The 532,482-nt window shown below is 41.4% G+C and overlaps 3 protein-coding genes, 1 long non-coding RNA gene and 1 pseudogene across 13 annotated transcripts; 1 reads left to right on the top strand and 4 right to left on the bottom strand.

Moving 5' to 3' along the window:
- Window positions 1-7,801: 7,801 nt before the first annotated feature.
- On the bottom strand, window positions 7,802-202,814 carry NEB (nebulin). Its single transcript, XM_081095547.1, has 164 exons — window positions 202,706-202,814; window positions 202,025-202,109; window positions 201,464-201,528; window positions 197,647-197,688; window positions 193,724-193,927; window positions 191,842-191,949; window positions 191,265-191,369; window positions 190,525-190,629; window positions 189,729-189,833; window positions 184,522-184,626; window positions 180,848-180,952; window positions 180,114-180,221; window positions 177,480-177,596; window positions 175,712-175,816; window positions 175,523-175,630; window positions 175,335-175,439; window positions 174,825-174,923; window positions 173,672-173,776; window positions 172,592-172,699; window positions 172,397-172,510; window positions 170,742-170,843; window positions 170,539-170,646; window positions 170,348-170,452; window positions 169,288-169,386; window positions 167,480-167,584; window positions 166,804-166,911; window positions 166,609-166,722; window positions 163,991-164,188; window positions 161,824-161,931; window positions 159,856-159,954; window positions 158,967-159,071; window positions 158,773-158,880; window positions 156,552-156,863; window positions 156,243-156,449; window positions 154,121-154,225; window positions 152,982-153,089; window positions 150,437-150,748; window positions 149,236-149,442; window positions 147,314-147,418; window positions 145,330-145,437; window positions 143,647-143,958; window positions 142,894-143,100; window positions 142,322-142,426; window positions 142,061-142,168; window positions 141,126-141,437; window positions 139,702-139,908; window positions 136,991-137,095; window positions 135,724-135,831; window positions 134,423-134,734; window positions 134,097-134,303; window positions 133,550-133,654; window positions 132,484-132,591; window positions 129,997-130,308; window positions 129,592-129,795; window positions 126,244-126,348; window positions 124,529-124,636; window positions 123,878-124,189; window positions 123,234-123,437; window positions 122,816-122,920; window positions 122,616-122,723; window positions 121,338-121,649; window positions 120,840-121,043; window positions 120,289-120,393; window positions 118,377-118,484; window positions 116,430-116,741; window positions 113,704-113,907; window positions 113,285-113,389; window positions 111,135-111,242; window positions 109,388-109,699; window positions 107,345-107,548; window positions 106,512-106,616; window positions 105,323-105,430; window positions 103,919-104,230; window positions 102,540-102,743; window positions 101,992-102,096; window positions 100,985-101,092; window positions 99,345-99,656; window positions 97,285-97,488; window positions 96,147-96,251; window positions 95,896-96,003; window positions 95,180-95,491; window positions 94,314-94,517; window positions 93,395-93,499; window positions 92,060-92,167; window positions 90,341-90,652; window positions 89,331-89,534; window positions 88,584-88,688; window positions 87,948-88,055; window positions 86,869-87,180; window positions 84,643-84,846; window positions 84,051-84,155; window positions 79,594-79,698; window positions 79,182-79,493; window positions 78,375-78,479; window positions 77,236-77,334; window positions 76,935-77,036; window positions 76,712-76,819; window positions 75,716-76,027; window positions 74,572-74,676; window positions 74,359-74,463; window positions 73,902-74,009; window positions 73,004-73,111; window positions 72,788-72,901; window positions 72,191-72,388; window positions 71,692-71,796; window positions 70,875-70,979; window positions 70,674-70,778; window positions 68,075-68,182; window positions 65,543-65,656; window positions 64,713-64,910; window positions 64,254-64,358; window positions 63,522-63,626; window positions 62,460-62,567; window positions 61,258-61,365; window positions 59,774-59,881; window positions 59,568-59,672; window positions 59,362-59,466; window positions 58,623-58,721; window positions 58,191-58,301; window positions 56,636-56,740; window positions 55,687-55,791; window positions 55,325-55,429; window positions 54,471-54,575; window positions 53,940-54,044; window positions 53,196-53,300; window positions 51,821-51,925; window positions 50,393-50,497; window positions 47,996-48,100; window positions 47,520-47,627; window positions 45,317-45,421; window positions 43,992-44,096; window positions 43,466-43,570; window positions 42,752-42,856; window positions 42,555-42,665; window positions 41,743-41,853; window positions 41,419-41,520; window positions 41,230-41,334; window positions 36,808-36,918; window positions 36,149-36,253; window positions 35,518-35,622; window positions 34,125-34,229; window positions 32,423-32,533; window positions 31,911-32,021; window positions 31,274-31,387; window positions 30,401-30,505; window positions 27,558-27,662; window positions 26,935-27,039; window positions 25,589-25,681; window positions 24,570-24,662; window positions 22,617-22,709; window positions 22,037-22,129; window positions 20,981-21,073; window positions 18,560-18,652; window positions 17,497-17,589; window positions 16,817-16,909; window positions 15,234-15,326; window positions 14,850-14,942; window positions 14,436-14,528; window positions 13,499-13,606; window positions 13,222-13,405; window positions 12,826-12,918; window positions 11,799-11,951; window positions 11,142-11,248; window positions 7,802-8,908 (listed from the first exon to the last, which is right to left on the bottom strand). Exons 3-164 carry the CDS (start codon window positions 201,497-201,499, stop codon window positions 8,735-8,737), a joined length of 22,476 nt encoding a protein of 7,491 aa, XP_080951673.1. The 5' UTR covers window positions 201,500-201,528; window positions 202,025-202,109; window positions 202,706-202,814; the 3' UTR covers window positions 7,802-8,734.
- A 53,624-nt stretch (window positions 202,815-256,438) lies between these two features.
- On the bottom strand, window positions 256,439-281,819 carry ARL5A (ARF like GTPase 5A). Of its 2 annotated transcripts, XM_081095545.1 has the most exons (6): window positions 281,497-281,819; window positions 269,525-269,585; window positions 268,140-268,287; window positions 266,233-266,316; window positions 260,990-261,141; window positions 256,439-258,301 (listed from the first exon to the last, which is right to left on the bottom strand). In XM_081095545.1, exons 1-6 carry the CDS (start codon window positions 281,540-281,542, stop codon window positions 258,253-258,255), a joined length of 540 nt encoding a protein of 179 aa, XP_080951671.1. In that variant the 5' UTR covers window positions 281,543-281,819; the 3' UTR covers window positions 256,439-258,252. The 2 variants fall into 2 exon arrangements, with proteins under 2 accessions (XP_080951671.1, XP_080951672.1); XM_081095546.1 differs by lacking the exon at window positions 266,233-266,316 and having other exon boundaries at window positions 281,497-281,813.
- An 8,611-nt stretch (window positions 281,820-290,430) lies between these two features.
- Window positions 290,431-291,321, top strand: LOC308522020 (small ribosomal subunit protein uS5-like; annotated as a pseudogene). Its single transcript has one exon. The product of its transcript is annotated as a small ribosomal subunit protein uS5-like (transcript).
- Window positions 291,322-298,661: 7,340 nt separating this feature from the next.
- On the bottom strand, window positions 298,662-530,500 carry CACNB4 (calcium voltage-gated channel auxiliary subunit beta 4). Of its 8 annotated transcripts, none has more exons than XM_081095537.1 (14): window positions 528,987-530,500; window positions 528,388-528,471; window positions 347,857-347,976; window positions 346,183-346,305; window positions 338,773-338,903; window positions 336,578-336,654; window positions 335,186-335,205; window positions 334,881-334,961; window positions 333,501-333,559; window positions 325,717-325,826; window positions 319,940-320,091; window positions 318,196-318,291; window positions 302,197-302,382; window positions 298,662-300,084 (listed from the first exon to the last, which is right to left on the bottom strand). In XM_081095537.1, exons 1-14 carry the CDS (start codon window positions 529,044-529,046, stop codon window positions 299,824-299,826), a joined length of 1,560 nt encoding a protein of 519 aa, XP_080951663.1. In that variant the 5' UTR covers window positions 529,047-530,500; the 3' UTR covers window positions 298,662-299,823. The 8 variants fall into 8 exon arrangements, with proteins under 8 accessions (XP_080951663.1, XP_080951664.1, XP_080951669.1 ...); XM_081095538.1 differs by lacking the exon at window positions 528,987-530,500 and adding an exon at window positions 528,698-528,928; XM_081095543.1 differs by lacking the exon at window positions 528,987-530,500 and adding an exon at window positions 528,698-528,778 and having other exon boundaries at window positions 338,773-338,922.
- LOC308522263 lies at window positions 443,948-446,793 on the bottom strand. Its single transcript, XR_013996224.1, has 3 exons — window positions 445,559-446,793; window positions 445,080-445,407; window positions 443,948-445,038 (listed from the first exon to the last, which is right to left on the bottom strand). It is a non-coding gene; the product is annotated as an uncharacterized lncRNA (long non-coding RNA).
- Window positions 530,501-532,482: the final 1,982 nt, after the last annotated feature.

The following is a 532,482-nucleotide window of genomic DNA, read 5'->3' as shown; positions in this document are numbered from 1 at the left end:
GAGAATGTCTCATTTGTTCTCTGAATAGAATGAGTGAGCGATCTCAGTTTCACGCTTTACTCAGAACTAACCCCTACTTGAAAAGGCACACATTCTTCAAAATGTAGAGAGTTTAATGTTTGTGTCTAATTCGCTTCTATATTCAGAAGGGGGCCACCAGTCAGCCACAAAAAAACATTAGTGTCTTTTATAATTGTAAATCCATGGTCATTACAAATATTTTGGGGTCTAAGTTTGAAATTTTTATACCAAGGATGGTTTTTAAAGAAATTCTGGGGCCATTGAATTAAGGATTGTAGCTTGAAGCAATAACTAATGAAATATAAGAATATTTTTGTATTGTCTATCATTTCCCAAATAATATTTGACAGTAAAGAGGCATATACGTTTTTAGTGGACAGGTGTGTATGTGTGCTTCAAATGAGTCAAAATTGCATTTCCTGACTACATATTTTAATGTTTGTGTGAACTAAACTTGGTGATGGAATGAAATTTTTGGGGAAGTGAACAGTATAGCAGAAAATGGGGCCAAAATGATTACCATTCACTTAAGTCACTGAATTTGATACTAGCATAGGTATTAATTTATAACATTTATGATTCAACAAGGATATGTTTTAAAATATTTGAGGACAAAAATCAGTTTGCTAAGTCATCGTTGTTGATACAGTTATAAGTTTATCTCTGAGGAACCTTACTTAAAATATTCTTGCCTTGAAATTTTCTGAAAATTTTCCCGAGTAGCAAAATGCATTAATGTTCCTTAATTAACTACATTGTGTTGTTTCATATTAAAGTTAACTTAGCTTTTTCAAATATTTTCTAATGGTTAATAAAACATGACAGTAATACTCAAATGTAATTTATTTTGCATTTACTAAAAGGACCCAGTTGCATTCAGAAACATAGTAAGATTTTTTATGTTCCAAAATGGATTTCATAGTGAATTTAAATTTTCAATATTTGAGTGAGCCCATTGAAGGTGCTCTGCTGCTTGAACAAGTTTGGAAGCCATTGTTGAATGGTGTGCGGCTTTTGCTTTAAATCCATATAGTAAAAGGATGAGTCAATTTTAGTGATAATGCTGTTTGATAATATGGTAAAAAAATAAGACTTAAATCTGAACAATAAGAGCATGGTAGTTCTTTTTATGTATAGCTTGAAAGTAGTCAGGGATTCTGATATATTTAAGAATCATGACTGCAAAGCATGTGAGATTGTATATTGCCTAAAGTAAAAGTGGCAGGGCAAGAAACAAAGTTGGAGGGGAAATGGGATGTGTGTGTGTGTAAAGTATACAAGTAGAATTTTTAAAATAAGGAATTTTTAAAATAAGGGTAATAAGGAATGAGAAAAATTAAAAAATAAGAACTGTTTAAAATGCTAGCTTAGTTGAACTTGAACAGGAGTTAGGGCCAGGTCATGTTTTCCCTTAATGCCACTTGGTAATTCAGTAAGAATTATTCTTTATTATCACTTTATAGGGAGATCAGTTGTTAACATTATTAGATTAAGACTTGAGTGAGTAGGAGAGAAACTGTTAACTCATTATCATTAGTACAACCCATGTCCAATTCTCAAGTTTTTAGAAAGGTCTTGTACTTTGTATACAAACAGTGGAAGTTTTGACTTTTAAGTGTTTCTCAAATTTGCATGTATGTGTGAAAATGCAGATTCTGATTCAGTATGTCTGTGGTGGGGCACAATCCTTCATTTCTCAAAAACTTCCGCATGACATACTAAATAGTGATGTCTGTGGACTGCACTGTCCTAGAGAGGCTGAAGAGGCTTCAAGGGGTGAGTTAGGTTTGGATAGCCCAAGCTGATTTAAGTCCTTGTAGTTACTGTCACAAAAAATAAAAGCTGGTCTTTTTTTAAAAGTAACTTTCCAATTTATGAATTGGAGATGAGATAGAATGCTTCAAATTAAAGTTCAAATTGCAAAGAAAGTTTAAGGTTGAATTTGGAGCCTTGTTAATATGGAAGGTTTATATTTTTAAGTAGGCAGATAGTTAAGTGACATTATAAAAATCTTATTAAGCAGTTTGGACAAATGAGTCTTGGATTATGTTCTGATTTCTTTAAATATTAAAGTAAATTTTAAAATATTGGCGATGGCATTTAGTTTCTAAATGAATCTTGCCTTCTAAGTTACAGGACTTCATTATTTTATTTATAAACATTGAAAAAAGAACACCCCAAAGATTAAAATGGCACTGAAGTTAGCAATGCCAAAGTAAGTTATGTGTGATAGATCTGCCTTGACATTGTACTGAAGACCTCCTGTGTCTTTGTTGTTAAGTTACACGGTTGAAAATTGCAAAATAGAGTTTGAAAGACAGAGTTGATTCTCTAAACATGAGTGTTTCTTGGCATTCTGTTAAGACACTGTATTTCCCTCCCATATTTCAGTATTCTTTTTATAAGATCTACCCTCATCCAAAGCATTTAAGAAAAGGTAGCCAGAAGTTAAGTGATGTACTTACTAAATGGTTTTATCAAGATTTATTGACCACTTGATCTGTGAACAAATCTGGGCTGTGTGGCTTGTAATGGCCCAACTAATATATCATATGTCAGGCTTTGTATATTGCTTTTGAAAGTTTACATTAAAATATGAGTCATTTGGATTTGGAGATGTATAGATATTTAATGGAACAGTAGTCTTAACAGAATTGAGTGTTTATGCAGTTCTCTGGAATATAATGCTAAATTTTACAGTGTGGTCTTACAATTTTTTTTTTACATGACAAACCCTTCACCAAAGAACAGTTAAAACCGAACATGAATTGCCAAGCTGTATAAATGCTTACTCCCCTGCAATATACTATTAGAATGGAAGATAATGTATTTTTTTTTACCTGAGAGTATAAGTTTGAAGGCAGTATTTAAATGAATGTCACAGAGAAGAAAAATAACCTACCTAGCTTTTGTTCTCATAGCTGAGGAAGCATTACCTTTAGGCCACAGTGTACTGATTTGTAATTGTGGGTAAAATTGTGCTTATTAGACGACAGGTTTATATGCTGATAGCGATTGATGCACTGATAAGTGATAAAATTTCCAACAAGAGGCAGCATTATATCTTAAATAGATAAAATGCATGTAACTAGAAAGCTGACCTTCATAATATTGTCATGGAACTGAAAATGAGTATAGTGTAGCAGTTATTTTCATACTTAATTGAATAACAATACTTATAAAGAATTTATTTTTATAGAATGGGAACTTTGTAATAGAAAAATGGAATTGAGAACACAGAATCAGTTTTGAATATAAGAACAAAGATGGCAGTCTTGACTAGTATGTTTTTATAGATCAGGGGATGATAAACTACAGCTGGACACCTGTTTTTGTATAAATCCTATGAGTGAATGGTTTTTACATTTTCTAAATGGTTAAAAAAATATTTTGACAAGAAAATTTATGAAGTTAATATTCCGTGTCTATAAGATTTTATTGGGACACAGCTATGTTTTTACATACTATCTTTGGTGGCCTTTCTGCTACAGCAGCAGAATTGAATGGTCTGACAGATTGCCCTGAATTACCTAGCATTTACTGTCTGGCCCTTACGTAGAGTTTACCGATTCCTGTTACAAAGGATAGTTTTTTTGTTCACACATGCCATGTAGTCCGTTTGGTTATCCGCTTCTAGCTGGTGGGAAGAGGATCTAGCTTCCTTAATTTCTTAATCCTGTTGCTGTTATTTAGGTTGTATTTTATAAAATGGGTTCCCCTATTCCATTTATGTTTTCTTATTGTGCAAGTACATATATTCTAGAAGATACTAGTACTTTTAGGAAACATTTTTTCCTTAATCTTAAAATATAGTAAATGTGTTTGCCATGGATATTAAGGAACCATGATGTGTCAGAGGAAGGCATCTGGCACTAATGGGTTAAGTCACAGTTTGTTTTCTGTGTTGAGTAATTCCATTGCTTTCAAACTACCTCCTGTGGATAGACTTGACTAATATGCACTTAGAGAAAGACAAGAAAAGTCAAATCAGACATTTATTAGCCCTGTAATATTTTTGTTCTGATGACTTGGTAAACTTTCTAAGAGAGCTTAGTTTTGCATCCAGAAAGTATTTATATTTGGTAAGTTAAATGACTTAAGTTGAAACCTCATAGAAGTACCTGTTCATTCCTCAGTTAACTGCATTAGTAGATCGGAAATAAAGGTGTAGTCAGTTTTATCTGTGTAATGCTTTATACAATGTTTGCAGCAGCTGGACCTATACTGATAGTATATTTTCAGGTTCAAGACTGGATTGAGGGAGGGAAAAACCTTATGATTTCACAGTAAAAATTTTCATGACCTACTGAGTTGTTACCACTTGCCAATTGAAACTGGACATTGAAACATTTTAAAGAAATGCACTTTAATCTGAAATAAAAGTATAAAAACTAAACCATAATGGTATTTGTTTGTTTGGTTTTGGGTTTTTATTCATTTATTATTTTAATGAGACATGAATTGAAGAACAGCATAATGCAAATACCAACTTAAAGTAAACATTGTATTCCTCTACAAACACATGAACCATTCATTTTTGCCTCCTTTTATGGCCTGTTTTTAACTATAGGTTTTCTGTTTTATGGGTTCCACACACCTTTTAATCCATATTTTTAAATTAAAAAAAAGAAAGAAATAGACTTGGTGATGTTGAAGGGTAACATCAGTTTATTATGGTTGCTATAACAGCCACAGACAGTGGCTTAAACGGCAAATTTGCTGTCCCAGTTCTAGACTCTGAGATAAAGTGTCCTTTAAAGCTGTGTGGAAAACTGTTCCATGCCTCTGTCTCCTAGCTTCTGGTGGTTTGTTGGCACTTCTTGGCTTTCCTGGCGTGTAGAAGTATTGCCCCAAGCTCTGCTCTCATCACATGTTCTCCCTATGTGTTTGTCTACTTGTCCAAATTTCCCTCTTAGAAAGGCACCAGCTCCATTGAATCGGGGCCTAACCTTAGGACCTCACCCTAACTAATTTCTGCAATTACCTATTGATAACGTCACATTTTAAGGTGGGGGGGGAGGGCGGTGCGGAGAAAGCAAAAATCCATAACACATTTCACAAGGGAGTGGCATTGAGTAGTACCAGGGAGCCCTGGTCATTGAGAGAGCTGAGTTGAGTTCTGGCTTGAGTGTAATCTCTAGACATTTATTTCCGTTATAACCTTTTGAATATGACATGAATTTCTAGTCACACAAAGGACTTCTCCAGTGTTAATACACTGACAAAAATGGGGGCCCTAACAGATGGCTACAAAGTGGAATGAAGAGGAATGTTGAACTTAGATAGTGTTTTGGTGTGTCAATTACAATTTAATTTTTAGGAAATGTGATTACTAGGAATCCCACAAGGTAGTGGGAGGAAAGCATTGGTGGGGGAAAGAGAACAAGGTTAACCCTGAGTTGATAACTTGAGGCTAGGAGATGGGTAGAGTAGAATTCTCAACCTTTGTATATGTTGACATTTTTTAATTGAAGCTTTTAAAAAACTAAAATTAGATAAAGGTTATATCTGTTGTTTTTTTTGAATAGCAACTATAAAGTTCCTGGGCAGCTTTTCGAAGTGAATAGGAAATTTAAAAACTAAAACATTTATTGTAACTGAGCATATGCTTTGAATGTTCCCCAAATTTAGGGGAAAAAACTAGTGTACAATGGGATTGTTGCCCAGCTTAACCTCTTTTAACCCAGTTTAAGTGAAGGTTGAAGACTTGGGAGGGGGAGAGTGGCTCTCTCCACCATTAGGCTGCTTAGGAATGGTCTGCCTTTTTCTAGGATCTGTAAGTTTAATAATAATAAGGACACCAATTGTCTCTTGTTCATCACTCAAGCCGCAGCATCTCACACAGTGCCTAGCAAACAGGTGTAGTCGCAGATCATTCGCAAGTGTGGGCACTCTGCCAGTGTACTCCCTGAGTCTCAGACACATTAAGAAGTCTGTGGACACTACACCACTATGATGCCCACAGGCTGGCCCACCATCTAAATGTAGTGGGTGGAGGCTCTGCATGCTGAGCCATGGCCCTGGACAAACCCCAGATGCTGCAGGAGGCTGCTGTGACAGACACGGTGGACTGCCCAGAGTCCTAGCAGAGTCTGTGCCACAGCGCCCTCCCACCCCAGCAATGTCGCCTCTCGGTTCTTGAGTTCTTCAAAGAAAGAATTCAGAGCCGAGAATTCTAGTGCTAGAAGAAGTTTACTTAGCATGCAAAGTGAGAGTGCACTCTAAGGAGATTTGAGCAGGCCGGTCAGAGAACTGCTTTGGCCTTTTAGAAAGTCGGAGGCAGAAGAAGTGAGCCAGCTGGACTGTGTAGACTCAGGAAGTAAGTTACAACGACAAAAGAAGGGTTCTTGGAAACAGGTTCAGAGGATTAGCCTGGGATGAGCTGCTGTTGCCCACTACTCCTCTGGTTGCAAGTCTTGTGTGACCCTTAGAGCTTAGGAAAAAGAAAGCAAAGATATATGCCTGAAGAAAGAAAGCACAGGCGAGCTTGAGAGAGGGAGAGAGAGAGAGAGAGGTATAGCCCTGGCCAGAGGCTTGGTTGGAGTATCGTCCCTTATATCAAAAGGTTGGGGTTTGATTCCCAGTCAGGACACAGTACCTAGATGGTAGGTTCAATCCCTAGTTGGGCACATACGGGAAGGCAACCAATTGATGTCTCACATTGATGTTTCTTTCTCTCCCTGTATGGGGGGGGCGGGGGGCGGGGGGTGCACGAGAGAAAGTGAAAGTATAAGGTTAGGATCATGGTCTCTACTGATTGGTCATTGCTAAGGTAGGGGGTCATTAGTCATTGCATCTGGTCCTGCTGTCAGTCATGGTGTTGCTTCATCTGGTTTTGCTGCTTTTCTGGGCCTGAAACTGAAACAATTGATGCCTAGATGTTGCCCCTAATTTGACCAAAACTCTGTCTCTGATCAACAGACTGGAGGCTTTGTTCCTAAGATTATTTGATACTGATCAGAACCTCATAGGCCTGAGGGCTTAATGTCAAGAAAGTGGTCATGCAAGGGAGAAGGAAGCAGGGGGTCAGGGTACTGGGTGTGGCCAGTGTGAATCAGCTGTCTCAGTGTCCCCATCCCATTTGCCAAGGAATTTTCCTGGCGTCTTACTACAGGCAGTCCTCGGGTTACATTGGACTCGATGTACGTCGTTTCATGGTTACATTGCCATCTCCCATTCATTTATTTTTTTTAAAAAAGTTCCGTCATTTCGACATAAGTACATATGTGCTTTATGTTTTTTATTATTTACCACAAGTAAAGGTCAGGAATTATTATCTTTTAAATTTTTTTTACTGTTTCACTTCATTACTGCTGTGTATGTGCTCCATGTGAGTGACATAGGTGCTTACGTAGGTGGGTTCCCACTTACGGCGAAAATCGCGTTATGTGGCACCGTAGGAACCGCTCTCCAATGCAACCCGAGGACCTACTGTCTCCTGCCTCATGAGGGCAGCAATATTACTACAGCTCTAAAGTAATATGGACAGGTCTTTTCTTTTTAAGAAAGGATACTCTGCTAACTTGAGCATTAAGCCATCATTGGCTGGCACTCCACCTTTTGCCCACTTAATGCCTTTGTCGGCTAAAGCCAGCCCACGGGATTCAGAAGAGAAAGATCCCCAAGGTTAGGATTGGATCCAACACTGTTTCTAAAACTTTATAAGCTGAGCCATAAAGGAAGCTTGTGGAACACAAGTATGTATAGAGTTTTGATAAAAATCTATGCTTGTGCATTTTTAACAGTACTCTTTTTTAAGTTTAATTTTTTTAGTGAAATGTTTCTTTTATTGAAATGTTTATTTGTAGATCATCATAAAACTATTAAAGATAAATAATGCTGCCCTAGCCGGTTTTGCTCAGTGAATAGAGCGTTGGCCTGTGGACTGAAGGGCCCTGGGTTCGATTCCAGTCAAGTGCACGTATCTCAGTTGCAGGCTCCCGGCCCTTGTCGGGGGCTTGTGGGAGGCAACCAATTGATGTGTCTCTCTCACATCAGTGTTTCTCTCCGTTTCTCCCTCTCCCTTCCACTCGCTCTAAAAATAAATAGAGAAAATATCATTGGGTGAGGATTGAAAAATAATAAATAAATCTCATTCCATCAGTGGCATTTATTGCAGAATTATATATTTTATTAGTTGCTAGCTTATACCAGTTTATATTGACTAACAGCTTATAACTTCAGAACTGGATTAGAAATAAAAGCATCAGCATTCAGTAAGCACAGAAAAGGTGGACATCTCTGCTATTTTCCCTTTAACGTTTATATATTCACGTTTTAGAAAATAATGTTAAACATTTTCATAATGGAGAAATGGGTTGATACAGCAATACTAAAACATTGCAGAAACTTTTAAAATGTCTATTCTGAAATTAAACTTGATTTTAAAACCCAAAAGAAAGTTTGGTAGTGGCAATTTAAAAAATGATGAACCTATGGATTTCGTGTTGTCCTTTGTCTTATGTGCAAGTCCAGAAGATAATGAGGAAGTAAGCCAGTTTAATAACTGGACAGATTAGTCATGCTAACTTTTTTACTGGAGAATTGTTTAGGTTCATATATGAACAAATTGAAAGATGGTACAACCATAAATCATATGGACACAGAAAAATCATTGGGTGGCTTGAGAATTTGGCAATAGTGGAGAGTCTAAACTGAAATCCTGACTGCAGGATTTGTAGGTCCTGTAGGCAGGCATGATGCTTTGAAATGCCTAAATAGCTTCAACATAGTTGGCTGGGAGCATGCCGGTCCTGCCGGTCCTCTGCACAGTGCCATACATCCAACCTTCATCTATAGCTTGAACATTTACTATAGCATCTCCATCCTTGAAGGACACCTCATCAGCATCAGCAGCCATGTAGTCGTACATGGCACGGAAGATTTTCTATTTGTGAGGATGGAAAGAAAAGAGGTGAGATATGTTAGATTTGCAACAGTTAACCCAAACTCTCAATTTTTAAGGTCTCCTATGACTTACTCCATAAACTTAAGTTGCCCAAAAGAGAATGTACAACCACCAACAATGAAGTAAAAAAGACAACTCACAAAATAGGAGAAAATATTTGCAAACCATATATCTGATAAGGGATTACTATTCAAAATATCTAAAGAACTATAGTTCAATACCCCCCTCCCCCCCCCCCCCCCACACACACAAAAGGTGAGGGCAAAGGATCTGAATTCTCCTAAAGAAGTATACATAGAACCAATAAGCTCATGAAAAGATGCACAACATCACGAGTCACCAGGGAATTGCAAATCAAAATAAGAATGAAATACAACCTCTCACACACCAAAATGGTGATGAGCAAAAAGAAAGTAACAGGTGTTGGGGAAGATGTGGAGAAATTGGAACCTTCCTAAACTGCTGATGGGAATGTAAAATGTGCAGCCATTTTGGAAAACAGTTATGGGTGTTCTTCCCATGTTAAACAGAGTTCCCATATAATCCAGCAATTCTGCTCCTAGGGGTAGACCCAAGAGCAATAAAAACGTATGTCCATCCAATAACTTGTATACACTTATTCATTCACAGCAGCATTATTCATAACAACCAAAAAAAATGAAAACAACTCATGCATGCCCACCAAGATGAATGCATTTTTTAAAAAGTGGTATTTCCATACAAATGGAATATTATTTGGCAATAAAAAGGAATGAAGTACTGATACAACATGGATGAACTTCAAAACTAAGTAAAAGAAGCCAGTCACAAAGACCACTATTGTGTGATTTCATTTATATGAAATGTCAATATGTACATAGAGGCAAGTATATATGACAGAAAGTACATTAGTGGATGCCTCACATTGGATAGAAGATGGAGGGAAAGACCCAGGATGGGGAGTGACTGCTGATGGATACAGGGTATTTTTTAGGGTGATGAAAATGTTCTAAAATTGCATTGTGGTCATGTTGAACAACTCTGTAAATGAACTAAAATTCAATGGAATTGTACATTTCAAATGATGAACTTCATAGTATGTTAATAATGTACTATGGATATTTGTCCATGTGAAATATGTGGACTTGTTCATATGTGGACTTTTTTTCCCCCTTTGGAGGAGGTCAAACTTGTGTTTGGAGAAGAATTTGAAAAACCATAACAATATTGCAGGTATCTCTCACTTTGGGAATTTGGGAGCATACCAGTAGTATGCTGACTTATAATTACTTTATTTTAGGGTCCATTTTTGGGCTTTATCTTTTTAAAAAATTTTTCCCCGTCACCATTTATTCCCCCTATACTGTCTTCCACCTCCACCTTCCACCCTCCACCCTCCCTGGACTTTATCTTTTTCAAAAATCTATCCCCATGCTAAATCCATATTTAATTATGATAGCTTTGTTTTCCTTTAACATGGTTAAGTCCTTTCCTATTGTCATTTTCAAAATTCACTTGGTTATTCTTGCATCTTTACTCTTTCAAATAAATTTTAGGCTTAACATACAACATTTTAAAAATGCTTTTGGGATTTTGATTGCCTTGAATTTATGGATTTATTTTAGGAGATATGACATCCTTACAAGATTCCCTTCTGAAATATAATGGGTCTCAATACTTTTTAGATCTTCATTTACATCTTTTAGTAGATAGTTTTCTTCATACAAATATTCATTTTAATCCTAAATAATTATGTGTTTGTGCTATTATGAATAAGATCCAGGGTCTTAAATTGAGAGTTTTGAAGTAGTCTGGTGAATTGTGAACATGATTTGACTTAACTTTTCAATATATATATTAACAGGAGAGGTCTAAGATATGACATGTTCATATGTGTGATGTGCATACAGATATATATTGAATAATGATACCAAATAGCAAATATCTTAGTTTAAGGTAGTGGGTGGGACCAAAGAGCCCAAACTAATCATTTGCTTTGTTTTTTTGTTTTGTTTTGTTTTAAATCATTGAATACTACTTTATAATTAGTTTTAGTTTTGTAATGAAGGTTTTCTGATATTGCTATTAACCTAAGATGTGTTGTAAAAAAAAAAAAAAAGCATCATATAAAGTAGGAAGTGTAGTGCAAAAAGATATCAGAATGCCTATCATTATTTTTGTACATATCAAAAAAGTAAGAATGATTTGAGTAAGTTCTTTATTATTTACTTACACCAGCAGTAGATGGGTGAGATGGGATAGAGGATACCGTTGTCTGTTGGGTGGCAACTGAAGATGATCGTTGTTGTGGGAGCTCTGTGGTTTTTGCATGTTTGTAAGCTGAAAGGAAGGAAGAAATAGTTTATAAGAAGAAGATATAGCCAGATATCATTAAATCTATGTTTAGCTGCTGAACAGTGCTGGCTTTCCCCATAATTTAAAAATAATAATTTCCAAGAAAGGAGAAATGAAACATCTAACTCATGTGCCCCCTCCACAATTCTAGTCTTTTCTCATTAGAAGAAAGAATCCAGCCCTAGCCTGTTTGGCTCGGTGGATAGAGCATCAGACTGCAGACTGAAAGGTCCCGGGTTTATTCTGGTCAAGGTCTCATGCCCAGGTTGCAGGCTCGCAGCCAATCAATGATTCTCTCTCATCACTGATGTTTCTATCTCTCCCTCTCTGTTCCTTTGTCAATTAAAATATTTTTTTAGAAGAAGAAGAAGAAGAAGAAGAAGAAGAAGAAGAAGAAGAAGAAAGAATCCAGATTTATTTACTCATTTATTTATTTATTTATTTATTACTCAAAGCTTCTGTTATAGTAACTGCCAGTGAGCTGGCCCACCTGCTGAGTCAGCGCCCCCTCCACCCCCACCCCCTCCCCTTGTACCTGTTGAGGTTGCAGAGAAGAAGATGCCGCCATTGCTGTAGGTGGACAGGTGGTGGTCTGCCCCTTCTGAGTGCTCAGACTTCTCCTCGCCGCCACTGACGCTCAGAGCACTGGCTGATCGCGACTGTTCCCGGCTCCGGCGCTGAGCTTGGGCTGGGGAGGTGAGATTTTGAGGAGGATCAGAGGTGAAACCTTGTTGGCAGGAATCCCCGGCAGTATTTGAATCTCCGTTGCTTTTTGTTTGTTTGTTACCAAGCACGGTCTGAAGTAGCTTTCCATGGATGAAACCACCAAAGCACTGATGACATATTGTGTCATCCTCATTTTCCAGAGAACAGTTTAATGACCAAAAGGCAGGTGATAGGGAAGTGGCACAGCCAGGCTGGCCATCCCAGAGTGGCCCTGAGACTGCTCCTTCCCGCCATGCAGCCCATCTTCCTGCCTCACCAAGATGAACACATGGTCATATTCACACTCACACTCCAACTTCGCCTTCTCCAGAAAGTCCTCCCTAACTTCCAAGTCAGTGTAGATGCCTTTTCTCTGTGCTCCCATGACCTGTGTGCAGACCTTTCAAACTACTGTCAGGGAGTAACCACTGGTTTACTCGTCTCTCTTCATCAGGAAACTAGAGTGTAGATCCTTTGAGGACGGGCACTACCTGTTATTTGACTTTTTAACATGAACAGAAGGCATAAAGGCATGCGTGTGACCTCTTTAATGGAATGACTAATCTTTGACATAAGACAGTTCAGAAAGTTGCTAAAGATCAAATCCATTCTCTCTTCCCTTTGCCTATGTATTGTTTTCATTATTTCTCTCAGAAAGACTTACCCTGAGGGAGACTTACACTGAGGCAGTGAAACTTGACTAGATATGAGTTTGGCCCACTTGTCAAGGTGTTTTTATGCTGAACGGGCAAGTCGGGTAACTGAAAACCCTTGAGGAAAGGAACTTCAGAAAGTCATTGACTCTAGCCCACTAAATGGTGACATTTTTGCTGTGATCCTTTTGTGGCATAACGTACCGTTAATCATGTGTAAGCTTCGGGATTGAATGTTGTCTTCTGCTGGGTCATAGTCAAAAACTGAGCCAGGATTAGTACGCCAGACACGTAAACCTGAAAGCGAGATGAAGGGTCAGAGCAGATGTTCTTGGACTCTCTCAAAGACTTAGAGAGCTAGCTACGAACTTAATCATAGGAGGACTGATTTAGCTTAGGCTCTCGTCGTGTCTCCTCCTCAGAGGAGATCAAAGCATAAAGAAGAGAGGTCAGGCTTGCAAGTCATGAAATAATAGAGGTTTTCTTTCACACCCAATGAAACACAAATTGAGGTCCTTTATCCTTTGCCCCCTATGGATGCTCACTTCTGTTCCTCTACCCCCTTAGCTTCAAGTCGATTTCCCACTGTGGCTCAGTCACCTGTAATAGTCTCCTGATCCTGGTCATTCCGTTTTTGTTCCATTTGCACCACTTTTCTCTGAATCCCTCTGTAGTTAATGTCACTGAAGTCCTGTGTGTTCTTCTTCACTCGTTCTGTGATAGGGTCTGTCACCACCGGTGTGAAGCAACCCTTGTGCTTCTCAAAGTCTTCATGATATTTCACCTGAAATGTCATGAATTCGTTTTGTGAAAACATGAGGGTGGATCATTTCCTTTGCCCCGTGTGCCCACCAACCCTAGAGAGTTCCCGACTCACTGTTGAGATGTGGCGTTGGGTCTCTCTCACTCGTCTCATCTCCGGGGTGTCCAAGACATAGGCAGCTTTGCCTTGTATTTGTTTCCGGAAGCTATCGGAATAAAGAACCTGCCGGAGGAGAAAAAACGAATGAGCACAGGTCCATGGTACTGTCCTCACTCTGAAGCCTCAAACCCTCTCCAACGGGGGTGGGGGTGGGGTGGGGGGTGGTGGTGGTGGAAGGAGCTGGGAGGGAAGCTTGAGTCCGAAAGGACCCAGCAAGACCCATGGATAACATGGAGCAGGTTAGCGTGAGGATGGGTGGGCAGGGCTCGCATCCGGGAGGATCTGTTTTGACTTTGAAAATGTAACTTTCATTTTCAAAGGAGAAGAGGCACAGTATAATTTTGAAGGGAAAAGGAAGGAAGTGTTCTCTTGAATTTGCTGGGAACTGTAGGACCAGCGTATCAGATAGTATTTGGTGCTAAATGTGCTACTGACATTTGAAAGAACTATCCTTCAAAACAAGTACTCAGGGTTTTTTTGTAGGTTTATGTCAAGATTTTATAAACCCATATGCAAATACAGAAATCAAAGTCCTCCAGACACAAAAAACCCAAAACATCAAAACCAGAGAAGGCATCCATTTCAGAGTATTACCTGTTTCCTAGGATACCTTAAAAGGAAAGGAAAGCTGAAGACTGGAGGTGTTAGGAAGTCAATTTGTTACAGGTGGTTACGCAAAACTACCTCAGAGGAAAGGAAAAGGGGCAGAAAACGTTGGCAATTAACTTGTTATGTCTTAGCATGATCATTTGGAATTTAAAAGCACAGTTGTGTTAATTTAGTGTAAATTTTCAGTGGAATAAGAAAGTGCACATTTTTATGAAGTTAAAATGTTATTGTCCAAGTTGTTGCATTCCTTTTTTTTTTTTTTTTTTGTAATCCTAGAAAATACCGAGCTAATGTTTTCTTGGTTGCGCTTAGCTCTCTCCATCTCTGGAGTAACAGGTGTCGGAGTTGCTTTTCTCATGTTTTCTTTGTACAACACCTAGAGGAGCCAAGAGAGTATCCAGACATCAGCAAGCAGAAAACCATTTCTGAAAACCATCAGCTAGCTGGTGTTATGGCTCAATTATATCACACTCGATGAGAAACACCTCAGGAAGATAAAGCCATTAAAATGTTATTGTATAAAGCACAAGGTGACGTTTGGGCTGGAGGGGTTGGTTTGTTGTTTTTAAGCAGGTAAAGAAGAATTTTAATGGATAAACAAAAGTTTGGGGAGAACAGTGAGATAAATTAGTGGTATAACCATCTTTGCCAGGCTTGTTAAAAAGTGTAGCAATTTCTTTTCTCCTCTCTGAAATACCGAGCTAAAGTTTTCTTGGTTGCGTTTGACTCTTTCCATCTCAGGAGTGAAGGGTGTCGGGGTTGCTTTGCCCAGGTTGTCTTTGTATAACACCTGTGAGATACAAAGTTGGACCCGAAAGTCACTAGGCGGCAATCTTCAGGCTAGTAACTATAATGCAATTTGGGTGAGAAAACCCCATGTTTAATCTATTATTATTAGCGAGGATAGCTCTCAAGAGGAAAGCTTAAAGCCAGTTAATGGCCATTCTAAGTGTAGTATGACATTTAGAGAAGGTTCTAGAAAACTGGCATGTGGTTTGCTTTTAACCTGGGATGGAGTTAGGAGCAGGCCAAATGGCAGGGGTTACTTTGCAAAAATAAAAGCACTTTCTCAAGACAATACCGAGCTAATGTTCTCTTGATTGCGTTTGACTCTCTGCATCTCTGGAGTGACAGGGGTTGGGGTGGCCTTCCCCATATTTTCTTTGTACAAGACCTACATGTGTCCAATGGATCCAAAAAGGCAAAAAGAAGAAGAAAAGAATCACAGTCACCAAATGTTTAAGCAGAACAGGTAACTCGTTAGGAGGCCCAGGGTGCCAAACCATGTGGGCAGTGAGGTTAGACGGAAAGGAATACGCTTCCAGGGTAGGGCCCTACGCTGACATCCGTGCAGCCTGCAAGACAGACTCAGCATGCGCGCCCTTCACCCTGCCCTGGTCTGTGAATTCCAGCACCTGATAGGCCATCTAAACAGCACTTAGGGGCCTGGGCTGGAAGGCCACTGGGAAGGGGGAGGCTGCTCCGCAGTGGGGAACCCCACCTTTTTGCAGCACTTAAACTCATATAGACACCTCAGTACAACCGTGGGTCCTTAAACAAGCAAAGGCCCGCTCCTCTCTTTTCTCCTTGCTGACATTGTGTTGTGCCTCTTGCTTCAGTTTACTACAACATCCAACTTCTCAGCAATGATGTCACTATATGGTAAGTCAATTAAAGACATGGTAACACATCATGGCAAATCCTCAACCTTGATGTCTCCCCTCAGTGTCATTCTTGGGGACACGGGTGGTTTTGGAAATGCTGCTCTAGAGGAAGACTTCTGTTAAGGTGGTGGTTCTCAAAGTGGGGTCCCTGGGCAGCAAGTTTAGCAGCATTTGAGAACTTGCTAGAAAGGCACGTTTTCTGGCCCCACACCAGAGACAAGAAACAGTGGGGGCAGGACCCAGCAGTCTGGTTTAACAAACCCTCCAGGTGATTCTGGCGCACAGCTATTGGAGAAACCTGTAGACTGTGCTCACGTGGAGGCCACAGCGTCCTTCATTACGTAAGCTAGAGTCACCCCGACACAAACCCCAGCCCCGGTCATTTATCAACATACGGAATATTGCAGAGCACAGGATTACAGGAAATGGCTTACTAAGTTAGCAGTTAAAGGTCATGAAAAAGACAAATAGAACTAAAATTGGTAAAACAAAAAACAGTTCTAGTGACACTTGCCTTTTTAAGTTAATTAATAACCATTTGCCAAAACCACTACTGAATATTCATTTGTCATTATTTCTGAAGGAGAGGATGGGGATTATATTTCCCAAGGTCTCTTTGTCTAAATCCGACAAGGTAGATGAGAACCTAAAGTCATAGGCACATACAAAAAACCCACAACTCGACTATGCCGCCTCCCCAATTTCACAAAGACAGAAAACAAAGAGACCTTGGGGGTAGTGAATAGAGAGTAAGTTTGGGGAGAGATGAGCAAAACAATATTTTATTGGAAAATCCATTACTTCCTGATATTAGAATTTTAAATTGTGGATTAAAGCAATCTTGTTATTATGGGGTTAAGGCTAAGGTAGCCCTATAGGGCAAAAGGATAAATGTGACCAAGAAATTCACAAAATGTAAGTTGTCTTTAAAAAGGAGGATTAATGTGCATTATTTTAAATCACTTTTAAGTAGTAGTTTTTTCTCTTCTTGCCAAAGTACCGTGCTAATATTTTCTTGATTGTGTTTGACTCTCTCCATCTCTGGAGTGACAGGTAAAGGGGTTCCCTTGCCCATGCTTTCTTTGTATAACACCTGTGTGATGAGAAAGCATCCAGAAAACAACCATAAGGAACATTTCGTTTGTTGTGACATTTTAAGGGTGAGTTCAACTTCCTTGTTACCAAGTTACACAATAGTCTAAGAAGCCAGGAGTTACACACAGACAAGGCGCCACACGCTACTTTAATGGCAGCCATTCTTGGGATCGGAAAACACTTGCTAGGACGCCAAGGACCTCAGCCGCAGTGGGTAAGGCTGTCGGAGTTATCCATGTTATGTTTTTATTTCTATGAGCACAGTACCTCCTAAACAATCACATAGGGATTTAAAATGGTTAAAACTCAGTTTTGTTGTTATCCAAGCAAATGAAAAGGTAAGGTGGTTTTATAAACATGTATATTTTAAAATACCAAGTGGCAGAGAAATCAGGATTAACTGCAATTTAAGAAATCGAGTTGACAGTAGTATAGAAATGCAAGCGTTGTACGTATGTCCTTTTGCTAAGTGAGGTATATTAGAAGCAAAGGAAAGGAAGTGGGTTTCAAAAAATAATAAATGCTTAGTATCAATTTAATTATGAGGTTAAATGGCATCTTCTTTTCCCTTTCTGTCCAAAATACCGAGCTAATGTTTTCTTGATTGTGTTTGACTCTCTGCATCTCAGGGGTGATGGAGATTGGAATTCCTGTCCCCACGTTTTCTTTGTATAGCACCTGTATGGTAAGAAAGCATCCAGAACAAGAAGAGCAATCAACCACTTGGCCCCTCTGTGGAGCAGCTGGGAGCAAAAGGAAGAAAGTGAGTTAGAGGAAGGGAAATCCCTCAAGCTTCTAGATCCAACCTGTGTGAGCCGAGACATCTTTAAAGCGAGGGAATGCAGGAAAGAGCAGTGAACGCTAGGACATAGGAAAGGAACGTTTTATAATTGCTGTTGTTTGAACTAAGCTCTGCAGCGATGAGCGACGGAGAGCAAAGGGAATGATTAGCCCTTCTCAGCTTGTTAAGAGGAGGGAGAAAATTAAAAGGGCAAGAGACTGAGAACCAAGGAAGTTATTCTTGATTTGGAAATGTTATTAACAAAACACATAAGGATATTTGGGTTTTATAAACATTGCAAATATGAAGATTTGTACACACACATCTTCTTTTGTTGACTTTCAAAAGAAGTCCAAGTATTTAATTTTTAGCTTGGGTGTACATATTGGGAAAAATTAATCCTTTTAAAGGCAAATGAAGAGTAATGACAAAATGCAAAAACAAACAAACAAAAAACAACAAACACACAAAAAAACACCTTGAAAAAATCTGTACAAATACCAGTAGGGACAGAGGTTAGAATAGGAAATGAGGCCAACAGTCTGATTGGTGCAGAATAGATGTTTGTAAGCTTCTGTTCAGATCAAATCGGCAAAGCGGGATAAATGTGGGTGCTTAGACATTGAGAATGTTATGCTTTTAAAAGCTGGACTGTAATACCGAACACTTTTTTAAAAAGTCAAATGAGTACATTAATGTTTAACCAAAATGGGGAAACGAATTCATAGGAAGTGGTAGCATTAAGTTGCGAATAAGACGTGTCAAAGTTTTTATTGGGATAAGTTGATTAGATTTTAAAATATAGCCATTAATATTTTAAAAATGTTTTAAACATAGTTAAGGGATTTTTTTTTTCCTTTTAAATACCGAACTAAAGTTTTCTTGATTGTGTTTGACTCTCTCCATCTCTGGAGTAATGGGAATCGGGATCCCCTTCCCGAGGTTCTCTTTATACAACACCTGCACGACACAAGAAAGCACCAGGAAAACAAGAGCAGTCAGCACAGCCCTTCCCTCTCTGCCTTGCAGGGAACCTAGCACAAGACTGTGACATCAAACGGGAAAGACAACTTCCCCAAGTCAGCCTGTCTTTTCGTGCACGGATCTGGAGGACAACATGCACCATGGATCCATAGCTAAAGTGCCAGTGTGTTCGATATTCAGCGTTTAGCCTAACTCATATATTCAATGTTTGTTTTCTGTATCAAGAAATAAAGAAAAAGATACAAATGCTAATTTCATAAGAGCACTAAAATGCTTAGTGTACAATAGGAAGATTATCTTTCAATTAGATTGGCAAATATTTATTTTCCCTATACAGAATATCTTATAGAAGAACAGATATTTAAAACCCTAGGCCAGCCGAAACCGGTTTGGCTCAGTAGATAGAGTGTCAGCCTGCGGACTGAAGGGTCCCAGGTTCGATTCCGGTCAGGGGCATGTGCCTGGGTTGCGGGCACATCCCCAGTGGGAGATGTGCTGGAGGCGGCTGATCGATGTTTCTCTCTCATCGATGTTTCTAACTCTCTATCTCTCTCCCTTCCTCTCTGTGAAAAATCAATAAAAAAAAAAAAAAAAAAAAGTAAAACCCTAGGCCAAACCTATGCAATACAGTGAAATTGGTCTTTGCTAAGTAACTTCCAATTGTGGAGGTGGTCCAGTCTACAAGTCAAGGTTTTAATAAATACACAGCACTGCTTATTTTCCATGGTGTCATAAAGGTTCTATGCACCACTGGGCACTCTGCCTAAATGCAACTCGTGTAATAATTAACACAAAGAGTTACTTAGAAAAGCACCTGTATGATAAGATCCTGTCCAGGATCATCGGAATCATCAAGATCTTAAACAGATATAAATAATAATATACTTACTCTAATATAGAAGAAAATAATCTTGAAAAATTAATGCAAACCTTTGCAAAAGAAGGAATAATAATAATATGCCCACAAGGAAAACAGTGATGATAACATTCCAAAAGTAGTATTAGTTGACATTGAAAATTTAAACGAAATCAAAAGATTGTTAGTGAATAGTAATTAAAAACAAAGAAAAACAAAACAAAAATACACTGGGACTAATAAGAGTGATCACTTTATAAGTTATATAAATGTCTAATCACTATATTGTATACCTGAAACTAATACAGGTATACTGTATGTCAACTATAATGTAAAAGTTAAAAAATATTATTTAAGAAAGACAATGGGACCAAAGAAAGTTACTGATCTAATTATGTGAAAGAATCAAACATTGAGAAAATAGTTAAACAATTAAAAACCATTTTGGAGCCCCGTCCATATGGCTCAGTAGTTGAGCGTCAACCTATGAACCAGGAGGTCACAGTTCAATTCCCTGTCAGGGTATATGCCAGGGTTGTGGGCTCGGCCTCCAATTATTGATCAGGAGGCAGCTGATCAATAATTCTTTCTCATAATAGATGTTTCTATCTTTCTCTCCATCTCCCTTCCTCTCTGAAATCAATAAAAACATTAAAAAACCACAAAAAAAAAAACACGCATTTTGGATCAAACCTTCTCCCATTCCCCCCCCCCACCCCCCGCCAAATTCAGCTACATTTTCCTAATAACATTTGATTAGATCTGATTCAGATTTTAGATTTGAATCTAAGATCCTTTTATAGAAGTCTCACAGACCATTTGAGGACTGTAGAGGTTTTCAGCAATAATAATAGTACAAGAGAAAATAACATTAAATATAAGCTTATGGTCTGATTTGTGTGTTAAAAACAAATCAGAAGGTTTGGATTTCTATTCATGGAATGGCTTGTTTAGAACAAGTATCAAGATGAGATTACTTTGGGTCCTGATACTGAGCCATTTCCTTTCTCGGTACTGCTGCTGCTCCAGACAGGACGTATGTCAAGGTAACCCCTGTTCCAAGCAAGAGCCATTATTTTTACACAGGGCCTCATCCTGTGTCTTTTCTTGTGATGCTAATCCAGAAATATTGAATAAAAAGAGTTCCAAGTAAATAATAACGACAGTGTTTGGGGTTTTTTTGGACATCAATTACCTTCAAAAGTCCCAGTAATAACATAACAGGGGAAAAGATAAGGAAAGGAACCAATTAAAAGTTTTAAGGGACTAGTATGAAAAGCATAAAATGTTAGAATCAAATGCTGGTTAAAGAAGGATTCAGTTGATGAGATTTAGAAAGAGAATTTGTTAAATTGAGAATTTCAAAGGGACTCATAATAAGTTTGGATTTATAGAAAGTTAATTATTATTTTTTAAATATGGAGTTAAAGGAGCTTTCTGCCAAATACCGAGCTAAAGTTTTCTTGATTGCGTTTGACTCTCTCCATCTCAGGAGTGACAGGTATGGGGGTCCCCTTGTTCAAATTCTCTTTGTACAAAATCTGTGTGCACAAAAGCAACAACCAAATCAGCCTGGAGCCATCATTTAGGTAGACATAACCTTTGAAATAGTCTCTAAAAAGTACTTTTGTTTGTTTTCATAATTATGTAAAATAGGCCTAAATAACTTTAAGAAATAGAACTATAGGCCACCTTTGGACATTTGGTCAAACAGCACAATGTCTGTCTCTAAGCAGCATTAATACAGACGCAGCTGCCAGGAGGCAGGCAGGAGTCCTTACACAGGCCTTCTCTCCAAGACAGAGGACTGGACCGATCAAATAGCATTCAAGTTAATGGAAATTAATATCTATAATGAGCTGTTGGTAACTCTAAATTAGGGAACGAGAGATGATAGATTTGGAGAATAAAATAAATATTAAAAGCTAAATAAATAGTAGCTTTCAATGATTCTGAAGCTATGCCAAAGGAAAGCTCAGTTATATCTTGCGTGGTATACAAAAACAGCTAACTCAAGGAAACTTGTATTTCTGAGTTACTAAAAATTGCTGCATTGTCTTTTGAATGAAAATGTTTAAGAATCACATTTTTAAAAGAAAAACTGCAACCACAAAATATACATCAAACAGAGCCAGAATAAATACCACTAAAATTCTAATTAACATTGACCTTTTAAAGGGATGTTAGATTTTACTTTTGACATGTGCCACACCAGTTAGAAACACCTATTGTTATTCAAGGAGGATCTGAGGAAGGAAATACTGAGTATTACAGAAGTTTAAGGAAAGTGATCAATACTATGTTTTAGGGAAAAGAGTTAAAATTTCACACCAGAACTAAAGTAAATGCTAAATTAGATTTAGATGAAAAACTGAATATTTGGTATCATTATTTTTATATAAATTTAGTAATTTTATAGGCAGAAAAATCAGATGTTTGTAATGTGTTAAAATATTATTTTAAATAAGAGTTAAGGGATTTTATTTTTGTCCCCTAAGAAATACCGAGCTAACGTTCTCTTGATTGCGTTTGACTCTCTCCATCTCTGGAGTGATAGGTGTTGGGGTTCCTGTCCCCAAATTTTCTTTGTACAAAACCTGTGAGATACAAAAAAGTACCCAGAAGACATTCAAAACAAGCATAAGGATTAAGGAAGGGAGAAATTTAAAACAGGAGTATGGGAGGGGGGAGTATTTTAGTGAATAGTATTTAGTAGGATAGTGCGTTTACTTCACCATTTTAATGATTGCTACAATGCTAATTCTCAGAATAAAGAAGTACAATGGAAAGCACCGAGTTTAAGATATGAGTAGAATGAGGAACTGTGTGTTAATTTTACTTACAGAATTTCACATCTAAGTACTCACACTTGTCAGTGGTTAAAGTACCATCAGAAAAGGGGGTCACTTCGCGTGAGTCCCGATGGTTTGGGTCAGGTAATGATACGCACACGCACACACACAGACACAAATACACACAGAACCGCTGTTAAGATGTTACTCTTTTAGAAAAGGATGATGGGTTATTCTGGTAATTTTTTAAAAATGGGAAATAGAGTTTCTTATTTGATGTATTTATAAATACCGAGCTAAAGTTCTCTTGATTGCGTTTGACTCTCTCAATCTCTGGAGTGACAGAGGTTGGAATGCCTGTTCCCAAGTTTTCTTTGTACATAACCTGTAGGAGATAATTAGAATACCCAGAAAGGTAAAATGACCGTGAATCCTTTGTATTACAGCTACACGTGTGCTATTTGGTGGAAACTCATAAAAACAGTCTTGCTTTCAAATATGACACCCAAGGAATAAGGAGAAGAAATTCCACAAGTATTTACATTTTATCTTGAAAGTAGTAATTTTACTACTTTAAAAACTGTGCACTAAATTGCACATTTTGTATAGTCAACACTTAATAGATTCCTAAAATGCACTAAATAGTAGCCATACTTTCAGCAATGAGAAAAATCTCTCCATTTTGTAACATCTTGTATTAGTACCTTTCATTTAGCAGGTCCACAAAAAATCTATTTTACTTAATAAATAGGTTGCTTGGTTTAAAAATTTCTAATTGCCTGATACTGTAATCCTTCAGGGTCATTGAGAATTTTCTGTTTGTTTTGCATTTTCTACTGCACACTCCTAGCTGGCCCCTAGTCTGTAGGTACCTTTAATGTGAGGAGCCTGAAGGCATTTATTTTTTCAGGAAGAGCATCTTCCTGAAAAAGGTGATTGTCGAATCACTTAAACTGGTGTTTTGCTAGCAGGTAAGTCCCTATTTGTTAGGGTTTATGTCAGAGGACTGGACACTGTCATGAAGAGTGAGGAGCTTCCTGAACCTCTAGCCACCTTTCCTCTGAATGCTAAGAATTTTCAGCCTAAAGGAATGAATGAACTCTTCTCAAGTGGATGGAGGCTACAATGTACTAGCACCTGGTGTGAGAGCAACATGAAAAATCTAGGGGTTTGTGTCATGGTTGAGTACCTAAAATCACTGACCAACTGGTGTTGATATCTTTGTTTTGCTAGGAAACTTTCAGGGATCTTAAAAGTCCACCATGTTGGTACAGCATTTTGTTTCTTTACCCAGCAAGGCAGTATAACTGACCATGGACAGCAGAACAAAATAACCAGAGAAAGGCAGGAATTTGCGTGAAAAGTGACAAAGAAACTATGGGCTAGTGTTCTTGGATGAGTGGACACAAAACTCTAAGTGAAGGTGGAACCATCAGGAAGCCAGAGTGTAGGCAGGGAGTGAAAGGGAATGACATCTAAATAATATGAATGCCATGCAAGAGAAAGATCAAGTGTCTTCTAGTGGCAACTAAATGAGACGTCAGCCTTCCAGGCCCCAGAAGAATCTCTACACCTTTTATTGGCCATAAACTATTTCCCAAACTTCACACAGTCTCTTGCTAGTAGCCAGCAATTGTTTGGAATCTGCTTATGGATGAGAAAGTGAATGAATGTGTGTGCACCTGAAATTCCTGGTAGAGAACAGGCTTAACATATAATATACCCTGTGGGAAGATGACAGCTAGCCCCTTAAACACACTCTGCATTTACAAGGAGAGAGCAGAGGACACAGGACAAGAAATCTTGAAAGGAGGGGAGAAAGCTGCAGAGACTTCAAAGTCTATCTTGGGTCCTCTGGACAGTGGCGAATGTCCTGATATAGACACACATGCACACACACATATATATGTAACTTCTATGTTTATATGTATACGCTTTTGGTTAACTAACTTGAGATCGTCCAATAACCGTAGTGCTACTGTTGGCACATTCACTTTAGAAATTGCAGGTGTGATGATTCATCAAGAAGCCACGTCCCTCCTGCTCGCTGGCCATGTGAAGACAGAGGTTTCTTATCTACTCTTACAAATTGCAGTGCTCCTCTCACGGCTGAGGGAGAGTTCACACCATCCCCAAGGCATGGGGAGCCCTTGGGAGAAGGGAGGAGGGGTGAGATGGAGCTGGGGAGTGATCGGGACGGGGCTGGTTGCACAAACCCATGCGGAGTAAGCATATGGGCCACTACCGAGCTAATGTGCTTCTGCGTCTCCTTGACACGTTTCACTTCCGGCAGGTCAGAGATCGGGGTTCCTTGTCCAATTGCTTCCTTGTACTTCACCTGCAGATATGATAGGGGGGGGGGGGGCATGGGAGGTGTGGTTAGCAGTCCCGCAATTTTTAAAATCGCAAGTAAATAGCAGGAGTTCTCCACTTAGCTCGAATGGGGCCACATTCTGAACTGGGTCAGAGGAGAGCAAAGCCAAGGGCAAGGACACTTGGCCGCTCTCCTGTCTCATTAGGGGGTGGGGAAGGGGTGGGGCTCCGAGTTAAATCTTTGACTCTGACTTATTTTGTTTTCTGACAAGTGACAGAGTCTCTCCTTAACCAAACTTTGGTCAGACTCCTCTCAGTCTTCTTCCTAACTAGACCTTGACTGCTGGACTTCAGCCTCCATCTTTGCATCGTCCAATTTTAGCAAAAATCCTGCTAAAATCAGCATCTCCCACCCTGGCTATCTGATCCCCCTGGATATCTGACCAAATTCCTCGCCCCACCATCCCACAGGGGCAGCCTGATCACCCCGCCCGCCTCCAGCAAGGGCGTGGGGAGTGGGTTTAGTTAGCCACAAGCCTCCTGACCCCAGAATCTGGGGCCCAGGTGTTTTCTCTGAGTAATTTTCCACCCACTGATCCTCTCCCTGCCCACCCCAGCGTCCAGCTATAAATTCTCACTTTTCCTTGTTGTATTTGAAATAGAGTCCAGTTCTATACCGAGATCTCTTTCCCCTACAGTGCAGTGGTCCTGAATAAAATCTGTTTTTTACCACGTTACTGTCCAGCCCTGGTTTGCTCTGACGGGCCTCTCGTTTTCCGTATCTAACCTCCGCTCACAAAAACCGCCCGGTGCTGCGCTGACTCTGAGGCGACCCTAACTGATTTGAGCAACTTAAGCTCCTGGTGACAGGGTTTTGAGTGCAGCTCAAACATCCGTGTAAACGATCAAAAGGAGGCAGAAAATATCAAGGTGAGTCCACGGCGTCCTTACCGAGCTAATGTGGTCCTGTGTTTGCTTCACTCTCATCATCTCAGGGGTCTTTCCAATCGCTGTTCCTGGTGAGGGATCCTCTTTATATAAAACCTGGGCATTCAGAATCGGGACAGTGTTACGCAGAGGAAAGGGAAACCCGGCAGTTACCGGAGAGAGTCTAGGAAACTTGGTTTCCGTGAAAGCAAAAGACACTAGAGAAAGTCCTTAGGCAAGTGCCTGACGTCTTCCATGTCGGCATCAGTAACTCCCACATGCAACAATGGGTCACTCTCCAGATTTTGAGGTTTCTTTTAAGATAATCATACCGTATTAATACGGAATGAGGAAAACCAGAAAATATTGATAAAAAAAAAAAACAACCTCGAACTTATATAAAATACAAAGTCCATGAAAGAAATGTGAAGTTGGTTGGTTATTTGGGGGAGAGATAAGAAATCACCAATGGAATACTGAGCTGCTGTAAAAAGGAAGGAACTCCTACCATTCTCAAGAGCATGGATGGACCTGGAGAGCATTCTGCTAAGCAAAATAAGTCAGCCATACAAAGATAAATATCACATGATCTCACTTATTTGTGGAAAATAATGAACAACATAAACTGTTGAACAAAACCAGATCCAGAGACAGAGAAGCATTGATCAGACCGTCAAACCTCAGAGGGAAGGTAGGGGAGGGTGAGGGTAAGGGGTGGAGATCACCCAAAGGACGTGTATGCAAGCATATAGGCCTAACCAATGGACACAGACACCAGGGGGCTGAGGGCATGAGCTGGGGGATGGGAGGGTTATAGGGGACAAGGACACATACATAATACCTTAATCAATAAAGAATAAAAAAAAAAAAAAGAAATCACAATGTCCAAAAGAACTCCATCCTCCTGGAGCAAGACAACAGAGGTTACTGCTGTGGAATTTAAAAAATTTAAAGAGCCCTAGCTGGTTTGGCTCAGTGGATAGAGCGTTAGCCTGAAGCCTGAAGGGTCCCAGGTTTGATTCCGAGTTGTGGCTCAATTCCCCAGTGTGGGGTGTGTAGAAGGCAGCCAATCAATGATTCTCTCTCATAATTCATGTTTCTATCTTTCTCCCTCTCTCCTTTCCTCTCTGAAATAAATAAAAATATATTTTAAAAAATTTACAGAAAGAAAGGTTACTTTGTTAGCAGATTTAAATTGTTATGCAAATGGTCTGTGGAATGATGGTTTTACAGCACAGTATGGAGAATGTTAACAAGTAACTGCTGGTATTAACTGGGGGAGGTTAGATGCTAATTGTCAGGCTAGTATATTTTTAAAGAGTATGGAATTATTAGATTAGCATTGAATAGAAAATAAAGAGTAAATATACCGAGCTGAAATTCTTTTGATTTTCTTTCACGCGCAGTATTTCTGGGGTGTCTTGAACAACTGTAATTTTTCCTTTGCTGTTTTTAAGGTCACACTGGTATTGGAGCTATGAAGAAAGAGTAAACATTTTGTTAAGATTTCAGCATTGTTTTATATATCTTTAATTGTCCTATATTGTGTGAAGGAAGTTAAAATCCTGTGTTTAAAAAAATGTCTATGCCACAATAATCACCGTTTGATAGCCAAATGGAAATTCTTTAATAAAAATTTATGGAGAGACTAATTTTTAAAAACCTTAAAACTTTTAACATGTCAAATTAGGGTTTTGTTTTTTTAAAATGTATATCTTACCTGGAATTAACTGTGAAAAAACACAGATTTTGCCACTAAAAAAAAGGATCATAGTTCACATTCAGTGACAGGAAATCACCAACAAAGTGACAGATGGGTCTGTCATGCTTTGATTGGGCTTGAAGCATGAGGTGAGTGGAGAGGAGAGGGTGGGAGTTGTGGGACTGCTCCATGCCCGACTGCAGGGGTGATGCCCACCTGTGTGTGCCCAGGGGCAGCCTCCTTGTCCTGCCTCAACCCATGGGCTGTGCTGTAGATCCAGTAAAAACTTACAAGGCTGAAGTTCTTTTGGTTCTCCCGCACTCTCTGCATCTCCGGGGTGTCTAACACTGTTTCATAGGAGGACATGCTCTTCTCTGCATCTTCCTTGTACTTTTTCTGGGAATAGATTTAAAAAATCAGGACGGTGAACACCACAGGGAGATGGTCCAGTGAGACCTAAAATAGCTCAGCAGATGGGAAGTCCTTCCCTGGCTGTTCAAGGAGGTTAGGAGTCACAGAGCAGGGCTCGCTCCGTGAGTAGCTCCGGCCTTTTCTTCCCTGGGGGACCGAGCCCAGGTATTAAGTAGGACCCACTGACAGGCAGAGCTGGCAGAGAAAGGCGCTTGTTGGCTGGCCCATAGGAGGGAGGTGATCGTGTGCATGGCTCCTGGCAGGGAGACAGGGATGCCTACAGTGAACTGGATGGAGCCGGGCTGTTCAACAGCAGGTGGAGAAAAGCAGGGGATTAAGAGGCTCCTGAAAGCCGGCCTTAGTTGGCAAGAAGGACATTTTCACTGGCCAAGGACTGCGCTGAGCCAGCCTTCACTTTCCTTGGGCTCTCCCACCCCACCCCGCCCCTCCCCGCTGGTGGGAGAGACTGCCCACAGGGGTTGGTCTGCCCCAGACCTCCAGGCAGCCATCCCCCACTCAGCTCATCACCTCCAACTCAAAAACACGGAACATTTACTCTGCCTTAGAGTCTGGTTTTCCTTTATCGCTTGCCACCAAGTCCTTCCACTTTCCTCTCTGGCTTATTTATCTCTACGTTCTGACACTTTTTTGAGAAGTATGGGTGTGCAGGGCTGAGGAAAGAAACTGGCTACTTTTGTAAGGGGGTAAAACTAATCTTTCTATATATCTTTATTTAAATTGTATTATACAGGGCGAGGCAAATGTAGCTTTACTGTTGTGAGTACATGAAACAATTTATTCTTGTATTATTATTTATTAATTATTGTATTATTTTCCATATAAACAACTGTAAACCTACTTTTGGCCCACCCTGTATACAAATTACATTTGTAAGTGTTGAAAAATTTAATATAAGAGATTTTTGTTGTTTAAGTGGTGGAATTTTTTTTGTTAATTTTTGTTAATTCTCACCCGAGGATATTTTTCCATTGATTTTTAGCTACAGTGGAAGGGGTGGGGGAGAGATACAGAGAGAGAAACATCAATGCAAGAGAGACACATCAATTGGTTGCCTCCTGCATGCGCCCTGACCAGGGCCCGGGCTGGGGAGGAGCCTGCAACCTAGAATCGAACCTGGGACCCCTCCGTCCACAGGCCAATGCTCCATCCACTGAGCTAAACCAGCTAGGGTTAAGATAAGAGATTTTGACTTGGAGTTTGTTCATCTAACAGGAAGCCAGTTAGAGCCGACATTTCTGAAAGGAAAGGGCAGGTCACCAGGACCAGATGTTTTCCCTCAGGAGAAAATCACTGGAATGACCCTTCCTAGTTATGCAAATGTAAGACAAAGGGTCTCACTGTCCTGGGAAAGGGAAGAACCAGACTGCCTTTTCTTCAGCAAAAGCTGTCTTACCTGGTTTGCAGAGTTCCTGCTAGTCCCTAAGAGGAGTGGTCAGTTTGCACTGGGAATTCAGGGGCATTCTGAGAGGAGGGAGTCCCAGACCTCCTGGCGTGAAGGAGTATTCAGAATATTATTCTGAATTTGTGGGTCAGCTTACAACGCTTGCATGAACACTCCTCCCCACTACCCCCAATGTGAAGTTTGTAAGTTATGAACTATGTCCTCCCCAGTGGAAACCAGAGCAGTTTTGAGGAAAGCACTAGTTCTCCTGGGGAACTAGCCCAGGAGAGGCCTAGGAAAGCACACAAGAGCAGAGTAAGTGAATAAACCCCTCCCTGGAAAATGTGCACATGCTGAGGTCGTATTAGAGGGTTAACAAAGTCAAAAGGCAGAGGTTATTGGCTGGTAAGCCTCTCACAGCCCTAAGAATGTTGACCTCCCTGGCTCCTGCAACGAACACAACATGGTAGTTTGAGACCCACATAATTTTGCTAATCAAATTCTTCTCCACTCCCACCTCTAAAATAAAAGGTTCAGTTCTCCCGTTTGAATAGACCTGCTTCCTAATTAACCCACTCTCTGGAAATAACTATATTTTTCATATCTAACTTAATGATATAAAATTATATGTTGCTAAAAAATGTTTAAATTCACGATTCTTCCAACTTGATTGTCATTAAGTTGATCATCTATGAAGATTAAAAACAAACAAATAAATATACAAAACAGATTTCCAGGGTCTACATCAGACTTACTAGCTTCAAAATTCCAGTTGGAACCGAGAAAATCTACCTTCCCAGGTGTTTATAAAGCATAGCCAGGTCAGGTAATTATTGCTTTAGAACTCACTGATCAGAAGACAGCAAACATTGTAATCCAGGCTACTCAATTAAATGGCAAATTCCCAATATAATTGGTAGACTCCCAATATCATGGAAGATTAAAACAAATGAGGGTATGTCTGGTGTATGAAGGACATCCCACATTTCTTCATCTATTTGTAGGACGATGGAGAGTTATCCACCATGGGAGGAATCAGGGCTAGCATTGATGACATAATCTTAATCTCATTAAAGAAATTGATAATCCAAATGTGGACTGTTAACTTTGTTTCTTCAGTTCTTCTAAGAGTCCTTCAGTAACTTAAGATTCTCTCATTTAATTATATGCAAAAATCTAAACTTTGATCCAAACTTGCATCATAGATAACTCCCATCTCTTTGATTGGGCAAGATTGTGATCTGAAAGGACCTCCTTGGGCACAAAGATTTTGTGCTTCATGATTGGGGTCAATGAGTGATATCCTGATGAATGTCCTTACCTGGCTTGAAAGGTTTTTGACTTGTTGGGCATGAATGATCTCAGGTGTATCAACCACAGAAGTGAAATTGGCTTTTTCCATTTCTGCTGAATGCTTGTACTTAATCTGCAAAAGAATACCCAACAATTGAGTAAATGTTTACAATGTGCACAACACTTGTTGGTTTAAGTTGATTAAGAGGTGATCAATATTTCTTTCCCCCCCCAAATTCATTTATTTGACAATCAACAGACATTTTCCTTATTATGTTTATAGCTTTATACTAAAGAGTGGAATTCAGAAAGAATGAGTTCTAGCTGTTGAGAGACTATCCAGTTGGGCATGGGGAACAGAAGTAGGGGAGGGAAAGGGGGAGGAGAGGAGTAATGGGAAATGAGGGAGGTAATCAGCAGAGAGTAGGCATGGATTGTTTATATACACAAGAAAGCAAAAGACCCAAACCAATTACTGAGACAATGTGGGATGCCTAAAAACTATGTTTTAAATTTAGGCCTTGAAAGGAGGGAAAGAAAGGACTCCCAAAATAGTCTAAGCAAGGAATTCTTGGTGCCAAAAGAGGAGTGTAATGACTAAGAAACAAGGCCAGATGTCAGAGAGTCTACACCATTTCCAAGCAGCTATTTGGTTCCCCAATTTCCACCCTTTGCTCTGAATGTCTCCTGTGGCTGCAGACTCAGAAAGGCAGATGGAAGCAGGCCTACCAAAGGGTCCCTGATTCTTTTATTAGATGGATTCACTAGGCAGATGTTTAAGAATGATACTATATGCATTCGACGGTCATTGACCAACAAGTTAGATAATAGAAGGACAATCTGTGTCCTTATAATCGCAGTCACTTTTTTTGGAAGATTGACGTGAAACAGGGACACTGACCTGACTGGCAATATCAGTGGCGTTCTTGGCCCTCATGAAGTCAGGCGTTTCATTGGCCATGGCGTTCAGGCCTTTTCCTTTGACTCCCAGCTCCAGGTCTCTCTTATATTCTTTCTATAGTAACATTTTTTAAAAAGTTTCCTTACTTCCATGATTAAATAAAAAATGTACAGAGTGACTATAAATCCATATAACATGCGGCCTTAGCTGCTATGTTCATCTTTCCCTATGGTAGGATGCAGTGGTGACCACCAAAATCCATTTTAAGGCCTCTTTTTGAACACTTCAGCATCTTTTGTTTAGAAAATTAATTATAAAGCAAATTTTAAATCTGGTAACAACTAGGATTAAACTTAGAGCACACCACTCCCATTTGGTGTTTTTATTTAAATGAGCACACCAAATGGATCAAGAGTAATAATATTAGATAAATAATAGGTTAGGATAGTGATAGCCACTATAAACACAGATTGCTATGATATCAACTCATTAGAAATTAAGATATATTTTATTTAATGGTAGTAATCATGTTGGATATGGAATTTGAAATTCAAAAACTCTTTTCATCTCTTTGGATTTGTGTGTGTGTGTGTATCTTGGCTGTGAATTATGTGCATGCAGTTGGCTGGGGACCCACCTCATTGAGGATTTGAGTGGCGTTCTTTGCTCTTATCATGTCGGGAGTATCTTCCATTTCATGGAGACCCTTCCCACGGATGCTTTCCTCTAGGTCTCTCCTGTACTCTTTCTGTATCACAAAATAAAAGCAGCAACGATGACCAGAAAGCCTGGATTGCTTTTCTCAGGTAAAGGGTCAAAATCCCCAAAGATAAAAAGCCCTTTCAATTTTAAACAGTTGCAATTTAGTAAATAAAGATATCAATAAAAGCAGGGTATAAGCTTCATCAGTTAATATGAAATATTCAATAAAAACTAGAAATTAATAGGATGGTAAGGTAAGCACATTTTATTCGGTACTCAATTAAAATATCAGAAGAATGAACATGGGTAATAGGTTAGGTGACCAAATATGAACCCAACTCGAAACCCACAAAGTTAGGTGGTGGTTAAAATGGCGGGAGGTGGTGAAAGTGGCATTAGTGCAGTTATTTGGATCCAGAGGGAAAGAAAAGACCAACTGGGCACTACCTCGCTGATTATTTTGGTTGCATATTTGGCATGTAATGAAGCTGGCGTGACCTCCAGGCCAGTCAGGTTTCTGCCTTTGATGGACTCATCATATTCTTTCCTGTATTCTTTCTAATGTGAGTAGGAAGAAAGAACAAGTTAAGAAAAAGACACGTTATTATTATTTACTAGAGGCCTGGTGCATGAAAATTCGTGTACGCAGAGGGGGGAGTCCCTCAGCCTGGCCTACACCCTCTTGCAGTCTGGGAGCCCTCAGGGGATGTCCAACTGATGGCTTAGGCCCACTACCCATGGGGAGCAGGTCTAAGCTGCAGTCTGGCCTCCCTCTGTGGGAGGTAACCAGGTGGGCCAATCAGGGGATGGCGCCAGCCAGTGAGTGGCCAGCCCCGCCACCCCCACCCCCCATTGCCCTTCCGTGGCCACTGGTCACAGCTGCCCTCCCCCTGCCCCCATCGCTGTCCCCTCCCTCTGCCCGCTGGCATGCGCCTTGGCTGGCCTGGCGCTGCTTGCTCACTAGCCCTGCCCCCCCAACCCATCATTCCGCTGTTTTGTCTATTTGCATATTACACTTTCATTATATAGGATTACTATAGAGGATGTCTCAATCTTAAGAAGATATTACATTTTCTTTCTATGTTGGCTTCTTAACTTGGTCATAGTTCTGCTGATGGTCACATACTTAAAACATGTTTGATTTTTCTGGAAATACTTTGTCTAGAGCAAATGGCCTCAAGGAAATGTGACTGGGGCTGGCCCTCCATGAGAGCAGAGGGAAGGACCCAGGAATCCACTGTCATCTCTCCTGATGACATTTTTCTTAAGGCAGCAAAAGATTTTACTTCTGAATTAGAAGTAAGCAACTCAAGGGAAAAAAATAAAACAACCCAGAGGAAGGAGAGCCTGAGGTCACCAGATACAAACTTGACCTTTTTCATAATCATGATCTATTTTTTTTAATCACTAAATAGATCATGTGGACAAAATTATTTTTAGATGCCTCTGCTAACATTTCTAAAATAGGAATTATGGCACCTTGACTTTTGATGTTTTGATAAACACCTTGATCACTAATCTTCTTTCGTTTGGCTTGGGGCTACGTATCTAGAGAAGAGCAGTCCAACCCTAGCTAGTTGCTCAATGGGTAGAGTGTTGGCCTGTGGACTGAAGGGTCCTGGGTGTGATTCTGCTCAAGGGTACATGCCAAGTTGCAGGTTTGATCCCCAGTAGGGGGCATGCAGGAGGCAGCCAATCAATGATTCTCTCTCATTGATGTTTCTATCTCTCTCACTCTCTCCCTTCCTCTTTAAAATAAGTAAAAACATATAAAAAATAAATTAATTAAGAAAAAAGGAAAGAGAGCGAGAGAGAGAAGAGCAATCCAAAGTTGATGGTAAGTCTATGCAGAGGGAATGTTTCACTCATGAAAAAAAATTATATTATATTCAATATAATTTCAGTATTAGCAATAGTTTACTGTGTTCTATTTCTATGAAAATGATAGTTAAAATAAGACATACGTGGTAAATTTTACTGTTCAGAACATTTTTGAAAACTAAACCATAGGATTTTAGAGATCATATGGTAAAGCATCCCATCATCTACTACTGTGGGATAATTGAAAGCTGGATACGTTTGTGAGCAGAGCATGTTTTCATCAGGCTGAGGGTGTGTTTGCTGTGTGGTGTGTTTGCGTAGCACTTACCCCGCTCTGCATCTGCTGAGATTCTTTGGCGGTGAGGTACGTTGGTGTTTCAAAGTCCAACATGGGCTTTCCTCGTTCCTTTTCATACTTTTCTTTGTATTTCACCTAGTGATGAAAAGCCTTATTAGCTATCCCTCCTCGGGTCAATTTGTAGACAGATTCCAGTTTAAGGATAGTATTTTTCAATTGACACATTATGTCCAAATGGGTGGCATCTCTGCCACTCAAGACAGATCCAGAACTTTTTTGTTGCCAATAGGGAAAAACACCATTTCTGTCTTCAAGGCATAATCAGGATGTGTGTTCAACTCATGGAGACAAAAGAATCACTGCAGAAGGATCAGCAGAGTGAAACACTGAGGCAAGAAAACGCATGGGGAAGATCCCCCATAGATAAGGTTGGCCAAGATCTGATATGTGTAGATGTGAACATTTTAACCCTGACATTAGTCAATACTTCTGATTTTCAAAAATCTCCAGTTTTTCTTTCATAAGAATTGCTGTCAGACAACTGGGGTCTTGATTTGACGGATAATGCTACAACTTCACAGGTTAATAACTCTTCCTAGGTCATAATCGGTCACATATGTAATGCAACCAACGTAAGTTGGTATAAAAATAAAAACTAGTTTACATGTTGACTGACTTACTAATAAACCTGACATTCTCAAAAAACCCCCAACACTATTTTACAAATACAATCCCTTTACCCTCATGGGATGAAAGTCAGAGGCCCTTGTTCATGCAGTGTCTTAGTGGCAATGCTCAATGTCAGCTCTTTTTATTATAACAACACATCACTGAGGCCTGGGGGCAAGTGCTATTTTATGGATGATGTGGGGGTATTTCTAGTAATTTAGCCCTTGTGGTTAATGCCCAACTGGGACCTTAATAATACTGAATTTGTAATATGGGAGGACATGTGACAGCAAGCTTCTTCTCTCAATTCTTTCCTTCATTATTTGCAAATTTTGCAATTCCTAATATACCCAGAGACTACTTCATTGGTCATATCACTTACCTGCTTAAAATCTTCCCAAGCCTCTCTATCATCCATTGTTTCTTAACTTGCAGGGCAGGCTCATGGGGGCACATTGGGGTCATTGTAAGGGCTTTGTTCCTCTTTGTAACATAATCTTATGCTTCCAGTCCCAGTCAGTAACCTGACTCACACACATTGTACAGTTTCTCCAATACATGTTGATGCTCTTATCACTGATGACATAAACAGTTGTTTCAAAATGTTACTAAGTTCAAAGCCCCTGTATCTATGGACATTTTCTCAAGCTGTAGTTACCGGAACTGCCACTACTATCCTGGGGGGAATCCACGCAAGCTTCTGACACTGTAGAACGATGAACGTCAGGGAAAAGGTCAGTCTTGATCAACTTACGATGCTCTGCAATTCCGTGGCCTCCTTTAGGTGCAGCTGCTCCAGGTTGTCAGGGATGGTGTGGTAGTGGCCTTTGCTCTTCTCATACTTCTTCTTGTACTGGTACTGAAGGGAAGGTGGCAAAAAGGGCACGTGGATGTTAAAGCTGCGTGGCCTTCTGATGTTTCCTCTTTGGGTTAGACATGTACACAGCAGCAGGAGCAAGGCCACATTACAATGAGCACATGCTAACTAGGGGGGTAAGAAACAGCTTTAAAGGCTGGAGTCCACCGTCAGCTTTGTCAGGTAATACAGGTTGCACACACTTAGGGCATACGGCGTATTCGAAGTGGGCTTAAGAGTGAAAAGTGAAAGAGGTCCTTTAAAGGAGGAAAGAGATTGGTTAATTGAACAAAAGTTTAAATATTCTATAAAATAAAAGCATTTTCTTATATTCTGGGAGGTGTTATGGTCAGTGGAGAGGTGGTAGGTTACGGTTGTAATTTAGAAGAAGGCACTCAAACAAGAGAGGAGGTTTTCAATCAACCTAGTGTGTCAGTAGCAGAGAAGTTAGAGGCGTGTGAGCTCAGAGGAGGAATTTAGCTGCGATTGGCTGAAACAAGCTGATTCTGGAGCAAATGACTGAGCTTACAGAACTGGCGAGTTGGCTTGTATTCAGGACATGATTCATTATCAGAGATTCCTTCATGTCAGTCACAGGTTTGTGAAGTTTCTTGAGGTCAGCCTTATATTTAACCTGTGTGTTAAGAGGGAAAAGGATATTATATAAATAGGGGATAGTAAACAGTATGAGTGGAAACCATAGTAAGACTCATCCAGAAACAAATGCTGGAGATGGTGATGAAAAACCGTGTCTTGGTCATGTAGCCAAAAAGTGGAAACACATAATTCATCAATAGGTGAATGAATAAACAGAATGTTTATACACATAATGGAATATTATTTAGCCATAAAAAGGAATGAAATTCTGGGTACACATTACAACATGGATGAACCTTGAAAACATTATGTGGGTGAAATCAGCCAGACAAAAGAGACAAATATTGTATGATTCCATTTATATGAAATCTCTAATAGGCAAATTCATTGGAATGCAAAGTAGCTTAAGGATTACCAGGGAGGGGAATGGAGAGTTTTTTGCTTAATATAGAGTTTCTATTTGGAGGTGATAAAAAAGTTTTGGAAATCATGGTGGTAGCTGGACAAAACTGTGAGTGTAACTAATGTCTGGAAAAATAGTTGAATGACAAATTTCATGTTATATATTTTACCACAATTTAAAAAACATACCTCACTTGCGAGATTGTTAGCATCTTTCATGACTTTGTAGAGCTGGCTGTCTTTTGGATTGTATTTTGGTGTCTTTCCCTTCTCTTTGTCGAAATTTTCTCGGTATTTAATCTAACAGCAAATGCAAAAATCCAAATTATTCCTGAACATAAATTAAATTGAGGACTGTGAATTGGAAAAAATATAAATGAAAAAAAATATGTTATACATAAAGTGATCAAATAATTTATTATCCAAACTAGGACTCTTTTAATAGTGAAAGGGGCATTATGGTAATTAGGTTGGGACAATAGTCAATCAAGAATAAGATCCAGTGAAACTGTATTTGCCATCTTTCATCACTCTGGGTAATCATTTTCAGATTAGCCAGAGTGATGAAAGATGATCACCTCTTTTTAATGCAAAACAAAAATAAAAGGAAAATGCATTAGGCTAAATTCAGAGAAGCGAGCTGATGTATTTGATTTGGAGCAACTTGGCCCTCCTAACTAGATAAACGGAAAGCATTTTAGATCTGTTTCAAGGAGTTCCAAGAGGGATTGTCAATGATCAGAAGTATGAGATGTCAGGCACCTGTTAAGTTAGGAGAATTTATTGTTATTTTAAAATAGTACTTGGGCTACCTCATCTTAATTTTTTAAACTTGGCAACAAAATGGCATAGCTTTTGAGTAAAGAGGACAAAGTTTAGGAATTAATGGCTTCTACATCATTTCAGACTAGAAGAAAAAAGTGAGCTACTTTAGAATAATGAGAAAATAGGATTAAATATACTTTTAGGTTCATAACACTAAGACAATGCAAAAAACTAAAGTACTTCCATTTTAAAAAATAAGCATAATGCCTGGCACTAATAGTTGCTCAATAAATGTATTTGATGGAATGAAAGGAAGAAACAGTCATCATGCCTAGGTAAAATAGCTAAAGAAGATGTTTCATTTATAAGAAAATTCAACAGGATAAATTGAAACAAGAACATGTCCTTACTGAAAGACAGACTAATGTCTTTGTCAAGAGTATTGTAGGATTAAGTGCCCTAGTTGTTCACTCTAAGAAGAATGAAAAATGAGCTCTCTGGATGCTAGTCAGCAATATTTGACTCTCTGGGAAATCTAGAATTTCTGTTATTGGTAAGGTGAAAGACTCGCTCATTCATTTAGCACCCTAGGACCCACTCACCCCGACGTTTTACTCTGTAGGCATTTAAAAGCAGCACGCTTCATGCTTCATCATGTTACTTCACTTCCCCACCACTTTACATATTCAGCAGGACAAACACAAATGAGACCACTCAAATGCTAAGAACAAGGACATCTGCCACCTCAGAGGAAATGCATCCACAAAGCTGACACTCACTTCTTTTGAATAAACCTACGGTGGAAATGCATAGGGAAACATAAGCATGCAGAACAGTACCACGTGATGCAGGCACATGGAGACAGATACATAAAGGAAGAGGAGAAACACAACATAAAAGGAAAAGGAAATGTAAATAACTGGCTCCTCTCTGAAAAAAAATCATTCTCAAAATAAAGAAATGAGAGGCCTGCTAAAGAAAGTCAGAGGTCATGAGCTGGTGCCTGGACCAAAAGGAAGCTTCTTGTAAGGGATATAGAAACCCGTAAGGCAGGGCTGATCCCAAGAGCTGGGAGACACAGAAAGGCAAAGTAAACCAGATGTCCAGAGTCAGACCGAGAAAGAAGAATTGCAAAGGCCCAGATTCTCAGATAAAAACAAAATCTGCTTCTTTTAGAAGTATGTTAGATTCCTCTTTCTGTCTTTTAGGAAATAACTTGTTTCTGAAGAAATATTTCCTTAACGAGCAGCAAATCCATTGGTCTTGCTTCAGTATCTTTTTCTTCTGTTAATTTCAAGTAAACTTAAATTTTCAACTGATTAATGAAAAAAATCTATGCCCCCCTTTCCCACAGAAAGACCCCCCAAGCAAATGTAACCTAGAAAACAACTATTATGAATCTGAGTTCAGCACAAAACGAACTTCCTTTTTAACTGGATCTTCTTAAGAATTACTTACTACATTTTAAAAGATACGGACACACATCAGATTCAGGACTCCAGGAATTCTGGGACTAGGCAGTAAATATAGTAAATTCCTGGCATTGGACTAGGCAGTGAGTACAGTAAAACTAAATACATGTGCATTACGGAATGGTAAAGGCTTCTTTTTCTTGTTAATCATAGAACCTGAGAGGCAACCATGCAATGGTATTGTCAAGTGCAACACCAGCATGTATAATCCCATCAGGCTCAGATATTGGCTTATATGGATGTAGTATAGGAAATGTTGTCAAATCAATTATTCTTTCAAAATTTAATTTAATGAAAGGTCTGAGATCCAACTGTTCAGCTCTTTATCAAGGAATTGGTCTTGTAAAGACTGAGGAACAGGCCCAAGAATTAGAAAACTTCTTGCTATTAAGACTGTAAAACAGAGGGTTAAAGAACTATGAGTTCATAGTATGTCCGAACAGAGAGACTGTATTAAGTGCCAATCTCAAATGTATTAAACATCAACAATGGCCATCAGCAGAGGTTTTCTTTGTGTGGTGGAAGATGAGATTCTTCATTTGTTTTCATTTCATCTTTTCATTTGATCTTTGTCAGCAACGCAAAATATACTGGGAGGCCATGTCTGAGTCTAGTCTATCTTCCTACTCCAAGTGGCATGTTCCAAAGGGCAAGCTTCATGCATGAAAAGATAGATGTGTGCAAAAGTATACTCTTTGACAAATTTCCATAGCATTCTACACATGCCGACACAAAATCAACAGGAAAGAGTGCAACTTGGTCAGTCAGTCCCCTGACCAAGGCTAGGAAAGTCGACAAGAAAAAGAGGAAGACAGAGATCTCGGCTTGCCGGTGCCAGTCTTACATCACTCATGAGTGCATTAACTTTCTTAAGATGCCTCATCATAGGGGTGTCATAAGATGCGGCGCCGTGCCCGTGTCCTCTCCTTTGGCCTTTGAGGTAGTCTGCCTAGAGTGCCAGCAAGACAGCAAAGTCAGAATTGGGAGGGCCCACCTATAGGGGAAATCCTATTGGGCCAGGGGTTCACACCAGGAAGCTGTAAATGCAGAGGCAAGCCTTTCACAGAAAGTAAACGCAGGAAGGTGAACTCATAAAAGGATCTGGTTAGGTCTCATTCTCGATATCATAGCATTCACTTAGAATTAGGAATATGAGCCTCTTGATGTTTAAATATAGCAAAGTCTTCAAAATGTCAACATGCAAAGTCATTTCTTTGTTTTTAACTTGATAATGGTATTACCTTGGGAATTTAAAAACATATTAAAAATTTTTGCATTAGAAAGTTCTTGTTACATTTCATTACTCTTAGAGATTATACTGTTTTGTGTTGGCGATTTCATATTTTGGTCTCAAATGCTTACACAATTCCATTAATTTATAATAAACATTGCATAGGAGTATTACATTAAAAAACTTAAAAAGTCATATTTGCTTGTCATTAGGCATCTGAACCTTGTCTCTTCATCATCATGATGGCTTGTTTTGTCCCTTGATATTACTACTTTATACCTTCCAAAAGATTGGAATCCCATGTGTGCTATTGCCGAAAGTCACACATAAAACAACCAAATGTATCCCAAACCTGTTTCTTTAAACAAATACTTGAGAGACAGACAATGAAGAAGGTAGGACCTCTAGATTGGAGGAGAAATAAGATATTGTTGAGCTCAAGTCCTCCAGGACTAAGACTTGCTCTCTGAAAGAGCTGATGGTGGGTCATGGAGTCTCTGAGCTAACGTCTGAACACCTGTCCTAACTCAGGAGTATCATAGATAATTGGTCTAACAAGGGAAGTTAGGTAATGTGGCAATTAGGTTTGAGCAACACATTTCTGAGCCCATCAATGGGCTCAGACAACACATTTCTGAGCTCAATAACATCAAATCTGCTAAAATGAAGCATTCCCACTCAGCACCCTGCGCATACCCTGATCAACCATTTGTCACCCCTATGGTACTTACTTATCCACGGATCTATAGTCTGAGGACATCTTCCCTAGGTCCTAGCGCAGGCACTTCATATATGTACGTTGAATGAAAGAATAAAGGTTACTGCATCTGGTTGGATCCTAGACACTTGCATGTTAACAAGGCCTCACAGGTGAGTTAAGTATGAATTAAGCCCTTGGGATGTAACCTCCCATGTCTAGAGACAAGTTCCAAGAGGAACTCTGGAGCTGATGTTCTTATCACATGAAAATAGCTAAGCACCCAAACACCCCTAGACACATACCCATAAATGGAAAAGTGGAGAAAAAGAAAAGCCTGGAGATGTTAGCCATAAACAAGAAAGATGCTCCTTAACACACGTGTTCTGGTACGTTTCAAAGCTAATCTTTTCATGTTAGAGCCGCCTCTTGCCCATCTGCGTTACCTGGCTGCTCAGCTTGGCTGCCTTCTTGGCCATTTCAATGTCTGGGCGACCAAGCATGCTTAACCCATGGCTGCCCTCCTTCCGGTGCTTGGCTCTGTACTCCACCTGCATCGAAGGAAACCAAAATGGGCAATACATCCTCGGTGGTGTGGCCCTTGGGGATCAGGTACATGTTAACCACATCTCTACCTCGCTGGCCTGCTTGGCTGCCTGCGTGGCCTTCTTGATGTCGGGCCGATCAGCCACTGTGGTGTAATGCAGGTTTTCTTTGGCATCTTTTCTGTAAGCAACCTTTATATTTGGGGAAAAAAAGTTCACTCCTTTGAGAGACATGCTATCCTTCCAAAGTCCTCATTAAGTACAAGGGACCTTTTTATTAAAACCAAACTAATCCCACCACCATGTTTATTAAACTAGAAGACACAGAAGTTAGGGTGACAGGAACCAGCATGCACCAATTTGAAATCCATGGGCTCAGTGGGCCCCCAAAGAGTGTTGAGAGGAGAAACTTACGTCACTCTGCTTCTTGGCCACTTCCATGGCATGTTTCACGTCTGGGGGCTCCATCATGATGGAGTAGTTGGATTTCCCTTTCTCCTTGACAAACTTCTTTTTGTAATTTGTCTGAAAAGAGCCGGAATTACATATGTGAATGGGGGAAGCTGGGAACAGGATTGATTTACTTGAAGAACTTTGAGACGATCTCCAGGGAAACCCCCGGCTCCCCGTTTTGGACCTGTCTGGAACCCGGGTCTCTTGGTCCATATTCTAGCTCTTCCCTGTCATCTCTGTCCCATAGCCCAACACTGGAACCACACACCAATCTTTGGAGAAATGACCACAGGGAACTTAAGCTCTGTCATGCATCATTTCTACCTCTTTAAAACAGATGGAACTATGTAGGGCTCATAAACTAGGATATCATGATTATTAATGTATTATTGATTAGGCCATAGTAGGCAGAGATTACCAAGGTACAGAGGTGGTTTGCTTCTCTAAAACTGTTTAGCAGTTTAATGGTAGGAGAGGCCAATCTCCATTAGCCATCTTTTCTCCCCTTATCAGCACTAGGTTAACAACAGCTTATATTGCTAGATAACATGACCCTTGGCAAAACCCACACCTGCCATAGTTGCCATAACTGGATCAATAATAAGTTGTCCTTTTAACCAGAGTTCAAAATTGTGATCACAGAGAGGTGTTGATGGTAAGAACAAAATGACATAAAGGAAGGCGTTTGTAAGTAAAACGGCAGCTTTCGGTCTGGCTGGATCCTAAGGTCAAGGGGCCCAGCTGCTGCCCAGTGCCCTGGGGCTGTCACTCACATCGCTGACATGCTTGGTCACTTCCTTGACGCGAATAGTGTTCGGGGTCTCCGGCAGCGTCGTGTACGAGCCCTGGGCCAAGTGCTTCCTCACGTAGTCCTTATACTTGTTCTGAGGGAACCCACAGCAAGTGTTAGAGCGACTGGCTGGGCGTGAGCCCGAGAGGAAAGCAGAGCCCACGGCAGCGGGAGGGGTACCTCGGACACCAGGTGGCTGACAGCCTTTGCCAGGAGGATCTGAGGAGTGTCGGGCACAGCGTGGCAGCTTCCTCTCTCCTTGACATGTTTCTCTTTGTATTTCAGCTGCGGGGGTGAAGAAAGAGTGTTGTTAGCTCCTCTGGGTCTCCTGCATATTTTTATTAAGCTCCCAGGTCACCAGATAGAGCTGGGGGAACAGCATGGTTGACATGGGGGGAACATGAAACTCAACACGAGACGTGATGTTTGGAAATCTTGGGAAATATGCGGTCATGATTTTCTTTATGTCTTTCTTGCAAGTGAGGTTAGATTTTAATAATAATCAAAATGGGGCTTGAGATGAATCTTTATACATATAGCCTAGTTCAAAGCACTTTCAAATATGTCATTTTCCCCTCTCCCTCCCCCCCCACCCCCCGCCCCCCAAAAGTCCGGGCGGCGCTGAATGGGCGCCCACAAACGTGAATTAGTTTCCCTATGGAACCCAGCCGGGCCTCAGATTCCTGATTCTTGCTGTGTGAGTTCTCTCCTGGTGCGAGAGCGGTCAAGACAGTCAGCGGGCTTTAATACCTTCCCGCTGTAGCCGCCCTGCTCTGCCATGCCAGGTCCTAATCCGGGACCCACACCCACAGCAGCAGCCCTGGTCCTTTCCTGGTGTCCCTGGGGAGACGGCTGTGAGTGGGGTTAGGTGTCATGGAAGGGACGGGTACTCACGTCACTTTCTATTAAGGAATTCCTCAGGGCCAGCACCATGTCTTTGTCATCGGTGACGGACAGCTTGCAACCCTTGAGGAACTCTCGGTCCAGCTTGTATTCAAACTGTCACAGAAGAAAGGCGGAGGAAGATGGGAAAGGGGGTCAGGCACAGGAGAAAGCCAACCTTTGATCAAACCCGTAAGGAGGCCGCCTCTTGAAGAGGTTTGCTACAGAATGGGGGCAGAGGCCTCCTGGCCCCTCACTTCCTGCTGAGCTCCTCCTTCCCAGCCCCGAGGCCAAGCCCAAGCCTCCCCAAGCCTGCTTGCCTCCAGCCCCACCCCAGCCTCGCTCAGGACTCCAAACCATCCGTGTGTGGGCCTAGCTGTGGGAGCCAGGCTCTGAGGCGAGGTCTGCTTCCTGAGTCGGCCTTCTACTCCCACAACCCCTGTCCTTGGATCTCGAATGGGCTAGGTTAGCACCCTCGATGGTGGTTATCATGACTAATTATTGATTTTCTGTCTCAGGCGTGTCTCTTCTCTCTCACATCGCTTTGCTGCAGGGAGGACTTGGCGGCCTGGAGGAAGTCCGGTCGGTCAGGGATCCACCTCCAGTGGGCTTTGTTGGCTTCATACAGCTTCTTGTAGTCCAGCTGTTTTTAACAAGAGGAAAACAAGTCACATCAGTCAGGGGGCTGAATTCCTAACCACACGCATGGCACAGAGGGACTCGGCTTGCATTTTCACATACAACAAATGGTGGTTCTTCATGCCAGAGAGAGCCCCAGTGAAAATTTCTCTACAATTTATGCAGCTGGTCAGCCATTCAAGAGGTCTTCTTGTGGGACCCTTTGGTCCCAATAGGGGCTAAAATGTTTAAAGGCCTCTGGGGGAAAAGATTCTACAATCTTTCCAGCCCTGCCAGTGTAGCTTAGTCATCTTTAGAGCACTTGACCACTTTTAACTTCTAACTAAATTCAGGCTTAATTAAAATAATATTAAACATTTTTGTAAATTCTTTTGCACCAGGCACTTTTCTAAGTGCTTTATAATTATTAGCTTATTTAATCTTTGTAAGAACTGCATGCAGTCGGCAGCTGCGGAACTGCCTAGAAGGGTTAGTAACCAGCCCAAGGTGAGACAGCTAGTGAAAGGTGCCTTTCCCCACATCCATCCTGCTTCCCATCCCTCAGTCCATCCTCAGGACATCTGTCAGTCACCTGCCAGCCCCTACAGGCATTTCAGTTTGCTGGCCCTAACAAACGTATGTTCTCTCTGGCACTAGTGGGCGCTAGTTGGGTTATAATGGTATATATATATATATATATATATATATTTTAAAGCTGATACTCATCTAAATGCACAAAAATGTTTCTGTGGTTGAGGCTGTAAGATGCCCCTCTACAAAGAAATGAGTCAGCGCAGGGAGATCTGAGCAGAAGGAAAGCTTAGGCCATCTCCTGACAGCACCAAGTGGTTAAATTTGTTTTTGTCCATAAAGAACAGGCTCTAGGGTTTGGGGCAGGAGGAGAATACAGAGGGTGGAGGGAATGAAAGATACTGAGATAATTTCTAAAATGCAATTCTCATTTCAGAATTAAGTCTCATATTTCTCAGCCACCTAGCACCAAGGCTGAGTGGGTGTAATGACTGTGGCACAGGATGGCCACCCTTGCTCTTCCCCATTGACCTCTGCGAGAACCAAAGGCAGAATGTAGATTTCAGCATCCTTATGCACACTCCTGGCACCTAACTCTTGATCTGGACTCAATCGCGGGAAGAGATGTAAGAGACCCCACATCCTGCAGAAGTTGATGAATCCCCAGAAGCTGATGAATCCCCCGTTAGGCTAGGGTAAGTTTACGGAACTTACGTTGGTGTTGACTTTGTAGGCGTCCTTGGCTGCTTTGATATGAACAGCATCTGGCTTAATGGTGCAGTTGGACTTGTTTCTTTGGTAAACTTCTTTGTATTTCAGCTGTGGGAGGCAACACAATGACCAGGTTAACTTTTGATAGTAGTCTACTAAGATACTTAAAAAAATAAGAAGTTAAAACCATGATTATAGTACACACTGCTCCTTAGGGCAGAATGAATCTGTGGGTAGAAAGGTTGTGGCCATGCAGACATGCACGTTCCTGTCTCAGATCTTAAAACCAGCTCCCAGGACACACTGAGCGTGCTCACTAGTGTCACTTATGTCCCCTGAGGTTGTGCTGGAAGGGCCAGCTGCACAGCTTTCCCTGTATGTTCTCCCTTTTCCAAATCAGAAAATTCCAAGTTCAGAACATCTTGAAAACTGCTGATGGAAGCGTAGTGCCTCCCACCCAGATGGAATGAGTCTTGCCCTCCTTCTGCACCCCCCACAGTTCCAGCTGTTATCACCTCATGTCATAATTATTTGCTTAACTGTCCATTCTTTCCATTAAGCTGAACTCCTCCAAGGGCAAAGACTGTGTGTCATTCATCATCTGTTTCTAGTGTCAGGCACATTTGTTCCTGGTGTCAGGCACAAAGAAACCCAATAAATATTTGATGGATGAGTGAACGGATGGATGGATGGATGGAGTCATCACTATCATCACCGCTGGAGCCACATCTGGCCAGTTTGGGCATAGGAGGGTTTGGATGGGAGGGAGAATGTCAGGGAAGGCTTAGTCTCAGGGCCCAACAGGTAGTTTCCCCATCCTGGGCCCAGGTTTTCTAGCTTCACCCAATCCTGCTCCTCATAAATTTCAGGGCCCTGGAGTCTCACTTGGGTTTTCTCACTAATTGTTGCTGAGGGATCCCAGGTGTTAAAGTGGTTAAATCTGAAGTGAAACTGTTCTAAGGAAGTCTGGTAGCATTACTAAATTTGCTTGATCACAATTTTCTGCACTCCACCACACACATAAATCAATATCTCTAGGGGAAAGGCCTGGAAATCCATATTTTTCATCCATATCTCAGGTGATTGTTAGAATCAGAAAATGTGGGAGAATGGACACCGAAATGCTTCATTTTTCTACAGTGAAAGGGGAGGGCTGCTCTGAATGAAGAATTGACCTGACAGGTGCTTATGAATACCCGGTGTCCATGTTTGAAGTGCCAAAACTTAGTTTAACATGAAAAATATGAAAAAAATTTTAATACATTTCTGCCTTCATAAACGGTGCACAAATGTATTTCACATTTTTCCATGGCAGCTCAGGGCCAGCATTGTGAACACATTTATTCATCTATCAGGGAATTCCTGACCACCAGCTGAGGTCAAGGCTATGGGTAAGGATGCATGTACTCCACAGCTGCCTTTAATATTCTCTCCGGTGCAATGTAGCCATGAAGTTCCTTAATTTTTTTTTTTAAATAAACAATCATGATAGTTTTCAACCACAGAATCTATCTATATATCTGGAAATTTATGAATACAGTTTCTCCTTAAATTCAGGATATTTGAATTTAATGGCTACCTTGTTCTTCTTAGTCAAGATAAAGTGTATAGAGTATTCATAGCATTTATGGCACATTGCATTTTTCAAAATGGTCTCTACAATACCCCCGCCCCCCTTTCTACAATGTAACCCTGCCATTTATTCATCCAGAGGTGGCATCTATCTCTTCACCCATTGAATCTGGGTATCCACTGTGCCCAATAAAATACAGCAAAAGTGTCTCTTGTCAGTTCTAGGAATAGCCCTTAACTGGTCTGGAAGCTTCTATTCCAGCCTCTTGGAACCCACCCACTGTGCTGTGAGATGTCTAAACCACACGGGGGTGGGGGGTGGGGGAGCTGTCTATGCAACAGCAGAGCTCCAGCCCAGAATCATCATCAACGACCAGCCATGTGAGTGAGCCTTCTTAAGGTGCTGGCCCACCTGAGCCTCAGCTGTCTGCCAACAGCATGTGGGATAGAAGATCCACTCGGCTGTGCCCACTCAGCTCACAGAATCACAAGGGGGGAGGGGAAATGATTGTTGTTTTAAGTCGCTAAGTGTTAGGGAGATTGTTACACAGAAATAGATAACAGAACCAGGGTTTTTTAGATCACATGAGAGAGGCCAAGCTGAGAGGGACCGCGGAGCCATTCTGATACTTACATCACTGACTTCATCTTTGACCTTCCGGACATGCAGCAACATGGGCGTGTCGTGGATTGTGGTGTAGCCTCTGGGCTTGGCCTTGTTGTATTCCAATTTGTAAAGTATCTAAAGGAGATGAAAAAGCAGAAAGAGACAATGTAATATGTCTCCATTTACAGTGCAATGTAATGTGACATTATAAGTGCAAAGGGCTTTTGTGAGTGTCTATAAAGGTGAGTGAATTCTATAAATTCAACAGGTGCTTTTGTGCTTTCTGCCAAGGCCCTGGTGCTTCTGAAATGGGGTGTCTCCCAATTTGGTTGGAACAGTTCTTTATTGTAAAAGTTCTGAGCATAGCAGGACATTTGGCACCCTTGCCTCACTCCCACTGAATGGCAGAAGAGTCTTCTGGACATTGTGACAGTCTAGAATACCCTCTACATTTGCAAATGCCCCCTGAGTTTGAGAATCTGTTCAATGTTTCTTGTACTTACATCACTGATTTGTTTGTTGACTTTTGTAGTACGCAGGTGTTCCGGAGTGTCCACAATTGAGGTAAATTTGTCTTTAGATTTTTCATACTTTTTCCTGTACTTGATCTAAATTGTGGAATAGAAGACCAAGTTAACTCTAAGCAGTGGAAGAGAGGGCTTTAAGGAATCTAATGTTCCCCTTGAGAGAGTCCCACAGCAAATAGTAGGATTATTATACAAGCCACAGATGTAGGGGAATGGGGTCATGCTTTCTCTTTAAATCCTAACTGAAAATGTTTAATATAAACCTGTACTTGATAGCAAGCTTGCAATGGAGTGAGAAAATAACAGCAATAAGTGATAATCCCATACATTTTGTACATGCAGAAACTGAGGCCCAGATGGGGCAAGAGACTAAACCAAGGGTACATGTAGAGTGAATCTCAGAGCCAGGACTAGACCCTTCATCTCTGGACTCTGACAAGTAATGATTCACTCACAATACAGGGTGGGGCAAAAGTAGGTTTATAGTTGTTCATTTGGAAAATAATACCATAATTAGATTTACAGTTGTGAGTATGGAAGATAATACAATAATGAATAAATACTAATATAAGAATAAACTGTGTTTCCCATACAACTGTAACCCTACTTTTGCCTGATCCAGTACACTGCATCGAATATGTATGACCTCTTAAGATATGCAATAGATGTAAAATAAAAAAACAAGTATATAGAGTTTAAAGTATTTATCATTTTAGAAAAGACATTCATTTTTGTAATTTTCAAGTCATGATTTTTTTCATGCACATAAGCTGTTTCAAGCAGCACAAATACAGAGAGCACAGCAATATCTCATGCACAACTATTTGATGATCATATCAGGACAAAAAAAAGTGGCAGGCCAATAGGATATTCCTAGGGAGACCTCATTGCCCTCATTTCATATGCTGATGATGTCACACTAAAGTGATAAAATAAGTTCCTAATACAAAAGATTGATTAAAACTTTTTTGGTATGGGGACAATGGCATTTTATTAACATTGTATTTGGTAGTTAAGCAATCATCACCATTTTTTGCTGCTTCAAATTTACCTTTCAGCATATGATGGAAAGGCGGTGGTGGTGTGCTTCTACTGACCTTGTGGGAAGGTAATGCTATCAGTAACGCTGTTAACAAGTATGCGAGAGGACAGAAGTGCCGGAAATAACCTAGCAGATTCAGTATCAAACTCAAGAGGGGCCATGACTATGTACAATTGTAAAAGAGCTGTACTGTAATCCTCATCTGTCCTAAATGGTACACTTGTAGTGATCATTGAACAATGGCCAAAATTAGATAAAAAAACTAAATATTCAGACCTTTTAAATGCTGTTGAATCTATTTAATATACCCAGTCTCTCAGGAATCTATTTGGGGAGGGGGCAAATATTGAAAAATATAAATTAATGTATACCAATTTGGAAATAAAGTTTGGAAAAGTCTCAGCTAATCTTACTAGGAGTTCCCTAGGTGTCAGATGATATACAGATGGCGTCATCACAGTGGCGGCCACATCCAGTGTTCATTTACCAGGAATGAACATTTATGCAGCTTTATCATGTGAAACCATGGGCAGGGGGCAGGGAAAGGAAGTCAAGGAAAGCATAAAGATGAATGCCCCCAAGACTTCTTCCCATCACATCCGAAATTACCTGGCTCCACATGTATGTGTTGTAGAGGGCAGTCAACATATCTGGACGCAGAATTTCATTACATCCTCGTTTCAGAAGCATCTTGGCACTAGATTTATATTTTCTCTGTTCATGCAAAGAGCAGTGAAGCACAAAAGAGACTTAAGAACATGGCTCTATATCCCCATCACCTCTGAGTGAAGAGATGTAGGCAGACACACTTTATGTGCTCACAGATACGTGTGGGTGAAGACACCGAATATATTACAATGCCAAGCAGAGTGACTGCAACACCTGCAGCTGACCATCCATCATCCTTGTGAATGGGGAATGAATGGCATAGGAAATGCCTTACAGGAAAAAGGACATCATTGGCGTAGGAAAATATGGCAGGGAGTTTTGTTTTCTTTCCTTCCATGAATTTGCTTTTTTGTTTTTGGTTTTGCAACTCAATTTGCAATTTACAACGGCAGGCTAAAAACAGGGCTTCCAGAGGAATAAAGGGTGGAAAGACCCAGCTTTCCTTTTCCTCTTCACTGCAGCACATGTGAGCACATAGAGCATGGACTGGCACACTCAAAGAGCTCATGGGCTCTTTGGGTGGCTAGACAGATACTGTGAAACAGAACATCCCAATATCATAGGCAGAACCTATGACATCCTTGCAGCAGACAGGACAACATCTCATGAGAAACCTGGAGCGCAGTCCTGCCTGGGCTGGCCAACCAGCCCCATCACAGTACCTGACTGAGCTGGTCGCCTGCGATCTTAGCCAGCAGATGTCTAGGCTCATCCACTACCAGGTGGTATTTATCTTTCCGCTGGTGATAATCAGCTCTGTATTTTTTCTGCTCGGACATCAGATCAAATTATAGCAAGAGTACAACCTCAAGGCTACACAGATACATCCCCAGATAAACACTCCAGAGGACCAGAAATATCTCATTTTGGGAGGTGGGCGCCCAAAGCATCCGGGATAAACACAGGGAGGCAAAGAGAGTTAAGTGAGGGAAGACTGCCTAGAGAGGGCTGGGGCTTGGGATAGAGCGAATTTATGACACTAAATTGGAGTACCTTGTGCCTAAACAGTTTCCATCTCTACATAGGATTCCATTAGTAATGTTAGGATTTATGGCACCTTACATTGTATTTAAAATAAGGCATGAAAATCTACAGGTCTACAATCTAAGACTATGAGAATCAAAAGGAATATTCATGAAAAATTCTAATAGTCTTCTAATGCTAGTTAGTTTATTTAATTATAAAAGAGACCTGGAAATCCTTTGTGAGTGTGAAAAATAGAAATAAAATATATCAAGACTGTATTCTAGGAATCTACTAACAGTAATTCTTCAGAGTTGTTCCACCTGGAAATCTACTGAAAATGAACAAAATCAAATTAAAAAGGGGAAAAAAGTCATATATTGAAAAAATATACCATTGGTTACATTTCCATTTTTAGATACATTTTACTAATTTTCTAACATTGTTCATGAATTCATGTAAATTTGTGGAATGTCCAAAGATAGGAAATTAAATATAAAACCATCCAAACATTTAAGTTAATCAATAGTTTGGTTATTTCAGTCATTTTAAGCTAAATTTAACTTAAATTATTACAAAGATAGTTCCAGGAAAGACTAGGTAGAAAATAAAAGAATATTTTGGGGACAAATGGCTACTTCTCTGCACCAATATATGAGTAAACAATGGCAATACAATTGAATGCCAAATCACAACAGTCCCTTTAAGGGTGGCTTTTCCAACCACTGCCATTTCTGTGCCATGGTAGAGATGTTAAATTAACCTTGAATTTCTGTGTCTCCCAATTCTACACAGTATCCTGTTTTAGGGAGTTCAGCTGATAGTCAACAACATCCTTTACCTCCTTGCTGTCATCACCCAAAAGGCTGTGCTGCCCTGTGCTAGCGGGAACAGAGTGGTGATGGCTGTGGGGCCCTCCCACCACTCGGCATATCCCTTCACTTGGTCTTGTCCATGCTTTTGGCAGAGCCCATCAGAGGGTGACTTTATAAGAGTCTTTCCAGATCTTTATCTTGAATCAACACTTAGAAAGGCTTTCCTGTCATTTTACTTATTGGGATGTAATCAAATAAGTCTATAGACTTCGGAAGGAACTGCATAGGGTAATTGAGTCAGGTCATACATACCTCATTCATCAACTGAGTTGCATACTTGAAATGCCTATTGATTGGACAATCGGCTTCATACTTGAAATTTGACTTTGTCCTTTCAAATATCTCCTTATACTTATACTAGAGAAAACAGAATGTGGTTAATTGATAGCAGGCTGTGATTATCTTAAGAATGAGACATGCCTTTTATTTTATCATACAATTGTGATAATTTCCTCATAGAGTTAACAAGTAATTTCTAAATGCTTATTCTGTCTCCTAAGGCAATAAAGGGTATATCCACCTGGATTTCTTGAAAACTCACTCCAAAATATATATTTTTTTACTGAATGGATGACAAACAGATCTATTTTCCAAATTAGGCAAAAATCTAAATCAGTTCCTTCTTTGTTCCTATGTATTATAATGATTATTATTTTATTTTGAATGTATTACCATATGCAGTTGAAGGCAGTTTTTAGTCCATTAGTTTGAAATAGTTTTTTGGTAATTAATCAGATAATCATAATATTTTAGGGCAGGGATGGGCTAACATTTAGGTCATCACCTATTTTTAAATGACCCCATGAACTAAGAGGTTTTTTTAAAAAAATAATTTAAAATAATTGTAAACAAAGAATGCATGACAGAATGAATGTGACCCACAAAGTCTAAAATATTAACTATCTGGCTGGTTTAAGACAAGTTTGCTGACTCCTATTTTAGAATTCAAAGGAAGCTAATCCAACAGCTTTATTTTGGAAATAGGGAAATGAGGCCATAAAAAACAGTTATTTGCCTCGAGTCACACAAATTTGTGGATTCGAATAATGTCACTTTAATCCCGACGTGGTTCAGTGGTTGAGTATCTATGAACCAGGAGGTCTGGGTTCGATTCCTGATCAGGGCACATGCTCTGGTTGTGGGCTCAATCCCCAGTGTGGGGCATGCAGGAGGCAGCCAATCAATGATTCTCTCTCATTATTGATGTTTCTATCTCTTCCCTCTCCCTTCCTCTCTGAAATCAATAAAAATATATTTTTAAAAAATAACCCCACTTTATATCCCACCATGCCAACTCTAATAGGGTGAATTACCCAGAGACATATTAATAGGGAGGGAATTCTGGCAGAGATATGAGTTGGTCTGAAATGACTACTTATCAAATTCAAATAAATGATATCACTAAATGATGACTATAGTCAATGAGGTCAGTACTAAAAAAATTTGAGATATGCCATTGTAGCGGAGCCCATCAGACGGTGGACAGTTCAGTATGTACTCCAACTACAGGGACTAGAAGAGAAGATCATGGAGGAAATATGAAAAAGCTATATACTCAGTGTTAATTCTCTCTGTGAGTACTGAAATATGTTAAACGGATGTAGACACTATCCTTGAGGAGATATACCTTGCTGTAGAGAGTCTTGTTCTGTTCAGCCAGAGTGAAGTCAGGGGTATCATAGGCATAGCAACCAATTCCTTTAAGCCAGGTCAAATCTTCTTTGTATTTTACCTGGAAGAAGAACGTCATCAAAGAGTTTTAAGAACCTATCTCCAAATAGCAGTAGGTTAGGATTGATACAAGTGGAACAAATAAAAGCTCTGACCACTGAGACATATAGGACAATAATGTATCAAAACAATTATTTAAGAGAAGTTTCCAATAATACTTTTTTCTGCTTACTTTATGGTCAATTACATGTGGAATTTTTTATTTTTAGTACTAATTAAAACAATTCAAATGTGACAGGTGTACTTTCCTAGAGATTATATTGTAAACTTGGCAGATGTATTTTCCTATAGAAAGCTGACATTTCTTTCTAAGTGAGCATCGTTACCTGTCTTGATGGCTTCATGAAGTTGTCTCTTCAATTGACCAAAAGTAGGTTATTGTTTAGAAGAAGTATGTCACTTCTGGCCATGTAGTTGATATAATACATTTGGAAGAAAAATTAGGTTTATAAATTGGAATGTATTTTTCCTCTCCCAAGTTGAAGTTCACTCATTTGTCAATGAGTTTCATGATTTAAACATTCATGCATGAGAACCAACATTGAGTCACGCGTTTAATCGGTTTTAGTGCAGTTTTTGATTCCCTAAGTCACATGGACCTATGAATTTATACGTGAAAATGGAAGACTTGAAGACTCACATCACTGACTGCATCCCTGACTGCCTGGTGGTGGAAATGCTCTGGGCTATCAGGAATGGACCTCCAGATTCCCAGCTGGCTCATGTAGTTCTCCTTGTATTTCACCTGTGGGAAAAACACAAAATCAGGTATAACATCTGATCCAAAATTAATGCAAAAAAAGTCTACTTATTTCCAGAGAGTATTAGGGAAGGGAGGATACTTTTTTGTTTGTTTGTTTTTTAATCCTCACCCAAGGATATTTTTCCATTGATTTTTAGAGAGAGTGGAAGAGAGAGAGAAAGAGAAATATTGATGTGAGAGAAGTACATTGATTGGTTGCCTCCTGCATGAGCCCCAACGAAGGCCTAGGCTGGGGAGGAGCCTGCAACCGAGGTATGTGCCCTTGACCAGAATTGAACCCAGGACCCTTCAGTCTACAGGCTGATGCTTTATCCACTGAGGCAAACCGGCTAGGGCAAGGGAAGACTCTTTTTAAAACTGATGGTGGCTCATCGAGCCTCATGCAAGTAGATATATGGAGGGACGTACTTTACTGATGTCATCTGTGACTCGGCGATGGTACACAATGTCCAGAGCATCCTTCACGGTGTGGTATTTCCCTTTGGTCTTTTCAAATGTTTCTTTGTAGCGTAGCTGGAAGGAGAAAACACACATGGATTATGAAAAACTACTGAGTTAAATAATTGAAGGCTTTTAAGCTTGAGGTTTCTCTCAGGTTTTCCCATGAATAAATTTAGGAGAGATTTAAAAACTGATCTCATATCCTGGAAGAGAAAAAGGACATGAGGAGGAACCTAATAAAATCTGAATAAAGCATAGAGTTTAGTGAATAATGTATCAATATTGACTCATTGGTGGTGACAAATGTATGACGGTAATGTAAGGTGTTAACAAGAGGGAAAACTAGGTGTAGTCTAATTTAATTATCACAATTCTTATCCTCATTCCCACATCAGAAAACAGTCTCAGAAAAAAAACAGGTAAGGTATACAGAGGCAATCAGCAGGCAAATGACAGTATCAGGATTTGAAAGCATGTTTGGCTGACTCCAAGAACATGCCTTTATAGGCAAGTAATTAGTTGTCAAGTATTCCCTAGGAAATGCTACCAAAGACTCACAAGAAAGGGCCATCTTCTTCCTAGAAGAGCAATGAGAAGAGTCATAGGCTTTTGGCATTACTCCTAGCTACTACTTTGCCTAGCTGGTATTGTTTGTGCTTACTTTTTTTTTTTTTTTAAGTTTTTGGATGTGGTTTTCTTTTTTTCCTGCTCCATGTATGGGGCAGAACCTTGAACTATGGATATGACTAATCTTTTCTGTTTCTTAGGTACCTCAACCCCCCGCTGTCCCTACCACAGCAGAAGAAGGAAGGGATGCATACATCACTGGCGTTCCAGTAAGCCTTCTTGGCTCTGATGAGGACTGGTGTGTCTGGGATTGGGGTGTACTTGTCCTTCATCTTTTCATACTGAATCTTGTACTTGTTCTAAGAAATAGAGATAGACGAGAGAGACAAAGTTAAGTTCAAGTGTTTTCATCCCTCACAACCCGCAACCATGTCACAGATCCACCCCAGGGACACAGTGTATCATGCTCATTAGGAGAATGGCTCCGCCTCCTGTTCTTGATGCTCCTGAGCACCATTTATAGACATGAGCTCTCCTATCAGGGGCAGCAGGTGAAGGATTTAGCGAGCATTTTTTTTCTCTAGCCCAGTGCCTCAGTGCCAAATTCCCAGCTCACCTCGCTGACCAGGTCCTTCACGTCTTTGGCATGCTTCAAGGCTGTGGTCTGGTTTCCAGCGTGATGATGGGGTCTCTCTTTGGTGGCAAGTTCAACGTATAGATACTAAATAATCAGAATAGGGATCAGATGTTATAGAGATAAAACATTTTTTTATTTAGCATTTAGTCTTCTCTATTCAACAGGCATGTACCTGTTGTCCTGTTTTTTTTTTGTTATATGTGTTCTGTTCATTTGTTTCTATGTCTCACATCTGGAAACACATATTTGCACTCCCATTCTCTAATAATCTTATTGCTGAGTACAGTTTAATCTAAATCCATATAATACAGAAGGCAGATAGAAGAATAAGAGGATTCTGACAGAGTCTTCAACATATTTTTTTAAAATATATTTTTATTGATTTTAGAGAGGAACATCAATGATGAGAGAGAATCATTGATTGGCTGCCTCCCGCAAAGCCCCCTACTGGGGATTGAGCCTGCAACCCAGGCATGTGCCCTTGGCAGGAATCGAGCCCGGGACCCTTCAGCCCGAAGGCCAGCGCTCTATCCACTGAGCCAAACCAGCTAGGGCCTTCAACATATTTTTTATCCATTTTTGCCTGAATGCATGAATTGTAATTTCATTTGTCTGTGGAAAATAAATAGGTTCTATAGAATAAGTCAAGCAATGTATTTTCACTCCCTGGAGTCCACAGACTCCTCATCCAATAACAAAAGTTGAATAGAACTTGGAAAAGAAGACATGGCATTTACCTGCTCATGTAAAACAAACCATGGTTAGGATGGCCCAGTCAAGCACTGCCTCTTGAAATTAATAGGCATGCAATTGCATCAAGGACAACCAAGTGTGAGAGGCTGCTGCTGACAGGAGTGGTCAGACACCCACAACCGCCCCCTGTGATGCCAGCGTGGCAGGGTTATGAATCTTCCTTTACTAACTTTACCTGACTCTGAAGCTTCTGCCCTCGCTTGGCTCTTAGAAGATCAGGTGTATCAGGAATTGAAGTGAAGATGGACTTCTGCTTCTTGCCTTTAGCTCTGTACACCAGCTGGACACAAAACAGTCATCAGCATCATTTCTGCTCCGTGGACATGTTCTCTGCAGATGCCTTTATTACTTACTTCATGGAAAAAGCAGGGGCCGTCCCACTGCAACAAGCTCAGTTTCTTCCCGATAAACCAATATTTTTACCTCCCTGGGCTTCCTTTACTTTTTCTCTCTTTTATCAAAATACACTCTGTAGCTTGTCCAAGATTCACGCCTCCTGCTGTGATCCTGGTTTCTTCTTACTTGTCCCTTCTAGGACCCAGTTCCAACATTATCCCTTCCGGTCCATGACCTTCAACCCTCCAGTTTCCCCAGCCCTCTCCCTTCATCTGCAAACAGACTCAAGTCCCTCCCTTCATTTTCCAGCCTCTACCACTGACCTTGCTCCTCTTTTTTACAGCCAAGCAGACTATGCGTTTTTTCCCCCTTCTCAAACAGCTTAATAGCAAATAAACAAAGGAAGGTACCACACTTGGCAGATACAAAATGACTTTTTGTCCGTGTATCTGTGCAATTAAAATGAATTTAGGTTCCCCATTGGGACAAAAGGAAAAACACACACAAAAAGGAGATTCCTTTTAAACGCATACTCCCTTGCTCCAAACTTGTAACATTTTTTTCTTCTTTTTGAATCCATTACACAAATTCTGTGATCAGGTCAGAAAAGCGACAAGGGCTCTTCCTGCCTGTTTTTTAAAACCCATTAAAGTCAAGTCCATAATGTTCTACATAGCACAATGTTCATTTCTTTCTTTTGATTAATTTCCCAAGGCGACAGTTCGGCTTCCCCCCATCACTCCAATGAAGTCACTCTCAATAAGATGATAAAAAACTTTACAATGGCCAAATCCAAGAATGCTTCTCTGTAGCAACTGAAACCCTGAGCAGTTTCATTCCCGAGCACTCTCTCCTCTCTCCTCTGCCTTCCATTCCACCATTCTCCCTTGGGGAGCAGCTTCCTTCTGTGGTTCTGCCCTCCCCCAGGCTGCTATTTACTGAAGTCAAGGGTTGACCCTCAGTGCCAGGAGGACAGATGAAAATGAGGGGCACTCAAATACACGGAAGTAGTTTGGAATTTATTGAGCGGGACCAGAGCAGGGCGCCAGTGAAGACTTTTCAAATGACACTACCACAATTAGGGTTCCTGGTAGCAGGAATTAAAGAGAGACGTTTGAAATCATTTGGAAACTACAGCAATAGTGTAAGACAGAGGGACTTTCCAATCTATAAAATCATGAAAAGTCTCAGCAGTCCTGGTCCTACGTAGAGCAAATATCAATATCCTCATCTTATTAAAAGGGGACAAAGGTAAACTGAGGCAAAGTGAGATCAATTGACTTGCTTAGACGTGGTGGCACTCTGTAATTAAGGCCGAAGGGAGATCTTTGCCTCGTGTAGTTGCCTGAAAAATGCTCACTAGAGGCACACAGCCCTGGTGGTGACCTCCTTACCTCACTCAGGTGTGTCTTCAGTTCTTGCACTGTTCTGTACTCCGGAGTGTCAAGCACCACTTTGTATTTGTCTCGCATCTTCCTCGCATTATCAGTGTACAGGTAATTAGACTGAAAATCAAAAACAGAAGGAAAATAAAAGTTGAGTCATCATTCAAGGCACTGCTTGTCATGGTCACACATTGTCTTTCAAATGCCTGATATGTGCAAGTCAAGCTGAGCCTCCCTGTGCCCTGGAGGCCTTCGCAGGCAGGGACAAAACAATTGTCATCTACCTAAGCTCATTACCTTTCTGAGGAGTCATGGCCATGACTTGCTCAAGTGGGTTAATGTCAAATTTCCCCTTAAAAGTGGCTGTAGGCAGATGTTCTGCCCAGCTCCTGGAAGCTGCGTAGGGGTAGCCACGTGTTGTGAAGATGGGCGGGCACTCACCCAGAGCTTCCGCAGGTGCCGGGAACGGACCATGTCGGGAGTGTCCATCAAGAAGCAGCCCAATCCCTTCAGGATCTGCAAGTCCTCTTTGTATTTAATCTGCGTGGCAAAAATAGAAATACAGGTGGTCGGGAGCAAATATAAACCAAGAATAAATAAGACAGAGTAGTGAAGCTTTTTTTACTGATATAGCTTTCATTTTAATTCAACACATCCACCTTGTACTCTTAGTCTGTTTGCACGCAAGTAAGTCACAGATTTTGAAATTTAAATCTCTAGCCCTGATCTGAGGAGAGGACACAGCTATTATTTTATGACTGCATTGACGGGAGAAGGGCTTCGATGGAATAAAGTGGTCTTTTAGGAGAAGGAAACGTCCAGGGAAGAAAAAGGAACAAATGGCAGCAGGAAGTTGCTTAAGGGGGTGGGAGCAGGAATGAGCAGGAGAAAGATACTAAACATGAGCTGAAACAGAGGCCACTTAGAGAGTGAAGAGTTGGTAATAATTCAGGGTTGCATGAAGAATGGCGGCCAGTGATTCTTGCATTTCCCAAGTGGTCCCCTTACAACTCTTCCCAAAGCTGGTAAAATGTGGGGTCCTGTATCCACACTATTTCACCTCCAAGCTGTACATTCAGTTTAGAGGTACTTAGTGGAAAAGACCACTGATCAGCTTAAATGCTGAAAGAAGCCATCCTCTTCCTAACAGTCTTCCAGAAAGACCCTAAGAGATGCTTACGTCACTGGTGATGTCTCCCACGTAACGGCAATGGAGCACTTGGGGTGTGTATGGCAGCGAGATCATGTGGCCCTGCATCTTGAAGAAGTCTGATTTGTAGATCAGCTAAAGGAGAAAGTGTCCAGAAAAACACATGTTAGTGACTGAATGGCTAAAAGTCACCCCTGAGTTCCCTGGCCTGTCTTCTCTCCTAAAATAATACCCACCTCACTGACAGCTTCTTGTGTCTTCTTGACTTGGCGGAGTTCAGGTGTGTCAGGGGTTGTGTGGATCTTGTCTTTGAGTTTGTGGTACAGTTGCCGATACAGCCTCTACATTGGAAGAAACACCATTTCAGGTGGTCAATGTGGAATACTGACTGATCAATAAGCAAATATCAATATTTTCTCCACAGAATTCACATTGACAGTACCTCACTGGTAACATTGTTGATCCTCCGGACATTGACAAACGGAACATCATTGGGGCCAAGTGTATACCCATTTGCCTTGAGGTGTTCATAAACTTCCTTGTACTTGAACTGCAAAAGCAAAGTCAGAGTGAGATTACTGATGGGCAAACAAAGAGCAGGGTTACATTTCTCAAACCAAAAAGAGCTGTCACTTTCATTTGAAAATTAGTCTCTAAGCATTAAGTATAAGGAAAAGTCATTGACAAAATTTTAATAATAATCAGAGTCTTGAAAATTATTTTGTTGGCTAGTAAAGCCAGATCCAGAAAGGAATAAAATTCAAGGCTGCCTAGATGAAATCTGTTTGTATACAGTTATGCAAAGTGAAAAAAAACCCTATGTTTTTAGCTGCAATATGACTGGCAAATTAGGAAATGCAAAGAAAAAATAAGAGACTAAAGACTGATGGATGGCTTTACAGATTGATATTGGACTCTCACTGGCCAGCAGATTTGATACACAGAACTCTGAAGGGCAACATGGAAGGGAGAGTTTATTCTCCAGCTGACGGCTTATTTATGGGTCTGGTTTGAAGCCACAGTCACTGGGATAGACTAAACTTCCCTGGGCTTTGTCCTTTGGGTAAATGGTATGAAGTCCCAACCAGGTACTTTTGAAAAGTGGAGAAGGTGGGTGCCCGAGCTAACTCCAGGGCAAGCTACAGGTAGTGAGAAGCTATCCTCTGAGCTGTCTATGAAATGGCACAGAGGGTAAATAGTGAGGCAAGTACCAGGGCCAGCAGCCCGGCAAAAAGTTCTTTCTATTCAAAGAAATATACAGGGATGTTATATCTTTTTCTTTTTTCTTAAATATATTTTTATTGTTTTCAGAGAGGAAGGGAGAGGGAGAAAGAGATAGAAACATCAATGATGAGAGAGAATTATTGATCGGCTGCCTCTTGCACGCCCCCTACTTGGGATTGAGCCCACAACTGGAGCATATGCCCTTGACTGGAATTGAACCCAGGACCCTTCAGTTCACAGGCTGACGCCCTATCTACTGAGCCAAACTGGCTAGGCTGTTATATCTTTTTCAATGACACACTGCAGGAGGAAGACAATACTACTGCCACACATCAGTAGTGAAGGTATGATTTAAATTTCCAGTACGTGGCTTGGGATTGTCCAGGATGCTCTGTGCTAAGGCTAGCAGGAGTAGAAGCATCGGGGCAGCCATGATCCCTGAGCCAAGGTCACTGAATCACGCAGATGTAATCCCATGGGAGTCCTATGCTAACGCACTGGGCTATGCAGACACTGCTGACCTAGAGGAGCCAGCCAGTTCACAGCACCCTTGGGAAAGGTGCTGTCTCCCCTGCTCTGCTCCTATCATCATAACATGTTGAACATTCAGGGTGGGACTAGGGGGATGAGAACAGGCTATTAATGAATATTAGTGCCCCCTCTCACTCCAGACCCCATCTCAATGAGGAGGCGAGCACTCACATAACTGCTCATGTACTGGGTGTCCTTGGAGTGTTTGAAGTGCGGCGTGTCGACCGGAAGCCTGTATCCAGTAGGCAGGGAGCGCTTGCCCGCGTCTCGGTACAGATTCTGCCGAATGAGAAGGACGGGTTAAAGGACATCTACATGTAATAACTGATCTAAGTTAAACAAGTCACATCCTGCTCATGTTAGGTTTTCAATTAGATACTTAAAGTGCTATGCTTACTGAATTACTTTCAGAAAGAAACTGAATAAGCTCTAAGAGGCAATTAATCAAATTACTCTTACTGTTTTTTTAAAAAGAGAGCAACGAATGTAGAGACTTACAGAAATTAATTCTTCTATGCTTCTGAGCATATGCCCAGTTGACTGCATGGTGACTAGCAAGAATTTGGGTTAAGTAGAGAAAACAGTCTACCAAGTGCCACCTCTGTTCTTCACCACACTTTCAGGTAATACTCAAGTTGTCACAAATCTTGAAGACAGTCATAATTATAAAGCACATCTTTGGAATCTTATCTCTCCCCCCACCCCGCCCCCAAACACAGCATTGATGTCAGACTATGAAGGGAGCAGGATGCTCATATTCCTGGCAGAAGGCGGAAGGGGTTTCTGTGCCCTTAAATAGTCTGTCTCTCAGAGGAGCTATAGGAGTAAGAACAGTATTTAAAATATTAAAAACCAATTTACTGCTAACAGTCAACATAGAGAGTAGCAATGAAGGCTGAGACCAAAGGTGCACCATCAGGTAACACAGAATAGAGATCTTACACGTGGAGTGGAGTCCACATTCCTTCTTGTCTGAGTTTCACAACAGCAATTTCTAGCTTTATCTCTTATTGTTAATAATCTTTTATGATCATATGCCTTGTCTTTGTCATCTTGGTTTTAAGCTTTTTGAGAGCAGAAATAGTAGAATGGCCCTCTTCTTTGTAACTTGTAAACATGGCTCCAAAAATGCCCATTGCATGCTTAGAAAGATCTGGCCAGCCAAGAAGGAAGGCAGGCTATGCACTGTTTTTTGTTTTTTCGTAACTCATGTGAATGGACAGCATGTACAGTATGGAACAGCATTTACACTGTACAAGGTCAGGCTGAGAAGATGCCCACGCTGAGGTGCTTCAACAGAGGCCAATGACCCGGCCTTTGTAAGCTGCATCCGGGACACCTGCCAGGCACTTTGTAGCGTTTTCACAGCTCACCTCACTCTGGAGCTTATATGCGTGAAGAGCCCGGTCCAGATCCACGGTTTTTGTAGTTGGAGCCACTTTGCCTCTGACACTGTGCACGTAGTCGTAGTGGTAGACAGCCTGGTGCAGAGAGAAGCAGAGTGCACTGATTCAGACTCTGGCAGCATTGTTAGAAAGAAGCAACGTAAAAGGAAACCCAAGTCTGTCTGTTCTCTCTCTCTCTCTCCCTCTCTCTCTCTCTCTCTTTCTCTCTTTAAAGGAAGGGTAGCCTGCATCCCTTTGAATTCTGTCTGATATGTTATTGTGCCTTGTCCAATAAGATCAGAGCCAGGGTGTGGCCCCAGACTGAGAAATAAGTGGAAGAGTTGGCCCAGGCATCAGAAGAGAAGAGTGGCCATTTTGGCACTCCAAGTTCAAAAACAATAGGTCTCAGTGTTCTAAGTCACTGGCGGGATAGTTTTATTTATTAACCTGTGGGGTTAATACAGAAAGAGCAGCATCGAGCTTGTTCTTCCTGCTCTATGGCAGGCACTGTAGTGGGTGCTTTTCATTCACTTTCTCATTGTACCGGCCAGGATGCTGGGACTGGGAGGACGAAGTGCTTTTCCTAAACCTCATGGATTGTAGAGGCTGGACTCCTTCCACACCTCTAATTTCAGAGCCTGCTTCCTTCTCATTAGCCTGCTCTAACTTATTAGAAGATCTAGTCAGTGACACATAAACTTGCTCTTGATACAAGGATACAAAAAGCAATTTTGGAAGCTTTAAAACAACAAGCATCGTATAGACTTAGGTCACTTACAACTCCCCCCCCCCCCCCGCCCCCCCCAGGGAGTTACCTGAACACATGAGGTCTTAGGAAACAAGAGCAGAATCTTTTTATTTTTCAACTACAGTTCACATTCAATATTATTTTATACTAGTTTCTGGGGAAGAGCAGAATCTTAAGTACTTTCTTTCCCAGTGAGAAGAAGCCAGGCCCTGCCCACCCAGTCTTTGTGTTTGCCACTTCTGCTTGAATGGTGGCCCCTGTCTTTATCGCTGGCCACAGTAACATCCCCGATGGGCACTTACGTCACTTATTTGTTTCCTGCTTTGGACAGCCTGGACGTAGACTGGAGTATCCATGACCAAATTGTAGTCATTCCTTGTTTTCTTCACATGAGCTTGGTACTTGATCTGCCGAGAGGAAGGAAATAAACCTGTGTTAGACCATTCATTATATTGGAGATTGCTGGTTTTCACAGCAGTTTTGGTTGTTTTTTAACTCCTGGCATTTACATTCACCAGCATTTATTCAATAGACCAGGGTGTGTTTGAAGTTTGACAATCAGTGCAATCAATGCTAGGAGGTCTGACAATTGCTCTTCTAGGAATATTTGTTTTCTTACTGACATCTTGAATGCAGTATTGATTTTCCTAGGAAATCCTCTCTTTGCCAATAGATCCTGTCTATAGCATCACAAACCCCTAATAAATTATATTTTCCTGCAATGACAATTATGTGCTCATTAATATATTCAAAATAGCCCAAAAGGTAGAGAGAAGAGCCACATGCCCCTTCTCCTCCAGAGAACGATGGGATAGCTCAACTGCATTGTTGAATAGGAATGCCATATGTACTCCTGAGAAATGGTTGCTTTCTATGGCTTAGCATCTTTCTCTAGCTCAGCCATCCTCACCATCACTTAAGACACAGCTGGTCTGTGACAATGTTCATAGTTTACATACTCTCGCCTTGACTCTAGACTATGAACAGAAGAAAACACATAAAAAACAACAACAACAAAATCAAGGCAAACTCACATCATTGCGCAGATCATAAGCGTGCTTGGCATGGAGAATTTCAGGAGTGTCCCAGACATAGCAACCAATGCCTTTCAACCAGTTGAGGTCATCCTTGTACACAATCTACAGAATTGAAAGAGATGAAGGGGATTGGCAAAATAAAATTTGATCATAATTTTAACCCCAAAGACACGGGCACCCTCTGGACTGAGATTGATTTTGTGGACTGAGAAGCAAAATGCATTATGCAGTGAGGTCAAGCGGGCCATGGAAACATTGGTACACAGACCCATGCTTCCAGGGATACCTTTGAGTTCCAATGGGACCCATGGGTATATAGGAAAGCAGTATTAAGAGAAGGCTGGGTGTATAGGAGAGCAATACTGGGAGGAGGCTGAGGTAAAGAAGTGGGTATGTTTCTCTTTAGGTTGGGCAGGAGGGACCAGGAGGGTGGGCCTTCATGAGCAATGGGCTTACGTCGCTGATCTGATCTGTGACTTTCCTGACATGACTGTTGACTTGCAAGTCGGGGTGGCAAATCCATTCATGGAGGTGTAGGCGGTAATCAATTTCACTGACTTTCTTCTGAGAATCCTTAGCAGTAACCATCTCTACCATGTCGGGCACAATGTTGATTTTCATCTTGTTCTTTTCATAAACGGACTTGTACAGGCGCTGTGAAGTTAAAACACACATAAACCTGCTCTTGATACAAGGATACAAAAAGCAATTTTGGAAGCTTTAAAACAACAAGCATCGTATAGACTTAGATCACTTACAACTTCACCCCAGGGAGTTACCTGAACACATCAGGTCTTAGGAAACAAGAGCAGAATCTTTTTTTAAAAAATTTTTCAACTACAGTTCACATTCAATATTATTTTATATTAGTTTCAGGTGAAGAACAGAATCTTAAGTACTTTCTTTCCCAGTGAGAAAAAGCCAGGCACTGCCCAGTCTCTGTGTTTGCCACTTCTGCTTGACATGCCACTTACACAGAAAATGGTGCACAGAATCATGGCAATATGTGACTTTCTTATATGCCTTCTTATACACTTCTTACATACTGAGAAGCCACGGTGACCAGCTCACAGCAATCAGTGGGGGAAGGGCAGGGACTGGAATTTCCTGACACTTTCTACAGATTCGTGTGGGCTGGAGATGCAGCTGGGGCTGAAATAGCCCCTACCTCCTCCATATATACACAGTCAGAGCCATATGCACTGTTTAATAGAAACGGTTCTGATTTACAATAGACAACTCTATTACTTGGCTTCAGTTTGAAGTAGGCCTTTGAGCTTACTTACATCAATGTTATATTTGCCAACTCTGAGGCATCGCGCTGTATTTGGGTCATCGTCAACACTTCTTGGTAAAGTATAAAGAGCTTTGAACTTTTCATATTCTTCCCGGTATTTGATCTATAGAGATAAACCACAAAGAAAGAAAGAGTTTGGGAGAGTAATGGATCCACTTTGTCATAAGAGCATGAGACTGAATAGGAAGATCTCATCCTTGAGATCCAGCCAACATGGGGTCGCCACTTCTGCGAGTCCCTTTCCTCATCTGTGCATGGTCATACCTGCCCAGGTTTCCTGAGGCTTAATTCAGACTATATCTGAAAGTACTTTCTAAACTGTAGAGAGCTCTACAATTGTAGTTACCGTTTGTAATGCTTCCATGCCAACGCTAGTACTGTTGCTACAACTAACTTATTTAAAAGTTAGTTGTAATTTTATGTAAAAGATTATGTAATTTTAAAATAATCTCTTGTCCTGGCCGGTGTGGCTCAGCTGGTTGAGCGTCATCCCATGCACCAAAAGGCCGCCAGTTTGATTCCCAGTCAGGGCACATGCCCGGGTTGTGGGCTCAATCCCCAGTAGGGGGCATGCAGGAGGCAGGTGATGGATGTTTCTTCTCTCTCATTGATGTTTTTCTCTCTCCCTTCCTCTATCTTTCTTAAATCAATAAAAACATATAAAATAAGCTCTTTTGTAATAAGTGAGAGGAAAGATGTGTTCAGGAATTTCTTTGTTTTTAATAACTGACAAACTGATGCTTAAGACACACAATCTTTGAGTTTTACTTTGTACAAGGGTTTCCAAAGATACAGTGCAATCACCTTCTACAGAAAAACCAACTTTTTGTCTGTTTGTATTGCCTATTAACTAAAGCTGCATGATTTCCTGAACTAGGAGGTAAGGCCCTACAGAGATTAAGATATATAATCTCCTAGCACACGATAAAATAGCAATTCTCTCACAGCTCAGAACCCCACATCCCAGTGCAAAAATAGGAGACAGGAGTATTTGTATTAGAATTCTTGCGAATCTCTTCCTTGACTAGAAACCAATCAAAATTCCCATCAGAATTTTTTAGAACATTAGTTCACATGTTCCTTACATCTAACCCAGTCCTCAATTATAAAGAAGGTAGTATTCAAAGGCACCTTTAAGAAAAAACAAAAAAACTGCTGTTGGAATCCTTCTTTAAAAGGGTTAATTTCTCAGTGTCCCACCTTATTCCAAGAACAAGTTGCCAAGACTCCTGCCTCTGTGACTTTTTCCATGACAAAAATAGATAAATGAATGAATAAGCTTCTGCTAAGTTTTCTAAACTACTATCTACAAGCTTCTCTTCCGAAATGAAAAGTTTGCTCCTTTGGGCTAGTCTGTTTGCAGTCTTCCAAATAACTGGGACTTGGAAAAGTCATTTGTATTAGTTTTTCTCTAGGTAAGAATGAAATGAATTTCATTATTATATAACAAAGGCTTTTAAAAAAATTATGCATCTCTAGGTCCATTAGAGGGTAGTGAATCAACTTAATAAGTCACTAGCATTTTAAATGAATAGAATAGAATTGAAATGATCAGAGTGCATTGTCTTTAGTGTAGCAGTAAACATTTATGTCCAAAGGAACTCACATAAACTTTAGATGTGTGTGTGTGAGAGAGAGAGAGAGAGCGGGGGGTGGGGGGGAGAGGGAGAGAGAGAGAGAGGGAGAGAGAATGTGTGTTGACTTGCAATATAAAATGAATTCCTTACTATGGGTCTTGAAAAAAGTTTTGAGAAATACTGGTCTAAAATGTTACATAAAATGTTCACAATTAAGGGGTAAACGTTTCTAAAGAGGTAAAGTTCCTGAAAGAGAACTGGGTTTATTGGAACTGCAATGAAGGTTACAGGAAATTTTATAATAAAAGGTTTTACTTAAGAACATTTTAGGCATAAAGGGTTAAAGGTCACAAGACTTTATACTATATTTAAACAGCCTACGTGATTTAGAATTTTTTTACAATCATGTCTATACCTAAGAAAAGTTATGCTTTAAAAAAGTAGAATTTCAAAAGATTTAAACTTTTTTTATATTTCATGGTTATGAAGATAATTATTTACTTTTTAAATCATTTACTCTAGGATGGTGTAATGACTAGTTAGTTATAACATTCACTGGTTTATTTTTGTACTACAATCTACATAATTCTATTGGACAAAAGCCTATTCTGTATAGTATATTATATCTTCTGTCTATCCCCACTTTTGGCTGAAACAGTATATCTGCCATGTCATTTGCGGGCAACCAGCCTAAAAGGCCACAGCTGTTCCTTAATACAGGTGTTTGTGATTCTCTCTAGACTTCAGGGCCCTTGAAAGAAGAAATAAGTGCCCAGCGTCTGTGATGGCTGAGCGCCTGGAATTAGTTGCTGGTGGCAAACTCCTATGGAAGTGCTGGGAATACTCCTGGGCAACATGTGTTTCAGCCAAAAAGATCCTAGGAGTGGTGAGCCGGGGAGGGCAGGGAGTGGGTGGCAAGGCTGTCACATTTGCACTGGACTTACATTGCTGGCCAGATCCTTCTGGTTCTTGGCGTGTGTCAGGGACATGGTGCTGGAAGGCAGGATATAGCTGGTGGCTTTCACCTTTTCCCAGGCCTCCTTGTACAGGTTCTGTGGGGGTTAAAAACCTTCTTGTGAATGTGGAAAAATACATTCTGGTTAGCTTCTGAGTAGCAGATTTCCCTGTTTCTGTCCTCAGACACGCCCTAACAACCTCCAGATCTTCTCACTCTGGAGGATCCAAGTGCCCCTAAGTGAATAACTGGTTTAATGCTACGACCGTAACTTCGTAGCCCATTATTTTGTTTCTACCACAGTACTTATCACAGTTTGAGAGTTACCAGAGTTTTTGATGCCATATTCATTCCCCATAGGTCTAAGAATTTCTGGAAGGTGAAAACCACTAACATTAAAACACACTCACACACACACACACACACACACACACACACACATTTACCCTCCCCTACTTTTATGTAGCTAGTGGGAGCTCAAAATACATTTGTTTCCACTCCTACATATTTATTTATCCAGGGGAAATGTAAACTTATGTACACACAAAAACCTATATGCACATGTATTATAGCAGCTTTATTCATAACTAGGGGCCCGGTGCACGAAATTCGTGCACTGGGTGTGGGGGTGGGGGGGTGAGGAGTGTCCCTCAGCCCAGCCTGCCCCCTCTTACATACTGGGAGCCCTCAGGCATTGACCCCCATCACCTTCCAATCGCAGGATCAGCCCCTTGCCCAGGCCTGACGCCTCTGACCCAGGCTTCAGGCCTGGGCAAGGGGACCATCATATCCCCCCAATCCCCAGCTCCGCCCCCCACCCAGGCCTGATGCCTCTGGCCCAGGCATCAGGCCTGAGCAGGGGACCCCCAGCTCCCCGCGGTTGCAGGCTCCGCCCCTGCCCAGGCCTAACACCTCTGGCCTAGGCGTCTGGCCTGGGCAGCGGGGACCCGCAGCTGCAGCGGCCCCGCAATCGTGGGCTCTGCTTTAGGCCCAGGCAAGGGACCCCTAGCTCCTGGGACTGCCAGCTTCAACCGTGCCCAGCTCCCATCACTGGCTACACCCCTACTTCCTGCTATCACTGGCCAGGGCGGAAAAGGCACCTGATTCTCCGATCATAGCTGGGGGGCAGGGCAAAGGCGGCCTGGGTTTCCGATCACTGTCAGTGGCAGGGGGCTTCTTCCTGCTTTCCCTTTCGCCTCCCTGCATTGTGCCTACATATGCAAATTAACCGCCATCTTGTTGGCAGTTAACTGCCAATCTTAGTTGGCAGTTAACTGCCAATCTTAGTTGGCGGTTAATTTGCATATAGCCCTGATTAGCCAATGAAAAGGGTAGCGCCATATGCCAATTACCATTTTTCTCTTTTATTAGTGTAGATTTGCAAAATCTGGAAACAATTCTAATTCCTTTAACTGTGAATGGATAAACAAACTGTGGGACATTCATGCAATGGAATACCATTCTGCAATAAAAAATAAACTATTGATTTATGCAGCAATGTGCATAACACATAAAGTCATTTTGCCAAGAGAAGAAAGCCAGGCCAAATGGGTACATACTATATAATTCCATTCACAAGACATTCTGGAAAAGTTAAACTTTAGGGATTGCAAACATCTCTGTGGATGCCAGGTGAGAAAAGAGGGGCAACAAAAGAGAAATTTGGAAGGGGTACAGAATTTTTATGTGTCTGGACTGTGGTGGTGAACACATGACTTTGTGTTTATCAAAAGCCACAGTACTATATACCTCAAATAATAAAATTTACAAACAAAGAATGAGGAAGGGGGACTAAAATGGACTACAAACTGTAACAAATAAATCTAACTGTATTATATAATGGGTAACAAGACAATGGTGGCGGAAGTGGGGAAGAAAACAACTAATTTAGGTTATTTTGGAAAATGATATTTTGACAAGGAAAAGATTGAGAAATGATCAGATTAGAGGAGACTAAGGAGGCATAAGAACTAAATACAAAGTGAGGTCCTGGATTGTATCTTAAAAAGAAAAGTTACATTAATGGAAAAACTGGTGAAATCTAGATAAAGTCTGTAACATGCTAACAATGATAATTTCTTAGTTTTGGTCATTGTACTACAGAGAAAAAAACTATGTAAAAAAACGATGTGGGAATTCTATGTACTATTTTTGAAACTTTTTTGTAAATCTCAAATTATTTCCAAATGAAGTTTAAAAAAAAAAAGCGTGTTGAGTTAATCAATTCAGAAGAGTTTAAAAGAGTTTTTTGGTTGGTTTGTAAGCCACTGGCCACTAGAGAATCCAGAGAAAGACAGGTTCAGGGTCAACAAAGAATAGCTCCAACAGTACCTCCAACATGGAGGAAGTTGCCAAATTTGTGTTAACTGTGTGCATTCGTGCAATATTCAAATTGGGGCTCATCTAATTGCAACTAGGAGGATTTATGAACTAAAGTAGGAACTTAAAGGTCCAGGAAAAAAACTGGACAAACCTTTGGGAATCAAGTGCCTATCCCTTTTATTTTCTTCTTGTCTCCAAAGCGGGGGGGCAGGCCGGGGGGTGGGAGGAGGTAACTCAAATGAGAGAGGAAAGAAAACTCAACTCACACTGCTATAAAGATTCTTCAGATTCTTGGTTCTGTCATAATCCACTGTTTCCAGTACTGTCGTATACTTGTCCTTAATCTGATGATAATTTTCCTTATATCTCACCTACAGATAAAGAAAGATGGGTTATTCTTTTCTGCTGTTGAAAGATGGAAAGACAAATGAAGGCTCATTCTGGAAGAGAAGGCAAGCAAGACGCACCTCGCTGGCATTGATGCCGCTTTGAAGAGCAGTCACGTAAACTGGTGTGTCTGTGACCAGGCTATAATTCTGCAGATTGTCTTTACTTGCTGCGGTGTATTGTATCTGTGAAGGAAAACCAAAGTCTCTATAAGGGTAAAGTACGGGTCTACAGTCAGATTCAGTAATTTGTGCCAACTTAGATGAGCCCTTATTCGTAGGCTGGGTTTCTGCATCACTCCTAACAAAGAGGCCACCCTTGTGTCATCTTGCAGATTTTGTATGGCTGTCAAAACTAATCGCTTCTCCTGACCAAGAGTGAGGTCTGGATCTTTTCCGGGCCCCCTTCCTCATTTTGTTGTCTTTCCCACACCTATACTCCACCCTGGCGGCAGCCCCTCAATTTCGACATTCCATTAGTCTGCTCCATCCAAGCTGAACCATATGCTGGGAGATTCCCCAAATATCTATGTTTTCACTACAGAGCTTACCTACCTACGGTCAAAGCCTGCATCTGCATTCTACTATCTACACGTTAACCTGATCAACTAAGGTACTGATGCTAGAGGTAGTTTACTAGGAAACACCTCCCAGACAGCGTTCAGTTAGAAATGTCTATGCCTTAAACTACTGAGAGTCGCACACTGAGAGAGCCCAGCGCCAGGGCAGGCCACCAGGGCAGGTGTGATGGGCAGTGGACCTTGGCTCCCTTTCCTCACGCACTGTCAGAACAGCGCTCTCCGCCTGGGCGCCCGGACAACCTGGGTAAACCCCACCGACAGCACCACGGGTTCCATTGGTCCGCAGCCAATTAGTCCTTCTAGGAAGACTGGCTTACCTGACTCTGAAGGTCATACGACTTCTTGGCTTGGAGGATCTGGGGTGTATCCCAGACGTAGCATCCAATGCCTTTCAGCCAATTCAAGTCATCTTTATACACATTCTGCAAGAAAGAAGAAGTGGTGAAAGACATAAGTACTCAGTGAATTTGCAATGGGATGCTTTGATAATTTCCGAGCAGCTCTTGGCTGTACGTGGTGCTTAGTGGTCATAGGGTAGACTTCTCAAGAGCTGGGAGGTCTTTAATGCCCTGGCCTAACAAAGCTTAGGAGGAGAACATTAGGTAAGTTTTAGTCTAGTGTGAAACAGAACATGGGTATCCATGGCTCAGAAGGAATTCTTACATCAAAAAGTGGCTATTCATGCCACTTTGTGTTGAAAGCAGCAGGGTTTATGAATAGAGGGATAAGTGGATAAGACTGGGGGTGGGAGTGAGGGGGGAAGCAAGGCAGGCTGGGTGAATCCTGTAGTTAAGCTAAGCTGCAGGAATGACATACATCACTCAGGATCTCCTGTGCGTTCCGGGCGACTAGAATACTGGGTTCTTCTGGGAGAGACGTCCACTGGTGGAAGTAGTGTCGGTACTCGAGGTCGCTGAGGATGTACTGGCACTTTTTGGCCAGCACATGGTTCATCATATCATTGGGGATGTGAATATTTGCTTTGGTGTCCTCATAATGTTTTCTGTAGTTCAACTGAAGAAGAATATTTTGTAAAGACAAACATAAGAAAGGAAAATGTAAATTATCCAGATCAATCTCTTAAGAGTTTTATTTCCAATATAGATCAGTACCTTTAGAATAGAGTAAGGTTAAACAAACATACTATAATATATTCTTTTGTAAAAATTTCCCATGATTTTATAACACAGGATAAATGGTGACCTTGTTGTCAAATACAGAGCCCTCACTGGGTGTTTGGTAATGAAGGAGGGAGGGAATGAAGGGTGGAAGACTCAAAATCGGCAAAGACACACACGCTAAATGGCAGGGGTGGGGAAGTCTCAGGATCGACTCATGCCTCCCCACCCCATCCCCAGCTAATCTCGCACCAAAGGGCAGATCAGAAGTCAAGTCACAGTGAACTTTGCTTACCGCACTCCTCATCTTTTGGAAATCCAGGCAGTGAACCACACCAGGGAACTCACTGATTTCTTTCCCAGCCAGGTAGTGACCCTTCTGCTTCTCAAATGTCTCTTTGTATTTAAGCTGTGAAACAGGTACAACATTGAGAACCGCTGGGATTTTCTAACCGGCCCTCATTTCCCAACGAAGACCCTCCAGTCTCTGAGAGGCGAAAGTCCTACTGACCTCGCTGTTCACATAGTCAGCATGCTTGGCTCCAACAATGGGGATGTAGCGCTCATCCAAGGTATAGCCGTAGGCCTTGGTTCCCTCCCACGCCCCTTTATACAGTATCTAGAACAAAGAAAAATGTGTGTTGACAACAGTTTACTTTCAGATACCACCAAAAAGAAAGGCGTAAAATCAAGGTAAAAGATTTATGTTTAAAGGCAAGGCTTAGATCTCTGTTTACAGCCATTAATGTACCTACCTAAGAACAAGGTAGAGTCTTTTGGCTTGTTGCAAAGGAAATCTACAAACTCTGAGGCATTTTATAACAGAGGTTAACTATATTTACAGTCCTAAAAAGAGCGAAAACCAATTTGCTCCTAGTGAGAAGATCACTGAAAATTGCTTTCCGCTGAGATTAAACACACAGACATACTATGTGCACACATACATTGTCCTTTAAATTAGCCCAATTAAAATTGGAGGGCAAGTCCTGCATTCCTTGGCTGGAGATGTTTGTACATGACTGCTGAAAAGGGACCAGCTTGTTTTGTCTTTTCTCTGATGGTGGCTGCTCAGTCCTGTGTGCCCCCGGAACTGATACAGCACTTGTTACATTACTTGTGGGTCTGTTCCTCTCACTTGTATGAGCTCTTGAAAGGCTTGTCTCATTTGAGCTTTAGCTCCTCAGTGCCTCCTACAGCGCCTGGCACATCATAGCAGCTCAAAATATACCAGGTGAATAAATGCTACATGCTCTGAACAATATGCTACTTTTAATAAACAAAATTAGTACAATAGATGTAGTAGATTTCCTTTAAAAGTCCATTTGTTCACAAAATCATCCAAGAATGAGAATACTGACAAGAGCATAAAGTTAGGAACCAAGATGTACATCACATAAAATAGAACTTACGGTACTGTAGAGTTTTCCCATGTCTTTGGAGTGGGTGATATATGGCGTCTCCGGAGAAAATATATACTTGCCCTTTATTAATTTATTAAATGTTTCTTTATATTTTATCTAAGGAGAGCAAACAAAACAAAACAAAACCTCTGGTTACTATAAATGTATAAAGTTTCATAAGATCTACCTAGTAAGATAATCAGGCTACATTTGGAGATTAAAATGGACTGGAGATTAAAATTTCAGTCCGTTTCAGCTAATACAATAGAAGAACTTGGACAAAAAAATGTGGATATTATCTAAAAGTGGGTACAATTATGCCACCTACTAGTGGCTTTTAAGACATCCTCTCCCAAAGATTATCTTACAAACCCTCCTCCCTCGGTTTTCTTACAAGGCAATCTGTTCAATGATAGACAACTAGCTTCCCAGTCTATGCACCTCCTTATACACAAAGCAAACTCACATCACTTTGATTGACTGAGTTAATCTTGGCCAAAACAACCTCTGGAGTGTCTTCCACACTTGTAAAATTAGGATAGTTGTCGAGAGCAGCTTTCTTATATTTCACCTGCAAAGACAGAGATGATGAAGACAGGCCTGCCCCTACAGAGTACCCATTCCCACAGGGCAGGTAAGGAGGGCAGGCAATTAGGTAAGAATAACAGGCTTTGTGTACCTGATTCACCATTTCTTGGTTTTTAGTAACCCTCACATGGTCCACAGAATCCAGGGGGATCCAGCCAATGCCTCGGAGCCACTCCAGGTCAGATTTGTAGACATTCTAAGAGCAGGAAGAAAGATATAATGCAGGAGAAATGACCGGACACAGGGTTACAGACAGCAGGTTAAAAACAAAGTTTTTTCAGCTTTTAAAGGATTTCAATCTTTTGTAGCTGTTGTCTTTTCCATTCAATCATGATTTCATCTGTACATCTGAGCAATAAGTCTTGAACCTCTTACTGTGAATGAGGACCCTCCTTCTAGTCAAGCCTGCCTCTACACTTCCCCACCTAGTTCCTGGATTCTCCCAGTGCACCCACACGGAATAAAGAGGAGTTACTAATATGATTCAGGTTCCACAATGGTCTTTCTGCTGAGGTTCAAGTTCAGCACCTGTGCCACAGGCAGTCTTTTACTTCCTGTTTCTGTATTGGGAGTGATGGGACCTAGGCAGGGGTAGCTCCTTTGTGTGCCTGAGCGTCACGTCAGTGCATCCTGTTTGTTCCTACAGACAGCTGGTGTCGGGTAGAGATCTTGATTCAGGCCTCAGTGCAAGGTGGCCTAAGCCATATTATCTACCCTAGCTTTACCACCGTCTGAATGAGAAATTCTGGGCCCTCATGTGGCTCATCAGTATTTTGCAACCATTTTGCTTTGATTCCTTGCAAGCAACTACTTCATTAATGCCTTGAAGAATGAGATGCTTGGCAAAGCAAGAATGGGGCATTCCCAGGGCCTGGACTATTCTATCATGCAATGTTGTCAGAATCCCAACTCAATTCCCACCCAAGCCAATTATTATTTTAAATCAGTTGATAATTTTTTATATAAATATGAGTGAGGAATTGCTAATGCAATGGTACAAAAGCAGCAGATTAAACACCAAAATGAGGTTGAAATTTACTCAGAATGCAGCCAGTAGGTAGTGCTGTCACTCACTCACTGCTCCTGATCTTGCTCTACTTCATATCAGTTCCTCCTGGGCACAAACTAAATATTTATGGCTCCACGTTTCAAAGAGTGGTGGTTCTGGAATGCTACTTATAATTCTCAGGGTATACTGTATGTTTCTAAGTAATTAAGAAACAAAAGTCACTTACATCACTCTGTAGTTCATAGGCCTTCTTGGCCTGAATAACATCATTTTGGTCAGGATGACATGTCCATTGGTGCAGGTAATTACGGTAATCGATATCACTGATAAGGGACTGCCCTTGCTTGGCAGCCAACACCGACACGGTGTCAGCAGGTATGTTGATCTTGGCCTTTGTTTTATGATAGTCCTCTTTGTACAGTCGGTCATTCTGAATCTGGCCGGCGTGCTCAAACCACACTAGGTTGGGATCATCCCTCATGGTCGGCACACCAACATAATGACCTTTTTGCTTTACGTGCTCAGCTTTGTATTTCAGCTGGTGGGGAGAAGCATGGAGATGCATTCCATCAGCTTTGATAAGCACACAGGGCAAAAGGGACGTTGGGCGTCAACATATTCAGCACCCCCCCCCCCAGCTTTTTGTGTTACAACTCCCACCCTGAGAATAAATAACAAAAACATTGAAGTAGATAAATATTAAAAATATCAACTTAAATATGGGGGTGTGTGGGGGGGGAGAAAGTCATTTGTTTTCTAATCCTGGCAGTATTTTATTTGAAGGCCTAGCAATCCTAGGAAAACCAGGGAAAGAAGAAAAAGTGAAGATGGTGATGGATGTTAGCCAGACTTGTGGTGATCATTCCACAATATTCTACAAATACATATTGAATCATTATGTTGCACACCTAAAACTAACATAATGCCATATATATATATATATATATATATATATATATATATATATGCATATATATATGTCAATTTTACCACAATAAAAAAATAAATAAGAAAAAGTAAAGAACTCAAACGATAGCCTTTAAAGAAGCCAAGGATGGGGGTGCGGTGGGGGACTCCCAAAGCCCATGGGAAAAAGGATCAGCAGGGAGCAGGTACCCCCCCACCCCCTAGCCTGGCCACGGTGCTACGCCTTAGCATAACCGGGTTGCCCCACATGCAAGGCCCAGCCTTTGCAAAGTGCACTTGTAACAGGATGAGTTACCTCGCTCTGAACATCGCTAGAATGATGGGCATGGACAAACGGCACAGCATCCGGAGGCAAGATGTAGCCTGTGGCCTTCTGCTTCTCCCAGCCTTCCTTGTAGAGGTACTGGAAGACAGGGCCCAGCAAAGGGTTATGAGGAGTCAGATGGAGGGAGAAGTCGTGTGCAGACATCTCCGATGGTCCCCACCCGAAGTCCCAGGCATCTGGGTAACGCCCATACCTGGTCCAGGATCCGGGCTGCCTCCTGGGCAGTGTGCAGCAGGGGGGTTTCTGTGAGGGTGTACTTTGATTTGGTGTCATTCCAATCTTTCCGGTATTTAATCTGGAAACCAGAGGCAAGAGGTAAGTTAATTGATGTTAAGGAAGCATCGTGTAAGCAGTCTAGCATCAGTGATCTATCTCAATGATTAAAATCTGTATCTCAGACAATGACTGCATGCCGAGTGTGTGTGAGTAGGTGGAAGAGCTTTGGAAACGACATCTTCATGATTGCAATTTTAGGACGGCAGCCATGTACTTACATCATTTAGGATTTCACCACTTTGTTTCGCTGTCACATAATCAACTCTGTCATCCACAGGAGTAAAGTTCAGACTTTCGATTTTTGTGCGATACTTATTCTATGGGAAAGAAAATAGCGTTTAGACAGTCATAGTCACTGGTCCTGTGTGAGCTGAGAAAGATAGGTTAAATTTAAGGATCCTTTTCTACAAGACGCATGCAGCACCATATTTGAATGGCATCTTCTTGGCAATTTGGCTTTCTTCTTAAGATTTTATTATTTATTTATTAATTAAAAATATTTTTATTGATTTCAGAGAGGAAGGGAGAGGGAGAAAGAGATAGAAACATCAAAGATGAGAAAGAATCACTGATCGGCTGCCTCCTGCACACCCCCTACTGAGGATCAAGCCCACAACCCGGGCATGTGCCCTTGACTGGAATGGAATCAGGAACCCTTCTGTCTGCAGGCCAATGTTCTATCCATTGACCAAAACCAGCTAGGACCTTAGCATTTTATTTTTGAACAAATGGCTGGCTTCTTATGCCTCCCACGGATTTTGAAGTAGCAGGTTTGCTTAGCTCCCAAAGTCATGCAATGTATCATCATATATATTACATATATCATAATACTCAATACATTTTTTTAACTGGACAAAGTTCTCTCAAAGTTTTCCTGTTGCTGACAATATAAGTTTTTCATATATACAATTCCAAACATAATGAGTGTGCTGGATATTATATTATGGATGTGATCCCATAGTGTCGTAGCAACAGCACAGGATTATTTTTTTGGGGAAAAAAAAGTATGTCTGGCTCAAATGACATCAATTGAAGTTGTTTAAATTGCTGATAGGTAATGACTAAACTTTGGCTTGTGTATTTTTTTTTTAATGCTTAACTGAAGATATGTTTAGATAGAAGAAGAGAGAGAGAGAGAGAGAGAGAGAGAGAGAGAGAGAGAGAGAGAGACATTGATGTGAGAGTGAAACATTGATTGGTTGCTTCCCATATGCGTCCTGACTGGGGATCAAACCTGCAATCTTTTGGTGCACAGGATGATGCTCCAATCAACCGAGCCACCCAGCCAGAGCTTGTATATTTTTTTGTTCATTCTTTTAAGAAGTATAACGAATGGCAGGATAAAATGTTAGAATACCTCACTGAAGATATCCCCAGCGTATTTCGCGTGATTGACGGAAACGGAATCATTGGGCATCCACCCGATCCCACGCAACCATTCCAAGTCGGACTTGTAAATAGCCTGTGAAAAAAAGGTGGAGGTAAAGTCAGCAATCCTACCCACAAGTCCTGTTTATTCTGTCCATTGGTCTGATGGAGAAACACAATTCAAGAATGATCTACTCAAACAGCCAGGCAGGTAACATGTAAATTAATTAGGAAGCCAGGTGGCAAAACTGAGTAACAAGCTGAGGGATATATTTTCTATTTAAGAGGAAGTAGCTTCCGTTCAGCTAGAGGTTATTGTCTGGGCTCAGGCACATCCAGAGCTTCCTCCTCTGACTTTTTAAGAGAAATAGGAAGTCCTAGATTTGTATACAAAAATTTCTGATCTAAAAATCCTGGCAACTTAATTCAAAAAGTTTAAACATTGTGCCAACTAAAAAAGCATATCTGTGCCTACACCCTGTCCATGGACTGCCACTATTTTATTTATGATATAAACCTGTTGCTACTTAAATTCTATAGAAATCATATTTTCACCTTAATTGTCCTTACCCTGTAACAATTAAGGACTGTATTCACACTACCATTTGTTTCTTGACACAAAGTCTAGATCCTTTATGACTTTGGTGATTTTGATACCATACTACCAGGTGTAACTAAAACCAAATTCTTGGCTGTATAAAGACACGGAGATCTGATCCAAGGACTTAATGACATAAACTTTCTGGGAGTCCTGGCAAAATACGGAAGAGCTCATCCTAAAATGCAGCCCACTCACATCGCTTTGCAGTTCGTAGGCCTTTTTGGCCTGAATCACATCGTTCTGGTCGGGCAGGCATGTCCATTGGTGTAAGCGCTGGCGGTAATCAATGTCGCTGACCAGAATCTGGCAATTTTTAGAATGCAAGATGGAAAGCATATCCACAGGGCTTTGGAACTTAGTCTTGTATTTGGCCCAGTTCAGCCGATACTCTCGCTCATTCTGAAGCTTGCCCGCTATGAGGGCCCACCGGATCCTATTGTCGTCCCTGGCGGTGAGGGTGCCCACGTAGTGGCCCTTCTGCTTCTCATGGTCCAGCTTGTATTTATACTGGAGACACAAGAACAAAGCAGTGGGTCACAGCTTGTACTCGCAGTGCACCGAGGGCATTTGCTTACAAAACTGAGAGGTTAACCCCGGCCATACTCACATCGCTGGCGATCTCCCGGGAAGCCTTGGCAGACTGGAAAGGGATGGCATCCAGCCGCACGTCGCAGCTCATCTTCATTTCATCCCAACCCTCGCGGTAAATTTTCTGAAGAGAACAAAGGGTATCATTCCAGGTTCAAATTCACCAATAACTCCAAGGGCTCATGTAGAATTATTATCAGAGGGATGCTGTTTTGAAGACCCAGAGCCAGTTAAAGAAAAGGGGATAGGTGCAAGAATCATTCTGCACCATGGTAATGAAATATAAAATCATATCTGGAGTCCAACTATCTGAGATTGACAAGAGTTCTTTCTTTTTAATCTCAATCATAGCCTCCACATAGCTGTAAATGGTTTATGTAAAAGAGTGGAGTTGCTTCTTGGATTGGTAGCTTTGGAATAAATTTCAGTTCAGACACGAATGGGCTAGTATTGAATTTCTTTATTTAATCATTTAATTTATTTAATTTAAAATTTCAATTCAATTTTGTAATCTTCAAAAGTATAAACTTTTTAAATTTGTGAGGCTTTCCCCCCAATGTGGTTCTTTTAGATTTAATGTGATTGATGATACATATTGTTTGGGAATGTTAGATGTTCCTGCTGAAGTGCAATTGGATATTAACAGCCATTTTTTTAAGAAAAATGTACTGTCTTTTTGTTTGTAAAGAGAAGTTAATTAAGAGATGGACTGGTTTACAGATGACTTTATAAAGACTATACTTTCAGGGATCATTTCTATAGTTCGTTACAGAGAAATTTAAAAACATATGTTCATATGTTCATATTTAAATAGGCACAGTCTGTATTGACAATGTCACAAAGACTCAGAAATAACAGTAATTTCGATGTATAATTTAGAAAACATACCAATCAGTATGGGATCTTGAATAGTAAAGGAAGGAGAGGTGAATTTCAATTATTGATAATTTCATGGCCTTTGCATATCTAAAATATGAGTGCTCAGATAAATTTTGTCTTTGTAAGTATGGATATATTTTATAGGAATTTTCATTCAAGTTTTTGTATGAATCTGGGTGGTCCTATTTTAATAATAAACTTGTTTTCTGTGCAAAAGAAAAAGTACTGGGGGCAAGGGAGATAAAGACACATATGTAATACCCTAATCAATAAAGAAAAAAAAAGAAGAGAAAAAGTATTCTCCACATTTAAATGTATTATACTAGAGAATATTCAATGCAAACTTGTCATTATATTATTTTAAACTAGGGGCCCGGTGCACGAAATTCGTGCACTGGGTGTGTGTGTGGGGGGGGGGGGGGAGTGTCCTTCAGCCCAGCCTGCCCCCTCTCACATACTGGGAGCCCTCAGGCGTTGACCCCCATCACCCTCCGATCGCCTGATCGGCCCCTTGCCCAGGCCTGACGCCTCCGCCAGAGGTGTCAGGCTTGGACAGGGGACCCCCATCTCCCCCCGATCACTGGCTCTGGCCCCGGCCCAGGCCTGAGGCCTCTGGCCCAGGAATCATGCCTGGGCAGGGGACCCCCATCTCCCTCTGATCGCTTGCTCCACCCCCTGCCCAAGCCTGACGCCTCTGACCCAGGCTTCAGGCCTGGGCAAGGGGACCATCATATCCCCCCAATCCCCGGCTCTGCCCCCCACCCAGGCCTGATACCTCAGCCAGAGAAGTTGACCCTCATCACCCTCCGATCACCAATCACCGGATCGGCCCCTTGACCAGGCCTGAGGCCTCCGGCAGAGGTGTCAGGCCTGGGCAGGGGACCCCCAGCTCCCCGCGGTTGCAGGCTCCGCCCCTGCCCAGGCCTAACGCCTCTGGCCTAGGCGTCCGGCCCAGGCAGCGGGGACCTGCAGTGGCAGCGGGGGACACTGGGATCGTGGGCTTCGCTTTAGGCCCAGGCAAGGGACCCCTAGCTCCTGGGACTGCCAGCTTCGACCGTGCCCAGCTCCCATCGTTGGCTCCACCCCTACTTCCTGCTATCACTGGCCAGGGCGGCAAAGGCGCTTGATTCTCCGATCATGGCTGATTCTCCCCAGGGCCGCCTTTGCCCTGCCTCCCAGCTCTTAGCTCCCCCCTGGGTTTCCGATCACTGTCAGTGGCAGGGGGCTTCTTCCTGCTTTCCCTTTCGCCTCCCTGCATTGTGCTTACATATGCAAATTAGCCGCCATCTTGTTGGCAGTTAACTGCCAATCTTAGTTGGCAGTTAATTTGCATATAGCCCTGATTAGCCAATGAAAACGGTATCGCCGTACGCCAATTACCATTTTTCTCTTTTATTAGTGTAGATTATTTTTGTTTTTTATTTATTTCATCTTGTTACATCATGTCTTTATTTCTTTATTTTTGTTTGCTTATAGGGTCAAATGTATTTTTTTATTTGTCTTAAAAATAAATCTGGCTTGAGACCAAACTTCTTCATCTACTAACTCTGAAAACATTAGAAAATTCCTTAATCATTTTAAGTTTCAACTTTCCTATTTGATAAAACAAAATAACCACATTTTACTCCTGTGGTTAATTTGAAGATTAAATGAGTCAATTTAACATGAATTTGCTTGGTTACCTATAAAATTGTATACAAATATTCTAAAAACATTGTGCTTTCTAAATGATGGAAAGAGTTTTAAATAGTGAATTTTATAAAGTTATAATAATGGTGACACCATGTGTAAAGAAAATGCGCATTTTGGTTGACATGCAAATGGGATGTTTGATTTCTTCCCAAATACAAGCCATTCTCATTAATATGTAAATATCTAAAGTTAATAACTTTACTTTTGGCATATTTTCAAATATTAGTCTTGCTTATATCATCATATCCAGCTGGGAAATTCATCATGCAAACAAGACCACACGAAACTTTCGAGAAAATTCCTGCCAAAGGTGCCTCTGGATCAAACCAGAGAGCTGAGGAGGCCGTGCTCAAATGCAGAGCTGCCTGCCTCTGCACCCAGTCACTTGACAAGGGAACGCTGCACAAAATCCTGATTCTGGTCCTCCCTCCCCCCAAAAGTATCAGGGCCCTAAAATTTTAATTTTTTCCCAAGCCTTAGAAAAAATTAGCTCTCAAGTGGCTCATTATAATAGAGTTGCGGGCACACAGTTGGGGATGTGGTGAGGAATCTTTGCCTGGCAGGTTCCTTCTCTCATAAAGATGTATTACTTTTTGAAAGATGCAAAGTTTCAATCTATGGTGAGTTGCACTAAGGAAGTATCCTTCTTCTAAGGTTATGCTTGTTCTACACATGAGAAACCTCTGGGATCCATGAAGGTGGTACCTTCTTGAACGTTGCTGCATTATGTTAGCCAGATCACTAAATTCTCTCATTTTACCTAATAGATTTTTAAGTTGATGTCCTTGCTTCTCCCAGGCATATAATGATTTATTCTGCAAATAATAATAATTTTGAAATTTTTTCTTTCCAAAATTTATCTCTTATTCATACTCTTATTCAATTATTTTGGCTTGAATGAGAGGCTTACTCAGCTAGAACTTTCAGCACCGTGGCAATGTTAGTGGGCATTCTTGTTTTACTCCTGACTTGAATGAGAAGTTTAGTTACTGGCCTTGGATTTGAGATTTATTCTTGCAGTCACATCAAGAAAATACGCATTTATTCTTATTTTTCTATGACTTGATTTTAGAAAATGAGAACAGATACTGAATTTTGTTGCATGCATTTGCAAATCTTATTAAAGGAGCATATGATTATTCCCTTTTGTTCTATCACATTATTAGGTTTCTGAAAATAGAATCCTCTTGGAATTCCTGTATGAACCTTAGTTGTTTGTGTCATGTATTTATATCCAATTTGATTTATTAATATTTTACTTAAGATCTTTCTCATTATCATTGGTCTAGTTTCCATTTGTGAAACTATTTGGACAAGTTTTGGTAACTGTAATGGCGTTTTTTCTTTCATTGGGCTCTATGGTAGTCTTTTTCTTTTCCTTAATGTTTTGAAAGAATTCTTCTGTAAAATCATCTGAGTGACCATGGCATTTGAGAGGAGAATGTAACGTCCTTAATAACCCTCTCAATTTCTTGCTATATGTTTTTATTCTTTTTCTGGGGTCAATTTTGGTAATTTGTAATTTCCTAGAAAATGCCCATAGTCCCAATTTTAAAATTAATTTGTAGAGTTTTGCAAAGAATTCTCATATTTCAAGTTCACCTGACTCTGTCATTAATTCCCCTTTCCTGTGTGTGGGTCCCTTTATTCCTCTTTCATCTTTCTTGTCCTTATTCTCTTCTCCCTTTTATCATGTTGACACTGGCGCACCAATAACTGACCCTGCCCAGTGACTCTGAGCCGGGGATCTGCTCCTTTCCTCACTCCTGGTCCCGGACTGCTGGTGAGGAGTCTTCCTTGCCTCCACCAATCTTCTCTCCCTTGACTATGAAGAGTTCCACTGGTGATATTGTAGCACCAACTCGATGACTTTCTAAACAAAATGGATTCTGTTGCAATACTTACATTGCTCACATTGAGAGCATTGGCTCTGGCGAGATTAATTTCTGGAGTATCTGGCATTATGTGGATCGACGTTTTATCCTTGTCCCAAACTTCTCTGTACTTTGGCTATGGAAAGAACCAGTAATAAAAAAGTTACTTCATAATTTGTAACTTGGCTAGTTCCAATGCACAACTTTTAATTTTTCTGATGCAAAACATTTTTATATCTAGAGGAGTGTTTTCACATAGATTACTCAAATTTGATATAAAATCTGTATTACTGTATTAATACCTTTTATTAATACGTTGAGTTTCTGTTTAAAGTTAGAAAGTAAATAATAAAGCAACTCTGTCAACATTACTTATTAAAATATTGGCTGTCATCAGTATTATGTTTATTAGATTACTAGGTTAATGATTTCTTTGTTTGTTTGTTTGTTTTTGTTAATTCTCAACCGAGGATATTTTTCCATTGATTTTTAGGGAGAGTGGAAGAGAGAGGGAAAGACAGAGAGAAACATTGATGTGAGGGAGGAGCCTCATAGGGCCTGGGCAATGATTTCATTTATTTATAACACTAACCTAATTTTATTATAGAGAAAATGGTACTTACAATACTAATATTTTCAGCATTTGACTTAGCAAGGACAACTTCCGGTGTGTCGACGATGCTTGTGTACTTGAGATTCACCACAGGTGTCCGGTAGACACTGTCTCGTAGGATCTCCTGGGCGTTTTTGACTCTCAGTACTTCCGGAGACCCATCCGGCATCCAGCCAATGCCACGCAACCACTCCAAGTCAGCCTTGTAGATAGCCTGGGAAAGAAAACAAAGTCTGCTAGAAACGGGCTTTTTAAAAAAATTAGTAAAATAAGCAAGCACTTTTGTATGTTACATTTTATCTTCCACAAACAGTAATAAAAAATGAGTACTCTCCTGACAAACATAACTTCTCACATACACAGTAGTGCTTTGTTCTGCCTTTCCCCTGTGGCAGGGGGTCCAAGTTTGGGTGCATGTACACATTTTAAAAAGCAGAAAGATGTAGAAAGAGCTCTCTGTTTGGGGGATGCATGCGAAATTTTTGAATAACATTAGATAATCATCCTACTAGTCAATGTGGAATTTAAAGCAATAAAATAATGGGCTCTTTAGTAAGTCCTCTACAAAGCAACCAGAATGATCTTTTCAAAGTTCAAAATTCCAATCTGCTGTCACCACATCCCCTCATCCTGTGACTTCCCATTGGTCCTAGGATAAAAAATCAAAATCCCTAACATGGACTAGAAGGCAAGGGCTGACGTGGCACCAGCCCCGACTGTTCTCCCAGCCTCATCTTACGGGTGCTTCCCTTCGACCTGTGCACTCTGACCGCACCGGCCTTCTTTCAGTTGTGGTTTGCATACGGCCCCCTTTGCTTATGTTGCTCATTCTGCAGGAACATCCTCTGTGTCCTCCTCAGAGCCACCTCCTACTCTCCCTTCAGAGCCACTAAATCAGCGCTTCCTTAGATAAGCTTTCCCACCTCTCATAGAGCCAGAGACCACCCCTGGGCCATCTCACTATTTGCTGATATTCTCCAATTAGCACCTATTTCTTTGTTATCGGTGTGAATTCCTAAAGCCAGGAACTTGGTCTCATTTCTTCTTTATTTACAATTGTATCTTTAGTGCCTAGCCCAACACTTGGCACATAATGTGTCTAATATTTTAAAAAGACAATTAAGAATGCAATCCCTACCCTAGCTTTACAATTCTGATCTCAATTGTGTTTTTTTCCAAGATAGCAAGCACCTCCCTTTGAATTGGGATTTTTATTTTCTTGATTATCTAAATCTGTTTCCCCAGACATAGGTAAGTGGCAAACCATATCAAATTGCTTTATGTTAAACACCGGTTATTAACTTTATAAAAAATCATGGTGTTCTTCAGAAATGATATTTTAATAACTAGGTAATAAGATACAAATACCAGGCTAAAAAGGTAGTAAGAGGAGTGAAAAAGGTAGGAAATTTTCTTCCTACATGAAGAATGACATATCCAGAATTCAGAAAAAAGGATTCTCAAAGAAGATTACATAGACATTTTAAAATTTCCCTCTCTCATTCTCTAAGAACTTGATTGCTGTGCACACCTCAGTTCACTAATGTGGGTCAGGTTAGTGAACAGACTGCCTTTCTTGAGAAAACGGCTTACATTCACCAGGTGGCAATTCATTTCAAGTGATGGGTGTACATCCCACAGGAAACTCATTCATTATGAGAAAGCATCTTTTGAAGTTTAGGGGAAACAAGTTCACATAGTTAAAAAAAAAACGTATTCCTTCTATAGAAAAAATAAATAGCCTGAGGGAATCCATCATTTCCCAAACATTGAATGGGCATAAAATATGACTAAATCTAAAAGCACTTCAGGTAAATTAATGTAACACCAGGTTGTGAAGAACACCAAGTTAAGGAAAACCAGTGAGTCTGAAGCATGCTGCTAATCTTTGAAATTAATTTTAAGGAAAATAGCCTGTCCTTCTTCAATGCATAGTTGAAGGACCAGGACAGTCCTTAATAAACTACAAACACTGCACATGTTCACAAGTCTATAGAAAAATTATGAAAATAAAAACTTAACAACAAAAACAAAAACTTTCTGAATAAACCCAGTAGTAGGGTAGACACTTAATAAGCTTGGTAAAATACTCAAGGGAAGTGCTTATGTAGGGGGAGTTGTATTTTCCCACGCACTGGAAGGAGTGGTCAGGCAGAGCTGTGGAAGGCTTCCTTCCCGGGGACAGCTCACCCCTCAGGCACCTGCCTTGGTGCTCCCTTCCCAGGTACACACTTACATCACTCTGCAGGTCATACGCTCTCCTGGCGTGGATCACATCATTCTGGTCAGGAAAGCAAGACCACTGGTGCAGGTACTGGCGATAGTCGACGTTGCTTGCTAATGCCTGGCCTTCTTTGGCAGTGCTGATGGACACCATGTCCCCCGGGATGGAGATCTTCGCCTTGTGGTCATTGTAGGCCTTTTTGTACAGCCTGTCATTCTGCATCTTGAGTACATTTGCTGCCCAAGCCAGTTTAGGGTCTTCCTTGGCATTGCGACATCCAATATAGTGGCCTTTCTGTTTCTCATAAGCAGTCTTATACAGATACTGTTGGGTGTGAGCAGAAGAAAGAAGAGTTGTTTCTCCAAGTTCAATATGTCTAGACACTCAGTTCAAAATAGCTCCATTCCCTTAGATTCCTCTTTTGGGGGCACTACAAGCACCTCTAGGCAAGAACATTGTGAGCACCTCTAAGGCAAGAAGTGTGCTTCTAGGTTATCCTCCAATACAGGCTTGTCCAGTGTTTCCCAGACTCCAGTCAAGGTTTGGCACCCTCACATGTTTTGTCACAAACATGTACCAAATGTACTTCATACTTTAAGTCAATTTGATCCTTTGTTTAAATAAATTTATTTTTTAAGTGTAAACTTACTTAAATTGTTATTTTAAAATTTATAATTCTATCTAAATGGGATAAAATCAGTATTATTTCTAACACACATTGAAACACATATATAACCATTTTTAAAAATGCTTGTTTATGTGTTACATAATATATCACTTTGAGAAACAACAGAATTCTTTTCACCTAATAAATCTCCAAGTGCTAGTAAATTAGCTATATTGAGAAGATATTGAAAATAAAATAAAAATCTGTGCTTAAACATAAGAAGAGCAGAACTCAGCAGAGAAGCATGAAGATCATCAAATTGTTGTAAAGTTGTTCTTAAATTTGGGATTTTAAAACAAGACACAAATAACAATGACCTCCACTTAAGTATAATTCCTGGGGAAATATGTTAAAGATTAGTATGGCATTAACCCCCTGTGTGCCCACTAGTGTTTGTCAAAGCTGGGCAAGGAGGAGCTCTTACATCACTGGCAATATCCCTGGAAGCCTTGGCATGCTGGATCCCAATGGCATCTGCTCGCAGGTCATAGCCGGTTGACTTGACATCTTCCCAAGCTTGCTGGTAGTGTTTCTGCAATTGGAGATTGCAATGCTACAGTCAGTCTGAAGAGGGAGCTACTGAGCAACATGCTAACAGTTATACTGAAAACTAATCTCCCCTAGAGCTTCATAGGCTGGTTTCATATTGAACTTATGTTCCAATCGTTTTTTCATGGAATTTAGTAAAGTTATCTCTTCTACCTTTTTTTTTAAAGAAGAAAATTTAGGAGACAGGAAATCATGTTAAAATGAGAAAAAAATATTATTTGGTTTTTAAAAGGAAAATCAATGATGGGTCACTAAAAAGAAAGCTAAGTATTATTATACATGCATAGGTACTTTTATGTTGTGTTTTGGCAAAACCACTGCATTTTTCCTTCCAACAAAGATAAAGACACTTATCTCTAAACACACACACACACACACACATTAGCTTAAAGACTAGAAATAAAAGGAATGGTAGGGAACTGTCTTTTATAAATACTTTCCGGAGCATACTGCCAAAAGGTTCAGTTAGGCAGAAAGCATTGTATAAAGCAATGGGTGTGTAGTGCCTTACGTTGCTGATCTGCAGGGCGTTGATCTTGGACTGCAGCATCCCTGGAGTGTCAGCTGGCACATTCACATTAGCCTTCTCTTTGTCCCAGGCATCGCGATACAATGGCTGGTAAAAATGAAAAACAAAGGCTGATTGACGAGTAAATAAATCAATTACCACATGAATAACATTACAGTTAAAAATTCTCTTTGAAGGTTTTCCTATGTAAATATAGATCACATTTTGTTTTTGTTTAGAAAGTGCCAATAGTGACTTCAACAAGAGGAATACATTCATGCATAATATAATATAAATGTAAAATGAGTCAGAAACATGGCAGTAAAATAATCCTTTTGCATTTATTCACATGTAATTATCAGGCAGTAAACCTGCATTGCAGGTAACTATGATATTCCACATTGCTAGTAAAGTCCTGGCTCTCTTAACTAAAATAACTTTAATAATGTCTAACATTGCTACCCCTGGACTTTTCAACTTATTTTATGATTGAATACAAAAAAAGATGTCAATTTCTGATCATGGTATTAACTGGTTGACCAGTATTATAGGCAGGTCTTAAAATGCGTTCAAAGTATACATCAGCATCTGTGAAACATGAAGATACCCACTACACTTATAGTGAGCAAAGAGTTATCGAAGCAAATGAAATGTGGATACTGTTCATCGACCGACTATATAAAATTCTACCTGGATACATGTATCTTTAGGATTCTGATGGGTATTAGCAGTTTAAAGTTCACAGCTTACCTCGCTGATCTGTAGAGCATTCGTCTTTGCCAGAATGACTTCAGGCGTATCAGCAATGCAGGTGAATTTGAGGGTCTCAGGCTTTGTACGATACAGCTTTTCATTGAGGAGATCTTGGGCATTCTTCACTCTCACCACTTCCACAGAACCCTCTGGCAACCATCCGATACCCTTCAACCATTCCAGGTCTGATTTGTACACGTTCTACATGAAGGAGAGTACCACAGAGTGCAGAAGGGTCAAATTTGTAGTAGAGCACAATGCCAACAAACCACACAGACGATCTCTGTTTAAACCAGCTGGGTGGCCAAGCCCACAAAATTCAAGGATCAGCATTAAATGGTATCATTGGGTGTACTGTCTCTGGCACAGGTCTCTGGGAGAAGCTCACAGGATCTATCCTCCAGGACTGAAGCAGGGCTGACAAGTGGCATTTGGGGAATGACAGACTGCAATGGCATAAAATGCAAAGTTGAGCTTTTGTGCTCACCACTTGGAATCTGCCTTTTAATTACTACTGGGAATTCCTACAGATGTATCATCTGCAGGAATTTAGGGGGAAAATGTCCTTAGATGCGTGTATAATGAGAAAAAAATACACATCTATAAACATTTTTCTCTATATACAAAAATATAATATAAATATATATTTTCTATATGCACCAGATAAACTTGAAATGCAAAATTTTCTTATGCTTAACCTGTTTCTGAAACTTACGTATCTGATAATGTATCACAAATGTACTGGATCAGAACCACTGGGATTGAAATTTTCTACCTAATTACATAGAATGGCAGAGTGATATTCATCTTGATGGATAAGGCCTTGTTGCATAAGAAGGAATCCCTATAAGATTAAAAAACATTCAGAAAAACTCTATCATGAAATGTACAGACTATGCTAGGTTCTTTCTATGAAGATTACCAGTTAAATTACATCCCCAGGGAATACACTGTGATTATACACACAGGCACACATCTCCCCAAGGGTCTGGTGATAATATACGTACATCGCTCTGCAGTTCGTAGGCTTTCTTGGCCTGGATCACATCATTCTGATCTGGCAGACACGTCCACTGGTGCAGATAATTGCGATAATCCACGTCGCTAACCAGGACCTGGCATTTCTTGGCTTGAACAATTGACATCATGTCCAAGGGTGTATTGTAAATTCCTTTAGACTTCTCATAAGCTTTCCTATATTCCCTGTCACTCTGGATCTTGGCAGCATGTATAGACCATACCAATTTGGGGTCATCTTGTAGGCTGCGGAAACCCACGTGGTGGCCCAGTTGCTTACGGTAACCTTCTTTGTATTTGTACTAAAGTGGTGAAAAAACAGATAAAAAGACATATGAAAATAATGTATTAGAGAACTTTTCATGACATGTTTCAAAATATTTTCTTAATGTAAAGTGGCTTGACATTGGCAGTCATTATGTACATCACCTAACTTTAAGGAAATTAGAAAGGGCTATTTAGATAGCTTTATAGAGGACATGAGTAAATCAGGAAGGACTGTATAGTAAACAAGAGTAATAAAAAAATAATAATAGCTAACATTTACTGAGCAATCACTCTATGGCAGACTCTATTATGAATACTTCAAATGTATTAGGTTGATCCATCTGATATTGCTGATTTTTTTAGTTAAAAATAGTTGACAGTGGCAATTATAAATTCATTTAATCCTCACAACATCTCTATGTGGTAGTACTATTATTATCACATATTTCAGATGCTGGGGGGAGGGGGCACAGTAAGGGTAACCATTGTCCCCAAAATTGCCTGGCAGGTGGAAACATTAGGTCAGATGGTCCCCCAAGAGTACTGAAGGTACTTCAAGTAGGAAAAAATCATGTGTGATTTAGGAGACAGACAAGATGTATGTTTCAGGAATGGAAAGCAAGGTTGCTGGTTTGAATCAGAAGATGACAGTAAAAGACCTATGGATAAGAGTTTGTGGTCCACGCTTGTCCTCAATGTCTTAGGACTAGAGTTAGATAGCTTCTCTTTCCCATATTTAGATCTGATCTGCAAATTTGGACAAAAGGGAGATAGAAAGGATGGGAATAAAGCAGACACTGTACTCAGGTGTAGTTTTTATAGATAAAAAGGAGGAAGAAGATAGAAAGAAACTGCTGGATACATGAAATAAAAAATAGAGAAGAATGGGGAGAAAGGGAACAAAGATGGCTTAAAGATTTGAAACTGGGGGTTGGGGGTTGGGGGGAGCAAACTAGGATAATTGTTTTGACCCTTAGTAAGTTTTAAAAGTACTGTTAAATGAACTTCAAGAGGTTATTAAGAACATTATACATAAGCCTCCAGAATAAAATCTTGTTTATAAAACTTGATTTCATTCTTAAGTCTTCTTGTTTGACACTTTCACCTGTGATTTATATTTATGGAGAATGTCAGAAATATTTTGGGGGTAAAATCACATTGTATTGGTTCCTGAATTTTCCCCAAGAATTTCACACAGACCCTTCACGATATTTTTCTCCTACTTAGAAACAACTTAGAAGTTATTTACACATGTACCTCATTTATGCTTACCTTAATGTTCTTTTGTCCCATTTTAATGTTTTTTTTTTTAAATAAAGTCTTTAGTGTAAGACAAAACATAATCATTTGTCTAGATCTTTAAAAAACACCCAAATTCTTGAAAAATACTCAGCCTATCTGTTGCATGGAGGAGGAGAACTACAAGGAAACAGGAGCCGTACCTCGCTGGCGATTTCCCTGGAGGCTTTGGCATGCTTGATTTCAATGGCATCTGCTCTTATGTCATAGCCTTTCTGCTTGGCCTCGTTCCAGTCTTTCTGGTAGAGTTTCTATTGAGGGGAAAAAAAGGTTTGATTAGAAGAATTGAAAATAAGTAAATATACTCAAAGTAGTCATATGAGTCATAAGGCATAATGTCAATGATGGCAACATAAGAACAAAACCTGTCACTTCTGAGTTCTTCTCTTGGTTATTGGTTATTTACTTTGTGGAGTGCCGGATACTTCTGATAATATTTTCAAAGGTAAATATCTAAGTCCAGCAGCTAAGCACCTAAATCTAAACATCTGAAGCCAAACTAATATTTGAATATCTGTATTCATCACAATATGGCCCACATCTGAAGAAATCTCATTACACAGTAGATGAAAACTAAGAATCAATGGGGAACCTTCTTCACAAGGCAACATCTGAAACCTGATTAGATTGTCTTCCTAATGTTGTCCTTTGACTTTTTAGAGGTCTCTGCTAATGACGTGAGATATATATCATACATATCCTGCACTTTGCATATATTTAAAAGTTGTCTTTTGGCTTTTCTTATAGCCTTCAAATGTCCAACAAGAAAGTTTTGGATCAATCAAAAACTGCTAAAGACAATAGAAAAAAAGATAATAGAGACTATTACCTTTTAAGAGGCATTTAACTAGGGATTTCATTATTCTCAAATAAGATACAATGAACCTTAGCTGTGAACATTAGATACTAGAGGCCCGGTGCATGAAATTTGTGCACGGGTGGGACCCCTAGGCCTGGCTGGCGACCTGGGGCCTATCAAGGCTGGGCTGGCCGGGTTCTGCCGGTTGCTGGATGGGGCCTGCTGGGTAGGGCCTGCCGGATGTGGGGGGAGGTTGGCTGGCCGTGGGAGGTTGGCTGTGGGAGTGAACTGAACACCAGGGGGTACTCCTGCATTGAGCGTCTGCCCCCTGGTGGTCAGTGCACGCCATAGCGACTGGTCAACCAGTTGTTCCGGTCATTTGGTTGCTTAGGCTTTTATATATATAAATAGGACAGTGATTTCAAGGTTGAAAGAAGTACATCACTAAGATGCAGATATCCTACACGTTGCAGTCCAGGGACTCAACCATGTATCTAAACTAACATTTAAAAGAGAATTTCCATTCGTATTGTATTGGGAGTGGTAGCTAGAGAGAAAGTGTCGAGCATCAAAAGCTGTAGACATTTCTAAGATAGGTAATTTTTCAATTACAACACACTCCATAGCGGACAGATATTGACTCATAAAGGCATTGACACTTCATATCCATGCCACCTACATTGCTGATTTGCAAGGCATTGATTTGGGCCTGCAGCATGACTGGCGTGTCGGAAGGAATGTTGATGTTGGTTTTGTCTTTATTCCAGGCTTCTTGATACAGTTTCTGTGGAGAGAAGGGAAATTTTATTTCAATATTTCATAGAGAATGGAGATCTGAAACATAAAGTCTAAGTGACCATTTAATCTGGAAAAATGTTTTTATATATGGTTGTGATGGTTAATTTTATGTGTCAACTTGCTTAAGCCACAGTACCCAGACATTCGGTCAAACATTATTCCAGACATTCTGTGAAGTTATTTTTAAGATGACATTAACATCTCAGCAGACTTTGGGTAAAGCAGACTACCCTCCGTGTTGTAGGTAGGCTTTGTCTAGTCAAAGGCCTTTTTAGAAAAAGTCTGACTTCCTCTGAACAAGAAGTCACTCTGCCTGTCGATGCCTTTGGGCTTGAATTGCAGCTGCTTCCTGCCTCCAGTCTGCCGCCCACCCTGCAGATGTTGGACTTGCCAGCTCCACAACAGAGCCAATTCCTTGCAACCAATCTCTCTCTCCTACACACCCTACTGGTTCTGCTTTTCAGGAGAACCCTGACTAATACAATCTTATACCATTTAATATGCAGCATTGTGCCACAGGTTTTAGTATTTTATAGAACTTAAATATTTGTTTTCCTGACGCACAATGGAGTAACACTTTTCTAGTTTTAATGCTTCCAAATGTATGGCAGGGGATGGGCACCTTGGCATGCGTCAGAGTTCTGCTTCGCATGCGTCCTCACTGAACCAGTCAAGAGACTCTTAGAGGTGCTCCCATCACTACAGCCTTTGAAGAGGAACAGTCCGCCTGTCCCCTGCGGCTGGCCCCATTTGATAACAAAGCCCCACAAAAGGAACGCCTGAGATAAGATGGTTCTTACCTCACTAATTTGCAGAGAATTGGCTTTTGCCAGGACAACTTCTGGAGTGTCAGTAATGCAAGTGAATGTCAAGGCTTCTGGTCGCGTCCGATAGAGCCTTTCATTCAGCAGGTCTTGAGCACCTTTCACTCTGGTCATTTCTACTGAGCCTTCTGGCATCCAGCCGATGCCACGCAACCACTCCAGGTCTGCCTTATATACACTCTACAAGGGGTTAGAACAAAATTTTGTTCCCATGTTAGACACATTATCCCGTAATTGAAAAATAAAGTTCATGGGGAGATGGTGGCTCCAAAAAAGTAGGACCTGAGATTTTACATAACTTGGGGGTTGTAATATCAATGACAGAGTAATTTGTAAAAGCCTAATTCTTTATACTAACCATGAATAGGAATACACAAGTAATGATGTTAAATTTTATGATAATTATTTTATATTTTAAAAAATTATAAAATAAACATTTTAAAAAGGAAATTTTGTTGACTCTCATTCCATTTTCATCCTGTAAAAAGAAACCCATGGAAAATCTGTTCAGTGTGTTGGATATAATGTAGAGGCAATTAGAAAAACCCCATTCATATAATTTAAGTTTGTCTGAAATATATTTTCATTGCCAAAAAATAAAAATGACATGAAGAAAATAGTCTGGAATATAGGCCAGGGAATAAAGGACATGACCAAGTAGCATTCTTTATCTGTAATCTTTGCTCCCAGCTTTACTCCTAAGTATGTTTTTTATTAAACAAAATGAATGGTGCCTCCTGGGGTTGTGCACAACCCATGGATCTGTCCACAGAGGAAATGACTGGAAAATTAGTAAATCTACTTCCTCCCATTCCACCTTTCCCAGCGTTCATGTTACGTACATCACTCTGCAGCTCATAGGCCCTCTTTGCTTGGATAATGTCGTTTTGATCAGGTAAGCATGTCCAGTGGTGCAGGATATTCCGGTAGTCAATGTCACTGACCAGTGTCTGACATTTCTTGGCCAGCAAGATGCCTAACATATCCACTGGGGTACTATACTTGGTCTTCGATTTTTCAAAGTCCTTCTTGTACTCTCTTTCACTTTGAATCTTCCCTGCATTTATGGCACACATGATTTTGGGGTCATCTTCAATGCTCTGGGCTCCAATGTGGTGGCCTTTCTGTTTTTCATATGCTTCTTTGTATTTGTACTAAAATGTCAGAAATATAGGTTTAGAAATCCAGTTCTATTACCATATACACACTGAGAATTACAACATGAACATCCATTAGCAAACAGATAAGAATTTTAATTTGCAGATATTTTGGCATCTCTGAATAATTTTAAACTAATATTTTATGCTATCATTACACTAATAACTGTAGTGTAATCATATATCTTCATTAGTGGAACCCTTTCCTCCATCAACTCTAACTGTGATTCCAAAAATATATTTTTCTTCTCTATGAAACCAAAGGGAAAGGTCTTAGACTTAGAACCTAGCAAGCAGGCCTGGAGGAATACATGTGGAAGCGGTTACAAAGTGGGGCCCTCCAGCTGCACTAAAGTTGTTCAGCAATGTGAGACCAAGGGGGTCAGATCGAGGGCACTTACATCACTGGCAATGTCCCTCGAGGCCTTGGCGCTTTTGATGGAAATAGCATCAGCTCTCAGGTCATAGTCCTTCATCTTTGATTCATCCCATCCCTTGGTGTAAAGTTTCTATGTGGAGGATAACACACAACAGAAAAATAAAAGGGTGATAGACAGTTACTAGGCCTATTCCGGAAAGGAAGGTGGTAAGATAGAAACAGTATTTTAATTATTCCTAGAGCAGCTTAAACAACAATCAGGAAATCTCTTACTTGGCTGATATTGACAGAATTGCTCTTGGCCAGCATGATTTCTGGGGTGTCCGGCATCACATGGATGGAAGTTTTGTCAGCATCCCAAGCTTCTGTATATAAGTGCTATGAGGGAAATAAGGTAAGACACATATTTTTTAAAGGCGGTACATTACAGTTATTATCACATTTAACTCACTTAAGTAAAATAGCCTATTTAAGGTTATTTGGAGGTGAGGGAAGCAAAAGGGTAGTGAGGAGAGTTAAACATGGCAATGTTTAAACAGCCATATGATCGTTTCACAGCTAATACAAAACAACATAATGACCTCAATTATTAATTCTTTTCATCCAGTAAAACTCAAGCTTACTCAGTACCTCCAAGGATGGAGCGTGGCTATAGAACTGTGATGTAGTAGAAATCCCTAGACTTCAGAGTCAATCCCAAGTTCAAACCCAACTCCACTATGTCCAAGCTATGTGATCTTGAAAAAGGTGCATAACGCCTCATATTCCTCATTTCTTGGAGGGAGATAACCATATCTTTTTTATTGAGTATTTTTTGAAAATTAACAATAACATATAAAATGCATCAGTCATAGTAGGCACTCAACGAATTGTGTATTTTCTATTGCTGTTATCACTGGGGTTACTGCTGATGAGTATGGTATAGAATAGAATTTCTGGAGTGTTAATAACCCTAATTCTGAGGTTTGCTGAGAGCCAATTTCACATTCTTCAATGAGCAAGCACTCAATATCACCACCTGAATGTTTGGAAGATGTCCAGGCAGGTGTGGGAGAATTTAGATAAATTAGAATTCAATCTAAAATGGGCATATTAAGGTTCTATCCACTGGAAAAAGAATTCGCTCAGTCTCAATAAACAGGTTGCTAGAACTCCAGAAAAAAGAACTGATCATCTATCTTATGTAATAAAACTGAAAGCAACAATAGCCGCTCACTTTTCAAAAACAATTTCCACAACCTAAGGAGAAAGAATAAACCAAGCAACTAATTTGAGTTGTGCATTGGTACTTCTAAAAACACCGTGTTTCCCAGACTTTAAAACAAAAGGCTAAATGTTATATATTTGTCACTTTATGAGCTACATTCACGAGAGGGATGACTCAGGCAACTGGAAACAGCTGAAGACTAACCTTGCTCATTGTCAGGGCATTACTCTTTGCCAGGACAATTTCTGGGGTATCTGTAATGCATGTGAATTTGAGCTTATCTGCAGGCAGACGGTACTTCCTGTCACTCAGGATTTCTCCAGCTCTCTTCACCTTTTCGACCTCTACGGAGCCAATGGGCACCCATCCAATGCCTCGCAGCCACTCAAGATCAGCCTTGTAAATAGCCTGAAAACGAAATAATGTCAAATATTTATTAAAAATTACCTAGACAACTTGGTGTCTGACCCTGATTTAGCATCTACAGAGGATGTATACTTCTGAATCTTGTGTAAATTTCTGGGAAGACCCACTGTGGTACAGAGGGGCTAAACGCTTTGTTCCTGAAGGTAGCCTTGTTTTTGAGACTCCGAAATCGCTATAATAATACGGATTTCATTGATACAAAACCATTTTAAGGAAATTACTGTCTGCCTCCTGATACAAAGAGCTTATTTTCTGATTTGATTGCCCATGTTGTGTGGGACTAATAGAACACTGTTTCTTCTTATCTCATTGGACAATGGCCTTCCCAGCCAGTCCTATAATATAAAGAAAGGATGACCACATGTTGAATTAATGTACTTTCTGGGAACAACAAAAAGGGTGTCTTTTTTCATATAATTCTATATACATGCTTCTAAGACAAAGAGTGCATATATTTTTACTCTTATTTATCTTATTTTCAGCCCTCTTTTCTGTCATAATTCAAGAAAAATAAGATATTTCGTCTTTCTTTCAGTTTTATTCTTTGAACTTAAATAATTGCTTGAAGGATAATTTTTCTCCTTATTAAGGGTAACAATCCTTCTTATTTTTATGGATTTTTGCGAAACTCTCTTTTTACAGTGCCACGACTTTTATCATTCTTTTGAAAGTGACTACTTATGAGAGCCTGATTTAAAAACCAAAAAGGAGCTACTAAACCAATAAGGTAGCATTTAAGTGCTCAGGACAATTTACTAGCTGACAACAAAAGTGCCTGACATATTCCTAGGAAAGTATTGTTTTCAGCTTCTTGGATAAATTATCTCAATGTATAATTCATTCCTAAACTTTCTTTTACCAGTTATAATAGATATTCCTGTAAATTAAGTAGTCAGAAAAAGGTAATGCAATCAATTCATTTGGAAAGTTAGGTTGAGTTAACCCCTAGAGTGCCGGGGAGCGCGATTGCGCTCCTCCTGTCTTTCGCCAAAAGTGCTGGGAGCGCTATCAAAGCTTCAAAATGGCGTCCAGTTCTAAATCTGCTTTTATTAGTGATGATGATATTGCTAAATATGTCAATGTAGTAAAGATTTCCTTAAGATTTTGAATATGTAACTTCATTTATTTGCGATTCATAATTTTTTTCCTAAACTGCTGTAAAAACAGCAAAAATGCCTTGACAATTTTAGCATAGTTCCTAGGATATTGGTTGGCACTCAAAGGGTTAAACTAGAACATCAATGAACTTAGATAGAAAAAAATAAATATTTATTTTCTTTAACCTCTAATGGAAATATAGCATTTCTTTCAATTATGAGGTTAGTCATGAGATCATAGTAGAATTGACACTGCATGGGATTTGGTTGGCAATAGAAATTGCAAATATTTTCATATCCAATTACAGTTGTGCAGACATCTTGAAATATTTATGCTCATCACTGCTTTGAAATTAAGCTAGTTACTACACTCACTGCTAGATATTTTCATTTAATGTGTTAATAAAAATCCATACATATATTCATACATATATATAAACACATATATGTATATGTATCTATATTATAAAAGGTCTGTGGCCCTAACGCCGTAATGACCAAAGACCAGCATGGGTGGGCAGGGCTGCAAGCGTGGCAGGGGGTGAGCGGGTGGGCGGGGCCACATGATTTCGTGCACTGGCCTTCTAGCGTATATATATATTAGATTTATATTTTTTATGACATTATCCTGAGTTGTCCATAGGTCTCAACAGATTGCCAAAAAATTCCATGGCACACAAGAAGTTAGACCTCATTTTTAAGCTTTAAAAACACATTTTGAATAATAGTAGACCTACTCACATCACTCTGAAGGTCATAGGCCTTCCGAGCCTGAATGACGTCATTCTGGTCGGGCAGACAGGTCCACTCATGCAGGGGATGCTTGTAGTCTATGTCGCTTACAAGGATCTGGCACTTCTTGGCCAGCACCACGCCCAGCATGTCCACGGGGCTGCTGTACTTGGTCTTTGACTTCTCAAAGTCCTTCTTGTACTCCCTGTCACTCTGGATCTTGGCCACGTGCATGGACCACATCATCTTGGGGTCGTCTTTGATGTTCCGGGCTCCAATGTGGTGGCCGAGCTGTTTACGATAGCCTTCCTTGTACTTGTACTGAAAAAAAGAAAAGGTATATGAGTCTAATGATAAGGACATCTCATATCACATTTCATAATTTCATATACAAGTTTCTGTATTTATTTTGATCTTTGCTACCATTAGTGTGAGAAAGGTAAATATGGTCAAGCCCGTTTTATAAAATAGAAACCTAAAACTTAAAGGGATTAATTTATTCAAGGTCACATCATAAGTGGGAGGCAGAGTTCAGACTAGAATGAAGTAGCTTCTGGTTCCGAATATTTTTCTCTTTCTCTTAAACAATACTACCTAGTTTGCATTGGATTGCATAACAAGTAAAGGTAAATCATCTTGTATAATCTAAAAAAGCATCTACTTAATTTAAAGATGTGGCTATTTTTTTCTTAAAAAAAATGCGTTGATGCTTAGAATATCTTCCTTGTAATTAGAATTTATGGTGAATTCCTTGGTTGAGTATATGGGCCACATTTAGATAGTTTCACCAGAAAATGCCTCCCTTATTAGCCTGTTAATGTCACTGAACTTTCACTGTGAGAAAGTCATGCCTTGGGTCAACAGTCTCCTTACTTTTAAAATTCGAGAATAATATCTTATGGTCCATTTTGCCATGAGATGATCATAGTATGGACTTCTTCAGTTTAGTAGCCAGAAAAAGTTTAAATAATTGAAGGAATGAAGCATAAATCTAAAGCATGTGATCCTTCTAGAAGAAGAAAAATCTGGATTTGGGTTCTAAGCAGCCCTGGAACATAATGAGGGCACGGACACCCCCTGGAGATGTTTCTCATGAGAAACGAAGGAACAGAGAGAAGAGATAAGTGGGTACTGAGAAAAAGCTTTGCTTACTTCTCAATTTGTTCTTGTAACCATTTAGGGGCCTCTGGGTAGGAAAACTTCACTGAAAGTTAAAAAGTATGAACTAAAACTCTAAACACGTCCATCATCAAGTCTTTTTTTAATGCCAAAATAAATGGATAGAAGTAGTAGAAAAGTGTTCACATTTATATTGGTTGATTTGCATGTGCTATCAATGTATTTTTTTAAACAAATATCTGGATCAACTGCTGCTCAATTTCTGACACTCAAAAATATGAACTCATTTTTAGTGTGCATAAAATATTTACTTTTTAAGAAAATTTCTTTCTTTAATTGATTAATAAGTATAATGGGCATAGTATCTTGTGCTTTTCTTCATCTTTCTTTGCAACTTTGTACATTGGGAAATTGCTAAATGAAATTGAGACGTGTAGGGACAACAACAATTCTGTCAAGAAAAACTACAAAAGCTTCCATTTGTGAACATCTTTGAATAAAAAATGCCTCTTCTAAAAACATTAACTTACCTCACTGGCAATATCTCTTGAAGCCTTGGCTGCTTGGATTGGAATGGCATCCACACGCAAGTCATACCCTTCCTTCCTGGACTCTTCCAAAGCAAGTTTATAGAGTTTCTGCAGAAAAGAGAGTCATTAAATCACTCCTCCTTTCATAAAAAATAAAACTGCTAATTATTAAACGTTTTCCATCCTCATTTAAACTACAGAAACAAATCCACAAAGTGAAGTATTAAGGTGGGTTTGTAAAAAAATTGGTTTCATAAGCACTTAAAGATTTTAAGGGACATGTTCTAAACTTTGGAATTTTATTGATTGGCAAATTTCAAAAATTTGTGGTTGCCAAAATTTTGTCTTGCCAAACAAACACATGCTAAAAAACCTATTTACTATCACTATCATAAAATAAAGGGCCATTTTAGTATTAAAAAAGGAGAAAGAATAAGGAAAGTATTTTAAAACGAAATATATTTGGACTCATAAAAAACTCAATGCCTTGTCCTTTTTCTTCCTCATTTTGTTGTGGATTATCATTACAGACTGTGATCTACTTGTAGAGTAGAGTTTCAGAATCACTGGCCTGATGAAAATGTTGTTCCTAAATGAAACACCTAGAAAAATGCTTGCAAACAACATGAAATAGTAACCAGAACATTAATAAAGCAGCAAAAACAATCATTAGTGAGTTCCAAGCCAGTGCCTGCCTGATAAATAGTTGTTGAACCAAATAATGACTTGATACCCACATTGTCATATAGAGGAAGGCTTGAGGAGTATAATTCCTATTGGAATATTCCTCCATAAGCATTCCATTCCCTGATATTCTGTTACTAAAGGGCTGGCCTACTTTGTAGATCTAACATATAGTCCAAAATTGAATCAAGGGAGAACTATCTCTTACTGGCAATGTTAGTTTGGAGTATGTATAATAAATTAGTCAAAACAGTTCATTAAGAAGACAGTTACAACAGTTCATTTTTGTCTTCTGTTCATTATAAAAGCAATCGTTTACTCACATCACTATAGTTTATTCTGTTAAGCTTGGCTAGCATGATTTCTGGAGTGTCAGGCATGACATGGATTGTTTTCTTATCATTGTCCCAGGCTTCAGTATATAAGCGCTATGAAAAAAAAAGATGAGAAAAATTATTTTGGAGTTCACAGATACTTCTTTGATTATGTGCCATTCATCTCTCCTCTAAACAAAGTAGAAATAAAATTATTAAAGTTGCATATAGTCCTATCTTTTATGTAGATAAATTAGTATTTCCAAGAGTATTTATCTCACTATTTTGTTCACTCAGAGTTTTGCTTCTTATTAAAAAAAACAGTTCTGAAAGTATAATTGGATTGAAGCATTTATAATCTGTAGTTATAAAATAATTATAGCACATTGCATTTTTAACATAAGTTTAATATAAGTACCTATGATATTATAATGGAAAAGTAATTTTTAAAGGTATCATAAACCCTATGGGAATTTTTAAAACGTAGTAATATGTCAGCATTTTTAACTTGCTCTAATGTGAATTTTGGTATCTAATAGGGAGGAGTGAAGGCTCACCTTATTCATGTTTATAGCATTGCTCTTTGCCAGCACCTGCTCCGGGGTGTCAGTTATGCTGGTAAATTTCAGTGCATCTGGACGCTGACGGTAGATATTATCACTCAGTATCTCTGTGGCCCTCTTGGCTTTAACAACTTCCAAGGAGCCAATTGGAACCCAGCCAATGCCTTTCATCCATTCAAGGTCTGACTTATACAAATTCTGAAAATCAACAGATAAAAACCCCACATTCATTAATTAGTGTTTCAGATTCATAGTCACAAAATGGCTCATACTAGAGAAAATAAAAAGCATTGATGAACAGATAAGGCTCCCAGCACAGTTGATCACTCATTTGTAAACATTATTGAATCCAGAGTATATTTTTTTCTAAGCATATTTTTTTTTTTTGTACAGAGGATTATACCAAGAACTAGGGAAGATTTTTTTATATAGTAAAAGACACAGTCATGTCCTTGAGTGTATTACAAAATTTTTACACAAGATAGTATATTAGATATTTCCCAAATTATTCCTTTTATTTTACTCTCAATAGGACATGCTAGTTGTTAATAAAATTAGATTATTGTTTTTTTAAGAACCAACTTTATTTTATTTTTTATTGAATTTATTGGAGTGGCATTGGTTCACAAAACCATACAGGTTCCAGGTGTACAACTCAACATCATGAAAAAGATAAGAATGCCTTAGAATTTTCCTGTCAGTAGGTATAAGATATGAATGTTTGTTAAAATAATTTAGTGTAATATACTTTTGTTTCCTAACTCTCCGCATACTACCCTCCATTGACATATACATACATTTCTACCACTTCTGAAAAAAAAAAAAAGTGTAGCTACATATTTTTTGAGGATTGAATTTCATCTAACTCAGACAAAGGAAGCCCAAATTACCAGGAAGAAATATACCTGTATAAAATTGATAATATATACTTTTTTTCCTCTTTTACATATAAATTTTGGGGGAGAAAGATTGTGAAATAATTTGTAGTGCTACCAATGGGAAACTGTTTTGGAACATTCAATTATATACTATTTAGAAATATGCAAACAAATTCTACCAGTGATGGCAAACCTATGACACGCGTGTCAGAGGTGACACACGAACTCATTTTTTTGGTTGATTTTTCTTTGTTAAGTGGCATTTAAATATATAAAATAAATATCAAAAATATAAGTCTTTGTTTTATTATGGTTGCAAATATCAAAAAATTTCTATATATGACACGGCACCAGAGTTAAGTCAGGGTTTTTCAAAATGCTGACACGCCGAGCTCAAAAGGTTCGCCATCACTGTGTCCATTGGCACTAGTCAGAACCCACGGACATGCTGCAGATCTGCTTTTAACATGCAGAACCAGCATCAGGAATACTCACGTCGCTCTGGAGGTCATAAGCTTTCCGAGCGTGGATGACGTCATTCTGGTCGGGCAGGCATGTCCACTCATGAAGGAGATGTTTATAGTCCACATCACTGACCAAGGTCTGACATTTCTTGGCCAAAACGATGCCAAGCATGTCCACTGGGCTGCTGTATCTGGTCTTGTATTTCTCAAATTCTTTCTTGTACTCGAGGTTACTCAGCACTTTGGCAATGTGAAGGGACCACATCATCTTGGGGTCATCATGGATTGCTCGGGCACCAATGTGGTGACCCAGTTGCTTACGATAAGCTTCTTTGTATTTGTACTGAAAGAGAGAACCAGTAAAAGAGGAGGAAGCTTGACCAGCTCTTCCCTGTTGTTCTTGCTGCGGTGCTGCTTTCCTGTGAAACCCTTAAGACACGCGGGGCGTTTCATCACGGGCTGCTGTGATGCGACACACTGGGGTCTGCTGACTCCCAAAGAAGAGGATGGTGTGCTCACTCTCATGCTCCCACAGTATAACTCCCCAGTGAGTCCTTTATATTGTGATAAAAGTTATTTGTTGGCAAAAAGTGATTAAAAGTGAACATTGAAAGGCTGAGCTCAATTAGAGTGACAGTGTCTCAGAAGTCGGTCATGTGGGTGGGTGGAGATGTGTTTACATGGTTCGTTAATTTTATTTTCCTAAGGCATTCTGAGAAATTTCCTCTGCACAAACAATCTGGGGGGGGGGGGCACGGGTATTTTAAAGCCAGGCAATTTTTGTTGTTTGATAGGTATAGAGTTCCAGTTTTGCAAGATGAAGAAGTGAGAACATATGTAACACTACTGAACCGTACACTTGATAATGGTGTTATGAGTTGTTTTATCATGCTAAAAAAAGAAAAACCTACAAAACGGACAATATTGTTACTCTTGGATTAAAGTCTAGGTTGTCAAGGAATCTGATGCTTTTATTTTTAGGGTAAAGGAATATTGATTTTGTGGACCCCTCAGCTGGAAAATTTATAGCTTTCTTGCTATTCTGTGTCCTTCTTCAAGTCATGGGGAGAACTCAGTTAAACTTACTTCTTTCCTGGAGTTTCTGCCTTGGGTGTATCCTGAGGAGAGCTCATGGGGCTTTAGCAGTAGCCCAATACATGTCCATCTAACTAATCAAGGCACTCAGTTTTATTAAGCAAAAACCCAAGTGACAAGAATCAAAGAAACCACATTCCAAGCCAGGCTTTGTCCTGTGATGCTTGTGACTTTGGGCAGGTTACCTACTGTCTCAAAGCCTCCATGTATTTGCCTACACAATAAAGGTGGCTAAGATGGATGATGACGGTAGAGACTTCCAGCTGTGTTCCTATACTGTGATGCCCCATGCAGGGACTGGCCTGTTGGTAACAAAGGCGGGGACTTCATCAGCGCTTACATCACTGGCGATGTCCCTGGAGGCCTTGGCAGCCACAATAGAAATGGCGTCACTTCTCAAGTCATAGCCTTCTTTCTTGGCTTCTTCCATGGCCTGGCGATAGAGGCTCTGAGAACAGAAGTAATACCTTTTAGTTAAGGCACTTGCTTTCACTCTAAAAATGTATTTTTGCCAAAGGAAGACTACCTTTGGATGCAGAATTGCACTAGTATATTCTGCTTTAAATATATCTTTAAAAGATATAAGCATACCTCTTCTTTATAGATACATTGTATTCGGCAAAAAGTAATCAATATGGGTAATCAAAACAATGAATATGGCCAAGTCTTGAAAATGAGTACTTAAATTTTCCAATGCTCTCAAACTGAAGAAAAGTCTGCCTTCCCCCCTCTCTTGTTAAAAACACATGCGCGTACACACACACACACACACACACACACACACACACACACACGAAATCAAGATTTTTCCTGAATAAGCCAGGTAATTGTTCTTTGTCAAGAATAATTGGGCAAGAAGCTGTTTCTTCAACAGTATTTCTGGACTGCAAAAATATATGATGACAAATTTAGCTGGAGATAATGCATAAAAGAATGTATTTTACTGTCTTCAGACAATTCCAAAATGGATAAATCTAAGAATTCTCTTTCAGTTCTTATAAATAAACAAATAAACCTCAAGTTATTTTGAGCATGTTAAAAATTTAATTTTCATGGTGACTTGAGTGTGAAGGGAAAAAATCAAAGTTACTAAGCAACTATTTGGTACCAGGCTCCACACTAGGCATATTGTATATATGATCTTACTTAGTCATCACAGAAATTCCATGATGGGCATTTTATCTTGTTTTACAGATGAGTAACTGAGGAAAAATTCACAGAACAAATCTGTAGCAAGTACTAATCTGATAAGAGTAATAATTATTTTTAATTAAAGTTATAATTTGTTTCAATCATTAATAGGTGACTGAAAGCTTTTCCCCCTTCTGGAGAAATTTTTATATTTATCAATTTCTCTATCTATCTATCTACTTTTTGAATTCAGTAATGCATATATTCAGGGTAGAGTAATGGGCATAAAAATAAAAATATTTGGTCCTCATGAGAATTAAATCCATAATTCTGACCTTCTTACTACACCAGCAAAGATCAATGTGGTCAGATCAAGGAAATAAAGTAAATAGTCTTACCTCACTATAATTTATTTTATTTTGTCTTGCCAACATAATTTCAGGTGTATCAGGCATGATATGGATTTGGGTCTTGTCTTTGTCCCAGGCTTCTGTGTATAAGCGCTATGAAAGATAAAAAGGTTAATGAATTAGAAACACAATGTTTGCTGTAAACAGGAGTTTGCAATTTAGAGATCATGACAAAGTTGAAAGCCAGCATCCTCAATATCTGTGCTGTGTGCTTTATACCATATTCTTCAGTCGCCTTAATATTACAAGATAATTATTATCACTAAATATAAATGTAGACTAAAATATGACCAGTAAACATGTGTTTCATTTCAAGATCACCTCCATTCCAATTAAATGAAAAGCAAATATTTCCAAGCATATATGCACATCCATATGCACTGTGGCTATATAAACAAATCCTCCCCATAGTTTTGTTGTTTGTTTGTTTATTAACTGCAAATGTACTGGATTAACCATCTCCAGATTTCTTATTTTATAAATGTTATGGAGATGAGAATTTGACTTGTTTGTCCCATATTTACCTAGATGAATACCCAACAAGAAAGGAACCTTGATATCAAACCATGTGTAACTCTCATAGACTTCAAACAATTTGCACACTAAACAGCTGTCCTATTCTTAATTCTGGCTATTTCCCAAGAGGCCTCAAAGCAGAATTTCCCACATATATTTTTGAAATCCTAATGTAATTGAATAGAGAACTCAACCAAATCACTATACATAGATGGCAATGGAATAAAACAAAAAAGATGAATTAATTATCAATATCCTCAAGAGCATATAGCCCTGTTTTACTTTCCCCCAAATTGGGGGCTCACCTTGTTCATGGTGATGGCGTTGTTCTTTGCCAGCACCTGTTCCAGGGAGTCAGTCACGCTGGTGAATTTCAGCTTGTCTGGAGCCTGGCGGTAGATGTTGTCACTCAGTATCTCTGCAGCTCTCTTGCACTTGACCACATCCAGAGACCCGATGGGGACCCAGCCAATGCCTCTCATCCACTGGAGATCTGATTTATACATGTTCTGGTGAGATAAAAACAAATGCAAGTATTACTCAAGCTGTTATGACACTTGATTTCAAAAATTAAAGAAATAGACTGGAAACTTTGGATAGCTAAACTCCATGTCTATTAAAATATAAAGGCCAATTGGATAAAGATTCATGTATTATGTTCTCTTTAAAGGAAAAGGCACAATGAATGAGGGGTGAAGAAGAAAAGCATTATTCTTTCTGAGAGCTTTATCTAATCCTAGATCATTATCTATGTATTACTACAGTTATTTTCAACATTTTTAATCTCATGGCACACATAAACTAATTATTAAAATTCTATGGCACATCAAAAAATATATTTCTTGCCCTAACCGGTTTGGCTCAGTGGATAGAGCGTCGGCCTGCGGTCTAAAAGGTCCCGGGTTCGATTCCGGCCAAGGGCATGCACCTTGGTTGCGGGCACATCCCCAGTAGGAGGTGTGAAGGAGGCAGCTGATCAATGTTTCTCGCTCATCAATGTTTCTAACTCTCTATCCCTCTCCCTTCCTTTCTGTAAAAAATCAATAAAATATATTATATATATATATACACACTAGGGGCCCGGTGCACGAAATTAGTGCACTGGGTGGGTGGGTGGGGGGGAGAGTGTCCCTCAGCCCAGCCTGCCCCCTCTCACATACTGGGAGCCCTCAGGCGTTGACCCCCATCACCCTCCGATCGCCTGATCGGCCCCTTGCCCAGGCCTGACGCCTCCGCCAGAGGTGTCAGGCTTGGACAGGGGACCCCCATCTCCCCCCGATCACTGGCTCTGGCCCCGGCCCAGGCCTGAGGCCTCTGGCCCAGGAATCATGCCTGGGCAGGGGACCCCCATCTCCCTCTGATCGCTTGCCCCACCCCCCGCACAAGCCTGACGCCTCTGACCCAGGCTTCAGGCCTGGGCAAGGGGACCCTCATATCCCCCCAATCCCCGGCTCCGCCCCCCACCCAGGCCTGATGCCTCAGCCAGAGGAGTTGACCCTCATCACCCTCCGATCACCAATCACTGGATCGGCCCCTTGACCAGGCCTGAGGCCTCCGGCAGAGGTGTCAGGCCTGGGCAGGGGACCTCCAGCTCCCCGTGGTTGCAGGCTCTGCACCTGCCCAGGCCTAACGCCTCTGGCCGAGGCGTCCGGCCCGGGCAGCGGGGACCTGCAGTGGCAGAGGGGGGCGCCGAGATAGTGGGCTTCGCTTTAGGCCCAGGCAAGGGACCCCTAGCTCCTGGGACTGCCAGCTTCGACTGTGCCCAGCTCCCATCACTGGCTCCACCCCTACTTTCTGCTATCACTGGCCAGGGCGGCAAAGGTGCCTGATTCTCCGATCATGGCTGGGGGGCAGGGCAAAGGCGGCCCCAGGGCCGCCTTTGCCCTGCTCCCCAGCTCTTAGCTCCCCCCTGGGTTTCGGATCACTGTCAGTGGCAGGGGGCTTCTTCCTGCTTTCCCTTTCGCCTCCCTGCATTGTGCCTACATATGCAAATTAGCCGCCATCTTGTTGGCAGTTAATTTGCATATAGCCCTGATTAGCCAATGAAAACGGTATCGCCGTACGCCAATTACCATTTTTCTCTTTTATTAGTGTAGATTAGTGTAGATATATATATTTCTTGCTGATCTGAAAAAGAGGTATAATTTTGACTCATTCACATCAGACGGCTATCATTGTGTTGGCTGTTGTCATATTTTAGTTTGACAATCTAAGGGAAAAACAGTCAGTGCCCCTGACTAGTTAGATATTGCATGTTTTAAAAATTCTTACAGCACGATGGTTGGATATCACTGTATTACTATCTTGAGGTTGGTGACCATTGGTATGTAATGGGTCTCAGTACTCACGTCGCTCTGGATTTCATAGGCCTGTCGAGCATGGATGACATCATTCTGGTCGGGCAGGCACGTCCACTGGTGCAGGTAGTTCTTGTAGTCCACGTCACTGACCAAGGTCTGGCACTTCTTGGCCAGCACCACGCCCAGCATGTCCACGGGGCTGCTGTACCTGGTCTTCGACTTCTCAAAGTCCTTCTTGTACTCCCTGTCACTCTGGATCTTGGCCACATGCATGGACCACATCATCTTGGGGTCATCCTTAATGTTCCGGGCTCCAATGTGGTGGCCAAGCTGCTTGCGGTAACCATCTTTGTATTTGTACTGAAATAAAAGCAGTGATTTTAAAAATAAAATAAATAGAAAGGTCTAAAAGTTTTATTAATTTAAAAGTTTATTATTTCAAAATTGGTAATTCTTTCAGAGAAATGGAATCATCTGAATATCAACTTATCTCCTCATCCTAAACTCTGGTTAGACTTCACAATACTCTAATACAGCGGTTCTCAACCTGTGGGTCGCGACCCCTTTGGCGGTCGAAGGACCCTTTCACAGGGGTCGCCTAAGACCATGCTGCATATCAGATATATTTACATTACGATTCATAACAGTAGCAACATTACAGTTATGAAGTAGCAACAAAAATAATTTTATGGTTGGGTCACAACATGAGGAACTGTATTTAAAGGGCCAGGAGGTTGAGAACCACTGCTAATGGGAAGCTATGCCAAACTATGTAGTTTTACGGTTTGCAGACATAAAGTCCCTAAAACAAAAGCAGCAACACTTTTAAGAAAAATCAGTTGGAATTATATGCTATCTTTTCTTCATCTTGGGCCAGTGAAACCAGAAATTTTACATATGATTTTGAGAATGCTACTCCTGAGTGCACAGATATGATTTCACCCTCCAAAGCACCTGTTACCCGTCCCAAACACGGCTCTGCTGACTCTTATTTGACCCCCTGAAATGGACTGGCTTGGGTTTTCCATCTAGTGTGTCCGGCTCTGTCAGACATCAAATTTGGCTGAGACTTGTTGGTTGGGATTCCTCAAGTAAGAAATCAGATTCTATAACTACAAGAAAGCTTATCGTTGGAGGTGGTGGGAAATGCTGACTCTGGATATTTTCTCTCCACTTCAGGTAACAACATGACACAAATCCTAATGTATATTTATGGAAGTCTGAGTTCTCCACCAAAGGACCCACTTCCTTCAGAGACAGCCAAAAGAGAAATCAGGCTCACCCTTTTGTTGGTTTTTGGTTGTTTGCCTTTGCTTTTCTGTGCCTCAAAGGAGGCACTTAAGATAATTTTTCAGAGGAAGAGTTGACAAAAACACAGAGCAGGTTGGGGGAAAGGTGTATTTCCCTAGACCTAGCTGTAACCAGGCCTTTTTCTGATGTTGGACCAATACATGTAACCACTTTACTTTTTAAAACTTTTCTGGCATTTTCTTATTTCTCTGTGGGTTCTGTGTTCAAAATACGGAGATAAATGCCTCATAATTGTAAATATGAGCAATTGCATATTCAAATTTAATTTTATACTGAAGTTTAGGATACCTTTCTCTATGGGGCCTGGATATTAAAGTCTTTTGGAGTTAAAAATATAAAAGAGCTTTTTCTAATGAAAAACATTTCTTTCATTTAAATCACAATAAATGTACTTAATTGGCACCCAGATGCAGGTCCCTGTTGGAATGATGACCATGATGACCCCCTGTCCCATCCAGCCATGTAACGGAGTGTTGTTACTCACATCGCTGACGATGTCTCTGGAGGCCTTGGCCGCCACAATTGGGATGGCATCGCTTCGCAAGTCGTAGCCTTTCTTCTTTGCTTCTTCATTGGCAAGTTTATACAGAGTCTACAGAAGGAAAGTCAAGGTTAAAGCAAGAGGCTTGAGAGCAACCATTTGGAGATTTTCAAGTGACATACCATTTCATTTTAAAAAGGATAGGTTTTGGAAACAATTTAAAATTCTAGTAATATTGAAAGTAAACAAATCATATCTTACCAAAAAAACTAAATCTACTATGATACCTAATAGATTAATATATAATACTAGAGGCCCAGCACATGAAATTCATGCATGGGTAGGGTCCCTAGGCCTGGCTGGCCATCAGGGCCGATCTGTGGGGCAACCAGCAGGGTGATGGGGGGGGGGGCTGCTGGCACCTGCCTTGGCTGGCCTGGTGCCACCTGCTTGCCAGCCCCGCCCCCCGCTGCTGCCACAGGTTGCCTCCCTCTTTGCGGTGACCAGCGGGGCAATTGCGGGGGGTGGGGGGAGGCTCTGCTTGCCCCCGCCTTGGCTGGCCTAGGGCCTGTGGGCTGAGGGCAGCTCCTGCATTGAGCATCTTCCGCCCGGTGGTCCGGGCATGTCATAGCGACCAGTCATTCCACAGGTCATTCTGCCGTTCAGTTGACTTGCATATTATGCTTTTATTATATAGGATATAGATTTATATGATATGTTATGCATATCAACACATTAATATAATCTAGAAATATAGATTGATGGGTAAACATCAATCTATACATATTTCAAAATGAAAAATAAATTACAGAATATATTTAATTTATTTATTTATTATATATACTTATATACTTTTACTCATTTCTTTATTATTTAAAATTTTTTGACAATCGTAATATTTTATCATTTTTAGAAAAACTGAGAAAAAAATTGAAATACAATTTAAAAAGTAGATAACTTGACCACCATCACAACTTTGATTCTAAATCTTAGCTGTATCATGTTAGTAGCACATGAATTTATGACATTGCATTTTACTTAAAAAAACACACACAGTAATCAGTGTTGTTAGTGGAGAACACTGCTTTTCATGCCTGAGGCTTTCTTTCTATAAAAGGAGCTCAATTATTTTATCTCTGGCCTTACTCCTTTTCCGGGTGCCTTTACTCTCTGCCCCTGGAGAGGTGTAGTGATTTACTGATTTATCTGACTAGGGCTGGGATAACTGGGTACGCCCAGCTCAGCCCTAAACTGTTCCTTCTAGGCTAGCCGTGGGCAAACTACGGCCCTCGGGCCGGATCCGGCTGGTTTGAAATGAATAAAACTAAAAAAAAAAAAAAAAAAAGACCGTACCCTTTTATGTAATGATGTTTACTTTGAATTTATATTAGTTCACACAAACACTCCATCCATGCTTTTGTTCCGGCCCTCCGGTCCAGTTTAAGAACCCATTGTGGCCCTTGAGTCAAAAAGTTTGCCCACCCCTGTTCTAGGCCCAAGCTCAGTGCCCTCCTTCATGCCCCTGAGCTCTAAGTGGGACCACACCCTGAATGGGGTGGAGCTGATTGTCCTGCTACAGGGTGGCTTGCGCCTGAATGAGGAACCCAATTCCTTGGTTCAGTGAGCAGACTGCCTCTCTTACAAATGTGTTCTTGAGCCTAACTTTAGTAGTAACAAAGGTGAGATTTTAGTTTCATTTCTACTCTTTAGTTTTCCTTCTCAATTTTACTGAGGATCCAGGTGGGGAAGAGGTGCATATTAGCAGAGCCCCCTTAACACATTGCCAGATTTAGCAAATAAAAAGATAGCATGACCAGTTGAACTTGAATTTCAGATAAGCAACAAATAATATTTTAGAATAAATATTGAGCCAGTGTTTTATCTGGCTATCCTACCTCTAGCAATGCCAAACATACTACTCAGTCCCACTAACTCACACTAGCAGTGGCCAGACGCTGAAAAGGTAATGTGACTTCAGTTTGCCTGTGGAGTCTTATAGCAACCCAGATCTGAAAGGTCGGATGGGCTGAGTGTTCATATCATAGAGCCACATGAACCATAATAGCTGAGCACCTCCATAAAAGTAAGTGCAGAAAAACCAACGAGAGCAGCAGCAACAAAATAAGTCTAGCACCACAGAACTTTGCTCCTACCTCACTGTAGTTGAGTTGGTTCTGCTTTGCCAACATGATCTCCGGGGTGTCAGGCATGACATGAATTTGAGTCTTGTCTTTGTCCCAGGCCTCTGTATATAAACGCTATCAAAGAAGATATTGATGGAAAACCATTTGAAACAAGAATTACAAATTGTCAACTTACAACAGGATTATTACTGATCTAATTGAGGAAAATAAACTGGACTCAAATATAAGATATTCAATTGGAGGTTTGAGTCTTAATGCTGGTTATCAAGGTTTAAAATAGGAATAATAGAAATCATTTAGAGGCTTTTAAGTATGCAATTTAGGAGGTAAATGTGACCCCACACTTTCATGGGTAATATGACTCCACTAGTCATTAAAGTATAATAACATCTTTTGCATCCTGAAGAAGCTTGGCAGCTGGGGCTCACCTTGTTCATGGTGATGGCGTTGTTCTTTGCCAGCACCTGTTCCAGGGAGTCAGTCACGCTGGTGAATTTCTGCTTGTCTGGAGGCTGGCGGTAGATGTTGTCACTCAGTATCTCTGTAGCTCTCTTGCACTTGACCACATCCAGAGACCCGATGGGGACCCAGCCAATGCCTCTCATCCACTGGAGATCAGACTTGTATACATTCTGGGAAGAGGAAAAAAGGCAGAAATTCTTCACTAAGACCAAAGGACTTATGGTAAAGATGCAAATGGATTCAGTAATAAAGTACCATTCTGGTTGTTACTGTTTTTCACAAAAAACAAGCTCACTGTATTAGGCAGACGAAAAGAGGAACTATGTTCAAAAATGACCCCCCCAAAATGTCTCCTATCCATAAGAAAAGTGGTCAACTATTTCAGGTTTTTAGGAGAGAAGTGATCCAAAATAATAACTTCTGTAAGTCAATTCCATGAATGCTATTGTAATGTCTATGTGCACAGGAAAAGAATGCCAACCAGAATAAATAAATATTAGTCCTTGTCAAATCAAATAGTCTGCACCTACTAAAAGCCATATTTGAAGAATATTGATGACTTGTTGAAATGTCAGTAATACAATATTAAGTGAAATAATTATGTAAATATATTGTCTGGATAAATTCAAAAGCAGGAGTGGGCTTTTTCAATGGTTGGATTATGCTGGATTATTATTGCCTTCTGTGTATTTTTTCTTATATTTCAAAATATCTATAATGCTCTTTTAAAAAAAGAGAGAGAAGTTAAAATATAATAATAATTTAGAATCCCTGAAGCAGAAGTTGGACAGTTGTCACACTATCCAAGACTCAGGGCAATAAGGGACAATTTCATTGGTCCAGGGCCCAGTCTATTCCCTACCAAGTTCTCAGGAAGGGAAGCATTAATTTCTTTTCAGAATCATCTTTTAATATTTTTATTTCTCTCTTTACTTTAAATCATTTTTCCCTGCTAAAGATTTTTGTAAAGAGAAACGGACTCATAGATACGGAGAATAGACTAGTGGTTGCCACAGAGGAGGGAAGGTTGGGGACTGTGTGAAGAAGGTGAAGAGATTGAGAAGTACAGATTGGTAGCTACAAAATAGTCACAGGGATGTAAACTACAACATAGGGAATATATGCAATAATATTATAATAACTATGTACGGTGCCAGGTGGGTACTGGAAATATCGGGGAAAGATTATAAAGTATATGATTGCTTAACCACTAGGTTGTACACCAGAAAGCAATACAAAATAATATTAATGTAAACTGTAATTGAAAAAAATACTTATTTAAAAAATTGTGTGTACCCATTACATATTCATAACTATATAACAACAAAAGGATTGGACCTTTGCCCAACTCATTAGAAAGATTTTACCTGTAACAACAATAAAGTAGAAAAATAGACTGATCCTTTGCAGTCTAGACAAGAAGCCTTTTGGAATTGTCCTGTGCTAACTAGTTATTGTCCCCTAAATAACAACAGGAGGAATGAAAACAATAATATTTATACCTCTGGAGGGCCTTTTAATGTTCAAATGCTTTCACATTATTAAGACTGTGTCACAGTGTGAGGGAGGCAATCTTGAAAAGGAAAAGGGGCTCAACAAATGGAAGAATGCAAGCTGTCTGTCACTGCTGTCACTCCATGGAGAGCATGAGCCATTTTAACTGCCTTTCATGTGCAGGAAAAACCTTTCTTTTTGGAAAGAATTTCAAAACACAAGGTTCTATATGTCGGAAACTACACAACAGATGTGAGAGTTTTCACAGGTAGACTATACCATTTCTAGGAACAGCCCATTAATGTATAATTATTATTAACTTGTTTTATTCTACGAAGTCCTCTAATGTTTAATGATTCCTTCAAACGTTTATAAAATAGGTGCTGCAGGAAATGTGCTTCTCACACCCGGTTTGAGATGCTGCACCTGCTTCTCATAGGTCCAGCTTCTGTCACTACCATGTGACCCCTCCACAAAGCTGGCCCAGGAGGAGAAAGTGTCACTTAAATGATGCGATAGCTTCCAGGCTCAGTGACTCTTTTTTTAAATTTCATTTCATAAGAATAACGTTTAGTGGCATAGAAGGCATTAGTATTCCATCAATTATAACACCATTTGTTTTGTAGGAGAGCTAAAAAACAATTTCAGAGTAATTAAAAAAAAAAAAAGTGTTCTTGCCTCCTTAAAAGAATAAAAGAAAACATCTCCCTCTGGTGGACCCTGAATTCTAACATTGCTTAACTCTGGTTTTACTTTTTTTTTTTTTTTTTTAAATATATTTTATTGATTTTTTACAGAGAGGAAGGGAGAGAGATAGAGAGTTAGAAACATCGATGAGAGAGAAACATCGATCAGCTGCCTCCTGCACATCCCCCACTGGGGAAGTGCCCGCAACCCAGGCACATGCCCTTGACCGGAATCGAACCTGGGACCCTTCAGTCCGCAGGCCGACGCTCTATCCACTGAGCCAAACCGGTTTCGGCTGGTTTTACTTTTATAAGATCAAATCCAGCTTATAAACTTCACTTCCTTATAAATCCTATTAACATACTCACAATAAAGCCATAAAACTACACTGATTCAGATATCAAATATCACTCAATAAATCCTAGTTTGAATAAGCCATCGATTGTATACAAAGAATAATTTTTGTATTGTTTATTTCTGCACACAGCTCAGTTATAGATGATGTACTCACGTCGCTCTGAATTTCATAGGCCTGCCGAGCGTGGATGACGTCATTCTGGTCGGGCAGGCACGTCCACTGGTGCAGGTAGTTCTTGTAGTCCACGTCACTGACCAAGATCTGGCACTTTTTGGCCAGGACCACCCCCAGCATGTCCACGGGGCTGCTGTACCTGGTCTTCGACTTCTCAAAGTCCTTCTTGTACTCCCTGTCACTCTGGATCTTGGCCACATGCATGGACCACAACATTTTGGGGTCATCCTTGATGTCCCGGGCTCCAATGTGGTGGCCAAGCTGCTTGCGGTAACCATCTTTGTATTTGTACTGAGATGAAAATGGACAAATCAGGTTTTTATTGTAAACCCTTAGAGACCCCAAGACTGTACAAAATCATCTTGCTTACATTTCACTTGTAAGTTGACTTTTCCTAATAAACACTAACTCAAGCCAGCATCCTGACCTTTACCCCAGAAGTTCAATAGAGGCAGTTCAAAAGATATAATCAGTATAAATTGCAGTGTGTGCCCTAAATCACTTACAGCCTGGTAATAAGAAATAGTTCTGAAGGCAAGACGTGCACACAGTAGGGAGAGGTTACCTGTGGAAGTGGGGGAGAGGCATTTGAACCTTGGAGAAATGGATTTTGTGTGCTAGCAGCATGTCAGGAAAGAGATGCACTTGGTGACATGGTGTGTTCAATGAGTAATGACATGACTGTCTGGTTCCTGCAAGGGTAGTACTCTAGGTCAAGGGCTATCTGCAGTAGCAACTAGGAGAATTTGTTATTTCATAATGGATCCATGCATTCTTTGGTGGTGGCAAATGTATGGCATCACTTGGAAAACTGATTATTCTAGTAAAGTTGTAGCAGGCCAACTGGGTAGAGTGTGCTCCTAACATGGGCCAAAAATGTTTTTATTATTCTATGTTCAATGGTTTTACCCTGAAATCTGAGCCAATTATCTAAAATATATGCTTCTAATCTTAAATAAAGCTGAGAAAGTATAGATGAGTCAGCAGGAGGCAATATGGTACAGTGGAAAGGAATGAGGTTGTCTGGAGTTTCAACTCCGTCATCCACTAAGAGTTTAACTTTAGACAAGTTGCTTAAGCAATCCACAAAATGGGGATAATGACAACAGGGTTTATCATCCTAGGGTAATTATGAATAGTAAGTAAAATAATAAATGAAAAGCTCTTGGCAGAGTTATCAATACTTTGGGTTGTTATTATGATTTCATTGATTATTATTATTGGCATAAATCCATTTTTAGGGCAAGTTCAAGATATACCAATTAAAGTGAGTCACTCACATGGTTTTCCAACAGAAAGGACCATGTGTTACCATATTCCTGAATATTGGGCCTGTATTTTTAGAGCAGTGTCCTGTTCCTCAAGAATTCCCTGAGGCACCAGGAAAGGATGCTGGTTTTATTCTGAGGGGTTTGAGCTACAGAACCAGGAGCTATTGGTAAGGGTACGATCTTGAGCTAGTAACCACCGTTGGTTCTGATCAACTGCCTTCTACTCATAATCCTGTAAGAGTGAGTGGTAAGGCAAGCATCACATGCACTTTAAAAATATTGTATGTTAAAATGGTACATAAAGCCAAACCCAGTTCTCACTGAGAGAACTTATGTTTTTGACTTACGCTTCCTATAAGCACTGTGATAATTTTACATAAGCATTTCCTAGCCTGTAGCTACACTCTGACCATTTCCACACGGATGCATCTGACCTCTTCTTGGTGGACCGGTTTTAACTATGTCCTAACGGCTACAAACTCCTTTTATGAACATCACATTTTTCATTTCCCTCAAAATTAGGTTTTTGAAAACCCCCACATAACCACATCAGGGTGTATTTTCAAAGGGCTAGGAAAGTTCTTTGTAAAGATTTAGTTCAGTGCAAATGTCACTTCTGATGGGTCAGATACTTGTAATAAAATGGACAACTCACATCGCTGGCAATGTCCCTGGAGGCCTTGGCTGCCACGATCGGGATGGCATCGCTTCGCAAGTCATAGCCTTTCTTCTTTGCCTCTTCGTTGGCGAGTTTATACAGACTCTAAATTTGGGCCAAAAAAAAAAAATCAGTTGGATGTTGACACTCATATCAAAAAACTGATGGAGGAATTGAAATAATTCACTATGTTCTACACAGGTAGGTGCCTATAACAACCTTACTTTTGAGAGATCTAAGCCTTCTGCATTTTTAGCTTTTGGTGACAATGAAGAGGCTAGTTATATAAGCACTAAAATTATAGGTTGCACACCCCCATAATAAAATGACTTAAGATGGTGGCTAACCTATCTAAATTCTTTAAATTATATTTTGCAGAAGAGTAATATACTGTTGATTTACACTGTCAAAGAAACACCATTTTCTTTGCTGGCAGTACAAAGCTCGGAGAAATAACTAATATATTCTCAGACAGAATCTTAGAGCCACAAACATCTCCACAGGCTTAAACAAAGAGGTTCAATATAAGAAGAGATTGCAGAGAGATAAATGTCAATCTTGGAACTGAGATTTAAATTGCCAACCATGTACATGCAGGATAGAGGAAACCCAGCCTAAGCCCATGTAAGATGTCTTAGGATTCTAGTTGATCCCAAATTCCCTACGCAGGGCAGGGACACAGCTGCCAGCGTGTCCTGAGACACACGGTGCAGGGATGGAGGTCAAATGTCTAAAAGAGGAAATAGGACATCAACTGTAGTCTACACTGATCATTCCTCACTTGCAGGATTTTGTTTGTTCTGAGAGTCATGTTCTAGGAGAGATGTCATGTGAGCAAGGCCCAGGCACTTGGGATGTTTGGATTAGACGAGAACCTGGGGTGAGGTGGCAGGGGAGGCACCATAGTTGCTATCGGCCTCTCCATGGAGTTGGCACAGATTGGTTCTGCATAGCCTCAGAGGACTATGTGTGTCTGCAGAGAGAAATGTTTGAGTCAATGCATCAGAAGCACCTTCTAATGGAATTTTCCAGGACAAATGGGTTGACTTATGAGATAAACTTCTTGTCAGTGAGAACACTTAAGCAAAAGCAGGATGACAACCCGTCAGGTGGGGACTCCTGTACTAGGAGAGGCTAACCTCTCAGCCTAAACTATAGGTGCTTCTGCGATGGTACACGGCCCTATGCTCACAGAAGGTGGAAAGAAAATGGGCTTGCTAATATGTACCCTGCCAGGTCCTCTCTGCCTCTGTCTCTCTCTTTCTCTGTGTTATTTGGTACTACTACTGTGATTTTTGTCCTTGACTCAAACATCTTAAATTTTGATCCTAAACTATAATTTACGAAAAATATGCAGTGGTGCTTAACCGTGTGTCCCTTTAAATACAGTTCCTCATGTTGTGACCCAACCATAAAATTATTTTCGCTGCTACTTCATAACTGTAATGTTGCTACTGTTATGGATCGTAATGTAAATATCTGATATGCAGGATGGTCTTAGGCGACCCCTGTGAAAGGGTCCTTCGACCACCAAAGGGGTCGCGACCCACTGGTTGAGAACCGCTGAATATGATTAGCACAGCTATATAGCACAAGAATGAAATAAGTGTATGTTTAGTCTATTGTTAATTTCATCAATTAAAAAAATTAATAAGAGGAAAAGGTCTAATTAATCTTATGGTTATTGCTTAAATCATTAATTCTTATAATTTATACTTCCTAAAATGTAATTTGTGTTACTTGAACTTTAATGTTTAGGATGGTGACTGAGAAATGCAAGAGTTGCTATTCACATGGAGCAAGAAGAGATTCTTTATAAAGTTGTTCTTTAGTGTTACATCCCTGAGGAATAGATGAATTGAAGTAAGAAACAGCATGCAAATGTTACAGAATTAGCATCTGCTCCCACCTCACTGTAATTGATTTTGTTCATTCTTGCCAATGTAATTTCTGGAGTGTCCGGCATGATGTGGATCTGGGTCTTGTCTTTGTCCCAGGCTTCTGTGTATAAACGCTATCAAAGAAAATACGTACTGTCATCAGGGGGAAAATTCAGTGTATAATTATTAGGGATTTCAGGGCCACAAGAACTTTATAAACAAACATAACAAAAGGCTATGCATTTTTTACATTATGTATTTTATATACATTTCTCAAGTGAAGTAATCAGTTCATAGTAAAATAGACATTTCTAATAATAAGAAATATAATTTAACAAAAGGAAATTGAGAATATCTTTTAAGCAAAGATGATTTCCATAATGATATGCCATTTTATAAATAAGGCCATAAAACAATTACTAAAGGAAATATTAGAAATAACATATCAGATTGATATTATAGATAAATTGATGTCTTTTGTTGCTCAATGCTCTCTTTCTTTCTTTACTTGACTATGCTTCTTTTTCTTTAATTCAGCTTTAGGAGTCCTACCTTGATTCCCTGAATTTTGAAGCCTCACCTTGTTCATGGTGATGGCATTATTCTTGGCCAACACTTGTTCCAGAGAATCAGTCACACTGGTAAATTTAAATTGGTCTGGATGCTGGCGATAGATTTTATCACTCAAAATTTCAGTTGCCTTTTTGCATTTTTCCACGTCCAAAGAGCCAATGGGAACCCAGCCGATGCCTCTCATCCACTGAAGATCTGACTTGTACATATTCTGTTGACACAAATAGTCAGTAAATGTTTATCTTCATTGGGAAAAGTTTTCATCTAAAGGATATGAAATAAAGTAAGAGCATTCTTGAAAATATAGTTTGGTGGACAGGCGGGTATCAGACAATATTTCTTTTTGGTTTGGAGGGTAAATAATTAACACAAGGGAAAAAGAGATGCTAATTCCCCCTTTTGCAGGGGCTGGTGAATTTGGTGCCACCTATTGCTACCTTCTCCAAGGAGTGTGAGTTCACAGATTTCCCACCTTTGCATGTCATTATGATCCTCAGGTACTCACGTCACTCTGGATTTCATAGGCCTGTCGAGCGTGGATGACGTCGTTCTGGTCAGGCAGGCACGTCCACTGGTGCAGGTAGTTCTTGTAGTCCACGTCACTGACCAAGGTCTGGCACTTCTTGGCCAGCACCACGCCCAGCATGTCCACGGGGCTGCTGTACCTGGTCTTCGACTTCTCAAAGTCCTTCTTGTACTCCCTGTCACTCTGGATCTTGGCCACATGCAAGGACCACATCATTTTGGGGTCATCCTTGATGTCCCGGGCTCCAATGTGGTGGCCGAGCTGCTTACGATAGCCTTCTTTGTACTTGAACTAGAAGAAGAAAAATCCTGATAGTCACCTATTTTAACTTTAGTAAAAAGCAATTACTAAGGCCACATTTTTCTATTCTTTAAAAAGATAATGATTTGACCTAACTACATAAATATGCATCTTGCAAACCATTTGGAAAATATAGCATATATATATGTATACAAAACTAAAATAAAAACGAAGACATTATTCTGCTATTCAGTGTTAGCCACTGGAAAAAACTGCTTTTTGTGGTGTGTGTGCGAGAGAGAATAAGATTAAAATAGGAGTCATACTGTATATGGGTTTGTGCTTGCTTTTTCAATTATCATATAAGGATTTCTCTGCATCATTAAATATTCTCTATAAATATGAATTTTAATGGTAACAGATATTATACTGATATATATTAATATATTTAACCCCATTGTGATTATTGAACACTTATATTTGAGTTCTGATAGTACTTCCCATATTTTGGAAATAAAAAATATTTTTTAGCAAATTTATGTTTTAAAGAAAATAAATATCCATAGCCAACCACTGCAGAGCCAAACATATGGTCCATATGAATGGCTGGACTTTGAATAAAATAATGTGTCCCATTTGTTCAGCCCTTATGTGTTCATTGATTCATAGGGCATGGGTTAGGTGTTGAAGGAATCCTACAATGAGTGTGGTTATATATAAGAATACATCATGTGGAAAAGCCAAAAGGATCTCTGAATTATAGTCAAATACCCAATGCTTTTATTCAGCAGGAAATAGATCATATTTTGAAATGCATGTTGCTATGAACTCAGACATAACAAGGAATTAACCTTTGTGTCAAGAATTTCATTACCATTATTTTAAACTATTTACTGAGAAAAAAAAATGTTAGCAAGAAATTTAACCGCATAGATTAATTGCTCTACCATGTATTCAGGAAAAAGAAAGAAATCTTTAAGCCAAAGCTAAGGCGAAGAACTTTTCAGGTGAACTTACTTCACTTGCAATGTCTCTGGAGGCCTTGGCCGCCTTGATGGGAATAGCATCTAACCGCATATCATAGCCTTTCCTCTTGGCTTCTTCTAGGCCAAGTTTATATAGTTTCTAAAATAGAAATAAACAATCGTAAGTTTGATTTATAAAGTGAAGTGTGAGGAGAATATATCATGCACCGTAATTACTAGTATATTGCTTACCTCGCTGTAATTTATTTTGTTTTGCTTAGCTAGTAAGACTTCAGGGGTGTCTGGCATAATGTGGATACTGGTTTTATCTTTATCCCAAGCTTCAGTATAGAGGCGCTAAAACAAACAAAAAGAAGACACGACTAGTGCAAACCAGTAATGAATAGATCCATACAACTAATCTGCTTCATCAGAGTACAGAGTCTGCTCTGTGAGTTGGTATTTGTGACACCTTCAGGTCCAGATGTCTCATGTCCGTAAAAGCATAACACTCACTTAAAAACCATTTTAATTCAAAGCAAAATAATTGAAAATGATTTTCCTTTTATAGAAACAGATTTCAGTGTTTACATTCACACACATGCACACACACACACACACACACATACACACACAATTAATACTCCTCCCAAGTAAAGAGAGAACTTACATGGTTCATGGTAATAGCATTGTTTTTTGCCAAAACCATCGGTATGGAGTCCATAAGGCTGGTAAACTTGAATTTATCTGGGTGTTGGCGGTAAACATGTTCACTCAAAATCTGCATAGCTCTCTTGTTCTTCTCATCCTCAAGAGATCCACTAGGTAACCAGCCAATGCCTTTTAGCCACTGAAGGTCGGCCTTGTACAAATTCTGAAATTGTAATTGACAAATCACTAAACATAAGCACAATAATATACCCCTAAAATTATAGCATAGTATAGTATAGTATAGTATAGTATAATATACATTTCAATGCTTGACTTCATGGTAAATTAAAAAAAGCTGGTACGTCTTATGAATCAATAAAATATTCATATTTGAAACAATATTTTGAAAAACGTTTTAAACAGCAGCATGTAGAGAAATACCCAACGCTTCGGGGTCAGCAATGTAGAGGCTTCTACCAAAACAATTGGGGCTTTGCTGGCTCTTTCTTTGTGGAATATTTGGGTGCCTGGATAGAGTGTGGGCATTAGTCCAGGGAAGTAGAATTCAGTTGTATAAACTCAATTCCCCTCACTTTGGGGGAACTTTGATACTTAGGAAAGCATATGTGGTGTTTCGTTAGCGAAGGAAAATCTTAGACTCACATCACTCTGGAGGTCATAGGCCTGCCGAGCGTGGATGACATCATTCTGGTCGGGCAGGCACGTCCACTGGTGCAGGTAGTTCTTGTAGTCCACGTCACTGACCAAGGTCTGGCACTTCTTGGCCAGCACCACGCCCAGCATGTCCACGGGGCTGCTGTACCTGGTCTTCGACTTCTCAAAGTCCTTCTTGTACTCCCTGTCACTCTGGATCTTGGCCACATGCATGGACCACATCATCTTGGGGTCGTCTTTAATGTTTCGGGCTCCAATGTGGTGGCCAAGCTGCTTGCGAAAGCCTTCCTTGTACTTGTACTAAAGGGAAAAAAATGTCTCATCTTTTTAGAGATTAACTTATATTGCCACTTTTGGGGCAAATTACAAAGCACATTAACTCCAAATATTTCACTAAGCCTAAAGAGCCACAGATATACGCTCTTTTGATAGGAAAGATTAAAGGCTAAATCCAGCTCAAATTTCATGCATAATAAATGAATCCTTGAGCTTTTCCTCATCCCACACTGCATCTCGAATCATTTCACTCTGTTTTAATTGATTACTCGTTGAAAGATTTTGTTCAATTTAAATTGAAGTTGAGACTGCTCGGAAGTGGTACATTGCAATCAAATCAATATAAATGGGATAAAGTCTTACTTCACTGGCAATTTCTCGGGATGCTTTCGCTGCTTTGACTGATATGGCATCAAGGGGCAGATCGTAGCCTTTTTTCTTCAGCTCCTCATAACCCATTCGATAGAGTTTCTGTCAAAAGATGAAGATCACTTTGGTAAATAAGCAATGGAAGCCTAATGAATCCAATGTGCTAAGTCTTTTAAGAGTCCAAGGGAATAGTATCTGTGCTCTAAAATACCCAAATGCAATGGGAAATTATGCCCATTGATTGCTATGATGCTGTTTTAAACTTCAAAGCTCTTCAATTACCTAGATCAACAAAATCAAATGTCAGCTCCTTTCAAATGCTTATGAAGCAGAAGTAAATTGATAGAGAAATGAAATTAAATATCATTTAGGTGCTGTTTTCCAATTAACTTAAAGTGTTTTATTAGAAGTTTTTGTTAGAAAAGAGCAATAATTGAGAATGTCACTTAATGCCTTTTCATCTAACACCTCTAGTGGGGGAATAATTATGCCTAGTGAGTTGTCTCGTCTGTGTAGATAAAGCATTGGGATATAGCATCTATTTCACAGTATCAGGTCATCCAGCACCAGCGTAGGATTACATCTGTAGGTATAAAACTAAGTCCTTTATAATTTTTAAAATGTAAGATTTTTTGAGGGAATTTTAAATATTGATTCTGAAAAGCTTAAGTGAAATGATGCATTTCTTCAGATCTGTTACATAATTGAAAATGTCATTTAATTCACTTTATCCAGAAACCAAATTGTTTAAAATGCCTATTGATCTTGGATTTGTGTTTATGTGTATACTAGAGGCCTCATGCACTGATTCGTACACTGGTGGGGTCCCTCAGCCTGGCCTGCGGGGATCAGGCTGAAACCAGCTCTCCAACATCCCCCGAGGGGTCCTGGATTGTGAGAGGGCACAGGCCAGGCCGAGGGACCCAGTGGTGCACGAATCCATGAACCGGGCCTCTAGTATGCATATATGATCTTTGGTTAATCTCTTCCTGTCCTCCCCCTCCCTCCTTTCCTCTGAGATTCATCAGTCTGTTCCATGTTTCCATGCCTGTGGTTTCTGCTCCTGCGTTGAGCATCTGCCCCCTGGTGGCCAGTGCGCATCATAGCTACTGGCCGGTCAGCAGGTCACTTAGCCTTTTATATATATAGATAGCTTTCTCTTTGTGGCATTTCTTTAATACTGTACATTGCTTCATATTAAAGTCTTTCTATTAGAGTTTAGAATTTGTCTTTAACATATTTAATTTTTATGTCTAACAACTTCAGGAGGTTATGCTATGTTGACAATAAAAATAAAAATGAAATTGTCCTGCATGAGTTTTTTTTATGCTCACTCATTTGAAATTCCATTGAATTTTGTGTGTGTCAGGCACTATACTAGTGAAGCACTGCAGATCCAATAGTAATTGTCTCTGTCCCCAAGGAGCTCCTATCTATGTGGGGGAGAGTGATATAAACCATTACATTATGACCATATATGTAATGATGGACTACAAGGAACAGACAGCACACATCCCCACTCTGCCTGAGATAGGGAGTGCCAATTATGTTGATGTTCAAGCTAAAAGCCACTAAATGAGGAATCTAAGTCACATGTAGTTCCTTAATGAAAATAATACAGGTATTCAAAATAACTTTCAAATAAATGTACTGCCTTAGAACCAATTAAAATGAACTTTCTTAAAACACATGCTGAATTGGAAACTCACATCACTTGTGTTGATTAAGTTTGCTTTAGCCAGAATAATGTCAGGTGTATCCGGCATGATGTGGACTTGAGTCTTGTCCTTGTCCCAGGCTTCTCTATAAAGTCTCTAAAATGAGAAATAAGAGTTGTTAGATTAGTGAATGACATAGTTAACTTCAAACAGGATTACTGAATTCATCTGAATTAAGCCTTATGACTGATAGCATAAGCAGATAGCATACGCAAAAAACAGCTCCAGTATTTCTTGATTTATCTGGGACATAATTGCCTTTCAAAAGAGAGATTATGGATTACCTTTTCCAAGTTACAGATAACCCTGCCTATAAGAAGTCAACCCAAGTAATGGGAGCCTTTGCCAAGATCATCAAATGGAGCAGCAATTCCCCATCTGTTAGACTGTAAAAGTCTCCCTCATTGGGAGACTGCCTTTGCTTTCTGAAAGGATGACATACTGGTAGTCCCAGTATGTCTAGAAATTAGGGAGTCTCATTTCCTCTGTGGTTTATTATTTACAGTCATACCACATAATTATTTGAGGGGGGGGGTGTTAGGATTCCCAAAAAGACTTCATATGAAAACTTATCAAAAATCCTTGTACATCCCAGAGCCATTCTCTTTGTCTTTCTTCACAGAAGATAAAGGGATCCAAACAAAAATCTCACTGATTTACTAAAACTAGGAAGTTAACCTTGTCAGAGAGTCTTTCTTCATTCTCATAAATGACAAAGTATAAAATAGTAATGACAGTGGAGAAACTTGGAGACACTATTTTAAACAAGTGATCAAAGTTAAAATGTCAGTAAAGGGACAAATTGATGCCATGTATCTCCTGGTATAATGTATGGAGGAGGATACAATATGTGTTATCCTGTAAAAATACAAAACTTGAATCTAATCATATCATGAAGAAACACCATACACACACAAATTAAGGGTGATTCTATAAAATAACTGGCCTCTGCTCTTCTCAGATGTCAAGGACTTGCAAAACAAAGAAATAGTGAGAAACGAGTCCAGATTCAAGAAGACTAAAGACATGACAAGTGAATTCAATGTGTGATCTTTGATTGGATACTGGATCAGAAATTTTTTAAAATTTTGTCTAAAGAACATTAGTGGTAAAATTGAATAAATTCTGTAGACAATTATTGGTTCAACATTAATTTCCTGATTTTGATCTTCGCACTGTGGTTATGTTCTTCCGAATGTTCTTGTTTTCAGGAAACTCACAATGAAGTATTTAGGGATAGAGTGGCATTGTGAAGATGAAAGAAAGAGGAGAAAGAGAGAAAAAAAAAGCATTTGTAAAATTATTTGTACTATTTTTGCAACTTTTCTGTATGCCAGAAATTATTTCAATATAAAAAATTTTGAAAGTATCATTGGTTTCTTGGACTTATGAATTTCCCTTTGAGGCACGCAGTATGGAGTGTGTGGGGTTGGCACTTTTCTCCTTCCTGAGCATGCTTACTCCAGTCCATATAACCCAGAGAAGGTAATTAAGACCTTCAGGGCAAAAACCAAGCAAGCCTGTGAATTTCCATATACATTTTTCCTGGTTCTGCGCTAACCTTTCTGACTAAGATCCTAGTTTCTCAACCTGCACTATTAGCTGTATCCTGGATGATTCTTTGTAGGGGTGCGTCTGGGAAGGGGCTATCCCATACATTCTGAGATGATGGCAGCATATCTGTCTTCTATCCACTAGATGCCAGTAGCATGTCACACTCAAATTGTCACAACCCAAAAGGTCTCTAGGTGTTGCCAAATGCCCCTGTGTGACAAAATTGCTCCTGGTTGAGAACCATTAAGTCGGGCCAGAATCAGGGGTCCTCAAACTTTTTAAACAGGGGGCCAGTTCACTGTCCCTCAGACCGTTGGAGGGCCGGACTATAGTTTAAAAAATAACTATGAACAAATTCCCATGCACACTGCACATATCTTATTTTGAAGTAAAATCTTTTTTGAAGTAAAAAAACAAAAAGGGGAACAAATACAATATTTGTATTTGCATGTGGCCCGCGGGCCTTAGTTTGAGGACCCCTGGGCCAGATGTTTAATGGCATATGTCACTTTCACTCCATGGAAAACAGAGAAAATGCTAATATTTGTTTATTCTGAGGGAGATGTATTGGTCTATTCAAAAGGAGAGACAGCAGGCTCAAGGACCTCAGGGCCCCTCTCCTGGGACCTGAGGGGAGTAATCTCTCAGCATTTCTGTAACCAGGGTGCACTGTTGACAAGTCTGTCCTGAGGCATTGATGTTGATAAATTTCATGACCCAGGGTTTTTCTCTTGGCCACCTTAGTAGCTCAGAGCTTTGTACACAGGCCTGCTTCATGGAGAAAAAAGAAACTTGGTCTCAAAGGGGCAAATATTTTCTATAACTTTGTTGCTTTATGAGCCTGCTAGTTGGATTCAAATTTCTATCATAAAAAAAAGCTTGAACATTCATGATAAAGCTGACATGTCAGCATTTACTGTAAATTTTGGATACCAAAATTGCAAGAAATCTGTGAGAGGTAGAATGGGAAGAGGGGGGCTACAGCTTATCAAGTGTTTACTATCAGCTGATTATGAGCTTATGTATATTATGTGAAAACTAATATGTCTGACATGTGTAAAATATATAGCATATTATATATATTTAGATTCTTCTAAGACCCAAATGGTTATTATTATGTATTAATTTAAACTTTCTTACCAGTTCCAGAATCTCAGTGCACATTATTCAACTTATCATAATTTTCAGGGTTATACTTTAGAATTACTCTATACTGCTGTCTTTCCTTTATTTTATTCACTAAATATTTATTGAGCACCTAGTATGTGCCAGCTACTGGTGTCAGTGCTGGAGAAGGAAGTTAAAGATTATATATATATATATATATATATATATATATATATATATATATATAAATGTTTATGTATGCTTTAGCTAAACAAAATGCATTATAATTATTGGTAAGAAAATAAACTCTATAACATTTCCATTGTATCTGTGGTGCAAGGTACTGAGGGTATCTCTCTCTTACAGACTATACCCTAATAACAGCATACAACAACAAAATTTGGGGTTTAAATGTACTCAACTTTCAAAAAAAAAGTATGTTTTATAGTTTTCTCATTACACTTTGAACAAATGAACAAACAAGCTTTGGGGCACAAAAATTGATACCCATTTTTACACGATCCAGTGTGGGGTAGTTGATAATTCAAATGAAGCAACTAAATATAAAACATTGTGCTGTGTTGTGCTATCTGTGTGATGTGCTGCTGTTATGTTGAACACCTACCAAGTATCAGGCACTATAAGTTATTTCATTTATTCCCAAAGAATTATACTCACATCACTCCTATTTTTGGCATTGGTCTTTGCCAGAACTATGTCCATGGCATCAGTAATGCTGGTGAACTTGTTTTTGTCTGCAGGCTGGCGATACTTCTTCTCACTGATGATTTCTGAGGCCCGCTTGTTCTTTTCTGCCTCCAAAGAACCCAGGGGACTCCATCCTATACCTCTCAGCCACTCGAGGTCAGACTTATACAGATTCTGTGAAAAAAACAAAGCAAGCCTCAAAATCCCATCCTCCTTGGGGCTCTTGACTCAAGAGAGTCTATGCATTCACAAGCAGATCTGTTTTGGATATTCAGTAATAATTCCTCTTTCTAGTTTCTGTCTCTCTGCAACTAAATGGCCTCTCCTATGAGACAGGAAGTCATATATAAACGATTAGATTTAATAGAAGCTGACCTCACTCTGTATTTCATAAACTTTTTTAGCTTGGATAACATCGTTCTGGTCTGGCAGGCATGTCCACTGGTGCAGGTAGTTCTTATAGTCCACATCGCTGACCAAGGCCTGGCACTTCTTGGCCAGTACCACCCCCAGCATGTCCACTGGGCTGGTGTACTTGGTCTTCCACTTCTCAAAGTCCTTCTTGTACTCCCTGTCACTCTGCATTTTGGCTACGTTCATGGACAGCACAAGCTTTGGATCATCTTGCAGACTCCGGAATCCAATATGGTGGCCGAGTTGCTTGCGGTAGCCTTGTTTATATTTAAACTGAAATCAGAGGAAATAGTTATTTTAGTTACATAAACAGAGGTTAAGTTCAGTTTGCTTTGGTTGTATGTTTGTTTTTGAAAACTGAAATGAGAGAAGGTGTGTCTATGTTAATGTAGTAAGAAATGTAAAAACTTAAGCAGAGACTTTCAAAGAAATGTAATGTAATTGAATATCCAGAGAGGTTGCAGTGAGAAATTAATTCCAATACATTGTGTATGCTGACTTTATTTTTATTTTTTAAATTTTTTAAAATTGTTTTATTGCTTAAAGTATTACAAAGAGTATTACATATGTCTCCTTTTTTCTCCCTGCTCTTGACAATCCCTTGGCCTCCCTTACCCCCCAGTGTCTTATGTTCATTGGTTATGCTTATATGCATGCAGTGTATGCTGACTTTAAGGCAGTGTTTGATAAAGCACTTATGACATCCTTATGGAATAATGGGAAAGAATGGGCTGAATTGCAAAATTTCAGAAGATTCATGACTTGATGAATGGCCTAATAGTGTAGATTAATTAAGCACCAGGATTTTTAGTGACTCGCCATATGGTTGTCATATAAATTAGTCCTGTTCAGGCTCGATTTCTTAATGCACATATGGCTAAAAACAGCTAAATATGTTATATTTGAAAAAAATTCTACAAATTCTACATGATCTCAACATATTGCCAACATGGATCAAAACGAACTACACGAATTTCAGAAAGTAAAAGTGAAATCCAGTATTTACATTCAATTGGGAAAATCGCATTAATACCAGATGACGATAACAACAATGATAATAGAGATAGTAATAGCAGCATTTACATAATATTAGATGCTGAGCGCATATTACACCTCATGGAAGTAGATTCTACTCTCTTTTGACACCCAGCTTCATGGTTATGTATGTTAAAAATACTCGGGAGTTCAAGTTGACTATAAGCTCTATGTGGGCAATCTGACAAAACTGCTTATGAAAAAAGTAGCATCACAGATTCTGTAGAGACACAAAGGCAAGTCAGGAGCTCATTTACTCTTGCCTGACCTCCTGTAACAGGAAGACAACACCAAGGTTTAGGCACTCTATTTTGAGAGGGGTTTTGAAAAACAAAACAAAAAAACAGAGTAAATCACAAGTAGAATGATCAAGAGATTGAAGAAATTATAAAATCAAAGGAGAATAAGTGAGAAACTTCAAATGTTTGAAGAGATATCAGGTAAAAGAGGAAATAAGATACTTTGTGGTGTTTCTAAACACAGAACTAGAGCTGATGGGTAACATAGTTAAGTTCCATGTAAGATAATGTATAATAACAATTCCAGATGATCCAACAAGGAAATGGACACAAAAATCCTTATATTTTGTAAGTATTCACAGACTGGATGGCCACGTGTTAGAGATGGAGAGAAGGTAAATCATTGAGTAGGTAGATTGGACTAAATAACCTTTAAGTTATCTTCTAACTCTAAATGCTATGATTTTAATTTATTAAGTATTTATAAAAATAGCTTTAATTTTCTTAAATTTTAAATATACAAAAACCTTTTGAAACCAAAAAGAGATATAATCTCTACAATGGTGGGAAAGTTCACTTATAGTTAATTTAATTTTGGGGTAAGATTTCAAAAGTTTCTAACCATAGGTTCACATGAAAAGAAAACAGATACTACCAAATGTTGCATTGTTAGAAAATTATTGATGCATTTCTTCAGTTCCTAAGCTATCTTTACCTTATGGGGAACACATAACATTAAGTGAAAATGAGTTTATGTTCCGGGGGACATACAATCATCATTATTGCCATTATTGCTCTAGTTTCATCACCACATTGATTCATTTTACTGAGGTATTGACCTTCAAGCCAGAAATTAGGTAATAATACATTATCTAATTAGGTTTCCAACACTCCTGGAGTGCCACAGATTAATTGGATTAGGGAGAATCTTCTCTTATATTCTTAGAATTTATTGTTAGAGTCTGTCTTTAGAAAGTCTTTCTCTCCAAACCTATTTCTTGTTTTGTCTGATTTTAAAGGTTTTGATTAAAAGGTTGTGCTTCCCTATGAAATTCTGGTAATTTATTCTCTACAGCCAAGGTCCTCTGATTTTTGTGTGATTAATTCTTGGGATTAACAAAATGAGGCATTGACGATAAAAATACATCCTTACAGAAGTAGGAGTAGGACTTACATCACTAGCAATGTCTCTCGAAGCTTTGGCCAGCTGTACTGAAATTGCATCAACTGGGAGGTCATAGCCTTTCTTCAGAGCTTCTTCCCATCCAAGTTTATAGAGTTTCTGAAAATTAAAGAAATTATTTAATATTCAGTGTATATTAAAACCCCAACAGATTCCTGAAATTTACCTAGAGAATAAACAGAGATCTGGGTAAACCTGACATCATCTACTTCCTCTCTAAAGATAGGGATAAAAACAAAACGAGCTGTTTAATAGGGCACTGACCAAGCATCAGATGGTCTGGCTTCAGTTTTTTGGCTGAGATGCCCCTCTTCCCCAGGTATAAGTGAGTATGGCCTTTTCTGTTCACTCATTTATGGGCATAGATCAGACATATCCGGTAACTTTCTCATGCTATGTACTCATATTTTGAACACAAATGTTAAAATAATTGATAACAAAAAGTCAGGTGACAAAATATTGATTCTCTAATAAACCTAATAGATAATGAAATGTCTTTTGTAAAGTGCAATAAATGAGTTAACCTTTCTGAGTCAAATTCATTGAATGGAAGCATGTGTGTGAAAACTGCAAAATAATAAAAACAGCTGAAAGCCATCCAGTACTATGTACCAGGCACTGTGCTGACAGCCTTACATGAAATTTCTCACTGGGCCCTCACAGCAATTCAACCTCATAGGCACTTTTATGGTCCCAATTTTAGGGATGAGGAAACTAAGGTGTAGATTCAATATTATACAAATTATAAGTGGCAAAACCAAAACTCATACCAGTCCTGTTTGATATAATATTTTCTTTCAATACTTATTTACTGATTTCCTACTCTCTGCCAAACACAATAAGTTCTGAGAAAAACAAAACAGGTACAGCATTTGCCTCCATGGAACATACAATCGTAACTGAAGCTTTTGCTTTTATCCACATTTTGCAACATCCCTAGGCTAGCCAGTTTGTGTCATTCATTTCCAATGCTTTAGCATTTATTTACATCAGTTATTTACCATTACATCACTTAATAAGTTTAATTAATTTTGAGCCCAATTTGTATAAACTTTACCTGACTGTATATTGTTTGATTCTGCTTGGCTTGTAAAATATCCGGTGTATCAGGCATCACATGAATCTTGGTTTTATCTTTGTTCCAATCAACAGTGTATAATTGCTGGGAAGTTAAAAAAAAAAAGGCATTTGAAATTTGAATAACTTTTAGAACAAACCAGAAAGAAAAAAAATGCAGCAGAATATTAGAATGCACACAATTTGAATTAAATTAAATTAATTTATAACTAAAGTAGCATATAATTCAGAGAAGACACCAAAACCAAACTCAGATTTTAAAACAGAGCCTTTTAAATGTTTTCTTCTATGATAAATAAAAAATACTTAGGATATAATAATTTAAAAAATAATTTCTAACTTAATTAGAAGGGCAGGAGAAATAAAAATACGGGTAGGCAGCAGAAGAAAATGGTATAGGGGTGTGCTCTGGAACTGTCTGCACGACCCAGTAGTGGTGAACCAGAATCAAACATTCCAAACAAGAACCAGAGGCTGCTAGCTCCGCCTCACTCGGGACTGTACGGGAGGATGGCTGTTTCGTCTACCTTGTTCATGGTAAGCGCATTCTGCTTGGCAAGAACCATGTCCATGGAATCAGTCAGCTTCTTAAACTGGAAAGTGCTAGGGTGCTGGCGGTATTTCTGATCACTGGCATATTCAGTTGCTTTCTTGGCCTTCTCCACTTCTAGGGAACCGGCTGGACTCCAGCCAAGCCCTTTGTACCATTCGTTGTAGTCCTGCTTATATTCATTCTATAAAGACAAGAGGCAAATCTACTTTACCTTACCAATTTAGACACAAAGTGTGGCAGAGAAGACTGTGATCCCTCCCCACGCGAGCAATCCATCGCCCAGAAAGGAGAGAGCCTTACGTCACTCTGTATGTGATTCATATTCTTGCTCAGCTGGATGTTCATGGCATCTGGAAGGAGGATGTACTTGTGAATCAGGTGCTTATAGTTGGTGTTGGAGATGTTGGTTTGGGCATCCTTGGCGGCCGTGACACTGAGCATGTTGGGAGGGGTGTGGTAGCTGGTCTTCGTCTTCTCATAGTTTTTCTTGTACTCCCGATCAGATTGCATCTTAGCCACTTGCATGGAATGGACCAACTTGGGATCGTCTTCAAGACTGCGGAAACCAACCATTTTCCCCCTCTCCTTTTCGTAGTTATGTTTATATTTATACTGTGAAGAAAATTGGAAAATTTATTCAGAGCAATTCAAATCATTCTAGTGTCAGCATTCTGTACTTCATAACAAGTAATACTTGTATAGAATTCTACAGTTCACAAAACACATTTTCCACATTTATTTGTATAACTCGATACAATCCTACCTTACCAGATAGATAGCAAAGTTATTGCCCCCATTTTAAGATAAGTAAGCTGAGAGCCAGAGGTGAGGGACTTATCAGGTTACTAAGGATTAGAAGCCAGATTTTATGATGATACACCATACTGACTTCCACACATATTCTGCTGTTAGTGTCAAAAGAGGCCGACAGTTGGTAAGAGAGTTTAGCAAATGAGAGGCGAAGACCAGCGATAGAGGAAGGAGAAAGTATAACTGGGGGGTGGCAAAGGAAAGACTGCTCTGAAATGTTCTTCTCTCACTACTCCCAAATCATTCAGCACTCACTATGAGTGGATTTCTTGGACAAACACGCAAATGAAAGAACTGAGTTTCACAAAGCTTATATTATGGCAATGGTGTGCTGGTACACCAGCTCCCTGGGGGGAAAAACCCTAAATTGTCATCTTTGCCAATTTCTGTGACGTAAATACTCCCACTGTGGCTGATGTCAAGCTACCAACAGTTTAATAACCGGTTTGCACAATTCCCGATTATTTAACAATCAGTTGTCATCAGCACCCCCAGCACACCACTTCATGAGACATCCTGTTAGGAAGACAGATCCTAAGAGGCAAGAACAGTACAAGTCTTTGGATTTCTACAGGCCATAGCCTTGGTGACTAGGGATTCTTGCCCCCCAGAAATACCAGAGAAAACAAAAGCGCAGAGCTAAGAGGCATTCACAGGGTAGAATGAGGCTCTTGTTAGCAGGCACATCCCCATCCCCCATACTCTAGCACTAAGTTTCTCCAGAACTGAGCTGTTACTATTCTGGTAGATTAGGGCCCCCCAGCCAGGGGACTGCTCTCCTTCAGACTTACATCACTTGCAATATCTCTTGAGGCCTTGGCAGCTTTGATAGAAATGGCATCAGTCCTGAGATCGTAGCCTTTCTTTTTAGACTCTTCCATGGAAAGTTTGTAGAGTTTCTGTAAAGAGAGGCCAGGGAATAGTTTTCTTATAAATAGGTAAGCCTAGATTTATTTTTAAAAAGTAAACTAGCATTGTTTTTATTTTTGAACAGAATGTTTCCCTGGTGGATCAATGGCTACATGTTCTCACAAATAACATAATTGTGTTTGGAAAAAAATCAATTACAAGCTCATACATGTCTTCAAGAACCTACCAGAAAAAAGAAAAAGAAAAAAGAAATTACCAGAAAAAGTAAAAGTTCTCCATCTCTATGAAGTTATAAATATGCTTTTTAAAAATGTGAGTGGGGGCATGGGGGGGATAAGGACACATATGTAATACCGTAATCAATAAAGAAAAAAATAATAAAAATAATAAATAAATAAAATAGGAATAAAAAGTTTAGATAGAAAAAAAAAATGTGAAAGCCCAGTAGATTCTTACTGATGCATTTTATCAAATAAGAGTCCAGGGATGACTAAAAAACAGCCACATTCTTACATTAAAAAAATTTCATTGTTTTGCAGTTGATATTTTTATTTATATAATTGTGTTGACTCTACAACCCAAAATGAAGACAGCAATTTCAAATCCCTATGTAATTCAAACAAAGGAAAGAAAAAAAAATAAAACCTGGCAGAATTAGAGGATTTCCTAGCAACTATGGTTAGGATGACAAAGGAAGTGAAATAAATCACCTCTGCTTTTTCTGACATTAAGTGTTGTACATTGCTTTTTATGAGGCTTGCCCAAATTCTTCAAAACGTGCATCTTCCTTTTCCATTTAGCTTTCCCCAGACCCCTTCTTTAGAACCATCTCAAAAGTTTGGTGGATGGATTCTAAGAATGAAGCCCTAGGATTCTCACTTCCTTTTTCTCTTCTCCTGGCCCACAAGTGCTTTTCTTCTTGCCAAGTATCTTAGTTTGAGAAGGAGAACCTGCCCCTAAAACAAAATGGACCTGCCCTTCAAATTTCAATTGCTGGGCCCGAGTTCCATCCACGGTTCAACTCCAACAGTTTGCAAAGCAAGACAGAGAAAGATTCTCATTTTTGGATTCCCACTCTTACTTTCAAAACATTTACTCTTATAATGAAGGCATATTGATTAGCTAATTCATTTTTACTGCTTCAAATAGGCAGGAAAGAAAGATGACAACAGGGGTAATGATACTTACATCGCTCATGTTAATGGCATTTGCCTTTGCCAATATAATCTGGGGGATATCGGGCATGATGTGGACTTTGGTCTTGTCAGCCTCCCATGCTTGTTTGTAGAGGTGCTAGAGAGTAAAAACAAACAAACAAACAAACCCAGTGGAAGTCAATATCTTACAAGGAGCCTTGCTTAGTACATATATGTCATTGTACATAAATATCAATATTTTATTAGTTAGGTCTTATTTTTATAAAATTTAAATAAAAAGGTGCTCATTTAAACAAGACAATGGAGAGGATGTCTTAGGATAGAAAAGAAAATGTCCTATCCTCTTATTGGACAGCCTGGAGATCGCATCTCCATTCTAAAATTTTCTAGGATATTAAAGCCTACATATAGTCCTTTTTAAATATAAATAAAGACATATAAACATAATAATCTACATCTTGCCTTTTTTACTTAATAATGCAGGTTAGAGATCTTTTAAGCCTCTTAAAATAATTTACTTTATATAAAAAGCTTACTATCCCCATGAGGAGGTGTAACCCAATTGACTTAGCAGGTTCTTTGCTGACAGCGTTTGATTTGTTGTTTGCAGTCTTCTACAAGTCATGGCGCCATGGTCTTAGTGGTGGACCTAGAACATGTTGCCCCAAACATTGGCAGACAGCCTCCAGTTGTCACCTGCTGCACAGTTTGCTGCCTCACTCAAGAGTACACCCTTCCCTGGTAGCCACATCCAGTGACTCATCAAAGTGTGAATGGCTCTAGGCCAACGCAGGACCCATCTGCCAGGTCACATACACTCAAGGGCCTCACAGTCAGACTCTTCTTTCTGCCTGGTTCTCCCTCCCACAGGTACTGAATCCTAAAAAGTGTCTCATACTCTAAATTGCATCTCAGTATCTCTATTTAGAGACTCTAATCTGCAAAAAAAAATGTGTGTGTGTGTGTGTGTGTGTGTGTGTGTGTATCTTTGCACATATATAGGGATTTCTGTAGGGTATTGGGCATGTGAATATTTTTTAACAAATATTAAAAATATGTTGATCAGAAGTTCACATTAACATGAACTCCCTTGCAAATACTCTATATAACAACTTTTTAATCTTTGCAATCTGATAGTTAAAAACTGCTATTTCTGTTTTAGACAAGTTTAATAAGAAAACAAAAACAAAACTTCTAGAGCCTTCTTCTAGACCAGGGATCAGTAAACTTTTCCTGTAAAGGGGCAGGCAGTAAATATCTCAGGTTTCATGGGTCAGAAGATCTCTGTCATTAACTACTCAACTCTGCTGTTGTAGTTCAAAAGCAGCCCGAGAAAACATATGACATTTTAATTAATTTAAATTTAAATTGCCACATGTAGTGGCTGTAGTATTAGCACAATCCTAGTGGAAAGAGCAATAGCTAGTCATCAGAGCCTGGTTCTAATCCAGACTCAGTAGTTAACCTGCTGTGTATCTTTAGGGGAGGCGCCTTGCCTCGCTCGGCCATGGTTTTCTCAACACTACAACGAAAGGATTCAACTTGATGATCACCAAGTATCGCTCAGTATTAGCATTTTCTATTTCTATGATTCTCATCTTGGTATCAGTATTCTGAAATGGAAATCATTAACAATGAAGAAAAAAAATGAAAGTTTTAATATTTTAAAAATAAATGTACGCTTGTGATAGTTTAAATTCTAAATGTTAAAAAAGGGCATTGCAAGTCATGCCTTGTCTTAGGCAAGTTCCTTTCAAGGAGGTTGGTCTTCTTGACAAATCTGTTTTCCCAGAAGACTCCAGGGGATTTACTCAGAGACAGCATAATACAGCTCTATCTTTAGGACCATCATTTTCTGCAACTGTTTAATGTTACAGTCCAAATAATTTCCCCCCTTTTTTAAATTTTTTAAAATATATTTTTATTGCTTTCAGAAAGGAAGGGAAAGGGAGAGAGAGAGATAGAAACATCAGTGATGAGAGAGAATCACTGATTGGCTGTCTCCTGCATACTCCCTGCTAGTGTTTAAGCCTGCAACCCAGGCATGTGCCCTGACCAGGAATCAAACAGTGACCTCCTGGTTCCTAGGTCGATGCTCAACCACTAAGCCACAGAGGTCGGGCTCTCCCTTTTTCTAATCAACAGCATTGCAAACTGTGATCCACATAATATAGCCAATGCTCTGCAACTATATTATTACTTGTAACTTAAAAACAGATGTCCAAGGTTGATGACTTATTCGTCCTGATATCAACTTACAACTAAGAAATACACTAAGGCTTTTCTAAAGGCTGGAATTATTAGTAATCCAAGGAACTACTGGTGGAGAAAAATTGCTCTCATGATTGCCCAGAGAAGGCCCTGGCTCCGAATGCTGCTATAGCCACGTGATCTAGGAGCCTGCTCTGATCCCACCAACCAGCTAGGAAGCAGGGTAGGGTGCAAAAAACCCAACTGTTATCAGGCAGTCTTCTGATTCAAACTCATGAACTTCTACTCAAACTCACCTTAGAGGGAACCCTTTTAAAGATTTGCATTATGGGGTAGAGAGGCTCATTGAACATTTGGGTGGGGGCACTTATTAAGACTAATTTTTTTTTAAAATTACAAGGTTCTCTTTCAAGGTAGAGTAAACATTAATTATGATGCCCTAAAACTGTCAGGAAAATCTGAAGATTAAATATAAGATATGCCTAGCTTCTTCCTGATACAGATGAAACACTACATTATTGAAAGATTTACCTCATTCATAATTTTGGCATTATTCTGAGCCAAAACCATGTTCATTGAGTCCATCAATGTGGAATACTTCAAAGTGTCTGGGTGTTGGCGGTACTTCTTTTCACTGATAATCTCCATGGCTTTCTTGTTTTTCTCAGCCTCCAGGGAGCCCAGAGGGAGCCATCCAACGCCTTTCATGAAGTCATCAAAGTCGGCTTTGTATTGATTCTGCAAAAGAGGAAAAGTTCCAGAAGGAGAAGAAACCAAAACTTCCAGGAAACACGTGTGGGTATTTGATATTCCATAAGTATATGGAACTTCGACTATTTTTATCCCTAAACTTCATCTTTTATGCATTTTCTTGCATGAGGAATTAAAAACAAGCAGTAATATTTTTGTGACTTGTGTTTCTAAATGCCTTCCTGAAGAAAAAGTGCTAAAAAATACCAAGTATATTAATGTACCACATTACTATTATCTCAAGAACCGTGACTATGCTGGCCCAACTTTCTTACAAAAATTCTTAAGTTCCCTTAAGATGACTTATGGACCCCATTTCTCTCTTTTGCTATAAGTCTTTGATCAGTCACCACGGTTACAATTCCCTCAGGTATATTGGGAACCACACTGGTACTTTGCACAAATTTCATTTTTCTCCCTTCAACTCTGACATTTTCTTCTACACTTGTGTACTTGGCTGCTTTCATTTGGGCACTTATGTACCTCCTCATATATGTAATATATTTATATGTAATGTATTTATGTAATAATATATATATTACATATATATTCATTACATCTATTGGTTATATTACATATGCATATATAAAATTATACATATGAGATAATAGCTCAGTTTTTACATTTCCAAAGGGAAATACAGGTTTGGGGCCTGCCTTTGGTTTATAATTTAAATTCACTTTCTCCAGCCAACAGATGTCCTCTATAGCTGAATTCTTGGCTCTCTGCTGTCTGTGCCTTCCTCACACTCATTCTAATAAGCTGCCTCAGCCATCGCCTCCTCAAAAGCTGGACCTAGTGAAATGAATGCTGGTTGGGAGCGAGAGGCAAGACTATCACATCATCTGAGGTCCTGCTTTCCCTCATGCTCCTATCAGGAGCCTTTCATGCCTCTGACTCGCTTTGTTAGACATGCTTCTTTCAGCACATTCTTTCTGAAACCAAATTTCATTTGCTATTGCCAAATCCAGCACCCAACAAGGCTCACAGCAAAATGGTAGACAATAAGACGTTCGTTTCTAGAAATGATCCCTTTTCGTTAAAAATAAATAAATAAATTTAACCTAAGGTAAAAAATGAAACGACTTATTGGGAAATTATGCATGAATTTCTTTCAGGATTTTCAAAATGTCACTACTATGGTCATTACTGATTTGCTTATTTTCCAGAGTAAACGCTCTGCAAATGGCATGTCTGTCACATACATCACTTTGAATCTGCATCATGTTCTTGGCCAATTCGAAGTTCATGGCATCAGGAAGCATGTTGTAGGTGTGGATCACATTCCTGTAGTTGGTGTTGCTGGCCACTTCCTGAGACTTCTTGGCCGCCACCACACTGAACATGTCCACTGGCGTGTGGAAGGATGTCTTGGATTTCTCATAGCCCTTCCTGTACTCCCGGTCTGACTGCATCTTAGCCACCTGCATGAAGTGCACCAACTTGGGGTCGTCCTCCAGGCTCCGGAAGCCAATGTGCTTCCCTTTGCCTTGTTCATAGGCTTGCTTGTATTTGAACTGTAGACAGAAAAAACAAACATGGTGATGAAGATAGTGGAGGAACGAGAATATAATAAACTAGATGCCTTCAGCTTTGTCATAGGTTTAGAGTCTTAGAGCTACCCTAAAACTAGAAAGAAAAGAGCTCATAGGGGGCAAGGAGCAAAATCTTTTTATTTCAAATTCTGTGCCAGATGTAGGTCCATGGAAAGAAAGTGATCTCAGAATTAACGAAAGCAATGTGGACATCAGCTGTCCAGGATGCTGTAGAAAGCAGCTCTTCCCACTCAGCTGTCTGACCAGCAGAAAAGGCTGCAGACACAGTGTTTCATGCTGCATCTTTAAATTCAGGAAAAGCCTGGTCAGGGGTGTCCGAGGTAAAATCTATAGCTTCATCTCTACTTTTGTTTAGAATTGCCTATAAATGATTAGAATACTTTAAAAGCAACTTATTTTAACAAGACCCAATTTTTACATTAAATAATGGGCAAATGATTAGAGAATTCTTGGACTGAATGAAGGGATGTGGCTTGTGTGTTACACGGGACGATGGTCCCACCAACCCTGGGTAGAGCTGACTGCAGCTCCTGAAAACACACAAACTCCGCTCAGCCTAAGGAAAGCCCAGCGGAAGCACTTACATCACTGGCAATGTCTCTAGAGGCCCTTGCAGCCTTTATTGAGATGGCATCCGGCCTCAAGTCATATCCTTTCTTCTTTTCTTCTTCCCAACCAGCTTTGTACAGTTTCTAAGTGACCAAATAGAAAAAAAGAAAAGGAAAACGTCAGCATCTTTTCATTTGGGTTAGGACGAGGATCCTGATTTCTGGCACGTAAAAGACAGACATTCCATAAGCATTAGCTCACTTCACCTTTCCTACTTTTGTTGTTCATCTACTTACATCACTCATGGTGATTTGGTTCATTTTGGAGAGTAGAATGTCTGGCGTATCGGGCATGATGTGAATGGTGGTCTTGTCTTTGTTCCATTTCTCAATGTAGCGCCTCTACAACAAGAAGGGCAGGCACGTGACTGCACAGCAGGACCAGTGTGTGGGTGTGCTAGCAAGGGGAAGAGACTCACAGCTCCCCGGGGAAGAGCTTAACTCTGATGTTGGGAAATGGGTGAAACAGCAGGAGCGGGTGATGAGACTAGGCACATGCTGAGGACGAAAATGATCACACAAGGGAATCCTTTTCCACTGAAACAACAAATGCCATCTTGCCTCAACCCCACATGACGTAGGTTTTGTAGTTTTTGTCCCACCCTCAGCATGGTGTCGACAGCCCAAGGGTCAATATAACTGAGAATCTCTAGACATGACAAAAGATACAGAATGCCCCTCCTACCGCCACCACCACCAGGGCCATCAGAAAGATTAAAATGCCGACAGAGGTCATAGTAGCAGCACCAGGCTCACGGGCATGAGCACTCCGTGGGCTCCGGGGCTGAGGCCAGCAGGTGAGTTCTTACCTTGTCCATAGTCAGTTTGTTACTCTTGTTAAGCTCTTGTTCCATTGTGTCCATGGCGTACGTGAACTTCAGCTTCTCAGGGTGCTGGCGGTACTTCCTCTCGCTAAGAATCTCTCCTGCTTTCTTTGCCTTCTCCACTTCTAGGGAATCTATGGGGACCCAGCCAATCCCTTTCATCCAGTTGGTGAAGTCGGATTTGTACAGATTCTTTACAATATAAAAGGAAAATTTGAATTCAAAAAGTGTCAGGGCATGGGTTTCTTTAGTTAGAGGATTCAATCATTATCAAAAAGAAAGAAAAAAGGAGCTGGAGGAGAATAACTGGCTTTTTATTCCCTATTATCTTTTGGAAAACAATTAATTATAAAAGCTATTACATTCATGGTGGTTTCTAACAAGAAATCCTGACCCAATAATTCCTTTAAAAATTTAACTTTCTTGGGGGTGAAAGTGAACAGAATTTTGCACTAGAAAACATATTATAAAGGACTCATTTAAATCTATTTTTAAAGGATACATCATATATTGGGTCCAACATCCAAAGTTCTAAAATATGTATATAGTAACCCCCAAAGCTACATATAGTTTAAATGAGTAAAAGCCTAAAACTCCAAATTCTGGAGCGGACCCCTAATTATAGTGAGCCTAGCCAGGTTTAGGGTGGAGTGAGTGGAATTGCCTATTTCTTGTTCTTCCCTCCTGCCAACTAGAAAGGAATAATTCTATGCCAACAATCTGTTGATTGTTACATACATCGCTTTGAATCTGCATCGCGTTCTTGGAATGCTCCACGTTCATGGCATCGGGCAGCAGAGTGTAGTTGTGGAAGGGTTGTCTGTAGTTGGTGTTGGTAGCAACCTCCTGAGATTTCTTGGCCGCCGTCACACTGAACATATCCAAGGGTGTGTGGTACCTAGTCTTGCTGGCTTCGTAGCCCTTTTTGTACTCACGTTCTGACTGCATTTTGGCTACATTCATGTAGTGAACCAGTTTAGGATCATCCTGAAGACTACGAAATCCAATTTGCTTGCCTTTGGCTTTCTCGTGGGCCTCTTTATATTTGAACTATATGAAAAAGAAGGGCAGACAGAAGTTTGATAGGGTATAGTAGGAAATACTAAAGTATTAAACTGAATTTACCTAACAAATTAAGCAATAGATAAGTCCATTCTGAATCTAGCGTTTTAACATTGTTAAATGAACAACTAGCAAAGAATTTTTAATGGATGGTCTTTAAACATGCTCTGAAAATACTCAAGAATGGAATAATTTATAGTTTATATCCAGATTATTCATAAATAGATTCTTTGAATATGTTCAAAGGTTCCTGAAATTTTTACTTAATAAGGATTTGGTAGAGAGAGGAAGGAAGAGGGGGAGAGAGAAACATTGATGAGAGAGACACGATCTCCTGCTTCCTCCATGCCCTACTGGAGATTGAGCCTGAAACCCAGGCATGTGTCCTGACTGGGAATTGCACTGGTGACCTCTTGGTGTATGGGTTGACACTCAACCACTGAGCCACACTGGGTGGTGTATTTTTTTTATTATATGTTTCCAGTGTTACTTTGCATTATCTTATAAAGTCTTTGCATAATCCTGAGTAAATTTTTGCAATGCCCTTATACGAATTAGTTTATGGGACTACAAATGATAGAGTTTTTGACTTTATCAACATATTATATTAATTCATATAAAAATTATAAATTAATTTGCTAAATTGAATCCAGTATATAACTAAAATCATCTCATTTGAACCTATAATTCTGCCTGGATTTTCATATTTCATCAATTTTTGTGTGGAAATTATAGTATTTAAAAATTGTATTCTTGCCCTGGCCTGTTTTCTCAGTGGTTAGAGTACCAGCCCTCACACCAATGGTTGCAGGTTCAATTCCCAGTCAAGGCCACACACCTCAGTTGCAGGTTTGATCCCCATCCTTGGTCATTCAGGGTAGGTGCGGCAGGCAACCAATTAATTCTCTCTCTCTACCTCTATCTATCTCTATCTCTATCTCTATCTCTCTCCCTTCCACTCTCTCTAAAAATCAATAGAAAAAAAATCCTCAAATAAAGATTTAAAAAATAAAATAAAAATTGTATTCTTTTAAAACAGTTGGATACATTTCCAATTTAGTGACATTTTAGTATACAAAATCTTTTTTTTCTTGACAAAATAAAAATCAGTTTTCAAGTTCATAACAATGAGAGTTCCAAATACTTTACAGTTTTAAAAAATAATTTTCTTATTTGTAACAACTGTATTGAGTTTTTAAATATTTTAAAGTGAAGCAGTGTAAAAACTCATTGTTACTTAGGATACTAGAAAAGCATTTTAATATCATAACTTCTTAATTTTGTTTCTAATATAGTTCATATAGCCTCCATGTGAAGATTTTGAAAATATAAAGTTTACTGCTTTCAAATTAGACTTACATCACTAGCAATATTTCTTGAACTTTTTGCAGCAACAATTGGAATAGCATCTGTTCTCAAATCATAACCCTTAGCGAGAGTTTTCTTCCAGTCTGCTTTATAATAAGCCTTGAAAAAAAAAGAAATATTATTTTATTATTTAACAAAATTAAAAGAATGAAACAAGATGCCAAAATCTTTCTTATTAAACATGTCATACTTTACACCTTTCTATTGAGAGAATTTGCAGAGTTAGGGCTATTGGTTCATCTTTTATGTATCCATCAGAGCCTTTTAAAAAACATCAGTAACTACACAGTATGATCTCAACTGCTTTAAAAATGTGTATGCTGGCATAACAAAGCAACTGAAATGTAATGCTTTCGATGTGGAATACCAGATTTTAATTTTTTCATAATTTTTTATATTTCCAACTTTTCTATAATAAGCATGTAATAGTTTTATTTTCTTGTACTTTTAATAATAAAGCATTTTAATTTACAGAAAAGCATTTAATATTAAAATTAAAATTTCAGGTGTAGTACCATCCAGTTTTAATTGACCTTCATGTATATATATTACTTATAACAGCAGAGAAAACTTCTAAGAAAACCAAAAGCATAGAAATGAGCACCAAAAAAAATGTTTATTTGGAGATCCAGAGAGCCTAAAAAATTAGGAAGAGTGACTAAGGTATCTTTTAAGAAATGAACACTTTTCTTAAGGTTTGATTATTTTTTTAAATTAGAATTTACCAACTTAAAAAAAACAACCCAAGCAGAAGGAAACAATTCATAAGAGTAAATTTAAACATCACTACCAATTAGGTATCTAGACTACCTGAGAGAGATGTTCATTACATACAAAAAAGAGTTTCTAAAGAAAATGACAGTAAACTTTTTTTTAGAAGTTTTAACAAATAACTGAAACAAAAGTTAAATAAAGCAAAATTAACCTTACCACAGACTATGCACTACTGTATTTTCCTATCTTGGCTATCCCATTTTGTTCTTTTTTTTTTTTTTTTTAATGGAACACAACCTACTAGATTGATTTTATAACTCACTAATGAGTCATAGCCCATAGTTTGGAAAAGCCTGCATTAAGTGAAATATTATGGTAGCCTCATATTCTATGACTAGAGGCCTGGTGCATGAAATTCATACACTTGTGGGGGGGTCCCTCAGCCCAGCCTGCACCTTCTCGCAGTCCAGGAACCCTCAAGTGATGTCCGATTGACATCAGTTGGACATCCTTAGCACTGCCATGAAGGTGGGAGAGGCACCCCTCACTGCCACTGCGCTCGCCAGCTGTGAGCCTGGCTCAGGACTTCTGGCTAAGCGGCGCTCCCCCTGTGGGAGTGCACTCACCAGCAGGGGTAAGCTCCTGCATTGAGCATCTGCCCCCTGGTGGTCAGGGCACATCATAGCAACTGGTCGTTCTGCCATTCAGTCAATTTGCATGTTAGCCTTTTATTATATAGAATAAGAGTCTGATCTGAGGACTGTTGATTGGCCTCTGTACACAGAGGGCAAGGCGGGACTGAAGAAAGAGGCAGGTCACTCTAGACTGGTAGGTACATAGCAAGGGAGCCTAGGTATGAGGTCTGTCTTCGGTGGCCTCATAGGAGATCTCCGCACCCACCTGCCAGCATCTTAAGAGTTTATATAGAGACCCTAACGGGGCTTAGGCACTCTTACCATCCAGGTGGTCTCAACAACACATTGCTCTCGTAAGGCCATGCCCTTGAAAATGGCTCCCATTGTGGAAACAGGCAGAACGTACATTCCTAGGACAGGGAAGTGGGTGAATAGCCTGCAATTGCCCGGGGTCCAGCTAAGGGCCAACTGGAAGTCACAGCTTCTCTATGACCTCCTCTAAGAGAAATTCAGTGGGGCCCAACTCAGTTTATTTCCCTTAAAATTCTAAGTTCAACCGTTACCCAGAACTGGAAAAGAAAGGCCCCCATTAGCAATGTTAGACTATCACCAGGGAAAGTACTCACATCGCTCATGTTGAGGGCGTTGACCTTGGCTTGAATAAACTGAGGCAATTCAGGGTCTATCGTGTACTTGTGCTTCAGTTTCTCCCCCTCCACCTTGTAGTTCAACTAGAAACAAAGGAGGCAGCATGCAAACATCATTAGCCGACAAAATGTAGGTTTCCTTAAGCACATACTCCCTTAAAAAGCAAGACTGTCATTTGTGTTTTTCCATAAGTAGACCTACCCCACTGATATTGTGGGTTAAGTTCCAGACCACTGCAATCAAGTGAGTATCACAGTAAAGTGAGTCACATGAATTTTCTGGTTTCCCAGTGCACATAACAGTTATATTTACCCTATACTATAATTTATTAGGTGTGCAATAGCACTATGTCTAAAAAACAATGTTTATACCTTAATTTAAAAAGGCTTTATTGCTTAAAAAAATGCTAATCATCATCTGAGTCTTCAGTGAGTCCTAATCTTTTTGCTGGTGGAGGGTATTACCTTCCATTTGTAGAAAACGCAGTATCTTCGAAGCATAAAAAAGCATAATAAAATGAGGTGTGCCTATATACCTAAACTATCATACAGAGGGGTTATTAGTAGTGCAGTCATTGGCTCATTTCACCAATAATTATTAGACAGCGCTGTGGGCCAAGTAAGGTGGTAGGTTCTGTGTTTAAAGGGTTGAAAAGGGCAGACCTGTACTTTTGGAGCTTACAGACCAGTAGAAGAGACAGAGAATAAACACATGAATTACAAGGTAGAGTTAGAATTTATGATGTGTTGTAAATAAAATAACTTTAGGAAAGAAAGAAGGGTGGTCAGCAAAGGCTCTCTAAGGAGGTAATTGAAGATAAGGGAGGGGTCCAAGCAGAAGAAGAGCATTCAGGGCCCTGAGTCTGGAAAGGGTATGGCCTGAGAGGCACCGAAGGCAGCCCTGGGTTACAGGGACTGGAGTGGCTGAGGAGGGCCAGAGCTCAGACAGGATGGGGAGTAGGGCCTCCCAGACGAGTTAATATGTTTAGATTTTATTTTCAGTTCAAGAAGTTACTAAGGGGTTTTAACTATAAGAGGGATGTGATTTGAGCTAAGATGGTCTCTCTGGTTGTAGTGTGTGCCTTGGGCATGGACTCCAGATACCAGATGACTATAGTTGTCCACAGGAGAGTTATGGAGCCAGAACTAGGTTGGTGGTGGCTGAAAGACAGAGAGTATTGGACAGGATGGCTGAGGGATCTAGGAGACTGACTCAGCAGAGGTGCTGGGTGTAGGGTTCACACAGAGAGGCATCAGTGGTGAAGCCAGGGGCTAAAAACACAGTCTTCCCTTCTTTGCTTTTTACTTACCTCCCTCTTTCGGGTGGAGGTCTTTTAAGAGAACTCTGACATTACCAAATGAGGTGAAGCACTGAGTATTGCAATTAGCCTCTGACTAAGAGTAAGGGTCCAGCGAGACCTGGGCTCAGAGAGGTGACTCCGATGATTCTGGAAGTAAACTGCTTATCTCCTTCCCAGAGGCCTCTCTCTAGATTGCCTCTCACAACATCCAGCTATTGTGCCCGGGGATGAGGACGTTATTATGCCCTTTCCCTGGGAAGCTAAGTAGAACTATTGTAACTCAGAGCAATAAAATAGCTTGGTCTGCAATTCAGACCAAGTGATAGATAATAATACTAATTCCATTCCATATGTCTCAGGAATAGCACAGACTCTCCACTTTGGGAAAATAAAGCAGATTTGGAAGTCTCCTTCTCCCCTCCCGGTCCTACCGATGTTCAAGTTCCAAGGTGCTTCAAAAGTACAACCTATTGATCATACCCGCTGAAAGCAGCTGATTTGCTAACATAGATGCTGTCTCACGTAGCGAATTAAGAAGGATGTGAAGTGGCTTATCACGGGGCTATTCATCAACACACCCTTCCGAAGGGAACCACTTACTTCACTCAGCTGCTTTGTGTTCTGCTGAGCCAGAACCATGCCCATGGAGTCAGGCACGCTTGTGAATTTGATGGTATCTGGGTGCTGTCGATACTTCCTCTCATTTAATGCATCGCCTGCTTTCTTGGCCTTCTCCACCTCCAGAGAACCAATAGGGATCCAGCCAATGCCCTTGAAGAAGGTGTTATAGTCGTCCTTATACACATTCTGTAAAAGAGCAAGCTCATATGAGGAGATGTCCTAGAGAACAGCCAAGCACTGGTTCTGCAATCTGCAATCCTCTGCAGGGGAAATGAATGGCAACCTTTTCAACTCGCTCCCGTCCGTAGTGGAAGCTATGGTTATGTCTGTCACGGAGCTTCTCACCCAGAATTTGGTAATGAGAAACAGCAGTGCTGTTGTTCGGGGGCATTATACAACACAGAGAGGATCTGGGCCACATATTTCCACGGCTACTGCTGAAAAAATATTGTCTCTTTTGACAATAAATTGGGCTTTCCTTTTGATTTCACTGAAAACTCCCCAACTTTGAATTTCACCCACACTGTCCACCTAGGCTCTTCCTGATCTCAGCTGGGGAGAGACATTTGCATTGAGCCACAATAAAGGAACACCGTTTCTTCCCTTCACAGAGGACGATTCTTATAGACATCTGGATCCTGTGGAAGGAAAAGCCCTGAATATTAAACACCTCCCTCTGCAGCTCCCCGTGAATCATGCTGCAGTCACAAAGCCTTCCTGGCTCATTTTAGATGACTCATCACACAGATTTACATGCAGGAGAGTGTGACCTTGAGGTTTTTTTTTTAAAAAAAGTCAGAAAATAACTTTGCTGAATTCAGAAAGAATAAAGAATGCTCCTATTTTGCCTTATACGTATCATCATTGAAGAAAGCACCCCAGGAGGAACCATTTCCTCTTGCTGAGGATTAAGGTGGCTTATCGACTTAGTGGAATATGGCTTTCTCTGTGACCCAGAAGTTAATAAAGGCAATGTCAATGGTGACAGTAGGAGTGCAGAAAGCCAGCAAAACACAGCTTGTCCACCATGCCTTTGCTAATCTTTCAATAATGACTGTTTATTTTAAAGTACATTTCCCCCCCAAATATCTTACTGTATTGTGAAGTCTACTAAAGTAGGAAGAAAAGATTATCCCTTAAGTACCAGCTTCTCTGGGTCTGCTCGGTCCTACATACTTACATCACTCTGAATTTGATTCGCGTTCCTGGTGTGCTGGACACTCATGGCATCAGGTAGGTATGTGTAATGATGTATCGGTTGTTTATAATTGACGTTGGTAACAACATCCTGGGCCATCTTTGCGGCTGTGATGCTAACCATGTCCCCAGGAGTATGGTAGCTGGTTTTGGTGTTCTCATAGTTCTTCCTGTATTCACGATCGGATTGCAGCTTGGCTACGTTCATATAATGGACCAGCTTGGGATCATCCTGGAGGCTTCTAAAACCCACATGCTTGCCCTTGGCCTTCTCATAAGCTTCCTTGTATTTATACTGCAGAGGCGGAACTTGGTTAGCAAAGTCCTAGGCAATGATACTAGTAGGTGTAGCAACTCTCTTCACACACAAAAGCTCTCAGAACATTGTGACTTTCTGGAAGATTGTACAAAAATGCAAACCATATCCCCCCCCCCCCCCACACACACACACACAAACACACACACACACACACACACACACACTCCCCAGAAAGTTCAGAGTGACAATATTTATTTCCATCACTTCTGTGTTATAGTGGGTGTCACGATACACTCAGGACCAGTTTCTCTTCTTTGTTATCAATCCTATAGATGACTTGCATTTAGAACTTTACTTAAAGCCAACTGAATTTTCACACTTACTATAAACAGACACGTTCCAAATATAAGACCCATATCTCCTGGTTTTCCAGCAATGTGAATTCACCTAATCCATTATATTATTGCACATCACATATTATTAGAAATTATTGAGAAAACCTCCCATTTTCTGTTCTGATTGGCCTAGTAATAGGTAAACAACAGGTGCAGAAGAAACTCTAAAAAAACTCTACATGTGAGATGTTTGCACTCAGATCGTCTTGGGGTGGGGGAGGAAATCATTACTGTGATTTTGGTCTCAGGTTGACCTAATAGGGAGCATCAATTTAGATGCTGCACTGGTAGGTAGCTGAGTCTTCACCCACCCCAGTCCTCAGCAGCTCCTCTCCTGAAGCAGCTAAGATGAGTAAAGGAACTACAGTCCAGGGGTCCTCAAACTTTTTAAACAGGGGGCCAGTTCACTGTCCCTCAGACCGTTGGAGGGCCAGACTATAGTTAAAAAAAAAACTATGAACAAATTCCTATGCACACTGCACATATCTTATTTTGAAGTAAAAAAACAAAACGGGAACAAATACAATATTTGTATTTGCATGTGGCCCGCGGGCCGTAGTTTGAGGACCCCTGAACTACACTCAGGGCAGGGACCACTGTGAGCTTTCCCCACCAGTAGATATCTAAAAGCTGTGCTGTCCAAAATCTCTCACTGCTAGGATCGGCACTGTGGTGCAGATTGAGCTACACTGTATGTAACAGGTCAAAACTTCAATTTCCACATAAAAGAATTCAAATCCACCCAAACTCTGCAGATACACAGCTTCTGCTGTTTAAGCACCAATTTATCAACAGGAGTTCGGCAGGCAAAAGGATTATCAAGTAATCTCTAGGTATGTTAGGAAAAGCTCTGTGCAAGTGCTTACAAAAAAAGAGAAGATAATGTCATGCTTTAGACTTTCACTTCCTCCTAAAACTAGAAATGTATTTCACAGTGATGTGTGCATCTCTGAGGAACTGTTTTCAGTAGCAGCCCTACAAGAAAAAGCTCTAGAATTCTTACACCCATCTCCCCTGTGGCCTGCATACATGTGTGGTTTCTTTCTTCTCTCCTCAAACCAAAATCGTAGTCTCTGGAATGGTAACAGTGAAGTGTGCAGCGGGGAGGGCGGGGGGCGGATGTGAAGGGGGGGAAGGAGTATGCTTTGTGAAAATGTTGTTTTTCAATTATGGGAAGAAGAATAAGTGTATGCTGCTTCTGTTATAGATAAAATGGGCATCAATTACATAAATCAAAATTACATTCTAAAAAAGTGGTTCTTTGCCCATTGGATTTATAAAATGGTGATTGCCAGCAGGGAGGGGCTGGGGGGAGGCAGAAGAAGGTAAAGGGGGGGATAAATGGTGATGGAAGGCACTTGACCTGGAGTGATGAACACTCAGTACAGTGTACAGATGATGTGTTGTGGAACTGTGCACCTGAAACCTGTATAATTTTGTTAACCAGTGTCACCCTAATAAATTCAATACAAAAAAATAAAAATAAAATCTGTACATTTTATAGAACATCTTTTCAATCGTCTTAATGCAATTATAATGCAGGCAGGCACCTGAATTTAATGTGTTAGTGTCAGTCAGGATGTTCTCACCGAAAATAAATGCGGCTGTCAGGGAAGGTGTCAGGGGAGGTAATTTGGGATATGAATCAGGGAGAAAGCAGCTGTCAGGATTTTGACAGCTCTACCAAGTGGGGTCAAGTGAAAAGAATCACAAAACATGGAAAAGTGACAGTTTCTCAAAACACTATTTTGTGCAGAGTTTGAATGTCATGAATTCAACATCTTGTTTTCAATGTGATAGCATTTAAACAAGCACGCATCTATTTACTTTTTACAAAGGCAATCACCCAGATTTCACCTAGAACGTGTACTCACATCACTGGCAATGTTTCTTGACGCTTTGGCTGCGGTGATGGGAATAGCATCTCCCAGCACATTGTTGCCCTTGGCTATTAAATCATGCCAGTCCCGTTTATAACAGACCTGGGACAGAAGAAGAAATGAGGTGTCAGCATGCTGTGTATTCATCCGCTGAAGTGATTCCTCAACAGCTGGAATTGTTTTATCCCTCTGCAGATGGAAGCTAAAAGAACCTCCTAGAGCAAAATGTCACATTTTACATAGCATGGACTTACTGGGCTCTGCACTAATTATTCACCCAGATCTGGTTTGGGCACATATTGAAGAGGGACATGAGAAACTGGAGTGGATCCAGTTTGTGGATCTAATAAAGGTTCTGGAGACCAGGGTATGTGAGGACCAGCTGGAGAAAATGAAGTTGTTCAGTCTTATGGAAAGGTCAAGGGAAGGTCTGGTGGTAAGATCTAGCAATTTTAGGATTGTTGCTTTTTTTAAAAAAAAAAAGGATTTTCTTTATTCTTATTTCTCTGGAGGATAATAACCTTCTCCACATGCAAAAATTAGGAAAACTGATTGGAGGTTTAGAGAACTAGATGTTAAGCTCTACATAAAGAGCTTATGACAATCCTTTATGGTGATTGTCAGGGGAAAGGGGGGGGGGGTTGGGGCAGTAGAAGAGGATACAGGGGGATAAATGGTGATGGAAGGAGACTTGACTTGGAATGGTGAACACACAATACCAAATACAGAAACCTATAACTTCATTAACCAATGTCACCTCAGTAAATTCAATACAGAAGAAGGAGAAGAAGGAGGAGGAGGAGGAGGAGGAGGAGGAGGAGGAGGAGGAGGAGGAGGAGAAGAAGAAGAAGAAGAAGAAGAAGAAGAAGAAGAAGAAGAAGAAGAAGAAGAAGGAGAAGGAGAAGGAGAAGGAGAAGGAGAAGGAGAAGGAGAAGAAGAAGAAGAATCCTTTAAAGTTGTCCTACACTTTGAAAGACCAACTCAGAGGTACAGAACCATCATCACGGGCCAGGCTGCAACCGAGACTGTGTGGAAAACTGACCTAAGTAATTGTCAAGGTCCCATCATACCTTAAAATTCTATTATTTTATCACCAGTTCTGTATTTCACACCCCATCGAAGATCCTACTTACATCACTTATATTGTAAGCATTGCACTTGGCCTGTAGAAACTGAGGAAGATCAGAACTCATCGTGTATTTATGTTTCACATCTTCTCCTTTAGCTTTGTATAAGATCTGCAACACACAGCCACAACAACAAAAGGCATTACAAATAGTACAAACAGGAAAATGCATTAGTGGCATGCTTAAAGGAGTTATTCCTAGCACAATCCCCACCATTTCTATTGTGCTAAAGTATCAAAGGTATTTTCCTGTTTTTCAGAAACTCAAGCATCTTCTTGTCTTTAGGAAGAGCCAACAACTCTGTGTATTATAATACAGAGAAAGAATCCTTAAGAGAATAGAAATAATTTACTGCCAAAGATAAATGAAAAATAGGTTCTAACGTGAACTACACCAAAGCCAGAAAAGTTCATTCTTTGCTAGAGGAGCTAATAGTTCTTAAAGTCTTGTGTTGTTTTGGTTTGGGTTTGTTATTTTTAGAGAGAAAATGATGGTTAGAATGTCTTTCACTTCTGCTTAAAACTTTCCAATTATAATTGTACAAGTAAAAGCATATAATAATTTTCTCGTTAAATGAAGGTGCTTATACATAAATCCAGTGTACTCAAAAGATTTACCATTTTGGATTTACCCTAGCTTGTCATTTTAAAGACATCATATTATATCCTCCTCTTGGTAATAAAAATGAAAGAAATTGCTCAATTTTCTAAAACTGAGCTAGAACAGGAATCACAAGGAGATTTTCAGTCTGTATTTATCATACATACCTCCATTTCCCAGGCACTTCTACATGGAACATCATGTGTAAACTGGTGTGTATGTATCACAAGTAAAGTCTGAGGTGGCTAATATCTAAGTGAATCCTCAAATACTAATAAATTCTTCTAAGAATCCCAGAGCTATCCTTACTTCCTCACTGACTTTAGAAACCACTTCTAAGCATTCACAGAATCTCATCAATTCTACTTTCTAAACACCTCCTTTCCCATCACTACTGCCTTAAAGTCCAAGTAAGCCTTCTGATGGGTGTCTGTAACAGCTTTCTAATTCATCTTCTTTTTCCAATCTCTCCCTCTCCAATATAGCTTCTGTATTTTTTGTCAGATTTAAAACACAGACATGATAATGCAACTCCATGAATTAAAAATATGCAATACATCTTGCTACTTACCCCATAATGTCTAGACTATAAATTGGCATACAAAACCCTCAATGATCAGGTTACAATCCTGAACACTTCACTGCTCTTCCATTCATTACTTCTTCACTGTCATGCTTTTCCTTCCCGAATTTGCTAGGGAAACTCTAGTAGGCAGTTACCTCTTCCCTTGAGTTACTGAGCACGTGTGTCTCCTGCAGCATTCATCTCTCTGTGTGGCAATGCTGTTCTACTCACGACTTTCTTACATTCTTGTCCTATATTCTTGTTATAGCCTGTACCCCACTAATCCTTGTCTACTTAATCTTTGTACAATCATCACATAATACAGTGCCTGGCACATGGAAGGTGTTCAAAAACATTCATTCAATGAATTAATGAATGTGTGCTTTTGATGTCCCTTTGACTCTTCTATACACCAGTCTTTCCGTGAGGTTTGACTTTAGCCAGATTATATATATGACTTATGGACAGGCAGGCAAACAATGTACTAATCTCCACCAAGACATAAGTAAAAAAAAAAGTCTCTATAATAATTATCTATGGTGAAATGAGGTGCAAAATAATATACTCATGTGTATTACTTCCCTGTATTACATATAAACACTAAATATAAGGAACTTAATATAGAATTGGATATGATAAATTTGCCACAATAAAGTGTCTAGGATTTAAGCTTAAAGTTAGTGTGTGTGTGTAGTAGTAGTAGTAGCAGAGTAGAATTTTTTGCACCATGTCAATTTACCCAATAACACAGTATTTCAAGGTAAAGAGGAAGAGGTTTCAAAAAGGAAGGTAAAAGCCAAGATAAAAAGGAAAAGAAAACATTAGTGATCAAGCTAAAAAGTATTGTAATTATTAATTTTAAATTAAGGAAAATATATTAGCTCAGAAGAATCTTTTTTAAGTGGGCCGATATTTCTTGAATCCTCCCTCCATCCTTTGCACCCTCTGTTTTGTTGTACTCACATCACTGACTTGCTGTGTGTTCTGCTTTGCCTGGACCATAACTGGGGAGTCCACGATGCTGGTGAATTTGAGGGTGTCTGGATGCTGCCTGTACTTCTTTTCACTCAGGGCATCACCCGCCTTTTTAACCTTTTCTACATCCAGACTCCCAATAGGTATCCAGCCGATGCCTTTCATCCAGGTGTTGTAGTCTTCCTTGTAGGCATTCTACGGCAAAGGGGAAAAAGAGTGAGCGCCCCAGGCAAAAGCTTCTCTCATGCAGGCTCTGACCTTGAAGGGAGATTGTCTTGTGAAGTAAATGTCACTTACATCGCTCTGTATGTGCATCATGTTTTTAGACAACTCCAGGTCCATGGCATCAGGCAGGTAGGTGTAATGATGGAGTGGATGCTTATAGTTGGTATTGCTGACAATATCCTGAGCTTTCTTAGCTGCCACAACATTGAACATATCGTGGGGTATGTTGAATTTCGTCTTTGTCTTCTCATAGTCATTTTTATATACCCGGTCTGATTGTATCTTGGCTACATTCATATAATGAACCAGTTTAGGATCATCTTGGAGACTTTGGAAGCCAACCATTTTCCCTTTGGCCTTTTCATAATCTTTTTTGTACTGAACCTATTAGAGACAAAAGTGGGCATATTTTTAAATGTATCAATGAAGATTTTACTGAGCAATGAGACCGTGGTTTGAAGCAATTGAGCTTTCCAGATATTACTTCAATAACCAAACAAGTAGATACTCACTTGTAAGTAGCCAGGTAAAATTAAAATGCTATTTTGAGCCCATTTGATTGTCTATAGGTGCTTCTGCTACCCCAGCAAGATTGGGGTAGGGGTATCCCTATTCATATCAATGACAAAGTAAAATAACTTCCTTCCCACTTAGATACTTGAGAGAGACAAATGAAAAGATAAATATTTCACAATCTCTACCAATGACGTTGGGCTGCTAAAGAAGATCCCAAAGAGCTGACAGTTTGATTAGTAGAATTGTAGTGGTGGTAGCAGAATTTTAATGAGTCTGCATATTCAAAGGGAGACTCAGAGCCAGTAGTGTAAACACTAATTGGCTCTGAATAATAGTCAGGGGAACTGAGCTTCCTTGGGGAGACCTGGGAAACTGAGAAGCAGAGATGTGAGGGAAGGTTTGTGTGTATGGGTGGGAGAAGGGAGGCGGGGGTTAGGGGGGGAAGGTGGGGTGGGGGGGGACGGGAAGAAGGAGGACCCGGGGAGGGGAGACTGGAGGAAGCCACCCACAGAGGAAGAGGATCAGTGAGAAATTCTGGAAGGCAGGGCCTTTAGGACACAGGCATTTATTACTCAACTGTCACGTATTTACCCTGGTGCAATGTCAATTTCATTTCAAAGTCAGTGACATTGTGCTTGGGACTTGGGGGAAATCAAAAGCAAGGGGCTGTGTTCTGTCCCTGGGTCATGCAGAGCAGAAAGAAGTAAATCTGGGGAAGGAGAACCCAGGAAGCCAGAGCAATACCATCATAAACAAACCAGGAGTCAGGGAATCACAAAACAGAAGCCTCAGGACAACTGCAGGTACAGGAAGGGTATCCCACTTCCTTCAGGACAACAGGTGGGGGCCTGAGTCCACTGTATTGAAATTTAAGAGCAAAGCGACTTCAGTTTGCAGCTGGGTAAAAGCAAGACAGCAAAAGAAACAAAGTTCCTAACTGTAATGGAATCTAATGACTGACGATTGGAGGCTATAAAAATTAAAGCCGAGTCATCATCTGTAGAAGCAATTGGGATCTCATATAAATTAAGCAGGTTTCGAGACAAAATTTTACCATTAGGAGGCTGTTATACTTAAATAGTATTGAGAAGGCTAAAAGGGGCTAATTCCAATGTAACCCTGATATTTGGGGGGTTAGCAATTGGAATCCATGCCAGCAAGCTCAGTGTACATTCCTGATAACCTATAATTAAATCATTACCTCCTTCCCAGAAACTGGTCTTGCAGAACCTGTTACAGAGGCCATAAAACTGTGAACAGTGCACGGCCCCAGAGGGAGGGTTATTAACACTGGCGCCAGGACAAACCACCAGATATGGGCCGGAGACCCCCAACACCCGGGGGCCTTCTTGCAAGGCCCGTGAAAAGGACCAGAAGCATAATCCATATTTGCGGGACAAAGACCACAGGGAGATATAAAAAGAAGCCCCCTGCATGTTTCTGTACTCAGATTTGGAAAGCTATTCCCTAAGTCCACTGGTGTAATTAAACAGTGTCCCTCCTTTTCTTTAAAGCATCGCTTGGTTTTTCTTTGGTCTTCTGCAACAGTATGTACCTTATTTATTTTCACAAGGAGAATAAAGTGCATTGTATAGAAATATTGATGAGAATGTTTTAACTAGGGTGGTTGATGAGAGCTGATCAGATCTGTTTAAGGAACTTTCTTTTCTAAACAGACTTGCTTCCAGGTGGGGACAGCAGACCTGGGACTTTGGGATAACAAGTCCACCCCGCCCACATTTCTGGTTACAGACAGGTGACCACCAGCTGGACTTACGTCACTGGCCGCCTGCCTGGCAGCCTTGGCAGCCTTGATGGGAATCGCATCCGTTCTCAGGTCGTACCCCTTCTTGCTCATATCTTTCAAGTCTGCTTTGTATATATTCTGAAAGAAAAACGTCATTTAAGTATAACTCAGACCACACTTACAAAAGACTTATCGGCAGCCCCCAGCTGAGCCCATGCACACACCTCACTGATATTGTAGGCATTGACTTTAGCCTGGATGAACTGGGGCAGGTCCGCTGGCAGGCTGTATTTGTGGAGAGTTTTCTCTCCTTTGGCTTTGTAGGCAATCTGAAAGAGAAAAAAACAACAATGCATAAACAAACTAATAAAGTAGGAAAAAGATTTAATGGCAGAGGAAAATAATTTTAGGGAGGGCCGCACTGCGCAGGGGTGCTTCTTATGAAAGAGTCTGTGTGGTCCCCATATTCAGCTGCAAACATCTGAAGGCATTCAAGGTCTTACATGCAATTACACAGGGTTTTATCTTCATGCTGGTTCAGCCTGGACAAGGCCTCCTTGGTATGTATGCACCGGACCTAGGTCGGGGCAGCTGGTGGAAGTTAGCCCAGGAAGGTGTCCTGATGAAAATGTGAATGTGTAGACACTTTCCTGAGCATAAGAAAGGCTAACGCAGTCGGATACACCAACCATCTCTATTATACTCTGTGGGCTCCTAAAGGGGGTGCTGGGTAGTAGGTTTGACTATTATATGATTTTTGTCTTAGTTCTGACTTAAAACATAACTCCTCCATATGATATAGTGCCTCTATTCATCTTCCTGGTCTTTCCTAGAATTAGGCGTGTAGTGTTTCTTTTTATCAAGAGAAGCCCCTCTTACCTTCTCCTTGGAAATCAAGGTCGAAATACTGGAAGGACAGCACACAGTACATAATACTCTTAAGATATGAATTAGGTGTGCTTTGTTAATGAGAAGCTAAGGGAATTATACAGTTGCTCATGTCATTGAGTCTCTTCAGATTCCATAATATCTACAGGTGATCAGTACATTTGGAATACTAATGTATTTGTATTAGTTAGCATTCATGGAGACACAGATAAGATTCACACTTACATCACTCCTCTGGGCCTGGTTAATCTTAGATTGCACTGTAATTGGAGCATCTTCAATTGAAGTAAACTTGAAAGTATCTGGATGTTGGCGATATTTTTTCTGTTTGGTGAATTAAAAAAAAAGAAAAACAATTATATTACTTGCACAGAAGGCTAATATATGAAAACCTTTAAAATTTATTTTGGAGAGACGTGACTTTTCCTGATTTTAAAATGTGAAAACACTAGATTTTTGGTTGGTTTGGGGGGGACGGTGGGGTGAATACAATGCAAAAGCCATTATTTAAAAATTGACTTAATCTTGGATTTGTCAATACAACTTTCAGGAACCAGACTTTACTCTCTTAATTTCTTGCTTATGACACAAAAGAGGGCACTCTCAGATAAGCAGAATACAGAAACATTCCAAATTTTTCTAAAGAATTAAGAGAAAACCATTCAGAAAGACAAGTTAGGGTTCTTTGCACTAACAAGTTCTCAGAGATGTCATTTCCGCCATCACACCATCAGCAGTTACAGAAGATCTCTAGTTGAGCAAGGAGAAATTGGGGAATTGGGACAGTAGCTAGGGATTATTGAAAAGAGAGGAAGTGCCCTAGCTGGTTTGGCTCAGTGGATAGAGTGTCGGCCTGAGGACTGAAGGGTCCTGGGTTTGATTCTGGGCAAGGGCACATGCCTGAGTTGCAGGCTTGATCCCCAGTGGGAGGCATGCAGGAGGCAGCTGATTAATGATTCTCTCTCATCATTGATGTTTCTCTCCCTCTCCCGTCCTCTCTGAAATCAATAAAAATGTATTTTTTTTAAAAGCGAGGGAGTACTTTTGCTCTGCAAGCCTCAATATGGTTAGTACATAGATTGTCACTAAAGAGCTGAGAAGTCACAGGAGAGGGAACACTGGAAGGTGTTCGAATTGGGAGCTGACAACTTCTAGCTACCCTTATCCCTATATTCTTCTCCACCTATTCTCCCAGAGTTGCATCACTCTTTCAACTTCAGACTTCTGACAACAATCAAATCAGACGAACTTTTTCTGAAAAATTCCCGAGTAGGTACAATGGTCTTCACCAAAAACAAACAAAAGCACAAAACAACATGAACAACAAAATCTTGAGTATGGAAGACAACTCTCACTGAGCACCTCTGCCCCTTTTTTATGTAGTCTAACCTCCTTGATGATGGGTTTGCTTGGCAGTATCGGGATGTTTCACTGTAGGCAGAGAAGGGACAGATCTCGCCTGGCTGCTTTGAGACTGCAAGATCATCGTTATTTTTTCTTAGACTAAATAATAATCTATACACTACTTCACAGTCATCAAGAATATGACATAGGATATATAATACATAATCTGTAATATTCTTTATATACATTATTCATAATCACCAAAAAATGGAAAAACTGCACATGTGCACCAACTAGACAACCAAAATGCAACATAGCCATACAAATGAATGCTACGCAACAGTAAAAACAAAGGAATTGCAGACGCATGTAGGTATATGGATGAACCTCAACAACATTATTCTAAATGAAAGAAGGCTGATATAAAGGAATTTTCTAGAAAAGCAGAACACTAGATTCAGAAAGCAAATGAGGGGTTGCCTGGAACTGAAGATGGGAGCAGGAATTTTACAAGGAATCATTTTGGAGAACTAGCAGAATTTTAAAATTCAACTGTAATGGTGATTGTACAACTATAGGAACCTATTAAAACTCATTCAGGGGTACACCTAACATAGTATTTTATGGTATGCAAAGTAAACCTTTATAAAGTTGTTAAAATATTTGTATCATGAATGGTCCCCGTACGTGATTTATCTACCAGAATAATTCATGCATGTGGTTAGTTTTTCCCCTCAGCAACAATTACTAGATAATGAAGTGGTAAAGGAGACACTTCCCATGGTTTGGGGAATTTCCTCATGGCACATGCACAAATCTCTCTGTGACAAATGAATGCACTGGCTTTACCTCATTAAGGATGTCTGAAGCTCTCTTTGCCTTTTCCATTTCTAAGGACCCATAAGGCACCCAGCCACAGCCTTTCATCCAGCTGTTGTAGTCAGCTTTGTATTCGACCTAGAACACCACGAGAAAGGTTAAATTTCTTTTGCTCAGCGTCATGCTTATTTGTAAAATCATTAACATGTTAAGATTTCTGACCAGCTTTCTTACTCCAGACATTAAGGTTATTGTAAACATATTCTTGGTGAGAGATTTTAACAGCCCTTAGGTTCTCACTGCTTTCCCAGTGGGCATATATTTCATTTTATTTTTATTTTCAACTGAGTGGAATTTCAATCAGGAAAATGCTAATTTCAAAGCTGCATTTCAAGGAATAAATGAAGTTGTTACATTTAGATAATCAAATGTGAGAGGTTTGCTCATTAGAGCTCTAAGTATTATGTGTAAATGGTCAAATTAGGACTGAAAACCACATTAAAGTTGGATAATTTTGCTCATTTTATGATTAGATAAGAGTTGATAGTAGTTCTTTGCTCTCAATGCCCTTCATGTGTAATAGTCAGCTTAGGAGTGTTTCTACATTGGCTGACAGTGCAGTTTAACACAGTTATGCTCATCAATTTGCTTATCATTTGGAATTGGTCCTATTTTGAGGACACTTACTTAATATTATTAAAATAATTAGTTACCCTTATTATCTAGCTATAGATAGTACCTAAACTTAAACTCTAGATACGAACTTCAAATTTTTATTCTTTAGTGTGGGCCTTCTAATTAGAATGAAAAAAAATCAAGAAACCATATGGTTCCTACCTGTAAGAGGCTTACAATTTATTTGGGAGGAAGAAACAGCAAAAATTAAACAAATAAATAAGATGACTATGTATAAAATAGAATTCTTAGTGATGGAAATATTGGTATCCCATGTTCAAATCGGCATTATTCACACAGCCATAAGATGGAATCGCCGAAACCGGTTTGGCTCAGTGGATAGAGGGTTGGCTTGCGGACTGAGGGGTCCCAGGTTCGATTCCGGTCAAGGGCGTGTGCTTGGGTTGCGGGCACATCCCCAGTGGGAGATGTGTAGGAGGCAGCTGATCGATGTTTCTCTCTCATCGATGTTTCTAACTCTCTGTCTCTCTCCCTTCCTCTCTGTAAAAAATCAATAAAATATATTAAAAAAAAAAGATGGAATCAACCCAAATGTCCACTGACTGGTAAATGGCCAGACAAAATGTGGTGTAGCATAAAACAGAACTATATTCAACTCAAAAAGGTAGGAAAACCTGACAAATGCTACAAGACTCATGAACCTTGTGGACATTACACTAAGTGGTTAAGGTTAGGGGAAGCCATTCACAAAAGACAAATATGTGATTATTGCATTTACATGAGGTCTCTAGAGTAGTCTAACTCATAGAAACAGAAAGTAGAGGGTGGTTGCCAGGGGTTGAGGGAGGGAGGAAATGATGAGCTGTTGTTTGTGTGTAGTTTCAGTTTTGTGAGATGACAAAGTTCTGGAGATTGGTTGCACAACAAGGTGAATATAATTAACTGCTACAGAAGTGTAGACTTAAAATGGTAACGATGGCAAATTTTATGTTAAGTATATTTTGCCACATGTTTAGAAAATAGAATTGTTAGGATAAAGTGTTCAATTGTGTAGCTCAGGCAAATTAATTTGCCTAAAGAAGTTTTGATCTGCAGAAAAAAGTCCAGCTACTATAAAAAAATTGATGCTGTAATTATATATTTTATTTTTAGACTAGATAGAAATCTATGTAAAAAATTATTTATAGTGATGATGATAATCATAGTGAATGTTTTTTGAGAACTCACCAAGACCTGGTACCCTGCTAAATATTTTTGCAAACATTTAAATCCCCCAAACGGTTGTTTTGTTTTATTCCAATTTTACAAGACGGACTGTAAACTCAGCAAAATAACTTTCCCCAAGGGAAACAGTGATGGGGTATATACTAGACCCAGGTCTCTCTAACTCTGAAGGGTGTTCTCTCATAGAACCACAGGGGTAACTTTCCCATTACAGAGCTCTTACATACAGAAGAACATGCCGACATCTGTGAGAAATGCCAAAAAACTCACCCCACTTAGAAATCTTTCTCAGTTTCTACCTTATTTTAGGAGGGAATAGAGGAAATCGGACACTCACGTCGCTCTGCAGTGCATACGCCTTCTTGGCCAGGTCCAGGTTGATGCTGTCAGGCGGGTAGCTGTAACTGTGTAGGACGTGCTTGTAGTCCATGTCACTGGCAATTGCCTGAGCTTTCTTAGCCTGAGTGACTTGGAGCATATCGAGAGGTGCCGTGTAGATAGTTTTTGACTTTTCATAGTCTTTATGATATTCACGCTGTGAATAGGAAATTACCATTTATTACCTTAATGGATCTCCAGAAAAAGCACAGAGATCTCTCATAAACAACAAATACGAGTTCAGAAAAACAGATCCAAACATCTGAGTAGCTATTTTTTCCTAAAATCTGTTCGTATGTTACACATTGTTGAAATGCTCCCCCAAATCATACATGGACAGATCTTCTCAAATCTCTTTTTAGATCAAAGTACAACTGTCAGACATCAGGAACGGGCATGGCTTCTGCTTCAGCCAAGTATTACTTTATTTTAAAACAGGCGTTTTCAAAGACTGCTAACAAACTATACGACCTCTGGAGGTAATCTAACCTTTGAAGAGTTTTCCAATAAGGGAGTGTGTTTTTGGTTGACCAAAATCATAAGACAATCATTTCTACTTCTGGTTTTATAAGATGACAGCTTGATAAACAGAAGTGTACACTTGACCCTTGGGGTTTCTAAAGTCATCTTTAAAGGGATAGTTTCTGATTTTTCAACCTGATTATTCCACATTTGACAGGGCATAAGCCCCACTGAGAATCTCAAAGGTTTTTTCATACTATGTTTAATTTTTGGTAACAATTTAAAAGAAACTTCAGATAGCAGTAGCTATAACATCTCAAAGGAGAAACATCTGTGAAGTTGAGCCATTAAAGTAACCTTGGCCCTTGTGTTCTCATAAAATGAATGTCCTCACTGAGCCTCAGAAGGCACTTCCATTGGCTGTTTTTTTGGAATGGTTAGCCAGGCTACTAATGAGGTCAAAGTCCCAGCTTCATCAACTGCCTTAATGAGAGACAGTTGCCGTTAGGAAAATTCTAAACCCATTATATGTCCCCATAGTCATAGAATCATTAAAGACAGTGACCCAAGCTAGCAAATACAGATATGCATTATAAATCTGTAGAAATTCCTTTCGCAAATGATCCAATCTGTTAGGGAATGTGATCTTCCTTCCAATATTTTGTGGGTTGTAACTTTCACTGAATAAATTTATCCCTTAGTTGTAAAATCTAGCTCTTAGTTTATAAAAATAAAATGTGAAAACTTTCTGATGGTATGAAAAAACATTAAAAAATGTAAACATAGTTTGTCTTTATTACAAATAAACTGATAAAGCAATGTTGCAGCAGCAGTTGGTGTGTGGGAGTGTTTTTGACTCCTTTGTTTATGTTCATACTCGTTCACACATACCTGCACATATAAAATGTTGTCAAAGGTCCAAAGGGCTTTAAAAGATTCTTTTAAAAAGCTATGCATGTTCTGTACCTGCAGCTTAGCATTGAGCCTGGATATTATGTGATAATGGCTCATTAGTGACTTTTCTTTTGGATGCCAACATCAATCAATTAAGAAGTGTTTACTGAGCACTATTATGTGCCTAGTGTTCTAATGGGTTCTGTGATAGGATGAAAAAACAAAGATAAATATACATGTGCTCTCAACAGAGAGCTATAACCTTTTTGAGTTAAGAACAGATAAGGGAGTAGAGAACAAGACGTTTATGTATGTAAGCACGGTATACTGACATAGTTCTGTGTGAAGTTATTAGATAAAGTAACTGAATGGGATGTCTTAAAGTTCTTCATGAGTAAATGCAAAATGAATGAGAGAAGGTACATACCGATCACATGAGCTCATGGGTAAAAGGAAAGCAAATAATACATACATCCATCTATTTAATAATGAAACACTGATATTTGCAAGCTGTGTTGAACATTCTTAACACTCTTATGTGGTTCTCTAAACATTTTTTAAATACATCATATACTGCAATTTGCAATAGTAGATGTTTGCTTCTCTAGAGTAAGAATTTTAGCCAAAAGATAATAGATGGTCCATAGACAAGCCTTAGGAAAGCCATAAATTCTCTGAAATGCAGGCAAAAGGCATAGAAAAAAGTTTGTTTTTTGAGATGGATAATCCAAATACTTTATCAGATTCTCAAAGGGCCTATGATTAATGAGCATTTTTCTAGGCCAATACTAATTTCCAAATTATCAATAAAGAGCAATGATAGCTACACTAAGATTTTTATCTGTTGACTCAAGATTTTCTTCCAAAATAAAGACAGTTTTAAAACCATGATTTCAAAGGTTATTTTTCAATTAGAAGAAAATATGAGAATACCTAGTGATGTTTTCCAAAAGGGTTTAAGAATTACAACCAATATTCTATTAAATATTAACACATTTTTCAAAGTGAATGGACATCAAGCACAAAGCAATAATTTTCCTACTCAATCACAAGAGGTGGAAGAATCTGGGAGATTGTTCCACTTCTAAAGTTCTCCCCAGCAGTTTGTTGTTTTGAACCTGAGAGGTCCATGGATAGAGAATCCTTTTACTTGCTACTGCCCTTGGGCATGTTAACAGGGATGCCATCTTGAAAGCGAGACAGACTGACAAGAGCACTCACATCACTCTGCATTTTGGCCGTCTTCAGGGAGTGCAGCATCTTGGGGTCGTCATTAATGCTGAGGGCTCCGATCATTTTGCCCCTGTTTTTCTCATAGTCTTTCTTGTACATCACCTGCAAAGACAGCACACATGCAGCTCCCGCTCATCAGGGAACAAACCGAGTTCCCCAGCCCAGGTCCCAGGCCATGCTCACCTCGCTAGCATTCTTGCTGTTGGCTTTGGCTGCCAGCAGGGGAATGGCATCCACTTTAATGTCGAATTTCTTAGCTTTGGTCTTCTCCCAGTCGTGCTTGTAGACATTCTGGACAGGAAAATTTCAGCAAAAGGAATTGTAAAAAAACATCTAACACAGATTCACCCAGTAAAAATAAAAATAAAAACATTGTAAATGTGCATCTGTGGATTTATTTCCCTATATATAATATATTTACCAAATAGTAGTATACTACTGATTTACCTATCATCCAGCTTTATCCCACAACTACCAAATAAGTATCACATCCTTGTTCTAATGTTCTGTGAACTTTCTAAAGACTCTGCTGTCCTGGTGTATAAAGGATAACATAAAATAGAAACCACTAGGAGGTGAAATATGACATTCACATGGGAGAGATCTTGTAAAACTCTAGGGATTAGCAGAGGGGTAACAGAATGTTTCTGACAGTAACAGAGACTGTGGAAAATGAAATCTGATAGCTAAGTAAGGTCTTTAAGGGTACTTAGGTCTTAAAAAAAACTCTGCTTACACTCTGATACCAATCTCATAGTTGTTTATTTGCATAGCTCTTAACCCGGCCTTTTTGAACACCGATGGCATTGCCTCTTTTTGTGTGCATATAAACATAGGCCTCTGTGGCTTTGGTACTCACATCACTCAGGTTATAGGCGTTGACTCTGTGCTGGATGAACTGTGGAGCATCTGCTGGCACGTTGCACTTGAACTTCTCGCCTTCATGTTTTGCTTTGTAATTCAGCTGAAACACAGTAAGGAGTGGTCAAACAGTTCAGGATAGGCACTTTCTTGAATTTATGTGGAAGAATATGTATCGCTAAGTCATCTCTACCGTTTTGTTTTTGTTTTTGGTTTTGAATGCCTCAAAGAAAGAGTCAATCCCATTGAAGTGCAGCCCAGAGCCCAGGTGCTCAGTCCCTCTTTCCGGGCTTGTGGTATAACCAAACTTTGGGTTGTCATTTTGTAAATCCAATATGTACGTGGCAAACTTATTGTCTGATCTAAACTTCTAGGCTGTACCTTGAAGGCAGAAACACCCTGAATCTATGAAATTGTGTAAGAACACTAACAACAATAATGATTCTAAATAACATGCTAGCAGAGTTAAAAAGATAGGTAAATTCTTATTAAAAATACAAAATACTGTATAGAACTTTATTTAAAATTTTAAACGTTACATTAGGTGGAAGGAAGGGAACATAAAGAGCAAACAGGGCTGATGACTTGTGCAGGTGAAGGCAAATGGACAAGATTGAGAAGGACTGTGCAATAAGCATCTTCAAAGTAGAGCCTTTGGCCTAACCGGGCCAAGGAGAAGAGGGGGTGGGGACTGGGCACTGTGCACAGCACCGTATTCCATCTTGTCAAGTTCAGTGGGGTCAGTGGTGTTAATGATTAGCTGTTCTTTCTGGGGCACAAAATATTAATATGCTAGGAAGCATTGCATATGAACCAATATGACTTCTCGGTTATAATGATGCCATTCCCTTCTTTACCCATGGCACATGAGCGAATTCATGTCATTAAAACATGTTTCATAGAAAGGCAACCTGTATGTTTTAATTTATTGTCTTGAGAAGGATGTGCTGCTCGTCAGCATTTAGCTGTGTTAGCACCTGGCTGCTCGGTTGGGTCTATCAATCAGCAGGATCGTCATCACCTAGAGCTTATCAGAGAGTCAGACCTACTGACTCAGAATCTGCATTTGAACAGGGGCACTGGGCAACCCACATGACTATGAATGCTTTGAGAAAAACGGCAGCTTCCCCCCCCCCCCGCCATCTTAGTAGGGAAGACCACTGTGCCATAGATTTTCCCTGACCACCCAATTTAAAGTGTCCAACCAGTCACTCTACCTTCTGTCATCCTATTTTAATCCTGCAACTCCATCCTATATTCTTTTTTTAAAAAAATTATTGTCTGATATATTTCTCATTTCTGTGCTCTTTTTCTCATTGTAAAGTCTTTGTTGGGCAACTTAAGAATGGGAAATGCTTGCCTTGTTAGCTACTCAAGTGAATGCTTCTGTTGTTTATTTAAGTTACCATGGAATTTTAGTATGCATTATTTTTAGTATGCATTGTTTTTGGTATAATCGTGATGAGCAAATTCCCACTAAAAATTAATGAGTTACTGAATAAAATTGCTAGCTATTTTAATTATTGTCTAACATCATTTTTTCCTGAGGCTGCAATTCAATCTAGCAGTTACTTATTTCTACAGAAATCACTCCCTCCTTTATCTCCTACCATTTCACCTCTACTACTTATTGTCCCCCTCCCCAGTATGCTTCGGCCACTTCATTCCAAGATTTTAAAGAAATCTTGAAAAATGACATCGTTGGGATGATGACTACATGCATGAAGATTAAGCATGTAAATGCTTACAGTTCAAACAATCAAGGCATTCTGGGCCACCCACATGCGTATCAATCAAGGCACTTACATCGCTAAGCTGCTTCGTGTTGAGCTGGGCTTGCAGCAGTACAGGAGTATCAGTGACGGCTGTGAACTTGGTCTTATCTGGATGAAGTTTGTAGGCATGCTAGAAAATATGTTCTTTAATGAAATTTCATGATGTATTTTTATATTCTTGTTTGTATACATACACATATAAAACATATATAAACATAGAAAAAGTTTCCAGCCAAAAATAGTTTACTTCCTGAAAATTTGGTTGATATGTTCTTCCTCTCTCTCTCTCTCTCTCTCTCTCTCTCTCTCTCTCTCTCTCTCTCTCAAGTTGCTTCTAAACTGGTCTCCCTGCAGTTTAGCAACCAGATTCATCTTCCCCATGCTGAAGCCCTACATGACTCTCCACTGGACTTGATATTCACTCTAAACTGTCTCTTGGCTTATAAGCCCTACCCTTCCTTCATCTCCTACCATTTCATCTCTTACTACTCAGTATACTTCAACCACCTCATCCCTTCAATCACTTAATGCCAAGCTTGTTCTCTCCTTGGGCTGTTCTCATTGCTGCTCTTACCTTGATCTTGGCATGGCTGCCTTATACCTTCCTTGACTATCCAATCTACAAGTCCATGCAATCCCTCTCTCCCACAGCATCCTATTTTCATTCTGTAGCATTCACTCTACGTTAGCTGTCTTAATGCCTGATATCTTTATCTTCCTTTTTCTGTGCTCTTTGTTCATCGTCTGTATCTCCAACACAAATGCACACTCCATGAGAGACAGCCAACCTTGTCAGCACCGAGGACAGCATTTGGCACAAATTTGTTGGATGGATGAACACCCATTGCTCACAAATCTCCGTGTCCTCTGTTTCCCTTGAGGTCATATATACCCTAATGGAAACAAAGACTTCTGAAACCTGAAATTATTTTGTAACAAATAGGCTTCTTCACAGTAATTTTTGTGTTCCCCAATTCCATACAAAAGCCAAAATTTAATACCTCCAAATAGCATTTAAACTCTTGCTCAATTTACCACTAGATGGCACAAGCATTCCAAACCCAATTTCAGAAATTCATAGCAGCACTTACGTCTTTACACTGGTCTAGCTTCTTGATTGCTTCATATTCTTGTGTGATTGTCTGAGGGAAATAACATTTCCCTTTATCTTCTTCATATTCTGCTTTGTAATTTTTCTGTAACGAGAAAGAACAAAAATGGATGGTGACTGCTACTGCTCCCAGTGTCACTGTGAGGCACGGCCAATTGTTTTCAAACTTACCTCACTGTTTTGTGCTGAAACTTTCATGCAGTGTGATTGATATGGGTCTTCAAAACTGCCTATGTAATGTCCCAGAATATTCTGTACATACTTATCTTTATATTTAGCCTGAAAAGGAAATATATGTAACTCAAATGGATAGTTATTTGTCAGACAGGAGGAAAGCCTCCCCCAACCCCAGAGGTGGGCACGGCCTTTCGAACCTCGCTGAAGGTCTTCAGCAGAGTATCAAGTTGGTACTTAGGGGTCTCGCAGTAATTCATGCTCTTTGCCTTTGTCTTCTCATAGTTTTCCTTGTACAATCTCTGTCAAAGGAAGAAGAAAATCAAACAAAGGGGAAAACTCTGATGGTGTAAAAGCCATTCATTCACATCATTGCCGTGCTTTAACCGAAAGAGAAAATTTTGTACTTTTTCAGCATCAATTTTTCACAAAGCAAAAAAGCAGGATGAGCATGGGAGAGGCTCGTGTCTTGTGTAATCTAGTCTGCTGATAAGGATAAATATGTTTGCTTTACTTCTCCTAACATTTCTCAGCTGGAATAAATCAGAGCACACAAGTACTGCTGTCTAAGCAACTTTTGGTCTTGAAACAATTCTTTCCTCTTGAGTGTGTGAAGGACAATTACTTTTTTAAGAGTTGGAAAAATGAGGTAAAAGGTGTAAGGTGAGCCTTACATACTTAGGCAGTCTTTTTTTAATATATATTTTTATTGATTTAAGAGAGAGAAGGGGAAAGGGAGAGAGAACCATCAATGATGAGAGACAATCATTGGTCGGCTGCCCTTGACCAGAATCGAACCTGCAGGCCAATGCTCTATCCACTGAGCCAAACTGGCTAGGAGTAGGCACAGTCTTAAGAAAGTATTTAGTTCAGCACTTGATGAAAACCTCTGTAAGTTACCTTTTATCATTAAGGCCTGATATTTTACTTTATAGCAATAATACATGAAAAGACGGGGTTTCTATTTTATTGTATGTATCATATATTTCTTCATATTCTCTTGTAATTCTCCCATATAGAAATGAAAAAAAAAACATACTTACTAAAGACAGAACTATGTGTAAATGATACAGAATAGGAAGTATTTATTTTTTGTATGACTTAGAAAAGCAATTTTGTAAATAGTTTTATTTTATATATAATAAGTATTCTAACGGCTTTAAAATACGATCAGGAAAAAAATAAAATAAGATCAGTATTTTGTAAAATTCTTAAAATAATTTGCTTTTGAAGTTATGCTTCATCTAGTTATTCCTACTTTGTCTTTAGCCTGATTTCTCACTTTTTGCCTTTTATTTATTTACTTGTCCTTATCCTGAGGATATGTTTATTGATATTTAGAGAGAGGAAGGGAGAGGGAGAAAAACATCCACTTGAGGGAAACATCAATCAGTTGTCTCTCTATGTGCCCCAACCAGAGATCGAACCCACAACCTCTGGTGTATGGGACGATGCTCCAACTGAGTCACCCGGCCAAGGCTGCCTTTTATTTTTCTCCATGTGTTTTTGTAAAGTGCCTTTCGTCAGGTCATGGCATGGAATGAATACACGTTCATACATCCTGAGATACTAAGCCCATTTCTAGGAAAAGCAATACAGAAAATGATACTGCTGGGAAAAATTTCCCCCTACTAAAACAGAAGGCAGTAAGGAGACGATGGGGGAACCTTACAATATTCCAAGTACAGAGACATCGTAAAAATGAGGAAGTTAATCATCCTCTACCACGGGCTTTCATGTTTGACTTGTCATCCTGAATCTGAGATTTTACTTAGGCTAACGTCACAGCCAAGGTTACATTAAACAGCAAGTGCAGCCACAGCTGAAAATCAGGGGGATTGACACAAGCACTCACATCACTCTGCATTTTGGCCGTCTTCAGAGAGTGCAGCATCTTGGGGTCGTCATTAATGCTGAGGGCTCCGATCATTTTGCCCCTGTTTTTCTCATAGTCTTTCTTGTACATCACCTGCAAAGACAGCACACATGCAGCTCCCGCTCATCAGGGAACAAACCGAGTCCCCCAGCCCAGGTCCCAGGCCATGCTCACCTCGCTAGCATTCTTGCTGTTGGCTTTGGCTGCCAGCAGGGGAATGGCATCCACTTTAATGTCAAATTTCTTAGCTTTGGTCTTCTCCCAGTCATGCTTGTAGACATTCTGGACAGGAAAATTTCAGCAAAGGAATTGACAAAAGGGATCTGCATGTTATCACGCTTTGGAGACTAAAAGGTACCCTAATACTTTGTCTTACTATAAAATAAAGAGGCTGTTTTCATTGTCCACAAAATCATGCATGCTTTAGATACTTCTCCTCAAGCTGAAGCTTCTAACTACAAGTTTAACCTTTTCTACTCTCCATTAGAACATTTTATCAAATTAACTTAATTCTAGTAATCATACTAATATATGATTCCTAACACTGGATATTTTATAGGATGGCACAAATATTTTACAGTTAACTTTTTGTGGTATTAAAGCATCATTTTAATTTTATCTCAAAGTCCTCTGCAAAGGTTATTTTACAAATTATTATAGTACTCTTTGATGCTGGGTAATACTAGTACTTATTTATAGGATTGTTGAAGAAATGGAAACCCCGAAGGGTAATTTGACTTTTCTATAGAATTAAGTCTGGAAATAAAAGATAGCACTGGATACCTGGCCTTATGCCTTTTGAATACCTTATATCTTCCTTAGTGCCAGTACTCTTACATGTAGAAATGAGATTATTCACGTGAAACTAGAAACATTATGGGCTTGGGGAATAAATGAAATAATGCTCAATCTTTTAAAAAATCAAACCCTGGAAGAAAATTAAACATAGTATAATACAAATGAATATGTGACTAACCGATCTAACATTAAGTTTGCAATTAGACACACATGAGTGGTGGCATTTTGAAGGCTGGTTAAAATCTATTAGGACAGTCTAGGTGTATGAAGCTACTGACATGATTGCTACACACATTTTATAAGGTTAAGTCAAAGTTACATTGGCAGAGGCAGAGGAACACGTTACAAACATTAACTGTTCATCCCATCTTTAGCATTATATTTATTTAGTGAAACGGTTAAAAAATAAAAGCACAAGTTGTCAGTATATCGATGGCATAGCAGCAAGGAACTCACATCACTCAGGTTATAAGCGTTGACTCTGTGCTGGATAAAGGCGGGAGTATCTGGAGGTATATGGCACTTGAACTTTTCACTTTCATGTTTTGCTTTGTAATTTAGCTGAGGGAGAGAGAGAGAGAGAGAGAGAGAGAGAGAGAGAGAGAGAGAGAGAGAGGATTAGTTCGGAAGAAGAATTTTCCTAAATACAAAAACTAATTTTCATCAAAGAAAATGTAAAATACATTTTGTTAAATAACACCTGACAAAGTTGTTAAGATTAAAAAAGAAATTCGGAGCGAGGGTAGGCCACCTCGCATTATTGACAACCGTGTGCTGGACGCATGACTGCTGTTGTCACATCTGTTACCCCGGAAGGACCCAAGTGGAAGGAGGTCCCCTTCCCATAGATCACAATTGGCCCTGTGGATTCTGAGAGTGACAGCCCTTTCAAATCTTTTCTTACGAAGACAGGGAGGGGCAAAATAGGTTTGTTTATGTGGAAAATAATACAATACTTAATAAGTAATATTTTGCATACTCACAACTGTAAGCCGCCTTTTGCCCTACCCTGTATGGTTATGTCCCTGTGCAAACATTATGGTTTGTTGATACTCTAATTAAAGCCTTTCATTTCTGGTGTGAGGTTACTTTTATTTTTTAGTTCAACATAAGTTTGGAAATTCATGCTCAAAACTTAGATGATAAAACTTATTACAAATACTCCATTTTCCAAAAACTTATTTGAGGGAGAAAAATCCCAGGTGTTAAATACCTTCTCTGGGCCAGGATGTGGGCTATGCACATATCTCCTTTCACTTAATTTTCAAAACAACCACAAGTTTTAAAAAGGAAATATGAGGCCTGAGAAGTTAAATGATTTGCCTAGACAGCTGGAATTTGAGTCCAGTTTTGACTTCAGAACTCATGTTCTCTTTCAGGGCGTTGAGCTACATCAGTCTCCGTTATAGAATGATTTTACTAGAATTATCCACCCAAGAAGATGCGGAAGATAAAAGACAACTAAATGGAAAAATATTTTAGGTGATTACACAAATACACAACTTACATAGCGTTTTGTGTAACTGTGACAAGTTACTGGGTTTTCTGTATAGAGTTATGCTACATTGTCCCTCATAACTCCATTGCCTGAGTGGGTAGAGGAACTTACATCACTCAGCTGTTTGGCATTGATCTGGGCTTGCAGCTGAACAGGCGAGTCGGTGACTTGAGTGAATTTTGTCTTATCTGGATGGACTTTGTAGGTGTGCTGTGGGCGAGGAAAGGAATAGGGTTTAGCAATATCACCTGTCAAAACCACATTGGCCGATAGGACGGGTGAGCAGAACCCCACTGCCCAAAAGATACCTTTTGTTAATAAAACACTTATTTTTTTTTTTCTAATTAGACTGCGGTGTCTGTGAGAGACACTTTTACACTGCACAAGAAACTCCCCCATATCTTCAGATGCCCAATAACTCTTCTTTGGGAAAATCAGCTAAAATTAGCTCTTGAAATGTATGGACGATAGAAAAAAATAGTATATCTACTATAAAATGTAAATTTTCTTTCAATTTTTGGGGGTTGCATTTATTTGTAAAAGTGTCAGAATTTTGAACATATCTTGACCACAAGATGCCATGGAGGGCAGTCACGTCCACAGTTCACACCACAGACTTACATCCTTACACTGATCCAGTTTCTTCATAGTTTCATATTCCTGAGTTATGGTCTGGGGGAAGAAGCCTTTGCCTCTGTCCTCTTCATATTCTGCTCTGTAGTTTTTCTATGAGGAAAAGAAATCGACATAAGGATGCAACTATTGTGTTCATGTTATTTGGAAAGTGAAGCAATTGTCTTAGAACTTACATCACTGTTTTGAGCCGTGACTTTCATGCAGTGTGCATAATATGGGTCTTCATAGCTGCCTACATAATGTCCCAAAATATTCTTTAAGTAGGAATCTTTATATTTAGTCTGAAAAACAAGGCATTTCATTTACTTATTTGTGAAATGATGGGTCTTTTCTTTAACAGGAGTAGTTGTAGGATTGCTTACATCACTGCTGAATTTCTGCAGAACTGCATCCAGCTGAAATTTGGGGGTCTCGCAGTAATTTATGCTCTTTGCCTTTGTCTTTTCATAGTTTTCCTTATACCGTTTCTGTAAAGAAGAAAAATTAGTTAGATTCCTGTCACTCCCGTGCTGATGATAGCACTCGTATTTTCCAACACTAAACCAAAGAAGAAGAAAAAAAAATAGCGCCTATTAACTGCCTTAAAAACTGACAATTAGATGCTGGGGGTGTCATGAGTGATAAGCCTTTTCTATTAGCAATTATTGTGAGGCCTATGTTTTTAACGTCCTTCAAAAAATTAGGAAACCAAGAAGCTGCCTCAGAGCAAGCCCTCAGTTACAGAGATTCTTGCGTATTTCTGAATTGCTGTTCTCTGTCTCCCAACTCACATACCTTTTCCTCACCACAGGGGCCACAGCAAACAGGAGTATCTGGGCAACAGCGAATTTTTCATTTTTTTAAGCAAACCTTCATGAGAGACTTTAGTAAATGTTGAGAAATACACACTCTCTCTTCCTCCTCCTACCAAGGAAAAATTGCGTACTGTACCATAAAAATAAAGTATATATAAGAACTCATATCACGAATCAACTAAATCCTCTTCCCCACTGGGATTTCTCTTTTGCTGTGACAATGACCATAAGCAATGATCGGAGTGCAGATGCACAACTGAGACATAGGTGGCTGTCCGTTTTTCCTGTCGGGTTTTGCAATTGTGAATGATGCCATTCTTTTTTAATATTTTGATACTCCTGCCTGTATCAGCGGAGTGGGTTTAAACCTTGGCTTTTATATGTTTGATAAAGATGGCCTTTATGTAGGAAGCAGGAGATGTGCATTCATTTCCCCACAGAGCTACGTGGACAGATCCATCTACACTCTCTCCCCTGTCACTCACTCACCCCACTTCTCAATCACATGTGTTCATTTCCACAGTGCTGACAACTCAAGGGACAAAGAAAAGATAATGAACCCACCCAGAGAGCCACATATAATCCTCAAACATTGGGAAAACCCAAGCATAAGGGAATATAACCCAACCATAAGGGGAAAACTCAACTGATCATGTGTTCAGTCTCTTGAAATATATAGTCAAAGTCGACTGGGGCTGCTAATGCCAGGCCCAGTTCTTACTTATCTAATCCATTTTAATCTGAGTGGATTAGTAAAGCTTTTAACAATCCCAAGTAGTCATTCCTGTGAAGATTTAGGGAGCGGTCTCCTAAGTCCTGCTGTCTGCAGGTGACGGTTTCTGTGGCCAAGATCTGAGGAGACAATGGCAGAGCTGGGGGAGCAGCTGTACAACTGGGGGCATTTTCCTTCTTCTCCCAGCAGCCGGCCTGAGGAACCCACAGGCAGGGCACAGAGCTGCGTCACCTCTCTCTCCCTCTCTCCTCCCCTTTCAAAATCTCCTCTGCCTCTGTCAAAAAGCACACAGCACGTCTCCTACAATGGACTCTAGTGAGGGAGGCTCAGGCACCTGCAGCCTAGAAGCAAGTGAGGATTTCCCTGCCCATGAGCTTGATCCACAGTCCCCACCCCCACAAATTGACACGTCATGCTCAGAGGCAGCAAGGCCTTCCTGTGGTTAGATGGGTCCAGGGGAACTGCTGCACCAGGGCCTTAAAGCATTTTCAAGGTTATATTTGCATTTAGTCACAATAGAAAAAGAGAGAGTTTGTCTCTCTTTCAGCTAAGGTTAAACACACACACACACACACACACACTTTTTGATAAGAATATACTTACATCACTTAGCGTGTTTCCTGCCGCCATCATCTGCCTCAGCAGTGGGTTCTCTGACACAGGAAGTACATTATAATCTGCTTTCCCTTTATCCTTCTCATAGTTTTCTTTGTATTTTACCTGTGGGAGCGAAACAAAGTGATAAACTCCACAGGCTATGTTTGCTCTCCTCTCTATTATGAATATTATGACATAGTTCCACAAATCAATTTTCTCTCTAGAAAAAATGGCAGCTTGACATTTTATAAGCAAAATACTCATAGAAACTCATAAAAGGAGCAGAGAAACTGCATACATTTCCAAGATATCTTTTCTTCCCACTCATTGATTCATTCAAAAATCTCCATTATGATATTTTTCAGTATCAATTTACATGCCAGGCTCTGGGACACATTCAAGAAAGAATAACACATGGTCCCTGCCCTAAAAGATAGAGGTAGAGAGATACATAAATCATGGGGGAGAGAACGATACACAAATAATGACAGCACATATCCCAGGTGCCTGCTGCTACAAAACCCTCATTCAGCTCTTAACGTCCAGCTGCCTATCCACCAACACATTTTTAAAGAAAGAAAGCACCGTGAACCTGCTCTTTTAGGTCTCATCTGTGGCTATGCGTTGAGCGAGCGTGTACTTAATGTACACACAAGAGAGGAGGAAGGGGATGGGGTTGGGACGAATGGTGGCAACTTCAACTTTTCTCTCTGTCCTTCCTTCTTTGCACCTTTCACTCCGGCTTTAGCAGAGGCTTTACATGAGGGCTCACAAGCCCCTGTCAGGAACATGTCCCGAAGAGGAGAAGGAGAAAATGGTCCCAGTTCTGACCATAATCCCTAGGGCCAGTCATCTGTTCAGCCAGGATAACCGTGAAATGAATATAGACGAGCTCAAAGAATCCCAGATAACCTATCAACATTTAAGAATCCCAGTAAACAAATGCAATCAGCTTGGTATCCAAAGGCAGGAGATACACAACTGAAAACCAGATGCACTGCCCCCTACAGACCACACAGGGGGCTCACCAGGGATGGAAGAAAACCTCTCTCTGTCTCATAGAGTTATGTATTTCTTGGGGGGAAAAAGTCCCCACTTCATACATTCATTCATTTTCTTCTTTTCTTTTCAGCAAAATACTTTGAAAGAGTTGAGTATATTCCTATTTTTCTATTTCTCTCTTCTCATTCACTCAACTCAATTGCTCTCATGAAATTCACCAGGGACTAATCCCTGATAAATCCATCTCAGAAACATGTGATACAGTTGATCCCTGCCTTCTCCCTCCATTTGCTTCCCAAGAAATCACTCTCTGGACTTTGCTCCTACCTCATCTCGCTGGTGTTTTCACATGGAACACTCCAGAGTTCAGTCTCAGACATTTCCCACTCATTCCCTTGATGGCCTCCACGTTATGACATTAAATACTATCCATATGCTGATAACTCCCAACTTTATACAACCTTGCCAGACAGCTGCCCTGAAACTTCGGACTCATGTAATCAACTGCCCACTTGACCTTTCCACTTGGATGTCTAAAATGCATCCCTTACATGTTTGAAATTGAGCTCACGTCTCTCTTGAAAAGAAAATTATATATATTCACTGCTTTCACAGTTTTTCTTATCTGGATACAAAGAAACCCCATCCATCTAGTTGTTTAGGCCAAACTTTTCTCTCATACTGCACATCCAACCCAATATCAAATTGAGTCAGCTCAACTTGCAAAATACTTCTCATCACTTGTCCTACTTACCCACCTGGTTGAAAACATCACTGTGATGTTGTTTGTTTGTTTTTTAAATATGTTCTAATTGATTTTAGAAGGAGAGGAAGGGTGAGGGGGATATAGAAACATTGATTAGAGAGAAACATCAGTATCGATTGACTGCCTCCTGCAGACTCCTTACCTGGGATCGAGCCTGCAATCAGGCATGTGCCCTGACTGGGAATCGAACCAGTGACCTCTTGGTGCATGGGTTAATGCTCAACCACTAAGCCACACCAACTGGGTGAAAACCTCACTGTTTTGCACCTGGATACTGAAACAGCCTCTTACATTATGTGACCTTTCTTCTCTCACTCCTCCAGCAGAGCCAAAGCCAGGGTTAGAATCAAGTTTGTTTGGCTTTGCAGTTTATGCTCTTTCTAGTGTCCAATCTGCTCTAGAATTCCAAGGCGTCTGATGATTTACCAAAGTCACTCCATAGCATGCCTGAGCCTATCCATGGATTCATGTATATTGTCTATGACTAGATTTCCACCAGTTCATTGGAATGTAAGAAAAATAATGGTAGTGGTGAGTGTGGAAGGGTCTATATATTCATGTGAGACTGCCAACTGCCTTTTCCTGAGGGGGTCTTAAGACCCCTCTTCTGTGTTATGTCTGAGATTATAGCGTTTCTACTTCTTGGTATCAAAAGTCCTCTACTAGATGAGATTTGAGGACGGTAACTGTTTATTGTTAATGCTCATACACAGCAAAAAAAAATTTTTTTTAAATTTGGTAGCCCTATTACAATTCCAAAGTACTTTTTGTCCCTTAAGAACCCTTTTTTTTGTATGACATATAAAAACAAGAGTTATAAGAAGTTCACCCACACTGAGATGATCAAGATACATGAGAGAATTTCCTCGTACCTTGCTAGCTGCCACCCCGGCTTGTTTATTCACTTTGTACTCCGGTGTTTCCGTCTGCATGAAGTAGATCTGGTCTTTCATGTTCTCAAAGCTTTCATGATATTTCCTCTGTAAGACATGAAACATACTGAAGAACTCTGTGGGGAAAAACTGTTTAAGGCTTTTACATGGGGAGACAGAGGCCATTTAGAGAAGATACCCAACGCCATGCCCCTCTTGGTTTACACATGTTCCATTACAATTACAGAAGTGGTGCCATCACCAAAACAATTAGCAACTTAACAGAGGTTTGGAGCCGTTACAATAGGTGAAAGACAGACTCCAAGAAGAGGCTCTCAAAGGCTGGGGACAAAGACCTTAAGAGGACTTCTGTTTCCCAGTGAGGACAATCTGGGAAGAAACCAATCAGTTTCATAAATGTACTGTTTAGGTTCCGAGCAAAGAATAAATTTAAAAGGGCCCCTTTTACCGGGACTCACTTTGAGACCATATTGTTCCTATGAGAATTGAAGCAAGAATAATGGTATCTGATCAAAAGAATATTTCTCAAAAAAAGAAAAGGAAAGATTGCTGTATTTCTTTTCTTAAGAGGAACTCTACACAAGCCTTGTCCCCAAGAAGAGGTGCCGGGACATAGGTCTTCCAGTACCACTCCGGGTGCAGCAGGTGGCTAGAAATCATAAAGGGAGGGTCCCCTCTCCGACTAGGGCTATCCAGCCATCCTTTCTACTTACTGTGCTGAAGTTATCAGCATTTGTCCTGGCGGCTGCAATTTCAAAGCAAGGTGTCTCACTCCATTTGCCTTTGACTTTATTTTCATAGTCTTGCTTGTATTTTAGCTAGCAGAAAAGAAGACAAGCAAAATCCAGGATTTAACAAATAAGAGTGCAAATCAAGTGGTAATGGTTAGCTTTCAAAAATATCTTGCCCTGGCTGGTTTGGCTCAGTGGATAGAGCATCGGCCTGTGGACTGGGGGGTCCTGGGTTCGATTCCGGTCAGGGGCATGTGCCTTGGTTGCGGGCATATCCCCAGTGGGGGGAGGTGCGGAGGGCAGCTGATCGATGTTTCTCTCTCATCAATATTTCTGGCTCTCTTTTCCTCTCCCTTCCTCTCTGTAAAAAAACCAATAAAATATATTTAAATATATATACATATATCTTGATTAGACCTTTTGTGGGTCCTTAAATAGATGTCTTCAAATCCTCCAATGCAGTGTCAATTTTCCCAACAAGAAAGCTGAATGAGGGAGATAGAGGTACTAATTCCTCCTCCTCTCACTGAGTTTGGGGACTTAGTTCATTTCAGAACTCACAGATGTTCCCTGATGTTTGAGGGAGGAGAGAGACAGAAGTATCATCCATTTGTAATTAATTGTTATAATAAAACCACTCAACCCCAGCTTTCCATGCCAAATGAACTTAGCCATTGCTTTGTGAGCTTTAACAGAACCTCTAGTTATACAGAAAGCAATACCAAAACAAAATGTGGCTTTTAGGCCAATGAATAAGACTTCCTCATTTAGACTTGAAGAAATTTTAGTGAGAACTGGAAAGTAATTAAAAAATTAAACTGGGATCGCTTCATAGGTCCCAAACACCATAGCACCAGCGCCCTAGGCTGTGAAAGCCGTGGAGAGAGGAGTTATGTCTTCTTCATTTTGCATCCTCAGAGTCTAATACAAATGCAGCATGCAGACGTTACCTTATAAATGTCTGTTCAACTGCACTAAATTGAACTGAGTCCATGGTATGTGGTTTTGAACGACCTTGGCTTGAGTGTTATTTGAATTAGCCTAGCCAACCCCAAACCTGGGCACATGAGCCGGAGTCAGAGCTGGGTTAGAGAAGTTTCCCCTCCTTGGCTCACAGAATGTGTTAACAGACATAACCAATGTGTTTCAACGTGTTTGTATGCCTAACCTCCCCCTCCCCCATCACACCCTTCAAGGAAAAAGAAAGTGGTTTTCCCGTATACATTTAGCAGAACAAGTACTAAGGGTAACTGATGTGTAAAGACAGTGAATTTGAGTTAAAGGAATTCCACCCCTCTCTCAAATGCCCCATGTCCTTCCTTCTCAAAAGGTTAATATGTGAAGTAATAATCAAGTGGTTTTAATCGCTATACATTTAAGAGCCCTGGACCTGAATTCAGAAGCTCTGGGCCCACGACTTGACTCCATCATTTCCAAAGGTGTAACTTAGTCTCTCTAAGCTTTAGTTTTCCTAACCATATATGCTGACAATAATATGTATATAGAGGATTGTTGGGGATTTTAAATAATATCACACATACACTAAAAATGGTTTATAAACTCTATAGTGATAAACAAATGTAAGGTGTATAATAATTGTAACATAACAGAGAGTAAGAAACTCTGAAGAAAAGTGTGTGTGTGTGTGTGTGTGTGTGTGTGTATTCTTCAACGGAAAGTTTTGCTGAGATAGAATCTGCTTTATACTGCTGATTAGTTTGCTTCCCCTCCCCTTTTGAAGCTTTAAAGAACTGAAGTCAATAAAAACTGATTTTTCAATTTGTTAAGACAGCCTACAGAAACATTTCTAAGCTTTTTGGAGAATAGACCTTATCAGGAATTTGAGAAAACTATAAAATGCCCATAAATACTTACAACTTCAGAGATACTTTGATGTGCACACTCCAGAGGTTAAGATCTCCTATTGCAGAGATACTGCCATTCCTCTGCCTGCTGTCCAAGGCAGAAAACTCTAGGGTTGGGGGTGGGGAGCAGTTGGGCCCGATGCATCCCCAAACTGAGATATAGAGAACTTTGTACTAAAATGTGAGGTTGAGAAGGCAGCAAAGATTCTTAATGAGGTCCAAAAGTGGGCTATTATTTAGAACTAAGAATCACATATGTAGTTTGTTAAGCAAAATTGAGTAGGAGATTAATTCTCACAGTAAGAGATACATGTCTGATGTTTTTAAACATATTAAAACAAGATGCAGAGCTAGAGTGGAAGACTACCTTATCCAGAGTTCTTCCCCCTTCTCGCCCTTTGTGAATCAAAGCTTGTCATTCTCTCCCACCCAGAGCCCAAGTGGGTCCGGGTGGATTCGGCTCTCTCACAATCCATTCCTGAGTACTCCCAGGTCTGGGAAGATTTTCACTACAAGAGAGGAGGCTGGAGCTTGTGAACCGCTGAGGAAGGTATGGCCTTCCCTTTTGCAGCCTAATTTAGTAAAGAGACTCATCATAGGGGAGTTTGAAAGTGATTATAAAAATCACTTGCAAATACCACAGTGCATACTCAATAAGGTAAAAGAATGTTGTCTTAGTAAGATATCTTTTAAAATATGCTTTAAATAAAAATTTAAAATAGATTTATTTTTCTTTCTAAAGACTATTTGAAAACAGCTTGTTCTTTTTCTTTGAAAAAGATTAATGGTCTTTGCTCCCCTGATTTTATTTACAATGTTAACCCTTTCAGTAGGCCATTCTCTTTATGAACAGTTCTGAAGTTAATTTCTGCTTAGCCCTAAGCGAAATCTCAGATTCATGGTATTCCTATTAGTGAAATTTTACTGTACATAAAAATTTAAGACCAAACTGAGACCCAACTCCACAGAGGGCAAAGAAAAGTATTTATTTAAAAGCAGCAGTATCCCAGGAGAAAGTGGCCTGATTTGGACTAATTTTTAAAAAGGAATTTAACAGGGATCTATTCATCAGCTGAACATCTGTCTCTCTACATTCCTCAGAGCTAGTTTACCAGCCTAAAAATAGGCTGACCAGGCCGTTTGCCAAGGCCTTGCAAGTTATGAGGTGCCCTCCCCACAGCTGTCAATCTAAGCTATGTCTGAGAGACCACTCAGACTTTCTTATTTTCTCCAAGTCTGACTGAGAGCATAAAACTATATAGGGTCTTCACACTGGGTTAAAACAGATTCTGTGTGGTTACTAGGTTAACTGTTCATATCACTTCCATAAGTCAAATGTCAAAGGATATTAGGACATTGCTTCTGTTTTCAAAATACAGCTTTCATATTTACCAGTCACTAAGTCATCAAGCTGGCTGACCATATATTAACACAGTTTTATGATGTTCATGAATGTATTGCTTTTGCTGTAGCATTTTTATGGTCATATGCAAAAAAATACTCGGTGTTTATTTTCTATCTTTTCACTTTAGTTATTTTTTTTTGAGGATTGAGGTTGTTTTTTTTTTAATTTCAATATATTGGTTTTAGAGAGAGCGGAAGGGAAAGAAAGAGAGAGAGAGATTTGTTGTTTACCTATCCACACATTTACTAGTTGCTTCTTGTATGTGAACCCATAACCTTAGCCTATCGGGACAACGCTCCAACCAACTGAGCTACCCAGCCAGGGCGAGGTTGAAATTATTAAGCAGAGTTTTCAAGAGAACCAGTGTTCTAGTCTTGTTTACTTACCTTGCTCGCTTGATCATTCACTTTCTTGGCAAATATTATATCTGGAGGATCTGCCAGAGATGTGAAATGCGTTTGCTGTTCCGTGTGACCTTTTTTGTAGGCAATCTGACCAAAAAGAAAGGGATGTAAATGAGACATCAATAATTATTCTATTTCTCATGTTCCATTTGTTGGCATTTTAAAAAGACTATGCTTTTATCTTTACGTGAATTTTAAACTTTAGTGTACCAATAACCACATTTTATCCTTGTAGATGTTAAATGGCCTTCCCTCAGCGTTACTGGTGATTTCTCTCCAAATTTTCTCTCCTCTCCAAGATGAATGGCCCTAGATCTGTTTCCTTCTATTTGACTCCATGTCATAATCTGCAACTGAATTATTCTCTTAAGCAGCATCCTCAACTCCCAACCTCTTGTCTCTCCATCACACTCGTTAGCTTACTGCCAGCTCTGGATCAACTTATCCACACACTTCTTACATCCAGGATGTTGAGTGCTACTGAAGAAAATCTCAAAACTCTATGGATTGTGTAGTGATAACATGATAAGCAAGCTTAAAAGGGTCACAGGAAGAAGCTACAGAGGAGGAAGAGGGAGCCTCTTGAACCCAAGCCCTTAGCTTGAAATTTACATACCTATCCAACTACATATTCTGTGAATAACAGCTTGCTTGGGGCTCTGTGCCCAGGACTCTGAATTTATCTAGTGTCCTCTTTGCCTTTATTGAAGCTTGAACATCCCACGTGTGCCTCTGGTCAGCCTCTACTCCCAAGAGCTAGTCAAAAACCGCAACACTGTCCTTAAGCCCCAATCAACTCCTTACCCTCAGCTTCCTCTTACATGGAGTGAAGACAGTGTACACACTTACCTTTCCTGGCCTCTCCCACCCCCCTCATGGCTCAGAGGGGAAGCATCCTTTGCAGGGCATAAGCCCAGCACTCAGGGTACTGTTCCCTCCAGCAGCTCTTTTTACCCAACTCTATCAGTCACCTCTCCTCTCTTGTCTAGCTTCAACCTCTCCCGCTTCATTAGCTCCTTTCTTTCAGCCTATAAAATACCTCTCTCACCTTAAAAACAGTATTATGTCCATTAATCATGCATCCATTTCAGTCTTGCTCTCTCCTTTTCTTCATTACTGACTCCTCTGGCTTTTTCTTCCACCAATCTTGACCCCTGCTTCCAATAATGCAGGACATTCATAGATTCCCAGACACATGAAGCCCTCTATGTCTCTGGGTCCCATATATACTGCTTCCTTTCCCTGGAATGCCCCAACTCCACCTTCTCTCCATCTGCCTGCAAACTGCTACTTGTTCTCCAGGTCTCAGGACAAGCACAGTTTCCTCTCCTGTGCCCTCCCTGACTCCATGACCTTCTCTGGTGTTTTCACTCAACTCAGCCCTTACCTCCTTTATAGGAATCATCAGAAGACACTGTAACTGGTTGTTTACATGTCTGTCCCTCCTTAGATTGTGAGCTCTGGGACGGCAAAAAACATAACCTATCACCTGGAAACCTTTTTGGCCTGCACAGTACCTTGGAAGAGTGAAGGGTTCAATGACTGATTTCTGAATGTGTGGTTTATGCACTGAGGCCATCAGGACAAGTCTGTAGAGGAGAAATATCCTCCCAACTCATTCACTATTCAACTGTGAGACTTCTACCTACTATTTTTCCTTTCACGTGGCAATATTCTTATTTATAAAGTAAAGAGGCTGTATATAGTTCCAAGGTCCCAATCATTTTCTTCATGCTTTAACCAATTCTAACTCTCTCTCATTCTAATAATATCTACCTAGTACCTATAACAAAAACTTTCATGAACATTAAATCAAGTAAGATACAAGAGATGGGTTTTTAAATGTATTCATTCTATTCCAGTGCATAATTTCTTTTAAATGAGTGAAGAGCTACGTTAGGCATAGGACAACCCTTATTTTCAATGGCTGGCTAAGTCCTTAAGGAGAAAGCAACATTCTTCCAGGAGAAATGTTTATTAAGTATGACATCCTGTCAAGAGCTTTCTGAGAAGTCAGTTCTAGAAGTCCTAATTTCTCAGGAACCTTGCTCATAATTCTGTCTATTTAAAATCTTGTGCTCTGGATCAGCTAAAGGACTCTCTTAGTGTTTACTTAGTCTTTACTTAGATAATAAAGACTTTACTTAGATAATAAAGAAATCATGATAATTAAGGTTATGAGAAACACAGGAGGAAGATACAGGAGAAGAAGAGGGATCCTCTGAATCCAAACCCTTAGCTTGAAATCTACATGCCTACCCAGTGGTATATTCTGTGAACAACAGCGTGCTTGATGCCCAATAATTGTAAAAAATTCATGGTGCTGACAGCAGTATTAATAGGTATGTCAGTAATCTGATACTTACTGCATACTTAGTCTATAACAAAATAAAAGCATACCTTTACTGCCAAGTCTTTCTGAGCAAGGACGGAAAGATTTTACGTCATTATTATAATTCTCTTTCATTATGTCTTCTATTGAGATATCTCAAAAGATGTGGTCAACATTAATTGTTCAAAGTCCATAGCACTAGAGTGGCATGGAGGCAACCCTTCATCTCTCCACTTTAAGGACAAAGGAAGACATTAGGAGATTAAGTGTCTTCTTGGAAACCTCCCCTTAGGCTTACATGACATACATTTCCTGGTTCCCCTTCAACTTCTCCGACCATCTGTCCCCTCTTTCTTTGCTGGCTCCTTTCCAGATGTCCACAGTGTGGGTGTCCTTCACAACTCGGCCCTTGGTCATACACTACTTTACCTCCCTCATACATTTTTATGTCTTCAGTTGTCACTTATATTTTGATGAATCTCAAATATTAATCTCTTGCCAGCTCACATTTATGCAATAGTACTTTCTAATTTATCCATAGGGTGCCTTTATCTGAATGTTCCCTCCATTATTTCAACTCTATTTCTATTTAACTAATGAATCTTTACCAGTTATGCCCCTATCCACCCTGACCACCAGTCTTGGTCATAAATTCATCTGTGGCTCTTTTCTCTCTTTTGTTTCCAATATCCAATATCATTAACACTTTTTAAATACTTATTACCTTCATATTTTTTTCCTACTCTTTGTCCCCATCATCCCTCTGATTCATCTATATTACTAAAATAGTCTTATACAGTCTCCTATGATTTTACCTAGTCACAAGCTATCATATTGTCCATCAATATTTCTCCAGAGTCTACTTTTATCATATAATGAGATTTTCCCAAAATCTTAATGTGCCTCTTACTGCCTACCATATCATATCAAAGCTATTTTGCCTGATTTTCAAGGTCCTGGTGCCACTTTCTTACAAGTGAGCTTGTAACTTGGCACCCACAGCATTCACTTTCTCTTTTTTTAATATATTTTATTGATTTTTTACAGAGAGGAAGGGAGAGGGATAGAGAGTTAGAAACATTGATGAGAGAGAAACATCAATCAGCTGCCTCCTGCACACCTCCTACTGGGGATGTGCCTGCAACCAAGGTACACACCCTTGACCGGAATTGAACCTGGGACCTTTCAATTCGCAGGCTGACGGTCTATCCACTGAGCCAAACCGGTTAGGGCAACATTCACTTTCTTAGTCCCCTAAAGCCCCAAACTCATTTCACCCCTATCCCTTTGTTCGAGAGCTCTCTACTTGAAATGCCATTCCTGTACATCACTGCCCATTCTCTTGAAATCACCACTTCCACATGGACTTCTCTGATTACTCACATGTGTCTTGTCTTTCTCTTAGCAAGTATAAGACTGGAGAGCTTGTATTTTTAAACTTTTTTTCTTTTAGTTTAATATATAACAATTTCATCTGACCAGCTTGGCTACAGGTTTTCAAGGCAAATGATGAAAACGGCTTGTTGTATGCTTCTGTCCTGCCAGGTATGCATGCATATTGGACTTTCAATAACTAATTATTGATCACTTGGTAAAGGCCCCATTATATTACATATTCATGAGATATAGAACCAAAAAGCTAATCTTAAAAGAAAAGCAGGAGGTCCCCACACATTAAAATTGGCACACTAGCTGCCCTTACAACTTTTACACCTTCTTTAGTTCTTAGCTTACTGTATGCAAGAATAAGAATATATCTGCTATATTTTAACCAATTACATGCAACCTGAGATAGAAAATACGTCCACTAAATTTGTAGGTGGTAACAAGTGAGAGGCAATAAAAATTAGAACTCCAAAGTTGGATACACCATCAAATGAGTATATATAATTTTAGTGCAGGGCAAGATAGAATCTTAAGATCCATCAGAAATAAATGCCAGTAAGTTTTAAGATGCCAACTGACTTGTTAAGTTCATGTTGAATATAAGAAGTTCCAGGGATCTAGCTGACAGCTAATTGAAAAACAACTTGGCATTTTATAATAGAGTGCTCTCCTAAAGACTTTGAATTTTCAGCATGGCCTCTAGCAAATCCAGGGGCAAAGAAATAAAGCCACTTCACACGAGGGGAAGTGCTGGGCTCATGCAAGGCTCTCTGCTGCTGCTGCCTCTGACCCTAAGGACTCTATCAGAGCTTTAAAGTTCCTCTAATAAACAGCTCACACGGTCTAAAATTCTAGCCAATGGGACTGCTAAAATTTTTGCTAACTTTGTAAGATCTTCTTTGTACACTGAGGGCAAGAGGTCTTCGTGGGATAACTACACACATGTTTGGTCAAGTATGTCAGTCAAGTCCCCATGCAGGAAAATGGGAGACATGCCACAATTCTGACTTTATGATTAGGATAGCAAATCAAAATCTTTCAATACTATCACTTACTTAATAAGCTTGGGAAGGTGGCAGTGATTCCAAAAGGTTTTATAAATGCTACTCTATTATACAGGAAAACTTCAGCTCCAGCCAAGGGGACAGGAGGGAGCATGCTCTTGTGGGAAGGACATTGACCTTGGGATCCACAAGACCAGGCTTCCCGTCTGGGCTCTACCACTAAAGTACCTAGTGACCTTCGACTTAGGTTCCTCACCTGTAAGAAAAGGGGATTGGACTAAATTCTATCTAAAATAAACGATAAAATCTAATTTGAATTAGACATAAAAAGTATGATTCTAGATATATTCCTCCTCTGCAATAATGGCATTTAGTCTGTTCAAAAGAACTGCAACGAACTGGCCAGACGATGTAATCTGAGGCGCCCGATTGCACACTGCAAATGGTGCTGATTGCAGTTCACTTACATCGCTGAGAGCTTTCTGGGCTTGGGCAACCCTCCTCAGCTCCGGGCTGTCATGATAGGGGTAAAACAAACTTTTGTCTGCATCCCACTCTTCGGTGTATAGTTTCTATATCAGAAAAGAGTGAAAAGTTGTGAGAACATGAAATCACACAAGAAATACATAATTCTCAATTCATCCATCAATGGCATAAAGAACCAAGGGCAAGGTGAGAGCAAAGGTAAATGGAACTGACAGATCACCTCTCCTTTCCATCCAATCCAAGTCACAGTTACTAATAGATTCTCCTGCTTCTCCTGACAAATCTTACTGACAGAAGGGCAGCTGAGTTTAATCCTGTTTCATCTCCTCTCTGTGACTTTACCTACCTCCTGCAACAAGTACTAATGCAGGTATAAAGAGCCAGGGAGCTACTTAATACAGATTCTGTCACAAAATAGACCCTTAATAAGAGTGACAGCCAGGAATATCCAAAGTGTAGCACAGGGTCTACAGAAAAACTAAAATATTGCTTCGTGGGTCTGCAGAGCTGGATCTCGGGAGCATCTTTGTCCCCCCATCCCTACTCCTCCCCCAAGTGGCTCAGGTTCCTGATAGGACCCTCTCCTCTACTCTGCCCAGGGCTTTCTTCTCAGTTCCTCCTTGCCAAGCCCTGTCCCAGCAGCCCCACAGGTCTCAAGGTTACTCACAAAAAAGACTGGAGAACCATGTTTCAGATTACCAAGAGTTCAGGGGTATTCCTCTAGATGACATGGTAGGAAAACAGGCGATAGAGGGGTGACAAAGAAGAGGTCTTTACCTTACTGAACAAGGCTGTGTTCTTAATGGCATGGACAAGTTCAGGGGCATCAGGGGGAAGCAGGTACTTATCCTTGTTGTCTTCCCAGTTCTGCTTGTATAAAACCTAGACAAGAAGAGCAGAGGGCTTGATGTCTCCCCGTGGGCATGGGGATTGAGAACGAAGGAGAGCGCTGTGAAGAGCTTTTCATACTCAAGGTTTTCTAGCATCAATTAGGAAAACATCTACCATATCAACATCCCATAATAATTTCCTCGCATTTAGTAAGTTTTTTCTTGAAAAAAAAATCTAATTTTTAAAACTTAATCATGATTCTGATTCGCTATAGATTCCTTTTAAATGTTGCAACCTATCCATCATTTGGCTGAATTTGGATGGCACACGTGTTTTTTGACTTACATGGTGTTTTCAAAAAGTGTTTTTAATTAGTTCCCTACATTTAAAATATTCAGATTTATCATAAAAATTCAGCTCCCAACTTCCTTATAAAATAAGAGACTCTGACAACATGGGGACTGCGTTCCATGCAGCCACTGTAGTGGAGTCACATGGGCTCTCCATTCCCACCTAGCTCCCGCGGCCACTCCGGGCATCTGGGCAACCTCCCTGACACGTGTGCACTTAGAGCTCACAGTGCCTGTGATGCAGTGGGACTGGCCAGCAGGGTCAGGCCTGTCCGGTGCCCTCCTCTAAGGCAATATACGCTCTTTTCTATCCAGCCATCCATCCCATGGCCTTACCTTACTGACTTGCTGCGACACTTTCTTTGCATGTTCAATGTCCTTTGCTTTTTCATCTACATGACAGATAGTTTTAGCAATATCGCCATCCATTCGATACTTAACCTGCAGAAATAATGCACAGTTAGAATTCAGGACAGGCATGACCATGTGAGTATATTAAAGAATATCTTATTACCAAAGAGCATCCACCCAACCACTCTGTCTGCATCACAAAGCAAAGTTTATTTCTGGTAGAAAACTATGATGTTTGAAGATCTGCAGAGCCCCTGTATTTACTGTGTGTCTGCTTTCCTGGCTGAATTTCAGCCTCCCTGTGCTCCAGGAGGGAGGACCACAGTGAACTGGAACTTCCAAAGCACATCACTTTTTAAGTTAACTCTCTAACCAAGCTTTTAGAAGCCTCTTTGGGTTCACATTTAGAGCAGCAGCATCTATGGCCAGTGTTTCCTCTGGATTCCTGAACTGGCTCATAGTAATTCAACCCCTTATTCTCTCCATACCTGCTTAGAGCCAATTCCCAGTGGTAGGCATATTTTTATATGTGTCTGTGTTTTATTTTAGCAATGCCGCCCACCTCACTGAGTTGGTCTTGTACTTTCTTGATTCTGCGAAGTTCTGGGGTATCGGTTGTGCTGGTGGATGGCTGTCCTTTTCCTTTTTCATAGTTTTCCTTGTATTTATTCTGAAAAGAATATCAGATATTAGCCTAAAATCTTATAATGCAGCAGCAGAAATTTCAGGCAATGCATTCATCCCCATCTGATAAAAAAAATCTGCAAGTTATAACAATTATCAGTTTTAACAGCATTTTTTTTGTCTCCCACTCTGATTCTCAGCAAACACTAAAATAGATTTGTTAATTGCTCTTCCTAAACATGGTTGTTAATAGAGACAGTAGAAATGGTATTACAGACTATTGTCTTGAAAATGCCCTAAAATGACTCTCTTAATGTTTTTTGTTGTCTGAGTGCACACATAAAAAGCTTGAAGTGCAATAATTTTAGAAAATAAATACAGAAATAAAACCAAATGTGAAAAGATTTAATTGCTAATACAATGCAAAAATATTCAATTCAGAAGTTGTAGCTAAATCTCAGTGATTAGGATAGCTGACATGCCACCTGAATTAATGGAAAATCTCCATTACGGAGTATTTTGAAAAGAAATGCAATTTTATTGTTTCTGCTAAATATACAATGACTTTTTGCCTTATATATAATATGCATAATTTATCATTATTAATGTTTCAAGAGTATTTATGAGTGGAGTAGTCAACAATCTAAATTATATTATTGATTTAGTTACTAACCACTTTTAAAATATTAAAAACCTTTGCCAGCATTCTGCTCAGTCTACCAGAAATTCTAGGATATCAGTGTCTGACTTAATGAGATTTTTATGGCAATTAGTTGACAAAAATAATTTCTATTTTTGCTTAATACTGCAGTGATAAAAAAAAAAAAGGCAAGGTTATCTTACTTTTAGAAATCTAAGTTTTAGATCATTCAAGAATCTGAACTAGAAATTTACTCAATAGTCCCCCAAAGTTAACACTCAACCAAAAGTAAATATTTATTGCCCAACCACAATAGGATGCTTTTGACATACTACTAAACGTTAGTCTTATATAAACCAATGTTCCCTGAGATACTTTACATTCTTCCCCCGAGCCTCAAGAGGACATGCAATCAGGCAACCTAGTGAGACCTCGGCCCACCATAGACAATCAACAAATTAGATCCATTCCAATGGGTCTGATTCTGCTACCCATCAGTGTAACTTACAGAACTTTAAAGACTAGGGACCATCAAGAGCAGTGATTCCTAACATGGACCACACCTTAGAATCACCTGAAAAATCCTTCTACACTGGTCCCAAACCCAGACTGATAAAACCAGAATGGCCCGTGGAATTAGTAGTTTTAAAGCACCCAGGGGTTTATAAGCGTGCAGCCAGAGTTCAAAACCACTGTTCTAGGGTACAGAGGAACATTCTGATCCTTAGTTTCTTAGTCTGATCCTGGTTTTCTAAGCGACATGTTCTTCACCATCCATCTCTTAGAGGCGTACTTAAGAGGCATCTTGCTCATTATTTAAATAGATGCTATTTACTAGTAGCTTCTGTGAACTGATGTCAACTAAATCTGTATTTATGATTTCATTTTTCTAGATTGGCTAACTAATTGTGATTAAATACCAATAAGTGCTTTATAAATGGCCTAATGCTTATTTTGGAGGAATAATTTCAACAAGGATGCTTTTCCTGATGCTGCAATGGTACAAATAAATTACAGGAACGGAAAACTCAAGACTCGAAAGAGTTTATATTTCTTCAAAATAATTGTGTTCCATACAAGGTTAAGGAGCAGAATCCAGCCAGCATCCAAAACAGAGTTGGTTGAGATCACTAATTTCTCTATAATAAAGCCAGGTTAGCAGAAGTCACATTAAACTTACTATGCTAAAGAGGTCCTGCATTTTCCGACTGTGTGCAATGTAGGGAGTCATGAACTTCGAAGAGTCCACTTTCTTCCTGATAACCTTCTTCCTCTCCCCCGGCTTTGCTGCTTCTGGCTGGGCCAGCCCTGGTTTCGAAGGTTGTGATTGCTCATAGTCAGATATTGTCTTTGTGGTCGTAGTTTCATAGATTTCTGTTATTGTCTGAAAATTTGACATACAGTTCAACATTGTTATAAAAGTAAAACTGCGGTAAGCATGATCTTGGCATTCTGTCTTATTTCCCTGGTGTTACTTCTCCATAACTAAAATAGGCCAAAGCAGAAAATCACACACTATATCCATTTGAAAGCACATTATGTCACATACATACTGCTGATTGTTCAAGATTGCATGGAGTAGAACTGTTGCTTCTTATTCATTTACAACATTGCCTTACAATTCCACTTGCAGAAAGGAACTCAAACACTTTAAGGTGGCATTTAAAAAAGAAGTAAAGTGTTCTTAAATATTTAAAAATATTTTTAAATTGACTGAGTAAAGTAAAAGCAATCTTGGGATCAGAGAACAAAAGATTAAGACAATAAAATAAAGCTCAGATTCTTGACTTTAATATTAACTTTTAAATACTAGTAAGTCTAAGGATAAGTTGGTTGCTTATTCTGCAGATTTTTAAGCATGCTCCCCTGTAGTATGAGATAAAGGGTAATGAACTTTATAAAAAAATGAATCACATAAATATTACAAGTGATTACCATGCTCTTGGCTTAGTAAGTTAGTTAATGTGAACTGGAATGCCATTTATACTAATAAAGGACAGGAATAATGATGATGAGCTAATGGGGTAATTATCCTCACAACAGCCCTATGTAGGTGGTAGGTGGGAAATTACTGCTTCTTTGAAAAAGCTGTAGTGCAAGAAACTGAGGTCCAAAGTTCAGGTCTAGTCCAAGGTTAAAAATACTGTATGTAAGGAAAGACAATAAGCAGTCAGGTCTTCAATCAATCTCATAAAATAATTTTCTTTACAGCTAAAACCACCTGATCAAAGGCAAAGTTCTAGCATCGATTTTGAGAAGAGAAACCTAAGTAATAAGGAAATTGTGTGTCTAAGACAACTTTCCCTAGTGTTGTCAGACCATTGTTAATAGGCTGCTTTCTGCTCATTATTTATGACTAGAGGCTCAGTGCATGGATTCGTGCACTGCTGGGGTCCCTCAGCCTGGCCTGCCCCCTCTTGCAATCCGGGACCCCTCGGGGGATGTCAGACTGTCAGTTTGGGCCAGATCCCCACTGTGGAGATCTGGTCAAAACTGGCAGTCTGACATCCCCCAAGGGGTGTAGCAGTGTGTGAAGCGGCAGGTGGCCAGAGAGGAGCTGGGGCCGGGCGCTTTGCTGCTCCAGCTCATCCTGGTCCCAATGCGCCTGCTGCAGCTGCCACTCGGGTAGCGCTGCAGCAGAGGCGGGAGAGGTTTGTGCTGCTGCAGCTGCGCTCGCCAGCCCTGAGCCCGGCTTCTGGCTGAGCGGCACTCCCACTGTGGGAGCCCACTAACCACTAAGGGCTGCTTCTGTGTTGAGCGTCTGCCCCCTGGTGGTCATCGCACGTCATAGCGACCAGTTGACCTGTCGTTCGGTCTTTGGGTTGCTTAGGCTTTTATAGATATAGACTAGAGGCCCAGTGCACAAAAATTTGTGCACTCGGGGGGGAGGGGTCCCTCAGCCCGGCCTGTGCCCTCTCGCAGTCTGGGACCCCTTGGGAGATAATGACCTGCTGGCTTAGGCCTGCTCCCGGGTGGCAGAGGGCAGGCCCAATCCCTAGGTGCAGCCCCTGGTCGGGCTCAGAGCAGGGCCAATTGGGGAGTTGGGGCGCCGCCCACTGTCATGCACAGAGCAGGGCGGATTGGGAGGTTGCGATGCCACCCTCAGTCACGCTCAGGGTAGGGCCGATTGGGGGGTTGGGGCACCGCCCCGTGTCACACTCAAGGCAGAGTCGATGGGGAGGTTGTGGCGCCACCCCCTGTCACACACAGAGCAGGTCCAATCAGGAGGTTGGGAAGCTCCCCCTTGTCACGCACAGAGCAGGGCCCATCAGGGGGTTGGGGAGCTCCCCCCTGTCACACACAGAGCAGGGCCCATCAGGGGGTTGAGGAGCTCCCCCCTGTCACTCACAGAGTAGGGCCTATAGGGGAGTTGGCACATCGCCCCCTGTCACACACAGAGCAGGGCCCATCAGGGGGTTGGGGCTCCTTCCCCTTTCACAAACAGAGCAGGGCGGATAGGGAGGTTGTGGCCCCACCCCCTGTCACACACAGAGCTGCAGGGCGATCAGGGGGTTTGGGCGCTGCCCCCTGTCACGCTGATCCCGGTGCTGGGAGGCATATTACCCTTTTACTATATAGAATAGAGGCCTGGTGCATGGGTGGGGGCTGGCTGGTTTGCCCTGAAGGGTGTCCTGGATCAGGGTGGGGGTCCCCACTGGGGTGCCTGGTCAGCCTGGATGAGGGGATGATGGCTGTTTGCAGCTGGTCACACACCCTTCAGGGTGGGGGTCCTCACTGGGGTGCCTGGCCAGTCTGGCTGAGGGGCTGAGGGCTGTTTTCAGGCTGGGACTGAAGCTCCCAACTGCTCCTTTTTTCCTTTTTTTTTTTTTTTTTAATTCTGGGCCAGCTTTAGCTCTGAGGCTCCAGCTCTTAGGCCTCCGCTCCTGAAAGCAGGTATCTGGTTTGTTTCGGTTCTCGAAACTCTGTATCAACTCCAGCTCTGAGATCCCAGCCGGCTGAAAGCTGGTTTCTGGAGTTTTGTTTAGCATCTGTATTTGTTACAATGTTTGAAACTGTAGGCTCAGAGGCCAGCAAGGCAGGTGGGGAACGTTGGTTTCCTCCCTCACTGAAGCAAGCAAGCCTCATGTTAGTTTCAAGCTGCCTGGCTGCTGGCCACCATCTTGGCTGACAGTTAATTTGCATATCTCCCTGATTAGCCAATGGGAAGGGTAGCGGTCGTATGCCAATTACCATGTTTCTCTTTTATTAGTGTAGATGTGTGGTTGACCATGAGAAACTAACCAATTTACAGCATCTACAGATGTTAGTTTCCATGAAGTCACAGGTTCTCTGAGTAGGCTTTAGGGTTAGTCATCCATATCATTGTTTGTCATACTCAAGAGAAACTTCTCCATGCAGAAAATGAGGCATGAGTGAGATATTTCATGTTGGGAGAAAATGCTTCAATTTGGGATATGGGAATGGCTTTCTCAGAATTCCTTATGTGCTGAAGTCTAAGTAGCATTTTATGATACTGCCAAGGACAAAGGATTAGAGGCACCATCCCTATTGGCAGAGATGGTGCCCAACAAGTTACAACTCTACACAGCACACCTGCTGGTCCCAAAGCGAATTACAAGCTCAAGGCCATCCCTTTGCTGCAGTCAGAGTGGTGAAAGCCACTGACATTACTCTAATTAGCATCACCTGCATCAAAAATACCGAATTTGCCCTAACCGGTTTCACTCAGTGGATAGAGCATCAGCCTGCGGACTCAAGGGTCCCAGGTTCGATTCCGGTCAAGGGCATGTACCTTGGTTGCAGGCACATCCGCAGTGGGGAGTGTGCAGGAGGCAGCTGATCGATGTTTCTCTCTCATCGATGTTTCTGACTCTCTGTCCCTCTCCCTTCCTCTCTGTAAAAATCAATAAAATATTTTTTAAAAAAAAATACCACATGAGCTATGGGGGGGAACATCCCCCAGCATCTTATATAGGTTGAATGGCAAAAACGGAGATAAAACCTCCGTAGCATTCCTTCCTGTACCCCAGCTGCCGAGCACACGTGGGTAAGTGGTCCTCCCTCAGACCCTCCCTTGCCTGCTCGGTGGTTCTTTCTGCTTTAAGGAGCATGCAGTTCATGCAGGTGTGGGCTGGGTCTCACCTCGCCCGGCGCCTCTTCGTAGACTGTCTCCTCGGTGTAGTACTATAGATAGAGCACAAAGGTGTGGTCATGAGAGCCAAAGCAGAAATCACCTCTCCTCTGCCTCCGCTACGCCACCTGGGTTATTTCACTAGCCCACTTTGATTCGCTACATGGGGAGAAGGAAGCAGAAGAGGGAGCCTGTTCATATTCTGGACCCCACTTTAAGTCGGCAAAACTTTGGGGAAGCTGAAGTGGGTGCCATCAGACTGGACAAGGAGATGCCGAGTGATGAGAAAGATGTCTGGGGCCAGTTACTAGCCATGGGACCTTATTTTACTTGGTACAAGTAACATTTTTTCTTCTCGTACCCAAGTAGAATTTGCTGGGAAAAGAATATAATAACAACACCTGGAGTGTGTGAGTTAGGCAGAGAAAAATTCTGATGAAACTCACTGTTGGCTAACTCATAATAAAACAAAACAGAAACCTTAGTGTGAACAAAATTTTTAAATGGATTGTATCATGGAAATAATAGATCCAAAGGCACAGACACATCTCAATTATCCCTGTATCACCCTGATTGCTAAGTACTGAGCTTCTTCCAGAGTGACAAGCGAATCCCTTCCAATGGTGTGATGATCCTAGAGGGGTATTAAAAGGAACATTTACAAATGCCCAAGAGTGAAGAAAAAAAGGAGAGATTCCTCGTCACAAAATGTGGGAGTTGGGCAGCAATGTGCCACTGATGGCTCAGAGGTGCCTGCAGCCGGGCCCTGAAATCAAACCTACTTTTGTTCTACTTCTGACATCACCAGCAATAAATAGACGCGGATAGGAACTGGCTGACATTTTGTTTCAGATGCATAAGGAGAGTGGAATCCTGCCCCAGCCTCAGCCTGCCACGCTGGGCGAGCAGGAGGAAGAGTTAGGCCAAGGCACACAGGAAGGGGATGAAAATGAAACACTTGGCTCATTTTCTGTCAAAAAAAATGTACAGGTTTTATACTTCATTTTTCTTTTCTTTGTCACCAAAACATATACTCGGGGAAATGAAAAACCATTGAACAAAAACTTTTCCTCGGTGGCCTTTGCTCTTCTGCCCTTGGCTCAGTGAACTCTCAACAAGTTTATTTACCCATTGTCAATAGGCCACATGCTCCATTTCACTTGCAGTAAAATTAGTATAAACCTTGCCTCATGTCCCTCACTCTTGCACTTTCTTTGCTCCTTTACTATTTTTTAAAATTTAAATCTAACTCCATCTCTGTGTCCTTACACAAGGCAACAGAAATCACAGCGCTTATAAGACCGAGAATGTCTTCCGCATGCTGGTGCCTCATCCCTGGGAAATGTCATTCGGACACTGTGGGGAATACTATTTGATGCAGATCCAATGGAACCATTCCTCTGGCCACAAAAAACATCAGTGACTTGAGGAGAAATATTAAACTTAAATGAATGATTCATAACTGTTTTGGATTTTTGCTAGCATCCAAGTGAAAGCAGGTCTTTGGTAGCCATCCAATTTTTACCTTTGCTGGACTCGCATGATTGGTAAATGTATCCTAGAAATAAGCTTCAAAAAAGACAACATTACCCAAATGGTTGGCATTAACTTGTATGCCAAATCTCAGTTTTAAAAGAGCTTTGCCACTAATTAGATAGTACATGGGTTGCTTCTTTTTCTTTCTTTCCAAGTTCATTTAAATTTGAGTAGAGAGTGACAGTACAATTTTATTTAGATGTCTGAGATCGTTAGGAAATGTATTTTAAAAACAAATTCCTGCCTTTTTTGTGAACTCTCCCATGACGGCTTTCTCAAATCTGCCACCATCCCATTCTCGTGTCATCTTTTTTTGAGGTCAGAGAGACCTTGGTTCAACACTCTCTGGCAGGAAGTCTATTAGTTTAGCACCTGCTGGTCAGACCCAGAGCAGTAATGGGAACAAAATGGCAAGGACGAGAGGCCTAAAAATAATCCCCTCCATTTTTATGACATCTCGTTAAATCAATCGAGTCCATTGCTAAGGACAGTTTTCAGTGACCGATGAACACAATTATATTAAGAAGGTCAAGGGATGTTTAACTTGGAAGTTAAAAAGTATTCCTGATTTTAGCATCATAGGAAAGGCAATTTACTTTATAATTGTGTTAGTGTTTGATACCCTTTAGAGACATATGTGAAATGCACACTAGTGATAATTTTGAACCTTGACAAATGTGGCCTTTGGCATTGAAGTCAGAGAGTTTAAATGCTATATTGGATGAGATTCATTCTGGGTTGTGTGTGTGTGTTTGTGTGTGTGTTTCAGCAATAAAAGCAACTTTATTTGTAGAATAAAATAAAAATTTCTTCATCTAAATATAGACTGGTCCTGCCCTGGCCAGTGTTTCTAAGTGGTTAGAGCATTGGCCCACACACCATAGGTTCATGGGTTCGATTCCCAGTCAAGGGCATGTACCCGGGTTGCAGGTTTGATTTCTGGCCCCAGCCAGGGCATGTGCAGAAGGCAACCAATCAATGTATCTCTCTCAAATCGATTTTTCTCTCTCTCTTGCCCCCTCACTCCCTCCCTTCCACAAAATCAATGGGAAAAAATCCTCAGGTAAGAATGAACAAAAACAAACAAACAAACAAAGAAATATAGACTGGTCCATAAAATAATCTTCCAAAGATAAATTTTGGCACTTCCATTTGAAATTTGATTCTAGGTAGCTCTTAAAGTTATTTTCATTTTTTTTTAAAGCACAGATTTTCAAAACTGCCTCCAAATTCATATATGTATTTATATCACCATTAATTAATAATTATTAACCACTTTTATATTCAATGGCAGTATATTTATATGGATGTGAAACTAAAGGCAAGAGCTGGTGAAGAAAAACCATAACATGATAAAAACAAAATTATATAAATTATATAAATAAACGGCAACTTTGTAAAATATGTTAGACACCCACCAATAATCTGGAGGGAATTTTTCAAGATGCCACTGTGGTCTTTGTTCCTTTTCAAAATTCAAATGCAAAGCTCGTTTTGTTCCCTTGGGTAAATGCAATGGAGTTGGTGGGAAACTGTGGCTCCAACTCTTACTTGGGAGCATCCTGAATTAACTTATTTATTTGCTTACTGATTTCTTTTTTTTTGAGAGAGAGAGAGAGAAACATCGATTGGTTGCCTCCCATACACACCATGACCGGGGATTGAACCCGTAACCTGGGTATGTACCTTGACTGGGAATTGATCTCGTGACCTTTTGTTGAATTGAACCCATGACCTTTTGTTTTACAGTGGCTGTTCCAACCAACTGAGACACTTGGCCAGGGGTGAGTTTATTTTTATATGTGTGTGCATGCACATGCACATGTATATAAAATCTCACAAATACATTTAATTCATATCTCCCTATAGATAATCAGCTGCTTGACGTAAAGAGTCTTTCTTCTATTTCTTTGCAGGCACTAAGAAATAGAATTCAGTTTCCAGGAGTTTTTCTCCATCTTCTCTGTCCCTTCAAGGTTGGAAAGTGGGGGAGAAGGTAGTTTTAGTTAGAAGACAAATTTAAATCTGCCTTTACCCTACACTTTGTGTTTTGTTTGGTTTTTGAGAGTTTAAAGAAAAGCAAAAGTGGGGAACAGTGATACTTCTTTTCAATTTTAAATCCCACATAATGATAGTGAAACTGAACGTAAAATATTCCTTTCTCATGCTTTAATGATGACTCTTGTGAAGTTACAATAGGCATTGTATTTTTCAAATGATTAATTCACCTACATGGCTTTGACTGTTGCTAGGTAAAATGCTTTGCTGTGGGAGTCAGTTTTTGTATCTTACCTCCACCACCTCCTCATATTCTTCGTCATCTGCCATCTTCTCAGAGTAGTAGTGGCACCTACACACTGCTCGTGTTCCAGACAAATGAAGATACATTAGAATCTATCCCCAGGACTGAAATCAGTTTACAACATTATAAAAGCAGGATTTAAAATCTTATCTGTTCTACACATACGTATATGTTTGCAGGCTAAGTGAGAAAAGATATTTAAGTGCAGGTTTGAAAAACTGAAGCTGCTTGTGGCTACACGATCAACTTAGTCCAAGGTGTAAAACAAAGTGGGGGGGGGGGGGAGGAATGGGTAAGGGAGTGAGAGGATTTAAATCAAAGGAACAGAGTCCTTCAACTTCCAAATACTTGGAGAGAAACATTTTCAAACAAAAGGAAGGTCGGCTCAGCTTTTGGAAGAAATTGTCATTTTCCCCTGTAACACCAAGATTCTAAGAGGGCTGCCTTAGGTCGCCATATGCTCTGATACACGGCACACAGTATATCTTATGCTTCAAATGAGAACATAGCAAAATAAACCTGCCAACAGATTTTAAAAGAAAAATAGAAACCTCAAGGCAATGGGTTTATTTTCCTCCCGAACACCATTGGCTTGTGTGGACTTTTCTCTGTCGTTTCTGTAGCTCTCGTTCAAACCTGGAAAAGAGCACATTGTTGACGCACTGACTGAAGGACGCATAAGACGGAGGGTCTTCGGCCTAAACTTCTAATTCGGGCACCAACGAAAGGGTCTCCCAAGGCCTTTGTAGTCAGACGCCAGGGAGTGGAACTCTCTTGATAAAAGTGGATGATGACTTGGAGCAGCTGTCCCTGGGCCCAGACATATTTGCCATGTAAACCTATACCCTGCTGTGGCTGGTTTTGTTAAGCTAGCAAAACTGCCACTCCTAAGGCAAATGAAGCCCAGTAGAAAAGGATAAATATAGGATCCTTTTTTCGTACTAATATAGTTAGAAAAAAAATCAAAGGCAGAAATGAAAAGATCTTGTTACACCAGCGAGCCAGCTCAGTTAAGCAATAAATTGGTTAGTATCAGACTTGATTCTAACCACACACTACGTGTCAGATATTAGTAGGGCCTGGGTACGGCGACGGCGTTACAGACTTTCCTCGTCACCGTTTCTATCGCCAATTTCCCCAGTTATGAGCCACAACTTCCGAAAATACTTCAAGGGGAGTTACGGCACGTCTCCTGCAAGAACATTACAGAAAAAGCCATTAACGGGCCTTACCTTCAATCTATCACATAAATTTCCTCAGCAGCAATGCCTCTCCCAACTCTCCCCTCCTGAGAACCCCAAGCAAGAGCCAGCGTGGTGCCTGGGCTCCCAGTTATCATGTGGCGAGAGCAACCAATCAGATCTTGAGTTGCTCAAATTTCAGAAGCTAAATATACTGAGTGATCTTCTGAAAACCACCTGTTCATCAATTTCACTAAAGGATAAAGGGTAACAAATTGCTTGCTTGGAACTATTCAAATGTAGCGAAATTTTGCCTAACCTCCAGCATGTGGGGTTCAAATTTATGTGAAATCTCTCATTTACTGCAGCCCTGTTTAAGGCCATATTCGTGCAAAAGAATCTGGAAGGAAATAAGCATGATTTTGAGGGGCTCTGACCCTTCTGTCACTGCTTTCTTCACATCATTTGTCCAATCTTCACAGAGGTAAACATGCTCACTCCCTTACAGCTCACCAGGCGAGCCGCAGATACTGATGTGAAAGAAATAGAGGAGTAAGACCCAGAAAGTACCAAGTTGGCAAAAATAATTTTTTTAAATGTAACAAAATGAGGTGATAAGTGAAATTATTTGATGGTGACATTAGAGAAGCTATCCATAGGGTGTAATTAAAGAGATCAGGCCCCATCATATTTCTATTACTAAACCAGGAGGGTATGCCAAGATCACATTCATTATCTTCTCTCTCCCTTGGTAAGGCTGGCTGCTAGAAATATAGAGCCTCTCTCATATGTGACGGTTACTGATTTTATATTTACTCAGATGGCTCCTAGAAGCAAAGTGTGAATGCAGACACAAAAGGTGCAATTTCTGAACAGCAAGAGCAGATAAAATAAAATCAGTAAATTACTGGGAGAAGATAATGCTCTATTAGGCAAGTCGGAATGTAGGCCATTGACTTTGAAAAAATTATCTGAAAATTTTCAACTTAAAGATAATTTTCACTGATTTAATCCCTCTCCACTCTTCTGTACTAAGGCAAAACTCCTGTGGGTTACCCATATCTTGATATAGATAGAGATTAAACATATGGTAACAGTTACTTTTGAGTTAAATGTTAGGAAGTAAACTCATATTTTAAACATATGTGCTTCTCCCCCTTCTATGATTCATATGGTCATAAATAAAATTGAACATCATTTTCATGTTTACTAATTATACCTGTTCATTTGGTATATTCTCATAGGTCTTATGACTGAAGGATATGTGTCAATATGAGATCTTTCACTTGGTAGTTGCATACTAGAAGAATTGTGACTTACTATTCATTATGTGTTTTAAAAGATGGTGTTAAATTAAAAAATAATACAGGCCCCATTTTTTTATTTTATTTTTTATTTTTTTAAAATATATTTTATTGATTTTTTTACAGAGAGGAAGGGAGAGGGATAGAGAGTTAGGAACATCGATGAGAGAGAAACATCGATCAGCTGCTTCCTGCACACTCCCCACGGGAGATGTGCCTGCAACCAAGGTACATGCCCTTGACCGGAATCGAACCTGGGACCTTTCAGTCCGCAGGCCGACGCTCTATCCACTGAGCCAAACCAGTTAGGGCAGGCCCCGTTTTTTAAATAACATATGGTACAATAATATATAAAGTAAAGATAAACATACACATTCGAATGCTAATCTGGAATTGTGCCCTCTAGGGAGGAAAGAGCAGCTCTATCCATTTTTCCAGCCTACCTATATTCTCTTCTGTGGAAGAGTAAATGGATGCCCTGATTTAACAGGAGGTTCTGATCACATGCCTTTGCAAGTGCTCAGTAAATGGTGGCTGTTATAATTGATGTTATTACCATAATTCACACTTTAATAGAGTCTTTGCACTTTAATCTGTATTAGACTGAAATACCAAAATATCACAAGGTTTCTGAAATCAGACATTCGTTAGTCTAAGAATTTATGAATCAATAGGAGTTTGACTAGAAACCTGTGTAACTGACGACAAAGCAAAGCAAAGTGCCAATAGCAAAGCTTCAGGGTATGCTTTCCTAGAGATCAGAGTGCAGAAGTGTGGTGTCAGGAGACCAGAAACGATTCCATGGGGGAAATAGCATTGCAACAGGGTCTTTGTCATTGCAGTTTATTTGATTTTATTAATTATCTTAATAAAATTATATCTGCAGATCATTTAAGAACTAAATCGTTTGGCAAGGCTTATTATCTTTTGTTATTTATTTGTACACACTTAACAACAAGTCTATATTGCTCTATGCTGATTTTTTCAATCATAAGCATTATCTGTTAAGTTTCCACCTTGGAAGATGAAGTTTTGCTTTTCTTTCATATAACTCCCCCATTCTCATGAGACACAAACCTCATCTCCCATCCCTTTATCCTGGTAATACTTATGTAATTCAGAATGTTTACATTATTATGCTTAGCAAAATGCTATTAACAGCTGAAACCCATATATTGTGATTATCTTTTGTTTCCTGCACAAGGGTTTGTTTTTCTGGGAGCTGGGATTTTTCTCTTTCTCTCTCTTTTTTTTTCCCCTCCCTTGGCTTAATTTTTTTAGACAAGCAGGATCCAGTAGAGCCTTCTACATGATGGAAATGCTCTATATAAGCACCATGCAATGTGGTAGCCACTGGCCACATGCGGCTATTGAGCATTCAAAATGTGACTAGGGTGACCACAGGGCTGAGGTTTTATATTTTTTGCTTAACCTAAACATAAATAGCCACATGTGGTTGGTGGCCATAGTGCTGAGCAGCACAATTCTAGACATTTATGACTAACTATGTCAAGCTTTCTGTCTGAATCTGCTCTAGGTATTTTCAAAGACATTAAGTAGAATCTTCAGTTGTATCCATTTCATCTTAAATCTCTCAGGCGGCCTTTTGTTCCCTCTGGACTAGTTTCCTCTGGAGCTGGGGCTCAGCTCTCGATTCCCCTTCACTGTCATCCTGGGGGTTATGCAGATTTAACATGAAAGTCCCAATTCCTTTATCTAACTAATATTTGAGTGAGTATGACATACCAGGCACCCTTCTAGCTGCTTCCTTCACACAGTAGACACCTCCAGTTGTCTAAGCGATATGTTTGCTCCACTTCTTGCTGATTAACAGAACCACAATTTAGTTTGGAACAGAAATATGCTCATTTAAAAAATGCACTCCTAAAAAAGAAACCCAATAAATGTTCTCTTAATAAATAAATAAGTAAAACATTCCACCCCAATTCCCTAAGGGTGACGCAGTTTGTCAATAAGATTTAAGTATAACTCTAGGGAACAAGGCTTCTGGGGAAAGTATAGTATTACTGATGAGCAGGTCAGATTCACTGGCATTTACTGTTTCCCTCTGGCCATTCTTCCCTTTGCCATTGTTGGAACACAGATGTGATGTCTGGGGCAGAGCAGTCATCTTGAGACTCTGAGGGTGTATGTCACACACTAAGAATGGTAAAGCTAGAAGAAGCCTTACCTGTAATGGTTTCTTTAATTTTTATGTTTAGTGATTATTTCACCATCTACTAAGTTTAATATACAATTGCACAAGTAATGATTCTGGGATTATTTTCAATGTCCCTCATATTATATATTAATTGTTTCTATGTTGTGCTTTACGAGTGACTAATAAAGTTGATTATTTTTTTATATGTATCAACTATTTGCATCTTTTATTCTATGTGTTGACTTCCCATATTTCCTTCCTACATTGATTTATAGGCATTCTTAATGTGTTATGGATATTAGCCATTTGTGTCTTGTATGTGTTGTGAATATTTTCTCCAAGTTGTTGCGGTGTCCGTGGCCATAGGAATGTTTTAATATTCATTTGCAGCCAAATCTGCAATCCCTTCCTTCCAGCTTCAGCACAATTTATTAAACAAACTGATTTTGAAATGTCACTTTTGGCATATATTGAATTAATATGCATGTCTGTTCCTCTGTTATCAATCTTACCCAGATGTGTGTGCGTTCTTTCTGGGCTTCCAATCCTATCCACCTGTTTGTCTATTTCTGCACCAGAACCACTGTTGGTGCTATAGCCATTCCTTATGATTTTCTGGTTTTCTTTATAATTCCTTATGATCTGTCTTGATGTCTGGAAAATCAAGTACTCCCACTGTATGCTTTAGGAGAATTCTGACTCTTCTTGTCTTAGATATTCTATATAAATTTTAGAAGCCGTTCACCAATTTCCCTAAGATATATTGTCTCTTTTGTTCAATTAATCTATTTGATGTTCTAGTCAGTATCACACTGTTTTAGTGACTGTAGATCTTGAGTGTATTTTTATATCTATAGAGCAAGCTAACCCCATTCTTCTAAACTTTAAAAGCCAGTCAGCTATTCTTATACTTTTCTTCTTTTATTTTATTTATTTTTTAATTTTTTTTAATTCTTTGTTGTTTAAAGCATTACATAAGTCTCCTTTTTCACCCATTGACCTCTCCCAGGTCTTCTTTTAAAAGTACTGATAATTAACTTATCAATTTCCATGAAAATTATTCTTGGATTTTTATAATTTATTTTAATTTGTAAATTTATTTAGCCAGAATTGACACTTTTGTAATATAAGCTTCCTATCTACATCCTTTTTTACATCCACCAGTAAAGTTTTGTTGTTTTCTTTACATAGTTCCTGCACATTAAGTAGTATAAGTGTATTTCTGAGTATACTAACGCATTTATTTTCCTTGTAGATAAGAATGTGTGGAGACTTTCTAATATACATTGTTTATCAATGTCTTTTTATTGCTACTATTGATTTCTCATTTACTTACAATTAACTTTTTCATAAAATTCATTAAGAGTTGGAGAAAGGTGACCATAAATGTGTGCTCAGTCAGTCATCTTGAATCCAAAGCATGGGCATAGCATCTTGAGTGAATTTTGGATAGGACTTTAAGAGCTGGAAATGACAGGGGGAAGAGTATTCGAATTAGTAGATGGTATCAGCAATTCCTTAAAGATGGGAGAGCGTATGGCATGTGTGGGGCATGAAGATTAATCTGGTTTAGATCAAGTTAGGACTATGGAGGGAAGTGGTGGAAAAACAAAAGGTAGAAGCTATGCTATGAAGGACCCTGAGTGCCCAGCTAAGCAGTAGGAAATGGTAGGTTCTCACATTGTCATATTGCTATTCTCTTTTACAGAATGAAGAGCTTTGAGTCAATCAGACATTAGCAAAGTCAGAATACATCAGCAGCACTCATTATATGGTATACAATTAAACATATTCAATTGTGAACCGTGCAGATTCAATAACACAGTGGGGCATATAGGCATGAATTTCTCAAATTATCAACCTTCCAGGCGTTATTTGCTTTCCAAAATCCATGTTGAACACAGTAAGTTTCACTACTGTTGCCCACTCATCCTATATCCTTCTCTATGCTCCCTAGAATCAGACCCCATGAAAAATACATAAACATAGAAGAGGGAGATTTTTAAATGTTAAATTACCCTCCAACCCACATGTAGCTTCTTTGTCTCTGCCCCCGTTTCTTTGTAGGACTTGGGCACGGGCTATCTTCCACATGAGCTCTTCGTTAAGTTGCATGGTTTGGAGAGTCCTGACGTTGAAGCAGTGTGTCTCCTGATGTCTTCATGGAAATGAGAACAGCCAAGGTTTTCTGTGTTTTGCTTCTATTCTCCCCCCTCTCCACAGCCTACCCCCAAATTGTTCTTTCAACCCACTATCCACAGGTATTCAATTGCCATTGAGTAAGTTATCAGAATTTACAATTTATTGCCCATCTTTAAACAGTCTTCGTAAATGAATGGGTCTCAAATAATGCAAACCTTAAATTGCTGACTTCTAATGCATTTTCAATATGAGATAATATAAAATAGCAAGGCCTATTTTCTTGTGTGGCTTGTGAATCAACTTCATAGGCAGTACCTCTAACTCTCACTCTCACACACAAATTACATGTGTGTATGCACACTTATGTGCGTACATGTATATGTGTGTGTGTTTTTCCCAGAAAAAAAAAATGTCTTCCCAAACACTAGTTTGAATAAAAAGTCCTTACACTGCTGTTAAAAATAAGGTCCAGTGTTTGAAAATTATTTATTGCATGTATTCATTTATGCATACTAGTATGTAAATATGAACATAGAGGCAGCCAAAGAATTGACAACATAAAAGGTGCCTCTGGCTCAGACAGCAATTTTTTAAAATTGCATATACACTTTTGTTATTTTATATTAGCTTTTATATAAACTGGTCTTAGGGGAAGAAGCTGTCATGTCACTTTCTAATTAGCAAGAGAAGGCTCTGTGGCGGAGGTAGCATTTTATGAGGTCCTGTAATGCCAAACTAACCCCCCAAGCCATCCTTGGACAATGATTTATTGAATAGTTCTTTTTAAAAAATTGATTAAGTAATTCCTAATGCTCTGCATAAGGCAATGAGAGCTCGACAGTGCCTAACTCACTTGACAGTTTGAGTCATTGTCACTGGGACCAGAACAGGTTGTTTTCCAAGAAAGAAAGTGAAGAGGAAGGAGTTTGTCAGCAATAAGTTTTCATAATCAGCCACACAGCAGTGGAAGTTGGAATGTGTGACAATATAGCAAATACGGGGCGGTAAACAGTGGATGACAATGGCCCGTTGAACCCGAAGTATAGTTTAGTTCCAGGAAGATCCCTGGAGGTCCAGTCTGATCCTGAAATCCAGCTCATCATGGATGGACAGTCACACTGGTCCAGTCAACATAAGTGGTATGACGGTCTATCATCTCCAGTGACCTAGATACATATACTTTAGTGGGGGGGAGAGAGGGGGGCGGGGGAGGCAAGATGGCACTAGATCCAAACAGGTACACTCAGATCCAAACCAAAGCCTAACTTGGTGCACTCCTGGAATTATCATTTCAGTAGACAGCTGGCTAGAGTGGGCATGATCTGGTATTTGGTTAAACTTGAGAATATTTCCCCCCAAAACGGAAGCCTTGTCCCATAAGACCTCCCAGTGGCTTCCTTTCCTCATAAGTAAACAAAGGAATTGGGGCTGGCCTTTCTCAATATGAGTCGTGAGAATCACTAGCCTCACAATTTGGCCCAGGAGAAGAGGGTCCTGTTGTCAACAGTGTGGAAAATGCTGAGCATTATGTGAGATGTGCTGGCTCTTTCTATTGCAATGGCCCAAAGAAATAGCCTCAAAGTAAAAGAAATGTACCAGCTTCTTTTGTTTCACCTTACATGTCTGAAAATTATACAACCACAGAGCAATATCTTTAAGTACCATCAGTTAATGTTGTCCCATTGAAACTCTACATTAACACTTGTCCAGAGTAACAACTCCAGGACTACCACGGTCTAAAGCCAAGTTGTTGGGATTGACACAGAAAAACTGGCACCCATGGCCTGAGAGAGTGTCAGTTTACCATCCTCCCCTTCTCTGACTTGTATGCAATTTAATTTTTAACTAAATGTGTTACTCTCAGAAACGCTCCCCTGCTTTGGGACTCATTTTCCTCATCTGTAAAATGAGTGAGCTGTGTGACCCTTTCAGCTCTGTCATGATGTGAAATATCTTCCCATGTGTGAGGTTCACTTTAGAACTTGACCTCCCCATTTCCCCTTGGGCTTCTGAGTGACAGACACCAGAGCGAATCCTCCATAAATAGATGTTTCATATCTTGGGTCTCAGGATGAATTTATAGCTAAAGATTGACATGTAGTCACTTTCAAAAAGACCAATTTGAGCTACAAGGAAAAAATATTTTACACTATTTTAAACCATTACATTATAAAGCAATGGGATATTTTTATTTAACAAATATGAATGATAGTCCCAAATTTTATTTACAAAAATAAGTTACAAGCTAACCAATACTTACTGAGTAATTTCTCTGGACAGGACAACATCCAATAGACATGCCAATGCACCAGGAGCCATAGGTTAATAATGATTTTTTACGTAGAAAATTCCTACTTATTTCTTTTGCTTTTTATGAAAAGCAATAAAAGACCTTTTCAATGTGATTGGTACAATTCTGGATTGGTTATAGGTGTGCCTCATTCAACCACCACAGAGCTTAATAAGTAACTGAAACATTTGGTTTCTCTGTCATTTTTATTAACTCTGAGTGGTGACAAAAAGAATATCATTCCAACTGATCTAAAAATGAATCTGAGGCTGCAGAGACTGGGAGAGACCCAAGATAAAAATGCAAATCTAATTTAAATGCCTGGGAAAATATAACCGTCAGATAAGAATATTTAAAGAAATACCCAAGTCATGGTATTTTCATCGAGAAAAGATAATAGTGAGAAACCAGGAGATAAACTATTACTATATTTACCTCAAGTGATAATCCAAAACAAAATCCTAGCCACCTTAGAAGTTTGGAACTTACTTCTGCTTCTTGGAATAAGCAAATAATAATTCTACAGATAAGGAATAGATAAAGAACAGTCCTACATGTTAGGAATGGGTAGGGGATATTAACTCTAAAATGCATTACTCCCAGAGACTAAGTCCCTGGCATCTTCCCCTTATCCCAACTCAATTCACCTTAATGACTTCTCTTTCTCCAAGGTGCACAGAGTAAAAAGAAACCAAGATCACAGGCTGATTGTTGTTTTGCTGCCTAAAGGCCCAGACCAGGACCCTATCAGGGACCATTCCTGGCATTAACTCGAGGCTGCCTGAGATGGTACTTTATCACTGTAATCTCTCCTTTGGCCCTTAGAATAGACTGCACCACTGTGCTATGAAGTTCTTTTCCTCAGGACTAAGGGATGCTGCAGAACAGACTGCCAAGGAATTAACATGCCCGCCCCCCGTCCCCCCTTGGTCACCAGATACCACACTCAGTGACAGGAGTTTTTGTATAAATACCCCAGCTCCCTCCCACTTTGGTTGGGATCATTTTGAGGCATGTAGTTTGCACTGGGGCTTAACAGCTCTGCTTTCCCTTCCTGTGTATAACACGCCTCTCTCTACCGGAGTTGCCTGCGCTTCTCAGATAAAGTGCTTTTACTAAATCCTTCTCCAGTGTCTGCGTCTGGGAAAACCCACACTAAGACGTGCTCTGTTCGTTGGCCATTTCACAACATGAGGAAGAGACGTTCTCAAAAAGAAGGTAATACTGCAAAGAGCCTGATGATAACAGAAAGCCTCATCTCCACACACTCAAGCTCTCAAGAGGCCATTCCTTTTAAAAAAAAAAAGAAAAAAGTTTTTATTAAAAAAAAAAAAAGAACCCAGAAAAAAAAAAATCCGCATTATTAACTGGTACACCTAGTAATGGTTGGACTTTAGTGAGTACTCCCTAGTTATAAATTATAATTTAAACTGTGCTTTGTTTATTTCACATGCTACCACATGAAATAAACAAAGGGGCATGTGAGAGTGTGGGCACGACTTGAAATACCTCATGCCTCCTTACACATTACATATTAATTTCAACTTGTTAATGACTGGTTTTTGTGGTGTGAACACAAGTAGGACCATCATGTGGTCCAATGTCCATTTAAAAAAAAAAGTTTTGATTGAGTTTTAGAGAGAAAGAGAGAGGGATAGAGAGATAGAAATATTGATGAAAGAAACATCATTGATTGGCTGCCTCCTGTATGACCCCTTCTGAGGATCAAGCCTGCAAACCCGGTATGCACCCTGACTGGGAATCAAACCACGATCTCTTGGTTCCTGGGTCTACCCTCAACCACTGAGCAACACCAGCCAGGCCCAAGAGGCCATTCTAATAGTCATGGTCTCTTTGTATTGCCTCCCCTATGCTGCCTAAAATACTCTCTTTTATCTTCTCAGCTAATCTATGTTTAAATTCCTCCTAAAAGCTCCATTGAGATGTAACTACACTATTCTCTAAGACAGTGGTTCTCAGAGTGTAGCTCCAGGACTGGCAGCATCTTGGGGATTTGCTGAAAATGCAAATTCTGGGGCCCCACCCCTGCCTACTGAATCAGATACTCGTGGGGAGGAGCCCTGCATCTGTATTTTAACAATCCCTCCAAGCGATTGTGATGCACACTAAAGTTTGAGAGCTACTGTTCTAGGAAGTATTTCCTATCACCCCAATCTGACTGTAAAATCTCCAACTCCAGTTCCCTATCATCTTTCCCATTTATTTAGTCAACTTAAACTCTCAGTGCTACCTCCTTTATCTCTCATGTTGACCAACCCATGTTTCTCACCTGAATTATCAATGCAGCCTCCCACCTGGTCTCCCTGAATATAAGCCTCCTGTCTATTCTCCATCAGCCACTAGATTTTTAGGTCTAAAGTGCAAATGCATTATGTCCCTGTAGTGCATCTATCATCTAAACATAAATCTAAGATTCATAGGACCTGCATGCAAGGCCATTTGTGATTTGGCTCCTGCCTGTCTAACTTTTCCTGGACTATAGACACATCAAAGTATCTACAGTGCACCTTCTCATCCACCACCTCAAGGAAGGTACCTCCCCATCCACCCCCTCAAGGAGGGCCTGAACTATAGGTGCATTCCTTCAGGTCTGAAAGGCCTTTCCAGTGCCCCTCCTTAAATAAATCATAGGCATATAAAAAAAATCCTTCAAGGCAATATCAAATCTTGGAGAGGAACAGTAGCTTAAAGCAATTCAGGCTGCAGCAGAGAAGCAAGAACACAGGAGTGAGGGGCCAAAGCTAGATTTTTCTGTATTTTTACAATTTTCCTCAAGGTAGGTCTTACCCCTCATGGCCCAGCCAGGTCTTATGGCTTCTAGCCCCTTCAACATTCACTGTTTTTGGCTCTGGGTTTTATTATGTCCCTAAACTCTTTAAGATGAATTCTTCCTCTGTAAACTAGAGATAAATACTTGCCTTGTCTATTACAGAGGGCTGGTTGAGATTCAAATGGGAAAACATTTATAACAAGTTTTAAAAGATTTGAGGTGCAAAACAAAATAAGGCATTATTGTTAAATACTTGTGACAATTATTTGTAACAATTAAATGTAGGTAGGGAACATTTAGCAAGCACTAATTACTACATTCGCCAGGCCCTAATCTAAGTTTAACATGCATCATTTATTCAATCCTCTTAATACTCCAAAAATAAGATACTATGATAATCCCCCCATTTTACATAAGAAGAAACTGAGGCATGCAGATGTGGAAAAGTCTTGCTCAAGGTTACTAAAGTTAAAAGTGATGGTAATCTCACTCAAGAGCCTCAACTCAACCCTGTTAACAGTGAAATGGCAATAGATGTTAGAACTCGGTCCAGCAACCTCAGTTCTTGAGTTCAGCTAAGAAAGAATTCAGATTCAAAAGTTTATAGTCACAAAGGGTCCTCTGTCTGGATGGTTTTTATCTGGAGGTCTTCAGGGAGGATCTCAATAAAATATTCATCAGCTTTCCAAATGTGTCCTTTCAAGGTCGTGGTCTCTACTGATTGATTGGTGCCTGGGCAGAGGGCTGAAAACTTGGATCTCACTTTTTAGAGCACACTATAAATTAATGTGTTTTTTTAAAATACATAAATTAAGGTTTTAAGTAAATTCTGAGATTTCTTGTCTCCTATTCTTTTTTTTTTTTTTTAATCATCACCCAAGGCCTTAAAAAAAATTTTTTTTTATTGATTTTACAGAGAGAGAGAGAGAGAGAGAGAGAGAGAGAGAGAGAGAGATGACAGAAACATCAATAGGTTACCTCCCATATCTGCCCAACTCGGGATTGAACCCACAACCTGGGTATGTGCCCTGACTGGGAATTGAACCCACCACCTTTCAGCATATCGGACAATGCTCCAACCAACTGAGCCACACCAGCCAGGGCTATTTTATTTCTTTACAATTCAATATTATTTTGTATTATTTTCAGGTGTACAGCATAATGGTTAGACAATCATATATTTCCTAAAGTGTTCCCCCAATATTTCCTGTACCCACCTGCCACCATACATAGTTATTACAACATTATTGACTATATTCTCTATGCTGTACTTTATATCCTCATGACTGTTCTGTAACCAATCTGTACTTCTCAATCCCTTCACCTTTTTCACCCAGTCCCCCAACCCTCCTCCCCCCGGCAACCATCAGTCTGTTCTCTGTGTCCATGAGTCTGTTTCTTTTGTTGTTGTTGTTGTTCATTTATATTGGTCTTTAGATTCCACATATAAGTGAAATCATATGGTACTTGTCTTTCTCTGACTGACTTATTGCACTTAGCTTACTACCCTCCAGGTCCATCCATGCTGTCACAAATGGTAAGATTTTAATAAACCAGGAGTCTCCAAAGAGGAAGTGGAATAGGCCAGGCATTGAGTCTCCTGAAGGTTTACATTAATTTTACACAGTGACTCTCAGGGTGTTATGGGTGAAATTGTGTCCCCCCCCCTCACCCACCCCCCAAAAAATATGCTGAAGTCCTAACCCCCAGGATCTTAGAATGTGATTGTTTGGAAACAGGGTCATTGAGATGAAATGAATGAAGATGAGGTTGTACCGAGTGGAATAAGATGGGCCCCCATCCACTATGACTGGTGTCCTTAAAAAAAGGGGAGAGACACAGAGAAAGCCATTGAAGAGACTGTGACACAGGAGATGGTGGCCATGTGAAGACGGAGGCAAGATTCGAGTGCTGCATCTACAAGCCGAGGAATGCCAAGGCCTGCCTGCCGGCTTCTCTAGAAGCTGGAGAAGGCAGGGCAGGCGTCTCCCTGCAGGTTTCACAGGAACATGGTCCTGTGACACCTTCATCTCACGCTCCCAGCTCCGAAACTGTGAGACAATAAATTTCTGTAGCTTTAAGCCACCCAGCTTGTACTACTTTGCACAACAGCCCTTGGAAACTACACAAGTGTTAACGTAAAAAAACCATTGAAACCTGTAAAGAATTTTTGTGAGTTTATTTGAGCCAAACTGTCGACATATGCCGGGAAGCAGAACCTCAATGAATTGAGATAGTGCTCCGGAGAATGGCAGGGTTACATTCGTATTTATACATGAAATTCATTGGTGACAGATTTAAGGAGGTGGGATTAAGCGAAGCGGGGGAAACCTCTATGATAGGATAAAAAGTAAAATGATGGACACATACTTAGGTGGGTGCAGGATCAATCAACATGATAATGAAGGAATTTGTAGCATCTGCCCTGGCGCCCAGAACATTTGGTTATGCCCCAGGGGTTCCAGAAAAAGGGAAGTCACAAGTTACCCAGACACTTCAAAGGAATGTTATCTTAGAGGCAAAAAGGCAAATGGGCTCAGTAAGGATCAAAGTTGATCTTGTCAGTGAAGATACCTGCCTAGGACATAACTGCCCACCATAACTGCTTTTAGTCAAAGTTTAATTTCAGACCATCCTTTGTGGTTATTTTAGGTCTCTGAGTCTGCTAGGCTGCCACACAGGCCTTCCCTGAGCTTGTCAGGTCAGCGTGTGGCCCCTTTCGTCCACACATCCCCCTTTTGGTCATAAATCAGTCCAAAGGATGCATTGATGACCAACCTTTTGGTTGGATAATGGAGTCCCACGGTGCTAGGAAGGCTCATTCCTAGGATGTCTCAGTGTCAGCGTGTCTTGCTGAACAGGTGGACCACTGGGGATGGGGCAAGACCATAACCTTGGATGGCATTTAAGGTTGAATTATTATTATTTAAAAAAGGGCAGGTAAATGGGAGGCAGTCAGGTCCTATATGTCCTTGTTAAAAAATATTCTGGATCATTTCTAATTTTTGAGCCATCATGATCCGAGTCTTTTTGCTGTTTGTTTTGCTTTTCTGCATCTAGTATAACATTTACATATCATGAACACAAAAATCACAAAGGTCTTGGTTACATCCCAGGGTTTGGAATGAGGAACCTGGTTCACAAAAGAACAGTTTACAGAAGCAGAATTATAGTTCTGGGTCTCGGGGTCACTGGATTGACAGAAACACCTTATCCAGAGCCCTCGGGTCTTGAGACCACTGAGTTGCCAGGAACTCATTAAATTTAGAGTAATTGTGCTGCCCTGGCCTTGGGACCACTGAGTCAACTGGAATGCATTATCTGTGGTCACTAAAACAACCTAGGATAATCGCGCTGTCCTGTTTCCCAGGTACAGAAGAACGTGCTTTCCAAAACCAGTGTGATAACAATCAATGGGATGGTCATTCAATTGAATGGGATGATGTATACAATTCAGAAAATCAAAATAACTTTTCCACTGCTAAGCAAAGCAAATATGTACCACACTTCATTCCCTACTGGTTTTATGTCCATGAGCCAAATCATGGACTCATCTTTACTAGTTAGGGGATTGTACTACCCTCTAACTACAACTAGTTTGACTGAATTAATTTTTCTAAACTGCCAGCTTGGCACATTTGATTTTCATTTACTCACCCCACTTCTTTTAGGGGCATTCTCTATTCTGTTCCTGCTCTTCTGTCCCCTTGTGCATCTAGCCCCACTTGTCCCTGGACTTTCTCACTGGCTAGAAAAAAAAAATGTTCTTACAGTTACCAAGTGCCCTAGTGCCACGGTCCCCATTAGTACTGTCCTCACTGAAGTCCAGTTCCACTCTTGCGGACGTCGAGCCTCCTCCTGGCTCTCACGGGTGAGGCCGCTGGCTGCCGGGGTCAAGGCCGTTTCCTGGTGCAGGAGCTGGGAGTGGTGTAGCCAGGTCAGCAGGCGACAGTGTATAGTCCTTTCCAAGTTGGGGTGAGTCCTTGGGAAGTGAGGTTCTTTACCCACACCGAGTCCCCAGGCTGGAAAGGATGTACAGAGTCCGAGATGGCATTCGCAGGGCGTCTCGAACAGGCTTATGGGTGGCTTGTAATTTCTGTAAGAGATCACGTCCAAGAAAGGGGTACAGGCATTCTGGCAAATACAGGAATTCATGAACCACCTGGTGGCCGCCTAACTGACATCAGCGGGGGCAGCAGAACAGTCTGCAGCTGTGGTCCCGGTAGCTCCAATAATGGTGACTTCCTGTCCTGAGAGGGGAGCTACCTTCTGAGTAACTACCGAGTGCTCTGCTCCTGTATCAACCATAAAGTTCACAGTCTGGCCTCCGATTTTCATTTCAACCATCGACTCATGGGGGCCCATTTGGAAAGAGCCCAGTCTGTCCTCGTCAGAGTCAGCTGTTGCCAGTCCGAGGAGGTCTGCCTCAGGCGGCTCTGGCCGATAGCGCCTGGGTGGTTTGGATGGCCTTGCCGGCTTCTTCTGGCCTGCTCCTGCCCTGCCTGCCTCTTCACTCCTGCTGCTAAACCTTACTCTGTCTCTTCTAACACACACGGAGAACCCGACCCAAGGCAGCAAGGTTTGAGCAATTTTAAAATTCCTTAACATACATTCTAAAAGAACTAATCAAAATAAGGCTTAATTTTTTTAACTTCATTTGTCCTTGGGTGTGGACAGCAAATAACACTAATCAGATTGACATAAACGATTTAACCTTTGTTTAGGGAGGCAAGTGCAAATCATTTATTCCCAAGTGTCCTTGGTTTAAGGAAGATAGGATTTCTGCTCAGTTTCCCTATTTTACTTGTTTCAGCTTACTGGCCTATCATGCATTCAGCTTTCTTTCAACATTTCTCTTTCCTTCTCATCACATACAAAACCTTCACAAATTTCACACTTTCAAGTTAGCCTTCAAAAATGCATAGCCTTCAAAAATGCATAGCCATGCCTCAGACCTTCCATTAAGTATTTCTCTTTACCTTCCTCCATCACACCTAAGCCATACTTTCCAGCTAGTTAAAACTCTTAGCCTTAACTTTTAGGTGACATGTAAATAATTAACATTCCTCAGATTAGCAATACATTCATATTTTTTTTTTAAGAGACACAAACAGAAATTTTACTAGCTAAATAATTTTAAACAAAGACACATACTTAAACAATAAAGACAGATAACATTCCCCATTAAAAACTTTGAATCACCACAGCTAGCAATATCAGTTTGTGAGTATACAGGCCTTTTTGACGTCATCTTGGGATAGCTGTCTGCCTTCGTGGACAGCAACTTCTCATCCTTGAAAGACCTCTGCTGTTTCTCGTCCTTGAAAAGTCTTTGATCTCCGCTCCAGATGGAGATGGGTGTCAGAGATGGAAGTAGATGTCCATTCACAGTCAGGTGCCTTTTTCAAATGAGAAATGTGAATCCAAAGCTAACTCCTTTAAGTTTAGCTGCACATGGGTTAGTTAGTAATACCTGGTAAGGTCGTCTCCAATGAGGTTGGAGAAAGTCTTTTATTTGGTATCTTTTCCAACACACCAAATCTCCTGGTTGTAAGCCATGATCTTTGAAATCTTCGTCGCCCGGAAGTGCACTGTGAAATGAATCTGTTACCAATTTTGTAAGTTCCTATAATGCAGAATGTCTGCTCTTTACTTTTCCTTATATTTGGGAAACAAAAGATTTAAAAGTCAACAATATTTAAAACAGTCATAAGAATAATTATCCTTAATTAATTTAGTCCCATAGTTATTTTTGTTTATCCTGATTATTTGCCAGTAGGTTTTGAATTCAATTATTCCTTGAAGTTCTATAAATCTTCATCCAGTTCAAAAATATGACCTGCTTACAAACCTGCAATTTAGATTAAGTCAGAGTCCTTTTCATGGGTTTTTCTAAACATATAATATACCTTACAAATGCATCAGAATAAAGCTGTCCACAAATGACAAAATTTAAAGGTGGCATGGTTGTAGATTTGATAAAAACTTTGCTTTTCTATAATATAAATATGTAAGATTTTAAAATGAGGCACATGGCTTATTGCAAGCAGTGTTTTCAGCATTGAAAATAATTCATAAACTCCCAATCTGTGAAAAGCAAACACCAGATCATCACTGGCAGACGCCCCCACGGGGATCCTGACTCTTGGCTGTCCAGTCCCTGACGGGACAGCTGCTACCCTACCCCATTGAGAGCCTCCTGTCTGCACCTGGCTCTGCGAGTTCTTTGCAATTAATTTAAACTGTTTTTTTTGTATTAAGAATTTCAGTTGAGATCACAGAGTTAATCCTCTTTCTTTCTTTCTTTTTTAATCAGACCAATAAGCAGCATATTTTGAATTCCTAGTTATTTCAGAGAAAGCAAAAATTATTTTCTCAAAAATTTCTACATTTTAGGCATCTAGCTACCACAGCTACACATTTCTCCCAATTCAACCCGAACCTTAACATCAGTAACATTTTTAAGAATAAACTTCAAAAATATAAGACACAATCAACCAACAGATTCAATTCTACCCTCTAGATTTCGTACGAGGCATACTCAGATCAACATTATGTATTATGTCACTTCAAAATACCTAGACATAAGTTTTTATCATTTGACTCAGTAAACTCTAAGGTCTCAAGTTCCCAGCAGCTCTGGAAAACCACACCTGAGGCTGGCAAAACAGGCCCGGCCCAGCCCTTGACTTTAAAACGACCATTTTTCTCTGGGGAAAGTCAAGAAGCAAATTTGTAGCTACATAATTTCTTGAGATTCAAATCCAATTATTATTATTAAGGCATTTACTTCGGCAAATTTTTGTAACAGAGACAATTTTACTGAATTTTCTTTTGGAGGCTTGTTGCTAGAACAAGCCTGCATTTCTTCCCTGGGTAAAATTCGCCATTTTTTTTTCTAAGAAATAATCAGTCTTGGGTTTTATTCTGTACATGTGTGAAGAGACTCCAGTTTAAAACTCTATCTAAATGTCCAAAAAGAGGACAATTGCGCGCATTAGTTTTAAACCAGCTTTTCTCTTTACATGTGAACAGAAGTACCAGACGCATTTTTAAATTTTGTAAAACTTTTCAATTACGAGAAGGAGATTTTAAATCAGAATACTTGGGGAGGAGGCGTCCATATTGGACCACCATGAGTTCCCTTCTCCCCTTCCCCACATCCTGCTTTGGGGAAGTTTCAGCAAATGACTCAAATGGCGTATTTTCCCAAAGTCATGATTAATAGAAAGACATTTTAAAATTTTTTCCTATTTCACTACAACAAAGACACAAAAACATCAAGGCGCACAGAACACACTAAAGTTTACAGCAAAGAATGTCCAGCATTAGAAACTACCAAAGCAGTGTCTTTTGTCCCTGGTTCAGGAATTTCCCCTCTCTAGAATTTCAGTATATTCCCAATGGACTATTCAAAAAAACAAACAAACAATGGGCTAAAGGAAAAAACAGGGTGTAGACATTAATTAACTTCAGAATAGTTCTGAGACAGTCTCTAAAATTTTATTAATTTCCATCTTATTAGAATAAAATTTTCCTGTGCTTTTCTCTAGAAGCTTCCAATTTTCAAATCAAGATATGCTTCCCATGTACTCATTCATTTTAATTTCAGAGCCGGCATTTTCTAATTTCTGCATGCAAAATATTAACATAGGTACCCCAAACAAACTGCATTTTAGCCATTTCTCAGTTAATATTTTAAAGTACTTGCAAGTAAAGGCTTCCTATCAGGAGTATTAAATGAGGGCTGGTGTCTCGGGAGTTTCTGGCCTTGGAGGCACAATTTCCCATGTTAATTTTTTATTATTATTGAATATCTGTAGTCTGAGCAAACTTTCTAGACATGTTATACAGTGGGTCAAATGTGGCCTCAGTTTCTCTCCCGGCTGTCTAAAACCACAGGAAAGGTTTAGGGCCCGGGCAGACCAAGCCTTAAGGTGGCCCCCTAGATAAGCCATTTATACAGTGAAGGTTTTCTTATTTGCTCAGACTCTCAGAAAGCAATTCTAGTCTGAAGAGCCAAAATCAAAACCAGCCACCCATTTTTTCCTCCAGTCCTGCCTTAGCCTAGGTTCCGCTGTGAACCCTTAACCTGGGGTCCTAATCAACCCCAATTCCACCTCGAGGATTTTAAAACAGCTCAAATAAAGTCCGACCTTCCACCAAAGGAAGGGAAGGTTCTGGGTCCAGGAGAAAACTCACCCAAGTTCACCTGGTACGGCGGGGAGCCGGCGGGGCTCAATGGGCCCCTTGCTGGATCCTAGCACCGAGTCCGAGCCCGCAAGGTGGTCCCGGGTGAGCTTCTTTGGAATCCTGCCGCGACTACGCCAATTAATGTTAACGTAAAAAAACCATTGAAACCTGTAAAGAATTTTTGTGAGTTTATTTGAGCCAAACTGTCGACATATGCCGGGAAGCAGAACCTCAATGAATTGAGATAGTGCTCCGGAGAATGGCAGGGTTACATTCGTATTTATACATGAAATTCATTGGTGACAGATTTAAGGAGGTGGGATTAAGCGAAGCGGGGGAAACCTCTATGATAGGATAAAAAGTAAAATGATGGACACATACTTAGGTGGGTGCAGGATCAATCAACATGATAATGAAGGAATTTGTAGCATCTGCCCTGGCGCCCAGAACATTTGGTTATGCCCCAGGGGTTCCAGAAAAAGGGAAGTCACAAGTTACCCAGACACTTCAAAGGAATGTTATCTTAGAGGCAAAAAGGCAAATGGGCTCAGTAAGGATCAAAGTTGATCTTGTCAGTGAAGATACCTGCCTAGGACATAACTGCCCACCATAACTGCTTTTAGTCAAAGTTTAATTTCAGACCATCCTTTGTGGTTATTTTAGGTCTCTGAGTCTGCTAGGCTGCCATGCAGGCCTCTCCTGAGCTTGTCAGGTCAGCGTGTGGCCCCTTTCGTCCACACAAGGTTACTTTTCCATCTACTTTTGGCGGCTTTTGTTAGATGGTCCAGGCACCTGTTAGAACAGGATTCGTTGTGCTGCATTATGTTTGTCTTCCCCGACTAAGCAATGAGCAGGAGCTGTGTTTATTCACCTGTATCTCCACACACAGTAGCTGCTCAATAAATGCATGTTTGATATATGCATAACCTATGGCACAGACAATAGGGTGGTGAAGGCCTGGGGCAGGGAGCCGGGGTCAGGCTGGAGAGGATCAATGGGAGGGAAAAAGGGAACATATGTAATACTTTCAACAATAAAGATTTATTTTTTAAAAAATTAAAAATAAATACATGGATGTTTGAATCAATGAAAGAATCTCAAAGAACCTCTGTGATTCACCTTGGCTGCTAGTCCACATCCAGCCTCCAGCCCTCAAGTATCAAACTACTTTCCTACTTAATAAGTATGTAATACAGATCTCATAACATAGAAACCCACACCTGAACCCTATGTATTCATGTTGACCAATGTTACCCCAATAAATTTAATTTTTAAAAAAGTATGCAAATGTGCCAGGTCTGAGAAACCAGGGCAGCAGCAAAATGGACCTAAAGGACGCATGGGACCTGAGATACACAGCCTCGACTTTGGATCTGCCCCTTACCTCTGAGCATGTTTGAGCTTCAAACTTGGCCTTTTAGGGTTTTTTGTGGTTTTTTTTAAGTAAGCTACAGACAATTGACTTGCTTTACTGATTTGCCTGTAGAAAACTCCTTAAAATTGAAAATCAGTATCACATCAATGTTAAGTGTACATTTGAGTGATATAAGCTGTAATTCAGTGTTTCGTCCTCTCAATACATTGCACACACATGTGAACACATACATGCACATGTACACGTGTGTTTGGATGGATATGTGTATAAATTTCTGATGTTGGTATCAACACCATTTAGTTTGATACATTATGATCTTTACAATTAGGCTAATGAAATTATTACTGTACATGCAGCTATATGGTTAGAAATAATCCTGTCATCATTAAATCAGTTAAGAAAAGATTCTATGTATTATAAAAGGAAAAGAAACAGTAAAAAAAAAATCAGCTCATTCAAGTTTGTGTTTTCAGAAGTATTGATGCTTTAAATTTCTTCAAAATGTGTAACTTTAAAGATATCTAATTTATACCTCACTATAAAAAGTTGCATCTTGTTATTCATCCTTAGTTGCAAATTGAGTTATTTCTAACCAAGAACCATCGTGACTTGGACATTGGAATCGGCCAGTCCATCTCAGTGGTTGCCCAGAGGCTCAGATGGGAAGAGAATGACTGCGCTCACCATCTGTTTCCCATATTGCCTGAGAAAACATCCAGAAAATCCACTTTCTCGGGGCAGCTAGCCTTCAATGCAGTCGCCAGAAAGAGAAATGCTTCCTGCCACAGTCAAAGGGAAGATACCTCTTTTCATGGTCAGAATCCCGATGGTCTGGTACGGTTTGAACAATATGACGCCAGAAAATCAAGAGGCCCCTGACCCATGTAAGTGCACGGCTTTGGGCACAAGTGTTTTGGTGTGAGATGTGGTTACTACGAGGCCTTTCTCTGAGCCCACACTCAGGCCTGTCTACCTGCCAAGCAGTGTGAATTTCAGTCGTTTGCCTGAGGGTTAACCAGACTGTGGTTTCAAATTTGGAGGCATGTTTGTTTGTTTTGTTCATTAGATTCCACATGTAAGTGAGATCATCTGGTACTTGTCTTTCTCTGACTGGCTTATTTCATTTAGCATAATCCCCTCTAGGTCCATCCATGCTGTCACAAAGGATAACCTTTCCTTCTTTTTTATGGCTGAATATTCCATTACCAGAGGGAACAGGTGGGGGTGGGAATGGGGGTGGGGAGAGGACAGCAGGAGGCACTCCGTTCACCCCTGCGTAGGGAGGTGGACAGGTAAAAGAGGGGGAAGGGGGGAGGGATAATAATTGGTGATGGAAGGAGCTAGACTTTGAAAGGTGAACACACAACACCAGAATTGTACACTTAAAACCTATATAATTTTATTAACCAATGTAACCCCAATAAATTCAATAAAAGTATTTTTAAAAATTAGAGGCATGTTACTTAAAATTAGCTATTGCTATAGGCTTGAGAAAAACACTTTTTTTTCCCCTAACATTCAAAAATATTCTTGCCCAGACGTCTTCTGAGCACAGTCTTTGGTACCCTGGTGGTTGTAAAGAGTTCCCTTGGGGTTACCCCAAAAGCTTACGACAGAACTGCTCCTTTCCCCTCCTCCTTCCCACTCTGGAATTTTGCTCTTGAAAAGCCAGGCAGAACTTGAATTTTGGTTTTAGTGCATTGTAGCAGGCACTCAGTAAATAGTTATTGAATGACCTAAAAGATTCAAAATCTATGTGCTTAGTGAATTTTGGATTAGCAGATGCTAAATGATGTCACTGCTTATGAATGCAAGCCAGACCAAAATGACCTTTGTAGTTAAGGAAAGCCGCAGGAAGGACACACGGTGACAGCTCTCCTCTCGGCGTCGCCTTATGGGGATTTCAAGCAGCCTGGGCCGTTCCCCCTGGGGAAAAGAGGAGCCAGCAAAGAGAACGCAGAGATCCTGGGGCCCTTTATGACCTCTAACTGCTTCATGTAAACAGAGAAACCAAACGAAAAAACCAAACAACTCCCAACCCGATGTGGCCAGACCACAGGGGGCTGCATGGGAGAAATGAGGGCCCCTAAAAGATCTGAGTGAATATGCGGATCTGAGATCCATCCTCAGCACTGACTGGAGGCCAGGCACGTCCTGGACAGCATCCCCCCCCTGTGCTGGCAGGAGAGGACAGCAGGAGGCACACCGGTCATCCCTGAGCACTTGGGAAAGCCTTTGAGGCTGACGTTCTGAGATTGTTTTTTCTATTTGCTGGCCAAATGGGTTCCTGAACTTGCAACCATGCCCATTTTACCTTTTTCAAAATGAAAAAAAAAATAGCCATTTTATTAGAGGTATTCTTAACATGCACAGATAGACACGTGCGCGCACACACACAACCAGGGCATAAAGTCAATGCAAATGATATTCATAGTGAGCCAAGCTAGTGCAGGAGACATTGTGTGGACCAGCAAGTATGACTTCACCCACAGATCAAAGCGTCCGTCCAGCAAATGTTTCTCCAGTGCCAACTATGTGCTGGGAACTGTGATGTGGATAGGGTGATGATAAACCAGACAGTCTCTGCCCTCTTGAGTTAACATTCTATTGAGGGAGACAGACAGTATGGGAAAGAGTAATATTCTCACAGGAGAGGGAAGGGGAGGGGCGGTGAACTGGTTGGGAAGCTATGGACGCTTACGCTCTGTAAAGTTGGAGCAAAGGAGAGAATGAGCACGTGTGAACATCCGAGGGAGACCATTCCAGCAAAGGAAACAACACAAGCAAAGACCCTGAGGGAGGAATGTGCCTGACCTATTCAAGTAGAAGTCAAGCCAGGGAGACTGGAAGGCAGAGATGGAGGCGATTGGCTGAGGACCGCTCAGGAGTACATGTCACAGATTCTGTTGGCCTTTGTTATGCTTTTGGAAAGTTTTGATTGGGGAGTGGCATCCAGGTACAATGCGGTCCATTGATAATCTTGGAAAGGGTGTTAGTTCTGACAGTTGGACCAGTGTCCTTGGCAGGCTTGTCCGGGTTGGCCAGAGGGACATGGTTACTTGCAGGAATAAGTGTCCATCCAAGTCTCTTGGACACTATGGGGCTAAGTCCTGCTACCCAGCCTCTGGAGATGTCCCTCCTCAATAGTCTGGGAAGGGTGAGCTGGGGAGTGAGACAAAAGGCAAACTGCAAGTCAGCAGGTCCTTCAACTTGGTCCAAGTGTAGGGGGAAAAGGTTGAACCCACAGCTGATCTGAGGTCTGGGAAGTAGTTGAGCCATGTCTGTCATTGGTATTTGCCCTTTGCTTTAGAGTCATTAATCCAGTCCAAGCCGACTTTTTTATTCATTTATCAGTTTAGTTTGTTTTATTATTTCTTTTAGAAGAAGCCCAAGGCCAGGAAAGTAGTGGTTTTTCTTCTTTGCTTTCAAAAGATTTTATTGAAATAACAACTTTGGAAGATAAGATGGGAACAATTTCTGTATAACACATACTTACTCAGCTTAGCAAATACTTTAAAAGTAAGCTAAGGGACGAAGCATAGGCGTTGACATCCGTTATCTCTGTGTTCTAGCTCCAGGAGACAGAGGGAAGATGGGAGGAAACGGGGTTTCTCTCCTCATGCTAAACCGAATGCAGAGTTTGAAAATACAAGGTGAACTGCCATGTGTCTCCTCTCCAGCCTCCTTCCTTCAGTCATCGACTTCTTAAGTCCTCCAAAGAGCCCTACCATGCCCACTTGCTCCTCCCTCCTGCCCACCCCAACCTCCCCCTCTTACCTCCCCCACCACCTCAGACAGGGAGGGAGCCAAACCAGAGGTCTGAGAGCTGAAACAACATGGAAGCCCTCAGACTTGGAATGAAATCCAGTCTCCTCCACTGGCCCCCTCCCTGCCCTCCAGGCTCCTTCCCTCCCTTCCTCCTCTCTCTTTCTCTCTCTTTCTCTCTCTTCTCCCTTCTTCTTCTTCTTCTTCTTCTTCTTCTTCTTCTTCTTCTTCTTCTTCTTCTTCTTCTTCTTCTTCTTCTTCTCTTCTTCAGAACCGTAAGGAAAATCTCAAGTAAATGGTATTCAGTAAGTGGTTTCCTGCCTCAGTATTCAAAGCTTGAACCAAAAAAGGAAGTAAGTTAAGACCTCCTGAGCAAGCATCATGTGCTGAAGCCTGCAAGGCAGGGGTTCATACAGTTGCCACATGAAGAAGGTGAGGGGCTTGCGAATCAGCTGCAGTGCTGGCACCAGAGCCCTGCAGGGTGCTGAGCTCCCCCCTGCCTCCTGCGCCCTCCCTCCCCCCCCCCACCACCACCACGCCTGCAGCATACTCCAGGTCTCTCCTTGAGTGTCCTCGTCACTGAGGGATGCCTCTGGGACAACAGTGACCTGCAGTCTCTCAGATTCTTAACCAGCCACTGAGTTGTCCATCATCAGCTTTGGGGCAAAGGCCCTACCTTTGACTCAGAGCTTAGGGGGTGTGTCTTGAGGGTTGAAGGGAGTGTTGTAGGCGAGGGGCTGCTTTCTGGAATGACAGCTCATCTGGACACCCATCCTTTGAGGCTTCCAAGGCACCTTCTTTTCCCAGGAGTCACGCTCATCCTCCCTCAGGCATTAACTCACAGGGGACAGAAAGCAGTTGCGTGTTCCAAGCAACTGAGTTCATCACTGGCCAGAACTCCATTTACTTTTTAAATTTTTAAATTAAATTTATTGGGGTGACATTGGTTAATAAAATTATATGGGTTGCAAGTGACCAATTTCATTATACATCACCTGTATATTGCCTTGTGTGTTTACCACCCAAAGTCAATCTCTTTCCATCACCGTGCTATCTCTACTCCCTCTACCTTTTTGCTATCTCCACTCCCAGCCCCCTTTCCATCTGGTAACCACCATACTGTTGTGTCTATGGCACTTGTTAGAATGGTTATTAGCACCCGGGTTGTGTGGCTCAATGGTTGAGCATCGACCTATGAACCAGGAGGTCATGGTTGGATTTCCGGTCAGGGCACATGCCCAGGGTTGTGGACTCAATCCCCAGTGTGGGGTGTACAGGAGGCAGACGATCAGTGATTCTCTCTCATCGTTGATGTTTCCATCTCTCTCTCCCTCTTCCTTCCTCTCTGAAATCAGTTTTTTTAAATGAAATAAAAAAGGAGTCCAGCCAGCACTTACCAGTAGCAAAGGTGGGCTCCCACATGCGTGTTCAAAGAGCAGGGTTAACTAGCTAGTCCTGAGCACTTATCTGATTTTGTCTTTTCTCCTTCCTTTCCCAGCACCTCCACCCCACCCCACACACAGAGTTTTATTTTTTGATGAGAGGTTGGCAGCCTCAGAGTTGGAATCTTGAAACAGGCCATTCGTTAGTGCTATGTGGAAGAGGGATTAAACAGAATCTGAATTGCTCCAAAGGACAGAATAAGGCTCAAGGGAGGACAGGGGGTTACAGAGAGGTAGATGTAGGGCTAATATTGAGAGGTGCTGGTAACTAGAGCTGCCTCACAGAGGAGCAGCCTGCTTGGTGAGGCAGTAGCGGCTGTTACTCACAGGGCACAGAGATGGCTGCACAGCCTCTGATTAGGAATGTGGGGGACCTCAGCATCCCATGGTCCTTCCAATTCTAAGACCCTAAGACAGCTTGAAATAGCTTACTCACCATCATCTTTTGTTGAATCATTTTATTAAATCATCACTTCCTGAGGTCACTATGACTCATGCATTGTCCATGGGGAAAGCTTTGAATCTCCGTATCCTAAATGCACTCCTTTTGAACCTTTAAGGAAGAAGACAAATTTATAAACAGGGAGTGTACACTTGCCTTTCAAAGATAACTTACATACATTTCTCATGTGTTTGAAAAGAACAACGCTAGAGATGGTTTGCTTGGAGGGCCCTGACAAAATGTTCCCCAAACCCAAGGAGTCCAAATTGATGTCCCGATCTCAGTAACAGCCAGATACATCCTCCCCTTGGCCTAAAAATCTCTGCTCGGCACCCTGGGCCCAGCTTATGCCTGCCTGGGGCGGTGGAGAGGACTCGCTGACCCTCTTCTTAAAGAAGTAGGGAACGATTTGCCACTGCTATTGCGAGCCCGCCATGTGACCTCGGGAAAGTTAGTTAGTATCCCCGAGTCTCAGTTTCCTCATGTGAAATATGGAGATGATAATAATACCTAGTGTACAGAGTTCCTGCTAGCATTGAATTAAGTAACACAGGTAATATACTTTTTGCAGTAGCTGACATATGATACTCTAAAAAAGGTTAGCTATGCTTACTGTTCTTAACACCATTAATATGGTCTTCATCACAGTCTGTAGTAAAAATTACTACTACAGAGAGAATACTGAGAAATCTCATGGGATTGCCTCCTGGATGCTCCACATTCTCAGCATTAGAACAGCACAAGCATCCCACGGGCATGAGTGTCCTTGCTGGGCCCCGGGTGGCATCCTTGCTAGCTCTGGGCTCAAGAGAAGCTGGGTAACGGCACTCCTGGGACCGGCAATATTCCCCAGACCTTCGCTACAGAAAGTGTGGTCCGGGACCAGCAGCACCTGGAAGCTGGTCAGGAAATCAGCTTTGGGGCCCAGCCCTACTTTTAATTCAGCAGCGAGGGGGTCTGTGTGTTAGAGGACTGTGAGGGGAGTAGTCCTGTTTTCTCCAAGGTTATCTTTTAAGCCAACACTAAAAATATTAAAATGTTCCAGCCTCTCCACCTCAGCCAAACATACATGAATTTGGTATATTCTCGGTGCTCTTAGGCAATGAAAGCACAAGACGGCTCTTTTTCTAATGGTACCTGATGAGCCAAAGTAAAAAATGAATGTCTTACCATAGAGGAAGCTCTAATTCAGATGAACCGCAGAAAGCATCTCTATGGTACGGGCTTCAGAAAATCAGCCTAATGCCCCTCCAGCATTCAGTACAGTGCCTGATGTACAGTAGATGCCGAAAATATAATGGACAGATTGATAAAAAAATTTGTAGGGGTTTCTAGTATCAAAAGGATTAAATCCAAGTAATGTATTCTAGAATTCTATGCCTACCACATCCGGTTCTTTTTTAGATAGTCTAAAAGTTCCGCACTTCCTGTGAATATTTGTGTTTATTATCAATGACAGTGATAGACAAGAGTTGGACTAGGAATTTAAAAGTTTGAATCATTGTTCCAGAGAGGCAACCCCCACTGATCCAATGAATGGAAGCACAAAATTGCATCATTTCCCTAAACCTCTTCGGAGAACAAGTACTCAATGAATATGGAAAAAATTTATGGAATGGCAACATTCATATAAAATTCACAGAGGACATCAAAGTAGATGTTGATAAGCCCTGTTTGTGGGTGAAGTCAAGGACTCTAGGATTGGTTCTGGTGTCTGTTTAACTTTGCAAAGGTTCTGAAGCTTAGAATCAGAGGCCATAAAAGGCCTGAAGGGTCATCTGACAAGTCTGACCCACCAATTACACAGACAGGCAAACTGAGATAAACTATGGCTAAAGAGAAACTGTCTTGACCATGGCAGAGCCAGAACTTGGAGGCTTTTAGAAACACTCCAGGTCCCTCATCACAAGACCACATCTCCATGTTGGAGGATCTTTGCTTCCATCCCTGAAGAAATTGGAGGTGACCAGTCACTGTATCTGACCCATTGCTCTCTCTTCAATAGCCTATCCCCATCAGCAGCCCAGACTCCCACCTCCAGTCAATTGAGGAAGGCCAAGTCTGAGGCATTTGCATGCTAAGCTGGTCCAGCCGTCTGAAGCCACGCCTCTGTGGAGCACTCCCAGCATCTAAGCAAAGAAGCCGGTTCACTGTCATGGCATGTTCACAGTTTAGAACTTGCTGTTGTTGTCTTTCTCAGACCTGGTCCAAGGACTAAATAGAGAGGTGACATCAAACAGTTGGGCAAACACAGCTGTCAGAGCCACCCCTGTGCACTATGGGAAAGTAGCTGGTCCTCCTCCAGTGATGCCTAGGAGTGGGCTCACACCAAAAGGTCATTGGCTACCAGATAGCAAGCTCAGTCAGCCCCTGCAATGTGACAGTTGTTTGGAGTCCATTAATGCTGGTTTTACCCGAGAGTTTATTGTTTTCTGAAGCAACCATGGCTTATTATGGCAACCAACATTGGTTGTTTATTCAGTGTCTGTGGTTTAAACAGAAAAAGGAATGTGTCCATCTTTAAGAAGAAGCTAACAAACACTGCATGTGAGCCAGGAAGGGGGATGGACACACTGTGTTCTGGCTGATCAACAGATGGTGCCACAAAAACCCTTGGAGACCTCACAGGCCACACAAACCCACTCCTCATTCCCCACCTGGGCCAGGGTAGTGCTGGGACCTTCAAGGGCAGAGGAGGTGTGGGGGGCAGAGGGGAAGGGGGATGGCATATATGGAGTCACATATCCCCTACTTATTTTCTCTCCAAAGGACCACAGGCTTAAGTTGCAGCCAAGACAGAAAACTCTCCTACAATAAATGGAAGTGACTACAGACCATGAATGGGACCAAAAAATATTCATTCTGAGAGTCCAAAAAATGACTCCAACCAGACCCTCCAGAGCACCTTGGAGTTTATTGAAAAGTAAAAAGAACTCTAATATCTTCAAATGCAATCTGCCTGCTCTCCACACAACATTCCTGTCAGACAAATTTCAGTGCCTGCTTGAACCGTTCCAAGGTCTGGGATTGCTCAGTGTTGAGAGGCAGGTCTTTTGCGCCATCCCTGCATTGGTTCTGTAATTGTTCAATAAGAAATCTTTGAGTGCCGAAACTGGTTTGGCTCAGTGGATAGAGCGTCGGCCTGCGGACTGAAAGGTCCCAGGTTCGATTCCGGTCAAGGGCATGTACCTGGGTTGTGGGCATATCCCCAGTAGGAGATGTGCAGGAGGCAAGCTGATCGATGTTTCTCTCTCATCGATGTTTCTAACTCTCTATCTCTCTCCCTTCCTCTCTGTAAAAAATCAATAAAATATATTTAAAAAAAAAAGAAAAAAAAAGAAATCTTTGAGTGGCAAGGATTACTAGAGTAAGAAAGAGAAGTAAGAAAGAACCAAATTTTGCAGAGTCTAGTAACTTTAAAAATACCAAAAGCCCTAACCGGTTTGGCTCAGTGGATAGGGCGTTGGCCTGCAGACTGAAGGGTCCCAGGTTCTATTCTGGTCAAGGGCATGTACCTTGGTTGCAGGCACATCCCTAGTGGGGGGTGTGTAGGAGGCAGCTAATCAATGTTTCTCTCTCATTGATGTTTCTAACTCTCTATCCCTCTCCCTTCCTCTCTGTAAAAAAATCAATAAAATATATTTTAAAAAATAAAAATACCATAAACAAAAGGAAAACTGGTAAAAAAAAAAAAAGTTGCAGTATAAAGGAGAATGTGGTTAATTTCCTAATACTATACAGAAGCACTTATATAGCAATTTGAAAAAGAAATCCATTTTTTTAAAATGAGAAAAGGCTATGACTAGACAGTTCAAAGGAAAAAAAATAAAGGGCTAAAATCAAATGAAAGGAGTTTTTATGTCACACATAAAGAAATGCAAATTCAAACCATAAAATGGTGTTTTTCACCAAGGCTTGACTAACGGTCAATCATTTGATAATACCCAGAATGTTGGGAAACAGATACTCATACTCTTTGAAGAACAGTTTAATTATTGAAATTTAAAATGGGCGCACCCTGTGAAATTTAGTTCATAGATATATTTTATGAATGCACAGAAAAAATCCTCAGCAATATTCACAATAGAAGAATGTTTGCAATGGGGGAAAGTAAACAACATAAATGCCCACCAATAAGAAATTGGGGTCATAAATTAAAAGCACATTTAACACGGAATGTCAAAATGAATGAGGTCAGTCTATATAAGTGAATATAAAAAGATCTATGATACCCTAAGTGAAAAACAGAAGGTGTAGAATTGTGCATAGAGTATGAGTTTATTTATGTAAAAAAGTATGCTTGTATATTCATAGAAGTTTTTGCAAGAAGACACAAATTATCAGTAGTTAGCATTTATTCAAAGTTTAAAATACCCAAAGGCAATGCTTTATTTCATCTATGGATACATATATGTAGCAAGCAGAAAATATGTATGTAACTGAGACATAATACAGTTTGCTTTTAGGGGAAAAAGAGAAATAAAATTGGCAAAGGACTCCCCCCTCCTTCCAGAATCTTAAATTATATCTTAATGTTTTATTTCATTAATAATATATCTGTAACTTTTTTCAAATATTTTAAGGGAACAAAAAAGACATACAAAAGACTGATTTGACTCTACCCTTTAAGCTTTATAAAATCTCTTAAAATAATCAGTGATACAATGATGACTCATTTTTTGTTTTCAATGCGAGAGCCTGCAGTGAGCAGGGATTAACATTTCCTTGGAGAAATTGGATCTACTTGGTAGAACATTCTTGTACTAATCATTCTTGTTTGCCAGATTTTTCTATTAATACAGTTGAAAAGGAACAGTTGTGCTTTCATGGTGTGTTTCTGTTTATTGTCAAACAGCAGCTGATAGTTCATCAAATTAGCCGATGTTTTAGTGTTGGGGAAACATTCCCTTACCTTCCTCAGCCTTGCCTTGCAAATCTCTCACCAAAATTACTGGACCTTTGGTAAGTCATGGATCTCCAACTAAATATCACTGGCAGATATTCTTTGAAACGTGTGTGTGTGTGTGTGTGTGTGTGTGTGTTGGCGGGGGGAGCAGGGGTCTTCCTTTTCTGGAGAAGCTAAAATGTTAAAATTGTTCATTAGGAGCTGTAGGCAGGGCTCTTAGATCTGCACAGCAGAATTCTTCCTTAAATACTCAAAATGCCCTCCTGCTTACAGACCCCCACTGACATCTTGGGGGAACTCTGGGCGAGATGATCCACCACCCAGACTGCTGTGTAAGAGCTTGGTGACTTGGCACTAATTGACTTTTTGTCCCTCTGATTCAGGGACTCATAGTAACATGTGGGCAGGAGATGGTTCTTGCTTTGGATACCAGAGTAAGTGGCTTATCTCTGTGCACTATACACATTTTACTCTCGGAATATCAAAGCTGAGTTTTACATATACATAATGGATTTTTCTTCTAAGCTCTGTGCCATGGATACGATGGTGAATATTACCTAGTGAGTGGCTCACTTCTAGAAGTCACTTTTCAGAAGACAATATCCTAACTAGAAACCTGGGTAAAACTCTTTTCATTCTCCCTAATTGATTTGTTCCGGCTTCCCAACTGGAGGCACACTGGCCACAAATTAGCTGAAGGAAGTTTTATAGAAAGAAAAAAATCCACTTTACATATTGTGCCACCAGCAAACCCCAAGAGGGGTATGTTTCTGTTTGAGATCTCCAGTGGGGCCCTGGCTGAGGAGCTCAGTTAGGCATCGACACGGTACACCAAGGTTTTGGGTTTGATCTAGTCAGGGCCCATACACGTATCAACCGATGACAGAGGCCTTCCCGACCTAAGCTTGGTGCCTGCTGGGTGTCCTCTGCTGTCCACTCTCTGTGGTGTCTGGAAGGCAAGGGCTTGTGCATAGCTATCCGTCCACCTCACGCCTAGTCTGGTGGCCTTCCTCGTCCATCCAGGGCGGTCAAGATCTCATTGCCATTCCAGATGCCAGCAGGTGAATGTAGACTCAGCCTGTGGACTTGGCTAAGGGGTAAGCTCTTCCCCTCAGCTCTCAAAATCAGCCTTTCTTTCTACGAAGCTTTGCAGGATTTTTATTATTTCACAGCCACCATTTATTGAGCACTAGTATGCTCCAGACTTACATTGTCCAGTGCAGCAGCCACTAGACGCATGTGGTTACTGAACGAACACTTGACATGCATCTAATTCAAATTGAGATGTACTCTAACTGTAAAATACAAAACAAATTTTGAAGACATTACTATGGAGAAACAAAGAGTCCTATAGAAAGTAACCTCACAGGGTGATTTGATCACAAATTCCTACCTGGGCAGGCCACCAAGGAGACTCATGCCTGAGGCCAATAACTTCTTTTTTAAAAATTTTTATTGTTGAAAGTATTACATAAGTCTCCTCTTCTCCCCATTGACCTCTTCCCTCCCACTCCCACACACCCTGCACAGGCCCTCACCCCACCCAGGCCTCTAACTTCTTTAGTGAAAGCTTTTAAGCCAGCTCTGTCCATTTTTGTGTGTGCATCTTGTTTAACACACCTTTGAAATACCAGAAGTAATACCTTGAAGGGCGTATTAACCCTCAAGAGAGCACATAATCTTGTTAATGATCCTGTAATCCAATCTTGCCTTGTTTTCTCCCATCCTTAATTTCAAATCCATAAAACAGGCTGCAAAACTTATTCTCTGAAGCCTTTGAGATCTTGCTCCTGGCATGTCATCAGTTTGGCTCAGATAAACTCTTATGAAAATTATCTACAGGTTTGGACATTTCTTACACTAATGGCACAAAAATATCTCATTAAAATTTAATCCTTCAAATATTTATTGAGGGTCTCCTAGGGATTGGGCACTAAAGCAGGTGTTAGGTGCATGGTGGGGTTTGTGAAAGAATCAAAGCCTTTGTCCTGGTGGAGACAGACAGTAAATACGAAAGCAAAAAGATGCATAATCACAAAACAGGATCAACGTGATGGCGAAACAGCCAGGGTGTTTTGACAGATAATAACAAAGGTCAGAGGTGAGACCTGTTTCAAACAGTGGTTTCTCAACCTTCCTAATGCCGCGACCCTTTAATACAGTTCCTCATGTTGTGGTGACCCCCCCAACCATAAAATTATTTTCGTTGCTACTTCATAACTGTAATTTTGCTACTGTTATGAATCATAATTTAAATATCTGATATGCAGGATGTATTTTCATTGTTCGCGACCCACAGGTTGAGAACCGCTGATAGAATGTCCTGGAAGGTCCACCAAGAAAGTGACACTAGCGCTAAGACTGAAAGTAGAGTGAGCCAGGCATGCAAAGACCAGGGGGAGGGAGGACTTCAGAAGGAAAAGGGAGTGGGTCCTGGGCACCATCAGTGAGGGGCCATTGGGCACATGTGCAGCTGCTCAGGGAAGCAGGGGCGGATCATGCAGGTCTCGTTCGGTCAAGATAAAGAGCTGGAATTTCATTCAAAGTAAAAGGGAAAGCCAGGGGAGGGCAATGACTTCTTTATCTTATGCTTAAAATGGGTTCTCTTGGCAACTGTGTCAAGAATGGGTTGGAAGGGACAATCGCAGATGCACGGAAACTAGTTAAGAAGCAATGCAGCCAGTCATCCAGGCCAGTGGTGTGGCCAGCTTGTTCTAAGGCGGCGGCAGAAAGTGCTGAGTGTCCCTAAGTCCTCCAGCTTTGGGGGCTGCACGGAATACAAAGACAGTAAGATGCAAAGTGCTGAATGGCTAGGAGAGGCCAGCTCCCTCCCTAATATTTCTGAGGAGCACGGAGCGGACGTTACATTTTCCTGGTGGTTCCTCAGCCCTTGCTCCTGCTCACTAATCTAGACTCAGTACTTGATCCCCTCTCACTGTCCTGTGGCTGCCCCAGCTGCTGCGAACACGACTTTCCTGATTCCCTAAGGCGGCGCTAACACAAGCCTAATGAAGGCCTAAAGTTCCCCAGACACGGGAGAGAGTAACAAAACACCAGAGCGAGCACCTGGACAGGCAGCCTTTGCTTATTATCCAGCATGCCTGTCGCCAGAGAGCTCTCTTGGCTGTTCCCATCTCTTTCTCCTCTAGTTCCCCAGTTCAAACTCCTTCTCTTGGGCCTCCAGGAGAAAATGTAAAAGTCCCATTAGCTTCACTATTAAGAGGAATTTACCTTTGCTACTCACTATCTCAGCCTCTCCCATCCAGATGGGGTTTGGGACTTTGCCTCTCACAAGTAGATGCCCAGGGACATCCTGAAGGAAAGGATGCTTTTACCTTTGCTGAGGCCCTTTCATGTAGAAGCATCTGAAACTGGGTTTTTAAATTACACTTTTCCCCTCCACATTTGTATGCCCTCATTTAATCCTCATAGGAAGTAGATGTTATTTCCATTTATGAAGAAAAGCAACACTAAAAGAGGAATAGTTTGCTGCAAGTCATACAGCCAGTAAGGAACGGGCAGACAATTCACGACTGAATCCAGCCTGGAAGCTGGCAGACGGCTCCCCGTCCCCAGCCTACTCCAACTCCCCTGCACATAGGGTCCAACAGCAAGGTCAAATTTCCCCTCCCAGCACCACCCCCTTCTCCTCTCACGTCTGGAAATCCTCTTTACCTAGATGACTAGCAATTCGAGAAAATTTTTTTTAGAGTTTGTATGACCAAAAAGTGCGTTCTAACTTAGTGCCACTTTTCCTCCTGAGAATAAGGTGGTTATTTTTTTTTTTTTCTAAAGGACAAATTGTGTGTGCCCAGGAGATGGTACGTTATTCAAACTCATTGCATCTAACTTTAAATAAGAAGCAATCATTTCCAAGGGATGCCTCAAGTGAAATGATGCCAGATGGCAATTCCTTATATTCTCCTAAGGGAGCTTAAGGGACAGAACGGTCAGAGCTCAGAAAGCTTCCTCCAATTAAGCTAAACTCACACCTCAGTGGGAAATAGGAAGCAAAAATACTAGCAAAGGCTGTGGTGGTGGTCGCAGTAGCACCAAGAGGACCAGGAGGAGGCGGAGGAGAAATAGTCACCAGTTGCTATACTTTGTTGCCTGCAGTGGGCCAGTCTCTACATGTACTGACTTGTTTAATCCTCATGTCAACTCTATTAAGTTGTTATTATTACCCCCATTTTGCTGCTGAAGAAATCAAGTCTTAGAGAAATTATTCGACTTGCCCAAGATTAGAGGCTGTACCTTCTATTTTAAAAACATGTGGACTTTTAAAGCTCTTTAGTCATATAAGTTGGACAGAAAACTGTGTGAAGCTCAGTTCCCAAAGCCTCTTCCAGATAACAGGGCATCAAGAACAGACAAACATCGACTGGGGGTTGTTATTAAGGGTTGATGCATGAAGCAGATGACCACCACACCTGCTGATAAATTAATTAGGGTGAAAATTAAGTTGTATTTGGGTTGTACCATTTAATCATCGAGTCTTTTTCAATTAATCATGACTGAATGGAGTTGATTGATTCATTCATTTACTCATTCATTGATTGGCTGACATGTCAAGTATTGCAACGCTCTGAGGACACAAAGATTAATAAGAGTCTGTACTTCAAGTCCTCTGTCTCCAAGTGGTTCAGAGGCAAGAAGAGGACAACAGTCTTCACAGGGTGAGACTCTCCCTGCTGCTCCCCCCCCCCCACCCCCGCCTCCGACCCTTTGCCCTCTCAAGACTCAGGTAACAGAAGGGGTCCTTCTGTCCCATGACAGAGAGATTTCTCAGGATATGGAAAAGGATTGTGCCAGCAGTGGTATTACCTTCCCAGTTTCAGATTTTCTGTTCTCAGGTCAAACCCATGAAGTGGCTTTCTCTTCCTCCTTTTCCAGTTTTAGGATCAGAAGCTTCCTTTTTCCTTGTCTAACTCATCTATGGGGAGCAGAACATGATTGGCAAGTAATACCTGAGGCTGAGACACAATTGCAGCTGGAACCTGCGGGGAGGCGGGGGGGGGGGGGGGGGGTGGTGGCTGTGAGGATGTAGGAGAAGGCAGGTAGAAAAAGGGAGGGACCATCCCAGAGGGGAGCTAGGACTTGAGAGAGAGTTCATTCTGTGCTGGATAACGGGGGTGGCTAGGAAGGTGGTCTCAGAGAAAGATTCTGCACTCACAAATGTCGTTTTCAGCAAAATAACATTGACCATCTTATTGAATTAATGTTGCTTATTTGAATGGCATTTAATTTGTAGCTTTAAAATGTTCAATTTATGTATTTTGGTTTACATATGTAAGTAATAAACATGACTCAAATATACTTGATTTTACATATGTACTATGTATAATTTTAATAAAAACAATATTGGTGTCCATAGGATCATTTAACTTTCTATTTTTAAATTTAAGGTATAATTTATATACAGTAAAATTAGCCCTCTTTGTACACAGTCCTATGAATTGTAAGAAATGTATATAGTTATGTCGCCATCACTACAATCTAGATATATAAAAGGCTAAGTGTCCATCCTTCTCTCTGACTGGTAGCTATGATGCACACTGACCACCAGGGGGCAGACGCTCAATGCTGGAGCTGCCATGATGCGCACAGGTCATTTACAGAGAAACGGCACCATGGACCTGGTGCCCACAAAGCAACACTTGGCTTCCCCCAAGTGGGACACAGGCCCCGCCACCACCCCAGAGTGACACCCCAGCAAATCGCAGCCAACGCTGCCGAGACCCCAGGCACAAAATGCGGCCCACAGCTCAGCCCAGCCTGGAAATGGTCGCTGTGGGCACTGGGTAATGATATCATGTAGCAACACCCAGCTTCCTCTCCCTAGTGACTAGCCGCCTTGGAGTTTCTTCGGTCCAGGAACACGACTTGCTTTATAGCCAGGTGCAAACATTTTACACTTTACCCAAATGTCCGTGAAGCATTTTCTCGTGTCTCATTTCATTTGATGCTCACAGAAGTCCTGGAGTAGGTAAATAGGAGACTCGGTGGAATCCTATTATCTTTTCATTCACCGGAAAATGGAGATTTAGAAAGTTTAGAAACTTGACCTGACTGAAAAGAAGTAACAAATGGTGGACCTTGAAAATGACTTCAGGTTTGCTCACTATACAGAATGTAGTCAAACACTGCTGCAGTTAATTATTTTGCCCTTTGTTCTTCCTGTGTGATCTATAATAATAATCTGCTTCGTGTTGATATTTACTGCTGTGTTGCTGACAATTACCTGAAAGAGAAGTTGGGGTGCTTCACTGGGCTGGAAAAAGTTTAGCTAAATCAGAAAGCAGGACTAATTAAGCAAGTTTATTCTTTATATATATAAAAGGTTAAGTCGACTCGCACATGCGCAATACATATAAAGCTGTCACTGGTGCCAATCACACACATCTGTTTCCATCTGTCATTGTCGATCATGAATTTGGTTGACACTTCTATTATAGAGAAAGGGCAAACAGTGATATTAAAACATTTCTTCTAATTAATTTCCTTTCAATATGCACGAATCCATGCACCAGGACACTAGTCAAAATATAAAACAGTGTCATCATTCCATAAGTGTCCCCTATGCCACTTTGTGGTTAAGCCCTTCTTCACCCCTAGTTAGCTCCTGGAAACCACTGATATGTTTTCTGTTCCTATATATGTACTTTTGCACGAATATCATATTAATGGAATTGAACAGTATGTAGCCTTTAAAAAAACACAAAAATATACCTAAATATCTTAATGGAAGTATAATTGACATATAATAATACATTGCACATATTTAAGGATACAGTTTGTTAAGTTTTGACATAGGTATACATTCATGAAACCATCATCACCATAAAAATAATTAGTATCTCCATTATCCAAAGTTTCCTCATGCCACCTTGCAATCCCACTTCCCATGCCTGCCCATCCCCCTTCCCAAGCAACTACTGATCTGTAATCTTTTGTGTCTGGCTTACGCTCAGCATAACAACTTTGTGACTCATGCATGTTGTGCATTTAAGTAGTTCATTCCTTTTTATTGCTGAGTTGTATTTCATTTTATGCTTGATGTTATATGGTTATAACACAATTTGTCTATCCACGCATCTGCTGAAGTACATGGTTTCCAGTTGTGGACTATTATAAATAAAGCTGCTCTGAACCTTTGTGTGCAAGTCTTTATATGGGCTTGTGTTTACTTCACGTGGATAAATAACGAGTAGTGAAATGGCTGAGTCATAGAAGTGTAGGCTTAACTTTTTGAGAAACTGCTAAGTGGTTGTATTATTTTACATTCTCACCAGTGTATGAGGTCCAGTTCCTCCTCAACCTGGCCAGCACTTGCTTAGTCAGTCTTTTTAATAGTGATTCCTCGTGGTTTTGATTTACATTTTCCTAATGACTAATGCTGTTGAGCATCTTTTCATGTGCTTGTCATCTGTGTATCTACTTTGGTGAACTGTCTGTTCAGACCTTTTGCCTACTTTTTTTTCTTCTTTTTGTTGACTTTTTAATCCAGTTATTTCCTTGAGTTTTGAGCTCTCTGTATAGTCTTTGTATATTATATACAAGACATGTGATTTGCAAATATTTTGTCCCAACGTGTGGCTTATCTTTTCATTCTGTTACCAGCATCATTTGAAGTTTTCAATTTTGATAAAACCCAACTTGCCATTTTTCTCTTATTGCTCATATTCTGGTAATATACCTAAAATATCTTTGTCTATCCCAAGGTCACAAAGTCTTTCTTGTATGTTTTTTAATGAATTGTTATAGTTCTATGTTCTACAGTTAGGTCTGTATCTCATTTGGAGCTTATTTTTTGTATAGAATGCAAGTTATTGATCAAGGTTCTTTAAAAATAGTTCGTGTGAACTCATGTTTTAGAAATACTGTAAAGTTTTCTCACATTGACAAGGGAAGGAAATAGGTAGTATCAAGAAGGGAGCATTTAGCCTAGCTGGCATGGCTCAGTGGTTGAGCGTTGACCTATGAACCAGGAGGTCATAGTTTGATTCCTAGTCCAGGCACATGCCTGGGTTGCAGTAGGGGGCATGCAGGAGGTAGCCAATGATTCTCTCTAATTATTGATGTTCCTATCTCTCTCTCACTCACCCTTACTCTCTGAAATCAATAAAAATAATTTTTTTAAAGAAGGGAGCATATAGTTTAAACCTTTAATATTTCTTCTATTTTTAAAATAGGGGTAGACAAGAGGACACAAAAATCAAGAAGTTCACACTCTAGTCTCAATTGTTTTTTAAATTATGAAACAAGGTTGTTTGCTGAAGGTGGGTTAAGGAAAGGGGAGGAATTCTGAGCTGCCCATTGAAGTGTTGCAAGACCTCACGTATGCAAGGAGTAGTACCTTCTGTGTGTTAAATTAGGTGCCTGAGGAGACACTCTCGTACATTTCCAGACCATCATGTCCCAGATTCTTATTTAGAAGCAGTTTTTCTAATCTGCAATTCCCTTGAACTTTTCTTTTTTTAAAAAAATATATTTCTTTATTGATTTCAGAGAGGAAGGAAGAGGGAGAGAGAGATAGAAACATCAATGATGAGAATCATTGATTGACTGCCTCCTGCATGCCCCAGACTGGGGATCGAGCCCGCAACGCAGGCATGTGCCCTTGGCCAGAATCGAACCTGGGACCTTTCAGTCTGCAGGCCGATGCTCTATCCACTGAGCCAAACCGGCTAGGGCTCCCTTGAACTTTTCTTAAACTCTTCCCAGAATCTCTGCATGGAGCTGTTGGACCAGCACCTTCCTAAGCCTCCAAGAGAATCAGGGTCCAGACTTTGGGGAAAATGATGCCCTTATCTTACATGAGAGGGAAACTGTCTTTGGGGACCTCCCCCAACATTGAATCTTGGCTTGGCTTTTGCAAAACCATACCTAACATGTTTATTTTTTTTTTAATTAAAATTAGCAACCTTTGGCATTTTCTCATTCCCTTCTCTCCTTGTACCTGTTCTTTCCCTTCCTGTTGCATGCGAACTTGTTCTCACCATGAGGCAGCTAAGAATATTAATTCAAGTGAGCATGTCAGTGTCACTCTAAAATAATGAGTTCCATACTAACACACTACATTGACACGGACCATTTAGAAAATGTTACATTTTGGGAAGTAGGGTCAGAATATATTTGTTGTGATTGAATAAATACTTGCATTTACTACAGAATGAAGTCACTCCCATGCTTAAACTCTTCCAATAACTTTCCACTGGATTTAGAATAAAATCCAAAATCTCCCCCATGGTTTAAACAGCACTAGGTGATGTGGTCTCTCACCACCTTTCAGACCTCATCTCCCTCATACATTCCAGCCACAACCCTTTGTTTCCCGCAAACACCAACCCATCTCACCTGCGGCCTTTGTACTTGCTATTCCCTCTCCTGTCACGTGATGGCCCCAGACCCTCACTGACCTGGCTACTTCTCATGGGTTAGGTGCATCTCATTCCAAACTTGTGAGTTCTATATTCTAAAAATCTCTTGAATATAGAGATTTTTTCTTAGAATCTAAAGGCTCTTTAGCCACATTTTATGGTTCTTCTTATCATGACTCCGAATACAACCCACTTATATTATGCTATTTCTGTGCCCCCAACATACAATATTCTTTAATACTTTATCTTTCGCATGTTTTCTCTGCCTAAAATCTCTTCCCTCTTCTTCATCTGGTTTAGCTTATACTCTTCTTTCAAGACATAGGTCAAATGCCACCTCCTCCCCAAAGCCCTTCTTGACCCGTCCCCTACCCTCCCAGTGCACCCCCCGAGTCTGAGTTAACCAAGTTAAATGTATTCTCTACTATGGTGGGGTAATTATTTAACTTGTCTGAACACTTTACACAACAGAAAGCAGTGGTCCACCAAACCCTACTGTTCCCATCGATTGATACGGTGGTAACTGGTACATGGCAGCCCAGCCAGGAATGGCATTCCCCAGCCTCTGTTGTATCTTGGGGTGGCCATGTACCTAGTTCTTGCGGATGGAATGTGAGCAGAAGGAAGGCATGCCACTCTCAGGGCAGAAATCTTTAAGCAGCAGACACACCTCCTCCATACTCTGTCCTCTTCAAGTTCGATGCAGATGGCAGCAAGACCTTGGGGATGGTGGAGCCACAAGATGAAAGGACCTGGCCATCAAACTTGAACACCCGCCCTGAATAATTATGGGAGAAATAAACAACTTCAAGGAATCTCTGGCTTAGAGGAATTCTCTGCACAGAATCTCTGGTAAAGAAAAGTTGTTAAGAACAATAAATACAAAAGTATATATATATTGGTTTATAGCAGGGGTGGGCAAACTTTTTGACTTGAGGGCCACAATGGGTTCTTAAACTGGACCGGAGGGCCGGAACAAAAGCATGGATGGAGTGTTTGTGTGAACTAATATAAATTCAAAGTAAACATCATTACATAAAAGGGTACGGTCTTTTTTTTTTTTTTTTTAGTTTTATTCATTTCAAACGGGCTGGATCCGGCCCGCGGGCCGTAGTTTGCCCATGGCTGGTTTATAGGTAAATCTGTAGAAAATTCTGTTAAATTCAGTAGCATCTGATCCTTTTATATTTCTTGGATCTTGTAAACTTTAAAATTCAAAAGGCTTATTTATATAGTTGCAGTATTTGAAGGAAGACTGAAGGTCTGGATAACTAGAAAATTTCTAAATAGCTGTTCCTTAACTACTTTTTAAACAAATAGACTTACTTTTAATATCATTATTTTTAAAAATGTTTTATTGATTTTTTTTACAGAGAGGAAGAGAGAGGGATAGAGAGTTAGAAACATTGATGAGAGAGAAACATCGATCAGCTGCCTCCTGCACACCCGCTACTGGGGATGTGCCCACAACCAAGGGACCCTTCAGTCTACAAGCCAACGCTCTATCCACTGAACCAAACCGGTTAGGGCTTAACATCATTATTGTTGAGTGGACAGGGAATTTAAAAAATGTAAATACAGAACATTATTAATTTAAATGCTAGCAAACATCCATTTGAAATAATGTGGGTATTGTTCTGCTAAAACTGTCTTTTAAAAATAACATTTGATATACTTCATTTTGTAAAAATATAACTGTTACATTTTGAAAGAACAGACTCTTGGAAGGAATAGAGTTTTAAGCTCAAACCAGGAGAACCTTCCAAAAGTCTGAAGTCTGAAAGAAGGAAAGAAACACTGATGCGGTAACAAAGGTGGAGAGGAAGGGAGAAAAAGGAGAGGCCATGCTACTTAAGGAGGTTGTTACTTTGCAGGACCAAGAGATCAATGGCACTGGAATATGGGAAAACGGGAAGCAGCAGGAGGTGGGAGGTAGGGGAGATGAATTCTTTTTGACATACACATCACATTTCAGACATCATCGGAACAGTCACACAGGCAATATAAATCTGTAGATAACATGAGTCTAAAAGATCAGGGATGGAGAGAGAGGCTTGGTAAAACCCTGAATGACTTGGCCTAGCAGAGTGATGGCATCTCTTGAGGAATGTCCACCATACAGGGTTGAGAGAGAAGTCAATAGGCACAAATATGAAACCAAATTTACTAATGAAAGGGAGAGATGCTCTGACACATATTTCTTTTTTAAGTATATTTTTATTTATTTTTTAAAATATGTTTTTATTGATTTCAGAGAGGGAGAGATAGAAACATCAATGATGAGAGAGAAGCATTGATTGGCTGACTCTTGCATGCCCCCCACTGTAGATCGAGCCCACAACTTGGGCATATGCCCCGACTGGAAATCCAACAGTAACCTCCTTGTTCATAGGTCGATGCTCAACCATGGAGCCACACCGGCTGAGCCATATTTACTTCTGACAGATCTTTGGGCCATTCCAAGAATACACAGGTCAGAAATTTTATGACTAAAAGCAGAAATACCCACATGTGATGTTATTAACACAGCACGAGCTATTTGTTTATAGATCTTTCCTACCAGATAAGCAACCTAGGAACATACATAGTTTCATTCTCTACATCCCTGCCCCCTAGCAGTTTCCAAGACTTGGTAGGTACTCTGTTGAATTTTATTATGCTGTATATAGCCAAAGAACGTATTTTGGGACACTAGACAAGGGGAGTGAGGAGATACACACATATCAACAAATCATTTGTAGCTAAAGTATTGTCATAAGGAAACTAGGTATGCACGTAATGGATTTTTGGCCAGGTTATTGGTGCACTGTATGCTGCTCATGTCATTGTGTTTCCTGTGAGCCCAAGGAGGGTGGGAATTCTGACTCTGCTTTCTTGCTGTCTGGACTCATGTACTTACACGTTGGTTAACCTGGCATGGTGAGGGAGCAGATAACTAACAAATCTCTCTGCAACTCATTTCTTCAGTGTCTTAAATGAAATGAACAATGGGGTTTAAATTCCAGAGACCTCTATAATTTCTTCCCCAAGGTCTTCCTTCAAAAAACTTTTTTAAAAAGGAAAATACATGAGGAGAGAAACTAAGATGGCGGCATAAACACCGGGAAATAGTCGCTTCCCACAACATTTGAAAAATATCCCAAAGGACGGAGCAAACATCGTCCAGAACAACCAGAAGCCTGGCTGAGTGTAATTTCTACAACTAGAAGAAAAGAAAAGCACGCTGAGAGCCAGAGGAGCTGCGGAGGCTGAGTGCAGAGGTACGGCGGCGGCTCGAGCGCACGGAAAGGGGGTGGCACCTGAGGACGCGGCTGTCTTTTTGAATCACAAGCTCCCGACTGCTCTGAACTCCGGTTCTGGGAAGTCTCTGGGGACCCAGGACTCATACGGGGAGAGGCTGCTCTGTCAGGCGGCAGCGGGCGAACTTGAGGGCGGATTTCCCTCAGAGGTGCTTGCAGCCGTTACCAGGACACTGAGACGCGCGACTCCGGGCGCGGAGAATCAGCCATAGCTTCTTTCCCCGCCCTTTTGACTCCCTGAGACCCCGCCCCACCCAGGCTGCAGCAGAGGCTTTTGCATGTGAATGTACCTAACTACAGCCCAGCCAGGCAGACCCGGAACTTCCAAGAGAAGGCCCAAGGCCCCGCAGCGGCTTGCATTGCTTCACAGCTGAGCCTCTTCGTGGCCCCGGCTGTGTGGCCTCAGGCAGGGGCTGAATTAGCACCTCCTTAGATCCAGGAGCCACTGTACCCAGTGGTCAGAGGGGGACCATTCTCCCACTTCAGACACAGCTGCTTCCCACAGCCAATTGGCCTGGAGGTCAATTCCTCCCAGTGATCCTACAACAAACAAGGTGCCAAGAGCACCAAGAGTGTCCACCCCAGGTAACTGGGGAGGCTGAGCCACTGGGCCCTACAGGACACCTGGCGCGCAGGGCCACTCTATCAACACAGGGAAGCAGCCAAAATGCGGAGACAAAGAAACAGGTCACAATTGGCAGAAACGGAGGAGGACAGACGACTGGATATAGAGTTCAAGGCCACGTTTATAAGGTTTGTCAAGCATTTTATGGAAACCGCCGATAAATTTAATGAATCCCTCAAGGAGTATAGTGAGACCATGGAGGACATGAAAAAGGACCAACTAGAAATTAAGCATACACTGACTGAAATAAAGAATAATTTACAGAGATCCAACAGCAGACAAGAGGATCCCAAGAATCAAGTCAAAGATTTGAAATACAAAGAAACAAAAAATACCCAACCGAAAAAGAAAAAAGAAAAGAGATTCAAAAAATATGAAGATAGTGTAAGGAACCTCTGGGACAACTTCAAGCGTACCAACATCAGAATTATAGGGGTACCAGAAGGAGAGAGAGGGCAAGATATTGAAAACCTTTTTGAAGAAATAATGACAGAAAACTTCCCCCACCTGGTGAAAGAAATGGACTTACAAGTCCAGGAAGCGCAGAGAACCCCAAACAAAAGGAATCCAAAGAGGACCACACCAAGACACATCATAATTAAAATGCCAAGAGCAAAAGATAAAGAGAGAATCTTAAAAGCAGCAAGAGAAAGACAGCCAGTTACCTACAAGGGAGTACCCATCCGACTGTCAGCTGATTTCTCAACAGAAACCATGCAGGCCAGAAGAGAGTGGCAAGAAATATTCAAAGAGATGAATAGCAAGAACCTGCAACCAAGATTACTTTATCCAGCAAAGCTATCATTCAGAATGGAAGGTCAGATAAAGAGCTTCACGGATAAGAAAAAGCTAAAGGAGTTCATCACCACCAAACCAGCATTATATGAAATGCTGAAAGGTATTCTTTAAGAAGAGGAAGAAAAAAGGGAACTCTTACCATTTGCCACAGCATCGATGGAACTGGAGAGCGGATAAATACCACAAGATCTCACTTATTTGTGGAATATAATGAACAACATAAACTGTTGAACAAGGACTGATCCAGAGACAAAGAGGCTTTGATTGGATTGTCGGGCCTTGGAGGGAAGGTAGGGGAGGGTGGGGGCAAGGGGGAAGGATCAACCAAAGGACTTATATGCAAGCATATAGGCCTAACCAATGGACACGGACAACGGGGGGGTGAGGGGATGAGCGGGGGGGGGGGGGGGGGTAGAGGGTACACATATGTAATATCTTAATCAATAAAAAAAAAAAAAGGAAAATACATAACACTGTCACCTTTTCCTGAATCCCTAATGGGCTAATAAGCAAGCTGGTATGATTACACTTTGAAGAAACAAAAATACTTAAAAAAAAAAAAAAAGCCCAAGTTTTCCTTTGACTTTAATGAGTAGACTTCCAGCTCATTTCCTTTAAAATACTGGCCCTGAATTGCAAATTACTTCATGGTCTTTTTTAAGTGAGCTCTTCCTAGACTGACAGAGCCAGCTGCAGTGCACTGTCTATGGAAATGATATCATCACACTCTGCCCTTGAACCAGAAACACTCTCACACCTGGCTCTTCTTCACACAGCAGGAACAGAATATGTGCTTGCTTACAGCCATGGTATTCAGAAAGGCATCACTTTTACACTCTACCTGTTGGCAACTTAATCAAAAGCAAGTTTGGCATGAATTTGCTGAATCATCTTTTAAAGTAAAAGTTGTTTTAATTTTAATACATTACTAATGTTTAAAGTGTTAGCTTGTTTTCTAATATTCAAACATGTTAATTATAATTAATTTTGATATGTCACACTAGAAAATTTTAATTTGTTTACATTCATTCATTAGATATATTTATGTCTTATACTTCTCTGTCCAACTTACTATCCAAATTATGACTAGCATTGTTTAATTATAATTAGATAACAATTTATTAATTTGTTAAATAAAAATTTAAATTACAACTAAGTCATGTTCATAACTGGCATAAAAGTTAGACTTTGCATTCCACAATCCAATTCCCTATAGAATGCCACTGTTAACCACTTACTGCAGTTCCCGTCTGACTTTTACTCATATGTCAACTTTACTTTTTCATGGATGGGCTGATATTCATTTTAGGGATAGCAAATGACTTGTCTGAATAAAATGACTCTGTTACTTAATTAAATAATAATATAAGAACAAAATAGTTTAAAGCCATATTCACCACAAAAATGTGTAAATTTATGCCATACATTTTATTACAGTAACATTCTTCGCTGGCAAATATATTAATAAAGTAGTTCATTAAACTATAAATTTTAATTTGGCTCTTATTCATCAAGTACAAAAACAAGTAGGTGATTTTATAATCTCAAAAAGATTTTACATTTTCATAAAAAAAAAATGAGTGCCACTCTCTACAATACATTAAGTTTTATTAAAATGAAGCCAAAGTGTTAACACATTTACATATACTAAAAAGACCACTGAGCATTTTAAAGTTATCACTTCTTTCTGTCTAGGTAAATCAATCTTTTCCATGTTTTGTCTATTACCTTCCCACTTTTAAAAAGTGAACACACATTAATAAATTTAATGATCAATGTAAATTTTAAATTAAATTTAATTTCCACTAAACTGCCCTTATTTTCCACCCTGCAATATCATGGGAACTTACAGAAAATACACAGAGACAAAACATTAATTTTATGATTTTGTTTTACATGCAGTTCCACAGAACATCACCCACCTATGAAAATGTGAACAGAGCCTTGCGTGCACAGAAGCTTCCCAAGTTCATCACCAGGCTGTCTCCAAGGCCAGCGCTGGCTTACTGTGCCACCTCTTACACAAAGCCTCTTGACTCACCCACTGAAAATACCTTTTTTTCTCTCACTGCATTTTGCTTGTATCTTTTAAAAATAACCCTCTGAATGGAGATTATCTATGTTCAAGAGTCCTTTAAAAGTGATAAGATTATCAAGTGATGGAGATTCTATCAAAATCCTTGAAACTTGCAGTTGAGGTTGCAAATGTTACTGCATCAGTGAATTAACTTTTACTAATCATTTTCATCTCTCTTCAGAATGTACAAAGAAAAAATAATGGAAATATAGTAGAATATTATTTGGGAGTCTAAATACTAGAAGCTTCCAAACATTGGAAGTATTTCAAAAAGATTTCATCAGTTTGAAGCAGATGATTTTGCAAGAATGTAAGGCATGTAGTGATGTGAATGACTGGTCACTCAGCCCAGCTCATGGTATCTTCAAAAGGTTGGTATCAGTCATAAGGAACAGATTAAAAAAGACTACCAGAGGCTATTTCATGTTGTAAAAATCTCATTCTTTTCATGGGACAAAGGTCATTTACTAACAAAAGGAGGATATTTCAGATGTGAAAACTAAAAAACAGGAGGGCATGAAGGCTCATGAAGATGACTCAGCTCTTTTTCCAGAAGCGCTGTTTGTGGCATGCACTGTTTCAATGTTTGTGGATGCTGATTAAACTCTGGTACATTCCCGACGTTCCTAGATGCAGATCCATACAGAATTCAGAGAAATATATATGTATATGTTTTTTATTGATTTCAGAGAGGAAGGGAGAGAAAGAGAGAGATAGAAACATCAATGATGAGAATCACTGACTGGCTGCCTTCTGCAGGCCCCTACTAGCGATCAAGCCTGCAACCCAGGCACGTGCCCTTGACTGAAATCAAACCAGAGACCCTTCAGTCTGCAGGCCGAAGCTCTATCCACTGAACCAAACTGGTTAGGGCTTTCAGGCCATTTTAAGGAAATAAGTTTGATTTCTACCATAAGAATTAGTGAAAAAAACATATAATCACCTCGAATCCCTTTTAAAATAAGGCAGAATTAGCCGTGGCCGGTGTGGTTCAGTTATTTGAGAGTCATCCTGTGCATTTAAAGTTCGCCAGTTTGATTCCCAGTCAGGGTACATGTCCAGGTTGCCAGTTTGATCCCTGATTATGGTGGATGTGAGAGGCAGCCAATCAATGTTTCTCTCTAACATTGATGTTTCTCTCTCTCTCTCTCTCTCTCTCTCTCTCTCTCTCTCTCTCTCTCTCTCTCTCTCTTTAAAAATAAATAATTTTTTTTTAAAAGGCAGCATTCAATAAGAATTGAGATAAGAATGAAGCAGTATGCTATAATCACATAGGTAAAAATTATCCATGGAGGAAAACCCCCCACAAAAATATTAATTCATTCATTCGTCACAACATATACATTGAACACCTGTTATATACCAGGCACCATACACAGCACTGAGAGATATAAACTAGTAAACACAACACTTATGGTCAAGTATGGTCACTAGTGCCTCGGAGCTTACGTTCTAGTGAAAGGGAGCAAGACCAACATTCAAATAAGCATGTGCATGTGGGTGACTCCTCTCTCCCAACCTTTTCCCCTTACTTTTCTTCTGTTCACTACCAACCATTCTTATGGATGTTCACTTTAATAATATAAATTTTAAATGACTCAACTTTCCTTACATTTTAAGACAAATTAATCACACAGCCTGGTCACTGTGTAGCAAGTTCATGTCTACTTCAAATTTCCAGAAGTAAAAGGCAGAATGCTCTCTCTTAATTGACTACGTTCCATAAAAGGTTCCTAGATAAGACCAGGACAATCTTTTTTGCATTTGCATAATGCAACCATCACACCTTCACAATGGCTCTGGCTAATCCCAGAACTACCATCGCCAAGTATGCACACATTCAGAGAAAAAACCAGAATAAAAACACTGACAACATAGATGTGTGAATAGCAATTATAATTAGCCCTTTCTAAAAGAAAAGGTGTATGTAATAGTACATAACAGAGTAACAACTTAACTTAAATCTTCTTTCTTTTTACTCAGTAAAGCATAGAGACAATACTGTATCCCAGGTTACCATGCAACTTTTAAAAAAAGTTAATGTACATATTAAACATGGAAATTCTCCAGTAACATCTTGTCATTTCCCCCGAAATATATCTTGGTATCATTCCTTTTTTTCATTATGAACAAGGTCCTAGTACTGGTCACCTGACCCAATGCCTTACATTTCCGTAGTTGAACATTTCAGTAAGTTATGAACACAAGAATGTTGTCAGAAGTATAATGAAGTAACACACTTGCAAAGAATTGATTGTACTGCTTTACCAATGGAGAGGTCCCTACTCCAATCCACCACTCCCTCCCAACCTGAGCACAATCATAAATACCCACAACCATTCAGGAAGTTGTCTTATCAAGAAGCCCTGAAGCATCATCTCCCTAGGTACCTACCACATCAGCACTGAAAAAACATGAAAGCACCCGAATGCTCTAAGAGCATCACTTTTTGCATCATTCCTGAGTGTAAAATCTTCCCTAGGACACAGAGAAATACAAGTTCATAAAATAATAAAGAGACAAGATAAATTTTCTGCCTCTTCTTTCATACAATTTTTGAATCAAAACCTTCTGCCATATTAGAAATTCAAATAAAACAAACCTAAAGATCTTCAAAAGGTTTTCTAGTTTGTCTGTTATATTAAATGCGATTTCAATTCTGTTGATATACATAGAGCTCAACTGGGCAGGGGCAGTTATACAAAGAGACTAGCTGGAACACATTTTCGTATAGGTTTCACCAAGAAAATACAATAAGGGCAATTAATATCTATAAGAATTTGTCATATTTAAAAGCAATATAATTAGTAAAACGTATTTTAAGCACAGATAAAAATTCGTATACATTTTTTCATCTCTATCAACCAAAAAGAGCCCTCACTAGACATAATTATACTTTCCCCCACAATGTGTTATGTTGAACATTAATCCAGAAAATATCTTTAAAAGTGCTCTGCAGGTATCACCTTACCTCAAGGAACACAATGTAAGAAAAGGCTATTTGAATCTAAAGAACTAGTTTCAAGCAAAAATTATTAGAGAAATTCTGTATATCGCCGACGTTAGAAGTTTGGGGGAAGATAAGAGAGTATACATTTCAGTAATTTAAAATCATACGCATATTTCATTTTCCATGCAAGATGATTTAAAATATGAACACAATGTAATTGTAACTTACTGAAAATACAGTCAAGTCTTTGCCCCTAGACCAGCCGGGATCTGGCCCGTTTGAAATGAATAAAACTATTGAAAAAAAAGACCGTACCCTTTTATGTAATGATGTTTACTTTGAATTTATATTAGTTCACACAAACACTCCATCCATGCTTTTGTTCCGGCCCTCCGGTCCAGTTTAAGAACCCATTGTGGCCCTCGAGTCAAAAAGTTTGCCCACCCCTGCCCTAGACTTTACAGTTATACTCAATGAAAAAAAGAAATAGAAACAATGTATGAAAATCATAAAAGGGTGCTTCAAAAACTCTGGTTTCTAAGTAGAATCTAAACAGAAGGAGGATTTTGGTGTCCACACACAATATGGCTTAAGATCTAAATGATATGTATGACTCAAAACTGCTAACCACTGAATATGAGAATTCAGAGGCTACTCTTAGAAAAGCAACCAACTTTTACTAAGGTTTTACAACACAATTTAATTTTCTGTGTGTTAAACAATTTTTAAAAACTGAAACAGAGTTGTGTTCTAGTTCCCACATTAACTAACATCAGGATCACAAAATACTTGCATTAGGAAAGAGAAAAAATGGGTTCACTCATGTTTCCTTAAACTGGTTTGTTGAAGGTTATGATGGGTCTTTTTAATTTCAAGGCTTTTTACTCAAATAAAGCACAATTTGAGAATCAGAAACTCTCAGGGCTGTGTCATCAGTAAGCCAAGCACACACCCACAATTATCAGAGGACTTACAAATCAACACGAATCACTGTTAGGCACTTGAGTACAGGCTATGGGGATTTTCTACCAAAAAACTACCTAGCAGGCAAGACCATAAAGATTGAAGCTTTAGCTTTTAGAACATACAGGGCTAGACAATTGACAAGAAATACTGCATAATTAACCCATCTGTATCCTGGTACAATTTCTTTACAATCCCACACACAATTTTAGGGTTTAATAGAAGCGGTTACTTTTTAGCATCCAAAGTTTTAAAATGGTCTTTCTTTACTTCACTATGAGGATCTTAAAATTATCACACATCCTTTGAGGGAGCATGATACTGAAGTTTTATTTTTGTATAAGTAGAACTTGAAAAAAGTGTTTTCTATATTATGTCTGTATCTACACAGAGTCAGCATATGACAGTTGATGATTTTTATATTGTTTAAAGCCCATTTCAACAGGTTTATTTTGTAAAGATAAATTTCTCATTACTAATTCTTTTAGGCAACTAATGTTTATCTTTTTTAAGTAAACACGAGGAAAAAAACGGAATGTGGCCTGTGGTTTTATGGATGTAAAGATGTCTTCAGGTTAAACACTATCCATAAATTTGGCTTGACATATTTTCCCAACTGAAACTATTTGTACTGGTACTCTCCAAAATGGAACCCATTTTTGGTAATGGGAAGACAATATTCATATCATGTAATCCTTTCCATATCTAACTTTTTAGGTCAAGGAGCTGGCAGAGTCAGAAAGATAGTTCTCTCTCTCTCTCTCTCTCTCTCTCTCTCTCTCTCTCTCTCTTTTTTTTTTTTTTAGAAAGATAGTTCTCTTATCTTTCTGAATCTACTTTTCAGCATGTGAAGCTAAAATTAAGAAGCATTAAAATGTTAAATACGGTATATTTTTAAAAACTCTACTATGGCATTTGTATGCTGAATACACAGCAAGCCAGTATTGCTCTGACAATACTGACAAGTCTGACAATACTCTCTAACGAGCAAAGACCAATCTATGAATCAAGCCAGTTGTGAGAGGATAGCAAAGAACTAGAGAACCTACTTAGACACTAGTGGTTTAGGGAACAATGGATACAGGGAAGTTTAGAATACCTCCAGGACAGATAACATATCTTCACTGTTGGTGAATCAAGATACAGGAGAGCAAGGGATGGCTGAGTTGTGGGAAAGCTGATCCTGAAGCAAGAAGTTCCAGATTATATTTAGACAGTGGGAGGGATCAAAGTTAAGTCATGCAAAGAAACCTGTCCCTACCCAGCTGTGAAAGATGGATCGATGCCAAAATACAACTGGGCAACTGAGAGACAATGACCCCAAAGCCCATAGATAATCTGGGATGTGCTGCTGTCCCCTATATACAAAGCAGAACGCACTACAGATATATTCCCAAAAATGCCTGCAGAGAAGACTAGAAAATTGTCTAGTTTTTCTATTTACACTAATATAAACAGATTTCGAGGTTGTCTGTACTGTATGTGGTTGCTGTAGTCACAGCAATAAATGTAAAGTGCCTGTAACAGAGGGTATAATAGAATCCCACCTCTAGGCATCTTAATACTATACACTCAGACAACAAGTGAAAAGAATATCTCAGGGACTTCCTGACTCTCCTCTGTGATATCAATGTAACTACCTACGAGGCACTTTTTAAAGACCAGAAACTCTTCTATTGCATGCTACACTTCTAAAAATCACTTTACCTGCATTAAAAATGCCAGTCAACAGTGCTAAAGCTGACTGGCATTTTTTATTCTTAAGGCAAAATGTCATGTTCCCTACCAACTTCCCCCTGGTCCTCTAATTACCTGCCTTCATTGTATTTTTTGCCCATTGTGAGAGCCAAAGAAGATACAACTGAAAATTTCAAACAACTCAATATACTGTGTAAAGTATATTTTATAAATGCTAGTATGGCAAAATTTAACTTATTTAAATGCTTATACCATCTGGCTACTGTACCAAGATATCAAGAGAAGTCATATGACTTTCAAAATTAGTAGCAAACATGGGATATTTAAATCCAGCCACATGTACTGAGGTATGAAGCTTTGTTCTTTTCAAAGTTGAGCACAAAATAAAATGTTTGATTATAGCCAAGAGTAGCGTATTAAAACCAAAAGCATTGCCCTTTGCTTAAGTCCACTTAAACTACATATAAACTGCCAATATACTCTCCAACTTAGAATTAACACTGTTAAAATGATTTTGATGCATTTTCATACATGAATTTTAATTTTGGTTTTATGCACAAGTATATAGGTAACACATTTCCAATGCTTAGCCTAGAATAGTATAACATAACAAAAAATCATGTTTTGCAAATGTGGTATAAGATTTCATGCATTCTCATGATGCCATGTCAATAATCTATTACGCTAAACCATCTGCAACAATGTAGTGTACGCTTTAAACACCCCATTAGAATAAATTTTAGCCAACACCTTGATGACAAGGGAATGTGCTGGTATATTGTTGAACTGATGTTGCTGCAATCCAAGAGAGTGAACGTGGTTTTTCACATTAAAAAATAAAAAGGATAGCCCTAGCTCAGTGGATGGAGCGTCAGCCAGCAGACTGAAGGGTCCCGAGTTCGGTTCCGATCAAGGGCAGGTACTTGGTTGTAGGTTCCTCCCCAGTCCAGGCCCTGGTCAGGGCCCAGGCAGGAGGCAACCAATCAATGTGTTTCTCTTACACTGATGGTTCTCTCTGTCTTTCCCTCTCCTACTCTCCCTAAAAATCAATGGAAAAATATCCTTGGGGGAGAATTAACAAAAAACAAACAAAAAAAATAAAATAAAAAAGGATAAAAGGTGTGGATTTGTTGGGCTACTGTATAGAATATTTTTCTCTGATGAAACTGCAATACCTACAATATATATTTGGATTTTAAAGGAGTTTTTAATATATAACAAGTAATTCCTTATAGTTATTTGAAAAAAGTATGAGAACATATGAACAAATAAAGCTTAGTAATTTAGAATTTACTTTTGTAAAAGTTGACAAATAATAAAATATTATACTTGCATTTTGAACATTATAATATAAATATAAAACACAAAACATTCAACATTAAACACTGATCATCTCCTATGCCCAAGTTGAACTTAGATAGTGAGCATTTTAATTTTGTAGAAAGGAACTTCTAAAGTTTTGTCAATGCTTACAGTATATACTTTTATCCCTCATCAAAATCTTCACAAAATCTAAAAGGCTGGTATTAAAAGGAATTATTTTTTTCTTGAATATTCTAAAACATGCCAGCTTGGATTACTGTTCAGATTTCAGGGACTGCATATTCAAGAATATATCTGAACACATTTAGTTAGGTAAGTGTTTACAGTTACAACAGAAATACTTGTGACTTTTCAGATATTGAAAAAAAACACAAAAACCTACACGAACATAGAAGGTGTTTTGGGGCAAGTTATTCCTTAGAAAAAATAATGCATTATGTTGATCAATTTTTAAAACAAATTCTTAAAAGCACTAAAAAAAATTGTATTTTATACTTGCCAAACGATACATTCACGTGTTATAAGAAGATAAAAGAAAACATAGAAATAAAAAATCTCAAACTATTTCAAAAGTTAAGAATTAAAAATGTTCAAATTAATAATTTATCTTTGTTGCTTGGAAAATATGCTTTAATTTTCATTTCAAATTCACTTTAAATGCTTGACAAATAATTTAACACTTAAGAAGAATCTAGCTAAATTATTTGATAATATTTATAAGGTGACACTTCTCTGGATAGACATTTCACACAACAGTTTTCCATTAATGCTGAAAATCAGTGGGTAATTTTAATCACAGTTAATAATTGATTAATGGATTAACAATTTACTCAGTAATTTAGATGGCATACGGTCTCATAAAGGGAACAATCAGATAACTGCTCAATGTGCAATTGTGCCCATTAGTAATTCTAAGAACTTGATAGATATTCCACTCATTGGATTACATGTTTGTATGTATGTGATTTGAAGAACAGCAAAACATAGGTATCCAATGTCAAACTTTTTTTCTTTCTTTTTTTAAAGAGCAGCTCAATGATTTTGGGGGTTGATTAGTACAATGCAGAGAGCATAGGGGAAAAGTACAAATTGGCACTTAAACCAATGCCAGTATTCATTTCATTATTGTTATACTTAAGAATATTATTAATTTTTGTTATTCACTTTTCTTTAGAACATAAATCAAAGCCATTAACTTGAGGTTGAGGTATATACACAATACATACACAAATGCAAAATACTTTTCATTAGTAACATTACATTTTAAAATACCAGAAACTGAATATCTGTGCTGATTTATATTTTGACTTAATGGAACAAAAAGAGAACATTCAACAAAAGAGGGTTATACTGATAATAAAGCTCTTAAAGTTTTAAAAAATGTCTTCCTCTCCTTTTGTACTTACCACAGGCTACACAATGTCTTGAGAGGATTCATTAGGAGAAAAATGTCAATCACAGCTTTAAGACCTGGCTTTGGAAGAAACTAACGAGAAAGCAATTGGAAGGTGAGGCTTCATCTTCGTTTTCAAATAAGTGGTCTTAATTTTTCTTCTTATAGAAAATGTTTAAATCAGTTTACTATAAATATATCCAAACCATTAATTTTTGGAGCTTTCAGGTAAAGTCCAGCACTTCGTTTATATAAAGTCTATGAGAAGAAGTCAGTAGAGATCATCTAAGTTTAAGTCGTGACATCATCCATTCCAGTCCTTGGCATAATCTATACAGAAAATAAAATAATCTGATCAAATTCTCAACTAAGAAGCTATAAATAGCAAACTAAAACAAGGTGTCATTTTTTCATTTACCTAAACAACCAAGGTTAAAAAATCAATACTGTTCCATGTCTGTGCTGTTGTGGTGAAGCCATACTCTCAAGACACAGTACATCCGTGCTTTCTCATTTGTTTTGTTTCTAGTGCCTAGAACACTGCCTGACATATAAAAGCTCAGTGATTATATAAATGCCCATGGAAAGTAATTTAGCTATACATATTCGAGAGTATTTAAAATATCAATATCCTCTCTATCCCCTTTTCTATTTCAAGATATACATCCTAAAAAAATAAGACATAAAGACAGATTTATCAAAACATTTTTAATAGGAAAAAGAATTTAAATGTCTAGAAATAGAGAAAAATTTAACAAATTATGGACCATTCATATGATGAAATATTAAAAACTTCCTTTCAAACACTACTTTACAATATGATAAAATGCTCATTATTTAAATGAAGTAAAATTGCAGGACATTAAATATATAGTAGAGCTGTTAAAACACAGTACATACATAATATATCTGCTACATCTATATATTTACATTTTTTGAAGGAAGTAAAATCTCTTATCACTAACACCAGTTATCACTGAATAAAGGGTAACAAAATACTATAAAGAGATGTTCATTGTGGTAAAGAAAATGTTTAGCAAAGAGAAAAATGATTGTACATATGTTACAACAAAATAAACTGTTATGAAGCATTAACCATTGTCTATCAGAAGCTTTTACAGACATGAGAAACTGAAAACTCAGATTTTTGTGTAAGTATGAGTCTAACAATATAAAAGAAGATAGAAATAGAAAAAAAAGGCAATGAGGTAAATAAATGATTGCTTCAGTGTTGGCCCAGACTGTGCTAAGCACTTAATATCCATTATCTTAATATTCTTTACAACAGTGAGATCAGAACCCTTCCCATATTAGAGGAAACCTGGGCTTGTAGAGGTTAGCAAATGGCAGAGATAAGAGTCAAGTCTGACCAACACTAAAACCAAAAATTCAGACCAAGGCAGCCAGACCACAATAGGGAAACATCTCCTCCAAAACCAAACACTTCCACTTGTGACTGCTGCAAATGGAGGCCCTCATACACCAAGAATTGAAAAGATACCACCAGCTACCTAGTTCCTCTTTCAGAAATGAATCTGCCAGAGTTCATATCCATCCTAACTAATGATATATTTTCTACACAATTTCTCAAAGTATATAAGCTAAGTATTATATAATTCCTAGACGATTTGTCTTTGTGGTCAAATTTAGTATTACATTAGTGCTTTTGCTTAAAGTCCTTCCATAGAAAAAGATATATCTACAGGTATCTTGACATGTACTAAACTATTTGACAGAAACATGTAACATTTTTACTTAAATGAGTATGTGGAGAGTTGGTATTATCTATGAATTTTTCTTTAAATGAACAGATTTGATTTTTTGAGGTTCTAATTAAGCTCTCTAAATGTCTGTAATTAGATAACAGTGCCTTCTATTTCACTAAGATTCAACTTCATCTCCAATTTAATTATTTTTCTTTGTTTTTAAAAGGTACATACATAACAGATTCTAAAGAGAGGTCTTAATTTGGGGTTGAGGTCTTCTTCTGGTATTAGGAAAGGGCAGAAGCTTGGGGCATAAATAGATGAATTAGCTGAAGTGGGAGAAATTCCCTTCCTTTCAAAACCATGATGATAGTTAAAGCCATATAATGACTTATTGAAACTACCTGTACCCCAAGCTTCTACCCTTTCCAAACAGCTGAAGAATCACAACTTGAAGAACCCAAATTTAAGACTCTAGAATCCTTCATCTCAAATTTAATTATTTTTTTCTCTGCTTTTAAATGTATATAGATCTACCACATTTTAGAAAAATAACTACAACAAAAGTATTATTTTGTTTGCTCAGCCTTTTAGCCTTTTATCCTATTTCTAACCTCCTCTATTCCATCTCTCCTAACAGGACTCTCCATCTTTCTGGTCATTGACATTATATTTAACAATGCTGACAACCACTTCATTTTTGAAATCCTCTCACTTCTGGGCATTAGACTAGGGCAAAATTCTACTATAGGCACCCACCCTCCTTTCCAGAACCAGGAACCCTCGTGCCACACTCTCTCTAATTCTAACATTTTTTTTTTAATTGCAACAACTCCCTCTTGACAACAGTGGTGGCAAAAGTGAATACATCCAAACTAGTTTAGTTCAACTTCTTTATGCATAAAGTGTGAATTTAAAACAACTGGTCTACATGACTGTTAGGAATAAATGATACACTGGAAGGAACACTCAAGACATAGAACAGGCTTAGCAAGTGTTAGTTCCTTTCTTATAGCGAAAGTCCCACCACCAATAAGAACTGTTTCTCGACTTGTCCAGATCCCCTTGACATTCTAATGTCTCTGAACTCCTACAGCAATTGTAACTATGTGCACATATTAGTTCAGTATGTGTATGTGTATGCTGTGCTTTATTCTTTACAGGACCAAGTTAAAAACTCACTGTAGACACTGACTATGTCTTACATCTCTTCCTTAGAACAATCTGTACATGGTAACCTTAAAATTGGGTTTTAGGAAGAAATTCATATTCCTAAACTAAAGACACGTTATCCATGGGGAAGACTTCTTACCCCTCGCCAGTGAGAGCACAGCATGCCTGGATATGCCACTGGTGATCTTTAATAGAAGTTAGTTTCAAAAACTGGGAGATTTCTGCTACAGTCATGCATTCTTTAACATCTTGTTTATTAGCAAAAATCAGCAATCCAGCTTTCCTTAGATCCTATAAAAGCAAATAAAACGATAAGGGCCAATGCATTTTTTTCAGAGATTTTCTAACTTAATGAATAGAATATTTTTTTGGTAATCTCTGTAACCTAGAATTTCTCAACTACTTGATATAAAAGCATTTCATAGCTCTTATACTGATGGAAGGTAAACTTAAAACTGAACACATTTTAAATAAATCTATCTATACTTGTATGGATTTATATATTTCTTATAGCCCCAGATTACATTTATGGTCCTAAGTGCTATATTTACCAAGCAGCCATGTCTTCAAATATATAATTACCCATTTCCCCCAATCTCAAACTAGGCTTCTATGGCTACTAAGAACTACGTTTTACCATGGTACTCATGAGCTTTTAAAAATTCTACCTCAACCTAGTACCTTCTAGGTACATAGGAAATAAACTAATTCATTATGTACAACGTATGCCTTGGACTGTAGGGTTGGGGAACGTCTGGCCCACAAAATCATTTGGTCTGGCCGTGCCAAGGCATTAGGGAGGGGTGAGTTATTTAAATGTTTGACCAAATACAGCAGGCTTTTTTAAAAAAAGATCTTTTTATTGATTTTTAGAGGGAGAGAGAGAGAGAAACTGATGTGAGAGCAATTGGCCACCTCTGGGGTTCAAGCCTGCCACCCAGGCATGTGCCCTGACTGGGAATGGAACTGGCAACCTTTCTGTGCATGGGATGACACCCAACCACCCGAGACACACTGGAGCAGGCTAATTTTTAAGTTGATAATTTTGTACGCCCTGCAAATGATGTTATAAATATCCAATTGGCCCTTGGAAGAAAAAAGGTTCCCACCCCTGCCTTAGAGACTTAGGGCTTCATTCTCAGTTGAATGGTGCTATCCTAAACCACCCCTATCCTTTTCGGAGACCTAGCTCCTCTATCTTTGTCCATGATGATTTCTTAGATTTGAATATTTGATATGGCCATCTTGGATTGGCATTAAACTTATAAACTAAGTTCTACCACTTCAATTTTTTGATTCTGAGGAAAGTTTTTTAACCTTTCTGAATTTGTTCCTCATTACCAACATTTATTGAATATCTAACTTGAGCAAGCCACCTATCATACTAATCTTTTTCTAAATAAAAACTCCTTAATCCTCACAAGATTGCTGTAAGGTAGGCTTTACTAGTCCCATTTTACAGATGAGGACAGATGTAAGTAACTCAGACAAGGTCATATAGCTACTCAATGATAGGACCCAGTTTTAGCCTAGATCTTCCTATTGTAGCTACTGCCCCTCATCTGTAAAATGCTGAGACTACAACCTAACTCTTAGGGATGTGGTTTTAATTAACGAATAAAGTATTACATTTAAACTACTCAGTTCAGTACCTGGCCTTTGGTGACAGTTCAACAAATGTTAGTTCATTTATTGCCCCCAAAATAATAATTACCTTACCCGTGTGCATGCCCCAAAGTGATTGGTATGCTTTACTCACAACACAGACCAGGGTTCTTGGCCTCCTTTGACTTACTCCACTCTTCCCTCTTGCAACCATTTTTACAGTCTGGGACTTCCCTGATAATCTACTGACGATTTTAATAGACCTCTTCTTCATAAAAATGCACATTTGTATATATGCAAAAAAAAGTATATGTATAATTTTAAAGTGTTAATAGATACTCTAAAATCCATTCATAGATCATGAACTAAGAACCAATGATGGATACACTCCATGGATTAAACTCTCATAACATTCTTCCTATATATATGAAGAGATACTGTGGTCTGGTTGCTACGCTTGCAAGTTTTCTCAACTGTGTTGAATGCCATCTTTCTTCTTAGGGATTTTAGTGGGATATTTTGTTTTCAATCATGTGTATATGTGCTTGAAGCAGGGAAGTCTTCAATGGGTACAAGCTGACATTGCTCCACATTATTTTACTCTTGTTAAAATAGTTTCATTGGCTTCTTTGATTCTTTCTGATGTAAATAAAAAATGTAAGGAGTAAGAGGACTTAGGCAAAAGGTTTTATATAACAACGGAGACTGACTTTAGTTACAGTGCCCTCTGCAGGTTGGCAGCTATCATAACACAGTTAATGAGTTACCTGAAGAGCATGGTCAGAAAAGGATACTAGAATGCTAACTTTTAAGATTTCTCATTCAATTTGTTTCATCTATAGTTCACTTTACCTGTTTATATACTAAAAGGCAAAAATCTGAATGGATGGACTATATATATATCTATATATATAAGTTTATATATATAGATATATACACACACACACACACACATATATATTCATTATCAAGGACACAGATATTTTTTTTCTCTTATCTTAAATGGAAATGGAACAGCATCAATAGTTGATATGTGGCTGAATCACTGAGTAGATGGACTTTCCATGGATTTAATTCCTATCTTCCTATCTTCCAGGTTTCAATATCTCTTGCTAGTGTCTGTTGAAACCTTTTATATAGGTCAGGATTGGTAATGCTGGCACATTCTAAGAACAAAATTTTGACAACAGAAATAACTTGGCACAATTTAGGAAACATAAATTTATATTACCTTACTTATAAGTAATCTATATTCCTCACTTCTAGTGATTAAATTATTTGGAGAAGCCCCTGGACTACAATTTGAAAGGATAAGAAATAAAGCCTTTTATTGAAAGGTCTCAAAAACACACTGAAAAACCCCATATTGAATATAATTTTTCTAGATCTTAGAAGCTCAAATTTTTTTATTTGGGGTTCTTAATTAAAAAAACAACAGCAGCTATATTACCTATTTTTAAATACTTAGGAAGAGAGCAAAGAAAATAGTCCTTTACTTTTTATTATTCAGCACCAATTATGCCTTATGATAACAGTAAAAAGTTATATAGGATTAAGGCTGTTCATCAACTTGACTTAACCAGAGGTCAAAGTACAAGGTGAACAGCTGTGATCTTTTATTCATCAGCCATTTTAAGCACTTTAAAAAATTTCTGCTACATATTACAGATTTCTGGTCCTAAGAGTCTAAAAACTGATGTCAGTTTAGTCAAGAAGATGAGTAATAGCACATGCAAGATATATTTACTTAGCATCTTCTATATGCCATATGTAGTTGTCAATTTTTTCCTCAAAACTTCATTTGTGAAGATAATTCCTAGAAGTTGAGTCATTCTGAATAAAATTTCATCTGTCCTTTTGTATTTGGAACTATTTTAAAATTCATGAGCTTCTAAGTTTTGCACTTCATTTAAGATGAAGCTTTTGGTAATACAGAAAAACATTTTATAGCTCTGTATTTAGTAATGCATGTAAAGAATCATTATCAGTGATGGTGATAAAATCCTGTTGGTGATGGTGGTATGACACATCTGACTAACCACATTGAAAATTTGTTTTTCATTAATACATCTTATTCTTTGATCCATTTGTTCCCCTCCAGAACTCTATTTGGACCCTTTTAAGTGACTTACTCTAGTTCTCAATTTCATCTGCAATTCCTTTCTTCTCTGGTAATCTCCCTATTCAGTTTCCTTTCATTTTCCAACTATGCCCTATTTGTCCCCCACTCCCCTCACTCCCCACCCTCAGCAAGAGCAAGAATGACGAAAATGCCTAAATTCAAAGCCTGGCTCTTAAAAAGCTGTTTAGGTCACGTATTGACCTGCCCACGTTAATGGCCCCAATAAGTAAAATTCAGTGACTTTGTTTGAGCGCTACTACTTTCTATACTGATTCTGCTTACATAACTGGCCAATCAGAGTAAGAATCAAATAGGGCCCTCTCCGGTTTGGCTCAGTGGATAGAGCGTCGGCCTGCGGGCTGAAGGGTCCCAGGTTCGATTCCAGTCAAGGGCAGGTACCTTGGTTGCGGGCACATCCCCGGTGGGGAGTGTGCAGGAGGCAGCTGGTCGATGTTTCTAACTCTCTATCCCTCTCCCTTCCTCTCCGTAAGAAATCAAGAATCAAATAGGGAGGCTGCCTGTTAACAGGGTAAAAAATTGAGCTAAGACAAATATGTGTGTCTTAGTTTTCTTTTTCCAAAGTCTTCATAGAACATAAAACAACTCTTTGGTATAAACTGAAAAAACATGTTTTTGTAAAATACAAAGGAGAAATGAAAAAACTCTTAGTGTTCTGCCTCTTTGATAGACTGTTTCACAAAGTAGAATCGCAACTTGTTAAGTGCACGCACAAAAGCAAGATGCATTTTTAAAAAAACCAAAAACTCAAGGGATTTAACACAGCTGCTCGAATCAGTCTAAAACAGGGGAAAGTGCATCTTGGTGGGCATGATCACAAGGAAAACAGGAAGTTCAACTTACATAACAACTTTACTAGCTTTCTTAAGTCTTGAACAGTTGCCTGAAACATACCAAAATTCTTAATGCAAATCATCAAATCAATATTCAAATACAAAACTGTTATAAAGATATCCCAGATTTTTAAGCTTTATTAAAATTCCACTAAAATTATATAACACACATCTAAATATTCACTTTCCTATTCCCATCTATAAATAAATTTATTCCATCTGCAATAAAAATCATAAAAATATAATCAATTGCCACTATAGTAAATATTATGTGGTTTTATAGTTACTATTATCATTACTGACTATATTATTCAGTTTATTCAATTTTTAAATTATGCTACCAGTAATATTTCTCAAGGACTTCGAAATGTGGAGAGTCATATAGTTTGTTTAGTCAAAGGACAGTATCGGAGAAACCTAAGAGCAACCATATTTAAATATTAGTCTAACAACTGAGTTACAATCAAGACTTGCTATGTGTCTGTGAGACTTTAAAATTTCATTTCTGTATAATTAATTTATTCAAAATGTAAAAGGAAAGCCAATTTACGTCTTTTTTACTCAGGAAAACTTCTACACCAAATTTACCTGGGATACGTGAAATAAGATTCTACAAATGACTCCACATTCTTTTTGCTGCTTTCAGATACACTTCCGATTTGAGAAGTGTCAAAATTATAAAGCAGGCATGGCCAGCAGATAAATAACTTTTTTTTTATTTGAAATAGTATCCCCTGAAAAGTAGAAAGAAGAAATGTGACAGAAATATCCCACAGACACATCTTATGCCAGAGTCCTACTTACCTCATGGGCTAACATCTTATAGAGTTCTTCTCTAGTTACCGAAATCCTTTCTCTGTCTGTACTGTCCACAACAACTATTACAAACTAAAAGAATTACAAAAATGTCATTAATGGTTATGTAATTGTATATATTGTAAAATTTATGAAGTGCTGATTTGATTTACAGGCTATAACTATCAAGAAATTAGAACCTTATGGTGTGGTATTATTGGAAAACCAGAGATACCTACTATATATACATCATAAAGCCTAAAGGTCTGATCCATTTCGAATTCAAATGTATTTACTAAATTTTAAGAGAAAAATAGGAGAAAAGAGAACACATACTAACATACTATCAGAATATTCTGCTAATATTTTAACCAATAAAACACATTTGTTTCCTAACTTAATATTTTGAATGCTAACAAGACTATATCCATCTATTTACACTATAAGTCAAGAAAAAATATATTACGGTCATAAACTTAAGTTACTTCTAGACAGTTTTTATTTTATTATATTAATATCAATTTGAAAATCCAAAAGGGAATGGGTTTGGGAGTAAAGTAACATGACAGTTAAAATCAACAAATTGCAAGAACAAATCTATAGCTAAAGCCATGCTCTCGTCCTTATATAAATGGTACCTGCTACAGGCACGCACAACTCTCTCCTGAACTGGTAAGACTAGTATCAGAAGATGCAATGAAAAACCTGTGAAGGAGCTGTACAGGACTGCACTACACCACACCTCTTCCTAATGCCATGCCCACCAAAAGGGAAACAGGAGCAGATATAGTCACTTTATGATGGCATTTGTGATGCCCGAGTTAATTCTGACTGCCTATTATTAACATGCACTATTCATTTTTTAGAACTAGCCTTTCATTTCCAAATAAACCACTGTAATTTTCAGAATCTTTTCTATTCTACAGATTTCAGGAACCATAATGATAAGAGAACTACTATTTTACCTCTTCTCTCACTTGAAACCTCACTGATAAGTGGTTTTATTACTGCCAGACTCATTCTATTCCAAGGTACTTTAATAAAGCTATTAATTTTCAAAGTGTTGCCATGAATTTGATACCTGCAGCATTATATTTAGGAATAGTAACCATATCTACCTTTCTTTCTCCAAAAAAAACCAAAAACAAAATACATGATTAAATGCATTATGGAGTGTTAGGGGACCAGATCATTAGAAACACTTAATTGTGTCTAATGACATTACTCACCTTTGCATACATTTGGAATTTTATTAACTTATAATCAGCACTGTAAAAGCAACTGTCACAGGCTTTTCAATTTGCAAGGTCTATACAATGAAGGTCTGAAATGTCACTGGTGTGACATTTCCTCTTGGGAAATAAAAACATGGTTTTGTCTAAATTGCTTGAGAACCAAAAGGAAAAAAATTCTTTAATGTGCAATTGTGTTGCATAAAATAAAATACATGGTAAAATTTTGGCCAGGACTGAAACCACCAGATTTTACCTAGTTTTCTTCTACACAAAAATAAATAGTAAAAAAGAAATGATATTACAAACTGTGAGATGGAATTAATTATAAAAACAAATACTTAAGTTCTGGGATCAATACATAATCAGACTAATCAACTACCAATTCTCCTTACAGAGGTTCAATGAGAGTGGACATACAAGACAATGACCCTAAAATAGGGAATCAAAGATTCTACGATGTTTAAAATCTACTTCTATTAACATACTGTGATATTTCGGAAAGATTAACTATAAGAGTTCATATCTAGAAGGTGTTTCCCAAGCGTTCTGCTCATAGAAGTTCTAATATATTAAGAAACATCAGGAAGAGGTCAATGGGGGGGTGGGGGGGAGGGAAGAGTCATATGTAATACTTTAAACAATAAAGAATTTAAATTAAAAAAAAAAAGAAAGAAACATTACCTCTGTGTTAGTATAGTAAGTGTTCCAGGAAGAACGAAGAGATTCTTGGCCACCAATATCCCACATTAGAAATCGTGTATTATTAATCACTATCTCTTCTACATTACTTCCTATTGTAGGGGATGTATGTACAACTTCATTCATAGAACTGAAAAAAAAAATAATTCAAAAATGTTACAATTAGCTAGGAAGTTAGATTGTTTTAATATTTTTCAATCAAGGGACCAGTCAGTATGACTTCCTTTTATATATTATACCCAAATGTCCCTTTTCCAGTAGCTCATAAGAGTGAGCTAAGGGTTTAAACAGAGGGGGAACTAGGTAGTGGACTATCTGAGATACTCTAAATTCAATTCTAGGAAACTACATAAACACATATTTCTCTACTTTCTAAAAGCAAAACAACCAATGTCATAAAAGTATTAACTCTTTAGAGTAGGGGTGGGGAACGTCTGGCCCGCAGGTCCTATAAGGCCCATGAAATCATTTGCTCTTGCCCTGCCAAGGCATTAGGATGAGTTAATTATTGACCAAATATAGCAAGCTAATCTTTAAGTTGATAATTTTATACGCACCTCAAATGATGTTATAAATATCCAAATGGCCCCTGACAGAAAAACGGTTCCCCATCTCTACTCTAGAGTAACTTAAATTCCATATAACTTTTATTGCTTTCATTAATCAAATATCACTCAGGCAGAAAAAGTAACTATCCTATATAATAAACTAGAGGCCCAATGCACAAAATTCATGCATCGGGGGGGGGGGGGGGGGGGGGAGAATAGAGGGGTGTCCTTCAGCCAGGCCTGCGCCCTTTCTCGCAATCTGGGACCCCTCGCTCCTAACCACCTGCCTGCTTGCTCCTAACCACCCGCCTGCTTGCTCCTTACTGCTTGGCTCGCCACTCCTTAGCACTGCCGCGGAGGCGGGAGGCTCCCGCCACCGCCGCTGCGCTCGCCAGCCAGACGTGACCCTAGCTTCTGGCTGAGCAGCGCTCCTGCTGTGGGAGTATACTGACCATCAAGAGGCAGCTCCTGCATTGAGCATCTGCCCTAGTGGTCAGTGTGCGTCATAGTGACTCGTCGTTCTGGTCGTTCCACCGTAATGGTCACAGGGCTTTTATTATATAGTAGACTAATATGCAAATTGTCTCCTTGGGAGGGTGACCAATCAGGAGTTCGACCACTCGCTATGACGTGCCCTGACCACCAGGGGGCGGTTCAGAACAAAGGAAGGCCCTGGCCAGCAGCCAGCAGCCAGGGGAAGGAAGGCCCTGATTGGCCCTGATTGCTGGCCAGGCCTAAGGACCCTACCCATGCATGAATTTCGTGCACCAGGCCTCTAGTAAACAATAAAATAAAAATGTGAAAGTAGTTATTACTTACAATTGGTAAAGGATGGTAGTTTTCCCTGCATTATCCAGCCCAACAATGATAACTTTGTGCTCTGAAATAAATGAGACACCAGTGATTTGTTAATGAAAAACAAAATTTTTAAATATCCTATTTCATCCATTCTTTCCAGCTATGGTATAACTCAGTGCATTGCACCTTAACCTTTAACTCAAAAGACCAGCAGAAGTGAGCCATTGTCTCGCCTTCCTCACCACTTCTGTGGAGCAGTCTGAAATCTCTTTAGAGGGCATCCCAACAGGACTCTGTGATCCAGAAATCTTCCACCTCTTCATCCTGCCTGAACACCTACAAGCCACAATTATTACCAACTTTACTCCCTCCCAAGACTTGTCTCTATTTGAGTTTTCACAATAAAGCACAAATGGCTGTTTTTGACAGCTTCCTAATTTTAACGTGTGTCACGTGGGTCATGGTGAGAACCATAAAATTAAGACATAATTGTAGAATGGACTCAAAGATAAAGGTACCAACTCAATGGTAAAAAAAAGTCCATTTATTCCCAAAAGTAGGGTTAGATTACTCACACTTTTTAATACAGGTATACCTCAAAATATTATGGTTTCTGCTCTAGACCACCACAATAAAGTGAATATTGCAATGAAATGACTCAAATAATGTTTTGGTTTTCCAGTGGATATAAAAGTTATTTTTATACTACACTATAGTCTATCAAGTATACAACAGCATTATGTCTAAAAAACAATATACATTACAAAAAACTATACTGATAAAAATACTAACCATCATCTGAGCCTTCCGCGAGTAGTAACCTTTTTGCTTGCCTTAATTTTGATGGCTGCTGACTGATCAGGGTAGTGGTTGCTGAAGGTTGGGGTGGCTGTGGCAATTTCTTAAAATAAGACAATGAAGTTTGCCACATGGATTGACCCTTTCATGAACAATTTCTTTGTGATATGCGATGCTGCTGGGTAGCATTTTACACAAAGAACTGTCAAAATTGGAGTCAATCCTCTCAAACCCTGCCTTGACTTTATCAACTATCCTATCTAATAAAAGAGAAACATGGTAATTAGCCATACATCCGCTACCCTTCCCATTGGCTCATCAGGGTGATATGCAAATTAACTGCCAGCCAAGATGGCGGCCAGCAGCCAGGCAGCTTGAAGCGAACATGAGGCTTGCTTGCTTCAGTGACGGAGGACTCCAACATTCCCTGCCTGCTGCTGCCGGCCTCTGAGCTTGCAGTTTGAAACATTGTTACAAATATAGAAGCTAAACAAAACCCCAGAAACCTGCTTTCAGCCAGCCAGGATCTCAGAGCTGGAGTTGAAACAGTGTTTCGATTATAGAACCCAAACAAACCAGATACCTGCTTTCAGCAGCAGAGGCCTAAGAGCTGGAGCCAAGCCTCAGAGCTAAAGCTGGCCCAGAATAAAAAAAAAAGAAAAGAAAAAAAGGAGAGGTTGGGAGCTTCAGTCACCCGCGAGCCTGAAAACAGCTCTCAGCCCCTCACACAGACTGGCGGGGAACCCCAGTGGGGACCCCCACCCTAATCCAGGACACCCTTCAGGGCAAACCAGCCGGCCCCCACCCGTGCACCAGGCCTCTATCCTATATAGTAAAAGGGTAATATGCCTCCCAGCACCGGGATCAGCGGAGCCGCGAGGCCTTCTGACACTGGGATCAGCGTGACAGGGGGCAACGCCCAAACCCACTGATCGCCCTGCGGCTCTGTGTGTGACAGAGGGCGGGACCACAACCTCCCTATCCGCCCTGCTCTGTTCGTGACAGGGGAAGGCGCCCCAACCGCCTGATCAACCCTGCTCTGTGCCTATATGGGGGAGCTCCCCAACCCCCTGATCACCCTGCGGCTCTGTGTGTGACAGGGTGCGGCGCCCCAACCCAACCCCCCCCCCGCCCAGGCCCGGCTCTGTGTGTTACAGGGTAGAGCCATAACCTCCCCATCAGCCCTGCCCTGAGTGTGACAGGGTGCGGCGCCCCAACCCCCTGATCGGCCCTGCTCTGTGGATGATAGAGGGCGGCGCCCCAACCCCCCAACCCCCCACCCCCCCTCCACACACACACAGGCCCTGCTCTGTGTGTGACGGGGTAGAGCCATAACCTCCCCATCGGCCCTGCCCTGAGTGTGACAGGGTGAGGCGCCCCAACCCCCTGATCTGCCCTGCTCTGTGTATGACAGGGGGCGGTGCCCCAACTCCCCTATGGGCCCTACTCTGTGAGTGACAGGGGGGAGCTCTCCAACCCCCTGATCGGCCCTGCTCTGTGGGTGACAGGGTATGGAGCCCCAACCCGCCTGATGGGCCCTGCTCTGTGTGTGACAGGGGGCAGCACCCCAACCCCCTGATCAGCTGGCTCTGTATGTGACAGGGGTGGCGCCACAACCCCCTGATCCGCCCTGCTCTGTGCGTGACAGGTGGTGGCGCCGCAACCTCCCCATAGACCCTGCCTTGAGTGTGACAGGGGGTTGTGCCCCAACCCCCCAATCGGCCCTACCCTGAGCGTGACTGAGGGTGGCATCGCAACCTCCCGATCCGCCCTGCTCTGTGCATGACAGGGGGCGGCGCCCCAACTCCCCAATCAGCCCTGCTCTGAGCCCAACCAGGGGCTGCACCTAGGGATTGGGCCTGCCCTTTGCCACCCAGGAGCGGGCCTAAGCCAGGAGGTCATTATCTCCCAAGGGGTCCCAGACTGCGAGAGGGCACACAGGCCGGGCTGAGGGACCCCCCAACCACCACCACCGAGTGCACAAATTTTTGTGCACCGGGCCTCTAGTGTTTATATAATACTTTAAAATCCTTTGTCATTTCAACATTCTTGACAGCATTTTTGCCAGTAGATTCCATCCCCAGAAACCATTGTCTCTGCTCATCCATAAGAAGCAACTCTTCATCCACTAAAGTTTTATCATACGATTGCAGCAATTCAGTCATATCTTCAGGCTAATTCAAATTCTCTAACTATTTCTACCTCATCTGCAGTTACTTCTTCCATTGAAGTCTTGAACTCCTCAAAATTATCCTTGAGGATTGGAATAAACTTCCAAACTCTTGTAAATGTTGATATTTTGACTTCTTCTCATTAATCCTATATAATAAATGCCTAATATGCAAATTGTCCCCTCAACTGGGAGTTCGACCGTTTGCTATGACATGCACTGATCACCAGGGGGCAGCATGGAACATGGCAGGCGTTGGTGATGCGGTGCTGGCAGCAGTGGAGGTGCTGCAGACCCTGATGGGCCCTGACAAGAGCTGGACAGAGGTAGGATGGTGGAGCAGGTGAGTGGGCAGCACCAGGCCAAGGCAGGTGCGAGCCACTGGTCGCCAGTCAGGGGCCAATCACCAACGGGCTCCCAGGCATGAGGGAGCTGGGCAGGGGCCTAATGCTCCACTGATCCGATTGCAGGGCAACCAGTGGCGTGATCGGGCCCCCATTGGCGGTGACCAGTGGCAGCAGTGGGGGTTGGGGCTGCCACCCTGTTCCCTCAGCACCTGGAAACCAGGTGGTGGCAGGGCGATCAGGCCCTGCAGGTGGTGACCAATGGCAGCGGTGGGGGGCAGGTGGCCAGAGGAAGGGAGGGAGTACCCGGTGGCAGCCGGCAGCCGCTAAGGACCCTACCAGTGCATGAATTTCGTGCACTGGGCCTCTAGTCATAAATGTTCTTAATGGCATCTAAAATGGTGAAGCCTTTCCAGAAAGTTTTCAATTTACTTTGCCCAGATGCATCAGAGAAATCACTACCTATGGCACCCCTAACCAAACAAAATGTATTTCTTTCTTTTTTTTCATCTTTATCTGAGGATATTTTTGCCAACGATTTCTAGAAAGTGGAAAGGGGGTTGGGGGGGGTGGGGAGAGAGAGAAATATTGATGGGAGAGAGACACAACGTTGCCTCCTGCACGCACCCCAACAAGGGCTGGGGAACCTGCATCTGAAGTACATGAATCAAACCCAGGACCCTTTGATCCATGGGCTGATGCTCTAACCACTGTACAAAACTGGCCGGGTCACAAAATGTATTTCTTTTTTAAAAAAATTGATTTCAGAGAGGAAGGGAGAGGGGGAGAGAGAGAGAAACATTAATGATGAGAGAGAATCATTGATCAGCTGCCTCCTGCACACCCTCCACCAGGGATCGAGCCTGCAACCCAGGCATGTGCCCTGACCAGGAATCAAACCAGGGACCCTTCAGTCCATAGGCCAATGCTCTATCCACTGAGCCAAACTGGCCAGGACACAAAATGTATTTCTTAAATAAGGCTTGAAAGTTGAAATTAGCCCTTGATCCATGGGCCACAGAATGAAATTTGTGTTCACAGCCATGAAAACAACATTAATCTGATCGTACACCTCCGTCAAAGCTCGTGGGTGACCAGGTACATTGTCAGGGAGCAGTAATATTTTGAACAAATCTTTTTTTCTAAGCAGTAGGTCTCAACAGTGGGCTTGAAATAGTCAGTAAACCATTGTTGTTTCTAGAGCACATAGAGTAGATTTAGCATAATTCTAATGGCTCTAGGATTTTTGGAATAGTTAAATGAGCATTGGCTTCAACTGAAAGTCACCAGCTGCACTAACCCCTAACAAGAGAGTCAGCCTGTCCTCTGAAGCTTTAAAGCCAGGCATTGACTTCTCCTCTCTAGCTAAGAAACTCCTGGATGGCATCTTTTTCCAATAAAAGGCTGTCTCATCAATACAATCTGTTATTTGGTATAGCCACCTTCATTAACTAACCTAATCTTCTGAATAACGTGCTGCAGCTTTGACATTGATTGCTTCACCTTGAACTTTCATATAATGGAAACAGCTTCTTTCCTCAAACCTCATGAATTGACCACTGTTAGCTTCAAATTTTTCTTTTATAGCTTCCTCACGTCTCAGCCTTCAGAGAATTCAAGGGAGTTAGGGCTTTGCTCTGAATTAGGCTTATGGCTTAAGGCAGCGGTTCTCAACCTGTGGGTTGCGACCCTTTTGGCGGTCAAACGACCCTTTCACAGGGGTCGCCTAAGACCATCCTGCATATCAGATATTTACATTACGATTCATAACAGTAGCAAAATTACAGTTATGAGGTAGCAACAAAAATAATTTTATGGTTGGGGGTCACAACATGAGGAACTGTTTTAAAGGACCAAAAGGTTGAGAACCACTGGCTTAAGGGAATGTGGTGGCTGGTTTATGGAAACTACTAAAACTTTTTCCATATCAGCAATAAGTCCATTTCCCTTTCTTACTATTCATGTGTTCACTGAAGTAGCACTTTTAATTTCCTTCAAGTTTCCTTTGTATTCACAATTTGGCTAATTGTTTGGTGCAAGAGGCCTACCTTTTGGCCTATCAAGACTTCCGACAAGCATTCCTCACTAAGCTGAATTTCTAGCTTTTGATTTAAACTGAGAAATGTGCAATCCTTCCTTTCACTTGAACACTTAGAGGCTATAGTAGGATTATTACTAATTTCAATACTGTTACTCAGGGACTAGGGAGGCCAGAGGAAACAGAGATGAGGGAATCGCCTGTTGGTGGAGCAGTCAGAACACACACGTTTATTAAGTTTGTTGTCTTACATGGATGGCGCTATTCACTGTGCCCCAAAATAATGACAATAGTAAGTAATGTCAAACCTCACGCTCATAGATCATAACAAATATAATAATAAAAAGTGAAATATTGTGGGAATCACCAAAATGTGACACACAAAGTGAGAAAATGGTGTTGGAAAAATGTCACCAATAGTTATTCGATGCAGGGTTGTCACAAACCTTCAATCTGTAAAAAACACAGAATATGTGAAGCGCAATAAAACGAGGTATGCTTGTACTAAATCAAAGCTTCTTTTGAGCATCGTTAGGCTTTGTCACCACTCCAGCCTATTCCTCTTATTACCAAGATGGAGTAGCATTCTACACAAAACATAAATTTGCAGCCAAAAAGCATTATAATGTACTTCAAGACAAATGAACCTAAAATACAATATGCATGTTATGGTGGGCAAATATAATAAATTTTTGGCTATTCCAATTCTTTGATGCATATGATTCATTTACAAGTTTATTGCTTAGTATAATTTCTCTTTTAGACTATCTATGCCACAGCACTCTTGCAGTTACTCATATAAGCCAAAACAACTACACACTGTTACAATATTTAGACAGAATTTTGAGTTATCATTTAGGCTTTAGTTTCCTAATCAGTACTTGGCTGTTTTTTTTTGTTTTGTTTTGTTTTTCATGAAAATGCTTCTAGTTTCACTTATTTCCTTTTCATATACCCAGGCAGCCTAGCGTTCCATTTATTGCCAGTTCTAAGAGTCAATATATAGTCATCCAACTACTAGATAGTAAATTAAGAAAAAAGAAGTATTGTCACCCGGAGGCCTTCTATTCTCTGAATCATATCAAAGCCAGAAAACACAAATACTAAGGCAGATAAATTGAGTCATCCTGAGACTTCATTCTCACTTCATACCCAAACTCACTAAGCCCTACTGATTCTATATCACATTCAGCAAAAAATCCATTTCTATCACGTTCACTATAATTCTCTCTGGCCACTGCACAGTCTGGAATAAAGCATGTGCTGAATACAGTATGAATAAATAAATAAATCTAGAAGCTACAAAGATTAGAAGGGAGCTAACTGATGAAGTCACTATGTATTAAAAATTCTATTTTTAAATTGAAAAGTATCAATAAAAAACATTTAAAGATAAACTTGCTATTTACAGAAATGGTAGTAAAGTTTACGGGGGGGGGGGGAGGCGGGGACAACATCTCTTTTGCACTAAGAAGCTGCTGAATGAAAAGCAATGATTATGTATTGCAAAAGTAGAGATCCAATCAGAAAACAAATCACATAACAATCTGCAATAGCAAAGTTTAATTTAAAGAAAATAACTATTACAGGGGGTTGGAATAAAGGATTAGCTAATAAGAAATAACTCTAAAGATTATAAAAATGACAAATATATGGAGCACTAACTACCCCTAGGGCTGGCCCAGAGTTTCCTCCAATTCCCCAGGACTGAGATGTATACTTTGCTGGAGGGCCTGGCTATGGCTCAATGAACGTCAGAAGTAGCTGTGCAGACTTGCCAATGGATCTTGCTGAAAATCCTCCCCCTCCAGGGTGCTATTCCCTGAGAAGTTATTTTGCTGCAGGGTCTCCATTCTGAAATCAACTGAAGTGGGTGCTATGGCAAGTTGCTGGCTGCAGCTGACCACTGTGCAGTGCAAGAACCAGCCACTGGAGGTGCTCACACCACAAGAGCAGGACAGATCCTGCTAAGAGTACCCTTTAGCCAGGAAGAAAAACCCTTTTCTCCAGCATATCCACAGAGCAAGCACAAAGGGTGAATTTGGAGCTAATTTTTTTTTTTTTAAATTTTCACCCAAGGATATGCTCTTCATTGATTCTAGTGAGAGAAAGGGAGAGGGAGAGATAGAAACATCAATTGGCTGCCTTCCATATGTGCCCTGACCGGGGATTGAACTCACAACCTGGGTGTGTGTCCTGCCCGGGGAATGGAACCCTCAACCCTTCGGTGCATAGGACGATGTTCCAATCAAGCCACACAGGCCAGGGCTGGAGCTAAATTTCTTTAAAAATTAGCACAGTCCACCCCTTAGGCTACTCAGTTTCTATATTTACTCTTCTATACTGTTTGAACTCCCATACAATTAAAAACAAACAAACAAAACAGAAGCAGAGGTGGCTTTCCCAGAACCAGGCTCCAGCAGCACAAGCAGCTTCTCCAGAACTCATTTACTATGGACTTCTTTTCTAAGAACCAATCGGAAGAATGATACAAAGTTATCAATGTGACAATTTCACAAATTTTTTCAGAGTTCATGTTAGTGTCAGGAAGTTTTCCCCTTTATCTAGCATGAATCTTTCTTCTACAAAGAAAGTTTCTTGAGCACCAACTCGGGCACTGGACGTAAAATTTCAGGTCTATCACTTTTAATTGTAGTACCTTAAGCAAACAAGTTACCTAATGTTTCTTTGTCCCTATGAAATGGGGAGAATACCTACCTCATAGGGTTGTTGTGAAGAGTAAATCAATAAAGTGAAGACTAAATCAACTAATCTGCATACAGCATTTGGAACCTACCCCTACATAAATTAGTAAATGTTCACTGCCAGTATTTTATCTATAGAGATGGAGTTAGCTTATTTTCTGTCTCCCCAATCAAGAATGAATGCTCCATAAAGGCAGGTGGTTTTTCTGTTTTGTTCCCTGCCTTGTGCCCACCATCTACAATAGTTCCTGACACAAAAGTGGTGCTCAAAAATATTCAATATTTAATAAACAAACCAACCACTGATCACATGCCCTTTTATACTAAAAGACAGTAATGGCAACTCTTCCAAGTCCTAAAGACATAGTTTAGTATCTGGGAAACAGTTAACAGGGAAAAAAGGGATTGGTGCCAATCTCTTCTTTAAGAAGACAAGCATCAGCAATGTATTTCTTTAGTGTTTTAACTTGCCTGGATCTGGCATTTACCAGTTGTAAGGCTCAGGAAAATCACTCCACTTGAACCTCAGTTTCCTCTTTTCAGTGGAAAAGAGTAACTCCTTCAAAGGAATGTTGAAACTTTTTTTAAAGTGATGCATACATCTCAACACCAGGAAGACAAACAATCCAACTAAAAAACGGGCAAAGGACTTGAATAGACATTTCTCCAAAGAGGATATACAGATGCTCAATAGACATATGAGAAAAATGCTCAATGTCACTAATCATCAGAGAGATGCAAATTAAAACCACAATGAGAAATCACCTCACACCTGCCAGAATGGCTACCATCAATGAAACAACAAACAAACAACAAATGGTGAGGATGTGCAGAAAAGGGAATTCTCAGGCACTGTGGGTGGGAATGCAAACTGGTACAGACACTGTGGAAAAACAGAATGACATTTCTTCAAAAACTTAAAAAGGCATTTTGATCCAGTGATCTCACTTCTGGAAATATAGCCTAAGAATCCCTAAACACCAATTCGGAAGAATATACACACCCCTTAGTTCACAGTAGTGTTATTTACCATAGCCAAGATCTGGACACAGCCCAAGTGCTTATCAGTAGATTAGTGGATAGAAAAGTTCTGCTACATTTACATAATGAAATACTATGCGGCCATAAAAAAAAAAAAGGAATTTTTACTTTTTGTGATAGCATGAACCTGGAAATTCTTATGCTAAGTAAAATAAGCCAGTCAGAGAAAGACAAATACCATGTAATCTTACTATGTGTGCCATCCAATGAACTGAGGAACAAAATAGAAACAGAGGCATGGATACATGGAACAGACTGACAACTGTCAGAGGGGAGGGGAGAGAGGGAACTGAATGAAAGAAGGTGCACAGACAACAGTGTGGTGATGGTGAGAGGGACGGGAGGGTAGGGCCTGGGTGGAGGTGGGCAAAGAGGGATAAATGGGGACATACGTAATAATGTCAACAATTATAATAAAGTAAAAAAAAGATGCATAGAACAGCATCTAGAATACTAAAGTTTGTACTCTATTTTATCTAAATACATATCTAAATGCAAATTCTGGTTTTTCAAGTTGGGCAGTATGCAACCACTGTGCACTCAAACGATCTAAGCTTAAAATGAGAAAGGTGTTCTAAAGGGGTTTCAGAAAAAAGAGATAGTGTACAGTTTAAGTTTCATCAGCATGGCAAATTCTGTAATCCCCCAAATCTCCCTTCCAGAATTTATGTGAAAAGAATATAGGATTGTGTTCTGTATCTTTTGAAAGTAAAATAAAGCATCCAAGATATATCTAATTTACATATATCCAATTTCATAGAAAACCAAAAAGACCAGCAAGTATCTGGCATTAGATTTAATAGTAAATATTTTGAAAAGTGACCCTACTGATAATACAACCACATCATTTAGCAGAAGAAAAATAGTTTATTCATGTTTTTACAATATTGACATCTAAATGTCTAAAGCGCAACTTCACTAATCTGCTCACTATTCATTTCCCAGCACTGAAATAAATGTCCAGTCAAAAATTACGACAAAATACAGGTAATAAGATCAAAACACCATATTAGCAGATTTTTAGTGGTAACAATGCACACATCCCTATTTTTTTACTACTGGCAAGTAGTTGTTGGCAAAGCTCTAATTCATTAAGTTACAGAGACAATTTTACCACTGAATCAAAAGAGACAGTGGAGATTATCTAATTTTATTGCAGTACCAGAGTAAATTGACAAGCAAACTCTTCCTAAATTTCATAGCAGAGTTGAAATTAGCTTCATGTTGAAAATAATACCAAACTATGGATGTTAAAACTAGACTAGACCTTACCTACTATAAGCGCCACCATTTTACAGCAATGTAAGTTTCAATACTTGACACCCAGGGATGAGGTTTTCAAGATTTGTAGGCTCCACAGTCACATGGTCAAAATCCCTGGTGTTCTAGGTGAGAACACCTAGACTGAGAGGTTAGGCGACTGACTGGTTTCTACTCCCTCTCTCCCAACACAAACAAGTAGCCAGACGCGGTGCAGGTCAGAACTGGTTTTCCCTACTTTATAGAAAAATCCCCATTATCAGAAAAACTGGAAATATTGTTCTTCCATTTAGTATCCTGTGATCTACGCTATTACCTTTAGTTTTTAAAAAGAGACACTAGAGATCACAAATCCCAGTTCTGCTCATTTCCGGTCACCATCTTCTATAGGTGACGCCGAACCACGAAGGAGGAGGTGAGCACAGTGGTTGTACACAACAGCTGTCACCATTCATGAGTCCTTATTGGAAAACTTTGGGATGTGACACAATCACCAGCTTACACAAGAGAAAAAACACAAGCTGCGTTACTGGCTGCAGGACTGATGAATCACCCAACTTGAGCTAAAAAGAAACAAAAGTATACCACTAACTACACTGTATCTTAATGACCGGGGAGGCTTTTTGTTAAAACTGCATGTTTTGCATAGAAGCATAACCAATGGACAACATAAGACACTGGGGGGTAGGGGAGGCCAGGGGATTGTCAAGGGCGGAAAAAAAAAGGAGACATATGTAATACTCTTTGTAATACTTTAAGCAATAAAACAATTTTTTAAAAAAACTGCATGCTTTCCCCAGTTTTATACACTCACTCTGCAATAAATTTTAATAAACTTGATAAGCATTGCAAGGCAACATTTGAGTTTAGATGAATTGAAGCATCCCTATATGATGACACTCTAGACTAGACTGACTTGGTAACTTGCTAAGTTACCCACGGTTAACAAATGCTTCATATGGTATGTTTTTTAAACGCGTTACGTGAAAATGAAACACATTTTCACATTCTTAACCCAACCAAACACACACACACACACACACACACTCCTTCTATTTGAATAAGCACTAATAGAAAAATGACCTTAAGCTTAACCTTAAACAGTATATATAGCGAACAGGGGGGAGACCCATCACTATTCAGGCTCAGCCGAATGTTCCCACAGGAGAGTGGGGCGCAGGGAAGGCTCATCACCCTGGACAAGTAAAGAGCGATCCCCCGTTTTCCGCATTCCGCCACCCTCGGTGGCTCCGCGGCGCGGCTGGGGCCACCACCTGCCGCCTTCAGCCCGGAGAACCCCAGCCTTTCTCGGGGTGTGCAACGCCAACTGCTGGAGGGAAGGGGCTGAAAGGCCAGGCGGTGCCACTCCGGGACGCCGGACACGGCATCTCTTCCTTCCCTAACCGCAATCGGAGCAATGGGTGTGTGTGCAGAAGGGAACCTCGTAGGGAGGCCCCCTACGACAAAGGGCTGCGAGTCGGGACCCATCCCGGGGCTGGACGTGGGACCGAACCACCCAGGCCCCCGCGGCCCGCACCCCGCGCCCAGACCGCGCGCCGCCGCGCTGCCCACACTCCGGCAAGAGTGGGAGACCCTCCCCCTGGGCCGCCCGCTCGCCCTCGGCCCGGGCCCCTCACCCTGGTGATTGAACAGTCTCCATATCCTGGTGAAGAGAATTCCCATTCTCGGGCAGCGGACCCCCGCCAGCCACCACCCCGTCCGCCTGGCCTCCCGGGGCTTAGGCTGCTCGGGAGGAGAGAGACGCGCCGCAGCCTTCGCTTCTGCTGCCGCTGCTCCCGCGCTGGCCGCCGGCCCGCGTCCTAGGAACCGGAGGGAGGCCGAAGCCCAGGCCGCCTGGCCGCGCGCGAGGGCCCGCCGCTGCCGCCGCGGCACCCGCCTGGCTCGGGGACATCGCCGCCGCGTTGTCTGCGGCGAGCCTCGCGGGCCACCGTCCTCCCCCAGCTCCTGGGCGGCCGCCGTGGCGGCGACCGCGTGGGCGGGGGAGCGAGGGGCGGGGCGAGCGGGACCGGAGAGCGCAGGCGCGCGGCCGGGGGGCGGGGCCTGGGCAAGGGCTCTCCCAGGGCCCTCGCTTAGCTGGGTGACCTGTAGGCGGCGGGACTGAGCCCGCGGTCCCGGCCGTGCGGGCTGCGGGGCTGGGCCCGGACCCTCCACGGCGGAGGTTTCCCCGCGGAGTTTTGAGTTGTGTTTTCCTTCGCAGAACCGTCATGTAAACATGATATTGAGTGCCCGCTGCCCGTCCCCGACGCTTCGCACACACTGCACCGCAAGCCCCACGTCCTGTCCTCAAAGACACCCTGCGCCTGCAGGGACCTGGGGACTCAGCATCTTCCCGTCCAACCCCTTCCCACGCCACTGCCCTTACCTAGGCAGTGGCCTTAGAGCCATCGTTGAACCTCAGGCTCTGACCTCTCCTTCTTCCTCCACTTTCAGGCCAGTCTTGCCCTAATCAATAATTTCGATCAAGTGACTCCCAAGTTTGAAAATCATGAGTGCACGAGAGCTGTTCGAGAAGGCGTCCAAACACCTTAGAGACTCCTTGTACTCCTAGCTGTCCTTTCCAGCTGTAACTTCCATTGTTCCAAGCTGATTAAACAGCTGATCAAATGTTCTCTCCGCTTTCCCAGTCTTCTTACCTGTACCCCTTGAACAGCAGTGTCCCGTGCTATGCAAATCTCACGCTGTGTAAGCAACCCTCTATGGTGGGATATTTTGTTGAAAACTAGAATGTAAATGAATCAATAGTTAACTTGATATCAGAGTTCTTGTCCTATGTGTTATTTTTTAAAATCATTTAAAAATTTTTTGATAACAGTTCACATACAATATTATATTAGTTTCAGGAGTACACCAGTGATTATACTAAGTGATCATCCCCATAAATCTCATACCATATGGCACCATACTTAGTATTAGGATATCATTTATTATATTCCCTATGCTATACTTTACAACCCCATGACTATTCTATAACAACCAATTTGTAGGTACTTCTTCATCCCTTCACTTTTTTCACCCAACCCTTCTCCCATCTGGCAACCATCAAAATGTTCTTTTTTTTAAAAATTGAATTTATTGGGGTAACATTGGTTCGCAAAACCATACAGGTTTCAAGTGTACAAGTCAATAAAACATCATCTGCACGCTGCATCATGTGCCCATCACCCCCATTTCCCCCACCTTTTCCCTCTGGCTATCACCCCGTTGTTGTCTGTGTCCATGTGCTATATCTAGTTAGCTGAGGCTTCATAGCTCAAGGGTTAGAGCACTGGTCTCGTGTTACATGTATTTATAGCTATAGGTATAGGTATGTAGTTATGTGTGGTTTTTTGCTTAATCCCTTCACTTTCTTTCATCTGGCCTCCCACCCACCTCCCCTCTGATAGCTGTCAGTCTGTTCCATGTATCCATGCCTCTGTTTCTATATATATTTTTTTTGTTTATTTTGGTCATTAGATTCCACATATAAGTGAGGCCATATGGTATTTTTCTTTCTCTGACTGTATTATTTCACTTGGCATAATAATCTCCAGGTCCACCTGTGCTCTCGCAAAAGGTAAGAGTTTCTTCTTTTTTACAGCCAGCTAGTATTCCATTGTGTAAATGTACCACTGCTTTTTAATCCACTTATCTACTAATTGGCACTTGTGCTGTTTTCAGATCTTGGCTATTGTAATAACGCTGCAATGAATATAGGTGTGCATATATTCTTTCAAATTAATGTTTCGTGTTTCTTAGGCTATATTCTAAGAAGTGGGATCTCTGGGACAAAGGCAGTTCCATTTTTAATTTTTTGAGGAAATGTCAGACTGTTTTTCCACAGTGGCTGCACCAGTCTGCATTCCCACCAACAGTGCACCAGGGTTCCCTTTTCTCCACCTCCTGGCCAGCACTTGTCATTTGTTGATGATAGCCAATCTGACAGGTACGAGGAGATGCCTCATTGTGGTTTTAACTTGATGATTAGTGACATTAAATTTTTTTTCTGTCTATTGGCCATCTGTATGTCCTTTTAGAGAAGTATTAGTATCTATTCAGGTCCTTTGCCCAATTTTTAATTTGGTTGTTTGCCTTTCTGGTGTTGAGTTGTTAAGTTCTATATACCGTCTATTTTGGAAATTAATCCCTTATCCGATGTATCATTGGCAAACATCCTTCCCATTCAGTGGGTGTCCTTTTCAATTTGTTGATGGTTTCTCTTGCTGTGCAAAAGCTTTTAAGTTTGATGTAGTCTCCTTTGTTTGTTTGTTTTCCCTTGTTAACCTTGCTCGAGGAGCTATATCAGCAAACATATTGCTATGAGAGATGTCTGAGATTTTCCTGCCTATGTTTTCTTCTGGGTTGTTTATGGTTTCACGGCTTACATTTAAGTCTTTTATCCATTTTGAGTTTAATCTTGTGTATGGTGAAAGTTCGTGGTCTAGTTTCACTTTTTTGTATGTACCTGTCCAACTTTCCAAACACCATTTATTGAAGAAACTGTTCTTATTCCATTGTATGCTCTTGCCTTCTTTGTCAAATATTAATTGATGTCAGAGAGGAAGAGAGAAGAGAGAGATAGAAACATCAATGTTGAGAAAAAAATCATTGATCAGCTGCCTCCTGCGTGCCCCTACTGGGGATTGAGCCCGAAACCCATGCATATACCCGGACCGGGAATCAAACTGCATCCTCCTGGTTCATAGGCTGACACTCAACCATTGAGCCACACTGGCCAGGCTGTTCATGTTTTTGACCTTTTTTAAAAAAAAAATTTTTTTATTGATTTCAGAGAGGAAAAGAGAGGGAGAGAGATAGAAACATCAGTGATGAGAGAGAATCCTTGATCAGCTGTCTCCTGTATGCCCCCTACTGGGGATCGAGCCCACAACCTAGGCGTGTGCACTTGACCAGAATCAAACCCAGGACTCTTCAGTCCACAGGCCGATGCTCTACCCACTGAAAAAAACCAGCCAGGGCATTGATCTTTCCTCCTTTCCCTTTTTCTCTTTTTAAAGAAGACCCTTTTACATGTCATGTAATACTGGTTTGTGGTGACAAACTCCTTTCGCATTTCTTGTCTGGAAAGCTCTGGACATGCCCTTCAGTTCTAAATAATAGCTTTGCTGGGTAGAGTATGTATTATTTTTTTTAACCGGCCAAATTACTCAACCTCTTCACGCCTCAATTTTCGCATATGTAAAAGCAGAGGATTTGTGTCTGAGGTCTTTGATTCTAGGTCACCTGATAACTATGATAATTAGTCTCTACTCTTGTTAGAGGCAATAAGTGTGTGTGGGGGGGAACAGAAGTTGTGTACTTCACCTTCACAAAGAAGCCCCCAAAAGCTCCCTCCATTCCCTTTCTATTCTCATTAATTTTGGTTAAAAAGAAGACAAAGAGCCCAGATGGCCTGGCTCAGTGGTTGAGCGTTGACCTATGAACCAGGAGATTATGGTTTGATTCCCAGTCAGGGCACATGCCCAGGTTGCAGGCCTGATTCCTAGTGTGGGGCATGCAGGAGACAGCCAATCAATGATTCTTGCTCATAATTGATGTTTCTATTCCTCCCTCTCTCTTCTTTCCTCTCTGGAAAAAAAAAAATACAAAGAAGAAGTGTGTGTGTGTGTGTGTGTGTGTGTGTGTGTGTGTGTGTGTGTCAGGGTCCGGGGGGGGGGGGGGGCGGGCTGTAAGAGGCATTTTGAACTGCTTTGCTCCCCTTCTCCAAGAGTTGAATGTTAAATAATCTACAATAAACTACACCTTAACACTTCACCTTTCTTAGTCATACACTATCTTATCTCAACATATTTTTAAAAAGTGCAGCATATGAGTAAGACCTCAAGGCAGCCTACAGATGGTCTTAGTTGTCTGAGCTAGCAAACTCAGACCTGTAAAACAAAGGACAGCAATGAGGACTGAAACATGCCTCTTTAAAAAAAACTGTAAGAAAAGTCTTTTTTTTTTCTTTTGGGGTTTGTGTTTAAAAAGTCAAAGTTTAGAATAGACATGTGAAGGGAAAGAAAATTAGTATGTTAATTCACTGAGGAATAAAGTGAAGAAATAAAATGTACTCACTATGGTTAAGCTACTAAATTACTAAAATAAAGTAGGTTGAGGTATGAGGAAACAATTCTATTCTTGTTTTAACTAGCCTGAAGCCTGGATATATATCAAACCTGAGATAATCCTCAGATCACCCCTGAAGGACTAAGGAAAGAATGTTCACGTATCCAATCCACCTGATATCCATTATCCAAACCACAGCTCATCTAGATGAGTATCATCTCGGACCATTTCAGAGGCTAAGAATGTAGGACTCACTGTTTGTGGGAATGTAACTGGTACAGCCACTATGGAAAACAGAAGGGAAATTCCTTAAAAAATTAAGAATAGTTACCATGTGAGCCAGCAAACCCTCTTCTGGGTATCTACCCACCAAAATTGAAAACATTTATTCATAAAGATATATGTAACTCTATGTTCATTGCAGCATTATTCATGGTGGCTAAGACATGAAACAACCAAAGTGTCCTTTGATAGATGATTAGATAAAGGAGATTATATATATATATATATATATATATATATATATATATATATATATGATGGAATGCTACTCAGCTATCAAAAAGATGCAATACTGCCATTTGCAACAATATGGATGGATCTTAAGAATACCATGCTAAGCAAAATAAGTCAGATGGAAAAAGTCAAGAACCATATGATTTCACATGTATGTGAGATATAATACATGTATGTGGGATATAAAATAAATGAACAAACAGACAAACAAACAAAAACTCATAGACAGAGACAACAATATGGTGATTACCAGAGGGGAGAGGGGAGGGAAGGTAGAAAATGGTAAAGGGGGTCAAATATATGGTGATGGAAGGACAATTGACTGGGTGGTAAATACACAATGCAATATACAGATGATGTATTATAGAATGATATACTTGAAAGCTATATGATTTTATTAACCGATGTCACTCCAATAAATTTAATAAAATTTCAAACAAAACGGATTCTTCTTAAGAATGTAATTTCTACGGTAAGAACCCTTAGCTTTCCTTTTTTCTTCTGCACACTCTGGGTATTGCCTTATTGTGTTTCTCGTTTGCAACCTCTAAGAGCCTTGAGTAAATCTTAATCATTTATTTCTAACAAAGCCTCCAGACTCTTTTTTAATTCCTTCGACATACATGGTGTTAGCATCATGGGATCTGAAGAACACTTCATTTCGATTCCAGTGCCACTGCTGGGTTTGAGCAAGGTAACTGCTCAAGCCCCTTGTGCTCTGTCATCTCCCCAACAGCTCTGGGCTTCCAGTTATGAGTCCTCTCGGTTCTGGACCTCCCTCCTTCAGCTGATGTTCAGACCTTTATTCTTGGGTCCTCTGATCCTCGGTGCCCTATTTTTAAGCTCGTCACGCAGGGAAAATCCAATTCTGGAATGCCAGCTGGATTTATGGTCCATCTTCTGCTAAGTATTTGTCTAAATGAACCCTGATGTAAAGGACAATTTGGAGTTAGAGTGGCCCCTCTGGGGATCTTTTGAGATTCTGAAATTAGTATATTTACCTGCACAATTAGAGAATCTTAGAAATGTTAAACAAGGTGAAGGAGAAGGGTTTTTTCAATAGGTATGTAGAGACCTCTAAGAAATTGAATGATTCAGAGATAGACAATAGCTCTTTTGTCTGGCTGTGACAGCTTTCAGGGGAATTTTTCTTCAAAATTTTCCTCTAACAAGTTCTCCAAAACTTCCTTCTCAGGAACTCTAGCTGGTTATATATTTACAAAATATTTTAGTCCCTCCTCTTGTGCCTTTTTAATAAAACGAACCAATTTAGCCAAAATAATTTAAAATTCTAATGGCCACTAAGGTAAAACTTTAAGTCCATTTCAAGGGGCCTCCCTTAAAGAGAGAATTCCAAACCCCTCTGAAGACAATGGAATTCATTCTTTGATATTTAGAAGCTTCTAAAAGACATATTGACATTAAGAAAAAGGTACTAAAAGGAATTTAAAAGAAACTTTGGCCAATTGAGCAGGTGCTTGAAAATCTTACTATTTCTCCTGCCTGAAACCTGACAAGATATTTTATTTGAAAGGATTTGATAACTTTTGGATTAGAAAATTGGCACAATTGGGAGCTGAAGACTCAGAGCCTAATAGGAATGTTTTAAAGGCCTCCTCCCCTAAACTGAAATAAGCTGTGTACCCAGAGGGGAAGAAGAAAGTGAGGAATGACCAGTTGGATGGGTAGATCAACCTGTGGTGTCACTGAAGTTACAACCTAATTTGGGGGGAATTGAGAGTAACTGTCCTTATCTTACAAATCTTTTCAAAACCAGAAATGCAGCTCTACAAGCAGTTCAAATTCCATCTGTCTTTACCATCCTCAATTCCCAAGATTGAAGAAAAAATAGGAAAGAAGGTTTAAAAAAACCCCACAAAACAAAACATATATATTTTTATTTATTTCAGAGAGGAAGGGAGAGGGTGAGAGAAAGATAGAAATATCAATGATGAGAGAGAATTATTGATCGGCTACTTCCTGCACGCTTCACACTGGGGATTGAGCCTGCAACCCGAGCATGTGCCCCAACCAGGAATCAACTATGACTTCTTGGTTCATAGGCCAACACTCAACCACTGAGCAATGCCAGCCGAGCAAAAAGGGTTTTACTTATTTATTTTAAATACTAGGGGCATAGTGCACGGATTGGTGCACCTTGAAAGGAACTGTGGGCCGCAAGGCTGTGGTGGGCACAGGGCGGGTCTCAGCCCATCCTCCACTCCCCACCCAGTCCTTCCCACCGTGGCCCCAGTCTCCTCTCTGCCGGCAGCCCTGCTCCCACCACTGCCGCTCCCATGTGCTGACGGTGCGGTGTCTGGCAATCAGGGGCAGTGTTGGGCACCAGCAACAGGTGAGAGTGGCAGCTCTGGTGCCAGCAGCAGGTGCAAGTACTGGGCAGGACCATGGTACACAGGAGCAAAGAATTTTCAGTGACCACCAGAGGCTCGCCCTGATGACAGCCACTGGCACCCTGCCTTGATCTGGTGCCCCCGCTCACCTGATCCACCATCCTGCTGCAGCCGATGCCCACCATGTTCCTCGCACGCCCCCTGGTGGTCAGCACACATCATAGCGACCGATTGTTCGGTTGTTTTGCCATTCTGTCTATTTGCATACTAGGGTTTTATATATAGATAGATAGATAGATATTTTTATTGCTTCCAGAGAGGAAGGAAGAGGGAGAGATAGAAACATCAATGATGAGAATCATTGATCAGATGCCTCCTGCACATCCCCTACTGGGCATGTGCCCTTGACCAAAATGGGACTCGGGACCCTTCAGTCCACAGGCCAACGCTCTATCCACTGAGCCAAACCGGCCAGGGTGCAAGAAGGGTTTTTTAAAGAACAAACTGCTACTCTGGCTCTAAGGTTCCTTGCCAAGGAAAAATACAAATCTTAATTGTCTTCACCACAAATACTGATAAGAAAAAGGTTTAGCCAACTGAATGAATAAACTTAACTTATTCCAACTGTTATAAATTAGTGGGATTTTTAAAAAATCATATTCTACCTGTCTCAGGGCTGAAATTTTATTTATTTTACTATTATTTTAAAAAATATATTTTATTGATTTTTTACAGAGAGGAAGGGAGAGGGATCGAGAGTTAGAAACATTGATCAGCTGCCTCCTGCACGCCCCCTACTGGGGATGTGCCCGCAACCAAGGTACATGCCCTTGACGGGAATCAAACCTGGGACCCTTCAGTCCACAGGCCAACGCTCTATCCACTGAGCCAAACCAGTTAGGGCAGAGCTGAAATTTTAAAAAGAAACTATGAGGTCTCTGGTTGCATCTGTTTCTATATGTGTATGTATGTTTACCTCTGGAGGATATTGCTAGAATTGGTTTGTAAAAATCTCTGTTTAATTGGTTTAAAGAAATTAAGTACCTATATAAAAATTCTCATAAATATAATAGAAACTAATGCTAATGCTTTTCAGGATCATGTGTTTTGAAAAAATATTTGATGTTAAAGCTGGTTTGCATTTGGTGTGGTTAAATAGGCATGTCTTTAGGGCTATTATAATACTTTATTTTACTTGGGTTTATTGGTCAAATAAGTTCATGTTATCTTGGTTGCAAAACTTGTCAGCAAGAAAAGTAACTTAGTACGATGACATTTTCATAAGTAACCCAGGCATAATTATGAAGAACAAGTAAAATAAGTAGATGTAGATCGGGTAAGTTTTTAGGTGAACTTTTTGGCATTATTTATCTTTTATGGCATGTCTACTTACTTCCTCCAAATCTTTCGGTAACGTGAAACCTTAGAGTTTTGACAAATTAAAATAAATGATGAATCAAAGTAAAATCATTGAATATCTAGATCATTTCCACATAAGATAAAACACAGAGACATTAATTCTTAAATAAGTTTACGTTTGACTTCTTATTGCAGACAAACTAGATAAACTTGAATTTGTTAATTAACCTGTGTTGTGCTTTGTTCAGAAAGCAGATCTTTATAAAAAAAAATTATGAAATGTATTTGCCAGTATTTGTTCTCCGAGGAAACACCGGCTGGCGGATGAGGAGGTGCTGTGGCAGGGCCCGGGATGGGGGGCTGCGGAGGGTTCGTGGAGGACTTGGGGCTGCATCCAGGGCCCAGGTTGAGACCAGGGTCCGGGCAGGACGAGCTCGTGGAGGCAAGGCCGAGGACAAAGAGTGGATCCCCGTCACCAAGCTGGTCAAGGACATGAAGATCAATCAAGTCCCTGGAGGAGATCTACTTCTCCCTGCCCATCAAGAAATCTGAGGTCATTGACTTTTTACTGGGGGCATCCCTCGAGGACGAGGTTTTGTGGATTATGCTGGTGCAAAAGCAGACCCGCGCTACCAGAGGGCCCTCCAAAGCATTTGTGGCCACTGGGGACTATAGTGGGCAAGTCGGCCTCAGTGAAAAGTGCTCCAAGGAAGTAGCCACTGCCATGCAGGGCCCATCATCCTGGTCAGGCTCTCTATTGTCCCTGAGCAGGGAGGCTCCTGGGGGCACAAAATCAGCAAGTCCCACACCGTCCGTCCCTCGCAAGGTGACCCGCCCTGTGGCTCTGTGCTGATGTGCCTCATCCCCACCCCCAGGGGCACTGGTCTCGTCTCAGCCTCTGTGCCAAGAAGCTGCAGCTGATGGCAGGTATCAAAGACTGCTGTACCTTGGCCAGGCTGCACCGCCACTCTGGGCAACTGTGCCAAGGCCGCCTTTGATGCCATCTCCAAGACCTACAGTGATCTGCCCCTCAAAAGTATTCAACAAGCCTCCCTATCAGAAAGTCACAGGCCGTCCAATAAAAACCCACACCAGAGTTTCTATGCAGAGGGCCCAGGCTCCAGCCATGGCCATCACATAATTTCATACAAGAAAAACAAAGTGAATTAAGCCTGTTAAAACCAAACAAAAACTATATATATTTTCCAGTAAAAGAGCCGATGTTTCCAGAGGTTATAAAATGTATTCATAAATTTTCCAGTCTAAAGAGTGCTAATTACTTACTTTGCAGTTGTCATTAGAAATTAAGGTTTCCAACAGTGAAGAATTTTAATTAATATGGAAGGAAATAATATGTGTTTTCAGTAAAAGAAGATATAAGGTATGGAATTGCATTTTTGAGAAAAGTGTCGTGGAAAGGAATCTTGGGAAAGAAATTTTATGTGTGATCAGCTGGATAAGATTGAATAAATTTGTTAGAAGGATTTTTAAAAATAAACTTTAATATCAATATCGTACTAAATCTATATCCTTTCATCTGTTAAAAGGACAAGTTTTCTTAGGTGATTGGTCTACTCTTAATATTATGAACATGTTTTGTCAAGAAAGCAAAGATTTTGTTTTATTAAAATAATTTCTGTGTTTTATGTTGCCGCAATCAGGTCTTTAATTTGTTCAGAGAAAAGGAAAATGTGACCCATAAACAAAAGAAAAATCATTCCAGAGAAATAGACCCAGGAAGTTAAGTTATAGTTAGTTTCTTCCAGATCTAGGCTTTGAACCCAGGCAAGAGTTAGAGCCCACGATGTAACCACTATTCTAACTGGCATGTAGTATGACAGGACAAGCACGATGTTTCTACAATTGTCTTATTAGTGCAGATGTGCTGGTGATAAGAAAGGTGGCTTCAGGCATACAGCCAGGTTGATGGAATGATTATTGGTTGAGATGCCTTGATAGTTGGGGCAGCCTTATATAGTACTTCAGTAACTGAGGTGTCATTCATTCAGTCAACATTTATTGTATTCCAGGGATTCTTTTGTATGCTTCAGATAACTATCAGCTTACAAGCATTTACTATGTGTATTTTTAGATAAAAGTACTTTAGAGAGCCCAGCTCGGGGGGCTCGGTTGGTTGGAGTGTTGTCTTGTACACCAAAAAGGTTGCGGGTGCTATTCCCAGTCAGAGCACATACCTAGGTTGCAGATTCAATCCTCTATTTGGGTTCATATGGGAGGCAACTGGTTGATGTTTCTCTCTCACATCAATCTCTCTCTCTCTCTCTCTCTCTCTCTCTCTCTCTCTCTCTCTCTCTCTCTTTCCTCTCTCTAAAAATCAATAAACATATCCTCCATCCTCTGGTGAGGATTTAAAAAACGTTTTTTTTAAAAGAAGTACTTTAGTGAGAAAAGTTCCAATGAGCTTTGGTTTCTTCATTTGAAGTTGGATCTAATAATCTACGCCCTGCCTGTTTTCCAGGGCAGCCAGATGGGATAAATGTGATGAAGCTTGTGAAATAACTTGGCTTCAATAAATTATTGTATAATTCAAATGCAGCAATAATAATCAATATGGCACACATTTCTTTTTCACCTTCTTGGACTCCGCAATTAGAGAAAAGTCAAATGCTGATCAAGTTGTAACATGGACAATTGACACTGAGCACACAAAATTCAAGCCATAAGCCATATGGAATTCTACAGGTACAGAATACCTTTGGAAATAGCTGATAACGGCTACAATAAATTAATTACTTAGAGATTTTCTTGTGAACAATATGGCTTATCTAGTTTATTTTCCTATATTGTATTCAATACTATACCACACATATATTATAAAATATCCTATTTCATGTGTGTATGCATTTAACTTACAAGTTCTTTCCTAATACTACAGTACTTCTTTTATGATCACTCATAGCACCTGACAGAGTAGTCAGGAAATAGTCATTTAATTGAATCTGTGTTGCCCTGGCCAGTGCAACTCAGTTGGTTGAGTATCATCTAGTGCACCAAAAGGCCACTGGTTCAATTCCAGTCAGGGTACATACCCAGGTCCTGCGGGTTTGATCCGAAGTTGGGCTGCATACAATAGGCAACTGATCAATGTTTCTTTCTCACATCAATGTTTTTCTGTCTCTCTCCCTCTCCCTTTCTAAAAATATATTTTTTAAACAATAAAAGAGCATATTTAATTGAACATGTGTTTTCAGGGTATTTAGACTTTTGGTTTCTCTATAAGAAATAATATAAAGGAGAGGTATAATGCTGGTTTCAGTGTTTTTTTTCATTTATTATATAAAAGAAAAAAAATTAATGCAGTTGGTTTGTACACATTGAAATTCCATAAAACAAATCCATAGAAATTAGGATACTATATGCATGCACTCTGCATTTTCTTTGTTAAATGTTTTGGTTCACAAAAATAACAACACATTTTTTTTTCCTTTAAAGCCACTAGAGCAGAGGGAGCTCAAAACATGCAGCACGGTACACATTTGCATAGTATATGTTACCCAGCATGCCTTGTAGAATGCTACACATTCACCTATATAAGAAAAATGAAAGGGGGCAAATTATCAAAATAATAGCTAATGTTTAAAGAAAGAAAAAAAAGTTACTTGACAAAGGTGGAATCCTCCCCCCACACCCCCCCCCCCCCCCATTTGTAGCTGGCAATACAGCAGTGGTTTGGGATATCAACAGCCCTCAGGAACGTAGGGAACATCATTTTCCATCCAATTGCCATTTTTATTTGTGGTTTTTGTAAGTTTCTGTTTTCCCTCCTGCCACCCCTAAAAAAAAAAAAAAAAAAAAAAAAAAAAAACACAAGCAGCTAATGGCTTTAACTTATGTTTCAAAATAGTATCCAGTACAAACAGATTGAAGAATGCCTAAATACTTCTTTGTTGCTGGGACATTTTTATTTATCATTCTGACTTTAGGCTATGAAAAATAGAAAACATTTCAAACATGTCCGGAATTCAGAGGAGCCCTATGAGCTCACCTCTCTGATACATTTTGTAGTTGTGATTGAAGAAGAAATAAGAACAGTAAATATAGTTATGAATCTTATCACAAAATAAAATTTAATATGTTTCTGGAAGGGAATAAAGTATAATAAATTACATCCATCGATTGCAAGGCTCTGAAGCAAATTGCTGGAAAAGTATTAAGCAGCAAGTTAGAAAGATGATAAATGAAATACGTCTGGTAAAACTTAGAACTAAATCTATCTCCTTTTAAAAAATACAACTGCCAATTTGAACAGCGGAATTGTTGTAAGTTTGTGCTATAACAAATGTGCTTCTTTCTCCTCAATCTATTTTCATATTATTGGCAAAATATATATCTTTTATAATTTTATACTGTACAATATATGTTTTTGCTACATTATTTTTCTACCGTGTAATGCAGATGAGAAGTAACAACATAGATTTATTTTGGCAATAAAATGCTTTCATTTTAATAACATCCAAGAAAATATTGTAAGGCATATGAAAAATAGTATGCAACAATGTAGCATTAATAATCCTGCATCTTTAATATATCCTTTATGCATACAAGATGCACACTGATTTCAGTTAAAAGTGTGTAAAAGTGGCATGCAAGTAGGGCAAGAGTGGCCCCTACATAAATATAGACATAGCCATTTGTTGAGAAATGTAAGTGTTCAAAACGTAACCAAGAACACTTACCAAGTATTGAAAGCTAGAGGCCAGCTACTTTTGGTTCTTAAATAGTTCTCATTTTAAATCCTTACAGTTTTCAAACAGGAAGCATCAGTGTATTTCCAAAACCACTCTAAATTCATTAGAAACATTTTTTTTACAATTTTCTGCACACATTTTACACACATCAAAAGAAACAAAGGAAAGTTTCATATGTAACTATGACTCCCCAAAACTCACTGCTACTCACTTATTTATACACTTTTTTGCACGGTAAGTGGGAGTTACAGCCCTTAGTCAAGATTATCTGCTGAGATATTTCCTGGTCTTCTGATAATGTCCCTCGATTATATGAAGCATTTGGGATTAAATCACCCATAAGCAGACAGAGATAGCTGCTGTAAGAGGATGTATTTCATTTGAGAATGTTTTAAGAAGAAACCTTTCAAAAGTAATTTTTGAGTGCTGTCGCTCTCTGTCTGTTCATGTAAGCCAGTGTTACTATTTTGACTAACTTGACGCTTAAGTGAACAACGAAACAGTTATCCTTGTTGTCTGACAGCTGTGGTACTGACAGTGAGCATGATGGTCGTTTAAAAGAGCGGACTGTTTTCTGACCTACAGACACAGCTTGAGTAAGTAACTTAGTATGAACAATATTTAAAGGTATATGGAGCTAAGAAAGCAAATTTTATTACATAATTTCCTATAATGTTTTCCATTCATATAGTTATTCAAATATGAGTTTTATGTAATTAAAAAGAAAATGACATGCAATATTGTCATGAAAGACAAAGGCAGAAATAGAAAAGAAATAAGGGGTACATTCCCATTTATTTGAAATATCTTATATATTTTTTTCGATGACATAGGAGTTCAAGAGAATGTATATTCTTACCCAGTAAATGCCTAAGTATCCACAGGAGAAGTCAAGCCTCAACAAAATTTGAATTTACAAACCAGCTGCACTTAAACATCAAGTATCTGGATCTACTATCTTTCAGACTTAGCGCTGGATGTTATAACAAGTTGCACACAAAGATAATTCCCCTGCAGTTTGATTTGTTCCCTATGATGAACGACTTATTAAATTAACCTTGCTTCCTAATAAATTGTGAACCTATTCAAAGAAAACTTCACTAATGTGGAAGAAATGAAAGGGTGACAAGAGCATTTTGGAAACAGTTTAAAATCTAAAGGGGAGGTATATTTTAACAATTTATGTATTTAGCTTTGCTGCAAGATGAGCAGTAATAGTAATAAATTTGATCACTATTTATTGAAAAGTATTTTTCTCTTTAAAGACTGCTTGTCTTCTGTAGAGAAGAGGTAGTATAAATATCAATATATAGGGCAAATTCTATAGTAGAATTATATTGTTTTTATTCTTAGCAAATACTAAAATAAAATTGTATAACTAAGAAAATATACTAGCATGCAAAATAAGGTTGCCTAGCAATATTCTTAACTGACATCCTGGGTCTCAACAACATTTTATGATATGTTCATTCAAAGAGTTGAAATTTGCAAACCAACTACTGGCATGATTTTCGTCTCTCCCTCCCTTTCACTGCCCTAGCTCTTATTATGAATTTTAAGGCCCCCACACAACAGACAAGTTCAAGTATGCAGGTATGAAAAGAGGTTAACATTCCAAAAATACATTTTGCAAATAACAATAATAAATAAAGTAACTGACAAATTATTTCAAGGGAACAAATAATTTGCTCAGAATTTGTTTTATATTTAAAAAATTCACTTCCTTAAGGACTAAGTGCAATGAAGTATCATCACATAATTAAGACTCTCTTATTAGGAAAGACTAACAGCCTAAATTAATAATTTTAATTTTCTTTCCAATGGAACTGTAAAAAGATAAGAGAGAATCATTAGTCATTTATAAACATTGCTAAGCGTTCCCTTAAATATTGGAGTAAACAAGATCACATTGTTGAGTATAATATTGAAGTCATATTATAGCCTTGAGAATTAACATCAGTACTGACAAGTTGCATTCCTTTTTTACCAGGACTACATTTCCACATCGTCACATGAGTCTACATGGTTACGTGTTCAATGACTGAAATGACAGAATATGTAACTTACATATTCTGAAACTACATATACCAAAATCACAGAATACGTGGTTTATACTACAAGTTAAAACAGCCTCAAAATATTATAAGACTTCTTTCTCCTGCTTATCATTTTCTATTTTCAAATGAAATCAGTTAAAAACAAAGTACTTGTATAATATGTATTTTCCAAAGGTGCTTGATATGCTTGGCAAAAATAAAACTTTTCATTTAGCATATATCTGTATTTTAGTATCATTTACACAATAAAGTCTAAGGCTTAAAAAAAAGGAAAATGCATCTCTTATTCATCTGGAGAAGATAAACATTACAAAAGGAATGGGGGAAATATGCCATATCAAAGTAAAATTTTAAATATATCCATCAAGAAAATATACATTATATCCTTTCCAAGATTGTTAGCTTTTGAGTAAGAATGCAAAGCAAAACACATATGGACACTTCATGGTAAATGACATATTGGTTTGTGGAGATTTTAAATGGACCTCTCTCTGTATCAGCATGACATGGAAGACTCAGAAACAGGGCTTTGAGAGGCCTTTAAAAACAAGTGATTTTTAAAAGTTGAAAAAATATGAAAATCTTGCTGACTAGGAAATATATGTAAATACTGTTATAGCTACCTGCCATAAAATGTAAATATTTTAACGTAGTTAAATGACCGGGTTGCTAATGCTACTACAGAAAAAGCTGAACAGCTGTCTAGTCTAAATTCAGACACCTTGGTGCACTCTTTGCAATTAAATACTGTAATGCGCACAAACAAGAAACCAGTAAAGCATCTAGAAAAATGTTTTGGCTAATGTTTTCTTTCTCATGCAAGTATGTGCTGTACATGTAATAAGTATATTTTTGCTTACTGGAAAATGCTCTTCTGTGCTCTAACAAAGTATTCAGTAATGGCAGGTTATATGTTTATTAAAGTGCATAATGGATACAGCTCTTTTAAATGTCTTAACTGAAAGTTCTGTAAGCTTCACTAGATGACAAAAGAACTTCATAAGCCAGTAACACATATTAACTTTTAGAATTTACTGAGCCCATATTTTTAGTTGTATCAAATATTTGAGATAATTTACATAATTATAGGCATCCTCATTATCAGCTAAACATAATGGAATATGCACAGTGAACATGAGGGGAGGGAATGTGGGAGATCATAATGGGGTTTAACATATGTATAATTAAGTAATCAAGAATATGAAATTATTTTCATGGCCAGGAAATTTATTTAACTGGTGCATGCTTCGAGAGCCTAAATATTGAAAGGCTTGGTGGAGGAAAAAAGATAATAGAAAATGAATTATTATCGTTTCCAAAAAGATAGGTTTTATGACATGTACCAGTACAAAAGGATTTTTATGCATGGTCCAACTGGGGCTTTAGAAAAATGCATGCATTGTAGACTTTTAGAAACAAGAGCCTTTTCCTAAAGACATTTGTGTATTGTATAAAATGGTCAATTTCAACAATTTCTTGGATCATAGTGAATCTAAGTCTTCCTTAAAAATATAAGATAGAAGGTCACCAATTCCAAAATTATAGCCACTGGAAAAAACTGTGAAGACTTCATATGTGCAGAGGAATGTTGATTAGAAATAAGGAAGCTCAATCTCCAAATTCTTTATAATCCTTTGCAATAAAAACACTATAAGTTTAGTGGACAAATATGTTCTGAATGAGTTTCTTTTCATTGCAAGCTTTTACATTCATCACTTGTTTTCACATTTTCAATTAATTGTTTGGTACAAACACATCTTTCAATATCAAAATTGAATGTGTCTATATAAAACTAACATCCTTAGAATAATTATAAAGAATTTGGTGAAGGGCTAGAGCATTCAGATATTCAAAGACAGAGGTTGAGTGAGGCAATGAAAAATATTCAGTTGTGCCTAGTGGGAAATACCGAACCCGTGTTTGTGAAGTGGATGGAAAAGTCCCACCTGGAGGTGTTTAGCTTTGCACTCAGGAGGATCTGTGCCCATCCTTACTCCCTGACTTCAGATCCAGGATGTATGTAGTTGTGCTCAGATTTATTAAAGGGGAAACACCCATTTTCCATTTCACATAACCTGCTATGATTGGGCTTCCCTTTTCTCTCTCACTGCAAAAGAAATTTTGAGATTTTTTTTCCAACTTCAAATGAAATAACAGTAGTGACTAAACGAAAAGCAAAACACTTTGAAACAACAGCTGTGCCAGGAAAGAAATAAAAATATTAAAATATGAGAAGATTGTATACTTTCTGTATTAATTTGGGATTCTTTTGGCACTATCAATACATTTGGTAAGTTTGAAAAGCCATTTTGGAAACATTAACGTATATTAAAATGTGTATACATTCCAACTTTAAGTGTAAATTTAGCTTCCAGCAAATAAATACCATAGCTGGTTTTGGCTTCTATTGGTATTTTGATATCCTCATTAATCAGTTATTTTTTTCAGATTTTTTTAATGGATCGCCACATGCTCAAGTAGACTTTCTAGTCGATTCACCCAAATTCCAACAGGAATTGGTTTATAAATTGGTTCCAACTGGAACTGGTCATTTGGAATTTCCAGCATGGGAAATTATTTTATATGTGCCTTGATAAGTACCCTAACTTACAAATTGATGTGTCTAAATCTAATGAAGAAAACAAAGGTACTGTTATGTAAATGTTGCACTTAAAAATATCTATATGATTGGGCATCTAATATCCATCCAGACTTAAGGGCATGATGTACTTTTTTTTCTTTTCTTTTTTTTTTTTGCCCCTTATTTGGCATCAAATGACAGCAGCCCATAAACACAGTAAATACTGTGCTATACTTGCCAAGTTAAGATGATTGGTTTATCCTAGCAGTGCTATGGCAAATTGTCAACAGATGAATTTTTGTTTGTTTGTTTGCTTCTTGCAGACTCAAAGCCTATGTCGGGAGTCATGGCTATAGCCCCCAGGTGATCCTCGGTTCCTGTGGGGTTTGTAACTGTCCTGGTATGAGTCAGGGTAATCTTCTTCCACGAGAGGATAATGATCTCGGCTATGCTGGGAACTGGAAGACAAGCGGTTCCTGCTCTTCCGAGCCCTTTCATTGTGATAATTTTCATCAGAGGTCATTAGACTTCGTCTTTCAATTGGAGAGTTCTCTGTGGAATGGTTGCTGTGCCTCACACGCTGACTCTAAAAATATCAGATAGTTCATTGATTAAATAATGTCAGCTTCATCCATCTAGAACACATCAATGCACGTACAAACAGTAGGATCTATACAATAAGATGCCGGATATCTGACTTAATGAAGAATTTTGATGCACAAATGATCTGCTCAACATATCTGATTTTATTTATTTGGGACATATCATGCAAAGATGTCAAAGTGTTGATAGTCTGTGAATTTAATTACATAATGCTGCATGATTATGCTTCCTCTTAAAATACAGAATTGAAAGTTAACTGTTGAATGGAACTCAATATATTTAGGGAGGCCTAACAACTCCAATTCTGTTGTAAACATGAGGATTATTCTACTCTTCGGAAATAAAGTTCAGAATAACATGATTTGTGCTCATAAAATAATGCATTTGTTTCCGTGCCCTACATAAAGGTAATATTCTTTCTGAAGGACTATACAATTACGTAGCCAACTAATTGATACATTTACAAATCTTGCTTCCTCAACTGAAATGTCATGTAAAACTATCTTCAGATAAAAACTAAATTCCTCTAACATAATTAATTGAAATTATCTTCAGACATTTATTTAATGGCTCAGAAAATGTTATTCAACATTGTTCTTCAAATCATAGGAAAACACATATCATAGCTGTGTCTACCTGCTTGGATGGGTCACCTCAGTTAAGAAACAGGATTGTAATAAAACCAAAGATCCAGATACGTTTCCTCTAAAAGACACTCACCTTCACACAGAAGGAAACTCACTCAAGAGTCACAGCCTGTGCCTTTAATCTCAGCCAGGGGTCTAGCAATTAAAGGCTATGGTTACTAGGAGAAATAGGCCACAGGATGAAGGGCACCGCATTAACTCAGGGGAAACTGGGAGAACCACTCTGGGTGGATTTCTTAGAGATGATGAATCAAGAGTGTTGTCTTTATAGATAAAGTGCAACATTTCATTTCTATGTACATTACAGAAGCACATTGCTTCATGCATCCACTTCTCATTTCACAATGTACAATTTGGAGCCAACCCAAATTAGTCAGTGGAAATGCCACACTCAGATCAGCACACAGGCAGTGAAACAAGGCAAGAAATAGTCCTGGTGCATACATATATACTGTATACAGAATATATGCATATTTTATAGTAGTACATTTCCCATGTTCATTTCCAGCCTCAAAAGCTATTCATTTGTACGGCAGTTTTTCTGCTTACAAAGATGCAATTTTGTAGCAAAGCAATACCATTATAATAGCACTTCAGAGAGTGCCATTTATCTCAGAGTTAACGCAACACGATCTTCAATTATGACTGTCATTATAACCCATTATTACAAAACTAGTCACGATGCAAGAGGGCTCAATTGACTACTACCTGTTCCTCAGTCAGCTGGGGCTTTGGCCACATTCCAGCAGCTGCTTGCTAAATGGTAAATAATAACTGATGTAGAAAGGCAGGATTCACTCTGTATCATTACCTCTGGCTCCCACTTCTAGCTCTGAGTGCAGCACCAGGACATGGGGGAGAGAACTTGTGCTCATCCCCAGCTTCCCTCAAGGACACTTGTCATAGCCACTGACCAAGGTGGCCCTCCCCCCCAAGAAAACTCAGGGATCTGTCCCTGTTTCTGAGCAGAGCAGCTCTACTTGTGTGCACAATCTGTAACGACTGGGCAAGCCAGCGGACCCCGGAGCCCATGGCGCAGGACTTGCTAAGAGCAGTCAAAAGGTCCATCTGTCCCCAAATCTTTGACTTAGCTTGCCACTACTGCACAGTCCTGAAGAAGTGACACGGAGAAATAACGCACAGCTGCACGGAGTAGGTGTTACGTTTCCTGGCAGAGTCTGGGCACAGAGGGATTAAGTTACCTAAGGGAAGGCCATTATAAATGAACAGAGAACCAAGTTCTAGAGAGGGGGCCACTTTCTGGGACACTTTGTCTAGGATGGATCATGATTAAATAATAGTTGAGATTTTTTTTTTTTTTATGTATAATGCCCACACATGGTTCCCTCTTCAGATTAAGGACAATCTCTGTCTCCATCCCAATCAAGTTCCCTATAGAATCGTAATCAAAGTCGGGTTGTAAAAGCACGAGTGGCAAGTGGCAATACCTGTAACCCAGAAATTGCTGTGGGATATGGTGAGAGAGCTGTGGAGCCCAAATTCCTTCCAAGCAGCGGGGTCATAGGAGTGCTACTGGTTGTGTGGGTAGCACGCCAATATGCCTCCAGGTACTCGCCCAGGTGTTCACACGCATCCTCCAGCTGGTTTTCATCCAGGATAACGTCAAACATTTCCTGCAAGAAGAATCCATTTCATTTATACGTCACGCTTTAGGCAATGAAACCTAAAACTCTACTCCTCGAAGATCACAGCATTCCTAGTATCCAGCAGCAATATCAGATCTGAGGGGAGGTGCTGGCAGTTTCTAAAGTTAAAGTTGAGTGAAGAACTGCACAGGTAGCCAGGGGCAAACTTGGACATTGACATGAAAATGGGAGTGCTCACTAAATATTTAGCATTTTCATTATTTAGAAGAAAAAGATGAGGTAAGCATAAAGGGGTTATAAGTAGAATATAGTGAAAAGATAATGTATTCCCATCTGTATCCATATCTTCCTATAGAGTTGAGTTAAACTTAGTTCGCAATATGAAAGAAGCAATTAATGGTACTGAAAGAGGAGTTCTAAAAATGTTTTGCACAATGGCCATGTCTTTGGAATTAAACATTTTATCTCCCCAAGTAACTATGTTGAAGGGAATAACATTTACTTAGATAATTTTCAGAATGTTGGTGAAAATGATGTTATCCATCTCATGATAAAACAATATGAAAAGAAAATTTAGGATTAATACAAAAAAATCACAGTGACTTCTGCTAACAGAAGATCATTGTGTGAAATATGTGAAACTGTTTTTAAAAAGACAAGAACGAGGAATATTTCATTGTGGGAGGGGAGGGGGGTCACACAAGAAGTATGTGGTGTCCACGCTTCAGGCAGTAGCAAGTTCATCTGGCCTATAATCAAGGAGCATTCTTCTTCCCCAAGGAGCAGAGTGGCCCCTCTGTCACTGCAGTGTGATCGGGAACACAGACAGAATATACCCAGGACACAGGTTCCCTGGAGGGACAGTCAGAAAACCATGGCAGAGAGAAAGGCCACTCCATAGGTAAGTGAAAGCATACCCCAGCCATCGACAGCTTGATCTGCACCTTCTCTCTCCCACCACCTCCACCACCACCCACTTGCTTTTATTAGCTCTTTTTGTCAAAACAAGAACCTCTCAGAGAATGAATCAAACAGGGTTACTGCCATCAGCACTAATACTGCTGCTGGATTGCAGGTTAATGGCAACTGGATGACTTTGAGTTTGTGGTGAGTCAACTGACTCACTCATTAGTGTGAGGGCTTCTTGAAGCAGAAGTCACCATGGAAACCATCTCTCCACCAACACGTACTCTTTGAATGCTTTCATCATATTATTCTTTACTGAATATTTTGACCCTGAATAAGATGACTTCAATCCAAATCAACTGGTGTTTGAGAAGATTTAACCAATTTAACTCACGTGGAAACCTTTCCCTCCAAGAACATTTATTAGTAGATTTCAAATGGTTTTCTCCATGTTATATTAATTTATCAAACATTTACTCAGTACTATTTTGTGCTAGGCATTGTGGGTATCCAGTGGCAAAGAAAACAGATAATATCCTTATGCTCAAGAAACATACAGTCTGGTGGGAGAGACAAGTATTAAAAAGTCCTTGATAGTCTATGTCACCCTGGGACTTTAAGTTGAACAATAAAGAGACTGAGTCAGTTAATGTTTGAAGCTGCAGCTTAAAGTTCTGGATTTGGAAGGAGGCTGAGAGAGGCGTGTGAAAGTTGAACTTATGAGGGAGGGGAAATTATGAGGAAGCTAAAGAATTCTATCTGTAAAAGTAAGAGGAACAAAACAGATAAAGAGAAACAAAGACACAATGGAAGAAAGGAACCATATGGCCCATGAGAGACGGAAACAGCTAGCTGCTGTAGTTGCAGGAATGTATATCCCTTCAGTAAGTCCCCTTTTCCACGAAAGTCACTTAAGAGAATTTCTGTCTCTTGCAATTAAAAGCCCCTCCCCCATTAATATAAAGCTTCAACAGTTACTTTACAAATACAGAATCTGAGAAGTGTCCATAAGGCTCTGATAGAAACGATGAATTCTCCGATAGCACTGCAGTGCGACCGTGATTGGACAAGAACCTCCCTACCACAAAGAGCATGCACAGGCTCTGACGGAGACAGATGGCACAGGAAGAACAGGAAACTGGCCACCACGGGGACAAAGGACCACTCCGTCAGCCACTCCAGGCTAAAGCCGGCAGCAAATTCTAGACTGTATGTTGTTTGGTGTCAGCTGTTCACATACTTTTATTTATGTCAACTGTGTAATTCAAATACATAGGCCTCACTCTATAATGTGGGTTTTCCCCAATGTGTAGTCTCAATAAGTCATTTTCTTGCTTTCATAAAGTCCCAAGTTAAAGAACCCTCCAGGGACACCTGAACTGGGGCCCTGACTATCACAGCCAGAATTGCAAAGCCCAGAGAGGGAAAAGACAGGTAAGCAGCACCTATTGCAGAATGTTGTTTGAATGAGGCTTATGTCTACTTGACTGTCCCACATGTTACATCATCATGGCTGCAGGTACAATTAAACATACACTTAATTACAAGTCATTTTAATAAAGTATTTTTCTTTGCTAATAGATAGAATTTGTCTATATCAGCACATGGCTGTTTGTTTGAGACAATTTCTAGGAAACTATGTATTTGCATTGCTAAAAACGACAGGTATAGGATGCAAGATGAATTGAAACTGCTTTCAGGTTTTCAAAAGCACAGAGGAAAGCAAATTTCAGCTTCTGAATGAAATACTGACAACGTGACTTACTTTCAACAAAGAAGAATTTTACAGGCTGTACATCTATGACAATTTTCCTTGTGAACTGTTTAGGAAAATGACTAGACCAGTGTTAGAGTGTGAGAATAATAGGAAGAAAATTTTAAATTATACATGAAATTCAAAGAGAAGCAGCCTAATGAATTATGCGAACCAGCTTTGTCTATTTTTTCATAAACGTAAAGGTTCAAGTCTAGTTAGCTTCTTACTATGCAGTAGTGAGGCCTCCAGCGTGGGATACGGATTCAGAGGGCTGCCTAATCAGCAGAAGAGGGTGTGAGTAATGGGACAGTCACGGGCCATGAATAGTTACCCACTCTGTGATGTCATGCCATCGGTGACTGCCCGAGATAAGGGTAATGCTGGGTTGTTTCAAAGCACTACTGCAGCAAACACCTTTGACATCCAATGACAGTGATACTATTGTAATTAAACTAGTCCTATATAATAAAGGCTAATATGCAAATCGACCAAACAGTGGAACAACTGGTCATTATGACGTGCACTGACCACCAGGGGGCAGACGCTCAATGCAGGAGCTGCCCCCTGGTGGTCAGTGCATTCCCACAGGGGGAGTGCCGCTCAGCCAGAAGCCCTGAGCTGGGCTCATAGCTGGTGAGCGCAGCGGTGGTGGCGGGAGCCTCTTCCGCCTCTGCTGCAGTGCTAAGGATGTCCGACTGATGGCTTAGGATGTCCTAAGCCGTCAGTCGGACATCCCCCAAGAGCTCCTGGACTGTGAGAGGGCACAGGCCAGGCTGAGGAATGCCCCCCCCCCACCCCTGAGTGCACAAATTTCGTGCACCAGGCCTCTAGTTATTAGTAACAGGGAAGGCCAAATATTACAGGCATGTCATTTGGATAGCTTCATCAGGAAGTTAAAGCTTTATTTACACTTTCCAGGGAGCCACTAATCTATTCCTGGCAGATCACTGTGGGAAGGGACTGGATGTGGGGAGATAGACGCATGCCTAGTAAAGTTGGGGGGGGGGGGCGGTGAGCAAAGCTGCTTGCTGTCAGTCACACCTGAGAATAGGTCATGGTCCAGAATGGGTGTAGCCACTGTAAGGGTGTGAAATTTGGGATATTTAATCCCCTAAACAAAGGAGTTTTCTCTTTTGTTGGTCTTGTGTTCTCAGCTGACTCCTGGCTTGTGGGGCTCTGACATTCTCCCGTGTGGCCCACGGCCATGTGGATCCCCACTCACAATGGACTAATGAATGTAACTCGCCTGATGCTGAACTGGACCCGACTGCAACACAGAATGGAAACTGGGCACTGGCTTTGTTTTTAGCCTTACTAAAACCCAGCTACACTCCTTCCAGGACTGGAGTAAGGGAAATGGGACTTTGGAAGCCCAGAGATGTAATTCCACACACAAAAGAATCACCTATCCTCCTGTGGGAGCCTCAGAGAATTCTTTTTCTCGAGATATGGTTAGGACTCCACCCCCAGCACCCAGTGGGGAAAAAGATACCTCAACTTCCCCAATAACAACAGGACATTTCCTCCAGCTGAAATGGACAGAAATAATGGGGCCACTGAAGTTCATAAGAAGTGAACAAAGGAGTCGAAACAAACCATTAAAACATCAACCCTTTCCTGGATAAGCTCTTTCAGAAAAATTAAAAACTAAAGCGTTACAGGTGACAAGAGTGGAAAACGTGCCTTTAGCTCATCCAGTGGTTCAGAGAACAAAAATGGTAGGAAAGAAGGAAAGGGAACGACTGAAGCTGAATCAAGTGGAAATGAAGATCTGCAATGTCTTCTATAAAAACTGTAAGTACTTAATGACCTTTCCAGCCCTCTACTCATAGAGCATCACAAACCTTCCTAGGGAGGGCGCCTGAAGTAGGGCAGCCAACCATCTTATTTGCTCAGAACTGAGTGATCCTTGGGACTATCAATGCCCAAAGCTGGAAAATCTGGGAAGAACTGCGATGGTGGGTTATCCAAGTGTTTACAGAAGACAGAGCACATTTTAGGTCCTACACTGAGGATTAGAGCAGGTTCCCCTTATTCCTTTCACATTCTTTTGGGAGGGAAGATATGGAGAGGGAGTGGGCAAGTCTTTCCTTATAACTATGAAGCACATATTTTCTAGCATACAAGGAAGAATCTCACTAAGACTAACATAATTTCTAATACGTTTCATCTAGGAAATTGCTACTGAACATTTTAAATAAAAAGTTTATGAAACTTAGGAGTTATTTTTGCAGTTGAATTGTAACTTTTTTTTTAAAAAAAAGTTGGTGCCTTACTGAATATTAGCTATTTAGGAGGTTAAATATATGCAAACTCTTCCTTTATCTAAGCATTGCTTTACATCTATTTATTGTACATACATAAAACCGCATGTGGGACAACTTTCCTATTTCTAAGTGGAGAAAGAAAGAATAGAGGTGAGAATATGTTTATTTCCTTGCTATTGAAATACTATATATATCCCACGTTCGAAGGCTGTTAAATCGCGTTGTTTACCCATATCTTCAGAAAAAAATCACTTCTACTGTCCTGGTAAACAACCTGCTTCCCTATTTATAATGGTCTGGCCCTCTAGGAACTTCTGTGTGAAATTATAGCGAATTTGCCTACAAATGTCAGGTGCTCATAATAATTTGGACACCCAGTGTATAAAGATCCTGAAACTGCTGCCACCATTAAGAGAGAAAAAAAAAAAAAAAAAAGACTGCCAAATACCATTCAGTAAAATGAAATGGCTGAATGGCCAACATGTAATGCTGATTACAAAATAGCCAACCAGTGTTTGTTTCATATCAAAACTCATTCTTTTTTTAAAAAAATATATATTTTTATTGATTTCAGAGAGGAAGGGAGAGGGAGAGATAGAAATATCAATGATGAGAAAGGATCATTGATTGGCTGCCTCCTGCATGCCCCCCACTGAGAATCAAGCCCACAACCCAGGCATATGCCCTTGACCTGGAATCGAACCCGGGACCCTTCAGTCCGCAGGCTAATGCTCTATTCACTGAGCCAAACCAGCTAGGGCTCAAAACCACTTTATATTACTAACGCTTCTTTTTATGTCCTGAGTCAACTAGTAATAGGAAACTGGACTGTGAGTTAAAAGGGATTTTCCAAGGTTATAGGGGTGGGGAACCTTTTTCTGCCGAGGGCCATTTGGATATTTATAACATCATTCACGAGCCATACAAAATTATCAACTTAAAAATAAGCCTGCTATATTTGGTCAAACATTTAATTAACTCACCCCTAATGCCTTGGCAGGGCCAGAGCAAATGATTTTAAGGGCCTTATAGGGCCCAGAGGCCGGACGTTCCCCACCCCTGGAGGAGGTCCACCAATATTATGGGGCGCTAGCAGTTTCCACTTCAATGAGCTAAATTGGAAAGACAGTCAGGATTCTTGCCACTATTTGCTGGGGAAAACATGAAGCAAGGAACATTAGTGACCCTGAGCCCTTCTAGCTTCTCTCTTTAATCATCTGTGACATTCATTATGTACCCAAGCACATTTCCTCACCACACTGCTCCATTCTGTCCATCCTTGTCCTTCAAAGATTATAACAAGCCCAACCAGTGCTACAGTCTGCAGAAAATGCATCCAATGTTTTTAAATTCATATTAATCCAGTGTTGTAAGGAGCACTGGTGGGAGTGAGCTCTCCCTAACTCCATACACCAGGGGTGGGCAAACTTTTTGACTCGAGGGCCACAATGGGTTCTTAAACTGGACCGTAGGGCCGGAACAAAAGCATGGATGGAGTGTTTGTGTGAACTAATATAAATTCAAAGTAAACATCATTACATAAAAGGGTACGGTCTTTTTTTAATTTTAGTTTTATTCATTTCAAACGGGCCCGCGGGGCCGTAGTTTGCCCACAGCTGCCATACACCCAAGTTGGGTGGCTGAGCCCGGGCAGCAAGCATCGTCTCCTTTGGACCGAGAGAAACAAGATCCCACGTGGCCTTGTTTCATGAAGGGAACATCTGAAACCGATTACTCTCTTTTTCAAAAGCAGTTAAAGGTTAAACTATGAACATCCAGAGGCTCCGTAATAATGAACTCATCAGTGGGGACGGCACTTTCAAATAGATGGGTGAGTCCATACGGTTCTAAATAATTTAAGTAAAATGACTCTAGAAGGGCCATGGAAAATGACTACTGCGATAGGAATACGATCAAGGACACTGGGCACTATCATTCGCTTTGGAGTTCTTGTGTTTAATAGAATAAATCTGAGTCCATTCAGCAATGGAAATAAAGGGTGATAGACGAGAACTACTATGGTTGCTGTAATGTTAGAAGTTTGTAAGACTGTGGAGGAGATGAGCTCCCCTACGGCAGAGAGAGCGATCAATGTCATTTTACACGCACACAAAAAATCATATAGCTCAAAGAGCCTGCGGGTCAGCTGCTGGTAACACAAGCCAGCTTGTACTAGTAACTAAGTAGGATTAAAGGATTACATTTCATTTATAGATTCAATTGTCTGCCTATCTGCTTTTCTCCCCAGGCATTATGTAGCTCGCATAGTACTAGGGCAATCTGAACTTTGGCCTTCTTAAAATGTACTATTTTCAAAGTCTCTGAAAAGGAAATGGGTATAATACCTTGAAGAAGCCAAGTGAAATCTAACAATATAGTGCAGAGATGTATATTATAAATGCAAATTCAGGTGGCTCATATAAAAAGGTCTAGAAAGGGGCTGTGGGTCCTAATCACATAGGCTAGTGGTCGGCAAACCGCGGCTCGTGAGCCACATGCAACTCTTTGGCCCCTTGAGTGTGGCTCTTCCACAAAATACCACATGCGGGAGCACATGTACAGTGCAAAGTTGACTTAAAACTTTAAGTAAAGTTTATTAAGTTAATTTTAGGGAACATTGTGGAGTTAAAGAAGATGTAGTGTCGAGGATTGAGAAAGGTATGTTGAGATGGTTTGGACATATAGAGAGGATGAACGAAAGGAGATAGACGAAACAAGTATACAAGACGAGTATGGATGGGAGAGTTGGAAGGGTTTGACCTCAGCGAACATACCTCAATCAGATTGAGGACGTTTTTAGCAAAGGCCAGCTTAGGAGTACCCTAATTAAGTTAATAACAATGTACCTACCTATATAGTTTAAGTTTAAAAAATTTGGCTCTCAAAAGAAATTTCAATCGTTGTACTGTTAGTATTTGGCTCTGTTGACTAATGAGTTTGCCAACCACTGGCATTGGCCCTTTTCTGCCTGCATCCCACCTTTTCTTCTGTGAACCTAGAGTGGGCATAAAGGAAAGCCCCCTCTCTTCCAGAGAAGAACTGCTCAGGAGCCCATCCTCCCAGCTCGTCTTTCTGTCTGTGGCAGATCAAAAATGGCCACCAACTTTTTGATATTTTCCATGTTGAGATGGACAGTGTGTCCCCTCTCCTTGAATCTGGGCAGCCTCTGTGACTCCTAGCAGAAACCCAGGGAAGTGATGCTGTGTCAGTATCTAAACACAGTATCTAAGCTTGAGAGAGTGGAACACTTGCTCTTGGAGCCCTGCGAGCTGCCATGTCCGAAGCGCATATCCCTGTTGAGGAGATCCCATGGAAAGTTCCTAAAATCACACAGAGAGGGAGAGGAGCTGGCTGGGCCCAGCCCTCCAGTCATCCCTGCTAAGGAGCAGGTCAGCCATGCAGCTGAATCCCACCAACTCAACTGGTGGTTGGTGGAAATCACTAACTTTTGGGGTAGATTTTTGCACAGCAATAGAAAACTAGAACAGTCATAGCTAAAACAGTCATAGATAACTAGAACTAATAAATAACCAGTTGTTTGGGCAGAAATCAATAACTAGGACTTTGTCCTAGATTGAACTAGGGTGGCAACTTTGTTGGGCTCGATTACATGGAGCCTGCCTCCTACTCCTATAAACCAAATTTGACCGGAACATTCCGATTCCTTCACACATTGCCCATGCTGCTTTCCTGCTACAGAGGCAGAGTTGCGTAGTTTGGCAAAGAAGGCCAAATGGCCCACAAAGCCTAAGATACTTACTGTGTGACCAGTTACTGAAAAAGTTTTAGAAGAAGCCTTACCCAGGAAACAGGGGGAGCAGAGTTTGCCACCCCAAAATATGCCTTTTTGGGATATTGATTATTTTAAGCTGGTTATTTTTAAGACACTAAATCCTTAAACTGCCCCTTAGCTGCCTAAAAGGAATTTAGATAGAGGACCAGCTCCAGGAAGGCAAGTGTCATCACAGATAACTAGTTTACTGTAAATCAGGTGAGAGGAACAGGAACCCAGCAAGGCCCATTTGATCCAAGTCCTCTCTGTGTCCCATTGTTAAAGATGCTTCAGCAAAAATTTATTTACCAAACATTTGCTTCTCCATCTTCATATGAAGTCCCAAACCGCATCCATCAACCATCCCCCACCCCTAATAAGACACAAGTATTTTCTCTAGTAATTATTAGGAATAAATGTTAAACTCATTCTTACAGAAAGATCATATTAGCAAAAACAAAACAAAACAGAAAAAACAAGTTCAATTCACCTAACATGTAGCTCAAGGAATAACTTACTGAGAATTCTTATAACATTATTACCCCAAACTTGTGCATATATTAATCATTAATCTAATCCAGTGGTTCTCAACCTGGAGTGACTTTTTCCCCCTAGGGGGCATGTGTCACACTTGAGGGTTGCTAACGGCCAGGGATGCCACTGAACATCTCACAACACACAGGACTGCCAACAAAAAATTATCCAGCCTAAAATATCAATAGTGCTGAGGTGGAGGACCCCTAATCTAAATCTCTCTTTAATCCATGAGATGTATCACCTACCAAATTGTTTGCCAAGAGTTGACTTAACAAACTGTAATCTTATTAGTCTATATACTCTTTGAAGGCAAGAACATGCCATTGTATCCCTCACACCTTGTGAGGTACCAACCTAATGCTTAACTAATGTTTGCTGAATGTATTTTAATTCTTGCCAAGAGGGTTAACTGCAGATGAGCCACATGGAACTGAGAGGACTCAGTATTTGGAGTCTGCGTGGTTTAACCAGATGGAGACGTGGATGCCATGTCCTCAGACATGCCCACGTGGTTGTTACTGTTGAAACTAGCTAGTTATTAATATTAACGACAGAAAGAAAACAAAGGGAAAGCCAGACGTCCATGGTCATCCAGGCAGCTTCACCAGGAAGCTGCAACTTTACTCTGCCCAGGGCACCACCAGTCCATTCCCTGCAGATCTCTGGGGGAAAGACTGGACAAAGGGGAAGATGGGTGCATAGGCAGTGAAGTTGGGGTGATGTAGGGGAGGTACTTGTCTGTCTGTCTAACCTGAAAACAAAGATAATTGGCTAGAGGGGGTGGAACCACTGCAAGCCTGAGAAATCTTAGAAGGTTAATATCCACATGTAGACAAAGGAATTCTCTCGCTCTCTCTCGTTCCTCTGGCTTTGCTCTTGCTTTCTTGCACTTGCCCATGTTCCCCCCATAGCCAAGTAGCCCTAGAAGCTGCATGGCCCACAGCTATGTGGACACTACACGTAATGGATTACAGCTGAAAACACAAGCTAAGCTAGCCTGATGCTGGACTGGACTGTGCAAATATGGAGTCGACATTAATTTTAGAAATGGCTTTAATCCTAGCTCTTGTAAGGATATAGCTGGACTTCTGTGGTGGGACAGAGGGAGAGGGGACCTTGGAAACTCAGGAGTCTGTACCATGTCAATAAATATTATTTATTCTCCCATGTGAGTCTCAGAAAATTCCTTTCCTCATAACATCGCAAGAAGCCTACTGCCACCAGCAACAGGTTGGGACATGGAGAGCTCCCTGCCAATAACACGTGACTGGAGAAATTTCTGATCTGAATAATGCTCCGAACCAATGAAGATATCATCTGACCTGATGGATCTTATACTCTCCTCTTCCCTGGGCTCCTCAGCCCACCTGGGTTCAATAATATCTCTATGCTGGTCACTTTCAAAATCTAGACAGAATCAGAGTCTTGGAGAGTCAAGCAGGAATCTTAGATACAATATCTATATCTTAGCCGACCATACCCATAGCCTTCACCAGAGGAGATTGCTTTCACAATATTTCTGACATCTGTTCACACAGCCTACTCCACCCTCACCCCTGAGACAAGGAGCTCACTGCTTAGAAAGCCCGCCTATTGTTTTCAGCATTTGCGTTTGGGCGGACTTGTGAAATGCCTTCCTCTTAGTGGGCCAAAGTGACCACTGCCAAGTGAAATTAGACGGGCCTCACTGCTCTCAAGTCCACTCAGACCTGCTCCTGAAACTCCCACTGATCTCAGCACCGCCCTCTGGGCCTCACAGAACCAGCCTCCCTCACAGCGTAGAGCTTTCTACATTTGTGAAGGTAGATTTGGCAAACAAGTGTTGAGATACTAATCTGTGATTTTCCTTTTGTATTTTCTCCTGTTCTTGTCTACCGTTCAAGCAGGTGGCAGGTCTGTTCTCCCTTGTCTGGCGTGAGGTGGGGGTGGGAAGGATGGGGGTCGTGGCAGGAAATTGCCAGCTCTCAATCCCCCCCAACCCCCTCCCCACCCCCCCACCGGGTTTTGTTTCCCAAAAGCCTAAATGGGTTGGAGAGATTTTGCTAACTACCTCTGGAAACAAAAGAAAGTGGGGGTGCTTTTAGTACAACCAAAGCAGAGAGGAAGTTCCTTTAATAGCAACAAGAGGGGAAGAGAGGAAGACACGTCCCCTCCCTCAGAGAGAGAGAAAAGGGAGCTCCCTTGCCAATGTCCCAGAGAGGACGGGCTGTGTGTCTCCCTGCCTTGCCGAAGGCCCCCTGTTCCGCATGAGGGCTGATGCAGCAGAGCATCCTTCCCTGAGGATCACACGCACCGGTGAATGGTTTTCAGGTTTGGAACGCTCCCCCGCCCCCCACTCCCTTCAACTTCCTCACCAACCCCCCACTTATGACTTGGGGTCTTTGTTCTGCTCTGGATTAGGGTGGCTTCAAGCATAGGTAAATATCCTGCCTGCCCAGTGGGATGGGGTCAAAATAGAAAATGGACTATTTCTTGCATGTCCATGTTGGGGATCAGAAGATTCAGCTACATCACACAGCTGCGTGTAAAGGTAGAGTGGCATGGTGGACAGAAGTTAGAGTCAGACAGATCTAAGGTTGGATCTTGGGGCTCATTTATGAATTCCTACCTCCAACAAGTTTCTTACCCAGGGACTGAGCTTTCTCTTCTAGAAAGTGAGGATAATGTTATTCGCTAGGGCAGTCATCGAGGCGCGTGCTCGGATTTCCCCTTGAGTTGGAACCTGCCATGACGAGTGTAGGCAGCAGACACACCTGGGTTGCTGCACCTTCAGCATCCACCACAGCGTTCCAGCTGAGGCCCTGCTCCCCAGGCTGCTGCCTGTCAACGCCGGAGCGCCTCAGGGGGACGAGAGCCGGGATATTTCTCCCAACATGAGACTCCTCTTGAAGCATCCATCTTATATAAAAACTGCTGTTTGAAATTTTAACCCTGCTATTTCTGGCTTCTGTAAATGCTTGCTGGCTTAAATAATAAGGAAAATAAGACTACTCCCATTTCAGAGAGGCCATTAAACCTTCTCCAGACAAAGTTATCAGTGCTGGGTCAGGCCAAGCCTTTGGTCGAGGTCTCAAAGCCCTAGCACATAGGGCCCTTTAAGAACTTGCAAAGGGAACTGGAAAAACCCCATATTTGGGAGACAAAGAAGGTGGAATGGTATAAATACGGGAAACTTCCTGTGTTATTTCACCCAGAATTTGAGAGACATTTTCCTCTGGGCCCATGCATAATAATAAATGTAACTCCATCTCTCTACCAGTGGTTCTCAACCTGTGGGTCACGACCCCTGAAAATACATCCTGTATATCAGATATTTACATTACGATTCATAACAGTAGCAAAATTACAGTTATGAAGTAGCAATGAAAATAATTTTATGGTTGGGGGTCACCACAACATGAGGAACTGTATTAAAGGGCCGCGGCATTAGGAAGGCTGAGAACCACTGCGTGTTGCTTGGTTCTTCTCTGGTTTTTCTGTAACACTCTAATGGGCAACCTTTTCTCTGGGGACCCACATCCAGGTGACTGAGATGTCTCAAGGCTGCATCACAGTCTGAGGCTCCTTCTACCCATCCTCCCCTTCCCCTTCTCCCTTCCCAGGGCCAGACCTACAGCAGGTCTGAAGGCTCTCCTTCTTGGTTCCCTTTAATCTCACATAGGCATTTTCTCAATCAATCTGCAGCTCTAATTTCATTTAGGTCTCTGCTTCCCAGAAGACCCCAACTGATAAAATTACCCTTATAAGATTGTTCTAAAAGTTGGAAACAATAGCATAGTTCCTGGCTTTTGGTTGCTGATCAGTAAAGGTCAGCATCCTTCAATTGGGTAATACATTCTTCTATATTTGCTCAGTGCTTTAATCATATATTCCACTATGTACATGGGCTTCATCAGTAGACAATGTGAAGTTAGACTTCTTAACATAGCACTCCAGACTCCAAGTTATCCAAATTATCTGCAGGCAGGTAACCAGGTGCATGTTGCATGTGTGTGCGCACGCGTGTGTGTATGTGTGTGTGTATAGTTGGGTGGGGTTGTGAGGGGCGGAAATTGGTTTTGGAACTAGATAAATCATAAATCTAATCCTAATTTGTTGTGTGACCTTAGAGAACCATTTCACCTCTCTGTCTTCAGTTATCTCACCTATATAATGGGGATAATAATGCTTATCTTACTAGGTAACTATAAGGATTAGAGACATTCTATTATTCTTATGGCATAAATTTCACTAATACTCTTATTGTACAAATATTACTAAATATTTATTGTGGGCCTACTATGTAGGAGCTTGCAATACAATAGTAAACCAGATCGGCACAGGTCCTTACAGAGCTTGACAGGTTAGACATGGCCCGGCGCATGTACATCCAGTAATTATAACAAAAACACTTAGATCAGGGGTGGGCAAACTTTTTGACTCGAGGGCCACAATGGGTTCTTAAACTGGACTGGAGGGCCGGAACAAAAGCATGGATGGATTGTTTGTGTGAACTAATATAAATCCAAAGTAAACATCGTTACATAAAAGGGTATGGTCTTTTTTTTCAATAGTTTTATTCATTTCAAAGGGGCCGGATCCGGCCCGCGGGCCGTAGTTTGCCCACGGCTGACTTAGATGGTGCTTATCATGTGTCAGGCACATTCTAAGAGCTTCACCACATACTCACTCATTGAGTCTTTACACAAACCCAATGAGGTAGGTACATGCCAAAGATTACATAATTAGGGATGTAATCCTAGTGTGGACTACAGTGGACTTGAAATCGGGCAATCTGGCTCTAGAGTCTGTACTTTTTATTTTTAATCTTCACCCATGGACAGAGAGTAGGGGCGGGGGGGGAGAGAGAGAGAGAGAGAGAGAGAGAGAGAGAGAGAGAGACAGAGAGACAGAGACAGAGAGAGAGATCAATTGGCTGCAGGGATTGGACTTGCAACTCAGGTATGTGCCTCAACTGGGAATCAAACTGTCAACTGCTCTGTGTATGGGACAACCGACTGAGCCATTTTGGCCAGGCCATAGTCTGGGCTCTGTAAACATCTGAATTGAATTTTAAGCTTCTTCAGAGCATAAACAATCCTTACACGAGTATAAATCTAGTGAATCAAATCAGTAGAAAAAAGTTATTTCCTTTAGAGAAACACAGGCACAGAAATAGTAAGTCAGCTGGGCAGGTGCAGACACTGACCAACCATTGGTGACCCACGTGATACCTGCTACCTCCCCCACCCCCTCCCACCATTTGCTTGGCTTCCAACTCAGCAGCTGTTTCCTGGCAACGGCACTAGGAGAAACGCTGCCATAATATGGCTTTTCACCTTACTTAACCCTGACCTCTTCATCTGCTCTAGCCACAGGGCTCTTCTAGTTCCAATAAATTCTCAACCATCGATGCCATAATCTTTTATGCCTATCAGAACTTTCAGGCAGAAAAGAAATGGAAAGTCAAATCAGTAGGTTTTCTTTTCATAAAAGCATACACATTGACTCAGTAGTTTGCTGAATTGGCCAGGTAATCAAGGTAGCAGTTAAGGACATTAGATATGGGACACTAAGTTCGTTTTTTATTACATGACAGACACCACCCAGTTCGGGATGCCTGAGTGTAGCCAACATGGCAGCATCAGTTTGTTCTAAGAAATTCCTCAGGTTTATGATAACATACCACCACACTATCAATCTAGAATAAAAATGACAATCCTATATAATAAAGAGCTAATATGCAAATGGCCATCACACCGTAATGGCTCAGACACTCAACACTGGGGAGAGAGGAATGGGGACAAGCCAGGCTGCGGCCCGGGAGAGGGACAAGCTGCCCACCCCATGGTCCTGGGTGCCAGTGGCTGCACCTGTGGCCCAGGAGAGGGACAAGCTGCCCACCCTGCGGTCCCAGGCACGAGTGCCTGGGGCTGCAGCCTGGGAGAGGGACAAGCCGCCCGCCCCGTGGTCCCAGGCACGAGTGCCTGGGGCTGCAGTCTGGGAGAGGGACAAGCCGCCCGCCCCATGGCCCCGGGTGCCTGCAGTTGCTGCTGGCCTGGGTGAAGCCGGCCCTGGTCCTGGGTGCCTGCGGCCAGACAGAGGGAGGGAAGCCCAGGTCCTGGGTGCCTGTGACTGGATGGAGGAGGAAATCCTGGGTCCCAGGTGCGGGGTGAAGCAGAGGTGGTTAGGGGCGATCAGGCAGGCAGGCAGAGGGGTTAGGGGCAATCAGGCAGACAGGCAGAGGTGGTTAGGGGCAATCAGGCAGGCAGGCAGAGGTGGTTAGGGGCGATCAGGCAGGCAGGCAGAGGGGTTAGGGGCAATCAGGCAGACAGGCAGAGGTGGTTAGGGGCAATCAGGCAGGCAGGCAGAGGTGGTTAGGGGCGATCAGGCAAGCAGGCAGGCAAACAGTTAGTAGCCAGCGGTCCTGGATTGCGAGAGGCAGTCAGACATCCCCCGAGGGGTCCCAGATTGGAGAGGGTGCAGGCCCGGCTGAGCTGAAGGACCTCCCCACCCCCCATGCACAAATTTCATGCACTGGGCCTCTAGTGCTAATATAGAAAGAAACACTACCCTTTCTTAACTAATCAAGAATGATTAAGACCAAAAATGATTGTACTTACTGGAGGGCACTGTGCAAGTTTATCAGCTGCCACCAGTTGCACATTTAAGTGTTTACTTTGGGACTTTCCTCTAGATTTAATCAACCTCTGTAAAACCTGATGGAAGAAGACACAGGTCTGAGATACCGTCAATGAGTTGGAAGAAAACCAAACAAACCAAGGCCCCTTTTAATAGTCTGTTTAGCACTGAGTATGAATAGAGAGAAAACACAAAGTGACAAATCACATATATCAACTCTGTGATGACATCATCCACTTACACTGACTTTCACTTATAATGGATTTGATATGTTTATCCTATTTTTGTTCCATGTGAGGTCTGGGTGGGATCTTGAGTTCCCACCCTGGATTTTACCCAGAGATTTCAAAAGTGGAGTCCTGCAAAAGTGGAGGAACTGATCTGTACCGGGTCATTTATTGTCCAAAATCAGTTGTCATATTTTGGTTCACTATCTCAATGTCAGATAAATATCAGAGTCACTTATATACATTGGGTCCTTTTGTCGATAGTAATTATTGAGGCATCCCAGTTTAATTTTACATTGATAAGATGATTTCTTGATAGAAAGCTAAGCAAAACACTTGTACTGGTATATGGCCACATATAACCAGTGATGTATCTGTCTTTTGAGCACTGCTATAATTGCATTTTGCCATATAGTCTACTCTCCTTTAACTTTTTCTTAGCTGAAACAGGACCCTCTCCCAAAAATAGTACTAGTGTACTATGATACTTCAGCACATATGGCTACCAGAACCCCAGTTGCTGCACTTGTGAACCCATGGTGACTGGGGGTGACCGGGACAGGAGGTGAGAAGGGTTGAAATCTATCGCACTGCAGTGAAGGTGCTTCAAATTTCAATCCATCCTAATGCTTCCCCAAAGGGCCTGGCTCGGTTTGGACAAGCTCATCCTGCACAGAACCAGCGCCAGAGATGGAAGGCCGAGGACATCCGAAGGGCTGGGGGAAAGCCTAGCTCCTGCAGGCGTTCTCCACCCATGAGAGGAGACTACTGCTCTGGTTGGAAGTTGAATTGGAATTAAAATGAACTCTTGGAGGTGCTGAAAAAAACCTGATTATTAAGGTAGTACCTCCCAAGGGTACATATTTTATAATCACTTTTTACATTATCAACAGTTTTAAAAAATGAAAGAACACCCAAATCAAAAGTGACCAATTGGAGGCTGTCTCACTTTCTCTCATTTTTCTCTCTGCTGGTGGCCTGAAGATACATGGCAAATATCCCATGTGCATCACCACAGAATAATTATATTCCTTGAAGAATCCAACCTAACCACAAATGTAAGGGTCTGCAATGTTTCCATAGGACATTTTATATGGTGATGTTTGGCTTTATATATGATAAATCTAGATACCTTTCCGGAACAATGTACTCTCTCAACTGGGGAGAAAATATAGGTGATACAAGAATCAGTATTACCCAAGAAATTTACCAAAATAGAACCCAAAGTCTCTGAAAAGCCAGTTCACTTTTCCTCACCTTTCTTAGTTTTTTGTTTCTCTTATATTCCTGCATAACTGCCACAATAGACTGTGGACCTTTTGAAGAAATGGACTATTTTTTACTCTCAGAACTTCTAGAACCTTTACAAACTGTGGGAATTAAAACTGTGCTCATTAAAAAGGGTTTACACAAGACATTCTCCTTGCACATGAACAAAAAAGCACAGAGGAAAAAACAAAAGAGCTGCTAAACCTTAAGCCGGAGATGAGCTAATTACCTTTGGAGATGAGACTTTTACATGAACAATAATCGGTGCTAAAGATGTCTTTATAAGTTGTGCTGGGTGATTGATGGTGTCTGCATCAAGAACAACCAGTTGCAAAGATCTTGCCAACTCAAAGATTCTTTCAATTTCACTTTGTACTTCCGCTAAAAAGAGAAATAATAAATAACAAGTCATGGTTACTTAAAAAAAATTAGTTCTTATATTTAAAAAATATAGACCCCTCTTTCAGATGCTTATCTATATTGAAAAACAGAACATTTGGAATTTACATATTCTGATCTAACTTAAGATCTTTTCTAAAGAGAGAGAAATGGTTTGAGTTTTGCATAAAACCAAACGGTAGAAAATTTGAGATGGCTCTCTTGATTTGCTTCTTACCTACACTCACCTTAATAGTTAGCTATTTATATAACTATTTTTGTTTGTTCGTTTTTAATCATTAACTGAGGATTTTTTTAATTGATTTTAGAGAGAGAGGAAAGGAGAAGGGGGTGGAGAGAGAAAGAGAGAGAGAGAGAGAGAGAGAGAGAGAGAGAGAGAGAGAGAGAAGAGAGAGAGAGAGAAACATCGAATGATTGTCTCCTATATGCACCCTGACTGGGGACTGAACCCATAACCTGGGTATGTGTCCTGACTGGGAATCTAACCTGCTACCTTTTGGTGTATGGGACAACACTCCAACCAACTGAGCCATACTAGTCAGGGGCATAGCTATGTTAATTTTAATTGTTGCTTTGCCTAAAGAAATTTATTTTAGCTATAGAAGCTGAAACCACATTCAGGAAACAACTGAGACACATATACAGAGCAACATCTCATGGAAAGCAAATTGCACTGAAATGTTTTTACCAATGATCAACTTATATATTAATATTTTATAGATCTCCTTTTAAAAATCCCACAATTCACCTGTTTTGACTGATGTATATATTTTTGTATCCCTGATTAAATGTTCTGCATCTAATCTTACAACAAGCATATTGCTAAGTCTTACTTTAAGTATTAGGGCCAGTGGACTGTTCTGAGGCAAAATTATCCTATTATTTAAAAAAAAAAACTAAGATCAAATATATTAAAATGTTGCAATGCACCTAGATGCAAATCTATTTAGTGGCTGTAATAGCCAAGTTATCCAAATCCATGAGTGAATCTGGTCAAACAAAAAATTTAGTTTTTGTCAATATCTAAAGCAATCCAGATATTTTTTAAAAGCAAAACAGGTTACCCATAAAAACATAATGTGACTTTCTGAAATACAAAAAAGACTTTTAAATATATATTTTATAAATCATCTAACTTATTGGGTCACGTCCAAGTCTGATTTAGACTAATTTTCAGAGAGATGATCTTGTTTTGCTTTTTACTTTTTATTTTGAGCTACAGGTGTGACCTCACAATGTTGTAATCTTGTCCAAATTGCAGAGTAGACAAAGTGTAGACATAGCTAATTTAAATTACTTCAAAGGTGGCCTAGAAAAGGTGGTGTTGCTCTAACCATCCTCTCTGAAAAGGGCTTGTACCAGAATCACATGATTTGTTTTGCTAATCTAGTATAAATTCAAGTTCATGTCACCCATTGAAAAGTTCTCCCTCCCACAATCTAATGGATTGACAAGGAGTGTGAGGTGATGAATGCTCAAAACTGTCATGTAACTCTATTCTCTTGGGCTTTGCCTAAAAGCATAAACTTTTTATTTTTCACAGAATCACTGATGCATCATCTGTATTAGACAGTTGTTTTTGATATTATTTAATACTTGAAAGGTTTCATCTTATAAAGAATTTGTACAATTGGGCTTATTCACAACATTTTTCTGAAATTACATTCTACATTTGTTATCGTAATAATAGCATACCTGTCCCTTTTTTCTCACATCAGAAACAGTTTTTAAAAAGAGATTTTTCTTATGAGAGAAGTTTAAAAACTAAATTTTATTTTTATTGTAGTAAATTTTAGCCTCAGGCTGTTAGGGTACACTCTTCATTTGTTGTTTTCATTAAACTGGTTTAATGTTAACTCCTGGCCAAAGCTATGCTAGAATAAGTCTATCTTGCTTTAATTTTCAAATCTGAAAACCATATTTTTAAACTAGACTGCTCTGGTACAAGGAACCCTCGAGGCACTTCAAGTCTCTGTGTAAATACCTCAGCAATGCCGTGGCCTGATTTCCTCTGCACCAACAATGATGAAAGTGTGGTTTCTGACAGGTGCAGAGGACAGGCACACCTGCTTGACTAACACTAAACCCTTGGGCAATGGGCACTCTGTCATGAGCAGAGAGGTCAGGCAGAGCCAGCCAGGAGGTTGTAGAGAGCCACACTATATACTGCTGGAGGCCCAATATTTGGATAATACGTATACAGAATGCAATAAATAAATTATATGTGTGAGGAAGAGAAATTATCTACATAGCTAATTTTCTTTAATATGTTTTTATTGACTTTTTTTAGAGAGAGAGAAACATTGATGCGAGAGAGAGAGAAACACCAATCAGTTCTACTCCAATCAGGGATCTAACCCGCAGCCTGGGTATGTGCCCCGACCAGGAATGGAACTGGCTACCTTTTGGTGCATGGGACGACAACTCAATCAACTGAACCACACTGGCCAGGGCAACATAGCTAATTTTCTTAAGGAAAAACTTTAACCAAACCAAACAATCTTGACTAATCAGGCTGATCCTCAGAAGGGTTCCAATGGAAGTTTCCTCATGACCTCATTCCAGACAAATGGAGCTCTGAGAAGTCATGGACTATGATGCTGGGGGGATGTTAATGAACGCTTCTACAACTTGGCCATGACTGATCTGGACCCATCTCTCTCCAGTCTTTCTATCACCTGGGATCTTTTTTACGTCCAAAATGCTTATAATATTTCAGTGGCTTCCTAGGCTCGAAGCAACATTTCCCAAAATGAGTTTCCTGGGAAACAAATCCCCTGATATATCCTATGGGAAGGAGATTTTCTGTAAGAGAAATATTGCATACTATAATAGTTTCTCTTGGAATTTCAAACGTGCATTGCCCTTTGTATCCTAACGGCTCTAAGAAGTCTTGCAGTGAAGAAAACTGCCAATTGTTTAATGCACAATTTCCAAATTTATTTGATCATAGAAAACATTTTGGATGTAACAACTATTTGGTATCTTTTAAAATTAACATTTCATGGGTTCTATTCTGGAGAACTCTTTAGCAAGACACATGGAGCCCTAACATACTGGCCTCAATCTACTTTTCTCAGTCTCTTCCCTCGCTCTAAAACCATGTCTCCCCTCCCACTTTCTAAGCAGGCTCTGTAAAACATGAGTTGTTTCTCAAACACACAGTGTTTTTCTATATGCTGATGCCTTTGCGCATTCCTGTCTGCCCTGAAGAACGAGCTCATATAAAACTTCTGAGATGTCTTCTCAGACACTTCTTTCTCTCTACCCCTCTTTCTTAACACCCCGCCTCTTTGCTCATACTTCCCCTATCAAGGAGTATTTACCCATCTGTTTCCTCTTTCGGTTTGCTCATGTGTAAGATACATTGTCTTAGTCACATTTGTTCTTCCCAGATCTGGCATAATGCATGGCACGTAACAAGTGTTCAATAAACACTTGGTGAAGGAATCTGTAAATGTGCATTAACAGCAGACAAACGGACGTAAGTGGCTCACACAGTGATTATTATAATAGATCGCCATTAAATTAACTCCATGTTTGTGGTATACAAGTTTACAGAGTAAAGGGGGAAAACAGTGAACTGACATCTACCTTGTTTCTTCCTCAATATTTTTTAAATATATTTTTATTGATTTCAGAGAAGAAGGGAGAGGGAGAGAGAGAGATAGAAACATCAATGATGAGAGAGAATCATTGATCGGCTGCCTCCTGCACGCCCCCTACTGGGGATTAAGCCTGAGACCTGGGCATGTGCCCCTGACTAGACTGGAACCTGGGACCCTTTAGTCTACAGGCCAACGCTCTATTCACTGAGCCAAACCAGCTAGGGCTCTTCCTCAATATTTACAGTAACTCCACCCACTCACTCCTCTGATTCTGACAACAGGTGACTAGATTACCAATGACTTCAAAGCATATTCATGAAGCCCTTGGTTTCATGCAATTGTTAGGCGACCTAGCTTCTGCTTTTAAGTATCCATTAGCCTCCAATGATACATCAGAGGAAGTCAACAGCACTGTGAGGAGTTAGAGGAGAGTGAAAGACAGAAGAACAGAGAACAATGCTTGTTTTAGAAATCTTCAATCTAATCTGGCATCCTTGTCACCCATGATACTTGACTTTAGTCAGTTACCTAATCTGGTTCATCATTATCAACTCTGCCATCATCACTTCCTCAAGGTGAAAATATTGTGCCTTATAGAAGTGTTTCATTCTGGCCCTGGCTGGTGTGGCTCAGTTGGTTGGAGTATCATCCGGTACACCAAAAGGTGACAGCTTCGATTCATGGTCTGGGCACATACCCAGGTTGTGGGTTTGATCCCCAGTTGGGGCATATGTGCAGGAGGCAACTGATCAATGTTTCTCACTGATATTTCTTTCTCCCTTCCTTTCTCTAAAAAACAATCAGTAAAAAACTAATTAAAAGTGTTTCATTCTGTATGTGAAAGGCTGTACTAAATACAGGACTAAAAAAAAGAAAAAACAAACAAACAAAAAAAACCCCACTGATGTCTGGGATCTTGCCCTGACAAGCTCTGACACCTATTTCATTTGGTAAGTTTAGCATTCTTTCACAAAGCAACCACCAAACAAACATTTATTGATCAAGTACCATGTGCTAATTCCATGCCAGGAATATAGAGATAATACTTTGTAGCCTCTTTCCAACCTGCTCCATTCTTGGCACAGCCTTCAGTGAGTTCTTGATGAGATGTTTGGGCATGCAATCTATTCGGAAATTTTATTTTTAGTTTTCAATAATCTATAGAGTTCATTTCAGTAGATAAAAAAAATGTAGTGGCATAGAAGACCCCTATCTACCCAGGAAGAAGAGGGGCAGTAAAACAAGTTGCCTACAGAATGAGAATGCAAAAGAGACTCCCAGAAAGTTATGAGTGTACTACGCCACTCTTGGAATCATAGAAACCACAAACAGCCTTTTCATATGAATGTTGTGATTTCCCCAGCAGCATGGATTTGCTTCTGTGGGTGGTGAATCTACAACTCTGCTCACATATGTCTTGATGGAGCTAAACACATATAGCATGTGTGTGTTCTTCTCCATCATGGTAAATTTTAGGATGTTTCCTAACTGGTGCTCTGGGAATCTCCCTCTGTGTTCTTAATGTAGTTACTATCTCCACTTAACGATGTGACTATTCTGGGTACTACCAGTTAGCAGCAGAAGCAGCACTGAGAACACCACGGCCCAGCTTTCTTCTAAAGACCGGAGAAGGCTGAACAGCTCATTTCCTTTCATGTCAGCTATGAGTCAGATGTGACAGATTATTAGCCATGTTGAGAAACGCGGGCAAAGCGGGGATGAGTGGTTTCGCATGGTTGGGCGGTAACAGACCAGGAGAGGCCGTGAGGATTCTTCCCACCAGACTCCTAATTAGCTAATTGGCTAGAGCGGAGGGAGAGGAGGCTCTGGCTGCTGCAGGATTCTGCTGCCTTCTTTTCCAGGGGTAGCATTCTCTCCAGTTAATCAGCGCTTCCCCTTTCTCAATGGGGAGCAAACTGGGAAAGCCATTCCAAACGCAACACGTGTCATCCCCGTCTGAAAGCACAGGCTGGAGAAGAACCACATTTGAACATCTTACCTAGGCTGGACCGAGTGTTCGAACGTTCAATTATTGCTCTCTTGCTGGGATTATTTAGGACAGACCTCTTAGCAAGAGAAATGTCAGCTGTCACTCTCGTTATTGATATCCTATGAATAGGAACACAGAACAAAACAAGCCAGTAAAAATGTCATAGGGCTCTCCACGTGATTTATAAGCGCAGTACTTAATAACCACTTTACATACTACAGTGCAACCACAGCATAATAAACATTGGCCGCAAGTATTTTAAACAGGCTTTGGCTAGTATTAAAACACAAGCAGAGCAGAATACAGGAAGGTTTTGGCTACTTAACAACAACAACAAAATGGTTGCAGTAAAATTGCAGCTCCTCCTCCATTACTGTCTACCTTGCTGAATTCTCTTTAATGCACACCATACCAGGAGGGAATCAAAACACATGAATAAACCATGCTTTTTCTAGGAAGCGGTGACACAATTTCCCACAATTCACAGTTGAGTTGCTCTTGTACAAGACTTTCAAAAACTACAGATGTCAATGCTGCCGGTCAAAGGGAGAAATCATCGAAGACAATTAACCAGTTGGTAGCTCTGTTGCATTCCTGGTGCTCAACAGTTAATTCATGATACACGAAACATTTCTCCACAGGCCAAAAAGAAGGTTTGATTTCTAAGGATATGAAAAATACGATTTCTCTTCTGCAGGCACAAGACTCTTCAGCGTAGTTGCATATGTTGGGCACCCATAAGAAGGCAGGGTGGGAATTGTGCCAGGACATTTTTAAGTTAGAAAGTGTCCGGCAGACACACAAGAGAATAAAGCAAATCCATTGCAAGTGAAGGAGAGAGGGGTCTACGTGTGTATGATTATCAAATGAGAGTCTCTGCAGCTCACAATTTTAAATTCTTTAAAATAAACCAGGAGTAAGCAACTTCAGACTATTATCTACCTGCAGAATGCAAAGAATGCCTCTCTAGGCCAGTTACGGCCACCATGGACCTTTCTCCATTCTTATCTTCACAACCTGCCAGGGTTCCAGAAAGGAGACAAGGAGAGCAGCACCTCCTCCCCTTTATGCTCAATTAGCGCATCTGATCTCCTTCATTGTCACACTCCCTTTGGGAGTTGGAGCAGGGGAGAGGTGTCATTACTGATCCTTATTGAGGCCTATGTCATTTCACACCTGTCTTGGGACAACACTATCAGCACTCTCAGGAGACTCTTCACCTGACTTCAGGGACCTGACTCCCTAGGGAGAATTAAAAGTATTCCACTTGCCAAATGGTTGGAAATCACTTCTTTAAAGTAAAAGACTGCAAGAATTCTGGTGCCATTTTAAAGCAAAGTACCCCTTGCTTGTGTCATTGTATTTATAGGCTGTAGATGGTCAGGAAGATTTAAATGTTTTCATTTTTAGGCTTTTCATGCCCTAAGAAATTACTGGAGGCATCCTCAATGGTCTTCTGCAGAAACTAAGCATTTTGTGGAACACCTCCAGGGCCGCTGGGAGCCTCCAGGGAGGCGGAGTGGGCGGGGCTCAGCTTCCCCAGCCAGTGACGGGAGAACGAAGGCCTCTGCATTTCTGTTTTCTACATTGCTGCTCTCTGTATGATTTTATTGTAAAAAGCTGTTCAACGGCTGCAAGACATTGGGAAACACTGGTCAAGTAATATTTCCTCATTTTACCAAGAAGAAAAACTGAGTCCCAGAGAGGAAGTGCCCTGAGGTTAGTTAGAGGCTAAGAAGGTATAAAACACAGCCCCCCAAGCTCCGGGCAAGTACTTAGCCACCTAATTTAACAATTCTTTTACAGTTTTCTTCCCCAGCAACCCATTCTCCAGACATGAGCCACATGGACAGGGGCAATGCGCAGTTAGTCTTGGCCAGGTGCTGACAGATGGTCAGGATTTATTACTTGAAGTCAGGTGAGCCTCCATTCCTCATTGGCTGCTGCAACCTGAGGCATGAAATCTCACAGGCAGTCCTCCTGGTCACAGCTTCTTTTATTTACATTGCTTGTTTATAGTTCCTGTCTCTCTTTTTTGTTTTGCTTGTTGTTTTAAGAATGAAGTTGCTGGTTAGAAACATACAGTGAAGTTCCAGAGCAATTCAAATAGATGACTGGAGACAAGTGGGTTGGTTTAGGGACGGAATTCAACTTTCTAGAAATAATTACTTTTGGAGAGCCCAAACAGTCTATTCTGCTTAGGTGAAAATCAAATTTTCTGGTTCCATTCAAGCCAAATAGTGACCCTTGGTTCTTAAAACTCGAAGGGATTATCAACAGATACACACTTTTGGTTTTTGCTGGGTTATAAACATTTTTACAAAGCCATTTTCAAACACATCCAAAGTTTTACAAAACAAACACATACACACACACACACACACACGCACAAACACACACATATGCATAGAAAAAAACTGCTTCATATAGTCCCCAAATAGGAAAAGGTGTAGACAATAAAGGGTTCTTTTTCTTGTTTTATTTTTTAATAAAATACCAACTAATTTTTAATACAAGTTATTTCTTAATAAAAGTACACAGGCATGAAAGACCTCAGGAGATGATAGACACAGCCCCAGGAACCTTTTAGTAAGACAAAGCAGGAGTTTCTTATTTCTAGGCAAAGATGCTTACTATTATCAAGATCAGATACCAAATTCAAACGTCTGTGTTTTGTTTTTGTAAAAGGCTCCCCAGCAATGTAACTACATTGCATTCACCATTGAATGTTATCTAATTTATCTATATATTTTCTACTTGATATCATTTCTACATTTTCTACTGCTATCCTCTTATCCCCTGGTGTCTTTCAGCACTTCCACACATCTTGTTTGATATACGCCTCTAAAAAGTTCCCTGGGAAGTTTTCCTGTGATATAGTGTCCGTAGTTACTGGTTAGTAGATAAAAGACTAATAGAACTTCAGTTCCTTAGCAGACTGGGTATAGTAGCAAATGCCACTGAAAACTAGCAACAATCATTGTCTAAATTTTGCGATGCTGAACCCCAAGTGTTGCTTAGTTCTGTTTTGTAATTCATCACAATTGTGGCCATCTATCATGATCTATGAGTGTTAGTTTCTGTGATTTTCTATGGAAAGACATGACTTTCAGTTACAACACACTCATTTAAAAATAACTAGTATTTCCATGTTGGTGATGGAACAGCTGTAAGATCCTTCTATACTTTATCCTCCCTATAACTAATATGCAGCCCTGTTATTGTATTAATTTATTTTAGTCCTAGTATGCATAGAGAAAAGTGCTTCGAAGAACAGACAGTGCCCTGTCAAGACAACAGGGATGGAAGGCATACATAGACCTGAGTATTCTTTCCGTATCTTTCTCTTGCTGGTCAGTAGATAAAAGACTAATAGAACAAGACTGTGAATGAGTCATGTCAGATTTTGAGCATCAGTATTAAAATCAATGTAACAGTGATAGTAGTTTTGTCATACTATCTCATGGGATTGTCATTGGGAGAAAACAAGATAATATATAAAAAGTCTTTTCTTAAATAAGTATTCATAGTGTCCTGTGTTGATAGGCACATACATAATGTATACAAGATAATTATTGGATATTTGAAGACTGGAAAAAGACAGTTACTTTATATCCTATCCTCAAAAGTTAGCAGTCTACCATGAACTCTTCCATTCCTGGAGTCTGTGATGTTTCTAAATACCTCGAGGGTGGGAAAATCAGGGCAGACATGTAATCAAAACCTGCCGATTTAAGTATTCATGTTTGCACTAGAGTGTTAGATTCATTATCTCTAGTGTTTGTCCTCCGATGAGTCTGCATTTGAGTGGAGAGTGGCAGGAGAAAATGGTAAGGGAATAACGTTGATCATGAAACAGAAGGCATGGTGCTGTTCTTTTCCATCTGTTGACTGCAATTCCAATCCTTCCATGACTTCGCTGCTCTGTGACAGCGTTAGTCCTTCCCATTTCCTTTCATAAATAAACACTCTCTCTAGAGTCTCCCTAGGTTGTATTCTCAGCCTCTTTTTTTCTTTAATTCTTTCTCAAATCCTTTTTTGTTGTTCTTTCTTTAAGTGTTCCTTAGCTAATAACATCCTTTCGCTTCAGATCCCATCTGTATAAATTACTTGATGTTCATGTAGGATTTTGGCCATGATCGTGTTGGTTACAAAGTCTCCAATAACTGCCACAGAGCTGATCTGGTCCAGTTGGCAAAAAACTTAAACAACTTCATTGGGGTTTGACATGATTAGCATAGGTCAACAAATTGACTGCTTGCTGTTCAGCCTATGAATGGTAGGTTCAACCAGCTGAACAAACTGCATTGCCAAGGATGATGCCCAGTGCCTGTCTGAGGTACGAAAAGAAGAGAGCGAAGCTCTGTGCCAGGGTGCACCCGCTGCATCCTCGCCAGGCCAGTCCCACGGTAGCAGCTGTGGCGCTCACTTAGCTTACGATCTGTGCACAGCAACAGTCACTACGTGTGGCCATCCACACGCACAGGGGCCCATCAGGAACCCTTTCATAGTGTGCTTTTCACTTTTCTTACATGAATTATGGTTAGACCCTACAATAATAGTTATAGCAAAAAAAATTGTATAATAAGTAGCTCTAAACAGGCTCAAATAATTTCTAAGGTATCCAAAAAGGCAAGCATATGACTCTGTTATGGTCAAGCTATTGGACTTTAATCCAATTTGTTGGATTATTTTCTAACCAAGATCTGAAAAACAGTTTTGAAGAAGAAGAAAGCCTCTATTTTTGCTCTGAGAAAAATAGGACTTTCTCCTGACTAGTTTATCTAACCCACTGCATCCATAGCCAGTGAAACAGAGCAGGTTTCCAGTAGAACATATGGTTTACGTTGTGTGGCTGTGCGAACGCCTTCTGTGTGATTGTTCTCTTGGATGGTTTCAATTAAAGATGATTTGTTGTTTTCTCTCCTTTTATTAATTGGTAAAACATAATGCAGCAGGTTGTCATGGCTCAACATGTCAGAGCAGACAAGTCAGAGTCAGATAAGCAAACCTCTTCTTCCTTATCAGTCTCCCATACGCTCAACCAAAAGATTCAGTACCGGTTTCTATGCAGCACTGGCCTCTTATCCTTAGAAAGCAAATCCACTCACCTCCTCCCACCTTTAATGTCTCTCCAACTGCCGTATGAGATCTCTCAAGGCTGACTCACCTTCTCCAGCTACTACTTTTGCTGCTGTTGGATTTGCCCTCAGATCCTCCGCTCCTCCTCTGTGTTATCAGACCCCACGGAACACTTGGCATTGACATCTTAATTCTATTTCTAGCACCATCTTCAACAGTGTGTGTAAGTGCTTGATACGGACAACTCTCCCTGATTCAAAGCAGATCTCTGTGTGTATCATTACATGCATTTCCTCTTTCTGGGCCTGAGGATTGAGGTAGAACCCATAGGTCCCACATTTCAAATCTTTAACATTGTTGTTTATAAGAATGTTATGTGGGGACAAAAACAATCCAACACAAACTTTGGTGGTGCTATGAGATGGAATTTGTTCAGTTCAAGGGCTGTTATGGGGCTACAAGAAGAGTCACTGCTCAGATCTTTTTCAGGTAAAGGTGCCACAGTTTAAAACCACGTGACTTCAAGCATAGCGGAAGGATGTCTGCATGTGCAGCCAAGAAGACTGAAGTCTGAGCCATGCATGTTAGCTGCCTCCAATCCACAGAGGGCTGCATCAGGGGAAAGGTTATGGCCCAGATCATCCGAGGGCAAGACCAAGACTAATACTATTAAGTTAAAGTCAGAGCTCAGCTGTTGCTTTGCAATGCTTTCTTAAGAAATGAATTCCCAAAAACCAACAGTCTTCAAACAGAAGCAGGTTAGTGGTTGTTAGAGAAAACAGATTAGAATAAAATATATTTTACATTTTTCTCCAACTCCGATATTATATTCAGTGCTGTTTTTTTTTATAATTAACTACTTTATTATTTTCCTATCTTTTTTAAAAAGAGGGGAATAGGATAAATCCACGATTAGCTTATAGCTCTTTAGGCTCACTAGATGAATTTGGCAAACACTATTATTTGTTCAATAATATTTATATCCTCTTCCTCCTGGGCACATAGCTAAAGTATATATTTCCCAGCCTCCTTTGCAATTAAATGTGGCCATGTGACCAAGTTTAACCAAAGAAATGCAAGAATCAGTGTGTGTCACTTCCAGGCCGGCATGCTTCTTTTCCCGCCAGATGATTGGAGAGACCACCCTCGGGCCGAGGGCCCCCAGTGATGGGTGGAACAAACTTTCTGCCCAATCCTCCCCTTCCCCATATCTTCCAGTTGAGGAACATCTGCCTAAGACTGTCAAAGGAGGAACAACAAGCTTGTGTTTGAATCATTATGCATTTTAGGATCTATTCATTAAGGCACCCTGGCCTATACTAAGGTAGTTAGCAATTCACATAATTGCACTGAAGCATTCTGATTTCTTGAACTAAAATCTCAATTATTAGAACTAAAACCTCAGTTTATTTTCTTTGTATATAGCCCCAGAAAGGAATGACGATTTTAATACAATTATCCAGAAGCGTTTCCTTTGACAAATATATACAATTTGTACTTAAAGCATTATCATGTTTTCTTTTTTCCTAAAATACCATATTTATTAAAATACTTGGTAAGTTGGCTTCATTTAGCCATACTTTTTAGTCCACACTATTTATATTTTCTTCATTTTAATAAATCTTCGGGTATTTGCAGGTGGTTATTTTTACATGGATTGCATTCTGCATGTGAAAGAGCTTAGCACTTAGTGTCAAGTCAATGTGAACTTTTTAGCATTTCTCTGCAAAATACAGAAACTTAAATGATAAAATTATCTGATGCCTAAAGACTGAGCAAGGATATATATACAAAATCCTATATAATAAAACCCTAATATGCAAATAGACTGAACAGCAGAATGACTAGTCGCTATGATGTGCACTGATCACCAGGGGGCAGATGCTCAATGCAGGAACTGCCCTCTGGTGGTCAGTGCACTCCCACAGGGGGAGTGCCACTCAACCAGATGCCCCGCTCACAGCTGGTGGTAAGGAGTGAGGGGTCCCGGACTGCGAGAGGGATGTCTGACTGCCAGCTTAGACCCGATCCCCCTGGGGTGGCAGGCAGACATCCCCCAAGGGGTCCTGGACTGTGAGAGGGCACAGGCTGGGCTGAGGGACCCTCTCCCCCACCTCCAGTGCACGAATCCCGTGCAGTGGGCCTCTAGTAGACCAATAAAATAACAAGGTAATTTATAGTAAAACAAACCCTGAGCTAAGCATCCAAAGAAGTACTATTCTCCACAAAATAGTCACTTTGAGAGGCTTATGATGAAAACATTTCTCACACTCTTTTTTTGAGCAAGTTGAGTACTTTATATCATATCTTTATATAACACACACACACACATATACACGTGTAATTCCCAAATGATATTACCCAGCTTGACCAGCGAGCTACTATATTCATCATAATTATTCTATATTTTAAATTAATAATTTCAATAAAACAAGTTTGGTCTGAATTCACCAACAAGTGAGAAAATAACGACAGACACATACACTTAAATAGAATAAATGGATTATTTTCCTTCTCCAAGCCCTTTTTCCCTTGGGGAGTCAACGCTATCCTTCATTTCTTCAGATTTCCAGAGCTCTTTCATTGTATTCTTCCCTGACTACTGACTTTTAGCTACAGATCTTCAATTGCTGAAAACACAGACCCACAGATCAATCCATCATACAAGTTTGATTAAAGGAAAAAAATACAAAAATATCTATATGTCTCACCTCCCATCAAACCTGTGCTTCAGGAAATCAAAGAGGGCTTTCTGCATCATGTCTGTTACCTTTGCAGAGGTGAGAAAAACAGAATGAGGCAAACACACACAGAGAGAAAGAGAAGTCAAAAGTAAGGAGGTGGAAGGGACGGGCACTGTGATTGAGCGAATATGTTATGACAGCCAGTCCTCTCCAAGGGGTAGGTTATTGTTGAAGGCATTTTTCATTCTTAACCACCCACAGTTACTAATTTTCCCCCTTGGTTCTCCTTCAAGGTGTGGAGGAATAAACCAGCAATATTCACTAGACCCCAACCCTCCTCCCTTATGAGGGTTTAGAACTACCCCCAAGAGACCACCTCAGGCTAGCTTTGCACACAGGTGCTGCCTGTCCTTGACACACCTGAGTGGTGTTTGCCTCCAGTGAGGAGCAGCTAGAACCCCTCAGACCAGCCCCGGGCTCAAGCAGTCCTGCTAGTCTGTGCATGTTGCTAAAAATTCTCTATGCTCAGGGCTAGATTTCTGTAGCTCACTCTCCTGCTCTTCCTCTGACATTCCCCTTCAAAGAGAGCAGAGAGAGGGAAGGGCCAGGGAGAGGAAGTGGAAAGGAGAAAAAGAGCTGGGAAGGAGATGGGATGCTTAGATCTGCCTCTAAGAAATTGATGAGTTCATTCAACAAATGAACACTGTGTGCCTACTAGGTAAGGGCCAGACATTGTCCTAGCTCAGTGGGAATGGTGCCCTGGAAGTTGCCCACCTTCTGATGTCAATGTCCCACCTGTTACCTGTGCTAGAACAAGGTCCAAATGGCAACATCTGCCATGTAGCACATCTACATCTTTACTCTTTCCTTCCAACCTGGTATCGGGAAGAAGTTCACTAATACTTTTAGTGGAGTTTTTCCCTTTATAGGTCTTTTGAAATAAATATGCAGAGAAATATTTGGTGGACTATGCCATCGACTTGAGCACCAGCAGGGTGAGATTTGGTGCTCTGAGGGTTTAGGTTTGGCTGGCAAAGTGCCTATATGTCCCCTTCTGCTGTTCATAGCCTATTATTTCTAATGGGAATGGGAACGGTTGAGACAGATAAAGTCCTTTTCTTTGAATGTGTTGCACAGTAAACCTTTTAACAGAACTTGCCATTGTCAATAGTTTGAGGGAGATATTTATTTCTAAACAATGTAATACATCATAGATGAGAAGTGTGCCTGGGGGAGCGGGGAGAAAGGGCGAGGGGCGACCCAAGCCCCACACTGCCCCATCCCCGTCACAGGCTGAGAGGTGGCTTCTGTGGGCACCCATCTGTAAGCAGGCCCTGGAAGAGCCAGCGCTGTTTCCTAGATTCTTGATCTAGAACTGAATGAAGCAGAACAGGCTGGTGTTTGTACCTCATAACCCTTCAGTGACGGCCCCACTAACACCACCGGACGCATGGATGGCACAACATCGTAGGGAGGAATGTGCTCCGTCTGAAAGAGATGATTTGACACGGGTGACAAGGTGAGGATGAGTGCGCCTCCTCGTCAGCCACAATATTCATAATTCTCAGGTCGAACAAAAACTGATGGCCACGGGCCCCCACCGGCGAGGCTATCCCTTATTTTATAGCCACTCGGACCACTGAAATGGAGCATGGCAGGCATATGCGGAGAGAAACCTTAACAGTAGATTTAAAAAGGAAATACTCACTTACCACTTTTTGCTTCTGTTTGGCTAAAAGACAACAATGAGAGCCATATCAAAATATGTAACATCTGCAAATGATAGTACATGACTTTAAAAGATGGAATAACACGCCCATTTGTGCCTGTAATTCTCATCATTTCACTGTCACCCTCTCTGCAGAACGCCGATGTTGAGGACATGAGAAGACAGACACCTCCTGCCTGTGTGAATGACCTCACATCCTGATCTCATGTTGGGTGGGGAGGGTGGACTTCACAACAACACTGGAAGCTCTGGGCCAGCTCGGGCCACAGGCTGCTTCCTGCTGAACGCGGCAGACAGTGCGGCTGAGGTCGACTTGGGCAAATAAAATGTGATAGAGGGAAACTGAGAATAACAATTCGGGTCAAAATAATCATCATCACCGCAGTCACTCATTCTTTTTGGATTTTGCAATCCTTTATGTATTCGTCAGGCTTTTGGTTCACATTCCAGGATACTGATACATTTTTCCTACGAGGCTGCTCCTAATTTCAAATAAGTTTATAACCAGTTATTCCTATTCTTTTTTGTTTGTAATAGTGAAAAGCTGCAATGCCCTAAATGTCCAACAAGTGGGATGAGGCAAAATATACTCAATATCTGATTAAGGTGGTTTTGTGGCCACCCAAGCAGGTCCAGTCCATGTGGGGGCGACCCAGAGACCTAGTTGGGTTCACCCACACACTCAGAACTGTTCCAGAACCGATGCCGCTCCCTGCAGGTATGGGCCAGGAGAGAGCCTGGACTTGTCATTCCGAACTGGTAAGACGGGATGCCCTAATGCAGCATCAATTCTGGGCCAGAATGAAAATAGCCCAGAGGAGTCAGGAAGTATGGGGGGAGGAAACTTCCTGCTTGAATACCCCCACAATTTCCAAATGCACAACTCCTGATTGGGTCACCACTCTCCCTTCATTACCATTCATTTCAGGGCTCAGCTGCCTGCTGTCCAGTGAGAACTGAGGTCATCTGGGCCCAACCCTCCCAATCTCCACAGCTGCCCATGGAAGCTGAAACTGAGTGTTTTCTTGAGAGTCTACAACTTTTTTTTGTTCTTTTGAATTGGTCCTCACCATCTTAAAGTCTGTTGGGTTCATGAATGGAATAATGAACTAGCTTCACATGGGTTTACACAATGTTAGGTAAATAAGATTTTTCAAAATTATACAAATATCTAAATTTTTAGTACCACAACTAATCTTTAAATCCAATCAAATTACTATAGAAGACGTGTGAGCAATGACATATTAAGCAGGACAAAAAATCTTAAAATCACGCCTTTTAAATTGTTTCCCAATCAGTAAGAATACTTGCATGTATATGCAAATATCAAGCAATGAATGCATTCCATTAAAAAGAGTTTAGGTGAAACTCTCACCTGCTGATGTGGGTGTTGCTCGAAATGTCCCTGATACCATTTCTCCAAGACTTGAAGAAGAATTTCCACTGGACTTCCTAAAATATAGAAAAGGGACTTAAGAGTCCTTCCCCAGATCCTTTGAAAAGAGAGCTAGACAGCACAAAGCTTTCTTTGGCCTTAATCCTCCTAGATAATTCAAAACACACCGCATCCTGTCCAGAACAAACTTCAAGAGTCTGTCCAAATGTTTTCTTTGACCTCATTTCTCAGAGAAAACGGAGAACTCACTGGGACCTGGAAATATTTAGCATAACTCTCTCTTCTGGTTACTCGATGCAGATATTAGGCATAAGAACGTTTTTGTGAGCGGCTTGCTTTTCACTAGCAAGCTCACCAGGGCACCACTCCAATGTCAAACTCAGCTCAAAGCAAGCAGTAAGAGCTGGAAGACATGTTTCTTCTTAGAAGCGATTATGTGGGGATCAGAATTAAGCTCTGACAGCTTTGCGCCCCAGGATAGAAGATCATCAGCGCTGTTCTCCTCACGTGGCTCTGGAAGCTTCCCTGCAGCCCCTGGGGGCCCTCAGGGGCCCACCTCCCCACTTCTCCACTGTCCCCCCTTTTCCGTGCTTCAGAGTACAGCCCCCAGGGTCAGAGCGATCTGATTTCTCGTCCTGGCACATCAGATCACATCTCTGCGTCTTAGTTTCCTCATCTATTGACGGAGGAGCTACACCTCCCAGGGTCAGTATGAAGAAAATAAGATCCTATCTGTAGCTCTTGGCCTGACTCCTGCACCTTCTGCAAAGTAAGCTTTCAGTTCAAAAGGATTTAAGTCTAGAATGATATTATGGGAAAGGATAAGTAATAAAAATAATAAGTAAACCAACAACTTTGGAAGTGATAATGAGACATTTATTATTTCATTCAACGTATCTTTATTGAGTATCCACTGATCTAAAAATTAGGGGTGCAACAGTGGGGGGAGAAATGCAAAATCCCTTCACATATGGAGACAGATTCTATCTGTGGGAGATACTAGTGTCAAACAGATGCATAGGCAAATATATAGTATTTCTCAAATTAATAAATGCAACAGAGAAAACTAAGTCAGGAGGGAGATGGGAAATGGGTACAATTTTAAATATGGTGGCAGGAAAGGGGTCACTGAAAAGGTGGTATTTAACGAAGATCTGAAGCAGATGATGGAATGATCTGGTGGGAATATGAAGGAAAGAGTTCCGGTAAGAGGAAGCAGCAAGTACAAAGGTCCTGAGGCAGAAATGTAGTATGGATGTGTTTAAAGAGCATTCAGAGAGAGAGGAAATTTAGAGCAGGGGGAACAAGAGGAATTAATAATTAATAATATTATAGGAGTGTCGAATACCAAACAAAATTGATAAGTAAAAGTGGGGCTGACTGTACTTTTATTTCTATCACTGTTTAAGAGGTTTCCCTATGCCAAAGGCAACAGGACCCCTAAACAGAGGAGTTATTGAAATAGAAAAGGATCTAACAGAAAAAGGAGGTTGAGGGTCAAGAGAAAGAACTGCTTCTATTTTAGGCCTTACAAAAAAATGACAACACATATCCAATCAAAGCTTCCATGTAGGCTCACATGTGCATGCGCCATATGAGTCCGATTTCTCTAAGGCTCTGCTGTATCCCTGGAATCTTGAAATACCTGCACCCTGAGATATGTGGCTACTTCATTCATTCCCTAGAGGCGGATCCATCTGAAGGTAGGCAGAGTCTTTACCTTATTACCAAGACATGGCAGGTGCCACAAGAAGCCCCGGGTGGAGAAGGTGCTACTGGTACCAGGACCCACATAGACCACTGCATTCTGTGCCAACTAGAGAGACAGTCTCTGAGAGTGAACCAGGAAGAGCTAGGATGCCCTCTCAGGCCGGCTCCCACTTCCTGTACTGAGAACCACGCCCTATGGGACCCTGATGAAGGACAGCTTAGATTCCAAGCAGCGTTTGCTGAGGCTGTGGCAACTCATGTGGATTCCAGTGGTGCCCAGCTTCAGGGAGAATGAATATCTGAAACACCTGTGTGTCCATTTCAGAAACACCTCATACATAGTAAAGTATCTTTTACTTTGAAAGCACAAAGTTTGAACCCAGGAAGCAAACTTGAAAATATCGCCAAATGTTCCCACACCTCCCCACACCTCCCCGATGTTTATAGAAAGGAGGGAGGCTTACCCTCCGTGAAAACGTCCTCTTTTTTGTTCTTGCTGAATGCGGATGTTCTCCAGTCTGAGTGGACTTGGGATGAAGCCAATCTCACAGCCCTCCTTCACCAGCCTTCCTATCCACCAGTCATTGTTATACTTCTGGAATGCAGAAATAAAACTGCTATCAATAGGAACATACTTATCTTCACATCCCACTTATTAATTTCAGGGGACCAGAAGGACGAACCACCATTCATAATATATATTGTACTATATTATATATATATATAAACACAAAGGCAGGGTCTACAAACTTTTTATCTAAAGGCCCAGATAGTAACTTTTTAGGCTTTGCTGTCCATATACTCTCTGTTGCAACGACTTGAATCTGCTGTCGTAATGGGAAAGCATCCACGGACAATGCAGAAACACGTAAGCATGGCTGTGTTTCAATAAACCTTTTCTGTCCAAAAAAAAAAAAAAAAAAAAAAAAGGCAGACGGGCAACAGTTTGCAAATCCCTGGCCTGCAGTCAGGTCCTAACCTTTGGATCCTTTGGTCCCTATCAAAAAGCCTTAGCCAATTCTTAGGGAACAGATTGTATAAGACTAAACATGTACCGGTGTAATTGAAATTCTGGAAGATAAGATAGGCAAGTCTAAAATGAAAACATTTAATAGTCTGCTATTTGTCAAAAGCTTTTAGGTAAAAATCTATGATCCTCTCTGTAATCTACTCTCACTGATGAAGAGTTATAATCTTCTGAGGGGAAGCAGAGTTTACAATCCCAAAATAGGCCACCCCAAATATTACTTTAAGCTGATTATTTTCAAGAAATGAAAGACTCAGGAAAAAACCATTGACCTTCTCCCTAACTGCCTAAAAGAACTTAGAGGACCCGCTCCAGGAAGGGCAATATCATCATAGATAACTATAGTTTATATTTTTATATAACTATAGTTTAATATGAACCATAAGATGCTTTTTCGTCTCCTTGTGAATTGTCTTCCTGCTCTCTGCAGTGCCAAACCGCACACACACACACACACACACACACACACACACACACTTTCTCCTTAGCTCCAGAATGACATATAAATCGTAACTGCCCAGTCTGTTCTTGGGGAACTCCTGTAGGTGCATACATAGTAAATTTGGTTGTCTCTCCTGGTACTCTGTCTCATGTTTACTTGGTTATTAGACTAGCCAGAAGTATTTAGAAGGGAAATAGTACAATTTTTTCCCCCCACACTTCCAAACATAGGTTTGCAAATCAAGGTCCACCTTCCTACCTGAAGAAAAAGAAGTCCAAGCCTACAGAGAATAAACATATTCTATATGTGGATGTGAATTTTTTTTTAAATAACCTCCAAATGGCCTGAGCCCAACAGGGACACCAGGATTTCTATTTAAATAAAGTTCCATGACCGTAAACTCAAACCACCCATGCAAAGACTTCAGTCAATATAGGGGGAGACTCTGTCAGTGTGACCCATTTGAAGGGTCAGTAAAACTGCCATTATAACGATAGATTTGCAGAACCCTAGGGTAGAAGGCACATTTAATCCAACCGACCTGCCTTAAGGAAAAGTTTCAGCTAGGGATTTCTAGAGAGCAGATATTGTTTACACCCTTCGGAGATGATTCCCAGAACGTCCTTTATTGCTTTTATTAGTGTTGGGCAAGATAACTCTCCAGCTTTGATCCAAAAGTATCTTTTCCCCCCCCAAAATGTAACAACTTTATATAGTACACTTTGCTTAGCTCAGAAAAAATGTGGAATTTATATGCACGTAACATTGACACATTGTGAAGGAAGAATGGATGGTTTCATTGCATCATCACAGCACGAAGTTCTGCATAACTGTGAGTAATTCTGAATAACAGCCTCACACTCAAAAGCAAAAAGATGTGGTTGAAGGGTTTAGTGCCTTTATGTTGCACACAGCTCCTACATAAGGCACACATAGCATGCAGTATGAGATCGCACCGAAGAAGCATGAGTTGAACCAATGTAAAATTTTGAACAATCTAGGTTTTAGTTTTTCCCATCTTCCTATCTTATTTTGGGATAATAGGCCTGAAGTAAGAGGTATATTTATTTTAGGATTAACAAAAGGCAAAAGGACCCTTTTAGAATCTTTGGTGCACAGGACTGGTATTGAAATTTCACTGTGGTGGGGACAAAACAGACCCTGAGTCATAGTTTCCTGGGGCTTAAGTTATTTCCTGAAATTAAGTGAGCCCACTGGAACACTAATTTATTAAATGGTATCCAAGTGACCTTAAAGGGCTTCCTGAAATAGTTACTGCAGCTTCCCAATATGTTTTAACTGAGTTATAGGAAACAGCCAAAGCCCAGAGAGAATCTGAGGCAACATAAATGAATGTTCTTTGAGCCACTTGAGAGAAAGTCACTGTATACATTCAAGAGTTCAACTGGCGCATCATTTGGTGTAGGTGATAAGGAGAGCTGCAGCTTTCCTCCGCATTTACTAACTAAGCTTTTTCATTACTGAAAAGTACTTAAAACAGTGCATGATAGATGGCCCATGAGGCAATGGATGGGAGGAGAGGCTACAGCTTCATTCTAGAAATGTGTTCATTGGAGTTGCTCTTCCAAGAGCATGTGCCAGCTTCCTGGCAAGGTCACCCCCGTGTTCCACTCATTCTCATCTTGATCTCCCTAAAAGGATTAGTGCTTTCTCTTTCTAAGGTGTTTCCTTATCTGATATTTCAAGGTTTGAAACAAGTGGCTCTAATCCACATGCGATTACCAGCTCAATGCCATGCATCGAACTGCCAGATTAAAGGGGTCATTGATCAAGGAGCATATGGATCAAAAAGCAACCGACAGGGCAAACTGGGAATACTGGCGGGTTGGGGGAAAGCAGTAGAATGCAGCAGGGTGGGCATGCTGGTGTGCGCGAGTGTGCGTGAGGATGGAAGAGGTGAGAGCTCTTACCTTTGAAAGTTCTGCTTTTCCTCGGAAACGGAGAGTGTTGGCAACTAATGAATATGGTTGGCCGTTTTGATGGGAATGGCGAGACAAAATCTACGTAACCGTTCAGAGACAGGGCACATGTTTCAGGCCATGGGCTTTTGTCTTCCAGGCAAATGCCGACCGTCAGGAAAGCACACTCCATCAGGCTGAGGCTTCATCGCCTCCCATTACCCAGGCAGTCTTGGCCTGCACTCATCTCTTTCCTGCACGTTCAGTGAAGAAGTGTTCCCCTCCCTGTCAAAGGTCTATCCCTGCACTTGGGCTCTGGACCCCACCCTTCTTGCCTGCTCAAACACTTTACTCCTTTGCCTGTCTCCTCTCCTCTCCTCTCCTCTCCTCTCCTCTCTTCTCCCCTCCTCCCCTCCCCTCCCCTCCCCTCCCCCTCCTCCTCCTCCTCCTCTCCTCCTCCTCCTCCTCCTCCTCCTCCTCTTCTTCTTCTTCTTCTTCTTCTCCTCCTCCTCCTCCTTCTCCTCCTCCTCCTCCTCCTCCTCCTCCTCCTCCTCCTCCTTCTTCTTCTTCTTCTTCTTCTTCTTCTTCTTCTTCTTCTTCTCTCTCTCTCTCTCTCTCTCTCTCTCTCTCTCTCTCTCTGTTTGTTAATATCAGCATGTACAAATGTTTCCATAGCTCCTGTCTTGAAAGGAAACTGCTTTTGAATTCATGCCCTTCTCAGTGTCATCTTCCTTAAGAGCATTGTCTACACTTGAAATATACTCCCCTTCTCTCCTCATCCCATTTCATTTGGCTTCCATCTCTTCAATTCCAGACAGTGGTCCCAATGACTTCCTTGCTGCTGAGCACCATGCTGCCAATCCAATGTCCATTCCTCACTCCTCACCTTGGGTGACATGTCCCATTTGCCACAGCTGACTGCCTCCTCCTTGACGACACACTCCCCTCTTGATGTACACATATCGCTCTGCCCTGGTTTTCCTCCTCTATCTCAGACTTCTCCTTTTTAGTTTCCTAATTTGTTGAATCTTGTCATGTTCACCATCTCTGCAGGATGGGATTCCTTTGGGTTTGATGCAGAGCTACCTTCTCTCCTCCCTCTACTCTTTTTTTTTAGTAGGTGACTTCCTTCATTATCACAGCTTTAAATGCCATGCTTAAACAAATGATCCAAATTTATTATCTTTGGCCCAACCCTTTCCTATGAACTCCAGATTCTTATAGCTAACTTCCTACTTGGTATCTTCTTTGAAGTGTCCACTCCCCAACCGCTCTCCCCATCTGTCCTCTCCCCGCCCAAATAACATCCATCCCAGTTGCTCAATTTCAGTTCTTACTCTGAGTCCATCACCTGTGCTCTTCACTGAATTTCTATAATATATCTCAAATCTGTCTACTTCTCTCTATCTCACTGTCACCAAGCTGGCTCGATCCCATGGTCTCGCACCTAGAATGATGCTAATGGTCTGTCTGATTCCATACTTATCCCACTCCCATCCATTGTCTCTACCACAATCAGAGAACCTTTAAAAAATAAATTCATCTCACTTCTCATTACGTGCAGAATAAAACCTGAAGTCTCACCATCACCAGAAGGTCCTACCTGACTTGTGCCCTACTTGACTTTTACAACGATGACTCCTGCAACTAGGCCCCCTGGCTCACTGCATTCCAGCCGCATGACTTTCTCCCAGTAAACTGATTGTGCCAGGCTATTTTCCTACCCCAGGTCCTTTGCACATGCAGATTCCTTGTTCTAGAAGGTTCCCCCTTGCTCTAAGGCTGGCTTCTCCTCATCCTTCAGGTCTCTGTTTAAAGGTCACATTCTCACAAAGGCTTTCTCTGATCACCCCTATATTTGGAAGTATATAACCCCCTCATCCTTATATTTAAAAAATTTCAGCATTTGGTTCATTTCCCCCCCGCCCCAAAGAATTCACAATGTACAATTATTAATACGTTCATTATGTGTGTCCTCAGTAGAATTTAACCTCTAGAGTGTCGGGGAGCACAATCGCGTTCCACCGGTCCTTCCCCAAAAGTGCAGGGAGCGCTATCACGCTCCTCCTGCAGTGTCACTATTAGATGCTAGTAGTTCACTCTTTATTGACAGATGGCACCTAAGTGCAGATTACTTATGATGCCGAATGTTTGTAGTTCTAAAATTGACCACTGGCATTTATCTGCCTAATTTGTTTCCTAAACTGCTGTAAAATCAGCAAAAATGCCTTGGCAATTTTAGCATAGCTCCTAGGATATTGGTTGGTACTCAAAGGGTTAAGTCTATGAGAAAAGGATCTACTTCATTTATAGCTGTTGAATATCTGCAGGGCCTGGCATATACTATAGAACGATATCTCAAATGAGTGACTATACAAATGTAGGTCACATGGGTATAATGCAAGGAGAGTGAGACATCTGTAGATATCCAGATGTTTGACCCACTTAGTAATAAATAGTTAAAACTATTTACATACGTCCCGGTATCACTAATGCCATGGTAGAAAGCAGAGTTTCAAAGACAGTGATTTTCAAAATTGTTATATATTTACCATGCAAGCACCTCAGTGACATTAAGTGACATGTTTATGCTGATCACATTCTTCAGGCTCCTCCATTCTCAGGTTTCATCTTATTGTCCCGCCTCTATGCTCTCCTTTTCCTAAGGTCTAATTTCCAATGTTTCCTCTAGTGGAGCCAATGGAGACTACCAAGTAGGCCTCTGGCCCCATCAGAAAATTCCTCCAGTGTAGGCCCCCGGCCCCATCAGAAAATTCCTCCAGTGTAGGCCCCCGGCCCCATCAGAAAATTCTGTGCAGAACAGAGAAGGAAGGCAAGGCTTCCCTCCTGACTCAGCCTAATTCTTGTGCCCGTTTTCCAGATGCTGTCTTCTCCCCTCGACTCCAGCCCCTCCCTCCTTCAGCTCTGCCTTTCCCTTCCAATATAGTTCACTGGGTTCAACATCTCAGCATGGAAAATGTGCTTAAATCTTTCCCATCTTAAAAACAAACAAAAAAAGAAAAAGAAAAGCTAAATTTAAAAACAACGCCTCAGCTCTTTATCTTCTCCTGACTGGGGCCCAGTCTCCTTTCCAACGGCTAGCATTTAGGAAGAGAAAATTGCAATTCCGCTTTTCTGGCATCCAGAATATATGGATAAAGTTTTACTAAGTATCTTCATGGGAATTTCACAGCACCCCGACCTAGTGTATCTGAAAGCAAACTTCTAACCACATCCACCCCCATAACAAGTCTTCTCCCCTCTCTGCCTTCCTTATTTTGTCAGCTGACCCTTGCTGTTCCAGGTGAGCTGGAAAAACTAGCCTCCACCCTTCGTTTCTCTTATGTCACCTTCTCCAGTACTCTCTGCCCATGGGAAATCTCCCAATCCTGTCTGTTTGCCCCTTCACTCTCTCTCCAAGCTGCTGCCTCTCTCCATCCTGTCTGCCACAGCCACTGTCCGGCCCCACGGTGTCTCCCCCGCCTCTGCAATACCCTCTCGTCATCTAAGTTATGTTAAGACACAGGCTGGTCACATCCGGCCTTTATTTAAAATTCCTCTCCAGCCCACTGCCTGGTGATAAAGTCCAGGCTTCTTGCCAGGCCCACACGGACCTTTTTTAAAAAAAAAACAAACACAAATCAGGCTCCAGCCTCTCTGCCCTGGCCCGTCCCCAGTACCACTCCCTGCTTACTGCCCTCCAGCCATCTGCATTGCTCCTGGCTGTCCCTTCCACCGGATACACCCCCACCCCAGCCTGGCTCCCTCGGGCTTCACCACTTCTGTAGAGCATTCTGGCCCCTGATCCTTCTACTCCCCAGAGTGGTGGTCCCCTCCGCCCCCCCCCCCCGCCCGCCCAAGCTCTTTATCTGGGTTCCCACCACACCCATTCAATTGTGCTGCCATCGAACTTGTCACCCGTGTGAAAACTGTGCACTTGTCAGTCTCTCCCACCAGCTCGGACCTCCCTGGCAGCAGGGAACGGGAGCCTCCACCTCTGGTCCCCCCAGACGCCCAGTACCATGTCTGACGTGAAGTAGGATTCAATGTACCCAGGTTGAGTAAATAAAAGTTTGCGGTGTCACTAGTTCACCTTTCGAGTTGAGAGGCTCCAAGCCCTCCTTGTACTGCTCAATCCCTTAAGCTTGCTGTTTCCCAAAGACCTCTGCCCCAGGTTTTAGCTTTAACACCTTAATGATTGCACTCATTAGTGTTGGTTCCAAGGTCCAAGGCCTCAGGGTTATAACCCAGATGTTTACACTGACCACATCCTGTCTAAATGGCCCCTTCAGGTAGGCGCCCTGCCAGCCGAACTCATGCTTCCCTAAGTCGGATCCGAATCTACGGCTCTGTGGTCATGCACAGTGACTAAAAGGTGGCCAGAGGACCCCACGTGTGTCCTAAATCCGCCTCGTGATGACCGTGAGCCAAAGCTCAGGCCCTGGCCTCGTGGCAGGTTAGGGGACGCAGAGAGCCCTCCATTTACCTCTTTAATGTGCAGAAAGTCCTTGGCGTCGAAGGAGATGGCCGTGCTTGGGACAGGCACATCCTCGTCCAGGGCGCCACAGTAGCTCACGTTCGTCTTCACAGCAAAGGCTACAGGCTTGGACTGGGCCCAGAGCCATGGAGTGGGGATGGAGGGAGGAAGACAGAGGAGGAATTTTCATATTGAAATATAGTATTATAACAAGACAATTGATAAGACCAGGCAGCAGGGGAAATCTCTTTGCAAAGGGGGACGGATCTTCCCTGGGTTTCCCTGGGTCAGGCAGCATGGAGACACCTGCAGACGTGGCACTGAAAACTGTGGATTCAGTGCCACCTACTCAGTCCTACCAGCCCACCCTCCCTCCCCCTGTGCTGGCACTTTCCAACATCCCAGACAAACAATGTGCCCTTAACCATTGAAAAGGAATGGCAGTGGGAGGGGCTGTCTGCTTTGTCCCCTAGTCACACCGCCCCCCTTTGGATACAGGAAGCGGGTGCTGGGTCTTAAATAAAAAGGTTGTGGGGGGGCGGGGGGGGGGGTGAGTGAGCAGCTCAGATCTGAAAACCTGTGGGACCCACTCAGTAGAATACCTTATCCTGCCAGGGAAGAGGAAGGCCGCGGACGTGGACAGGAAGGCAGAGCTGCTCACTCATCGCCTTCTCCCCAGCTACCAAAAGCTGGTTCCAAAACGCCTTTGGACCAAGCGCCCTTGGGCTGGTGCCACCTGGCAGAGGTTACACAAACCCCCAGCTACGCTAACACCACTGCCCTGACGTTTGGGTGACCACAATGGCCACAACACAGACTCTGAGAGAAAACTAAAACACAAATTAGCCACAAATGAGGGCACATGGTTCCTGCCACCCCAGCTTTGTTATTGGCTCCTGCATTTGAGCTGTGAACATGGCTGGGGAGCAGTGCTGGAGACAGGACCTGAGTGAGGGTCCCACTGATGTCCCTTAGCAGGCACTGCCCCACAGCCCCTCTGCCGACCGGCACAGACGTCGCAGGTGTGGGAGCAGAGGAGGCTGCCTCATTGCCGGCACCATTCTCTCTCTGCTCTTTTAACACGCTTATGTGACGCTTCCCATCCTGACATTTACACGTGCAACTTGTTGCCTCCTGTGGGTGCAGAGATTCCTGGGGTGGGGGAGGGGGGAGCCCTCCTTGTGGATATCTGAAGGTCTATTTTGCAATGCCTTTGTTGCTCGTCTTGGCTGCAATGCTAATACTTGTTCAAAGGTCTGAACTTCATGCTGAACTTGAGGTGGGAGACTGAAACCAAGAGGGGAGATCAACAGGGAGACCCCCAGAACAAGTGTGGCCTGAAATGAAGGCCGCTGTCATGGAACAGGTGGTGAAGCTGGAACCTTAGGCGGCTCTGCCAACACCGGGTGTGGTGAGCTTGGTATTGGCTAGGACTGCTAAGCTGGAAGATGACCAAACACTTCACCTCCAAACCAAACACAAAAGGGTGACGTGTCAGTGTCTTGGGCAAGTGCTCCCCCGGGAATGTTTTGAAACCTCATTTAGGGGCGAATGGATCAGAAAGCCTTGCAACCTGGGGCCTTATCAGGATGACCATAAAATGATGCTTTCAGAGAAATCCGAGGCAGGGGAAGAGCAGCTGATCAACATTCCGCCCCAGAACCAAAGAGGGGCAGGAGTCACCTTTGCTCTCTCCAGCTGGATGGCCGCCTGCTGCTCTCTCTCCTGCCGGATCGCTTCCCTGTCCTCTTCCAAGGAGACATCGGAGTCCGAGGGCCTGCTCGTGTAGGAATCCGCGGAACCCTGGAGAGGAAGACCCAGAGTGGTTTAAATGCGGTGCCGGGAAGCTTCTGGAACCGTCCCATCCTGTACAGCATCCTAAGTGGGTTCTTTCCATTTGCATGGAATTTGATGCGCACACCCTGGGCCTTCTTGCAGATACAAATTTAGACAGCAGAATACAGCTAAGCATCTGAGTAACTCCGAAGGTAGCGATGTTGTGAAGAAAATATTTGGACTAGGTTAAGTGCTAGGAAGTAAACTGCAGTGGAAATGATGTGATAACCAGCCCCAATTCTCCTTGTTCTCTGCTATCTTTATACTAAGCTCACATTCATTTGTGAAACTGAAGTTTAATTCCATTCTCTCTTATATACACACCTCTAAAAGGAAAAAGAGAGTCAGTCTATTACAAGAGCTAAATCCTATGTGTAGCTGTAGCTTGGGCTGCAGGTAACTGATTTGCCCAGAATTTCAACACAGGGAAGTGGAATCCTGCATTAGTAAAATGACTTTCCAGTTCCAATGCCAACACCACTGAACTTCTTCACTATTAAAATGGCCATCATTGTCCTACAGCAGCCATACTTGGTCACTAAGCCACCAAGCCATGCACCCTGAAGATGAAAACAAGGGCGTCCTTAATTGGTGCCTACATCTAGTGGGGCTATTGGAACAACACCGACATCCACGCCCAATGGTTGTATCCCAGGGACTGAGGTCGCCAGCATCACTTGGCGCTCCCAACATGAGAAGAGATGAAAACTATAGCAGCTAGTTAAAAAAAGTTACTCCCCCATCCCACCCTACCCAACCCCCCAAAATCCTGGAAGCTTGCCTTCCAGGTGCTATAGGAATATCATCCTTACAACTTCCTTAATCTGGCATTACAAATTGATATTTGCATAGACGATGACATTTACACAGCAGAGGTATAGACAGGACTGATGTATTGGGCATGTTTCATAAACCATGCACAGATTTTGAAAAGCATAGACCTATCCATAGAGCTAAGACTTTGCTATTGAAAGTGAAAAAAGACTCTAAGAATGGTTGACTGCTGAGATGGGTCCTTGGAATGTTTTTCTGAATGTTTACTTATACATTATTTGTGAATTTGCTGCCCGTAAAGAAAACTTTGCCTCTCAGTAGTGGGTGTTACTGTATTCTAGCTGGGATGGTTTACCCCATCATAAAAAAAATCCCTAGCACAGATCATCCTGGCAGCCTAGAAGAATAACCCCTGGTTAGAGGTTTTTATCAGCGTGTCCAGCAGAACCCTGGTTCTAAATTCTGCCTCTGCAACCTAATTTTGAAAATTTGGTCCAAGTTACTTAGATCACTCCAGACTCAGTCTTCCTGATCCGTACAATGGGGATACTGACTACATCAAAGGATTGAATGGAATAAAATAAACAGCTAATATTTATTAATATTACATCAGTGTGGCACTAGATGCTCTGTACACCTGTCATGGAATCCTTACAGCCAGGCATTTCAAACCCTACACAGAGCTGCATTTGATATTAAAATATTTTCTCCAGGACCTGGCACATAGTAGGCACACACTAGCCATTCTCATTCCCTTCCTAGAGTTGATATTTCTACATTGATTTTTTTTAAAAGAATTCACATATTCTAATCACTTTTCAACTCATTTATAATATGTATGCACAACAGCCCATCTTGAAATGTATCCATTTTTTATTATTATAGTTGCTGCAAAGAAAACACAGTTTCTCCCCCAGCTTTATTGAGATGTAATTGACATATAACATTGTGTACCTATTGTGCACACTAATATATTACAAAATGATACACTATTTGTTTGATCACTGCAATGTGTCTAAACCCGGGCACTTTGTGTAGCACTTTGGAAAGTGCCCTTCCCAGAGAAAACGCATTTGTTAACCAAATCCTTCTGTGCAAACCCACTGGGGAAAAGTCTGCACCTACAACATGAATTAAGTACAAGGTGACTATTTCACAGATGCACTCATTGCTCTCAAACGCGCTACTCTGAATCCTTTAAAACAGGGTTCTCTCAGAGCATCTTTTGTCCAAATTCAGTTATACTTGCATAAAACCCAGAGTAAGAGAGAAAGCACACAACCTCCTGAAATATATATGAAAACAGTTGTGAGTTAGTCCCAGGTGATGCTTTGCTGAAGTGTGATGTGTGCAGGGGCCCACGGGCTGTGGGAAGATGTCGGGGCCACAAAGTGACTTGGATGCAGGCAGCCAGGAAGGAGGCACCTGCCTTGTTTGAAAACATGTGCTGGGGAAGGTCACTGACGCCAGTTCACAAGAAAGCAGGCTGCCCACTGCTGCAGTGAGTCAAACAGCTAAAATACACAACTACTGTTGACAAGAGAAGATGGCTAATTTCCTGCAACTACCGCAGCGACATTTCACGCCCTGGCATTCGATCTCTCTGAGCACCCAAAAAGTGATGCAAGGACTCCTGCAGATGAACTTTATTTTGAAATGTGAAACAAAACTGTAAGAATTTCAAAATTACTTAATAAGCTCTACGACTGCCAAATACGTAGAAGCAGACGCTTCTGTTGACTTCCCCGTTTCTAAGAACACTGGCGGAGGGGAAAAACGGGGGCGATGAGAGCCAATTTCACAGTCAGTGTTATCACAGTGTTTCCCCTGGGGCTTCGGGTGGGTCTTTCGTTGCACATGGAAATCCTTGCTGCTGCCTCTCAAGGTCCTAGAGAAGCAGAGGGCAACACCGGAAGCTCCACTTTGGCCCATGGACATGCTCTGCTGGCTCGGCACAGAACTGGTTTCTTGTTTTCATTTATTTTTACTTTGTGTTGTTTCCACTGGGTCCAAGAGCGTATAGAGCTATCCCAGGAGAAAGGAAGGAAGAGGAAAAGAAAAGGCCCTGGGTTGCCACAAAGGCGCAGAGCGAACAACAAGAGGGCCAAGAGAGGCCAGGGGAGCCTGTGGGGCCGGACTAGAGGAAGGAGCCAGGGAGGGAAGGGGCGCAGCAGGCTTCATGGACTGGGGCTGCAGGGGGACTGCCCAGCAGAGCTCTGGTTAACCATTTATGATCAGCAACGGGGAAACGGTGAGAAGAAAATAATGTTAGATGCTAAGAGGACAGAACTAAGATACAAAGGTTGCTAGCCCCGGCCAAAGCTGGAAAATGCAGCCTCACCAGCTCTTCGTTTTTCAGAATTCCATGTCATAAAAAAAGGGCAAAGGGTGAGCTGTCTCACTTATTGAGTGAGCCAATCCCAGGCTGTTAACCCATGAGCAAAGGGCACAGCAGAGGCTAGTCCCTCAAAAGTTACTAAGCAGACACCATAGCAGGGCACATCTTGAAGTCTCCAATGAACCAACTAAATCTGAAAAAGAAAAATGGAAACCATTGCTGAAAGTCTCTTCCTAAATATAATTTTGTGTAACATATTGTATACAATTTTTAAAGCCATAAACTAATGTATCCTAGTGAACATAAAAAGAAAGAAACAGGTTATGCTTACTGGGTGTGATGTTAGCAATCCTAACCATATATATATATTTTTTAAGAATTGTGGTTTTCAATGCCTTAATTCAAAGCCCTGGGTGATGTGTACATTCCAGCACTTAGGCAGACAAAGAGCTTTTGAAATTATGCCTAAAAGATGACTATTGGACTTTGCTCTAAGCTATTTTGTACTGTTTCTTATAAATAGGAGGTTTTCAAAAATGTTGGCTGAAAGAATAAGGCAAGCTCTGCAGCCCACTTTTACTGGACAGAAGACCTAAAGTTTGGCTTCAGTCACCACTGAACTAAGTTTTGTTCTTAGGCTACAACGAATAGTCAAGGGAGGCAAAGGAGTATGTTCCGAAAAGTTCAGAAAGGGAAGGGTAGAGTCTGAGTGCTTACTCATCTCCTGCTTAATGCAAATCACTAATTATCACATCAAGCCTATGAGGTAGGTCACAATTATCCCCATTTTACAGATGAGGCCCCTGAGGCTCAGACAGTAGGAGTGTCCCTGCGTGCCACTATCACAGGGCATTATGCAGGGGACAGGGATATAGGTCGATTCTTTTTTTAAAAATTTCCTCTACAAAATCTGAAACAAAAACTTACACTAAAATGTCAAACATTTTAGTTGCCTTTAGTAAAACAAAATGACATCCTGCAATATTTTGTTAACATTGCTCATACACCAACATTTCACTAATTTGGAATGATGGATTTAGGTAAAGAACTGGCCATCTGAGATCATAGAAAGTGACTTGCAGACTGCTTTTCAGAAGACATGCTTTCAAAAAGCCATCTCCAGATTATCAAGGTTTTGGTTTGTGGATTTCTTTGAGCTTCTGCTTCAATGATAGGATTTTACTCAGCCTTTTAGTTATTGGTCAGAGATTCTAAGGTACCCTTGAGAGTTTTCTTTTACTCTTAAGTGATAGCTCCTCCAATTATGTTTATACTACTTACACACAGATTTTTTTCATAATTAAATTATCTATACTATCTAATAAAAGACAAAAAGGGTAATTGACCATACCTTCACTATGCTTCCCATTGGCTAATCAGGGCGATATGCAAATTAATCACCAACAAAGATGGCGGTTAATTTGCATATGTAGGCTCCAAGCGGTGGAGCCAAGCCAAACGGCCCTGTACCTGGCGGAGCAGTGAGGCCTCATGCCCTGGGATCAGTGGAGCCGCGAGGCCTCACAGCCCTGGGATGGGCGGAGCAACAGGCCTCTAGTCCTATCTAATAAAAGAGAAACATGGTAATTGGCGTATGACCGCTACCCTTCCCATTGGCTAATCAGCGAGATATGCAAATTAACTGTCAGCCAAGATGGCGCCCGGCAGCCAGGCAGCTTGAAACTAACATGAGGCTTGCTTGCTTCAGTGACGGAGGAAACCAACGTTCCCCGCCTGCCTTGCAGGCCTCTGAGCCTGCAGTTTGAAATATTTTAACAAATATAGAAGCTAAAAAAAACCCCAGAAACCAGCTTTCAGGGAGCTGGGATCTCAGAGCTGGAGTCAGAGCTGGAGTTATACATTGTTTCGAACCGAAACAAACCAGATACCAACTTTCAGCAGCGGAGGCCTAAGAGCTGGAGCCTCAGAGCTAAAGCTGGCCCAGAATAAAAAAGAAAAAAAAAGAAAAAAAGGAGCAGTTGGGAGCTTCCGTCACCCGCCAGCCTGAAAACAGCCCTCAGCCCCTCACCCAGACTGGCCAGGCACCCCAGTGGGGACCCCCACCCTGAAGGGTGTGTGACCAGCTGCAAACAGCCCTCAGCCCCTCACCCAGGCTGGCCAAGCTCCCCAGTGGGGACCCCCACCCTGAAGGGTGTGTGACCAGCTGCAAACAGCCATCATCCCCTCACCCAGGCTGGCCAGGCACCCCAGTGGGGACTCCCACCCTGATCCAGGACACCCTTCAGGGCAAACCAGCCAGCCCCACCCATGCACCAGGCCTCTATCCTATAGAGTAAAAGGGTAATATGCCTCCCAGCACCAGGATCAGCGGAGCTGAGAGGCCTCCCGGCACCGGGATCAGCGTGACAGGGGGCAGCGCCCAATCCCCCTGATCACCCTGCAGCTCTGTGTGTGACAGGGGGCAGGGCCATAACCTCCTGATCAGCCCTGCTCTGTGCCTGATATGGGGGAGCTCCCCAACCTCTGCTCGCCCTGCAGCTCTGTGTGTGACAGGGTGCGATGCCCCAACCCCCTGATCGGCCCTGCTCTGTGTGTGACAGGGTAGAGCCATAACCTCCCCATTGGCCCTGCCCTAAGTGTGAGAGTGGCGGCGCCCCAACCCCCTGATCCGCCCTGCTCTGTGTGTGACAGGGGGCGGCGCCCCAACTCCCCTATCGGCCCTACTCTGTGAGTGACAGGGGGGAGCTCCTCAACTCCCTGATGGGCCCTGCTCTGTGTGTGACAGGGAGGAGCTCCCCAACCCCCTGTTCAACCCTGCTCTGTGCGTGACAGGGGGGAGCTCCCCAACCCCCCTGATGGGCCCTGCTCTGTGCATGACAGGGGGCAGCACCCCAACCCCCAGATTGGCCCTGCTCTGTGCCTGACAGGGGGTGGCGCTGCAACCTCCCCATCGACCCTGCCTTGAGTGTGACAGGGGGCAGTGCCCCAACCCCCCCAATCGGCCCTACCCTGAGCGTGACTGGGGGTGGCATCCCAACCTCCCGATCCGCCCTGCTCTGTGCATGACAGGGGGCGGCGCCCCAACACCCCAATTGGACCTGCTCTGAGCCCAACCAGGGGCTGCACCTAGGGATTGGGCCTGCCCTCTGCCACCCAGGAGCAGGCCTAAGCCAGGAGGTCGTTATCTCCCGAGGGGTCCCAGACTGCAAGAGGACACAGGCCAGGCTGAGGGACCCTCCCTTCCCCCCGAGTGCACAAATTTTTGTGCACTGGGCCTCTAGTATATATATAAAAGCCTAAGTGACTGTACGTTCGACCATTTGGCCAGTAGCTATGACACACACTGACCACCAGGGGGCAGATGCTCAACACACAGACATGGAAACATGGAACAGACTGATGAATCTCAGAAGGAAGGGGGGAGGGGGGAGGGCAGGAAGAGATTAACCAAAGGTCTTATATGCATACTAGAGGCCCAGTGCATGGATTCATGCACCAGTGGGATCCCTCGGCCTGGCTTGTGGGGATCGGGCCAAAACCAGCAGTCCGACATCCCCCGAGGGGTCCTGGATTGCAAGAGGGCCTCTAGTAATTATATAGAAAAATAGAGCTTAAAACAGTACAGGCTTTGTCTGGATTATCTGATTAGTGGAATCCAAATTAATGGGCTCTATTAGAACTGTTTTACATAATTTACTTAAAATGAAGTAATATTCATTGAGAAACTTAACCAACCCCACCCTTCTTGTTATGTTGACTAGTTTGGCAATTGCTGTAACTGCCCAATTTCAGATACTATTTCTTTCCAGCTGTATCTCCATTAATAGGTCTTTAAAGGAAACTCATTCATGGTGATACCATAAGAGCAGAAGAATTTCAATTGACCTCACTGTATAAAGAGGGAGGCGACATTTGCATGGTGACAGATGATTGTTAGGCTTAGTGGGGTGATCACCATTATAAGGCATAAAATGTCAAATCACTATATCGTATACCTAAAACTAACATAGCTAATATACACTGTACACCAACTATAGTTTTAACATAGAGACACGGAGAGAAAAATGAGGCCATGGCCATTTAGGCCCTTGTGAAAAAGAGGTTGAAATGGAGGTTAACACCTTTCGTACCGCATAGAAATCTCTAAGACATACGCCAGGGACCGCACGTTTTTGGGCAAACTGCACGTTATTTAAATCATCATAACTACAGATCATAATGCACTCTAGGTGTTGTTTTTCAATAATTATAACATTTTTAGTTACAGAAACAATTAAACAAACAATTAAAGTTCCTAGTTTCAGCAGAGATGTTAAAAAGGAAATGGCAGGCTCAGCCTGCGTGGCTCAGTGGTTGAGCTTTGACCTATGAGCCAGCAGGTCACAGTTCGACTCCCGGTCAGGGCACATGTCCAAGTTGCAGTCTCAATCCCCAGTGGGTGGCATGCAAATCAATAAAAATATATTTTTTTTTTTAAAAAAAGGGAAATGACACTATTTGCACAGGAAATCTTGAAGGTGCTGCTGAGAGATGCAGAGCTGCTTAGAGGAAGCACCTAACAGTTTCTTGTAAATGTGGACTTCTATAACCCTTCGAATGAAGGAACTGACTGAGGATGCTTTCTTCTCACACAACCCCAGAGGGGATTACAAAGTAGCCCACAAAACACTACTTTTACACTGTGGTCTATTTTCTTTCTTTCTTTCTTTCTTTCTTTCTTTCTTTCTTTCTTTCTTTCTTTCTTTTACAATCACATAAGGAAACACTTATTTGAGGTTTAACATGAAATCATACAAATAAAATTTGTATAAACACAAATCCACATTGAATCATAACACAGATAGCAAAAGACAAGGTAAAAACAAAGAAAACTAATGGGCGGCTATATACAGCTGGACACAGTTGTGTCTTTCTTGTACACTAGAACGTCTTTTACAAAATAATCATCGTAGAGCAACAGAAGACCAATCAATCTTCAACATCGTCCTGCAGATGGGTTATGTTAGCAATCTCCTCCTGTTTTCTCCAATGTCCTCCTTTAATGTGGCTGATAGGTGTTTTGGTGATTGCCTCCCCCTCGAGATGCCTTGCCATAAGTGCTCTGTTGGCCACTGTAGTCTGCATATCCCTATCCATATCCGTAGTTCCCATAGTTATACCGAGTATAATCATAGCCGCCATAGCCACTATAGCTTTGATCACCACCATAGGCACTGTTTTAATTTCCATAACCTTGATCAATATAGTTATTAAATCCTTGGTTCCAGTTTGGCCCTGACCTCGGCCTCGACCCTTAGAACCACTTCTTCCACCAGCTGCAGCACCTCTTCCTCCCTTTTGTTGTTGCTGTTGCTGCCTATATACCTCTTTGGGTTGGGCAGCTTTGATTTCACACTTGCTAGAACCAATTTGATAATATCTGCTTCCTAACAACTTCTGTAACATTAAATATTAGTGATCATCTATATATATAAAAGCCCAGCAACCGGAACGGCAGAATGACCAGAACAACTGGAATGACTGGTGGCTATGATGTGCACTGCACTGCGGCTGCCAACCAGCCTGACTCGGGCCCCAATTGGCACCCCACAGCACCCCGATCGGGGGTGGGGCCAGCTGGCCAACTGCCTGTGGCCCCTCCCCCAGGCTGGCCCGGCCCAGTGGGCCCCCATTGGGGCAGGCTGCTGGACCTCACCCATGCATGAATTCGTGCACTGGGCCTTAGTTATAATATAACAATCATCATCATAACAAAATAACCACTATCATTTTTTGAGCATGTACTATGTCCCATGGTTAAGGTTAAACACTTTTATTCATTGTGATCATTGGAGAAGAATATGTCCTGTGAAAGGCCTGGGCCCTAACAGAGGCTGGTTAGTATGAGTTTTTCTCTTTGGTCCCCAATCTCCTATATTTATGAAGCCTGTAGGTCTTAGGTTAAAAATATGATGATGTAACTTAGTGTAGTAGTGTAATTTAGGTGCAAAGGCTATTTCTGAATTACAGGACAGTGACTAATTTGAGGATATTTGAGAGGTATGGTGGGTCCCTTGTGCACACAAACAATACTTGCTCTCTACATAAGAGCCATGCCTACTCCTAGTTATCTCCACAGAAGCAGGAATGCTCTGCAGCTTGTGTCACCAAACTTGTCCTCAGGCTGCTGTGTTCGCTATCCCTCCTTAGGTTTCCAGGGCCTTGCTACCTACTACACAGGGCCCAGCCCTCCCAATCGGCATGGACCAACCCATCTGCAGTCCCAATGGCCAGAGCCCACACCCTTCCCTGGAGTAGTGCCCTTCCTCTCCAGTGGGTTCTGAGGTGAGAGGAGATGAAAGCAAGCTTGACTCCCATCTGATAAGTCTGTGTTAGAGCTCATTGGAAAAGAACTTATTCTTAGCTCAACCTTTGGAACTAGAAATGGGGCTTTAATTGGAATAAAACAGCACTTTTCAGACATTATCTAATTTAGTCGCTAAAAACTTAAAGAGGTAGAGTTCACTATCCACCCTGAAGTAAACAAGGCTTACAGACACCAATAATGTGCCCAAGGTCATGCAACCAGTGATATGTGGGGAACTTAAGACTGACTGACTCTACAGCCCTTGCTAACAGCTAATAACTAAGCCCAGAAGAGGTGCTGGTAAGGCGCTGCATGAGCAAATGACCGAGGCTGGAGGCATAAAGAAAATGAAATCAGTCTCTCTCCCTGCCTCCCTCTCTCTGTCTCATTCTCTCTTACTCTCTTTGCATTTAGATTGAACTGACAATTACTGAGCATGCTATATTCTCTCCAGTGCATTCACTTGGTTTCTCTCCACAGCTCTTTTGAGACATCACAGAGGGTCAAGCTGCATTCCCGCAGTCACCCAGCCATTAACTGGTGAAGCCAAGATTTACACCTGAGGCAAGAGCATCTCCTGAGTGATCTCAAAGATTCCTCTGAGGTCTGCTCTTTCTATTATTATTATTTTTTATATATATTTCTTTTTTATTGATTTCAGAGAGGAAGGGAGAAGGAGAGAGAGATAGAAACATCAATGATGAGAGAGAATCATTGATCGGCTGCCTCTTGCACACCCCCTACTGGGGATCAAGCCCGCAACCCAGGCATGTGCCCTTGGCCGGAATCGAACCTGGGACCCTTCAGTCCACAGGCTGACGCTCTATCCACTGAGCCAAGCCGGCTAGGGCCTGAGGTCTGCTCTTAAAGATGTCTTCGTAGTGCCAGGAATTCGGTCTTCAAGTACTTGGTGATGGAGTATGCATTTGCGCAGGCATGAAAGTACATACAATCAACTAATACTAAGGATGTGACTATCAAACCTGTGGATTTTCTCTTCCATTCCTTCAGGCCTACCCCTTAGCTCATTAATACTGTATATCCAAAGTGGTCAGAGAGGAAAGCCACACCTGCTCATTTTTGTTGTTGTTATTAACTTTTGGACCAAATGAAAAAAATGTTAGACGATATAATTATTGTTTAGAATGTGTCTGGGAGAGATACTATGATCTATTCTAATCACCTTTATTTATCATTAGGAAACATAGGAGAAAGAATGATTACTCACATGAGATCTGGACCCAAATAAGCAGTTCTGAGTTGGGCTTTGCAGCTAGAATGCCTGGGTTGCGATCCTAAGCTGCCACTCACTAGATGTTGGCTTTTGGACAAGACACTCTTTCTATGCTCAGTTTCCTTTCTGAAAAGGAGCATATTAACTTATGAAACTGCTATGAAGATTATGTACTCAGGGCAAACAGTGTAAGCAGTTGGCAGCACAAACACCCAACGCTGGCTAGCCAGCATGCTGACTCCATGGCTTATCCTGGCCCTGTGTGTTTGGGTGAGTCCAATTTGCTGTGTTTAACTCTCACCTAAAAAAAATGGGTAGATGTAAAGCTTGAATTAATCAAGGTGAAGAGGCATCAAAGGCCCTATATAGTAAGAACTTTGATGGGGACAGTTAAAGGCACTGGCTGAAATGAAACTTGGGAGTCAGGTTGCTATTATTCCTCCATAACTTTCCTGCCCACAAACGCTGTGTTTACTCCGGAGGCATTCCCGCTCTGGGAATAACCTGAAGATGATCAGTTTTGTTTTGTTTTTGTAGAGAGCAGACAAGAAGAAAGCTGCTGTCCTTGGCCTGTGGTGCGGACTCACTCTCCACTCTGAACTGTGGCAGCTCCAAGGACATGCCCATTGGCCAAGGCTGATGTCGGAGCCCTCCTCTTTAAGACTCCAGGGGCCACGTCAAGAGGGCCAGCGCTCCGGGCAGTCCCCAATCCCAGAACACAGTCATGTCCTCACCTACCCGACCCACCCGGTGGGTTTAAGGGCCAGACCCGTCAACAAGACCAGCCAACCCCTCAGAGACCTCTGGATTCCTAAATGGGTTCAGAGTCACATCCAAGAGACAAGACACTTTCCCCTTCAAAGTCAGAACGTGAGCTCTCTGGCCACAGAGTGTGCCCTTGTGTCATTTCAATCAGGAAAATAAGGCAGCAGTCACTTCACTTAGCTATGTTTTCTTTTTCTATTTTCTTGCTCCTTTTGCTGCCTTGAAATACATGCTTAAATTTTTTTTTTTTTAAAAAAAGAGCACTCCCATTCTAAAGCTCTGGTGAATTTATTAAAATACGTCTTTTGTGATCACTCTGCTTCTTAATAGATAAGGAAAAAATTCATGAATCATATACATATATAATTCAAATGGCTGGATTGGAAATAAGCTAACAAATGGTTGAGTACCACGGTCCTATAATCTCCACTGTTAGGCAGGATAATAGCTGTAGAGCAAACCCCACGTCCAGGTGAAGACAAGAGCCTGAGAGAGAAATAGGGCTTGTTATCAACACATGAGAGGCATGCTGTCCATTTGGTAGGAGAACTTTTTCCTCGTTGGGCTCATCCTGAAAGCCCTTCTCCTCCCCCAGTATTTTAGGGGATATAAACTCCCTCCCGGCCACCACAGCGAGGCTCAGGGAGACCCACCGTCGGGAGAGGGCCAGCTGAGAACCGCAGCCTTCACGGGGTGCCTCCCCTCTCCAGGGCTGCGTGCACCTGCGCTCCGGGTTGTGGGAGACTCGGTACTTTAATAGGAAACTTAGGGCAAATGTAGACACAACAGTAGGAGTTCTCTCCTAATAACAGGCAGAGAATGAAGACCAGCGCTGCATACATGCCCTGGAAAAGCGGGGACCCACAGATATTTGCCTTATGCTCTTAATGGGGCAGACAGTTACTCAAGTAACCACAGTATGAAGGAGAGCATGAGAGGTGCTGTCACAAAAATGCAAGTCCAGTTCTGAATAGAGCAGGTTAATTCTGTTTGGAGGGACACAAGATCTTTGGGAGAAGATGGGGTGTTATCAGGGCTGCCAGGAATAGGCTGCACAGCCAAAGCCCCAGGAGAGGACAGCAAGGCCAAAGGGCAGGGAAATAACAGAAATGTTTGGAGAACAATGAAGTTTGGCAACTCTGTTGTCAGTATTGGGGTGGGAGTTGTGGACTTAGAGATGGAAAAGGCATGTGTCATGCCTTTTAACATTTACAATGAAGTTGGGGTGAGATACATGTTAATGAAAAATGGCAATTCAGTACTAGAACTACGTTATTTAAGAAAAAACACAGCGGGGTGTGGGGTGTGGGTGGGCCTCCTGCCTTTGGAGTTGTGACACAGTGGAGGTCAGTCCGAAATGGCTGAGCGGCGTAACCGCATGGAGAAGGCAGGGCTAGGACTTCACCTGAAGGCTGGGCTGGGGTCAGAACCATGTCGCCAGGCATTGCAAGAGAAAGCAGAGGCTGTGGGAACACAGGCATGAAAGCAGCCCCTTGCCCGACATGCTGGGGAGTGAGATGTTCAGCGGTTCATGAGGAGCAGTAGCTGGAAATAAAATTGTAGAGGGGAGTGAATGCAGAGCCCAACCCGCCCTGGGGGTGGCAGGAGGAGGTGCCTGCAGCCCCTGGCTGGGGGGGGGGGGAGCAGATGCTGAGCTTGGGTGGGAGGGTCTCGGGTGGAAGAGGCAGCATCAGGAGGCTCTGTGTGGCCAGAGAAGCCAACAGGGAGACTGGAAACGCGGCACTGGGGAAAGGGAGGCCAAGGTAACCCAGAAACGCATTTCAATGAGCATATTCTAAAAATGGTTGACAGGGTATAGGAAACACATACAATTTACTGATTGTGTAGTACAGGGGTCCTCAAACTACGGCCCGCGGGCCACATGCAAATACGAATGTTGTATTTGTTCCCGTTTTGTTTTTTTACTTCAAAATAAGATATGTGCAGTGTGCAAAGGAATTTGTTCATAGTTTTTTTTTAAACTATAGTCCGGCCCTCCAACGGTCTGAGGGACAGTGAACTGGCCCCCTGTTTAAAAAGTTTGAGGACCCCTGGTGTAGTATGTGCTAGGCCTCGACGCTCTATGAAATGCTAACTAAATGTGATAGAGGAGGTGGAAGAGATCCTTTAGTTTAACCGTTTTCAACTTTAAGACGAGCCGTTGTCACAGTTTTTGGTTGGCTTTTCTTTAAAAAATACATGTTAAGCCCGCCAGTGTGGCTCAGTGGTTGAGCATCGACCTATGAACCAAGAGGTTACGGTTGGATTCCCAGTGGGGGCACATGCCCGGGTTATAGGCTCGATCCCCAGCAGGGGGCGTGTAGGAGGCAGCCAATCAATGACCCTTTCTCATCAGCACTGATGTTTCTTTTTCTTTTCTTTTCTTTTTTATTGCTTAAAGTATTACAAAGGGTATTACATATGTCTCCTTTTTTCCCCCACCCTTGACAATCCCCTGGCCTCCCCTACCCCCCCCCCCAGTGTTTTATTTATGTCCATTGGTTATGCTTATATGCATGCATATAAGTCCTTCAGTTGAAGCATTGATGTTTCTATCTCTTCCTCTCCCTTCCTCTCTGAAATCAATAAAAATATATTTTAAAAAATATGCTAAATTCATCAACTAACACTGGCCCACACACCGTAGGGTCTCAGGTTTGATGTATCTTCGGTTCAGCAGAAACAAGAAAAAAAAAAATCAGAGCTTATATGAGAGAAAATGTAGTAAAGCTGGGAAAGTTTTAAAATATATGCAGTTCCTTATCTAACAAGTCCAAAACATCCTCAATATTAACTTCATACTTTGTGAAAAGATTCTTCACCAACTGAAGCTGCTCAGCTTCAAGGCACTACCACCTCCAGTTCTGCAAAATTAAAATGAGTAAATAATCCTTCCTAGAAGAAAAGATCACCAAGCATTTAGAAAGGAATGTGGACAGCATTTTGAACATTGCTATTAAAACGTGGTCTGGTACTTGTTCCAGAAGTTATTTATAACCAAAGACGGCATAAAAATGGACAAGGATGGACAAGCAAAATGCCTCACTGGGGAGGGCCTGGGGTCTATATCAATGCTGAGGACTAGGATTTGAGAGACAAACATTTCTTATTTTAAGCAGCCACGGCTTCGCTGAACAAATTCCAGGGAACTTGGATTTATTGCCAATTCTATCACCATTACAAAACCGGAACGACAATAGGACCTCTCACCATTTAGCAAGAAGGCTGTAACGATGCTAAATATGAAGGGGAAATGAAGCTCATGCTGAGAGAACACCCGACTTTACCGGAAAACCAGTCACCGTGCATGTTGTCCACAAGCAGTCCTTATGAGAACAAAGCGGAATCCAGCTGAAGTCGGCAACATTCTCCTGAGCGGGTAACACCAGCACTTGTGTGTTCATGGAATGCCAGCTGAAGCTCACATGAAAACTGCAACAAAAGGCCCCCTGGATGCCCTGGCAAAGTCGTCGCCCCGCCCCCCACCCCGTGCTAACGTGCCTCAACACGTGGCAGGCTGGTACAAGCAACTTCTACCTCAATGACTAAATGAAGAAAGGTTCTTCACAAATATTAGAATCCTGTGTCCTAGGTAATAAAAATCAAGTCACGAGCTGTCCTGACACATGTTCTCCCTACAGACAATGAGAAGCCTACAGTTGATTATATTTTGGGGTTGTTGCTTTTTTTTGCTTCAGCCACCAGGAAGCTCAGAACTACGTCCTGACTTTCCTCTTGGTATAGATCCCTTATTTCAATTTATATTTTCCATGACTCTGATCTGCTACTTACTTTTTCGCGGGGTTGTATGTAGTCTTTGAAGTCATCTCAAAATCTCTGCTGGATGAGGTGCAAGTAGAAATTTAAAAAAACACACAATAATTTTCATCAAATTGTATTCTAACATTTGTTAGAATGAAACTTTGCTTCATTTTCTTTAGAAAAGTATATAGATAGTTCTTTTGAGCCCTTGGTTGCTGTTATCTGGTTTAAAAAATTTTAATAGCCTCTCTTTTCAGAAAGGAGGGTTTTCAATGCCTCTCTTACTGTCTGCCCAGGTGCTAGCCATTTGGAAGTTTCCAAATAAGAAACTAAGTTCTCTGTGCCACTAGTTGGCCTAATTCTGCCCTTGAATGCTGAGTTTGTGATTTATTCAGTATGTTTCTTTGCATATTTACTAAGATTCAGTATAAACATGTACTGAATCAACTCAGAAACACTGTCCCATTATTCTTCATCTAATCCACATCAATCTAAAACAGAAATAAGAAAATGTCTGTTGCACTGGTCGGTGTGGTTGTGTTTAGAGTGCTGGCCTACACACCAAAGAGTCTCGGGTTTGATTCCTGGTCAAGGGCACGTACCTGGGATGTGGGTTCTCTTACCCAGCTCCAGTGGGGTGTGTGCAGGAGTCAACCAATTGATGTGTCTCTCTCACATCAATGTTTCTCTCTCTCTCTCTCTCTCTCTCTCTCTCTCTCTCTCTCTCCCCCCCCCCCCTCTCTCTCCCCCTGCCCCCCTCCCTTCCACCCTCTCTCCAAAGAAAAATCAATGGAAAAAATACCCTCGGGTGAGGATTAAAAATGAAACAAAACAAAATGTATGTTCATTTACTTTGAAAAGAAGAACAAAACTGGGAGCAACATTATTCAAATGGTATCTTAAATTGTTCTTGGCAACAGCCAAGTTCATCTTTCATCTTTCTCCTCCAACATGCTCAGGTCAGAATATGCACCTCAAATTTTTCCAAACATGTTTAACTCACAGTGTGTGGCACATAGCAGGCACTCAGGAAATACTTGTTGACTGGGATGGGGGAGGCTCCTCCCTGCCCTTGTACAGGGTGCTGACTCTCATTTGAAAAGCCTCTTCTCTCCTTGTCCATCTGGCAAACTCCATTCCATCCATAAACTGTGTTATAATTTGTATGTGTAGTTGTTCTATCTTTCTGACAATAACTACTCAGGGCAGGTACTGCACCTTTTTCATCTTTGTGCCCCAAACATGGGCTTGGCTCATGGAAGGTGTATAATAAATGTCTGTAGGTAGGTTGGTATACAGGTAGAAGAGGTAGGGAGGGAGGGACAAACATTTCTTTGCATTGCTCTTTAAGAAAAGAGTGTATTGCATTTTACTAGCCACTCAACTACTGAGGTGCATTCAGTAGAGGAAAATGCTTGCCTCCAATATTTCCGAAACCACCCCTGCAAAAGCAGATTGAATTTCGTGTTTCACTGAATCCATCCATTCATGATTAATTGGGTAGTTAAGCGCTTCCAATAACATGTGCAGCTGGGAATTCCTCCAGCTGTCATTAATTTTACTAAAGATTCAAATCCTCAGTATTTATCTGCTAAAATGGAGCCACTGTTACTCCAATCAAAATCCAGTAATGAACTCTGCCATTAGTATTGACAAACAACTGAGTAATTTACAAAAGCTACAAGGATGCTAACTCCAGTTGCCCTGCTGGTTACTGTCATAATAAATTTGATGCTATTCAATCTCCTGTTTTCTTCTACTAACCAAGTTTTTAAAAAACATCCAGAAATATCCCATAAGTCAGTGACCCTAGAGACACAACATAAGGACAGTAACAACTGGCGACATCTTAATGACTAAAATGGAAGTCAACACGTTTCTTTGGCTTTCAGGCTTATTTTGCTGGGTTGGACGAGAGGAACTACACTTGAAAGCTAGGCAATATCTGGCAATGAAACATTCTGAAATTGAATGCAGACTTTCCCAAAAAGAGGAACTAGAATACTATCATTTCCCCCTCATAGTCTGCAATCAAATAATGAAGTGGGACCATGAGCCAGCTCATTTTGGCTGCCAGCCTCTCAGCATGGCACTAGTGCATGCCAGGATGCTGTGCCATTAAATGTAATATAGGCCTGCAGATGAACCTAAAATATTCAACCCATTCTCCAAAGGAGGAGGAAGCAGAAAGCTCAGCCACCGTGCCCAGGCATTTCCTTCTCTAAAACTGGAGTTCTCACCAGCCAGTTGCTTATCACTCACTGTCACTCCATTTGCCAATATATGGTATTATCAATTCACAATTTCTCATATGCTACCGATAATGCACACTGCGTATTAGTCCATCCAATACACATTTTCCATATGTGCACTGGTCTTTCAAGCTGAAAGTCCAACTCTGCAGACAGCAGCAGAAAAGAACCCATAAGCTGAAGGAATGGATAATTTGATTGTCAAAGCCAAGTGTTTGCAGGTCTTGGGTAGACGACCTGCTCTATTTAATTCAGGTCCCTAAAGAAAATAATAATGTTACAAGATGGCCACAAATATTATGCCTTACAAGATGAAAGGGGATTGGGTTCAGTTTGCTCCTTTAAGTACCAGCTGCCTTACATCAGGGCGAGGTCTTTAGCTAACAGATGGTTATTCTTCACATCCCAGGGAAACATCACCGGCCTCAGCAAGGGAAAGATGACCAAGAGGACTTGGTATCTGACGAAACCCAACCAGAGAAACCGGAGCAAGGAAAGCTAGGCATCAAGAACCATTCGCTGGCCAGGAATGGAAATAGACCGTTTCCTGTCTGAAATAATTTCTTACTGAAACTGTTCACAAACTGAAAGAATAATCAATTTCTCGGATCAAGTTCATATCTGAATGGGTGTAAACCCTAATAGAACCACATGCCCTTTAAGTAAAAAGGTGTTTAGCCAAAACTCTACTTCGGTTTCCATCTAGCTCTGCATAAGCAGCTACCTCACTCTATCTTTCCACGTGTGGGTGCACACACACACATATATGGACACACACAGAGACACACACACACACACACTACTATCATCTGCCTACTCAATAGCCTCCAAGAATTGTAAAATTTGGCTTTTCTCGGCAAAAAGTTTAGGGAGGGACCCTGTATCAGAAAAGAACTACTCAGATGTGCTTTTAATCTTAGAAGTTCTCAATTCAAATGTGATCAATAGTCTAAAAAACATTAAAAAGCAGCAGCTTATCAGCTTCTTTAAATAACAACTTCTCATATTTTATCATAAGTTTTTAAAATGAAAAGTAATTAAAGACATTGGTTGCCCCATGAATAAAAATCAAAGATTTACTGTTTGCCCTTTTGCCAGGATAAAAATAATTATCTTATGTATCATGATTTGTTTAAGTAGCAATCATTAGTGAGCATTAGTACCTCTATAAACACTAAAAATAAACTGCTAGGGCAGAGGGTAAGAGCCTAAGAATAATCAGTCCATTTATAAAACCATTGACTCCTTTCATGGCCAGACCTGCTCCTTCAGGGGTCAGCTACATTGTCAAGAAATGCCTGAGCCACCGTAATTGATGGTCAATAAGGGGAAGATGAAATGGTCTTGGTCTTTATCTTTTGCTGTCTTACTATTTCATCCACAGTCCTGCCCAGCCACTGAAGGCCCTCTGAATTTCGATGGCTCTAAGCCAGGCTCCTGTCTGTTCCTCCAGCTTCATGTCTCACCACTCCCTGCTGTCTCCCACATGCTATGCTAAGAGCTTGTACCTCTCCAGTTCCCTGAGTACATCATGTAGACTCCTACCCCGATGTGCTCTTTAATCCACTCATCCTAATTCCTCCTCATCCTGGAAGAAGAGGTGTGTTACCTCCAGGATGCTTTTCTGAGACCCCCCTAGTGGGCTCCCTCAGCTTCCATTAAAATTGCTGTGTTCATTTGTCATCACTGCATTTAGATTTTTAAGATAATTATCTCTCTGCATGTTTATTCTCCATTAGGTTGTGCAGTCCTTAAAGGCAAAATCCATGATTTATTCATCTCTATCCAACCCCCCGCCCCCTGCCCAGGGTTTAGCTCAGTAACTGGTTTTATAAATGTTTATTGAATGATGGAACATGTACATGAGTAAATAATTTATGGATAAGCTGAGAACAGAAGGTAGGAAAAACAGCACAAGAGAACTAACATATGATCATATATTTTCATCAGGGATATAGATGAGTTATAGCCTCAACAATTAAAATACAACTGTATTTTATGTTAATATTTTTCCTTGAATCAGGTCCTTAATATACTAGCCACCAAAGAAATAGATGTAAATGACATTTTTTTTCCCTAGAGAAAAATGTGCTATCTTTTAAAATAAACGTTTTTTACGCTAATTTTTCATTTTTTAATTTTAAATTTATGGGCAGCTCAAAAAGTAGATGTGGCCCTGGCAGGGAAGGAAGGTCAAGGGGTCAAGGGAAAGTGCTGTGCTTCCTAGTCCAGTGTGGCAGTACTCCTGCCTCAGTTTACCTGACTCCATCCAGTGCATAGGAGAACGTCTGTGTGGGTGTGAGGGGGTGGGGTGGGGGGTCTGGGGCTGAGCTGGGGCCATCTAAAATAGACTCTTTATTTAGGAGTAATTTTAGATTTACAGAAAAGGTGCAAAGGTAGTCCAGAGAGTGCCCACATTCCCTTCCCATAGTTCCCCTTCTGTGAACATCTGACATACCCGTGACCATTTGTCAAAAGGAAGAAACTAACATGGGCAAGTTACCATTAACAAAATTCCAGATATTATCAGATTGCACCAGTTTTCCACTAATGTCCTTTTTTCTGTTCCAGTATCCAATTCAGGACACCCTATTGTATTTAGTCTATGCTTCTCTAAGTCCAATATTGACTTGATTGCAAATAAGAACAATTGCTTAAAGATTGGTTAACGTTCTCTGCCACTCTTCGGGTCTCTTCCATCTCCCGAGTGACCGCTGGCCGGCAGCCTCCTTTCCTGGCCTCGGCCAGGAAGAGCACAGCAGGTGCTGCCTGCTTCCGTTGCCAGGCACAGCTGTCCGCCCATGTGGGCTAAGAATATTTCAACCAGGTCAGCACAGCTTCTAAAAAAAGGAAACTGAGGTAGAGTAGGGATGCTAGCAAAGACGGCGCCACTAACAAAGAGCATCCTGAGTTGGTTTGTCAAAGGGATCACATGTGGATCAAAAGTTCTCAAATAGTCTTCAAGAGGCTTTTGTCTGGAAGCTTAGCGTGGTGTGGTGAGTTAGAAAAAAGAGCTGCAGTCGGAGAATATGAGGCTGGGATGAGCCTTTGCTGCTGTCAAAAATAAATAGAGAAGGAACAAAGGCACCAGGAGAGCCCAACTTCAGCAAAGGGGTTTTTCAAGGTCCATAGGGCATTACCAGCAGAAAAATAAGGAGCTCATTTGCTGCTAATTTCCCCGTTCCCACTTCTGTAAGATACAGAGCATTATATTTAGGAAGAGCTGGTGAACTTGAGCACTTTGGAAAGTTTGAAAGCAGACACCATGCAGGGACTATTTTTAAGGCAAAAGGGAGCTCAACTTTTTGCTTGACAACGAAGAAGAGAGGATTCTATTCCAGTTGGAACAGTAGGATAAGGCTGATCACGATCCCTCACCAGGCCCTCCAAGGTGCCCTCCTGGCATCCTGCGGGCGTCCTGCCTGAGTTCAGGGAGCTGCACTGCAAAGGGAAGCAAAGATCCTCAAGGAAGCCTGTGGAGGGCTGCAGATGAAAACAGATCACGGGAAAGAAATCGGGATTGACTCATCTGGAGAAAGAGAGCCAAGAAAATTCTAAATAGCACGCTTTAAGAATCTGGGTGGCTTGAATATAAGGGCTGGGGAAAAGCAATTTTGCAATGAGGACAGAGGGAAGGAAAGTATGTCTCCTTGCAGCATGAGGGATTTAAGTTGGACAGAAGAGTACTTTTTTTTTTTTTTTTTTTTTTTTTTTACCAAGACAGTACAAATTATTAGGCACAGGACTGAGTTTCTAATACAGGGTATAAAATCCCATGCCTAGCTTCTCAAGTTCCCTCATAATTCTGAGAGTTTACCTAAATGAGTATAAGTTGGTGTTTCAGACATTTCCCCATTTTCTTCGGTGGAGTCAAAAGCAGAAGTGCGAACATAAAGGACTTGTAAATTTTGTGAAGTACAATGGTTTTTTAAAAGGGGAACAGGCATCATGCTGGAAGATAACTGGATAAATTTAGGAAGAAAGGAAACTTTAGGTGAGTTTTTGCCCTTGACTTATTTATTCCTGGCTCCTTTTTTAGGGTTTTCGGGTCTCTCCTTTTCAAAGCATAGAAGGCCCTTACTGCACGATTTCCTGCTATAAACCCTCTGCATTTGTCATAGAGAAAAATAGTTAGAAATGCATGAGAGATCTAGAAAGATATAAAATAAACCAGTTTACTCTATATTTATATGAATACTTAAAAGAATAAAAATGCTTAAAGCATAAAATTATTCATGCGTATTTTAAAAGTGTTCCATTGAAAAAAAACCTATCGTGAAATAAAACATTCAACATTAGAATCTATTACTGGTTTTAAAATAGTCAAATAAAAAATATTAAATCTTGATTATAAATTGTTGAAGGGAAGAAATTATATATATATGTATGTATGTATTTATCTAAGGACTAAAGCCAAAATATTGAAACCGCATACAATCTGCCTTAAGGGCCACAAGAGGAAACAGCAAATTTCTGTTGTTGTGCAAGCTCGAGCATTTTAGTCTATGGGCTTAGAACAGTGGTTCCCAGCTGGGGGAATTTTGCCCCGAGAGGACATTTAGCAATATCCAGAGATAATTTCAATTGTCACACTAGGGGGGGGAAAGGGGATGCTACTGACATCTAGTGGGTAGAGGCCAGGGATGCTGCAAAACACCCTAGGATGCATTGGACAGGCTCCCATGACAAGTAATTATCTGGTCCAATATGGTGCTAGTGCTGAGGTTCAGAAACTCTGGCTTATGCTATGGAAAACAGTATGGCTGTTACTCAGAAAACTAAAAATAGAACTACCGTCATCCAGCAATCTCACTTCTGAGTATGTAACCAAAAGAACTACAATTGGGATCTCAAAGAGATGCCTTCACTCCACGTTCACTGCAGCACTGTTCATAATAGTCAAGATATGGAAACAACCCAAGTGTCTATCAACAGATGAGTGGATAAAGAGCAAGTGCTATATGCATACAGTGGAATATTACCTATCCTTAAAACAGAAGAAAATCCTGCTTTTTGCAACAACATGGATAACCTGGGGGACATTATGCTAAGTGAAATGAGCCAGTCGCAGAAGAGCAAAAACTGCATGACTCCACTTACTGGTACACGAGGTATCTAAAATAGTCAAACTCATGGATGCAGGCAGTAAGAAGGTGGCTGCAGAGGCTGGTAGGGAGGGGGAAATAGGAGTTGTGTTCAATGGGTATAACAATTCAGTTATGTGAAATGAATAAGTTATAGAGATCTGTTGTATTACATAGTGCCTATGCCCTATGGTTTAAAATAATACTGTATTGTGCACTTAAAAATTGTTAAGAGAGGAAAACGTGCATTAAGTGTTGCTACCACAGGAAAAATATGCCACAAAGGGACACAAGGAAACTTTTGGAGGTGATGACAGATATGTCTATTGCCTTGAGTGTGGTGATTGTTTCATGGGTATATGCTTATGTCCAAATTCATCAAACTGTATACATTTTTTTTAAAGAAACTGGCTTACAACCATCAGCTTTCTCAATGACCAGCATATTTTTTTAATTAAGTGGATACATTTAATTAAGTGGATATATGTTTGTGTTTTTCTGATTAACAAGAAACCAACTATAGGTCCACTTTTAAACAAATACTTCAATAAGAAGATAGCTAGTATGTAGGAACACTAATACAATGTTAATATTTATAAATTTGAGGTTTTGATCGCACACCCTTTGAATATCCAGAATAGGACATAGTTTTCTCCTATGAAAGAATGAAACCACCATGGATGAATAGATGACTGTCAACCCTAAAGGCTTTAGGAAGACGCAGTAAAACCGGTTTGACTGTCTCTCAGTGACTTCCCTATATATATATGATGGGCTGCTGGAGGATAAGAAACATCACACTAAAACAAACACCTGGAAGGACTCCAGGGTGAACTTGGGTCTGGAAATGTGCTGACAATGGGTTTAATGAAGAATTGAGGATTAAGTGACATAAAGCACTCAGTATCCTCTAAGACAGAGTGAATGTTCAAAATATACTGGCTATAATAAAAAGAATGATGATCACTGCTATTGTTATTATGAATACTAAATATACACAAAAAATATTTTCAATATTTGAAAAGAATATTTCAAAGAAATGAACATGGATATTCTATTGTTTACCTTTGATCGTCTCCCCTCCAACACACCATCCATGCACAACTAGACAGACACTGGCAGAAGGCTGGCTGTAAACCTCAAGGCACTGACAACTAAAGGAGGTCTCTGTCTTAACGTCTCTCAACACAGTAGAGACAAATGTTATGAAACAAAAGTGAAAAGGGCTGGGGGAGAAAGGATGCTACCAATTTCCACATTAAGAACACACAACAGCCACCCTCAACCATATGTGCTGGTTTGTTCTCTGCCAGAATATGTGGCTCGCCATCGTGCAGGCACAGCCAATGTTTGCAAGTTGCCATGAAAGCATATAGTTATTTTTTTAAAACACAGCATTCATGCAGCATTGATTGAAGTTTATTATTTCATTCATTCAATCAACAAACATGCATTAAGCACTCAACCCCAGGCAGGGGACCACGGGAGTTGCAAAAATCCATATGATTTTGTCTTTCCTCTCAATTTGCTCACAATTAGACAGAGAGAACAACAGACCTATTGTTAGCGAGAGACAAATACACATGGCTCCTGAGGCCTGTTTCCTTCCCTCTTTCACTAGCTGAGCAGAAAGCTGGCTCAGCTCAACGGAAAATGAGCTGAGACCAACTGCTGGGCTTCAGAGGCCTTCTCCTGCTAATAAGGCCATTTCCCTCGCCAGAGAGCTTCCACTGTTGCACAATTATATAGATGTGCCCTGACCACTGGCCCTATAAATATACAGAGCATCCTCTCCAGGGCTGTGGCGATGCCTGGTGCATGCACGCATCCTCGCCTGGCCTAAGCTGTGGGAGGGGAGTTCAAATGATTGTGTGCACACTGCTCCGTGTCTGCTTATTAATTGTTCTCCAAACAAAACCCATATTATATCTGCACTATGTGGCACTGGCATTCCATGCAAGCGACCCTTTCCATAAAAGGCAGAATTGGCAATGGCAGCATGTCCAGAAGATGCAAGTATCGTGTTCACTACATCTATAGTTTACCAATCCGAATTTGGACAAATTTTATGAAATTTTAAGTGTTTCTTTCTGTACAAAATAGATTCAACTCATCACTGACTAAAGAGTTTTCTGAAATAGGAGAGTTGAATTAATCCTGTTCTCTGAAGTTCTGTTGACACATGGAAGGTGTGTTTTAGATCGGAGCTAACTGTAGAGTTGAGCTCTGAGGAGTGTGCCTAGAACCTTGACCAGGGTAACCTCAGGGGTGGGGGGGTATAGTTCAAAGGAGGGATCTGCCCATTTCTGGACTGATCTGGAGCCATACAAGGTAAACCTTCTGTACAGCCTTTTTAATGGCCCAGGATTTGGCAAAGAAGGATGGTCTGGAATACATGAGAAGGCCCAGGACAAAACCTGACTTCAAAGCCAGAGATAGGCTTATATTTATCATTACAGGTGTCATTATCTTTAGGGTGAGGCTACTGAGACAAGTGAGGTGCCCTGGGTGCAAAATGTAAGGAGGCATTCAGGATGGTGCAAGTGCCAACTCAGCATGTGGGTGACCTGAAAGCGAGTGCCTCCTTCCATGTGTGTCCTGGGTGCCTCTCTCTTCTGGAAGCACCACCCTCAGGGTCATGCAGGTGCAGAGAGTGAGCACCTCCTTAAATTCTGTACCCTAGGCTCGCTTGCCTTGCCGCTCACCTTCCCCCTCTTCCTCCTCCCATTGGGTCCCCCCCCGCCCTTAATTTGTCCATCAGTCCTCTATGCCCACTTTGAAGAACCAGGATCTAGCAATGCATAAAGAAAACATTAAGACCAGGTCCAGAATAAAAGAAGCACACCTTAAGTGGAAATTTGTTGTTTTTTGTTTAAAAAAAAAAAAACTACCCAGACTGAATTTTTTCCCCCTCATACAACTAAAAATCAGAATACACCTTGGAAAATTCAGACGAGACAGGACTGAATTCCTAACTAACTCATTTTTTCTTCCCGTCTATGACGAACACCCCAAAAATCCAGCTTTAGAGCCATTTTGCAATGGTTGTGATTTCCAAATTAAATACCTTGTAATTAGCTCCTCCTATGTTTGGTAATCCTATTACAGCAAGCCAGTAAGTGTCACACCAATTTAGAAATTATCAGGTGTCAGAATGTGTTTTTCCTCTGTAAATACTAATTAATAGAAATACAACAATTGTGAAAAGACTTCCTTTTATATTCCTCTTTCACTTTACCAGTCTAGAGTCTCTGTAGTAACCTCAGACATATATCACTCCAACATAATTTAAAATTTGGTTCTCCTCTTACAAAAAAAAGAAATCCCTATCTAAACATGGAACTATATTTTATGATCATAATCACAATTGACAAGCAAATCAGTGCTGAGTAAATTGTTGTGATGGGTTTTCAAGATTTGGAGAGCTGCCCTTGGAATCCTTAGCTTTTGCCATTTAAAAACACACTTCGTTTATGAAGCTGAACTTCACATTATCTTTTGGAAATAAATCAGTTATGTCATAAACAAATGATGATTTTGCCAGGCCAGTGTGGCTCAGTGGTTAAGTGTTGACCCATGAACCAGGAGGTCACAGTTGGATTCCTGGTCAAGGGCACATGCCTGGGTTATAGGCTTGATCTCCAGTAGGGGATGAGCAGGAGGCAGCTGATCAATGATTCTCTTTCATCATTGATGTTTCTATCTCTCTTTCCCTCTCCCTTCCTCTCTCTGAAATCAATAAAAAAAATGATGATTGTTGTATATGCCAAATTATAAATATCAGAGGGTTAAGCTTGGTTTAAAACAACATGAATGGTAGCAAATGAGCCACACTGATCTCCTCATGCCTTATTTTGGAGTGAATTAGTTTTACATTCCCTCTATAACAAATGATCACAAACTCAGTGGCTTAAGCCAACTCAAATTTACTGTCTTGCAGTTCTGGAGGTCAGAATTTCAAAACAAGTCTTATTGGCCTAAAACAAGGTGTTGGCAGGAATGCATTCCCTCTGGAGGCTCTGGGGATAATCCATTTCCTTGCCTTTTCCAGCTTCTAGAGGCCACAGTATTCCTTGGATCACAGACTCCTCCCTCAACATTCAAAGCAAGTCATGCCCGTTTAAGTCCTTCTCATGCTGCCCACTCTCTGGTTGTCATCTCTCTTTGGACTCCCTCTACCACTTACAAGGACCACAGTAATAACATTATGTCTATTGGGATAAGGCAGGACAATCTCAAGGCTAGCTGATAAACAACCTTAATTCTCCTCTGTCACCTACCCTGACATATTCACGGCTTCTGAGGATTAGTATGTGGACATCTTTGGGAGGTCACTCTTCTGCCTCCCACAAGGAATTTATAATAAATGTCCCCTACACGAGGCAGGGGTTTATGAGATTCATGACATTTCAAGTGTTGGACCTTTGGCATGTATGGTCTAGAGTTATCGGACAATCAGAACCTTCAAAAAAAAAAATTTTACAAGGCAGTTGAAAATCATAAATGCTATTTTCATACTATTATTTTGAGATATTTTGAACTCCCTTTTAAAGTCAGTTTCATAAAAAGTATTGAGTTGATTCCTAAGGACCAGATCTAGTCAATACCCAAGGTTTGTTGATTTGGCCTACTGTAAAAAAATTCACATTGGAATTTATACACATGCAGATTTATGAGCCTGTGAGGATTGCTGGGCTGTGTTAAGGGGCGGGGCTTGCTCCCTCTCCAGCTGTGCAATTCCTGGACCCCTTAAGAAACAGCAGCCTGAGCTCATTAAGGACCTTTCTGAGGGGGTATTAGACAACACAAGGGACTGTGGTGAAATGGAGAGCATGTGACCTGCCTAAAAGTATTTAAAGTAATTTTTTTAAAAAAATAACTATTCTCAACCAAATACAACTGAAGGTCAAATTTGGCTCGTAGGCTATAAGTCTGCTACCCCTGCTAGAGGCTATATCCATTCTGACCCCGGCTCTGACTCCTACAATTCCAGAGGACCCACTATTACTGCTCTGCCTTTAGAGCTTTACCGCACATTGCCCCTCAATTCCTTCCTGTTCTTAAAGACTCTGACACCCCACATTGCTTTTTCTGTTTAGGTACTAGATCTCTCCACGGCAATCTGGTTTGTGACGCATTGCTGTCCATGCCCTGAACCTCTCCTGCACTTTGCTCCCCAGTGTCGGCAGGAGTGAATAAGAGAGGTGCCGGAATATATCTACTGTAGGAAGCTTCAGAATAGAGGCCCCTTTCTGGAACATTTGAAGCTGGCATTTTTCAAGCCTAGGGTGTTTCCATTCCCTATGACTCCATGAGGTGTGTGGTAGAGACAAGTACCCTTTAAATCTGGTAACCAAGATTACCATGTTTATTATTTTTCAAGAAATCCCAGACAATAACTCAGGGTGAAACTTCCTGAGGCATTTAAACAGGGCTGATCATTCCATTCTTTGTGCTATTGTTGCACCTAATAGCTACCGCCTCTATTATGATGTGTATCACACTGCATTACACCTAGCTATTTACTCCTCCACCTCCTCCATTTGTCCATGATCTCTCTGAGGATATTCACTGGATTTTATAATCTTTTCATCCTCAGCACCCACTGAAGTGCCTTGCACATAAAAGCCATTCAATAGTGTTTATTGAATGGGTGACATAAATAATTGCTAAGAAAGGTTACCAGCACTCTAAGTAAGCTACTTGAAGCACTTCTATTATTTTCTGGTTCCATAGTAGAGAATGAACAGTAGAAGAATGCAGCTATTAACTAACACATTTTGTGTTTTTGGCAGTCACATGACAGAAGTAAATTAATATTCTGAGGACATACATCATAATTTCCTTTAGACATCTGAAACAATTTCTGAGCATCCTTTAAAAATAAGCTCAGAGGGAAGGGGATGGGGGTCAGGCAGAGAATAACCGAAGAACTTATATGCATATATGCATAATCCATGGATACAGAATAGTATGGTGAAGCCTTGGGGGTGGCGGAGGGAACCAAGTGGAGGGGAGTAATGGGGGACGTCTTTATTGTAATATCCTCAACAATAAAGATAAAAATCTTAAAAAATAAGCTCCTAAAGTTCAGGTACTATACTTTTAAAAACTGTCTTAATATGGGTATTAAACCTGCAGGCTACATGTAAAATCCTACCAGTTTAATGATGTTGCTGCTAAATGAAGTCACTCATAGGAAAATATCCACCATTCTGGAATTGTGGACATTTGCAGTTTGAGAAACTTAGAATAGTTTTGAATACAGGTAGGCAACTGTGCATATTTTTTCTGAATTCAGAGGAGTGGAGTGGACGGATTGGTTGTAGATTTGTGAATTTCCAACATTCAGGACAGAAAAAAAGAGCAGGGAGAGTGGTGAGGAGGCTATAGTAGAGAAGGAGCGTGGAGGCTTGTGTCTGGGTAGCAACAGTGAAGTAGTGGGAAATGGTGACACTCAGGATATACTTGGAAGATAGATCTGACAAGGGTTGCTGAAGGACTGGATGTGGGATGTGAGAAAGAAAAGTTAAACCTGATTTCAAGGGGTATGACTAAAGCATCTGAAAGAAAGGAGCTGCCACTTGCTCAGATAATAAAGAGGACAAGAAAAGCAGGTTTGGGGAGAACATCAGACACTAGATTTGGGTGTGATGAATAGGCAACAGGTGGAGATAATGAGTAGGCAGTAGGATACAGTAGTGTGGAATTCAGTGGCTAGGTCATGGCTGGAGTTATAACTACTGTGTGTGGGGCAATTCGAGTACAATGAGTATTTAAGGCCTCAAGCCTGGATGAGATGAATAAGAGAATGTGTACTGATAGAAATAGATGCCTAAGGATTGCGTTCTGCACTACTCCAAGATTTAGCAGGCAGAAGATGAGGAACCAGTCAAGGGATTTGAGAACTTGTGGCCAGAAAGACAGGAGGAAAACCAAGAGAGTGTATATCCTTGAAGCCACGAGGAGAAAAATAGATAAAAAAGAAAGAATGATCGATTGTCTCAAATACTGCTGATCAGGCAAGCATGAGCATTGGCTATAACAACACAGAAGTCATTGGTGACCTTGATAAGAAACAGTTACAGTGAACTAAGAGGAGAAAAGCCTGACTGGTGTGGACTTGCTTGTGAAAGGGGGAAGAGAAGTAGAAAGCAGAGAATCTAACCACTCTTACAGAGGATGATGCAATTAAAAGCAGGGCCCCCAAAGAATCTGTGAATAGAATTCAGAGAGTGCATGAATTTAGATTGAATAAGGATTACATCTCTTAGATGAATTGTGTCCTCCCAAAAAGATATGTTGCAGTCCATCCCCCAGTAAATCAGAATGTGACCTTTTCTGGCAGTTTGGTCTTTACAGAGGTAATCAAATTAAAATGAAGTCCTTAAAGTGGACCCCAATCCAATATAATTGTTTTCCTTATAAAAAGGGAAATTTGGCCGAAACCGGTTTGGCTCAGTGGATAGAGCGTCAGCCTGTGGACTGAAGGGTCCCAGGTTCGATTCCGGTCAAGGGCATGTACCTTGGTTGTGGGCACATCCCCAGTAGGAGGTGTGCAGGAGGCAGCTGATCGATGTTTCTCTCTCATCGATGTTTCTAACTCTCTATCTCTCTCCCTTCCTCTCTGTAAAAAAATCAATAAAATATATTTTAAAAAAAGAAAAGGAAAGTTTGGACACAAAAGCAGACACATATTGCCCTGGCTGGTTTGGCTCAGTGGATTGAGTGTTGGCCTGAAGTCCCCTCCTCCTCCTTCCCCTCTCTCCCTCAGTAATAGCAGCCGGAAAGGCCCTACGCCCTGGACCACCTCTCATTAGGGAAGCAAGATGCCTATTATATCTCCAGGTATAAATCAGATTCTCTTCCTGCAGATTAATATGCTTTGATCTAATATGAACCAGAAACATTGCCACTAAAAACCTCTAGATGCCCTCCTATGTTTCACAGATTATAAATGTTCTCTGGGCTCTCATAGCATAAATCACTGAAGATGCTTTAGTTGATTAATGGAGGTCATTTTATGAGAGTACATTTGGCATCTTTGTATGTCTCATTGAATAAGATTTTCTTTTTAGGGATCGGAGGAGGCCTTGTTAGAGAAGACATGTGGTAGTCATGGGAGAGGCACAAATTAACTTTCAACCCAATTTCAGCAATGAATGAATTCCATTCCACACTCATAGTTTCCCATTTGAAAACCACCAAAATTAATACATTTTAACACATTCCCGTCAGAGCAAGCCTTGTACGTGACTAGGTTAGATAATGACCTATATACCGGGAAGTCTCTTTTTTCTTCCACACCCCTCCCCCACCAATAAAAATATCTCTTTCTCCAGTCCCAGGATCAAGTTCTACTGTTAGTGTTAGAGTGTTGTTTTATTTTGCCTTGATCATCCAGAATTTCTTATGAAAATGCCAAGACCTCTGGGGAGTGCACTACATTAAGCCTTTTTCAGTTCTCAACTCAGAGATCACTTCCCAACTACCAGAGAGTTAGTGAAAAGCCTGGAGATGAAAGAGGAGGGATCTGAGATGCCAGGGCCCCCCAAAAGGAAGGAAACCTTTCTGAATTTATTTTAAATTTTCTACATACTTTTGCATACAATGGAGAAAATACACAGGATACTCTGGAATGGTACCAGCTCAGAAGTCAGAATAAAAACTTGCAGGTCTTCACCCTGGCTGGTGTTGCTCAGTTGGTTGGGCATCGTCTTGTGCACCAAAGGCTGCTGGTTCATTTCCCAGTCAGCACATGTGCCTGGGTTGTGGTCTCAATGCCTGCTAGGGGCCATGCAGGAGGCAGCCAATCGATGTTTCGCTCTCACATTGATATCTCTCTCTCTCTCTCTCTCTAAAAATCAATAGGTCCTCAAAGGAACCAATACATTATCTCTGCCTCTATAGTCTGGGGAATGCTATGCCAGGGATCATTCATGGCCCGCTTTTCTGTAGACAGTGGATATATGGGGACTTGTGGAATTTACGATGAGCAATGGAAGCTTATGTCATGGTGCCACATTTGAGGACTGCTAAATGGTCACTAATGTGGTGGTCAAATTCCGAAGTCTGACTTCCAACTGGCAAATGGGATCACCTCATTGCAAGGTGGGAGGACTTCTTAGAGAGGACCTAGTTCATTTTCCAATTCAAACATTGAATTCCATGTAAATAATAAATGCCACGTGGTCTCCCAGTCTCTTCTGGAACATCTGCTGGGCTGGGGAACTTTCTCATTCAATTTTCAGAAAGTTCTGAAATTGTATTCTTATGTTTTATAAAAATCTGCCTCCCTGAGACTTCTACCCTGAGTTTCCACAGAACAAGCTAGACATACATGACAGTTATTCAAATATCTAAAAAGAGCCTTTTTGTACCAGAAATGGGAATAAACACACTGCCTTTGATTTAAAGAAATTCTAGCACTTTCTCAGCAAATGCGAGTTAATAAGGACAGTAAAAGTCTTGTCCAAGGTTATCTCACAAAGTATGCAAATGTGCTAACATGGCTTCCTGGACAATCATGTGAACTTTGACCTGCAGACAAGAATATACAGAAAGTTCCTTAGCCTTTCCAGAAGATATTGGGATACTACTCAAACCATTCCGAACTGTTTATTTCTTCTTTTATAGCTATATATTTGCATCTTCTTTTTGGAAGGATTATAAAACAGAACATTTTGAAATCTTATTTATATATATAAAAGCCTAAGTGATTATCCGACCTTTCGACCGTCCGACTGGTAGCTATGACATGCACTGACCACCAGGGGGGAGGTGCTCAATGCAGGAGCTGCGGAGCTGCAGTGACTTGCAGCTGTGGTTCTCAGGTGACACACCCAGAACCAGAGAGGAGGGAGCCCGATTCCAGGGTGCATCACCCGAGAACCGTCTTCTCACAATCTGGGACCCCTCAGGGGGGATGTCGGAGCGCCAGTTTCAGCCCGATCCACGCAGGCCAGTCTGAGGGACCCCACCAGTGCACGAATCTATGCCCTGTGCCTCTAGTATTCAAATAACTGGCCTCTGGCTCATTACTATAAAGCCCTCTCCAATCAAAGGCCCTACTCATCTGTGTCTTTCCAGAATGGTACTGTGCCTGAGTGAAGAGGTGAGACTAGCAAGGACTGGAATCTGCCCCCTTGGGTATGCATAGGCATGGGGTATCATTTATTGATGCTTAGAAATTCATCCATTTTTACTTCAGGTTGGATTTCTGTATGTAAGACCTTTCCCTGTCATTTCAGAGTTTTATCTGGATGTCAGAATGTCAGTGGGATAAAAAGATTTTTCTAAAAAGACATCTGAAGTACAAGTAGGGTTGAACTATCGCTCTTTCTCTCCCCCACACATCTGGTGGAAGGAACAGAAACATGGCTGTAAACACAGCCATAGATGTCAACACCGTAGTAAAAATAATGGAAGGAGTCAAAGATTAGAACTAGCAATGTTTTTCTGGTGAGAGGAGAGCTGGACTGGGAGCTGGGACACTTAGATTCTTTCTCAGCCCTGGTTTGAGATCTTCGTAGTTCTCCTTATATCTCATCTCATAATGCTTTTCCAGATTATTCCTAAGAAAACTTTTAAAAAGCTAGCATATACTGTTGCAAGAAATTAACCTTTTTTCCCCTGCCCTTCCTTGCTGGAGCCCTTTGCCCTCTGCAGCACCAACATTGCTTGAAGGGGAATTAGGACTGGCATCCAAAGAGCAGAAATGCAGTGAGAAAAGTGAGCCTATACTCAGTTTTGACTTCTAAAATATATATATTTTTAAAAACTTACATGAGAAACAATAGCTTTGAAAGCCAAAATGCTAATTTCAAAGTAGTGGGTTTGCTTGAGAGAAGAAAGTGCCCTTAAGAATCAAAGGGAAAATCTTCAGGGAGAAGACCAAGGGAAACCAGATAGTCACCTGAATTTTGAGGGTAGAAAGGAGGTATGGGTAACATGGGGTCTGACATTAGAGGAGGTTTGCAGGGGGCCTAAGGAAAGGGGGTTAGGACTGAGGGTCCATCAAAAATAAATGGAAATGGCTCAGGCCTTTCCTTGAACAAATGACAAAGTCTGGAAGCCTCCATACAAAACATCATCCATTACCATTTATGTAATCACCATGGGTCCCTTAGGCTGAAGTCTTCTCTGGCAGGTGAGAAGCTGCCACTCCTGGGGTATCTCACCTGGGAGTTAGCCAACCAAAGTAATTGGCATGGCCCAACAATTTGCTGAGTCCCTTCCAAATTGCTCTATGTGAGTAACTGTCTTCTCAATGACCCAGGGCAATTATCAGCAGGCTCCACTACCAAGAAAATATCGATGGGTCTAGATCCGTGGTCGGCAAGCCACATGAGGCTCTTTGGCCCCTTGAGTGTGGCTCTTCCACAAAATACCATGTGCGGGCGTGCACGTACAGTGTGATTGAAACTTCGTGGCCCGTGCGCAGAAGTTGGTATTGTGTGGAAGAGCCACACTCAAGGGGCCAAAGAGCCACATTGGCTCGTGAGCCACGGTTTGCCAAGCCAGTTTGCCGACCACTGGCCTAGACAATCAATATATATAAAAGCCTAAGAGACTGGCCAACTAGCTGACAGTCCAACTGGTAGCTATGACACACACTAACCACCAGAGGGTAGATGCTCAACGCAGGAGCTGCCAGGCTGCGGTGACTTGGCAGCTGCGGTTCTTGGGTGACGCACCTGGAACCAAAGAGGAGGGAGCCTAATTCCGGGGTGCATCAAGCGAGAACCACCATCTTGCAATCCGGGACCCCTCAGAGGATGTCAGACTGCTGGTTTCGGTCCAATCCCTGCAGGCCAGGCTGAGGGACCCCACTGGTCGGTGCACGGGCCTCTAGTATCATATAACAGCTCTTGGCAAAAGGGGGAAAAAAACAAAACAAATGTAAAGATTTAAGGCCTGGCCAGTGTGACTCAGTGGTTGAGCATCAACCTATGACTTAGAACAGCAGTTCTCAAACTGTGGGTTGCAACCCCTTTGGGGGTTGCACCACCCTTTCACAGGGTCGCCTAAGACCATCGGAAAACACATATATAACTACATATTGTTTTTGTGGTTAATCACTATGCTTTAATTATGCTCAATTTGTAACAATGAAATTGGGGTCACCACAACATGAGGAACTGTATTAAAGGGTCGCGGCATTAGGAAGGTTGAGAACCACTGACTTAGAAGGTCCTGGTTCAATTCCTGTTCAGGGCACTTGCCCAGGTTGCAGGCTCAATACCTAGTAGGGGGTGTGCAGGAGGCAGCCGATCAATGATTCTCTCCCATCACTGATGTTTATATCTGTCTCTCCCTCTCCCTTCCTCTCTCTGAAATCAATAAAAAAATATATATATATATATTTTAAAAATTGTATACATATATATAAAATTATATACAATAAAATATCTTTTAAAATTATATATATTTTTTAAAAAAAGATAATTGGGGAAAAAAGGTTTAAGAAGCAAATAAGGAAAAACACTCTCACTCACTCATTTCATTTAATTCATTTCTTAAAGTAAAAAAAGCCTAGCCTCTTAAATAGGACTGGCTGAGAATTACACCAATTTCTGTATCAAATAATCTGTCCTACCCCACTAAATTATACTCTTGTTAGTTCTGAAATAGGACCCACCAAAAAAAAATTGTTCCAGCCTAATCAAATTTGCCCAAATAAGGATTCCTAATTTACCTACATGATTGGCAGTATTAATGCAGATATATATGCACAAGCAAAAGGCAAATTAAGAAGCAAAGGAGTCCAGTTTTTTCTAGGAGGAATGGTTCTTTCTGGTTAAGGTGACATTTGTAAACATTGCTCTGAGTCCTTATGCTACACATGCGGGAGGTGAGGCACAAGGTGTTGGCCTCAAACCAAACAGCGTGACACGGGTCTTCCAACATCTCAATCTCTCCAGAAAGAAGCCTCTGCATTTGAGTAGGATTCCAGTGGTTCTGGAAAGGTTCTGGTTCTGGTTCTGGTTCTAGGCGACCCCTGTGAAATCGTCGTTCGACCCCCAAAGGGGTCGCGACCCGCAGGTTGAGAACCGCTGATGTAGACAGAAGGTGGCACCAGAAGAGAGAAGGGGTAAGAACAACGGTGAAGAGGAGTTAGTGCTCAGGTAATGGAAAGTTTCAGCACAACTGCTTTTCCAAAACAGGATTCCAGACCAAGAGGCCAGATTTCTGACCACTGCCTCCCTATGACTTGGGGCCAATCTGAGAGCTGGGCTTGCCTTTGGGGCATCGGGAGCCTTGGGAGGTACAGGCTGGAATTTAACTCTCTCAGACTCACCATTTACTAACTGCTGGGCTTCAGGCAAGATACTTATCCTACCTGAGCTTCAGTGTCTCCATCTGTAAAGTGGGCACAATACTACGACCACCTAACTCACTGAATCCGTGAGGCAAAATCCTCAGTCAACTACAAAGTAGTAAAGAAGGCAAGAGGAGGTGAAGTGGCATTAATTTTTTAAATTGGAGATAAAATAGCTTTGCCAAGTACTTATGTTTCTGCTGTTGATGTTATGATCAAGGTTCTTAAGAGAGAGATGTGTAAATGAACTATTTCATTACTGTCCCACAGCTGTAGCATTTTTCTATCGGGCAGTCAAAATGGACTAGGAAGGTGTCTGTCTTTGCAAATCATCCCTGGTCTGGCTCAGTTCATTGTATATATTTCCTTGGAGTCATTAAACAGAAATCTACTTTCTGTGCTACTTGCTCATCCAGAAGAATTCTTTGTCTCTTAAATAATAGCATGGGAGAGTCTAATATTCTCAGAATAAAGCTTCCTTTAGTCCACAACTTAAGAGTTTCCAAAAATAAAACACTAGCAATGTTTATAAATTCATTTCAAAGGATCTGGGTAATTAGTCATTAGTCACAGTGTGCTTATGGAGGAAACCGATTGATTATTACACTGGGTAATTGTTAGCAAATGCCTATGTGAGCATTTCTGTATGCCCAATTTTGTGCCATGCATTGTGTGGGAGTTTAAAAAAACCCTGTAAGCACTGAACTGTTCTCTTTAAAGTGATTCATTTGATGTTCTGTGGATTTACCTCAATAAAAAAGGGGGTAATTGTTAGATTAGCAGCTCCCCTCAAGAAATGATGGTTATGTTCTGATCAAGATGAAAACTAACCTTCTTTCACCCAACAAACACATCCCAAGTGTATGTTTCATTCTGGGTATACACGTTAGGGGCTACGTTGCGTCATATGGCAAATACGAATGCCTGGAATTAATGGCGACAAGACGAGTGCTGGCTTCTTGGAGGAGGTAGTTTTGGCCATGAAAGAGTACTAAGGTTATAAGTAAAAGGTTAAAAAAAAGAGTGCTTTTAGGAATAAAGAATTTTTTTTAAAGCAACCCTGAGCACGGCATAAATCCTGGTCAGTAAGGTATCCACCTTGATTTCGATGCTCTTCTGTTATGACTACAAGAAATGCTCTGCGGAATTCATCAAGTCATTTAACAGAGTTATTCACAAGATGGAAAATACAGGCTGTGGGATAGTTCGATAGATTCACAAGTGTCATAAGATGCCTATTGATGCAACAAATACCAGGCAGGAGGATCATCTCTAGTACTGTGTTGCTGGCTCCAAAATATGTCCTGCCCCAAAAGTCATTATCAGACACTTGGTTGAAGACATAAGTGGCATTGAAGATCAGATTTACAGCTGACCATGACATTGGGAGAGGACATTCATACATCGATGACAGATGGAAAATCCATAAAGAATTCATCTGACTGAAATGATGGCAAGATTGAAAAAGATGAAATAAAGTCTACATAAATATACTTATTTCTGGGGTTAGGGAGAGCTACCCAAATCCAGTTATGAGGGGCATGACTTAAAAGTAGTACAGATAATAATTAAAAGGGGTTGTAGTGTTGGTTAGATATAAAGTTAATATTTATGCCTGCTGGCATGGCTCATTGGTTAAGTGTCGACCTATGAACCAGGAGGTCACCGTTCAATTCCCAGTGAGAACACATGCCCAGGTTGTAGGCTCGCTCCTCAGTGTGGGTTGTGAAGGAGTCAGCAGATCAATGATTCGCTCTCATTACTGATGTTTCTATCTCTCTCTCATTCTCCCTTTCTCTCTGAAATTATTAAAAATATTTAAAAAAATAAATAAAGTTAATATTTACCATGTCAGCACACTACGCCCCAGAAGCTAATATGAGTTTTAGTTCTAGATGTGTCGTGTTAGGAGGAGCAGTGTCAACCAGGAGGGTCTCCAGAAGACAACCAGGAGAGTAGGGATTTTTGAGGATCATCTGAAGACACTGATTATGGGTCATTTTGGAATGATAACACATGATAACCATGCACAGATATGTAAAGGCTGGCAGATGAAAAGGAGGCAAAACAAAGGCTAATGAACAATTATTGTAGAGACTCTGAATTTACCTGTATTCAAGACTTTTCTGACAAAGTATGTGAAAAGGGAATGAGCTTCCAGAAACTTCCTGTCACTAAAGGTGTGAAAACTGTCCCTAAGTGACAGCTGTGTGAGACACTGATCATCAGATACAGGACTAGGCTTTCTAAGGTCCTTTTCAGTGTGAATATCTATGATTCAAAGAGATTTAGAATGTAGCAGATGTCGAAGTTCGGGTTCCTCAAGTCTAATCTGGAGGAGAAAAGAGAGTCTAATATAAAGTAGGAGAGAGACCTGATAAAAGTTGTATCTGAAGACAGTTCTAGCAGGATCATTATAGTGCAGAGAAGACTAGAACCCAGGAAGTCGAAAATGGGGCTCTGGCAGTAATCCAGTTATGAGGCAATGGGGTCTGGATTGGGTCAATATTAATAGAAATGAGAAAGAAATTGCATAACACATAACACAAGAAAAGCTGCCAGGATTTAGTCATTAGCTACTCATGGGAGGCAGAATAAAGGCATAAGCTTATTCAGGGTACTGGAACTGAAATGGTAACTAGATACACAAGTGGAATTACCTGGTAGGCAACTGCAGCTGTGGTACTAGAGACTGGATGATAAATCTGAGACGAAAGTTTGAGATTTACTGTAATAAAGATGATGATTGAAGCTGTGAAATAGAGGAGCTCTTCGAGGAATCAAAGGAATAGAAAACCCTGGACAATGCAAACCAGTAAAGCAAAGATATCCCAGATGGGAAGTAATTGTTCAAACAGCTGTCTTCAGAGTCTAAGGTCCAAAATCACCAATAGTGGAAGAAGCAATTTGTGGTGGAAGGGCCTCCCATTTTGCCATCTGTAACAGCTCTGCTCCCATAGGATTTTCCTCTGCTATAACCATTTTATGAGATATGCATGTAAGTGCCAGTTAGACACACACATACACATTCAACACATTATGGGTTTGGGGAACCTAAGCATAAGCAAGATGAGCCTAAGTTAGACTGTTCCACATGCCCCATTAAATGGAACCATTTTATCACATTATAGTACAGAACTGCCAATTGAATAAGTTTTAGAATCATCTTTTACCCAGGAAGCAAAGCAGTGACAGACCAAGCCCTGAAGTAGGAGGTTCTTCCGGAGTGTTACGGACTAAATTGTGCACCCCTGCCCCAAATTCATATATTGAAGCACTAAGCCCCAGTGTGATTGATTTTGGAGATAATGTCTACAGGAGATAATTAAGGTTAAATGAGATCATAAGGGTAGAACCCTAATCTTATAGGACTGGTGTCCTGATAAGAAAGGGAAGAGACATCCGGCATACACACACATACAGAGGTAACGCCTTATAGGACATAGTGAGAAGGAAGCCTTTTGCAAGCCAGGAGGCGAGTCCTCACAAGAAACCAAAACCGCCAGCACTTTGATCTTGAACTTCCAGCCTCCAAAACCGTGAGAAAATATATCCTGTGTTTAAGACCCCCGATCTGTGATATTTGTTCATGGCAGCCACGCAGGCTAATACGCACATCAGGGCCTCCTTTAGACCTTGCTTCTGCTCTGTGGTCAATGAGTTGGGCGTTGTTGAACATCTGTGCCTAATGTCTCAGTCATACGCTGACAACAAGTTCAAATGAAAGTTCAGCTAACAGAGAAACCCAGACTGCACACACCAAGACATTTTCTGCAGGTGTCTCAATGCATGTGTTTGTTAAAATGATTTCCCAACTTTCCCACTAACATGAAAGTTCATCAAAAGGAAAACCACATGGGATAAGAAAAAAATACTCAGGCTTTAGGGACAAGTTTATCCCAGGACAGATGACAGATAAGTTCTGGTGGAAATCAGCAGTCAGAAAAAAAATCAGAGCTTCAGGGTGTGTCCTGACCAGCCACATACTCAGCAGGGCATGAGGCCAAACGAGGTGGAAAGGGGCAAGCATGGCCAACGGGGAGGAGAGAAAGAAGGAAATAAATGTCAGTCCCAGAGAGATGCTATTTCTCCCCCATGATTTTAGCAGGAGCCATCCTTAGGGAAAGGGTATTCCGGGAGTTACAGGGATCTCTTCTATAGATCCTTACAGAAGTGACATTATGACTCCGGAGGACTGTGGTGACGGTGGGTCTTTTAGAAAACAAAATCTGAGTCAATCCTGGTGCCCTGTGCCACAAATCCTGTGTGTGACATGTGCTCACAGCCTGAGATCTGATTGCAGTCCAATCCCCCAAAGAGAGAGACCGGATGAAAAACGTGCTATATGTGGCCAATGTGAAGAAAGGAGCAGTCGTCAGAAGAAGCAACCCAGCTGAAAAGAGCACATTAAATCGGATTTGCAGAAGGGGCCTCTACACTCGATGCCTAGTTGGCCCTGTCATCCTGGCCCAGGAGTCTGCTGGGTGAGGCCACGGGGAAGGAGCTCTGCGAGTGAGTAAAGAGGAGGAGTCCGGGCTAGTCTTTCAACACATGCTGTTCCATCAACTGCGAGCTGGGCTGGTCGCCCTGCAGCGAGCAGAGAATCACCTGGGGTGCTTTCTAAAGATAGTGCTCCTCGCTTCCCCTGCTGATCTGGAATGGGGTTCCAGGAGCTGCATTCCTAACCGGCTTGCCGGGTGATTCTGCTGCCGTGGCCTGGGGACCATGCTTTGAGACCCGCTGCTGTAGGGGTTCTGAATCACACGAGACTAGATGAGTTCAGAGATGGTTTCTGAGGGGCCTGAAAATGTCCACATACTTTCCAAAGGTGCTGCTGGACACACTTACCGCAGGGCTCCCTTTGTAAGAAGGTTCTTTGATTTCCAAAAAAGCTGTGAGGTCTTCTGGTGCTGGCAACAGAGGCTCCTAAATGGGAGCGAGTAGTGCCAGGAACACCCCTTCTCAGAGCCGCCCAGCACTTTCTGCAGGCACCTGCCCCAACGGAGCCCAGCAGAGAGATCTCTGAGATCAGATTTAATCACTGCTGTGAGAGTGCCAATTTGTTGGCTGACTGGGGCCTGGTTTATACAGAAACAAGCAGCAGTCGCCTTCGAAAGAGAAGAAAAGGCCACTGAAGGAGAATACGGAAATGGTCTATTGAGGAGTCTTCTCTTGGCTGGAGCTGCCAGAGGAGGTGAGGGCGTCCCGATGCTCCACTCAGAGCTCACGCCTCCAGGAGACCAATGGCTCACTGAGAGGCTGTCTGGGGCCTTCAGTTTTTGGCATGCCAAAGCAATGTGGGTTCGAGTGATAGTCATTAGTGCATTTATCGCATTCAGATTGGCTGCTTAAAAATCCCTTACAATGTAAAAAGGAAGGAACTCCTCCCATTTGCAACAGCATGGATGGACCTGGAGAGCATTATGCTAAGTGAAATAAGTCACATGATCTCACTCATTTGTGGAATATAATGAACATAAACTGATGAACAAAAACAGATCCAGAGCCAGTGAAGCATCGATCAGACCGTCAAACCTCAGAGGGAAGGTAGAGGAGGGTGGGGATAAGGGGGAGAGATCAACCAAAGGACTTGTATGCATGCATATAAGCCTAACCAATGCACACAGACACTGCGGGGGGGGGGGGGGGGAAGGTGAGGGCATGAGCAGGGAATGTGTGTGTGGGGGGGGAGGGGGTTGTGGGGATAAGGACTCATATGTAATACCCTAATCAATAAAGAAATTTTTTTTAAAAAGAATACAATAATTAGATAATAACCAAAAATAAATAAATAAAGCCCTTACAAGAAACTAGGCACGAAACTGGTGCCATATCCCTGTAGAGACTTCAATTTCAAAAGCCTTCTAGCTGCACGCCAGCATTTCCTAAGTGAGCCTTTCCAGTTTAGCTGCAGAGCCAGAAGGTAGTGGCATCACCTAGCAGCTGCCTGCAAAGTGCAACTTACATAATGGTGCTGTGTAAGCAAAGGGCAGGCGCTTAGGCAGGAGACACCACTCCCACTGCCATCTCCAATGTCCCTCTATGTGCTCTGACCCATGGGTCCCAAACACAGATTCAGAACGATGGGACTGATGGAAGCAGCTATTCCTGCCAAGTGTCTCATACCCTCAGGGATTTGGAAAATATTCGTTCTCCTGCCCCTGGTCACAGTGCAGAATGTGCACGAAATGGGGTGGAATTGGGAGGCATTCATTCTAAGACTTGAAGCCCTTCACTCCTTCAGCCTTTCTCTCTCTCTCCCCCTCTTCTAATAGGCAAGCACATGTTTTCATGTAATAAGTTTGAATTTGTGGAGTAAATGGCTACATTTTTTGAAGCAAGGCATCAGTAGTCTAGCTATACCCTGCCTTTCTCGGTTTTATTCATTCCCACACCATTTTTCCACTCTTCTTTCCTTCTTTTTTTTAAATTTGTTTTATTGATTTTAGAGAGAGAGAGGAAGGGAGAGGAATAGAGAGATAGAAACATCGATGAGAGAGATGTTTGGCTGCCTCCTGCATGCCCCACACTGGGGATCCAGTCAGCAACCTGGCCATGGACTCTGACCGGGAATTGAACCAGGGACCTCTTGATTCATGGATGGATGCTCAATCACTGAGCCACAGCAGCCTGGCCCACTCCTCTTTCCTACCTTTTTTTGTCTTGTTCTTTGCCTCTCCTGCTTTTTCTTCTTTCCTCTCTGTCCTTCTCACCTTCTCCTACCTCTTTCTCCCTCATTTGCCCCTCCTACTTCCTTTCCACCCTTTCTTCCATTCAGCTAGCATTTATTTGATACTCCCTACCTGTCAGATAGTAGAAAAACAAAATGAAAAATGTTGGCCTGATCTAAAAGGGATGCCACTCAGTCAACACCTGTTTTAAGAGCTCCTGTGTGCCATGCACCATTGTAGGTGTTTGAGACACACGATGAACTAAACAGAGCAGTGGTCCCTGTCCTCATGGAGCCTGGTAAAATATATAGAGAAGTAAGTGGACTACAGGGGAGAGTACCTGAAGTTCAGACTAAGGAGTCGTGGGAGACTTCTGGCTGGATATGGTGTTTGAAGTTACATCTCCTGGAGAGATGTAACAGTTAGCCTTGTGGGCAAAGGATGGAACATGTGCAAAGACAAGAAGTCAGGTAAGAGCATGTGACCCTCCTGGGCACCTACAAGAAGGTGATGTGGTCCGAGAGTGAGGATGCCGGTGGGAGAGAGCGAGACCCCAGCACAGGCCAGGGAGTACAGGTCCTGATGTTGCCAGAAAAGAAATCTGCCACGTATGCTGCAGGCCATGGAGAACCAGTTAAGAATTTTAAATAGGTAACAAGATGAGATTTGCAGTAAATAATAATAATAATAATAATAATAATAATAATAATTGTGAGAGCAAACCACTCCAAAGGGAAGGTTTTGAAAGCCACAGTAGCAGAGGGAGCGTCCACTGAAGCGGTTATCCCTTTAACCCCAGTGGGAGGAGAACCAGGAGGGACATAAGAGAGATCTCTAACCACGTTTATATACAGAGCTATATTTTTTACTGCTCCACACTGGTCTCTAGAAGACATCCGAATGTACATTTTCAGTCTTATTCCAAGATGTGTAGACTTTCTGTACAGAGTCATATGACCTTTCCTGTCTTCATGATGTTTGCCTTAAAGTTCTATATCAAAACTAACGACCCATGTTTCAGCCCCTGTGGAAAGCAGTTTGGCAGTTCCTCAAAAAGTTAAACATAGAATAACCATATGACCCAGGAATTCCACTCTTAGATAGATACACCAAATAATGGAAAACAGGTACTCAAATAAATACTTATACTAAAGTGTCCAGGCAGCAAAAGGTGGAAAGGGCCTGACTAGCTATCAATGGATGAATGTCACATATCCATGTAATGGAATATTATTCAGCCATAAAAACGAAGTACTGATCTATATTACAACATGGATGAATCTCAAAAACATTATGCTAAGTGAAAGAAGCCACACACAAAGGGTCATGGACTATGTGATTCCATTTGTATGAAATATCTAGAATAGGTAAATCCATAGATATAGAAAGCAGCTTGGTGGATGCCAAGGGTGGGATGAGAGGGGAGTGAGTATACAGTAACTGCTTAAAGGTTACTGGGTTTTATTCTGGGCAATGAAATTATTTTGAAATTAAATAGAGGTGGTGGTTGTACCACATTATGAATGTACTAAATGCAACTGAAATGTTCTCCTTAACATGGTTAATTTTATGCTACGTGAAATTCACCTAATTTTTTTTTAAAGTCTTTTGAACCTAATAGCATAGTTTCACTCTTCTCTTTCCCCAACCCTCTTCCCCAATAATCAATCTCCTCATGACTGAAGTGCTGCAAGGCAGGAGCTGACCAGATCAAGACCTCCAGTGCTGTCACACAGCCACAGGTGAACACATTGTTTCGATTTCTCTGAAGGATGCTGACAGGAGCCAGCAGAGTCAGGGAGGTCGGTGAGAACGGGTTTCAGTTTGCTCGTTTGAATGGTGGAGCGAGATATACCATAAACCAGGGTAACAGGAGGAGATCCTCATGGGAAGAAAGCGTAGGCCCCATTGCAGAAGCAGGTGCGAAGGCTCCAGTGACAGTAGCTTGAGAGATGCTTGTAGACTGCAGTGTTTGGCTCCTGCCACACTGTACCTCTGCTTCTTCCTATCAGAAAAGACTAATGAGGAAGCTGCAGTGCTGCGCACAAGGAGGCTGATTAAACCTCCCTCCCCCGGTCTTCGAGAAGGAGGCATTCTGAGAGACCTCATCTAGTAAACAAAGCAGCAAGACATTACTAAGGCACCCTGAGAATTGAGCAAGGATTTTCTAGGGCCTGGAAAGTAGAAATGCATACTAGAAAGGCCTTGAGGGTCCTCGTAAGAAAAAAAACCACTTCTGTAAACAATTCTTTGGTAACATTCTTACTTATTTACTGGCTCTGTACAAGGACCACCAATAGATAGATCTAGAATCTATATATATAAAAGGTTAAGTGACCGACCATCTGTCCGTCCGACCTTCTTACCGACCAACCGGCTGGTACATATGACGTGCACTGGCAGTTTAAAAATAAACATTGACTCGTGCATGTGTGATACATATAAAGCTCTTGCTGGCACCAATCACACGCATGTTTTAATTTTATACTACTACTAGAGGCCCGGTGCACAAAAATTTGTGCACTCGGGGGGAAGGGGGGGTCCCTCAGCCTGGCCTGTGCCCTCTCACAGTCTGGGACCCCTCGGGAGATAATGACCTGCTGGCTTAGGCCTGCTCCTGGGTGGCAGAGGGCAGGCCCAATCCCTAGGTGCAGCCCCTGGTCGGGCTCAGAGCAGGGCTGATTGGGGAGTTGGGGCGCCGCCCCTGTCATGCACAGAGCAGGGCGGATCGGGAGGTTGTGATGCCACCCTCAGTCATGCTCAGGGTAGGGCTGATTGGGGGGTTGGGGCACCGCCCCTTGTCACACTCAAGGCAGGGTCGATGGGCAGGTTGCAGCACCACCCCCTGTCACGCACAGAGCAGGGCCAATCAGGGGGTTGGGGCGCTGCCTCCTGTCACTCACAGAGCAGGGCCCATCAGGGGGGTTGGGGTTCCGTACCATGTCACACACAGAGCAGGGTCGATCAGGGGGTTGGGGGGCTCCCCCCTGTCACGCACAGAGCAGGGCTGATCAGGGGGTTGGGGAGCTCCCCCCCCGTCACTCACAAAGTAGGACCGATAGGGGAGTTGGGGCACCGCCCCCTATCACACACAGAGCAGGGTGGATCAGGGGTTTGGGGTGCTGCACCCTGTCACACTCAGGGCAGGGCCAATCAGGGGGTTGGGGCGCCGCCACTCTCACACTCAGGGCAGGGCCGATGGGGAGGTTATGGCTCTACCCCGTCACACACAGAGCAGGGCCGATCAGGGGGTTGGGGCCCCGCACCCTGTCACACACAGAGCCACAAGGCGATCAGGGGGTTGGGGAGCTCCCCCTATCAGGCACAGAGCAGGGCTGATCAGGGGGTTGGGGTGCCTTCCCCTGTCACGAACAGAGCAGGGTGAATAGGGAGGTTGTGGCCCCGCCCTGTCACACACTGAGCTGCAGGGCGATCAGGGGGATTGGGCACTGCCCCCTGTCACGCTGATCCTGGTGCCGGGAGGCCTCTCAGCTCCGCTGATCCCGGTGCTGGGAGGCATATTACCCTTTTACTATATAGGATAGAGGCCTGGTGCACGGGTGGGGGCTGGCTGGTTTGCCCTGAAGGGTGCCCTGGATCAGGGTGGGGGTCTGCACTGGGGTGCCTGGCCAGCCTGGATGAGGGGATGATGGCTGTTTGCAGCTGGTCACACACCCTTCAGGGTGGGGGTCCCCGCTGGGGTGCCTGGCCAGTCTGGGTGAGGGGCTGAGGGCTGTTTTCAGGCTGGTGGGTGACTGAAGCTCCCAGAATTTTTTTTAATTCTGGGCCAGCTTTAGCTCTGAGGCTCCAGCTCTTAGGCCTCCGCTGCTGAAAGCAGGTTTCTGGCCTTTGTTTACCTTCTGTATTTGAAACAATGTTGCGATCCTGCTGGCTGAAGCCTGGTGACTAAAGCAGGTCTCTGGGGTTTTGTTTAGCTTCTATATTTGTAACATAGTTGCTTAGAGTTGCAGCTCAGAGGCCGGCAGCAGCAGGCGGGGAACGTTGGAGTCCTCCGTCACTGAAGCAAGCAAGCCTCATGTTCGCTTCCAGCTGCCTAGCTGCCGGCCGCCATCTTGGCTGGCAGTTAATTTGCATATCACCCTGATTAGCCAATGGGAAGGGTAGCGGTCATACGCCAATTACCATGTTTCTCTTTTATTAGATAAGATAGTATATATGCTATTTTGACATATAATTTTTTGCAGTAACGTAATTACTGCACAAATCTTTCTTCTAATTAATTTCCTTTCAATGAGCACAAAACCGTGCACTGGGCCACTAGTTAAATTATAAAGCTGATGCTTTCCAAAAAAAATTCCATCTGTTTGTGGAACAAGTATGTCAATATATTTGCAAAGTGAAAACTTCAGGTAAGTTGCTCTGATGACCAGCCTTTACATGAGTACCCAGGGATTCAAAGGCACATTCCTAATGAAGGGACCTACCATTGTTCTACCTATTATCACAACTATGATCGAGTGAATCAGCGTGGCCCTGAAGAAATAAGTAACAGCCACAGCTTCACTACAATGTCTGATCTGCCTCTACAACCCTCAACCAGCCCCTCATTTTAAATCAGGGTAGCGGTGACCAACGGTTGCTGTCCTAGACTGTAGTTCTTTTCAGCATCACAAAAAATTAAGGCTATGGATTAATAGAGTAATTTTATTTAGGCAGAATTATTTCCATGGAATTTTTCATAGCCAGCTCATAAAGAAGTGGGATGATTTGCTTAATAGTCTTATCCACAGGGAAATATCTGAAGAGTAGATTTTATAGAAAAATGGCTGAAATGTTCATGGCCAGGTGCCAGAAAAACTAAAATGTCTTTATTCTGCTTCAAATTATTATACCTTTCTGTCTGATTTCCTATAATTGTTTGTTGTTGTTGTTTCCATTTGGCTTCCACTTAACATGAGAAGGGCTGTTAGTGTGGGGCTCATGAACAGAACTGGCTTTGTTTGTGAAGTCACGAAAATTTCGGGTGTGACCATCACAGACATAATGGCTCTGATAATGATAGAGTTGCTAAATTACGACCCAAGCTTGGAAATAAAAGAGAGGATGTTGCAAAGATCTTATTTCCCAGACAATGTCCCTGAAGATATCCTTGCAAATGAGAACAAGTAAGTAGAAATGAAGAGAATATATGATGTTCAGATGGGATTATGTCTAAACAAAATGCCTTTCAGCATTTTCTGTGACAAGTCAGCAACTCTTTAAATGCGCCCCTTGCAATTTCAGAGCTGCACCTGGTTTAATTGACAACTCTCATCATTTCCTCAATAATTGGTGTGAACCAGTCCCATTTTACTGAGAACATCAATGCCACAGAAGCTTTGAGCGATAGCTTCCATTCACTCATTGAATATTAATTTGTGTGTCATCGCGCCACGTATCTATCTTATTCCTTTCTCTTACCCTAGGCTGGAGGGAAGGGAAGCACAAAAGAATGGCAGCATTTGATCCTTGTCCTTCAGCATCTTATATTTGCAGTGATGAAACACAGACATGTGAAATAGTTGCAGAAATCATAGGAAGCTATAGATGGTTAATGCCCAGGTGAGGGGGTAGATGCTGCTGTGTGAGTTCAGAAGAGTTTGGGAAACACAGGAAACGGCCTCACAGAAGAAGTGGAATAAGAGTTGGACCTTGTGCAATGTGAGGACTGTAAAGAGGGGTGGGCAGAAGTGGTAATGGTGTCTACAATACTTGTACCTGAGACTGAGCACTGCCTACTCCCAACTGTGAGGGAACCACACTAACTAGAGCAGGGTTATATGGAAATAGCTGTGATAGTGTATGGATCACTAGAGTGAAATGCAAAAAAAACCCCCAAACCCTTAAATTTTCCATATATCTTTAGTATATCTCAAGTTATTAATAATGGTCTACATTTTTATAAGATTGGTCAAGATCTGTTAAATTTCACCCTGGCCAGTATGGCTCAGTTGGTTGATTCAATTCCTGGTCAGGACACATGCCCGGGTTGCAGGCTCGATCCCTCATAGGGGGCATGCAGGAGGCAGCCAATCAATGTTTCACTCTCACATAAATGTTTCTCTCTCCCCTCTCCCTTTCTCTCTCTCTCTCTCTCTCTCAAAAAAAAAAATCAATTAAAAAGTTCTTTAAAAAAAAGAATTGTTAAGTGTCATATACACACACAAACTTGTACACAAATGTACATAGCAGCCAAAAAGTAGAAACAACCCAACGGTTCATAAATAAATAAATAAATAAATAAATAAATAAATAAATAAAATGTGTAACATCCATACAATGGAGTATTACTTAAGAATAAAAAGAAATGAAATGTTGATCCATACACAGATGAAGCCTGAAAACATGTTAACTGAAAGAAGCCAGTCACAAAAGGCCACAGACTGTACAATTCCATATGCATTAAATGTCTACAATGGGCAAGTCCATAGGGACAGTCTAGGGTTGGGAAAGTTAGGGGGAAACAGGGAGTGACTGTCCATGGGTACAGAATTTCTTTCTGAGGTGATTAAAATGCTCTAAATTGACTGGGGAATGGTTGCACAACTCGGAATCCACTAAAACTGGTGAATTTTACACTTTAAATTGGTGAATTGTATGGTATGTGAATTATAACATCAATAAAGCTGTTATAAAAAAACAAACTGCTAAGAGAGATGGACTCTAGAGAGTAGGGTCTAGGAGTCTGGGGGTAAGAATGGAGACGTACATTGTCACCAATTTGTTTATAATCAATATAGCCCAATTATAAATGCAAGAAGAGAAGACTGAATTTCCCTTATCACTCTCTGGTTGTCTTAAAAATATAGGCCTTTTAATTTCAAAAGTAAAAAGTTAATCCAGCTAACCTCCATTTTTAAATTTACTTTGATTTTTCAAAAAAAAAAAATAATAGTGTGGCTAGTCATGGATATATATGTACTAGAGGCCCAGCGCACACAAAAATCGTGCGCAAGTAGCTCGCTTCCGCTTGCCTCAGCTGGCCGCCCCGCCCATCATGGCTCACTGCCCCGCCCTCTGCTGCTCATAGCTCTCTGCCGCTAGTGGCTTGCGCCCCACCCTGCCCGCCACGAGAGCTGCTCGTTTGGTTGTGACAGTGTTACGGTGTGATGGCCACGGGCTAATAATCCCTGATAAATATATCATGTTCAGTCATTTCTGACCATTCCCAAGGCCCCTCTTGATTTCTGGAGGAATTAAGATTATTAAATTTCAATTCATTCTACTGACCACTTATTGAGAGCCCGTCTTGGGATAAGCACATAGGTAGGCAAGGCTATGCGAGGGGACGGAGATGAGTAAGAAAGATGTTCCTACTTCACAGTGCTTATCACTCCAGAGGGAGACAGGAAAATAGATGAGGACCCAAAAGAAACAAAAAACTGTATGCTCTGTGCATTGTCACACTCTCTGGCTGATGAGGACAATAATTTGATCCAATACTTCTCAAAGTATCTACCTGAAAATCATCTTGGGTGTGTTTGCCAACAATGCAAATCCTAAGCCCCATCCCAAGCAACTGAATCAAAGTCTCTGAGAGGAAGGTCCCAGAAACATATATATCTATTTAATGTTAACCCCATTCCATCCCACAAAATCTAACCAACTTAAGACACCGAGATTGTCTACAATAAATAAAGCTGGTATAAATAAGTAGGCCAGCATTTCCCCAACCACATTCTGCAAGATACTAGTTCTTCAAGTTGTGAATAGATATTCCTTAGGGAAAAAAAGGTTCTGAGATCAAATAAGTTTGCTATATCTTTGGGTTAAACAAAATTTCAGAATGCTAAGAGATTTTAGTGGCCTACTGTGTGCTCAGAATCTTTGAAAATGGGGCAGAGGAGGTCATTACCAAACTTATTTGACTAGGGGCCCAATTTTTTTCACATATATCAATGAGCATAGTAAGTTAATGGCTAGAAACTCTTACACTAAAATTAAGAGATAGAAGATACTCTGGACAAATAGTATGATCTTTTATATCTTATAAGGAAAAGAAACATATATAAAAGAATAAAAACTTTAAAAATAGTTTTCCTCCTGGTTACTCTCTGAACAATATCCCAAATACCCTTTTTTGTAGTCTAGCTGTCACTTGGAGAAATACTCATTTACTGAGGAAAGGGGATGTTTAAAAATCATGTGAAGATTTCTTTGCTGAGAAGTTCCTCAACTCAGAGGCTAGGGGAGCATGGCACATTTCCTCTGTGGATTCCAGATTTGGTACAACAGTGTATAGAAGGATGAGTACAGGGACCAGAAGGGAGCGAGCTAGAACATCATTATCCTGTAGCTAGTTCCTGGCCACTGGGAGTCCCGGCTCTCCAGAACAAAACTATTTCACAAACCTGGATGAAGTCAGTAATTTTCTTAACTGGAATTAAGATCAACAGTTGGGAGGACTGAGGCCTTCTAAACCTGCACCTGCTTCTAACCTGTGCTCCCCTGGGTCAGTTCAAAAGACATCAGAAGAAATGGCCTACTTGCCAATCTCAGTAGCAGCACCATCCAACCAGTCAGTCACCCAAGCCAGAGTGGAGGTGTTCAGCCCAGACTCTTCTCCCTTGCTAAGCTAATTAGTTATAAAACCTGCTGCATTTATGACAAATATTTCTCACTTCACCTCCTCCTCTCTATTCCCACTGCTGCTGCCCTAGTTGAGGTCTTCAACATCTAACACCTGTACGATTTCACCACCTTTCTAATTGGATTCCCTGCCAGCATTCTCCCTCTCCTCAAATCCATTTTCCACGCTGACCAATGCATATCTGATCATACCGACTTGCAGTTTAAAAATCCTTCAATAGCTCTCAATTACCTATGGCAAATAATTTCCCCAAAGTTTGCTCTGCAGAACACTAATACAATGCTTGACCTAATAGATAAAATGGGGGGTGGGGGGGCGGGGGCTCCTTTGAAATTGGAAGCTGGGTGTCTTTATGTGCAGGTACAATGAAGAGGACCACCTATCAATATCTGATCTGTTCCCCAGTACAGCAAAAAGGACCAATAATTCCTTGGAGACTCAGGACCCGGAGGAAGGCCCAATCCTGAAAACTGGGAAATGCCTTCAGAGTTTATCAATGTCCTTGGCTAAGGGATATAAAAAGTCAACACAAATACTTATGGGAAAATGGGCATTTTTTATACCTAAAGAGAAGGTATAGTTTATAGCTAGAGTCTGTTGAATATCCTCAAGTTTCCTCCAGGAAGGCAATCTGGAACTTCAACACTCTCCCTCTTCCATTAAGTATGTGGAGGTGAGGCTTTACATGCGCAGTGTCTTTGTAAGTCGTAAATTAAGAACTGAAGTCAGCCCTAGCCGGTTTGACTCAGTGGATAGAGTGTCAGCTTATGGACCAAAAAGTCCCGGGTTTGATTCTGACCAAGGTCATGTATCTCAGTTGCAGGCTCCTCCCTGGCCCAGGCCCTGCTTGGGGCTCATTCAGGAGGCAACCAATCGATGTGTTTCTTTCACATCGATGTTTCTCTTTGTCTTTCCCTCTCTCTCCTCTACTCTCTAAAAATCAATGGAAAAAATATCCTTAGGTGAGGATTAAAATACAATACAATACAATACAATACAATACAATACAATACAATACAATACAAATACAATACAAATACAATACAAATACAATACAACTGGAAATTTAGATAACCTAAGAATCAGGTAGATCACAACTGACAACATTCTGGCTGAGTTTCCAGAACAAGGTATCTGATGTGTGCTCTCCCCATAATGTCCTCAAGATACCTTCTTACTAAACTAGTCTCTAAGTCAGACAAATCTTCAGTATGTGACTTGGCTGCTAGCTGCATTTTCAAGGCCAACTACTCTATGTAAATGCAACAAGCAAATGAAAAATCTAACAACTAGTTGCACATCTTACAGCCAGAATATGTTTTAATTACTAGTAAAAGGGATATGAATCAAACACTCACAGAAGCTAAGTTATGCATTTCCTTGTCCTTGTTCTACCTTATTTGCATTCTTCTCTCCTTTTCTTCCTCTTAAATTTTTTGTGGTTTTTTTTGGGTGATTCACCCACACTAATTTTGAGTTGTGGCACAAACAACTTTTTTAAAACTAACTTTATGCCAGTATATATTTTAAAACCAAGACAAAATAATACCATGTTTATCAACATACTATACAGTCCTAATAAAACCCTGATAATTCCCGTATCTTGCAGCTTGCAGAGTTCTTTATATTATAGCTTTAATCCAAGGGGTTTAACAAACACATAAAAACACACACTCACACACACACACCATTTGAAATGCCACAGCCAAAGAAAGCATCTTTAATAACAAATGGCAATTGTGTGCTTCAATTATAAGATCTACCATGGCCCTCTTACAGCACCATACTCTACACTAGTAATAATTTAAGAATTAGGATAATAAAAATAATACTTTAAAAATCTCTGAAAAATAACATATGTTATTTTATAAGTATGCAAATTTTGGCAATGAAAACATTCAAGCAGTGTTCATACAATACATATGCTAGCTTAGCTTTAACACAGCTTTTTACACATAAAGACTACTGCAGGACCTCTCTAGTGAGAGTTTGTGTATACCTACGTACCAAGTATGCTCACTTTTCCAGAAATAAACATTTGAACCTAAGAACTTTATCAAAATAAACCTCCACCGAGACTCATAGCCATCATCATTTTATTCCTTATCATCACAACCGGCTCTCTGTTGAGGCACTGGCATGGGTCTGTAAGCAGAAGGACCAGCTCTTAGCTGCCTCTGACCTTGCAGACAATGCTCGAGGCAGGGAGAACATCTATTCCCCAGAATTCTCCTTACCTTAAGAATCACAGTTTTCAGAGAGGTGAAGCATGTGAACACCAATCAACAAAGGAGAGAGCCTTCTGCACCCGGAAGGATAGGAGCTTCCCATCTCCCAGTGGTGAGTCATGTGTCCTTTCCTTAGCCAACTGGCCCACCAGTCAAGGATTAGTGCTCTTTCTGAACTCAGGACTCTAGCATGTAGTCAGTGTACGAATCTACTCCCTTCTACCATTTCACAAGCCCTAACAATGAGAAGTAAGGGCCTTTATCATATCCTTCCTAATCTCAATCCCAGTTTCCAGAATCCCATGAGTTATACTTGTTGTCCCAAAAGAGACTTCCAAAGTTCCTAAGTGAAGTATAATGCACATGCAGAAACTTACACATATATGTGTACAGTTCAATGGATGTTCACAAATTTTACAGACTGCGTAACCAGTGACCAGTCAAAACTGTCTTTTTCATAGTGATATACAAGGTCTGCTTAGCTTTATTAAAATTGGCAAAGCCTGAACTCCAAGCTACTACTTTCATGGGCTTCCTATACCTTCCAAAACAAGTTCTACTTCCAACACTGCAAAGAGACACTCTCTTAGCATTCCCGCCCGCACTCAGTCAATATATTTTTTAAGAAGGAGGCTGTCATCAAAACTGTAAAATCTCATGATGCTAATCCTTACTCCCAGCAATCCTCCCACTGTTTTATGTGATGAGGATCATGATATGATGAAATTTGGAGGAGAAATCTTCTGGTCTGGACATGACAGTGAAGAACAGCTGAGCCATAAGTTGGTCTGATACATGCATTTTTATATCTGCTCATTATCTGTATTTTTAGGCAGTCCTCGGAGTCCACATAGCTTAGCTTCTCAAGTTCTCTCCACAAAACTTTTATTTTCTCCCAATTCAAGAACTTTTTAAAGTACTCCAAGTCTTAATTAACAAGAACAGTACAGGAATTAAAATCCAAGGCACCATTTACAGTGGAACCATCCTCACACATAAAAAACCAACACACATTTCCAATGGAAAAAGAACCAGTAGCAACTGCTTCAGAGCTTCACCAGCATCTTCAGAGGTGTGTTTTAGGAATGTCTTCAAATTGCATGGTTTCATCTACCAAGGTGCTCAGACAGGGCCCACCGATAATGTGGATGAAACCAGAAGCCATTTGCGTCTTCAGATTACCCTCCATCCTTCCCCACTCTATGTTTGTACTGTGTGATTGACCAATAACTTCTGCTCTGTGGCTTCTGGTTGGCTTTGACTAATGGGGGCCCTAGCAGAGATAAGAGTAAGGGACAGAAATGAGATTGGGATATTTATTCCTTGGCTTCTTCCCAGGGAGGAAGCTTGTATCCTTACACAGGAAAGGATGTACCCTTCTCAAGGTAGCCTTCTTGACAAGACTCAGTCCTCCCAGTTTCCTATAATTATGCCCTTTCCTGGTCCCACTGGGTCTAGAGGTGGGAACAGCTCTGCAATGACCAGTACTATACTATCCTTCTGGTTTCCTTACACTTACCAACACCTTTTCAATTTATTGAACCTTACAAATTATCCTAGTTTGAAGATTTTATGGGGGTATTTTTTTGGTAGGAATTCTGATTGATACAATAACCCTCCTCTCAGAACTTATAGCTCCATGTATTTTTAACAAATATTGCTGTCTTTTGTATTTTTAAAAATATCCCTACTGAATCATGCAAATGTTTTCCTAAATTGCAAGCTCATGGAGAGGAATCAAAAATGAGAAGGAGAGAATAAAAATGGAACTTTGATACTCTTGGCTAAGGCCAAACATAGCATTACCGTGCAACTGTCATCAAGATCTGCATACAAATAATGAGAACTTTTCCCTAAAACACAAAACCTCTTTCTGACAATCTCTAGCGTTCCTTTACGTTTTGTGGGCGTACCATTATTTAAATTCATCAACAGTCAGGGGCTTCAAACCATATAAGAAAACAATATCAAACAAAAAAGCCTGAAAGAAATTGGGACTCTAATCTGGATTCTGAGTAGGAAAAGGTCTCCTCATTTGGGTCGGAGAGCAATCTGTTCTCTATTTTGGAGATCCTCCCAACTCCCAACTGCTTTGTAAGCTGTCAAACAAGCACTGTACAAATAATATGATTATCCCATCCTTCAGTGGTTTATTCTATTTTAATATTACTAACCCTAGGATTTGGCTTTGTAAAAAGAACAGCACTCTAGAAAGACCTGAGGAGGTTTCTAGGCCCAATTCCACGATAAATTGGGTCATTCTACGCAAGTCGTCTAACTCTTTGGACCTCGGTTCTTTCCATTTGTGAAATGAAGGCTGGTGGATGCAACTTCCCAAGTATTTGTAACCAAATTATTACAATAGACGTAAATAAATTCTTCTTATGGAACCTGGAGGCAATAGTCTAAAGCTGCTTCCCACTATCAAAAACTCCTTTGAATTCTTATATTTTAGATTAAAATTTTGAACTAATTTATACATTCTCAATGAAAAAAAGTTTAATTTAATATAAAAATGTTTTACAATACCCACCAAAATGTACATTTTTAAAATGAGCTAACCTTTTAATCCACAATTCTAAGAAGCTATTTCGGAGAAATGTCTCACGTGGTACACAAAATTCATATATAGAAATGTTAAACAGGAAGTATTCTATTCCCACTGAAAAATGGGAAATATTCTAAATTTATCAGTGGGCTTAACTCATTATGGTAAATCCGTGCTGTAAGATTGTTCTGTCATTCAGTTTTTTAAAATATATTTTTATTGATTTCAGAGAGGAAGAAAGAGGGAGAGAGAGAAACATCAATGATGAGAGAGAATCACTGATCAGCTACCTCCTGTATGCCCCCTCCCCCACTGGCGATCAAACCCAAAATCCGGGCATGTGCCCTGACCTGGAATCAAACCGTGACCTTCTGCTTCATAGGTTGTTGCTCAATCACTGAGCCATGCCAGCTGGTCTAGCCTTTTAAAAAAAAATCTAATATCAACCTAGCCTTTTTTAATCTGTGCAATTTTATTGTCCACTCTACTCTACAGTATCTTAACAGTTCACAAAGGGCCCTGTACCCTGTGATAACTAAGAAATGTTCTGTTCTCCCCTTCCTTATCAAATTCACCTTAATTTCACTCCTATATTTTACGATTGACAACATGATCAAATGTGAAATAACTTGAGAGTCTGATAAATAAGATCTTAATTCCATCCCTTGGATCCATAGAGCCAGTGAATCAAATAAGCCTCAAAATACTAATCTCTGGACATCATTTACAGTTAAACAATATTAAGGTTTCAGTAATGACTCTGGAAATAAACTGGGGAACAAATTTGTTTACCTACTAATTATTTTAGCATGATATTCATCGTATTCTTCTAGCCTGATGATAAATATTTGCCTTCAATTCTTACTACATTCAAAAAATATTTAATGGAATATTGAGAGATTGGGCTAAAGTAGAGATCACTCCTTTCGTCTTTGTAGCCTTTCACTTTATTATAGGGGAAAATTAAATAGATCAGGCATAGTTACTCCTTTTAAAGGTAATGAATGACTTTTTAAAAAATTATGAATGTCTTGCTCTGGCTGGGTGTTCAGTAGGTTAGAGTGTCATCCCCATATACCAAGGTAGTGGTTTAATCTCTGGTCAGGGCACATACAAGAAGCAACCACTGAATGTATAAATAATGGAACAACTAATTGATTTCTCTCTCTCTCTCTCTCTCTCTCTCTCTCAAGTCAATTTTAAAAAATGAATGTCTCTTGGAATTTATTATACTATATTCCTACATTTTCTAATTGATTATTGTTTTTAGCATACCCCAAAAGATAATAATGATGAGCTGAAGAAAAACTGTAAAGCAAAAAAACCCAAACAATATAAACATTCTTAATGATTAAGCATCACAACAATCATAAAACAATTATTTAAACCTTTTTTTGGTCAGCACTCTCCTAGTGTACAGCTAAGACTTCTTCTTGTAACTTAGCCAAGAAGAAAAGATAGAGATTAAAGCAGACATACCTCTCCTCGATCATCAACAAGAGTTAGAAGCTTACTTCTCAGTAAGCTTTTGCCTTTGTTTGTGTGTGTGTTTTTTTCCTTAGAGATGAGACTCAAGTGTTTCCAGCTCAAATCTCTGTGGGCTAGAAGTAAATGGTGGACATTGGCAAGCAAATGAGCAGTTGACAAAGCATCCTTTTGACTTCTAGTGTTAAAAATCTTAAATAAAATCCTTCCCTTTTCAAACATCTAGTCCTCTCAAAGATGTGCACCACACATACCTTCCTCTTTCAAAGATTCTGAAAAGGCCAAACATCCAATTCAAAGTCCAAATGCTAACATCTTACTTAGTATGCACAAGACACCATGGTAATTGATCATTTCAAGAAGCAAATGGCACCATAGTGGCATTTGCATCTCAGCCAAAGAAATGCCTATCAGCAAATAAAACAGAACTTTGGATATAAAAAAAAAAAACCTTAGAAATTATCTAAATCAAACCCTCTTCATTTTATAGGAGGAAAAATGAAAATTGGAGCGATTCAATAACTTCTCCAAGATAACTGGTAATAAATGGCTAAGACCAAGGCTTCCAACTCCTAGTGTTCTTTAAATTATACTCCACTGGTCCTTTCTGAAACAAAATTCAACAGACTATTCACAAGGCCTTAGAAGATTAGTGAGTTCTTTTACTTGTCAGCACCTATAATATTTTTTAGAAATCACTGTCAAAACTCATGCAAGTGCTCTGAAAATAAACCAAAGAATTTGGAGGAAACATCAAAACCTGCAGAGCAATGAGCATGTTTAGTCACCAAAGTATAAGTATATTCATTATATGTATAATAATAGCAGTAAACACTTATTTATTTTAAGGGCTTTATACATGTTAACTAATTTAACCTTCCAAACCACCAAAAATGTAGGTTCTATTATCATTGACACTTCAGTGATATGGGAACCAAGGCACAGAAAATTTAAGAAATGTACCCAGGGCTACCAGGTAGGAAGTGGGGAGCCAGGCTTAATCTCTAGCAAGCTTGCACTGAGTCTTTGCTTTTAATCATAACACTGTTACACTACATTACTGTTTCATAACACAAAGTACAAAAAATAAAGGACATTTTCCTGGTTGATAGACACACTCAGTATAAGAGAAATTTTATGGAGGCTAAGGAAAAATGAGAAACACCTTATCACTCACCAAATTTTTCAACAAATTTGCTAATAGAGTAATAACATTAAAAGTCAGAATCTTTTTCCTATATGATGCTCAAGCTACAAAGAAGCAGGACAGTAAAGAGTAATAGGATTTTTAAGAAGGCAAAATAAGAACACTAAGTTATTCACAAACTATACAATCAAACTCCTAAATAACTGAGAGTTTTAAACATTCACGTTATGATGTATCCCTTAGGTCATGTCCTCTGAACAGAAAGACTAGAAGCAAATTCAAAACGTCCTATTTTAAATTTAAGACTTTTCAATATCTCTGAGAACAGATGCAACAGAAAAAAAAAAATAGGATGCGGGAAGTACTGATATTGTGGCACAATTTAAGATGAGAGAAAAATATTTATTATTAAAACTACACAATTATGTTTTAAAAGAATACATAAATGTAAAGTAAGAACAAGTATTGGTCTATTTAGATCTCAAAGATGATCAGGTGCGGTATCTTCCTTTTGGCATACCCTTAGGTACTGTAACAATGGCCACACAGTTTTATCTCAGACTCACTCCCCTCAAAGTCTTAGAAAGGTCAAAGTCCACAGCACAAAAATCCACAACCCCAATTCACTTGCCATTATTTTATATGAAACTGCAAACTACCTAATGTTTACACACTAAGCAGCGGCCTGCTAGTCCCCGTCCTCAGTAAGGGAGGTCACCTGCATCTATACCATGTGGCTTTGCCAGTGGGGCAGTTTAGAGTTGCTGCCGTTTTCAAAGTCCACATGGCCTGCTGCAAACACATGAGAGGCACCTAAATCAACCTGGTTTAGATCAGAATACAGAGTTCATATCTATACAGCTTTCTTAGTATAATTTTCTTTTTTTTACTTATTTTATTTGTCTTATAGATATTGCACATTTCTTATTCAATTGCCTTTTAAGTAATTTACAATTTTCATTATTATTAGGAAAGGAATCTTTTTTCTATTATATATTATTAGGGCCCGGTGCACAAAATTCATGCACTGGGGTGGGGGTGGGGGTGGGGGTGGGGGTTCCTCAGCCCAGCCTGCCCCCTCTCACAGTCTGGGAGCCTTCAGGGGATGTCCTACTGATGGCCTCCCTCTGCAGGAGGCAACCTGACTGATCAGGGGAAGGCACCACCCCTATTACCCCGCTGCTGCTGCCACTGCCGGCTGCCACAGCCGCCAAGTTGTTTTCATCAACACGGACTCCAGTCCCTTCACCACAAAAAAAATGACAACTTTCTTTAGGCATTTTCAAGATGTCTCTTTCATAGGATATGACATTTCTTTCTTTCTTTTTTATCCTCACCTGAGGATATTTTTCCATTGATTTTTAGAGAGCATGGAAGAGAGAGGGAAAGACAGAAAGAAACATCAATGTGAGAGGGACACTTTGATTGGTTGCCTCCTGCATGAGCCCTGACCTGGGCCTGGACAGGGAGGAGCCTGCAACCTAGGTACATGCCCTTGATCAGAATCGAACCCGGACCCTGTGGTTGGCAGGCCGAGGCTCTATCCACTGAGCCAAACCAGCTAGGGCAGGATATGACATTTCTTAGACCCTCCAGCAGTGGACCTTTGTTTTTTCCTCCAGGAGTGTGGTGAAAAACCCTAGATCACTTTCTTGGATTGTTATTAGACAAGTTACCAAGAGCACTGTGAGAGGCGTACCAGGAGCTTAGCCAATGAGCTCTCAGAAAAGGTGTTACCTCTGCAGCTCACGCGCAGAGGCAGGACTGCCGGCGAGGGCCTGCCCTCTCCTCTCTGGGCTTGCCCTCAGCCGTGGCAGCTTGGGCAGGTCTCCCTCTCTCTGCTCCATCTCTGCTCTGGGCCTCACCTGCGCGCAGCCTCCTCCTGACCGGTCGTGACTGTTATGGTGTCCCAGCTAATTTGCATGCTGCCTCTTTATATATATATAGATTATTGGACTTTAAGAGCAAATAGAAAATGTGATTTTCATATGCTGATTTCAAATCTGTTCAAACTTCTCAATTTTCTTTTTCAACCCTAATAGTTTTAAGTAATTATCTTGAACTTCTTGGTATAATTTTTATTGTAGCTTCATGAATATCTGAGCTGACGGCTTGATAATTATTGTAAAGGACTAGTGGGAGAGGGAAAAGAGAGAACAAAAAGTGATAACCAATCCAGTTATGTCTCCTTGTCCTCCTCAGGTGGCTTAGTTTACCTAAGTAAGGGATATTACAAGGAGACGGTGCACAGAGTAACTAGAACCAATACGCAGAAATAAGATTCAAGCTGAACTATGATAAACAAGAAAGGACTAAGCCAATGAGAGGCCTTCCCACCTTCGCCCTTAAAAGCATTTTTTTTATAGTTATTGCTGACCTTCCTACAGAACATCTTGTACCACAGAATAATGTAACGCTCACTGAGTCACAGGACCTGACCTATGGACTCACAGGACCATATTCTAAAATCCTGATTGACATCATAGTCTCACAGGAAAAAGAACACCAGTAGGAAAAGAGATCCGGAAGGCCCTGAGGAAAGGCAGGATTGAACCTAATACTTCCCTCTGTCACCTAAAAATGGAAATTACCACAAAAGTGGCAAGACTGATGATCTTGGAGAGGTGAATGCATGGGTTCTGATCAGATTTAAGGAATTTCGCTCTATGACAATTACATCTAGAAATCACTTCAATGTATATTTTAGAAAACCATCATTGCTAAGAATTGATGGATCAAAGAGAAGTTTCTGTTCATCATTTATTCAGACTCTGGACAAACACCAAAATCACTCAGCTGAACCCTAACCGGTTTGGCTCAATGGATAGAGCATCAGCCTGCAGACTCAAGGGTCCCAGGTTCGATTCTGGTCAAGGGCATGTACCTTGGTTGCAGGCACATCCCCAGTAGGGAGTGTGCAGGAGGCAGCTGATCGATGCTTCTCTCTCATCAATGTTTCTAACTCTCTATCCTTCTCCCTTCCTCTCTGTAAAAAAGCAATAAAATATATAAAAATAAAAATCACTCAGCTGAGTAAAACAAGTTGATTTTCTCAGTCACCTCTCCTACACAAGCCACAAGCAGCATTTGGTTTTCCTCTCTGGCCCGAGATGCCAACACCCAGACCTTGGCTTCTTTTACAGGACAGGCCTCATTCCCTAGAAATAGGCCAAAAAGACTCTCACCCTCTGATAGACTATAAAAACTTCTCGTTTCCAAGAGAAATCGAATCCTTACTATCCCTAAGTGTTTTTCTGAAGGGCCCTAAACACACAGAGCCTTCTGTTTGCAGCTCATCCTCCTCCCTAGCACACACAAGAACATATCTCCGTATTTAAAATGACTTTATTGTAGCTTTGAAAGTAGCAAGCCTTTATTCTCTTGTGGATGTTTCGCCTTTCAACCCTCTTGGGTATCTTTCTTTATGTGAAAAGCAGTTAATTTTCCTTCTCCAAAATCTCCATGGCAGAAATCTCCACTTAGTATTAACTATCAATTAGCAAAGCATGGAGCCTGCCTATGTATGAATGTGTGTGAATGTATGAGGGTGTATACTGTGCACATGCCTGTGAGCACACAGACATTTAGGCAAACAAGTAGGCACACTGCTTATAGAAAATAAGTAGTTTCAATAATTAACATATATATTTATCCTTAAAATAATGTATAGTTGCATATAAATTTAAATATGTGCTTATATATATATATACATGCCATAGTTGATAAAATTTTTCTTCACTTTAACTTTTATATCTATAAGATTTCTAACAGTTTAATACATTATGGTTCCCTTTCTAGGATTGAAAACACCTAAAAATGTATTTTCCTCTTTAGTAAAAGCCCTGAATTATGAACTGTTCATCTTTTTTCACTGAAATTGACCAGAATTTTCCCTCCAAATACTAGTACTTTAGAATTTAAGCATTTGGAAGTGGAAGCAATTGTAACAGAGAAATCAACTACCAATTCTATGTGTAGATAACCTTGGCTTCACTTTACAAAATACTCTAAGAATCTGTATTTCATTTAAATTGCTCAAAATCCCAGAAAGTCCGTGTAGGAGCTTTAAATATTGCAAAGCATCTCCTGGGCAGGCCAGTCTAGTACTAGGGTGCTCACTATTTTAAGTGAAAACAACATTTCACAGAAATGCAATGACATATTTACATACATGTGCATGGAGAATCTGAAAGGATATATAGCAATATGTTATGTGTGATTGTGTCTGGGAGGAGTTAGGTAACTTTTCCTACTGATCTGCTTTTTCCATTTATCCCTCTAAGAACATCCCTCCTATTGTTTGTGTAATAAATCTACTGAATGAAAAAAAAAAGAAGTCTATTCTGATAATGATTCCATAAATGTCAAGATGCACAATGAAACCATTTATAAAACATGTATAACAAGGAGCAGACCTATCAAAATCTAATATGACTCAAATAAAACGTAGGTGATGAATTCTGGGGGCTCAGTCAGTGAAAAGCATCTTGGCCACCAAGACCTGTGCGAAGACCCAGCATGGGCGGTGGAAGTGGAATGGGCAACCCTCCCAGAAGACAAGGTAGTGAGATTCTGGGTGCATGATCAACTGTGACTGCCTGGTCTTGATATAGACTCATTCAGCAGCACACACGCCATTGTCCACGTCAAGGTAACAGAAGGAGTAATATAATGCATTAAATCTCTTGTCCCCATATAGGACCTTGCTATGGGGCCCAGAAGGATCTTATATACTTCCTGATAATTCTGAATGATGCTGACACGTATCTACCTTCCTGGAAACCAGAGCAGAAGTCAATGGACATCTTCAAAAGGCTCCACAGAATCAAAGAATCTAAAATGCCCAGACTCAAGTGTGTTCCATCCAGCATGGCTCTTGTTCCCCTCTCTTTATGTATACAGTTCATGAAATGCCAAGGTTACAAGCAAAAATCTAGGCTACAGGGAGCATAATATCTACCTCTGGACCAGACTCTTGAGAAAAACCTCACATCACTGTCCCCAGATCTTTCTTGTACTGTGGGGGTGTAAGGTGTTAACAGTGGATAATATTGGTTTATTCTTATTCAGAATACAATAGTACCTAGGCAAGATGACCTACGTAAACACACTAAATGTCATCACTTGTCATATGTTAAACCCCACACATCCCATAAAGACATTTCAACAGCACGTGGTGGTAGGATATATGTGATGTCTCCCCAACCCTCTGAGGAAAGTGCCATACTCAGCTTTTAGTGCCTGTGTATTCTCGGGCTGCAGCTGGCCCTCTGAGAAAGCCTCTCCACACCTGTCTACCAGACCTGTGCCGAGAGCTCTGCTTCCACCTGGGCAGACCCCACACTTACAGCCATAAATGCATTGGCACTGAGAAAGACTGCTGAGGATGCGGCTCTCCAGGTGTGGCTTTATTTGTCACTTCACCAGGTCAGCTATTTAGGCCTAGTCTTCTCCATTGGCTTGAAGCTTTGTTCACACCATCTTGGGTAACACATCACATTATTCGTCCTTATAAAAACAAATAAACTCAAATAAGCATTGAGAGTCAGTTCACCCTTCCGAGCACCTCTGCCTTCCCCTCTCGTGTGCCTGACACACTTTCCATCCCTCCCTTCCGAGAGACTCCCATACTTTCAATGGAGGAGCAGCCAGATGCCTTGCTTCATTCCTTGGGGTGCCTGCCTGCCTCAACCTTGCTGATGTGCACAGCTCGGAGGACCTCAGCCTGCAGGCCCGCCACTGAGTCACTGGGAACACAGCACTGCGGTCCCTAGCACGACCCACCATCAGCTGCTGCCACTGAGTGAAGTCCTGTGCTCTTCACTGCCCATCCTACAGAGAAACTGGGCCACCCCAAGAGGCTGGACCAAAAGGAGAAAAATGTTTTCCTACTTATAATGGCTCCCCTCTGAACCAGTGCATCGGAAATTCACACAGTCCTGGAGAATGAGGTGCTGGATACTTTAGTTCCTAGCCGACTCTGCTCATAGCAGCTGGCTTCTAAAATAACCAGTTATTCTAAAAGAACTCCAACCAATCCACTTAAGTGCAATGCAGCGCGCAATGGTCGAAAATAAAGTTATAGTTCAGCAAGACATCGCCTGTGTCATAACTCGGTGTGGAAGGAAGGGGCATGAGGAATCATCAGGCCTCCTGATGAACACGGCCGGGGAAGCTGGCTCCCTAAACTCCTGGAGTTGCGTTTTCCATTCTCCCACCCACCCACAAGGGTGGACCTTGTCTATTTCAGCCACCACTGCTTCAGGCCATGGTCCCTTGCAGTAAACTGACAGCCTGCTCATTGACAAGCACGTTGGGCAACACGCAGAGAGACTTTGCAGAAACAGAGTTAGAGTTAGAGCTAACACGCAGATAGGCAGGAAACACGGAATGCCTCATCAGAACGGAGAATTGCCATCTTTCACGGATTGCACAACATTTGATACATACGTCTGCATTGACGTATATCATAGGAGTTTTTTGTTGTTGTTGTTATAATCTGTTTATTTGGTGGTTGAGCCCGAGAACCTTATATAACACATCCCTGTCTCAAAGGTAGCAACATGCACGGCACTGCACTCAGTTACAATCCAGACTCCCCAGAGCAGGTCCCATTAGCCACCTGGAATCATTTCACAGGGCCAGCTTTCTATATAATTGATTAAAAATAAACAACGGCCACTAGCAACAGTGAAAGAAATGCTCAGGGATCAGCTTTACCCTACATTCAAAAGCTAGCATTCTGATGGTATGATTTTAGGAATTTCAGAAAAGCATTTCCCTCCTGATTTTAATAGATTGCATGAGCCTGACCTGTGGAGGGAAAGGAGCCCAGTTTTCTAAGCCAAAACACACGTGAGCATCCGTGGGTCTTCCAGGGTAGAGCACAGGAACACTACCCTCTGCCTCCGCGCTGGGTGTTGTACGACTCCAACCTTGCATCTGATTTCCTTAACAAAGAAGCAGCAGATCTGCACCACTTGTTTGGCCAGAAAGCACACAATACAGCTACCGCTGAGGAACTTCCATTCATGCTTGCTCAATAAACAATGTGGATGACATAATGAATGAGCCTTTCCTATGAACCCTGCTATTGGAAAACATAGGCACTTTCCGCAGAGTTTAAGCCCGTCTACAAGGAGCAGTTACCCCTGGTGAGATCAGACGTGGACCGAGAAATATACAAATCCAAACAGCGTACACTCTTAGATGCCTTTGCTATCACCCTAACTTCTTTTCTGCCTGAGGAGGAATTATATAATGAAGAATCATTTCCGTCAACTCTAAACTATACAGAGAACATTGACAGCGCAGCCAGCAAGAACCCGAAAGATGTGAGCTTTCAGCTCCATGTTCCCTGCGTTGCCTAAGAAATGGGGGAGGGGGGAGTTCAGTGGGAGGAGGGAGAGGAGGGGAGAGGGAATCAGCTATCTATGAAAATACTTACAGCCTCCGAGTCTTCAATGCCATGCAGGTACAAATTGTCATACATGGAGGTCTGATAATCCAGAGCACCTCTTTCAAGGCAAAAACAAAACTGCCACAGAAGCCACAGCTAGAGCTAAAAGATAGAAAAGGCCTGGGTGAAGGACTGCGCTTGCCTTATCAATTCCTGTGGCTTTACCAGGCAAGATGCTATTCATTCACATCACACGGGGTGAGCTTATCCCCAGAGGCAGTTCAGACCTGGCATTTTATCTGCCTTCCCAATACAGAGCATAGAAAAGCAAAACCCTTCCTCAACCACAGACTGGTGACTGAGCTAGGAAAGTGGCCTCTGATTGGCTCGGCTCGCCTGCTTCAGTCAGCTGAAGAGCGTTCCCTGGGAGAGTGGAGGGTGACTGGAGCATCCTCCCCAGCAAAGAGCTGCTTCCTGTTTCGCCTGCACTGTGTGGCTCTGCAACGCACACTTGTCAATATCGAAAAGGCTGCGTGGAATGTTTGGAAAGGCGGACTAACGGGTACTCTGAACACTACTGCTCATCTTCTTAATTAAATTCACAATTGAAGGGAGGTAGGGGAGCAAAGGAGAGATTTTATTTCCAGAGAATATTGTGTAAAGACAGGCAAACAGATACTAATCTCCATGCAACATCTGTACTTAACAGATGCAATTTCAGTCAAACGGGCAATAAATCACTTAAAATTTTTAAAAAAGCAACAAGGTAAAAAAAAAAAAAGGATAAACAGATGGTAAGATTTCTTGTGGGACTTTCGACTGTAAAAGTTTTCAATATTCTCACTGAAAAGTTTTCAATATTCTCTGCCTCACTGGCAAGAAAATACCTCTGTAACCCAACCAGTGAAGTTTGAAAAAAGAAGCCAAAAGCTCTCAAAAGTCTTCGTTTAGATGCAAAAATTTTAATGTCTCTTTAGTTTAATTTTTTTAAACCATCTTTAAGTAACAGCCAATATTTTAGCGTAAGTCTTTCATCCTCTTTCCAATGTTTAGTCCTTTAATCCTCCTCAAACAGCATTGATCTTTCTCCAAAAACCCAAACAGAGAAGTTCTCCTCCCTCCCTCCACTCCTACCACACCGCAGCCAAGTTTCACCCAGGACTGGTCCCACACTAGACTCAGCTACATACTTAAAGCTTTCTGGTCAACCAATAAGGTACTGTAGCTTTGAAACAGGAGAGCTCTAGAGCTCACTCTAGAACAGTGGTTCTCAACCTTGGCTGCACATTAGAATCACCTGGGAATCTTTTTGAAATCCTGATTTCTGGGCCTCATCCTCCGGAAATTCTGTTTCTTTGTTATGGGGTGGGGCCACAACATTCGTAACAAAGAAACAGAATTTCGGGAGGATGAGGCCCAGAAATCAGGATTTTAAAAAGATTCCCAGGTGATTCTAATGTGCAGCCAAGGTTGAGAACCACTGCTCTAGAAAAAGCCAGCAACATTTGGCAAAAAGAAGTTGGTGAGGGGCAAAGAACACAATCTAGAGCACTGAATGATTGATTGGGGTAAGCAATGACCCAGAAACTCAGAGGCTCTGAGTGCAGAATCAGCTTCACCACTGATTGGTCGGATGACTCTGGACCAATCACCACATTAAGGACTTTAGTTTCTTCACCTGCCAAATTGAGGTTAGATGTAACTCAGAGAAAGAATTTTGCAAATCTAAAGTGCAACATAAACACTTATCAACGACAACCCTGCTTTGTCAGCTGGAAGACTTTGGCTGTCGTTCATGGGAGCTCAGCACAGGAGTAGCTGGCTGGCCCTGGACCTAGAAAATGAGGCCTGTCCTCCCAGCCGCTATCTCTGAAAAGACTCACTCTTAAAGAAACAACCCTGAGTCACAAAAAGCCATACCTGAGCTACAACTGTTGAGTAGAGCACAGGTCTTCCAGGTCTGCACTGACTAGTAATGTCTTTCGATCACAGTTGTACACCTTGGGAACGGCACTCGTACTCAGTCACTTTCAAATATAAACAATGGCAAGGGGACTCATCTGTTCTTCAGAACCCCCAAATGGTAGGATTCATAGAGGATGCCATCTGTGCCTACACAGAGGGAGAATGGCAGAAGAGAATGGGTACAATAGGCAGGATACCATAGAAGAAAGCCAAGTGCCAGCTCTACCTGTTGACAACTGTGTGTCCTGGAGCAAATCACCTACCAGGTTGATCCTCAGCTCTCCCCTCCATAAACCAAGAGGACTGGGCCAAAGGATTTGTAAGTTCAAATCCCTGTATCTGATTCTGTCATTTTAATTAACTCTCTAACTATATAGCCTTGTGATATTTTAGCCAGAATCTACAGAAAATTCGGGCAAGAAGGTCTTTTTTTCTCTTAGATTTTCTAGATCATTTCTTTACCACCTTAATTGAGAGTATAGATATTTCCTGAGTATCTTTAAATAGAAATCTAAATTAGGGTGGGGGGGAGAGGCTGTCCACTTCCATAATTCACCCAGATGAGAGAAACTGCTCCCTACTGGGAAAACTGTGCATGACTCAAGTCCTCTCCTGAATTCCCTGCCTCAAAGTGTTCCCTACAGCTAATGTGAGGGTCTAAAAGGAAGTTGTTAAAGAATAGGGCTCATTTTGTGATAGATTAATGCATGCAGTAAGCAAGTCTGACTCAGGGTGGGATGTCAGGAAGAAGGTACTTGATCAAGCACTGCAGCCTGTGGTTACTCCCTGCAGCCCTACATCCAACCCCTCAAGCACTAAGAACAGATGTGAAGCAGGGGCAGGCTGGCTCTACCTGCTCCCCAGAAGCTTAGAAAAATGCTGGACTCAGAATCACTAATTGTCAGAGGCAGGAGAACCCCAGAGTTACCTAATCCAGCCCTCATTTTAATACCCAGAATGGTTACACTGCTGTTTTCAAAGCCATACTTTTCTACAGTTGAGTGTTCCTTCCCACTCCCTTCTTGATGGGGTTTTCAAGATAAGGGAGGAGGAGCAGTGGACCTGTTTCCAGGAGGAATTTGGTAAAACAGGAGAAAGTCACTTTGGTGGGTAAAAAATAAAAAACTTCTTTAAAACCACTCCTTTCATTCTCAAAATTGTCTAATCACAAGTCATTTGGTCACCCACAAGCTGACAACTAAAAATCAACTCACAGATTGAGGAGTCTGTCCCTAGGGTTTGGATCTACACAGAATAAGCACTGCACCTGCAAGTCACCTAAAGATTTCAAATCCTGCCGAAACCGGTTTGGCTCAGTGGATAGAGCGTTCAAATCCTTACTCAGGCTGATCCCAGAGGAACCCTAGTGAGCGACTCACACTGGATTCCCCAGTGGAACTCTGAGGAGTTCCTAGAAAAATGAACTCAAAACTCCAGGAGGATATTGGACTTGACCATCTCGGTCCCAAGATACTCTGAACTAAGAGCTGGCTGAGAAGTAGTGAGAGGCCCTGGGAGCTTTCTGGGCCTGTTTCAGATCGCAAGCCACCAGCTTTGGGTCAAAGGTCCTTGGGATTCCAGCAGGTCTAAGTTCCAAGGGTCCACTTTCAGGAGTATCACACTTAACTGCAGCAAGAGGTGAAAAGCAACCAGGGGACTGGCAGCCTCTTAGTGTGACTTCTAAGAGTCAGAGTTAAGTAACTGGTTGAGAGGATGGCCCACTTCGCCTACCTGAGGTTACAATGAGAACAATGAGGTGAACACCTTATTGCTCACTGTGTGTTGGTGTTTGCCACTAACTCCCTGTCTCTCATGCCTGATGAGCCTCCAAAATCACACATAGCCCCGAAAAGCCTGCCTCCCATTTCAAAACTGCTTGATGACTACGCTTCTCACCCACTTCCTTCCAAGTCATCTCTCATGATGATCAATAGTGCAAAGTCAAACAACTCCTATGACAGGGGATGGCTTGTATGATTCTGTCATAAATTCCACATGATTTCTGGTGGGGAGGTTGTTCTTGCAAGCTGACAAATGCCTCAACTGAGCTCAGTTCAGTGGAGGAAATGGTATGGTGCTCAACAAAGCAGGAAAGCTCTCTTCTGTATCTCGGTGGAACATTACTTTGAGTTAGTTTTTGTTGGTTTCAAACCTAAGGACATGGAGTTCCTCTCCCTTACCTGGGCTGGGCTTTATGGTACAGCAAACACGTGGGATTGACAGTGGAATGTAAAGGACAAGCCTATCTCTTTTCTATTTGTTTGGAAAGGGGGAGAAGAGGAAGAGAAAAGCCAAGAGTGAGCTCTGAGTTTTAGACAGCCATGATCAAGACAACCGGTGTAGACTTGGAAGCTAAAAGAAATGTTGCTATCCAATTTTCCACCCAGGTTTTTCCTGAATGTAACTCTTCTAGGCCAGTGTAGTTATATGTTCTACAGTAGGACTCTGAGAGGTCAGGGAAGAAACAAAAGGAATCGGGTTTGGACTCTCATTGGCTCTATGAATTAGAACACAAGCCCAAAGCCTCTACTTGCCAATTCAGCTATGGGCACTACGTTGCTTTTTGTTATTGTTTGAATTTTGTGAAGTGACCATAGTGTGCTACATTATTTTCTCCCTCTTTGGCTCTGTAAGAACTAATCCACTCACTTCTTTGCCTCTAGAAAGCATGAATATTGTAACCTGCTTCCTTCCTGCTGCACCGGCGGCAGGGCAGACAAAGGAATGAAAACAAAACAGAACAAAGCACTACAGACAATTGATTCCCCTTTTAGTAGTCCTCCGAGTTGGAATTTAAACCTCACTACCTAGGCAGGCCTGTCCTTGATTCTCTCTGGGCCTCATCTGTAACATGGAAATAATATTAGCTCTGGATGCAGTGAGTTAATAAATGAAATGTACATAGAAATTTCCTGGTGCTTAGAAAGCAGAGAGAAGAATCGGCACTTTTTTAAGGGAAGTACTATGGAATCAGGACCGCCTACATCGCCCAGCTCCAAGGACCCACACACTCTGCAATCTGTGTGAATGGTATTCCTGGGGCAGTGTAACAGGAATACTATGCAGCAGGGTGGTTAAGAGCAGGGGATCTGGAGCCAGACTGCCCACAAATCCCTGTTGTGTCACTTCCCAGCTGGATAACCCTTGGCAAGCGACCCTGCCTTCACTTCCTTATTTATAAAATCAGGACTAGCCCAAGATTATTGTGCAGATGAAAAGCCTTGATAAAAGAAAGTGCTCAGAACGGTGCCTGGCACAAGCTCAATGCTGCACAGCATCAGTTGCTTCTTATCTTTGGGTCTGGCCTGAAGCCCTGGTACCTTTTGCCTTGGAGGTAGATTCCTAGTGCTTGCCCCTGATATTGGCCTGGTCCTCTCAGTCCCCACCTGGGACCCAGTCTCAGCTAGCAGAGCTGAGACCAGCATCCTGCCTCCTGTTGCCCTACTTAGCTCAGTGCCAGCCTCCTCCCGGTCGCCTACCCGCTTCATCTGGCCAGGCTGATTACTCCTTATGCTGAAGCTGGCGTGCAAGCCCAGGCAACCATGGCCTGACAACACCTCTACCCTTAGGCCACCCCGCTGAACCCTGTGTGCCCTGGGTCCCCACCCCCAACCTCCCACTGGCCTTCCCAATGGCCTGGTCTCTTGTCAAACTACAATTTTCTATTTTTTTTTCCAAACTATAATTCTGAACTCCTCACCCCACCAGCCACTCCTGAACTGCTCCAACCTGCCACAAACCATTGCCAAGAAAATGTCCCCATGAAAATCCTATAACACATGCTACTATTGGTTCTTACCAAGGAGGCAAGAGGAGAGTGAGAAAGACAGAGAGAAACATGGACAGGGATAAAGAAGCATTCAAAAGAAGAATGAATATATGGACTAGCTTCCCCACCTCCCTGCTATTCTTGATGGCTCCAGGAAAAAAGAATACTTCATAATTCATAAAAGAGTGAGCGTAGGTAAGGCAAAAAAATTCCCATGGCCTATTCAACTTGCCAGAAAATGACAGATCCCTCCCCGTGATTGACAGATTACTCAGTAATCTCTAGATTTTTGAAATTTGGTTTTTTGGGGTTTTTTTTTAAAAAAAAGGCCAATCTCTTGGCAAAAACATTCCATCTAGCCACAATTTTCATTAATGCTATACAACTTTATTTTCCACTCTTTTCCAAAATGAACTGAGGAGGCTGGTCCAGCTGATCTCCGCCCTGCTGCCTATACATCATTCAGCACTAATTTAACAATTACAGCTTTCAATTGCTGACTGCTCTGCACTATTTTAGAGGCTGGGAACTCAAAGATCACCAAGACATGACTGCATGCGCCTGGAAGCCGACTGAGGGCTGGTGCGGTAGCAATATTGGATGTCCCTGAGACAGAAACTGAACCCAAGAGATGGCTGCAATCAAAGCACTCAACTGTGAGAAGCTCCTATGAGAATTGGAGAGAAATTTGGTTCTTTTTTCTGAAAAGCCTCAGCAGGGGTGAGGAGCAGGAAAGGGGGGAGGAAGGGACGGGTTTCACTCATGAACAGGGCAGAAATGAGTCAGCCACCAATTTACTACATGGCCTTAGGCAAACCACTTCCTAGGATTCCCAATTTGCTGCAAAGAGTAAACAGCTGTTTGTTTTTTATGTAAAATTTGTCAAATTTTATTTTGCTACTGCTTTTAGGTAGAAATTCATGTTTTTCCTTCCTAGGGGGAGTTTTCCTCTTTGATTTGATCACACAGTTTACAGACAGATGCATCAGGTCACCTAATAAACATCCATAAATGCTTACTGAGTCCCTAGTACCACCTCCAAACAAAAACCCGACAGTGTCGGCTCCCATCTGACATCTTTGTACCCATCTGATACCTTATGCAGTTATTACAATATTATTGACTATATTCCCTATGCTATATTTGTTGTGTTGAGTGAAATAAGTCAAACAAAGACAAATGCCAGATGATTTCACTTATATTTGAAATTTACAAATAAACAAGCAGAACAGAAACAGATTCACTGAGACAGAGAATATTTTTATTGATTTTATTGGGGTGAGATTGGTTAATAAAATTATATAGGTTTCAGGTGTACAATTCTATAATACATCATCTGTATATTGTATTGTGTGTTCACCACCCCAAGTCAAGTCCCTTTCCGTCAACATTTATCCCCTTTTACCCTCTTCTACCTTCCCCAACCCACGATTCAGAGAACATTTTGATGGCTGCCAGATGGGAGTGGGTTAGGGGGATGGGTGAAGGGATTAAGAAGTACAAATGGTAGTGACAGAACAGTTGCATCTCTCATTTTGCATCTTTGTCCTTTCACCTTCTCCCCTACAGCCAGCCTGGCCTTCTTGGACACATCACTGAACTCTGTCTATTCTGAGCCCTTTGCTTGAACCTGACACTTCCCTCCACCCCATAAACACACACTAGTGAGATTGGTGAATTAGTATCTGTTTCCAGAATGTGAGTTCTATGGAAAAAGGAGTCACTATTATATTCCCACTGCCTAGCACAGTGCCTTGTATATAGACAGCTTTCTATATACAGCTTTCTGTATATAGACAGAAACAGATTCACTGAGACAGAGAATATTTTTATTGATTTTATTGGGGTGAGATTGGTTAATAAAATTATATAGGTTTCAGGTGTACAATTCTATAATACATCATCTGTATATTGTATTGTGTGTTCACCACCCCAAGTCAAGTCCCTTTCCGTCAACATTTATCCCCTTTTACCCTCTTCTACCTTCCCCAACCCACGATTCAGAGAACATAGACAGCTTTCTATATACAAGGCACTGTGCTAGGCAGTGGGAATATAATAGTGACTCCTTTTTCCATAGAACTCACATTCTGGAAACAGATACTAATTCACCAATCTCACTAGTGTGTGTTTATGGGGTGGAGGGAAGTGTCAGGTTCAAGCAAAGGGCTCAGAATAGACAGAGTTCAGTGATGTGTCCAAGAAGGCCAGGCTGGCTGTAGGGGAGAAGGTGAAAGGACAAAGATGCAAAATGAGAGATGCAACTGTTCTGTCACTACCATTTGTACTTCTTAATCCCTTCACCCATCCCCCTAACCCACTCCCATCTGGCAGCCATCAAAATGTTCTCTGAATCGTGGGTTGGGGAAGGTAGAAGAGGGTAAAAGGGGATAAATGTTGACGGAAAGGGACTTGACTTGGGGTGGTGAACACACAATACAATATACAGATGATGTATTATAGAATTGTACACCTGAAACCTATATAATTTTATTAACCAATCTCACCCCAATAAAATCAATAAAAATATGTGAATAACTCACAGTGGCCCAGCACTCCTTGGCTACCTTTGCACTGGGGCTGCCAAACAGGGCAGTGACTAACAATAACAACAAAAATATTCCCCAAATGAAATGCGAATTATTTTAGAGCTAAGAAAACCAGGACATGAGTATCCCAAGAGGGTCCTCACCAAATTGTCTTCATGCCCTGACAAAGAGAGAGTGGTCCTGTTCAGATTCAGTTTCTTACAAATTAAAAATGTTTTGTTTTAACAATGCCTCTCTTGCAAAGAAAACATAATTTATAATGTGTGATAGAGTCTTCTTTTCTGTGTGAGATGGAGAAAACACCCCATGACCTTTCATACCTTCAAACCTTTGCACACAATGCTCTCTCTAGGAGGCCACCTCCACTCTGCCATGCCCCACCTCAACTTTTTCTATTTGGTGAATTCCTTCCTTCTTTAAGGTCCAATGTAAATGTCACCAAGACTTTCCTAAACTCCCTCAAACATTAGACACTCCTTCTTCTATACTCCCATAGCACCTTATTTTCCTTTACTTCTTTACTCATGAGTCCACCACATAATAGTGTAATTTGTCCAATAGACTTGTTTCTTCCACTATGAGATAAACAACTAAAGCAAGATTCAAGTCTTACTCCACTTTGTATACCAAAGGCTCTATTCCATAGAAAATCTTTATTAAGTACTGGTTACAGGCACTAAAAGACGAACATAGAAAAATAAAGACTATTAAGCCCAGATTTCAGGATCCCCAATAGACAACCAGGGAGCCAGCCAAGTCCGATGCAAAAGCAAATTGAGTCTTTATTCGAGCTAGCTCATGCTCCCTGACCACACTCGCCGATGCAGCAGCAGGGGGCAGAGAGAGCTAGCTCTGTGGGAAGAGGGGTTTTATAGGGGGGTTGGAGTAAGGGGAGGAGAGAGGACTGTGGGCCCTGCCGATTGGCCAGGTGCAAGTTGGGGTCTTGTTACACAGGATGTGGTTGTGTCTATGGTACGCCCTTCCCTTGATTGTCATTGGTAGCAGAGGCTTGGGCTTCCGGGAAGAAGCTCCTTGCCAAGCACATGGCTAATGGCTGCTGCCCAAAAATGGAGGATCCAGGGCAAAATGGAGGGCATAGCCCTTGCCCTTTCCAAGACAACAACACTACATTTTGAGCCCTGATGACATTACCTCCATCATAGTCCATGCAGTCTACTCTAGTAGATGTCTGAGATCATACAGGGAGTAATCAAGGAAGAGAATGAGCCAGAAATCTGTGAGGTCAATTTTAGGCCTGCTGTGGATTTAGAAAACAAACCACAAAATGGAAAGGATTATCAGGAACTCAGGTGTGAACTAGACTGGAGTCAGTGGTAGAGGCTTTTCTTGGCGTAAAATCTATGGGCAGAGAAAATACTGCTAGATGATGAATGGATGGTAGCATTTCAGTTATGGGATGTTTCCCAAAACTTCATTGCCTCAGAGTGTATTTGGGGATAAATACCTATTTCCCTTTGAAAAAGAGTGCCAAACTATGTACACTTCTAGGCCAGGAACTCTCTCTTATCTTGTTAACATACCCCTTTCTAACCCAGTGGCTATCACAATAAATAGAAAGCAGAAGTTCAATAACTGCATTGGGAAAAGCCAAATAAGCTAGCATGATGTAGATGAGTTCCAGAATACAACATAGCACTGAGTAGATCATGTGTCTCAAGTTCTGTCAAGTTCTATCATAACTCATGCAGCCTTAGGCACCAGACATGCTAGGACCTCAACAGGGGAGTAGAGGAATCTGACTTCCTCCAAAATACTGAGCTTAAAGTAGCAATACTCATTCTAGATCCCATCTACAAGTAGATCTAGAGCAGTGGTTCTCAACCTTCTGGCCCTTTAAATACAGTTCCTCATGTTGTGACCCAACCATAAAATTATTTTCGTTGCGACTTCATAACTGTAATGTTGTTACTGTTATGAATCGTAATGTAAATATCTGATATGCAGGATGGTCTTAGGCGACCCCTGTGAAAGGGTCGTTCAACCGCCAAAGGGGTTGCGACCCACAGGTTGAGAACCGCTGATCTAGAGCTTTTCAAAGCATTGTTAGACTTGAGTAGGATAGTTGTCCATTTTTGCAACTTAGTGAGCAGTAATGATAGAATGGTGGTTATAGTGCACACTGCTGAGCTTTAATATATATTTTTTATTGATTTCAGAAAGGAAGAGAGAGAGGGGGAGAGAGAGAGAGAGAGAGAATGAGAGAGAGAGAGAGAGAGAGAGAGAGAGAGGCATCAATGATGAGAGAGAATCATTGATCAGCTGCCTCCTGCACACCCTCTACTGGGGATCGAGTCTGCAACCTGGGCATGTGCCCTTGGTCAGAATCGAACCTGGGATCCTTCAGTCCGCAGGCTAATGCTCTATCCACTGAGCCAAACCAGCTAGAGCACACACTGCTGAGCTTTGACATCTCTATTATTCTATGTGGCTGAGATGACTAAAAGCCCTAATATCCATTCTCTATTCCCTTATTTTAGCTTTAAACCTATTCCATGCCCAATTTTAACAAAGAATATGAGTCTCTGACTAGGAAATTTCACAGCCTCCCTTGCAGCTAGTGACCCTGTTCTTTCCAAAAGAATGTGAGTGAAAGTAATGTTTCTAAATTACACATCACATCTTTGAAAGAATACTGATTGCCCACCACATACTCTCTTACCTATTCCTTTGGATGTGGTGCTAATGAACCAATTTCCACAATACATATGAATGATGAAGAGTAATTAGGTTAAGGAAACTTGAGTGGGTAAATGACTTGTAGAGAAGTCTACTCTTCTGTTCTAGAATGCTCTCCTGTAGGTGAAAGAGAAACACACTCCCATCTTATTTAGGCATCTTTACTTGGGTATCTCTTTGTTGAAGCAGCTTATGCTAACTAATACCAGCTGCAAAAAATAATTAATACATAGAGTTCATTAAAGCAGGAACAAGGCAACCAGAAAAATATGTCCAGAGGTAGGCACTGGACTCAGAAAAGTGCACCTCACTGGTTTGTCACTTCTTATTGTTCTTTCACAAAAAGCTCACAAAATCAAGATGGTGGTCAGTTATAGCAAATCCCCACCCTACTCTCTTCATCCCAAATAAAATCAGAACTTTGTTAAGTAAATGTTAAGCCTCAATAAGCCTGTTTATTTTCTGAAATCAAAGATTGGGACAAACACAAAGTGTTGGTAAGCTAAACACACTATAAATTGTCAATTTTTATACCATATTTTCAAAGCCCAAATGCATTCAAAGAAAATGTTCAAGACCATTACAAAAAGAAAAATATTCACCATCTTTTAGCAAAGTCTGTAAGGATTTGCTCATGATGATTTGGATTTTCAATATACAATTTCTCTTAATTCCCAATCTGTTTGGTCATTTCCTTTACAGCACTGGATGGAAAATTAGTTGGAGCACTAAGTCCAAAGCCTTTTCCCCAAGAGGTACAAACAGAAACAGGCTGAGTTACTTGGTCTAAATTCATTCTTGCATCAAATATTCAAGGAAAATAGCAACCATTTCCATAAAAAATAGCATACCCTTGGGGACAAATGATAAAAATGCTGTACATTAGTATTGATGGAAAATAGAGAAGAATGTAAAAAAATTATCAATAATCTCTTATATCTGCTGGTATGTCTCATAAATCCAAAAGCATAAACAAAGCATAGAGACTTTGGTAACACACACACACACACACACACACACACACACACACACACACAGCTTTGAAAAGTTGTTTGGCAATGTATTTCTCTTAATAACAAAAGTGACTTCTCGCTGAAACCGGTTTGGCTCAGTGGATAGAGCGTCGGCCTGTGGACTGAAGGGTCCTAGGTTCGATTCCGGTCAAGGGCATGCACCTGGGTTGTGGGCACATCCCCAGTAGATGTGCAGGAGACAGCTAATCAATGTTTCTCTCTCATCGATGTTTCTGACTCTCTATCTCTCTCCCTTCCTCTCTGTAAAAAATCAATAAAATATATTTTAAAAAGTGACTTCTCAAATATTTAAGAAAGATAGATTGAAAATTAAAATACCAATATTAAAATAAATATTTAGGTGTCATGTGCCTTACAGAACCTCAAACTCACTGCATTTCTGAGCCTTGTGTAGCAGGGTAAGCTATAAATACTACTTGATCCTTTGCTCTAACGCACATTACAAATCTATTTTCTTTTAATTGGGAAAGGCAACAGTATCACAATTTCCAAAAACAGTTGTTTAAAACAAATTATTTCTAAATTCCCTCTAAGTTACTCTTTCAACATCAAATTAGCTCTAAATACATATAAAACACTACAAGATAGTAAACTAATAACGTCTCAGCCTGGAAATAAAGTCAAATCCTAATGTTCCCTAGGTCCTCTAACTGTGCATGGAAACCTATGGATCAGAAGAACACGAAACAACTGTCTTAACATAATTTGGATGTGTGTACACACAATGAAAGAGATATAGCACACACAAACAGTCCATTACAGAAAAAGGGGGGCATTCAAACACACTGCTTTCAGGCATTAGGAAAAAGAACATTACCAGTAAATGTTCAGATTTACCTAATTTTAGAAGAAATTCTGAGGTTTTCCATATCAAGTACTTGTAAAGCTTTCCATCAAAGCTTTGAACTAAAAGACCATGTCAGGCAGATAGCCTGTGAGCCTCAACTAAGATAGACTTACTTTTTAAAAAGATTATCTTGCCGAAACTGGTTTGGCTCAGTGGATAGAGTGTCGGCCTGCGGACTGAAAGGTCCCAGGTTCGATTCCGGTCAAGGGCATGTACCTGGGTTGTGGGCACATCCCCGGAGGATGTGCAGGAGGCGGCTGGTCGATGTTTCTCTCTCATCGATGTTTCTGACTCTCTATCTCTCTCCCTTCCTCTCTGTAAAAAATCAATAAAATATATTTTAAAAAAATATAAAAAAATAAAACGATTATCTAGCCCTCCCTGGTTTGCTCAGTGGTTAGGGTGTTGACCCTCAAGCCAAAGGGTGGCAGGTTCAATTGCAGGTCAAGGGCAAGTACTTCTGTTGCAGGCTGGATCCTGGCTGAGGTTAGGGCATGTGAGGGAGGCAACCAATCAATGTATCTCTCTCATCTCTCTCTTCTCTCTTCCCTCTCTCTCTCTCTCCCTCTCTCTCTCTCTCTTTCTCTTTCTCTCTCTCTCTTCCTTCCTCTCCTCTCTGCCTTCCATTCTCTTTCTCTCTCTAAAAAAAGTAAAATATAAAAAACATTAAAAATTAAAAGATTATCTACTAGAATAATAAGACCAACACAGACACTTTTGAAATCATTATCCTATCTTCAATTAAGCAAATCGACTACTGAAAGTTTTGGGAGAAAAATAAAAGGTCCAGTAGGAGAAAAGATGAATGAGCTCATTTCAAAGCCAATGTGATTTTCTTTCACATTCAGCTCTTGTTGGCTGTTTACTTCATTTAAACCATATACTTGATGAACATAACACCACCAGAAAGATCTGAAGGGTTAGAAATCATGGGAAAGTTTCCTAACATAACACAATTCTGAAACAATGAAAGAATAAAATATATTTTTCATTATATTCATCCTCCATCTACTTGTCTACTGCCATCTCTACTTTATATCTTTCTCATTTTATACTTATTTCATCCACTCATTACACTTTCTCCCAAACATGTATGCGTTTACGATCCAGCTTCCTGCTGCTTCTTATGGTTGAAACCAACTTAAGCATTTTTCTAATCTACTGAAATTTTCCACAAATCTTCACAGGTCAACTATCTATAATGATAGCTTCTACTGCCAATTCTTCCACAAAAATTTTAAAAACATTTCCAATGAATATATTTATTTTTCTAAATATAAAAATAAATTTTTTAAAAAGTGTAGTGTACAAAACTTGACAAATTCAGAAAAGTACAAAGACAAGAATAAAAAGCTACTGAAATAGAGTGGGACAAAAGTAGATTTACAGTTGTGAGTATGTGAAACATAATTTATTCTTGTATTATTTATTAATTATTGTATTATCTTCCATATAAATAACTGTAAACCATTTTAAACCAACTTTTATTAATTTATTTTTTGTTAATCCTCACCTGAGGATATTTTTTCCATTGATTTTTAGAGACAGTGGAAGAGAGAGAGTTGAGGAAGAGAGATAACAAAACATTGATGTCAGAGAGACACATCAATCAGTTGTCTCCCACACAGGCCCTGACCAGAGCAGAGAATTGAACCTACAACCCAGGTATGTGCCCTTGATTGGGAATGGAACTCCCAACCCACAACCCTTTGGTGCGTAGCTGACAGTCTAACCACTTAGCCACACAGGCCAGGGCTGTAAACTAACTTTTAAACTGTATGGATAGCCAGTTAGCCTGGAGGTCAAATCACCCCCGGTATTGCCAACAACAATCAAGGCTTAACTACAACAAGACTGCACACAAAGACCACTAGGGGGTGCACCAAGAAAGCATAAAAAATGCGGAGACAAAGAAACAGGACAAAACTGTCAATGGAGGATATTGAGTTCAGAACCACACTTTTAAGGTCTCTCAAGAACTGTCTAGAAGCCGCCGATAAATGTAGTGAGATCCTCAAGAAATCTAATGAGACCCTCGATGCTATGATAAAGAACCAACTAGAAACAAAGCATACACGGACTGAAATAAAGAATATTATACAGACTCCCAACAGCAGACCAGAGGAGCGCAAGAATCAAGTCAAAGATTCAAAATGCGAAGAAGCAAAAAACACCCAACCAGAAAAGCAAAATGAAAAAAGAATCTGAAAATACGAAGATAGTGTAAGGAGCCTCTGGGACAGCTTCAAGCTTACCAACATCAGAATTATAGGGGTGCCAGAAGATGAGAGAGAGCAAGATATTGAAAACCTATTTGAAGAAATAATGACAGAAAACTTCCCCTACCTGGTGAAAGAAATAGACTTACAGGTCCAGGAAGCACAGAGAACCCCAAACAAAAGGAATCCAAAGAGGACCACACCAAGACACTCATAATTAAAATGCCAAGAGCAAAAGACAAAGAGAGAATCTTAAAAGCAGCAAGAGAAAGAAACTCAGTGACCTACAAGGGAATACCCATACGACTGTCAGCTGATTTCTCAACAGAAACTTTGCAGGCCAGAAGGGAGTGGCAAGAAATATTCAAAGTGATGAATACCAAGAACCTACAACCAAGGTTACTTTATCCAGCAAAGCTATCATTCAGAATTGAAGGTCAGATAAAAAGCTTCACAGATAAGGAAAAGCTAAAGGATTCATCACCACCAAACCAGTATTATATGAAATGCTGAAAGGTATCCTTTAAGAAGAGGAAGAAGAAGAAAAAGGTAAAGATACAAATTATGAACAACAAACATGCATCTATCAACAAGTGAATCTAAGAATCAAGTGAATAAATAATCTGGTGATCATAATAGAATCAGGGACATAAAAAGGGAATGGACTGACTATTCTTGGGGGGGATAGGGGTGTGGGAGATGAGGGAAGAGACTGGACAAATATCGTGCACCTATGGATGAGGACAGTGGGTGGGGAGTGAGGGCGGAGGGTGGGCGGGAACTGGGAGGAGGGGAGTTATGGGGAGGAAAAAGAGGAACAAATGTAATAATCTGAACAATAAAGATTTAATTTAAAATAAAAAAAACTGTATGATTACTGGTAATACTTTGATGTCTTTCTCTATACACATTTTGTTTCACATGCTTTAAGTCAGGGGTCCTCAAACTTTTTAAACAGGGGGCCAGTTCACTGTCCCTCAGACCGTTGGAGGGCCGGACTATAGTTTAAAAAAAAAACTATGAACAAATTCCTATGCACACTGCACATATCTTATTTTGAAGTAAAAAAACAAAACGGGAACCAATACAATATTTGTATTTGCATGTGGCCCGCGGGCCATAGTTTGAGGACCCCTGCTTTAAGTAAACTTTTGCAATCTCTGAATAACACAAGCATTTGCTCACATTACCAAAACTCATAAATATCATTACATATTTTATCATATAAATATAATCTGCAGTTCCCATTGTTTTACTCTCATAAAAAATGCTGGAATTATATTATGTGTAGTCTGCAATTCAGATTATTTTCTTAGGCTAGACTCCCAGATATTCTTGGGTCAAGTGTATGAACATTTTAAGTCACTTGATCGCATTGCTAAATGCTGCACAGAAAGATTTTACCAGTTTATATTCCTATAGTTTGATGTGAAGTTCTAATTCTTAGCCCTATCACCAGAAATAGGGCAAAGGGAGACCTAAAGGTCTAATTTTTAAAATCTGATAATTTGATATGCAAAAAGTGGCATCTCACTGCTACTTTAATATGCATTATTTGTTAATGAACATATAGATGTGAATATATATATGTATATATATCTACACTAATAAAAGAGAAAAATGGTAATTGGCATACGGCGATACCGTTTTCATTGGCTAATCAGGGCTATATGCAAATTAACTGCCAACTAAGATTGGCAGTTAAGTGCCAACTAAGATTGGCAGTTAACTGCCAACAAGATAGCAGCTAATTTGCATATGTAGGCACAATGCAGGGAGGCGAAAGGGAAAACAGGAAGAAGCCCCCTGCCACTGACAGTGATCTGAAACCCAGGGGGGAGCTAAGAGCTGGGGGGCAGGGCAAAGGCGGCCCTGGGGCCGCCTTTGCCCTGCCCCCCAGCCATGATCGGAGAATCAGGCGCCTTTGCTGCCCTGGCCAGTGATAGCAGGAAGTAGGGGTGGAGCCAGCGATGGGAGCTGGGCATGGTCGAAGCTGGCAGTCCCAGGAGCTAGGGGTCCCTTGCCTGGGCCTAAAGCGAAGCCCACAATCGCGGCGCCCCCCGCTGCTACTGCAGGTCCCCGCTGCCCGGGCCGAACGCCTAGGCCAGAGGCGTTAGGCCTGGGCAGGGGCGGAGCCTGCAACCGCGGGGAGCTGGGGGTCCCCTGCCCAGGCCTGACACCTCTGCCGGAGGCCTCAGGCCTGGTCAAGGGGCCGATCCGGTGATTGGTGATCGGAGGGTGATGAGGGTCAACTCCTCTGGCTGAGGCATCAGGCCTGGGTGGGGGGCGGAGCCAGGGATTGGGGGGATATGATGGTCCCCTTGCCCAGGCCTGAAGCCTGGGTCAGAGGCGTCAGGCTTGGGCGAGGGGTGGAGCAAGCGATCAGAGGGAGATGGGAGTCCCCTGCCCAGGCATGATTCCTGGGCCAGAGGCCTCAGGCCTGGGTGGGGGCCAGAGCCAGTGATCGGGGAGAGATGGGGGTCCCCTGTCCAAGCCTGACACCTCTGGCCGAGGCATCAGGCCTGGGCAAGGGGCCGATCAGGCGATCGGAGGGTGATGGGGGTCAACGCCTGAGGGCTCCCAGTATGTGAGAGGGGGCAGGCTGGGCTGAGGGACACTCTCCCCCACACACACACCCAGTGCATGAATTTCGTGCACCGGGCCCCTAGTATATATATAAAATCACTGCACTTTTTCATAAAAATTTAAAATCTACTGGCTCTGAGTGAGGAATTTCCATAGCTAAAGAACAGAGACTGTTATGCTCTTGTTTCCTCTTTTTGTGGAAAGTCTTTTTTTTTATTCTATATTTTTTTTATTGTTGATAGTATTTCAGATGTCTCCCATCCCCACCCCCCTTTTACCCCTCTCCTCTCAGCTTTTACCCACCCACCCCAGGTCTTCACCACCCTATTGCCCATGTCCATGGGCTATGTATATGAGTATGTAAGTTCTTTGGTTTATCTCTTCTCATCTCCTCATAGCCACATCGAAGTATGTCAGTCTGTTCCATGCCTCCATGCTTTGGGTCTTATTTTGTTGGTCAATTCATTTTGTTCATTAGATTCCACAAATAAGTGAGATCATATAATATTTGTCTTTCTCAGATTGGCTTATTTTACTTAGCATAATATTCTCCAGGTCCACCCATGCTGTCCCAAAGTGTATAAGATCCCTCTTTTTCACAGCTGCATAGTATTCCCTTGTGTAAATGTCCCACAGCTTTTTTATCCATTCATCTACTGCTGGGCACTTGGATTGTCCAAATATTAGCTATATATAATAATAAAAGCATAATATGCTCATTAGACTGGACATCTTTCTGGATGAAGCCAGGGCTGAGAGGGAAGCCCAGGTCCTGGGTGCCAGAGGGAAGCTGGTGCCGGTAGCCAGGGGAAGGAAGGCCTACTCTTGCACCAATTTCATGCATTGGGCCTCTAGTTGTAAATAATACTGCTATGAACATAGGGGAAAGTCTTATGAAGATGACATCTGGGGTTGGGCTGTCAACAATGGTAGAAGAGCAGATCATTGGCAGAACTTTTTTACAACCCACTTACACTCTGAGAAGTCAAGCTCAGTAGAGGATCTACCATCTATATTTCTGAAAATTCCACTCCCATTTTAGTAGGCAAGAGAATGAGAAGCCACTGGGCTAAGACTGCAACAGTTAAATATTACATGTATCAGGTGACTCGGCGGGTGCATGAATTCCTTAGGCATATGATGAAGAGCATTATGTCCTCAACTTTCATTTTATTCTGTGGTGCTGACCTTACATCCATAAAGCAACTTATTCACCCTGTGACATAGCATTTTACCAGGTGACATAGCATTGCCCATATCTCTTAGTCTCATTTCTAAGAATGATCTTGTTTCACAGGAAAAGAAAGTAATCTAAATACTGATGTACCTTTTGTTTTTATAGCCAGCACTTGGCATACATATTTATACAGTAGCTAGGATAAGTATCTGGTGTGAATTTCCAAAATGGTACCTCTTCCAACTCAAAGAGATCTTCCCTGGCCTGTATTCTATGGGCCAGGGATAAGTATTCATATTGTTTACTGATTTATGAGGATATTTACCAAAATATGAAATCCTAGCTAACCCTTGGACCCACCCCCAATCCTACTCCCATCTCTAACAACCAATGACTCCCTTACACCCTAGTAAGCATCATATTTGAAGTTAATGCCTATTGATACTGTTGTCACATAGCTTAGCATATTTGTCAACCTGAATAACGTGGGCTTATGAAATGCCCTTATCTCCCTCTCAGAGCTAACACCATAATGGGGGGCAAGGTAGGGGAGGGGGGAGAAGATCTGATGTTAGAAATGAAAGTTTCCACCATATCAGCTCTAGTAAATCCCATTTGGCTGGAATACACTAGTAGAAGAACAGCCTGGGTGCAATGAGCCTCTCTTAACATTGCCTGGATCTGAGTGTCACCGTTAGCCTAGTCCAGTGATGGCGAACCTTTTGAGCTCAGCATGTCAGCATTTTGAAAAACCCTAACTTAACTCTGGTGCTGTGTCACATATAGAAATTTTTTGATATTTGCAACCATAGTAAAACAAAGATTTATGTTTTTGATATTTATTTTATATACTTAAATGCCATTTAACAAAGAAAAAACAACCAAAAAAATGAGTTCGCATATCACCTCTGACACGCGTGTCATAGGTTCACCATCACTGGCCTAGTCCCTACTGGGGGTCACCAATTGAATAGTATGTCATCAGCACCAGGAGGTCAGCAACAGTTGTCTCAGAGATTGTTTCTTTCACTCTCAGGTGCTGAACGTGGTCATTGCCTACCACCACAGAGAGACCGTTCTGGAAGGCAGAGACAGAAGGAAGGCACCAACGTCAGTACTGAGAACCAGTGCCTACCTTATCAGGTCAGAATGGAATGAGTAAACTCGGGTCCTTGACAAATCTGTAAGTGGAAAACTCACTCTAATTTTCCAACAAGAAAAGTAAGGGACAGATTTTCAAATTGGTAAAAATCTGAGTCTAAATGAGTTGTTTTATCTGGTCTGCAGATAAATCTTCCAAAGTATCCGCATTACCATGACAACTGTTACCTTGGGCTCTTGGTACAAATGAATTGACAATGATGGGCAGGCTATTTGAACTTCAAAAATTAAATCTTTAATGGCAGTGAATATTCTTTGTGGTTTAAGACTGCAGCTCAGGGCAGGTGCTTCTATCTCTGGGCTTGGTTGAATTCAGAGGAGCTAAGTGAACACTGTGCTTCATTCATTCTGTTCATCTGTCTCCAGGGGCCACTTTGCTGCCTTTGGATTGTTTCTGCCATGGACCTCATCCTCAGAAAATTTACAGGTCAGAAAAGCTTGGAGGCCATTGAGGATAAGTTGTGATGATGCATCCTGACACCTTTCACTGATGTTTTGAACTAAGTGAAAGAAGAAAGCATTAACAAGTATAGCAAACTTGGTGCCTGGAATTAGCAAATCAGGACACATACACAGAAGTGCAATCACAAGGTCACACATTCACAGCTAGGCATTCAGCTGTGTGTCACTGTAAATCACCACGCTAGCACTTTCTCTCCTCTTCATTATTTTTATTTTGCTAAATTTAGTGCCATTATAAATGCTGTTAACTCAGGTAACTTAGTACCTATGCACAAGGAGAGTGAATATCAGTCTCGATGAGATCCACCAATCTAAATGTCTTCCCTTTTGTATATTCCCATTCTCAACGACAACATCTCAGTCACTAGGTATCACACCTCATTTTCTGAGGATGAGGTCCATGGCAGATTTATACATCTGCATATATTGGCAGTTCCAACCAGTCTTCATATATATTCATAGAGTTTGTACCACACCTTTTGAAAATTTGATTCAATGAAACAATTCATTTTTTATCCCACAAAATAAATTTTACAAAATAATTACCAAATGAAATACAATTTTTTAAAGACCTGAAGTTTTAGATGAGGATACACTATTAAAATAAGTAAAACTTCCAAAACTTACTTAGAAATCAAAGTAATGTCAAATCTTAATGGTAAGTTGTTCCAAGTGGTTGGCTGTAAATTAATGTTACTGGTATTTTTCAAAGAAAAGTCAAAGTGGACAACAATTGTAAACCCAGGGTCTCTACCAAGGACACGACTATCCTACATTCTCTCAGTTACTCACATTTGCTTGCTCTCTGACTCCACAAGCTCTCCAGCCCCTAAGCACCTCTCATTTTATCTAAGACCTCACACCCTAGTGGGATCTAAAATCCTTCTTTTCCATTCTATACCAGAGTAGGTAAATAGTGTGATTTTTTTTAAAAAATTATACTGGAGGCTGGGAAGTCCAAGATCAGGGTGCCAGCAGATCTGGTGTCTGGCGAGAGCACTCTTCCTGTTTGCATGTGGCCACCTTCTTGCCATGTCTTTACCAGGTGGAGAGAGCAAGCTTTGGTGTCTCTTCCTCTTCTGATGAGGGCACTAATCCCATCATGGGGACTCTACCTTCATGACCTCACCTAAACCTACTTACTTGCCAAAGGCCCACCTCCAAATACTGTCACCTTGGGAATTAGGGTTTCAACATATAAAATTGGGTGTGTGTGGGGGTTGGGGGTGGGGGAATTCAATCCATTACAACTGCCCAGCTCTCCTTCTGTATCTATCATCAGTTTTCTCCTCAGTCCACACAAATCTTCATCGATCGGAAACTCCTACCTCATTTCTCCTCTTCTTTAACCATTAACCGATTATCTCACTCCCTTAACCCTCAGGAGGCAAACATCAACATTCCCTGAAATTTCCTGTTCCATTCTGCAAATTAGACCTCCTTCCATTCCATTTCAGTGGAAGAGGTATTCCCCTCCTTCTTAGATTGATCTCTTCACAGGTGCTCAGAACCTCAATTTCTCTGGCCTCAACATGAACCTGGTTCCACTTGTTCTCTCGACTATAACTTTAACCCATACCTCTCTTCTGGCTGAGGTCCCTCTCATTCAAGAACAACAACCCTTCCTTGGCCTTGACTCTCATTGTTATCAACCTATTTCTAGCTTTTCCTTCACAGCCAACATCCAGAGATGTACCTACATTCTCATTCTCATTCTTCATTTCTCCTACACTATCCATTCTTCACAACCCAGCCTTTATCCTCACCTCTGCCTTACACTATTCTCGCCAAGCTCTCCAGTGACCTTTTTGTCACTATATCTAATAGAACCTCGTCTTTCATGACCTCTAATTTTCTCCCTGCACTATTACGAGAGCCTCATCACTGGTCTTTCTGCCTCCACCCGTGCCACTCTCTCAAGTCCCACATACCTTTCCCTTTTAATACCAAAATATTCTGCACATCTTTACCTTATGACTCTGCTTAAACAACATCAAAAGCACCTCCCTTTCTCTGTGATAAAATTCAAATTATTTTATGGATTAAAGAACAAGCACATCCTGATGTGGCCAGCCTCATCCTTGCGTGACTTCCTCACACCATATGCTCCAGCCATACACATTGCAGCTCCTGAAGTACTTGCTCTTGCTACCTGTATTTCTGAACCCTCTTCCTCAAAAAATGTGGGTGTGGCTAGAAAGGGTCAGTGGGGAAAATGGACATTTATAATATTTTCAACAATAAAGATAAATTATTTAAAAATGTTTCACTACCACAGTCCTCATTCACCTTACTTTCTTATTCAAAAGTCAGCCTTGCCTGGCCGGCATGGCTCAGTAGTTGAGTGCTGATCTATGAACCAGGAGGTCATAGTTCAATTCCTGGTCAAAGGCACATGCCCAGGTTGTGGGCTCGATTCCCAGTGTGGGGTGTGCAGGAGACAGCCAATCAATGACTTTCTCTCATCATTGATGTTTCTATCTCTCTCTCCCTCTCCCTTCCTCTCTGAAATCAATAAAATATATATATATATATATGTATATATATATATATATACATATATATATATATATATATATATATATATATATATATATATATTTTAAAATCAGCCTAGCATCTGCTCACTTGGAAGCTGGTCTGGGGTCCACCGCATCATAGAACTTATCCCACCGCACCCTCCACACTTGGGCGAGAACGGAGCTCTGGGAGGAATAGGGACTGGACCACAGCATTATATTCCACTGCAGTGCCTGTTACATAGAACGTGCTCTCAATTTGTTTAATACTTGAAAGAGTTCTACAAATTCTGGGATTAACCTCATCCTCGCTAAAGCAGTTTCCATGAACCACATTCTGAGCCCTCTTATGCTCTGATTGTACCTAACACACCAAAGTCATGACACTGATCTTGATGAAGCCCCAATTTCAATTGAGCAAGCAGAGAACAAAGGAGCGGGCAGCCAGCCGCATCGGAAAAAGATTACCCAGGGCAGAGACACATACGTGATGTGAGCAGAATCTTCAAACATTCATTTCATAAAATGACAAAGAAATCCATTTACAATCTTGGTAATCATTTGTTTAAAATGTCACTTTAGAATGTTATTTTCCCATTGGGAGTTGGTGAATTGTATAGCTATATAAAATGACATAAAATCTAATGGGAATAAGTTTGCAATGAATTACATAGGGAATACAAATTATACTCAATTTCTCTCAAAACCTGCAGGTCAAAATCCTATTTATCTTTAGACCTTTGGTTACACCAGAAAACATCCGACTCATGATGAAACTCATATTATCTCTAACGTGCTCCTGTCAAAATCGCACGTAGTGAAACTCTTTAGAAAGAGGGCTTTGGTGCTGCTCTAAACACGGGAAGTGGGCAGCTGATCACCTTCGAACTCAGAGGGTGGCTCCAGGTTGGCTTCAGGACTCTGAGCACAGGAGTTCCACTTTGGAGACCCACGTTAACTCATATTAATCAACAGCACTTAAGACCAAAACTTCAGATTGAATGGAGCCCAGCCTGGGGAACCAGTCTTCCCAGAAGTTGGTCTTCATAGCTATTAAGCTCACTGTGGAATATCTTTCCATTTGTTCCCCAACAAGACCCTGAGTTTAACTCTTGCTCTGTCAGGGGCCAGACGGGCTGACCACATGACTTTTCCTGGTCTGATCTTACAAGTCTACGTATGTTGTTCTGAACTGGGAGCAGCCATTAGGTGACAAACTCTGGTGAAGCATCAAATGACATGCTCATAATTGAAAATGGGGCGTGAGGAATGTGCTTCGCGAACTGTCCAAAGCCATAACTGTCTGAATGCAGGGTTTCTGAAAAATATTTTTTTTTAACATGGCCATGAGAAACAAGTAATCCTTTTCTTCATGTTTCCATTTTTCTGGACTCCAAATTTTTTAAAAATCTGAAAATGTTATCTTTATCTACAGAGTTAAAAGGAGACCTAGAAACAGACGCTTCTAATGATCACTTCATCATTCCAGGGTGTCGGACTTTCCCCAAAGCAGAACCTAAGACAAAGGACTAGGAGGAGATCTCAGGGAGACAAGAGACTGAATGAGGGGAGAAGGAAAAGCCAATGAAAAATGCATGCCTGATGTGCCATTGCAGAGCTCAATCTCACCGAGGACTTCTAAGCATCAGAGTAAAATGCCCTTAGAATTGCACCTCTGAAGGACTACAGGTTAGGTCTCCTGACCCATTGGCTGAGAGGGTGTTAACTCCCCTGCATCTGTGACAGGCTTTAGCAGTGTCTGAGGAAACTCCAGAGGCCTCAGGGCAAAACCTTCAGGCAAAAAACGGAGAACAGTAAGCAGGCTTCTTGCGTGAGAACCGTCCACCACAGCTGCACCTGAAATCTGAGGTGCTCCCAGGATATGTTGCATGGGGTCCAAGAAGTACCATCTACAACTATATGTGGGTGTAAGATTCTCTATGTGGTGTGACAAGGTACACTATTTTTTAAAAGAACACTTTTCTCTTCAGTTTGTCCCATTTCCTGGGGATTTTAATTAATAGCACTGTGCATTTGCTCCCTGCATTATCAGTTTACCTTTCAAGTAATTAAGAATAAAATGTAAAGGCAATTATGGCTTGGGGAGGTTGTTAAGTACATAACTATGGAAATAAAATAACTACAATAACCATTAGCAGGAACCACTAAATGGATACCTACTCTGGAGGGCTTGTACTCAGCAACACAGCGTTCCAGCCTTCTCTGTAAACAGCACAGCTATTTCACCTGTCAGTACAATAGTTCCTGACAGGTGTGAATGCAAACCAGCCCCTTGGGGAGCAAACGTAAGTTTCTGGGAAAGCTGCAACCAGTACCTAGCCACCATGTCAATCAAAAGACGCAGCATTTCTTAGCACCATTTTTTCCCTTATACCAACTGGGACCAATTCAGTCACCCCTAGAAAAAGCTGATGCTTGGTCACTGCAAGCTGAGCATTGCATGTCCTTGGGCTGACCTTTACTCCTGCAAATCAAAGCCAAGTCATGTCACTGAAGAAGTTTTGGGAATATTCCATTTCCTAAATTGCAAATGGTTTTGCAAGTATTGCCAACAGAAAACTTTGAGTTCTCGGTACTGTCAAAATGACACCTTCATAGGCTTCCAAAGTCAGTAATTATTGTTTTCCTCACACCCACTGACAGGGTTGAAAATGAGCGGCCCTCATAAGGTTCTCAGCTTGGTGCCTTTTTTGGGCAGGTGTGGGAAGGAAGGACAAGAAAGCATCCTGGGTAAGGTCAGGGTTAGAGATGTTGAACCATGTTTTCTTAACACATCTTTGATCCACTAACTATATCTAGAAGCACTCTGTGAGACTAAGTAATTTGTAGATACCATTTTTGTTTGACCCAGGAAGCCCAGACCTGCTTTCAGGGACAGGAACCAGGAGCCTCGGGCCCAGGTAGATGATATTCCTGGGAGCCAATGAAAGTTGAGTCAGACCAGAAGGAGCATAGGGCGAAAGTGACAAAGCAAAGATGGAACAACACAGCAGTGAGAAATCCGTAGGACAGGGGAGGCAAACACATTGCATGAGGATGTAGGACGGGGGAGGCAAACACATTGCATGAGGTGCCAGGTAAGTAATCAGGAAGCTACTTCTTAGACAAGGGCATAGGCTGGGGACCACTTTTAACGGTGAGAGAGATAAACCTAAAGAAACCAATTTGGAGAAAATCGGTCCAATGTGCCGAACATGGTCATACTGAGGTTTAAATTCTACAATGAGCAATCTAGAAAGCAGTCCCTTCTCTGTAGGATGCCCCACGTGCTCTTTAAGCAAGTGTTATTGCCTGCCTGGCCTACATTGAGTAGATAACATCATTTAGTCCAGGTTCATCTTAGGCCACTGATTTCTACTAGCCTTGCAAATTCTGGCAATGACTTTTGAGTCCAAGCAAAAATAGCAAACAAACTTGAGTCTGAGGCCCATATGCTGATCAAACCAGGAATTTGATAAATTTGCAGAACCTTTCTGGATTTTAAGCTTTTCAGAAGTTTATTCTCAACAAGACATATTCCAAGTTATTATTGGCCCACTGAGTCCCTCTAAAAGGTTGGCAAGCTTAAATGCCAACACAACTACCAACATGACTCTCAACCTTAGATACACACCGGGAGTGTTCTTGAGTCCTGCAGATGACAAAGTAAAAATGAACCTTGAAAACTCCCCCAGGCAGTGGCAATGAACCACAAGGCCAATGCAGTTATGAGATCAAATGAAAAAAGCATATGTGAACTTTTTGAATGTAAGATTTGTGGCTTGTAGTTGTTCAGTAATGTGCTTACCATAAAAGGAATCTTAGTGCGTTAGATTTGAAAAGCATTAGCAAAAAAAAAAAAAAAAAAGCACTACATTTATAGACAAAATGATTCAAAGCATAACACCCTGAACAAACATGCTTCCTGCAAGTCTGTTTGTCATTTGAAGTACTGGGAAGCTGGCAGTATTGCCTGGCACTCGGGCCTTACGCCTTAACGCCACCCACCAGTACCTGTTAGAGCTATCAATTGCTCCTGAAATGAAGAAAAGTTTTCCTTGGCCTGGTTTACTTAAACATTTACTCCAGCTCCCCAAATACCTCTGATTCTACTGCAATCTTGGGAGGCTGACCTCAAAAACGAGTTCAAAGCAGTTCAAAGTCTGCAAAGGAAAAATATGCTCTTAGACAAATAGTTGGAGGAAGTCCTTATTAAGAAGAAAGGCTGCCCTGGCCGGTTGGCTCAGTTGGTTGGAGCATCATCCCAGGTTGCAGGTTCAATCTGGGTCAGGGCACATACCGAGGTTGTGGGTTCAGTCCCTGGTAGTGCACATACAGGAGGCATCCAATTGATATTTTTCTCTTTCTCCTTCTCCCTTCTTTTCTCTCTAAGATCAATAAACATATCCTCTGGTGAAGATTTAAAAAAAAAAAAAAAAGGCTGTCTTCTGTTTTTTGTTGTTTTTCTCATACACACAATGACTCCAGCCATGGTAATCCTACAGACAATTTAGTTGGATTCAAGAAAGGCATTGCCAGTGGTAGATATTAGTCTGGGATTTTTAAAAATCCATTTGCTTGCAGACAACGTCCCACTAGCCAGCTTAGAGACCTGAACAATACAATCACAGCAGTCACATTTTTTACTCACTTATTGAATACAGCTCAAACACAACAAATTCAAGGCCTAACTTCCCCTGTGTGTTTGTTTGACTATGAGTGTCAAGACCCTCACGTACTGCCCAGACAACCGAAGATTAATGGAGTAAGAACCCCTGAGGTGCACTATGATTCGGGGGATCGAAGTGGAGAACTCAGAGGCTCCAAGTGTTAATCCTGGGTCAGCCTACAACTCGCCAAGTGACCTTATATAAGCCTTATGGCTCTCACTGTTTTCCATCTGCAAACTGAAGAATGTGAGTGACTCCAACAGTCCAGTATCCACTCCCTTCCTAAGACTTTTATCTTTCTTCCCCATCTGGAACTGAGTAAACCTACTCCTTTCCACTATGAAAGAATGCAGAAACCACAGAACAGATTTCTGATTTTCTTTCACTTAATTGCCGCCTCTCTTCTGAATAGCAGTTTCCAAGATTGAAAATCCAAATATCTTGCTTAGGAAGCTAAAGAAGAGGAAGAAGAGAAGGAGGCATAGGAAATGTCACAAACAGGCATGGAGAAGACTCAAGAAAAGCTCTGGTTTTCCATCTAACAACTGTTACCTATTGGTGTTTAAGAAAATATAACCAGGATCTAGTCCCTAGAGATGAAGTGTACCCATTGCTGTATAAATATACATCACAGGGTGAAAGGACCAAGGATTTTTTATTTCGCTGTGAAAAAAGATGTGTCCACATCCAGATCCCTGGATGCTCTAGATGTGGCCTTGTTTGGGAAAAGGGTCTTTGCAGATGCAATTAAGTTAAGAATGTTAAGTTGAGATCATCCTGGACTATCTGGGTGGGCCCTAAATCCAATGACAAGTATCCTTATAAGAGACTGGAGTGGGGAAAACACAGGGACACAGAGGAGAAGCTGATGATAGAGAGGAAACGGCAGAAATTGGAGTGATGTAGCCACAAGCCAAGAAGTCAAGGAAGGCCAACAACCACCAGAAGTTGGAAGAGGCAAAGACCAGAACCTCCCCTAGAGCCTTCAGATGAAGATGACCCTGCTGACTCCTTGATTTTGGACGTTTGGCCTCCAGAACCATGAGAAAATAAATGTCTGCTGGTTTACGTCACCAAAAGTGTGGTAATTTGTTACAGCAGCTTCAGGAAGCTAATACACACTCTACCCACCTATAATCAAATCCCTAAATTAATTCGTTTTTAATATATTAATCTGTCCTTTTCACCACTGCCATCTCACACAAGAGCTATCATTTGAGAAAACTTCTCAGTATTTTGCTGCTTCATTGGTCCATTAGGTTGGCACATATAACAAATGCTCCCTAAAGAACCCACGTCCATTCTATCATCTAGAAACAAATGTTCATCAAGTAGTTATAATTAAGTTGGAAACTATGTGATAAGTGAAAAGAGAACATAAACTGATGTCCCCAAACCTAGCTTTACATCCTGACTCTGCCATGTATTACCTGTGTGAATTTGAATGAGCCCCTTAATTTCTCTGACCCTCTGCTGTCTTATACGTGAAGTGTGAGTAAAAGTACCAACGCCTCACAGAGTTCGGTTATAATACTCAGATCATAGATGTGAAAGTGAGTGGGGACCACACAGAAATGAACAGTGCTTGTTATTCTCGCTCTCACTGTTTCATGTCCCCTCTACTAACAGGCAAACAGAGGCACTGAGCAATCCATCTAGGAGAATCAGCGAAGGATATGGCTAATAATTGGCTGCTCATGTCAAATCTGGGTCAGGATATTGTTTTACTCAGCACACACCCCAGAAAGTCTATCTGTATCTGTTGCCCCTTCCCTGAATTCAGCGCTGCCTGGGGGTGGGGGGTGGGGGGTCTGTGAGAATCGGCACGTAAGTGGGCAGACATACTGCTAGCCAGGCAGCCAGGCTTCCCATTGTGTGTGTGAGCAGGTGACCAACCCCTCCACCAAAGTAGGACAAGCATAGCGAGCCTCACTCCCCTCAAAGTCCCAAGTTGCCTTCCTCTTCTCTCTGTCACCTCGGTTGCCATGCTGGGAAGTCTCACCCCAAGACCGCCTGAGTTTTATTTAAAGAACTGTTCTTGCAGCTCTCGCCCGGGGACAAGCGCTGCCACCAGATGCTGGGCATGAGGAAGCAGGTGGAAACACCAGCTGCTGGGCATGAGGAAGCAGGTGGGAACAGGGTATCTTAATTAATTAGCCTCATAATCAAGCACTACAAGGCCTACTTCTGACTTCCACTAGATGGCGCTGTAGCGTTTCTTCCTGGCTCAAGCAGGTCAGGCCAGATCCTTTTGAGTTTTCTACTCTTTTTAAATCCAACCTCATCTGCTGGTATTTTCCAGGAAAGCCTCAACATTTATTCTCAGGTGATTGTACCTTTTCCTGTCTGCCAGCTCTGTTACGGATTTTTTTTTTCTTATACCTTTTGAGGAAATCATTTCAATGAGATGGTGGAATGAAAAGGAAATAAATACTATGCCATTCCATCATCTTGATAAAAAGCGCACCTATTTTGAAAATGCATTAGTCCAAAAAAAAGCACTAATCTGCTCCTGATTGACCAAACTGAAATTTGCAGGGGTGGGGCCTAGTGCGTCATTTCTTAAAGCTCCTGGGGTGATTGTGATTCTGATGTGGCCAGAGCTGAAAGCATTAAACCCCTTGCTATGACAATTCAGGCACATGGAGACCACAAAATAAATCAGCAGCCACTTCATTTTGTTAGGTACCAAGCCACGCCACCCTAAAAGTTCATTGAAAATTACGCACTCAACTCAAGGACATAACTAGTACTTTGCAACCTAAACCCTCTTTCAGTGCTTTGTTAAATAAACACTTAGTGGGACGCATCTAGCTAGGATTCTGTCCTCATATTCATTTCTTCCTGTACCCTCAATAATAACACTTACTACCTCCTTACCTCACAAGAGTGTTAATTTATGGAATTTGAAAGCAATTTAAACAAACCTTGTTGACTGAAATGGGCGACATAAGTGTTGTATCAAATTATTGTCATCAAGCTGTTGACTTTTTCTTTTTCTTTTCTTTTTTTTTTTTTTTTGAGTTTGTATTAGTCATCTCGGGCTGCCGTAACAAAATATCAAAGTCTGGGTGGCTTGGACATCAGGCATTTCTTTCTCAGCATTCTGAAGGCTGGAAGTCCAAGATCAGGGTGCCAGCACAGCCAGCTCCTGGTGGCGACTCTTACACATGTCCTATTGTGGCCCACGTGGCTGACAGAGATGGCTCTCCAGTCTCTTCCCACCTAACTACCTCCCAAAGGCTCCACCTCCAAATACCGTCACCCTACGGATTTCAGTCCATAGCAAGTTTCGTGCCGTTACTTGACCTTTCATCCCAGTCATAACTTATGTTGAACCTATATCTTCCACAATGGTGTTCACTTATGCCAGCAAATGAGTTTCCTTCAGCCAACACCCCCCTGGCCCCCGCAGTCTCCCCTAGAACAGGACCATCCCCACCCCCCTACAATCTCCCCTAGAGCAGGACTGCCCCCCCCCCCCCCGTGCAGTCTCCCCTAGAGCAGGACCATCCCCACCCCCCCGCAGTCTCCCCTAGAGCAGGACCATCACCTCCCCCTGCAGTCTCCCCTAGAGCAGGACTGTCCCCCCCTGCAGTCTCCCCTAGAGCAGGACTGTCCCCCCCTACAATCTCCCCTAGAGCAGGACTGTCCCCCCTGCAGTCTCCCCTAGAGCAGGACTGTCCCCCCCCCCCCCCCCGCAGTCTCCCCTAGAGCAGGACCATCACCTCCCCCTGCAGTCTCCCCTAGAGCAGGACTATCCCCCCGCCCTGCAGTCTCCCCTAGAGCAGGACCATCACCTCCACCCCTACAATCTCCCCTAGAGCAGGACCATCACCTCCCCCTGCAGTCTCCCCTAGAGCAGGACTGCCCCCCCTCCCCCGTGCAGTCTCCCCTAGAGCAGGACCATCACCTCCACCCCTACAATCTCCCCTAGAGCAGGACCATCACCTCCACCCCTACAATCTCCCCTAGAGCAGGACCATCACCTCCCCCTGCAGTCTCCCCTAGAGCAGGACCATCACCTCCCCCTGCAGTATCCCCTAGAGCAGGACTGCCCCCCCCCCGCATTCTCCCCTAGAGCAGGACCATCACCACCATGGCTTGGCCACATCTATATCTCCAGACCCGTCTCTTCTCCCTCAGAAGCCTCAGATACAGTCTTTGTAGAGAGGGGCTCAACGTGGGAGCTCCAATACCAGACGGCCTAAGTCCCTGTGCCACCCCCATCAGCAGTGTGGCCTTACACAAATGGCTGAACCACTGTGCACCTAGTTTTCTCTTTTGTAAAAAGGGAATAACAAGAGCGCCTCCTTCACAGGATGATTGTGAGCCTAAATGGATGAAAACCAGTGCAGGGGGACCAGCCAGAGATGCTCCGTGAATGATCATCAACCTATGAACCAGGAGGTCACAGTTCAATTTCCCCTCAGGCCACATGCCCAGGTTGTGGGCTCGATTCCCCAGTAAGGGGCCTGCTGGAGGCAGCCAATCAATGATTCTCTTTCATCATTGATGTTTCGATCTCTCTCTCCCTCTCCCTTCTTCTCTGAAATAAATAAAAATATATATTTAATAAACAACAACAAAGAGTGAAGGGTTTGGAATGGTTACCGGGCAGGATATTCTTTCAATACATGTTATCTGTTGTTGTCCCTGCTCCTCGGTGGCTCCACCCTGATGTAGGCCAGACACTGCAAACCCAGTATGTCTATAACTGAACTCGTTGCTTTCCCTTCTAACCCATTCCACTCAGTTAATATCATCATTGTCAACCTAGCCACCCAAGCTGGAAGACATTCTTAGTTCCACGTGTACTTCCTCATTATCCACTCCGACACGTACAAAATCCTGTCTGCTCCACCTCTGCATTCTCTCTCAGCAATGGCACTGCATCTACTCTCCACTCCTGGGAAGCACATGCCCCAGTTGGTAAAGGGGTGGGGATTGGTGCCTGTGGTCCAGGCAGAGAGTGTGGAGAAAGGTTCCTGGGTCTCTCCCACTCTCACTGCCCAGTGGCCTCTTCACAGGCCTCTCGCCTCTCTCCTGCAGATATTTATTGAAGAAAAACAACAGCTAAGGCCTCTATCATGTCTACTGCACACTCTATACTGTTCTAAGCCTTTCACCCTGTATCTCACAGAATCTTCTCAACAACCCTATGAGGTAGGTACCATTATGATTTACCATGTTACAGACTAAGAGGCTGAGTTGCCAAAGGTCATGGTCAGTAAGTAGAAGGCAGATTAAAATCCAGGAAATTGGGCCCAGAATACAGGTTGTTAATGACCACCACAGCCATCACCTCAGCATACGGCCTGGCCCAGGTCTGGGTGCTGAAGGGAGGCGGAAGGGTGAGTAGCAAGAATGGGGCCTAAGACCCAGCTCCTGCCCTTGTGAAGTTTACACTCAAGTTGGGAAGATACAATTGTATGTTCCTGAACAAAACCACCATCAGGCAAGGCAGTAAAAACATGAGTCGTACGGTATAAATACTATTGGAGGATAAAGGTGACATCAGGCCGGCTTTCTGGGGAAGGGTGTGGCAAACGTAGCTCTGGTGGCCTATTGAAGAGGATGGGAGTCAATGTGAAGGGTCAGTGGGAGCTTTTCAAGTCTGGTGGAATGACAAAGGCCCCAGGGAGGTTGTGAGAGGTGGGTTTAGAAAACTGGCCTTTGCCATCCTGCCAGGCAAAGAGCTAAAGACACTGACAATGACCAGCTCTCCAAAGAGTGCCCCAGGCACACCAGAGCCTTCATACACCTCACGCCACTGCAGGACTGTGACCACCTTCCCTTGCTTGCTTCGGACGTGATCACAAATGTGTCTGCACCTTCACTATCTGCAAGTACCAAGAATCTTTCTTCTTTACCCCTGTGTTCCGTCTTCGTTTCCTATTTTTTCTTTTTACAGCAGACCCTTTAGCATTTATTGCATTGCTGGTTTAGTGGTAATAAACTCCCTTAGTCCTTTTTTGTCTGTGAAGCTCCTGATTTCACCCTCAATTTTGATTGATAGCCTTGCTGGGTACAGTATTCTTGGATTCAGATCCTTCCTTTGCATGACTTTGTATATTTCATTCCATTCCCTTCTTGCCTGATGTGTTTCTGTTGAGAAATCAGTCGCTAGTCTGATGGGGGATCCTTTGTAGGTAATTTTCTGTCTCTCTCTGGCAGCTTTTAATTTTCCTACTTTGATGTTGGTGTTTGCCAATTTAATTATAATGTGCCTTGGCATCGGTCTTTTGGGGTTCATTTTGTTTGGGACTCTGAGCTTCTTGGATCTGTGTGAGTTTTTTCTTCCCTATATCAGAGAAGTTTTCTGTCATTATTTCTTCAAACAGGTTTTCTATTTCTTGCTCAGTTTCCTCTCCTTCTGGCACCCCTATTATGCAGATGTTGTTTTGTTTTCGTTTCATGTTGTCCCAAAGTTCTCTTAGGCTCTCCTCCTGCTTTTTAATTTTTTTTTCTAGAAGCTGCTCTGCTTGGGTATTTTTTCCTACCTTGTCTTCTAGCTCACTGATGTGGTCCTCTGCTTCTTCTAGTCTACTGTTGGTGCTTTCTATTGAATTCTTTATAGCAGTGATGTCATTTTTCATTTCTTCTTGGTTCTTCATTTCCTCTTGATTCTTACACATATTGTTGAATTTGTCTTCCATTCTTTTCATCCAGCTTATGACCATTTCTCTGAATTCTTTCTCTGACAGGTTGCTTGCCTCCATTTCGTTTACTTCCTTTTCTGGTGATGCCCGTTTTTCTTTCATATGCGGGCTGTTTCTTTGTCTCTCCATGATCTCTCTTCTCTGGGTGTCTGGTTATGTAGTTCTTGCTCTCCTTTCTGTGAGGAGGAGCAGGGCTCGTCTGAGTCCATGTATTCATGCTGCTTGAAATCCGGTGTTCCTGGGTTCTTAGCTGGTCCCTGGGTACCATGGTTGCAGGGTCTCTGGATGTATATGCTTCTGATAACAGCCACTCAAGATGGTGTGGTCTCCACGGCAGAGCCAGCTGCTCTGTGAGAGATTTCAGCAGCAGTGGAGGCTGCCCGGTTAGGGGAGCCTGATCCGGCAGTCTCCAATAGTCCCCTGGAGTATAGCTATTGCTCACCCACAAATTTACACTCTCGGTACGTCCACACACTCTCCTTTCGTTCTCTCACTCTCACACTGTCTTGCAGTCTGCCTTCCTGTCGGCAGCCATCTTTCTTCTCCCAAGAATCTTTCTTTAAAATATATTTCATTGATTTCAGAGAGAAAGGGAGAGGGAGGAGAGATAGAAACATCAATGATGAGAGAGAATCACTGATCAGCTGCCTCCTGCACACCCTCCACTGGGGACAGAACCCAAAACCTGGGCATTTACCCTGACCAGGAATCGAACTGTGACCTCCTGCTTCGCAGGTCTGCGCTCAACCACTGAGCCATGCTGGCTGGGCCCAAGAATCTTTTTAAACAAAACTTTTTCAGAGTCTCATAGCAATGTAGCAATATTTTTAAAGTGAAGATTTTGGGGGGGGGGGTCCTCCTTCCTTCCTCTTCCTCCTGACTAAAAAAAAAAAAACATTCTGCCACTTCTTTTTATTTATTTATTTTTAATTTTAATTTAATTTATTGGGATGACATTGGTTAATAAAAATTATATAGGTTTCAAGTGTACAATTCTATAATACATTTTTATTTTACTGGTAAAAAATTAAAGCTGATATTTAATATTTTATCAGGTATATGGCATAGTGGTTAGACATTTATATAATGTATGAAATGATCCCCTCAATAAGTCTAGTACCCACCTGGCATCACACATAGTTATTACAATATTATTGACTATATTCGTTATGCTGCACATGAAATCGCCATGACTATTTTGTAACTGTAAATTTGTACTTCTTAATCCCTTTACCTTTTTCACCCAGTCCCCAACTCCCTTCCCCTCTGGCAACCATCAGTCTGTTGTCTCTTTCTGTGAATCTGTTTCTGTTTTGCTTGTTTGTTTATTTTGTTCTTTGTATTCCACCTGTAAGTGAACTCATATGGTATTTGTCTTTCTCTACCTGACTTACTTCACTTAGCATAATACCCTCTAGGTCCATCCATGTTGTCACAAATTGTAAGATTTCTGCCTATTTTATGGCTGAGTAATATTCCGTTATATATATATATGTATATATATCACATCTTCTTTATCCAATTGCCTATTGATAAGTACTTCGGTTACTTCCATATCTTGGCTATTGTAAATAATGCTATAATGAACATAGGGGTGCATATAGCTCTTTGATTCAGTGTTTGTATTTCTTCAGCTAAATACCCAAAAGTGGAATTGCTGGGCCATAAGGTAGTTCTATTTTTAACTTTTGGAAGAACCTCTATGCTGTTTTCCATAGTGGCTACACCAGCTTGCAGTCCCACCAACAATGTATGAGGGTTCCCTTTTCTCCACACCCACACCAATACTTGTTGTTTATTGATCTACTAATGACAGTCATTCTGGCAGGTGAAAGGTGATCTCTCACTGTAGTTTTAATGTGCATTTCCCTGACGATTAGTGCTGTTGAGCATCTTTTCATATATCTACTAGCCATCTGTATGTTCTCTTTGGGGAAATGTCTACTCAGGACCTCTGCCCATTTGTTAATTGGATTGTTTGGTTTTTTGATGTTAATTTGTATGAGTTCTTTATAAATTTTGGATATTAACCCCTTATCAGATGTATCATTGGAAAATATCTTCCAATCGGTAGGTTGTCTTTTCTTTTGGTTTCCTTTGCTAATGATGGCACCTCTTGATTCAACAAACTAGAAATATGATTGTTTAGGAAGATAATTTTTAAATACCAAATAATGTGGAGCTAACAGAAATCAAAGACTGTATCTGCTTGGCTTTTTTTCTGAATGTGTATACAACACATACTATTGAGGGTATACGCTAACTGAAGTCTAAATTTCTGCAGTGCAATATTTTGCAGCTACTACCCCCAAAATTGTTCATTAATGAGATCTAATTAATTTTCATAAAAATATTTCCATGATCAAATGAGAACTTTTGCTACTAAGTACTTGTCGCCTCGGGCAGTTAATCTCTCTGAGCCTTGGTTTATTCATCCACCTGTCATCTATCAAATGTAATTAACAGTGTATACTTTAGACCACACAGGGCTGCTATAAGTGTTAAATGAAATCATCACATATGATCTCGTGGGATTCTAATGTGTGTTATGGCTATCATTATTCTTATTAAGCAAATACAGCAGCATCAAAACCAGCTTGCTGCCATTCTCTGTGGTGCCTGTGATGACTCCCGACTCAAATGGAAGAAGCTTTTGTAATTACATACAGTAAAGAAGTTACTGTCCATAGTATTCCTACTTGAGATAAATTAGCATTTGCATTTGTGTGTTTAGCAGAGAATTTCCATTTAAAATAATGGAAGTGGAAAGTTCCTTGAAAGCACCAAGTGTTATGTCCCAAATTTTTAAAACACATGTTATCACAACACCTAACACAAAGCATGTGTTCCGCTTCTGTGCTAATGAACCTCCGTCGCCAGGGCCCACATAAAACATACAGATCTGCCTGATGCTGGCACTTTCTTCCTATAACTTAAAGACATTCACCTGCGCTATTTGCTTTATCCTGCAGATTTTCTGAAAGATCTCTGTAACTGTTCTCAGAAATTAGCACCATTTTTCAAAACAGCTCCTGGCATGTCTGTGTGGGCTGCCCTCCTGTCCAAAAGGAGTTTCAGTAAAAAACGACGTGGTTTTCTCCCCTCCTCTGCTCTCCTTGTGTGTGAGCACCATGCTTTAGAGAAGCCTCGCTTCATTTTCCTGCCTCAAGTGAGTTGCAATAAAAATGTAATCCATCATCCTATTGACTCTGTTTAGGTATCAGTACAGAATTCTTGAAAAGTTTATAGTAACGAAGAGGATTGCAAAATTACTTGGAGGATGCTGGAATCAAGAAAGAAAATTTTTTTAAAAAATCTTGTGTGTTTCATTTGCTCACTTTTGACACATTTCTGTATGCCCTTGAAGTAGAACATGTACATCCCATAGTTAAATGCTGAATCAGTGTTGGTCGGGTACCAGCAGAGAGGTGCAGGGGCCTTTGTGCTGGGCCTTCCTTTCCCACTGGTGAGCCCCTGGCACATTCTCCTCCTCTTTTCCACCTCCCACTGCCCCTGAGAGTCCCAGGACCCTCCCTACTCTCCTTCCTGCTCCTCCTCTGATTCACTGGTATCCTGAGCACAGCCTCTCTTCTGCCCTTCTGTGCGGTTTAAGAGCAGATGTGTGTCGTGCTGCTACCCTGTGCAAGCACTGTGCTGGAAAGGTCTTACTTGAAAGCACCAGTCCAATTTGCAAGAACATGTTCCAGGTTATTCAAACTTGGAACAAACACAACTCTCTCTCTCTCTCTCTCTCTCTCTCTCTCTCTCTCTCTCTCACACACACACACACACACACACACTCTTCTAACAACATGACCGTCCTGCCAAAATCCACCAGCAGAGTGTGTGTGTGTGTGTGTGTGTTGGGGGGCAGTGTGTGTGTGTGGGGGGGGGGGGGTGCGTCCAACTGCACCTAGCTAGCTGAGGCTGGGATGGACCAAAGGTGGGAAGGAAGGAGACAGAAGTGGCTACCAAGTCACGTTGGCATTTTTCAACAGGAAGACAGTAGATGCCAGTGGTTATGTGTGTTTTGTTTTTCTTCACAGTGGAGTCACTTTTCTAGGGAGCGCCAGGTAGCGACACCTAGTGGCCCCTATTTAAATTACTCCTGGGCTACAGTGCCATGAAAAAAAGAAACTTAGAGTTAACTCTAAGTGCCGGGGCAGCGACCATTGTGTCCTAGATTCCTGCCACAATCGCCTTGGCAAGTCACTCCCAGTCTCCGCAGCTCCGTCTCCTCATCTGTAAATAGGGTAATAGTGGCCCAGAGCACGTGCGCTGCGAGGAGGACTGAAGGAGAAAACACAGCCAAGTGCTTAGATTGGCGCCTGGCATGGGGTGAGTGTTCAGTTAGTACTGGCTCTGCATTATTTTCACTGATAGAATGCATTTTTAAATTTTGGAACACAATAATTAGTGCTAACAATTAGCTACATTGGTATTCTACTCCATGTGTCTCTGTCATAATATTTCAAGTACTTAGTGAAACTGCATTAATTTCTACCCACAATCTTCTAGGACTGTTGATAGAGCCAGGAAGATGTGCCGCGTGCACCATGTGGTCTTACATGCCCTCAGCATCACCCTGCAAACCTTCAGGCATGCAGGGGCCTCACCTTGAGAAGCTCAGTTTGCAAGAAGATATTCCAGGTTATTCAGACTTGGAGCAAACACAACTCAGACTCACTCTCTCTCTCTCTCTCTCTCTCTCTCTCTCTCTCTCTCTCTCTCTCTCACACACACACACACACACACACACACACACACACACACACACACACCTCTGACCAACCCGGCCCCCCTGCCCTCAGTGGAGCAGCCCTGCCAAAGTGGAACTGAGTATATTATCTAACGCCTGCCTGAAAGCCCAGCATTGGCCCATGCTGCCCCAGGTTTATGTATGAGATGTGAATGCCTTAGGTGGGATGTGTTCTATTCAGTTGCTCTAGTCCACACCATCCCGTCACCTTGCATTAAGCCTCTTCTCCCATTAGTGTCACCTGCTAGCTCCGAAAACACTTGAGTTTGATACGCCCTGCTTCCTTAGACACTAAGAGATCAAGTCCCTATCAGAAGCCCCTGGAACGGAAGGCCTTTTACGTTCTGCCCTTCTAGTCATGCTTCGTTCACATGAACGCTTCACTCCGGCTGCAACCATGCCAGCTGCAGAGCTGTTGCCATCCAGTCTCTGCCTCTTTCCTTAGCCCGTTCCCACCATCTAGCTAGAAAGTCTCCCTATGTCTTTTCACCAAAACCCTGTCTCTCTTCCAAGGCCCACTTTAAATCCACACTGGACACGTCTCCTGACTCTCAGAGCCTTCAGTAATCTCTTCCCTCTTTTGGTTTTGTCATTGATCAACAGGCCTAATAAGCTGCTTGGATAGTTGTTAGAGGTAAATGAGATAACGTAAGCACATTGTGCCTGGTGTATCACACGTGGCCCATAAATGAGGCCTTACTTTTATCCTTCTCACCTGACAACTCTACCCCCTATTGTAGTGTGTGTGTGTGTGTGTGTGTGTGTGTGTGTTTAAACCATTTTAAAATTATGGTGAAATACACATAACATAAAATTTCCAGTTTAGCCATTTTTAAGTGTACAGGGTGATTAATCACATTCATGCTGTTGTATAACCATTACCACCATCCACCTGCAGAACTTCTTCCAAACTGAGCCCATTAAACACTAATTCCCATTCCCTCCTCCCCCCAGGCCTGGTGACCACCATTCTACTTTGTCTCTGAAGTTAACTAGCCTAGGTATCTTATGAACAGTATTTGTCCTTTTGTGACTGGTGTATTTCACTTAGCGTATTGTCTTTAAGGTTCATCCATGGTATAGCATGTGTCGGAATTTCCTTCCTTTATAAGGCAGACTATTCCATTGTATGGAGATACCACATATTGTTTATCCATTCATCCGTGGATGGACACTTGAGTTGCTTCCGACATTGGTGAATAATGTGAAAGTGAATTGGGAATAATGCTGTAATTAACATGGGTGTACAAATATCTGCTCAAGTCCCTGCTTTCAATTCTTTTTCCTGTATACCCAGAAGTGAAACGGCTGGATCGTATGATAATTTAATATTCACTTTTTTTTGAAGAACCACTATATAATTTTCCTTAGAAGGTGCACCACTTTACATTCCCACTAGCAAATGTACAAAGCTTCCAATTTCACCAACACGTTATTTTCTGTGTTTTTTTTAAAATAATAGCCATCTTAGTGGTGTCGAATTTAATTTTACTTTAAGTTCAATTTTGCACTTTACTTTTTATTCTCTTGTTTTATTGTAGTTTTTTCTTTTCTAACAGAATCACAAACTTCTTTTCTTTTCTTTTTTTTTTAAATCTTTATTGTTCAGATTATTACATTTGTTCCTCTTTTTTCCCCCCATAACTCCCCTCCTCCCAGTTCCCGCCCACACTCCGCCCTCACTCCCCACCCACTGTCCTCATCCATAGTTGCACAATTTTTGTCCAGTCTCTTCCCGCATCTCCCACACCCCTTTCCCCCCCAAGAATAGTCAGTCCATTCCCTTTCTATGTCCCTGATTCTATTATGATCACCAGATTATTTATTCACTTGATTCTTAGATTCACTTGTTGATAGATGCATATTTGTTGTTCATAATTTGTATCTTTACCATTTTTTTCTTCTTCCTCTTCTTAAAGGATACCTTTCAGCATTTCATATAATACTGATTTGGTGGTGATGAACTCCTTTAGCTTTTTCTTGTCTGTGAAGCTCTTTATCTGACCTTCGGTTCTGAATGATAGCTTTGCTGGATAAAGTAATCTTGGTTGTAGGTTCTTGGTATTCATCACTTTGAATATTTCTTGCCATTCCCTTCTGGCCTGCAAAGTTTCTGTTGAGAAATCAGCTGACAGTCGTATGGGTATTCCCTTGTAGGTAACTGAGTTTCTTTCTCTTGCTGCTTTTAAGATTCTCTCTTTGTCTTTTGCTCTTGGCATTTTAATTATGATGTGTCTTGGTGTGGTCCTCTTTGGATTCCTTTTGTTTGGGGTTCTCTGCGCTTCCTGGACCTGTAAGTCTATTTCTTTCACCAGGTAGGGGACGTTTTCTGTCATTATTTCTTCAAATAGGTTTTCAATATCTTGCTCTCTCTCATCTTCTGGCACCCCTATAATTCTGATGTTGGTACGCTTGAAGCTGTCCCAGAGGCTCCTTACACTATCTTCATATTTTCGGATTCTTTTTTCATTTAGCTTTTCTGGTTGGCTGTTTTTTGCTTCTTCGCATTTCAAATCTTTGCCTTGATTCTTGTGCTCCTCTGGTCTGCTGTTGGGAGTCTGTATAGTATTCGTTATTTCAGTCCGTGTATGCTTAATTTCTAGTTGGTTCTTTATCATAACATTGAGGGTCTCATTAGATTTCTTGAGGATCTCACTACATTTATCGGCGGCTTCTAGACAGTTCTAAAGAGACCTTAAAAGTGTGGTTCTGAACTCAATATCCTCCATTGACAGTTTTGTCCTGTCTCTTTGTCTCCGCATTTTTTATGCTTTCTTGTTGCACCCCCTAGTGGTCTTTGTGCGCAGTCTTGTTGTAGTTAAGCCTTGATTGTTGTTGGCAATACCGGGGGTGATTTGACCTCCAGGCTAACTGGCTATGAGAGTCCGCTGTGACTCAGAATCACAAACTTCTTGATGACAGAGATTGTCATAGGCAATTTACATAATTCTTCCTCCCCCTCCACCCCAGCCCCCTAGCTCCCACTGGCAGCTAATAAGGAACTCTACACAAGTTCAGGGTCTTGGTCCTCAAAGTGTGGTTCCCTGTGGCATGGGCATACCTGGGAGCTTCCTAAAAATGCAGGCTTTCGGGCCCTTCCCTGGAGCTACCAAACCACAACCTGCATCTTAACAAGATCTCCAGGGGGCACATTAATGTGCAAGGGCATGAGGAGGTGAATGGCACTAAGATGGGGAAAAGCAACTTCATCTTGTCATCAGGTTCCGTCACCTCATCTTGTAGGTGTGCTCTATGCATGTTTGCTCACTGAAAATTAAAAGCCCTGTTAACACCCACTATCCAGCATTTATCAAAAAGGTGAAAAAGCATCTTTTGAAGAGGAGCTCAGAGCAGGTTGAAAAATAGGGCAGAGAAAACTGTCACAGCCAACAGGAGTGTAAGGAGGCATGATGACGAAGTGGCATGTGGTATCCGGGGTGGGATCCTGGGACCGAAAAAGGTCATTATGCAAAAGCAGAGGAATCTGAGTAAAGTATGACTTCCAGTTTGTAATAATCTATGAACAATGGTGCATTGATTGTGACGAATGTGCCATACTAATGAAGATGCTAATAACAGGGAAAACAGGAACTCTCTGTACTACCTCCACAATTTTCCTGCAAACCTAAAACTACTCTAAAATAAAGCCGTTTATTTCTAAAACGGAGACAGAGAATAGACAGAGCATCAAAATGACAGTCAGCTGCAGATGTGCAGGACGCACCATGTGTGTCACTCACTTCCTGCAGTGGAGGAAAGATGGTCAGCAGCTGCTTCTCTCTGAATCTGACACCAGTCCAGCCTCCCTCTGCAGGACTGCAACAGGCCCCTGCAATCTAAATAGCTACTCCTCCATTATGCTAAGTGAAATAAGCCAGTCAGAGAAAGATAAATATCACATGCTCTCACTCATTTATGGAATATAATGAACAACATAAACTGATAAACAAAAACAGAGACAGAGACGCATCGATCAGATGCTCAAACCTCAGAAGGAAGGCGGGGGGGGGGGAGGGGGAAAGGGGGAGAAATCAACCAAAGGACTTATATGCAAGCATATAGGACAACAAGAGGGTGAGGGCATGAGTGTGGGGGGTTGGGGGGTAATGTGGGGATAAGGACACATATGTAATAACTTAATCAATAAAGAAATTAAAAATAAATAAATAAATAGCTACTCCTCTTTCTCCTCTAGTGGAGCCACCTGTTCAAAAGGTATGAAGAATCTGGGGTAAAGATATTTAACCCCAGATTAAAGATCCCAGGCAGGTGCCGGTGTCTCCATGAGACACTTGGTACAGACGTTCAACAGCACAGGAGAGACAGGCCCAACCACAGCACAGGGGGGACTTTGGGACTTGAGATCATTTCCAGTTCGGGGGGCAAAAGAGTGATCTAGCTACCAAACAGCTGATATAATATTATCCTAAACTCGCAAAAGTATAATGCTCAAAATAATAGAAAAACAAACATTTACTTGGAATAGTTTACATGCCACATGCCTTTAGATGCTTCAAACACGCCATCCTTTTATTGCTCACCATGCCCCTTGGATGAAGGAATTATTGTCCTCATTTTATAAGATGAATAAACTTGAGACTCAAAGATTAGAAAATGACACAAGGGTCACACTGCCAGCAAGTGGCAGAGCTGGATTCTGAGTCCAGGTGCTTGTGATGGCCATGCTGGCGCCCTGTCCATTAGAACCACTCTGCTCAGGCCAGACCACAATGGCCCAGCTCTGCTCAGCACTGGCCCAGTCACAGGTGGAGCCCTGCGTTTATTCCAGGCCCCGCACGGTAAAAGGTGGGGCCAAGGATCCAAGGGGACGCAGCCCAACAACAGTAGTCAGAGACAGGGGAGATTAAAGCCACTTCCTGTGAGAAATGGTGACAGAAGAAACGTGGCCTCGAGAGAAGAATTGCAGGGAGGCATGATGAGGGTCCCCTGAAGGAAAAGGGACCTTCTGAGCGATCAAAGAAAGCAGAACTGGGGCTAACAAAGGCCAGAACTAGACTTAGGTTCAATACAATAAAGAATGCAGAAGAGAAATTATTCCAAGAGTCTTTATCTCATGGGGTGGTGGGATCTGCCTCCCCCAGACGAGAGGTCACAAATGACCCATAGGGACAGTGATCTAGAATTCCAGACAAACCTTATGATTCCTTCTAGTCCTGAAATTCAAGACGCAATGATCCTAATACAGAATTTTATCACATAGTCCGCTATACTAGAATATACTAGGACACAGGCCATATATAGATCACAAATTCTCAAGAGAACAAATTATAGAGTATGTCTAATTCACAACAAATATAGTGAAGTCTTTGTCAGCATTTCAAGGACATTGTTACGAATATCAAGTGTGATCAAGCAGCCGGTGTGCAGAAGTGTCAGTGAGAGAATACTAGGCTGCCACGCATGAGCACCTGAGAAGTGTATTTAGACCTGGTGGGGCCTATCAGCACGGCCTTCAGAGGCACCACGATGAACACATGGGGGTTCACACAGTAGAGAGGCACTGAAGAGGGAACCAGCAGGAGGCTAAACCAAGCACCAAGCCCCTCACAAAAGTGTGCCTTGTGCATGAGACCCTGTGCCAGCATGTGAAGTCCTCTCTGGACCTCTTCATGCAACTGTTACCAAGGAATCGGCAAGAATGTGGGAGATGTTGGGTTATAATCACAAGGCCCTGGTAACTCTGTGGTAAGAAGGCTCACCTTCCTTTTACTCTTTACAGAACAGGTTAGCGATGAGGATCATCGACTCCTCCATGTAGATAATGCCCACATAAGCTGAACCCCAGTTGACATATGCAAAGAAGTAGGTAGGCCAATGGCAGACCACTTACGTTTTCTCCTGGGGCAGTATCATATGAAGGAAATGGTTCAGGCATAAATTCACACAGAATTAATCATGTACCTCCACCTACCCCCAAGATTCACGCAGTGCCCCTTCGTTGCTCAATGTTGATCACATACAGCTCATGCCAATGAACAATACCTTATAATTCAAAAAACGTCCTTCTTGGCTCAATATAGGTCTCTTCCTAGAGCTTTCTTATTCTTAATGATTTGGGTGCAACCTAAAAAAAAATCATAATTTCCACCAATAAGAAAAAAATACCATTGGAAAAATGTTTGCATTTTTTGGAGGCCCTGTGCCTCAGAGAAACAATTATAAAATCATTTATGCAGTCACTGTGTTCCACTATCAGAAATTAAAATGTTTAATTTAATTTAATTAAATTATCCAAAGTAACGTTAATCAAAAGGACAAAAACAAATGGAAGAGAAAGTGCTTTAACCCATGGCTGAATACTCTGCTATCTTGTTAGAAAGAGCTCATTTCTCAAAACCATGAAACCAAGTCTCCCAATTTTACAGAGAAAAGGAGGCTAGATTTGGTGCTAAGAGACCTGGTTTTAGTGCTACGCTGCACTAATGGCTGCAAGGATTTTAGGAAATCTCAAAATTTTATGGACCATTTTGCCATACTCTCAAAAATTCTGCAATTTCACTACTACTGCCCACCACTAACACTACTTTAAAAATCTATTACCTCTCAGGTATGATGTCCCTGCTGTGGTAGACTGTATTCCCACAGGGGGTACCATATTCACTGCCTTATGGGGGGATTATATGTCCCCAAACTGTGGATTTAGGCCCAAACATGAGATTGGCTCTGGGCAATAAATTATGAGCAGAAAAGTGTGAATAGAAGCTTTAAGAGTTAGTAGTCACCACACCATGCTCTCTGTTCTCTTGAGCATAGGACCAGCAATGTTCTAGGTAGGAGCTGTCTGTCAACCCAAGTCCCAGAGTGAAGAAGGCAGGGTGAGGAGCTAAAGCAAACCTGCAATGGGAAATAAGTACAAATGAGAAATAAACTTTTATTGCCACAGTCACTGAGATGTTGGGCATGTTTGTTAGCACAGCAAAACCTAGCCTATCCTCACCACTATACCTGCAATTGCCAAGTCACGGAGTATCTGCAAGAGACTTGGTCCTCATGATCCCAATCTCCGGTTTTGGAATTGTTTCAGACAGATATGTGCTAAAATATGTCTTTCACACAAATGAGGCATTTACTCAAGACATTTTATATAAATTGCCAACTAAAAATAAGTTGACTGCTAACCTGGAAATTAGGTAACAGTTGCTCTCTCCTCTTACTAATTACTATAGAATTACTCAGAAAAGTCAAAAATACCTAGTACGTCTGTTATGAGCAACAAAGTGAAACATTAGCTATTCATAGCAAAATGAGCACTTTAGAGAGGCTTAAGATTCTCAGATTCAGAGAAAATTTAGAATGTAGTACTACCACAACGTTAAAATTATTAATGGCAAGATAAGTAAAAAGACAAAAGTTCCATTTAGAAAATGCTTTGCATAAACTATATATTCCATATGGAAAGAAGGAATGAAACTTGCTTTTTCTACTTGAAGAGGCTTCAAAGATCCTATTTTGAATTCAGGTTGCCATAGAAACCAGTATAATTCTGGATGGGATTCCACCATAATTGCTGCATAATTTGGTGCACACAGAAGAACCCTATCTCAATATTTCGACTTAAGGGAAAGCCATGACACTGGTTTGAATCCTTTGATGAGTCTCACAATTTGAGGCTTTAATATCCATAAAAATATTAAGGCTCATGACACTGATACTCCTTCAAACTTAGATATTTGGCTTTCAAAGAGATGGAAGGAACTGTCATCATGACCATGACGTATAGTTGTGCTATTTGAAGCCAAGTCACAATATGTCACCCATGATACCAGTTACGCCTGTCCATGTATGCATACTCAGGGATGAGAGTGGTTGGCAAAGATTCTTTTATGTATAGCAGCCGTCACTGTGCTCTGAATAAACCACAAATGCTGTGATACAGCCACTATACAAAAATATGATTGCAATGATAGTTAACATTTATTGTGCGCTTACTGTTTTTTGTTTCTATATTAATGCAACAACATTGTGAAGTAGGTATTATTACATCCATTTTATTGATGGGGAAACTGAGGCACAATGATTTTACATAGGTTGCTCAATAAAGTGTAGAGATAAAACTGAGATTTGAACCTGGGCAGACCGGCTCCATAGCCTTTACTTTTAACCAATAGGCTTTTCTGCCTCTCTCAACATCTCAGCAATTTGCAACTACAAATATAAAATAAGTTTAGCTCAGATGAAAAACTCAAGCATGGCACCTATTCCAATAATTCTCAAGGTCTAGGTCATATAAGTAGCTGGGTCATACAAGTATGCTTGACGAAAATGAATATTCTCAGACCCTTTCCTCAGAAAGTCTGATTCAATGTTTCAGGGGTGGGACCCACGCACCTGCATTTTAACAGCCTCTCTGGTGGTTCTGGCAGAGGTGTTCTACAGGACACACTTTGGAAAATATTGCCCTAGCCCAAATCAGCTGATGAACAGCTGCAGGTAGACCAGGCAACTTGACCTATCCAAAGGAAAGCTGAGACTCAGAAGATGGCCTTTAAATACCTTGGAAGACAGAAAAGCTGAAAATAAAAACTTAAAACAATAAATCTCTTGTACTTTAATGCTTGGAATTCTCTTCGGACCTTCTATTAGAACCTATTTCTTCTAATTTTGCACACAGTTCCAAGCAGTAGAAGATCACAGAAACACAGGTAACAGGGGAACGAGGGACCTCAGGCAGAAGTACTCCAGCAAGAAAGGCTTTAAGATGCAAACATTCAAAGAAGCATGGAGGCCTGCAAGCATCAGTGTTGAGACCATGATCCCTCCATGCATCTGGAGGGAGCACTGCTTTTCAAAACATTGTGAAAAAAATCAGGTTTTTGATGCTGAACGAAAAACAAAAAGGGGGGGGGGTGGGTAACGATTTCTAAAATTCTGTATACTGTTTTCAAAGGACATGATATCAAATATTTAAGGAGATTTTCCATTTAAACAGTTGAAACTATAAAAATGTGGGTGCTGGAGAGGAACCAAGATGGCAGCATAGGTAAACACCTGTACTTGCCGCTTCCCACAACCACATCAAAATTACAACTGAAATACAGAACAACTATCACCCAGAACCGCGAGAGAGCTGGCTGAGGGGAAGTACTGCAACAAGAGAGGTAAAGAAGAAAGCACATTGAGACTGGTAGGAGGTGCAGAGGCGCGGAACGGGCTGGTCCGGCATCCGGGTGTGCCACCGCTTTTTTAATTGGGAGAGAGATTGCCTCTGCGGAGACCACCTGGAGGAGCAAGGAGTCCCAGCCGCTCACCAGACCCCCAACCCAGGGTCCCAGGGCTGGGGAAAGAAGTCCCTATGGGCCGTAAGAAGTACGGACTGTAAAAACCAGTGCAGATTGGGGCTGAGTGACACACAGGCTGCTGAAGACTCAGCTGCTCCTCTTAAAAGGCCAGCACCATGAAATAAATTTACAAGCTCCCACTTCCTCTGAGCTCCAGTGCCAGGAGAGGCTCTGGGGAACCCAGACCCATACAGGGAGAAACTGGACTGCCAGGCATCTGGACTGTCAGGCATCAGGGCAGGAATGCATGGGCAGCTATCTTCCAGATGGTGGTGCTCACAGCGGTCATTGTGCCCATGCTGGGACCTCCCCAGTCCAGGGCTGACTGGCAGCCATTTCTGTTTGCTCTGCCCTGGTGATTCCCTGAGACCCCACCCCACCCAATTTACAAACCCACCCAAGCTGTGCGCAGCAGCTTTTGCATATAAATGGTCTGTCCTTTATCAGGCTAAAAACCTGTCAAACAAGCTGCAGCTGGGTCAGAGAGACCCCAACATGTCAATAAAAGGCCCCAAAACTGGCACCAGCACCAGCCTGCCTTGCTTCACAGCTGGGCCTCTTCTGAGCACTTCCAAACCCGATATAAAGAGGAGGAATCTGAAGATTGCTCTGTAGTTCCTGCTGGATGGACCCAGGCAGTGGCTGACTTTGCACCTTCCTGGAGACCCAAGAGCCAGTGTACCAGTTGTGAGACCATACCAGATTATAACTCTTCACATCCAAAAGCAACACACTCCAGGGGAAGACTCAGTGAGCACCAAAGCCCCACTGAAGCAAGTCCTGCTCCATAAGGGTGTCTCCTGCACAGAAGTTCTCCACTGTAGACACAGCTGATTCTCACAGCCAATTGGCCTGGAGGTCAATTCCTCCCAGTGAAACCTACAACAATGAAGGCTTAACTACAACAAGACTGTGCACAAAACCCACAAAGGGGTGCACCAAGAGTGTCCACCTCAGGTAATTGGGGAGGCTGAGCCACTGGGCCCTATAGGACACCTAGCAGAGAAAGCCACTCTATCAACACAGGGAAGCATAAAAAATCTGGAGACAAAGAAACAGGTCACAAATGACAGAAATGGAGGAAAGCAAACTACTGGATATAGAGTTCAAAACCACACTTATAAGGTTTTTCAAGAATTTTCTAGAAACTGCCAATAAATTTACTGAGACCCTCAAGAAATCTAGTGAGACCCTCGAGGTTATGAAAAAGGACCAACTAGAAATTAAGCATACACTGACTGAAATAAAGAATATTATACAGAGTTCCAACAGCAGACTAGAGGATCCCAAGAATCAAGTCAAAGATTTGAAATACGAAGCAAAAAACACCCAACTAGAAAAACAAAAAGAAAAAAGAATCCAAAAATATGAAGATAGTGTAAGGAGCCTCTGGGACAACTTCAAGTGTACCAACATCCGAATTATAGGGGTGCCAGAAGAAGAGAGAGAGCAAGATATTGAAAACCTATTTGAAGGAATATGACAGAAAACGTCCCCTACCTGGTGAAAGAAATAGACTTACAAGTCCAGGAAGTACAGAGAACCCCAAACAAGAGGAATCCAAAGAGGACCACACCAAGACACATCACAATTAAAATGCCAAGGGCAAAAGACAAAGAGAGAATCTTAAAAGCAGCAAAAGAAAAACAGTTAGTTACCTACAAGGTAATGCCCATACAACTGTCAGCTGATTTCTCAACAGAAACTATGAAGGTCAGAAGGGAGTGGCAAGAAATATAGAAAGTGATGAACAGCAAGAACCTACAACCAAGAATACTCTACACATCAAAGCTATCATGTAGAATTGAAGGTCAGATAAAGAGCTTTACAGACAAGAAAAAGTTAAAGGAGTTCATCACCGCCAAACCAGTATTATATGAAATGCTGAAGGGTATTCTTTAAGAAGAGGAAGAAGAAGAAAAAGGTAAAGATAAAAAAAGATGAACAACAAAGTGACAACAAATACATATCTATCAACAAGTGAATCTAAAAATCAAATGAATAAAAAATCTGAGACATATGTATTACTCTTTGTAACACTTTAAGCAATAAAACAAAATTTTAAAAATCTGATGAACAGAATAAACTGGTGAATGGAATAGAATAAGGTGCATGGAAATGGAACAGACTGATGATTCTCAGAGGGAAGGGAGTGTGTAGGGGGGGATGCAGGAAGAGATTAGACAAAGATCTTACATGCATGTATGCATTACCTATGGACACAGACAATAGGGTGTCGAGGGCCTGGGGTCGGGTGGGAACTGGGTGGAGAGGAGCTATGGGAGGAAAAAACAGGGACATCTGTAATAATCTCAACAATAAAGATCAATTTTTTAAAATGTGGGTGCTTCAACACTGGTATGTGACCATTCTCTCTCTTGGACAAGAGAGATGCAAGGCAATTTATTGGTGGGGGTGGGTGAAGTCAAGGGGATAGGCTTGACTGACGAATAGGACCTGGGTTTAGAAGAGGGACCTGCACACCCCATAATGTGGTTTGCCCTCTGTTGCCTGGAAAATGTATGTTGCACTGACCTTGGCACAATGTATGTTGCACTGACCAGACTTTCATGTTGAACAAAGATCAGCATTGCACTAGTGCTTGCACTGGGGAGAATATTCTTACTGCAGTGCAGGCTCTTCAGGACACTTACACAGATGGAAATTTTCAAGCAGACTCCTTTCCCATCAGTAAAATTGGATGATAGAAGTTATTTCATATCATTTCTGGTTACTGCTATGCCTTGGGAATATCATTTTATATATAAGTATCTTTTAAGTCCTACTTCTACTCCTCGTGGTCAGTGAGAATCGATTCAAAAAGTGAGATGTATATGTGTATAAGACAAGGGAGAGAGTAAAATAAAGGGACATTATTCTCAGTTTTTCAGTTCCTTATATCAAGCAGCAATGGCACAATATAGTTTCTCAGTACATGTTTAATGGGTGTGTGGGTGGGGGGGTGGTAGTTGAATATATGGGTAACTAAAAGAATGAATGGGTGAATACATAAATGAATTAGGGGCTTTTCTGATAATACAGAAGATGGTATCTCCCCAGCAGAAGAATATGGCATTAATGGTTAAAAGATGTTGAAATGACAAGTGGATTGAATGTTGTTAGATGACCACCACATATATACATGTGCACTCATGTAATTACTTGCATGAAGGAGAAAGAATGGAGGCATCCCTCAATCAGGTTAGTTTTCTCCTCTTTTAGTATTCTGGAAAACTCAAGCAACTCACACAGGTGCTGCGAGACCAGCAGAAGGACTCTGTCACGGAAATATGGGCCAAGTAGCAGTACGTGTATCTGTCCAAAAGAGCAAGAGGGACCTTTAGACTCAGAGGCAGCCATATGGGAGCTGAGTGAGTAAAAGAGGCCCAGGCACTTGCTGAGGCCCTAAAAAACTCAGGGAGGAAAAGATCACTGTGCTTCAATTGTCTCCAACTCAAGGTTTTGAATCCTGTAGCCTACGGTACTGACTCGGGTCTATCCCCACGTCAAAGTCTCCCGCGCTTATAAGTACTGGTCTGTTTATTATGAGCCCCACTTTTATGAGAAAAGGAGAGCCTTCTCAGACCAAGAGGGTGCATGTGAGATGCTAAGGTCACAATAGTTTAACTGAGAGAGGGTTTCAGGCATTTCTGTGTCCATATGGGTTTTGGTGGGATACAGATGGTAAGTGGCATTCTTCCCCTTACCCTCCTAGGGTGTCTCCTCTTTGGGGCTCCTGGGTAAGAACTAACCAGGCTCAGGAGCAGAGAGAGGGAGCTATATGCCCATTGCTTTGACAAGTTAATAGGATCAGAGACCACAAATGGCCCCAGAAACCGTCCTGTGACTGTAACCTTCCACTGTTATATGTATTCAGGCTGCCTCTGGTGAATATTCCTCTTGGTTCCAAAGGCAAGGAGAAAGCAGAATTCCTCCCTTTCTGTATAATAATGAAGAAATAAGCCATGATGTATTCACTGTACTACAAAACAAAAAACAAAACCAGAAACTTGTACAACAGGTCTAACCAAACAGCAATAATGAAAGGGCTATTAAAGAACCCATTATAAAAATGGGATTCTAAACATTTACAAGTAAGAGTGGGAAAGTAAGAATATCAGGTAAACTTAAGGAAAAGAAACACATTTGGACATGGCGTGAAAAGAGTAGCAAGGTAAGAATATGAACTCTGGTCAATGAAATATCTCAGCAACACACAGTGGCACAATCTGTGCCAGACGATGTCTAGCATATAGTGACAATGTTTCAACGCCATATACTGCTGTCTGTTGAACAAGAGCCTTTTCAAAGAGGGGAATGGTCTTGTTAAGACGGACATCTCTAGGTGAGCAATGAGTGATGATTACTTGGGTGGAAGAATCAGAAAACCATTTTGTCTTCTGCCTCCCAAAGGCTACGTGGGGATGGTCAAATGATTCAGGATATGAATGGATCTGTGTGTCCAAAGAAATGAAGGCTGAGAACGTGGTCAGGTCAGAACTCTGGAGAGCTCTAACAATTCAAAACCCAGGAGTAGAGAGAAGGCAGCTAAGGAAACAGAACAAGCAGCAAGCAGAAACAGAACATGCTTGCAATACAGTCCAGACAGAGGAAGGTCTCAGAAGTCAAGGGTCAGGAGAGTTTTCAGAAAGATGAAATACCGGAGATGATAGAAAGCATTCTACGAAGGCTTGGGGATTGGCAGCGAAGTCATGGTAGCTTTTCAGTGGGCATTTCAGAACAGGGTGGTGGGGGCAAGAAGCCAAATGCTCCTGACTGGGAAGTAAATTGGCCATGAGGAAACACAGACAGTGAATAGAAATGCTGCTCTTCCAAGACATCTGTCAGCAAAGGAAGCAGAGAAAGACCCAGCGGTATCCAGGGGAAAATGCAGGGAGTTGGTGGTTTTCGTTTTTATTATTGCTTTGACTTTAGACTGGGTATACTTACGTACCACTGCAGCCAAAGGAGAAGATTTCAGAGGGCAGAGTGTGTGTGTGGGGGGGGGGGGGGGGGCGGTGACTAAAGTTCAAGAGCATAGTTGACAGTGATAATTAGCAGATGATGACACAGGCGATGGGGTAGGGGAGCAGGGACACACCTGGAGGAGGAGGCCCTGGAAAGGAAAGCCCAGGGCATTTCCTCTCTGAAACAATACAGGAAGGAGGCAAAAGCTCACACAGGGACACCTAAAACGTGTTGTATAGAAATGCACACATTTAATCCACCACTTACATCTGTGAATTGCATTCAAAATGCACAAAAGAACTCTTCGCCATGGCTTGTGTGGTTTAGTTGGTTTAGCAGCATCCTGTGCATCAAAGAGTTGCCAGTTTGATTCCCATCAGAGCACATACCCAGGTTACATGTTCGATTCCCAGTGGGGGCACAGATGGGAGGCAATAGATCCATCTCACATTGATGTTTCTCTCTCTCTCTCTCTCTCTCTCTCTCTCTCTCTCTCTCTCTCTTTCTTTTCCTCTCCTTTCTCTCTCTAAAAATCAGTAAGAACATGGCAAGTTGGCACGTTTCAGTGGTTGAGCGTCAACCTATGAACCAGGAGGTCACGGTTTGATTCTGGATTAGGGCATATGCTTGGGTTGTGAGCTTGATCCCCAGTGGGGGGGTGTGCAGGAGGCAGCCAATCCATGATTCTCTTTCATCATTGATTTTTCTATCTTTCTCTCCCTCTCCCTTCTTCTCTGTAATCAACACAAATATATTCTTAAAAGATTATGAGCTATTTTAGCTTTGAATTGTGAAATAAAGAGCTGAGAAATGCTTGTCTCAATTGTTGCTAATTAATTTAGCACACCAACTCTGACAGGCATTACTGTATCTCTCCCCACAAGCATATAGTTGGAAGGTGCTGCACCCTCAGTGACCTATCATTGTAAAAAACATGGTAGGCAGCACTCATTTAAAAATTGCAAAACCAGAAATCTGAAACCCAGTACTAACTTTCAGCCAATTAGCCATTTTGGCTGAATCATTTGCAACCACTAGCTTCTATATTGCTAGACAGTAAGGAAATTCTGAATTTTACTGTTCTCACAATCCTACCCCACCTCCAAAACCTTTCTGTCCGTTTGTATAAATTAGTAATTACAACTTTACTGAAACCAAGAAATGGTCCAAAAGAATGTTCTCTTTCACACAGCTGAGAGTCTGGGGACAGGGAAATGGGAAATGGGACAGACAGGGACATGCTCTCCAAATTCTCCCAAACTGCCTACTACAATCTACCTTATCCCAGATGTGAGCACAAACTGATTTGTTGCCAGCCCTGGGCTTGTATTGTAAGCATACAAAAAAGTAAAAGTGAGAAAAAAATAAGCATTGTGCCTTAAGTGCAAAGGAAATGGCTCTAAAGTAAAAGAATAATTGCTCAAGAGCCAGATTAAATTAAAAATCCAAGTCTCTGGAACATTTCAAATGCTCCATGAGGTACAGAAAATATTTTGTTTATTGTGACACAAGAGCTTCTCATTTCATAGAAAACAAAATTCTAGAAACAGAACTTAAGAGAAGCCATTGCTTCAACTATCAAAATTGGCTATACTGTAGTTTTAAAGGAATAGTGCCCCCATGTGGTTTTTTTAACAAGATTTCAGAAATGTTCAACGTCATCTCTTGTTATACCATAAAACAGTGCATGTTTCTTGGGGGCATTTTGTTTACATTTGTTTTTAAACATGATTACAGATGTGCCTAGGGCATTGTAGAAAAAGATAAATGCACGTTCACAGCAGGGAGTGTTGCTCCATCTACCTCTGCTTGGTGAAGAGGAGGCTGTGAGGAGGGACCTACAAGCGCGCTCCCTGCAGGTGCCGCTGCAGCTGGCGCCTCTGGAGGCCACAGGGCCAGGGCCGTCGCCTTCTGCGTGAATGCCCAGAAGAGATGGGAGCTATCAAAAACAAACCTCCACATCCACCCTTCTCCCTGCAACGGGTCCAAGTGCTCCTATTGCTATGAGCAAACTGCCCGGACTCCCCTACGACTACCTCCTCCAGTCGTGCACTGAGTCTGGGCTCAAGGACTGGCTCTAGCAATTCCCTCTCTTCTCTCTAGCATCACCAGCTTTTTCCTTTCCACTAGCACTAACATATAAACATGCTACCATAAAAACTCTCTCCTGGCCCCACTTCCCCCTCCAGTTAGCTCCCCATTTCTCCACTCCCCTTCCCACCCAGCTCCTTGAAAGAATTGCCAACATTGACTGACCCCAATTTCAATCTTCCCATCGTCTCTTAAAACCATCCCAATAAGGCTTTTCTGCTATGCTCGCCTACACCGGTCTTACTGAAGGCTCCAAAGGCCCCCATGTGGTTAAATCTTTGGTGAATCTCAGGATCATCTAACTTGACCCACTGACAACAAATGACATGGCCATTCCTTCTTCCTCAGAGCCCTTCCTTCCATTAACTTCCAGGCACCCCCTCCTGCTTTTCTGGCCACTCCTTAGTCTCCTTTGCTGGGCCCTCATCTTCCCAACGTCGAGCCAGTGTTCTCAACACTCGCTGTGTCCTATCATCATACAGAAAGCTTTTAAAGGGTGCAGATGCCAAGTCCACTCCCAGTGATTCAGACCTAATTCATAGGGAAGGCCCCAGGCATGGGTGTGCTACTGGACTCCCCCAGGTGGGTCACATTTTCCCCCAGGACTGAGGATTGCTGCTATAAATGCTGCCACACCCATGGCTCAGTTCCTAGACCTCTTCTCCTTCTGTCTTCACTCACTTTCTGGGAGATCTCAGCGTCCAGTCTAGTGGCTTTACGTTCCTTTTACAAGCTGGTGTCTTAGTTTGGGTTCATCTGAAAGCAGAGCCTGAGTCAAGCACTTGGGTGCAGGGAGTTTATTTAGAAAGTGTTCCCATTCATGAGAAGTGAGAAAGTGAGGGGGGAGGATAAGAGAGAGAATGAGGAAAAGCCAACATCAATGTACCTTTTCAGGGTCACTGTCCTGGACAACAGGGGCTGGATTCTGCTGGGCCTCCTGAAAAGAGTATAGAAACTCCCCCACCCCGCAATGCTGAGGCATTTACCCACTTGCTTCATTACTCAGTGGGGGAGAGTTTCAGTGGAGGCATGAACTCCCTGGCACTTCTAGGCTGCAGTAGGCTTGTACTTGAGGTGATCTGAGCTCACAGCAACCTACCTCATGCGGCTGTGGCAGACATCGATGGTGGGCCAGCTGGTACCCACGGTAGATGGCACATCTATTGCTTCCAAGCGGTATATATCTACCCCTAACCTTACCCCTGAATCCAGACTCATGTATCCGACTTGGATTTTTAACAGGCATCTCAACCGTAACATGTTCAGAACAAAGTTCCTGATGATATTCCCAACCAAACCTGCTCCTCTTCTGATCTTCAAAAAACGACAACTCCAATCTTTCAGTTGCCCAGGTCAATAACCTCTAAGGACTTCTTCAACTCCTTACTTTTCCCCACTCCCCACATTCAATCCATCAGTAAATTCCATTGACTCTACCTTCAAAATATACCCAGAATATGACCTCTTCTCACCACCTCCTCTTCCCTGATCCAAGCCATCATTATTCCTTGCCTGAATTATTACTCCTTACTAGTACCTCTATTTCCACCTTCCCCTTTCCCCTTAAATCTAGTCTCAACAGAGCAGCCTGTTGAAACATAAGAAAGAACACGTAACTCCTCTGCACAAAACTTCCCAATGGCTTCCCTTTTCACTTGGAGTTAAAGATGACTTGGTCCTGTGACCTCTTAGATCATACCTTCTACTTGCTCTTTCTGCTTCTCAAATATACCAAGCATGATTCTACTCCAGGGCCTTTGCACTTGCAGTAGCCTCTACTTGGAACACTCTTTTCCACTTAACCACTTGCCTCCCTCCCTCATCTCCTTCAGGGCTTTACTTAAATGTCATCTTCTTATTGAGCTAAGTTCTACTGTTATTTCTACGTTACATATGAAAAAATATATGCCGATAATTATTGAGTAAATTGACAAAGTTACACAATTATTAAGGAGCCCAGATAAATATAAGTCAATCTCACCCCAAAGTATAGATTTTCAACCACTAGAAAATACTGAGGCTAACTGCTAATGCTCAAGATGAAACACTTCTCCAAATTTTAGGGGAACAAATACCAATCTGACAATGAAGCCAACATAAATGAACTCATGGTGAGAAAGGAGAAGACTCTAAGTCAGTGACTTGGGAGCCACAGATGAGAAGGAATAGAGAAGAATATCACAGGGGAAAGGGTCAGAGACACAGAAAGTCAGCAGGAGGTAGGATCTACCCACACCACAATATTCCTTCAGCAAATATCTATTTAGAGCTTCTACTGCAGTCTTGACCCTGGATGGTGGACAAATCGGGCAAGCTCTTATAATCTATTGGGAGGACATAATTCAGATAAATAAACTTTTAATATAAAATTAGGTTGTGCCACATGGTGGTCAGAGAAAGTGTGCCCGAAAAAGGCTGTAATAATGGGCTTCCTCCACTTTGATGTTGGACTGCTGACAGCTTTTAAGCCCCTTGCCTCCTTCTTCTTCTCTTGGCCCACATCAGGTGATGCTGGTAGGAAAGCCATGTGCTACCTCTTTTGGCTCTGGTGGGAAGCTCAAACTACTCAGTCAGATCCTACTCAAAACCCCCCACTCCCAGAAAAGCTACTCCAATGCCACCCCTGCTCTCTCAAGCCACTTTCAGAACTGCTTGGGATCCTGCCCTCCTCTCCACAGAGAGCCTCGATTCTGGAGAAATAAACCTCCACATACCCTCTTCGTGCACGTGTGGCATCACTGGTCTCAACATCAGGGCCAAATCTAGGGTGAGAGGTTGACATTACCCACCAGACTGGGGCAACCACAAGAGAAGAGTTATCCGCCCTAACCCATTTGGCTCTGTGGATAGAGCATCAGCCTGCAGACTCAAAGGTCCCAGGTTCAATTCCAGTCAAGGGCATGTACCTTGGTTGTGGGCACATACCCAGTAGGGAGTGTGCAGGAGGCAGCTGATCGATGTTTCTCTCTCATCAATGTTTCTAACTCTCTATCCCTCTCCCTTCCTTTCTGTAAAAAATCAATAAAATATTTTTTAAAAAAAAGAGAGAAGAGTTATCTGAGCCAAGACCTAAAAAAAGTGAGGGAATAAGGGATGAGCAAAGGAGGGGGTAGCCCTTAATTCCCTTTAAATGGAAAGAAATCATTTAGGACTGGGAATTTCAGGGATTCTGATGGTGGATGCTAAATAAACCAAAGGGTTGCTGATTAGGGTAGCCTCCAGACCAGCAACGGGCACAGTGGAGAAAAGTTGTGTTACAATATTAAAGCTACCCTAAACATATAAGTAGAACAGGAACACACACTTCCTGTGGCCCAGATTCACACAGGCCCTGCTTGAGTCAAAGCGCATCCTCCTGACACCCAATGACACCTCCTGTTTTATAACCCAGAACAGCCCCAGCCTCCTCGCCACCCTCCTTCACCTAACCTGTTCTGCAGTAGCCGACAGACAAACCACTCCTTCACTGCGCCTCGAACACTTAACCCACATGATTTCCAGATAATGATGCAATTGTTTCATCACCATGATGCAATCAGTATAATCACGTCGCTTATATCTGTCTTGGGAAAGAAGCAGAAGGGACTACTCTTTTAATTTGTTCCCCTTGGCATCCAGCCAAGACTGAGACCAAATGAGCAATCTGTTGGTCAGAAATATCCATGTGTCATCACATGGTTTGCCGTGAGTTTTGGAGGAGTCATAGGGCAGGAGGGGCAGATCCTTACATTGAGTGCTTAAAATCTAATAAGCAACAAGGAACTCAGAAAAGTGGAAAGCAAGGACAAGCAGCAACAAGTGCGAGGGATGGGAAATGAGGGAGAGGGCTTGTTCGAGAAGGTTTCATCGAGGATGGCGGCTTTCAGGAGAAAAATCCGTCGTTTGGGAGAGGACATTCCATCCAGGAGAAATAGATTAAGGTCGAGAAGATGGACTGCAAGGTTCACACTGAAGCAAAGGCCAGTATCATGATGAGAAGTCTAGAGGAAATCACAGAAAAGGGTGCGCTGAGTAGACAACTTTGAAGCCCAAATTCATGGTGTTTCCTTCTCTTCCAGAGGCGGCTCTGAGCACGTGACCTTCTGAGGTTGAGATTGATGTCATACAGGGTCCGGGGAAGGTGGCACACTCACTGTGCAGCCTCGGGCCTGGGCTAAGACGAGGGAATGACGAGGGAAGACAAGGGGGAAGCCGTCCCCGCGTAAGGGCATTTGAAATAGGCAAATGGTACTGCTGTGGGATCACAAGATGTTTTATAAAAGAAATAACAATGTAGTGAGAAACTCCCTGCAAGACAGAAAACCCCCAAAGGAAGGCTGACCCCCCTCCTTCCTGGTTGGCCTGGAAATCTCACTCAGTCCCCAGGACAATTAGTCACTCTACAAAGAACACATCACAAAGTATTAAATCTGAACAAGTAATGAGTATGAGGGGTTAAGATAATGAAATAAGGGCTGGGTAAAGGGGAGCGTGACCATGACTTAAATTGCAGTCCCACGTGATGACTATGACGGGTCGTTTGGCTCGGCAGGAGGACACTCCAGGAACTGGAAACACAGGAAGGACACTGCGGACGAGAGAGAATGCGCAGGGCAGTGATTTCTTCCTCCTGACCTGCGGTTACAGGTGCTGCTATGGGTGCTGCGGACCCCATGGTGGCCTCCTAGGCCACACACCTGAGGGAGATGACCAGGGGCTTGGCCAAAGGGATCGGGCAGGGGACTGTTCACAGACAAGCCCAGGTGTCATCCTTAATCCCTCCCTGACAACCCCTCCTGGGGGCTCTGCACTCTCAGGTGTCAGAGTCCAGGGAGCCTCCCAGGAGCAAAAGGGGAGGCAGCTGAGCCTCTTAGGAGACCCTGTGGGGAGGCCTGGGTTAGTGGTAAAGAACAAGGCCACAGGCAAAGAAAAGAGGAGGGTGCTTTAACGGTCGCCCATTTTAGAAAATGGGTCTTTCCCTCCATGCCTAAGCCTGGCAGCCAGCGCCCTAAATGGTAGGCATCCAGAGGGTAGTCTTGCAAAGCTAGGGCTAAAAGCTTTGCAGCCGGGGCCTCACTTTAGCTGAGGTTCAGTTAGGGGCGAGCAAACTGCCTCATTTCATAGTCAGGCAAGAGCAGCGTGCAGCACAGCCGTGATGACTCAGGGTCCACATCCCTCAAGGTCGGAAAATGTGGCAAAGAAGCGAGAAGAAAAAAGGAACTGGAGGCACTCGACCAAGGCTGATGGTTCACACCTTCTGTTAAAACTGCCCTGCAGATGGTTTCAAAATATAGATCCAAGGATTGTGAGAGCCGGAAGGAATCCTCTTCTCACTGGCCCAATGTCTTTGTCCCACTGACGAGGAGAGGCCTACAGGTGGAGAGGCCTGACCGAGGCCACACAGCCAGCCAGGGGCAGAAGCCAGGCCCCTGATATTCAGTTTAGCCTTCTCGCCCTTAAAGCACTTCGGACCAAAACGTATTTTGCAGCCCACAGAAATCAACCACTGACTTGCTAACTTGCAACGAATTTAATCCATCCATATTGAAGATGACACCTCTAACTCTGTGCGTCACAACGTTAAGAATGCTGCAGGGAATTACAGATTTCTCAATGACCGCAAATAAAAACTATAGTTAAACCATATACTACTGAGATGCTTTTTAAAAAAACTTAATTTTTAATAACAGGAAATTCAAACAATCTGAACACTTTTTAATGTACTTTCTGTTGTCAACAAAGATCTCAATGTACTTTATATCTTTCCACCTTAGAAAGATTTTGGTATTTCTGTTAGAAGGTTAATAAGCAGGTCAAATAATAGCAGCTAGCACTGCACTCATTGGTTTACATGCATTAACTCCTTTAGTCCTCATAGTGCTGTGAGGAAGAGCCGCTGGTATCCTGCTCTACGGAAGAGAAAACTGAAGAAGCAAAACGTGGCCAAGGTACACAGCTAGTTGACAGCAAGCGCCAGGATTTGGTACCAGAAGTCTGATTCTGGGGCTGTTACACTGCCCAGCTTCTCTAAGTCCCAGCACAACAAGCTATACGGGCCTGGCCTCCCCCTGTTGTCATCCTGGGAGCTTGCTAAACAAACCACTGATTGGACAAAATTAGCTTGGGCGTCTTCTAGGTAGTATTTGTCAATGTTTCTTCACTGGAATCGGACTCACGGTTGCATTTCCTTTGTCTAATCGGGGCACTGACTACTGTCTGAGTAACTACTAGTGTTGCTAAAACAGGTTTATGGTCTTGGTTCACATAAACTCCCTAGGAAATAAATATGCCTTTTATTAAGTCCCCTGTGTACCTAGGCTTAAGTTATATAATCTCTAAATGGCCTCCAGCCCTTTCCTTTTCCACATATATGATAAAGCTATGAACTGTCTGAAGGAAGGATTGGTCTATTTATTTTATGTTTGGTCCTCTTCATCCTTCCTCCTCTCCCTCCCCCCCGCTCCCCACCACAGCAGAATCTACAACTCAATAAATGCTATAGAACAAGACCACAGCTGCTTAAAGCTCTCTACTCTTGCTAAAAACCAAGATGGGTTTTGGTCCAAAAAAAGTTTTAAAGAATTGATTGAGTGCATTTACTAAATAGTCCAATTGCCACTGCCATTAAGTAATATCAAGACATACAAAAACCAAGGATCCTCTGAAATTTGCAATCTGGCTCATTTTGAAGGAAGAAAAGGCATGGAAATCTAGACTGCATAATGCATTTATTAGGCAGTAAGTTGTTCTTTTAAACTGTTTAATTTCAAGTAAGAAAAAAAGATAATATTCATTAGCTAAGTATACTGACATTACTAAGTCTTGTATATACCACCCCCTCTGACCTCCACTCCAGAAAATAGTCTCCTAGGATTACAAGCAACCTTGTAACCTGTGGTATTTCCTCACTAATGAATTTACATTAAATCCCTAAGAGAAATTTTTCCTCTAAAAACATGCTTTTAGCTTTATTTCCTTTTTTCCAAGTTAACAGGCACAGTCTGCTTAAATCAGCGGTTCTCAACCTGTGGGTGGCGACCCCTTTGGGGGTCGAACGACCCTCTCACAGGGTCACCTAAGACCATCGGAAAACATATATATAATTACATATTGTTTTTGTGATTAATCACTATGCTTTAATTATGTTCAATTTGTAACAATGAAAATACATCCTGCATATCAGATATTTACATTACGACTCATAACAGTAGCAAAATTACAGTTATGAAGTAACAACAAAAATAATTTTATGCTTGGGGGTCACCACAACATGAGGAACTGTATTAAAGAGTCATGGCATTAGGAAGGTTGAGAACCACTGGCTTAAATGAAGTTTGATTAGATAATTTAAGAAACATTTTTTACTGCATTGAAAATTAGCAAATTTAGAACCCATAAAGTTGATAAAACTAGTATTTATTTAAAGAGGTTTAAAATTATTCTCACTTTTCAAATATTAATGATTCAATTAAAATTCATTTATAATTAATAACTGATTTCAAACTTTTACAGTAATAAAACTTGGCACATGCAACAAAATGTGTGTTGAATTGAACTTCATTAAGCAATAGAGTGCCTGGTTATTTAACAGCCAGAGTAAAAATATATATACGTTGATAGTGTTTCTATGGAGCAGGTATTGTTCTAGATCAGGGGTGGGCAAACTTTTTGACTCGAGGGCCACAATGGGTTCTTAAACTGGACCGGAAGGCCGGAACAAAAGCATGGATGGAGTGTTTGTGTGAACTAATATAAATTCAAAGTAAACATCATTACATAAAAGGGTACGGTCTTTTTTTTTTTTTAGTTTTATTCATTTCAAACGGGCTGGATCTGGCCCACGGGCCATAGTTTGCCCACGGCTGTTCTAGAACCTGGGAGTGCAACAGGAAGACAGAAGCCCTGCCCCCAAGAAGCATGCATGCTAGCAGGGTCAAGGGAAGAAATGCATGGGTCCACAAGCATATAATAATAATAACAACAACAATACTAATAATAACAACAATTAAAACAGCAAATGCTTACATTGTACTTACCATGTGCCAGGTACCCTGCTAAGCACTTTGCAGGTATTAACTCATTTAATCTTACAACAACTCTATAAAGACTGTTCTCTATGTGCACTGCACAGATGTGGCAACTGAGGCACAGAGGTTAATTAACTATCACTAGCTGTTAAGTTATACCCCCCTGGGAGAAATAAATGACATTCAAACTCAGTGATTAGAGGATAATTCAATAAAGGTTCTTTTTATAAAGGGGTGGGAAGCATTTAAGGAAACCAACAAGGGGTAGCAGAACCTCAGGGCACACACAGAGGGGGTTATGCCCACCCCAGTGCTAAGGACCCAGGTGAGGGAGCAGGTGCAAAACCAGAGAGGGTGGCTCAGTGGACAGCGTCACTCACTGGTGCTCTGACCTCAGTTCCCCTCCAGCCTCCCGCCAATGGCTGAGCCCTCCCGGAAGGCAGAAGTGGAAGCTGGAGGTAAGAAGCCCACAGATATGTTGGGCACAGAAGGAAGTGGAGGAGGGTGGAAGCTGGACTTGGAAGCAAACAGAAGACATCCAACGTAAGTGGTGGAGCCGAGATACACCTACGGAATCTGGGGCCACGGTTCGCTTTTACCGGGAATCTAAGGTCATTTCTGAAACTGAGAATACTAAGAAGGTAGGCAATGGAAAGTTGATAGATTAGGTTGTTACAGAAAGACCTGCATAGGTCTCACTTCCCATAAGGCCTGAGTGGGGAGCAGGGAGTCAGGCAAAAACGCCAAGCAGGGCAAAGGCCTCGGCGGGGATGAGCTGATGGGTGAGGGCCAGCAAGAAGGCCCACATGGCTGTTTCAATAACGACCAAGGAGAATGGAGGATGAGGAGCTAGGCTGACAAGTGTTTGTGCAAAAGGGCAGATGTCTCCTTGCTGATGCAAATTAAACTCTTTGGTTAGGTCCTCCCCTGGGCGTTGGGAATGGACTGCCATGGCTTTAACGTTACTGAAAAGGCAGAGAGGTCCTGAGAGACCGGGCCCAGCGTCTGAGAGCAGCAGCCTCAGCCTCTCCTCCCAGTTGCTGGACACCCTGGCAGCGCAGGGTCTCCTGAGGGCTCAGCGTCACCTCCGGCAGCCTTTCCAGAGCGTGAAGATTGCCACCTATCAGCATCTACCGTGTAGGGAGAGAGTGAGAGTCAGCGTGAACGGGGTAAATACCATTTCCCAAAGTAACAGGAACCCCCACCTCCCATCCTTTTATAAATTCTCCTCCTCACTGTATTCTCAAAAGGCAGAGGAGCCAAAGCTGGAAGAGTGTTTTTTTTCTCCCCTATTTAGAAACTTTTAAATAATCTGACACAACATTTAGCTAGTGGGGGTGGGGGGAGGTGGGGAGGGGGGCTCTAAGGCAAAGGTCATGTGTCACATGGAATAAAGAGAAAAATGAAAAAGGTAAGCTTCTGACCTTTTGCAAGAACTCCTCTAATTGCTCCGATATTTTAAATTTCCTTGAATAGAATGATTCACACCTTCAGTTTTGAGGTAACAGATCTTTCTCTTCCTTATCAAAAGAGGCAGGTCATCGGCAACGTGAGAGGAGAAAGAGCTTTTTATTGCTCAGTGTGTCTGGGTCACCTACTATTTTTACTTCCTGTTTCCTAACACCTACGGGCAGAAATAAAGTTCAATGGCTCCTTAGGCAGAAAGAAAAGGAGCATTTGTCCCTAACAGACAGCTCTCCCGAATAAAACCTGGCAAACTGAAGAGCAAGATGAACTGGGAGCGACTTTCTCCTCATTACTGTCTCCCAACTGCGCTGTTACATCACAAGAATGCACGGGGTCAGTGCAATTAAACTTCATCTCAAATGAAAATCCCAACAGAAGTCACGCCTTGCAAAGTAGGTCTGAATACATCCGTGCCGGGCAGCAGAGCTCTGGAGAGGGTGTGGGAGCAGAGACTGGGATTCAAATGGTAACAATGAATGGACTGCCTGCTCCTGAAGTCTCCCTGAGGGTGGTCCCTGGGGATCCGATTCAGCTGTGTCTCGTGCAAGACGAGCAAGCTGACCACACCGCCTGCTCTGGCCTTCTTTTTTAAGCTCTGTTACCACAAAATGGGGATGTAGCTGGTGGCCTTCCTGCAGAAAAGAGCCTCCTGCCATGGAAAGCATCACATGAGTGCCAAGTTGAACTTAATCTTTTGCATATGAGTTAGGAGGATGTGGCTTTCTGCTCTCCACGTGTTTGCAATCTGCTTTTAAAAGGCCAGGCGGTAGCATCTGGGCCCTTACGACAACACGCGTCCAAACACAGCTACCCGTTGAAGTAAGAAAAAAAGTTATGGGAAAAAGAGTTGCCCTGGCCCTTTTGTGCTTCGCTAAGCGCTGTGTGGTGCTGCTTAGATGGGACTGCCTGGTTCTGATTTTCCAAAGTGGAATTGACAGCAGGGCTGAGGCAGAGAAACGGACCTCAGGAGCCACGGCGTGGCTGCTGGTCCTGCAAACTCAGTGGCACTGTGTTGTCGGTGGTTGATGAGTGGGCCCTGTCGTTGAACAGACACATTTCCAACGTCCTGTCCTAATCACAAATTGGCAGGTGTATGTTATAATCCAACGCCCTTCAAAACCCCAAACCTCTGGTCAGGAGATGCATTCCAGTTAGAGATAAAGGGCTGGCACTGTCTCCACCATTTTACAAGCAATATCCAAGTGCCTCCTGGGAGGCAAGAACTTTCTTAAATGGACTCTTTTATTTTCTATAGTTATTCTTTTCCTAGCTCCAAAAATTAAGATGACTTACAAAAATATTAGAATTATTATACCGTCTCTATGTGGATTAAGACTGTCCTTGTTGACAAACCCCTCGGATTAATCCATAGAAATGTCCCTCAAGCTTGTTCCCTCAAGCATTTCTGAGTTTAAATTTTCAAAAATAAGTTAAATTCTCCGGAAGATTTTTAAACCCCATCACGTCCATGAGAGGAGTAGTGTTCAATGTAATGAGGGTCCATTTCAACGAGGAGGTCAAGCTGTAGACACAGTTTCCAGGGCGTGGGAAGTGATACTCCTGGGATAAGTTTCAGGAGACTGCCCGGGCTAGACTGAGAGTATTCTGTCTTCCCGTGGACCCAATGCCTCCGAACCATGGCTGAAAGCCCAAATGCCCCAAGTCTTGGCTATGCCTTCTCAGTTGGACATAAAACAAGTATCCTCTGCCACAACATGAGATCCTGCCACAACATTTAATTTGGCAAATAGTGAGTAAGCCAGGAACTGCACTGGATGCTGGAAAGCGCAAAGGGGCAATGAACCTGGACAGAATCCTAATTTGGATGTTTCTGCCTAAACTTATTTATAATGACCTAAGCCACAAGATGGCGCTCTGAGACCATACTGCACACCTGCTGAGCCTGCCGCCATTAATTCTTGGGGGCAAAGAGCAGGTTCCCAAGTGCTTACTGGTGTTCTTTATGCCTGGCCTTCTGTTGTGTTACTTTCTCAATGGGTCCTCTCTGAGAATCTTGGTTTTGGCAGAAATAATGATAACACTAACCCCCTCCTCCCATAAGTGTTCCAAGGTAGATGTTGTAATAGCACACGCACTATACCTAACAATGTAACAAGACTTCCTCCTTTGAGTGAGAATCCAACAAGGTGCTTGTGAGGCAGTATGCATCCCACTGGTTTACAAATGGAGTTGTTCCAAAAATCAATAAATCCTGCATGAGTCCAAACCTCGATCTTCGCTAAAGAGATGCACCTGCAGACATTACAGAGGAATCATGCTGTTCCAGAGTCTATGTAAGCCCTGGTTTTGCAAATGCCTTTTTTAAAGAGAGAGAGAGAGAGAGAGAGAGAGAGAGAGAGAGAGAGAGAGAGAGAGAGAGAAGAGAAAATACATGCTAAGGCAAGAAATATACCTTAACACATTCTGACTCCTAATGGAGCTACATTTTTCTTTCTTGCTTTGGCCAAAAGTACCTAACCCCTCCCAGGTGAGGGCATGGCATTTAGGATGACACTCTTCTTTTCCTAAAGACAGGAGGGAGAGAAAGACCTCTTATAGGGCAGCCACACCTTGCCTCTGAGATCTGAAGGGAGGAGGTGCTTTGCCAGACAGACTTCTCATCTCCCAGTTGGTTGAAGTCAGTCCGCTTGGCCAACCTGCAGCCAAGACACCAGCCGGCCCGCAGTACTGCACTCACCCCTCTTCCTCAGAGCTGCCTGCCAAATGCTACAGCAGGGAGCTGGCAGCATCCCAAACTGCAAGGAAGAGGCAGCCAGACTCTAGCAGCTGGAAGCGGAAAGGCAAGGACCCCCAAACAGGCTGTGACAAAATGCAGGCCCCGGGGAATCTGTTCAGGGTTCGCGTAGGCAGGGAAAACTGGGGAGGATCAGAGGGTCCCCCAAAGAAATGCATGTCAGGGACCTGTGATCTCCCACGCATGTTTGGGGGTGGGAGGTGGGAGCGCTGGTTGCTTTCGTAAACCCTGCTGATGGCAAAGCTCCTAAATTCTTTAAAGCATCAAGGATGCTTGCCTGCGATGAGAACACAGAATAAACAGCCTTGTAAGTAAGGCAAGAAGTTGGTGATCTTGTGATACTGGGATTTGCTAATCTCACGCCTTCCCAAGGTCTGCTGCCTGCCTTTAGCCTAATGGGCTGAATTCAGACCACATATCCCCCATCCAACTTCTATTAAAGACAACAGGGGTTCGGCTAATGGCAGGCAGGATCTGGAGTGCCGCCTGATTGCATTTAATAAGTGTGCTCAGCAGAGATGATGAGCACTTAGGGCCTCCACCTCAGGCTGGGCTCTGACTTCGTGGACAGGTGTGAGGGAGCAGCTGGAGGCACAGCAGAGGCAAGGCTGTCCTGGCCTCGGCCAGGCCCTTTACTGTAGCCAGCATCTTCCACAGCAAGTGAGCGACAGAGGCTGGGGCTTCCCTTTCTTCTTGAATCTCTCTCCACGCAAGACACAGGCAATAAATGCAGGCCAGCTACAAACTCATTTTCCAAGACTCAGAGAGGGTGAGATTGGAAGGTTGCTGCTTCCCAGATGGGCAGAGGCCCTGAGAGGGGCTGTGACTTGGCTGGGGTCACACAGCAAGTGAGTGGTGGAGCTCAGGCCTCTGCTTCCCTGCCCCGGGCGTTTTCCGGGCAGAAAAGAAACTCCCACTGTCTTCCCAGGCCTGCGTGTCCCCACCCCAAGAGCTCCCCACCCAGAGAGGACTCCGTCAGCCCCTTGTAAGAGCCCTGGACCGGAATAGAGGGAAGATAAGAAACTAATACAAAGCTGAAGTCCCTTGTTTAGTTTATATGGGGGTGATTAAACAGTGTTGTTGTTTTTTTAAAGGTTTAGCTCTATGAGCTAACATTTCCTTGTACTTAAAAAAAAAAATCAAGGAATATGTCTTTCTGATCACTCTACCTATTTAAAAATCGTATCGCCCAACTATTAAACCCAAATCTTTATTGACCAGCCTTTGGCAGAATGACTACAATCTTACTTTATTCACTTGCCAGAAAGCATATGGAGCCCTAGAATGTTCTTAATTGTCTTCACATACCTTTCCAACTATACTCTTTGCTCTTCAAAGAGAACAGCTTTGTTTTATGCTTCTTTCCATCTCTTAATGAAAATACGTAATTGATCATTCTGCCCATGGCAGGTGTGCAGGACAAAGGAGGGGGGTGGGACCAGGGTTGCTTATAGAAATGCAGAAATTCCTTTAGGACACTGGCCAAGCGGAACAGAGCTCCGAGAACACTACATACGTCCTCAGCAACATAGCTGTAGACATGAAGCAAGCACTGAACCTGAACATACCTAAAATGGCATCTATTTTAATAGGAAATAAAAAGAAGGTATTTATGACAATATGTATCTTTGTACACTTTGGACATAATTCGTTGACATTCATTAAAGCCCCTTAATTGTATGAGGGAAATGAATAGTCTTTATGTCCAGACCGAACATGAATTCTAATTCCACATTCTATTTCTACAAAAATAATCCTGGATAATACATGACAGCCTCCTACTTTCACTGCAGCTAATTGGGAATGTCTCATTTTATGGGTTATTCTGAATAAATTAGCTGGGAGATTTTTTTTTTAAGTATCAAAAATACCAAGAGGTCTAACCCATATACTAGTTTAAAAAGTAGAATTTCATACATCTGCTGTACCAGAAAATTCATGATTCTCCTTTGTCATGCTATTTAACGCCAACATTTAAAAAATGACTTAGTAACATCGAGGACCTTCACATTTATAAATAATTAAATCTGACTCAGATAAGAATGGAACCAAAACAGATCACAGGTCTCGCATTTCACTATTATTTCCTTCAGCTAATTAAATCCAGAAAGAATTTTTCAACATGAGGCCTGGCCTAAAACCTCGCCCTTAGTTCACACCCAAATATGCATATCGCCAAGTACCCGGTGGTGGCAGTTCACCTCTAGTTGATATTTTCTGTGAAACACATTGGCACCTTCAGGACAATTTCCTAGCAGAAAATGTCTGCATAAACAAAGTTGCATTATGATCAAATCCCTTTGTGGACCATCTCGGGGAAGCCCTCACTGTCCACTGTGACCCCCAATCTCGGGCTTTCAGGGCGGAGGCCCACTGACCAGCCAGAGCGGAAACCGTGCAAGGAGCACAACCAGGATCTCAACCTCAGATAAAGCCTTCCCACTTTCTCTCAACAAACTCCTGGCCTTCAATGTAATTATCCTCAGACACTGACTTTTCCCTTTCCCATTAGCTGGTCCCAAAGTATCCCCTCCCCACCCTGCCCCCCTCTCCTCCCTCCCCTGCCGCCCAATTTGCAATTTTTCACTGCAGAATCCTTTGTGCATAGACAGGTTCAAGAATCTGTTTAATGACCATGAATTTATAAGTCATCATCATTTTCTAGTTGCATAAACTGAGTACTCAAGGGAAACATTTCCGGAATAGGGTAAAGAGCTATCTGTAATAGAAACTATAAATTTCTGTTTGAATTTTCCACATGTCATTAAATCCAGTAAAAAAAAAAGCAAAAAAAAAAAAAACCAACCAAAACACAAAATTAATATGACAGTGGGAAGAAACAGAAAGCAGGCGACTAGAACGCTATTGCCAGCCCTGAGAGAGTCCACCGATCACGGCGGCCTGAGTTTTGCTGGGGTGCTGGGGCGTAGAGCTTGCAGGAAGAAAGAGGAATCTGGGCCATGCAGCCCATGACCGAAGACTTGGAGATTATAACCCTGAAAACACCTCCCTTCTGCAATCCTCTGATTATCTGAAAAAAAAAGACCGAACCAAAACACAGGTTTGGGTATAACTTCTCTTTTTTCTTCCAAAACCATCAAAAAGGGAAACATTAAAAGTAATAAAAAGATTGTGTTATGCCCAGGATTACTGGAAGGATATACACCTTAGAGGTCGGAAGACCAAATGTTCGCACTAATTCTCCTATGAATTCCATCAGAGAGACGGATAAGCTCTGGGGATCTAATGTGCAGCATGGTGAGACTATAATTAATAATACTGTCTTATGTACTTACTGAGAGAGTACATCTTAAATATTCTCACTGTAAAACAGTTGTAACTACGTGCGCTGATGGTTGTGTGAACTATCCTCGTTGTGGTAATCATTTCACAATAGGTATGGGTACCATATTAAAAATCCCCATCAGAATATAAACTCCACGCGGGGCCTTTGTCTTGTTCACGTCATCACCAGCACTTGGAATAATGCCTGGCACATAGTACAGGCTCAGTAAGTATTAGAATGTGCGAATGAATGCATAAACTATGCAATCTGTTCAGTCCACCCCTCTTCTAGCCACACCTCGCCCAACACAGGGCTGGAATGGGCCATGTCCTGCTTCACAAGCAAAATTACATTCTATCTCCTCGTGCCCAGGGCCGGGTCAATGACTGTAAGGGACAAGCTCCCAGAAGCTCCAAACTACTTGCTGCTAGAACACTAAAGCCTTTTTGGGTCGCCCTACTGCCCTAATCCGAGGTCACCAGCATAGTCTCAAGCAGCACCCTGCTCCTGTTCCCTTCTAACTCTAGGAATGCTGTCCAACGCCATTTCCTTTTCTCCGTCTGCTCACTCCCAGGCCCAGTTCTCATATGTCTGTGGCTTTCCAGGCTCCTGATTCAGAAGAGGCCTGCACTTCTCAATCCTCTGAGGTCTCCTGAGTGAGTCCTACAGTAAAGGGGACTTACTCTCCACAGTCAGACTGCCGTCCACGGAGCTAGACTGCCCGTCCCACTGACCAGAAACACCAGCTAAATTTACTCCTTTATTTACTGCTCAGATTGTGTGGCCATCTGCTACGAGCAGCTAATCATTAGAAGATGATCAAGAGAAAGAAAACTGTAGTTTATATCTTAGGTTGCTCTTCTGGCTGAAAGTGTTAAATTTTTTTACCTTCATGGTTAGAATTAAAAGGGAGAGAGACAGACAGACACATACATACACACGCATACACATACACATACACATACACATACACATACTTGAGTTTTTTACATATTTGTGAAATTTGGTTTCTTTTGTTAAATAAATCAACAGAAATGTCTTCATTCCTCAAATACTAAACTGTTCAATTTAGTAACATCCATTCTTCAAATATTAAGCTAAATTGAGAGGCTTCTCCTTTTCTAGGCTTTACAAACATTTGATTCAATCAGATTTATTTAATAAAAGAACAATACAATTATCTGAAAAAAATCAAAATAAATTACTGACGTAAAATATACTAAAAGCATAACTCCCTCCTCCCCTTGAGCCCTGGGGAATATCTGTTAAGATTACATCACACAAAAAAGTACCTCTTTCTTTTTTTTTTTTTTTTTTTAAAAAGCACCTCTTTCAAAACAAAATTACGAAAGAGAAACTTCCTAAATGAAATCCACCATGCAGAGTCTGGAAATGGCTATTTCTCTCAGCTAGAGGACTTACCGAGCACAGCATAGGAATGAGAAACATTTAAAGGGCACATACAAAGGAAGGCAACTTAAAATGAAACGTTCCCATCATTTCCCACCCGTGTCCTTCACTTGGGTCACTTTCTCTGGCTGGAACACGGTTGCCCTCATCTCTGCCGTCCCTCAGAAAGCCTGGTTCACGCAACTGGTGTGCGGGGTCCAGTCTCCACTAAGACACTATGAACAACTCAAGGGCAGTTTTATTCTTCAAAATTCCCAGAGTACCTTGTACCCCCAAAGTTCTCAGTAATAAAAGTTTGCTAAATTAAACTGAATTGGAGAAAGGAGAGATAGGGAAGTGGTAGTAACCATGAGCTGGGTGGAAAAGAGGGAGGATGTGAAGCCAGTGTATGAAAGGATAGTGTTCTGGCTCAGGACTTCCGGCCAGAAAAACGACTTCCACTCTGTATACATTGCTAAAGGGCAAATGTGTATTCAAGTAAATAAAAATCGGACCAGCCAGAGGTCAGTGTGCTCCTCACGAAAGAACACCACCTGGCCCCCACCCCTTAATAATTCATATTTCTTGTCTAGTGTTTTCATTTGTGTGTCAGCCCTTCCTTCAGATCCTGAACCCAGCCGTGCAGGTCTCGGCATTCAGTCCTACAGCTCTAAGAAGAGACTTGAAGACAGCAGGGATTCGTTAACATTTTGCAGATTCATTGAAAAGGGAACCCCCCCACACACAGATAATGAACAATTGAAAGGATTCTTTTGCTTTTTTGGAACAGAGACTGGACTAGAGGGAATAAAAAGATTCTGATAAATGATTTGAAATCAACAATCTTCATCTTCAGAGTACTAAGAACCAATAAAAGAGTGGGAAACTTTTTCTATAATTAACAACTTTTTTTTTTAATCCTTACCCAAGGATATGTTTTTATTGAGAGAGAGAAACAGAAACATGGATGGAATCCAAAACCTGGGTATGTGCCCTGATCTGGAATCAAACCTGTAACCTTTTGGTATATGAGACAACACTCCAACCAACTGAGCCACACTGGCCAGGGCGTATAGCAGAATATTTTTATATCCTGTGGACTGTCCATTCAGTAGAGACTAGAACAGCGGTTCTCAACCTGTGGGTCGCGACCCTTTGGGGGTCGAACGACCCTTTCACAGGGGTCGCCTAAGACCATCGCAAAACACATATTGAATATATAATTACATATTGTTTTTGTGATTAATCACTATGCTTTAATTATGTTCAATTTGCAACAATGAAAATACATCCTGCATATCAGATATTTACATTATGATTCATAACAGTAGCAAAATTACAGCTATGAAGTAGCAACGAAAATAATTTTATGCTTGGGGGTCACCACAACATGAGGAACTGTATTAAAGGGTCGTGGCATTAGGAAGGTTGAGAACCACTGGACGAGAACCTCCCAGAATACAAAGCACCTATTTTCTCAGACACAATCACAGGAAGAAACAGCTTTTTCCTGGAGAAAGGAGTGTTAGGAACACAAACACACTCCTTGGTTCAAGGTAAAATGAGGTTACGTTATAAAAATGTTATATCAAACACATCTTGTCTACAGCAATTTTATAGAACAATCCCTAAAATGATTTTCCTCTCTCCATAATTTCTTCCCTATGGCTGTGGCTGGTTTCAATGTGCCCGCAGCAAACAGGACAACCAATTTTGGCCTTTTAACAGTCTGTCTCTCAGCCTTTCTGTCTCATGCTCACTTCCTTTCTCATTTAATTCTCTGCTACCAGCAGTTAAATCTATTCAGGGCCACACTGACCCCTGGAGGCTACATCTAAGAGAGCCCTTATTTCAGGCTTTTTAAAATGTCACCCTGGGCAAAGAGGCCTTTGATGAAAGCAGTTACAATACACCTGCTGGGCTGTAAGCATCTCAAAAGGAGATGAGACTTCCGCCTGCTTTTCATCAAACCTCACTTTTTAATTAAGTTAATTAACCCAGAAATTCTAGTCAGGCAGAATTTGCCTGAGCCCCAGGTTTCTGGACTAAACTGTCCCCAGATGCTTCTGCCCAGTTAGGAAAAGAGTCTCTGACCTGGGCCATGGGTGTTGAACTTCTGTTTTCTCAGGCTTGGTACTAGCAACATTGTGGGCCGGACAACTCTTTGTGATAGGATGTTTAGCAGCATCTCTGGCTTCTACCCACTAGACGCCAGTGCACCCCTCGATAGGGCAACCATAAATGTCTCCAGGCCTTGCTAAAAATCCTCAGGGGGGCGGACAAAACCACCCCAGCTGGTAAAATGAGATTCCATCCCATGGCTCCCCCATCAGAAATGTCAATCAGAACGCTTCTTCCCACCTCCATTCCCCACCCGCCCAGAGACCCTGAGTTAGATCCGGAAGAGCCTGTAGCCAGGCAACCCAGCTGGACCCAGGTTAGAAAGGATGAGAATTTGCCCACGTGGAAACCAGCTGACCTCCACTTCAATCCCCAAGCTACGAAAGAAGCTGACAAGGCTAGCACCTCATGGGCCAGCCTTCTCTCCCTCCCTCCCCTTTGCCAAGGAGGCACCTGCATCTGACAGGTGCCCATTGAGTGAAAACTCTGCATTTTCACCCAGCTTTGCCACCTGTTGGTAATATGACCTTGGGCAAGTTGTTTAACTTCTCTGGATTTCTTTTTCTGTAACATGAAAGAGCCAAATCTCTTAGACCAGTGATGGCGAACCTATGACACACGTGTCAGAGGTGACACGCGAACTCATTGTTTTGGTTGATTTTTCTTTGTTAAATGGCATTTAAATATATAAAATAAATATCAAAAATATAAGTCTTTGTTTTACTATGGTTGCAAATATCAAAAAAATTCTATATGTGACATGGCACCAGAGTTAAGTTAGGGTTTTTCAAAATGCTGACACACTGAACTCAAAAGGTTCGCCATCACTGTCTTAGACCCTCTTTGAGGTTACTTCTAGATCTAAAGTGCTACCATTTTAGGGGCAAAGTGCTTGGGGAGGGTACAGGAAAGGAGCAGGCAGAAGGCTGAGGAAGAGGAGCAAGGACACAATGGAATACTGTCGGTGGTTGCATGATTGGCAGGAGAGGGCATGGGCCAGGCTATTAAAAGTCAGGGGGGTCTAAGGCCAGCAACAGTCAAATGTAATGTCTAGAACTAAAGAAGGAAGAATCTACACTAATAATAGACAAATATGTAAATTGACCATACCTTTGCAAAATCCCACAGCCAATCAGGAGGAAATATGCAATTTAGCAGGACAAAGATGGCGGTGGCCATGGAGCCAACCAGAGCGAGCAGGAGGCTTGGGTTGCCCAGGCTGGCCGCCGAGGGAGGGACCTGAAAATGGCCCTCAGCCTCTTACCCAGGCTGGCCGCACCCAGATGGGGTGAGGGTCCCTGCTTGGGGGCATGGCCAGCCTGAAAACAGCCATCAGCCCCTCACCCAGGCTGGCCAGGCACCCCAGCAGGGACCCCCACCCTGAAGGGGGTGTGGCTAGCCTGAAAACGGCCCTCAGCCCCTCACCCAGGCTGGCCACAACCCCCCAGCAGGGACCCTCACCCAATGGGGGCATGGCCAGCCTGAAAACCACTACAGGCCCCTTGCCCAGGCTGCCCTTCCCCCAAGGGAACCCCCACCCTGATCCAGGACACCCTTCAGGGCAAGCCAGCTGGCCCCCACCGGTGCACCAGGCCTCTATCTATACTAATAAAAGGGTAATATGCTAATTAGACTGGGAGACCTTCCAGGAGACCTTCTGGACGTTCTTCTGGACAAAGCCATGGTGGCAGGGCTGAGGTAGAGGTGGCTAGGGGCCAAGAGGGGAGGGCAGTTGTGGGTTGGGTGGGGGTAGTTGGGGGTGAGCAGGCCGGAAAGGGGGGCCAGTTGGGGGCAAGCAGGCCATCAGTGGGGATCAGTTGGGGGCAATCAGGCTGGCGGGGAGGGGGGCAGTTAGGGGTGAGCAGGCCGGCGGGGAGGGCAGGTGAGGGTGAGCAGGCCAGCAGGGGGGGCAGTTGGGGGTGAGCAGGCTGGAAGGGGGGACAGTTGGGAGTGAGCAAACTGGCGGGGGTGGGGGCAGTTGGGGGCAAGCAGACCACCAGGCAGAGTGGTTAGGGGCAATCAGGCAAGCAGGCAGATGAGCAGTTAGGAGCCAGCAGTCCCGGATTGAGAGAGGGATGTTTGACTGCCAGTTTAGGCCCGATCCCTATGAGGTCCCAAGGGGTCCCAGATTGGAGAGGGTGCAGGCCAGGCTGAGGGACACACACACACACCCCCATGCACGAATTTTGTGCACTGGGCCATTAGTCAGTAATAAGTAGCGTTCTATATTTTTCAGCACTCCCTGCCTCTTTACCCATTCTAACTCATTCTTTGGTCCATTCTCTGATACCACTCTCCCCTCCATTTGCATTCCTGTTAGCTCTCATTGTCCAAGCCTATTTTCTCTTTCTTTCTCCATGTTCTTTACTCAGTTCTCCTTACATTTTTTCATTCTTTAATTCTTTCCCCGTGGCACTCTGGTTTTCTCTCTCTCTCTCTCTCTCTCTCTCTCTCTCTCTCTCTCTCTCTTTCTCTCTCTCTCTCTCTCTCTCTCTCTCTTCCTCTCCCTCCGCCTTCCTTTCCTTTCACTCCCTCCCTCTCTCACTTTCTCCCTCTCTCCCTGACCTTCTTCATCATAAGAAGGAAGTAGGTTACCAGACACAGCCCTAGATTCCCATCTACAGAAAGAAAGTCAGATTGTGTCCTGAAGGATGAAGCTTCTACATGCTAAGTACCTGCTGTGTCACATGAATGATAAACAGGGAACTGTCTTGTTCCTTTCGTAGGACTCGAGTATTGGCTGTTTGCAAAAGTCCACCGTTAACCTCCTGGTGAAGGCCAAATGTGTCAACTTGTTTAAAACAACCAGGCCACAATACAGAGTGGGGCGCCCAAATGCCATACCCTGGCCTGGAGAACCCCAGTATGAGCCTGCCTTTGCTATGTGGACTATCCTGACTGAGACTCTGGGTTTGAGCAAGGAAAATGACTTTGCAAAGTAGCGCACTGTGCTGAGCCTGTGGCCTGTTCGTTAGAGACCAAGAAAGAAAGAATCTGGATCCCACACCCAGTTCCAACCCTCTCCTTTCCCTCTATCCTCATCTCATGCTGGCTGGTGAGAAATTTCATCACTTGCTATTTATGAAAAGAACACAGCCTCTTAAATAAGGGCTTTTGGGATATTGGGCAAGGGGAGGAGGGCAAATCACAAACTAGATTTACTCTCAATGAGCCAAATCAGCACAAATGAAACATGAACAAAACGTCTAATCAGTCACAATCAAATAAAACGAGACTTCCTGGAGAGGAGCAGCCAGATGGAATGTTAATATAGTTCAGACCATTAGCATTCCACCAACGTTCGCTGCTTTTTAAACAAGTGAGTGGGGCCAGGTCTAGTCTTGCGAGGAAAAGGAAATGTAAGCACATCCATTTCCTCTAAAAACAACCACCACACAGGAATGACATAATGTAAAGACAGGTGACGGCTGAAGTTTACCTAATAAAGTCCTTTTCCTTGACCATCCTCCATTCTTACTGAGCAGCCCAGTTTTCTACTATCAACACCTTCTTTTTTCTAACAGCCTTATTGAGATATAATGCATATGCCATTCAAGTCACCCATTTAAAGTGTACAATTCACTGCTTTATAGTGTAATCACGGAATTGTACAACCATCACCATAATTTGTGAATATTTCCATCACCCCAAAAGAATCCTGTTCCCTTCAACTATCACTCCACAAGCTCCTCACCCTTTCTATCCCTGGGCAAACATTAATCTACTCTCTGTCTTTGCAGATTTGCCTATTCTGGACTTTTTATATAAAAGGAAAAATATATGTATGTAGAGGTGTGCTGTTGTTGGTTTGTTTTTTGTTTATATTGGGGGGTCTGGTTTCTTTCACTTAGCAAAATGTTTTCAAGGTTCACTCATACTATAGCATGTATCAGTAGCTAATTGCTTTTTATTGCCAAATAATATTCCACTGTACGGTTCTACCATATTTTACTTACCTATTCACCCAGCCTCTCTCTCCCTCTTCTCTGATGAATATTTGGGTTGTTTCTACTTTTTTGCTATTATGAATAACACTGCAGTGAACATTTTTGTATAGATTTTTATGTAAACATATGCTTTCATTTCTCTTGGGTATATACTTAGGAATGGAATTGCTACGGTAACTGATTACACTTACCCTTTTGAAGAACTACCCAATCCTTTTCCAAGGTGCTTGTCCATTTTACATTCCCACCAACATTATCCACTTTCTCCACATGACATTATTTTCCACATCCTTGCAAAGAACTATCTATCTTTTTATCTAACCATCCTCGTGGGCATAAAGTGGTATCTCACAGTGGTTTTGATGTGGGTTTTCCTGATGACTAGTGATCTGGAGCATCTTTTCATGTGATCACTAGCCACTGGTATATCTATCTTCTTTGGAGAAATGTTTTTCAGATCCTTGGCCTATTTTTTTAACTGGGTTATTTGTCTTTTTTATTTTGAGTTGTAAGAGTTCTTTAAATATTTTAGAGACAAGTCCCTTATCAGATATATAATTTGCAAGTATTTCCTCCCATTCTTTGGGTTGTCTTCTCACTTTCTTGATCGTGTTCTTTGAAGCATCTGTTTTAAATTGTAACGAAATCCAAATTATTTGTTTTCAATTGGGTTCCTTGTACTTTGGTGTCATGTCTTAAGATCAGCTTTTTAAAAACAAGCTCTTTTAGTTTGTGTTGAGTTTCGGGTATTGATTCTATTCCATGTTCACAGCAGGGCCTGTCCTTAGCCTGACCCCCTCGTACATGCAGACCCAGCAGGCCACACAGCCCGCAGGGGATGCGGAGCCTGCATGGGGTGTCACACCCACTGAGTCCTGCTGCTCTCTGATTAGGACTATGACTGTTATTGAACACTCACACATCTACGTAAGGCTTTTCAGCCTCTAAAAGCTTTCGGAATTAATTAATACTTAAAATAGCTGTGATCCCTCTCCCCTATTCTAAGATAAGATAATTAAGAAGTTGTCTTAAAGACAAATCACTTTCTTCAGAGGAACTCTAATCTCTGAAATTCTCGAACTTTGACTAGAAAAAGAGGAAAGAAGTAGAAATTGGGCAAAATATGACAGTGAGGTCAAGGTGCACTGCAAGTCAGGGGCATCTGAAGCTTCATGTTCTTATAGCACCACTCCGCTCACCACCACCCACACTGACCACCCACCGCACCACGGCCAGGGGGGTCTTACTCAAAATCTGGTTATATCAACTAGCTCATCAATGCATGCAAGATTTTTCTGAAATTAGAAATTTTCAGAAATCAGAAATGTTAAGTCCTCAAATGTTTCTCCAGCTCATTTGCTACAATTATCTCCCATATATATCTCCCATGTTTTCCACACTCAAGCCTTATCACGTTTCCCTCCGTTTACCAAAACCATTGTACCCCTGAAACTTTCTTTGTCCTCAAATGCACGGTCCTTCTTCTGCCTGGAGCAGACTCCTATACATGCATGAAGATCCAGGCAGTGTCGCTTCCCTGATGACCTCTTCCCAACTTCACCAAGTATCTAACAGATTCTACCTTTGTGATAGCCTCAGTATTTTCTTCATAGTTCATTATTATAACTCAGATGGTACCTGGAATCCCCCTGCCCTTTATGCTCTAGCTACCAATGGTCTGCACTACAATTCCATCCTGTGGGAAATTCAATACCCATCAAAGATTTCTGAAATTCCTAAAGGATGAAGGCAGAGTGGTGTTCTATCCTGGTGGATACTGTTGCCTCTGACTTTCTCCCTCCACTGAGTTCTTGTTCTCTGCTCTGTGCCTTGTGGCCATACCTTTTTTCCACAAACATGGACCTCAACTCCTTTTGCTGAATTCCACGGAAAACTGTGGTTGGCATCTGTGAGATGGTCCCTAGTGATCCCACCTCCTGGTATTCCTTGTTTTGTACAATTTCGTCCCCATGGGTAACTTGTTCATAACCAACAAAATCTCGCAACCCTCAGCAATGTCACTCTCGTGATCAGATGACAAAGATAATGACTTGTCTTGCCAGCAGACCCCCTTTCGTTGTTTGGAGAGGCCCATTTGGCAAGGAACTGAGGGTGGTCTCCAGTCAACAGCCAGCAAAGCACTGAGGCCCTCGGTCCGACAGACCTTAGGGAGCTGAGTTGTGCCACCATCATGGAGGTGAGTTGAGAAGCAGATTCTTTCCCACATAAGTCTTCAGGTGAGACCCCAGCCCTGGCTGACACCTTGATTGCAGCCTTGTGACTGCAGGTGAGGCTCCAGCTAAGCCATGCTCAGATTCCTGACCCACAGAAGCTATGAGATAACAAGTGGGTATTGTTTATGCAACAACAGATAACAAATACAAAAACCTAACAAATAAACAAAGAGCCCCATTCACTTGGGACTTCTGTGTATACAGAAGACTTTACTCCTGGTTTAGGAGTCAGAGGCTTTACATCACAGAAATACTAAAAACATAAAGCTCAATATTGGACACTTAGTTTGTAAGAATCCTCTGGCCACTCCATTGTGTTATTCAGCCTCTCTCTCACTCTTCTTTCCCTCCTCCTCCATGACACCTGCTATCTCTGGTGAAAAACATTAAAAATATATATTTAATATATATAAAATATGTAAATATGTAAAAATATATTAGAGAGAAAGGGGGACCATTCTTCTCTCTAATCTCTGTCTAGGACAGGCAGTGGGGAGAGGAACTTTTATTTTTCCAAGGGCATAATATAATATAATAAATAATACAACTTATCATGCTTATAATTATTTGTTTACATGTCTCTCTCTCCTGCTAGACTGAGTTTTTCAAGAAGAGTGACTGAGATTTATTCAGCTTTATATCCCTGGTGCATGGTAAAAGTTGATTAAATAGTCAGAATTCAGTAAATGCTTGCTAAATGTGTATGCATTACATATCATTACACTAAAAGATCTACTTTTAAAATTAGTTATCAATGCATTATTAATGCACAAGAGAACCACTTATAAGTAAACTTATTCTACAACAAGGTCCTCAGATGTTTTAAATAACTACAACTCCTTTAAATATGTTCAAGATAAACTATTACTCTGCATTATTTACAATAGCCAAGATCTGGAAGCAGCCCAAGTGCCCAGTGGTAGATGAGTGGACAAAAAAACTGTGGTACATTTATGCAATAGAATACTACTCAGCCATTAAAAAAAAAAAAGGAAATCTTACCTTTTGTGGTAGCATGGATGAAGATTATTATGCTAAGTGAATAAAATAAGCCAGTCAGAGAAAGACAAATACCCTATGATCTTAATTATATGTGGAATCTAATGAACAAAATAAAATTGATAAAATAAAAATAGAGGTATGGATACATGGAACAGACTGAGAGCTGTCAGAGGGCAGGGGCTTGAGGGGGGCTAGATGAAAGAAGGTAAAGGGATTAAGCAAAAAAATTTACATATATACATCACAGAAACTGTGTAGTGATAGGCAGAGGGAAAGGAGGTTGGGGGACAGGTAAAGATGGGCAAAGGGGATGGGGGGAATGGGGACAAAAGAAGACTTTGCTTGGGGCGATGGGCGCACGATGCAGTGTGCAGATGATGTTTTATTGAGTTGTACGCTTGAAACCTGAATGGTTTTGTGAACCAATGTCATCCCAATAAATTCAATTAAAAAAAATAAAGCTTTCATCCTAGCAACATTCAACAATTATCTGATTTAAAATAAAATTATGGCCTAAATAAAGAGATTTGGTATATGTTCCATGTTACTAAATATTCTATAACTCGTGGTGGGAGTATGTTGGATTTTTTGGCTTAGAAAGCAATGTTTTGGAATTCCAGTTCTAGGAATTTATCATAAGAGAAAAACACATCAACATTTATTTTTAAAAGTAAAAAAATGAGAAGCCAAATATCCTGCAATAGGGGCAAGTTAAGTGAGTCATGTTATATCCACACAGGCAATAAACCAGCTCTTTTTGTTAACTGATAAAGATGTCAACAATACAGTCTTACATTAAAAGAGCAAGTAACAAAGCTATATATAAATGTTTGTAAAAAATACATATGCCTATATCTCTGTGAACACATGTAGAAAAACGTGGAAGGATATATACCAAAATGTTAACAGCAGTTATCACAATACTAGAGGTCCAATCCATGCACCTGTGGGGTCCCTCGGCCTGGCCTGAATCCTCTCGCAATCCAGGACCCCGTGGGGGATATTGGAGGCCTGGTGCATGGAATCAGCCTGATCCTCGCAGGCCAGGCTGAGGGACTCCACCAGTGTAAGAATATGTGTATCGGGCCTCTAGTATGCATATAAGATCTTTGGTTAATCTCTTCTCACCCTCGCCCCTTCACCCTTCCCTCTGAGATTCATCAGTCTGTTCCATGTTTCCATGCCTGTGTGTTGAGCATCTGCCCCCTGGAAGTCAGTGCGCATCATAGCTACTGGTCAAACAGTCAGACGGACGCTTAGGCTTTTATATATAGATAGATAGGTGATCTTTATACTTTACCATATTTCTCAGATGTTTTGAAGTGAGTGTGTTTCTTTTTAATAAAAAATGTTAAACTGTTTGCCCCGGCTGGGTAGCTCAGTTGATTAAAGCATCATCCCAACATGCTAAGGTTGCAAGTTCGATCCCCAGTCAAGGCATCAACCACTGAATGCATAAGTAAGTGGAACAACAAATTGATGATTCTCTTTCTTTCTCTCTCGCTCTTCCTTCCCCTGTTTCTCTCAAATCAATTTTAAAAAAATTTTTAAAGAAATAAAATTTTTTAACTGTTTAAAAATAGAGAAAATAATTCATTAGTATTAACTAATTTGGCAAATATAGACTGCCAACTGCACATGTACTAAATTACTATTCTGGAATGCAAAAGCACCTAACATTACATTTTACTTTTAAAAGCAACTTTAAATAAATTGGCTTATTTGAGCCTCCCAAAACTTTGTGCAGTAGAAAGAGCTTAGTAAGTACATTTACAGACAGTAAATAATTTGCTCAAGTCACAGCAGAGTAAGTACAAAAAGCCAGATGTAAAGGTTATGGTTTCTGACTCCCAAAATGGGGAAGAAAAATGTTATGAATGGTTCTAGGTGCAGCTGGCCATCTCAAAGAGCAAAATAAAGAATAATCATAAAAATAACAATTAAGAATATTTTGTGAATATTCTGATACCCCGAGTAATTCTTTTTCAGCAAATACTGAAGACTACTGAATAAATTCATTTCCCATGTTGTCTTATTTGGGAAATTTTCTGAAAATTTCAGTTAACTATTCTTTTCATTGATCCTACAAATAAGCATAGGCTAATCAATGTATAGAACGTCTAATGCATGGAGACAAGTAGAAGAGAAAGAACATGCAGTGAGTTTAAGAAAAACACTATTCTTGCCCTAACTGGTTTGGCTCAGTGGATAGAGCGTTGGCCTGTGGACTGAAAGGTCCCAGGTTCGATTCTGGTCAAGGGCATGTACCTTGGTTGCAGGCACATCCCCAGTAGGAGGTGCACAGGAGGCAGCTGATCAATGTTTCTCTCTCATTGATGTTTCTGACTCTCTATGCCTCTTCCTTCCTCTCTGTAAAAAAAATCAATAAAATATATTTAAAAGAAGAAAGAAAGAAAGGAAAGAAGGAAGGAAGGAAGGAAGGAAGGAAGGAAGGAAGGAAGGAAGGAAGGAAGGAAGAAAAACAGTATTCATGCCCAGCTGGTATGGCTCAGTAGATTGAGCATCATACCATGCACCAAAAGGTCACCAGTTCAATTCCCAGTCAGGGCACATGCCTGGGTTTTGGGCTCTATCCTCAGTAGGGGGCATGCAGGAGGCAACCAAATTGATGTTTCTCTCTCATTGCTGTTTCTATCTCTGTCTCCTTCCCCCTTCCTCTCTCTCTAAAATATCAGTAAGATACATTAAAAAAGAAAGAAAGGTAGTATTCAGGGAATGCAGATGCTGTGAAAAGCTTACAATAGTCCTCATCCCCCCACCCCTGCCCCCCCCCCTGCCCCCCAGCCAGAGGTCTTGACAACTCTGCTGAGTTGACACAAACACTAACCAAACATTTCACTGACCACTCTTTTAAGTCACTTTATTTTCGTTTTGATCCATTTCCTTTAATACCACTGTAAGTAACCTAGTTATTAATATAGGAAAGGAGCAAAGGGAAGGCCAAATATTATAGTCATTTGTGCAGCTTTGCCAGGAAGTTGCAGTTTAACCTCCCCAGGCTTACCGTATTCCCTGCAGATCGCTGGGGGAAGGGACTGGACAGGTGAAGAATAGATGCATGCCCAGTAAAGTCTGGGAGATGTAGGGAAGATGCTCTCCTGTCAGTGACACCTGGGAACAGGTCATTGGCCTGAGTAGGCATGGCCACCGCAATCACTGGACGATTTAAGATATTTAATCCCCTAAACAAAGGAGTTCACTCTCTTGGTTCACACTCTTGCTCTCTTGCCCTCTTGCGCTCCTGTCTTCGGAGCTCTCATGCTCCTGCATTCACCCACATGGTTCACAGCCACATGGACCTCACACAACGGACTGATGGACTACAACATGGAATGGAAACTGGATGCTGGCTCTGCTTCTAGCTCTACTGAATCCCCAGCTGCACATCTTCTAGGACTGAATTAAGGGAAATGGGACTTTGATGTAATTCCATGCAAATAAAAACCCTCCTCCTGTGTGAGTCTCAGAAAATTCTTTCCCTAAAGATACTGATACCATAAAGACCCCACCCCACGCACTCAGTAGGGAAAGGGATATCTCACTTTCACCAATAACACCTTTACATCTGTGTCATTTATATAGGGGGGTTTGCCTTAAACCACCACAACAAAGAAATACTCACAAAACAGCATTTCTGGAAGATACGCGCATTCCTAAAGCAAATGAAGGTGGTATACACCCAGTATGGGCGTGAAACTTAAACGGTAAAGCCTTGTGGCTGAGCCAGACTGGACAGACTATAGAAGCAACTATCTCCTCATCTCTGAATGAGAAGGAGGCTGGTCAAGGAGCGCTGAACTTGAAACAGCATGGCAAGACAGACTGCAGGCCCGTGGCAGAGGACAGAGGGGAGATGGGGGAACTTGCTGAAAGTCTGGTTTTCCTCAGACCTGCGTAACGACAAATTAGGAAGGAAACAGAGCAGAAGGCAGAATGTGTGAGGTGTGAACTGTGAGCAATTTTAGACAGAAAGGCTGGCACTTCTCTGAAATTAGCATATCTACTTTGGGATAAATAAAAGTGCCCCTTTGAACTCCCATCAGATGTGGGCTAGCCAGCCACACAGGAGAGGAACAGCAGATGAGTTAAGAAGCATCCAGATGGACCAAAACAGTGACAATGCCCATGGCTGCTTCACACTAAGGAATTCACTAATCCCTCACTGAGAACATATCGGTTTTAATATCAGACACACCAGAATGCTATTGGGAACTTATTGCACGCACGTTTATGTTCAATAAGCTGCATGTAGATTTCATATTGTGGGTTTAATTTATTCTCAAGCAATTAGAGATTGTGAAACAGTTACAAACTTCTTCATAATCATCATTAAGTACTTAATTGAAGGAATTGGTAAAGTAAAAATATAACAGCCAACACTTGCCTACTACATGCTAAGCAATGTTATTTGACAGTTATTTTATATCTATCCATTTGTTATTATCTCCATTTTACAGATGAGGAAACTGAGGCAGGAAGTGGTTAAGTAACGTACCTGAGGTCCCAGTTAGAAAATGCCAGACAGAATCTGAACCCAGGCAATCTTGGTCTAGAGAGGCTGGGCTGTAACCGCTAGACTATAATAAGCCACACTATGTATAGCAAGCCAACTCCAACCTGCCTACATAATCTACATTCTGGGGCTTTGAGTGAATAAACCAGGTAAACAGCATTCTTGCAGAATAAGTTGTCAATGGGCTTTCTGTATACTATATAATTTCAAGAAACCTTTTTAAATATTAATCAGTTGCAATAGTTGGGCCAAAGGAAACAAATGAAATTCCACAGAAGACACACAAATAGCATAACTGAGTGAAGCATGCTGGATGTGACGATGAGAAGTGGGGGTGGGCAGGAGTTAGTGAGAGCAGAAAGGAAATGCCTAGTTAAATGAGTTACCTCTAGACAACTGCTTCCGGAGAAGAATGCAGAGCTAGTTTGTAACTAGCTAGTTTGTAACTTATCCCTTCTTTTTTAACTGTTTAAAAATAGAAAAAAGAATTCAAGCAGGTAGTTGAAAATTGAGTTATCGTGTGCAAAATTCCTCCAATCTTCAAATCTTGGCACTCATTCAAAATTATTTTTCTCTGAATGATGAGCCATATAACACCTTCTACGAACATAGGCTGCCACCTCTCTTCTCGATTCATTGCAATTCTCGCTGACTGCAATATGGCCTTTTGAATGGCAGAGTACTGGAAATTAGTAGAAATTCTGAAATGCTAAGAAGATAGTCTTCAATATATAAGTATACACAGAGGTTGGTTTAGGTTTGAATATGTCTAATGGCAAGTACATGAGGACAACATCTCTCAAGGCTCACCCCTGTTGCCGTATGAATATAGTCATGAACATCCGAGTCAAGGGTCTCCAAAGTGAACGTTAGGCACCCCACGTGGTATGCAAGAATATCCACTAGGGTGCAGGAAGAACACATTAGAATTTATATTTCTATTTTTTATTCTTTTAAAATTTTGTTTTTTATATGTGCATTCATAAGGCTGACAATATATTTTCAGGAACTGCATACGTACGTTCTTCAAATAATAGATGTACATAAAAAAGAAAACAGATTTCTTCAAATGGTTGACTATGATAGTTCCAACACTGGTAGAAAGATAAACTCAGGCAGAGAAACTAGATCATAAAATCCAAGATATTCTATCTATATAGTCATGAAATCCAGGAAATTCTCTCTACACAAGTCACATAAAGAATTCACCAACAGCCCTGGACAGTATTTCTCAGTGGTTAGAGCATCAATCCATGCATCAAAGGGTCACAGGTTCTATTCCCAGTCAGGGACACATACTTGGGTTGCAGGTTCGATCCCTGGCCCCAGTTGGGGCGCGTGTGGGAGGCAATCAATCAATGTGTCTCTCTCACATCTATGTTTCTCTTTCTCTCTCTCTCCCTCCCACCCCCACCCACCCTGCCCCTTTCTCCTTTCCTCTCTCCCTAATAATCAATGAAAAAAATATCCTCAGGTGAGGATGAACAAATAAAGAAAAAAAGAATTCACCAGCAACTCAATATTAAACCAAAAAGCTTGACACATCAGCCTACACAGCAGTGCTCCCATGAAATCAGGACCAGCGGAAGGAACCTCTCTTAAGAGCAAAGGCTGATTTTCTTTTAAATATATTTTTATTGATTTCAGAGAGGAAGGGAGAGGGAGAGATAGAAACATCAATGATAAGAGAAAATCATTGATCGGCTGCTTCCTGCATGCCCTACACTGGGAATTGAGCCCGCAATCAGGAATTGAAACCTGACCTCCTGGTTCACAGGTCGATGCTCACTGTAAAAGGCTTCTTTGAGCGATTAGGTTGTCCTTCATCTTCTGCAGCCACAAAGCAGATGGTGCTGGACATCAGGCTCTGGAACTAACTGTAAAGCTGGAAGGCCTGCAAAGGAGGCTGGATGCAGGCTCAATATGTCTCTTATGGTGAAGTCGGGGCCCTGAAGAAAAATAGGTGATTCTGTGATCTGGAATCGACATCTGGGTGGATGACCCAAAGAACATTAAGTCCCCGAGTCCCCCCAGCCATTGACAGCAGCTCTCTCCTTGCTGGAGAGCAGACCCCCCCTTTCCCAGAGACCCTTCCAAGTCCTCACACAAGGTAGGTGCCTAACAAGATCATTCTTGTCCTTTTTAAAATCTGCCCCCACCTCCTCTCACTGCCTCTGAACTGATAACTAGAGTCAAATCTTGGCACAGCCCAAACAGGGAAATAGAGTTCCTCCCGCAGAAGTGAACTGCTTATTCATCAAAGGAACATGTATCAGCAGGAGCCACAGGAAGATGACTTGGGGTGGATCCTGAGGGTGTGAGACCAGGGGGGTGTAAAATATACAGCCAGATAAAGAATGGCTTATTGGCATGTTCTCCTCTGGCCCTGGCTCCGCAGTCCCGTCAAAGACCCTGACGGGGGCCCTAGCATCCAGCTGGAATGGCTCCTGGAAGCTTGAACAGGGTGGTGGCTGCCTGTTACTGAGGTGGAGATGCCAGGCTGCGGAAGGGAGCAGAAGGATCAAGCAGGTGAGACTGTAAATATGGATTTAGTCTCTGAGACTGAAGTACCCACCACCTATGCTTCCTAGAAAAGTGCAGAGAATTCTCCCTCTGCAAGGCTTTGAGACGTGAACTGATAAGGGAGGCACTGGTGTCTCTGAGATGCACACTTGAACCTTTCAGGAACCACTTCACAACCCCCTAGGTTCCATCTCTTGCTCCTGTCACTGCTGCAGTAATCAGTTCCCCAAAGACTTCAAGCAGCTTCACACTAGAGCAGTGGTTCTCAGCCTGTGGGTCGGGACCCCTTTGGCGGTCGAACGACCCTTTCACAGGGGTCGCCTAAGACCATCCTGCATACCAGATATTTACATTGCGATTCATAACAGTAGCAACATTACAGTTATGAAGTAGCAACGAAAATAATTTTATGGTGGATCACAACAGGAGGAACTGTATTTAAAGGGCCAGAAGGTTGAGAACCACTGCACTAGAGTGACCTTACGGGGCCTGGCCTCGCCCCTTCCACGGCTTCGGGCAGGTGCAGGTTACTGGGCACTCGGGCCTGTGCAACCTGGTAGTTCGAGGGAGCCAACCCCTGTGGGGCCCCCCTTGATCAGGGGGGACAGAAGCCAATGGAGGAATGCTTCCCCCTTTTGTCCAGGGGACAGTCCTGACAAGCATTCACAAGGCTCCGTAGGGAGGTGTGGTGCCATCAATCGCTGACTGTTCCCAGCGCTGGCCAACCTGTTAACACATTCCGGTCTTGGCTGTTCACTCTCTCTACTCCTGCTCCCTGGAATCGCTTCCTAAATAAGCCACCTGCACAGCAGTTCCAGAGGACCCTTGGAAAAAACAACGCCCAATAGTTTGAGGCGGGAGCAGAGGCAGAGGCGCTTTACTATGGGTCGATTCCTCAGCTCCCAGGAAACTGGTCCCACAACTGAAATCCCAGTGATGACAAGAGCCTCATCAGCAGATGCCACCCCAAACAACCTCCCACTGAATCTTGATCACAAGCATAGAAGCAACACCCTTTTTTTTTTTTTTTTTTTAGGAGAATCGAGGGCTACTTTCACACATACCCTCCACTGGACCTTCTACAGTTCAACCTGGTCAGGTGACAGCAAAGAAAGTAGATACAGAGACATGACGATGAAAACAAGGGGGAACAGGTTTTGGTGGCTTTTTAGATAAAACTCTCAGATAATCTCATAATAGGATTTTTAGCTCCAGTAACATGTTTTTATTTTATTGTTATTTTTTTATTTCTCTTTTTTTAAATATATATGTTTTTATTGATTTTAGAGAGGAAGGGAGAGAGACAGAGAGTTAGAAACATGAATGATGCGAGAGAATCATTGATTGGCTGCCTCCTGCACATCCCCTATGGGCAGGAGGGGGGGCGAGGGGGCGGGGATCGAGCCTGCAACCCGGGCATGGCATGTGCCCTTGGCCGGAATCGAACCTGGGACCCTTTATTCTGCAGGCCAATGCTCTATCCCCTGAGCCAAACAGGCTAGGGCTATTTTTTGTTAATCCTCACCAGAGGATATTTTTTTCCATTGATTTCTTAGAGTTGAAGGGAGGGGAAGAGGCAGAGAGAGAAACATTGATGTGAAAGAGACACAGCAAATGGTTGCCTCCCACATGCACCCAGATGCGGGCCAGGGGACTGAGCCTGCAACAGAGGTACATGCCCTTGACTAGAATTGAACTCTTGACCCTTCAGTCCACAGGCCAACACTCTAACCACTGAGTAAAACCAGCTAGGGCAGCTCTAATAACATATTTTTAAAAGCCAAGAAATCCAGATATGTTTAATAAATTTCTGTTTTAGAGAAAAATATATCCACCCTTTATTCTAGATCTTTTGATAGAATAACAATCTATATCAGTGTTTACGGCTAAGCAAGCAAGAACATGTCATGACTTCTCAAATATAAACATTTAGAACTGGGCCTAAAAATAAGAATCATATTCCTGTGTGACGCTCAACCTATGTTGCATCAAAAATAGGGTACTTCTTGGGGAAAATCCAGCATTTCAGCAAACTAAATACATCCCTCTTTCAAATATATCTTTTCATGCTTTGTTAGTGTACTATTCTTAGAAAATCATTTGTGCACGAGCTGGGTTTCGGGTTGCCATTTTTTATGCGTGTCAATCAAAGATACCAGATCCCAATCAAGTCAACGGAGTCTACAGCCCCAAGAAATTATCCTTGTTTTTTCTTTATTTAGCACAAACACCACACTTACGCTTAACATAAATGGGTGTTCACAGAAATTGCATAGCAACAAAAGAGCCCTGGTTTTGTCTTTCACAAAGATGTTAAAACAATTTATTGCATTATTACTATGCTGTTGACTCCTAAGTGGAGGATAGTACCTCATCTGACTTGGCTAGCAAAAAGGAAGTTGTGAAGTAGAGGCTAATTTAAACTGGTTGCTCAACAGTTAATCATTTCATCAAACCAACATCCTAATCTGCGCAAGTATTAAAATTATATTCATATATGCTTAGTCATAGGTGCTATACATCATAATGATTCTGGATCAATAAATAAGAAATCAAAGGGGCATATTTAATAACTTGTTCATACTGAAATTTCTTATGCTATTAATATCAAGTTTCCTTCTGTGACTTTAGGCTATTTTAAAAAGGGGTGAGGGGGGGGGATACAGAAACCTTGTTACCATGGAAACTGTAAGCCGGTCAGCCCATCTGCTAAAAAGGATACAAAATTTTATAAGTAGAATTTTTAAAACCTTACTATGAGAAAGACTTCCTCAAACACAGTAGGGGGAAGGGAGTTACAGAAAATCTGGCAAATGGCCGTTTGCAAAAATCTGGGCTATCATTATCTAGAAACTAACTATGAATTTGCAATAATTCTTACTTAGAGGAAAATATTATTTTATTAATATTAATGAAATAAAATATTAGGCTACTAAACATGTAAAATATATTTTGGCATGTTCTAGGCTAACAATATTTACATCATTTTTTAGAGGGAGAAATTAAGAATTTTTTGACAACTAATCCAGAGAAGCCTATGATTTGATTTGTTTGGTTTTAAAAACTGCTCTAGATGTTTATCACAGATTCTTATAAAAATAGTAATAGGGTTTTTGATAATCTAAAAACAAAATAAATTAAAATGCATTTAAACAATTGTGGTGTGAAAGTACAATGACATCTTTGTACTTTTTAAAATACGAGTCCCTAATCCAGAAATTTATTCCTTCAAGAAACATGTGAACCTAGTAGGAACCAAGCCCTGACCAGGATAAAGGCACAAGAAACATGCATGTTAACCAGTGCGAGCCCTGAAGAAACTGGCGGTGGCTTAACTTCATTCACCCATTCCTTCCTTTGGTGAAGGTTCACTGTGCGTGCACTACAAACGCAAGGCATGCTCATAAACCCTGGGAAATACAGTGACCAAAAGCAACAACAACCCCTGCCCCCCTGGAGCCTACATTCAGGTGTCATTTACACTTGGATGACAATAACGGAGAGGGGCAGTTTAGAGATAAGACCGGGAGCTGTAAAATGACAGAAATGACTCTTTCTGCCAGAAGATTCCAGAAGAGGTGGCTTTTAAACTAGGGCTTAAGGGATGGGTAGGAATACAACAGGCAAGAACAGGGACAATCATTCCAGGCCAAGAGAGCGCAGTATGGAGGCAAAAGTCTGGAGAATGCTGCCACTGAAGTGGCTTTTATTTCACAGCTCCAAGACAACTTGAGAAATGCAACATGGCTACAATGAGTTAGTAATATTAAATTTTAGGGAAATTTTTATATGCAAACTGATTATTTATTTATTTTTGCAAAGTGATTTAAAAGTGTAACAATTTTCATAAATATCTGTGATATGTGTATTAATTTTCCTAAACCGCAGACTTCCCAGTTAGAGAACACTCATGCCTCAAGATAAGTGTTGTAAGTCAGATATAAAAATAGCAACAGTAAATTCTTAATGTTACAAACTTTTTTCACAGATATTATCTCCATCGGGTTTATAAAGCCTTATAATACAGGCACAGCAGTTATTAGCTCCGTGTTACAGAGGTGTGGAAACTAAAACTCAAAGAAGTTAAGTGACTTACTCCAGGTCTAGGAAATGGTTAAGCTAGACCTTGAACTTGAGCTTTTCCTGTAATTACTGTGCTCTTTCTACTAGACCAAAATTTAGTGCCAATTTAGTGATTTTTAGGAAGCAATTGGAAAATGCTCTCCCAGAGCAATATATCACAAATGCTATTAGTCTTTGGAAGCAATCTATACATATATGCTTTATGCAACTGGCAAATAATAAGTAAGGTCTGGAGAGCCATCAAAAAATGCAAATGTCACATCAGAATAATGGTTTCCTTAAAGAGACAACCTTCTTCCTTGTTTATCGAAGGCCCCCAAAAAAACGTCTCCCATCCCACCCTCCACTCCCTACACCCTGCACCAAAGTCAGCACACCCGGAAGTGTCCTCTCTTTGAAGCAGCTGCTTTTAGCTCAATGCTGTTTCACCAGTGTAGGAAGCTGACAATTATGTTTTCACTATGTTTACATGAGAATTTAGCCACCACCCCCAGATTCTAGTGCCATCAAAAAGCCTGGCATAATTAGCAGAAGAATAGAAGTATTATGAACTTTGAGAAAGCTAAGATAGAAATGTAAACGAATGAATTGCTAACTATAGACATGAACAAACGGTGAAGTTATGTTAAGAGACTGGAACACAGTGCAGGATAATAAAAACTCTCTGTGAAAATATACGTAGGTAGATTTTGAGAACAAAATAAAAACAAGATTTGTCAGTCACTGTCATTGTGTAAAAGACAGTGTAATCCTGACCGGTTTGGCTCAGTGGATAGAGTGTCGGCCTGCGAACTGAGGGGTCCCAGGTTCGATTCTGGTCAAGGGCATGTACCTTGGTTGCGGGCACATCCCCAGTAGAAGGTGTGCAGGAGGCAGCTGATCGATGTTTCTAACTCTCTATCCCTCTCCCTTCCTCTCTGTAAAAAATCAATAAAATATATATATATATATATTTTTTAAAATACAGTGTAAAAGAAAGTTCACTGTTGCCAGCTGTGTGCTTCAGGAGGAAGGCTCTCAGACCTGGGAGCATTCCCTGCAATAAAAAATGTAGTCATCTAGCATTAAAATATCTCACTTGGCGAGCAACTCAAAGGACAGGTTTATTGGAGCCGTGTCCCTGACTCCAGGGTGAAGAGCAGGGATCTATGGCATAGAGGATGAGCATAGGAGTCTATGTTAGATTCAGGAAACTGCCCCAAAATCTACTAGTCAGGTAAAGTCAAGGGCTGGGAGCCAGGTGAAGAGCCCCACGTACTGGTAAGCTCATATAGAGGGCACTGGACTTAGAATAAAGCAAGACAGACGAGGGACAAAAGAAACCAAAGCTGCGTGGTTGTCCCTCCAAGAGCTAGGGGTCATGAATCCCAGTTGGCAGGCTGAGCAACAGGTGAGGAACGCAGAGTAATGCCAGACACCACCAGCTTGCCCCCAAATCTTCAGAGCTACCAAATGTTACTACCATCAGCTTCACCATGACGATCATCACCACCTCCCATCCTCACCATCACCATCACCAATGTGATTATCATCACCACCATCACCACCACCACCACCATCACTACCATCACATCCACCTCCACAGCACCATCCTATAACCACCATCACCACTTTCAGCAACCCTCACCGTCACCACCCCACCCACACTCCCACTATCACCAGCACCACCATCGCTACCCCTAATATCTCCAAGCCCACCATCAATACCACCACCCACATCACCAATATGACTTCCATCCCTCTAGAATGTCCCCTTCACAAACACAGAGGAACTGGCAGAGGCTTTGAAATGCCAGCCTTCCCCACCAGTCTCTAAACATGGAAGGCAACACTATTGATGCAAATTATGGCCACAGTCCTGCTCAAAAGCAGAACAGCAGGTTGTGGTTTTAAATAAAATAATTTTCATCCAGGATATACATATATTATCTCATTTCTTCAAATCCTCACAACACCCTTTGAAGCTGGTATTGTTATCCCCATCTTATGGGTGAAAATCGTGAGCCTCGGGGATGGTACTACGCCCAAGGTCACACAAGTAGAAAGTGATGGAGCCTGGCCTCACACTCCTGCCCACCCAGGTCACAGCTGATTCCATTCGCAGCTCTGCTGCGCTGCCTCTCTGAAGAAAACTAAGAAACAACCAAGTCCTTGAGATGTCTACCGGCAATGGCAGAGGCCTGTAAACATACAACTTTTAATCAATGTGAAAAGTGCTCCAAATATACCAAAGGGAGGAGGAAACTAATTCTGTCCGGGAGTGCTGGGGAAGACTTCCCAGAGGATATGACGTTTCTGCAGTCGTGAAGAAAAGCAGTAGGAGTGCACCAGAAAAAGCCGTGGAGGAAGGGCACCCGGCAGAGTGTGGGCAGAGCAGGGGAGAAGGACACAGGCTGTGTGCTTCCTCCCACTGGCTGTGCTGATTTTCCCACGCTTGACCTCTGGCCTGACTGACAGCATCTCCTCGGGTCTGGTCATCTTATCTTTTTTACACCAATAGAGCCACACACCCTTCCGCCACACAAGAGACACAAATCTCATTTTTTCTTAACTCAGGCTCAAATTCCAGAGTCCAGGAGTCCTGCTGCCACCCAAGTAAGTCGGGGACAAATGGTTCTGGTCTGCAGGAACTCAGGAGTCCAACACTGGGTGCCAGACCAAAGCATCAGCCACAAAGAGATTAAGAGCTGAGGCTGAGTGCTGGTCAGTCGGTGATGACCAACAGGCTTCTTAGATGACCTCTATTTGGGCAGAAACTGTCCTGAAGCAAATCCAAGATGGAGTGCCCTAATGAAGCAACGAGTAAAGTAATTGCTCACCTGTATTTCTCCAAAATGTAGCTAATATTCCTGACATCAAGCCATGTAATTCAGTGCATGTGGTACATATAGTTTGTCATGAGGTCTTTCTGGAAAGCGGATTAGGAAGGGAAATGCTCAAACCTAGATGTGTCATAGTAGGGGCTAAGGTGTCATGTGACCACAACTGTTTTATTTATTTTTTTCCCAAGCCAGCAGCTATGACTTTGGGCTTGAAACTATGGATCCTTGAACATCCATTTGCATGTTTTTGGGTAAACTCCAAACTGCCTTCTGAGAAGCACCTGTGAGCTTGGGTCACCTCTAAGCCTTCTTTTCAGGCACATGTTCTTAGATACCTCCGTTTTTAAATGAGTTCGTTACCACCAAAACAGTCTGCCCTTAGCACAAATTCTCACTTACATGACAACAAAGACTATGTCCCACCCAGATTCTTAGCCAGCTACTGAGTCAGAAAATCAGTTATTTCTATTCACTTATCAATCAATATTTACTAAACACTTATTATGTGTCAGATGCCTAGTCTGTTCACCTGGAATGTGCAATGACAGGATATACCAGTTCCTTGTCTTTTTGAAGCTTACATTCCAGTGAGGATAGGATGAGTAAGTAAAAAGAAAAATACATTAATAAGGTGATTTCTGATAGTAATGGAATCTAGTGGCAAGTACGCATGGGATGAGGGGAGTCTAAGTTAAGTGGGCAGCCAGAGGCGGTCTCTCTAAAAAGGTGATGTTTGGGCTGAGATGAAAAGAACAAGAAGGAGGATGGCCATGGAAAGAGCTGTGGGAAGAGTATTCCAGGACAAGAGAACAGAAGTACAAAGGCCTGGAGACAGAATTAATCTTGGTTTATTCAAAGGACCTAAAGAAGGCCAGATATTAGGGGATGGGGCAGGGTAGGTGCGTTGGAGATGAAATATGAGAGTTTGGCAAAAGCCTTGTAGACCACAATAAGAAATTAAGATTATATTTTAACAGTATAATATAATATTTTAGCAATTGAAGCCTATAGGAGGGTTTTAAACAGAGGGATGATATGATCTGATTTTCTTTTTAAATAGATAACTCCACTAACAACCAAGAATACATTTTTTGGGACACCTGTACAAAATAAATATAAGATAGAAGGAATAAAATCTATTGCATTAGTAATGGAAGTACATGGGAGCAAATCTAATTCTTCCATAAAAGACAGAGACTGTTCACAAGAGCCACGATTTGAAAGCAGCCTCAGTGGCCATTAGTAGATGAGTGGATAAAAAAACTATGGAACATTTACACAATGAAATATTCCTAGGCTATAAAAAAGAAGGAAATCTTACCTTTTGTGTCAGCATGAATGGACCTAGAGAGCATTATGCAAAGTGAAATAAGCCAGTTAGAGAAAGATAAGTACCACATGATTTTAGTTATATGTGGAATCAAATGAACAAAAATAAGCTAACAAACAATATAGAAACAGACTCATAGATACAGAAAACAGACTGACAGCTATTAGAGGGGAGGGGAGTGGGGAGGCTGGATGAAAAAGGTGAAGGGATTAAGAAAAAAACAACAATCTCACAGACACAGACAACAAACACTATGGCGATTACCAAAGGGAAAGGGAGGTGAGGGGAGGTAGAAGAAGGTAAAGGGAAGATAAATGGTGGCAAAAGGAGACTTGACTTTGTGTGGTAAATGCACAATACAATACACAGATGATGTATTATAGAATTGTACACCTGAAACCTATATAATTTTATTAATCAATATCACTTCAATAAATTCAGTAAAATTTTAAAAATAAAAAGATAATGCTGGAAGTTGCAGGGGAGATTGATCTGGTGGTTAATGGAAGCAGACTCAGTAGACCAGAAGAGAGATGGTGGTGGCTCAAAGTAGGAAGTAGAGTGGTGGCAGGAGAGATGGAGAGAAAAGGATGGATTTGAGGTGGCGTTTTGAGATAGAACTGACTGGAAGAATTATTCAGATCCATTATTTCATTATCATTCTGAAGTTCTGCTGTGAGAACAATATTTTAGGAGAATAGTCTATAAAACCATCAGTTCATCTACATCAGCGATTTTCATGAATCTTTTGAGATGCCTCTAAGCCAGTGGTCGGCAAACTCATTAGTCAACAGAGCCAAATATCAACAGTACAACGATTGAAATTTCTTTTGAGAGCCAAATTTTTTAAACTTAAACTATATAGGTAGGTACATTGTTATTAACTTAATTAGGGTACTCCTAAGGCTTAGGAAGAGCCACACTCGAGGGGCCAAAGAGCCGCATGTGGCTCGCGAGCCGCAGTTTGCCGACCACAGCTCTAGCCCTGCTGCAGAGAGCATGAGGAGGAAACGGGGAGGGGTCCAGATATAGCAACCCCCATCAATCCCAAATAGGCTGATTACCAAGGATGGCATCTGCAATTTCATTTGAAGAAAGGGTTTCCATGCTAAAACCAAACTTTGAAAACCACTACTGTAATAAGGCAGAATCTGCCTAACTGGCCTCAATATCCATTCTTTCCTTCCTCCCAGAAATAGAGCCATCACAATTTTCAGCCTTCATATGGCTACACACCGAGAGACCCCATTTCTTAGCCTCCTTTGAAGCTAGATGTAGCCTCATAACAAAGTTCAGGCCAATGGGTTGTGAGCAGAAGAAGTATGATTAATTTCTGGGTCATCCCCTTGAAAATAAAGCTACTTATTCTCCTCTTCCCTCTCCACCTCTTTTGAGCTGCCTAGGAAATGGTGATGACTATAGCAGCCACATTGGAAAAACTAGAAGCTAAATATTGAGCACCACTGAACTGTTGGAATAGAGCCATCTACCCACTTTGAACTGCCCACTTACCTCTGGACTGTTAAGTGACAAAGAAACATACATTGCATCTTTTGGTTTCAGTGTTACAGCAGCTTAGCATATACTCATGCAGAGTTTGAACAGCCAATGTATGATCTACCATGTGTCTCATTCCTTTTTCTGCAGCAAACACAAATGCTCCAAATAGTAGCTGCTTTATTGGAATGAAAATAACAGTAGACAAGCCCCCAGCTAATCCAGGAGATACCTGAAGTGAGAGTGCAAAATAAGCCATTGTTGTTGTTCTTTGGGGGAAGTTTTTATTATTGCAGCATCACCTAACCTATCCTGACTAATACATCCTGGGTAAAAACAGCTGCTCTAAAATCTCCCTCTGGATTACATGATACTAGAGAACCACATCCATCACCTGGGGAGTTTGGAAAATACTGATGCGTGAGTCCCACCCCTAAAAGTTCTGATTTAATCAGGCTGCAATGTGGCCTGGGCATGGAGATTTTTATATACTTCCCTGGTGATTCTAATATGCAGCCAAGGTTAAGAATCACAGACGTCTATGAACCACATTACAATGGCTCCCAATAATTGCTTTTATTGCAATGTACTCCGGCATGATGAGGGACATTATCTATATACTGAATGACATTATAAAAAAAACCTCCAGCATTATGATACAGTTTAATTTACTGTTGTACACAGTGCCAACTCTATGAGAACAGGGGAGAAATTTCTCTCTAGTCTCAGTGTGGAAAGGAAATATTGTGCTTTCCCTAAACAACAAGTTTACTTATACCTTTAGACATTGTAAATCCTGTAAATGTTCATGCTTTCCTCTCTGGTTAGTTCCCAGAAGGTTCAGAGACAAACTTGAGGCCCCCAACGAGCAAGTGACGGGGATTACACTGGCACACATTTTGTGTACTCAGCACACTGTCTTATCCTCATTTTCTCCTCGGTTCATTTTATTCACTTGTGATAACATACAAGGTAACTTAAGCCATGTCCAGAACAAAGCAGTATATAAATATGTTCTTTTTTGATAATAAGTGAGGAACATGTGCCACTGACTGGAAGAGGGATGAGAAGAAAAAGAGTGAAGTGCCAAGGCAACTTGAACACACAAGGTCTGTTATCATAAACATATCCCCCAGAGCCTACTCATTAATTTCACTTAAAAACAGAAATTCCTGCCTCACTTATTGAAGTATAGAAAGCCATGTGAACTACCTATGCAAAATATCATGCCCCAAGAAACTAGGGATAAGCAGGAAAGACATCAGTTCATCTATATCAGCAATTTTCATGAATCCCTTAAGCAGGAAAGACATTATAGAATCCTTTAAGCAGGAAAGCCAGTATTGAAAGCTTCTAATGCAGTGTCTTCGAATGATGAGGTGGTTCTACTCACCTTCAGCAGTTTCAATTTGGCAACTTCTGTTATTTTTATTATAGATGTAAAGCCCCATTAGCTCCTTGCTCTTCCTGGTGGCTTTGACAATCACAATAGCAGGTGCTACACTACTCCTCAGCTGACTTCCTCTTAATAGCTTCCAGGATGCACTTCGGAGAACCGTCTCACCACATTTCACAAATACTTCATTCTTGACAGCCCACTCTGTTCTTTGCATATCCTTTCATTCTGCATGCATATGCTTGAAAGAGTTATAAACTCCAGTTCTTTCCAAAATTATCTTTCCCCTTGCAGACTTCCCCACATCATCTCTTTGCTACATTCTAAAAAGAACATCTTCATCTAATACTTTCAATAATATTTGATGACCCCGTGTTTTATGAGTTCATCTCAGCAGCAAAGAGTCACAGGATTTCCGCAAAAGCTATAGAACAGCATTTTCTACCAAGATGAATAGGAGTTGATCACACACCTCTGTGGACACAGACATAAGGCCTTGTAATACTAGAGCTTGAATGACCTCAGAGGTCACCCAGTCCATACCACTAAAGCCCCCATTTGGCAGACTGGAGAACAAAGGCCCTGAGGAATATTAATGAAGGTAGTCACTCCTGTATTAATACTTGGGTGGTATCCCAGAAATTCATTGCTTAGTCAGTTATTTAAAACTTGGTACATATTTTCTTATTAAGAAACATATGATGACAGAAAGTCAGGCTCCCAGATCAGCCTATAAAACTATATTTAGGATAGATGGTAGTGATGATAGCACAACCAAGTGAATGTACTTAGTGTCACTGAACTATTCACTAAAAAGTGGTTTAAATGGTAAGTTTTATATTGGATGTATTTTACCACAATATCTTGAACATTCCTACTGAACCTATGAATGGGCTGAAACGTGCTACACGAGGAAGGAAGAGCAAGGAAAGGAAGCGATTCCCACTATCTTGCCTGGCTCCCCATGAGGGTCCTTCTGGCTAATTGCTACTACAGCACCCAAATCCCTCCCCTTCTACCACTGGCTCCCAAAATTCCCTTAGAGAACTGGTCTTCCCCATCCTCAGCCATGACAGGGCTGACCCCAATCTCCTCTCTGGAAGTAGCCACCTCTGGCTTCAAGCAGTCCCCTGGCTGGAGGACAATAGATGAATGGGAGATCCTGAACCACGGAGGCCATTGCTGCCACCATGACAGGTGCTAAACTGAGGCCTAAGCCAGCACACAGAACTGAGCACAGAAGAGCGTGCCATGTTGAGAGAATTGCAGAGAAAGAGAGCAGAAGCCTTGATGGAGTCAAGAACTTATGGAACAAGCCACATCTGAAGTCGCCCAGACCTGCTCCGGAACTTTTCACCTGCATGAGCCAATAATTGGTACTTTGTCTTAACCAATTGGTTGTTGAGTTTGTTTATTTGCAACTGAAAGATTCCCAACAAATACAGTTCCAGAATAAAGACTGAAATAGACCAAGTTTGATCCTCATTCACCTTTTTTGAAACCATCTCCCACCAGCCACTGTCTTTTCTCCCCAGGGATCCAGTACCTTTCACCTGTCCTAAGGTCTCCATCCTGATACCCTACCCAGGCCTGCACTAACTCCCAAAGTGCTTCAGCCCCCAACATTACCTTTCCTTTTCCTCTGACTTCATCTATACCACAGATCCCACCACAAATTCATAAAGCAAAAATAAAAATAATGCATAAGCCATTAGGAGTATGTTCCAGCTGAGGCTAAAGGAATTCAAAGTGTGTCCGCATCAATTTGTGAAGGTCAACATGTATTAAAGTTGCTGCTTTATGTGGGGGCAGCCTTGTGTGGGGGCAGAGGATAAATGATGGCTGTTCCCCAGTGCAACCCTACAAAGAGAGAGGCAGGTGATAGCACAGAAGCTGGCTTTGCAAGGGAATCTGCAAGATGCAGGGCCCAGGAAGTGCCACTCGAGGGTTCAGGGGACAGAATGTGACTTGCAGTTGAGAAAGTCTGGAATAGAGCTTGAACAAAGAAGCCGAAGAATATGGTGCTGTTTGCCACCTCCCAGGTTTTGACTGAGAAACAGCGTCTTAGAAGGAGGCAGTGTTCTCACAAAGGCAGAGCAACTAGGGAGGGAGCAGCCTTCTCCAAAGGCTTGTGGCAGCAGAAACCAATGAGGGGCAAAGTAATATAGGTGCACCCCCCGGACTCACAGAGCGGTGCAGCAAGATGTTGAGATCCTAGGACTACAGGTAGGAAAGGTGAACAAGCAAATGTGGATTTTTAATGTTGATACCTTGCAACTTCTCCTGCTCCTCCTTCCCCTTGTTTACATGATACGTTAGGGACAATGTCCATGCAGACCCACCGGCTACTGAGTCATGGGGACCTCCAGGTTACACAAAGGAGAATTTAATAGGTGAACAGTAAGAGTGGGCCCTCAGGCAGCGCCAGAGAAGGCGATCCAGCACCATATTACAGAGCTTCATGGAGGAGAAGGTTCTAGAGGGGTTTGACAGAGGAAAGGTTGTCATCATATGGAAATGGTGAGACCTCTTCAAAGGGAATGAATGGCATGAGTGAAGGTGGAGGGAGGAACTCAGGGGCCGAGGGGACACGCTTTCTGATAGGAAAGTGAGGGGAGGACACTGTGTGAAGGACAACTTGCCTCAGGGACACTGGGGTCTTTGTGGGCGAGCCGGTCTGCGTTGTGGTGGTGGGCTTTTATAAGATGGTAAGATGAGGCTATCTGTGAACAGAGTCAAATTTCAATAATGTATGAATGACTAGAGCCCCTTAAGACTCCTGGGAACATTCACATTTTAAAAATAGGCTGCTCAGTAACCCAAATCATCTTGCAACTGTTCAGATTTCAGACGCTGGAGGAAGAAGAAAAGCGTTCAGGGGTGTGGAAGCAAGTGTTCTGGGGCAGGACACCACTCCGTGCAGGTCCTGTCCCAGCCCCACATTCCCATGCCCCCCCTGAGGGTCTGGTCAGCTTCCACAGTGCTTCCTGGTTCTTCTCACCCTGGGGCCCCACGGCTTGGTGAACACGCCAAGGTCTGTTTTCTGTGGTTTTTGTTGCTTTAAACAAGGCCACAGCTGTGGTAGGAGGCCTGGATGATGGTAGGTGTTTTTAGGGTATTTGTAATGTCAGATATACTTAAGATTTGTCTGCTTGTACTTTTTAAATAACCTGCCACACTCATTTAAAAGATGACATCAGTTAATGTACTTACTGTCACTGAATTATACACTTAAAATGATTAAAATGGTAACATTTAAATTATGTGTACTTTACAATTTAAAAGAGCATAATTTTTAAAAACACCATTGTCCTTCCTTTTTCTTACAATTAACTCTGTATGTAGAAGTATTAAACAAAATACTTAGAAAGATGAAATTTGCACTTAATCGGGTTGATTTAAACCCTCAGCATCACTATTCATGTAGAAATAGCAATAAAATACTAACAATACCTACAATATACATTATTACTCTTACAATGTATATTTGACATAGTTTTAAAAAAGGTATTATTTGGTTTCATTTCCATTTTACAGATCAAAGGAAATATTTACGTGATATTAAAGTAAATTAGTATAACAACCAATACCAAATGAGAAACTGTACCTTTGCTACCACAGGTTCTCTCTACAACATGGAGACCAAAAGAATTAAAAAAAAAATCCCCCAAACTAAATCACCCCTCAAGCTTTCTGAAATTAGCAGAGAATGTTTGCAGCTGACCTATTTCTCTCCCACACGACTGTGTTGATAATTGACTTCTGTCCCTCAGGGAAGTGCTCAAATATAATTGAGCAGCACCTGCCACATAGAGAGTACCGTTCTATGTGCCCAATAATTCCCATAAATATTGTACTTAGCTGAGGACTCAAGCACTCTGCTTTCTTCCTAACTGTATCTCTCAGGGAAGAAATATTATAATTACCAAAGCTGAGTTATTATGAACATCTGGATGAAAATAAAAGAAATATTTTGAAATATAAGTACCCAAGACATTTCTATTACTAAAAATTATTGAAAATTATGGCATAACCACTTATATTGCTCTGACAGTTTTCTTTAATCCTGTTGCTCTCATCCCATGATATAAACCCTCTTCTAGAGATGAGAGCCACTCCGTTGTGTTCAATCCTGAGGACAAGGAGGACAACACCAGGGGCTTGATTTCCATGCAGGTTAAAAAATGCAGCTAAAAATGATAAAAGACTGCAGCTCCAAAATAAAGATAAATATGATCCACCCCCATTCCACACTACCATTTGCAAAACATCTGGGACACAGGCTTAATGCAAGTCCCTCTCCATACACAGGGCAACATCGGCACATTTGGACTAGGCAGGGGTGGGCAAACTTTTTGACTCGAGGGCCACAATGGGTTCTTAAACTGGACCGGAGGGCCGGAACAAAAGCATGGATGGAGTGTTTGTGTGAACTAATATAAATTCAAAGTAAACATCATTACATAAAAGGGTACGGTCTTTTTTTTTTAGTTTTATTCATTTCAAATGGGCCGGATCCGGCCCGTGGGCCATAGTTTGCCCACGGCTGGACTAGGGGCTACAACTGGGAACCCTCATCTGGCATAGAGAATATGTTAATGAAAAAATCTGAAGCCAGTCACAAAAGATCATATATTATTGTACGATTCTAGTTACCTGAAATGTCCAGAATAGGTGCATCTATCGACCCAGAAGTCCATTAAGGTGGCTAGGGCTGGGGTTGGGGAGGATGGAAAACGAGTGCTAATGGGTGAAAGGTTTCTCTGGGGGTGATGAAAGTATTGTAAAATTAGGTTATGGTGGTAACAAAATATAGTCTCTGAATACCTAAAAGAATGACTTCACCCTTTCTGTTACTTAAACATACACACACACACACACACACACACACACATACACCCACACACACACACACACACACACACACACACAATGAGCCAAATAAGAAAGTCATGCCTACTGAGCACTCTAACCTTAACAGTGATCATTTTACCCATCTCTTTCATTTGGAAATATAATCAGCACTTGAGTTGTTAACACTGGCACTAGGCCGTTCGAGAAGAAAGTAGGAGAGTCTGATAAATTCACCTACATAAATTATTGTGCATTCCAAAATTTTTTCCCTAATTTAAAAATAATATGATATTATTATTTTGCAGTGAATACTGCAAAAGTTTATCATTTCTGGTGAATCTGATAACCAAGAAAAATGCAGATTCTTTTCAAGTTATGTTTACAAAATATTTCCTCTCAAAACATAGACTACTGCTACAGTAATTGAATTGCAACCCTGGACAAAGGCACTCCAGCAACAGGAAAAGAACATAAAGTGAGAAATAAAATAGCAATGGTCTGTCATCCCAATGATGGCAGTGAAATGATCGAAAGCTCCAGTAAAGTAGCATAAGTTCAACAGCCCCTCCCTCGCAATGTGTTCAGTGCCTGAAGCACAAGTGATTACCTTCTCCACTCCATTTCTATAAGAAAGAACACGTTAAAGACGACAGGCAAGTCTGCAGAGGGGCAGGTTTACTCTGGTTAAAGTGAGAACCACCTTCAAGCTCGGCCCATATCCAGGCCAGGTTGAGCACACATCAGCCTTTTCTATTTCCGAAAACGGTCTGTCATAGCACACAGCTTATCATTACTGTCACCTGAAAGCAATAAAAGTATTCCCTCAAAACTGAATCTAAAATTTAGCCTTTTCATTAATCCAGGCTTCTAGTTCTAATCCTACCCCCTCTCCCAGGCCCCGTTCACATGGTTAACTCCCTATAAAAATCCCGATGTTTCACTCTGTAGTCTATAACTTAGCTTCTCTCCAGAGCAAGAGTGCTGAGTTCAACCTCAATATTTTCCTGGCTCATGAAGTACCAGGACATGTAACTGTGTGAACGCAGGACAATACTGGCTGCTTACGGGGCCGCCTTGGAGATAACAAGGCTCCTCTAGACACTAATCAATTTGACGATTTCTAACCTCGAGAGGTACTCTACAGAGTGTGTGTGATTGCGGATGGTTAAGGAAGTGCTCTGCACAACCCACAAAGGGAATATTAGTCAACACCTGGGCTCAAAGGAAGTCAAAAGCACCCAGCGGCTCTGTCTGCCCTGGGCCCACCCTGCTCAGGGTCAGAGAACTGCTTCTGAGGCCAGAAACCCATTCTGAGCAAGCACAGTCCTTGGGAAGGAGGCTCAGCAGAGGGGGAGCGAGCAGAGGACGACACTGCTTGTGGTCCTAGGAAGCACCTGTCTACAACGTTGCTTAGAAAACATGCAGAGGCCACACGCTGAGCGCTACAGAGCCCAATAGGGCCTCATGCCCACTCCACCCGTGTCTGCGCATGTTCCCGCAGTCCTCAGTGGACCTGGGGAACGTGCATTGCCCGCTTGCTCTGATCGGGGTTTATGCTTTCTTCCGAGTCTGAGCTGCAGAAATGAGACCAAGAACGGGCCAAACTCAGAGGAAGATGATGAGCTTGGACAATGCCAAGACCTCAGCCAGAGAAGATGGGTCAGACCTAGAGTTGCTGGGCCCGGCTCACCCATTGTGTTGGGAGAATCGCCAGGATTGGAGAGAACCGTTTTCACAACGCACTGCTCCACGTGGTTTGACTGAAGTACTAGGACATTCTCCCAATTACACCTCTGCTTCTCCCCTTGATACGAGCAGTCTGTGCTCCTTGCTAACACTGCCCGCATGGCACCTGGAGTAATTAAGGGGAGAGGGCCATGGCAAAGCCAACGTCATTTTCTTATGTTTCCACACAGCATCCTAGCAAGATGTGAATCAGAATTTATCTGAGTTTCCATAAAATATGGCCATCCTAAACTGAAGGCTAAGTAGTTCTTTCTTCTACAACAATGATATGTAGGGAACTCGGTGTGCCCAAAAACAGAGACTTGAAGAAAAGAAAAATGTCTGGTTCACTGATTAGCTGCCCAATAATTAGATCTGTCACTCGGGAGCATCGTCAATTCAGTTCCATTGACTCAAGCCCAAGAGCCAAAATTGTCAGGAGAAGTAAGATGCATTTGGGAAGTTGCATTCCAGAGAAAATTCACAAAGGAAACAGGTATAAGCTTTCCTTAAGGTTCCTTGTAACTGGATCATACCATTGAGCAAGGAAGTTCTACTTACAGAGCAAATAAAAACTTCCCATTTTGCTGGTGAAAAAATGCTCCATGGTTGTTCATCCATGCAACTAAAATAATAATGGCTGTGCCAGCACTGGCTGCTTCCCTCAGATTTACTCCTGCCCTTCCCCTGTGTGCTTTCTTTCCTGTCTGAAAGGTCTTCAGACTGTTCCCCAGGCTCCTGTGTTAGCTGGCTCCCAGCAGGTCTCAGCCAACGGGAGGCACCCCAGGGAGCTGGGGGAAGGAGGGTGTGAGTTGGGAGTGGAAAAAAAGAAGAAGCCAGAGTATTTCCCCCCATTCTCTCCACCTCAAGTGGCTTCTTTGGCAGACGCTGCATCTCCTCTGTGTTGTTCTTTTTTAATTGGGATATAATTGACAAATAAAATTAGTTTCAGGTGTACAGCATAATGATTTGGTATTCGCACATATTGCAAAATGATCACCACAAATCTAGTTAACATCCATCACCATTCACAGATAGTTATAATTTTTTTCTTGTGATGAAAAGTTTTAAGATCGACTCTCTTATCAACTTCCAAATATTCAAGACAATATTACTTATTAACTATCGTCACCACGCTGTATATTACATCCCCAGGTCTTATTTATTTTACTAGAGGCCCAGTGCATGACATTCATGCACTGGGGAGGTGGGGTAGGCTCATCCAGGCCTGCGCCCTCTCGCAGTCCGGGACCCCTCGGGGAATGTCCACCTGCTGGACATCCTTCGAGGGGTCCTTAGTGCTGCTACGGAGGCAGAGGAGGCTCCTGCCACCACCGCTGTGCTTGCCAGCTGTGAGCCTGGCTTCTGGCTGAGCGGTGTTCTCCCTGTGGGAGCGCAGACCACCAGAGGGCAACTCCTGCGTTGAGCATCTGTCCCCTGGTGGTCAGTGTGAGTCATTGCAACCAGTCATTTGCCATTTGGTCAATTTGCATATTAGGGTTTTATTATATAGGATAATTAGCTGAAGTTTGTACCTTTTGACCTACTTTGCCCATTTCACCCAGCCCCACCTTTGGTAACCACCAATCAGATCTCTGTATCTATGAGGTTGGGGTTTGTGGGAGGGGTTGTTTGGGTTTTTATTTTTAGATTCCACATAAAGATGAGATCATACAGTATTTGTCTTTCTCTGTCTAACTTATTTCACTTAGCATAATGCTCTCAAGGTCCATCTATATTGTTGCAAATAGTAAGATTTCCCTCTTTTTATGGCTTAATAATATAGCATAATATATACACCACAACTTCTTTTTTTAAATATATTTATTGATTTCAGAAAGGAAGGGAGAGGGAGAGAGAGATACAAACATGCATAATGAGAGAAAATCATCGATCGGCTAACTCCTGCTCTGCCTCTACTGGGATCGAGCCCATAACCTGGACATGTGCCCTGACCAGGAATGGAACTGTGACTTCCTTGTTCATAGGTTGACGTTCAACCACTGAGCCATGCCAGCTGGGCTATAGCACAATTTCTTTATCCATTCATCCATCCATGGACACTTTGGTTGTTTCCTTATCTTGGCTATTGTAAATAATGCTGCAATGAACAGGAGGGTATCTTTTCAGTTAATGTTTTTGTTTTTGTAGGATAAATACCAAGTAGTGGAATTTCTGGATCATGTGGTAATTCTACTTTTAATTTCTTGAGTCACCTCCATACTGTTTTCCACAATGACTACACTAATTTCCATTCCCACCAACAGTGCACAAGGGTTCCCACATCTTTTCTCCACATCTTCATTACACTTGTTATTTCTTGTCTTTTTTATAAAAGCCATTCTGACAGTGTGAGGTGATACCATCTTCTCTCTTGCTCCTACTGAACAGTACCCCAGTGGTTCCAGCACCTTCCAGGTGTTTCTGGCCCCTGGGCTCCAGTAACAATTTCCTCTCATTGTTCTTCTAGCCCAGAGGTGATAGTGGCTTCCTGTTATTGCTAACGTCTAGGTTTAGCTTCTAATCTCTCTCAGCACCTGTTTAACCATATCTCTACATTCAAGTCCCTCAGTTGTAAAAACTCATATAGCTTTATTTCTTGGTTGAACTCTGGGTATACAGTGACTAATAAATAAATAAATAAAACCAAACACACAACAACAACAACAACAAAAACCCTCTGTGTAACCTTAAACAATGAAAACAAAAATTTCATCTCATGATAAAATGGGGGGTGTGAGGGGGGAGAATACAGTCTCCATATTATCCCATTATTGCTTTGTTCTTCACAATAACCACATAAACTAAGAATATCTCTAGGACCTAAGAGGAATAAGCTCCATATAGCCTTTCATGTGTCCACATCTATGTGTGCTTATATGTCTGTTTTGATTCTTCAGGGACAAAGAGGTTGTGGTGGAAAAACTGTAGAATCTGAGACTGTACCTTGCTGTCAACTAGTGTGACTTTGGTAAGGCCTTTATGTCCCTTGGTCTCTGTTTTATTTACCTGAAAACAGGGAATTGAAGCACTTTCCCTCTGCAATCTCCTCCTGTTCTAAAATTCTGTGAATCTAAGTTTATAAATAAATTTTGTGCATATATATGCCTCTAGGCATATGATTATTCTTAGAGCTATGCACAAAGTATATATACCGTCTGTTGATGAATTTGCATTTCATTGGAGAAAACTTGCATTTCATCAAAAAAAGGTTTCTATAATCAGTGCTCAAATTATAACCCAAAGAATCTTTTTGCCGACGTGTTTTATTATAGTATCAACTTAGTATCTCAATATGTTTTAGACCTCTGAATACAGTGTGGGTTCATTGAATTATTGTAATGAGCATTTGATTAGCATACCTAAAAAAATAAAAGTTCCTTGCTCTAAGATAGATGGCTCCAAAGATGTCTACAACAATATCTTCTGTTCTAAATGCTCTTTCGTAAGGCGACCTTGCTGCACCAGCAAAATATAGAGTCTACTTACCCTCCCTGTGAAACGAGGCTGGCCCTTTGGTCTGTTTTGACTTAAGAGGTTGGAATGGAAGTACTGTCAGAGAGCCTTTGATACTAGGTCTCACCAAATCTGCAACTTCAGCCTTTCCTGCTGGGGATGCTCCTTCTAGGAACCCAGCCACCATGGAAGCTCAAGCAACCACACGGAGAGGCTGGGTAGAGGAAAATTGAGCCTCCTGCCAAAAGCACTAGGTTAGTTCTCAGCCAGCAGCTAGCACCCACTGCACAACCAGGTGAGCTATTTTAGACCCTTCAGTCATGCCAGTGCCCAGATAACATCACAGAAAGCAGAACGGTCTGGTCAGCCCACAGAAAAATATTTTTTTAAAGTGTGGTTGCTTTAAACCACTACATTTTATCAAGGTCTGTTAGGAAGCAATTTCTCCCCATTAAACAAAAAGTTAAATGTGGAAGCAGAACTCCATGCCTAAAATGTATCAAGCTAGTCCTGTATCCAACCGTTTCTTCATTCATTCAAATGAACACGTCTTTATTGAGCATATACTAAGCTAAATGCTGAGGATGCAAAGGAGACCAAATGCAGACATGTCCCTGCCCTGGTGGAACTCATTATCTGGATGGGGAGAAAGACATGAACAGAGAAATGTAATTACATGTTGAATAATAATAGCGGTGAGAAGTGGCATAATGTACTCTGGGATGAGGTGCATGGTTAAGGAACTGACCTCATCAAAGGGGTTAGAAAAAGAAGTGATGACTAAAGTTAGATCTCGAAGAAGATTAAAAATTAAGTAGGCAGCAGGGAGAGCAAGAGCATTCCATAGAGAGGGCTCTCCTCATGTGCAAAGGACCTGTGGCAGGAGAGAGGGTGATATGTTAAAGATCTGAGTTCAGAACTAAGAGATGAGGACTCAAGATGAGGCTTGGGGGCCAGGCCTTCTAAGACTCTGCAATCCTCATAAGGGCAGATTTTACAAGGAGAGTTCAACCTACCAATCCCACCCTGGTCAGATTTTCTCTTCAAACCCCAATGGGGAGAAAGTTGGGAGTAACCCAAGGGAGAGAAACCTGCACCATACTAACTGTATGTGCAGGGACACCCATGGGTATTTCAATGCTCAGCGCACATGGGCATTTTGCCCATGCTCTTATTCCTTGCTATATTGCTGCACACTACGCTCTACCTAAGTATTTCCTTTCTATACACCCATACTATGCTATACTACTACTATAAGTAGTCTCCATACTACTCTATAAGATCCTTTGGGTACGGGGGCTATGTCCCATTCATCTTTTTCATTCTTCTTTCACAGTATCTAGCAAACTGCTGAGCACATAGCAAATGTTTAATGAGTGTTTCCTAAAAATGTAAAACATGAATAAATAATCCATTCAGCCTGTCAGAAGTAATCTCCTGGGAGAAAATTCTACAGCCTCACTTGGAAAGCCATTCCAATGATAGCAATACTCTTAGGAAAGTTTTGCTGTAAAACCGCATTCCTTTCTTTTCTTTAAATCCCCACCTAAGGATATGCTTAGAAAGAGGAAGGGGGTGGAGACAGAGAGAGAGAGAGAGAGAGAGAGAGAAACATTGACGTGAGAAACATTGATCCGTTGCCTTCCATACACGCCCCAACAGGTGATCCAACCACAACCCAGGTACGTGCCCTGACCAGGAATAGAACTAGAAACCTTCTGGTGCATAGGATGACATGCAACCAAATGAGCCACTCGAGCTGGACTAAAACCTCATTCCTTTTTAATTGTAGCCAGTTCTTAAGTTTCATCTTCAATGAAGACCAAAAGCAGTCCATCACATTTCCAAAGAATGCCTTCGTGTTCAGTTTGAAGATCATTCCTGGATCACCCCGAGCACTCTCTCCTTTCACTGGCAAAATACTTAATGTTCTCACCTTTCCTCAAAGAAACCACTTAGTTGCTCCCGGGATCCATTCCAGAACACCCATCCCTCCTAAACTGTAGAAGCCAGCAATCTAGTAAACGGAGAAACAAAGGTCAAGGGTGGTGAGGGATTTTGGGCAGTTCTCAGAGTGGCGGCATGCTCTCTTTCTCACTCTGCTTCCTTTCAGGCCAGCTCACATGTGTGCATATGTAGGTGTGTGCACATGGATTTGTGCACATATACACACAAAACACTAACATATTTACCAGCTTTAAGAATAAACATTGTTTTATTAAGTGAGTCTGCCAACTGTTCTCTGTCCAGTCTTACCCATCTGATTTGACACATCAATTTTTTTTTTTTTTAGCGAAAGCTTCCTTTCCATATATTTGTAAATAATATGACAGAGAAATGAGCAGCACTATTTTATTGATATTGCAATTATCTTCTTCACGTGCAAAAGCATCATATAGACTTGGAAATATCACCAGCACTCCAATGTATCAAGAATTCAAAAATAATAAATCATTGGTCGTCCAACAAATAATGAGACTCTAGTAACATAAAGAGCTGTTGTGCTTAAAAAATTATTTTAGCATTGGGGTGAAAACTGTTCAATTTTATTTCAAATAACACACTGTTACATTTCATTTGCAATCATTTTTCATACCTTCTCAAAGAAATAAAAATTCTCTCGGTTATTTTTATTGCAGCCATTATAGATATCTGTATTATGCCACTTAAATGAGATCAGGTGTAGGATACTTTCTGAACTGTACATGCTTGCAAAAATTATGTATTTTTTTGCAAAAATAAATAGGAAGGTTGTGTATATGATATAATCACAACTACAGTAATTCCTATATTTAAATTAGACCATTTTATTAAACTAACAAATCCCAGTTTCAGAAAGATTTATGAAATATATTTATTCTAAAAATCTGCACTGGTTTAAATTACTCCCAGAATTATTTACCATGCAACACTTTTCATATTTTTACGTCAACACATACCAGCACTCTTAACAAGAACTTATACATGTATCATCTCACTTAATCATGTATTAGAGCAAATTGAGGACAGGACATTAGAAAGACTATTGACTATATTGTTTGTGCTTGGAAGAATAAAGCATTAGTGACGTGATGGTGTAGATGAACTCAAACGCTTCAGTCAAACAGTTCATGGAATATGCTGATAGTATGTCTAAGAATTTTGCAACAATAAAACTACCACAAATAAGTACCTATCAAGTAAACAACAACAAGATCTCAGTAACATAACTAAAATTTGTTTAAAGATGAAGAATGTCTTATCAAATATGTAAATAATCTAAGCACAGCAAAGGGAACAGACTGTATTTTTAGAATGAATTCAGAATCCAAATATATTTAATTTAATAATGCTCATCTTAGTGCTCATTGAATTAAAGAGAAGTAATAGTATCTGTCTCTGCAGAAGATGAATATCTACATAATAAATATCTAATTATGCTTTATGGTCCCTTTAGGAGAGGTCTGAGTCCAATTTTGAGTCTAATGCCCCATCCAACATGGATAACCTGTTCAAACTGGTGAGATAATCCCTCAAGAAACACAGCAAAGCTGCCGCCATAGGTTAAAAGCACATTACACAAAGCTCCGAGTGGCCTGGAGGGAAAAGAACTCGCCAAGGTCACTCCCGCAGTCCACAGTGGAGGCTGGAATAAAAGCAAGCGTCTTGGTGCAATGACCAAAGTCCTCGCAGGTCACCCCTAACACACACACCTTGACAAATCTGTTCCAAAAAGAGATCAAGGTAACTCTTTTTTTTTTTTTTTTTTTTTTTTTTTTAATGCTCTCCCTAGCACCCAGCAGATACGCAGAGGTGGTTTCATTTACACCACATGTCAGTACAAAAATTAAAGGCCAATATCCTGCCTGGGTCAAGATAAAAGGCACCTAAACCTAAGCATTCAGGGTAACCTGCAATCTTTAGCACACACAACGCGCATGAGAGCCACGCAGAAAAAACAATCACTACGAAACAAACACACAAAACAACAACAACAAAAAAGACAAGAAACAAACACTCAATGTCTCACCGCCCATACCCCAGGCGCTGAGTGCCGGCCTTCGCTCATCTGGATTTGAACAGACCCAGCTATCTCCCTCACCTAGAGAACCAAGGAAGCAGTCCGAAAGTGAGCGCTAACTTTCTGCTCTAATTGTCTGTCTTGCGACTAGAAGAGCTTGGAGATCTCTCCCAAGACCTCGACAAAGAAGAGGATTCAAAAAAGAAGAGACCCGCAACTCTCGGCCCAATCAAACCCGGTGCCCGGCGGCCCTACGGGCTTTGCTTACTCAATGTCCAGTTATACAACTTCAAGACTTCCCCACGCACTGAAGATGCCACAAGGAATATACCCGTCTCCAGTGCAATGTCCCTGCGCTAAGCCAGGTCCCCGCCGACTTGCGTCCAGACGCACAAACTAACTTTCCAGGGCGGTGCAGAGACACCCGGACCCGCAGACTTCGAGAGCAGGGGCAGGGCGAGCAGGGGCAGGGCGGGCAGGGGCAGGGAGGGCAGGGCGCAGCGGGAGCGCCCGCGGAGCGGGAAGAAGGCGCTCGGCCCCCGGACCCCCGCGCCGCGCTCTGGCCTCCTGCCCAGCCCGCGCCCCCGCCTCCGGGCCGCGCCCGCCTCCTACCTGTCTGAGGATGAAGCTGGTCGAAGTGGTGCTGCCATCGGATCTTTTCAACCTGCTCCTCCGGGTCGTGGTGCCTCGGGCCACCTGGAGTCGATACAGGGGGCCAGAGAGAAGCGGGTGAGGACCGCACCGTGGAGAGCAGCGACCTCCCCCGGCTCCAGTCCGCCTCCGAACCAGCTCCCTGGGGTCCCCCGGAGCCCGCACCCAAGTCTCCTCCGCGGCCCCCAAGTCCAGCCCCCACCCCCACCCATCCACTCTAATCCAGGACAACTGAAATGATGCCCGAGAGGAGCAGCCCGCGGGCACCCACCACATCCATTAACAAAGACTCTCAGGGTGCGGGGTCCGAGTCCCCGGCATCTGCTGGGGAAGGCTGCGGGCTCGGAAGCGGGAGCGCAGAGACGAGTCGAGGTGAGGAGGAGGAGGAAGAGGAGGAGGAGGAGGAGGAGGAGGAGGAGGAGGAGGAGGAGCGGGAGGAGGAGCGGGAGAGGGAGGGTGGGGGAGGCCGCCCGCTCCTGGGACTGGGGGCCCAGAGCCCGGCACGAAGGCGGGGCGCGGTGGGGCGGCCGAGGAGGGGGAGGCGGGGGAGGGGGCGGTACCTGCGAGGTGGGCGAGGGCGGCCCGTCCGCGGTCCCGTTCTTGGCGTAGGAGGAGGACATGCTTCCCAGCCGCTGGCCAGCCCGCGCGGTGGGCGGAGGACCCGCAGGCCCCCAGAGACTCGGCCGCGGGGGAGGGGAGGGGAGGGGAGGGCGGCAGGACGTCCCCCCGGCTTCGGGACCGCGCCGGCTCGCGGCTCCCTGCCCGCACTTCGGGGAGCGCGACACCTTAAAGGGACCGAAGCGTGTGCCCCGCGCCGCAGCGGCGTCCGGGCAGCGCCCCGCAGGCGGAGGTCCCGCCGAGGGCTTCCCGGGATCTCGCCCACCCGAGCCGACGGGGAGAAGCGCGCTCCCACCGAGCCAGCGCCTTACAGCGGAGCTTCCCAGAGGATGGAGGGAGGCGGGAGTCTGCGGTGGGGGTGGCAGGATTAAAATAGTCTGCACAGTTTAAAACGAGACAAAGGTGGCACGGTTCATGAATCAGGACTTGGGGAGGGACGCCGGTGCGGTGCCGGGAGTGGGAAGAGCCGACCGACCGTGTGTGTGTGCGTGTGTGTGTGTGTGTGTGTGTGTGTGTGTGTGTGTGTGTCTATGCCCGCGCGAGTGTCTGCTGCACCGGAATTTTAAAAGGGCAAGAGCAGAACCTTCTTTCTGCGACTTCACTCATCAGCCCACTGTGGGAAGGCATGAGGTTTTGTGGTTTGTTTTTTGCCCGTGTTTTTGTATTCTTTTTGCCGACTCTGGCCTCAGAACCGCGAGCCGTAGTCAACCGGGCAGCCCCGGAAACCCTGTCCACCTGAGTCTGAGGGGAGATGCAGCCCCACTGGGGAGCTGCCTGCCCTGAGGAGTTTTGAAGGTCACGTTACACCTGCTAAAGAAGCTGGAGTTGGCCACGTGCCTCCCATGTCGACGCGGATCGCTGTTTGCAAGGGAGGAAACTCATCCATAAAACCGTGCACAGTCTTTGCTGTTGTTGCAACCCTGGGTTCTCTTCTGCACGTACATACTAAAGGTTAATTTGAGATCAAAGTAAGCAAATTGTGAAGAGCTGGAATTTGAAGTAACAGGAAAAATACATGCAAGTTAAAAAAATAAAAAAGATCCGTTTAACTATAGTTACTGCATGAGAAATCCATCTTTAAAATAGGCATTAGTATCTTAAATCGCTAGATTAGACCATATCACATTGCATTCCAGGATTATTTTTTTTTAAATAGAAACTGCCATGTTTCTTTTAAAAATGGCTTGGCATTATTGAAGTCATGATTATATCTTACTATTCACCAGACATTTATTCCCATTCCATCCCCCCACCCCTTCACTTAATCCAGACTGTCATTTCTTTCCAACTGTCTAATAACTAGTCTCTGCCTCCAGGCTCCCTACTGCGTGCAAATGCGCACGCGCACATACACACACACACCCCTTCATTCCATCTACACACTACAGGCAAAGCCATTTTCTTACATACCTCTTTGTTCCAGTCACTCTTCTCTAAAAAGAACTTACTGTTCTCAGCAGTCCCGAAGCTAGGGACCAAACTCCACCGTCTAACAGCCAAGCCCTCCTCTCCCCTGCTATTCTGGTCACCACCTCATTTCTTCAACTTCATCTCTCTTTGGGCAACACACACACACACACACACACACACACACACACACACACGGCTGAATCCTACTCTTCTCCAAACCTGGCTGAGCTCATTCTTCCTCCAGGACTGACCACTGTGGTGCTGGGTAGTTTCTTGTGCCCCTGAAAAACTGGAGCAATTATTCTCTGGGCATTTAATATAGGCTGCCTTGGTTTATTAATTCTCTTTTTGTGAAACTCTAATTTCTAAAATATGTGTTTAGCTTTTTATCTTCTATTCTTCCACCTCACATATAGTAGATATTCCAGAAAGTGTATGCGTAATGGTGTGTCTGCAAAATCAGAACTCCCTGCTTTGGTTATGGTCAACTCAATCCATTTTTAGTTCTGAGCCATTTTCATAAGTGATACTTAATCAATATTTATCGAATGAGTTATTATATGGGCACCGGAATTTGAGTTTTCTGGTTTTCCACTGCCCTGAGTCTCACTGGGTTTGAGTTCTCAAAAAAGAATCTAGAGCAGCAGGACAGCGAGGACCTCTCTGTACCCACCCCACAGCAAAACTGGGAAAAATTATTTTCAAAAAATTATTTAAATCTCTGGAAGTGGTCCAAAACCCTAGTCAAAAGAAGGCAAATGAAGAAACATTTAAGAAAATTCACTGAAGGTCAATAACATGAGAGTCTGTGGTATTTGAACCAAATACCTCCCTCCCTGCTTCAGTCAGCTCAGCGAGAGGGAAACTCCACTCCACAGTGGTGCAGCCTAGATACAGGGTCCCTCTCCCCGCAGCTCCCACTGGCTGGGTTACCTTCCTGCGAGGGAAAGGACGCCAGCATTTATCATCCTGTCCCTAGATGCCTGTTGCTGAGGCTACGTTCCCATCAAATACAGCAGAGAGGTGGGGGCTCCCTTGTTTAGCCCAGTCTTACCTACTCATGGGATGGAGGCTCTATTGTGGGCACAGCACCCCCCAAGAATACTGGGGCCCTGGCTGCTCCTGGAGAGGCAAGTCAGGAGACCTGGGACTACTGTCCCTCCCTACCAAGCACTGAGCTCCTAAAGTGGGGGTGTCACTCAGAGAGAGGTACATCATTGTCCCTGACCCCAGCACCAGAATTCAAAGAATGAAGTTGGATCCTTACCTCATGCCCCATACAAAAATTAACTCAAAATAGACCAGAGACCTAAATGAATGAGCTAAAAATATAAAACTACCAGAAGAAAACACTGGCAATGGATTCTTAGATATGACACCCAAAACATAAGCAACAAAAGAAAAAGAAAAAACACAAATTGGACTTCATCAAGAAAGTGAAAACACAACCCACAGAACGGGAGAAAATATTTGCAAAGCATATATCTAATAAGGGACTCCTAGCTGATGTATATATATAATCTTATAACTCAGTAATAATAAAAAGATAAATAACCCAATTTTAATGTTGGGCAAAGAGTCTGAATAGACATTTCTCCAAAAGAAGATGCACAGATGGCCAATAAGCCCATGAAAAAGATGCTTGACATCATTAGCCATCAGGCGAATGCAAACCAAAACCACAGTGAGATACCACTTTATACTCACCAGAGTGGCCATAATCAAAAAGTCAGTTAACAAGTGTTGATAAGGATATAGAGAACATGGAACTGAAATACACTGCTGATGGGACTGTAAAGTGGTACAGCGGATGTGAAAAACATTTTGGCAGTTCCTCAAAAAATTAAATACAGAGTTACTATAGGACCCAGCAGTTCTACTCCTAGATATATATCCAAGATAAATTCCGGGAGTCAAGAACATGGGCAGATATGTACAATTCTCTTGGAGGAAAGGAGATGATTAAAAAAATACAAACAATACAACCCTCCACATGAAGGATTAAGATACTAAATGATGTAAATTAAA

The sequence above is a fragment of the Myotis nattereri genome, assembly GCF_964212035.1.
Source record: "Myotis nattereri genome assembly, chromosome: 7".
Lineage (NCBI taxonomy): Eukaryota > Metazoa > Chordata > Mammalia > Chiroptera > Vespertilionidae > Myotis > Myotis nattereri.
Note: the sequence above shows the minus strand (reverse complement) of the source record. Positions and strands in the feature narration are given on the sequence as shown.

What these genes read in the sequence shown, in the direction of transcription:
- ARL5A (XM_081095545.1), bottom strand. Translation starts at nt 281,542, where the DNA reads ATGGGAATTCTCTTCACCAGGATATGGAGACTGTTCAATCACCAGG. An exon ending in ACTACCATCCTTTACCAATT is followed by an intron (nt 268,288 to 269,524) that starts GTAAGTAATAAC and finishes TTTTTTTTTCAG; the next exon opens with TTCTATGAATGAAGTTGTAC. An exon ending in CTTACTATACTAACACAGAG is followed by an intron (nt 266,317 to 268,139) that starts GTAATGTTTCTT and finishes TAATTCTTTTAG; the next exon opens with TTTGTAATAGTTGTTGTGGA.
- NEB (XM_081095547.1), bottom strand. Translation starts at nt 201,499, where the DNA reads ATGGCAGATGACGAAGAATATGAGGAGGTGGTGGAG. An exon ending in CGTATGCACTGCAGAGCGAC is followed by an intron (nt 161,932 to 163,990) that starts GTGAGTGTCCGA and finishes GTGGTGTTCTAG; the next exon opens with GTCGAATACAAAGCTGACTA. An exon ending in CCTATGAAATCCAGAGTGAC is followed by an intron (nt 121,044 to 121,337) that starts GTGAGTACCTGA and finishes TTGTGTCAACAG; the next exon opens with AATATGTACAAGTCAGATCT.
- CACNB4 (XM_081095537.1), bottom strand. Translation starts at nt 529,046, where the DNA reads ATGTCCTCCTCCTACGCCAAGAACGGGACCGCGGACGGGCCGCCCTCG. An exon ending in CGCCCTCGCCCACCTCGCAG is followed by an intron (nt 528,472 to 528,986) that starts GTACCGCCCCCT and finishes TATCGACTCCAG; the next exon opens with GTGGCCCGAGGCACCACGAC. An exon ending in AGCAACACCCACATCAGCAG is followed by an intron (nt 335,206 to 336,577) that starts GTGAGAGTTTCA and finishes GTTGTCTTTTAG; the next exon opens with CCAAACAGAAGCAAAAAGTG.